Source organism: Centruroides vittatus, unplaced genomic scaffold (assembly GCF_030686945.1).
Source record: "Centruroides vittatus isolate TY-2023 unplaced genomic scaffold, ASM3068694v2 contig_375, whole genome shotgun sequence".
Lineage (NCBI taxonomy): Eukaryota > Metazoa > Arthropoda > Arachnida > Scorpiones > Buthidae > Centruroides > Centruroides vittatus.
The window spans coordinates 1,249,456-1,826,171 of record NW_027122197.1 but is presented as its reverse complement, the minus strand read 5'-3'; the positions used below and the strand labels follow the sequence as shown (position 1 = coordinate 1,826,171).

At 30.5% G+C, this 576,716-nt stretch overlaps 17 protein-coding genes and 2 long non-coding RNA genes across 29 annotated transcripts; 8 read left to right on the top strand and 11 right to left on the bottom strand.

The window, feature by feature from the left end:
• Positions 1-1,309: 1,309 nt before the first annotated feature.
• LOC136975600 (uncharacterized) lies at positions 1,310-13,058 on the bottom strand. The gene is made up of 2 exons (XM_067270683.1): positions 12,443-13,058; positions 1,310-1,476 (listed from the first exon to the last, which is right to left on the bottom strand). The coding sequence occupies exons 1-2, from the start codon at positions 13,056-13,058 to the stop codon at positions 1,310-1,312; spliced, it is 783 nt and encodes a 260-aa protein (XP_067126784.1).
• Positions 13,059-19,841: 6,783 nt separating this feature from the next.
• On the bottom strand, positions 19,842-51,359 carry LOC136975573 (uncharacterized). Its single transcript, XR_010880800.1, has 2 exons — positions 51,227-51,359; positions 19,842-19,889 (listed from the first exon to the last, which is right to left on the bottom strand). It is a non-coding gene; the product is annotated as an uncharacterized lncRNA (long non-coding RNA).
• LOC136975585 (putative nuclease HARBI1) lies at positions 21,125-23,995 on the top strand. Its single transcript, XM_067270670.1, has 3 exons — positions 21,125-21,131; positions 21,196-21,472; positions 23,191-23,995. Exons 1-3 carry the CDS (start codon positions 21,125-21,127, stop codon positions 23,993-23,995), a joined length of 1,089 nt encoding a protein of 362 aa, XP_067126771.1.
• LOC136975574 (uncharacterized) lies at positions 34,605-37,843 on the bottom strand. Its single transcript, XM_067270662.1, has 2 exons — positions 37,423-37,843; positions 34,605-35,497 (listed from the first exon to the last, which is right to left on the bottom strand). Exons 1-2 carry the CDS (start codon positions 37,841-37,843, stop codon positions 34,722-34,724), a joined length of 1,197 nt encoding a protein of 398 aa, XP_067126763.1. The 3' UTR covers positions 34,605-34,721.
• Positions 51,360-57,271: 5,912 nt separating the features above from the next.
• LOC136975598 (uncharacterized) lies at positions 57,272-58,318 on the bottom strand. The gene has a single exon (XM_067270682.1). The coding sequence runs from the start codon at positions 58,316-58,318 to the stop codon at positions 57,272-57,274; it is 1,047 nt and encodes a 348-aa protein (XP_067126783.1).
• Positions 58,319-75,830: 17,512 nt separating this feature from the next.
• Positions 75,831-78,389, bottom strand: LOC136975597 (putative nuclease HARBI1). Its single transcript, XM_067270681.1, has 2 exons — positions 78,013-78,389; positions 75,831-76,629 (listed from the first exon to the last, which is right to left on the bottom strand). The coding sequence occupies exons 1-2, from the start codon at positions 78,387-78,389 to the stop codon at positions 75,831-75,833; spliced, it is 1,176 nt and encodes a 391-aa protein (XP_067126782.1).
• A 23,955-nt stretch (positions 78,390-102,344) lies between these two features.
• On the top strand, positions 102,345-108,602 carry LOC136975567 (angiotensin-converting enzyme-like). 2 transcript variants are annotated; one of them, XM_067270652.1, is made up of 13 exons: positions 102,345-102,608; positions 102,967-103,125; positions 103,197-103,293; positions 103,417-103,560; positions 105,131-105,322; positions 105,412-105,509; positions 105,920-106,089; positions 106,157-106,281; positions 106,357-106,455; positions 106,519-106,663; positions 106,754-106,852; positions 108,164-108,286; positions 108,359-108,602. In XM_067270652.1, exons 1-13 carry the CDS (start codon positions 102,423-102,425, stop codon positions 108,540-108,542), a joined length of 1,821 nt encoding a protein of 606 aa, XP_067126753.1. In that variant the 5' UTR covers positions 102,345-102,422; the 3' UTR covers positions 108,543-108,602. The 2 variants fall into 2 exon arrangements, with proteins under 2 accessions (XP_067126753.1, XP_067126754.1); XM_067270653.1 differs by having other exon boundaries at positions 102,346-102,612; positions 102,971-103,125.
• A 1,529-nt stretch (positions 108,603-110,131) lies between these two features.
• On the top strand, positions 110,132-169,161 carry LOC136975572 (PR domain zinc finger protein 15-like). Its single transcript, XM_067270661.1, has 12 exons — positions 110,132-110,397; positions 113,536-113,677; positions 126,181-126,548; positions 139,997-140,185; positions 147,791-147,891; positions 162,865-163,035; positions 163,118-163,294; positions 164,581-164,809; positions 166,900-167,131; positions 167,231-167,421; positions 167,507-167,872; positions 167,954-169,161. The coding sequence occupies exons 1-12, from the start codon at positions 110,163-110,165 to the stop codon at positions 168,136-168,138; spliced, it is 2,586 nt and encodes an 861-aa protein (XP_067126762.1). The 5' UTR covers positions 110,132-110,162; the 3' UTR covers positions 168,139-169,161.
• Positions 169,162-183,497: 14,336 nt separating this feature from the next.
• LOC136975570 (zinc finger protein 280C-like) lies at positions 183,498-218,053 on the top strand. Of its 3 annotated transcripts, none has more exons than XM_067270659.1 (13): positions 183,498-183,529; positions 190,655-190,959; positions 192,234-193,031; positions 195,620-195,791; positions 201,236-201,361; positions 202,500-202,594; positions 205,070-205,237; positions 206,923-207,099; positions 207,191-207,419; positions 210,143-210,296; positions 214,405-214,592; positions 214,672-215,181; positions 215,259-218,053. In XM_067270659.1, the coding sequence occupies exons 1-13, from the start codon at positions 183,505-183,507 to the stop codon at positions 215,447-215,449; spliced, it is 3,138 nt and encodes a 1,045-aa protein (XP_067126760.1). In that variant the 5' UTR covers positions 183,498-183,504; the 3' UTR covers positions 215,450-218,053. The 3 variants fall into 3 exon arrangements, with proteins under 3 accessions (XP_067126760.1, XP_067126759.1, XP_067126761.1); XM_067270658.1 differs by lacking the exon at positions 183,498-183,529 and adding an exon at positions 183,933-184,161; XM_067270660.1 differs by lacking the exons at positions 183,498-183,529; positions 201,236-201,361 and adding an exon at positions 183,934-184,161.
• A 12,229-nt stretch (positions 218,054-230,282) lies between these two features.
• LOC136975566 (uncharacterized) lies at positions 230,283-236,714 on the top strand. Its single transcript, XM_067270651.1, has 5 exons — positions 230,283-230,820; positions 233,465-234,175; positions 235,716-235,872; positions 235,991-236,123; positions 236,615-236,714. Coding segments are annotated over exons 1-5 (1,320 nt in total). The 5' UTR covers positions 230,283-230,502; the 3' UTR covers positions 236,616-236,714.
• Positions 236,715-249,966: 13,252 nt separating this feature from the next.
• Positions 249,967-321,122, top strand: LOC136975565 (diacylglycerol kinase beta-like). Of its 5 annotated transcripts, none has more exons than XM_067270647.1 (27): positions 249,967-250,088; positions 296,382-296,526; positions 297,700-297,776; positions 297,989-298,123; positions 299,726-299,933; positions 300,079-300,207; positions 301,135-301,260; positions 301,379-301,428; positions 301,512-301,586; positions 301,672-301,791; positions 301,862-301,979; positions 302,050-302,138; positions 308,973-309,089; positions 309,173-309,271; positions 309,608-309,694; positions 311,758-311,852; positions 312,025-312,099; positions 313,455-313,540; positions 313,829-313,918; positions 314,838-315,001; positions 315,080-315,144; positions 315,253-315,343; positions 317,846-318,053; positions 318,153-318,273; positions 318,361-318,421; positions 318,511-318,610; positions 319,383-321,122. In XM_067270647.1, exons 2-27 carry the CDS (start codon positions 296,463-296,465, stop codon positions 319,496-319,498), a joined length of 2,766 nt encoding a protein of 921 aa, XP_067126748.1. In that variant the 5' UTR covers positions 249,967-250,088; positions 296,382-296,462; the 3' UTR covers positions 319,499-321,122. The 5 variants fall into 5 exon arrangements, with proteins under 5 accessions (XP_067126748.1, XP_067126749.1, XP_067126751.1 ...); XM_067270648.1 differs by lacking the exon at positions 249,967-250,088 and adding an exon at positions 254,542-254,920; XM_067270646.1 differs by lacking the exon at positions 249,967-250,088 and adding an exon at positions 259,731-259,983.
• A 4,293-nt stretch (positions 321,123-325,415) lies between these two features.
• On the top strand, positions 325,416-497,092 carry LOC136975569 (CLIP-associating protein 1-like). Of its 4 annotated transcripts, none has more exons than XM_067270655.1 (41): positions 325,416-325,626; positions 355,606-355,857; positions 371,728-371,806; positions 376,232-376,275; positions 381,584-381,643; positions 384,202-384,293; positions 389,571-389,646; positions 391,641-391,741; positions 391,863-391,933; positions 424,994-425,028; positions 441,389-441,415; positions 441,859-441,946; positions 442,037-442,101; positions 444,086-444,178; positions 447,671-447,816; positions 449,689-449,824; positions 449,961-450,031; positions 450,110-450,247; positions 458,960-459,154; positions 478,744-478,820; positions 479,034-479,156; positions 479,456-479,551; positions 482,307-482,462; positions 484,172-484,252; positions 484,386-484,459; positions 485,944-486,054; positions 486,138-486,305; positions 488,109-488,272; positions 488,350-488,428; positions 488,508-488,654; positions 488,774-488,860; positions 488,947-489,074; positions 491,894-492,221; positions 492,310-492,364; positions 492,457-492,511; positions 492,595-492,718; positions 492,830-492,958; positions 493,064-493,201; positions 494,904-494,972; positions 495,090-495,206; positions 496,139-497,092. In XM_067270655.1, exons 2-41 carry the CDS (start codon positions 355,678-355,680, stop codon positions 496,247-496,249), a joined length of 4,314 nt encoding a protein of 1,437 aa, XP_067126756.1. In that variant the 5' UTR covers positions 325,416-325,626; positions 355,606-355,677; the 3' UTR covers positions 496,250-497,092. The 4 variants fall into 4 exon arrangements, with proteins under 4 accessions (XP_067126756.1, XP_067126757.1, XP_067126755.1 ...); XM_067270656.1 differs by lacking the exon at positions 325,416-325,626 and adding an exon at positions 331,062-331,264 and having other exon boundaries at positions 485,947-486,054; XM_067270654.1 differs by lacking the exon at positions 325,416-325,626 and adding an exon at positions 331,062-331,264.
• A 5,121-nt stretch (positions 497,093-502,213) lies between these two features.
• On the bottom strand, positions 502,214-502,960 carry LOC136975584 (uncharacterized). The gene is made up of 3 exons (XR_010880802.1): positions 502,831-502,960; positions 502,672-502,751; positions 502,214-502,307 (listed from the first exon to the last, which is right to left on the bottom strand). It is a non-coding gene; the product is annotated as an uncharacterized lncRNA (long non-coding RNA).
• A 212-nt stretch (positions 502,961-503,172) lies between these two features.
• On the bottom strand, positions 503,173-504,269 carry LOC136975596 (serine/threonine-protein kinase Sgk1-like). The gene is made up of 5 exons (XM_067270680.1): positions 504,186-504,269; positions 503,922-504,110; positions 503,564-503,658; positions 503,354-503,490; positions 503,173-503,273 (listed from the first exon to the last, which is right to left on the bottom strand). Exons 2-5 carry the CDS (start codon positions 504,051-504,053, stop codon positions 503,173-503,175), a joined length of 465 nt encoding a protein of 154 aa, XP_067126781.1. The 5' UTR covers positions 504,054-504,110; positions 504,186-504,269.
• Positions 504,270-506,003: 1,734 nt separating this feature from the next.
• On the bottom strand, positions 506,004-511,772 carry LOC136975595 (solute carrier family 49 member 4-like). The gene is made up of 12 exons (XM_067270678.1): positions 511,644-511,772; positions 511,367-511,523; positions 508,713-508,803; positions 508,420-508,632; positions 508,282-508,322; positions 508,157-508,216; positions 507,951-508,080; positions 507,756-507,864; positions 507,404-507,471; positions 506,669-506,787; positions 506,418-506,600; positions 506,004-506,345 (listed from the first exon to the last, which is right to left on the bottom strand). The coding sequence occupies exons 1-12, from the start codon at positions 511,770-511,772 to the stop codon at positions 506,194-506,196; spliced, it is 1,452 nt and encodes a 483-aa protein (XP_067126779.1). The 3' UTR covers positions 506,004-506,193.
• An 8,753-nt stretch (positions 511,773-520,525) lies between these two features.
• On the bottom strand, positions 520,526-522,371 carry LOC136975583 (solute carrier family 49 member 4-like). The gene is made up of 4 exons (XM_067270669.1): positions 522,308-522,371; positions 521,045-521,163; positions 520,791-520,973; positions 520,526-520,708 (listed from the first exon to the last, which is right to left on the bottom strand). Exons 1-4 carry the CDS (start codon positions 522,358-522,360, stop codon positions 520,599-520,601), a joined length of 465 nt encoding a protein of 154 aa, XP_067126770.1. The 5' UTR covers positions 522,361-522,371; the 3' UTR covers positions 520,526-520,598.
• Positions 522,372-523,678: 1,307 nt separating this feature from the next.
• On the bottom strand, positions 523,679-525,357 carry LOC136975582 (solute carrier family 49 member 4-like). Its single transcript, XM_067270668.1, has 7 exons — positions 525,331-525,357; positions 525,048-525,255; positions 524,839-524,929; positions 524,532-524,744; positions 524,145-524,185; positions 524,013-524,072; positions 523,679-523,898 (listed from the first exon to the last, which is right to left on the bottom strand). The coding sequence occupies exons 1-7, from the start codon at positions 525,334-525,336 to the stop codon at positions 523,759-523,761; spliced, it is 759 nt and encodes a 252-aa protein (XP_067126769.1). The 5' UTR covers positions 525,337-525,357; the 3' UTR covers positions 523,679-523,758.
• A 16,349-nt stretch (positions 525,358-541,706) lies between these two features.
• Positions 541,707-552,351, bottom strand: LOC136975563 (major facilitator superfamily domain-containing protein 6-like). The gene is made up of 8 exons (XM_067270645.1): positions 552,138-552,351; positions 550,221-551,568; positions 549,879-550,148; positions 549,708-549,804; positions 543,747-543,908; positions 543,398-543,670; positions 542,218-542,312; positions 541,707-542,132 (listed from the first exon to the last, which is right to left on the bottom strand). The coding sequence occupies exons 2-8, from the start codon at positions 551,502-551,504 to the stop codon at positions 542,019-542,021; spliced, it is 2,295 nt and encodes a 764-aa protein (XP_067126746.1). The 5' UTR covers positions 551,505-551,568; positions 552,138-552,351; the 3' UTR covers positions 541,707-542,018.
• Positions 552,352-574,993: 22,642 nt separating this feature from the next.
• Positions 574,994-576,162, top strand: LOC136975594 (RAC family serine/threonine-protein kinase homolog). Its single transcript, XM_067270677.1, has 6 exons — positions 574,994-575,042; positions 575,125-575,210; positions 575,283-575,358; positions 575,436-575,564; positions 575,644-575,723; positions 576,082-576,162. Exons 1-6 carry the CDS (start codon positions 574,994-574,996, stop codon positions 576,160-576,162), a joined length of 501 nt encoding a protein of 166 aa, XP_067126778.1.
• Positions 576,163-576,716: the final 554 nt, after the last annotated feature.

Genomic DNA, 576,716 nt, shown 5'->3' with positions numbered 1-576,716 from the left:
ATAATGATGTTTGTTTTCATGATATATATAGTGTTTTTTTAATGTTGAAAGTAAAGTGAAAACTCTACTTATTTATATTTTAACAACCCTGTTTATGATAGAGATTGATCTGTCTTTAAAGAAATTTATTATTATATATATATAGTTACTTCATCTTATAATTAGCCAAAGTTATTTTATATGATTTATTCCTTCAAATTTTTTGCTGAGTTTTTGACATTTTCAAACAGGAAAACATAATACATAAATTTTTAAGTAACAATTATTTTCGAGATTTTTTTAATGTATGCATCTTGAATTTATCTCGAATACTGCTAGAGAAGTTATGAGGCACTAAGAATGAGAAGCCAATATGAATGTTTTCTACACTTTCAACATCTATTCTCATTTATTTTTTATTAGTATATTGTAGTGATTTCCGATAGATTGAAATCCACGGAGACACATATATATATATATATATATATATAGATAAATATATGGACTCAAACGTTGACCAAACACACATGCACATAAATGACAACAAAAGATTTATTTTAAACAGTACGGTAACAATGAGATAATTCCTACCACTCAAGTTTACACAAATATACGAATTAGCGACTTAAAACTAACAAAATTCACAATATTTATATATACATATACATACACGCTTTCCCCGTACAAAATAATATATACAGTAACCTTCAATGCATCATGACAGTAGGTTAGAAGTGAATGCGACACGGTCTTGAGCTCCCGAGCATTTTAAAACAGCAAACCTCAAAACTAATAGTTCTATTTGAAACCTGGATGTAATTCACATTACAAATCATACGTCCCTCGTTGCTATTTCTCAATTTTGATTTGATGGAAACGGATTGTACTCTTGGATTTAAGATGGTCTCCCTTTCTTATTTCCTGATCTCCCGTCCTAAAACTCCGACATTCTTGCAGACCTCTCACCTTCTTTTGTTTTGGATTCGTCGAGGAAAGTAGTAAGTGTCCTCATTTGTGAGTGTTCCCTAATTTATACTTCCTGCTCTCCAGAAGTCTGCCCCTCAATGTGGGTTCCTGTCCATGGTGAGGGGACCTCCCAGAGATGGTTTAGTAACCCTTCTTTACCATCCCTGGGATCTGAACGCCCACTCACGTGTTTGCCGTGCGTGGTGTCCCGTATGCCGGAAAGGGGGATCCTGGTAGTTGAGGGGCAACATAACGTCCCCAACACACTGCTTTGGCCCCTGCTTCGGATAAACAGAAGGCTCAAATCAAGCTCCGTTTGAGTCAATCGGCTGGTCGTTGAGTCATTGTTGACCTCAGCTTGGAGTCAACCGATCAATCCAGACCGGGTGGACACGTTAGGCAAAATGTGCTCTTTCTTTCCTGCATTTTGAAGGTATAATTCCTGGGAAACCCTGGTGTGACGGTCTATGGGAATCTCCCATGTGACGGCATCCCCTTGTTGGGCCCAATGGTGGGTGGGGTCACCGGGAGCTGAATAATAATTTTTCAATATGGATTCAATAAAATCTAAAACACCATGCACCAATGCATCACCACCAAGGGATTTTACTTTTACCAACCAACCAGCTTACCTTGTTTCTCCCGTAGCATGAACAATATCTCTGTCCAAATGTTCTCCCTTTTTGATCCAAAAATTATTTGAATCAACCATTGGGCATCTTAAAAAAATCCAAAAATGGAGGTCAGGAGATTTACTTGTAGACGCAGCCTCTCCTCAAAAGTCAGCAAAGCTTTTAAAAACTAAATCTCTAGGAGACATAACTGTCATTATCACACCACACACAAGTTTGAACTCGTCACGTGGTGTGATATCTGAGGTCGATCTGATGTCTGAAGATGAATCAGACATCCAGATCGGTCTTGCAGATCAAGGTGTCACTGCTGTCCGACGCATCTCAATCCGTTGTGATGGCAAGCTGATACCGACTAAACATCTGATTCTCACTTTCGAAAAGCCAACATTGCCATCATTCGTTACTGCGGGATATATTCGATGCCCAGTTCGACCATACGTTCCAAATCCGCTGCGTTGTTTCAAATGCCAGCAATTTGGACATTCCCAGACCTCCTGCCGAGGCAAAAGCTTATGTGCACAGTGTGGAACTGAAGGCCACAACAGTACTGAATGTAAAAGTACTCCACACTGTGTGAACTGCCAGGATGCCCATCCTGCCTATTCCCGGAAATGCCCTGCATGGCAAAGAGAAAAAGAAATTCAACGCCTAAAAACAGTTAACAACATACCTTACCCAGAGGCTCGGCGCATGGTCACTGTAAGTGCACCAGTGAAACAGAAAACATTTGCTGCTGTTTTGAAGTCCACAAACACACGTGGGGTTCAGACAGACATTTCCGTTTCACCAAATGAATCTCTCACTTGCCATGCTAGATGTTTATTAACTCAATCCAAAGAAACAGAAGAAAAGGAGAGTATAAAGAAAAGAACACCCCTACCTAAAGCAGGGGTAGTAACCAGAAATGTGGGTTCAAAAAAAGCTAATAAGAACCCACTCAACAAACAAAAATTAAAATCAGCCCTCTCTAAATCTAAAAGATCAGAGACTCAGTCTATGAGTGAGTTCTCTGACTTCTCAGATGAGGAGACTAATAAGGTGGTTACACCACCAGCCTCACCTCCAAAAGGCAAATCGGCTGTAAAACTAAAGAGGGATACTTTTATAAAGAATGCTGCCTCAACCACATAATGGATTATAAAATAATCCAATGGAACTGTCATGGTTTTCGCAACAACTTCTCTGACATTAAACACCTGACATCGTCTACTTTATCTCTCTGCGTGGCACTTCAAGAAACACATTTGAAATCTGGAGAAAGAATTTCTTTAAAAGGATTCGATCTCTACCGTAAAGATGATGACAGCCACACCCGCGCCAGTGGAGGTGTGGCTGTACTGGTTTCAAACCGCATCCCGTCTTTACCGGTACAAATAACAACAGAACTGCAAGCCGTGGCAGTCAGAATTTCAATCGGCGTTACTGTCACAGTTTGTTCCATATACTTGCCACCAGATGTCAGAGTCAATGATGATGAATTGGAATTGGATGCCTTGGTTAAACAGCTGCCAACTCCATTCCTTTTACTCGGTGATTTCAATGGTCACAATCCAATGTGGGGCAGTCCCGACATCAATCGTCGTGGCAGGGCCATTGAGAGATTTATAGGCAATCACCAACTGTATATATTTAATACCGGAGAAGTTACATACTTCCATGCCCCAACAAGAACATTCACTGCCATTGATTTATCATTAGCCAGTCTAAACTTGTTTTCAGCATTTACATGGGGGTTGGATCTAATCCACTCTCTAGTGACCACTTCCCAATATTTCTAAAATACCGAGGCAGAGAAAGCTGTGAAACAGCCCGTCCACCACGCTGGAAACTTGAAACAGCAGATTGGCCTGCATTTTCTTCTTTGGCTAAAATCACTGAGGAAATGGTCAATACTGCTGATATCAATGATGCAGTTGAAGCCGTCACATCGACTATTATTCAGGCAGCTGAAAAAACAATGGGGATAACAGTCAACCAGATATCCAAAGCATCCGAAACCATGGTGGGATCAGAACTGCGAGGCAGCATTTAAAAAGCAAAAGAAAGCATGGGGGATTTTGAGAAGATACCCCACTGCTGAGAATTTGATTGCTTTTAAAAAAGCAAAGGCAAATGCCAGGAAAATAAAGAGGCAAAGCCAAAGGGATTCTTAGAGGAAGTATGTATCTAGCATAACATCTTCCACCAGCTCAAAAGCAGTCTGGGATAAAATCCATAAAATTAGACAGGGAATGAAAAGCATATTTCCTATTATGTTTGAAAATAATGGCACAATAATCAGTGATATACAAGGTATTGCTGATTTGTTGGGTGAGACGTTTTCGGCTTCATCCAGCAATATGATGTATGCAAGGAATTTTCAGGTTTATAAAGCCCAAAGTGAAAAACAGTACTTAAACTTTCACTCCTCATCTAATGAAGAATATAATGTGCCATTCACCAGAATCGAATTACATAGAGCGATGTCTCGCTCGGGGAATACCGCTGTAGGCCTGGATAAAATCCACTACAGCATGATTAAAAACTTGTCAGACAATTCCCTTTGTAATCTTTTGAATCTGTTTAACAGAATATGGACAGAACATATTTTTCCTGACTCTTGGAGGCTATCAATCATTATTCCCATTCCCAAGCCAGGTAAAGACTGCAAGAATCCCTCTAATTACAGACCAATCTCTCTTACGAGTTGTCTCTGTAAACTCTTTCAGAGAATGGTAAACAGACACCTGATGTTCCTCCTAGAGGAAAAGAATTACTTTTCACCACATCAGAGTGGATTCCGTAGGAACAGAAGTACCACAGGCAATTTAGTAAACCTTGAAACATCCACACATGAAGCCTTTGTTAGACGACAGCACTTAGGCCTTCTCTATATCGAAAAACACAGACACTATGATCGCTGCTGGCGATACAGGATACTCCGTGATCTGCACAAATTCGGATTGCAGGGTAATTTGCCAATCTTTATAAAAAACTTCTTGCAGAATCGAAGATTCCAAGTGAGGATTGGCAACACTTTATCTAGGCTTTACACACAAGAAGGTGTTCCTCAAGGTTGTATTTTGAGTGTGACACTGTTCCTAATCAAAATTAATAGCATAGCTTACTGTCTTCCTTCCAGTGTGAAACACTCTCTCTGTATGTGGATGACTTTCAGATCTCCTGTCAGTCTAGTAACATGAGTTTTATTTAAAGACAACTGCAAACCTCTTTAAATCGGATAGACAATTGGTCCAAGATCAATGGTTTTACTTTCAATGCAGAGAAGACCTCGTGCATTCACTTTTGCCGAAGACGTGGTTTGCACCTGGACCCCAAAATTCACCTAAATGGGGTTAAAATCCCAATAGTTAATTAACAAAGTAAAATTTTTGGGTGTTGTGTTTGCACAAGTGTGGCAAGTATGTCAATTTATGGTCAATTTGAAGAGTAGATGTTTACAAGCTCTAAACCTTTTAAAGGTATTATGCTGCTCATTCTGGGAAGCAGACAAATGTTCAATGCTCAGAATATATAGAGCCCTTGTTCGCTCTAAGCTTGATTATGGATGTATTGTGTATGGCTCTGTGTGAGAATCTACTCTTCGAATGCTGAATCCAATCCACCATCAAGCATTGCATTTGTGCACTGGTGCGTTTTGAACTTCTGTTCAAAGTCTGTACATAGATGCTTATGAGCCTCCACTATTTCTCAGGAGAGAACACTTGTCTTTGTTCTATTACATTAAACAGAAATCTCTGGCTAAACCTTCAGTTTAGTGTAGAGTATCAGATACTCAGCTGAAAAGATTATTTGCAGCTCGCCCAAGTAGTGTTCCTACATTTGATATATGAATGGAGAATGTAAGCAGCACGATTGACCTGGACACAAGCAACATTTCACAGGTTGAGGTTGAGGTTAATAGAATTTCACCTTGGTTAAATCCACATTAATCGCTGGGGTTAAGCTTAAAGCAGTTTCCCAAAGAAACCACCCCAGACTATGTCTATAGACAGCACTTTGCAGAAATTGAACATTGTGACAGGAATTTAATTCCTATATACACTGATGGATCTAAATCGGATGACTATGTTGGCTTAGCCTTTGTTTGCCAAGACGAAATTGTGGCAGTACAAATAGCTCCGATTTCTTCCATTTTTACTGCAGAGTTGCAGGCTATTTATTTAGCCTTAAAGTATATAAATAGGAAAGGTCATCGTTGCTGCGTGATTTACACTGACTCAGTTAGTGCACTCCAGGCTTTGATTTCGTATGAACCTAGTTCTCACTCCATAGTGATTAAAATTCGTAAGCTGATTTGCCATCTTTTTGTGAGGAATTTCTTTATAAAATTTTGTTGGGTCCCAGGCCATGTAGGTATAAGAGGAAATGAAGAAGCTGACGCAGCTGCAAAGTCAGCAAGCCCTTCTCAGCATACAATGTTTATCGAAGGAGGTGACTTGAAGCTGGTCGTTAAAAAACGACTAGAGGAAAGATGGCAAAATATGTGGAATGCACAAGTCCACAATAAACTACATGAGATCAAACCTACGATAGAAATTTTGTACAAAGAGATTTAACTATTTATTTTTTTTTTGTTTTTTACTTTCTTGTGTTTTGTTGTTAGGTCGTTTTAATTGTGTATATACTCGTTGATGTTTTTATGTTGTTATTTTATATAATATATACATATACATAGTGTTTAGAGAATTAACCATTCGGCATAGCGCAGCTTGGCAGTGGTGGCTCTTGCACCAAAAAACTTCAACTAATCAATCAACCGGAAGTCCGCTTCACCTACGTGTCCCACTCTGGAGCAATCAGAAGGCTTTTTACATATACCTAAGGTGATATCATAGGGTGCGTTTACTTTTAGCTCTGATCTCGCCCCTAGCGCACTCGGCCTGTATATTTTTCGCACCCATGACATCATTGCTAGCATTCCTAGTGAACTCGGCGTGCTCGGAGAATTTACAACGAGCTTGGCATTTGCTCTAAGATGGCGGCGTCCATGTATGATGTTACTGTGACTTTACCTTACAGAAAAGAAGTTAAATTACGAGTTAGTGAAGATGATGGCAGGTAAGATAAAATTAAAAAGCAATTCCTAAAAGTGTATAATCATAAATCCTATGTCAATAACAGAGGACTTCGATATAGATGTAAATTATGCCAGAGAATTGGCTTTGGCTTCTATTTCAACTGCATCAGTTGGACTGAGTATCCCTACTGGTAAGCCAAATTTTGATTTCAAATGAAATCATTGAAAGTATAAACCGATAAATTAAGATTATGATGTAATTAGTGCCGATTGTTAAAAAAATTTAGAGTTTTTAATCTGTTATAATAAGGGCTCCATATGCTAAATATTTTTTATCTTTTATTATAGAGGAACCCTGTGGCTTCCAGTGGCCCAAAGCCAGGACCATTGAATAAATATCATTGTACAATGAACATAGAAAGAAATTTGAATTATCTCAGTACACTAATATTCAGGTTGTACTGTTTGCCAAATTAACATTCTACGTATGAACCTTTCATAAATAATTTCTAACAACCTTCTTTAATATTATAAATATGGAGGATGATTTCTAATAAATTAAATGAAGAGGGGTTTTCAGTGACTCCAGCCCAGGTTGACACCAAATGGCGAGGGCTGAAAAAAACATTTAAAAAATAAAACTTCATAATTCCCAACCCGGTAACAAGCGGAAACATTGGGAATTTTATTCCTTAATGGATGATGCCATTGGGTAACGGCTGAAAATATCCCCTGTTGCTACAAGTAGCAACACAGATGGAATGAGAGTGAATCCTCACTCAAGTTCCACTCCCACGTCTGCCTCGTTAACCCAATCTCCTGTGCCCTCTTCATCTAATAACAGTTCTCGTAAGAGAAAAAGAGAGAGCGAGTTGCTCAACGTCTTATGTCATTTAAGAATAGAAATACAGGAGAGGAGAGAGGAAAGAACGCGAAAAACTCCATGAAATATTGAATGAAATTTTAGAAAAATTATAAATTAAAAACTTTTTGTTGTCAATAAAAACAAACTTTAAGTTTTTATTTCATATTGTTGCCGCCTCGAGCGCCACGTATTTTTTGTGAAAAGAAAAAATGATAATTTAAAAACGTTTGGAGACGAGAGTTTTTTGTAACGGCCAAGGGCGTCAGCCATATTGTTTTTCTTCTTCTTGTTCTTGTGTAACGACCCGCAAATTGCATTAAACTTTTATCAAACTGTAAAGCTTCGAAAATAGGTCTAGAATTTGTGCAAAAAGGGGAAAAGAAATTTTTTTCTCGTTGTTTTGGAATAGAAGCCAATAATAATAATTATTATTAAAATAAATTTATTTTGAAAAAAACAATCAACAAGAAAAACGGTTGGTTGGTTGGTTGGTAATAGTTTTTTGGCACAAAGGCAACACAGGCCAAGCTGCGCCACAACACATGGTGTAAATAAATACATAAATAAATAACAAAATTAAATAGAATAAAATAGAACAAAATAAAACAACAGATAAAAACAATAAACATAGAACCGATAACAAAAATAAATAACAATTAAAATGTATATAGTAACAAGGTGTAAATATAAAATAAACAAACAACTAAATCTGTTTATAAATATTTGTAACTTTTAGAAAGTTCAGTAATTTATCAACATTTGGCCTCTGGCCCAAAATCTCTTTAAAACTTGCATTTCCAAAATGCTGCCTACGAATCCTTTCAGAGGCAGTGCAATTGCTCAGTATGTGCTTAACGCTTACAGTACAATTGCAATACTGACACACAGGCTGGTCATCACCCGTCAGAAGGTATTCATGAGTCAGTCGAGTGTGTCCAATTCTCAAACGAGTAAGAATGACCTCAGATCTCCTGTCATAAGGTTTCTTCTGTGTCCAATTTTCTATCACAAGTTTGATCTCGTGTAGTTTATTGTGGAATTGTGCGTTCCACACATTTTGCCATCTCTCCTCTAGTCGTTTTTTAACAACTAGCTTCAAGTCACCTCCTTCAATAAACATTGTATGCTGAGAAAGACTTGCTGACTTTGCAGCTGCATCAGCTGCTTCATTCCCTTTTATACCTACAAGGCCTGGGACCCAACAAAATTTTACAAAAATATTACTCGCAATAAGATGGCAAAACAGTTTGCGAATTTTAATCACTATAGAGTGAGAACTAGGTTCATGTGAGATCAAAGCCTGAAGTGCACTAACTGAGTCAGTGTAAATAACACAGCGACGATGACCTTTACTAATTATATATTTTAAGGCTAGGTAAATAGCCTGCAACTCTGCAGTAAAGATGGAAGAATTCGATGCGATTTGTTCTGCCACGATCTCATCCTGGCAGACAAAGGCTGAGCCAACGTAATCAACCGATTTCGATCCATCAGTATAAATAGGAATTAAATTCCTGTCACAATGTTGAATTTCTGCAAAGTGCTGCCTATAGATGTAGTCCGGGGTGGATTCCTTAGGAAACTGCTTTAAGCTAAAGTCAACATTAATCACAGGAGTTGACCAAGGTGATATATTATCGACCTCGACCTGTGAAATGTTGCTTGTGTCCAGGTCAATCGTGCTGCTTACATTCTCCATTCTAATGTCAAATGTAGGGACACAACTTGGGCGAGCTGTAAATAATCTTTTCAGCTGAGTATCTGATACTCTACAATAAACTGAAGGTTTAGCCAGAGATTTCTGTTTAATGTAATAGAACAAAGACAACTGCTCTCTCCTGAGAGATAGTGGAGGCTCATAAGCATCCACGTACAAACTTTGAACAGGAGAAGTTCGAAATGCACCAGTGCACAAACGCAATGCTTGATGGTGGATTGGATCCAGCATCCGAAGAGTAGATTCTCGCGCAGAGCCATAAACAACACATCCATAATCCAGCTTAGAGCGAACGAGGGCTCTATATATCCTGAGCATCGAACATTTGTCTGCTCCCCAGGATGAGCAGCATAATACCTTTAAAAGGTTCAGAGATTTTAAACATCTACTCTTCAAATTGCGCAAGTGTGGTAAGAACGTCAATTTATGGTCAAACACAACACCCAAAAATTTTGCTTCATTGACCATTGGGATTTTAACCCCATTTAGGTGAATTTCAGGGTCCAGGTGCAAACCACGCCTTCGGCAAAAGTGGATGCACGAGGTCTTCTCTGCATTAAAAGTAAAACCATTGATCTTGGACCAATTGTCTATGCGATTTAGGGAGGTTTGCAGTTGTCTTTCAATAAAACTCATGTTAGTAGACTGACAGGAGATCTGAAAGTCATCCACATACAAGGAGTGTTTCACACTGGGAGGAAGACACTTAGCTATGCTATTAATTTTGATTAGGAACAGAGTCACACTCAGAATAGAACCTTGAGGAACACCCTCTTCTTGTGTGAAAGGCCTAGACAAAGTGTTGCCCATCCTAACTTGGAATCTTCGATTCTGCAAGAAGTTTTTTATAAAAATTGGCAGATTACCCCGCAGTCCAAATTCATGCAGATCACGGAGTATTCCATATCGCCAGCAGCGATCATAAGCCTTCTCTATATCGAAAAACACAGACACTAAGTGCTGTCGTCTTACAAACGCTTCGCGTATAGATGTTTCAAGGTTTACTAGATTGTCTGTGGTACTTCTGTTCCTACGAAATCCACTCTGATGTGGTGAAAAGTAGTTCTTTTCCTCTAGGAGGAACATCAGGCGTCTGTTTACCATTCTCTCGAAAAGTTTGCAGAGACAACTAGTCAGAGAAATTGGTCTATAATTAGAGGGATTCTTGCAGTCTTTACCTGGCTTGGGAATGGGAATTATGATAGATAGCCTCCAAGAGTCAGGAAAAGTATGTTCTGTCCATATTCTGTTGAACAGATTTAGAAGGTTACTAAGGAGAATTGTCTGACAGATTTTTAATCATGCTGTAATGGATTTTATCCGGCCCTACAGCAGTATTCCCCGAGCGAGAGATTGCTGTACATAGTTCTATTCTGCTGAATGGCACATTATATTCCTCATTAGATGGAGAGTGGAAGTTTAGATATTGTTTTTCACTTTGGACTTTATAAGCCTGGAAATCTGTTGTATACATAATATTGCTGGATGAAGACGAAAATGTTTCACCCAACAAATCAGCAATACCTTTTATGTCACTGATTATTGTGCCATTATTTTCCAGCATGGACAGAGAGTGAGAAGCATATTTCCCATTGATTTTATGGATTTTATCCCAGACTGCTTTTGAGCTGGTGGAAGATGTTATGCTAGAAACATACTTCCTCCAGGAATCCCTTTGGCTTTGCCTCCTTATTTTTCTGGCATTTGCCTTTGCTTTTTTAAAAGCTATCAAATTCTCAGCAGTGGGGTATCTTCTGAAAATCCCCCATGCTTTCTTTTGTTTTTTAAATGCTGCCTCACAATTTTGATCCCACCATGGTTTCGGATGTTTTGGATATCTGGTTGATGTTATCCCCATTGTTTTTTCGGCTGCCTGAATAATACTGGAAGTGACAACTTCGACTGCATCATTGATATCAGCAGTATTGACCATTTCCTCAGTGACGTTAGCCAAAGAGGAAAAAGCAGGCCAATCTGCCGTTTCAAGTTTCCAGCGTGGTGGACGGGCTGTTTCACAGCTTTCTCTGCCTCGATATTTTAAAAATATTGGGAAGTGGTCACTAGAGAGTGGATTAGATCCAACCTCCCATATAAACGCTGAAAACAGATTTGGGGTTGCTAATGATAGATCAATGGCAGTAAATGTTCTTGTTGGAGCGTGGAAGTATGTCACTTCTCCAGTATTAAATAAATATAGTTGGTGATTACCTATGAATCTTTCAATGGCTCTGCCTCGACGGTTGATGTCGTGACTGCCCCACATTGGATTGTGACCATTGAAATCACCAAGTAAAAGGAAAGGAGTTGGCAGCTGTTCAACCAATGCATCCAATTCATCGTCATTGACTCTGACATCTGGTGGCAAGTATATGGAACAAACTGTGACAGTGACGCCCATAGATATTCTGACTGCCACAGCTTGCAGCTCTGTTGTTATTTGTACCGGAAAAGACGGGATGCGGTTTGAAACCAGTACAGCCACACCTCCACTGGCGCGGGTGTGGCTGTCGTCATCTTTACGGTAAAGATCGAATCCTTTTAAAGAAATTCTTTCTCCAGGTTTTAGATGTGTTTCCTGGAGTGCCACGCAGAGAGATGAGGTAGAGTATGTCAGGTGTTTAACGTCAGAGAAGTTGTTGCGGAAACCACGACAGTTCCATTGGATTATTTTATAATCCATTATGTGTTTGAGGTAGCATTCTTTGCGAGGGTATCCCTCTTTAATTTAACAGGGGGTCTCTCTTTTGGAGGTGACTTTGGTTTCGTAACCTCCGTATTAGGCTCTTCGTCAGATATGTCAGAAAACTCACTCACAGATTGAGCTTCTGATTTTTTTGAAACTTTAGAGAGGGCTGCTTTCACTCTTTGTTTGTTAAGTGGGTTCTTACTGGCTTTTTTAGAACCCACATTTCTGGTTGTTACCCCTGATTTACTTACAGAGGTTTTAGTCTTTGTGATCTCCTTTTCTTCTGATTGGGTAGATGGGATCAATAAGCATCTTGCATGGCGTGTAAAAGATTCGCTTGGGAATACAGAAATATCTGTTTGAACCTCACGTGTCGTAGTAGATTTCAACACGGCAGCAAATGTCTTTTGTTGCATAGGTGCACTTGGAGTGACCATGCGACGAGCCTCTGGATATGATATGTTTTTCTCAGTTTTTACCCGTTGAATTTCTTTTTCTCTTTGCCATGCAGGGCATTTCCGGGAGTAGGAAGGATGGGCATCTTTGCAGTTCACACAGTGTGGAGTACTTTTACATTCAGTACTGTCGTGACCTTCAGTTCCACACTGTGCACATAAGCTTTTGCCTCGGCAAGACGTCTGAGAATGTCCAAATCGCTGGCATTTAAAGCAACGCAGCGGATTTGGAATATACGGACGAACTGCACAGCGCAGATACCCGGCTGTAACAAAGGATGGCAATGCAGGGTTGTTGAACGTGAGGATTAAATGTTTTGTGGGTATCAACTTGCCGTCTCGGCGGATCGAAATGCGTCGAACGGAAGTGACACCTTGGTCTGAGAGGCCGATCTGAATGTCTGATTCGTCTTCAGACATTAAGTCAAACTCAGATATCACACCTCGTGATGAGTTCAAACTTACGTGTGGTGTGACCGAAATTGCCATGTCTCCAAGAGTCTTCATTGACAAAAGCTTTACTGTTTGTTGAGGAGAGGCTGTTTCTACTAGTAGATCCCCTGACCTCAATTTTTGCGTTTTTTTTAAATGCCCGATGGTTGATTCAAATAGCTTTTGAATCAAAAAAGGAGAACACTTAGCAAGGGGTTTTTCTCCAGTTGCATGTACTATTAAGTAAGCGGGTTGGCTGGAGGTCTGGTTCTTTGTCGCTTGTTTGTTGTTTTTAGGATCCATATTTAAGAATTAATATTCAGCTCCTAGTGACCCCACCCACCATGGAGTCCAACAAGGGGATGCCGTCACATGGGAGACTCCCATAGACCGTCACACCAGGGTTTCCCAGGAGCTATACCCTCACAATGCAGTCAAGAAGAGCACATCTTGTCTGACGTGTCTGCCCGGTCTGCATCGATCGGTTGACTCCAAGCCGAGGTCAACAATGACTCAACGACCAGCCGATTGACTCAAACGGAGCCTGATTTGAGCCTCCCGTTTATCCGAAGCAGGGGCCAAAGCAGTGTGTTGGGGATGGTATGTTGCCCCTCAACTACCAGGATCCCCCTTTCCGGCATACGGGACACCACGCACGGCAAACACGTGGGTGGGCGTTCAGATCCCAGCGATGGTAAAAAAGAGTTTCTAAACCATCTCTGGGAGGTCCCCTCACCACGGACAGGAACCCACATCGAGGGGCGTCCTATCTTGGACGTGTGTACTTCCGTAAAATTAGGAGGGAACTTTTTGGTCATCGTGGAAACAACCTCTCTGTCGTGTTGCCTAGTGCCATCCAGGTTCCTCGGAGAAAAATCACCTGAAGTCGTGCCCAACGCCTCGGGGTTTACGGTCATTTCACCGTCCACACCAAACTGTAGGAAATAAAATCCTGAACATTCGAACTTTATTTGGACTTAATTCTCGTGCTTTGTGCTTAGTTACCCCTTTGTTCCAGGAAATATTGTAAGAAATTTTTATTTTATTAAATGGTTTTGAAATGGAAAACCTGTCTTTGTGAAATTTTTTCCACTCGGCAGTACTGACCGTTCGATTGTCGTGACATCTTTTCACCCAATTGGCTAACCTCAAAAAACCGCAAGTGTTTTCCTTCATATTTATACAGTCCATTAAAGATCGACAAACGTCTGGTCTGTCAAGGTGGATGAGAAGAAAAGAGACAATTTCACAATCAAATAAGATTGAGTTCAAACTTCATTAAGTCGCCTATACAAGGTAGGAGGAATTTATCTGTCCGTTACACATGGTAGACAGTTTAAAATGGATCAGCTCGAGAAATTAAGGAAAAAACGCACTTTGATAAGAGCAAGTGTGACGAGATTAATTAGTAAAGTCGATAGTCTAGTTGAAAGCGACGATAGAGAGACAGGAACCTTTCTAGAAATACTACATCAGTTTAGTCGAAAGGAAGAGTCGTTGAGAACGTTAAACGGGCAGATTGAGGGCCTCATTACTAGCCCAACTGACTATTACACTGAGATAGTCAATAGTGAAGAATATGAGGACAAAATTATAAGTTGTAAATTTAAGATCCAGTCTCGTATTAAACGATTAGAAGCAGATTCGTCCATCGTTATGGTGAGTCAGGCTCCCGTAGGTCGAAATAACTCCGCTAATATTAAATTGCCAGAGATTCCTCTACCGAAATTCTCTGGAAAATATGAAGAATGGAGTAACTTTAAAATGCAATTTGATAATATCATTTCGTCAAGCGAGCAACTATCGGCTGAACAGAAACTATTATTTGAAAGCTGCTTTCATAGGGGAAGCTAAGAGTTTAGAAATGAAACAATGAAGCGAATGAATCATTTAACAAGCGTTACAAGAGAGGTATGAAAACAAGAAATTAATAGTAGAAACCCATGTTAATGCAATTCTGGACTCTGTTAAACTAGCTTATGAGTCAGCAAGGGGTTTGAGGAACTTAATTGATATTGTCAATCGGAATATGCGAGCTCTAAAAGTCCTGGGATATGAAAGGAATGAGCTCTCCGATACCTTAATTCTAAACATTGTACTTCAGAAACTGGATAAGGAGACTCTAAAACAGTACGAGTTCAGTATTAGTTTGAATGACGTTCCTAAGCTAGATAATTTGATTTCATTTTTGGAAAAGCGTTCTCAGGTTGGTTGGTTGGTTGATTCTTGTTTTTTGGCACAAGAACCATATAGGCTAAGCTGCTCCAGGTCAAATGATAAATAAATTTAAACAAGACAAATCAATAAACAAATGATACAAATTACGTACTAAACATAAATAATAAACAGAATAAAATAAATAAATTGTTGTATATATTTGTTGTTGTTTGTTTATTTATCTATTTAATTTAAGTAAAAAACAAAATAAATAAAACTATATAATAAATAAATAATCAAATGACTTTCAGAAAGTCCAGTAGATTGTCCAGACTTCACCTCTGGCCCAAAATCTCTGACAGATTTGTATTTCGAAAATACTGTTTACGCGACCTCTCAAAGACAGAGCAATTGCACAGTATGTGTTTTACACTAAGAGGGTACTTACAATACCGAAATACAGGCTGGTCATCACCCTTCAAAAGGTATTGATGAGTCAGTCGAGTATGTCCGATTCTCAAACGCGTAAGAATAACCTCAGATCTCCTGCCATACAGTTTCTTCTGTGTCCAATTTTCTATGATAAGTTTGATCTCGTGTAGTTTATTGTGGACTTGTTCGTTCCACACATTTTGCCATCTCTCTGCTAGTCGTTTTTTAACAACAGCCAGCTCCTTCAATAAACATTGTATGCTGAGAAGGACTTGCTGACTTTGCAGCTGCGTCAGCTTCTTCATTTCCCCTTATACCTACGTGGCCTGGGACCCAACAAAATTTTATAGAGAAATTAATCGCAATAAGATGACAAATCAGTTAAAGAATTTGTCATCACTATTGAGTGAGAACTAGGTTCACACGAGATCAAAGCCTGAAGTGCACTGACTGAGTCAGTGTAAATCACGCAGCAACGATGACCTTTTCTATTTATATACTTTACTGCAGAGTTGCAGGCTATTTACCTAGCCTTAAAGATGGAAGAATTCGGAGCTATTTGTTCTGCCACAATTTCATTCTGGCAAACAAAGGCTAAGCCAACATAGTCATCCGATTTGAATCCATCGGTGTATATAAAAATTAAATTCCAGTCACGATGTTGAATTTCTGCAAAGTGCTGTCTATAGTCTGGTGTAGTTTCTTTTGGAAACTGCTTTAAGCTTAAATCAACATTTATCACAGGAATTGACCAAGGTGATATATTATCGACCTCGGCCTGTGAAATGTTGCTTGTGTCCAGGTCAATCGTGCTGCTTAGATTCTCCATACTTATGTCGAATGTAGGTACACTACTTGGACGAGCTGGAAATAATCTTTTCAGCTGAGTATCTGAACGATCACCTAACAAGTTTATTCTGATATCTCTGTTTAATGTAATAGGAGAAAACAGTTGTTCTCTCTTAAGAGATAGTGGAGGCTCATGAGCATCCACATACAAACTTTGTACAGGAGAAGTTCGAAATGCACCAGTGCACAAACGCAATGCTTGATGGTGGATTGGATCCAGCATCCGAAGAGTAGATTCTCGCGCAGAGCCATAAACAACACACCCATAATCCAGCTTAGAGCGAACGAGGGCTCTATAAATCCTGAGCATAGAACATTTGTCTGCTCCCCAGGATGAGCAGCATAATACCTTTAAAAGGTTCAGAGATTTTAAACATCTACTCTTCAAATTGCGCAAGTGTGGTAAGAACGTCAATTTATGGTCAAACACGACACCCAAAAATTTTGCTTCGTTGACCATTGGGATTTTAACCCCATTTAGGTGAATTTCAGGGTCCAGGTGCAAACCACGCCTTCGGCAAAAGTGGATGCACGAGGTCTTCTCTACGTTAAAACTGAAACCATTGGTCTTGGACCAATTGTCTATGCGATTTAAGGAGGTTTGCAGTTGTCTTTCAATAAAACCCATGTTAGTAGACTGACAGGAAATCTGAAAGTCATCCACATACAGAGAGTGTTTCACACTGGGAGGAAGACAGTTAGTTATACTGTTAATTTTTATTAGGAACAGAGTTACACTCAAAATAGAACCTTGAGGAACACCCTCTTCTTGTGTGAAAGGCCTAGACAAAGTGTTGCCCATCCTGACTTGGAATCTTCGATTCTGCAGGAAGTTTTTTATAAAAATTGGCAAATTACCCCGCAATCCGAATTTGTGCAGATCACGGAGTATCCCGTATCGCCAACAGCGATCGTAGGCCTTCTCTATATCGAAAAACACAGACACTAAGTGCTGTCGTCTAATAAACGCTTCGCGTATAGATGTTTCAAGGTTTACTAAATTGTCTGTGGTACTTCTGTTCCTACGAAATCCACTCTGATGTGGTGAAAAGTAGTTCTTTTCCTCTAGGAGGAACATCAGGCGTCTGTTTACCATTCTCTCGAAAAGTTTGCAGAGACAACTAGTCAGAGAAATTGGTCTATAATTAGAGGGATTCTTGCAGTCTTTACCTGGCTTGGGAATGGGAATAATGATAGATAGCCTCCAAGAGTCAGGAAAAGTACATTCTGTCCATATTCTGTTGAACAGATTCAGAAGGTTACTAAGGGAATTGTCTGACAGATTTTTAATCATGCTGTAATGGATTTTATCCGGCCTACAGCAGTATTCCCCGAGCGAGAGATTGCAGTACATAGTTCTATTCTGCTGAATGGCACATTATATTCCTCATCAGATGGGGAGTGGAAGTTTAGATATTGTTTTTCACTTTGGACTTTATAAGCCTGGAAATCCCTTGTATACATAATATTGCTGGATGAAGACGAAAATGTTTCACCCAACAAATCAGCAATACCTTTTATGTCACTGATTATTGTGCCATTACTTTCCAGCATGGACAGAGAGTGAGAAGCATATTTTCCATTAATTTTATGGATTTTATCCCAGACTGCTTTTGAGCTGGTGGAAGATGTTATGCTAGAAACATACTTCCTCCAAGAGTCCCTTTGGCTTTGCCTTCTTATTTTTCTGGCATTAGCCTTTGCTTTCTTAAAAGCAACCAAATTGTTAGCAGTGGGGTATCTTCTGAAAATCCCCCATGCTTTCTTTTGCTTTTTAAATGCTGCCTCGCAATTTTGATCCCACCATGGTTTCGGATGTTTTGGATATCTGGTTGACGTTTTCCCCATTGTTTTTTCGGCTGCCTGAATAATACTGGAAGTGACAACTTCGACTGCATCATTGATATCGGCAGTATTGACCATTTCCTCAGTGATATTAGCCAAAGAAGAAAATGCAGGCCAATCTGCCGTTTCAAATTTCCAGCGTGGTGGACGGGCTGTTTCACAGCTTCCTCTGCCTCTATATTTTAAAAATATTGGAAAGTGGTCACTGGAAAGTGGATTAGATCCAACCTCCCATGTAAACGCTGAAAACAGATTTGGACTAGCTAATGTCAAATCAATGGCAGTAAATGTTCTTGTTGGGGCGTGGAAGTATGTCACTTCTCCAGTATTAAATAAATACAGTTGGTGATTGCCTATAAATCTCTCAATGGCCCTGCCTCGACGGTTAATGTCGGGACTGCCCCACATTGGATTGTGGCCATTGAAATCACCAAGTAGAATAAACGGAGTCGGCAGTTGTTCAACCAAGTCATCCAATTCATTTTCATTGACTCTGACATCTGGTGGCAAGTATATGGAACAAACTGTGACAGTTACTCCAATTGAAATTCTGACTGCCACAGCTTGCAGTTCTGTTCTTATTTGTACTGGTAAGGAAGGGATGCGGTTTGAAACCAGTACAGCCACACCTCCACTAGCGCGGGTGTGGCTATCATCATCCTTACGGTAAAGATCAAATCCTTTTAAAGAAATTCTTTCTCCAGGTTTTAGATGTGTTTCCTGGAGTGCCACGCAGAGAGATGAGGTAGAGTATGTCAGGTGTTTAACGTCAGAGAAGTTGTTGCGGAAACCACGACAGTTCCATTGGATTATTTTATAATCCATTATGTGTTTGAGGTAGCATTCTTTGCGAGGGTATCCCTCTTTAATTTAACAGGGGGTCTCTCTTTTGGAGGTGACTTTGGTTTCGTAACCTCCGTATTAGGCTCTTCGTCAGATATGTCAGAAAACTCACTCACAGATTGAGCTTCTGATTTTTTTGAAACTTTAGAGAGGGCTGCTTTCAGTCTTTGTTTGTTAAGTGGGTTCTTACTGGCTTTTTTAGAACCCACATTTCTGGTTGTTACCCCTGATTTACTTACAGAGGTTTTAGTCTTTGTGATCTCCTTTTCTTCTGATTGTGTAGAAGGGATCAATAAGCATCTTGCATGGCGGGTAAAAGATTCGCTTGGGAATACAGAAATATCTGTTTGAACCCCACGTGTCGTAGTAGATTTCAACACGGCAGCAAATGTCTTTTGTTGCATAGGTGCACTTGGAGTGACCATGCGACGAGCCTCTGGATATGATATGTTTTTCTCAGTTTTTATCCGTTGAATTTCTTTTTCTCTTTGCCATGCAGGGCATTTCCGGGAGTAGGAAGGATGGGCATCTTTGCAGTTCACACAGTGTGGAGTACTTTTACATTCAGTACTGTCGTGACCTTCAGTTCCACACTGTGCACATAAGCTTTTGCCTCGGCAAGACGTCTGAGAATGTCCAAATCGCTGGCATTTAAAGCAACGCAGCGGATTTGGAATATACGGACGAACTGCACAGCGCAGATACCCGGCTGTAACAAAGGATGGCAATGCAGGGTTGTTAAACGTGAGGATTAAATGTTTTGTGGGTATCAACTTGCCGTCTCGGCGTATCGAAATGCGTCGAACGGAAGTGACACCTTGGTCTGAGAGGCCGATCTGAATGTCTGATTCGTCTTCAGACATTAAGTCAAACTCAGATATCACACCTCGAGATGAGTTCAAACTTACGTGTGGTGTGACCGAAATTGCCATGTCTCCAAGAGTCTTCATTGACAAAAGCTTTACTGTTTGTTGAGGAGAGGCTGTTTCTACTAGTAGATCCCCTGACCTCAATTTTTGCGTTTTTTTTAAATGCCCGATGGTTGATTCAAATAGCTTTTGAATCAAAAAAGGAGAACACTTAGCAAGGGGTTTTTCTCCAGTTGCATGTACTATTAAGTAAGCGGGTTGGCTGGAGGTCTGGTTCTTTGTCGCTTGTTTGTTGTTTTTAGGATCCATATTTAAGAATTAATATTCAGCTCCTAGTGACCCCACCCACCATGGAGTCCAACAAGGGGATGCCGTCACATGGGAGACTCCCATAGACCGTCACACCAGGGTTTCCCAGGAGCTATACCCTCACAATGCAGTCAAGAAGAGCACATCTTGTCTGACGTGTCTGCCCGGTCTGCATCGATCGGTTGACTCCAAGCCGAGGTCAACAATGACTCAACGACCAGCCGATTGACTCAAACGGAGCCTGATTTGAGCCTCCCGTTTATCCGAAGCAGGGGCCAAAGTAGTGTGTTGGGGACGGTATGTTGCCCCTCAACTACCAGGATCCCCCTTTCCGGCATACGGGTCACCACGCACGGCAAACACGTGGGTGGGCGTTCAGATCCCAGCGATGGTAAAGAAGAGTTTCTAAACCATCTCTGGGAGGTCCCCTCACCACGGACAGGAACCCACATCGAGGGGTTTACGTAGTGTCACTTAGACTGTGTGTGTGTGCGTGCGCTGAAGTCTGGAGGAAAACTGACCGCAATCCAAGGAAAACTTTGACCTAGAGGACCGACCCAGATCAGGAGGTATGACCCAAATTCATGTAAACTGTCCCTCTGCGGATCCGAACTTAGGGGACAGTCGCACGCCTCTTTCGTAATTGTAACGTTAGACAATAAATAATAACAACAACAATTTATTTAGGCTATGTCCTTTATTCGGGTATCGTCACTGCCGCTCTATTGTCGGACCCCTCCACTTCCTCCACTCGCGTGACCCATCCGAACCGCCATCTTGATGTGGGCAGGTCTAACGGACCTGTTAGCCGAGAAAGGGAGGAACGACTATACGCGACTCGAATATACGAATAACCCACATACGCGACTATGTATTATTATTATGATTATTATTATTTTGTTGTCTCGATTCCTTTTTTGTATGTATCAGGTTTTCTTGGATTGTACCATGTCGCGTGTATTTTTGTTATGGGTGCATTCACTTTTTACTAGCTAGCAAGCTCGCCAAGCTTACACCTAGCTCAGCCTGACGTCATACTAGCACGCTCGTAAAAGTATACACAAAATGGCTTGCAATGGCAGCATCCTGATTAGTGTCAGCGGCTGTAGCAATAATTTCACAACTACACTCTCTAGATTCAGAGTCTGAAGACGATGATCTGTTGCTAGAATGTGCAATATCTGCAGTAGAAGCTGAGGCGAATTCATCCAGTGATGAGAACAGCAAGTCAGTTGAGAAAGTAAAAGGATATGTTGAGTACACCGTGCCAAGATACCGATCGAAGGATTTTCAAGAACATTTTCGATTAAACAGAACAACTGTGGACATTTTAATGTCAAAATTAGCACCCTTACTTAATAACAAACCGAATTCAAGAGGACGATGTCCATTGACGGTGGAGAAAAAAATATTGTGCAGTCTCTACCTGAACGGAGCTTGATTCGATAACAAGTAAAGTACAGATCTATATTGTTAATTGAGATTCATGTTAATAGTGGTTAAAATTAACAAAATGTATATACATTTTTGAATTAAAACTATACAGAATTTTTAAATAAAACTTTGGTACTTTGTTAACTTAAATTCTGTTTTATAGTATAAATATGTTTAAAGTTTCAACTTTTAACATCATCACAAATTTTGTAAATTCTTGATTTTTTTTGTATCAATAAAATATAACTACACCAAATTTTTATATTTTAAAGGTAATACATACAGAAGCTAAAAATAGTACAACTAACATTAAATACGCCTGTTTGCATAAAATTACAGTTTGTCCCTCTTAATTTATAACCTATTGGAGAAGAAATGACTTTTTTAGGACTTTTTGATAATTTTTAGATGTTTGTCAGTTAAAATCCCTAAATTTGATAAACCATTAAATCCAAAACAGCCCCACACTATAACAGAACACCACCTTGTTGACTGTTGAAAAACTGCACTTGTCTTTCCTAATACTATACCAGTAATTAGGCCATACAAATTAAATTTTTTTTTTCATTACTGTAAAGGACTAAGCTATTGGTCATTCCACAGCATGTGACCTTTAGTCTACTGCATTCTTGCCAATTTTGTTACTGATGATTTTTTATCAAGGCATAAAATTTCACACGTGGAGCTACTGAAATTCTTTGACTAACAGTGCTTGCTTTTTGATGTTTTTAATCCACTTTCACACAAAATTTGAGAAGCTAATTTATTCTGTTGTGATGCAAAATGCACAGTTCTATCTCTACCACTTTGACATATGATTTTGGCCCTTCATTAATCAATGTTTAGAAGGTATTAGTGATGATTTTCCCAAAATTTTATAAATTTCAGGAGTAGTTCTGCTTATTAAAACTGCAAGTTCCTTGACACAACAGCCTCCTGCTTTTAATTTCCATATTCATGTAATTTCTTCCATACTAAACTCTCTCTCCATGTGAAATTTTGAAAAGTTTTGATTTAGTATTTAAATTACTACTTTATAACCGTTTTACTTTGTTGTCATTATAAAAATAAATGACATCACATAAGTTTCTTATGCTTCAAATTTTGCAATTTTGTTTTATCATCTATATATTTTAATCATTATATTAATAATTTAACAACAAATTTTGAATTTTCAAAAATCAGTGTAAAATAATTTGCATAGACAAATGAAATCATCTCTTGAATTCCTAACCTAACCTAAGTGTGGCTATAATTAATTAACAGACTATAATGCTGTTAATAATTTGTATATAATGCAATACACTAATATACAGGGTGGGCCAATGAAAACGAAACGGCAGAGTGTTCGAGTTCGTCCAAGCAAATCACTCGGACAGGTCGATTTTATTCTCGAGAGGTCATCTTTTGCAATAAAGTTTTTGTGATTATGAATACAACAGACAATAAATGAGTTTTTAAAATTTTTTGTTTTGTATTAATTAAACAAACATTTATTTCGAAAAAATGTTTGTTTAATTAATATTCAGATTCGCAAAAACTTTATTGCATAAGATGTCCCCTCGAAAATAAAATCGACCTGTCCGAGCGATTTGCTTGGACGAACACAAACACTCTGCTGTTTCGTTTTTGTGGGCCCACCCTGTATATGTATATACAATACTATGTAGCAACTTAACATGCATTTTCATTTTCAGGTTAGCTGCGGATCATTTTAACATATGCAGACGAACAGCATGGAAAATACTGCATGACTTTTCTTCAGCACTTTTGGACTTAAATAAAAGAGAAGGCATACTTTCTTGGCCAAACCAAAAACAGGCATTCAAAACAAGTGAATATTATACAAAAAAGTTCGGTTTTCCTGGAGTGATTGGAGTTGTAGATGGTAAGCATATGGCTATTAAAGCCCCCAGGAATGACCATTCATCCTATTATAATAGGAAACAATTTTATTCAATTATTCTCCAGGCTGTATGCAACGAGAAGTTGCTATTCACGGACTGTTATGCAGGAGAGGCGGGATCAGTTCATGATGCCCGTGCCTATCGTCGATCCACATTAGCTAGGCGAATTGATGAAGGTATAAAATTTCCGGTAGACACTCACCTCCTCGGTGATGCAGCCTATCCTTTAAATAAATATTTATTAACACCATACCGAGACAATGGCCATTTAACTGAAATTCAATCATATTTCAACACCAAGCTTTCGAAATGTAGAAGCTCAATTGAAAGAGCATTTGGGTTGTTTGTTGGTCGGTTTAGACGCTTCGAACTTCTTGATATGCATCGACTGGACTTAATGGTAATGTTAATTATGGCAGGATGCATTCTCCACAACTTTTCTATCTTACAAGAAGATGAAACCAGTATTGAAGAGGAAAGGCTAGTTGGAGTGCCAGAAGTACCGGTAATTGAAAATGTCCAAGCAAGAAGAGATGCACAAAATAAACGTAATGATTTGGCAAACATTCTTTTTGCAAGGCGAATACAGCATTAATGACATACATAATACATATAAAAAAGAAATGCTAAAAATGTAACTTTCTATAATGTAACAATATATGATATATATACAGACAAAATAAGTAATTAAGGTATAGTACATCCAAAAGTTTACATCAAAAATATTAAAAACAAGTTTTTGTTTACTTTATACAGTCCATTAAAGATCGACAAACACATATAAAGATGAAAAAAAACACTTGCGGTTTGATAAAGGTTTAATGCAGTTTGTGGGTTGTTACACAAGAACAAGAAGAAAAAAAAAACAATATGGCTGACGCCCTCGGCCGTTACTTGGCTGTTACAAAAAACTCTCGTCTCCAAACGTTTTTAAATCATCATTTTTTATTCTCACAAAAAATACGGTTGCACTCGAGGCGGCAACATCCCGGCCCGTGTTGAAGTAATACTTCAATAAACAATGTTAAACATTAAATTTAAATTTAACAATTACAACAGAAATGACGTGTGTAGGTCACCAAGGAGAATCACATTTTCTTTCTAGATGGATGGTAACAGGCACAATTTGGTTATGCTTCTCTTAACCCTTCGTCACGCGCCTAGTGCCGATTCCACACCAATCGATTTTTAATTAGTTTGTGTAAAAATTCTAATTGTCCGAAAAATCTGAAAAAATTATTACCTGTCTAATTTTTCTTCAATTTTATGATGCGCTATTCATTTTTTGCTTAAAGCGTTCCGTTATTTTTAATTAATTATTGGTGCCAAATCGGCACTATGGCGCGCGTTATCTCGGATTTCAATTTTCAAATTTCCCGCCAGTCGTTGTTACTAAAAATAGCCGCAGCGGTGGCGCGCGCGCGCTTCTTTGTTTATAATCGCGTTATTGTAAAGTGAATTACTTCTAATAAACTGAAATTTGATCAGAAATAATTTAAATTTTTCCATTGGTATTTTTAAATGTTTTTATAAAGTTTTATGACATCATCACATTTCTCTAAGTGAAAGTAAACAATTTGTTAGCCATTTTACTATCAGCTGATAGAAAGGGGAGTTTTTGAAAACAAAGTAATAAAGCGATTAGTAGTTTCTTCTTTTTGACAGTTGAGGACTAGCGAGACTATTATTTTTGCTAGAAAAAACAAGCTTTACTACTCTGAGGTTAAAAATAATACAATTTCGTGAAATTTAACAAATCTGATGTCAATAAATAAAATTATTTATAGTGAGTTGATGTTTTTTAAGTTTAATTTTTGCATTTACAAATCAAATTACAGAAAATATAATAAAAATTTCATTTTTTATTACACCAACGAGTATTTTATTCTGTTAGATAGTAGAGAAATCGAGGATGTAATGACATTTTTATGACCATCACGCGATTGTTTTTTCTTCTCCCCGGCCATGCTGTTTTTGCGTTTTATATAAATTTTGTCATTGATACAAGCGTCCAAGTCGAAGTTCAATCTTTCTGTTTGACATTTAACACCTATGATCAAGTCACACCTGCGACTTACGTTGTTTATTTCGTACCTTCACGACATATTGATGTTACACAGTCCTTTTTCTAGAGAAATTTTTCTATTTCTCTTACGTTTTGCGAGGTATTTGGACCCTGTCTGGAATCTCACATGTACAATAGTACACATTTCAATAGACGATATAAAAAATCGCTTGTAAAATACATATGAACTATGCACATAAAAATGTAGCATCGAAAATGTTAAGTTTTATAAAATACATTTTTTCCCCTATATTTTGTCTTTCATGAATTGGAATATTCTTTTATTGCTGTTGGTTTAATACTTATAGATCATATGGGTTTTATGAGGGTTTTTTTTTTGTTTGCCGTCTTTTCAAATATGTATTATTGTTCTAAGAATGTAAATAAACTTTCAAATAAATGGTATAACTCTAGTACCTGTCTTCAGATGAATCCAGAAATGGAATGTTTTAAAATTTTCAATTTTTGCCGTAAAAACACTGAATGATAGGTAAAATAATAATTATAATTACTTAAATAAATAAAAATTTTATTGGAACTACTGTCATAAAACTTCGTAAGATGATACCAAACTACAAATAAATAAAATAAATCAATCTCCTGACAAATTGTATTTTTTTGAATTAAAACTTCGATTCCCAAACAAGGTTAGGCTTGGTCTAGGGCAGTAATTATTGAGTCACGTGACAGAAAAGGAAGCTTACAAAAAATTTACCAAATAAGGAACCCTATTCACATATTTCCATATTTGGTAAATTTTAGTCCTCTTCCTTCTCTGTCACGTGACTTTTTACTCTGATACTATATAAGTGCAGTTTTTTCGCATTAGCTCGTCATTGTTTTTGTTGCTGTTGTTGGTTTCGAGTATAGTTCTTCTTTTTTACGATTGTGTTAAAACAGCGCTATGGATAAAAGTAATTTTTACTTGCTTTCATCTTCGGAGATAACAGAGATGATTGAAGATGATGATGATGTTTTTTCTTCGGAGGAAGAGGATGATATTTTGGAGCAGCGAAAATCGGACTCTGAATCTGAACAATCTTGTTCAGACCTAGACGAGGTTAGTACTTCTGGTTCATTTTTTATGGGTAAAGACCGTGTAACTAGGTGGAATAAGGAAATGCCCCTTCAAACTCAGAGGAGAGGAAAAGAAAATATTATAACTCATTTGCCTGGCCCAAATGGAAGAGCAAAGTTCGTCAAAACACCTTCGGAATGCTGGAAGTTATTTTTTGATGACGATATATTAAATCATATTGTCGAAAATACAAATAAGTATATAGAGAGAATAAAAGAAAAATTTAGCCGCGAGCGTGATGCCATCTCAACAAATATTTGTGAAATAAAAGCTTTTATAGGAATATTGTTTGCATGTGCGGTGATGAAATTAAATACAGTAAATTTACGAGATATTTGGACCTCCGATGGTTTCGGAATAGAAATTATAAAACCTGTGATGTCAGAGAAAAGATTTAGTTTTCTAATAAGAGCGTTAAGATTTGACGATAAAGCTACTAGAAATGATCGTCGTAATACTGACAAACTCGCTGCGGTGCGAGATTTTTTTGAGAAATTTGTTACTAATTGCCAAAAGAATTATTGCCCATCGGAATATTTAACTATAGACGAGATGTTGGAGGCATTTAAGGGCAGATGCCAATTCCGGCAATATATTCCAAGCAAGCCGTCAAAATATGGGATAAAAATTTTTGCCTTGACAGATTCAAGGACTTTTTATAGTAGCAACTTAGAAGTATATGCGGGAATGCAACCGCAGGGCCAATATTTCACAAGTAATTCTCCTAAAGATGTTGTGTTAAGATTATGTAAACCCGTAGCAGGCTCTAAAAGGAATATAACATTTGATAATTGGTTTACGAGTTACGAACTTGCATTAAAATTATTAGACATAAAGCTGACGTCAGTCGGTACTTTAAAAAAAAATAAAAGAGAAATACCGCCAGAGTTCATTACTTCGAGAAACAGAACTGTATTCAGTAGCATGTTTGGATTCCAAAAAAAGTGTACTTTAGTTTCATATTCTCCCAAAAGAAATAAAGTAACTCTCTTACTATCAACTTTACACCACAACAATAGCATTGATTCTTCAACCGAGGAAAAAAACAAACCCGAAATAGTAACGTTTTACAATCTTACAAAGGGAGGCGTCGACGTTGTTGATAAACTGGCGTCACGTTATAATTGCGCAAGATACTGCCGATGCTGGCCCCTTGTTATTTTTTATAGTTTGCTAAATATTTCGGCCGTAAATTCTCATGTCATTTATTATCTGAATAATAAACTTCCACAAAATCAACGCAGAAGACACTTCATGAAACTGCTATCGATCGAACTAATGACTCCGCAATTAAAATTACGTGCACAAAAAGAAACTTTACCCAGAAACATTAGAACGGCAGCCCTTCAATTCTCTAAGTTGCAACATGAAACATCAGAATCGGAATCAGAATCAACAACAGCATCAACAGGGACATCACCGGCATCCACATCTGCAGCATCAACATCACGGAAGCGATCATCTTGTTCTGATTGCGGTTATAAAAAGGGCAGAAAGACGACAAATAAATGTTTTCAATGTAATAAATACATTTGTGGTGAGCACTCACATAATTTATGTAAGTCATGTATAGAAAGTTCAGAAAGAACAATAGAATTAGAAAGTTAATACTATATGAACGTATTCATTTTTTATATTACCTATTTTTCTGTATTTCTTTTATTTTCTGGGTTAGGCATAAGGGGTTACTTTCAGTGACTTGCAAACAGGACCTTTTGAATAGTGTCCAACAAATGAACGATATTTATAGATATATATATCAATAAAAGTTGTTTATTTGTTGAATACTGCATCTAAAAAATCCTGTTTGCAAGTCACTGAAAGCAACCCCTTATGCCTAACCCAGAAAATAAAAAATTAACTTTTTTTGCATACGTTAATTATAATTCTTGCAATACAAGATGTACATAAAATTTTAGCATTGTATAATGTAAAATGTATAAACGAATAATAGAAATGAATAATATTTAAATGTATAAATAAATGATATATAACATAATTTTTTGTATTACCAATTTATGCTGTTTATCTTAATTATTATTTATATAAATCTTGTATTGAAAGTAGAATTGATGTATAAAACATTTTGGTATTGTATAAACATTTTTTTCTATTATATTTTTGTTCCGTTTTTTTTATTTTTTAAATACACTCAGTAATTAATATATATTATTCCTATATAAATTTATTAATTATAACAAACATACACTATTTAATATTATATTAAAATAACACTCTCTAATTAACATCTGAAATGAAGAAGTAATTGAATCGAGTCCTACCACCATCTTAAGTAACGCGCGACAGTAATTAATTGATTCTGAGCGCGTCGCGTTGCATCAATTTAAATAATTTATAAAAATTAAAATTATAATTATGTTCACAAAATAATTGACGATATCTGTTCGCAATAGTATTGTAAAACACACTGTACTGATAGTTTAACATTTCTGATAACTTTTAATAAATATTTGAATTTTCGTATATTTTATATATAAAAATCTAAGAAAAAAACATAAATGTGTAAATCTTAATAAAAAAAATATCTGCAACTTCATAACACATATAAGTATGAGAATCCATCAAAAAAAGATAGTTAATAATAATTAAAATCGAGAAAAAAAATAAAACTTTCAAGGTAAGGTAATTTCTGTGGTAAAATGTGAGGTAAGCGATCACGTGATGCCCGTCTCCCCATCTTCAGTAACCAAAACGGACGAGGTTGAAATAAAAGCCTAATCACCAGTAGAACTAAAAACAAACATCGGCGCGTGCCTAGAGCAATAAACTTGAACGGGAGCGAAGATGAAACACGACACTTTGTAATTTATGCTAATTACCTTCTAATATTAAAAAATTAAAATCATCAATAAATTATGATGAAATTAAAACTTTTTTGACTGAATTCGATTACAAACATATTAATAAACTGGATTAAAGTAAAAATACCCGTTTTTCGACGCTAAATTTTTATTAATTAATTTTTTAATTTGGTGCCGATTTGACCGAGCGCGCGTGATTTCGATTTGACTGCACACGCGCGTGATGAAGGGTTAAAAACACCTTGAAAGGTGTTCACCAGAACAACTCTCGCCTTCCCATCGGGTCCTTTGATAACTTCCTGTATGCGGCCCATCAACCAACTTCCGGGTGGGAGGTTTTCATCCTTTAAGATGACCATTGAGTCTGGTGTTATATTATCCTTCTGAAATTGCCACTTATGTCGGGCCTGTAGGTTGTTTAGGTAGTCCAATTTCCATTTACGCCATATAACTTGAACAAATTTAGTTAACAATTTGCCATTGAGACAAATAGTTATCTGGTTTACTGGTGAGATCTGACTCCGGTAGTCTAGTCAGAGGTCTTCCGATAAGAAAGTGTCCCGGAGTTAGAACTTGAAAGTCGCTTGGATCAGAGGACATAGGAGTGAGCGGTCGGCTATTCAAAATTCCTTCTATCTGTGTGGTAATAGTTATAAACTGCTCTATAGTTACCCACGGTTCTTTTTAGGTGATGTTTAAAGGACTTCACTCCTGCTTCCCAAAGGCCACCAAAATTTGGTGATCTGGGCAGTATGAACTTCCAAGTGACCTCCTCGCTGGCGAGATAATCAGCTGAACTGTCAGGAGGTGTTTTTACGTAGTTATGTAGGCGTTTCAACTCCGCACTGGCACCTACAAAATTTGTGGCATTATCTGTCCAAATTGACGCACTTTTACTCCTTGTGCTAAAAAATCTTTTCAAGGTTGCTATCATTGCCTCAGTTGTTAGGTCGGTAACTACTTCAAAATGAATTGCCCTAGTCACAAGGCAAACAAAGATTGCGACGTAGCACTTCTGATAGGTGCCCTTTCTTTGTCCCTTATATTTAATAAGAAAGGGACCACAAAAATCAATCCCTACATGTTTAAAGGGGAAACTTGGAGTTATTCGCTCTGAAGGAAAATTTCCTAGGATATGTTCCATGACTTTGGGTTTATTTCTAAAGCAAACGAGGCACTCATGTACCACCCTTCTGGCCAGGTTTCTTCCACTTAGAGGCCAGAATTCTTGTCTGACGAGGTAAAGTAAAGTCTGTGAACCAACATGCAAATTTTTCAGATAATAATATCTCATAATCAAGTGGGTTAACTTGTGATTTTTAGGAAGCAGAATTAGAAACTTTTTATCAAATGATAAATTTGAATTGCTCAATCTACCGCCGACTCTCATTAGACCCTGTTTATCTAGAAATGGATGTAATCTACTTAATTGACCCTTCGTAAGATTCCTTCCCATTTGCAATGTTTTTATTTCCTCGGTTGGTTGGTTGGTCAAAGTTTATTGGCACAAGGGCCACATAGGCCAAGCTGCGCCACAACTTATGGTATATATATGTACATAAATAACAATAAAAATGAACAAAACAAAAAACAAAAACCAAAAACAAAAATATACAACAGTTAAACTGTGTATAACAACAAGATGTATATGGATATAAATAAATAAATAATTAAATTTCTTTATAAATATTTGTAACTTTTAGAAAGTTCAATAATTTATCAACATTTGGCCTCTGGCCCAAAATCTCGTTAAAACTTGCATTTCCAAAATGCTGCCTACGAATCCGTTCAGAGGCGATGCAATTGCTCAGTATGTGCTTAACACTTACATTACAGTTGCAATACTGACATACAGGCTGGTCATCACCCTTCAAAAGGTATTGATGAGTCAGTCGAGTATGTCCAATTCTCAAACGAGTAAGAATGACCTCAGATCTCCTGTCATAAGGTTTCTTCTGTGTCCAATTTTCTATCACAGGTTTGATCTCGTGTAGTTTATTGTGGACTTGTGCGTTCCACACATTTTGCCATCTCTCCTCTAGTCGTTTTTTAACAACTAGCTTCAAGTCACCTCCTTCAATATGCATTGTATGCTGAGAAGGACTTGCTGACTTTGCAGCTGCGTCAGCTTCTTCATTCCCTCTTATACCTACATGGCCTGGGACCCAACAAAATTTTATAGAGAAATTCCTCGCAAAAAGATGGCAAATCAGCTTACGAATTTTAATCACTATGGAGTGAAAACTAGGTTCATACGAGATCAAAGCCTGAAGTGCACTAACTGAGTCAGTGTAAATCACGCAGCAACGATGACCTTTCCTATTTATATACTTTAGGGCTAAATAAATAGCCTGCAACTCCGCAGTAAAAATGGAAGAATTCGGTGCTATTTGTTCTGCCACGATTTCATCCTGGCAAACAAAGGCTAAGCCAACATAGTCATCCGATTTAGATCCATCGGTGTATATAGGAATTAAATTCCTGTCACGATGTTGAATTTCTGCGAAGTGCTGTCTATAAACGTAGTCTGGGGTGGTTTCTTTTAGAAACTGCTTTAAGCTTAAATCAACGTTTATCACAGGAATTGACCAAGGTGATATATTATCGACCTCGACCTGCAAAATGTTGCTTGTGTCCAGGTCAATCGTGCTGCTTACATTCTCCATTCTTATGTCAAATGTAGGGACACTACTTGGGCGAGCTGCAAATAATCTCCTCAGCTGACTATCTGAACAATCAGCTAAAAGTTTATTTTGAGATCTCTGTTTAATGTAATAAAAAAGAGACAACTGTTCTCTCCTAAGAGATAGTGGAGGCTCATGAGCATCCACATACAAACTTTGTACAGGAGAAGTTCGAAATGCACCAGTGCACAAACGCAATGCTTGATGGTGGATTGGATCCAGCATCCGAAGAGTAGATTCACGTGTAGAGCCATACACAACGCATCCATAGTCCAGCTTAGAGCGAACAAGGGCCCTATAAATCCTGAGCATAGAACATTTGTCTGCTCCCCAGGATGAGCAGCACAATACCTTTAACAGGTTTAAAGCTTTTAAACATCTACTCTTCAAATTGCGCAAGTGTGGTAAGAACGTCAATTTATGGTCAAACACGACACCCAAAAATTTTGCTTCGTTGACCATTGGGATTTTAACCCCATTTAGGTGAATTTCAGGATCCAGGTGCAAACCACGCCTTCGGCAAAAGTGGATGCACGAGGTCTTCTCTACGTTAAAACTGAAACCATTGGTCTTGGACCAATTGTCTATTCGATTTAAGGAGGTTTGCAGTTGTCTCTCAATAAAACCCATGTTACTAGACTGACAGGAAATCTGAAAGTCATCCACATACAGAGAGTGTTTCACACTGGGAGGGAGACAGTTAGTTATACTGTTAATTTTTATTAGGAACAGAGTTACACTCAAAATAGAACCTTGAGGGACACCCTCTTCTTGTGTGAAAGGCCTAGACAAAGTGTTGCCCATCCTGACTTGGAATCTTCGATTCTGTAGGAAGTTTTTTATAAAAATTGGCAAATTACCCCGCAATCCGAATTTGTGCAGATCACGGAGTATCCCATATCGCCAGCAGCGATCATAGGCCTTCTCTATATCAAAAAACACAGACACTAAGTGCTGTCGTCTAACAAACGCTTCGCGAATGGATGTTTCAAGATTTAGTAAATTATCTGTTGTACTTCTGTTCCTACGAAATCCACTCTGATGTAGTGAAAAGTAGTTCTTTTCCTCTAAGAGGAACATCAGGCGTCTGTTTACCATTCTCTCGAAAAGTTTGCACAGACAACTAGTCAAAGAAATTGGTCTGTAATTAGAGGGATTCTTGCGGTCTTTACCTGGTTTGGGTATGGGAATAATAATTGATAGCCTCCAAGAGTCAGGAAAAATATGTTCTGTCCATATTCTGTTAAACAGATTCAGAAGGTTACTAAGGGAATTGTTTGACAGATTTTTTATCATGCTGTAGTGGATTTTATCCGGACCTACAGCAGTATTCCCCGAGCGAGAGATTGCTGTACATAGTTCTATTCTGCTGAATGGCACATTATATTCCTCATTAGATGGGGAGTGGAAGTTTAGATATTGTTTTTCAGTTTGGACTTTATAAGCCTGAAAATCCCTTGTATACATAATATTGCTGGATGAAGACGAAAATGTTTCACCCAACAAATCAGCAATACCTTTTATGTCACTGATTATTGTGCCATTACTTTCCAGCATGGACAGAGAGTGAGAAGCATATTTTCCATTGATTTTATGGATTTTATCCCAGACTGCTTTTGAGCTGGTGGAAGATGTTATGCTAGAAACATACTTCCTCCAAGAATCCCTTTGGCTTTGCCTTCTTATTTTTCTGGCATTAGCCTTTGCTTTCTTAAAAGCAACCAAATTGTTAGCAGTGGGGTATCTTCTGAAAATCCCCCATGCTTTCTTTTGCTTTTTAAATGCTGCCTCGCAATTCTGATCCCACCATGGTTTCGGATGTTTTGGATATCTGGTTGACGTTTTCCCCATTGTTTTTTCGGCTGCCTGAATAATACTGGAAGTGACAACTTCGACTGCATCATTGATATCAGCAGTATTGACCATTTCCTCAGTGACGTTAGCCAAAGAGGAAAAAGCAGGCCAATCTGCCGTTTCAAGTTTCCAGCGTGGTGGACGGGCTGTTTCACAGCTTTCTCTGCCTCGGTATTTTAGAAATATTGGGAAGTGGTCACTGGAAAGTGGATTAGATCCAACCTCCCATGTAAACGCTGAAAACAGATTTGGGGTTGCTAATGATAGATCAATGGCAGTGAATGTTCTTGTTGGGGCGTGGAAGTATGTCACTTCTCCAGTATTAAATAAATATAGTTGGTGATTACCTATGAATCTTTCAATGGCTCTGCCTCGACGGTTGATATCGTGACTGCCCCACATTGGATTGTGACCATTGAAATCACCAAGTAAAAGGAAAGGAGTTGGCAGCTGTTCAACCAATGCATCCAATTCATCGTCATTGACTCTGACATCTGGTGGCAAGTATATGGAACAAACTGTGACAGTGACGCCCATAGATATTCTGACTGCCACAGCTTGCAGCTCTGTTGTTATTTGTACCGGAAAAGACGGGATGCGGTTTGAAACCAGTACAGCCACACCTCCACTGGCGCGGGTGTGGCTGTCGTCATCTTTACGGTAAAGATCGAATCCTTTTAAAGAAATTCTTTCTCCAGGTTTTAGATGTGTTTCCTGGAGTGCCACGCAGAGAGATGAGGTAGAGTATGTCAGGTGTTTAACGTCAGAGAAGTTGTTGCGGAAACCACGACAGTTCCATTGGATTATTTTATAATCCATTATGTGTTTGAGGTAGCATTCTTTGCGAGGGTATCCCTCTTTAATTTAACAGGGGGTCTCTCTTTTGGAGGTGACTTTGGTTTTGTAACCTCCGTATTAGTCTCTTCATCAGAAAAGTCAGAGATCTCACTCATAGACTGAGTCTCTGACTTTTTAGCTGATTTAGAGAGGGCAACTTTTACTTTTTGCTTGTTAAGTGGGTTTTTATTGGCCTTTTTTGAACCCACATTTCTTGTTATTACCCCTGTTTTAGGTAGGGGTGTCTTGGTCTTCTTGCTCTCCTTTTCTGGTGTTTGGGTAGATGGCAGTATTAAACATTTCGCATGGCGGGTAAAGGATTCACTTGGAGAGACAGAGATATCTGTTTGAACCGCACAAGTGTTTGTTGATTTCAAGACAGCAGCAAATGTTTTTTGTTTCAGTGGTGCACTTGAAGTGACCATGCGGCGAGCCTCTGGGTATGGTAGGTTGTTGACTGTTTTCACTCGCTGGATCTCTTTCTCTCTCTGCCATGCAGGGCATTTTCGGGAGTAGGCAGGATGGGCATCCTTGCAGTTTACACAGCATGGGGTAGTTTTACATTCGGTACTCTCGTGACCTTCAGTCCCACACTGTGCCCATACGCTTTTCCCTCGGCAAGATGTTTGTGAATGTCCAAATCGCTGGCATTTAAAGCAACGCAGCGGATTTGGAACATACGGGCGAACTGGACAGCGTAGATACCCTGCTGTAATAACAGATGGCAAAGTTGGTTTATTAAATGTCAAAATAAGATGTTTCGTAGGAATAACTTGTCATCCCGACGAATGGAGATGCATCGGACAGCAGTGACGCCTTGGTCTGAAAGACCGATCTGAATGTCTGATTCATCTTCAGACATCAGATCAATTTCAGATATCACACCACGTGATGAGTTTAGGCTTCCGTGTGGTGTGACAGTGACTTCCATTTCTCCCAGAGTCTTTGTTTGCAGAAGTTTTGCCGATTGTTGTGGAGAAGCTGTTTCCACCAGTAAATCTCCCGATCTTAATTTTTATATTTTTTTCAACTGTCCTATGGTCGATTCAAACAATTTTTGAATCAAGAATGGCGATACTTTAGATAGAGGTTTTTCTCCAGTTGCATGCACTATTAAGTAAGCAGGTTGGCTGGAGTTCTGGTCTTCTGTCACTTGTTTTGTTGTTTTAAAATCCATATTTAAGAATTTACATTCAGCTCCTAGTGACCCCACCCACCATGGGGCCCAACAGGGGGATGCCGTCACATGGGAGACTCTCATAGACCGTCGCACCAGGGTTTTCCAGGAGCTATACCCTCACAATGCAGTGAGAAGAGCACACCTTGTCTGACGTGTCTGCCCGGTCTGCATCGATCGGTTGACTCCAAGCCGAGGTCAAATATGACTCAACGACCAGCCGATTGACTCAAACGGAGCCTGATTTGAGCCTCCCGTTTATCCGAAGCAGGGGTCAAAGCAGTGTGTTGGGGACGGTATGTTGCCCCTCAACTACCAGGATCCCCCTTTCCGGCATACAAGCCACCACGCACACCAAACACGTGGGTGAGCGTTCAGATTTCAGGGATGGTAAAGAAGAGATACTAAACCATCTCTGGGAGGTCCCCTCACCACAGACAGGAACCCACATCGAGGGGAATAGAAATTCTGACTGCCACAGCTTGCAGCTCTGATGTTATTTGTACCAGTAATAACGGGATGCAGTTTGAAACCAGTATAGCCACACCTTCACTGGCGCGGTTGTGGCTATCATCATCCTTGCGGTAGAATCCAAATCCTTTTAAAGATATTTTTTCTCCAGGTTTTAAATGTGTTTCCTGGAGTGCCACGCAGAGAGATGTGGTAGGTGATGTCAAGTGTTTAACGTCAGAGTAGTTGTTGCGGAAACCACGACAGTTCCACTGAATTATTTTATAATCCATTATGTGTTTGATACAGCATTCTTTGCAAAAGTGTCCCTCTTCAATTTAACTGATGATTTTCCTTTTAGAGGCGATGTTGTTTGGGTCACCTCCAGTTTATTCTCTTCGTCAGAGATATCAGAGAACTCACTCATCGACTGAGCCTCCGATATTTTGGATTTGGAGAGTGCTGCTTTCACTCTCTGTTTGTTTAGTGGGTTCTTACTCGCTTTTTTGGAACCCACATTCCTAGTTGTTATCCCAGTTTTTGGTAGAGGTGTTTTTGCTTTTGTACTTTCCTGTTCTGGTGTTTTCATAGATGACAGTATTAAACATTTCGCATGGCATGTAAAAGATTCACTTGGGGATACAGAAATCTCTGTTTGAACCCCACATGTGTTAGTAGATTTCAACACGGCAGCAAATGTCTTTTGTTGCATAGGTGCACTTGGAGTGACCATACAACGAGCCTCTGGATATGATGTGTTTTTCACAGTTGGATCTCTTTTTCTCTTTGCCATGCGGTACACTTTCGTGAGTAGGAAGGATGGGCATCTTTGCAGTTCACACAGTGTGGCGTACTTTCACATTCAGTACTGTTGTGACCTTCAGTTCCACACTGTGCGCACAAGTTTTTGCCTCGACAAGAGGTCTGGGAATGTCCAATTCGTTGGCATTTAAAGCAACGCAGCGGATTTGGAATATACGGACGAACTGCGCAGCGCAGATATCCTGCTGTAACGAAAGATGGCAGTGTCGGGTTGTTGAATGTGATAATTAAATGTTTAGTGGGTATCAACTTGCCGTCTCGACGGATCGAAATGCGTCGGACAGAAGTGACACCTTGGTCCGAGAAACCGATCTGAATGTCTGATTCGTCTTCAGACATCAAGTCAAACTCAGATATCACACCACGTGATGAGTTCAAACTTCCGTGTGGTGTGACCGATATTCCCATGTCTCCAAGAGTTGTAATTGACAAAAGCTTTGTTGTTTGTTGAAGAGAGGCTGTTTCTACAAGTAAGTCCCCTGACCTCAATTTTTGAATTTTTTTCAAATGCCCAATGGTTGATTCAAACAGCTTTTGAATCAAAAAGGGGGAACACTTAGCAAGGGGTTTTTCTCCAGTTGCATGTACTATTAAGTAAGCAAGTTGGCTGGAGGTCTTTACTTTGGTCGCTTGAATTGAGTTTTTGCAATCCATATTTAAAAATGTATATTCAGCTCCTAGTGACCCCACCCACCATGGGGCCCAACAGGGGGATGCCGTCACATGGGAGATTCCCATAGACCGTCGCACCAGGGTTTCCCAGGAGCTATACCCTCACAATGCAGTCGAGAAGAGCACACCTTGTCTGACGTGTCTGCCCGGTCTGCATCGATCGGTTGACTCCAAGCCGAGGTCAAGAATGACTCAACGACCAGCCGATTGACTCAAACGGAGCCTGATTTGAGCCTCCCGTTTATCCGAAGCAGGGGCCAAAGCAGTGTGTTGGGGACGGTATGTTGCCCCTCAACTACCAGGATCCCCCTTTCCGGCATACGGGTCACCACGCACGGCAAACACGTGGGTGGGCGTTCAGATCCCAGGGATGGTAAAGAAGAGTTACTAAACCATCTCTGGGAGGTCCCCTCACCACGGACAGGAACCCACATCGAGGGGCTTTGGAAAGGACTGGAAAAGTTCGTAAGAGACACAGAAGCCCTACTGCCGGACTTCCAAGGTGAAACAACGCGATATCGACGGGATCAGGGAGAAGTAGATGTCAGCGATGTGGAAGATGAAGACGATGGAGAAGACAGCGGAAGTGACACCGATGACGACAGCGATGATGATTTCTCTCGAGGTTCTTATCCCAGTGACTGAACAGACTGTTCTCTTGCTTACCAATCGTAAAACAATATCTTTCGAACTTTGCATCCATTCATTATGCATCGCCGACCATCTGTAAATTACGCGATAATGTTTATAAGAATTAAATGTGATATGTATGTACTTATCATGCTCTAGATGTAATAACATTTATGTCGGTAGGCCTCTGAAAGTAAGAGGAATGTAAATAGTGTAAATATGTTAAACTGTTTAATAGTTTTAATCACTTAATGTACTCGCGAAAATTCTGTCGGCCAAACTCTGAAGGAATGACGGATTGTAAATATTAATATTATGTATATATGTAATAGTGATTGTTTGTACTTTACTCCCAGCGTTATGACGGAAATACTGTCAAACAACTTCGGTCAGAGAGAGGAAATGTTAATGTGTTGGACTGTTCCACTCTTTTCAATAATTTCGCCGTTCAGCCCGTGAAGTATTGGGAATCGTACATATTGTACATATATATTAATTGTAAATCTGGATATTATTGTGAATTTACTTGTAAAGGTCGCCTTTGGCGGCCTGAGTCAAAGAAACCGCCCGACTGAGATAATTGCTCCCACCTGGAGCCGGGGCCATAAACGGCCAGAAAGATCAAAGGTGTAGCGTCTCCACTTAAGGGTCAATGTGTTGGCCACGTGCCGGCCAGCTTGGGAAAATAAATGTAAATAAAGCACGGACGCAAATCTAAGCTACGTCGGCGGGAAATAGGGCGGACGTCTTTGAAGGCTCTAAGAAAGGGAAGGAACTGATTGGTCACAGGAGGTAATAGCAGAATCCCTTAAATTGGAAGGGTGGCAGAAAAACGAGGAGAAAGGGCGAGAGACCGGATACGTGGTGGTCTCTAACACTAGGTAGGCCTTTGAGGCGTATAGAGAGAGTGTTCTCCTCTTGGAAAGTCCTCTGGAAAAAGGTTGGTGTAGAGACGGACGACCACACGGTTAAGCCATCTCCGGAAAAGTGACTCGTGTTCCCCGGCCAGACAAGCCGACGTGCGGCATCACAGCTTCGGTACATTAGCGTACCTAATGTTATTGCATAGTGTACATCTTTGTAAATATTTGTAAATAAACTGTATATAACCACTTATTGAGTGTGGAGGTGTGACTTTCCACGGACCATCTAACGGACAATCTCGAGGCGTAAAGAACAACTCGGGACGGAACATTTGTAAGGATCACGTGACGAGTAATAAGGACCTTCACTTTACTGTTGTCAACCCTCGAGAAAGAGGGACCGTATATAAGTCTATTATTGTATGTAACCGCAAAGTTTTGTCGGTAATCCTCTCAGAGAAGTTTGTAACACATTTTCTTATCTCACATTGTAATTGTATTTTTTGGCTGTAAATAAATGCTGATGCAGACGCCGTGGGGTCCCATAAGGACCCAGGTTGCTCTTTTCACACTATCCTATTTCCCTATATTTCTTCTTCTTCCTCTAACTTCTTCTTTTACTCAAACTCTTCCTTCATCTTCTTATAGGGCTTATGTCTGTTGCTCTATACAGATAGCCCTCACACTCTTTCAGAATGTCTAATTGCTCTCGAGGTGGCGCATAGTCGCGAGTCTTTGTACATGTGGTGTCTATCGCTCTGTTTTTCGATCGTGATTTCTCGTGGATTATTGCTCGGATATTCAGAAATAACACACCGTTGGAAAGTACTCATCGTGGCGAACAAGTAGGTGTTATTGTTTTTAAAATCGGTTTCTTTTTCGACGTGTTACGGGCATCCGTAACTTTAGCTTTTGTTCGGGCCCCATTGACCCCCTATATGTTCGCGGGAGTTTTTTCGTTTCGACAAAACGTAAACAATAGAGCACTTAACAATCCTGTAAAGTTTCGTCGGCCTACGTTTGTTATTAAAACTTTAAAATTCGACTCTAGACAAAGGAACTGTCTTTGTTGTCTAAGCCGTTCGGCGTTTTATAGCTGTTCGGCGGTGGTTACTCGATCGGCGTGTTGTTAACCATTCAGCGCTCTTCTTAGCCGATCGGCGTTTTTGCGCTGTTCGGCGTTCTCGTCATTTGCAAGCTTTTGTTTGGGTTTCCCCACTCAGTTACGGATTTTCTGAGCATTTCGTGGGGTTCTTCTCTTCAGTTAGTTAGTTTAATTTAGTTCTCTATTTACTTTATTTTGCATTGCAATATTTATATTGTCTTATGGAGGATATCGATCAGACTGGTGAATCGGATTCAGAGGACACTTCTCTTGATCCAGGAAGGGATCTTTTGGCTTATGATCGTACAGAGATCCAGCCTTTGTCCACTGAAGACATCATCATCAGAGAGGCTAAGGCTCAGACTAGGAAGATACTGGATCTTCTCCCAGAGCCATACAAAACGATTATTAAAAGTGACAATCGGAGGGTAGTAAAGGACGGGATCATAAACCTGTTTTCTGCCATCCAGCAGATGTATCGCATACTGAAGGATCTTCGTGCGGGTATGGACACCCAAGGGGGCACACTACCTAACTTGGATGAAACCATAAGGGGCAACGGTCCTACTGTACGTCTGGGTAACCATGTATGTGTCCAGCCCTCCTATGCTGATGCAGTTAAGGCTTCTCCTAAACACAGCCAAACTACAAAAGCCATTCATAGTAAAGCTTTGTCAGGGGGTAACAGTGCTGTTCTTTTGTACCCTAACGCAGAGGAGCCCGATAAAATCGACATGGGTGAAGTTATTGGGCACATTAAGAAAACGATCCAACCTCAGCAAATTAAAGTGAAAGTAAAAGAGGTAAAAAGGGTGAAAGATAATGGCGTGTGATAATGGCGGCCACAGTGGGTAGCGAACAGGAGGGTTGGTTGGTTGGTTGGTTGGTTAAAGTTTATTGGCACAAGGGCCACATAGGCCAAGCTGCGCCACAACTTATGGTATATATATGTACATAAATAACAATAAACAATAAAAATCAACAAAACAAAAAACAAAGAACCAATAACAAAAATATACAACAATTAAACTGCATGGGTTTTGTAACAACAAGATGTATATAGATATAAATAAATAAATAATTAATTAAATTTCTTTATAAATATTTGTAACTTTTAAAAAGTTCAATAATTTATCAACATTTGGCCTCTGGCCCAAAATCTCTTTAAAACTTGCATTTCCAAAATGCTGCCTACGAATCCGTTCAGAGGCGATGCAATTGCTCAGTATGTGCTTAACACTTACATTACAGTTGCAATACTGACATACAGGCTGGTCATCACCCTTCAAAAGGTATTGATGAGTCAGTCGAGTATGTCCAATTCTCAAACGAGTAAGAATGACCTCAGATCTTCTGTCATAGGGTTTCTTCTGTGTCCAATTTTCTATCACAGGTTTGATCTCGTGTAGTTTATTGTGGACTTGTACGTTCCACACATTTTGCCATCTCTCCTCTAGTCGTTTTTTAACAACTAGCTTCAAGTCACCTCCTTCAATAAACATTGTATGCTGAGAAGGTCTTGCTGACTTTGCAGCTGCGTCAGCTTCTTCATTTCCTCTTATACCTACATGGCCTGGGACCCAACAAAATTTTATAGAGAAATTCCTCGCAAAAAGATGGCAAATCAGCTTACGAATTTTAATCACTATGGAGTGAGAACTAGGTTCATACGAGATCAAAGCCTGAAGTGCACTAACTGAGTCAGTGTAAATCATGCAGCAACGATGACCTTTCCTATTTATATACTTTAAGGCTAAATAAATAGCCTGCAACTCCGCAGTAAAAATGGAGGAATTTGGTGCGATTTGTTCTGCCACAATTTCATTCTGACAGACAAAGGCTGACCCAACGTAATCATCCGATTTAGACCCATCAGTGTATATAGGAATTAAATTCCTGTCACGATGTCGAATTTCAGCAAAGTACTGTCTATACATGTAATCTGGGGTGGATTCCTTAGGAAATTGCTTTAAGCTAAGATCGACATTTATCACAGGAGTTGACCAAGGTGATATACTATAAAGCTCAGGCTGTGAAATGTTACCCATATCCAGGTCGATCGTGCTGCTGACATTCTCCATTCTTATGCTGAATGTAGGGACACTACTTGGGCGGGCTGCAAATAATCTTATCAGCTGAGTATCTGATACTATACAATCAACTGAAGATTTAATCTGAGATTTCTGCTTAATATAATAGAACAGAGACAACTGCTCTCTCCTGAGAGATAGTGGAGGCTCATAAGCATCCACGTACAAACTTTGGACAGGAGAAGTTCGAAATGCACCAGTGCACAAACGCAATGCTTGATGGTGGATTGGATCCAGCATCCGAAGAGTAGATTCTCGCGTAGAGCCATAGACAACGCTTCCATAGTCCAGCTTAGAGCGAACGAGGGCTCTATATATCCTAAGCATCAAACATTTGTCTGCTCCCCAGGATGAGCAGCACAGTACCTTTAAAAGGTTCAGAGATTTTAAACATCTACTCTTCAAATTGCGCAAGTGTGATAAGAACGTCAGTTTTTGGTCAAACACAACACCCAAAAACTTTGCCTCATTGACTATTGGGATTTTAACCCCATTTAGGTGAATTTCCGGGTCCAGGTGCAAACCACGCCTTCGGCAAAAGTGGATACAGGAGGTCTTCTCTGCATTAAAAGTAAAACCATTGATCTTGGACCAATTGTCTATGCGGTTTAGCGAGGTTTGCAGCTGTCTCTCGATGAAACCCATGTTACTAGACTGGCAGGAGATCTGAAAGTCATCCACATACAGAGTGTGTTTCACACTGGGAGGAAGACACTTAGCTATGCTGTTAATTTTTACTAGGAACAGAGTCACACTCAAAATACAACCTTGAGGAACACCTTCTTCTTGTGTGAAAGGCCTAGAAAAAGTGTTGCCCATCCTGACTTGGAATCTACGATTCTGCAGGAAGTTTTTTATAAAAATTGGCAAATTACCCCGCAATCCGAATTTGTGCAGATCACGGAGTATACCGTATCGCCAGCAGCGATCGTAGGCCTTCTCTATATCAAAAAACACAGACACTAAGTGCTGCCGTCTAACAAACGCTTCGCGTATAGATGTTTCAAGAATTACTAAATTGTCTGTGGTACTTCTGTTCCTACGAAATCCACTCTGATGTGGTGAAAAGTAGTTCTTTTCCTCTAAGAGGAACATCAGGCGTCTGTTTACCATTCTCTCGAAAAGTTTGCAGAGACAACTAGTCAGAGAAATTGGTCTATAATTAGAGGGATTTTTGTGGTCTTTACCTGGCTTGGGTATGGGAATGATGATAGATAGCCTCCAAGAGTCTGGAAAAGTATGTTCTGTCCATATTCTGTTAAACAGATTCAGAAGATTACTGAGGGAATTGTCTGATAGATTTTTAATCATGCTGTAGTGGATTTTATCCGGGCCTACAGCAGTATTCCCCGAGCGAGAGATTGCTGTACATAGTTCTATTCTGCTGAATGGCACATTATATTCCTCATTAGATGGGGAGTGGAAGTTTAGATATTGTTTTTCAGATCGCACTTTGTAAGCCTGAAAATCCTTTGTATACATAATATTGCTGGATGAGGACGAAAATGTTTCACCCAAACAATCAGCAATACCTTTTATGTCACTGATTATTGTGCCATTATTTTCCAGCATGGACAGAGAGTGAGAAGCATATTTCCCATTAATTTTATGGATTTTATCCCAGACCGCTTTTGAGCTGGTGGAAGATGTTATGCTAGATACATACTTCCTCCAAGAATCCCTTTGGCTTTGCCTCCTTATTTTTCTGGCATTTGCCTTTGCTTTTTTAAAAGCTATCAAATTCTCAGCAGTGGGGTATCTTCTGAAAATCCCCCATGCTTTCTTTTGTTTTTTAAATGCTGCCTCACAATTCTGATCCCACCATGGTTTCGGATGTTTTGGATATCTGGTTGACGTTTTCCCCATTGTTTTTTCGGCTGCCTGAATAATACTCGATGTGACAACTTCTACTGCATCATTGATATCGGCAGTATTGACCATTTCCTCAGTGATGTTAGCCAAAGAGGAAAATGTAGGCCAATCTGCCGTTTCAAATTTCCAGCGTGGTGGACGGGCTGTTTCACAGCTTTCTCTGCCTCGATATTCTAAAAATATTGGGAAGTGGTCGCTGGAAAGTGGATTACATCCAACCTTCCATGTAAACGCTGAAAACAGATTTGGACTAGCTAATGTCAAATCAATGGCAGTAAATGTTCTTGTTGGGGCGTGGAAGTATGTCACTTCTCCAGTATTAAATAAATAGAGTTGGTGATTGCCTATAAATCTCTCAATGGCCCTGCCTCGACGGTTTATGTCGGGACTGCCCCACATTGGGTTGTGGCCATTGAAATCACCGAGTAAAAGGAATGGAGTCGGCAGTTGTTCAACCAAGGCATCCAATTCATCTTCATCAATTCTGACATCTGGTGGCAAGTATATGGAACAAACTGTGACAGTAACGCCAATTGAAATTCTGACTGCCACAGCTTGCAGCTCTGTTGTTATTTGTACCGGTAAGGACGGGATGCGGTTTGAAACCAGTATAGCCACACCTCCGCTGGCACGGTTGTGGCTATCGTCATCCTTACGATAAAGATTGAATCCTTTTAAAGAAATATTTTCTCCAGGTTTCAGATGGGTTTCCTGGAGTGCCACACAGAGAGATGAGGTAGATAATGTCAAGTGTTTAATGTCAGAAAAGTTGTTGCGGAAACCACGACAGTTCCATTGGATTATTTTGTTATCCATTATGTGTTTGAGGTAGCATTCTTCGCAAAAGTGTCCCTCTTCAATTTCACAGAGGATTTTCCTTTTGGAGGTGAAATTGGTTGTGGCACCTCCATATTATTCTCTTCATCAGAGATATCAGAGAACTCACTCATAGATTGAGCCTCTGATTTTTTAGATTTAGAGAGAGCTGCTTTCACTCTCTGTTTGTTTAGTGGGTTCTTACTTGCCTTCTTAGAACCCAGGTTTCTTGTTGTGACCCCTGTTTTAGGTAGGGGTGCTTTTGCTTTTAGATTCTCTTTTTCTGGTGTTTCTTTTGATGGGATCAGTAGACATTTCGCATGGCAAGTGAGAGATTCTTTCGGAGAAACTGAAATATTCGTTTGAACTGCACATGTCTTTGTGGATTTCAAAACAGCTGCAAATGTCTTCTGTTTCAATGGTGCACTTGAAGTGACCATGCGCCGAGCCTCTAGGTAAGGTATGTTGCTAACTGTTTTCACTCGTTGGATTTCTTTCTCTCTCTGCCATGCAGGGCATTTCCGGGAGTAGGCAGGATGGGCGTCTTTGCAATTCACACAGCATGGAGTATTGGTACACTCAGCACTCTGGTGACCTTCACTTCCACACTGTGCACATACGCTCTTTCCTCTGCAGGATGTTTGAGAATGTCCAAACCGCTGGCATTTGAAGCAGCGCAGTGGGTTTGGAACATATGGTCGAACTGGACAGCGCAGATATCCTGCAGTAACAAATGATGGTAATGTTGGCTTTCCAAAAGTGAGAATGAGATGTTTAGTTGGTATCAACTTGCCATCACGACGAATGGAGATGCGTCGGACAGCAGTGACACCTTGATCTGAAAGACCGATCTGGATATCTGATTCATCTTCAGACATCAGATCGACCTCAGATATCACACCACGTGATGAGTTCAAACTTGCGTGTGGTGTGATGGTGACTGTTATGTCTCCTAGAGATGTCATTTTCAAAAGCTTTGCTGACTGTTGAGAGGAGGCTGCTTCTATCAGTAGGTCCCCTGACCTCAATTTTTGTATTTTCTTTAAATGTCCAATAGTTGATTCAAACAACTTTTGAATTAGGAAAGGGGAACACTTAGACATCGGTTTTTCAGTAGTACTATGTACTATGAGATAAATTGGTTGGTTGGAGGAACTGACCTCCTTTGGTTGTGATGCAATGGTGCTTGTGGTTTTTGAATTTGTTGAATCCATGTTTAAAAATAACTATTCAGCTCCTAGTGACCCCACCCACCATGGGGTCCAACAAGGGGATGCCGTCACATGGGAGACTCCCATAGACCGTCACACCAGGGTTTCCCAGGAGCTATACCCTCACAATGCAGTCAAGAAGAGCACATCTTGCCTGACGTGTCCGCCCGGTCTGCATCGATCGGTTGACTCCAAGCCGAGGTCAAGAATGACTCACCGACCAGCCGATTGACTCAAACGGAGCCTGATTTGAGCCTCCCGTTTATCCGAAGCAGGGGCCAAAGCAGTGTGTTGGGGACGGTATGTTGCCCCTCAACTACCAGGATCCCCCTTTCCGGCATACGGGCCACCACGCACGGCAAACACGTGGGTGGGCGTTCAGATCCCAGGGATGGTAAAGAAGAAATACCAAACCATCTCTGGGAGGTCCCCTCACCACGGACAGGAACCCACATCGAGGGGCGAACAGGAGGGACAAACGTTGAAACAAGTTATTGAAAACATACAGGAGGTAAAGGAAAAAATTAGGTGTAGAATCTCCAACGGGAGAAAACCAAGAATTATTCTTCTGAATGTCCCCTTCAGTGTTCCCGAGGTAATGGTTGAACAGAATGACATCTGGGGAGAGTTTACTAAAAACCAAATTGTAGAAAATTGCCAAATTAGCACGGTCATCAAAAGCGGGAAAACAAAAGAAAACTGCGGCCACGTAGTAATGATTGTCTCACCCTTAATTCGCAGAATTTTAGTAGCTCATAGACAAATCTACCTTTCATGGGCCTCAATACGTGTCGATGACTTTGTTCCCGTGACACGTTGTTTCAAGTGTTGCAGGTTTGGGCACTGGGCTAGGGAGTGTAGGCAAGAACAAACCTGTAGCCAATGCTCTCGGGATCATATATTTAAAGATTGTCAACAGAAAAATTGCACACCATCCTGCATTAACTGCAAGCGTAACAACAAGAACCTACCACTCAAAAAGAAAACAGCGACCAATCATAATGCTCTAAGTGCTAACTGCCCATTACTGCTCAGAATTAAAGAACAGATGATTAAGAAAATGGACTATGAATTATAGTCAAACAAGCAGCTCTATTCTGTCAATAGCCAACCAACCGACTTTGAATGGCAGGAAGAATATTACTATTATACAATTTAATCTACAAAGGAGGAAGGCCCCATCATCACTAATAGTCAAAACTGCGGAGGACTGGAACACAGATATCATAATTGTTCAGGAACCGTATCTCTATAAGGGCAATCTTATGAATTATTATAACTGGAGGACGATCCCTCCACGTGGAACTATTTTAAACCCCAAGACAGCTATCCTGATTAGAAACCTGCACCTCACTGCTCAGTTTGCACCACATCTCTCAACCAAAAATGTTACCACGTGCACCATTTCTCTTAACCAGGAAAGCATATTCATCTCAAGTATTTACTCTTCACCTCTTGAAAATATAGAGCCGATGCTTACTGATTTAGACAACATCAGCCAAACGATCGCTGACAGGCCATGGCTCATAGCAGGGGACACCAACGCCAAGTCCTATCTGTGGCATAGTCCCATTGAGGATAGTAGGGGCTTTCGTATGCTAGAGCTAATTGCGGCACTGCATCTTACGTCTTGCAATGTCAGTCCCCTAGCAACTTACCACTCCCCCAGAGGCAACAGCTGGGTGGATGTTGTTTTGGCCAGCACCCACATGGCTCCGAAAATTACCTACTGCACTACTATTGATAAACCCACAGCAAGCGACCATCGCTATATAAAGATTAACATGGAAATAAAAGCTATAAGCACCGTCGTTGGTTTCTCATACGAGCAAACCCATTGGCCCTCATACTGGCAATATATTCAAGACAACTGGGACCCTGAAGGGCCCATCATAGCCATGAATGAGTGGGGAATTGATAACTGCATCGCTAAACAAACGGACCTAATGCACAACAGTTATCATATCACGAGTAAAAGAATACCTAATACCAGGACTAATGCTCCGTGGTGGGACAGAAAACTTGATACCCATCGCCGTAAAGTCCGAAGTCTCAGGAGGCAATATCAGAGGCAGACAAACGAACAGGACAGACTTAATCTGAAGGCAATTTACATAAATAAATTTAACGACTACAAAACCTTGATAAACAAAAAACGACACAAATCTTGGAGGCACTATTGCAGTAAATTCAACGACCCATGGACAGACCCCTACTACATAGCCTTTAAAGGCAAACGCAAATCGGACATTCCCTCCTCTCTCAAGACCTCTGACGAAACATACACGAACTCTATAAACAAAACCCTCGATAAACCATTCAATTATCACTTCCCTTGGGACGACCCAAATCAGCACTCAGACCAGCAACAGGAAATAAGGGGCAACAGTGACTACCCCACGAACCCAGATAACGACCAAGCATTCTCTGGCAACGAGATCAACCATGCTATCAAGGTAATTAATAACAAAAAAGCCCCGGACACCAATCAGATTACAGGTAAAATGCTCAAGGAGGCCTTCGCTGCGATACTGGTGACTTTCACTACTCTGTTTAATCGTTGCCTGACCCTGGGCTACTTTCCTAAGGCCTGGAAAAGTGTGTCAATTAAATTCATGAAGAAAAAACCTAACGACACTTCGCATTTGCCTAAAGATTATAGGCCCATAAGTCTCTCATCCATTTTCGGCAAAGTCCTCGATAGACTGACTATTAATAGGGTCCTTAACTTCCTCAAAAGGAAAAAGTTAATTAGCCAGAACCGACATGGCTTTCTTCAGGGCAAATCAACAATTACGGCACTAAACAACATCATAGAGTACATCAGATCGGCGAAGAGAGGTTCTAAGCATACTCTCATGATATCAATAGACTTTAGAGGAACATTCGATAACCTTTGGTGGCCCGCCATCTTACGTCAACTTCAAGTCTACAGGTGTCCGAGCAACCTCTTCTACATAATCAAGAGTTTCATAAGTGACAGAAAAGTGGGCTACTATAACAACACCATGACATCAGTGATTTTAGCCAAAGAGGAAAATGCAGGCCAATCTGCCGTTTCAAGTTTCCAGCGTGGTGGACGGGCTGTTTCACAGCTTTCTCTGCCTCAGTATTTTAGAAATATTGGAAAGTGGTCACTAGAGAGTGGATTAGATCCAACCCCCCATGTAAATGCTGAAAACAAGTTTGGACTAGCTAATGATAAATCAATGGCAGTGAATGTTCTTGTTGGGGCATGGAAGTATGTAACTTCTCCGGTATTAAATATATACAGTTGGTGATTGCCTATAAATCTCTCAATGGCCCTGCCATGACGATTGATGTCGGGACTGCCCCACATTGGGTTGTGACCATTGAAGTCACCGAGTAAAAGGAATGGAGTTGGCAGCTGTTCAACCAAGTCATCCAATTCATCCTCATTGACTCTGACATCTGGTGGCAAGTATATGGAACAAACTGTGACAGTAATGCCAATTGAAATTCTGACTGCCACAGCTTGCAGCTCTGTTATTATTCGTACCGGTAAAGACGGGATGCGGTTTGAAACCAGTAGAGCCACACCTCCACTGGCGCGGGTGTGGCTGTCATCATCTTTACGGTAGAGATCAAATCCTTTTAAAGAAATCTTTTCTCCAGATTTCAAATGTGTTTCCTGAAGTGCCACGCAGAGAGATGGGGTAGACGATGTCAGGTGTTTAATGTCAGAGAAGTTGTTGCGGAAACCACGACAGTTCCATTGGATTATTTTATAATCCATTGTATGTTTGAGGCAGCATTCTTTGTAAACGTATCCCTCTTTAGTTTTACAGCCGATTTGCCTTTTGGAGGTGAGGCTGGTGGTGTAACCACCTTATTAGTCTCTTCATCTGAGAAGTCAGAGAACTCACTCATAGACTGAGTCTCTGATCTTTTAGATTTAGAGAGGGCTGATTTTAATTTTTGTTTGTTGCGTGGGTTCTTATTAGCGTTTTTTGAACCCACTTTTCTGGTTACTACCCCTGCTTTAGGTAGGGGTGTTCTTTTCTTTATACTCTCCTTTTCTTCTGTTTCTTTAGATTGAGTTAACAAACATCTAGCATGGTGAGTGAGAGATTCATTTGGTGAAACAGAAATGTCTGTCTGAACCCCACATGTGTTTGTGGACTTCAAAACAGCAGCAAATGTTTTCTGTTTCACTGTTGCACTTACAGTGACCATGCGCCGAGCCTCTGGGTAAGGTATGTTGTTAACTGTTTTTAGGCGTTGAATTTCTTTCTCTCTTTGCCATGCAGGGCATTTCCGGGAATAGGCAGGATGAGCATCTTGGCAGTTCACACAGTGTGGAGTACTTTTACATTCAGTACTGTTGTGACCTTCAGTTCCACACTGTGCACATAAGCTTTTGCCTCGGCAGGAGGTCTGGGAATGTCCAAATCGCTGGCATTTGAAACAACGCAGCGGATTTGGAATATACGGACGCACTTGACAACGTAGGTATCCTGCTGTAATAAAAGATGGCAATGTTTGCTTGTCGAACGTCAAAATTAAATGTTTTGTGGGTATGAACTTGCCGTCTCGACGGATCAAAATGCGTCAGACAGAAGTGACACCTTGGTCCGAGAGGCCGATCTGAATGTCTGATTCATTTTCACAAATCAAATCAAACTCAGATATCACACCACGTGATGAATTCAAACTGCCGTGTGGTGTAACTGATATTGCCATGTCTCCAAGAGTCTTTATTATCATAAGCTTTGTTGTTTGTTGAAAAGAGGCTGTTTCTACCAGTAAATCCCGACCTCAATTTTTGTATTTTTTTTAAATGCCCAATAGTTGATTCAAATAATTTTTGGATCAAAAAAGGGAAACACTTAGAGGTTTTTCTCCAGTTGCATGGACTACTAAATACGCTGGTTGACTGGAGGTCTTTTCATTTGTTTTCATTGTTGGCTTATCTAGGTTTTCTAGGTTTTTTGTTTTTGTGGAATCCATTATTAAGGAATAACCATTCAGCTCCTAGTGACCCCACCCACCACGGGGCCCAACAAGGGGATGTCATCACATGGGAGACTCCCATAGACCGTCACACCAGGGTTTCCCAGGAGCTATACCCTCACAATGCAGTCGAGAAAAGCACACCTTGTCTGATGTGTCCGCCCGGTCTGCATCGATCGGTTGACTCCAGGCCGAGATCAAGAATGACTCAACGACCAGCCGATTGACTCAAACAGAGCCTGATTTGAGCCTCCCGTTTATCCGAAGCAGGGGCCAAAGCAGTGTGTTGGGGACGTTATGTTGCCCCTCAACTACCAGGATCCCCCTTTCCAACATACAAGTCACCATGCACAACAAACACGTGGGTGGGCGTTCAGATTCCAGGGATGGTAAAAAGGAGTTTCTAAACCATCTCTGGGAAGTCTCCTCACCACGAGGAACCCACATCGAGGGGGGGGGCATTTTCAAGAGTAGGCAAGATGAGTATCCTTGCAGTTCACACAGCATAGGGTACTTTTACATTCAGTACGCTCGTGACCTTTAGTCCCACACTGTGCGCATACGCTTTTCTCTCGGCAAGATGTTTGTGATCAAGATGTCCAAATCTCTGGCATTTAAAGCAGTGGCAATGCAGCAGATTTGGAACGTACAGGCAAACTGGACAGCGCAGATAACCTGCTGTAATAACAGATGGCAAAGTCGGTTTATTAAATGTCAAAATAAGGTGTTTGGTAGGAATAAACTTGCCATCCTGACGAATGGAGATGCATCAGACAGCAGTGACGTCTTGGTCTGAAAGACCAATCTGAATATCCGATTCATCTTCAGACATCAGATCAATCTCAGATATCACACCACGTGATAAATTCAAACTTCCATGTGGTGTGACTGTGACTTCAATGTCTCCCAAATTCTTTATAGCTAAAAGTTTTGCCGATTGTTGAGGTGAGGCAGTTTCTACCAGTAGGTCCTCTGACCTCAATTTCTGTGTTTTCTTCAGGTGCCCAATAATTGAATCAAAAAAGGAAAGTATTTGGATAGAGGTTTTTCTCCAGTAGCATGCACTATCAAGTAGGATGACTGACTGGTACTGTGTTGATTTGTGTTTTTAGGCATGTCTGGATTTTTTGAGGTTTTAGAATCCATGATTGAGAAATGATATTTCAGCTCCTAGTGACCCCACCCACCATGGGGCCCTACGAGATGATGCAGTCACATTGGAGACTCCTATAGATCGTCACACCAGGGTTTCCCAGGAGCTATACCCTCACAATGCAGTCGAGAAAAGCACACCTTGTCTGACGTGTCCACCCGGTTTGCATCGATCGGTTGACTCCAAACTGAGGTCCAGAATGACTCAGCGACCAGCCGATTGACTGAAATGGGGCCTGATTTGAGCCTCCCGTTTATTCGAAGCAGGGGCGAAAGCAGTTATGTTGCCCCTCAACTTCCAGGATCCCCCTTTCCGGCATATGGGTCACCATGCATGGCAAACATGTAAGTGGGTGTTCAGATCCCAAGGATTATAAAGAAAGTTACTAAACCATCTCTGGGCGGTCCCCTCACCACGGACAGGAACCCACATCAAGGAACTATAAGAAAGGACAAATTGAAGACATTTAATGTATTGTTTCTTGAATATTTAATAAAGTTTTTAATTTTGTAATATATTATAAAATTTACATGGTAACATGTTATCATGTTATTAATGTGTTATTTCTGCTAAAAGAAGTTGAATAGTATCAACTACCTGAAGTTGGCCTTTCCAGCTCCCAGACAGAAATATATATCATAATATTATAATTCACTTCGTCAAACATTCTTCGATAGAATTCATTTCAGATTTGATAACAAAATAATTCTTTAGAAAGACGACAATTTGATTCAAAACAGTTTTGAAATCACATGATCTGACCATGCTTTTGAAAGATACAAGTGTTGAATTTTAAATGTCAAAGAAAAACTACAACTTGTAAAGTGTTCAGTTTTCACTTTTAGTTCCATCTTCAGTTCTTACAAGTATTGAAAATATTTTAACATAATCATTGAATTTGTTTCTTAAACAGAAAATTGTTTTGAAATCATATGTGAGAGTTTCTAAGCTACACAAGTCTACACGAAATTGACCAGTGAAAAAGTTAAAAGGTACACCAAACTTAAAATAAAAATAAACTATACCTGTCTTTTGGTGTTAAAATCATTACTTCAAAAGTTTTTAACTAGAAGAAAATACTTCTAACATTTCAAAATGTCATCTTCAGGCAGTATTAAATTATAATTCAAATATCATTTGAACAAGTATATTAAAAGAATCTAAATGAATGGTTTAAATCTTACCACATAGCTTTTATAGAAATTCAAACAGATCTAGAATAAATTTTTTAGATTAAATTAAGAATAATAGTAAGCATATTATCAATGAATACAAGAATAAAATAAAATCAAAAATCTTAGCTATCCTAAAATACGAATGTTATAATTTTAACATATTTTCATGTATCTATCAGGTCAGTCCATAAGTTCATGCATATTTTTATCTACAAAAAAAACAGCAAAAAATTTTAATTAAATTTTATTTCAATCTATAATGTATTCACCATTATTTTGTACAATTTCTTGCCATCTTGATGGTAGCTTTTTAATCCCGTCTTCGTAAAATGATTTCGGTTTTGAATCAAAATATTCAGAAATAGCCTTTTTTACATTGTTCTCATCCTCAAAAGTTTTCCCTTTTAAAAAATTCTGCAAACTGCAAAAAAGATGATAATCACTGGGAGCAATATCTGGCAAATATGGTGGATGAGGTAAAATTTCCCAGTTGTAGCTTTCAAGTTTCTGTACAGTTATTTTTGCAGCGTGTGGTCTGGCATTGTTATGCTGCAAGAGAACCTGCTTTCTGTTCACTAACAACGGTCGATTTTTTTTTCAATTTTTCATTTAAACGCTCTAATTGCTCACAATACATTTGAGCTGTAATTGTTTGATTAGGTTCTAACAGCTCAAAGTGAATTACACCTGACATATCCCACCAAACAGACAAAAGAATTGTTTTTGGATGCAACCCACCTTTTGCAGTCGGTTTTGGCTGCTTGTCGCGATCCATCCATTGTCTTTTTCTCTTCACATTATTATAGAGGATTCATTTTTCGTCTCCAGTAACCAGCTTACCAAGAAAAGGTTCTAAACCAATACAGGATAAAAGAGACGTGCAAATGTTTACACGTTGTTGTCGGTTAGCTATTGACAGTTCACGTGGTATCCATTTTCCAAGCTTTGAAACTTTTCCGATTTGTTGTAGGTTTCTATGAACAGTTCCATGGGATGAATTTAAACGTTCCACAATTTCATCAACTGTTAAAGATGGTTCTGCTTCAACTAGTGCAGAGAGAGCATCATCATCAAAGTCAATAGGTCTTCCAGTACAAGCCTTATCCTCCACACTAAAATCATTGTTTCTAAATCTTTCAAACCACTTCTGCGCAGTCCTTGCACTAATTACAATTTGATTATTTACAGTATTTATTTTTTTGGCTGCATTTGTAGCATTCTCACCACTTAAAAATAAAAAGTATAAAACATGTCTTTTGTATTCGTCAGTTACTTCCATTTTAACGAAAATAAGCAACTGAAATGTTCACAATTCTGAACAGTATTATATGAATGAGATCCAATTTAACACTTCAGTGTAAAAATTATCACATTAGACTGACATTTTTAGCAGCAAAACAAGATTTTTCTCAAGGTCATAAAAATGCGCATGGACTTATGGACTCACCTGATATGTTAACCTGTTAAAATAACCATATATGCATTTCCTGAAGTTTTCTAAGTGGTACACTATTAAATACCTCCACTTAAACCTTTAAACTACACTAGCAAAAATAAGTTAATTTAAATACATTACGACAAACAAAAATGTGTCATAACTATTAAATAACTGTTATCACCTTGTTAAATACATCTATTACCAGCTTAGAAAAATTCAGTACTCTGTAAGCAATGCCAGCTAAGTTATATCAAAGGTTAGTGCTAGACCTAACAAAGGTAAAGGCTAAACTCAACTTATTAGAATGCCAAAAGAACAAAGTTTTCGGTTGGTTGGTTGGTTCAAGTTTTTTGGCACAAAAGCCATATAGGCTATGCTGCGCCATGACAAATGGTAAAATTAAACAAAGCTAAATATATATATCATAAAATATTAATATAACACAAAACAAACAAGTGCAAATAAACAGAACAAAACAAATATAAGTATATAATAAATAAATAAATAAATTAGTTAATTTAAATCTCTCTATTAACCCTTTCCCTGCCGTTTGCCACGCCCCCTTATTTTGTAAAACGGCCAAGGTCAAAATAGGTAAATCAGGCAATATTATTTTAAAAATTCACCAAAAATTAAATTATTATTTGATTCATATGAAAAAAATCACATATATTTATCAATATAGTTAGTTTTAAATACGACATTTTTCAATAAAGTTTGTTTGAAAAATTTATGAGAAAAAAAAAATAATATATGATAATTGACATTCAAACTTGAAAATTTGTTACTTTTTGTCAAAATTAACATTGTCTGGTTACTTTATTCTTATTGTCACTGAGCCAGAATGACGTAGAATATTGTTCTGTACAATTTGATATTACATTTATGCACGTACGTTTATTCGTTGTGAAATTATCGCACATTATATCAAACATTTGTTTGAAATCTGAACTTTATTCTGCTTTCATCTAATATAATTAACTAATATACTTTATTCATTTCATATCAAACAAGACTATATATTTTTGTAATAAACATATGATTACCAATAGCAATAGATGTAACATTTGCTAATATTTTAGATTTAAAAAAAAATTAAAAATTAAAAAAAATATATAAAATATCAGAACTGAAGGTCATAACTTAAATATTTACGATATATTAACATATTATAGCTGAATAAACTTATTATAGCATAAATCAACTTATTATAGTAATATTATTGCATGAATATGCTAAAAATAAAATAAAAAATTATCAGAAAATGAAAAATTAAGAAAAAATAACCGATAATTAAAATTTTTTAAGTCGACAAAACACCACCTGGACAAAAATATGTAGAATGAACGATAAACAAGACGATGCCGTCAAGTGCTGACATCTGTTGTCGATAAATTTTATAAAAATCGATTGTTAACAGGGTAACGATCAATCGGTACCCTGGCCGTTTTGCTAAACGAATAGGGTAACGATAGATCGGTACCCTGGCCGGGAAAGGGTTAATATTTATAACTTTCAAAAAGTTCAGTATCTTATCAAGATTTCACCTCTGGCCCAAAATCTCTCTCAAACTTGCATTTCCGAAATGCTGTCTGCGACTCTGGTCAAAAGCAACACAGTTGCAAAGTATGTGTTTAACACTTACAGTACAAATGCAATACTGGCATACCGGCTGGTCACCACCCTTCAAAAGGTATTGATGAGTCAGCCGAGTATGTCCAATCCTCAGACGAGTAAGAATGACTTCAGATCTCCTATCATACTGTTTGTTGTGTGTCCAATTTTCTATTATAGGTTTGATCTCGTAAAGTTTATTGTGGACTTGTTTGTTCCACACATTTTGCCATCTCTCTGCTAGTCGTTTTTTAACGACTAGCTTCAAGTCACCTCCTTCAATAAACATTGTATGCTGAGAAGGACTTGCTGACTTTGCAGCTGCGTCAGCTTCCTCATTCCCTCCTACACCCACATGGCCTGGAACCCAACAAAATTTTACAAAAATATTACTCACAAAAAGATGGCAAAACAATTTGTGAATTTTAATCACTATACAGTGAGAACTAGGTTCATGTGAAATCAAAGCCTAAACTGCACTAACTGAGTCAGTGTAAATAACACAGCGACGATGACCTTTCCTAATCACATATTTTAAGGCTAGGTAAATAGCCTGCAACTCTGCAGTAAAGATGGAAGAATTTGGTGCAATTTGTTCTGCCATGATCTCATCCTGGCTGACAAAGGCTGAGCCAACGTAATCAACTGATTTCGATCCATCAGTATAAATAGGAATTAAATTCCTGTCGTGGTGTTGAATTTCTGCAAAGTGCTGTCTATAGATGTAGTTCAGGGTGGATTCCTTAAAAAACTGCTTTAAGCTAAAGTCAACATTTATCACAGGAATTGACCAAGGTGATATATTATCGACCTCGGCCTGTGAGATGTTGCTTGTGTCCAGGTCAATCGTGCTGCTTACATTCTCCATTCTTATGTCGAATGAAGGGACACAACTTGGGCGAGTTGCAAATAATCTTTTCAGCTGAGTATCTGAGCAATCAGCTAACAGTTTATTCTGAGATTTCTGTTTAATGTAATAGAACAAAGACAACTGCTCTCTCCTGAGAGATAGTGGAGGCTCATAAGCATCTACGTACAGACTTTGAACAGGAGAAGTTCGAAACGCACCAGTGCACAAACGCAATGCTTGATGGTGGATTGGATCCAGCATCTGAAGAGTAGATTCTCGCGCAGAGCCATACACAACGCATCCATAATCCAGCTTAGAGCGGACAAGGGCCCTGTAAATCCTGAGCATTGAACATTTGTCTGCTCCCAAGGATGAGCAGCATAATACCTTTAAAAGGTTCAGAGCTTTTAAACATCTACTCTTCAAATTGCGCAAGTGTGGTAAGAACATCAATTTATGGTCAAACACAACACCAAGAAACTTAGCCTCATTAACCATTGGGATTTTCACTCCACTTAGGTAAATTTCAGGGTCCAGGTGTAAACCACGCCTTCGGCAAAAGTGGATGCATGAGGTCTTCTCTATGTTAAAACTAAAACCATTGGTCTTGGACCAATTGTCTATGCGATTTAAAGAGGTTTGCAGTTGTCTCTCAATAAAACTCATGTTACTAGACTGGCAGGAGATCTGAAAGTCATCCACATAAAGAGAGTGTTTCACACTGGGAGGGAGACACTTAGCTATGCTGTTAATTTTAATTAGGAACAGAGTCACACTCAAAATAGAACCCTGAGGGACACCCTCTTCTTGTGTGAAAGGCCTAGACAAAGTGTTGCCCATCCTGACTTGGAATCTTTGATTCTGTAGATAGTTTTTTATAAAAACTGGCAAATTACCCCGCAGTCCAAATTCTTGCAGATCACAAAGTATTCCATATCGCCAGCAGCGATCATAGGCCTTCTCTATATCGAAAAACACAGACACTAAGTGCTGTCGTCTAACAAACACTTCCCGTATGGATGTTTCAAGGTTTACTAAATTGTCCGTGGTAACAAAGTTTTCCGTGTCTATTTTATGTATCTGTGTACCAATGGGATTTGAATCTCTCCTTTCAAGATTAAGCGTATTATGCCTAAGGAAAGCCATTAGAACAACTAGATAAGAGATGTACTCCATACTCAATAATTTGGTTAAGTTTGAGAACCATCTCTTTGAGCAAGACCCAAACACACTGCATGAAGTCAACAGACAGGTTATCAGCACACAAGACAAATTATCAAACACCCTATGAAATAGATATGGCAAAAACTAAGATGGATCTACACAAAGCAAAAAAGAAATAGAAAAGTGATCACAGATACGCTGTTAATTTGTTGGGACAGTATCTCTCCTCCAAATTTTCTCACCAATACCATAAAATTAGGTTCCATGTATGCTCCAAGATATGCAGCACTCAAGCCTGAATGTATGATACCAAATATAGATCCAGTATGAAAGAAAGTTAAAGAATTCTACAGATGGAAAGTGGCATTTAAAGCCAGAAGCTTAAGGAGCAATTTTCCAGAAGGATCTCTACAGGAGTAAGAAGTGGCTGGCAGACAACGGCATCATGGTGTTTAAGGCCAATATGAATATTATTGAAGACGACTACATACAACAGGATGTTAAACAAATACATTATCGACACAAAATGTGAACTAATCAGTGAAGGGTATATAGACAAATTACAAGCATGGGTCACCAAATTTACACATTCCTCCCTTGCCAATGAATTAAATTTGAATAGGGCAATGGTATGTGCTCCAGATACCCTTAGGTTGTTTGCTTTTACCAAAGCACATAAACCAGTACCTCGTTACCACCAATAGTAGACAAAGCCAGATCACCCACAAGACGTTTAGAGGATAAAGTACACCATTTACTAACATCACATTTAAAAAATTATGAATTTACAATTCAAAATGTGCAAGATCTTCTGGTAGAATTACAAAACATTGGATTAACTAATAACAAACACATCACAGTTTTAGATTTTGTATCCTTATATCCATCTATTAAATTAACGCCTTGTTTCTGTACTGGGATTTCTTATTCCAGGTAGTTAAAAGCACTGTATACCATCAAATTTTAGAATTAGTACACATGTTATGCTACACTTTAGTGTTTTCAATACAATAATAAAATTTACTTGCAGAAATGGGGAATATCTACAGGTAGTCCCCTATCAGATGACCTATGAGAACTAGTGATACACAACTTGGAACACAATATCCTACCATCATTCCTTCCTGAGATAATCACTTATAAGAGATATAATGATGATATCTTTATCATTTGGAGAGCTGAGCGAAATATCAAAAACTTCACACAATGCATGAAATTATGGTCTTACACTTAATCTAGAACAATTCAGCAACAAACACACCCACTTCCTAGACCTGAACGTCTACTTCATAAATGGCCAGATCAAAATAGACATTTGAGGATGATGGTATCCTGGTTTATAGTAAATGTCCTTATACACAGAAAATATCAGCATTTAGAGCCCTTACAAAAAGAGCCTTCGCACACTACAAAAGCATTGTTAGAACAAGGCAAGAATTAAAGCATACAGAAAAAATAGCAACAGTGCACGGTTACCCTACAACAGTGATACAAGGTTTAGCAAAGAACTATATTAAAAAAACTAGCTGTTACCTGTGACTTTGCCCATGTGGATTTTGCAAGCAAACACCATTTATATTCAGTATTTTAACCACCATAGTAATTGTCAGTCGTAGAGAAACCGTATTGTGCTAGATTGCTATTCGAATTGTTGAACACAAGATCGTGTTATTAACTCAATCACTTGGCTTTTGACTCCACCTTTATTCAACTAAATAAAGGTGGAGTGAAAAGCCAAGTGATTGAGTTAACCCTTTTGAGACTTGACTATTTTTAGTATCTTTGGAAACCAACACTAACTGCGGTCGGTAAAACTTTCGTTAACCTAACAGGTACTTTACGCAGATTTGAGATTAGTTTGCCAGGCCTGGGCTTTTAAGCGTGCACCGAAAAATTAGTAATAATAACGATAAATATCAAGTCAAATCAAAAAGTTCAAATATATTTAATTAGCAACTAGAATGTACTACATACAAATGTCAATAATCCAAACAAAATTTATTAACGAAAATCAACAAGTCAACCTGACAATAAACTCAGCTACTTAGCTTAACTTAATATTAATTCCCCTTTGAAAATTCAACAAATCAAATACTTAGAAACTATGAACAAAATCTCTTACTAATTAAACGTCTATCCGTCACCTCACTATACGAAGAACCTACTTCCTCAATCCTTTCGATATCGTCAAATCGTCAATCGAATTCCTCTTTAACACCTTGGATCGTCCAATTATCGATCTGGACTTCTATCAGAAAATACTTTGCTTTCGAATTCACCTCTCTCTCAAAGTCGCCTCGATTTGGAAATCACCTCTCTCTTCTTCGGTTAACGTACGGGTTTTATACTGTGAGGTGACGTCACACTTGAGCTGGGTTACTCCCCTTATTTACATACATAGTTGCTAACATTAATTTTCTTTTCTGGCAGCTTTAAGTTTCCGACAAAGCTTATAAACCGTTTACAAAGTATTTACCATAATTTTCTGGGATGTTAAGACGGTTTATCAAGTATTTCTTTACTAGTGAGTGTGGGGACTTCCCCCTCCATTTTTTTTTCTGTGGACCGTTTACTTCCGCTGGGCAGCGCAAGTGCGCAAGATTTTTCCTACGGCGCTTATTTCTCCGTGAGTTGTTTTATCATCTTTTTTTTTTTGTTACTAACAAGAGAGTGCATTCATTTTAAACATTAACTAAACTAAGTCAGTAAAAAAAATATGTCGATCTTAGATATGTATTTTTTAATAAAGCAAGATTAGCTATCGTGTACATTTCCTAGTATACAGATCAGTCTTAGAATATTTTTAACTTTAATGGATTACAAATTGTTCTGGTAAACATTCATTTTCTACTTTTAAATGTATAAAAAAATGATCATCATAATACGATGTCTCAATCGAAATTAAATGATCTTTCTATTATAAATACAGAATCAGATATAATTAAATAAGTAAATTTTGATAAATTAATTATGAATTTCACAGCAGCAAAATGTCAAAGAAAAATTTTGTAAGTTTGCTTAGTATTAAGATTATTTCTCCTATATGTAGTTAAAAATGAAGTATTTGATATTTTTAATAATTTGTTTATTTCAATTGACCTAGTTTTTATTTGTAACTTTATTACTTTCAGATTAGAGGGCCTCCTACAGCCTGGGGACCCTGCCCTAAAGACAGAACTGGAGCCAATGTATGTAACATCTTATGTACTTGAGCTCTACTAAGTATGCAATTTTAATTTGAAATAAGCATAAATAAGCAATACAGTTATGTAATTTTCTTAACCTCCTCACACTGGACTGGATGTGTAATGTTATTCAAGCATTGCTCTCTGTCATGGCTAATAAGTCTGTCTTTCTGTAGATAATTCCTGTATGTTACGTTACAGCTTCATAAATCTCTAAGTTGGCACCACACATTCCGTATTTGCCAACTGCCAAATAATTGTCTATTTGTCCCCTTTGATTTGGCATAATACACCAGCAAGGAGTGAGAAACAGCAAATGTGAGTATTAGTTGTCAAATAGCCAAGAGTAAATCATCCACACTACTCAATATTCACCAAGTGTTTGCTCAGCATTTTGCAAATGCCAAATGTGTGGAGTCAACTTTAAGGTAGATTTAGTATATTTCAAAATAGTCATGCTAGATACAACCTTATTTCCAAAACATATATATTCAATATGATTTATCAAATTCCCACAACTCTATTACCTAAATTAAAATTTAAAATAACAAGCTAACAATACAAAACAATTTGTACATAATGTTAATTTATTTAATTAACATCTACATTGCAATTAATGAAATACATAAAATAGAAATAAAATAATCTTTTTATAAAAAAGACAAAAGGTGTTAACTGGAGTTAAAAAAAAAAAAAGATTGACAAATTAAATAATATATAAAATTAAAATTGATGGCTTATAAAAACATTTATTTAAAAAAAAATGAAATTTAAACAACAATCTAAAAACCTAAAAAGAAAAGAAGGGGCGCTTTTGACATTCAATGGTGTTGGAATGAATTTTGAGATAGTTTTCTCAAGATAGAAAAAAGAAGGATTATTTATAATGATGTTTTTGTGGCGGGCTCAGGCATATTTATTCATAATTACATGAATTTTACTCATTATGGCTGGAATTGAACAAAATCCTGGGCCTTTATCGCATTCTTTGTCAAAGAGAAGACGGCTTCCATTGACTAGTAGTAGTAATGCTGTTAAGGTGTCTAAATCAGCTAACGTGGAAACTGTGTTCCATAAACAACCTGTGACTTCTAAGGATATAGAGAGGAGTGAAAAAGTTTATGAAGAAGACAGGAAAAATAATTTTGAATCTGCATTAGTAGATTGTTTTGAGTTGATGGAGAAGAATGATAGCCCAACCGCAGCTAGCTTACGACAGTTGTCAAAACTAATTCAGGTCTCACATAGTTCTATAACTGAACAAATTATGGAAGTGAAAACAGAAATTAGCTTGATACGGGTTATGGTTGGGCAGAAGCTACACGGCTATATCGCCGCATTAGTCCAATAGATGGAGCAGTGGCACCCTCTGGCGATGGAAAACTTAGTTAAAAATAATGATGAAAATAGTAGACTGGTTGGCACTGTAGATTAGATGGTAGGTGGGTGGGTGGCACTTGCTGATAATTATAGTGTTTTGAATATTCATAGAAGAAGGACTTTAATATGCGTAGACTAGTTTTATTTTTGATATGCACGAGACAGTCTCTGATCTTGTTGATGGAGTAGTGTTGAGGCTTCTGAGTAGACAGAAAGTGATTTCTGATACCTTGGAAGATGACACACTCATCCAATCTGTGTAGGGAGGTATTAGCTTGATACATCAGGATATTAGGAATTTTAAGACCGAGCTTGGTTCATTGAAACAGAAGGTTAACAAATTAGAAACAGTATTACCTGATTTAGACAGGAAATTGGAAGCTCAACAGTATATGGCAAATAATATTTTAAATATAACTAATCAACTTGATTTCATGTTATTTGGCTACCCAATGAATGATAACATGAACATTAAAGAAAGCTTAATAAATTTCTTTAGGGAGATGTTGAAGTTGACCAAATTCAAGATGGAGAAAATTACAGGTACTTATAAGAAAGTGTGGGGTCGGGCCATGAAAAATTAAATTACACAAGTTTAGGGTAGGGTACTGCCACCAGGTGTGTTTTGTTGGACACACCTCCAATTGGAGTCACTCCAAAGTTTAGGAATAAGCCAGTCAGGAGGATGGATGCGGAATCAAGTACAAATAACAAGAGTTTATTATCAAAAAAACAAAAGTTCTAGACAAAATTATAAAATCCGATTTAAAAAACTGGCCTATTCCTATTAAAATGAGGGTGTATCTAATGGGGAGTATCCGTACTGTGCAACTCACAACATAATTTCTCTCTGTTCTCTTCTTCCTTTTAGTCTTCTTTCTCCTTTACTTGACCCTTCACTAGGTCGGTTGTCTCTTGTCTAGTCAATCTCCTGAATGGCCAGTCAGTCAGTCCCTCTCTGTTAATTTTGTCACTTCTTTCTATTTTATTCTTTGTTTTTGACCAATCATGCTTTAGTTCTGGAGGAAGGTGAAGTAATTTGTAAAATGTATGATTGGTCATCTAGTGGTCCTCCTCCTCTCTTGTCAATGAAGAATGATGTGCGTCTATATGACATGGATAGCATACCATCCGTCATATAACGCCATCAAAAAAGGGAGGAAATGAAGGGCATCTTCCTCATCTTTTCCCTCGCATGTTGTGAGATTTATAAAAAGTAATTGATAATATTTTTGTTCTAATTTGTCTCTCTAAATTATTTTAGGTCAATATTACTAAAAATTTGGAAAGGGAGACCCTAGAATTGAAAAAATAGCGAAATTCCTTTACACTGTTGATTGATAGATAAACAATCTGTGTCACATTTACATATGCATCTTCTTCGAGATATGGGTCCAAAGGACGTCCTGTCTGATAGCTAACAGTTGTTTTTTTATATAACCAGACAGAACAAAACAAGGATATAAATAAACACAATTTAAAATACAAAAAAATTTCTGGCTGATTAATTAAAGCTTAAAGGGAATACATTATTAGCAAAGGGATTAAAATAAAGTGATTAAAACCAAAATTATACAGATAATGTAAATAACAATTCACAAATATATATATACATAATGACAACAAAATTTTTTTGGGGGAAGAATGGTGGCCTCACAAAAGGAAGAGCCCACAATCCTAAAAATCACTAAGTACTGTTCAAAGAAAAAATCAAATATTATCAGGTCTTTTACAACTACAACTATTTCCTAATCTCACTCAGGAGACTAGGGATTGTAGAGCTAAAATTCTTCCGTTCTATACAGAAGCAAAGAAAAAAAAGGATGCAAATTATAAAAAATGATCGTTATTTATAAGAATGAGAAAATTACTTATAGCTTTATAAAGAACTGCTTGGTCGATACTAGATCTTTTTCAAATGTAGAAATCAATTGACTAATTTCTTTAGTATTGTAAATACCAATAGTAACAACAATAATAGAAATATTGATGAATTAAATTCGTCATTAGACAAAGATTCTACGATTAACATCATTAATTGAAATACCCAAGGTATTAGAAATAAGTTTTCTTCTATTTTAAAAAAACTGCTAGGAACGTATGAAATTATAGAACTGGAAGAGGCTTGGATTACTAAACTAACTGTAAAGGAAATCTCCTGCAAGCATCATTTAATTATATTTTAGTCCCAGCACTAAAAAAACCGGGAATTGGTAGGCCAATGGGAGGAATTATGTTACTAAGAAACAAATCCTTAGGAAATCTGGTTTATTCTTGTTGGAGTATGTACCTAATATTTGTAATGGTTAAATTGGAAAATCACAATTTTAATAAGTATCCTAATGGATATTTGGCAATAAATGTTAATTATACTCCTCCCTACGATACACTCCAAGGCCCATTTCAAGAAATTCAGAAAACTTTCTTGAACTGGTCACACTTTACCTCGTTGTGGTTAATTCTTGGAGATTTCAATGTCAGAATATGAATGTGATTCTAATTATAACGGGAATAATCAGGTGGTTTATTATATATATGTTATATTATCAAATTTTTGCTATCTAACTTGATTTAAGCACTTTTAAACAAATTCTTGGATGCCATTTACGTTACATGAATGTCAATTAATGCTGTTTTTATTAATTAATTTGATTTAAATTGAACTGAAGTGTTGCACTACAAAGAGTAAATATTACAACTTACCAAATGCCCTAAAAGTGATTACAGTAGAGAGTCATTTATCCGAATCATCGGTTATCCGAACACTTTCCAGTCGGACTGTGTCGTGCTGAATCGAACTTTTTTGATACTAGATTTACTTCTAAAGTATAATTTTTATGTTTTTATATTTTTTAATATATTTATTTTGTTTGTACAAAATAAAGAAATAATTTTTAACGATACAATAGCCTCGATTATTATTATAAAAATTTTTTGTTAGGCTTAAAATCAATGAAAATTCAACATGAAGAGATACACAACGGAGAAAAATTTCAACATCGGATAGGTTAAAATATTTTTTCGTACATAATTACTTATCCGAACAACCCCAGTCCCCAATTGATTCGGATAAACGACTCTCTACTGCATTTCAAATTTAAAACAGGAAGCATTAATAACATAAGTACAGTCAAACCTGTTTTTATGCGCTCTTTTTATGTGCGATTTTTATTTGTGCGATTTTTTTAATGCGAATTTTTAATTTGTGCGGTATAGTTGGCGACTAGTCTCGTGCGATTCGTCATGTCTCACGTTGACTTATTATAGCTAAATAAACTTATTATAGCATAAATGCACTTATTATAGTAATATTATTGCATGAATATGCGAAAAATGAAATAATTTACTTTTTAAGTCAACAAAACACCACCTGAACAAAAATATGTAAAACAGACGATAGACCAGACGATGCAGTCAAGTGCTGACATCTGTTGTCAATAAATTCTATTTCGTATGGTTTTGAGTTATTTTCTACGTGAGACTTTTTTTATGCGGTCCCTGTTGATCGCATAAAAAAATTATTTTTTTAATTGTGTTGCGAAAACTATTATTTACAGCCATTCGTGAAGTTTCGTGAGATTTTTTTTAATGCGTTTTTTTTAATGCGGTCCCTATCCCCCGCATAAAAACAGGTTTGACTGTATATATATTATTGTAAGAGTTTGTAGAAAAACATTTAGTAGAACAATCACTTTATTCAAGGACTACTTTCATCAAGATAGAGCATATAAAAAGCTAGAGACGACAACCATTTTTGACCACCACTCCTCTTCAGCAGAAGGTTATAAAAGACAAACAACATAAGACCCCAATGAATTAAAAACTTAATAGATATTATGTTTTATACAATTTAGAAAAATTTTCAAAAAAGTAAAATTAAGTACAATAGAAATATTGGTAATAATTATTAAAACTTCAGAATAATGAATTTAATGAAATTTAACATTTAGGATAATTATAAAATGTATTCTCTAAATAATAAAAATATGAGTACAACCTGCAATGAGAACAACTGAGCAATAGTCAAGTGGGGACCAACAGAAACTTAAAAATTTTTGCACACTTAGTAAGCATACAATTGGATGGATATTTTTTATTTTTTCATAAATATTGGTTAAGATATACATAAATATAAATATGGTTAAGACTTACGAAGTACAAGTTACAAATTATTTCTAACTTAGGAAAAGGGAATGTTCGGAACATCTTACAATAATTTACAATGCTACAGTGTCAGAAGCAGTTAACAAAGCACATCAACGAAAAGCAGTTCTTTGAAAAGAAATTCTACAAAGAAATGCTTCTCCTTTATGTGATTTGTTAGCTGTTTTTAATTATTTCAAAGAATTTGCCATCAATTTAATGTATTTATGTAAAAAAGCAATAATTTTCAAAAATAAAATTTAAAATATAAGATTTGTTTTGAATTTCATGTCATTTTTTTGTTTTAATGTATGTAACATGTATAAATATATTCTTTAATTATAAAATTGTTCTTTTAACTTGTTTCTTAAAAAAATATTTCAATTTACCGAGTAGTAGATCAATATAAAAAATGGCAATTTTATTAAATAAAATAAGAAACTTTGTATTTTGTCTATTATTCATCCTCTTATTTTGTTGCTCAGTTAATCATCACCCACTTGTCTATTGCCCAGTTGACAGTGTGTCTAAAAATATATACCAAAGTATAACAATTAAAGATATAGAAAAAATGTTAGTCTACACTGAACAGTGGTTGATTGATTTGTGTGTTTTTATAATTAAAAATAATTATTCTCAATATAATAGTATTTTTTATACTCAAAAATAGGTATAACAAACAGTTACATTAGTCCTAAATTGGCAGAGTTGTTAATGAACTTAATAGATGATCAGATTAGTAAAATAAAAAGACATCTTATTCTTTAGTAGGTATGTAAACGATTGTTGTGTAATGATTGATAAACAAATATGTAACAAACAGCTTTTGGAAAAACTTAAATCTATATGATTATTTATTTCATTAATAGAAAAATAATGAAAGTTCAGTATATTTAGACCTTAATATAATTAGAAATAATAATGATTTGAAATTTCAAACTATAAAAAGCTAGTTACTGTTTCAAAAGTAATTATTCATATGTTCCAACATATATTAAAAGAAATGTTTTTGAAATGTTGTAAGGAACTGAGTCCGAGCTGTATTTTTATTTTATCTTTTTTGTTTTCGTTATGAGTATTTTTATTTTGGGGCTTATGTTTAGTTAGGGCGAAAGTTCCCCACTCATCCTCCGGATAAACAAAATTTAAAAAACCAACTTACGGTCACCGACGAAGCGCCAAAAAACAAAACAAACGCGCCATTGCATGCCCGATATCGGAAGTCGGACGGACGATCCGATTGGAAAAAGGGGGAGTCCCCACATACATGTAGAAAGTAAGAATACTAAACGACTTAAAAAGACATCTCAAGGATGGAACTACTTACTATTAAATATTTTGTAAAAGTCTTTAGTAAATTGTAACACTCACTGCCCAGATAAAATTAAAGTATTTGTTAGACAGTAAGTATGTAAATGAGGGGGTGGTTTCAGCCAACAAAGTGTAACGTCACCGTACCACTATAAAGCCAGCGAATTCTGGCAACAGAGCGAGGTGAGCTTTCCCTGACTACGAGAGGTATACTATCAAGAGAGGATCGAACAGCTGATTCCAGATTGGAAAAGATAAGAAAGTTTCGAATAGAAGAAATTGAAGAAAGGATTCGGATAGTGGAGGTGACGGATAGATTTAGATTCTAGTTTTGCGTTGTAAATAGTTTAAATTTTGATCTTTTGTTGTCGGAAATCTCAGGGGATTAGTTCTAAGTAATAATTGATAAGTTTTCTTTTGGTTGTCGGTTCAATGGCATGTCCTTTATAGAATAAATTTGTTTTGGACTTTAATTAGTTGTGTAGTATTTGTTCAGATTAAAACTTGACTTTATTTTACTTTGTTTGACTAATAAATTTTAGATATAAGTTCCGTATCCGCGAAGTCCAGGCCTGGCTTGGCTTCATCTTTCACGAACCCACGTAAAGTACCCGTTGGGTCTTAAACATAGTGATTTCGTTATTCGGTGTTAATTTAGTACTTTACAATGTATGTTAACAAAATTAAACATAGAAGGACATGTAGTATACAACAAAAAAAAGAAATATAATCAGTTATAAATAAGTTCTTATTAAATAATTACCTAAGAGTAATTTTAGAAAAATGTATTAAATTAAAAGATTTAACATCACTTACCTATTTGTTGTTTGATGTATTAAGTTACCTTGCGAACAAAAATTATTTGAATTAATCAAAACATATTTTAAAAAAAGGAAGAGACAGTATTAATATAGGAACAAACAAAATTTATGTAGATTATTAAGATTTAAAAAAAAAAATGAAATGAGCAATTATATATTGTGGCAATGTCACAATTCCAAGAAATTCTCCCACACTTGATATTCCTCAGTTATGGGTTGGCTGGGTGGCTAAAATCGTAGGTCACACAGTTATGTGGACAAGACCACACTGATGACAAGGTGGCTCCAGTGTTTATGTTTTGATTAAATTTTCTTTATATTCTTATCACTTATTTCTGTGTATATTAATTCTGTTATTTTCATTAACCACTAATGTCGTATATTATGTTTATTTTGTAATGGCATATAATTTTGTATTTTTAAATTTTTATGTTTTATACTCATGCACAAAGAGCAATTTGAAAATGTGTTCTATCTCTAGATTTATAACATTCCATCACCTCATTACCTGAAGATGATGATTATATACTGTCAAAAGTGCTTGTACTGTACTCATTAAACATATTTACCAGTAACGCCAATAGACAGTTTTTATATTTTATTTATTTTTAGTAAGTTGCATAGCTTGTTTTTATCTCATTACTTTCATGGAAACTGCAAAGAAGTGTTTATTCTGTTATTGAAGTCTAGAGCAGTGGTTCTTAACCTTTTTATACTTGCGGCCCACCAAATATTTCATAATTTTTTTGTGACCCACATTTTTTTAAATAATAATTTATATTTGTTAAATTATCTATAATAAATTGATTTTTTTATTATTGCTTTATTTTTTTATATAATAATGAAATAATAAAGTTATGATTTACATTTATCTATTTAAATAACATTCAAACGTCACAATTAAACATAAAAACTCATTAATTTTTAACAAAAAATAAGAAACATGTCAATAAATTGATCCAAAGTTGATGCTAAAACCCACAACTTGTCGCAAAAGATATGCAAAATCTTTACAAAAATATTTAAATTTTCAAATCCTACTACTAAGCCTACTATTTTTCCTAATTATTTTTAAAATTCCAAGCATTAATAGTTTCTTAGAATTGCTTTGGAATAAAAGAAGTAAATACTGGTGTAAGTAGCATATTTGCATTTATTTATTCCGTACTAACAAAGTTGTATGTAGAAAGAAATAAGAAATAAATAAATAAAAACTAAATAGGAAAACTTTATCTTTATTTCACTTTTCAATTCGATATTCGGTTATACATCAATTTTCTTTTTATTATATTCTGAAGGAAATTTTGGTAGAATAGTGATGTAGACAATAGGCACAATTATTGTTTCTTTTGTATTGATGAAAGCATGGAACTGTTCCCAAGTGTGTCTTGCTAAAATAGGATTCATTTCCCTGGTGTTTTCATCCTTTGCTATCTCATGTAGAAAGAAAGCTTTTGGCATAGCTTATCAAAGATAAATGGAGAACAATTACTGGGTTTGAACAAAATATATACCTTGCACACCTAGCCTTAGTTAACTGAGTACCCTCTATGAACAGGTCTATAACATTCATTTTATCTCTGACAAAATTATCTTCCAAAAAAAAATGAAGTTAGATAAAAAAAGACTTATCCAACCAATGGATCAGGGAGTGATAGAATGGTTAAAGAGGTGCTATCGCAGAAAGTACATTAGCTCAATTTTAGAAAAGTACAAAGAAGGTTGTAACATATTTGAAGCTATGAAATCGCTCAATATCAAAGATGCTATCTATACGATTGCTGAGTCATGGGAAGAACTGAAACCTGACACGCTGCGAAAATCTTGGTGTAAACTTTGGCCAGAAGTTATGACCAAAAGTGACCAGATCGAAGACCAGCAAAATGACACACAGGAAATTGTTGAAGATCTACAAACTGTACAAGTGAATGTCCCTGCCAGTGAAGTTGAGGAGTGGATTGCCCAATGTGACAAAGACTGTGAAAAACCAGTGAAAAGCTCAATGACGACCAGATTATTGCCGCTGTTTTGGAAAATAATAGTGAAGAAACTGTGAACGAGGACTCTGATGGTGATAATGACAAATCCCCTACCGAGAGTTCACACATCAATGCCAAGTTTGCTTTTGATATTGCCCTTCGGTACATCGAGCTCAACCTCAACACCTACGGACATTTTGTGGATCACGAAATTTAGGAACACTGCAGCTAAGTCTAGAATTTCATCTGCTAAACAAAAATCTATAACTGACATTTTTCCTAAGTAAATTTTTACTATAGGCTACCTTCAATTTTTACAGTACTGTATGTACTGTACAGTATGTAGTAAATACATACAGTATTGCTCTTTTTCATTAATAACAACAGCTTTTGTGCAATTTATTGCAATGTTTTTACTGTAGAGAAGAATACAGTCATTCTTGAGTTGAAAGATTGTTTATTTTACTTTTTTCTGATAATCAGACCTTTTTTGCATTCTGACCATACCCCCAGTCCCAGAGGTGACGGATTAGAGGGGTTCTACTATAATTCATTCTGAAGATCCCAAAAAATTAAAAATATATACTTTCTTATATATGTAATAATAAAAATATATATATACACAGTCTTGCATTTCTATTAGTCATGTTTTTTCTATTTGTGGTGGTTAAAGAATCTGTCTAATGTCGACTGCTTTTCTCTCTTCTTCAGGATTTTTCAGAAATAATTAATAGCATTGTAACTGTAGAGATCCCTAAGCCTATTAACCACAACTTGGTTTGGATGCCATTCTAAGATCATTGTTCTGACATCCTCCCACTTCATCAAAAGATGTTTAAGAGCAGATATTGGCATTAATCATCTTTTTCAGAAAAAAAAAAAAACAAATCTCGCCGAGTTTCTTGGTGTTCTTCATTCAAGAGTTGTTGGCATTCTTCTATTGTCAGATCAATTTCCATTATGAGCTCTTCAATGTTCTTTATTTCTCAGATGTGATTTTTGTTACTCATTTAGCTGCTTGAGTCTTCTTGATTAGACTGTATCTTTCTTAGATAAGATTGAACTGTGGCCTGCTGTAGATCTGTTCAAACCATACTGCCCAGCAACATCAGACATCATCTGCTCACTCTCTACCTTTGCTATTATACTCTCACCTTTCAAAAATAAAAACCAACACAAAACTTAACAAGTGCCTGCCGACAGTCTCGCGAATACTATAAAAGAATTGTTTCTGTCAGAAAAATAAAAGGCTGGAACTACAAGGGAGAGTTTCAACATTTGAAGGAATACTATCTGATTGGTATATACTGGGTTGAGCGTTGATGTCAACATCTCCCACACTCCAAAAAGTTTCAAATTGTTGCCTGAAGACAAGGGAAGACCAATCCGTATTCATTATTTTACGTCACTTCTTCTTGTGTTTGTTCTGGAGGTGTTCGTTATCAGATCATGCGTTCGTCGTACGAACATAAAAGTCTTTCGTGGAAGTGTTTATCCGACTTATTCATTAACCAATCACCGATTGTATATGGTTTTCATACTTTTGAATTTCCTGCCAGGTAGGGTATTGCATTCGAGAGCACTCCCGGATTTCTGACCCACTGAGTTGGAAACCCTAGTTGCCGCTCAAATCCGTTCACACTTGGCGATATGATTACGTTTATATCCCTTACTGGTTAAAGGAGGATGCACACATGCGGGCGCGGCAGCGAAAAGCGGTGTTGCAAACGCGTCTTCGCCGTGCGGCAGCACAACCACACAAGCGGCAATCCGCTTACATTTCGGCGCATGCGTTCAGTATTCAAGATGGCGAACGATATCGACACTCCACTATCCACGTGTTTACAAATTTTGTTTTGTACGGCTCGTTTTATTTAGCTAGAAGATTTCGTCGAAGATTCGAATGAATATTTTGGATTAGAGATATCGTATTGGCAAGAATCTTGCCGAGATATTTTGTTGGATCGATAAAGAACTGATGTACAAAATAGGCTTATTCTTCGATTAAGATGTCTCGATAAAGAATACTATTTCGAGTAAGATTCAGTTGTTTTGTTCTTTGAATTAAATAATATATGATTACTGTATCTGTGTAGAATTTGTGTTAAATTTATTATTCTTTCCTCTTTATTCTGATGTTAGTTATCTCGGTTAACCACGTCGAACTTTCTGCCATTAAAACACCACATGATTGTATTTTCTCACGTGACTGCCAGACGAAATGTTATTGGCTGATAGAAACGCGTCTTGGCGGCGGCCGCCGCGAAAGATAGAATTCGACCAACTTTTGCAGCATGAGAAAAGCGGCACGAAAAAGTGATGTCAGTCTGCCGTTTTTCCTTGCCGCGCCGCATGTGTGCATCCGGCTTAATGTTACCTATGGTTCCAAGATGGCGGCTCATCTCTGATTCTAGCAAATAGAAGAAGGGAAACAGTGGGAATGCATGTTCTACAACCTAACCTAACCTATTCTAATAAATTACCATAATTATTACCAACAAAATCATTAGAATAGGTTAGATTAAAACGTGCGTCCTCACTGTTTCCTTGCTGGAATCAGACGAGCCGCCATCTTGGAACCATAGGTAACATTAATCCTCTTACTACGGGTGCGTTTACTTTTAGCTCCGATCTCGCCCCTAGCGCGCTCAGCCTGTATACTTTTTGTTAGCTACCAGTGAGCTCAGCGTATACTTTTCGCACCCATGATGTCATTGCTAGCATTCCTAGTGCGCTCGCGTGCTCGGAGAATTTACAACGAGCTTGGCATTTGTTCAAAGATGGCGGCGTCCATGTATGACGTTACGGTTACTCTACCGGACGGGAAAGAAGTAAAACTTCGTGTTAATGAAGACGTTTGTTGTCAGATGATGGAAGGTAAGTAAAAAGAAATTCCTAAAAGTGTATAATTTTATATCATAAATCCTATTTCGATAACAGAGGACTTCATTACAGATGTAAATTATGCCAGAGAATTGGCTTTAAAAACCATTTCGACTGCTTCAGTTGAACCGAGTATCCCTACTGGTAAGTCAAATTTTGATTTTGAATAAAATAGTTGAAAGAATAAACTAAGATCACAATGTAATTAGCGCCGATTATTAAAAAAATTTTATAATTTTTAATCTGTTAGAAAATATTTAGATATGGAGCCCTTATTATATCTTTTATTATAGAGGAGTCCTGTGGCTTCCAGTGGCCCAAAGCCAGGACCATTGAATTAATTTCGTTATACAACGAACATAGAGAGAAATTTGAATTACCTCAATATACAAATATTCAGGTTGTACTGCTTGCCAAATTAACATTGTACGTATGAACCTTTCATAAATAATTTCTAACAACCTTCTTTAATATTATAGATATGGAGGATGATTGCAAATAAATTAAATGAAGAGGGGTTTTCAGTGACTCCAGCCCAGGTTGACACCAAATGGCGAGGGCTGAAAAAAACACTCTAAAAAAATAAAACTTCACAATTCCCAATCCGGTAACAACCGGAAACATTGGGAATTTTATTCCTTAATGGATGATGCCATTGGGAAACGGCCAGAAATATCCCCTGTTGCTACTTGTAGCAACACAGATGGAGTGAGAGTGAATCCTCACTCAAGTTCCACTCCCACTCCGTCATCCCCGTCTCCTGTGGCATGCACACCATCCCCAGTCTCCTGTGGCGTGCACACCATCCCAGTCTCCTGTGGCGTGCACACCATCCCAGTCTCCTGTGGCTTGCACACCATCCCCGTCTCCTGTAGCGTGCACATCATCCCCATCAACCCAATCTCCTGTGCCCTCTTCATCTAATACCAGTTCTCGTAAGAGAAAAAGAGACAGCAGCGAGTTGCTCAACGTCTTACATGACATAAGAAGAGAAATACAGGAGAGGAGAGAGGAAAGAAAGAAAGAACGCGAAAAACTCCACAAAATATTAGATAAAATTTTAGAAAAATTATAAATAAAGTTCATTTTTATTGAAAACAAAAAGTTTTTAAAGTTTTTATTTCATATAAAGTAAACAAAAACTCGTTTTTAATATTTTTGATGTAATCTTTATTTCATAAACTTTGGATGTACTATACCTTAATACTAATATATGATATATATACAGACAAAATGTTACATTACAGAAAGTTATATAATATATACACATACAAAAAGTTATATAATACATATACATTTCTTTTTTATGTCATTAATGCTGTATTCGCCTTGCAAAAAGAATGTTTGCCAAATCACTACGCTTATTTTGTGCATCTCTTCTTGCTTGGACGTTTTCAATTACTTCTGGCACTCCAACTAACCTTTCCTCTTCAATATTGGTTTCATCTCCTTCTAAGATAGAAAAGTTGTGGAGAATGCATCCTGCCATAATTAGCATCACCATTAAGTCCAATCGATGCATATCAAGAAGTTTGAAGCGTCTAAACCGACCAACAAACAACCCAAATGCTCTTTCAATTGAGCTTCTACATTTCGAAAGCTTGGTGTTGAAATATGATTGAATTTCAGTTAAATGGCCATTGTCTCGGTATGGTGTTAATAAATATTTATTTAAAGGATAGGCTGCATCACCGAGGAGGTGAGTGTCTACCGGAAATCCTACACCTTCATCAATTCGCTTAGCTAATGTGGATCGACGATAGACACAGGCATCATGAACTGATCCCGCCTCTCCTACATAACAGTCCGTGAATAGCAACTTCTCGTTGCATACAGCCTGGAGAATAATTGAATAAAATTGTTTCCTATTATAATAGGATGAATGGTCATTCCTGGGGGCTTTAATAGCCATATGCTTACCATCTACAACTCCAATCACTCCAGGAAAACCAAACTTTTTTGTGTAATATTGGCTTGTTTTAAATGCCTGTTCTTGGTTTGGCCAAGAAAGTATACCTTCTCTTTTATTCAAGTCCAAAAGTGCTGAGGAAAATTCATGTAGTATTTTCCAAGCTGTTCGTCTGCATATGTTAAAACGATCCGCAGCTAACCTGAAAATGAAAATGCACGTTAAGTTGCTACATAGTATTGTATATACATAAATATTAATAATTTGTATATAATGCAATACACTAACAGCATTATATAGTCTGTTAATTAATTATAGCCACACTTGGGTTAGGTTAGGAATTCAAGAGATGATTTCATTTGTCTATGCAAATTATTTTACACTGATTTTTGAAAATTCAAAATTAATCATTATATTAATAATTTAACAACAAAAATATATTTTTTTGGCTCCCAAAAGTATAGATGATAAAACAAAATTGCAAAATTTGAAGCATAAGAAACTTATGTGATGTCATTTATTTTTTATAATTATAACACTTTTACTTTGTTGTCAAGTAGTAATTTAAATACTGAATCAAAACTTTCCAAAATTTTACATGGAAAAGAGTTTAGTATGGAAGAAATTACATGAATATAGAAATTAAAAGCAGGAGGCTATAGTGTCAAGGAACTTGCAAGTTTTAATGAGCAGATCTTCTACTGAAATTTATAAAATTTTGGAAAAATCATCACTAATACCTTCTAAACATTGATTAAGGAAGGGCCAAAATCATATGTCAAAGTGGTAGTGATAGAACTGTGCATCTTGCATCACAACAGGATAAATTAGCTTGTCAAATTTTGTGTGAAAGTGGATTAAAAACTTCAAAAAGCAAGCACTGTTAGTCAAAGAATTTCAGCAGCTCCACATGTGAAATTTTATGCCTTGATAAAAAATCATCAGTAACAAAATTGGCAAGAATGCAGTAGACTAAAGGTCACATGCTGTGGAATGACCAATAGCTTAGTCCTTTACAGTAATGAAAAAAAAAATTTAATTTGTATGGCCTAATTACTGGTATGGTATTAGGAAAGACAAGTGCAGTTTTTCAACAGTCAACAAGGTGGTGGTTCTGTTATGGTGTGGGGCTGCTTTGGATTTAATGGTTTATCAAATTTAGGGATTTTAACTGACAAACATCTAAAAATTATCAAGAAGTCCTAAAAAAGTCATTTATTACCTATTGGAGAAGAAATTAAGAGGGACAAACTGTAATTTTATGCAAACAGGAGTATTTAATGTTAGTTGTACTATTTTTAGCTTCTATATGTATTACCTTTAAAATATAAAAATTTGGTGTAGTTATATTTAATTGACACAAAAAGATCAAGAATTTACAAAATTTGTGATGATGTTAAAAGTTGTTAACTTATTTATACTGTAAAACAGAATTTATGTTTAAAGTTTCAAAGTACCAAAGTTTCATTTAAAAATTCTTTATAGTTTTCTTTTAATTCAAAAATATATATACATTTTGTTAATTTTAACCACAATTCATATTATTAACATGAATCTCAATTAACGATATAGATCTGTACTTTACCTGAACGGAGCTTGATTCGATAACAAGTAGAGACTGCACAATACTTTTTTCTCCACCGTCAATGGACATCGTCCTCTTGAATTCTGATTTTTATTAAACAAGGGTGCTAATTTTGACATTAAAATGTCCGCAGTTGTCCTATTTAATCGAAAATGTTCTTGAAAAACCTTTGATCGGTATCTTGGCACGGTGTACTCAACATATCCTTTTATTTTCTCAACTGACTTGCTGTTCTCACCACTAGACAAATTCGCCTCAGCTTCTACTGCAGATATTGCACATTCTAGCAACAGATCATTGTCTTCAGACTCCGAATCTAGAGACTGTAGTTGTGAAATTATCGCTACAGCTGCTGACACTAATCCGGAAGCCGCCATTACTGTGTATACTTTTACGAGCGTGCTAGTATGACGTCAGGCTGAGCTAGGTGTCAGCACGGCGAGCTTGGAAGCTAGCAAAAAGTAAACGCACCCTACAATCCTCACCAAATGAGTTTAACAATCGTTTGCGTTTAAACGATTGCTCACTAAATGCGTTTAAACACGAATACACAGATTTTGTGAAGTAATATAATTTAATTAGTCTCGTATCGTTTGCCATATTTGCCATGGCGTCAAAATGACGGAAGAACACGGAGCCAATAGCGAAGTTGAGGCCGAAGTTTTAAACGCGAAAACGTGTACGTCGGACGTTCGGCGCCGCTTTCTTGTAAGCATGGAAGTTTGACAATGGTGTTTGAAATGTCGAGCATGATTCCACTGACTTTCCAATAACCATTGTCAAATTTCTAGGCTTACAGGAAAGCGGCGCCGAACGTCCGACGTGCACGTTTCTGCGTTTAAAACTTCGGCTTCAACCTCGCTAATACCTCTTTAAATTAACTTCTCGTGTATCCTTATTTAGTAACGCTTCATTCAATGCTAGAATCTTACCAGGAATTGGACATTTTCCGTTATTTCGACATCTTTACGACGCGACATGAATCAAATTACAATATTCAAATTACTTTAAAATATTACAAAAATATTCATTTAGAAAGAACGTAATACTTACAGAAAACGCGTTTAGACACAAGCAAAAGGTCGTAGATTTAATTACTTTAATTCATCACAGTACATTCCATCCACGAGAAAAAGCAACAATGAAAACGGAGGATGCGTCTTGTTCTTCGTATTCTTTCTAATTAGAGTTTATACACTGTTGCCAGTCCCAGATCCGGTGGAAAACTTCCACAAAAACAAAACCCCTTAAAAATATTTTTTCACCCTAAAAAAATCCTAATTTTTGTGAAATTATAATTTTTAAAATGTTTATTTATTCTTTTATGAATTACAAAAATTTTAAAACATTAAAAGGATACCATTCATTATGAAAATTAAATATCTTGAAAAACATTAATGACGTTTAATTCTTCTGATACATTTGTAAATTGAGAATTAATGTGGCCTGCATTTTTTGATTAAATTTTTGTCATTATTGGTAATGGTTGAAAATTGGCACAAGTTATTTCATTTCTTAAAAAGTAATACCTGGTTACTAAAATACCTTGTGCCTAGAGCGGCCAGATGGCCGAGCGGTCAAGGTTAGCAGCCTGCCGCCCTGGGGGACCCGGGATCGAATCCGGACGGGTCGAAAAATCCCCAGGAATTTTTCGGGGGGTGGTCCGTCCGGATATGTCGGTCCCCGTCCCTCACCACCCGGCCGCCCCATTGTGGGCCTGGCCGAACCCATAATGGGCTTGCTATAAGAGGCCCTCTTAGTGCCCACAGGGCGGAAAGAGTTAAAAAAAAAAAAAAAAAAAAAATACCTTGTGTCATATTTAAACACAATCTGCTTCTTAATTTTGATTTTATAATTGAATGGATTGAAAAAGCCCCCTCAACAGTTCTATTAGAAGTTGGAAGGCACAAACATTTCAATGCTAAGTGAGCAATATTTCTAAATCTTGGGTTTCCGGTTGAATCGATGTCCTCAAAAACTTCAATCCAAAAGTCAGATGTTTTGTCACAATTATTCCGTACTTTATTTTTAACATTTTGCCATTCAGACTCTATTTCAGTCAAATAAAAAGATGATAATAATTGTGAAAATGAAAGAATTGATAGCTTTTGTTGTGAAGTTGCAACTGATGCATGCAGTTGACTGAATTGTTGTAGAGATGTGGGGAGAAACCGTAAACTCATTTTACTTTTATTACGTTATTTCTGTTCATTTAAATGCTTTACTTTTGAGCGACAAATTCACACTTTCGACAAGAAAACAAAGTTCTAAATTCCGTGCGCAGACGACGATACACACACTTAGCGAATAGAAGAGGACCTCGGAACCAACTCTTAAATTCGCTATATCTAGTGTATTTTCTAGAAATGGTTCGATGTAACTTTTCTGTTTTGATTATACAGTAACGATTTGAAGCTTTCCTGCTGGCTTTCCTGTTTTTCAACTTTCAACAATACGGATTCATATTGTCAGTTATCTGATCACCCGTATAAAGCAGTTAAACAGGGGAATGAAGTATAGCAATCTATATGCCATTTCTATCTTAAATGGGATTTTTATATCATTTCGAAATGTATTTTAAAAAATTACTTGCTTCTTCAGTTTTCTTCAAATTTAAAAAGTTATCGAGTAACAAAATGAAATTGATACTCTTCAAAATTTATGTTTTAGTAAGTTCGGCTTCAGAACTTTCTTCAAATTCCCTAAGAGATCCTAGTCTTTTTCAGTCATTTTTAACTTGCTTTAATGATATTTTCGTCATACGTGTTATTTATAACCGCTTCTATTAGCTTCAGAAATCTTTCAATCATTTGAAGTATTAAATTCTAACGGGTTTTCTACGACTTAGGGCTGTTTCACACTATGACCGACTGGGCCGACCGGTCCGACTCCTAGTCGTATTGCCATGGCAACAGCAATCGGTCAACCGACTGGTCGTTCCAGTCGGACAGATTTAAAAAGTTAAATATTTGTAGTCGTGTCGGAGCAGTCGGTGAGCTACAGCCAATGAGAGCTTCGAAGCTATAACCAATCAGAGTTTAGATTTATCCGAAGTTAGAAAATGGCGGAAGGTAAAGTTTTCTCGGAAGCTTTAATAAACGAAGTCAGAAAATATCCATGGCTTTATGATATTCGGCTAGCCGATTATAAAGGCGACATTGAAAAAAATAATTGGTTAGAGTAAAGCGAAAGGTATCCAGCTAAAAAATAGTCTTAAACTTCATATTAACGAATAGACGTAGACATATCTAAATGTAATTTGATACGCTGAATCGATTGGTATTAAAAAAAATTACTTACGATCAACCGTTTAAAAGTTACGAACGATTTTTTATTTCCGTCTATTTGCTTCGTTTAAGAACAACTTTATTAAGAAATACGCAGGCACTCATCGATATTAACAAAACGAATTACTTTAATTCACCATAATACATTTCATTTACAAGAGAAAGCGACATTAAAAATGCTAAAATGGTGTCGTTAGCCCGCGAACACGCGTACACACGACAACCTTTCAATGACGGCCATGTTTTCTGTTTAAAATTGAAAAACTTACCACGATTGGCTAGTGTTCTGACCTGTAAGACGCGTTCCGATTGGTCCTTACGAGTCGGCCACCGACATAATCGTACTCAGTGTGAATTCTTTTACTATTAGTCGGTCCGATTATAGGATCGGTCTAGTCGGACCGGTCGGACCAGTCGGTGACAGTGTGAAACAGCCCATACATTTGCATTTCTGCAAGTTGTGACCTTCCTGATAAGCGAATAGTGCACCTGTTGCAACCACAGAATGTTTGAAATGCCGACAATCGAATTGCACTTACTAGTTAATACATTCTTCGCAACATCCTTATCACCAAAATTTACAAACTATGTGCAAAACAACACATACTATTGTCAACTTGCAATAAACATGTCATAATACTATTTGCAGCATTTTTGTCTACCACTGCAAGAACTTACTCGAATTATTTATTACTGTTTGTAAAATCTTTACTTTTATGTTTTCCTTACACATTCCGTTGTCAATGTATACAGCACTGGCTCTCATTAAACGACAGAATGCACTGTTACTTCGTAAATGTATTCTTGTTACCCAAGTCCAGCAATATATCGTTAAAGCAACACGATCGATGTTTAATAAAATTGATAGATACTGCTTTTTTATATTGTATAGTTTTATTCCGAATTTTATGGTATTTTTTGAGCAGGAATTTTATAATTAGGGGACATTTTTAATAGACTTCTTCAAGTTTTTAACTTTTATAAAAGATAAGAAAAGCATATTTTCAGCAAGCTTACTAACTAGTGTCTGGCTTATTGAGAGTCATGGCAGAGATTCCGCGCTAAGTAAAAGATCACTGACTGACTACTTACATGGTATATAGGAATCAGTGTCGCCGATACTATGGAGTTGATTTTTCCACCAGAAAACGCTTAAAGTAATTCCGAATATCTCGTCCGAAAGATAATTAGATAATTGCTTTCTTAGGTAGCGGGCAAAGTTTCAGATTTTTTTATAAAGAAGTTGTCGAAATGTAATCAATTGGAAAGTGCTAAAATAGCCAAAAAAACTGCATTTTTCTTGTTCTTCTTCTTATTGTTCATTCGGCAGTGCAGTATCTGCAAAAGCAGTTTCTCAAACTTTTTGGCCCGCGACCCCCCTTTTCCACTTAAAAAGGGTGTAGTGTAGATTGCACCCTACAAAATTTCGGGACTTTGAGTATATATTTGAACTCAGGGGACCGAGACGAGTTTGACGATACCATACTTTTAGATCGGAGACGAAAAATAAGAAAGTTATCATACTTTTTTCGGCGATCGCGCGATGTCGGGAGTCACGTCGTTCTCTCCGCTAAGCCCATCGCTTGTTTAACAGGCAGTCTGGCAAGTCGGCCATATATACCTTCAACAGAGGCATATGTCGATCCACGAGCACACAGATCGTCTGCAGTTCGAGTTAAATCCTTTTCGCAGACCCTCACATTCGTCGACCTCGGGGGCTACGGCCCCTCAGCAGTGGCGTAGCGTGGGTGCCAGCCGCCCGGGGCAGAGGAAATTTAGCTGCCCCCTTATTTAGGTATTATTATTATTTCTTGTGAAATTTTGCCGCCCCCTTAAAGTGCCGCCCAGGGCGGGCCGTCCCTGCCGCCCCCACTACGCTACGCCACTGCCCCTCAGTCTCGCTATCGCTCGCGGTCGGCTAGTACTAGGAGCTGACCGCGCTATCGCAATCGAGAGTTGCGATGCTTGAACAAAAGGAAAAAAAAAGAAGTGGCGTTCGACTGTTCGTGCTCCCGACGGACTCCCCTCGGGAGGGGAGCCGCCGGCAAACCGCCGATTGTTTAACGTCACTAGTAATTGATTCACGGTAGTTCTTGAACAAAAGAAAAAAAAAGGAAGTGGCATTTGACTGTTCGCGCAATTTCTTGCCTTTCACAGTGTATTTTTTAATTTGTTTGCAGACTTTACCGCGAGACGGCAGCACTAGCAACTACGGTGCCGTCTGCATGAAAGCATTAAAGAAGTATGATAACTTAAAAACTATGATAACTTTCTTATTTTTGTCTCCGGTCCAAAAGTAGGGTATCGTTGAACTTGTTTCGGTCCCCTCAGTTCAGATGTATACTCAAAGTCCCGAAACTCCATGAGAGTAATCTATACATAAGTCATTTAAAATATCAAATTAACGAAGTGTACTTTTACCACAGATATGATATAGATTTTCAAAATCCCAATGCACATGTTCTTTGTGTGTTACTATTATTAATAAAACAATTACGTTGTTCATATAATTGTAATTACATATGTAAACATATAGGTATGTAAATACAGGTTTTCGAACTTAGTGTGCGTTGCAACATTTTCCAATTTTTTTTTTCTTTTTTTGCTTTCATTGGGAGGATTTTGGATGGTAATAATTGAAAATATGATTGTCCAATGAAGAAAAAATAGAATTTCCTCGTTTACTGCTGTTTAACTCTAATGATTAAAATGTCAATGTGGGCTGGCTTGTTACACACAAGTGAACAGACAATAGTTTTTCTATAGAATAACTTTTGTATAACGTCACTTACATGTTATTTTATAATTAAAAACAAATCTAGCAACGAATTACGTAACTTTCCTGCTATTATGAGATTTTATTTTAAAAGTACTTATACTATTAATCATAACAACACATGGAACCAGACACAATTTAATAAAATTACGTGTAATGCCATCTCTATCAGACTTTAAAAATTTTTTATAGTTTTTTAATTATTATAAAATGGTAAAATGCTTAATTTTCAGAGTAGGGTGAGTTTTATAAAAATTTCCAAATGCTAATAAGGAGCAAAATCTTAATTAAGTACAACCCCTCTCCAGATATGACACAAGACTCCCTATCTCCCCATTCCTTAGACCTTTAACTCCCAAAATTTAATGGAATCAATGCCCCTTATATACAAAGAACCATGCCAAATTTCGTTTCTTAATCTTTATCCCATACTGAGATGTTTGTTTTTTAGTTATGGCAATGAAATACTTGGGCAATTTGCTTAGGGAAATGCCTGCCGCCTTCAGAGGTTTTTTAAGGGTAACTGGACCCTAACTTGTGTAACTAGGGTATTAACCAATAAGGTGATGCTCATTGGTACCCAAGAGAGATTATAACAAAAACCGACTAAAATTATTTCTCATCTCACTTAATTATGTTTGAATATAAAAGAAAATTTATTTATTGTGTTTTTTCAATTACATTTAATTCAATTCAATTGTCACAATGCTTAAATTTTAACTTTTAAATTTGCAGGGAGGTTTGTGTATTAGAGAAACCATGCTATTAAATTTTTGTGGTTAAAGGTCTAGGGTCTTTAACCACCAAAATTAAACAGCCCTTACTATTTTAGACCATCTGAATTTTAGTCATTACTGTAGAGCCAATTTAGAGAGGAAAATTTACTATTTAAGAAACTTTTAAGAAAAAATTTCCATTTAAAATTTTTATGACATTTTCTTTTTGTTGTTCAAACTAAGACGATTTTCCCCTTTTTTCGAAAAAAAATTATCTGATTAACTCGGCGGTAAACCTGTTTCCCATGAACTCAGTTCCTCGTTGAGTCAAAGTAACACATTGAATGTGTCACTTTGACTCAACGGGTGAAACTTGTCGATTGGACCTAGGATGCTAAAACTCTGAGTGAAGTAATGTGAAAAATTCAGGATACACCCCCGTATAATAAGAGGGGGCGATGACGATCGAACGCTTTTTCATCATCAGTCGTGAACCTTTCAGAGCGTGCATTCTGTCATCGCCATCCTTCATCTGGATTAACGCCTAACGACAACTGTAATCTCGATTAACGCCTAAAGTAACTCCACCTCTTAAACGAACACCTGAATTCTACGTGAATTAGCACCTAAACTTTTACTACTTTCTGGACTCGACCTCCACTCGACGATTCGTCAACTAGGACCTAATTGGACTTCGGGTGCTTAGTAACCAATTATTAACTGGCATCTTCTCAATCCCTGTCGCACTAAGAGGGCCTCTTTTAGTAGGCCCATTATGGGTTCGGCCAGGCCCACAATGGGCGACCGGGCGGTGAGGGACGGGGCCCGACATATCCGAACGGACCACCCCCCGAAAATATTCCTGGGAATTATTTCGACCGGTCTCGGATTCCGATCCCGGGTCCCCCAGAGCGGAAGGCTGCCACCTTGACCGCTCGGCCATCCGGCCGTCGGACTTCGGGTGCTTAGTAACCAATTATTTTCTGGCATCTTTTCAATCCAGAAAGAATTATAACAGGCATAGGAATTTTATAGATTTTCTTAAAACAATAAGGTGGTGGTTCTCTAATGGTGTGGGAAGCATTTGGATTCAATAGAATCTTCAGTCTAGCATTTATTTCTAGACGTAAAACTTCAGAACGTTATGAAGACTCCTTAGAACGACATCCCCTTTTTATAGCAGAAATAATTGGTGGTCCAAATTGGACATTTCCACAGGGCAACGTTCTTATTCATTGTTCAAATTCAAAAAAATGGCTTCAGAATCAAAATGTTATGAAATTGCCTGCAAGAAGTCCTGATATAAACCCGATAGAAAACTTGGGGGATCATAGAATAACTTTGTTTAATAAATATCACTTTTTAAACAATTTTTCTTTATTTAATTATCAATTTATATTAGTCCATTGCCATGATACATAGTCTTCTGAGACAAAATATATGGAAAATTTGACTCTGATGTCTCCTGTCACTTTTGAAAAATTGCGTGAAACATTTTGTTTGAATGGCTTCCATTGCTCTCTTGATTCTTCTGTGCACTATGAACCTTTATGAAAAACACCATTAGGATCTACACATTCCTTATATCGATCTGAACGATATATTTCACCATCTAGAAAACATTATTACAAATAAAACATAAAAAATAAAAATAATTAACGTAAGTGCTACCTGATAAATTAGTTTCGATGATTATATAATTGTGCAATACAACAGATGCTTTTATTACTTCATCTACATTATTTGGTGCTAAAGCGATTAGTCTTCGAAAAACTTATTGATAAAAATATTCATCTGTTTACTCTATTTTAAAAGGATTATGACACTGATGTTTTAAAAATCTGATCATTCATATAAAGTTATTTTACTTTAATCAATTGTATTTAAATTAACTTAATGTTTATCCACCTGCAAAATTAAACTAACGTTTTCCACCACATAAATAAACGTACTTTTACAAATTGCTCTCGATAAATTCTCCATTCCGAATTATGCATTGGAAGATTTAACAGCATGAAGATGAAGCACTGACATAGTGTTTCCCGGAAACAGAACGCTTTATCATTGTTTCGTTTCTCAAAATGGCTTCTTCAATATAAGAGCTAAAGCTATTAGCTCTTATATTGAAGAAGCCATTTTGCTAAACTAACGATAATCAAATAATTTTGAATTTGATGGATTTCCAACCTTTGACAACAGTAACCTCAGAATCAATAAAAGCGGCTAACATATATTACATTAAAACCTGGCCAGTCTTCTATTAATTTAGTCACCTCCAGAGTTTGATGCTGTTTTTAAACACGATTACAGCAAAGCAGAAGTTGGAGATTACATTATTTACTACGTCTGTGATTTCATATGTAGCCATTTTCTAAAGAAAACTCTAGGTCACGTTTGCATCGAGGCATTTTTTACATTCAGTTGTTTTCTAATTTAAAAGAAGGTAAACTTGTTCATGTAAATAATAGAATTAGATTAATTTATCCGAAATTGTGAATTTAGCTACAATTACAAACTTGTGAAGAATACTTTAAAAATGATTGTGAAGTATCTGTTTATGAAGATTGCATAGATGTTTTACGTAATAAGGGATTGCAATTTCCACGTAGAACATACAGAAGATAGGCTTGCTTACATAAATCTTTATTACTTTCTATTGGCAATGTGCCAAAACGCAAAACAAAAAATTATTTGCTTGGGTTAAAAAGCAAGAAAAACTAAAATTTTTGGTTAATGTTACTTTAGGTTCCAATATGGCGGCTCGTCTCTGATTCCAGCAAACAGAAGCAAGGAAACAGTGGGGATGCACGTTCTAACCTAACCTAACCTATTCTAATAATTTGGTTGCTAATAATTATGGTAATTTATTAGAATAAGTTAGGTTAGGTTAGAACGTGCATTCCCCACTGTTTTCTTGCTTGTGTTTGCTGAAATCAGAGACGAGCCGCCATCTTGGAACCTAAAATAACATTAACCAAATTTTTATAGATGGCATACTAAAGTTTTGTAGGGTTTGGGGACGAGTCCGAACCCCACACTAAATTATGTTTAAAAGCTTTCTACTCAGGAATGAAGTCCGTAAAATAAATACAACTCTAAGAGAAAAACTTAATCGACGTAATTGTCTGATGGAATCCTCAAACGTGGGTTTTACCCTCCTTGGTTTCGGCTTCCTGGCGATCCAAAGAAGTATCGGGCAGCGACATTCAAACTCCGAAAATCTTGCTTGCTTCTTTGTCAGACCTTAGCTACGATGCCGGCCCAAGAATTAATATTTTCTGATTTCTTCAGACAAATGAATATTAATTCTTAGTATCTTCGATCCTAAACTTCTTTCACAGAAGATTTTTAGACAGGGACTACAGACATTATTCAATGTTATGTGATTATTTGTGGGATAAATTCGAACTCGGATTATGATGTTGATTCAACAAACAATTCGATTAAATAACAGCAGTTTTCAATAAAAACAATTTTATTCAAATTACAATTAAATTAAGTTTTATTATAACTTACCATTATAAGCACAAAATAAATTAAGTTACATTTTATACTCGCGATGGTTATTTTTGTGCAAAACGTTCCTTTGAAAATTCATAATTACAATTATTTTAATAAGTAGAGAACAAAGAATTGTTGAACTTTTAGCAATTAACAGATCGTAGCAGTTAGCTGTGCAGAGCATATTTAAATCTATGAATTCATTAATTGATATTGCAATACAGAATAACCGACTGCAATGCTATGCTAATAATATTAAGTACGACATTAATATTCAAAGGAAATGCTCTCCAAGCTGTAATTTCCGGTAGATCTTGTAAACATTTTACTGAGAATCGAAAGCACCATTCTTGTACCCATTTAACTCTGGAGGATAAAGAAACTTTGTATATGGCACTAGATATATTTTTTGCCGCAGCTGTTATTCGCGAACAACTCAGACATATTTGGAAAAACAAATAAAACGGAACAATGGTCATATACATAACCTTAATGATAGGGACTTTGGTAATACTTATTGTAGAAAAAGAAATAGTAAGATTGCATCCCATATTAGCTGTCCAAAGAAATAAAACTGGCGAATAAACCTCTACTATGGAATTTACAACTTCCAAATTATAAAAGTAAATTGAGGATATAGAATGTAATTTTTCACGTAAATCTGTAGAAGCAATAATTTTGTCATGCAAACAGTTAAATGCATTTTCAACTTCGTTACAAAGTGAAATAACGAAAAGAAAAATTACATTAACAATCATTACAGTAAAAATAAAAATCAACAAGTTTAGAAAATATGAAATTATTCTTGAAATATTATTTGGTATATTTATTCCAATAATATCATTTGCAAATAATTCCGGAGATAATTTATCCTCTTCGCCATACGCGTACAGTGGAATTATATCGATGTTGAACAGTAGCAAGCAGAACCATACGAGTAACAAATTAACAATAATGCCTTTTCGTTTATCGCCACTGGGATAAGATGTTTTGAATACGTTTTCGACAAGTTGGAAAAGCTTTTCTTTTTTTATATGATAATGGTATAGTGTTATCAAATTTATCAAGAAAAACAATATCATAAAAGACATTAGGGTAATGTTCGTAAGAACCAAATTTTTATGCAGAAATATATTTATCGCTACTGATATAACACAAAAACTCGCAATCAGTAAAGAAATGCAGTTGCTAATTGTAAATCTTCTGTTTTTCAACTTCATTCCAAATAGGGCCATGTGCTTCAATAACATCTTCCAATTCTTCTGGGAAATTTTTCCAACTTGTTTATTGTTATCCATAACCGTGTTTGTTTAATTCTGTATTCTATAAAATTAAGTGTGAAATTATTCCGTGCAAATTTATGTCAATTATCAAACGTAACTTACGTTAAAAGTTATTCCTTATTTGCACTGCGAATTTTTTCTTACAGTAAAGAAGAATGGCGGTAGTAAAGGTCCTAAATCCAAATATAACTAAACGAATGTTGCTGAGCAGATATTTATTGTGTTTACTGATTTAAGGTTAGATTTTTTTATCGATTAATACATAAATTAAAAAGTTTGTTAGAAAACTAATTAAATTTACACAGCATGCGTGCACTGGATGAAAATCATTACCATAACGACTTGTAATAACGTAAACAATAAATTTTGTTTCTACACAGAGACATCCTAAACAATAAAGTTACTTCATGTTTTACCATCTTTATATTTCGTTATCATAATAAATAATTGCTCGTTTTCATAAAAATTGTTCTTCGATTATCTATCAAAAATCATGGATTAGATTGGTATGATAGAATAAGGCAAAGAAACTCATAGATGATCTGTCAAGAAGCAGAGGATGCCTCCCGTGGCAACATTTGTTGGGAAATTGACTTGTATGCTACTTAAATGTTAGACACGTAAATAAAATCCTAAAAATTTACGTGACCAATTCGTCACATAAAGATTTTTTGACTTTCTTTATGTAAGTCGTTACCCGATGCCCTTGTTGGTAAAACACCCTTACGATAATTTCCGAAGTAGGATTAAAGCACCGCCCACGCTTTTGTCAGCATAACACGAGAGGATGGAGATCTAGGGAGGTAGTGGTGGCAGAAACAGAGACGTCCTCAAATGTACGTTGTCGACACGCCGTTTTATCAGTAACACCGAAAATCCGCAATACCTTAATAGCTCATCGGCATATCTCCATCTCACTAATATATCAGGTCAGTCCATAAGTCCATGCACATTTTTATGACCTTGAGAAAAATCTTGTTTTGCTGTTAAAAATGTCAGTCTAATGTGATAATTTTTACACTGAAGTGCTAAATATAATACTGTTCAGAATTGTAAACATTTCAGTTGTTTATTTTCTTTAAAATGGAAGTAACCAACGAATTTAAAAGACATGTTTTATACTTTTTATTTTTAATTAAGTGATGAGAATGCTACAAATGCAGCCAAAAAATAAATACTGTACATAATCAAGCTGTAATTAGTGTAAGGACTGTGCAGAAGTGGTTTGAAAGATTTAGAAACAATGATTTTAGTGTAGAGAATAAGGCTTGTACTAGAAGATGTGTTGACTTTGATAATAATGCTCTATCTGCACTAGTTGAAGCAGAACCATCTTTAACAGTTGATGAAATTGTGGAACGTTTAAATTCATCCTATGGAACTGTTCATAGACACCTACAACAAATCAGAAAAGTTTCAAAAGCTAAGAAAATGGATACCACATGAACTGTCAATAGCTAACCGACAACAACGTGTAAACATTTGCACGTCTCTTTTATCCCGTATTGCTTTAGAACCTTTTCTTGGTAGGCTGGTTACTGGAGACGAAAAATGGATCCTCTATAATAATCGTGACGAGAAAAAGACAATGGATGGATCGCGACAAGCAGCCAAAACAGACTGCAAAAGGTGGGTTGCATCCAAAAAAAATTATTTTGTCTGTTTGATGGGATATGTCAGGTGTAATTCACTTTGAGCTGTTAGAACCTAATCAAATAATTAAAGCTCAAATGTATTGTGAGCAATTAGAGCATTTAAATGAAAAATTGAAAAAAAATCAACAGTCGTTAGTGAACAGAAAGCAGGTTCTCTTGCAGCATAACACACGCTGCAAAAATAACTGTACAGAAACTTGAAAGCTACAACTGGGAAATTTTACCTCATCCACCATATTCGCCAGATATTGCTCCCAGTGATTATCAACTTTTCCCAGTTTGCAGAATTTTTTAAAAGGGAAAAATTTTGAGGATGAGAACAATGTAAAAAAAGGCTATTTCTGAATATTTTGATACAAAACCGAAATCATTTTACGAAGACGGGATTAAATAGCTACCATCAAGATGGCAAGAAATTGTACAAAATAATGGTGAAACATTATAGACTGAAATAAAATTTAATTAAAATTTTTTGCTGCTTTTTTTGTAGATAAAAATACGCATGAACTTATGGACTGACCCAATACATGTTGATGATTTTATATTAATCATGCGATGTTATCAATGTTGTGGATTCAACCACCTTGTGCGTGACTGCAGAGAAGAACAAAAATGCAGTCGTTGCTCTAAGGGCCACCGATGTAAGGATTGTCAATTACTGAACACAATACCATTTTGCATAAATTGCAAAAAAGCTAATAGAAACCTACCGCCAGATAGAAAAAGATCAACAAATCACAACGCACTCAGCAGCCAATGTTTGATATTAGCAAAGTTGAAGATTCAAACGATTGACAAAACTGACTATGGATTGTAATCAAACTCTAAATAACACTCCGACTAACACAAATCATAATAGGCAAGATAAAGACCATCGCAGCAATTCTGATGTAGGTCTTGATATTTTATATATTAACGCACAAAGAGGGGAAGCTTCAAGCTCTTTAATGATGTATAAAGCTAACGAACTTAAAGCTTATTTGATTTTAATTCAAGAGCCATATACAGTAAAAAAATAAATAAAATAAATAGTGAGGCTTGGAAATTGGCAAATCCTTTATAAAAACAATGGCAGTACTCCAAAAAGCTGTATAGGGGTAAACAATAATCAGATAGTTATAGCACTGATTCCACACCTTTCTTCCGAGATAATTACAACAGCTATAATACATTACGATTCCCCTATATATGTAATAAACGCTTACATATCGCCAAATATGATCGATGAGGAAGGTGTTAATGAACTTGAACAGGTACTAAGAAAAGTGGATAGTAAAAATGTGATTGTTGCTGGCGATTTAAATGCCAAATCGGCGGTTTGGTTTAATATACAGGAGGATAACGGGGGCCGGCTGGTAATTAACTTGATGGAAGAGTTTGGTTTAGTCTCGGTTAATATAACTGACCATCCCGACTTTTTCACAACACACGCTAGAGACTGGACAGACGTTTGTCTGAGTCAACAGAACTGGCGCAAATAGTAGAGAATTGCGAAACGTTATTATGTACCTCGGCAAGTGACCATAGGTTTATTTTTACGCAAATAAAAAATATAAATATTATTAACAAGAATGCCCAGGTGAACATAAAACAGACAAATTAGGACCTCCTTACTTATTTAATGAAAATTGGATAAATCATGACTTTCCACATATTAATACGAAACAAGACATTGATATCTTTGTTGAACACGCGATTAAAGACATCCAAAATGCAGGCCGGTAAGATAATTACTGCGAACAAAAGAAAAACCCATTGGTGGACTAATTAGCTAGACAAACAAAAGAAAATAATTAACAAAACAAGGTAGCGGTATCTAAGGGCGTTAGACGAGGGAACCAAGCAAAGAATTCGTGATAAGTACAAAAAATTACTTAGGGAGTATAAAAAGAGTATAAATGCTACCAGAACGAAAGCTTGGGGAGAATTTTGCAACAAGACAAACTCCAAAGGTCCGTGGGAAATTCCATATCGACTCGTCTATAGAAATAGAAAGAAACTTAAGCTAACAGACATTGTTGATTGGAACGAAGGAACAGAAGATAGTGGAGACTGCGATATTCAACATAACATTAATAGGATCATTGATTATGATTTTCCTACTGATTCCAATTTGGATAATTGTAACTTAGATGGCCAGTCAGGTACAGAAGTAAATACTAACGAATACTATGATAATTGCAGATTACTCACATTCAAAGAGATAAGACATGTCATCTCTTCTCTAAGAAATAACAAAACGTCAGGTCTCGATAGTATAACAGCGGAACTGTTTTAAAAAAATGTTTTTGAGAAGATCCCAATCATATTTGTTTACTTATACAATGAATAACGAGGTTGAGGCCGAAGTTTTAAACGCGAAAACGTGTAGGTCGGACGTTCAGCGCCGCTTTCCTATAAGCCTACAAGTTTGACAATGGCGTTTGGAAAGTCATTGGAATCATGCTCGACATTCCAAACGCCATTGTAGAACTTCTAGGCTTACAGGAAAGCGGCGCTGAACGTCCGACGTACACGTTTTCGCGTTTAAAACTTCGGCTTCAACTTCGCTAATGTCAAAGCACGGTTACTTCCTGGTTAAATGGAAGACAACCAATATAAAGCTAATACCAAAACATGATAATCCATCTAGTCCTGGTGATTACAGGCCAATTAGCTTACTCCCTGTGATGGGAAAGATTCTTGACGGACTTATTATTAAACGGGTCAACAAATACCTATACATATCGAATATATTTGTAACAGATGATTATAACTGATTAATAATTATTTTTTTTTTATATAATTGCAGAAGGTTCTAGCTTCTTGCACGCTCATTTGGACTGCAATACTTCTCTACAACAAATTATTATAACAAAAACAATATTTTAAAAAACAATTTCATGAATTTCTAAGTTGTTGTAAGTTCAAAACTAGGGTTTCTCATTTCCCGGTCTTTTGCTTGTCCCGGGATTCCGGGAAATTCCGGGACAAAATTAATTATTTTTAAGATATACAAAATATCATGAAATCAAATGATATAATTATTTTTCATTTTTTAAAGTAATTTAATACGTTCTGTAACCTCCAAAATCATATTAATAATGCTGTGTAAGATATATATTAAAAATTACCTTTGAATTTCGTAGACATTTTCACAAATAGCAAAAATTTATTAAAGTTTGCTGGAAACAGCATACAATAACAACAAAAATGCTTTTGAACTGAGTAGAAAATTAAAAAAAAAAAGAAGATCGAACTACTACTAACTTAGAACGTAATTTTTGTTTTTTTTTCAAATAGAATATAATACAAAATATTGTAATTTTTTATAAGATTTTAAAAAGCAAAGACGGTGAATACTCCGATCACTCAATCTAATTCTTATTTCAGTAATGAAAAGTCTCGCTACCGAGAATGCCCTTTCCGATTCAATTGATGTGATTGGAATCGTGTTTAATGCATTTAAGAGAAGACAAATATTATGTGTTTTTCACCTGTATCCCGAAAGATTTCTAGTTCGTTTTTGAGACTGTAGTACTTCTTTTGTTCCCTAGTATTCTTGATTTCTCTACCTCGACTGCTTTAATAGAAACATCATAGCTCAATAATTCGGCAGTTCGTTTGTCTTTAATAATCAGATTATGAAGAAAAACTTCATACTTGCTGACTTCGTACTCGTTTGTATCCTTGCCCAATTTGCACAACTTGGCGTTACGCAGTCATTGAAGCTACTGGGCATGGTTAAAAGTTAAGACAGCGTAAGCACCCTTATTCCAGATATTACTGGTAAAGAATTTTGAGAGTCCTGCCTCAAATACGCTACGTATTGATTATTGATCATTTGTGACGTGCCATAACGAAAAAAAAATTTAAAAAAAACTAATAAGTAGGTTTAAAATTAATAAATACAAATGTATTCTGACAGTTTATGAGTTAATTATACTTTCTATTTGCAAAATTTCCTCAACCTTAACGTAAAATAAGAAAAAAGTGAATTTTTAAAAAAGTTGCGGGATTTTCCGGGATAAGAAAATTTCCCGAAATTTTCCCGGGTTAAAAAAACAATCGGGATCCCGAATTCCCGGTTGAGAAACCCTATTCAAAACTACTGTTTATTAATGTTTAATCATGACAATTAAAGTGATAAAATCCCCACAGATCAGCTGTATTTTTCACTTCCATTTCAATAAGAACATACGAAATCATTTCACATGGCTACGATGCTTACTCGAGTTTTCTGGAGGTACAACCGATCATTTTCCGGAGATATCGGCTCCTACAGGAAACTTAAGCAGGTTTATGAGTGGAGCCATCAAAGCGCAAGAAGTTTGAATAGAACCTAATGTCACAGGTAAATAAAGGAGACAATTACGAATTTTTATTTTAATCGCATGGTGAGAAAAATGTGCAGTTGAAACCACAATAAAATTTTTTAAAGAATTCTCGAAAAGCTCATTTTAATAAGAAAATGAAATTTCATATATTTAATCACGTGATTACATATTAAATGTTAGTTTCATAATAATGAATTACGACAATAAGCTGCTTTTAACAATAGTCTATTGTTGAAATTGCTAAGCTAAAATGATGCAAAGCGTACGAAAAATGCTTTTGCGAATGTTCATTGATAAGGAGAAGCGAAAGAAGTAAATATCCTCATTAATTATATTTCTTATTAACACTTATGTAATGTTCATTCGAAAATAATCGAATTTTTTGCAGGAGAGAGGATTGCGCTGGACCGGATGGTCAGCGAGACAGAGATTACCCCATTAATGTAAGTCATTGCGCTTTCTCTAGAAAAATCAAACTCATATTGAGTTAATAAAGATTTTTCAAATATTTTCTCCGATAACCTTTCAACCGTAGATGATTTTTATTATTGACTTTTCTTAGATTGACGAAAATTTGCACGGAACAAAGTGTCTCCCTGTAAACAAAGAGGGTTCGCAGTTCCGAGGCAAAATCCCATTAAAAAGAGGAAAATTTACAGAATTTTGTATGAACGTATTCAGTAAATTCTGTTGTTGTCGCCGTAATTCGGCAGAGATTTCCGATTCACATGTAAGTTCTCGTTCTTCGTATACACTTAATGCTTCACTCAGCCAAGTTTACAATTAAATGATTCTGCGATTTTAGAATTGTCAATCGGAAAATTCTCAATTCGGAGTTGACGCTTCAAAACGTAATAAAGAAATGATTAATGATTACGAATTTCAAGAAATTGGAAAGGGCACTTTTGGAACTGTTTATTTGGCTCGCTCCAAAAACTCTGACGAAAAATTGGCTTTGAAAATTGTCGAGAGGAAGCGCTTTTGTCTCGCACAGGTGTGCTTTGAGCTTTGTTTTTCATATTCTTGGTTTTATAATAATACAAAATTATTTGACAACCAAGTCCAAACAATATAAAATAATTTAATAAGCATATTCTGTCATTAGTACATAAAACGTTTATTCTCGAGATTAAAAATCATCACATCATTTATTGATGATGCTCTAAAATCGATGTTGTATAAATATTAATTACAAATGTCTACAGAATATTCTTAATTTGTATCTGGTATATATTCAAAAAATTACTTTATTTATAGAGGCGCAAAATAAATAATGAACGAAAAGCGTGGACGACCGTATCGAGCCATACCCATATCGTCTCTTTAATTTGTTACTTCAAAACAAACACGAGGTAAATTTTAACTCTGCATTTGGTTTATTAGAAATACTTTATGGTTTTATGCAGTAATAATTGTCTTCTTCAGTTTCTGTTTCGTCTCCGACTTTGTGGACGGACAGGACTTAAGTCATTATTTAGAAAATGATGGACCCTTCGAAGAAGCCCGAGTCAAAATAATCGGTGCTCAAGTGGCTTCGGCCATAATGTATATTCATAGCAGAGGTAATTTTCTAAATCTATTTGTTCGTTCGTCTTGTTAACAAATGTAAATCGTAAGATGAATTTGTTTGTGTCTTCGACAGGAATCATTCACAGAGACATCGGGTCCAATAATGTCATGCTAGACAAGTCGAAAGGAGCGCAACTGATTGATTTCGGTCTCTGCACAGTAAGTAGTGTATAATACAATATCCTAATTTTGGTAGAAGAATGTTGATTTTTCATTGACTAATTATCTTTCTGTTAGTATAAACGGAATCCGAAAGAATTTCGTGGGAGTTTCTTTTATCTTTGTCCGGAAATCCTTGAGGGAAAGCCGTATGGTAAGTTGTTCTATTTGAAATGAATCACGTCATTCAGTCAAGTCCTGTAATTACTGATAATATGCATTCATTTTAGATGCTTACTGCGATTGGTGGGCATTCGGAATTCTCTTGTACCAGATGCTAGTCGGAAAAACACCGCTGGAGATGCACTTAGAAAAAGTCCCGAATATTGAAAATATGACTTTTATGGAGATAATAAGAGGTAAGCGATGATTATTTTTAGTTTGTTAATTAACGGCAAAAAGAGAAAACGTGTGATTAACGTAACAATGTCTTTTCAGTCGCTCAAAACGTCCGAGTGCAGTATTTTTTGCATCTATCGGTTAATGCAATGGACGTAATCGACGATTTGCTGGAAAAAGTAAGATTATAATTGATGTATTTTCTGATATGGCTCATTCGTTTACATAATTCATTGTCGTTAAACCTTAAAGTACTAAATATTAGCGTGTTTTGTTGTTTTATGCGAGAAATTCATAACTTTTTCGTAGTTAATTTAATAACAAAAACACATTTTTTACATAATTTGCTGGTTATTTGTATAACTAATTGAGTTCGTTTAATCGAGAGTGGTCAATGTTTTTATGATAATTCAATTTCAGTTAGTAATCGCGAGCCGAGTAACTTATTGCAACACAAGTTTACTATAGTTTTACAAATAAAAATGAAATTAAGACAGTGTCAACTATTGCAATTAATTGTCGTTGTTTGCCATTTCAGAATCCAGACAAACGTCTTCGAGAATCGGACATCAGAAGACACACGTTCTTTCACGATGTGCCTTGGCCCTAAATAAAATGACTTGCCAATAAATTTATTATATTTAAATATATTTATTAATATTCAAAAATAATTTTTTTTCAAATAATAATTTCTTGTTTGGTTCTTACAATTATAACGAATTTATCAATATATTTAATTGCATATTTACATTTAATCGTATATTTACGTTTAATTGTATATTAATCTACTCGTTCTGAATAAAAAGTATTTTATTCAGTTGTCTTTGGTATTTTGTTTATCGTACAATATTTAACACACATTCATATTCTTTAGTGAATATTAAAAATAATTATGTAGATTTGAATGGCGAATTGTCTGAACAAGATAAAGTCTTGTATTAATAACATATCTAATTCAAAAGACGTATAGGCCTATATAAGCAATTGATATTCGTTATTCCGTTTATTTAGATATTCAATAGTAGTTCATTAATCACTTTATGTTGATGGAAAGAGAACAAACTGATTGTCTTTATAAGATATTATACATCACGTTAATGTGCTAGATGCCAACATATTTAGATTACTTACATATAAACACATCATAAATATACGAGATTTGTTATTAAATTAAATAATTGTTTCATCGAATGGCCACTAGATCTAGAGATAGTCCGAGATATATTTGAGCATCAGAATAAGTTTAAGATATTCAATTAATTTTGAAACACGAGCCATTTGACTTTCGATCCATGCAAACTTCTTCGTTTGTGACAGGGCCAATGACGAGAAGCGTACCAACGATGAGATTACTTCAAAGTCAAAATTAATTTTCAAAATAAGTGCTTTGAAGTTTTGAAATTGCTTTTGGCGAACGTGTCTAAAATACGATTAAAAGTAATTTATTTTATGAGATCAGATTCTATTCAACGTTCTTGATCAGAAATGTTTCTTCGTTTTGAGTTGACAGAAAAAACACTCTGCCAAACAGTTGGTGGCTGTAATGCAAAGGAATATCCTCATCGCTAAATCTAGCTTTTCACACAGAATGTACTGTACACGAAATTAGCAGAAATCTCGAAAAAGAAAGATCTACGGGTGTACACCCGTAGATCTTTCTTTTTCGAGATTTCTGCTAATTTCAAGTCCTGTATTTTAGTCTTCAGCATTACTGTTGCTGATCACGCGACCGCATTGATGTCATTCTCTGATTGGTCCCACTAGCTATACAATTACAGTAGACAGTCGAAAATCGGAATCAATTGGGGACTGGGATTGTTCCGATTAGTCATTTGTTCCGATTACCCATTATGTACGAAAAAATACATTAACCTGTCCGATGTTCAAATTTTCTCCGTTGCGTGTCGCTTCGTGTTGAATTTTTCTCCGTTGCGTGTCGCTTCGCGTTGAATTTTCGTCGATTTTAAGCCTAACGAAAATTTTTATAATAATAATCGAGGCTATGGTATCGTTAAAAATTATTTCTTTATTTTGTACAAACAAAATAAATATATTGAAGAATATAAAAACATGAAAATTATACTTTAGAATTAAATCTAGTATCAAAAACGTTCGATTCAGCACGACACAGTCCGACTGAAAATCGTTCCGATTACCGGCCATTTCGATTACCGGCGTTCCGATTAACGACTTACTACTGTATGTTAAATTAACCTTCTATACAATTAAGTTAAATTAACCTTCTGTACACCTATTTAGGCTGCTACTGTGGGAGCTTGATGCCTTCAAAATCGAGATCCGGAAGTTTTAGGTAGGGATCCTGCCAGCAGGCATGTATTATCGGACACACCCAGGGCCGGATTTACCAATCCATGGGCCCTGGGCACAAATTCGGTGGGAGTCCCCCCTTTAAGAGTAGGCAAATTTGATTATTTAGAAAATTTACACAAAATACTGTACTTTCAATTAGATTTGAACTAGGAAGTTGTAAATTTCATTTAAAAAAAAGGTTATTGTAAACATACATATATTTTATTGTGTAAAACTAATTATTTTAATTTAACTGAAAAATACCTATGTGAAATTTTTCTCGAAATTTTCCGATGTTTCATAGGTTTTTCCCGGGTTTGGTTTTCTCTGCCTGTTGGCCTTAGTGATTAGGCCACACTAGGCTGTCGCGGTAATAAAAAAAAATTATGTTTAAACATAATTTTTTTTAGTTTTGTGGGGGCCCTGGGCACAGGCCCCAAATGCTCTTATGTAAATCCGGCCCTGGACACACCTCTGATTTAGACTCTATAAAAGACTGAGATATGTAAGGCGCGAAGGGATGAGTTATTCCGGGCTTGTCAAGAGGATGAATACAGAATTAATTAAACCGACACATTAGTAAAAAAGAATTTTTTTTACAAAACTAAGCACTAAAGTTGTTTAAAATCGATATTAAAGACAGTCTGTCTATAACAATATGCTGGTATATGAATAGACAATGTCTATGCCCGAAAGTTAGCCTATTTCTATACTATTAAATTTGGGGGTACCTCGCCAGTGGCGTAGCGAACATAACTGGCGCCCGGGCATAAGTTGCGTCCGACACTTTATTGGCGTCCCTCTTTCCCCTCCAGAAACACATATAGTTCGTCTTGGAGACCATTTGGGCACCCCTCTGAGAGTGGTGCTTGGTGCATGATACACCCCCTTGCACCCCCCTCGCTACGCTACTGTACCTCGCAAGAGACATCCAAACTTCCGACTCATAGCATACCAGGAAAAGAGTTTTTGTCTTTTCTTCAATGACCTTTTGTTTTCTCTACCAGTCGTTTTCTTCCTTTTGCACCTTATTCTTTTCCTCCCTTATTTCTCTCTCTTTTTCCTGACTATATTCAGTGGCGGATCTACATAGGGACTAATAGGGCTTAAGCCCCGGGCCTCGAAGTGTCAAGGGCCCACAAAAATTGAATTATTATCATAAATTTGTAATACTTTTTCATTAACAATGAGCACTTATCGTATATTAAAAAAAACTCGTAGTTAATATTAATAACATAATAATAATGATAATTTATAGTATTATTTATATTAACAAAAATGGAGCTCCTTAGAGTAGCAGCACTATTGAAAAAGGGGAAAACAACGGTTATCGCCTTCGTCTTTTACTCGGAATGTCGTGGGATTAACAATAATTAATTGATAATTTTTTATTCTAATTTGTTTCTCTTAGTTATTTTTAATCGTTGTAGCTAAACATTTAGAAGGTAAGGTCCCTAAAATCGGAAAAATATGCGAAATTTCTTTACAATGTTACTTGATATAATAAACAATCCCACTGCGGATTCACACATTCACACATCTACGAGGTAAAAAAGGGGGTCTTGTCCAACAGCTAAAAATTACTTTATTAACTTTGTACTGCTGGTAATTTCTAATACGAGCACCATCACCGTATCCAACTGATCAAAATTGATGGGGTGCCAACCGTGTCCTTTTTTTCTTGTAAGCAAATTATATCAGATAATTAAGTTCATTAGGTACTCGATTATTTCAAATTTGAAGATCTGGTTCGAATGATATTCGCCCATATTTACTGAAAGAGATGTAACATTCATATATTATTACACTTTTAAAATTTGATACTAGATGGCGACACGTTTAAAAATTCTAAACAAAGAAATTAATTATTCCATTTCACAAACGTATCGCCATCTAGTATCAAATTTTTTAAATAATGTGTTTATGATAGTTTCAATGTAAATTATATATAATTTAATAACAATTTCAATTTATAATATTAAGATTTTATACATAAATAAATTTATTTATTTAAATTAAGGGACAAGGAGGACACGTTGAGAGCTCGTGATTTAGAAAACACATTCTTTGTGAGATTAATTTGGCCCGAAACCACTAAACACTGGTCGTGTGTTCGCAGGTCTAATAGGGAATTTTCCGTAGATTACAGGCAAAAATCAGTATATCTACCGAAAAATCGGTAGCACTAGAGACCATGCCTGTAAATTCAAATTATCTACATTTATCACCGTTCTGTAATTTTATACCAGCGACAATTTTAGATATATTTTAATTAAGTTAAGAAATAATATAATTATACAAGGTTTAATCATTATCTATCCATAAAAAATGATAATAAAGTAAAAATTGATGACGTAGCCTATACATTTAAACATCTGTCAAGAATGTAGTCACCTGCTCTAGAAATTGTTGACAATTGACAATAACGTTAGAAATTGTTCACAGCAGATGGTTAATTACGTCAGAGAAATTTAATTGAATGAATCGAAAATCGAGGATATGTTATCAGCATTTCTCCTATATTTAAGTTCTATTAACTGCTGTAAATATTTAATTACCGAAGAACAAATTGCTTCTCGATTTATCCGAAATGTCAACGAGATCAACGAAAGGCAATGTCATTTATTTCAATTGGCATCTTGGAATTACGAAACAAATATTACAAAATATAATAAAAATAAAATGGTAAGTCCTTATTACTAAAACGTACGATTTTCTTTTCAATTTAATTAATTAATTATATAATAATATGTATATTAGGTTACTATTATTTGATTTATTGAACTCTTTCCATCACTTTTTCCATGGGCCCTTTTTTTATGCCCGTCATCAGAGAAAATGGCGTATAAAAAGGCCCTCTTAGTGTCTTCGGATTGGAAAGAATTCAAAAAATTCAGCCCTTTTAATATCTTTAAGGATTTGGCTAGCCCCAAAGACACTCATGACCCCCGAAGACACTCATCAAGGGCCACAATTTGCTAATTTAAAGCTGTAAAATTAATTAATAATTCGGGCAAATTAAAATTAAAGTTTGATTTTCTAGATAGAACAGGAAATGATAAATTCAAAAATCACTAAAGAAAACTGGAAAAAATTAATGAAATTTGACTGGAGACATTTTTCGGATCCTCAACTGAGACGTCAGTTTCGTCATTTATCGCATCTAGGAGATGAAGCATTATCTGTTACCAAATTACGCAAGGTAAAATATAATGGCCACTGATTTAATATATCCTGAAATAAGTTAATTATATATAATTTTCTTATATATAGAAAGAATCCCTCGAAGCTGACATGGTCGATATTTATAGTACAACGGTTATATGCGATTTTAAAAACAAAACTAAGTGTAACCTAGCTTTAGATCCAGGTAAAATTTTTTAAAATATTTTTTGCTATTTATGTTTGGTCAAATGGAATTAATTATATAAATATAATTAATTGGTGGCTTTCAGAATTAAGATAATTTCTAATTATTAATTTTTGTATGTAGATCTAACCAATATTTTGGCTAAATCTAACAACTATGAAGAGTTGAAACACGTCTGGAAAGAATGGAGGAATAAAGTTGGAAGAAAAATTAAACCTTTGTACTGGAAATTTGTAGATTTAAGCAATGAGGTAGCTCTACTGAATGGTAAATATTTACATTAAATAATATATAATTGTGTTTTTAATAATATTAGTTATTTAAATATAATTACGAATATTAATATTAAAAACTCCGGACGTAAAAGAGAAGAAAATTGTGTTAATAAGTGTTATGAGAATAGAAATTTACCTAAAATGGTGAGGAGAGAGATCAACAAAATAAAGTTGACGATGACAAAAAAATCCTTGAAAATAAGGAATTTGATAAAGGAGGGTTTGGTTTAATTTGATGGAATACAATAACGCAACACGTTGACAGTCTGCCAAAAGGGGCGCTTTCCAGATGGAGTTTCTACAGGAAATTTGCCCCTATTTAGGTGTTAGATACGTGAAATTAACTCGGAAAAGTCCACGTGGCCATTCAGTTGGTCAGGCACAAATCCACAACCAGCATTTTGTGGTTTTATCCAATTTTCCATCCTCTTCTCCGTGGCTTACAATAGGTAAGTCATGGTGGAAGGGATAAAAAATAGGACAACCTGAAAAAAGCTTATTTAAAAGGAATAACCTTATATATCAATAGAAATAGGATAAGCTGCTCCAAACCAATTTGGAAATATAAATTGTTGGGCCAGAGTATTTTTTATAACTCGAATTTAACAAATGTTATATTATATACATGTAAGTAGTGTTTTGTACAGGCACTCCGATTTACGAACAATTCTTTAGCGATTTTTCCTATTTAACAGGCAAAGTATAAATGCATATTCATTATATTTTCATATACCGGGTATTTACTATGAGTAGATCATTTAATTATATTATAAGCACATTTTTATGGTGGACGTTGCGTGTAAATGCATTCATAATAATGCATTGTGGAGAAATATACGTTATTAAAATATGTGTAAATAATTACTTTATATGAACGTAGTTTCTGACTAATACCACACCATTAATCACTAGTGTAGTAAATTAATTCAATTGATACTCTCCATACTTAGGACATTCTTTCTGCACGGATGATTGCAATTGACAAACGAATAAGCTTGCAACGTGAAGTAATGCATTTAATTGGATAATAACGAACAGAAAGAATGTCTGTTTGCTTTCAGCTGCTTTAATAATAATCAATATGGCATTAATCGATATTTTAATTCAATAATTATTAATTAATAATTTACCGAGAGAGAGTGCCACTCGGGAGGTGTTTTATGGGAATTGGCCCCCATTTAAGTGTTACAAACGTGAAGAAAATACAGAAAACTCCGTGTCAATCCCGTTGGCCTAGCGCGAACCCATGTTTAATGATTTTATCCATTGGACAGCTAATGAGCCTGTACAAATTTACTATTTCTTTACATTTATTTCATTTATTATTATGTAAACAGACCAATTTTCGTTCAGATTTAACGAACAATCCTCGATAATGGGCACTAATAGACATTTGTGGTATCACCTCATTAAAGTGAAATTTAATTGTAACTTATTACAGATGAGTTAAACTTCAAACACTTTCTGTTATTGTAGTAATAATCTTAAACAATTCATTATAATTAGACAGATAATTTTAGAAATGTTAATAGTCAATATTTATCACAAATTATTCATTTTAGGATTTAAAGATGCGGGAGAATTTCAGAGAGATAGATACGAAAGCCCCACATTTCTTCAAGATTTAGAAAATTTATGGAAGCAGATTCAACCCTTATATCAGCAATTACATGCTTATGTCCGGCGGAAATTGATACAAAAGTATGGAAAGGATAAAATTAAAGATGATGGCCCTATACCGGCTCATCTCTTTGGTAAGCCTATTCGTCAAATTCTATCATTTTTTCCCTCCTAATTTTTATGATCGAAATACCTTTATAATTGAACATTTTATACTTTTCAGGTAATATGTGGTCACAAGAGTGGCAAAATATTCTAAATTTGGTTATACCTTATCGAAATAAGCCGTCATTGGATGTAACACCACAAATGAAAGCTAAGGTAAAGTATGTTAAGTTAATTAAACTAAAACATGTCCATGAAAAATATTTGAATTGGCATTAAAAAATATTTTATTATTGGCCTTCCGGAAGGACTTTCTACAGGGTATTGAGGTGTTAGACGGGTGAAGAAAACCGTTGGAGAGGCACGAACCCACGTGGGGTTTTCCGAGTTTTCTTCACGTTTGTAACACCCAAATAGGGGCGAGTTTTCCGTAAAAGTTCACTCGGGAGGCCTTCCTGGGGCAGATCTCCCACATGTCGCGTTGCCGTAACCAAATAAACCAAACATTTAGTAAGGTAGTATAGTTCTCACTCCCCTGATAGTCAACTATTTTTAGAATTGGTTCAGATTATCATTTATAACTTTCTTAATGTACGTCGAAAATGAGATATTTCTTCGTTATACAGAAAATGAAACCAATACAAATTGCCAAATTGGCCGAAGAATTTTTTGTTTCGTTAGGACTTCGACCAATGACGAAAGAATTTTGGAATAATTCTCTCTTCGAGAAACCAAAAGATCGTAAGGTCGTTTGCCATGCTTCTGCTTGGGATTTATGCAATAAGAATGATTTCAGGTAAAATGTTTAAAATTTATCTTGATATCGTATCAATTTATTTAATGTTCTTACTTTAAAAATTAAGAATAAAATTGTGCATGGAACCCACAATGGAATTTCTAATTACCACTCATCACGAAATGGGACACGTACAATACTATATGCAATACGCAAAGCAGCCGCATATCTTCAGAACGGGTGCAAACCCAGGTAGATTTTTGGCATATAAGTGAATATTTTGTAAAAAAATTACTGCCAAATTTCATTTTTGTATGTTTCCCGTAGGTTTCCACGAAGCCATTGGTGACGTCATGGGTCTCTCTGTATATACTCCAAATCATCTACAGTCTATGGGATTATTGAACGATATAATTTCAGATAGAGGTAGATCTAAAGATAAAACATCGTACAATTTTTCAAAATTAATATATTTTATTGTTATTTTAGAAAGTGATATAAACTTTTTAATGGAAATGGCATTGAAGAAGGTAGCCTTTCTACCGTTTGGCTACATATTAGATAAATGGAGATGGGAAGTTTATAGCGGAGAAATACCCCTTGAAGAATGGAATAAAGGATGGTGGGAAATGAGGTATATGAATCTCAGCATTTTAAATAATGCTTAAAACTATTAGTGTGTCTGAATTTCAACAACTGACGTAAATCTTTTCGGCCATTGAAGATTTAAATATCAAGGCATATGTCCACCTGTTATGAGAACGGAAATTGACTTTGATCCCGGTGCAAAATTTCATGTTCCAGCTAATACGCCTTATATTAGGTAAGTTTACTTTTCAATTTTGCTATATTAAAGTTAATTTTTACTTTTTATGCATCAGAATCTTCAAAAAAGATGCTCATAGTGCTCTGTGAGAGAGTTGTGCTTAGCTAATAGGTTATAAGACATAAGATCAGTGGTGTAGCGTAGTGGGGGCGGCAGGGGCGGCCCGCCCCGGGTGGCACTTTTAGGGGGCAAAATTTCACAATAAATAATAACATCTTGTAAAAATTTGAACCATTTCATTTCATATTTTTGTCGCACCTACGATTCGGACCTATTGAAATGAGCACGGAATTTTTCATTACTTATACCGAAATAAGGGGAGGCGAAATTTTCCTCCGTTCCAGGTGGCTGACACCCACGCTACGCCACTGCATAAGATATAGATATAAGAAAATAGATCTTGCTATTTCTATCATACATTCTGCTCTATACAGTTTCTGCTCTGTTACAGAGCAGAAAACGATTTAACAAAATAATTCAAATTTAAGGTAACGCAACACTATGGAGGTGCCTTCAATAATACCTACAATAACACGCCATACAGCTTTCTAGAGCAATTTATAGCGTATTCTATGAAAAATGCATTTATTTCCTAGATTTTCTGTTATACTTGTACAAAATTAACATTTTCATCTTTTCTTCGTTTATCACATATTTTTTTAAGAATGCAAGAGAAGAAATATGGGTTAATGTTACCTTAGGTAGCCAAGATGGCGGCTCGTCTCTAATTCCAGCAAGGAAACAGTGGGACGCACGTTCTAACCTAACCTATTCTAATAATTTGGTTGTTAATAATTATGGTAATTTATTAGACTAGGTTAGGTTAGGTTTTTTTTTTTTTTTTTTTAACTCTTTTCGCCCTGTGGGCACTAAGAGGGCCTCTTTTCAGTAGGCCCATTATGGGTTCGGCCAGGCCCACAATGGGGCGACCGGGTGGTGAGGGACGGGGCCCGACGTATCCGAACGGACCACCCCCCGAAAAATTTCTGGGGATTATTCGACCCGTTCGGATTCGATCCCGGGTCCCCCAGAGCGGTAGGCTGCCACCTTTACCGCTCGGCCATCCGGCCGTGGTTAGGTTAGGTTAGAACGTGCGTCCCACTGTTTCCTTGCTGGAATTAGAGACGAGCCGCCATCTTGGCTACCTAAGGTAACATTAACCGAAATATGTTGTTAGTATGTCATATAATTACTGTGTAATAAGAAACTGTATAATTTAAGAATGCCAATATTTCTTAAACATTAAAACCTGTACAAAAATTTTCCAGAATTTTTATTTCTTTACTATTGTGAAATTATGTTTTTTAGATATTTTATCAGCTTTATCATCCAGTTTCAATTTCACGAAGCTCTTTGTCGTGTTTCTGGATACCAAGGCCCTTTACATAAGTGCGATATATATAACTCGAAAGAGGCCGGAAAATTAATTAGGTAAAACTTTATAAATGATTTTTTTTTAAATGGATTATTTACTGAAAATAATAATTATTATTTTTAATTTAGCGAAATGATGCAGATGGGATCATCGCGACCATGGCCGGAAGCCTTAGAAAAACTTACTGGTACTCGAAAAATGAATGCACATTCTCTTTTAGAGTACTTCAAGCCTTTATATGAATGGTTGAAAGAAACTAATAAAGAAGAAATTATAGGTTGGGAGACTATCGATCCGAATGTTTGTCCTTAACTTGCCCTACCTATTATGTTCAGTTGTGTGTTTGTTAAATAAAACTAAGATTTATCAATATGTGTTATTTATGAAATAATTACAGTATAAAAAAAACCTAGCAACGAATTGCGTAACTTTCCCGGCTTTTATGAAATTTAATTTAAAAAATAACATTTGTATTAGTAATAAAAATAAATAACTAAAATTGTATGTGGCGCTATCTGTTGTGAGATTTTGTTATAAAATTTTTATATATTTTTTAATATATAAAATAGCAAAACAGTCGTTTAAAAGTGTAACTTATAAGCATCTGCTGTACAAAGAACTGCAATGCTCCCTATAATTGTTATAACATGAAGCGAAGGAAAAAAAATTTAAAATAATTTACAAAAAATTCAAATAAACACCAGTTTTATTAACTACAGAAAGGCGGAAAGTATATATAAGACACGTGTTTTCAATTAAAACAATTGCATAATATTTCCTAAAGCTGTTTCCTGAATTACGAACTTATCAAAGTCAATTCACTCGTTAATTTTGCTGAATAAAAGTTTATCTATAGGAAAATAAAACATTTATTTCAAGGATAGATTATTATCACAACGTTCAATACAGCATCATCAACCTTTACATTTCCGGTAAAAAGACGAAAAAATAGCAGAAAAACTAACGTTTTCTGCTATTTTTTCGTCTTTTTACCGGAAATGTAAAGGTTGATGATGCTGTATTGAACATTATGTGTACCGGTACTGACAGGTGAAGATTGTATTATCACAACGTTATAAAAATAAAAACGTATAGTTGTATGCAATATCTATATTATATAAAATTATAGTAAAATCTAATTTATTAATTTAAAAAATAGATAATTAAATTAATAGAAATTTTCTATACTTTTCTTTAAAATAGAATAAATTCTACACTTAAAAAAAAATTATAATTGGCCGCTTTAAAAATAAATAATTAAAATAAATATTTAAATCCTACATTAATAATATTCTAAATATTAAAAAAATATATATATAAAGAGCGAAATGATTCAAATATTTTATTAATTATATTAATTGTTATTTTAAATCTATTAATTAACTTTACTATAAACGATTTTTAAAAATTTGTGTTCGGTGATTGGTCGATTCGAATTTAAAATTCTGTATTCGCGTATGACGTACTTCTGTAAACTTAACACGTGATAATTTTATTCTTGGTATTGATTTTCTGTTCCTTCTCCTTTGTTCGATTAGTGAATATCACGAACAAAGACAGGGATAAAGACGAAATTTTCACACTGTTTTTATTAATTATTTTAATTTTAATTTTCATAATTAAGTGTTAAAGTTAATAAAAAAATAGTAAATTAACAGCAGCGACGTCAAAAAATGTATAATAAACATGACATTATAATAAAGAATTAAATAATTAATTTCATTGTGTTTTTTTATTTATTTATAACTGTAAGATAAATTTAATAATAACGATTTAATAACATAGCGATTTCTTCGGTATCGATTGAATAAATTTATATATTAAAGGAAACAAAAACGGAAAGAATAAAAAAACGATAGCAGACGAATCGCACCCCCGACTATACCGCCGTTGTTCGGCGAAAATCGGAACTAGAAGAAACGGTATCGAAAGATGGAAGAGGAAGAAAAGATGTTATTGAAGGAAAAAGAAAAGAAAATAAGTAATCGTTATTGTTCGGTTCCTCAGTGTCGAAGCAGAAAGACGAAGGATATATCCCTTCACTTCTTTCCTCGCAACTCTGTTCTTAAATTTAAATGGGCGGAAGTGTTGAAAATTGTAAAACCCATCTCACCCTTTATGTATGTTTGCAGTTTGCATTTCAAGAAGGATGACTTCATTCTCCCAGGTAATATACATTTATTATCTTAATTACGTCACGTGTTTACGTAAGAATTTCAAGATGACGTCATAAACTATTCAATATCTTATTTTATTCTATTATTAAATTTTTAAATAAAAATAAAAAATAACTTTTTAAAAAATTTATTGTTTGTATAATTAAGATTTTATTAAATAAAATTAAGGATTTATTTATTTATTGATTTATTTACTTATAACTGAAGAAATTGACTTGTTTTTCTGTAAAAATAACCAATAAAACTGGGTGATACAAATACACAATGGCTGCTTTCGGCAGACTCGACAGCTGTGACTGAGAAAATCCGTAGCTGTTACGTAGCAACCCGGATCTTCCGACCGACGAGTGATGTTGCGTTGGAACAAAAAACCTCGTTGGTCGGTTTCGGCTAGCGTAAATGAAAGTTGCTACCAAATGTGACGTCGAAACGCCAAACGTGTTCTGAAAGAGCATTACTGTAGAGGGCATTCGGCAGAAAAATACTCAATGGCTCCGGAACTGTTGAGTCTGCTGAACGCAGCCGATCACTACCCGCCAAAACTCCAACGAAGAATGAATAATATGTGGAAGTGTACATAAGGACAAACGTTTCAGGTGATCTTAAACCACCATCTTTAGGTTAGAAAACATTTGTTCTTATGTATTAGCATAAGAACAAACGTTTTCTAACCTAAAGACGGTGGTTTAAGATCACCGAAAACATTTCTTCTTATGTATGTTCTTGTACTATTCATTCTCTGCTACATTTTTTGGTACTTAATGATGGTATATTTTTTTTTTGATGTGTCGGCAAATGCCCTACTGCTTGAGAAGGGTTTACTATACAATTGATACATATACAGGAGGTCCTTCTATTAATAACACAAAATAATTTCTTACTTTTATAGTAAGATGTTTTTCCCCTCTTACCTGACAAAAGTAGCTAAGGTTTTTATCTTTTATTAATTATATAAATGCTTAAATATTGGCTGAATTATTTTCAATTCTCTACATGGTGAGCTGGAACCTAATAATAATAGGTGTTAAAACATGAAGCAGGCCACTTTATGTAGCTGAAAACATTCATTTAGTTACATTTTTATTAAAATGTTTTGCTGGAAATGGCATGGAAGGTGGTGTTATAAAATATTTTCTTTAAAATGTTATTTAAATATTGAAATTATTTTATAATTTTTGTCTTTCCAATTACTTGAAACAACTTCAGAATAATAAGATAAAAATGCTTTGTAATAGAAGTTTATAGGGATGTTACGTAATTAATGATTTAAAATTTTATTATCGTCTAAGAATCTACGTCACTCAAATCTTCCAGCAATCTTCCCACTCTTTACAATGATGTCTCTATATATACCAGGTGATCTAGTAGTTACATAGCAGCGGTTTTTAAATAAGTTCATAATAATAATAATAATAATTAATAAATGCTTTGTTTTTGCATAAAAATTTAAAATGTTTTATGTTCTTGGCACTGCAAATGGTTGCTATGTGTAAGGACTTCTGCATCATCCAATATAAATATTAATGCAATTTAGAGACATAAAAAATTAATTATCTTAAGTTATTTATTTTTATGTTAAATACGAATTTCTTAATAATACTTAATAATTTTCCAGACTACATTAATTTCATTTTTTGATATACAGTTGAACCTGTCTATCTCAAATCTGAAGAGAACGAGAAAAAAATTTAGAGATAGACAGGTTTCAAGGTTCCTATAAAGTAAACAATAATAAGCTTGATTGGAGGTGTGGTATTTTATTAATACAATAGCAAGTACAGTACATACCTATGTTAGATATAAATAAAACATTTTCGACATACCTTAACAGGAATGGTTTCTAGTGCCTGACTTCAACTAATAAGACTCAAGCCAAACTTGTAACTGATTAGAAAAAGCAGTGTTAATTGCAGCTAAGTACTGTATTGCAAGACATGTTTCTCAACTACAGTTTATGCTATCAAAATGTAATTGCAAAGCTTTGAATTTGTAATTGACACTTCAGTCCAGTATTTGAGATAAATATGGAAAATATATTGAATTTAGACTGAAAATGCAAGGGAAAAAATAAATTTTAAGATAAACATGTTTCAGTTAGACAGGTTCAACTGTATTTAGATATTTTTTACTCAATAAGCAAAAACATAGTATGTAGAATAATTTAATAGAATATAAATGTTGTTACATTAAATTTAGAAAATGTCAGCAGACTAAGAGAATTGAATTGGTAATTGTATAAAATTAGTGTGTAGAAGCTAAATATTTAGCATAATTTTTTGAAAAACTGAAACTTTTGAAGTGAGTTTTAATATTAATATCTCTACATATGAGCAACTCCTTATTTCATACTGTGTCCATCGTACACTGTAACTTCAAAGAAGTCAGTCTTTAACACTGATAAAATGATTCTTGAGATTACCAATGTCTCATCAACCCGAAATCTCTTTCACTAGCTACTTTATCAGACAACTATAGACCAATATTTAAAAATTAGTATATCAAAATCCTTTGAACAGTAATAAGAAAGAACACAGAAACATCTTTCAGTCTATGATGAGATAATGATTGTCTCTAAAAACTTTTTTATTGGTATTAAAAACTGTATATTGAATGAAGCAAATTATTTGATATGTATGAAAATTTTTGAATATTTTTAATCACTGTTTATTTATAAGTTTTTTAAGAAAAGAGAAATAGAAAAATGTTTCAGAATGAATGTAGTGGAAAAAAATAGTACGTCCTGCTCCTTGGCGAACGCAGCAAGGACCATACTATCAATGCTTTTATTTACTATGTATTTATGTTCTTCGATCCTTTTTTCAAACTCCTCATGGTAGCCCCTACGTATACCAGGCTGTAGTTGAACCTATTATCTTTCAAATGTGTAGAGTATACCTCTGTGAGGTTATTAGATTGATATCTTTCGATGATTTCTCAATAGTCTGTATACTGTAGGATTACGTCTATAAATTATCCGGAGATTCCTTTTTCTGCCTACTTTCCTAAGGATCAAAGAACATAAATACACAGTAAATAAAAGTGGAAAAAAATGATATATTTTTAAACTTTCATTTAGATTAAAATTTAATTCTTCTGGATTCTTATCATTTGGTTTTGCTTTCATGTAGATTTTCCCACAAAGAAGAAATTTTTGAAAAAGAATGCTATTCCATCTCAAAATTTACCAAATGAAAGTAGCAATAATCATAAGAAAACAAGGGACAGCAAAATTGATAAAGCAGTACAACCAATTAAGAAGAATAATCATAAGTATGTTAACAAGTTCTTCATTTATTCTATAATAAATAATATATCTTTTTATTTATTTTATTCTGACAAATATAAGTTCATTTGAAGATAATATTTATTATAATTTCAAATGTTTGTATTAAAATATATTTCTTTAAATTTGAAATTAAATTAGAAATTTAAGTATAATTCTTTTAATAATTTAATTGTAGTAACATAATTTTTTTCTTTTATTTCTAAGACAAATTAATTCTTATATAAATAGATAAAATCATGGCTTTACGTATTAAAGTTTTATTGTTAAATATTTTGTATTAAAACTAATAAAAATAAACAAATTTAAAGAAAAAATTAAGATGTTTGTTCTTTCAGTTTTACTATTATTTAATATTATGTAACTCTTAATTGCTGTATTTTAATTAATTTAAAACAAACATTTATTAAATTTTAATCACGTGTTTAAGGATAATGTGTTATTTCATAATGAGGTTATCATATAATACTTTTAAGGATTTGATAAATTGTTAACAATATTTGATATAATTTATTAAATTTATATTATCTAACACAAAGAATTTTATTCTTCTGTATTATGTGAATGCTCTTAAAAAGTAACTATGATAAGTTATATATATCAATGACCTTTAAACTTTTAACATCTATGGAATATTCATGCTTGAGTATTATTTCTGAGCAATAAAATTTAAAGAAAGGAAAATATTTAAATGCTGTTTTTAGTTTCCAATTTTTTATTATATTCAAGTAGTTGTAGAGAAAATAATTGAAAACAAAAAATATTATCAATGAAAATTACTCGGAATTTAATGAAATATAGTTATTTATATTATTCTGATTTATTGAATATACACAAGATGCTTTTCAATTTTGGATTAAAACTTTATTTAAAAACTTAAGTGCTTTTGCACAGTTTATGTTAACGAATAATAAAATTTAATTAGTTAAGTTTCATTGTCTTAATTTAATTAAGATAATGAAACTTTTCGTCTAGAAATGCTTTGATGCTTTTATCGGCTCACCTTCAGCTGTGCAAAGTATTTATATCTGTGACAATGACTTTCAGAACTCATTACTGTTCTGAAAGTATTCCAGATATTTTGTGTAACTGAAGGAGAGTCGTCGAAGATATCAAAACGTTTATGAAAAATGTTTCATCTTAATAAAATTAGCATACTAATTCAAAAATATTAATTTGGTATTATAATAATAATTTATGTTTTATGTTATTAAAGCATCAGTTTACAAACATAAGTAATCTTATTAGCAGTAATACATGATGGGAATAGTGCAATAATTTTGCAATTTGTATATCTACAGTACAGTATAATGTTGTGATTTTAGTATTTTGAAATAAGGATTTATAAATTTCACGATAAAAGAGAAGATTTCAGATTATTTTAAAATATTCATTTCATTATCTCGATATACAGATCTGATATATATATATAATTTTATTTATGATTATCTAGGCCAGCGATTCTCAACCTTCTTAGCTCTGTGACCCCTCAAATAGTAAATATAAATAAAATTAATATTTCGCGACCCCCACCCAAAGGAATAATAACCAATTAAGAAAACAATTTGCTTTTGTGTGTTTCTAACGTAGATCAACGTATGGAGAAAATTTTAAATGAAAAACAAATGCAACCATCACATTAATTTCTTTTCTTTACATATGTACTTATTGTAGTAAAATGTTTATAAGTTTATAATAAATGATTTTTTCTCATAAAATAATTTCATTATTGTTTCACCGACTCCCCTTTAATATCACCACGACCCCCAGGTTGAGAAATGCTGATCTAGGCTATCAGTTTTCATTGTTATTTGGTTTTTTGACTTGGTTTACAATTACCTCTCTAAAATAAAATTCATTTTTTTTTTATTTAAACAATAATTTTAAAAGTATAAACAGTAATTTTTCCTTCAAAGTATTTTTTTTATGTAAAAGCTGTTCCTATTACATCTTTTGTCAGAGTGGGCATTTGTTAATAAAATGTTTGTTTAATAGAAACAAATTTTTTTTCACAAATATATACAAGACCAGAATTTTCTTAAATATCGTATATTTAAAATAAAATTAACAAAATTCTATGTATAGCTAAACAATAATACACTCTGATTAAAATCATTTTGTTATTTTTATATCAAATGTTTAGTGAATTAATTTAATTTGTAATTGAGCAAAATTATGAGTTGCAAGTATTAATTTATTATTTATAATACATAAAAAAAATTCTGTTACATTGTATAGAAGAAATACACAGTAGCTAAAGAAAATTAATATACTTTATAAACAAATGGAACATTTTAGATATGGTATCTTATATAGATATACGAAATTTTTATACCATTCAGTTAAGAAAAAAATTAAATATCCCATGAGAGAGATGTAACATTTTTATTGTCATTCAGTGGATTTAATTTAGATAATTTTTATGATATTTTGTGGTAAAAAATTCTAAATAATCATCTTGGATTATGTTTATGATTGGGAAATATGTTAATAGACAGTTGTCTTTGAATCCCAAAATATAGTATCCTTATTGTGCAATGTATTTAGAATGAGCATTAAAAGTATTACTAACTCAATATACTTTTGTATGTTAGAAAATTTGTGATCTCATATCAGAACTCCACTACATATAATTTTTTATTAAATTATATCAAGAATCAATGAGTACATTTTTCAAAGGTGTATATTATTTGTTGGTATTGATTTATAAACAAATTATATAAGTAGAGCTTATGAATTTTATAAAAATTATATAATTTTATTAAATAAACTTATTAATAAAACAGATCATTTGTAGCCTTCTTTAGTATAAATATAGAAATATATTCTGTTGTTGTATAAATTTTAAATTTGATTTGATTGTAAATATTTGATTATGTTTCAATGAAGATTTAACAGAATCGTCCTCCTGTAAATATAACATTATTCGCAAAAAATTAATATTCAAAATTTATTTTTTTCTTTTATGCGGTCAATCAGGGACCGCATAAAAGAAGTCTCACATAGAAAATAACTCAAAACCGTACGAAATAGAATTTATTGACAACAGATGTCAGCACTTGACTGCATCGTCTGGTCTATCGTCTGTTTTACATATTTTTGTCCAGTTGGTGTTTTGTTGACTTAAAAAGTAAATTATTTCATTTTTCGCATATTCATGCAATAATATTACTATAATAAGTGCATTTATGCTATAATAAGTTTATTTAGCTATAATAAGTCAACGTAAGACATGACGAATCGCACGAGACTAGTCGCCAACTATACGCACAAATGTAGAGCTTATGAATTTTATAAAAATTATATAATTTTATTAAATAAACTTATTAATAAAACAGATCATTTGTAGCCTTCTTTAGTATAAATATAGAAATATATTCTGTTGTTGTATAAATTTTAAATTTGATTTGATTGTAAATATTTGATTATGTTTCAATGAAGATTTAACAGTAATCGTCCTCCTTGGAAATATAACATTATTCAGCATAAAAATTAATATTCTAGGAAATTTATTTTGTTTCATTTTATTTTCTGTACATTTCTAAGGTTTTCCTTTAAAATTATGTGTAGTTGTAGAAAGTGAATCCGACAGAAACGGGTCAGAAAAGTAGCAACCAATGCCTATATGTTTATTTGAATTAAATATTTGTTATAGTTATGATTCACAGTTTATCTTGTAGAAGTAACTAGTAATGTTTTCGAAAACATGTTTTGAAGTTCACTCTAATACAGTTACCATTTTGTGTAATATCTAAAGTACAATATTGTTTATATAAAACACAAAGTTTTGATGCAGTTTTTGTGTTTTTAGTATAAAATAGAACTATTAAAATATATTTTTGTAACTTCTTTCCTGTTTCTTTTAATTATCATCATATGAAATGAATTGATATAAAAAAAATAATAGAATTTTTGTGTGTGTAATAAAGATTTTGAAAAATTTCTATTTTCGGTAGATAAATATGGCAATTATGTTCGGTATTCAATTTCAGAAATTACAATAACTCTATTTCTTAAATTCAAACAATGTGATGATATAATAGTGTGATTTGCTATAAAATTTTTGTTAAATAAATGTCAAACAATCTCCTAAATAATCGAGCTATAATTCCGCTAATTTAAATAATTAATACAAAGTAATTTGCTACTAAAGGTAGATGTTAGGTGCCATCTCTTAACTAAATATATATATTTTAAATAAATAAATAAATATATATATATATATATTGAAGACATTTATTTATATATATTTTATCTTTATTTTCTCCAATATGTGAAAAGATAAAAAATAATTTTGTAATATTTTATTCAGAAAGTAATCATTATATAAAGACAGACAAATTTTTAGACTCGTATTATACAGTAATTAGTATTATTACATTTGTATATAATAACTAATATTTAAACTTGTTCTATTTTAATCTTTTATCAAGGTCATTGAAATGGATACAATCATCTTTTTAAGTTTTAAAGAGTGTTGTGTAATATAGTTTAAAATAATGTAATTTAATAAAGTATTGATTATTATTTTTTAGCCAATATTGAACAATGATAAAAAATGCATATATTTTCTACAAATTTATTTTAGTATATGTATTAAAAAAGACCTTTAACCTTGCAAACACAAAAAACCGGCAAAAATAAAATAATTTTAATGAAAACTTTAAAATTATTTTATTTTTCCTTGTTTTTTTATGTTCGTGAGGTTTTGTATTTGCTTATCGAGCTGGTATTTCTAGTACGATGTTAATTTATTAAAACAATTCAAAAAACTTATCGTAAAATTATTTTTAAAGGAAAATTTCACTAAAAGGATTATATTAAAGAGGTTTTGATGTATAAAAAAGTCTTTCATTTTTATTAATTTATAGTTATTGAGTAATATTTATATTCATCATCGATTTAATTGTCATTATGATTTAATGCATAATAGATTAAATAACTTTTATAAATTTGCATAATATCTTCTACATTGTTCAAAAAAAGAAAATATCAAATTTTCATAAGCAAGATTTATAATCTAGCAAAATAATTATAATTTTTCTTTATAAATAGTAATAGTTAAAACACCAAAAAACACTATGATTATATAGTACTTTTTGTGTTCTATATAAGAAAAACCAAACCTTGGCATTGTGATTTAATAAATAAAAATAAACAATTCAATTTAAGTTTACCAAGGAAATAGTGTCAAATATTAGAATTTGTAAAACTATAATAGTCAATAATGTATATTTATTTGTATGAGGTTGGTTATGTGTGTGTATGTGTACTAGGGTTGTCAACTCTCCAGGACTTGTGTTATGACTCGGATTTGATAAAAATTTGTAACTTGAGGACTATTTATTCTTCCTGTATTGTATTCTCTCAATGTGATGATCAATTTTTGGGTGAGAACAGACTAAAGAATAGGCAACGGTGTTTTGATATTTCTGACATTAAAAAATGTTGAATCTCCCAAAACTTTTTTATTTCGGGAATGGAAAACTCCCAGCAGAAACAAGTCTTTATAAGTTGGCAAGCTTAATCTGTACATATATATATTGTGTATGTGTATACATATATATATGTGTGTGATATATATATATCACACACATATATATATTTAAAAATTTATTTTTTAGTATTTTTGTATAAGAAATCTAAATAATTCATTGCGTTTGATTATATCGAAATCGATGCTTGTTTTTCCAAATATTGAAATATATATTCAGTATTTCAAAGCTCTATATTATTTGTTGCATAGCAAAATATTTCTTACACTAACCCAATTTTCTCCTTATTAAAGTTCTAAATTATAACAATATAAATTTTCATCTCACAACTGTATACGATTGATTTCCCCCCACTCTAAAGAATGGTCTTGGAAATCATGAAAAACTTTATAAATAAAGTTAACAGTTTGCAGATATTTATCAAAAATTTATAATATTTAAATAAACTAAATTTGTTAAACAGAATAATACAGAACGACAAATCGATATATTAAATCAATAATAGCATTGAAAAATCTTATTTTAATTTATATCTACAATGTAGATACAAAAAGTATAATTCTAGATTTTTATGATTGTTTTAATAGAGTTATTTTACTTTTAAAACGTTCACAAACAAGTATTTATAATATATAATCATGAAAAGTTATAATCTTCTTCTACTAAATTAATGAATTTTATATAGTTTTTAAAATATAAATCAGTTCATTAATAATTAATGATAATTAATCTATAAGTTGCAGGTGTCCTAAAAAATCATGCAAATTTCTGTAATATAGTTTTTAGATTGGAAAAAGAAAATAATTCTATGAACTAGTTTTTTGAAAGGATGAAAAGCTGTACATTATCTTTTTGTAATTTTACAAGTATCAAAGTGATCAAATTCCTTTGGGGTGTATAGTGCAAGTTTCTTTATAAGACACAATTTTCAGACAGTACATGCAATTAATCAACCAATTTTTTTTTTTTTTTTTTTTTTGTAATCTACTTTTTTACAGCTGCCTTGAGGATTTCTCAAAAAATTCTCAATTGGCCTTATGGAGGAGGGATGGTTTTTTTTTTCTTGTTGCAGTTAATCTAGTATAATTTTGGTCTTGTGGGAACTTGTTCAATCTGGCAGAAGACATTCTTCTTGAGAATAATTCTTTTGAATGTAAGGAATCAGACATCGTATACATTCATTTAAATATCACTGAGAGTTAATTGCGAATCTTGATTTTCTGATTAGCGCTTGACTTAACCGTTTCGTTTACATTGCAATCCAAGTGAAAGCTTTGCCCTCAAATTTCCATTTCTTGGAAAACAGCAGATATGAAGAGGGTGATGTAAGATTTGTAATCCAAAATGAAGAACTTTCACAATAACCTTCTGCATGTCGTTTTTGCCAGTTATTTTGGCGTGCCCATTCTGACCGAAACTATCTGCTGCTTTTGATATTTAACGTATATTTTTTTTCAAAGTCTCGTGAAGTTTCACCTTTTTATTCAAGCCCTTTTCTTCCCTGAGGCGATTATTCATTCTCAGTACATTTGAAAATGCTGTTTGGAATCTGTTTTGAAATTCCTTCATTTGTTAAATGGTTTTAAGAGTAAATTTATTTTTTGATATTTTATTTAATGTGCGAAAGTTGTACACTCTTAGGCGAGAAAGCATCATCTTTCATTGCCATTTTGAAAGAAACAGAAAAAGACTGCTGTAGTCTTTTTCTACAGATTCTACATTCTACACTCTCTCAAATTATAGCATGTGCAACATAATTAAAAATAATTGGCTGTTATCTACACCCAGAGATAATTTTTTTGAACACCCATTATTAATGATTTTATTTATTCATCAATTATTAATTTTAATTAGTTTAATCAGTTTTGATTTAAAAACATGTGAAAGAAAAAAAAATATTGCAAATTATCAGAAAAATGAAAGAAATGCATTCTTAACTTTTATTCGTTTGATAATTTGCAATATTTTTTTGCAATTTAGACTTACATCATCATGATTATTTAATGAATTTTTGAAGACAAATGCATTTTAGATCTATATATATATATATTTAAATTTAAATAACATGAAGAATTTGTTAAGATAATGCTTATGTTTTAACTTAATTATAAATTGTTTGTTAAATCTAATATTTAAAAATTTATGTGAAAACATACTTTGAACTCTATAAACAACTTTTACTTTAAAATACTTCTGAAACTGCTTCTTGTCTGATTGTTTACTATTGTATGGATTATGGCTTTAAGACAGACTATTAATATCAGACCTATTACACAGAAATAAGGAGACACATGGATCAAAAGAAAATCAAACTTTTTTTTTCTTATGTGTATACTTTGATTATGATATGCCTGTCTACATCTGGTATCTACAGACGTCCAGACTTCTGTGATTTATCCTGTGTAATGGCTGATGAAGGACTTGCTCCAAAATGCTTACCATAATAAAGTATATACATAGGAAAGAAAAAGAAAGTTTAATTCCCTTTTGATCCGTGTGTCTTATGTCTGTGTAATAAGTGATATTAAAAGGCAGTCTTAAAGCCATAATACATAAAGTCATAAGTCTTTTCTATACTTTTATGCTTCCATATAATAATATAAATTCAGTCTCTGTTACTTGAAATTCAATATGTATTGTGAAAAAAATCATCTAGAAATAATAGCCAAATAAATTTCATTTCCTTGTGTTATTTAATATTGTACATTAACAAAATTATTTAAATAATTAAAATTCCTTTAATTTTATTATTATTAATGGTCATAATAACCAAAGATGTGTTGGTGATTTTCAAAAGGAATTAATGTTGTAGCATATAATTTTTATACACTAAATCAGAAATTATTAGCCATTAGAAATTAAAACATTTGAAGTGTTTTCGATAGACAATTCTTGTTCCTATTGTTAATTTAAAAATATATATATATTTAATATATACAGTAAAACCTGTCAAGAACGGAACCTGAATAAAGTAGAAAGCTGCCTAAACAGAAAAAATGTCTTCGGTACTGAATGATTCCGTTTTACACAGGTTTAACTGCATAAAACAATAAGAAAGAGCAAATTGTTCGAAGTTATTTACTGCTAAGTTAGATATTACTCGATGGATTACAGACGATAAGAACATAAAAAGTAAAGTCCACAAAGCTGTAGATACAGCAAGAAAATTCTTAAACATTAAAATATATTAATAACAGCTCTCATACGAAACCAATTCTTAATTTCAAATATTTTTTGTCAAATTTTTAACAAGTATATCGTGTTACACATTATAACAAAGAAAAAACGAAGCTAGAGTACGGAAAAGAAAAAGAAATTTATGGTCTTTTAAATCCCTCACACACAACTCGTTCCAGATGTCTAGACTCCTCCCTTCCTTATCCAAGGCAACCATCAAATTTAAATTAATAATGATAGACGATAGGTTCAATTTATTACTAGTTCAACATGACAGGTTTTTTTTTAAATTAAAAGTATGTGTTTAAAAAAATATTTAATAACGAGTATTATTATTATAATTTGTGATAAAAAGTACTTTCGTTTCACCATCATACAGTATATAATGATTGACACAGCATTATTATTCAGCTGAGAATTTAAATCAGTTACATAAATCAGTCCTGTACTGCAGAAAAATTAACTTTAAAGCTGTAAGTACTGCATACTTAATGGCTTTGTTATAAGAGTTTTTAGAGTAATGGGATTAACTCAGTGATTTCAACCGGGTGCTGAGAAATATAGTGATGAGTAACACCATAACGCTGTTTACGCGTATTATTAAAGGTTATTGTGTATTCATATGTAATTAAAATTGTAAATTATTTAATACCTTTATAATCGTTTTATTGAAAATACTATATACAATTTAAACTAATTGTACAACTAATGTATTTACAATACATATATATATATATATATATATATATATAGTAGTAGTAGTAGGGGTTCCACTATTATAAAAAGGTTGAAAAAACACTGGTCTAACTCATAGTAGTCAATCAGCTTATTTAAGGAATTCTGTAATGGTACTCCTGTCGAATTAGCTATATAAATTTCAAGTATGTCAGGGTTCAATTCGAAATTCATCTCTCATGGTAGCCAAATCTTATCGCGCGGCCATCTGGTCGATTACAGAATAGTTTTGGCTATCAACTATTCTCTTAGAGATGCGAAGACACAATCAGTCAATTCTGATTTAAATTATTTGACATCTATCTATACTAACTTGTAAGAAAAATAACTGAAATTAGACAAAATAAATGGCGAAACTAAGCTAATATAATACTCTCTTAGTTCTAACAATACTCTTCTCCTCTTCCACATCCATTTTCTTCACTGTCCATTTGTTCTGTTGCCTTTGTCTCTCTCTCTCTCTCTCTCTACGACTCCGTGATACCTGTCAATAATTTCGTTACGGTAATAATAATTAATATTTCAATAAAACAGTGGGTTAAGATTCTAAATTAGTAACTAATTCCGTTTCTATAATAATAAAATTTGTGATTGATTATTTACAAATTTATTATCAACCTAGAAAAAACAAATTATTATATATTTTAATATCAGAAAAATCATTTAAAATGTTGCCATTAATCAATTGTCCGTTACAGGATATTATAGAGTTTATATTATATAAATGATAGACTAAACTGGACTTATCATATAAATATTTTGAAAAAAGTAAAATCGATAAATATCTGATGTATTAAATGTTTTTAATCGAATAAAAATAATTTATTGCGTGTAGATCTACATCCAAACTTAAAATTCGGCTTTGTCATTTGGGGCTGTACTTCTAGTTATATTAATAAAAATCGTAGATTACGAATAGAACAAAATTATTATTTTTTTAAATATTTTTAAACAAAACCATTCAAAATTACTATTCAAACTTAAGCAGAATAAACATAACATACAGTGCCCACTCGCTAATCCCAACTAATTATAATGATATAAATTTAAAACCGGTTATATAGTCGATGATGGTACGCTAATAAATAAATTATCGGTCTTAAAAACGATAGTTTATCGCTGGATTATATGTTACAGCTAGATTTTCAGGCGTCCTTTGTTTTAGATAAACTATCCTCGTCCTTTATCGAAACGGGAAAGGTCGCAGTTTTTCTTATATTTTCATTTTCCAGCGCCTGTATTTCGTAACTGTAGGGGTGGATTTTTGCGCAGGTTTATCTGTATCAATCCATATCATCCATAGAAAGTTACGGCTTGCCAAATCAAAATTTAAAAAGAAATATATATGTTGTTTAATTATTAACTAAAATGTCATTCCGTTTTACTTTTTTTTGGGGGGGTGGAACTGGGGGGAGCGAGAGTTGAAGAGTTAATCATTTTTAAATGCCCTTTAATCCAGTCGTAGAGATGTGACAACCCCAGCTCCAAATAAAATGTATCGTTATCTTATGAATAGGAAATTAACTATTGAATTGTTGTATTAAATTTACACAATATTCTAATGTTTATACTTTATGTTAGTAAGGAAAAACAAACGTGATATATATAAATATATATATTAAGTTCTTTATAATTTTGAAAATGTGAAAAATCGCCGATTTTTCTTCTGTTTTATTTTTGAAATCGAAAGTCCATTAGTCGATTTTCTGTAAAGGAAATATCAGTTTGGGATATCCAGATTAAGATTAGATTGCGAACTTTATTCTGGTGCTAGCGATCTCATTGTGAATCATGATAGAAGTCCATTAGTTTATAGATTAAGCGGTAATTACTTTCTTCGCATTAAAAGAAAGTAGTAATTAATGTCGGAGCTTTGCATTATAATCACACACACTTAAAAAAAAAATTACTTCAGTTAGAATTGTGCTGCCAGTTTTAAATTGTAGACCTGTACACTTCCATTGTCTGGCTTGCCTGTCCTTCGTTAATCTCGAGAACGGAGTTATATCGTTTATTTATATAGTATTTTATTAAATTAAAGGATGATTAAAAATTGCAGCCAGGCATTGTGACGATGTCGCAATCAATAATGAACAAATTATCAAGTAAACTTCGAATATTCTGTGAAAAACAGGCACTATTAGTAACGTTTTCCCCGTTATGCCTTTTCGTTTACTTTAAACGGAACAGCAATTCTGTTTCAAAATGGTTGCGGTAACGATAGAGAATATCTCATCGATTGGATGATGGTCATAATGAATCAAGAACTTGATAAGAAATCGAATTATCATTAGTAGAAAAAAATCAACACGTAACGTAATTAAATGTTAGCTATCAGAAAAGACAGTGTTCAAGTCTCGATTTTAAAATAATTTAATAATTTTGCATTTATTTTCTGGAATTTCGTAAAGTTTGGAGACATATATCGATGATATTTAATGTGGAAATAAATGTATTTAAGGGAGGTTTGGATATAAAATAATATATATATATATATATATATATTATTTTATATCCAAACCTCCTTATTTATATATATATATATATATATATATATATAAAATATGACGAAATTATTATTCGAAATTTAAAAAGTAAAATGTAAATAACAGATTTAGATTCTTGCCAATTAAACTTTATTTATATTGAATAGGGGAAAAAAGCTTATCATTCACTACAGAACATCAGCTTCTCTAGTGCTGCCTTTCCTAGCTCTATAGAGGAAAACCGAGAGGGAGAGGAGCAGATGGCCATCTGTTCTCCCCTCTTTTCTTCTTCCTCCTCCTCCTGTCTCTCCTCCTCTTTCATTCTCATGGCATCCATTTACTCTTTGTCCATCTGTTAGAAAACGATGCTACTAGTATACATAAACTATTTATTTTAAAATATTTTTATATACTGTATTGGAATAAATAAACCATAAATTTTATACAATAAAAAATTGTAGAAATTTATAGTTTATACCTTAGTTAAGAATTCTCTTATAGTATATTTTGAAAAATTGATTACTTAATAATATAAAATTCAATAAAATTATTTATGATTTTTGTATATTTCTAAGAATTCTTTATAAAATATTTCAGATCGGACACACCTCGGAAGTGTGCAGTCCCTGGATGCAATACAAATCACATGGGTGGACCCACATTATGGACTTTTCGTTTTCCCAAAGACAATAAACTGAAACGTGTTTGGGAGAAACAAATGCAGAGAGAGAATTTTCGAGCCAAAAGCAATTCTTACGTTTGCATTAAGCATTTTCCTGACGAATTTCTAATAACAGAAGAGAAATTCAAGTGCGACGACGGTTCGTTTATCGTGGTTAAAAAGGAGAAACCCAGACTGAAACATTGTGCGTATCCGACTATTTTTAGCGATCTTGAACTTGATATTGAGGAGCCGCCTCCACAGAAGATGTTGAACGAAAGTAAGAAAGAAAAACAGAGAAAAGGTAAAAAATAAAATCGATTATTTTTTATTAACTATTTATAAATAAAACGTTACCTCGTGGAGAAATTTCCCTGTACACCAGATTTTATCTGGTGATAAAATCTGGTGTACAGGGAAATTTCTCCACGAGGTAACTTTAAGAAGATAAAATCTCAGATCGAAATCTTGAGAAAATTAATTGGTTTTTTTCACGAATTTGAAACCAGTTTGTTTTAGGAAATTTCTTTATTTCCTGTAATTTCATTTGGACCCTCTGAGAATTTTTTTCGTAATAATGAGACATTTTATTGAAGATAAATAATCGAAACGTTATACAATATATAATATGCAAGCCAACATTAAGTTGGCTATCAGAACTTACAAAGAAAGCTTTTATAACCAGTCAATAGAGTAAGCAGGTTTCATTTTGCTAGCCTTTGGCTACGTTTTCATTGTTACAACTGATAATACGCGATATACGTAGACAAGTGTTTAAAAAAAATCTCTCATTTGATTTAATATTTATTTCCTTGTTTTAGTGTGAGAATAAGTTAGGTTTTTTAAGATTAATTAGTATACATTAAACAAAAATAATTGCTACCAACGATATTATGTTTTGTTAGCAGCAATTTGATTTCGTTTTTTAAAATAGTTATGGCTTTCCTGTATTATTCTTTAAACCTTTTATTAAAATGGACGAACGTATTTACTAATTTTAATACTTCTGTCACGAAATGAAGTTGTTTTTATGTATTATTATGTGATGGTTGAATCAGTATTCGTTAGAAAAGGAAAATCTACTTATTGATCTTAAATTCAGTTTGTAACTTAATCGCTCTTCTCTTCGATAGATATTAGTGGAATTTTAATGTAAATAGGAAAATCTATCCGGTATTGTGAATGTTAATTAAAATTAATCCAATCATCAGTTACTACAATCCGAACCTAATATTACAAAAGATTGAATTACAATTATTTTAAAATTGTACTCATCATTTGACTTAATGCGTTATGGTCTCTCTGATAAAGTCTTGGAACCATAACCCATCTTGGCGTAATGCATATAGCAAATTCTGCAAGCTGCAATAAAGTTAAAGTATTCTTATCACCCTATCTCCCGTAGGCTCGTTACGTGGCAGTTACGGCTACATAACGATCGTCAGCTTATGTTGGACATTCAACTACCTTAAGGAGTACATATCCTACTCTTTAAATCATTGCCATAAAACTAGATGTGGCACTGACAGGGATATTCCGATCAGATATGTCAACCCATTTGCTTTATAGCATTGAAGGTTGAAATGATATTTTTCTTGAATATATATATATATTCAAGAAAAATATCATTTCAACCTTCAATGCTATAAAGCATATATATATAAAGAAGCTTAAAATATAAGTTACATAGAATATTACTTGATTAATTTAAAATTTTTATTTTTATATTATTCACTTATTTTTATAGTAAATATTAATGTTAAAATGCCTTATGCTTCTGTTTTCTAATCGTTTTTAAGTCTTCAATTCTATACATTTTTATAGGGAGTGTAGTTCTATAATGTTTGCTTCTTATGAGCTAATTTGACACCCTATAAAGTCGAACTGCGAAATGAAATTCTAATATGATGCGAGAATTTAATGAACAGAATTGGATTTTAACTGGATCTTCACAGCTACGGGAGAGTTTTTGATAGCTGCTGTCTTGATATATTTTACAGTCCTCGCATTTTACGAGGTGTATTATTGGTTTGAAATCCCTTTCTTGTAAATCTTTGATAAATATGTGAAGCGATGACTCCACGAGCATAGTGAACATATATTTTTAAACATTATTAAACTTCGACGATTTTCATAATTTATTTTCACCCGTTTCTTGATTATTTCCCTACATACAAGAAATATGAGTCGTTCAGGTTGACGAACTTTACAAAAAAATAGTAATTTCAGCAGTTCACTGTCCCAAGGTATGATTTTTGCCATGACCATTTATCCATTGTTAAGCGTGAATAACATCTTAACAATGGATAAATGGTAATGGCAAATCTTCCTATACCTTATGTTTCATCTTTTACTATTATAACTATTTGCGGATTTTTATGATTCGTTAAGAATTTATCGAAAATGATCAATCGCTACGATCGACAGATCGAATGATTATCGAATGATTATCGAAGTAAATCAAAAGCAAACAAAATCACTGTCTCTCGCAAAAACAATAATTTAATTCAACTGTTGCATTAATTTTTGCATTACTTAAATGACATTTGTTCAGTTATTCAATAATAATATATGAAGTTAAGGCTAAATTTATATAATTTTATCCTTGATTTCGATGTTTCGATCCCAATAGTTGAAAAGCAACCTGTCGTATCTTGTAGTTTAAAAAAAATTGGTGGAATTTTGATTATTCTTCTTGCTAATGCAGTATATTAGTCAACAGAACTTATCCTTCACTCAAATTTTAACGTATATTCTATGTATAATAGGTCGTAATTCTCGCGAATTACGATCGATTACCGTTGGAAAACGGGTGATGTCTTAGTGTGTTATCACCTGAAGTGAGATTTCGTTTTACCTGGTTAGCTGTACAATTTTATCTATAATTTATTCTATGAATTATAAAATCTGTTTAAAAATAGCAAAATTATTTGCTTGCTTTTTTTTATATTGAATTCGCAAATATTTTATACTAAAAATTCATTTTGTTATTTTGTAGAATGTCATTTTCAATTACCACTATCTTCATTATTCTTATTAGTTATTTAAAAACATATTATAAAACATGTAAGATTAAAGAAACCCGCATAAAAGAGAGATTTGCAGTGAGGATGAGGATAAACAGACAAGCTAGGGGTATCATTTTCCCTCCGAAATTCTTCAAAATATTTCATTAATTTTCACATTTAATTCACGTAAAATGTAAATAATGTACATTGGAAACTACAGTCAAAGATGTGTCAACGTTATATAAAAGTGTGGTTTGTTTATTTATTTTCTTAAATTGCCGTAAAGAAACGTAAGGATTTAACTTCAGAATTGAGAGAGTGCGATGACCTTTACTCTCTCTCAATTTTCTCGGCCTCCTTAATGTTTAGTGTCATAAAAGATAAATCGTTTTTTACACCATAGTCTTTAATTTAAAATGCTTGCAGTTTCTCAGTAATTTCGGTTTTGATAACATTTAAAATTTGCGACAGCCAAAAGTAGTTAAAATGTCTGGTCCGATGATTTTGAATGCTTATACATGTGTATATATTGGCTTACAAAATCATTGCTTTGATTAATTTCTTTATATATGAGTATTTATAATTTTTCGGATATATTACGAAACATTTTAATAGAATTATTAAAAAAATTATAATAAAAGTTTATTTTACTTTCATAAATTTGTGTTTGAAGACGAAAATACAGTAGAACTTGGATAATCGAAAATTCAGATAAGTAGATTATCATGTAAAGAATGAAATTACAGGGTAATAGCGTAGTATTGTACACGTGCTGTAGTTATATATTCATCAATGTGAGAGTAGCATCCTACTAATCATTTGGATTCGTCACATCAAATAGGCGTCACTGATCATGCAGTCACATGACGTAGGGGATATTGCAGTGTGACATCAGTGGGAAAAAGGAGGGCAAGTAGTGGTTTGGATAAATAGAATTCTACTTTAAATTGTTTTTTTTCCTAGTTAATAAACTTTATAATCTTCAGTTTTAATGAAGTAATTTTGTATCGCGATCCTAACCGAATAAACATGTTTTAAAATTGAATAATAAAAATTTCGAGTGTTTTCTGGTCAAGATTGGATTAAATTTCCGTTATAATTTAATAGAAAATTCTGTTTATTGAAAATATAAAATGGTCAGAATATGTCTACTGTTGATGCCGTTGAAATGACATTAGAATTCCAAGATGGACGGTAATAAAATGTTGCAAACAGTTACAAACATCGGGCATTAAGTTTATATATTGTAAACCTAGTTATATACTGTAATACAATACAACAATGGTGTTTAAGTGTATCGAATGCCAAACCGACGTTTAATATTTTAATTAATTATTTTTATTGCCAAAGATTCAAGAAAACCTAAGTTCAACTGAACGAAAAATCATACTGACGGATTGTAATCTTTTCGTGGAATTAATTTTATTTTTACAAAAAGTGTAAAAACGTTTTCAAAATGTAAAAAATAAAACAGCTGAAAGAGATTAGATCAATGTGTCAACTTTCACATCTTCCGTTCTTTTCATCCGACACGGACCCTTCCAGCTCAGGATGATTCATGTCCACTATTTCTCTGCCCGGATTGTAATTATTGTTGTATTATATGGCAAGGTTCCAACGGGTGTCCTTTTGTAGGAAACGTTTCGAGCAATAAACCTTTGTATTTGTATGGTGTGTGTGTTTATTGTTCATTACGGTATTTCGTTTAACATTTAATAATCGTACTGTGCCATTAATGAGTGCAATCGATTGTTTGGACTCGAAAATAATTTTACTTGACCTTTGACCTAGACCATAAGGTCAAAGGTATATCCGGTTGTGAAATTTCCCGCTCTTTTCACTGTCGGAGTAAAAAACATGTGTTCCCATTGAAAAAAACAGACGACCCTCAAATGACCTTGAAGGTCAAGGTCACCAATTGATTGGCTCTTCGAAATTCTGCAACTTTTGTCTATACCTTTTTCCCAAAATAATGAGATCCAATTAAGTTATTTCATTGTCTCAGGATAAAAAACTCACCCTGTATACTGATTGGATAGTATTCCTCCGAAATTTAAAAGGCTGGAATTACAAGGGAACAGGGCCGGATTATCGAATAGACAAATGAGACAAATGTCTAGGGCCCGGTTTTTAGAAGGGCCCGGTCAAACTGTCTATTTTGAAAAGATTTGTAAATAAGATAGTTTACTTTTCTGTTGGACAACTGTATATAATAAACAAATAAACAAAAATATATTGCTTTTTATATGGTTATTGTGAATTGTAAAATCTAAAGAAAATGTGTTCTTATGTTTTTTCTTATTGAACGTAATTCTTCCGATAATTTAAATTTTTTTTTTATAGCGATAAGAATAATATTTTTTATTAATAAAAATTTTTAAGATTTGTTTTAGTTTTTCACATTATTTAATTTCGTTTTATTTATTGTTATATATATATATATATATATATATATATATAGTGCTCTATTTCTTGTGGGAGAGGGAAAGGGGGGCCCGGTAAGAAGAAAATGTCTAGGGCCCAAAGTGTGTTAATCCGGCCCTGCAAGGGAGAGTTTCATTTTTCTGACAGGAACAATTCTTTTATAGTATTCGCGAGACTGTCGGCGGGCACTCGTTAAGTTTTGCGTCGGTTATTATTTTCGAAAGGTGAGAGTATAATAGCAAAGGTAGAGAGTGGGCAGAAGATGTCTGATGTTACTGGGCAGTATGGTTCGAACAGGTCTACAGTAGGCCGCAGTTCAATCTTATCTAAGAAAGATACAGTCTAATCAAGAAGACTCAAGCAGCTAAAGGAGTAACAAAAATCACATCTGAGAAATGAAGAACATTGAAGTGCTCATAATGGAAACTGATCTGACGACAGAAGAACGCCAAGAACTCTTGAATGAAGAACACCAAGAAACTCGGCGAGATTTGTTTTTCTTCTGAAAAAGAGGATTAATGCCGATATCTGCTATTAAAGATCTTTTGAAGAAGTGGGAGGATGTAAGAACAACGGTATTAGAATGGCATCCAAACCAGGTTGAGGTTAATAGGCTTAGGGATCTCTACAATTACAATGCTATTAATTATTTCTGAAAAATCCTAAAGAAGAGAGAAAAGCAATCGACATTAGACAAATTCTTTAACCCCCACAAACGGAAAAAAAACATTATTAAAAATGCAAGACTGTGTGTACAGAAAACCTGTCTATGGCGACCACCCACGGTTTCTTCAAAAAGTGGTCTTTTAGACAGGTGTCATCCAATACAGGTGGTGCTATAATACCGTATTTCCTTACGTATTTTGCGTACTTTTTAGCCATTTCTACTAAGCAAACAAAAATAAGCGAATTTTTTCAACGATAGAGCTATATTGGTATTGTATTTTATTCTTATCGGATAACTCGATTTACAGGAATCGTGGTGATTTTTTATAAGACAGATTTAATACCAATATTTGAAGATTAATACAATACTCGCATTTTCTCCATTATAATGCACGCTTTCTTTTTTCCAACTTAATTAATTCAACTTTCTTCTTTTTGTTCGCGCCTCAGTTACGTGTATTATATCAACGATATACAAGCGCGTCGTATCTCTCCATCACTTTGGTTTTGGTTTTCGTTAGTGTAATCTTATTTTAACTTTAAAAATACTGTATTTTTTAATATTTTAATATTTTCTTAAGTACAATAAGAAAAATTATTAGCGAGGTTGAGGCCGAAGTTTTAAACGCGAAAACGTGTAGGTCGGACGTTCGGCGCCGCTTTCCTGTAAACCTAGAAGTTTGACAAAGGTGTTTGGAAAGTCAGTGGAATCGTGCTCGACATTCCAAACGCCATTGTCAAACTTCTAGGCGTACAGGAAAGCTGCGCTAAACGTCCGACGTACACGTTTTTGCGTATTTAAAACTTCGGCCTCAACCTCGCTATTAATTAATAATAAAACAATGGTAGAAGTAAAAGTGGTAGAAACAAGACGACAATTTAAAGTAAAGCCAGTGAGGATACATCTATCTTCGTTTTGTTTGCCATTATGTTTTTTATATAAAACAGCAAAAGGTAGAATTCGAATTTAATTCAACAGCACATTGCTTCTTAAACAAGGAATTAAGAAGGAACATAGGTCTCAGATGTACTGTACGTAAAATCTCGTACTGGCGGTACATCCATCTTTTAATTTCGTTGCCCCAAAAAGTGGAACAACGAAGATATACAAAAAATGTGTAAGTCGTAAATATGTATTCATATATGATACCCTGTTTATAAACAATCCCGAGTTGGCTGAGGAAGGGCATGTTACGCCCGAAACGGGTATTTTAAACGCGGATCAACTGAACTAAATAAAGATGATAGAACGCCAAGTGTTTGAATTTATAAAACTTCATAGTGTTTAAGAAACAAAACCGATCTTATTATTTTTTCTCATAATACGATTTCATTACATTCCGCGATTGTTCAATGACAATCGCGAAATCGAAAAAGGAATTTTGCCTGTAAAACTTATTTCTGCATTAATGCGTTTATTGTTTTTTGAATATTTTGCATGCAAAAATTACTTGGATATTATTTTTCTAAAAATGTCGTGGAAATAAGGTAGGTTGATACAGAAACTATTTATCGCACATGAGCGTAAAAAAATTAATTAAATAAATTTTATCAAACGATGAAATCAGCCGATTAATTGTATCGTGTACAATATTTTATACCCCTAAGGAAAATACTGTAGGTGTACGGTAAAATAAATTTTGTTTTCCCACAGTTAAACTTCGCTGATAGTTGCCGTTGTGATCAACCATTTTCCCTTTCTCTGATAACGATTTTCTAACGACAGCACTTGGCATTTCTTTTCGTTTTCGGACAATACGAACAAACTTAAATGAATTTCCTTTGTTACTAGACTAATTCATTAACACCTGCACGTAATTTCAAGGGTGGGAGAAGTGCTCGGGGTGGGTTCGAACAAGAGTTTAGACTAATTCATTATATTAGGAGGGGGAAACGTTGTTGAGATTCGTTCGAACAATAGTTTAGACCAGATATATTCGCGGAAGTGGTCGCTTATTGCAGTTGTATGTTGTTTCGGACCAAAAATTGATGCCCGCGGTCGCGTTACGCAGATGGTCGTTTAATACGGGTAACTTATACGAAGACTCTATGTATAAACTATTCCGTGCCAGAAATTTTTGCCCGTCGAATGCAGGTGGTCGTCTAAACAGTTTTCACTGTATATATATTTTTATTATTACATATGAATAAACGTAGTAAGAAAGTATATATTTTTTTATTTTTGGGTGTCTCCAGAACGAATTAATCAAATTGATTAATAAAAAACGTATGGTAAATCGATAATCGGTTAACGAACAATTCGGATATCGAACAAAGTCTTGGAACGGATTATGTTCTTTAACCGATCACCCACTGTACTATACTGGGATACCAGCAACTGCTAAAAATCTTCATTAAGTTATCTTCATATGAACTCTGTTATACAGTCGGGATTTCATATTCGAGGATTCGTGTTTTTACAGTGGCCACTGCGAGAAACCAAACCTACAAAATAATAAAAACTTGATTGCTGCTTGCTGATTCATTCATCGTGAATTATTTGGGAACAGTCTTCAATCTCTCAATCTTGTGTCATTCGAGTACAACGACTTGTGATCTGTGTGTTGTGTCAAGCGCATGCCTTAATCTTACTGTATCAGAATTATATCATATAATTATTTTTTGAAATGTGAGTCTAAATGCTCCTTTCATAGTAAAATATAATTAAGACCTCTCATATATTTTTCTGTTAATTGTAAATGATTGCATGAGTTTTTAAGCATATGTAGAAAATATCGGGCTGTTTTGGCGAGAGTAAATCTTTGCCGAATTTTACGTGTTTTCCTGGAAATGCTGACATCTACCTCAGCGAATATGGGAGATCTTACATAATGTCTAGTGGTAAACACATTTAAGCGAGAATCAAAAATAAAATCATATGCGATCACGAGAATCATATGCAATAAAGTATTAATCATTTGCACAGCTTAGTATCATGTTACATATCGTTACTTACAGTCAGGGCTGGATTTTAGGCGATTGGAGCGATTGGTGCCAATCGGGCCCCGCGCTTGTAGGGGCTCCGCATCATGTCAAAATTTATATATTTAAAAATAGTACATGTTACAAAAATAAATATCTAGGTATATTATTATTAAAAATAAAACAACATATTTCAATATGTAAATTAACAGTTAATTAATTTTGTTATTTAAAGTTTGAGGGGCCCTGCAAAAAAAAATTCAATCGGGCCTTGCACCTAGGTATTGGATCCAGCGCTGCTTACGGTGTATGACGGTATAACATAGTATGCCTTTGCTTTTAATCATTCGCATCAGTGATGTGCAATTGATGCATCTGGCGTTGGAAACAGCGTTAATTTATACCGAATTCTGTATCTTTACGTTAAATAATATAAATAAATATATCAAACACGAAAATGGATAGAAGTTTTGAAATATTTGCAGTGGATTGCTGGAGTTGCGTTAAATGCTGTGCAGAAATTGTTTAGGAGCTCTGTTTCTCTTGTTTATGGTAAAAATTCGAATTTTATATCTTCTATATAAATCAAACCCTAGTATTGGACAGATTTTTACAGATTTGAAATATCAGTTTATAAGTCGGCATATAAGATATATAAATTGGTACTGTATATATCTCTACCTTAAGTAGCAATAGATATGTCAGAAATGTTTCAATCTTCGATTCCTCTTATTTAGGGCGATTGTATTGGAATCGAATTTGTAGTCGTTCTCTTGTATTCATCACTACATGTGAAGAAAGAAGCATGCTCAGAACTGAACATTTGGAGGGAAATATCTGGAGCTTTGTTTTGAATGAGAGCAGATATTAATGACTGGAATATAAAGTTGAATCGATTTTAATGAAACATCACCGCCTGTATGGGTAATTAATTTTATATTATGAGTGGTTATTTTTCGTAAACAAACAAATTCCGGACCTTCGGTTATCCTTAAGGGGAACGAGGATTTAATCGATATCGGATCCGGTTCTCTTATCGCAATAAGTGAATATTTTCGTTCTGCATTTGAATACGAGTATATTAAATCTACATTCTTTATATTTGTGGCATGCTATTTTAAATCGTTATTTTGGATAATATTCATACCTTTATTTTTTTTTTTTTTTATCGTGTTTGATTCTGAAATTACAGTTTTAAATTCTACTGGTGTTGAAGCCGTAAGAATTCATTCTATATATCATAATTAAAATTGGTGTAAGAGATGAAAAACTGTTGCAGATTTTAAACATTTTAATTAATATCAAATGATAAAATTACCGGTTTCTTAGATTATTTAAAGCTTGCCAGTAACATTCAGACATTGCGAAGATTTTTTAATATCTAAGTAAATTGCGTTATTTTTTTAACTTATTTAATATGTAATAAATTTTTCGAAAACCTGGCATTCTGTTTTGTGCACTAGTTTAATATATTTAATACAAAATTTTCCAATTACTTCCTCTGCTGTTATATATAACAAAGGGAAAGTATGGCAATCAGCCAAACAATGAACCACCACCTCACATTTTTGACTCGGGACCTTGAAACGTCGAGAAGTGCAAAAAAGTTCAGGGTGTTTTTCTGTATGTTAGTGTGGGGGCGGGATTTTATTCACCCATTTTGAAGCTTAATAACGCCTGTGCTTAATGTCGAAAATTTCTGAAATTTTGTGGGGAGGTTTTTTTATTGGGGGATTGATGCTATTAAATTTTGGTGATTAAAGGTCGAGGGGTGGGGAGATAAAGGGGGTCGTGTGTTTTATCTCGTGTAGGGTTGGACTTAATGATGACTTTACTTGTTATTCACATTTACAATTATTAATAAAACCCATCCCTATCTTCAAAGTTAAGCTTTTGGACATTTTATAATAGTTAAAAATTTGAAGTTTTTAAAATATCATGACAGATGGTGCCATCAAACGTTACCGGGAAAGTTAAGCAACTCGTTGCTGGATTATTTTTTATGAATTTTGAATTTTTTTTAAAGCAAAAACTATGAATTTAAATATTAATTGCAATTAATAGTAAGATTAAAAATAGTATTCGATTATAAATCAATTATAAGTATAATTGGTATAAATTTTATAGTGTCCTTAGATTGTTGTTGGTTGGTATTTTAACTACTGCTGTGAAAAGTCATTAATCCAAATTCCGGTCCTCTTTAGGTTACAAAGGAATTTAATTGAGTCAAAGTAATTGAAAACTAGTAAAGTGTGTCTGTACTAAAATGTTAATTTTCTGGTTTCCATTTCGATTTCTAATGCTAATGCACCATAGTCTATGAAACAATATTGCAACCATCGAACAGTCAGAATTAATGGCAAATTATAATATCAGAATATTTTTTATATTTTACTAAATAAATAAATTATTTGTAATAGCATGTAATAGCATTATTTGTAATACCATACATCATACCATTAAGAGTATATGGTAAAAGTTCACTTTTTTCTTTTTCTGTGTTAAGATTGAGGGAATTTTGCAAATAGAAAGTATAATTAACTCATAAACTGTCAGAATACATTTGTATTTATTAATTTTAAGCCTGCTTATTAGTTTTTTTTAAATTTTTACTTGTATGACATCTCACAGATTGTCAGTAATCAATATGTATTTGTGGCAGGACTCTGAAAATTCCTTACTTGTCAGAACCTGTAATATCTTGAATAATTGCATCGATGCTGTCTTAATTTTAATTATTCCCAGTAGCTTGAATAACTGCATTACGTCAGGTTGTGCAAATTGGGCAAGGATACAAACAAGTATGAAGTTTTTCTTCATAAACCTGATTATTAAAGCCAAATGAACTGCTGAATTATTAGGCTATAAGCTTGATGTTTCTATTAAAGCAGCTGAGGTAGACAAATCGAGAATACTTGAGAGCAAAAAGAAGTACTGCAACACATCTCGAAGACAAGCTAGAAATCTTCAATGCTACGGGCGAAAAAACATGTAACATTTGTCTTCCCTTAAATGCATTAAAGACGATTCCACCCACATTTATTGAATTGAAAATGGCATTTTCAGTAGCGGAACTTTTTGTTATTAAAATAATAACCACATTGAGTGATCTGAGTATTGACCGTCTTTGGTTTTCAAAATCTTATAAAATTTTACAATAATATTTTGTATTATGTTTTATTTAAAAAATGAAAATTACCTTCTAAGTTAGAAGTTTGATCTAAGTTCATTTTTTCTTTAAATTTTTAACTCAATTCAAAGGCATTTTTTTAAAGCAGTTTCCAACAAATAAATTTTTTCTATTTGTGAAAATTTCTACGTAATTCAAAGGTAATTTTAATATATATTTTACACAGCATTATTAATATTATGATTTTGGAGGTTGCAGAACATATTAAATTACTTCTAAAAATGAAAAATAATTATATTATTCAATGTCAAGATATTTTTTATATTTTAAAAATAATTAATTCTATCTCAGATCCCGTGAAATAGTTCACTTTTTCCCAAAATTCCGGGAAATTAGAAACCCTAACGATAATATTGATTCAGATGTGATTTAATGTAAAATTGATGTTTAATCACTGGAAAGAAAAATATTTTAGAATAATTTAAGATCTCTTATATGAAACTGGGCTATAAATGTTAGTTTTTATTTTACGATTCTGTTCTTAAATAGAAATAAACTTTCATGAAATATATTTTTTTTATTGGTGTTAACAAAACTTCAGCCTTTACAAAATACTGTTATTAAAATTCAACTCATATTGTTAAAGTATTGCATAATATTTTAAGATTTTAATGATCTAAAGTAGACTCTTATAATGTGCAATATAATTTAAACAATTAAATAATAAAACTTACAGTAATTAAATTATGTTCAATTGGTGTAAAACAGGAAACATAGGCTACATAATAAATAACATTTTACTATTTAAATAAGGTATAAAAAGAAAATTATAAGATTTTAAAATATAAGTTTCTCCGAGTTACTTTTTCTGGAATTATTTCATTGATTCTCAAAGAGCAAATATTTTATAAAGAAATAATTATTAAACAAACTATAAGAGAAACATTAATTGGTAATATAATAATTAGAATCTTATAAAAATAATGAAAGATTTAAAATATTAATTCCAGTCACAATTTGAAAAATTATGTACTTGGCTCTTTACGTTTCTTTTTCTTTTTAAAATCATCTCGATGTTTCCAATAGTGGAGATTTAATTCATTACGATAAAATAAGTATCATTTTATCTTAATTCAATCTCTGCATATCTTTCTAAAAAGAATATTTAATTGGTTTGGTTTGATTTATTTGTTTTCAGCAACATGAATGATCTGCTGAGGGGAGATAACTCCCAGGAGGACTTTCTACAAGAAATTGGCCCCTAGTTAGGTGTTACTAATGTGAAGTAAACCTAGAAAGCTGTATGTGGCCAGCCTGTCAACAAGGCATGAGCCAACGATCAACTGCCAGTTTTTAATGGTTTTATCCACTCTTCCACTGATGGGCACAAATATTTACTTATTTATAACAGTGAATTAAATGTTCAAATTTTTACAAATACAGTTTCAAAATAATTCTTTAAAAGCTATAAAGGACAGCCAAAAAACTTATTAATTGGATAATAATGTCATTAAAATTAATTATTTTGGTTAAAGCATACATAAATTTTTTATTATGAAAACATTTTTGAATTGTTTTTATTTAAAAATGATTTCTTTTCAGGTAAGCAAAAGAAGAAAAAATCTAAAAAGAAAGTTTCAAAATTGCGTAGCAATAAAGAAGACAATGAAGATAATGGTAAAAATATAAATGACGATTCAGATTTACTAATAATAAATACTGAAAAGAATGGAGAAAGTGATTCAACTGAAATTCAGATGAAAACAGATGAGGATCTTGCTATAAAAATATGTAAGCGTAGCTTTTTTTTATATATTTAGCTTAGTTCTTATTTACAAATTAAAAATATAATTTGTGGACATATTGATATTGCTACACATACACAAAAATAAACTATTATTTAATCTGTTGTGTGTGCTGTATATATTAATAAAATACCTAGCTTAAATCATCGTGAGTGTTTTTTCATCATGTAAAAAATGGAAACAGTAGTACCAAGCAAACTTTTTGAACATGTAGGCAAAGTCCATAGGGTGAGTTAGCAAAGCAAATGGGAAGTAAAGTCTCCTAGTATTAAATAAAATATAAAAACCAATATGTAATAATACAAATATAGTTGACCCTTGAGTTAATGGACAAAATACAAAAGCCACACTGAGCATTTCCAGATATGCAAAAACCACTGAACATGGGAGAACAGTCTGCGATAGTTTACTGCTGAAGGTTTTCTGAACATGAGTTCAACAGTATACCTGCATCTTTGAAATTTTCTGTGCACAAGAAGCACCTGATTTTGGAAGTGTATCAAATCTGAATGTTGAAAATGGAGCTGAAGCAGGAGCATTTCTGAGCAAATGACGTTTTATGACTTTAAATCTGGTTTGTCAGAGTCCCAGTGCCTCCACCGTTTGCAAGTAGCATTTCCTTATTCTTATCCATCGTTCCATCCTTATCTTAGCCAAGTGTTCTGGTGGTTAGGAGAATTTAGACATGGCAGAAACAGCCTTAAAGATGAAGAAAGGAGCAGTCAACCTGAAACTGCAGTGACTCTGGAAAATGTGCTCACATTAAGAAACTGCTTATAGAAGACTCATATAACCCATAAAGATATAGAGCACACTTTTTGTATTGGATTGGCAGCAATGAATGATATCTTGCACAATCATCTTCACATCAGGAAGATTGTATGGAATGGTGCAACTATATGATGGAAAATTTTCATCAAGGAAGCTCAAAACATGTGTGGGACATTGTCACTGGTGACAAGACCTGGATCTACCAGTATGACTCTGAAAGTAATACACAGTTGAGAGTTTTGGTCTTCTCTGATTAAGCATCACCTGTCAAAGTCAAATGTCCAAGAAGTGTTGGTTGGAAAATGGTAGCAGTATTCTTTGGAAGACAGGTCATGTCACCATAGCCCTTGAGGATCGGAAGACAGTTAATGCTGAGTGGTACATCACCATTTCTTTTCTATACATCCACCAAAGCCGAATTATCGGGCTAGAGTCAGCTATAATAAATAAATAATTAATAACACAATTTGGCACTAGAGCTGGGCGTTAGGTGCCATCTCTTACTAAACTTAATAATTATAATTAAATTAAATAAATAATTTTAATAATTTGGAACTGGAGGAAAAGAAATTATTAAAATTATTTATTTAATTAAATTATAATTATTAAGTTTAGTAAGAGATGGTGCCTAACGTCAAGCTCTAGTGCCAAATTGTCTTATTAATTATTTATTTATTATAGTCGACTCTAGCCCGATAATTTGGCTTTGGTGGATGTATAGCTTTGTAACGGGTTAGTTGTTATTTATTCCATTTCTTTTCCTTGAGTCTTTCGAGAAATCTGCAAACAGCACCCTAAAACAGGTCTTCATGGATTCTTTCTCTACTGTGACAATGCAGCGGTGCATACTGCAGTGAGAACAGTGGACTACTTGAGTGACTCCAGAGTGCAGTTGGTCACCCATCCATCATATAGGACAGACTTTGCACCCTGTAATTTCTTTCTGTTTTCCAAATCCAAGGAAGTCCTCAAGGGATGTCATTTTGGGAGTCTGGAAGAGGCAGTTGCTGTGTATGGAGCATCTTGGCAGACGTCTCAGCAGAAGACTGGTGTCAGTGCTTTCAGAGCTAGTTCTCCTGCCTGCAACAGTGCATCAAGCATCAGGGAGAGTACTTTGAGAAGATATGAGGAAGGACAGAAAGTAACAATAAACAGGGCTGATGTATCCAGAAACTTTCAGAGTGGCCTTGTATTTATCCTAAAGGAAAAATTTATAACCCTTTTTTATTTGTGGAATAGAACACACTTGGAGTTCATTCAACGAATCAATGAGTATGAATTACTCAAGTCAGTGTATATTATGATAATAGTTTATTAATATTTATAAAACACATTTAATTTGATGGACTTTCATTGATAGCACACAACTTTTCTTCCAATTAGGTTGCTAAATTGAGGGCCTACTCTTTGTAAAATTTTTTGTTGGATTGGAGAATTATTTTTTTAACAAAATTAAAACAAGGCCTACTCTTTGTTTATTAATTGGATATTAAATATGTGGTAGTTTTTGAATTTTTAAAATTCAAGTTTATTGTACTTTATGTTTTGGCAGTTCTTTAATGTACTTTTATTATATTACTTATATTACCTTGATTCACCTCGGTTCATAGGAAGTGCACCTTACAATCATAATTAGCAGAAACAATGTTGTTCAATTCACTAACATATATCACATGAATGAGACTGGTCAAAAAAAAGTTTTTGTGGACATGACTTATGTTTTGATTGAATAATATATATATAGACATTTTTTACTCCTCTCCTCCTCCCTGTCATCAAGCGTCATTATTGTAAAAACATCTTCCTCATTATCAGCAAAATTCCTTTATTAATAAATAGATACAATTAATTTGAAGTGTGATCAACTTTATCTACTCCATATACATGTATACATAAAATACTTAAAATTATTATGAAAAAATAGAAAGTGGGACACCAGGAATTGATAAATTGACAAAACTTTCAAAAAGCAGGGACAAAGCTTTCCAACCATCTTTATAAATAATACACCTATCCCTCGATTTACACGGAAGATAGGTTCCTGAGAAAAACGTGTAAATCGAATTTGTATCTTTTTGAATGTAAAACCGTGTAAATCGAAAAGTATGCAAAAAAACGCATAATTATGAATTTTTTTCAATTTTTTAAAGGTACATAAATCAAACAAAAATATTGAAAGGCAATAAAAATATATTCTTTTATTAATTAAATACAAAGAACAAAGGAACAAAAAATAAAATCTGAAAGATTCATAAAAATGTAATGTAATTGTGTAATGTAATGTAATGTAATGTAAAAAATGTAATTAAAAATAATGTAATCGTTTGTTACTTATGAATATGAAAAATTAAAATTTTCTGGTTTAAAACTATGTGCAATGAATGCAACTTCGTGCATATGGGGGAGTACCCTATATCGGTTTATCGGTTACTATTTGATGGATTGAAATAAAACTGTCACCTAGTATCCTAAATATCAACTATAACATATAATTAAGGTGGATTGGAATATAGATGTAGATTAGAGTTAAAAATTGTTCCTTTTGATCATAGCCAGTTTATTTTCTACATTTATTTTTTAAACCGTGTAAAAGCAAAAACGTGTAAAAAAAAGTACCGTGTAAAATGAGGGATAAGTGTATATAACTGTGGGTGCGTTTACTTCTGAGCTAATTTTGCCGTCAGCACGCTCAGCCTGTATACTTTCATCCGAGCGCCACGCTCATTGGTGTATACTTTAGAGCTATGTGACGTCATGTTTGGCAAAATTGGTAAGCTCAGAGTGCTAGCTAGTTCGTTGTGGAGCTTTGTGCTAATTCAATATGGCTGCTCCCATGAAAAAATTGCTTTCTGTACAGTACAAAGTAATGAAAATAGAATTATTTTTGGAAAAATAAATGGCAGAAAGTATTTTTATTGGTAAATTTCAATTATTTGTTGTATAAAATGTTTACAATGATCTTTTTTATTGTGTAAGGTTCAATAGCTTTAGATGACTTTTTTCATAAACAGATGTGAAAAAAATTAAGTTTGACTCATTGTTTATGATTACAAGTGAAGTTTACCTTATAGGTGTTTGGAATCTTCAGAAATGTTACATTCAAAGCATTAAATAAATCGTAAAGAAATGAACAGCATTAATAATAATCCAAAACTACGTAAGTTTGTATAAAGGAGACTTTCAAAAAGATTCTCTTGTAAATCTAAGGTGCTGTTTAAAATCGGTTGAATTATAGAAAGGCACAGTCTCTTCAATAAAAGTTTCTATCTTGTTTATTTAACCTTATTTTTCTTTTTTCATTTTTTCTACAATTATATCATCCTCGTCTGATTTGAAATCAAGTAGTTCTATCTGTAATGCAACATATAAAATAGCAGCTTTGACAATATTATTTGCAGCAAACCTCCATATTTCTTGTTAGCGTTCGCGTTTACTTTCGAACTGGACATGTAAGTACGAACACACCTGCTAATAACATCACTTCCAGTGTTCAGAAGTAGCACTATTAGCTCAAAAGTAAACGCACCCTGTATAACTGTAACAAAAATAAATATAATTAACATTGCAACATAAAAGGAATTTAATTCAAGCTATATATTGTATCTATTATATGCAGCATAAGATTTAATTATGTATAAAGGAGCAGATTTCTACAATCAGTTGTAAAAAATCAAACATATAACTAAACCTTTTAAAATATAATACTAACCTTTTTTGTGATAATTTATCACTTATTACAATGTGTTTTATTACTACAGTATTTTTTGCATGAAATGTGTGCTATAATTTCATAAATAAAAATAGTACAGGCTACATTTAAAGAAAGTTTCGTTTGGAAGTGTGTGTATTTGTAAATTGTTAGTGTGGCCTTGATGTAGATTTAAAGTTTAAAAGTTTTTGTAATAAAATTTACTAAGAATCAAACTTAAAATTAAAAATACCTTAATACCATATTTTGTGGCAAATAAGGCTATTTCTGGATAAGATAAGAATCAAATTTCAGTCGGAATTTGATGGTTTTAGCTCATATCTACTGTGTAAAATGACCACAAATTATTTAACCAGTTTTGATGATGCTTTAGCCAGTAGGTTGCAGTCATCAATATAGTGAAAAAGCAATACAACAATAAAATAAGATGCAATATGCACTATGGTCAAGCAGTTAGTGTAAGCGGTCATAGTTCATGAGTACCTGTTTTCAAAACTAGCATTCATTTTTTTTTTATCTGAGGTTATTGGTGGTATTTATATAAGTTTGTGTTGATTTAATCAATATACTGTTATTCTGAGAATAAAATTTACACTTGTTTTATACATATGGTAGTGAATTGTCACCTTAAAAGCTTATTAAATTGGATAGACAATTATTTAAAATTGTTAATTAAATATGATTTTAACAGATATTATTTTAGTTTTAATTTATGTAGAAATATAATTTGTAAACATCAAAGCATATGTTATGAAAAGGTTTTTGAGATTCTTATGAAACCTATAGTGGTATTTTGTGTAGTAATTTTAAGAGTATTGATTTTATCTTTGGCCTGAGATGCAAGTCTTATAATTTTTTCATCAGCAAGTGTTGTCTTATCCTTCACAATATATAGTTGCAATTTTGACTTTTCTTTTCTGCCTGTATTACATGATTAAGAGTAATTATATCAAATGTGCTAGAGATATTAATTTAAACTTAGACTCTGGAGTTTAAAGTATTGATAGAATTAAATATTACAGTAATATAAAATTTTAAGTACAGTAGAGAGTCGTTAATTCGAATCATTTGGGGACAGGAGTTGTTCGGATTAGTGATTTGTTCGGATAACTGATTATGTACGAAAAAATATATTAACCTATCCGATGTTGAAATTTTTCTTCGTGTCGCTTCGTGTTGAATTTTCGTCAATTTTAAGCCTAACGAAAATTTTTATAATAATAGTTGAGGCTATTGTATCATTAAAAATTATTTCTTTGTTTTGTACAAACAAAATAAATATATTGAAAAATATAAAAACATGAAAATTATACTTTAGAAGTAAATCTAGTATCAAAAACGTTCAATTCAGCACGACACAGTCCGATTGAAAATTGTTTGAATAACCGGCGATTTGGATTACCGGGATTCGGATGAACGACTCTCTACTGTATTATAGTAAATTAATCAAATGACTAGAAACGTAGATATTTATTCCAATAGTTTACTGAAATACAACAAAATTAAAACTTCTTACTGTTGTCGAGATGTATTACAGTATCATTTTCTTTAAATTTGTTATGATTTGTTATTTGTGTTGTGTCTGATATTGATACTTTCATAAAAAAATTTTATACTTTTAAAATACTTCTGAGATTTTGTCAAAGGCCAGAGAAGCATCTTTTACAAGTGTAGAATAGAAAGTATTTTGGATTCTTAATCAAATAATAAACTAGCTAGCCAACAGCTTAATATGAAAACTGAGCATTGTGCTAATTTAATAGAGAGTTGTGTATAGTTGAATGCTAATAAAAAATATCATAGTTAGCAATTACATAAACAGAGAAAGCTGTGCATAACCAAAATGTACAAATTTATACATGATTTATGCGGTTTACCTTTTCTTTATTTGATGGTTTAAATTTAATTGGTTACAACTCATGAACAGTTTTAATTATAATGATTAACTTTTGATAAATGCTTTTATTTAATATTTAAATAAGTATTTAACCCCTAGTGTGATCACCTGTACACTTCGGTTTATATGAAAATGTTAGTCATGTCACACATCCTGTCTCATTTCTGAATACAGTATTGCATATTAGTAAGCTGTATTATTGCCTTCCTCCAAAAACAATCATTACTATCAAAGGGCAGCTCATTTTGTTTGTTTCCTTTAGGCAGAATTTTAGGTCTGTACATACTCTGTAGTCCGATGCTAATCTGGCAGTCCTCTACAAGGAATGATCAGATTAGCAAGTCTAGTGTATATCATATTTAGATGAAATGCTGAAAACATCAAATAAAAATGTCTGAAAACAAAAGTATTTCAGTAATAATACTAAATTCATAAGATATAAAATATCTATATCTATTTAAAAGTAATATATTATAAATAAAAATTTCATAAGGGGGTAAGAACAAAACAATAAATTCTTTTAACTCAAACCATCTAATTTCTTTAACATCTTGTTAAATTTTAACAAATCCACGAAATTAGAGTTAGAACCACCACACAACATTCTTAAGTATTCTCTGTACATATCATTTCCACAATTACTAAACATATGGAAGCATTATTCACTATAACTACAGATCTGGTTGCAAATTATGCACGCCAAAGAGGCACTTCTTGACATAAAACAGTTTAACCGCAGTTTTGCAATCTGTTTTTTCATTGCAATAGAGATTCCAACATCCCTTAAATATCCTGCCATGCCAAAATCAGGTTTAACCAGATGATAATATCGTATCAACCCAGAACTATTCAGCACATTCTTCCTTTCCTGTAGTTCCAGTTCTATACATTTCAATACTATGGACGGTATTCGTTCTTTCCATCTATCAATTTGTTTCTCAATAACCATATCACCGAATCCCAGCTGTTCCAGCCAATTTTTAAAATCCAGCCACCATGAATTACTCTCCGCTTTCATCCACATTCTTTCGATACTGATTCTAGGTAGCCTATCCCTAGGTAATTCCAATATTCTTACATAATATTTGATTGATAAAAGAAAATAAAAATATATTTTAATTCAATCTAATTTATGTGAATTAATATATCTTATTTATATGTTCAAATAATAAACTATGCATTTAAAGAAGTAAAAAATATAATCCATATTTCAGATGAAGAAGAAGTAATTGCATTGGAAGAGTTCTATTATGCTCGTAAAAATCCAAATAAAAAATTGGTTAAAGCTGAACATAAAGGAGTTTTTCAGTTTAAGGTATATTATAAAAAGAATATATAAATAAATAAATAAAATGGTTTTTCTTATTGCTTCGGGATCATATATTTTTATATTCGAATTTTATATAATCTTTCATGTTTACAGAATTAGTATATATTTTTTATAAATAATAATTTATAGTCTGTCCAACAAAAAATGAGCTGCTTTATATGATAATAGCCTAATGGATTGTAGTGGTTGGAGCAACCAATTAGGATGCTACATTTTGTCATTCACTCAATAATTATTTAGAAAACATAATGCAGAAATTTTAAGTTTTTACTATTTTCTAACTTAGTTATTTTATAATAATTTAAATAAAATAGTCTGCAGTAATACTATTAACAAAACATCAAAATGCACTGGTTAATCTGTATCCAGTGTCGTAACTAGTCTTTTATGCGCCCGGTGCAAGCTTCTGTAACTACGCCTAAAAATTATGATATAAAACTTGGTCCAGGTCATTTCTATGCCCCCCCAGGGTCTACACCCTGTGCCTGGGTACCGCCCTAGTTACGGCACTGTCTGTATCAACAGTCAAAAGTTTAGTATATTACCAAAAATAAGAACATTAAGGTTGGCAATGTTTCCAAACCAAATTCATCCATGAAATTTTCAACTCCTGGAAAGAAAAGAATGTGGAAAATTACTAGTCACAGATTTGAATGATTTTGATTTGCCAGTTGTTCATGCAATTAAATGGAAATTTTTAATGAAGAGAGTTATCCAACACTTTATTCTCTTAGCAAAAAGTTAAATGAAAAGATTTTCTTTGTGGGAAGTAGGTCATCGCCAAATTATATTTTAACAAAAAAGCTCTAACTGAAATATATGAGAAAATAGAGCACAGAAATTTTATGCTGACAGTTATTTAGCCAGATAAGACAATATAGACTAGAATTATTGGATACTCTATTTATTTATTTAGATGAAACATAAGTAAATGAACATCATGGTGAAACTAAAAGTAAAATGATGACAGTTTTATTTGTGGATGCCAAATTCCAACTAGGATGTTAGAATGTTCTAAAATTAAATGTCAACTTTGGCATTTAATTTTAGAACATTCTGAAAGTATAATGGGACTTGTACCAAACATGCTACTTTTGTTCCACTCTAAAATGAACTCCTCTAATTGTTTCAATGAAATTGATAGTATTTGCTTGTGCAAATGGTTTGAAGAGTTATCACCTAATATTCCAGATAAAAGTAATACTTATGTATAATACACTGAAAAGAATTAAAGCTTGGAAATCATCAAGAAAATCTGAAAAGTTAAATAAAAAAAAGAGAATTGCTCATTCCTCTGAACATGCTTAAAACAGATTTATCATTATTACACTCCTCAAAAGTGAAGTTGCAGGATCAGTAGAGGAGACAGAAATATGCAAATGGTCAAGTTTGTGTACACATTGGATCATGTAGTACCCAGTTTTGGGCTATAAAGACCAACAGCCAGCTTGGTTTGGAAATGCTATTAGTGATGGTTTGCATAAGCTAAACTTTCAAAGAAGCATAAAAAATACCTCAGAGATAACTGAGCTCAATACCATCTGTTAACAGCTGGGGAAGGACACCATATCCTGGAGTCCTGGAGCTGTGTGACCTCAGTGTCGATGTGCACAGTTGCAATGTGTGTTGGGCATAATGTGACATGATGAACACAGGAACATCTGTCAACATGCCTAAGAGGGAGTGGATCACACTTGTGCACAACAGAATGCACAGACTGGCAGATTTGCTGAACATCCTGTCGAAATCTGTTTACCACAGCACACGACATCTGAAGCCATCTTTTGCCATCAATGGGTGCATCTGTGTCCCTCCAAACCATTCACAACAGATTGCATAAAGTCAGGCTGCATGCTTGGCAATCAGTAATAGGAGTGCCATTAACTGTTTGACACAGGACTGCATACCTGGCATGGGATTGTCATCACAACTGGACCACTGAATGGCATTGGGTATTATTTACAGATGAAATCTGCTTTTGTCTTTGGAGGAATGACAGCTGTGGACGAGTGTGGCAATATTCCGGGGAACACTATGTGTTCACTCTTTTCATAGAGTGCCACACAGCCCCACATCAAACATCATGGTTTGGAGGTGTCATGTTCAATCAGTAGACAGCCTTGGTGCACATTTCCAGTACTTTGATAGTGGACCAGTACATTACAAATTGTGGGGCCTGTGGATATGGTATTCCAGCAAGATAGTACTTGACTGCATGTTGCAAGGCAAACTCTCACCATTCTGAATGGAATTTACATCCTTCCCTAGCCGGCAGCCTCATTGGCTTTCTCTCCCATCAAACACCTCTGAGACCTCATCTGATGTGAGGTGCACCAGGGACTACTGCCACATACCATAGACAACATGCTTACTACAGTGGATGCAGCTTGGCAAGGGATACCTCAGGCAACCATTAATTGCCTCGTTGATAGTATGCCTCCCCTGGGCATCTGTAGTGAATGCTAATAAGCATTCACTACAGATGCCCATGGGGCCATATTTGTTACTGAATAAGTTAATATGATAAAAGAAAGGGTATAATAAGATAAGTTAATATGGGTACAAGTAAAAGAATTAACATTTAAGTTTCTTGACATGGAGAAATTAAAGTTAGCTTCCATCAAGTGTTACAACTTGTAACTGAAGACATGCAGTGAAACATTTACTAAACATTAAATAGATCTATCAAGTGATCAAATTCCTAATATAAGAACATGCCAAGTCTTTATTACTGTTTCTGGAGATGCAGCATTCTATAGTAGTGAAGATGAACTCAAAGTAATGGATATTTCTGACATGTTCTAAGTTTGACTGTGCTTTTAAAGAAGAGCTTTCATAGACTATTTTAACAGTCCTTTTCAGGACTTAAATTTTTGATAAAGAGTAACTGAATCAATAAAAGTCTGTTAAAAATAGTTTCAAGTGTAAACTATAAATGTTATAAATAAATAAATATTTTGTTAAGGCTTAAATTTTATTAATATTAAATGTTTAGAATTTTTACATTTTATAATTACATATTAATCAATCAGTCAAAATCAAAACTATATATCTTATATATAAAATTCTCGTGTCACAATGTTAGTTACCGTACTCCTCCGAAACGGCTTTACCGATTTTTACCAAATTTGATATGCATATTCAGTAGGTCTGAGAATCGGCTACTATCTATTTTTCATACCCCTACACCATCTCCCCCCTTTCAAAAATATATTTATATATAAATTAAGGCTTTTATGTCCAACAGATGGCACTACCTTCCGACGAACTAAGTTTGCTTTTCTGTCAGGCATTATGCTTTTCTGTGAGAATGGACTGAAGCAGATCATTTTCTATCTATCTATATAAATAATATATAACGTTCGTTTGTTCTTTTCTATGTTATTTATATTAGTTTTAGTTTACGTTGTTTAGCATCGCGCGTGAGTTCTTTTGTATTTTATTTAAATTTGAAATTGGTTATTCGGAACAGTATTTGAATGTTGTTAGCCTGACGATGGCCATGGAATGGGCCGAAAACGTTTGTTTATGATTAAAGTTAAAGGTTCTCAGCATCAAGGTGTTGTTGTCTTATGGTGTAATAGAGTCTGAGTGAGGTTAGGAGAATAACTATTAATTATTCCTATTTTATTAAAATTATTACTTAATATAAATATTAATATAAATAAAATATAACGTTCGTTTGTTCCTACCGATTCCTTTGAAATTTTGACACAACGTTGCATTCGAATACGCACGTGTTTTTATATAATATACATGTCGAAATTCCCCCCAGTGGGGGGAGATGGACGGGATTAAGGCTTACCGTGAAGAACTCGGCTTCTATTATACTATTTTACATGCGTTTTTTGCGTTTTTAATTGCGTTTTAATAGGTTACGTCAACAGAATATACACTAAAAAGGGATTTTTCGATATTCCCCAGTGGGAAAAGTGACGGGATTAAGGCTTACTGTGAAGAACTCGGCTTTTATTATACTATTTTAGATGCGTTTTTGATTGCGTTTTAATAGGGTACGTCAAGAGAATATACACTAAGAAGGAATTTTTTGAAATTTCCCCCACGGGGGAAGTGTTATACATTTATAATAGATACATTTTGAGCCACAACAACGCGTGGCCGGGTCAGCTAGTACCAGTATAAAGTTTTGACTGATTGATTATATATACATAGAGACAGTCCATAAGTAAATAGATAGTCTACTCTGAATGTCAGTCAATGTATGAAGTTTATGTAAATATAATAGTAAATGTTTGCTCTTCTTCCAATATTCTCCAGTGGGTGATGGATAAAACATCCATTCTGTTCATGGAGGACAGAGCTTGTTGTCACATTACCAAAATGACCTGAAATTGGCTGGCAACACAATCGTCTCCAAGCTTCCATGGGCCAGTCAATCATCTGAGATAAATCCCATCGAACATGTCTGGAATCTGCTGGATAGCGCAATGCAACAATATTGATGAATACCCACTTTCCATAGAGAACTTTTAGATTGTTTCTTTGCCAAGTGGATCAATAATCCACTGGCCAAAATAGCAGAACTCATTGATTTTATGTTCGACCAAGTTAAGACTTTGAAAAAAAAAGCAAGTGGTGAGACAAATACATTTTAATTATGCATATGTGGCGTTTGTATCAAGTGGATACTGTGAAATAAGGGTGTCTATTTACTTATGGATTGTGTCTGTATTTTATTCAAAATGTTAGGTAAAGATTCAATGTGTTCGTGATTATTGTAAGTTTGGCAATTCTCGCCCTATGTGAGTTTTTCTAGGAATATAACTAATTGTTCATCAAAAACAATTTTGAAAAGCTCATTTTTGTTGAACAGACTATAGGATGAAGAACTTTTAAATGATAAACTAATGGAAAGTCAAAAATGTTAATGCTTTGGTATATGTAATTTTTGATTTTAAAAAGTTTGACTTTTAGATGATATTTTATCCTAAAAACATATATTAAAAATAAATTATTGAAAATTTTGATATAATGGTAAAATACATCTAATAAATTTGAGTGTTTATAAAAAATTGTCTTGTGTCTGTAATAGATAAGTATTTTTGACATAACTATTAATTTAAATGTAATTTAGCTGTGTTTAAATAGATCATGTTATATTAATATTAATCATATTAATAATAGTTTTGTATGGATGACTTCTCTAAAATTATATTTTAGGTATTAATATAGGGTTTTCCAAAATGAATGCTACCAGTTTAGATTACAGTTATTATCTGAGAAGTATGTGACGTACACCAATTGACAGAGTAGCTGTCCAAGTTTCATCTCTCATTCACAGTCAAATGATGTGTTGTATACTGCCTCTTAGAAGTGCTGTAAACAAAAATGGCAACCCCACAATAGAGAATGTATTTTGTATTCTGCAGTTTACAAAATTGCAATCTCTTATCATTGTGCAACACAAGTAATCTGCGGGATTCGTAGAATTTTGGCTGCTGTGGGAGGAGTAACAACAGATATATTATATCGACTATAAGAAGAATGTAAATATTAATTGGATGTGTGCCATACAACACAAGGTGCATGCATTGAGAAATTGTTATGGGCAAATGTGAAATTTGGAGTTTTCCAATATTTTAATGTATATTGCAATATTCACAGATAATAAATTAACATAATTACAGTAATTTAAAATGGTAGCATTTTTTTATTTTGGAAAATCCTGTTTTATTATCTCATTTTATTATATGAGCATTGCTATGACTAGAAACCAAATCTATAGAGTTTATGATAATTAGATTATAAATTTCATTTATAATTATAAATATATCTCAAGAGATTTCAGAAATACAATTATTTAAATAAAATATTTAATTTATACATTCTAAAAGATGTTTTTGTGCAACTAATATATATTAATATATTAGAAAATTAATCTAAAATGCTGTTATAAAATATATTACAGGTTAATGTATTGTCAGTCTAAATCCTGTTCTAACTGCATTTTGCATGATTTTTTTGTACATTTTGAAGCTTCACATTCTTTATACTTTGAAAAGTGATAAGCACATGGAAGTTTTTATGTATGTTGAGTACACTCAAACCTGTTTTTGTGCGATTTTTTTATATGTGCAATGTGTTTTGTGCAATTATTTTTGTGCAGTATACCAATTTGATTGAAATTCATATACCGCACACAAAAAATCACACAAAACAAATCGCACAAAAAAAGACCGCACAAAAACAGGTTTGAGTGTATATCATTGCCATATACCAGAAAATGTATTTCTGCCAAAATATTTTGGATATACCAGAGAATAATGATAGTCACTAGGCAGTTAAAACATTTTATAGAAATGAATATAGCATCTGTATGTTCTAACTCCTCGTCGTATTATTTTGTTTTTTTCTCTACTGTATTCAAACAGTCAATAACTAACTTATTTCCAAATACATTATACAGAAATTAATTTCATTTTGATTGTAACTACAGCACTGAATGCACTTTAAACAAAACTTTATTTTCAATTATTGTAAAACAAAAATTAATTAGATATATTTGTAAAAATTTGTATTCAAATTGATCTATTCTGAACTGGAAAGTAATTAAACAAAGATCATATGTCCTTGATCTTTGAAAGAATACTTTTTGTTGTTGTTACTTTTGATAAAGTCATCATTAGTCACAAAATAGTAAGCATAAGAATATGCATTAGATCTCTCAGAATGAACATTCTCTGATTGAGTCCTCTGTTTTCTTGTCATAGAAATTATTCTTTCACTGTGATAAAATTTCTTAAATTCCTGGAATGTTATCTTCATCTGTTCTGACAATATCTTCTCTCTACAGAAGTAGTGATAGTTCTGAAAACAATCTTTATATTTTTGTTCTTGTGCAGGAATGAGTACTCCATGAGAATTGCCATATTCTTTTCTGTGTTAATGCTTTATTTTCAATACACTTTATATAATTTTTTTCTGAAATTTTTGTTTTCTGCTTGTGGTTTTGGCAAAAGCATAAAAATTAACTTTGGGATACTGCATCATTTAAGAAGTATGCAATTTACTGCACCTATTTTGTTCACATCATCAGTATCAGTTTCATGTGGGCCAGCATCAGTACAAGCGATAGTATGATCTCTGTATAAATATATAATGTAATATAACAGTTCAGATTAACAAAACAGATATTTTTACACTGCTGTCATCATCATAATATTATTAAGTATTATTATATTTACTAATTTGAAACCATGTCGTTCTATGTCTTTGTTTCTCAAACACGATAAAGTGCATTCAATCAGACGCTAGGCAGCTTTTCATCCTTTATTCATTCTTTTTTAGTTGATGTGTGTTTTGGGCTCACAATGCCCCTCTTTAGTCAACTGTTTTTAAAATGTACATTGTTACACTATAGCATTAAATTGTTAAGATAACACATATAAATTACAAAGAACATACTTCTGTTCTGTATTTCACATTAGCCAATTTTGGGTGATGTTTAAGCATAGTTTCTTTAGAATGGGTGTATGCAAGACTACAGATTTTTTCCCTTCTTTTCATTCTGCCGTTTAATAAATTATACTAAGTTACAACATAGTATTAAATGTATAAATTAACATTTCAAATGACATACCTGTTGTGTTCTTTTTGAAACAATTAAAAGCTTGTAAATTGTTAAAACTTCAACAAAACACATTTAGTCTAAACATTTCAGAAGGTTATTTGTAAAAAGGAAATTTTCCAATCACGAATGCACTCTTACAGTACTTTGTTATCAACACAGCTTAACCTTGCACCAATTTTTTATTTTATTTTATATTTTTTATGTAGAGGATTAAACCATAACTGTATCTTTGTCTATGTTACTGTATAATTGTAACATAGACAAAGATGATATAAAAATCTTACAAAAAGAAAAAGATACATACAGTAGAAAATTTAAGGAAAGCATAGAGATTCTGAATAATAAAAACAGTATAAACAAAAATCTTAGCATCAAAATAAATGAGAACTGGTTAAAAATATTGTAAAAAAATTGAACATAAAATTAAGTAAGTACAAGCTATAAGTGTTATAAATTGAAAAAATTAAAAATTGTAATAACAAAAACGAATGTAAAAAATATTATTGTATTTTCATTATAAATATATTTAAATTAGCTATGCGTTACTAAAAACGACCTGTGAAGATTGGGAAAGAAAGATACTAGAAAATATTATTTAAAAAATAATATTTCTTGATAACTTATAATTTTTTGATAATGAAAAATTTGGAAAAGTTTAATCCTCTAAATAAAAAAATATAAAGTAAAATAGAAAATTTTTCATGCGAGGTTAAGCTATGAGGATAACAAAGTACTGTAAGAGTGCATTTGTGATCGGAAAATTTCCTTTTTACAAAAAACCTTCTGAAATGTTTAGACTAAATGTGTTTTGTTGAAGTTTTAACAATTTACAAGCTTTTATTGTTTCAAAAAGAACACAACAGGTATGTCATTTGAAATGTTAATGTATACATTTAATACTATGTTGTAACTTAGTATAATTTATTAAACGGCAGAATGAAAAGAAGGGAAAAAATCTGTAGTCTTGCATACACCCATTCTAAAGAAACTATGCTTAAACATCACCCAAAATTGGCTAATGTGAAATACAGAACAGAAGGTATGTTCTTTGTAATTATAGGCATTATCTTAACAATTTAATACAGTGGACCCTCGATATAACACGCATGTTGGGTGGGAAACAACACCCGCGTTATAAGGTGAACCGTGTTATACTGAGCAGTGTGGTGTAATGCGGTTCACCTCTTTATGTTAGCAATAATGTCAAGCTTTTCTTTCACACTGTAAGCTTTTCTTTTACTCATCATGCATACAATAATTAATAACTCATCATGCATACAATAATAATAAACACTATTCAAAATATATGCAGAAACTCAATACATACACAATTACTCAATATGCAGTAACAATAAATGCGCTTCTCACTAACGCCACACGGATCTGTATAAACGTGTCTGAGCTTATCACGTCTCGAACATCACCCGCGCTATAACCGAGTGCGCAGTATAGTGAGCAGCACTATAACGAAGGTCCACTTTACTATATTGTAACAATGTAAATTTTAAAAATAGTTGACTGAGGAGTGGCATTGTGAGCCCAAAACACATATCAACTAAAACAGAATAAATAAAGGATAAAAAGCTGCCTAGTGTCTGATTGAATGCATTTTATAGTGTTTGTGAAACAAAGTATTATTATATAATTATTGGGACTAGAATTGCTATCAGATGGAAACATATAAACCACAGGACTGTAAATGAAGTAGGTGACAGCTGTGGCTGCAATTTGAAAAAATTGTAGACTTGTAAATTCCCACTATCATCTGTCTGTCCTTCCTTAATCTCAAGAACAGAGTTAGATAGATGAAAGCCAAAACCAGATATGGAAAGATTAGGTGCAGGAGGTCCCAATTAACTATATACAAACATTGGTGTAAACAGAAGTCATGTTATTTTAATTCAAAACTTCCCCCAAAAGGGGTTAGATGGATGACAAGCACAACTCTATTGCTAATAGGAAAAGTATGATGCACAGTACAGAGGCAAGACACTACTAATTTGAGGTTGAGAGCATATTTTAAATTAAAAAATTATTAAAAATATGATTAAAAATTGCAGCCTGGCATTGTGATGGTGTCACAATAAATAATTGCTCATTATACCAGTATGTACCGTATAAATGAGTGTTCAAAATGAGGAAAGCAAGGAGAGACTTTTCTAGCACTGTTAGGCAAAGGACAACTTCCAGATTTATTAGGGTATCAGTCTGCTGTTTTGTTTTGGTTATATATGTTAATTGCTTTTATTTGCTACTTTGTATTTTGATTACAATGGATTTTTTATTAATACATTTATTGAATTTGGGCAGATTTGTCTTCAATTTGGTTAACATTTATTGAATTTATTACGAACCTTGTGTCTTTGATAACCGTTTGTTGATTGTATTTTTGTTGTTATGATACCATTTGTTAAATAATTTATTGAACTTTTTCATTATTTTTTTATTACTCAGGTGTACAGTGCATAGTATTTTTTTAACAATTATTTTATGCTTTGCACAGACGTAAGGTTTTCTTCTTTCATGGATGCTGAAGTAAAGTTTGATCAAGGGGTCTTGTCAAGTTTGCAAAAAGATAAAACGTCACATTTTATTCCTTACATTCAGAAATCCTTTGTATCTTCCTATTATGATTCCCTTACTTTATCATAGCATTTGAGAGAGATGAGAAAATTTGCATATAGTTGTGGAATTAGTGAAATTTACATGTCCTCTTTTTTAATGAATGAATTTATTTTATTGTAAACATCACAGTGAAATTAATTCTCTCTATGCGTACATTTATTCAATGCTGGCATGATATCTTTTATGCCTAGATAAATACATGCTGATTTTCTAAACTAGCATATATATTTGTTAAAGGCATAATTATTTTAAAAATGATATATAATTTGAAGAACTGTTTATTTATATGTTAATACTGTTAAACAAAAAGTAAGCATAATAAATTATTGGATAATTTTGATATCATATAGTAATAAGTTCTCTATTGATACTGATATAAACATTTTTTTTTATTAATTAATTATTTGTAAATGTTCAATTGTAGAATGCTTTGGTAAAAATTTTTATAATTTTCATCAAGATCAAGAAATTTCCCTTAATACTTAAAAACTATTTTTTATTAATCATATTTATCAATTTTTATAATATTTTAATTTAACTTGCAAATGAGAAGTTTCAATGGTTATCATTATTTTTCATTAGTGTTTAGTAAAACTAAAAACATACATTATATTTTATAGAACTACTAATACTAATGTTATTCAGGGTATCAAAAAAGATACTGTGCAGATACTAAAAGGTTTAAGTAAAGCTCTTCAGCATCATTTCCTGGATCTCAAGAACTTTCTCTTCTGAGGTTGATAGCTTACCAGTTTGGAGAGTATCTACATCACTACCTGTTTCATGAAATTTGGCTATTGAATTTTGCATGGAATTACATAATGCACCTATGAATCTGGAAATTGCTAGGTGAACATTTGTTACACAGTGTCTGTGAACTTCCCATCACTACAGAATACATGCATCATTGGGAAGATTTACTGCTCAATCATCAACACCAATATTACTCAGCCAATATCAACGCATACTCTCATTCTCAGTTAACTATTTCTGGATGAATGTGGGTAAGCATTCAAGGACACCTGTGAGCAAGTAGTAAGTTCCATTTATTACAAAGTGGAAGTGATGAACATACAACTTACAGATCTTGTAAGCAATACCCAACTTTAATGTAATTACAAATTTCTCATTGCACAGTAAGTTTTTGGATACCCTGTATGAATAACCTGTAAAGTGAACAAAAAATAAGTACAGTAGAGCCTCCATAGTTCAAGTTGATTGCAAATAAGATAACTATTGAAAAAACTTGAAGTATACGAAAGACGTTAAATATTTTATAATACATTACACTTAAAACACATGATGTCCTTTACAGTATGGGGCAAGTGGCAATTGTATCTGTAAGTATCTGGCAACTATACCATTTCACAATGCAGTAAATTGAAAGTGATGTTAGACCATTCAGTGAACTTACTATTTCGGTATATGGTGTCTCATCACACACTTGATTTGAATTACCCAAACGTAATTTTTATGCGATCTGGTTGAGTACCTTTACTTCAGATTAAGGATGATAGTGCCTTGAACTATATGGAACGTAAAACTATCGAGACTCTACTGTATTTAAGTAATTAATAAAAAATATATAAATTATTGCTATAGTTAAATTTTATTTTTATGTATGATTACAACTTAGTTTTTATTTTATTACAAAAAATAATATGTAAAATTAATTTTTAATGTTATATATGCTAGTAGTAGTTACTTGTTTGTAGGAATGAATAATTTAACCATTAAATTAATTTTACTGCTTTATTAAATTTAGACAATTTGAATATGAGTAACATTAATTAATATTATATTTGAAATTAAATTGTATTAACTCACTTTTTACTCAATATCTTTGCTCTTTATTATCTATATAAAGGATTCCTCTTGAAAAATATTGCTAATTATTACATTCATAATAATTCAGAAAAAAAAACTGGGTTAATGTTACCTATGGTGCCAAAATGGCGGCTTGTCTCTGATTCAAGGAAACAGAAGAAAGAAAACAGTGGGGACGCAGTTCTAACCTTACCTAACCTATTCTAATAAATTATCATAATTATTACCAATCAAATTATTAGAGTAGGTTAGGTTAAGTTAGAACATGCGTCCCCACTGTTTTCTTTCTTCTATTTCCTTGAATCAGAGATGAGCTGCCATTTTGGCACCATAGGTAACATTAACTAAAAACTGTCTGCACTTCTTTCTAACATTTCTAAATCAAACTCAAATAATATGTTCATTTCTGATTTTATATGTCAGCAGAACTTCTGAAATATATGCCAACTATACAATACAGTACAAGAAGAAATACTGCCTCTAATATTTCATTTCTTGTAAATGTATGTTATGGCATAAGATGCAACTTCTGCCCAAGAGAAGGCTTAAAAATTCGTCCTACGTTTTGTGTGTGAAGTTGTGATTTCCTTTAAGCTAATGAATTCCCAAAATGGCTTTCGGTAGGCTACAGGTAACCTTTACCTAGCCAAACTCTTGAATAAAAATGTTATTGTTTAATTAAACATATCATTATTATTATTATTGCCATTATTCTTTGCTGTAGCTAAGCATCTTTTGCATGTATTTATGTTGAATATTTTAATTGTAAATTATTTCTTTTAAACCTCTCTTTACTCTAATAAGTGAGCGAGCATTGTGATTTTACTTTTCCTTAAACCAAATTCTGATTTTCTTCCATTAAATTGCAATGAATATTTTTTGTTTTTAAATCATAAACATTTAAAGAATATTAAAATTGATTTCTTGTACGTAGATCTTTTAGATAATTCATTTTTACAGTTTTTAGAATAGTAAACTTTTTATTTTTTTTAATATATTTTGACATATATTATAGGATTTTTTTTCACTGATCTGTTCCCAAGCAATATGGTATTTTAAAAATTCCAAGAAATGTCTTGAAAATGATACTTTAATTTATAATATCTTGGATAAACTATTCAATAAAATAAGTTAAATGATCTATAAATTTGTTATTTTGTGCTTGACAATGGCTCAATGGATAAAACTGCTGAACATTTGCAATTGGTCCCAGGTTCACATATGTCTGCAAGCCAGCTAGATGGAGTTTTTAGGGATTTTTCTTCATATGTCTAACATCTAAATATGGTCCAGTTTCCTAAAGAAAAGTAGTACTAAGAGGCAACCCCAGTAGAATGGTCTTGTTTTGCATTGGCTTATCCCATACAAAACATTTTGCTGTTTCAGTATTGAATTTTCAATTTTTACTCTCTGAATATAGATATTTTTACAACATGAAACAATATATTGAATTTTATGGATAGAAGTTTATAATAGATTATTATATATATTGATTTCGTTTACTTCAAGAGAATCATAAGTAGATAACATGTAAATTGCAATACAATTTCTAAGCATCTAGTGAATTTATCTATTTTTATCTCAAATAACTTCTGTTTTAGTTATTTATAAAATTAAACAAATTATTCTGTATAGAAATAAATTCTGTCTTGTGAAAACTTCTGTATGAATAATTTAGTTTAAAAATTTTAATGATAAAATGAAATTTTAATTAAAGCGTAACATATATAAATATATTGAAGCTACAAAATGTCATTTTCCATTGTTCACAACACCAGCAACAGTCCAAAGCAATACAAAAAAAAAATGCAAAATGGATATTTTGAAATTTTTTGTGGCAGTGCCATCACAAATAAAAAGTTGTCTCCATAAATGAAATTGTTTTAGACTATTGCTGGTGTTGTGAATGATGATTATACCAGTACAGTTGTGATAATCCACAGGTTGGAGGGTTATCGCTCTTTCACCCTTGTGCGGCATTGGACTCACAAAGTCTGCTCACTTTGTCACTGGATGGCATTTATTTGTTTTGTTGAGTGGCAGAGGAGTTGCGAGTAAGTCGACAGGTGAGCGGTCCTCGCAATAACTGATGTCGGCACCAGTTAAACAAAACAACAAATTTAATGAGTATGATAAAGCCTTGAGTAAATACATATAAGGAGGTTAAAATCAATAAGCCTAGCTACTTAACTCCTTCAGCCCTGTGGGCACTATGAGAACCTTTTTAGCAAGCCAATTATGGCTTTAGCCAGGTCCACAATGGAAGAGCCGGGTAGTAAGGGATGGAGCCTGACATATCCTGACTGACCATCCTCAAAAAATTACTGGTTTTTTTACTTGTCTGGATTTGATCCATGATCTTGGAAGTTTTCTGTCATATTGAAATTTATAGATTTTTATCTGCATTTATAATAGTTTCATTTACTTATTTTATTGAATAATATATATAATAATTTTCATAATTTCCAAGTGTTTGCTTTGAAACAGTTCTATAAGACACCTAGATTTGAATAAGGAAAAATATAATTTATGTATATATGATAATTATTTTCAAGCATTATCATAATTTAAATAAATTGAATAAAAAATTTTGAGTTTTTTTTTTTAAATAACATCTCAATCATTATTTTTATGATATTTTTTTATAATAGAATATATGATTGTCAGATAAAATACATAGATTCAAGAGTTGAAAGATTAATTATATAGAAATTCACATCACTCCCAGGGCCATAATCAGATAAGTTAATATAATATAACAATTTTTGTATGTAAAATAAACAAAATTCTAACAAACATGAAAATTTAAAATTTCTAAATTGCATTACTCAATTTCAAATTGCAATGAAATTTTTATTTTTAATAAAATAACTGAAATATGCTAGAATTAACTTGAGAAATGTATAATTTTTCAGTGCCTTATCTGCAAGAAGATTGTAGAAAATAATGTGAAAGTTATGAAACATATTAATGCTCATATTGAAATACATCGTCAGTGCAAACCTGCTTTAAGTGACCTTACCCAATGCAAATATTGTTTTCGTGATTTCGAAACACCTTTTAGTATGCAATGTCATATTGAAGCTGTAAGTATTGCTAATTTTTTTGAAGTTTTATTTATTTATTTATTTATTTATATATATCTGATAATTGTTTATCGATTTACAGGTTCACTTAAAAAAGGATTCGTTGGTTTGCCGAATATGCAATCAAGAATTTATTCAATTTAAAAATTTATTATCACACATGAAAAACTTTCATGTACAATATGAAATGCCGTATAGTTGTCAGCTTTGTCATTTTCGTTCGTCATTTCATCAAGATGTCATATTGCATTTTAATGAGGTATTTATAATAATTTAATTGATAACAATTTCATAATTTATTTATATTGGAAAGTTTAGATAAGATAGATATAGATTGTTGACAAATAAGCAAAATTTCCACATTAATTTGGAACTATTTTATTACTTATTCTCACTAGGAATTTCTTTGACTTAATATTAAAACTGATTCTATATAAAATAATGTTATGTATCTTCATCTGATAGTCGGTAAGGTTTGTAAATTTTGTTACAACAGTTCATAAGAAACATAAAATTAATTAGTTGAAAAGGCATTTAAGTAATTTAAATCAGTATTAATACATAGTAATATATATATATATATATAACTAACAGGTTCCTTCAAAAACTTTTCATAAACTGGAATAAAAATACTAGAAGACAAGCAGACAGCCTTCATAAATACCAGTAAAATAATTTAATTGGTGAATGTTTTAGACCTCATTAATAAGCTAGTTTCAAGTTGTATATCATAAACATAGAACATCATACTCTTTTGGATATTAAGCAGGCCAAAAACATTTGTCAAATTAAACCCTTTTGCTAGAATTTATGAAGGTTGTCTGTTTGTCTTCTAAAATGAAAGCTATTTTAAATTATTGTAATATGTTAATTATTACATCAGAAAGATGGTAGAATATCTACACCGGAGAACAGTAAAGTTTCACGTATTTTCGCCCAGGCAAAGGTCATCCACACCACCCACTGCGCTAACCACCTCAGATGGCTGATGGTGATCTACATATGCCTTAACGATATTAATGAAGGTAATTGCATTAACTACAAGGACGAAATAGCTCTATCGACGGCATGGCAGGTCCTACTAGATAAAACGATAAATTAGAACTTGACATGCTTAGCGCGCAGGTCCGTATTGACGTCATCGAGTCGGGACAACATTCTGGATCATATTTCTTCGACTTTGAATCAAAGTGCATTCCGTTAGGGGATCATTACCTGATGAAGAACCATTAGGTTCAAAAACGTTTGTAACTACTTTGTTGTGGATGATACGTGCACCAGTAAAAGGCATTTAGATATGTGAAATATTACATCAGAAGTGTGCAGTATATGCCATGTGACACGATGTGCACACATTGACCAATTATAATGGGCAAATGTTAAATTTGGAAGTTTTTCCAATGTTTTAATGTATATCACAATACTCACAGAAAATAATTAACATAATTACAATAACTTAAAATGGAAGCATTGTTTTCAGAAGACCCTGTATTTGTTTCAAAAACATTTTCATTTAGTAATTTTATTTTATTTTTTTTATTCTAGGTTCATTATGGAACAGATAAGATGATGTGTCATTACTGCTTAAAAATTTTTCACATAAAATTTTCTAATGTTGGATTAGGCTTTATTCAGAATTACTTTTATCATATACACAAGCATCAGCTGAAGTCTGTAACAAGAAAATGCTCGAAATGTTGCTTGATTTTTCTTAGTGTTCAAGAACTGAAGGAACACCGAATGTATGATCATAAAGTATTAGTCAATCGAAAAGGTATAAGAATTTTACCTGTTTTATTATATTCTTAATTAATTTAATTTATTAATACTCATAGCGATGGCTATGGACATAAATTAAACATCTTTGTTTACAGGATTATATAATTTTATTGCAAGAGGTTTATTTCATCAGTAAAAACAGTATTCTGAATTAATTGCAATGAGATTCATTATTATTTGGATCTTTCTTTCTTCTGTATATAATGGATTGAGATGAGAGATTTCACGTAACATATAAGGTGAAGAAATATAAATTTTTGATGAGTTATATTTATCAGATTATAACGTCAATAGTAAAATATTGGCAAACATATATTGCTGGGATTCTGCCTTCGTCATTTGTTGTAATCCTAAATGATCAAAGATACATAAGTTTAAAATAATATATATATATATAAAAAATAATCTTAAATCAGAATCTTTTTTAGATTACTTCATATTTAAGAGGAGTTATATTCATGATGTAACTATCACTTTTATGTTTTTTTTTCATAATAGTGAAGAAAGGTAACAATCTTGTTTGCTCTTTAAATTTTCATTTAAATTTTAAATAAAATATATCATATATTATCAGCAGTGCTCTTTTTCTAAGAAAATTATTGTCGGTAAGCATACATGGTGACAAAAATAACATTCTCTTTTAAGAAAAATTTAACTGTAATGAAAAACTAGTCTAATACTACAATAACTTTCTCTATAAATATATACATTTACATTGTAGCATTTATAGTATTTTCTAAAATTTTTGTATATCTCGTCTACACTCTTTCCCCAGTTACTTGCTTTGGATTTAGTGTCAGTTGCTAAATGGTGCCCTTTTAACTGAGTTTTTATCTTTCCTGTTTAAACTATTATTATTAATACTTCTTCATACTTCACGTCTTGATACAAATATAGCTGTGACAGAGTATAGTCTGTTTGCAGAAAGATTTCCTCTGACAAAAGTAACATCCCCCATCCCATTTGCTTTTCATATTGGCCCTGATCAGTCCATGGCTTTTGTTGTGGCTGATAGATTGACCCAGTTTATTTCATTCATTTTTATTGTGCTAGTCACCAGCCTTCTTGCCCAAACATACAGAATTTTTCTTACTAAGCATCTGCCAATATGTAGAAGCAGCTATCAATACTTTTTATGCTATCTGCCTGTACGATATAACAGCACGTTCCAGCTGAAAAATAGCCCTGATTATCAGTATGTGATATGTTTTTAGTTATATAATCAAATTAAGTTCTTCTGAAAGCATTCCATTCAACAAGTGACAATAAATTATAAGGTTTTGATTAAAACATAGAATATTACATAAGTTTTATCTTATAACTAATGTGAGAAACATAAAATTGATTTTCTCATGAGAAATAATTCAAAGACAAAACAGAATAATGCATACATGATACTTGAATTTATAAAACATTTAAAGTAGATAATACAGTTGTTATTAAAAGTTAAACTTTGTTAAAGATAAAATATTGACTGATCAAAACCTGAATCTATAGATTCAATAATTTACGTTTTAAATTGTATTTAACTAAATAAAGTGTATCAAGAATCAAGAATTTCATTGTTTTAGAAGCTACATTTAATCTTAATCAGAAAAAAATACTTTTATTTTTTTCATTTGCTTTATTAATTTTATTTAACTCAGATTTTCAATAAGTATGTTTGAAGTAAAATTAATGTAATATTTAGAACTTAGTTTTTAACTATTTAATTTAATTTTTTTAATAATAATATTATCCTTTTTTTGTAAACTGTATGCTGAATTCTGTATTACTGTTATTTAATTTTTGTTTTTTTTTTTTTAACTGTAAACTGCATTTATAAAACTGTAAAAATTATATACTATGTCACTTAACTATTGTACTTGCAGCAGGACTGTATTTGATTTTAGTAAATGGCAATATAATTAATAACAGAAATTTAAGACTGAATTCATTATAATTTAGTCGTAAATTTTTTATGATTTGTATTGTTGTTGAAAAGACATTTTTTAGCAGATATTACAGTATCAAAGTAACAAAAATGCATTTTTACTTATTTATAAATAATTATTTTATAATTGGATAATGATTTAATTTTTTCAGGAATTCATTCGATTAAATCCACCTTTGTGGCACCTTCCAAAGAATATTTAGAAGGAATATCAAATCCAAATAATTCAGAAATTATATTAAACAATGCAAACTGTGAAGTTTCTGCAGAAAAATCTGTCAAACAGTTGAATAATAAATTAAATTCGACTTGCATGGAGTATAACAATAAGCCGTCGTACCTATGCTGTGAATGCGGTTGTCCTATGGCACTTGGACATTTTGGGTAAATATTAAAATTATATTAAGGTTTATAAATTTAATAATGTAAAAGTTTCCACACAGATGTAAAAGTTCATGTTAACATTTATTTAATGCATACCAGGAGATTTTTGATTTGTGGTTGTTGTCCCTATTCGACAAATTGCCATAAAGCTTTCGTAGATCACATGATTTATAAGCATACAAAACTCCACACATCTGGGAAGAATATGGCCATGGATCTAAAGCCTGTTTTATTAAAATATCCTATGAAATGCAAATGTGGATTTTCTTCATTTGAAGGTAATTCAATAGGTATGTATTAAGAAAAAAATTCCTGTTAAAAGCACTTTATTTTAAAAAAAGGGAAGTAATACAATGTTTTATATTTGATTTTTAGCTAAACATTTAGTGAACTGTAAGAAGATAACTTGTCAGATAACACCTTCTACAAAGTGCATGATTACAGTCATTAAAAAGTCGGTGGACCAATTCAGATATTTTGATAAAGATACTAAAGAGTCGGATTTCTCTCAGTCGTTTTTAAACATGATCAAAACAGAAAAAAATCAAGGATTCAAAGATTCAGAAAGTATGGATTATAACGAAGATGATAATCATTCTACTAGAAGTTTCAACATAAAATTTAAAGAACTGTCTTTGTCTCCTGCACAAGACATTATGAATGAAAACAGTCAAACTTCACCAGCAATTGATGACGATACCAAAGATCACACAGAATTCTCATGTGTTGATTATAAAGAAAGTATGTACAATTTTTGTGAATTATTAAATTTTTGTAGCTAGTAGTTTAATTCTTTTTATTTATTTATTTATTTTTTTGTAGGAAATCCTGATATGTTAAATGCATTAGGTCTTGTTAGGCGAACTATGTTTATTTCGGATTCTATGAATAATTCCAGAGATACATTTGACGATTCAAAATCGGAATCTCTGTACTTCGAAGTCGAAGTAGAAGAAATGGATCCTAGCATTCATATATGCGAAGAAATTGTCGAAATGGACAATTAACGATAGTGTTTTTTAAAATTAATAAAATTATAGGTAATAGTATATTTATACACAAGATTTTTCCAAAAATTTTATAAAAGTTGGCTCTATAACTTTCAGTAAATGGTTCTTATTTTCTCTTTGAAAACAAAAATGTCACGTAAGTTTATTTTGAGTGTTTCGTTTAAGCTAATAAATTAAATACATGACATTTTATAAAATCATGAATGTGATTTAAATTTCATTTAAAATGTTATGGGTTTGTATTCTTAATATGGTTGTAGAAAAATTATTTATGATACAGCATAATGTATAGTGGATTTAGATTTAATATTTATATAGAAATTATTCACTCTTAAAATAATGCACATAATTTTTACATATTGCATCTTTTGTATATAATATCTTATCTGTGTCTTGCATTGTATCAATGCAGTTTTTTTTAATTGTGTTTTTTGTAAATGTTAACGTACATACCAATGAAACATTATTGCACCATCTCCAAATGTGCCATATTTACAAGGGAAATGGGATCAATATATAAGCATAATTATTTTCATTTCATTATTTTTAAAATTAAAAAAATATTAAGAAATTATGAGAGATTTTTTGTGATGATCTCAAAGACTTTATGCAAGGTTTTAATGCATACAGCTCAATATAATTTTATTATTATTTTTATCATTGATATAGTAGTACAAGTTATATTGTTAGAATTTGGGTTTTAAAATCAAAAAAAAAAAAAAACAATTACTGAATCACTGCCATTGTATATTTTTTGTTTTGTTTATTATTTATTCATGTGTACATGAATCATGATTTTGTGATGTTTATCCATTTTTAAGTGTTCCTTATTCTATGTAAAGTATTTAAATATATTCATAACAACTGTACAAATTACATACAATTGAATGTTGTAATAATGAAAAATAAGTTATGCAATATTTTTCCTTTTTGTTATTAATCAGATCCCTTTTCATATGTTCTTGTGATATATAATGCTGACTACTATCAATATAATAAAGTTTTAAAGTGTTCTTTGAATTATTATTGAATTAATTGGAACTAAGTGACCAAAAATTATGTTTTCTGTCCTGTTTTACTTTGTTCTTTTTTTAAATTTGTGTACTTTGTCTGTAATAATCTATAATGTTAACATTTTCTATTATACAAGATAGTCAGAATTAAACTGATGGTACTCAGACATCTGTAGAGCTGGCTCTACTGAACTAAATCAAATTACACTTGGTACACATGCAATGAAGATCATGGGGAAGAGATTTGCAGTGAAGGGAAACAATTGGTTGAAATTTTCTCTACCATGGAAAAACCCTCATACTGTTCAGTCAAAATATGTAAGTTTCTGGCAACGGCCTTTATTTGAAAGATGGTATTTATCAGGGGTGTACACTCTGTTGGAGCAGAAGGTCAGTATCGTGACGCATCTTCCAAATTCCTTTTGAAATGTTACACGCTGCAGTGGATAACACTTTTTTACAATTGCAACATGTCACCAAAGAAAGATCTTGCATTGAGACCATACCATATGTCCACTTATAATCGTCATCCTGCAATGCAATGTTTTACCCTGTTGATGAAAATTTCAACTAATTTTCCCCCATAAATCTCTTCTTCATGATCTGCATTGCGTGTGTACTGTTTTACTCAGTTCGATTCAATAGACCCAGCTTCGTGCCTATCTGACTACTGTCAGTTTAATTCTAACCACCCTATATCTATTTCTAATTCACGTTTTTTATCCTCATACCAAACAAGTCAGTTTAACAGAGAGCCAGTTGAGTCGAAGAAACTCGTTCTGTGTCTTCTGAGCCGTCCGATAAACTCTCTCCCTCCGGCACCACAGTCTTCTTGCATCGGAACCCCCTATGGATCCACTCAGATCTTCAACCTGTAAAAAAGGAAAATTTACAGACATATGAAAGCAAAGATTAAATTATGTAAACGAGTAAAGAAAATGCTTGCCGCAGATCTACAATTAAATTTTAAATATTCCTATAGCTTAATGAGTACAATACATAGACAAAAAGGGTTTTACTAGTAAAATTCCTGAAAAAATATGTATACGGGATAGTAAGAACAAATATGCTCAACTACTTGCAATATGAGCTATCTTCCATTAATCTTTTATTCCTTGCTCCTTATTTTCTTCCCACGTCCAAATCTTGGCACACTGGGTGGAATCTTAGTCGTTGATTATTCCAGTTCCAGAAAGTTTGATAAATCATACAAGATTACATATCAATATACTTAAAATGCTAAAACTACGTTAATTTATCTACTGCTTTCAAGTCAGAGCTCTAATTATTAGAAAACACTGGGGAATCTCGAGTGTATATCAGTGGCCTAGTGGGTAAAACCATCCTGTCCCTATCCCCTATGCGGTGTGAACTCATTTTTTCAGGAGGGGAGGAGACTTATTTATTAATATATACGTAATAAAAAGGCCTTAACATTTTATGTATTTTTATATATAAAATAATAACAGATAAACAAACAGAAAATATACAATCTATATCAACGTCACAGCAGAATCTGATTTTGCATTTTCTTACGTCATGGGTTATTTTAAGCGCGTGTTTCACATTTCTGTTAGAAATGAGTGTCCGAAATAGGGATTACAATTGCTGGATCCAGCGCTGCGGATCCTCAAATACTCAATTAACTTTCTAAATAATGGCGCAAAAGTCTACGTTGTCGAGGTTGCCGCTTTGCTACGTGCATTATCGTCGGCGGCGAAAGTGACGTTGCCGTTCAGTGTGGGACTTGCTACACCCCCTCTCTATACCGCACTGCCCGCCTTTTTACCTCTGCTGATGTAATTGCCAGTTGACTTTCCGCTCTCGCTAAATAAAATAAGTAACTCCTCTCCTAGTCCTGGTGCATAATTCTAATTTACAGTCGGTTGTGACGTCAATGCATCACGCGACGGAACGATTTATGATTGTTTGATGATCCCGAAATCAACTAGCGTAGAGGCAGAAAGGACCTTTTCCGCAGCGGGATATATATGCAATTCATTAAGAAGTAGGTTGGGAGACAACACTATCAATACCATTTGTTTCTTCAGATCCTACTTCCAGAAAAGTCAAAAAAAAATAACAGAAGTGATTGATTTAATTTTATTTAATCCTTTAAAACACTTTATTCAAAGACAAGACTAATGTTTTATAACTTCTACTCTAATTCTATTAAGTATGAGTTTTTAACTTTAATTCTATAAGTGGGCTACGACAGGCAATTTTATCGTGAAAATTAGTGAGAAACTGAGACTATCTAGTTAGTTAAATTGTTAATAAAATTAATGAGTATCAGTGTCTTAGATATACGATGATATGAATGTATGTGATTCATGATTGTGATGATAATAACTAACTACTACTAATTACTTACTCACTACTTTATTAACACCAATAATTAAATTACTTATAAATAACTACAGACTGATATGTAGAGCCTATATAAGAAAACTGGTAAGACTGATAGCCACTTAGCCACTGATTATCCGTCCTTACATTATTATAGTATATTAGTATAAATTAATTAGTAGTATTACCTTTGCTATTATTTAACTTAAAGATTACATTAAATGTTTAGTTAGATTATAATTATAAAGTTAATTATCTCTATCTCAAGTGTTAAACCGAACCAAAGTTAAGTTTACTACCTAAATGTGTAAGAAGTTTTACTGATTTATAGTGACCAGTCTAAATAATAAAAGTTTCTTAAGTATTTAAAAAAATGATTTATTTCTTTTAAAAATACCATAAATTGCTGGATAGATAGATAGATAGATAACACTTTATTGCACCAAAAATACATCGCGCTGGATCCAGCTGGAGTGATTTTGGTCCAGCAGTGGATTGAAAACACTGCTGGATTGCAATCCCTAGTCCGAAAGCTAACAACGCTTACGCTGAAGGAAAAATACGAACTTGTGTCTGAATTTGAATGTAAGAAAACTTCGCAAGCCGAATTTGCAAAACAAAAAAAAACCTCCCCAAACACAACATTGGTGGGAATTCTGGAGAAAAAAGAGGAAATTAAGAAACTTTTTCTTGGATTTTCGTCGCGGCTGTCTCGAAAACGCCAAAGAAAGTCTCTCTACAAAGATGTCGAAGATGCTCTGGTACGTTGGCTACAGCAAATTCGTTCGTCGAATTTTCCTGTTTCGGGACCGATACTGAAACAAAGGCGATGGAAATTGCTGGGGTACTTGGAGTAGAAACCAACTTTAGTGCCAGTGATGGAGGGTCAGAGAGGTACATTGCACTACTGTATTTTCCTAATTGTAGTACAGTATTGTGGTTTTTTCAACTTTGCTTTAGTCGTCATATCGGATAACTCGACACATTTCCACTTACCCTTGGGGTGTCCACTTATGTGGACTCTACTGTAGATAAACCAACTTCTCGCCGTAGTGTGACTCTATCGGCAACCTGACACCAGGGCCGGATTTACATAAGGACATTTGGGGCCGGTGCCCATGGTCCCCACAAAACTATGTTTAAACATAATGTTTTTTTCCTATTACTGCGACAGCCTAGTGTGGCCTATTCATGAGGACCACAGGCAAAGAAAACCAAACCCTGGAAAAACCCCATGAAACATCGAAAAATTTCGGGAAAAAAATTTTACTTAGGTATTTTTCAATTAAATTAAAATAATTAGTTTTACACAATAAAATATATGTATGTTTACAATAACCTTATTTTTAAATGAAATTTACAACTTCCTAGTTGAAAGTACAGTATTTTGTGTAAATTTTCTGAATCATCAAATTTGCCTACTCTTAAAGGAAGGCAAATTTGATGGTTTCCAGGGCCCCACCGAATTTGTGCCCAGGGTACCAGGATTGGTAAATCCGGCCCTGCCTGACACATTAACTCACTGTTGCCACGTGTACCGATTTTGGGTCCGCTCTACCGATCTACCGATTGAAGCATCAAATCTACCGAAAAATTGACGATAATTCAAAAAAGAACTTTTTATTTTCAATGCATCTATAAATTATCAATAAAACATTTCTTTGTATCTTCATTTCTTATATATTGTAAAAGACTTTATTGCAATACAAAGTTATTTCTGCTGATCTGTTTAGCGCCCTCTATTATGTAGTAACATAATCACTGGTTACCTTATAACAGAAATCGCCAGAAATGTACGTACTCTTTTTAAGCGCGCAATAATTAAAAGATTTTTTAATGAACCAGACAAAACTCTGTAACTCTCCGAAAATTTTCAGCACCCGAGGCTATAAATAGCAGCAGTACAGATTATTTTGTGTGGTGATTTCTTGTAACCGTGAACGAATCAAAAGGCGAGATAAGATTAACGAGAACATTTATTAGCTTACATACATCCGACTTGAATTCTACACAAAAGGCATCTGCAATCGTGAACAATTGACGAAATAAAGTATACATTTATCAGATAACTAGCAGGTAGGCCCGGCGTTGCTCGGGCAAAAGTAACGATAGCGAAGATTAAGATTATTACGTTATAGTCACAAAAAAAGAGTAATTTCATCAACAAACTAAATATTTTTAATAAAAGGTCGAATTTGAAAATCGAATGTTCTAATATTGTTCGATTTTCACGACGTGTTCTGATTATATCGTTCGATTTTCATCGAATGTTCTAAAGAAGAAAAGTCGAGAAAAACCGAACTAATCTGTTTAAATTTGAAAATCGAATATATTCTAACATATTACTCTTTTCCTTTTTTTTTCCTCCATCGCCCGTAAACCTTGCGCGTCGCTTCTCTTGTTCTCCATTGTTGTTTAACACTTCCATTGTTACTTAATGGTTAACAAACACAGTCAAGCTTTGAGTTACACAAGATACACTTAATTCTTGATATTCGCGCTGGTCAGGCATATATTATATATATATAGAAAAGTAAACAAATATGTATATGTAAAATAATTTAATAAATGTCCATATTTCTTTTTACTTTGAGTTTCAAAGTTATTTTGATGCTATCAATTAACATTACTACAAATCCAAAAATTTTATTATTCCTTCATACTAATGCTATTGAACAGAATAGAATCAGTAAAGTCTTTTGAATTGGTAGTTTAAATCTATCAACAAATTATCATCGTCAGTAAAATATTATTAGTCTCATTTAATGCAATGATTTATTTGAATGTTAGCTAAGAAAAAAAAAGCTATTCATAAAAAAAGATGTTTTATGAAAAAGATTTATTGAAAATAATACATTTGCAAGATTTTTATATACACAATCTGTGATTGAATGTTTTCTTTCTGTTGGTACATTTCTAAATTGAGTGAAGTCGTGATCCCATGTACCAGAGCCGCACGAGTACAATTTATAAATTCCATGATTTTTTAGACAGTACGACACAGTTAACTTCAGTTGGATTGAGGACCAACTGCAAATATTCTCGTAATTGAAGGGAAGTAGAAAATTTTCTAAAACAAGAAATATCACTTCAGGATATAGTCTTTTCCTCCACCAAGACTTGTTTATGTACTAATCTTACAGTATTTTCTGATATATCATCCAATGCAATATTCTTCATAACGATTTCTTAGCAACGTAACAGGAATACTTCAAAACCAATTATGAATGATAAAGTATGATTTTAAAGCTAAAATATCGACAAAAGCGCACACAGTACAGTGCTACCTGAACCAAGGTTTATATAAGAAGGTCAGGACAGGCGTGACCTACTTCTTGAGCCGCCATTTTGGGGTTTTTTGAGTCGCATGTTTTAAGTAAACTTGTACGAGCAGTCAGTTTTATACGACGTTAATTAAACTAAAATTGCATAAATCCAGTGATTCCAGTCAAAAATGTAATAATAATTTCGAATGATTATTCAATCCCAATTTTATGTAACCTTTCGATCAAATAGTTTAAAAGAAACAATCATCCGTATCATTTGCTGTCTTGATTGAAACTAATTAAATAGGTGCTAAAACTGATGCAAATACATATATAGGCACTTCGTAAAGAGATGCAATAACATCAAAGAAAATTTATAGTTTATACAATGAAGTTATCCAAAATTTTATTTTAAAGCATTTACCAACACAATATTAGTGCATTAAAAAAATAATAAATACTGGACTAACGTTTAATTAATGAATATTTTTGGCTTTACAATGGCTTAAACGTCATATTTTCCTAATTACATAAATTTTATCAAAAAACAATAATATTAAACACAATTTAATGATATTTTTAACAGAGCTTATCTGAGACATAACTTCTTTCTCTGTAAACACACAGAAAACTGTAAACTCTGTAAACCCATTGTTTAACGTTTTGAGTACGTATATACGTAATAATAGTCGATTCCCGCAGGAACCACGTATGGTGAACTCTATCGATAAGACCCAAAATGGCCGCTGCCGTATAGAATCACGGGAACGTGTCCTGACCTTCTTATACAGACCTTGACTTGAACATCACGATCTTAGCGGCATCTCGTGGTTAAAACCAGAACTACGGCTACGGAATCGTTCTGTAATTAGCCGCCAGTCTTTTACGACTAGCCTGAGGACAAATGTTTAAATCTCCCGTTTAAAGTAACAAAGGAAAATATTTCTAACGTTCAAAATTTTAAAACATTCTGAAATTAAATTAAAAAATTAATTTAATAATACTCTAAAATGAAAACATATTAAATAAAATATACAAATGATTTTGATACGAATAAATTTTTAAAAATATATATATAATATTGCTAAAAATCTGTATTTATATAATATTAATATCTATCGATTAATTGAATAAAATAATTATATATTATAATAAACCTAATGTATATGAAAGAATTTACATGAATGTAAAACATATGAGAAGTGGCAGCACTGTTATTTGATAGTTTGAGGACAAAGGACAGTTAAAAAAATTAATTAAAATAAAAATAAAAATAATTTACGATAAATGCAATATACTAATACTTTTATATAAAACGGAATAAATAGTATACTATCAGATAGTACATTAATTAGACTAAAATTAAATTAAATTAAATCAAATTGCAGGCAGTAAATTTACATTAATGTAAGCAAGAAAAAATGCTTATTTTTGAAAAAAAAAAGTAAGTTAATGTTTAAAAATCAATAAATAAATAAATAAAACAAAAAAAATTGGGGTCTTGCTCGTGTTTCTCTGTTGGTCAATTCGTCTGGTCTATTTTTTCGTTGTGTTAGTTTGCTTTTCGCGCTGTCTGTATAGTTAAGTAGTATTAAGATTCGCGCTCGTGTTCAGTTTTATTAGTATTAAGTCTTCCTACTAGAGCCACTTGCACTAACTTCTACACTTAGTTATTCATGGCGGCACTCAATTATTGGTGTTCGCTACACTCAGCTTTTCTTTTAGATCCTTTGGGGGACTACAGCATTGCAGCCTAAAAACTGCACGCCAACATCAAACGTAGAGATACTGTACATTAGCCATACGTACGCCGTTCAGAGGGATCCTACCTTTCTCTACTGTGTATCTCCTCTCCCTCCTTCTTCCCCTCCTCTTTCCCTTTCCCACTTTTCCGCCGGCTAAACACGTGTCTTTCATGTATGTATGTACACAAAGTAGGCAAATGTTATTTTACACTACGCCTTCCAAATGTACATGTACTGTACATTAATTTAGTTTTTTAATAATATAAAATTTAACGGTTGGTAAATGTTTACTTTTCCATTTTATTTAGGACATCCGATCGATCGTCGTCAGACTTGTTGCTCTCAAACTGTAGGTTTCGTACATCAGGTAAGTTGTCTGTACGCATATTGTCTTCACACCGAGATGTATATTAGTATATTTATGTTATTTAGTTTTTATTTTTTATATATTATACATATAATTAATTCGATAACTTATGAAAAAGATAATTATATTGCAATTTTTATACATAAGTAACCTTTTTTCTAAAATTAGCATTTTATTTTTATTTATTTATTTATTTATTTTTTGTTGTATTGACTTTAAATATAATAATAAACAATTAACATATACAGATGCTTTGTTTTTATTTATGTTAATTAGATATATAAGAAATAAATTAAAAATCTAATGAAAGTAATGGCTTCTCAGGAACCTCATATTATAATTAAATTATTTTTAATGGACATTTTAGAAATGTTTATATAAATAAACACTATTTTGGAAAGGATAAATATTTTATATTATTTAAAAAAGTAATTCAGCTTGCTTGACATTAATATAAATATAGAAGAAGAACACAATTTAATGTACAAGAATGTTTTAGTGTAATGAAATTAATGTCATATTGCTCCCCGTTCCTAATTAATTTTATATTTACGTTATTTATTTAATTACCTCTTAATTAAAAATCATTTAATATTAATGAACAACAACGGGAGATAGGGCATTAATATAATTACAAGAAAAAGTATCTGCATTAGTTACATTGATAAGCCCTTATTTGTATATTTATTAAAATAATATTTATCATTGATAGGTAACACAGTTACATATAAACATGTGTTAAAATAAATGTATAAAATACTCTGTTATGGTATTAATACGCATCTCCCTTATTAAAGGTTAATGTTATTAATATATTGTTTTCTATAACTGTTTATTGATAATATGTTTAGAGATTAAGCCTATATTCAAGCGTAATGTTTTATATATTTTCATATTAATGCATAATTATGCGCGAGATGAAAGCTTGTGAGAATTTCAGGAAGGAAAATATGACCTTTACATAATCTGCCTCATCTGCCTCATTCTATATCTCATATCTATGAGGCGTAACATTCATAACTGATATTTAAAAATAGGCATTTAACCAGTCCTATACGAACTATTTCCGGCTTGTCTCTCATAAGCAGATATACCGCACAAAAATACATTACTGGAGCAGCACAATCGCATTACTCATAAAATATGCTCCGCTATTGATTTGAGCTGGTATGAATTTAATTTGTTGTTTGGTTTTATTCGTATACGTCAACGTGGTACATGGCGATCAGTCGGAGGAGGCCTTTAATGTGAAGCTGGCTCCTATTTAGGTATTACTAACGTGAAGAACCCGTAAACCCGTGACCAACTATCAGTGTTCGGTGATTTTAACCACCCGTCCATTTAATATGTTGTATATCACTACAAATAAGTTTTACTGTAAATTTAAGGCGTATATTAACTTGCATTAGTGTTAATTTTATGTACATTAAGTTGAAACTTGGTACTTGGCATAAAATCAATTGAGGAGTGAATATTGCAAAAATCTACGTATACGTAACTCCTTATACACTAGGTATTATTGTACTAATTTGTGCATATATATATTTTTTATTTTGCAGATAATTTACATAATACAAAAAATAATATTTATAGCTAAATTAAAAATGGATTGGAACGTACGAGAAACTGGACGTCAAGAATCCGTTCGAAAGAAAATAGAAGAATATTGGAAACCTTTACTTAACAGTTTGTACTTCTGTGGTCTGAACTTCGAAAAGAAAACTCTACCGATTACTATAATTGTGTTAATTAGTGCGAGCTTCTATGTTGTTTATTTCACCTGCCAACTAATATTCCTTATACGCAATTCGGCTAAAAGGATGAGAACAGCAGTAATACTTTATTCGACAATTGGAGAAATCATTTCTCTGATTATGTTCATTCATTTTTACGTTAAAAAAGCTGAAATATTCAAATATGTCAGTCGAATTTTTTACGTTTCAAATGGTAAAAATTTTTTATTTACATTATGGCTCAGGGTTATCTTTATCTGGTTTAATTCCTTTCTGTTTTATTTTATACCGTTTATTTTATACTTGAGTTGCGATTTCGATAAGATTCCAATTCTGTGGCCATTGGAGAAACACGAACAGTTTGGGATTTCAGAAAGTGCTGCAAGGACCATCTGCAGCATCTTTCACATTGTATACTCGTTCGTTGTAGTTTCTCCTAGAAATTTTCAATTACTGTTTTTTGTGTGTGTGTGTAAAGAAATCGATTATGCTATTCGAACTTTATGCAATCAGGTAAAGATTTCAGATTTAACACTGAAGGATCTCTCTAAGATTATGAAATCATATGCGGAAATAGTAGATTTAACAAACAGTATTCAAGATATATATTCCCCAATCATGTTTCTCTGGTTAATTTTAATAGGAGGAAATGTTTTAATTGATCTTAGTATTTTCACATCCCCGCCATTCAGAATAGGGGATTTCACTTTTTTCGTAACTATAACTTGTTTTTTAGTTTATTTATTATTTGAAATTTGTTATTCTGCTTCTCGTATCACAGAGACTGCAACAGAATTGGGAAGGATGTTTTACAAATTATCGATTTCACAAGAAGATTCAATTATTGAAACAAAATGTTTTCGTTTTTCCATGAAATGTTTACAAGATTTGCCGGGTTTCCACGCTTGGAAAATATTACCTATGGACAATAGTGTTCTAATAACAATTGTTAGTGTTGGTTTCACTTACACACTCATCACGTATCAAGTAAGTACAGGTTTGTAAGCAGTCATTCAATTAGTGGGAAGTCGTTTAAGGTCCAAATTATTTCTGATTGATCCTATACTCCGCCGTGAACCATATGGAAGTATATCCTTTTAGCATGGACATACTGGTATCTCCGCTTCCTTCATAACTTCTGCCAATAGTTATCGGAAGCCTTCTCAAATATTTTTGCCATCAAACACCACAGCAGACGTTCGAATTGACGTTTGACCAACTTAATTAATTAGTATGATCATAATTGAAATGATTATTTCCATTACACTGCATTTTTATATTTATTGTTATCATTTCAATACAACCACGTTTAAATAATGGTGAACTACTTACGTTGATATTTATAATGAATAATGAATTCATAAAATTTGTACTCGGTAAAAATGTAAAACGTCTTTCTTTTCTTCAAATACAAAATAGATGCACTGTTTACAAGTCTAATAAATATCCATACCTTCACGTTTTGCTTATACGTAGGGCATACCGAAAGCCACGAGAAACATATTTTTATAAATCACAATCTATTAATTATGATAGACTAAAAACATTCTCATAATCTGTATACTATCGACAGCTTCATGAGTGAGTCGTGACGTCATTAATTTTCATCAAGTGAGCACAGACAGTACCGTGTTTTCAGCACTCCAATAGCGTTAGTGTTTTGAATAAAGTGTTATGCAAATCCAGAATAAAGTGTCCACAGGTAGCAAATTGTTTTAAACAGTTGTCTCGTAATCATTTTTGTAATAAAAAAAATCACCAGCAGCCACTTCTCAGCTGTCTACAATGCACCCGCATCTTATTTGAATCCATGTGAAATATTTCAAGAGACAGATTGCGGTCAACATTAAAGAATGCTATACTGTTATTTAAGATAACTAATAAATCGCCATTATTCTGCATCGTAATTCTTTGAAAAAATCGTAAATTACCACCCGGGAATAATATTTCGACCTTTCTTTTCCGTAAATTTTTTTTTTTTTCATTCTTAACCTCATTTATACGTACCAAACTTTTCCTGCAACTCTCGTTAAGCAGACTGTGAGTGCTCGAAAGAAACAAAAGAAAATAAATTCAAATATTCCCGTATACAAAGTTGTTCCTTTCAATAACGTTAGCGGGAAGTGATCCTTTTTCCCACGGACTCGCTTTCTTGTCTAGAGATGACACATCTTCTGAATGTGTCACTTTTGACTGTATCGGGAACATAACATCAAAAAATCGTTATTGGTTTAAACAATCAACGTTTCCTAATAAGGACATTGAAATTAAAGAGGAAGACCCCAAATAAAAGAAGAAAGATCGATTAAAAAGACTTCGTCCATCATCGAGAGTCCTTTTCTTTTTGAAGAAATATGACTGCGATAAAACATTCTATCGTATTTATAAAGAAATGTCTAAGGATTTTAAAAGTTTTCTTGAAAAAAAAAATCTATAGTGAATTGCCGTTCCAAACACTATACGTCCCCTTTTTAAATCAATAAACGACAATGAATTGAAAATTGGAGTTTAATAGAAAGAAATTGGATGCATATTTTGGATACTATTTAACTCAACCACTTTGGGGCTTAATAACTTATGTGCTTTTCATCCAAAATTTCTGAATTTTTGGCGAGTGGTTTGTTTTTAGGGGAAATGACTATTTAAAATTTCGGTGGTTAAAGCACGGCAAGTGTTGTTAATGCAAAGTTTACAGAAAGACAAAGTTATTTAACCATTAAGGCGTATGACAGGCGCCAGTATCACTTTGACTATTCATAATTTTGTTGATATTTGTAATTTATAAATTTGATCTCGTCCATTTTTTGAGTAGATTGTTGTGATACGTGATACTGATTACAAATTATCTTTTCAAAATAAATAAAAATAAACTTTTTAGAGATTAAAAAGCATTTGTCTGCATCAATGTTGTGTGATAAAAGCCATAAAAATTCTTAGGTTTCATTATTTTAATTAGTAAATTTTTGTTTTTGTCTATTAATCTTTTTTTTGAGTTATTATGAATTCTGACTATACAAATAGTTTTCTTTGAATAATTGTAATATTATTTATATCTGTTGACAATAATAAAATAATTAGCGTTGTGACCTTTATTTGGTATTATTAAAGAAAAAACAATTTATTGCTTGCTAAAAAAATCGATGTCTCATGAAAAATGATCAATTTTAATTTATAAAATCTAAAAAATTAATGAATGTGAAAAAATATTTTATTTTTATATCGGCGCCCCTCAAAATTTGGCGCATCGGGCAGTCGCCCGGCTTGCCCGCCCCTTTATCCGGCGCTGACTCTGGTATGGTTTTGGGCAGAGCAAAATTTTCTGCCTACAGCGAACACACTGAAACTGGTTTCTAATTGGCCGACACTGCTCGTGACGTTATTTCGCTACACTCTCGCAGCATAAAGAAACGCGGCCTATATATGTTATTGTGAATGACCGATATCTGGCAAATGTCGACATTCTCTGGTGAATGTCAGCTATATACAAAACGTATATAAAACTGAAACGTAACTCTACTTCTAAATATGAATTAAGACCTTTCCGAATATATTTAAATTCATTAAAAAGAACTGTTAGGCGTTTTCTTCGAAATTGAAAGGCCACGCGGGTATACTATAGATTACTCCCTATGGAATTTCGTGTGTTTGGGTATATATCTGAACTCAGAGGATTGAGACGAGTTCAACGATACTTTACTTTTGGACCGGAGACGAAAAATAAAAAAGTTATCATACTTTTTTCCGGCGATCGCGCGATGATAGGGAGTCGCGTTGCTCTCCGCTAAGTCGGCCTCGCTATCGCGATCGGGAGTCGCGTGCTTGCCGTTAAAATTGCCTTTAGTAGACGTTTCCCCTTTTTTTTTACTTTGAACTATCAAGAACTACCGTGAATCGATCACTAGTTTAGCACATGGCGGCGTGTGGTGGCGCCCGTACGAGAGGTCAGTCGGGCCGCCATGTTCGCTGCCATAAGTAACATTAACCGAAATGGCGATCGCGCGATGATCGGAAGTCGCGTCGCTCTCTCCGCTCTCGTATCGCGTGTTTAACGCTCCGGGAGATGACCGTAGTCCGACGTCACGGTTTGCAGACTTTACCGCAAGATGGCAATACTAGCAACTACGGTGCCGTCTGCATGAAAGTATTAAAAAAGTATGGTAACTTAAAAAGTGTGATAACTTTTTTATTTTTCGTCTCCGGTCCAAAAATAGGGTGCCGTTGAACTCGTCTCGGTCCCCTGAGTTCAAATATATAATCAAAGTCCTGAAATCCCATAGGGAGTAATCTATAGTACACCCGGCCACGCTCCCTAATAAATGACAAGTTATATTTAACGCGACATAAAATTGCACAAATTGTTTTTATATTTTAAATAAACAATTACTTAGAAGCATTAAAATTATTTATCTATCTTTTAATTAAAGTCGTCATTATTTTCAAAATGCACGCATTTTATCCTTAACTGAAATAATTGTTTTTTCCCCCTTTTTTTTAATATTAAAAAAATTAGTTAATGATTTTCCAAATAAAGATTCAGAAGCTTTTACAAAATATATTTTCTCGTTAAATCGATTAAAAGTATTTTAAATTTTTACAAAATAATAAAACTGAAATTACTAAAAAAGTACAAAAACACTTTAAATAATACACACGTGGCAACATAACTCGCGGCAATTTCGCCGAACGGACGATCGTAACGCAGCCCTATCGAAACGTTTATCACGTGACATATGCTCGATCCCAATTGAAGTCGGTTTATTATTTCAATGTTAAATTAATTTTAGTTAATCCACGCCGTGTATTAATTACCCTAGAACGTACCAAATTCTACTTAATTAAATTAACATTGCATTATTAAATGGCATCAGAGGGCGCTAATTCTTTCGCGGTATGTCTGATCAGATAGAAATGAGAGGTTTGTTTTTTAATGTATTTTACGATGATTCGTGAATATTATAAAACAAAGTGACAGCAGAAATTTCGTAAAACAAAATAATAATCGGTTATAAATTAATCTCTTGAACAGATTCTTACAAGAAATTAACAACTATAATTTCGAATATTATATTTTCCTCCAAAAAAACACAAACTTTGCGAAAATATTAACATTCTTTATTCAAAAAGTTCAACCGAGTGGCCACGTGGTGAGGAATTGTAAATTAAAACGATTAATTTCGGTCAATCCACGATATTACGCGACTTATTTTCGCGGAATGTGTCGTTACGTCACAATTTCCAGTTGTCGGATGCATTAGTCACGTGACACACTTATCTAACGTCAAATACTTTCGTAAACATTAACTTATTTATGTAATAAATATCTAAATATTAATTTCGTAGTTAAATTTGAATACATATGGCGTGTTTTACTTCGTTACTGTAAACATGTGAAGTAGTCACGTGGCTTCCGGTCACGTCTTTACTACGAGAAAATGGCGTCTTCCGCGTTGTCAAGAACGGTTTTAAATTATAAACAGACAACAAATTAAAGCATCGATTTCGCTGTTTTAATTGCGATTAACATGCAGAAGAGAAAAATCTTTAACGGTGGAGTATATTTTTTAACAAAATTTTTACAATTTAGTTGTATTAAAACACGTGAAATTGTAAATTAATCAATTACATGATCAATTCAACGTGGTTAATTGTTAACTCTGATTGTTCTTTATATGTGTATTTGTAGACCCTAAAAAAACATAAAAATACAAATAAGGCAAAGCAAAGAAGAAATATACAGTAAATTATCCTTAATGTATTATAAGAAATAAGTATAAAGGATTATAGGATAAGGTAACCATTTGCCCTAGATTTCCAATGACAGTTAATTAAAAGTAAAATTTATATGCTGAGCTAATTTTGATTCCAGTTTCATGGTTAAGTTTGGAGATATTAAGAGCTGATTTAGCAATAAAAACAAACATTGACTTGTCACGTGAGATATAAGTAAATTGAAACGTTGCAGTTTGTTTATTCTATTAGAATGCAGCATGCATGCAGTGAGAATAATAATGTTCCGGAAAAATGTAAATTCTCTTATTTAAAGTATTTGTATTATTATTATTTTGTTGGGTTTAGTTTGTACTCGGTTGACACCGGTGGCTGTGTACTGTTCCGGAGCAGAGTCAAGGCGTAGTGACCAAAACAAGACAAAAATTAAGTGTGTCAGTGTGTGTGTGTCTGTATTGAAGAATTTCCTAACAATATGACGTGTATTCAATGTAGTGGCCTTTGGTGATAGTGAGGTGAGGATATTGTTGTGTGAATCTATGTTGTAGTTGTTGTCTGAATGCTGTCGTGTTTGTTTCGAGTTTTATGATGGTGTAGTAAGTACGGCTGATAAACTCGTTCATTTCCGTTGTCTATTTCATCCGTTGGCATGGTTTTCCAGCCTTTGTGATCTGTGGATGCATTGCCACAGAAACGCTAGGTCTAGGTTGGTTCCTCACATCTGTTGAGGGCATTGCAGTAGCCATGCTTAGGCTGGTGCTACTTTTACCAGCAGTAGCTGAAGGAGATTGTGACCTATTTTTTGAACATGAGTCTCTGTCTAACCCGCAAGTTAATTTGGGTTACGTTTGAGCCGGTATCACACTTAGACCTGGTCACTGCAATGGTAAATATCTCCACAGAATATGGGTGTGATGGTCACTCTTAGCTTCATTTCTCCCCCTTACTGGCATGGGTATCCCTACCAGGAGCTTGTGCTCCAATCTGCATTGCCCTATGATTCAGTAAAATTACAGGGCTCTTCCACCATGTGACCATGGGATAGTTATTATTATTATTCAATACAGAGTGGTTATTGTTGATCTAGAAATAATTTTAATTTCAGTCTTTTTAATCTTAATAAATATACACTATTTCCAAATACAAATTAAAATTTATTGAGAATGATGTATATAATTATTTTTTTTCTTTCTTTAAACTTAAGTCTTCCTCAACTGAGAGGCTGTCCATAAATTATGTTTACATTTTTCTTGAAATTTTTACTCCCCATCCTCTATTGTCCCAGTTTTCCAAGTTTCCATAACCCTTCCCTCTTTGGTTATTCAACAAAACTCAACTCTGCAAAATCTTTACCTCTTTATGAATAATAAAATATATAAACTGTATAAAATTTAATGAAATAAGATGAATGTCCATTGAAGTTCAACCCCTCCTCTCTCCCTTCCAGTATGGACATCATTTATGGATAGTCCCTAATCAATAATTTTAATTTTTTAGCATTTTTTTCATTTAATCTCAATCTAAATATATAAAATTACTTGCCCTGACTGACTGATTGACTGATTGATTCATCACCACCCAAAGCAAACCGCTAAACCTAAAGAGGTGAAATTTGGTACGCAGTTAGGGTACGTCATGAAAACGCACACTAAGAAGACATTTTTTGAAATTCCCCCGCGGGGCGAGAGGAAGAGCATTAAGTCTTAATCGGAAGAACGGCTTCTACTGTGTTATTATAGATGCGATTTTTTGTTTTCAACTACGTTTAGTACATTGAGTACTTAGGGGGTATTAAATTGATAACATTTCAGACATTATTATAAATATTTTTATATATTTAGATTTTTTAACCAAATATTCGAACCGTCTTAAATTCAAATTTGTTATTGCATATTGGTTTGATTATAGAACGATTGTAAACATTCCAGAAAATTGATCAAATTGAAAACAGTTTGTTTGATTTTCAGGAATTCTCATCATTCTTAGCGGTAGGTGTTCTATAACAATTATTATAGTTGTTGAAATACTGAATATAAATGGTGTTTGCTTGCAAAATCCATGCGTGCGAAGTCGTGGGTAACAGCTAGTAATTATATATAGAATTCTGTAATTCTTATTATTATATTGTATCAATTATGTTTTCATCTCCAGAAATTCTTAAAAAAGAATAAAGACATATTGAAAATTAATAAAAATAATAATTTTATTCAAACATGACATATGTTTATATCAGCTGCTGTTGTACTATACTGAATAGTAACAACATGCACTAAAAACTTCTGAAAAAATGAGGAACACTAATATTGGGTGTTAAATTTAACAGCATACACAAATGTAAAATAATTAACCAAAAAACTAGAAGTACTTTTGATAAATCAACTTGTATTCTTCAGGTTAAACTTATATTCTTCATGTTACCTGAAGAAATTGGGTTGCAATTTGAAAAAATTGTAGACCTATAAATTTCCACTATCATTCATTTGTCTGTCTCTCTATCCTTAATCTCAAGAACAAAGATAGATGAAAGACAAAACCAGATATGGAAACCTTAGGGCAGGAGGCTCTGATTAACTATATATGAACTTCTGAGGAAAATTGGAAGTCATATTATTTCAATTCAAAACTTTTCTCCTCAAAGGAGTAAGGTAGATGACTGCATGACTCCATTACTAATGGAAAAGTATGGTGTACAGGGGACAAGACACTACAGTACTAATTTGAGGTGGAGAGCATATATTTTGAGATGGTGGCTCGTTGGATTTTAGCAAGGAAACAGTGGGGATGCATGTTCTAACCTAACCTGTTCTAATAATTTTGTTGGTAATAATTATGGTAATTTATTAGAATAGGTTAGGTTAGAACGTGCGTCCCCACTGTTTCCCTTCTTCTATTTGCTGGAATCAGAGACGAGTCGCCATATTGGAACCATAGGTAACATTAACCGTAATGTTTTTTATTTGTAAAGCTTTTGTAATTTTTGGATGAAAGCACTTGTAGCTTTTTGTTAATTTATATTATAAACTTATAATTGTATATGTTATTAATTTAACTTTAAAAGACAGTGTTATTCCTTACTTTATTCTATGTTTTATGTCTTAAGACATTTATGGATAATTTTTAAGAATTTTTTTATTAAACTTTTGAGTTGTTAAGTTTAGTAGAATATAGTTTTTATTTAATTAAAAGTATTATCTATTTTATTATAGTTAAATTTTGTTAATCTGGTACTATGTCCTATTTTATTTATTTTGTAACAAAATCAAAATTGTCAATCTTAATCTTTTGCGCTTAACATTGATGATATTGATTAAAGAGTTCCGAACATGAAAGAAATAAAGCTTTTTTTTTTTTATCTTGTGCATTACTGTTTTATCAGTTGCATGATGCGGAATTGCTGATTAGATTTAATTTTAAATCAGACTGTTTAAAGCTTAATAAATTGTACGTGGAAAGTTTAAATAAAAGACTTTCTCCTTTTTATTATTTATCTGAATATTACTTTTGTGTTAAATGAAACTATTAACAATTAATTTTGCTGAAGTATTAAACTGACGTTGCAGTTTTTCTTAATAGTTTTGAGTATTACATTTAATATTTTGAAACATTTTATTTCATTTTTGAATGCATTAACATATAATGTTCCTTGAATAATAGGAATGATCCAAATATATATTTCAACTGTTTAAAACTGTTTATTATTTCTCGATTGCACAAACTTTTACTTCAAAACATGTAAACACCAATAATTCTTTATGTCATTCTGCTTTCCTAATTATTCCATAAACCATTGATACATTCATTTTCATACATCAAAACTTATAATGTCAAACAAAACACTTCAATATTTTATAATTAATTTTCTAAGATCAAGTTTATCAAAATCTTGTGGTAAAATGTCAGCCTACATTATAGGAGTTTTAGATTTAAATTCAAATCCATAGTTGATAACGCATTCAGTTGTTATACAATACTGTTTTATCTCTCATTTATGCTAGCTTCTCCCATTATGTAGTGGGTCTACTGCAGAAAATACTTAAAATCTTTCAAAAAATTTTTTCAATAATTATTGGGAAGAGTTAATTAATATATAACATTTATTAAATCCAAAAGATGATAAAATGTTTTTCTTAATGCATTATAATTTTATTTCATTAAAACACTAGTAGTAAAACTTTCTGTTTGACTTTAAATTAAAAAACGTATGTAAAAATTAACAATTACGTATCTGTGGTAAGGTTGAATACTTTTCAAGGTTATGTTTGTGTTCAGTTGAATACTTCCAACTATATAATACTAATTTCTATTATATATTATGCAGATGAAATTTTGTAAGTTTTAGCTCTGTTATTGTAAGTTATGGTATCATTTTATCTGTGCAAAACTTTTGTAGAAACATTGTGTTTGGATTGGTAACATGATTGAATTCCATTGTTTTTTTCTTTTTTCTTTATTTTTTTTGAAAAAATTATCTTAAATTAATTGATATTTATGTACTTCCCTACAAGCCTGTTCCATTGTATTTAAATTTGATTTTTTTTTTTAAATGATCAAAACAATTCATTTTAGTTTATTACTTCTGATGTAAAACTTAATGATGTGTGATTATTTTGAAACCATTTACAGGTATACGTCGAGTTATGTCGTTCTCGATTATACGTTGTTTGTCAAAAAAGTATATGGAAAAATAAAAATCAAGTTTAAGTCATTTTATTCGACTTTACATCCGTTTGCCACAAATACTGAAGTCGTAATATCACTAGAAAAGCGTTGAAAGCACATAAAATCATATTAAAATATGTACATTTACAGTAAATGTTAATATAATCGTCGTAAATCCTAGAGAACGAAACATGAAAACATCTGTGTTTCTGTGTTGTTGTCTTATTTTGCGGTCTTTAAGTGCTCATTATTGGCATTTTCCACCGTAGTTTCGACTTACGTCATCTCTCTTGGAACCAGTTACCGATGTAAGGCGAGTAATTGGTTCCAGGCCTGTACTTAAAAATTCTTATTAATATTATTTCCTAACCATATTCAATGTTTCTTTGAAATATTATTATTGTCTCTTAAAATATTATTTGAAATTATTTCATTGTTGATTGCTTTGCTAATAATTACTTTCTTCATCATTTGAGAGAAATGTGTTTTTAAGTTTCATGAATATTTCTGTAAAATACAATGAAATGAGTCTGTACAAAGATATGTAAATAAAACAATATTTATTTTATTGAAAGAGGATCAAAAGATAAATGACAAAATTTCTAATACTGTGATGGAAGCAATCAATTATTTCATATATATTGTTGCCAACTGTCACGTTGTACCAACGTTTAACAACATGTGTTATTTTCAAAGCTGTTTAATATTTTCTTAAGCATTCTCAGGTACAATTGCTACTAATGTATAATTAGAATAATAAAATATAAAAAATTAATAAATTATTATACAGGGTGACTTATTATGTAAGAAATTAACTTTACATACTTCTTAATTAATAAGATTATTAAGAATTAATAATTATCCGATATTTTAAGAATTACATAACGGGTATTATTTACAATAAGAAAGCTTTTGAATATTTAAAACTAGAAACTAAAATATAGTCTTCATTATGCAATTAGTCGGTCGTCACAAACCATCATTAGTTGGTTTGTGTCTACATTTATCCGTGTCTTTGCTTCAATACGAAACCAAAGGTTTTGAAACAAATTAAAGATGATAAACTTCTTCAAGCACCTGATAATATGTGGAATAAACAGAGGAAAATGTAAAATAGGAGTTTAATTTCTCATTAAAAATTTTTAATAAAAAAATCATTTAATTAAAAACATTTCCTAGATTTTTATATCATTTATTGCCAGGAGAAAAATTTTTGTAAATTTTATATATTCTTGATGACAGTTTATTATCTAATACTTCATTTTAATTAACACTGTAATGAAAACTTTTTATAAACTGGCATTTATGTTACATAGAAAAAATAAAAAAGTTAATTATTTAATTTTACTTATTAATTAATTTAAAGATTAGTTTTATAAATATTGCTAGTTTGTGATTATGTACAAAAATCACAACTGATTAAGCCACACTTAATGTTGTCATGTCAATCTACTGTTTGACAAAGTTGATTAATCATGAAAAATGATTAAGAAGTCATTGTAATAGAGTTATAATATCTACATTATAAGATCTAGATTATTTAGAACATTTAATCCACATTAAATTTAATTTTCAGAGAGTAATCTGTGTAGAATATACTTTGTGTATATGTGTGTGTATCTATATATTTATATTACATATTTTTTTTTCGTAGATATGTCTACTGTATGTAGCGTGCATGGATGTAATTCTGATTATAGAAGTAATGGTGAACACGTTACGTTATTTGCTGTGCCTGAAAAAGAACCTGACAGAAGTATATGGTCACAGGGAGTCAAGACTGATTTTCGCAAATTAAAAAATCCCGTCGTTTGTCTAAGACATTTCGACGAATCGCTGATTCTTAGATACGAAACAGTTCTTATTAATGATAAAGAACGAAAATTTTGTAAGAAAATTCCAGTGCTGAAAGCTGGAGCAACTCCAACAATTTTGCCAGATGTTTTTTTAAATGTACAGGTGAGTTCTTCTAATCCGTGTTGGAATTATTACAAAGTATGCAGCATAACTTTTATTTAGATTAAGAAAAATTATGTTGGATTTATTTTTGGATCGTGTTATCCAAACAATGATAAATTCATTCGAAAGATGAACAAATTTAAAATAATATAGACCTAACAGTCTTATAATTTAAATATTTTATTATTAATCATTGATATTAGTATATTCTGTTTACAGTATTTGTCGTCATTGCATATATATTATTATATTTTTAAATGATTTTAAAAATCAATTATTTTAACAGTAAATGTTAGATATGTATGTATAGATAATCTTTGTATAATGCAGCACTTAAACTATGTGGTTTTGATATAAGAGTTCATATGAAATCATTTGTGTATCATATTCAAAGACAATTGGATATTTGTTTAGCACCATACAGCAAACTTCAGAAATAGTTGCGACAGAACACTTGATGGACTCTCTTAATCGACTTCTTGAAAACTAAACTAGCAGAAGTTGAAAGTTATAGCAATGTCCAAAAGATTTCAAGCATTAAAGACATCCAGCCATTGGACTGGATGTCTTTAAATAAAGAATATCAGCAAAACGTTGATTTAGAAGATAGTAAAGCAACTAAAATTTATTGTTGTGTCAAAGATTGTTATGAACAATTCTTTACTTGAATTTATTTTGTGTCTGGTTGTTGTCTGTTGGTTTTATTAATGGCCATCAACATTTGTTGTAATACCGGACTTATTACATGCAGTATAGGAAATATAGCCCAATTACGAAGTCATCAACGTTTATTGGTTTATATTAACTGGGGAATGCATTTCGGACCTTCTTGTATAGGGGCAAGAAGGTCCGAAATGCATTCCCCAGTTAATATAAACCAATAAACGTTGATGACTTCGTAATTGGGCTATATTTCCTATACTGCATGTAATAAGTCCGGTATTACAACCAATGTTGATGGCCGTTAATAAATCTTACATAGCTTTATTTTATTAATTTAGTAAGTTTGTTTTGTTTTATTAAATGAAATTTTTTGAATTAAATAAAACTGTTTTTTCTTACACGAGAGATAAAATTTATATTTAAAAAAAAAGTTTTGGGACATAAACCCACTTTTTATATATTGATATAATCCTTGTAAAATTACTTCATTTAATATTCTAAAAATAAATATAATAGAAAATTAGGTAAATTACTAAGTATAATAAATTAATTTACAATAATAAATAACTGTTTATGAAAATTAAATAATTGTAACATACTTAATTTTGTAGGAAAGCAATTGTATTCAGAAGAAAGAAGAAATATCAGAACCTATGATTGTTTCAAAAGCAAATGAAATAATTGGTGAGAATCATCAACTTGAAAATACCGCTGCAAATAAACTTACTGTTGTGTCATGTTTTAATAATGTTGCTCATGAATCAGATTTGTCCATAAAACCTAATACATCATCTGTTCTTCATTATTCTAATTCTACATTGGAACCAAATGTAACAGCAAAAGAAAATCCTGGTAATATTGGTTTAATGATGGAATGTAATGAAGAATTATTGACACAGACTCAATTAACTGCATACCAGAAAATGGACCAAAATGATGATAACATCATGAAATCTTTAATTAATTCATCAACTGATGAAATTGTTTGTACAACTAATCAAAATGTCATTTCTGCCAACAGTTTTATTACAAGTAAACCTATAGATGTAAATGTTCCAGTCACTTCTACAAATCTGAATATTCCTCCCACTACTACAGTTTCCAATTTACCTATATTAAATAAAACATTTTTCATTACTCCTCTAACTCCTCCGATTATGCCTATTTCAAAATCAACAACAACTGTAAATAACAATTCACCAGTGTTTACTAGTGGACAAATTAAGACAACTACCACAATCATTGTTGGAACTAACACATCTACAAATGTCATTTCTAAGATGCCAATTTTATGTCTTCCAAAAGAGACGTTTGGTCTTAAACAGACACCAATAATGATAGCACAATCGCCAATCCAAGTAGTTCAAAGAATACCTCAACGATCAATTTTGTTACCTAAAACATCTACTGTAAGTATTAATGAGACTTTTTAAAATTATATACACAAATTTAATGAATAATTCAACTGGAAATAAATGATAGGGAGCTGTTTTTCATAAGGACTAGAAAATTACTTTTTTTTTGTATTTTTTCAGGCATGAAAACATTAAATTGTTGAAGGCAATATCATTCCAGACTTTCTTACTCGAGTAAGAAAGTCTGGAATTCTATTGCCTGGAATGCTATTGCATCTACATAACTTGAGGTTAGTAGATGCACATCTGAAATTAAATTTTGGGCTGTTGTTTTTAATAGAAACTAATTTTAGTATCTATTAAGTTCTGAAGCAATTTAGAATTGAAGAGCTTATTTCCAAAGTGACGTATCTCCAGAAAATACAAATTTTCGAAAACAACACGTTTTAAATAATTGCTTTAAATGTTAAGGTAAAAACTTAATTTTTGGTACAGAGCTTTATTTTTATATTCCGAATATAGATTTAACAGTGAAAAAAATCCCGAGGCAAAGGAAATAGTAGTTTTGGTACTTCAAATCATGGACTTGCATCACTTTGGGACAAATTTGCAGTATTTAAATGGATAATGTAATAAAAACAATAAATAGGTGGTCAAAAACTTTTAATATATAAAAACAAAAGAGAATATACAAAATATGATACAAAACAAAAATGAAAATCACACAAACCTTGTTCATACGACTGAAGATAATAAAAAACGGTGTTTAAAAAACTGTACTAATTCCAGAAGAAAGAAAAAAGTTATTGATTACATAAAATTAATAAAAATCATAATGTAATCGTTCTGTCACAGTACCTATTTAGAATCAATCACTTTCTAAACAAGAAAACGCTTTTTGTAAAATGTCATTGCATCATGCCTATCACTTATTCCCAGTTTATTTAAAAGTTTCTTCACATCATCTATCTTTTCCAGCTTAACTTTTTACCTCTTTTTAAGATTGTATGTTTGCACATCCCCGATCTATCAGAATCATACTGTTTGCAACAAACATATTCAGAGTTTATTCTGATTACTTTCATTTTATATATAGATATACCTCGAGTTACTTTGTTCTCGATTCTACATCATTTGTCAAAAAAGTATATGGAAAAATAAAAATCAAGTTTAAGTCATTTTATTCGACTTTACATCCGTCCGCCACAAATACTGAAGTCGTAATATCACTATAAAAGCGTTAAAAGCACATAAAATCATATTAAAATATGTACATTTACAGTAAATGTTAATATAATCATCATAAATCTTAGAGAACAAAACATGAAAACATCTGTGTTTCTGTGTTGTTGTCTTATTTTGCTTGGTCTTTAAGTGCTCATTATTGGCGTTTTCCACCGTAGTTTTGACTTACGTCGTAACTACACAAGTAAATCCGAACGTCGCCTCTCCTGGAACCAATTATTGACGTAAGGCGAGGTATACCTGTACTTTAAAATCCATTTTTGACTTAATGTGAGAATGAGTCATAAGTTTCCAATTACCAAGTTGCTAGTCTTTGCCAAGTACATGTATTTGTTCTATATGTCCAAAAATTTTATTGTAGTCTTATGGTAAAAGAAGCAGTTCAGTTTTCTTAACATTTTTTGTACCCTTCCAAAGGCCCTATCTATGGGTAAATAACTGTGACCTCGCACTGGATATGTAATTTCAAAAATTACACTATATATATCTGAAAGTTTACTTAGCATTATTAATAATGTGTAATTTTTGTTTTGTGCACAGCATCCATCACGAAACAAATAAATTTTCTTTATTTTTGGATTTTTCTTACAAAAATTTCTACAAAATAAGGATGCGACCTCTTTCTAGCATATCGACTAAATACTTTTTGAACTTCTCCAGAAAATGTGGCCATTATTAAAGAAAAGATTAGGAAAACAATCAAACACACTAGCACTTGCACTTCAGAAAGCAGTCATTACTGTGAAATAGTCATGTGACCAATATACACTTTGTAATTGGTTGTTATGGAAATGCGACAGTTTGGAAATAAAAACAAAACAAAAAAACGTCACATTTGAAAAGAAAACCAAGTTTTTGATACATTTTTCAACAGAAAAACACCCGTTTCAGAAAAATATATATATCACTATAGAGAAGCATATTATCAATGTGTTGAGGCTATGAGCTAAAAGAAAATAAAAAATGGAGATACATCACTTTGGAAATAAGCTCTTCAATTAATCATTGACTGTTGCATGACAATATTTAGTTTTAACATTGTAACATTGTCGTGTTCTGTTCTTTATAGTTTATGCACAATAAAGATTATTGTTAAATAAACTAAGAGTAAATAAAGCAAGGTAATATATTATTATTACTCTATATTAAATTTTCATTCGTTTTCACTGATTAAAGCATTAGATGATAAATATAAACATCCTACAAAACCCAGTTCATTACTATAGAACTATACCAATTGCTGTATATAGCCTGATATTAAACAGCAGTTGGTGTAGCTCTACGTTAGAGAATATATGAACTATGTTAAAAAACTTGTGGTGATATTATTAAATAAATTAATGTTAGAGTTTTTTTTAATTGCAGATTGAGTAAATCTATGCTTTTTTTTATTTCAGGTTACAAATTTGAATAATGCGACAGTAAATACGTTAGCAACTACACTTTTAAACAATAAAAAAACTATTGCTAATTCATGCAAAGTACTTGTAGATATAAAGACTGGTGCTATAATAGGAACCTTAAATGTACCTCCAGCTGTCTCTGCTGACTCTGAAAATAAATCTCCAGGTAATTAATATCTAAATTAAATTAAAATTTTAGTAAATTATATGCTTTCATCTACAGTAGAGAGTCATTAATCCGAACCCCGGTTATCCGAACGATTTTCAGTCGGACTGTGTCGTGCCGAATCAAAGGTTTTTGATACTAGATTTACTTCTAAAGTATAATTTTCATGTTTTTATATTCTTCAATATATTTATTTTGTTTGTACAAAATAAAGAAATAATTTTTAACGATACAATAGCCTCAACTATTATTATAAAAATTTTTGTTAGGCTTAAAATCGATGAAAATTCGACACGAAGCGACACGCAACGAAGAAAAATTCAACACAAAGCGACACGCAACAGAGAAAAATTTGAACATCGGACGGGTTAATATATTTTTTCATACATAATCGGTTATCCAAAAAATCAGTTATCAGAACAACCCCAGTCCCCATTTGATTCAGATTAACGACTCTCTACTGTATATTTGTTGTCATAAATTTCAGAACTTTATCTTATGCAAAACCCTATTTTTTAAATTATTTCATTTAAAATATTATGTTTTCATGAAATCTTAATCTCACTCATTTTAACAAGAGATAATTAACTTATCACATTATAAATTCAGTGCTCACTCATGTTTAGTTAGAATCTAATTTATAATTTCTTAATTGATTATATAATTTTTAAGAATATAGAATAGTTCCAAAATTTGTAATTAAGTAACACCAACTTCATAGTGTGCTATAAATATAAATATTTCAACTTTCTATTATGGAAAAAGACATAAAGCAAAAATATATACATTCAGGATAAGATTTACCGCCGACATCTTGGCGGTAATTGTTATAACTACCGGAGATTCGAGATGGACGATCACTTAATTTTGACAGTTAGTTTTAATGCAGTTATAATAAAAAACATAAAATAAAATTCTGCGTAGAGATTAAATATCTTAAAAAATATATAAATTGCCACGTACAGTTTTTAAAAATAAATAAAAAACTATGTATAAATCATATAACAAAATCCGAGTAGAAAACTTCTTATAGAAATATCCGAGGAGTGTCAGAAATAGTATAAATAGGTATTTTTCATAATTACAAAAAATTCTCTCAAACAAATACTCAATATTACCAAAATATTTATTTCTTTAATAATTAGGAATAAATACTGGATTTCTTTCATCATTTTTTTCATAAGCTGCTTAAATAGTGTGAATTGATTCAATGATTATTAATTATTTTTTTTAGTAAATAAGAATTGTTCTATCAATTTAAAAATTTAGCTAATTATTAAACTTTTAGTTGCTTTGCTAAGACACTTCTATAGATTGTTCAGAGCTCACTATTTTTATATCGTTAAAATGATCAGAACATCCTGAAATATAATAAATTATAAGTTTTTAGTGATATTAGATTAAACTACTTAACCAATTACTTGATCCAAACAAATCATTAGAGTTTTCAGACTGAAATTTCAAATAGCATTCCATGATATGAATGAAATTCTTATTGTTTTCTTTAGTGAGGTTGCGGCCGAAGTTTTCGTCTCTAAAATGTGAACGTCGAGTGCCTCTTACGAGATAGGGGCACTCGACGTTCGTGTTTTAGAGACGAAAACTTCAGCCGCAACCTCACTTTTATCCATTAATTTATTATTATTACTTTTATTTCTTTTCTAGTAAGAACTATTAGTAAGTGTTACATTCAACTTGATGTATTATTTAATTTCTTTAATTTAATTATATAGAAATCAAAATATCAAGAGAATTATTAACCAGTTAAGTTTGATTTTTTTTATTAAAAGCAGACACAACAACAAGTGTTAATACAGGATATAAGATACATTATTTTGATAACAACACTACAACAACACAGTTACATTTTTGGCAGTAGTGTGTAAAATATTTTCGAGAACAATACAGTAAGCTTGATACAGTACAAATAACTCAAACTCCGAATTTAAATATGACAAAAATGGAAAAAATTTTATAAATGTAGTGAGATAATCTCAGGATACCATCTTTATTATGATTTAGTTTTTATTTGTATTATTTCTATTTAGATATACTAATTTTTTTTTTTTTTTAATGTTTATTATGTGTTTTAAAGATACTTAATTATTCACACTTTTTTAATTTGAAATTTAATATATTTAAATTTTATAATATTAATGTTACTAAATTAACAAAAATTTATTAGACTTTATATGTATTAATACTTATTTTATTTTTTCATTTTTCTATAAAATAATACCTTATTATAAATTTTTTTTCTTGTATTCGATATTCAGAGTGCAGTAATTTAAAATGAAAAAAATTTATTTTTTATTAATATTTCATTAATTTTATGCAAGATGATTTAGAATTCTTATAGCAAAACTTCCAAAAAAATAATAAATAAAACAGTTTTTAAATTCATTAAAATTTAATAACTTAACTCAATTAATTTGTGTGTGTAACTATTAAGATTTTAAGTTTTTGCTTACATTTAAATAAATTTTAATGGCATTGATATTACCAATTTAATTTACGACAGCTTCTACAATCCTTCCATTGTCTTCTGTTATTTTTTCATTTATACAATCTATTCTTTTCCTTGGCCTACTGCCATTTCATCTTTCTTTCACTTCAAATGCCTTTATCTTTTCAAAATATGGCTATATTTGCCATATTCTTTCATTCCTGATCTTATCTAATCTTGTCATTTTCGGGCATAAAATAAGTTGGGGTGTGTTCAGTTTACACTTAAGACATAACACCTGTAATTCTAAGTTTGTTTGAATATTTAAATTATTGTGTATATGAACTATTTATTGAGTTTTACACATTGAACACAATAAGGGTTGAGTTATACACAACAGTGACCGTTTGGTGCAGTAATATTGATAAATATCATACATAGCCAATCAGAGTTTCGTCTACGACACTTGTATGATTGACAGAATACAGATCATGTGTCGTAGAAGAAACTCTGGCTATGTGTGATATTTATCGATACTGCACTGTGCCAGCACATCACTGTTGTGTGTAACGTGACCCTAATGTAATAAATTTCATGTCAATAACATTAAGTAATCATTATTTTTTAATGTTAAATATTGTTTTAAAAAAATGTAAATGCATTTGTAAAGAATAATGTTGTAGAAAATAAAATACAAAAAATAGAGTAGCTCCTAATTTAACTTTTAAGTCTTAAATTGCTGTTAGAATGCAAAATTAGACTAATGTTTATACGTCTTGAAGGTGTTATTTGACACTCTGATGAAATTGTTTGAGACTTAAAATATGTTGTTTGTCTAATATTGTCTAATAATGATGGTTTCACTTCATTGATGCATTATCTTACCATGTATTAATTTTTAAGAGAAATATATTGTTTTATATGAAATATATGGGATTTTTTAATTAAAGTGGAATATTTTCAAAAAATTAAAATAAATTGCATTTTCTTTGAAGCATTCAAAGAAAATGCATTTTAAAATTTCTATAAAATAATATTTTATAGAACTTTACTTATACTAGTATATCATAAGCAATGATTTGTCTGTTCTTCAGTTATATTCAGGCAATATTCAAGTGTACTACATTATAAGTTATAAATTTCTAAAATCTTTTAGAATATATAGTGTCAAACTGAAGAATATGAAATAATTTTCTGATTAAGTTATAGAATTTTGCAATTCTTTTAATTGTATACCTTCCACAATCAAAAAATTTCCTTTATTATTATTATTATTTATCTAATATATAAAGAAGAAAGTTTATTAGTTTGTTCTTTATATATTTTGACACAGTTTGAGCAAATGCCAATGAAAGTTTTCAGGGACCATTCTCTCATCCAGGAGGAGCTCAATGACTACTTTAGGTTGAATTACTTTAATCTCTCACCTGCAAAAGGCTCCTCTTTCTATCTGACCTCCTGGCATTTGAATAGGAAAATTACTTACTGTAATAGAAACCAGCCAGTGAGCACAAAATGTGGTTCTAAGGGTGCCAAGTTCAAATATTTGGTTCACTTTTTGCAAAATTTCATTGGTTTGTCAATTACCATTTTGTATTTAGCTGTGAATTTTACATTAGAGTTAACATTAGAAAAACTTTTTACCATTCTGAAACCGTGTTGTTAATCCTATTTGTTTTTTTTGAACTGAATTGGAAACAAAAAGATGAAGGAATGCCAAGTGATTGATTAATTACACTACATAGTGTTTAAGAAACAAATTAGAAAAAATTTGGATATCTTGAATTATCTTCTCATGCAGGCATAAGTCAATGACAGTTTTCTGTTGAAAAATATCAATTCCTGTCTACCTGTTTAACAATGAAATTGCACCATTCTGTACCATCTGTGTGTGTTGCAATAAGCATGACAATGGTAGGCTAAAATAACCAAACACTTAATATGATTTCCATCATAACGTTTGTTGTTCTTACTTTTTGCCTAAGCAGCACTGGACATATCTGCTAGTTAGATAAAATGGAATGGCTGTCTGCCTGCTTTTTACACTTCTATATCCTTTGACTAATCTGCACCAGGTTTTTCATAGATACTCTGGAATCCTGTGGAAAATATAGACTACTATAAAAGTTTGACACCCCTTATTAACTTCTAAATTATGTGACTGACTTGGACTGAATTTTTTATATAGGCTACCACAAAACTTGAATCCCTAGCCTTTTCCTTGATTATTTTTATTTTAATGCTTAGCTTTATCACTTTTTACCAGGGCAGTACCAGTCATATTTTCTAGTGTAGACCTGACCAGCTTATAATGGAGAGTGATTGACTTAAAAAAAGTGATTTAGTCAAAAAATATTGATGATTACGCTTCATTTTTGTTCCATGAAAGCTTAATAATCCACTCTAATGAAATTATTCTGTAAAACATAGTTGTATTTATGTATTGCACAATAACTCATTCCAGTTTATCTCATTTTGGTAAAGAGACTAAGATATAAATTAAACAATATCATTTATTTTTCTCCACAAAAAATTGTATTTCTTTCTGTCACAGAAATCATAAGTTTTGTTCTCTTTGGCACACTTATTTTACACCGAACTGAATTATTTAAAATTCTGCATTCACCTCTCAGTGAGTTAATGTACAGAGGATACTTTCCATATTCTCTTCTATGTTATTTCTTAATAATAACCGTTGATTATGTCTCAGACATCTAAAGCTCACATTCTGCCATTTTGGTTTTGGATGACTTGCAGCATCCTTTCACATAACTTCAAAAATTGTTTGAGGAGTTATTTTATTTCCACAAACCGTATCATCTTACGTCAAATACCTTTCTTGTTATATTGTTTCAAAATGTATGCATTACTTTATGACTAACTTGTATATCAGTTTGTTAAATAAAGCTAAATTTCACTTTAAAAAATCTCATATATAAATATTAAACAGAGATATTACAAAAATTTGGTTAAAAATCAATCTGATCTTTACATGAAGTGATTGGAGATGGGAAATCTCTGAAATTAAGTGCAGTAAATGAGAATTTGAAGTCGTCTACTGAAACTGCAGCAGAAAATAACCAGTGTGATAACCAAACAGAAAAAAAATGCCCTGATACACCCGGTAAGTGTTAATTTTTAAGATTTTTAGAATATTATAGTTAAATACAATTAAATTAATTAATTAACAGAGTGATTATAAGAATTATTATATAAACATTACAAGTTTAAATGGAGTTAAATGAAAATTTAAAAATGAAATACCATATTAAACATTTTATAATGATTAAAAAAGCACTTCAATGCACCAAAAAGTTCAACATTGTTTAACTCACATATCATATTTTAATGTTTGTTGATAAATCTATGAATACATTATATTTGTGCATAGATAAGTGCTACTTAATGACACGCTGCATGTAAGATGAAGGACCTGTAAGACTATAATGGAGCTGAAAAATTTATCACCTTTACCATTTCTATATTTAGATGCGTAAATATTAATCATTGTGTTACATATATCCTATATGAGTAGTAGATATATATATATATGTAGGTTTGTCTAAGTACTGGTACATGCTGTTATTCACTTAATAGTATATTTCTTGGGACTTATTCCATTTATACATGGCACATACCTGTATTAAGATCAAGTGTTAAATTTTCAGTGTAAAAAAATTTAGAAAATAATATAAAAGCCAAAACTTGAACCAAAGACAAAACTAAACATCAGATTAATTTTTACTTAAATTATTACTAATTAATGATATCTATACGAGGTTGCACACACTACCTACTGTTGTACCAAATTTCTATAATTAATTAAAAAGTTAACCATAACTCAGCTTGAAATTAATTTCAATGTTTAAGCTTATTCTTGGTTGAAGATTTCTAAATTTTCTTGTTAAAAGCTTAAAAATGTGAACTTGATGTAAACTTGTAATAAGAATAGATACAGGTACTGATATAAATGCTGATATTCCTTATCAGGACCTTCTAAATCACATCAACCACTATAAAATACATACACACACACACACAAATTTTGGCTGTTTCATGACTAGTAATAATGAAAAATATAGGAAAATATTCAACAGTTTGACATATAAAATTATGAATTTACTCAGTTATAATCTAGTGTTAATTATTAATTTCTATAGTATATAAAATAATTTTCTGTACTACTACATAGTACCTGTACCTAACTATTATAAACTTACATTTAATTTATTTACTGTATTTATTATATGAAATAATTACAGGTACAAAACTGTCCGAGCTGGAAAATTATTACTATGCATGTAGACAGCCACGAAGAAAAATATGCATTCCATCTGAGTCTCATCTGTTGTTTAAGGTATTAAAATTAAACTAGCAGTTGTTTTATTTTTTTGTATTATATTAGCATTGTGTTTAATTTTTGCACCTAGTAATAGAATTAATGGACTTGTCAACAAACAGGATTACAGAGATTAATGCTTAGATAAAATTGAATTAATAAGAAGATAATTACACTTAAAATATTACAGCTCTGGCATTATTTATAGAGAAATTTAATTATCAAATAAATTTTTATTTTAAATAATTTAGAAAAATTTAGATATGAAATTCATTGCCTAATTTAAACATTACCTTTAAACTAGTCAAGCATAGTGAATAAATATTTTTAGTTGTGCTCTTCTTTAGCACTACTTTAATATTTGCATCATCTCTGATTTATATGAACAAAAAATGTTTTAATATTAATAAAAATATAATAATAGGAAGAAGAAACTTTTCAAAATATAAGCAGTAATATCTAATAAACAAATAAACAGGTGCTCTCATACTTACGAACAGGTTAGGCTTTTGAGGTTTTGTCGTGAGTCGAAAACTAACCTAGAAAATATATTTGTACACAGAATAACAACGTACTGCTTGTGTTTGATCCTTCAATGTACTTAATAGAATACATTATGCTCATTTATCTGCTCACTACTAGTTAGTAGTGAGCGTTTCAAATGCTTTTTTCATCATGAATTAACGCACACAGTTTTATAATGTCGGGTTTAGTTTTCACAGTAACAGAGCCATAATTCTTGCATTTATCTCTACTTCTAGATTTATTATTCTATTTTGGATGCATTTTCAAAATTGTAAATTGCAATTGTAAAAAGTTTATAAAAATTGCAAACAATATCGAAAAATGCTGTTACTCCAACGTTACCAACTTCGACACACCTCACGAGCAGCAATGGAACATCAGAATTCACATGAAAGCATAAAATTATGATACACAATAGAAATAAATCCACATTAATTATTTATTAAAAATTTATTATTTATTACTGGCTAAAGACTGACTTTAACGTCACCCCACAACTAGCAAGAGAACTTCAGAATTCGTACGAAATTTAAATTTTAGATTGGAGTCAAATTATTCATAATTAGATGAGCTTCTGTAAATACAAAACAAGTCCTTCTAACGAAATGCTTATATTTTTATCGAAAATTTTATATCAGATAAAGTTACAAAAATGATGAGTTTTTAAATAATAAATTTCTTTGTTGGAACCTACACGAATATTCATAAATGAAAATGATTGTGAGTTTCTTTGATTTTCAATCAATATCACACTATAAAAGTAAAACAGTAATAGTTTGAATTTTTAATCACAAAAATTAGGATAAAAAAACTTCATATAAAGTTCCAATTATCTGAGGCAAATAATGAAATGAGTCCTTCGCCAACAAAGACAAGAGAGCTTAATTGGTTGTAAGAATCATAGCCGAATGCACAATATTCAAAAGAGATTCTACAAGTTTTTAAAATAATTTGATTTGGTGACTTTTATAATTCTAGACTGCCCGAAATTCACCAGAGGACTCTCAGCTCTGCGATTATATAACATGAATGCTGTCGTGGAGAATTTTAACAAATTTTTAGTGTGTAGACGTCGTAGCCTACTGGAAAAGGTCGACGTCGAGATCATCTTTAATTTTGTGATGTTCTTTGATTGTGTTCATAGGTTATTTGTGGAAGTGTTGCTTCACGTCGCCGGCTGATTTTTGTGGTTCCTGGTTTGGAATAAAAGGATATTAATAGGCAAAAAGACTCAAAATTTATTTTTGTATGGTCTAAACTTTCATTAATGAAATTAGTCAAAATAATCCTATGGGCTTCTATGTACAATAATTTGTATTTTGTCAGTTAATTTGTACCACACATTTCACATAATCCAAGTTTTGAATTATCTGAAGTATTTTTTGTCCTCATTATATTAGATAATAATCAGAAGTCTACATAATTTTTGATTGGGCTGCAATTTGAAAAAATTGTAGACCTATGAATTTCCACTGCTCGACCATCTGTCTTTCCTTAATTTTGAGAACGGAGATAGATAGATGAAAGACAAAACCAGATATAGAAACCTTAGGCGGGCTTGAGACCTCGATTAACTATATAAGAACTTCTGATGCAAATTGGAAGTCATGTTATTTAAACTCAAAAATTTTTCCCTGAAAGGTGTTAAACAGATGACTAGCACAACTCTAATGTTAAAGGAAAAGTGTGATGTGCAGGGGCAAACCACCACTAATTTGAGGTAGAGAGCGCACATTTTAAATTAAAAACATTAAACATGTGATTAAAAATTGCAGCCCAGCATTATGACAAGGTCACAATAAATAATTGCTCGTTTTATTATTACCTTAATGCTTTATAGTATTGTATTGTATGGTATACCCTTGTAAATCATTTAGTCTTGATAGCTTATTACATATTAAGTAATCAAAATCGTACGAATAAAATTTTGAATTAGATATCAAATATTTATAGAATTATTTTTTACAGTGCCTTAAATGTAGAATAAATATAAAAAATAATGTCAACTTCATGAATCATGTTTTTGGTGATATGGATATAGAACGTGGTAAAAAATCTTTATATGAACTAACTGAATGCAACTATTGTTTTCGCTTTTTTGCCACATGCACGGCTATGCAACATCACATTAAAAATGTGAGTATTTACATTTTATAAAATTTATCTTTTTATAAAGTAAATAAATACTTATAAACATTAATTACGGAGTTTTAATTATACAACAATGATGTGTTATTAGAAAATAGTTTTATTTAATGAATCGTTACAACTCAGAAGCATCATTTAAGTTTGTTTTATTAAAACTAATTAGTAATTAAGTTTTACAGATGATTTTTTATTAAATCATTTTAAACAACATAGAAACAAATTTAATATGTTTAACAGCTGATTATTTTGACTGTTCGTTTTATTGGCTTATTATATGCTTAAGTAATAAAGAAGTTATGTTATGCAAACTTTGCTACTGTTTGTAGTGATGAAACAGAATACAGTAGACCCCCCCTATAACACGGTGAAAAAATTGCAATTGGTTTCGTATAACACACTAAAAGAGACTCGAATAACACGGTAAAACGTCATCGCCGACTCGTGTCGCGACAAGATTGGTCGAATCTGGACCAATAGTGGACTAGCAGCCGAACTACTTGCCACCGTCCAGCACCATGCGTATATACAGAGAGTTTAGGTGGGAAAGTATTGATAAATTTTTATACAGTTCTTTGAAAACAACATTTACAGTATTATTCAACAGCCATAAAAATTATATTTCTATTAATGATGTCTCCAAAGAACAGCAAATTCTTTGCAGAAAGAATAACTTATCAGGAAACGCATCCGCCGTTCGATGAGTCGCTCTGCGACAAAAACAAGCTTAGGCAATGGCGTCTTCGAACGGTGCACACTCGGTAAGTAATCCAACAATTTTTTGTTTATAGCATAATTTATATGGATTATTCCCAAAAAATTATACGTGATTTGGAAATGTTGAGTCAAATTATTCTAGAATCAATTAATTTTGTGGAAGAAAACCTTTCAAACAGCTGTAGCCCTTAAACTGCACACGTGCCGGGCTATGATTGGCTCATATATTTAAGGGACTCGTACAACACGGATTCATATAACACGGAACGTATCTACCGTGTTATACGGGGGTCTACTGTACACAGTAATTTTATCACAAATTGAATAAAAAATTTGATTAAAATTTTTGTAAATTGATGATACTAAATATAGTAATAAAATCTGTATAGTCAAGATTTCTGTGTGTGATTAATTTTTTCTTTTGCTGGACTACCTATAAATTTCCACTGCCGTCCATCTGTTTGTCTGTCCTTCCTTAATCTTGAAAACTAGGTTAGATAAACGAAAGTCAAGACCAGATACAGAAAGCATAGGAGCAAGAGGCCTAAATTAACTATACATGAACTTTCATTTTGGACAAGAAGTTAAGTTATTTCAGTTCAAAAATTTTCTTCTGAATGGAATTAGATAGATGACCGATTTGACTGTACTGTACATCATACTTTTCCTGTTATTGTTAACAGGAAAAGTATGATGTACAGTACAGGGACAAGACACTATTAAACTTAAGTGCATTGTGAAGATGTTGGTTTTCATTCAGGAATGCTAATTACATTATTTAATAATGCTACTGATGATGTAATTAATTAATAAATTTTAAATCATTTTGAATTTCAGATAATTTTAATAATTAGTTTGTAATTTAAATCTTAATATTAAAATAATGATGATTGATGATTGTATTATATGTATTTGTAGTAATTGTTTATTTTAATAATAATTTGATGGCATTTTGTTAGGTTCATTTAAAGGCCAATTCAATAATGTGTAAAATATGTAACCAAGAATTTACTAAAATAGAAAAATTATCAAATCATTTGAAAGAAGTACATGTTCAAAACGAGATGCCATACTTATGTTACATTTGCTATTACCGGACGTCTTTTCATCAAGATATCCTAAATCATTTTTATGAGGTAAGCTGTAAAATTTTTAAATCAAATTATATGAAATACAAAATATATTTTATATTTCTATTTATAACTCCTAATTATTTATGATTCGTAGTTGCATAACGAAACCGAAAAACTGTTGTGCCAATATTGTCTAAAAGTTTTTGAAATACAATTTTCCACGAAAGGAGTGGGTAGTACGGAAGAATATTTCTTTCACCTTCAAAAACATCATGAAAGGGATGTAAGAAAACAGTGCAAAGCGTGTTGTTTGAGTTTTATTTCCAGCAGTGAGTTAGCAAAACATATCCTACGCGATCATAAAAAAATTGCGGCTAGTAAAGGTACGTTTTTAAGTTTATAAACAATCATTTACATGAATGAATTTAATTTTTTGTTTAAAAAATTAGTTAATAAATAAGGTGGTATCCTGTATAGTATTGGTATCTTTGTAATATTTGTAATATCAGTGGGAAGTTGAGTTATTTAAAAATTAATGCATTTAACGTTTTATACGAACACCTTCGTAAACTTTTGAAACTCTTGTTATTCACTTGATGGTATTTTAATGCAATTTTATGTAATTTTTCATAAATGTGAGAAATCAAAATTATATATTTGCGTGATTGTCACATATTAGATCTATTGGTAAGGTCAGAAAACTTTATTATTAACTATTATATAATTTTGATTTCTCACATTTATGAAAAATTATATAAAATTGCATTATTTTTCAATTATGAGTTGCAAAATTTTATGATAGAAACCAAATTTTCATAAAGCAACATAATCACCTAGTATAAGATTAATTGACACTGAATGATGCTGATGATGATATGATAGTGATGGCAATGAGAGATCACAAATATGATAATTTTAAGCATCAATAATTATATCTTTAATACAATATTATGTATTATGGCCGAGGCAGTTACGACGACAGTTTACTACTATTGGGACTCAGGTGGTCAAAACCACCAGGAATTTTTTAAGATGGTCTGTTCCATCCTTCACAAGTTGGCCACTCCATTGTGGGCCTAGCTAAACCCACATTGGCTTGAAGAAAGGCCTTATTAATTTCCACAGGGTGAAAAGACTTTCTTACATAAGATTAGTGCATAATTAACAAAAGAAGTCAGAAAAGAGAGTTGACAGATTTTTCAGTTAACTGCTTGTATAAATAAATAACAACTAACCCATTATAAAGCTATACAACCACCAAAGCCGAATTATCGGGCTAGAGTCGGCTATAATAAATAAATAATTAATAAGACAATTTGGCACTAGAGCTTGGCGTTAGGCGCCATCTCTTACTAAACTTAATAATTATAATTTAATTTAATTAAATAATTTAATAATTTGGAACTGGAGGAAAAGAAATCGGCCTGAAGCGGGACTCGAACCCGCAACTTCTGCTATCCGTGCAGACACGTTACCAGTTATGCTACCCGGATGTTCGGTCCAACCATCGACGGCATTGTAATGGCTATTGATGGTCGTCGTGTTAGCTTATATATACTGGAGGAGGAGGTCGGACCAAAGGTCCGGGTAGCGTAACTGGTAACGTGTCTGCACGGATAGCAGAAGTTGCGGGTTCGAGTCCTGCTTCGGGCCGATTTCTTTTTCTCCAGTTCCAATTTATTAAATTTACTAAGAGATGGCACCTAACGTCAAGCTCTAGTGCCAAATTGTCTTATTAATTATTTATTTAGTATAGCCGACTCTAGCCCGATAATTTGGCTTTGGTGGTTGTATAACTGCTTGTATTTTGATTAAATGGTATTGTAGGATGGACAGTAATAAATAGAAAATTATATTAATATACAGTAGAGAGTCGTTTATCCGAACACTTTCCAGTCGGACTGTGTCATGCTGAATCACTTTTTTGATACTAGATTTACTTCTAAAGTATAATTTTTATATTTTTCAATATATTTATTTTGTTTGTACAAAATAAAGAAATAATTTTGAACGATACAATAGCCTCAATTATTATTATAAAAATTTTTGTTGGGCTTAAAATCGATGATAATTCGACACGAAGCGACATGCAACAAAGAAAAATTCAACATGAAGCGACATGCAATGGAGAAAAAGTCAACACAAAGTGACACGCAACGGAGAAAAATTTCAACATCGGACAGGTTAATATATTTTTTCGTACATAATCAGTTATCCAAACAACCCCAGTTCCCAATTGATTCGGATAAACGACTCTCTACTGTATTTCATTTTATACTTATAAATGTAATAGAACAAAGTAATAGAAGTAAGAAGATAAATATATTCAAAAAAACATGTTTGAACAAAGTACTATTAGATAATCATTCATTTCTATTATATATTTCTGTTTAGAATATTATCAGAGGATTAAGTATATAACATTAGATCCTATTGTATTTTCTATTGTTTTGGTTTTGGTTTTTGTTACTTACATTATGCATTGGTACATCATTTGTTTTGAAATTTATATACAATATATTTAAGCAATATTTATTGTTGATCAATCATTTGCTAATATTATGAACATTATTTTTGTAATTTAACAGATTATTTTTAAGTTAAAAATTCCTTGGCACCATATTGTAAAGGTAGAAATTGAAGCTGCTTTTCTATGTAGCTCAGCATTGTAACTTGTAGCTACAACAAATGGCTTATAAAAAAAAATAATAATAATAATTGTAAGAGTAAAGAAAAAGAATATGCTAATAAAATATTAAATATATTTTATAAATGCAAAACTTACTGAGATTAAATTAATGGGAATTTTATAATTAATTAATGCAGAAGTAAAGAAATAATGAAAATATATAAAAACAACATTTATGCTAAAATTTTTAACAACATTTTGTCATAAGAACACAACTTGATGAGCCAGTAAATTTAATGAAGTCTGGTTTTAGGAATTGTTTAGGATAATTTGCATTGATTTCCAAGTAACTTGCCTTCTAAATGTGTTGAACGTTTTCAATATATTTATAAAAACATTAATATTTATTATTAATTACTGGCGTATTTTAAGAATTTAGCTTTTATTAAGTTGATAATATGTAAATAATGTATTTAGGAGTTTCTTCCATTAAATTGGATTCTGACAAATTTTTCGGACAAAGGATTCCTAAAAAATTCAACAAGCAATTGTTTCTTACCGAAGAAAGTTTGAATAGACCTTCTTCTGTATGCTGCGAATGTGGTCATTTTATGAATGCCATGCATTTTGGGTAAGTTTGTATTTTTAAAACATCACTTAAGAATAATAGAAAAGAATATACTGATTTGAATTACAAAACATTGCAAATAATTAAATAAATTCTGCTAACCTTTTAACCAGTGTCGATCTATTTTTAGAATCACTTAGAATCGCAAACGTTTTCACAGTCCCTCCTGGGCTCTTCTTCATGCTTCATTGTATAAGCCGTTAACATTCGAATAAATATTCAATTTGAATTTCTTTTCAGAATATTATCACGTGCAACAGCTGGATATTTGTACTGCGCATGCTCCCTGCTCCTCCCTTTAAACACTGTTTTCTAGCAAAACCTGCCATGCACAGGATAGGATCATTTTCTCCTTATGATTAATGCATGTACTATGTAATTCCGCCTTAAATATCTCCATGGCTTCTAGCCATTTCAATTGCTGTGGGTTATAGCTGGGAATAATGATTTTTGCCACATGCATAAATGATTTTTGCCTGCATGTGGCAAAAATCATTATTCCCAGCTATGGCGCCAGCGTACGTCGCCAGGGTCGTAGTGTATCTACTGTGCTGTATGTCTGACTCGTGCTCCTTTAACCTCACTTTTAACGCACGTTTCGTGGAACCAATGTATGTTAGTTGTCTATCGCACCTGTGGTCTTCTCGTGGAATCGTATATACTCCCAGAAGCCTTTCGGGGTTTGGTGGGTCTTTGCTGTTGCTTAATATTCTGAAGAGAGTTTGACATCTTCTGTATGCGATGTTAATTCCTTGTCGTTTGGCCACGGTGTTGTAAATGGATTTCAGCACTGGATTGTATGTGATAGATATTCTTTCATTTTCTTCCTGTCTTTGCCAAACGACAAGGAATTAACATTGCATACAGAAGATGTCAAACTCTCATCAGAATATTAAGCAACGGCAAAGACCCACCAAACCCCGAAAGGCTTTCGGGAGTATATACGATTCCACGAGAAGACCACAGGTGCGATAGACAACTAACATACATTGATTCCACGAAACGTGCGTTAAAAGTGAGGTTAAAGGAGCACGAGTCAGACATACAGCACGGTAGATACACTACGACCCTGGCGACGTACGCATTGGAAGAGGAGATAACGGCGGACCTGCATGCGGCAAAAATCATTATTCCCAACTATAACCCACAGCAATTGAAATGGCTAGAAGCCATGGAGATATTTAAGGCGGAATTACGTAGTACGTGCGTTAATCATAAGAAGGAAATGATCCTATCCAGTGCATGGCAGGTTTTGCTAGAGAACAGTGTTTAAAGGGAGGAGCAGGGAGCATGCACAGTACAAATATCCAGCTGTTGCACGTGATAATATTCCGAAAAGAAATTCAAATTGAATATTTATTCGAATGTTAACGGCCTATACGACGAAGCCTGAAAAAGAGCCCAGGAGGGGCTGTGAAAACGTTTGCGATTCTAAGCGGTTCTAAAAATAGATCGACACCGGTTAAAAGGTTAGCAGAATTTATTTAATTATTTCAAATTCCGGTGTGTAGAGAGATTATACAAAACATTACAATTTTATCTTTCAAGATATTTGAGTAAATCAATTTTTATGTAATCTAGCTCAATGGTTTTAAACTACTATGTTGCAAAGCCGTTGTAAGTGTTTTGTGAGATGAATTAAAAAACTAAACAATTAGATTTTATAACTTATGAAAAAAAGTAACAACATATAATTCTATAGAGATGGTTTATGAAGTTAAAAATCATGTTTTGGACACGATTTCAGCATGAATCAGATGAAATGGCATGAAAATTCTTGCCAGATGCTCCTTTCTTATGATTGATAAAAATCAATTTTATACATGATGTTCAAAAAGTTACTGTGCATTGAGAAATTTCTATGATGTTAAAGTAATACGTACAGCATTGTATACAAGACCTGTAAGTTGTACTGTACATTCAGTATTTCCACTTTGTTTAAGATGGTATTACTATTTGCTCATAGATGTTCCTGTTCTTGGAAGACTTCTTAGCTTATCACATAATCTCTCACAGAGTCTGATCTTCTAGGTCTCTGGACTTTGCTCTCCTGGATTTTGGATCCTCTATGGAAGATTTTCAATATTTGTTGTAGAGAAACTGTAATTTATTTGCAATTTCACTTTTTTTTTTTTCATTAAAACTTAAACCTTTTCACTGTATAGTAACTTTTTGAACACCCTCTATAACAGGGGTGGGCAAGCAAGAGTTCAGTGGGAGCCGAAATGTAGGTTTTGCAAAATGCATGGGAGCTGCAGTTCTGTACTGTCGTGGCGGATAGTATGATAAGGCGGGCGATTTTATTATATAACAGGCATGGGCAAATGCGGCTCTTGCTGAAAGTGCTATCCTTCCTAGCCTTATCATATTATCTGCCATCACAGTACAGAACTGTGGCTCCCATGCATTTTGCAAAACCTACATTTCGGCTCCCACTGAACTCTTGCTTGCCCACCTCTGTTATATAATATAAAACAAATATTGAACTTTTTAATAAACATATTTTCACAAAATTATAAAAATAAAATTGTAAAAATAATAATAAAAAACAGAAATTAACACTTTTAGCAAGAGCCGCACGTAACTCAAAAAGAGCCGCATGCGACTCTCGGAGCCGCATTTGCCCATGTCTGCTTTATAACCTTCTACTTGTCACTTTGTTTTAAATTTAATTTGCCATTTCCTGCATTTATAATCAGTTAAAACATTAAAAAGAAATAATTAAGTAATTTCTCTCTCACATTGAATATTAACACACATTTTCCTTTACCATGAGATTGGAAATGGCTATATTACTTTTGTAGAGTAAATATAAAATAATTATGGTGTTAGTATCAAAAGTTCTTACGGTTTGTATGAATTTGTTTTATCTTATTCTGATTAATGTTATATTAATAATTTATAATTGGATATTAATGACTAATGTTGGGTTAATTGTGGTGATTGTTAATGGTCATAAAATGATAAATAAATGGGAGAAAAACAAGTTATACAAGTACGAGAATGCTAAATCTTCATTCAAGTAAAAAAAAAAGAAAAAGAAAAGATGGTAATGTTTGTTTTTCACTGCCTTTTCAGCACTAAAAGAAGTCAGACAAAAACATTAAAAATGATCTCAGTTAAAAATATGAAAAATACAATGTGACATTGACATAAAATGGAAAAGGACAGAGAGATCTTTCTGGCATGACTAACCGCTAAGCTAATATTAATAACAATTAGGAGCTCGACAATAAGGGAATATTAATAACAATTAGAAACTCGACTTGTAGTTCTTATCAAGAACACTTAATTGGATTTAATTTTGATGGATATCAACTAATAAGCATTGTCTTCTCAACTGAATTCATTGTTAACTGTTTATAAATGAAAGGCAATTTATTAATAATTAAAAATTCAGTTATTTCAATTTTGTGGTCAATGCATTATAATAGTATTTTGTTTGTTTGTTTTATTAAGTTATGGCAATGCAACACTTCATCTGCCTAGGAAGGATGCCTTCTGGGAGGTCTTTTTAAGGGTAACTGGCCCCTATTTAGGCGTTACAGACGTGGTGCAAACCCATGACGAACTTCCACCGTTCAGGGACGGAAACCTCTTGGCCTGATTATAATAGTAATCAAGTTGAACTATATTTTAACTTAATAAATTTATCTTAACTAATATGATGTAACTAGTAGAGTTTTATTTCAAATATTTTTCAGTAACTACAGTAGCCCTTTATTACATTATTCATGTCAGGAGACAGAGTGATATATCAGATAGTGTAATATAACTAACATATTTCTATACACCTGTTTATTTTCTATCCCCAAGCTGACGTGTGTTTTTGTGGGTTGTATTTCATACAATAGTAGTTTCAAAGTCAATAATTGGAATAAGATAATATTTCATTGCCAGTAGAAATTCAGTGGCAACCAATTGTACTACTATATTTCTGTTGTGAACTTCAATTTTAAATAATGTTATTACTTAAATTTGAATTATTTGTATGTCAGTTATACAGTACTAATCAGTACTAATGTTATAAAGGGAAAATTGAATTTAAATTGACTTAAATTCTAACAAAGAATCATTTTTTTAAATAATTTGATATATTTATTTCTTTTAGGAGGTTTCTAAATTGTGGTACTTGTAAATATTCAACACACTGTTCAAAAGCCTTTGTTAATCATATGATATACAAGCATACTAAAGTCAAAAAGAATACACAAGCCAAAAGGATTCTTAAACCTATTATTCTAGAGGATCCAGCAGTATGTAAATGTAGTTTTTATTCGTTCAGGGGTAATGTAATAGGTTTGTATATAAAATAAAATTTTTCTTTTACTTAATCAAATTTTCAATCTTAATAACAAATGTTTTATTTAATTTTTAGCCAAACACTTAGCGAAATGTAAAAAATTCAGTTGCCAAATTGTCTTAAAAAAGAACATAATTAGTTATTTAGCAAAGCTAAGAAGTAAAAGAAATAAGCTAGCTCAATCTTTACAGAATAAGAATACAAATGCAGTTAACAAAACTTCATCAGAGATTTCCAAAATTTCAGTTATTGAAAATAAGAATGTGAACAATGCAATTATTAAAGCAGTTTTAGAGGGTACAAAAACAGCAAACATCACAAATCAGAAAGTTGAAAACGGTGGTGTTAGGAGGAGCGATATTTCTCAGTTTTTGCAAAACCAAACTACTACAGTTAATAAAATGCTAACTGAAGCTGTCCAATCTTGCGGTAAAGTCAAAGAGCAAGAAGAGAAAAATAATATTAATTTTGCAGTCAAGAATCTACCTTCGGTAATTAATGTAAATGAGAATACACAATTCCATCTCGTTCCACTCATCAATACTGTTGCTCAGTACAATTCTTATGAAAGCATCGAAAGGAAAGGTTCGTGAAACTTAAATTATTTGAATCATTTATGTAAATTTTAATCCAACTTTTAAATTATTAATTTTTATTTACAGAACAAGAAGATTGTGCAAATATAATAAAAAATTCAGAAATGATACTTCCATCAGTTGTAAGGACATTGGAGACCGACACGTCCAAAAATACATTTATGGATGTCGATCTGGATGAAGAATCTTTATATTTTGAAATAGAAGAAAATACGGATGCAAACTCTTGGGACGAAATTGAAATAGTAAATGATTAGTATAGAGTTTATAAGTATTGCAGTTCTGTATTTGAATAAGACTTAATTAACTTTTGATAAAGTAATTTTATAATACTGAAAACTACAGTGAAATATTACATTAGAATTTTATTCCTTCACTTGATGATAGTTTAAGCAAGACAGAAAGTAAGTTATTTGTTGTCCTTTAAGTTCATTCTATTCATTTAAATATGTGGAAAAATCTGTTATATTGCATCTAAATGAAAAATTTATAAAGTTTTTCTTTAGATTCTATAGAGTTCATGAAAATTAATTTAGCATTTTTTTTTTTTTTTTACACAATTCTAACTAAATTTTGGATTTTTATTACTTATCTATAATTTGGTAAGTAAAATTAATGATTAAAAAAATTTGCTACTAATATTGCTAGTGTTAATATTCATTTAATGATCAGAGAATTTAAGGAAATTATGATTAATTAATTATGTGAATAACAGAGAAATAGTTGCTTGGAATAGGATTCTGTAATCCTCACAAGCTTGTAAGAAGAATAGAATTCCACATATTTATATAATTTGAGCTCTCTAAGTTAGATTCCACATATGTAACTATGCAAATTGTATGCCTCATAAAGGCCTTGGGTCCAATGGCTTTTATGAAGTCCAAGTTCCTTGTCAATGTGACGAGACTATATGATTTTATCTTTCCTGAGTGGTGGTTTTCAAACCATCAGACACATCTCATGATGCAAAGAAATGATTGATATCATTTTCAAATACAACTCATACATACATTCAGTATTCTATTCACTACTATTCATACATTATAGCATCATTGCAAGTGAAACATACATGTTTATTTCATTAACATTTTTACATTGTAAGTTATCCTTGTGTTTTGTTGTTGCTATGACTGTAATGAAGTTAATACAAAACAAAGTTTTATTTAATTTTACAGTATCTCTGTGAGCCATTTCATTTTTGTCTTGTTTAAAGTATATAGGATCTTCCAAACAGAATGCTACCATTTTAAATTACTATAATTATGTTAATTATTATCTGAAAATGATTTAAATATTTCACAAAATAAAAAACCTCTGATAATTTCATATCTGTTTGTTAAAAAATCCCTCAATATTCAACTCACTGCAACATATCCATTTTTTCTCCTCCCAAAGCAGTCATGGTTTAATTCTGCAGCTTCTGCACATTCTGGACAGTGGCGGCACGTAGACAGTGTCTTTCATCTAGTTCCACAAGAAATTGCACGGTGTCAGGCATGGGAACCTAGGTGACCAGCAGAACAACACATTGTCATTGAGCTCATGATCTCTGATCCATCACTATGGAAGTACAAAATTGAAAACTTTGTAAACCTCCCTATGAAAATGAGGTAGAGCTCCATCTTGCTGGAAGATGTAATTATCAAACTCTTCATTTTACATGAGGAGACAGTCAGTTTTCCAGCATGTCCATGTACATGAATCCAGAAACTGTTCTTTCTATCAAGAACGGCCTGTAAATCTTTGCAAAGGATATGGTTCAAAGAAATTGGATATTGTTGGTGAAATTTGGAGGTTTTTTTTTTCCTATGTTTGGAAATATATTAAATTGTTTTCAGGTAATAATTAACATAATTGCAGTAATTTAAAATGGTGACATTCTTTTCGAAAGACCCTGTATTTGTGTATTATCAAAAGACTATTAAAAAAAATCATATTTTTAAATGAACAAAGACATCCATTCCTCATATTTGAGAACCACTGGTCTAGAGAGAGATCCACACTTTCTCTAGACAAATAGCCTAACTAATGATGTAGTTTGCCCACTTTTAATAGGTTTATGAATTATAACTGCTTTGAACATGATTGTTTCCAAAATTGGTAAAAATCTAAATTATCTAATTGTGAATAAAGAGAATACACTGCCAATGTTAGTAACAGATTATTTTAAATAAATAAATTCTGTTTAATCAGTTTGTAGCCTGGTGATAAAAATCCATTATTTGTGTGGCCTTATGTGTGTATATATAAATAGATTGTTTTTGTTTTCTATGTATTTATTTCATTTAATAATTATAAACAAATGAACAAACCAGGGAAGAATTTAAATATCTATAAAAACTATTTCCTGTCAGGTTGTAGTTTCTACAACAAATTATTTTTATATATATGAAAAGAAATCTGGCTATTAATATCTCTGCACCAAATACTATAATGTTAATATTCACTTTATATAGAGACACAGTAGCAAATTCGGGTTTTATCTTACTGAAATTTTATCGAATCGTATACTGTACTTTTTTCTGCATTGTATCAATGCACTTATCCACACAATATTTGTTTTAAAATATACGGAGATACATAGGTTTGGCAGAACTGAAGTGTTTACTTGTGATACTTTATAAAAATCGGATTTCCTATTTGTGTATATAAGACATTTGTGAAGTTTTGCTTTCAATTTTCAATGTTTTTCTTTATTTGTTTATGTAATTGTGTTTGTGATGTCAGTAAATAGAAAATGCACAATATATGTACTCTCTGAAAACAGTTTTGAAATGTGAAATAATGGTACAGAAGTACTTTTCTTACAATTCATTTATTCTACCATTATTTTTTGCAATAAAATTATAATTATTCTTTCAGGTGTTGTCTATATATTAAGTAAAGTAACGTGAAATGATTCAGAACTACATGAATATGAATACAATATACAAGTAAGAGAGTATCAATTGAAATAAACAGGTAATACAACTGGACAAAGCTCAAATAAACACATTAATACCAAAAATCCGGCAGTAAAATCACTTCACTAGAAAAAAAAAAAGCTTTCAACCATCTTAAATTGTCATCATCAGGTTTAACCTAGTAAATTTGAATACAGATAGTAAATTCAAATGGAAATTCTAACTACTAAGTTAAAACCTGACTATGACAGATTTAAGGTGGTTGAAAACATTTGTTTAGTAAAACGTTTTTGCTACCAGATTTTTGATGTTCAGTGTATTTATTTTATCAGTGGACATGTTAGTCATTTTATTCTATGAATAAAACATGAGAAAAGGAAACATACCTTTTGATTTTCGGCAGTAGTATAATATAGGTAGGCCTCCTACGACGCAGTAGATACGTTCCTTGAAAATACCGCGTTGTGGGAAATCACGTTATAGGAGACACCAACTTAATACAAAAACTGGGATTCAGTTCTAAAAAGAGAAAAACTGCCTTTTATGGTGTAACATTTTCATCATTTTTTAAATTTATGTACATAAAAAGCTTTAATAAAATTCAACATCATATAAAAACTAAAAAGATTATGATTTCAAGTCAAAATCAAAAAGGAACATAATGTTATGCTCAAATTCAGTCCTCGTCGTCACTTATAGTTGTTCGAGAATGTTTGACTGGCCTTATTTCAAGATCTGAGCTTGTTCCATCAAGTTCCACTGCACTTATGTGATCCGTTGCAATTTTTCTGTTATGTGAAAGATAATTCGTTTCTAAATACCCTAAACCGCGTTGTAAAAGTACCGCGTTGTAAGAAAATTTCCACATTTTTCCAACCGCGTTTGAGCGAAAACGCGTTGTAGGAGGCCTACCTGTACCATTACTGCTTGAAATCAAAAGGTGTTTCCTTATCTCATTGTCTTACATCCAATTTGCCTTGAGAATATTTTAACAAAAATAGACAATATTATCTTTAAATGCATTTTATCAGTATCAAAATTTGAACATTAAATCAAATTTTTTATAAAAACAGTCATTAGCAATGCTCCAATCTCTACTATCTAGAAGTGAGAGGATTTAGATTAGATTTAAATTTGGATTCTTCATTATGGTAAGCTGATGTATCGCCAAGCAGCCTTCTAACTGAAGATATTTTTTAGTAATAACAGTATAGTTTGATATAATGTGACAATGCCTTCAATATTATCAATTTACTGTTTGAAAACTAAAATTTTTAAATCAAAATCTAAAAATTGGTATCCTAATTCGTACACATAAACATAAACAAAACACTACTCAGCACAACTGAAACCTTACTTGTATTATAAATTATTGTAAAACTTTGTTATAGTGGCCTAGCCCAAGTAGACCTATGGAAAGTTGTTAACGCTGATTCGATATGACGTGGTCTGCTCGAAGCCTAAAAATAAGCTCAAAATTTACGCCGATTCAAATTATCACAGCATTTCATTGATTCGTATATAATACGATTACTTACGAACACAAACCAATCATAAAAAGGTGGAAAAAAAGTAAATCCATGTTTCTTTGGTGCAATCTTAGAAGAAACATTATATACCATCATGGATGCTATAGGCAATATCGGCTTGGCTTGGCAAGAATTAACTGATACATGCATGGAAGAAGTTATGACTGGAGGTATCCAAGAATTCTCAACGAGAAGAGAATATCGCTGTATCATTAGGTACACCAAATTGTCAATCTTATTCAATACAGTAGGACTAGGAGATGTACACGAGCATCTTACCAACGACGACCTTCGAGAACTGGCAGAACAAGGAATTCATGTAGAACTGGAAAATAGAGATTCTGAAGACGAAGAACCCAAAGAATTTCTCTACAGATTTCCACAGTAAAAGTTTGTTAACGATAACCGAAATCGTTGGTCAAATTGTAGCGAATGATCCAAATTTTGAAAGGAGTGCAAAGCAAAACGAGGCGTTTTGGATGCAATCTTCCACTACCGACATTTGCTTAAGGAAAGAAAAAGCGGCAAACTAAACTACATGACTTTATCGCAAACACAAGAATTTCAGATGAGCCAGGACCTTCATCATAAAAAGTGAATGAGCGTTACATTTCTGCGTCCATAAGTTTGTGTGTTTAACATATGTTATTATGCAAATTAATATAAAAGTAACGTAAAATTAAAGTAAAATTTGTTTAATTTTCGTCGCGTGTTCCCCTATCCCTATTTACTCTGTTAAAATGACCTCGTTTAACGCTTTACCGTCTAGGAACGCATCCCCCGCTTAACGCGGTGTCTTACTGTACATCAAAATCCGCACGTTTCGGCAAACAATTATCTGTTAGACATAATTATGAAACCTTCAAAAATCTGAACAAAATGAAATTAAAACGTAAAAAGACAGAAAACAAGATGCAGAAGTTTTAAAATTCTACTTATTTAAAATAAAGTGTAAAAAATCCCTTGGGTTTGCGATTATTTTATATAAAATCTCAACATTGATTATTACTATTAAAATATACGTGTTAAAATACATACCTTGGCGAATACTATTCATCTTAATAATTGATAAAAACACTCAAAACAACTGTCCGAAACAAGTCCAAACACGACACTAACGTTGTGCTTCCAACGAGATATAAAACGTTTTTCTTTTGTTGGTTAAAGCCACGGCGCGTATTTTAAAAATTATTAATAGCAATTGACTCGCTGAAATGTCGTTTCTTAATTCATAAACATGTAAAAGTCATTTTCAGTTATGCATTTTTTTTTTTTTTTCCTTTTGTCCTTTATTGTGACCCACGCCACGGCATGTCATTACATGAATTTCTTTCGCAGGATAGTATAAGAATGGCGTGGATAGAAAACGTATGCCAAAGAAAGCTTGCTGCAGTCTAATGACAGGTAAGTTGTAATGTTTGAAGAAAATTAAGCAAACGTCATTCTGGACCGTATAGAATTACCAGATGGCGGCGCTCGTCCGTCCGCCGTTCACGTTTTGGGCTGAATAACGTGTGTTTATTGGTTTTTTAAATATCTTTTGCGTTAATTGTGTTATTAATTCAACATTTAACTAATATTGTATTCTTTATCCTCTTCTATACTTGGGCTTGTTCAGACAAATCGCCATTCAAATCTTACATCATTATTTTTAATATTCACCAAATAATATGAAAGTGTGTTGAATGTTGTACGGTGAGCAAAATACCAAAACAATTGAATAAAATACTTTTTATTCAGAACGAGTAGATTAATATACAATTAAACGTAAATATACGATTAAATGTAAATATGCAATTAAATATAAATTCGTTATAATTATAAGAACCAAACAAGAAATTATTATTTGAAAAAATTCTTTTTGAATATTAATAAATATATTTAAATATAATAAATTGGCAAGTCATTTTATTTAGGGCCAAGGGACATCGTGAAAGAACGTGTCTTCTGATGTCCGATTCTCGAAGACGTTTGTCTGGATTCTGAAATGGCAAACAACGACAATTAATTGCAATAGTTGACACTGTCTTAATTTCATTTTTATTTGAAAACTATAGTAAACTTGTGTTGCAATAAGTTACTCGGCTCGCGATTACTAACTGAAATTGAATTATCATAAAAACATTGACCACGCTCGATTAAACGAACTCAATTAGTTTTACAAATAACCAGCAAATTATGTAGAAAATGTGTTTTTGTTATTAAATTAACTACGAAAAAGTTATGAATTTCTCGCATAAGACAACACAATACACTAATATTTAGTACTTTGAGGTTTAACGACAATGAATTGTGTAAACGAATGAGCCATATAAGAAAATACATCAATTATAATCTTACTTTTTCCAGCAAATCGTCGATTACGTCCATTGCATTAACCGATAGATGCAAAAAATACTGCACCCGGACGTTTCGAGCGACTGAAAAGACATTGTTACGTCAATCACACGTTTTCTCTTTTTGCTGTTAATTAACAAACTAAAAATAATCATCGCTTACCTCTTATTATCTCCATAAAAGTCATATTTTCAATATTCGGGACTTTTTCTAAGTGCATCTCCAGCGGTGTTTTTCCGACTAGCATATGGTACAAGAGAATTCCGAATGCCCACCAATCGCAGTAAGCATCTAAAATGAATGCATATTATTAGTAATTTCAGGACTTGACTGAATGACGTGATTCATTTCGAATAGAACAACTTATCATACGGCTTTCCCTCAAGGATTTCTGGACAAAGATAAAAGAAACTCCCACGAAATTCTTTCGGATTCCGTTTATACTAACAGAAAGATAATTAGTCAATGAGAAATCAACATTCTTCTACCAAAATTAGGATATTGTATTATACACTACTTACTGTGCAGAGACCGAAATCAATCAGTTGCGCTCAGCGGCCGGATGGCCGAGCGGTTAAGGTGGCAACCTACCGCTCTGGGGGACCCGGGATCGAATCCGAACGGGTCGAAAAATCCCCAGGAATTTTTCGGGGGATGGTCCGTTCGGATATGTCGGTCCCCGTCCCTCACCACCCGGTCGCCCCATTGTGGGCCTGGCCGAACCCATAATGGGCCTACTAATAGAGGCCCTCTTAGTGCCCGCAGGGCGGAAAGAGTTAAAAAAAAAAAAACAAAAAAAAAAACAAAAAAAAACAAAAATCAGTTGCGCTCCTTTCGACTTGTCTAGCATGACATTATTGGACCCGATGTCCCTGTAAATGATTCCTGTCGAAGACAAACAAATTCATCTTACGATTTACATTTGTTAACGAGACGAACGAATAAATAGATTTAGAAAATTACCTCTGCTATGAATATACATTATGGCCGAAGCCACTTGAGCACCGATTATTTTGACTCGGGCTTCTTCGAAGGGTCCATCATTTTCTAAATAATGACTTAAGTCCTGTCCGTCCACAAAGTCGGAGACGAAACAGAAACTGAAGAAGACAATTATTACTGCATAAAACCATAAAGTATTTCTAATAAACCAAATGCAGAGTTAAAATTTACCTCGTGTTTGTTTTGAAGTAACAAATTAAAGAGACGATATGGGTATGGCTCGATACGGTCGTCCACGCTTTTCGTTCATTATTTATTTTGCGCCTCTATAAATAAAGTAATTTTTTGAATATATACCAGATACAAATTAAGAATATTCTGTAGACATTTGTAATTAATGTTTATACAACATCGATTTTAGAGCATCATCAACAAATGATGTGATGATTTTTAATCTCGAGAATAAACGTTTTATGTACTAATGACAGAATATGCTTATTAAATTATTTTATATTGTTTGGACGTGGTTGTCAAATAATTTTGTATTATTATAAAACCAAGAATATGAAAAACAAAGCTCAAAGCACACCTGTGCGAGACAAAAGCGCTTCCTCTCGACAACTTTCAAAGCCAATTTTTCGTCAGAGTTTTTGGAGCGAGCCAAATAAACAGTTCCAAAAGTGCCCTTTCCAATTTCTTGAAATTCGTAATCATTAATCATTTCTTTATTACGTTTTGAAGCGTCAACTCCGAATTGAGAATTTTCCGATTGACAATTCTAAAATCGCAGAATCATTTAATTGTAAACTTGGCTGAGTGAAGCATTAAGTGTATACGAAGAACGAGAACTTACATGTGAATCGGAAATCTCTGCCGAATTACGGCGACAACAACGGAATTTATAGAATACGTTTCTACAGAATTCTATAAATTTTCCTCCTTTTAATGGGTTTTTGCCTCGGAACTGCGAATCCTCTTTGTTTACGGGGAGACACTTTGTTCCGTGCAAATTTTCGTCATTCTAAAAAAAGTCAATAATAAAAATCATCTACGGTTGAAAGGTTATCGGAGAAAATATTTGAAAAATCTTTATTAACTCAACATGAGTTTGATTTTTCTAGAGAAAGCGCAATGACTTACATGAATGGGGTAATCTCTGTCTGGCTGACCGTCCGGTTCAGCGCGATCCTCTCTCCTGCAAAAAATTCGATTATTTTCGAATAAACATTAAATAAGTGTTAATAACAAATATAATTAATGAGGATATTTACTTCTTTCGCTTCTCCTTATCACTCAACATTCGCAAAAACATTTTTCTTACGCTTCGCATCATTTTCGCTTAGCAATTTCAACAATAGACTATTGTTAAAAGCAGCTTATTGTCGTAATTCATTATTATGAAATTACATTTAATATGTAATCACGTGATTAAATATATGAAATTTCACTCGAAATTCTTTACAATGTCTTATTGCGGTTTTAACTGTAAATTTCTCTTTCGCTGCCATTAAAACGAAAACTTTAAAATTTCGGATGTATAAAAGATGGAAATTTTTAATCGTTTTTATTTTCGTATAAGGTTAGCTTTAATTCGAACATATTGCACTTAGATGGTTCCAATCGAAAATCTGTTCCGGTTGTCTGTAGAAGCCGAGATTTCCGGAATGAGTTTGATTGTATCTGGCAAACCTCGCGAATAACACAGGATCGTCACGAAGAAATGCATTCATTTGTTGCTAATGAAATGAGGCACGCAGTACGGACGATGAGTGGCCCATCTCGTCACTCTAATCGCCATGATTAAACAATAATATACAGTAAGACCCCGTTTAAACGCTGATTCGATATAACGCGGTCTGCTCGAAGCCTAAAAAAAAAAAAAATTCAAAATTTACGACCATTCAAATTATCGTGAAATTTCATTGATTCGTATATAACACGATTATTTTCGAACACGAATTAATCAGGAAAAGGTGGCAATTCGTCGTAGCGCTGTATTTTCCTTAAATCTATGTTTGTTTGGCGCAATTTAAAAAATATATACCATGGATGCCATAAGCAATATCGGTTTGGCTTGGCAAGAATTAACTGATACATTCATAGGAGAAGGCTGGGTGGAGGTGGCTGGAGGTATCCAAGAATTCTGAATGAGAAGGGAATATCGCTGTATCGTTCGGTTGATCAAATTATCAATCTATTCGATACAGTAGGAATAAGAGATGCAGACGAGCAGGATATTGAGGAGTTACCGCAGGTTTCTGGTGAGAGCCTTACAAACGACGACCTTCGAGAACTGGCAGAACAAGGAATTCATGTAGAACTGGAAAATAGAGATTCTGAAGACGAAGAACCCAAAGAATTTCTCTACAGATTTCCACAGTAAAAGTTTGGTAACAACCGAAATCGTTGATCAAATTGTAGCGAATGATCCAGATTTTGAAAGGAGTGCATAGCAAAACGAGGCGTTTTGGATGCGATCTTCCACTACCGACATTTGCTTAAGGAAAGAAAAAAAAGCCTTTTTTATTACCTCTGCACTTTAAAATATACACGTTATAATTATGAAAATCTATGATTGCCGCAAATAATATGAAGAATAAGAGTGAAGCTGGCAGTAGGAGGGTGCGAGAAGATCAGCGAAGAATTAGAAGAAAAGTTTTGTGAGCAGCGAGAGAAAAATAACCGTCTTCAGACGGGTGATGATGGACGAGGGAAGAGAAATTTTCACCCGGTTGGATGAAAGTGACAAACGAAACGCTTTGTTCACAGATATCAGATGGTGGTTAGAAAAATTCGCGAAACGATTGCATGAGATCAAGGCCTACCCAAAATCAAAGTATCTTACGATTCTGTCAATTTTGATATAACTGCAATGTCTAATACATGGATTACCTGCAATAGTTAACGAAAGCGTACATCCGGTCTAAGACATTTTACAATAATACAAAAAATTCATACTAAAACATACCACAAGCAAGAAACATTTTATTTGTACAGAGACTAGCGATGAAGATGGTATTCGATGTTGTCCTGTTTCCGAAGGTGTAAAACTTAAAAAAGTTAAATGATGGCGCCAACTACTCGCTATAATATAAACAAACTCGATGCTGCATTGTACAAATGAAACCCTACAAACTGCATATAGTTTATTCCGCGGTATAAACTGTGTGCGGGACTTTTGTACACTCGACCCTTAAAAGGGCGTTTAAAAACATACGCGTTGGGTCACGTGGCGCTTAACAGAAGCCAGGATTTGTTTTAAAATCGTGAAATTATTGACATTGCATCAAAAACTACGATTATGTTTTTAATTTTTGCATATTGTTTTCTTTTTAATGATATAAAATACTCGTGAGTTGAAAAAATGCGTTCCACCTTTAACGATTTTTTATGTATATGTTCGGCTCAAAGACCGAAAACGCTCATTGAGCGAAAAAAAGTCCACAGCGCGTTGGGGGCACTTGCAAAAACAGCCAGAACGCGTTGTAACTAACTCAAAAAGACCACAGGGCGAAATTCGTGTCGTGGTTTTCATGATATTTGACCACTACAAGGTGCTCGCGGGCGTGCACCTCGACCCTGTATATCTACCTACGTAAAAACAAACATAATTGTTTAACGGGCCATTAAACTTACTTCCAGGGAAATTAAAACAACGTGAGTAATTATTAAGAATATTTATTAATTCAAATTAGCTACAGATAAAGACAGATTTAGAATTTATTTTATTACCTTAATATTAACGGAAGGACTGAGTTTGCGTGTCATCAAGCAAGGGATCATAATTAGGTGTATATTCTGACAAAGATGGTAATAATGAGTCTTCTATAAGAAGAATAAGAATAAGAATAAATATATTCGCTACATTTAGTGATACTGGGATATTTTTCTCGGTTGACGTATGACAGTACCAAATATTCGAGCTAAATGGCTGTTTTTTCTATGAGTCGAGTAATAACTGCGTGCATACTGTTGCGTTTGCGCGTTACGTTCACGCGTTGCGTTCGGTTACAAGTGTAACACATTAAGTCAAGACATCGGGAGCGAGCGACCAAAATGGCTTCGCGATCGACTTGTTGGCTACCCCTGAGTTACAGAATTGTAACAAACGAATGATTAAACGTTGTTGAAATTTTTCAACAACACTTAATCATTCGTAAAAATCTGTTGTCAACATTTCAAACAACTAATTTACTAAAAATAATTGCTTTGTCGGGAACTTTTATTAATAAATCACTTTTTTCTTTATGAGAATCGAGAATGTTTCAGAGTTATTTATTTTTACAAGAACTATTACCGTGACATTTCGAGTTGCATTTTATGTTCTTTGAGCGACATTTTCATTTTTATAATACAGTATCTTTTACAGTGACACATTATAAACCCTTGCATAGTTCCAAATGTTAACGTGGATACTGAGCGAAGTATTAATGAAGTTGAGGGTACGTCCCGAATGTTAATAAAGTTACTCTCAGAAATTGTAAATTCGTTACGAGCGTAAAGTCAATCGAGAAGACCTTCCTTGTTTCCTAACTGATGGATTAATGCTCGTAACAACAGCTAAAACGTTTCTGGGAGCTGCACGTTCCCTATTAACGTTAGGCATCCTACTAAAACATTCGAACCAATTTTAACTGCAGAAATTTTGAGTTGGATAGTGAAATCATTTTATCTGCCTGTTTCTCTAGGCCAGATTTGGCCTATTCTCTCAGCATTGATGCTATTCTTTCTTAAACAGAGCTTCAAGTAACATTTGCACCAAATCCCTCATTCTCGTTGCTTTCTCCGCAGATAGCGTGAACATATTCATGACACTCTTAACGCTTGTGAGGTTTTATTTCGCTTTGTGGTCTTTTTGAGTCAGTCACAACGCGTTGTGGCTGACTCAAAAAAACCACAAAGCGAAAGTTTTTACAAGTGCCCTCAACGCTTTGTGGTCTTTTTGAGTCAGCCACAACGCGTTGTGGCTGTTTTTACAAGTGCCCTCAACGCGTTATGGACTTTTTTTTTCGCTCAATGAGCGTTTGTATTGGCAATTTCGTGGTTGTTTTATTACGGTCAAGTGTCGTATTGACTGTCATTGTTAGTTCGAATATTGCATCCAACTAGTTAAAATTAACAATGTTGTTATAGATATTTTTGAAATGTAAATTAGGGCGAATGAAACTTTACAAGTGATATTAGTCACGTGTAGAGTTACATTCTTTTTACCTCTCAGCGGAACTCTGAAGCAGCCACCTCCCCGTGAGTGAGTTCTAGGTTGCTATTCGTTTGGAAATGACGAAAAGTTGCGTGTTTGCGTTGTATTTATTATTAAAAGAAGTGATGAAAATAAGCCAATACACATAGAAATATCAGAAGTAATAAAATTAATTAAAGTTATGAGAATTAAGTATTGTGTATTTGATATAAATCCCATTAAGTTTTGTGTAAGTGATAGTATCTTTGCTTAAATCTCGATGACGGATTTTGATTCTACTCTATTTGCTATTATGGCAATCAATCAACGTTTCTTTTCCGATTTTTTAAATAGGGGAAAAAGAAACAAGTAAGAAATTCTGTTTGTAAATTCTATTTAGTATTTACTACATAAGAGAAAAATGAAACAATTTAAATGATCCTCTGTCTGTATTAGGTACTAATACAGACAATTGTTTTCGTAAAAAAATATAGTTCTATTTTTATAAATAATATAATTTCATTTCACTATTATACTAGTACTTGATACTTTTTGAATAAAAGCCTTATATTTTTTTTATTGTCAAATAAATTTCTTTGAATTTTGGCCACCCCGAAAAATTTTTTCGTGACCCCTCTGGGATCGCGACCCTCGGTTTGCGCACCACTACCCTAGCTGATAAGAATGACAGGCAACAGTTATGGCCACTTTTATACCCAGAACTCGCGGGTGCAACACGCTTGCTTATGCAAAAGAAATTCTTTGCTTGCAGCGCGAGAAGCATCACAGTCGTAAGTTTTAATACCGATTTTGTTTATGGAAATATATCTTTCGCATGAACTGAATTGTTGCCATACCCGATTTGGTAGAATTTGGACTGCTAAAATTCTCTCCGGACAGCATTGAATATGAGTACTTTAATCACCAGACACGTGATGACCATAGTAGATAACGAGTTTAAGGTACTTGTGTTATGTCGAAAATTATACTTTCCGAACGCAAAAATACCCAACTGAACGCAGGTAAGTCTTCAGGTCAATCTCTCACAACTAACCATTCTGCACAATTTCTAGGAGCGTGTAGGGTTGCCAAATTTGTGCAATCAAATGAGAACGGATGCGGTGCAGCAGAGCATGGAAAAAGTATGTTAAATATTAACCAATTTAGTGGGATTCCGGAATATTTCCGGATCCTCACAAAAGAAAAGAAACTAAAGAAAAGTATTTGTTTTTTATGCTGTGCACTTGTATAGGTTGTTCTTAGTGTTGTATAAGCCCTTGTTGACTGCAAATAGAAAAAATAGACTTTGCAAGGAGTATATTATTGAGAGATAAAACTTAAGTCCATGGACTGAACTTGTTTTGGGAACAAGCTCTTCAATTAAATACAGTATAAGTAATAAAAATATCGTTATACTTTGTTAATGTTAACTTTCTCTCTCTCTCTCTCTCTCTCTCTCTCTCTCTCTCTCTCTCTCTCTCTCTTCCACTGACGTCACACTAAAATTCTCTTACGTCATGAAGGGACTGATCACAATCTTCATATGAACCAGGAGGAGGGAGAAAGAAAGAAAGAAAGAAAGAAAGGGACTGATCAGTGACTCTATTTTCTGTGACACATCCAAGCGATGAGTAGGTTGCTATTCACACATTGATAAATAAATAAATACAGTACGCGTATAATACTGTGCTGTTATCCTGTAATTTCATTTTTTACATGTTAATCCACTTATCTAAATTTTCGATTATCCGAATCACTTGCAAAACGAATCAATTCGGATAATTTTCTACCGTACAGAATTTCCCATCACTCTTCAAATTTTTAAGGTCTGAGGGCGCGAGCGAGCGAGAATATGTAGCGAGAAGAGGCGAGACGCGATAAATATCAAACCCTGTCAGATATGTGCGAGAATCAGAAATTCTCTCTCGCCAGCGAGATTTCTCGCTTCTCGTTTGTGCATGTTTTCCTTTGCGAGAACTATATCGCTCGCTATTAAATTCGCGTCTGCATAGTCGCACTCTTAGAGTTACTTTCAGAACGAAAATTGAGTAGAGAAATAAAAAATATTATATCGTTTACGAAAGAAAATAATAATAAATATTTAAATGTAAAAAAGCGTGCATCGGAAATTTTTCAAAGAAATATATCATTTTAACACGCGAGCTGGCAACACTGTTAGTATCTTCTCAAAGACTTTCTTATTGACGTCATCGACAGGCTACTGTTATTGTCAGTGAGGCCACGTGTTTGTTTTCGTGCATTTACTTTTCCTTTGGAATTTAGTGCAGCAGGCAAGAAAAAATAAGCCTTTTTTCGTTATATTATCCTACAATTATATTTGTTTTATACAAATTTCTATCTAAGAACTGTGGTTTGACCCATTTGAGAAGGACTAAGCTTAGACTAGTTTGCAAGTGGAAATGCCTTCGAAATGTAGTATTATTGGGTGTAGATCTAATTACAGAAAGGAAGAACAGCATGTTACTGTTTATACTTTGCCAAGAAAGGAACCAAATAGGACAAAATGGTTAGATGCAATTCCTACTGATTTCTCTGGGTTGAAAAATCCCATGGTTTGTATAAAACATTTTGCTGAATGTGATATTATCAGAAGAGAGAGTTACTTTGTGAATGGCGAACTGGTATTGTATCGTAGAAAGATACCGAAATTGAGGGCCGGTGCTGTACCTTCCATCTTTCCCAAATTTGAAGACTGGTACCGGTGTACGGCGCATTATGTGAGTTTTAATAATTTTCTTACGTGGTTTGATATTGTTTTAAACTGCAATTTTTCATCCCCTTACAAAATTAGAAGTGCATCTAGGTAGCCCCAACAGCAGTACTTTCAAGACTGTGGCGTTTAATTATTTGGCCCATGCGGCTTACTTCGAGTAGCCGGCTTGACTGTCCGTGGAGTACTTGATGTTATATTGTTTTAGGGAGGTGTATAGGAGCTTGCCCTGCCTAGGCACTGAGGTGCGAGAGATAGCTGGCACCGAGGTGCACGTCTATGCGCGAAGCACGTAGAATAGGTGGTAGACCGATACATGTTAAAAACTGACCTTTGCGCTGTAGGGACTACCTAAGTGTAACTTTATCCAAAAATTAAAGTATGATTCTCAAAACAACCTTTAAACATATTTTAAGTATTTTGTTTTTTTTTTTTTAATACAGACAACAAGACATTGAAAGTGAGTGTTGACAAGTATGGTAAAAACTTGTTTAAATTGTAATCGCTTGGTAACAAATATTTTTTCCAGTTTGGCAGGTATCCGTTTTGAATGGGTACTTTTTTAACGCAGAAAAATTCTCCATTTTGAAGAATATTTTTCTGTTTAGGCAGGTTTCCCTTTTGTTCAGATTCCATTTTGAACAGGTTTTACTGTATATATGAATACAGTATATGGTTCAAAATACTATTAGATCCCTTTTACTATTTTATATAGCAGTAAATAATGCAAAACAGTTGTTTTAGTTATTCAGTTATCATTGCTCAAATATAGCAATTAAAAATAATAGTAATCAAAGCAGTATTTTTACTTGTAAAGACTATCATTGTGAGAGTATTCTATAATGGTTAGATGCAATATTTCCAATATTAACCCAATTGCAACATAATTATGTTAGTCAAATTAGTTGAGTGATTCTTTGTTCTATTCAGTATGACTTCATACATTTGTCACTGCATTTGTTTAAAATGTATAATTAAATTATTGATGGCCTTGTGTCGGAGATGAATGAGTTAATCTAAAGTAGGTATGGCATAAACTGTATGTAGTAAATAGCCACGTGATGGTGTTTTGGTGCCAAAATACTAAAAAACATTAAATTTTATGTAAATTCTACATTTGTAAAAGAAATATGTGATAATCCAACAATTGCCTAAATATTCAGGCTATAATCAAATAATTAATACAAATAAATTACTGACCCAGGCGGGTTCAAGCCCTGCCCCGTGTCAGTTGTTTTCTTTCAGAAGGTTCTAAATTATTTATTAAATTATTAAAATTATAATTATTAATTTAGATAAGAGATGGTACCTAACACTTACCTCTAGTACCAAATTTATTTGTATTAATTATTATAGCCATATTACAGTCCGAATATTTAGACAATCGTTGGATTATTATATTAACTCGTCGGGCTTTGAGATGTGTTTTATAGAAATGTGTGAATAAGTAATTTTCAGATGTATCACTTAAGCTGTGGTCACACCATGCAATTCCCAGCCGCGCAGGCAACAACTGCAACAAGCGCAAGTCGCGGACGTCATCTCATGGTCACACATTATTGACGTTGCAACTCGGAAACACGTAACCCTATAATAAATCAATAAAATTACAGTAGCTTGTTTTTGACTACTTACATGAGTTTACTGACAGTTTACGTTCTACATCAGAATATTTATGAAATTTTATCCACTTTTCTTATTAAAATGGCAAGTGATTCCTTTTCTGGAATGAATAAAAGAAAAAAAGACAATTATTTTGATAGAGTTGGCGAGAATACATAAAGAGATAAAATCTTCGATAAAACAAAGAATTAAAATCCCACAGGCATTCGTGAGCCTGAATAAGCTCGATCAATCTCGATTCTGTAAAAGTAGCAATCCTCTAACTTTCTGCCACGATGAACTATTTTCAATGTCGTCGTCATATAACGTGGCACAAAGGCATTTGCTGGATGCATGTTTGCAATCGGCGCGAGTAGAACAAACTTTTTGTTTCTAGTCGCAGTTGCAGTCGTGCCAGTTTTCAAAGGGGGTTTGCTAGTTAACGAGAACAGCCATCGCGGTTGCAGTTGTCTGCATAGCTGGCAAATAATTACATTAATACATTTTAATTTTATTTTTTGGTTTTATCACAAGTAGATTATAGAATACAGTATTTCATCAATACAAAATGACAGACAAAACTTCCCATGGTCAAGGATGTAAGGTTACATATCTTAATCACATTTCCAGTTATAATTTATGAAATTTTTTTATTTGAGCCAGGGAAATATAAGTGCATTTACCCCCTCTGCAGACACTGATGACTATAATTAATTAATATTTAAATTGTATTCTTACATATATGCTATTCTTTTTTTTAGATTACATAATATATTTTTGTAGTGATTCATAAAAATGCTTCGTTACAGGCCATGAAACTGGTTAGAAATAAGAATTTAAATATTTAAAAAAATTTTTATTGACTATTTTATACAGGATTTATTGTTAAGATAAATATTTATTTGAAATAATATTAAATAATTGAAAGAGCATCGGCACAAAAGGCACACTGCTATAAATTATTTTATTTCTTTAAAGTTATTCTTATACATTTATGCTTTTATAATAAATAAATTAATTCATTCATTTCTGTTTATGTATGTTTACAGAGAAATTGTAGATTGAAGCATAGGAAAAAGCCGAAGAATGAACACTACTTGAGTAGTATGAATATTGTTGGACCTAATTATCTTAATTCTTTTATTATTCCTTATAATGAAATCGAGAACAATATAAATTTTGACATATTTTCCAATAATGTAAATGAGGAAATTATAATTAGTGATAAACATGAAGATAATATTGATTTAATGATGGAATGTAGTGAGGATGTATTATCAGAAATACAAGAAAAAGAATTTTGGAAAATTGATCAAAAACTTTATAACAATTGTGAGAATTTAGAATTAGAAAATGGTTATATACTTAATAGTCATGTACCTGATAGATCGATAGTTGAAAATAACTGTTTAAAATCTAAAAAAACAGTTAATTCTGTTTCACGTTGCAAATCTAATTCTTCGCAATCTCTAGTTCCTACCTCATTATTGTCTTTCAAAAAGAAATCTCATGGAAAGGAAGTTCATATTCCTCAAGTTTCCACATTCTTACCTAATAACAATTTACTACTTAATACAGCAAATACTACGAGGAATCAAGTTAACGAAAATAGTTCTTGTTCAGTTTTCAAATCGGCAGACCATACTCCAGAATCACCCGTCATGTTTCTTCCGGAAGGCATACTCGTTGATAATCCCAATGCGTCTTTTCAACTCATACAAACATCCGAACAGCTTTCCAGATTATTATCCAATACCGATGTGAGTTATTTTAAATTTATTTAAATTAATCTCATTTAAAATTTACACTACTTTTTTTACTTTTACTATAATTATTAAATATATATTTATTCTTTCTGCTTGTTAATGAAACCAAACTTTCTTTAAAGTTTTTAAATTGGAAACATGATTAAATATATTTGAATTCATTCATTTAAATTATATACAACTTTAAGCTTAATTAATTTAATATTAAAACCATGATTCACATTCAGATATATTCAGAATTTAAACTTTAAAATTTCAAGATATTAGGAGTGAAGCTTACAAATATTAATTAAAATATTAAATTAGAAATCAAGCAATGAAATTATAATTCTTACTTAGTGCTGAGTATGCTCCAGTATCAATATACTCTTAGGAAATCTTTCAGTGTGCTTCCTGCACATTTTAATTTAAGATGGATAGGTATCAAGTAAGTGAAAATTATCTTGTCACCTTCATAAATAAAAACAGTGCATGTGCATTACTAATAAGTAGTGATAATGACTCATTGTGGGTGGCATTGTTCATTCTTTTGCAGCAATAGACAATGCCCTTGTTTTGTAGCACCCATAGAAAGTTACCTGTGATATTTCATGGCAAAACTGGCACTGTTCTTACTTCTTAAAATGTAATGAAGTTATATTTAAATAGGTTTTCATTTTTACTATTAGATCAATGTCAAAAAGACAGCCCACCAGTGGCCAAGTGGATAAAACCACTGAATTCTTGTAGTGGTTGTGGGTTTGCATCTCATGAACGGGCCGGCCACTTGAAGTTTTCTTCTCATTTGTAACATGTAAATAGGTGCCTGTTTCAGGGTTAGAAAGTCCTTCCAAGAGGCATTCCCCCTTCAGCAGATTGTCCACATGTCATGTCACAGTGTACAAAACAATCAAACAAGAACACTTTATTAACTATTAAATTGTTTATATACAGGGTCTTCCAGAAAGAGTCCAGAAAGAATGATTGTAATTATGTTAATTATTATTTGATCTCAATGCATTCATCTCTTGTCCTCTTGTTGCATGGCACACATTCAACCAATACTCAAATTTTTCTTACACTCACTACTGCATGTCCTTTGTCACTCCTCCCACAGCAGCCACAATTGTGTAGCAGATTAGTCACATTGCACAGTGATGAGTGATTCCGACTTTGTGAAAAGTAGAACACAATGTCTTTTTTGTTGCAGAGTCACCATTTTTATTTATAGCACTTCTTAGATGTAGTAGACAAGATGTTTGCATGCGTATGGGAGATGAAACTTGGACAGTTACTATATCATTTGCCATACATTGAATATTCTTCGGATAATTACAGTAATTTAAAATGGTAGCATTCATTTTGGAAGACACTGTATTATTTACAATTCTCTGAAAAAGAAACTACTGTTAAACATTAAATTAAGTACATAAAATATCATTAATTATGAATTAAAACATCAAGCCATATAATTGACAGTATAAAATTATATACATGAAAAATGATAAATTATATTTTATTTAATATAATTCTTATAAATAATACATATTTGCAGATAAAAACTGAAAGGCAATTATTCATTCCTGAAAAATTGTTGGAGTCAGAAGCATTCAAGACAGTTACAAATGGAAATGTTGATACACTGATCGAAGGTTCGGATAAGGACAGCTCGGAAAGTTCCGAAAGGGAGAGCTCGGAATGTGAAGTTCAACGTAATTATCTATAAGAGCATTTATTTAAATGTTCTGAGAATAATTAATTATATATTGCTTTCATGACTTGTTTTTCATTTAATGTTGAAGGGAGACACTTTATTAAATTTTCTTTTAGAAGAAATATTACAGAAGAGAAAAAACAAAGAAATTTCAAGCCCGAAAAAAGTTAGAAATGAAGAAAAACAGTTGAAAATTAAAACTTGTTTATCAGAATATAAAACACAGAACAAAGAAATTTTTAAAACTTACTGTAAGATTAAATCATTTTAAAATAATTATTAGAATAAGAATTTTAATTCTGATTTAAGTTTAAATGTAATATTTAAACAAAGATGCAATTAATTTTAAATTATGTTCGTATTACAGTAGAGCATCGATTATTCGACTTAATTGGGGACTGGAGTTGGTCGGATAACCGAAAAGTATGAAAAAATATATTATTAGTATAGTGTATTAGGCCTGGTTTAAATACTAGCCTCCCTTTCATGGTCGAGCCAGTGCTGCCAGCTAAAACATGCAAAAATTTAACAGAAATAATATTAAAGTAGCCAAGACATAACCAAATATTGTAGTGCCACATCACTAGCGGACATTTGAATTTGCCGACTAGAACGCAGTCGGTTAACCGATAAGTTGTTAATCGGGGGTCGGATAAACGATGCTCTACTGTACTTGATATTTTTACAGGTTTTAATTGTTTTTAAATACATTTAAATAATACATTGAATATTATCTTAACAGCTAAAGAACTTATTGCTCTAGAAAGTTATTATTATGCATTTAAAGATCCAAATGAGAAGGAATTGGAAAATTTAATAAAAGAAAATATTATAGTAAAGGTAAAACTTTTAATGAAATTATTCACAAAACATTTTAAAATAATTATTGTATAATAGTAATAACATTTATTGATTCCCACAACAAATACAATTATAAAAAAAATCATTCTACATTAAAATAGTCTAATTCACAAACCTGCCAATTCTGGAAGTTGAAAGTCTACCCAACGTTAATCGTCTTTCATTGACATCCTGCCATCTTTAAAGTGTCTAAACCATTCAAAACACATGCTTTAACTGAAAGCATCTCCAAAGATTATTTTCAAAAATTGGAGTTTTTATCACTCTTTATCATCTTTAAAAGTTTAAAACAGAACTTCACCCTGTGTTCTTCAATTAATTTCATCTTAAAAATGACCAGTACAAAGAAAACTGAATTACAGAAAACCACTATAAATCTTGAAAGAAAAAACTTTCAATACAAACTCAATGATAATCAACTCGCAACTGATGATCACATTATATGCTATCACTAGTTCTTTCCTCTACTTATTAAATATAAAACTATAGACAATCTGGATATTTTGTGATAAAATCTCATATTTAACAAGCACAGTTAATCACTGTTGTAACCTCTTTCTTCTTATAACATTTTACACAAATAATATTTTACAAAAGAAATAATTTTATGAGTATTCTATATTGATCAATAATATGTTTTCTTTCATGTATTTTCAATTGTCTTTTCTTACTGTGTTTAGATAGTTTTTCTAATCAGTATCATTTTGAAGACTTTATTATTTATCCTATATTTAAAAACACTGTCAAAATAAAAATCTTATTAATATCTAAATCTAAAATTTCTTTTAATAGCAGCTGGTTAATACATTTTTATGATTTAAGTATCGAATCATTATTACAATTTCAACTCGACATGTCTATTTTGTAACAGTTGTTTACATAAAATGATAATTAATTATTTTAAATCTATTATAAGTAAATATATAAGTAAGTTTAATAAATTATAAATTTATAAATATAGTTTTACTTAGATATGAAATTTTATTAATAAATTAAAACAATCATTTTTAATCATTTAAATTATATTTTTTTAGTGTTACATATGCAAGATTGTTCTACTGAATAATATCAAAGTCATGAATCACATTAACACCCATATTAATGACCAAAGTCTATGTGATTTGCCTTTAGACAATCCAGTTGAATGCAATTATTGCCTTAGTAAATTTAATACTCCTTTTGATTTACATTGCCATTTACAGTCTGTAAGTATAATTTTTTAATATATGCCATGTTTTCTCAATTCTAATGCATTAGGAAATCTAATGCTCACTCAATTATCGAGACATCAAAACCTCCAAAAAAAAAGAAAGTTAAATTGTAAATGTAATGTGTGCCCTGTATTAAAAGAGCAGCTGCAAAATATTAGCATATTTAATTAAACAATAATAGACACATTTTTTGAAAATTATTTTATTTTCATGTTTACAGTGCTCCTTGATGTCCATATTTTCAAATGTGGGTGCAGATCTGCAGACCAATACAAAATCACAGAAAAAATTACTATACATTTTAACAGCAAGATTTCATGTCCATATAAAAAAGAATAAAATTTAGCTATTATTACACTGGAATATCTGTATACATATTTTTCAGCATGGTGGATAACTCTGTGTAAACACAGCTTTATAGATTTGCCTTCTGAATATCATTTACTCAGCTCAATGTAGTTCAAAAGACCACGTAACTGTTTCGAAATTAAAATAAAAACTGAACTAGTGAAAGAAGAATGTACTATGTCTATACTAACATGTACTATACTAATGTATGCAAATTTCTGAGCAGAGTAAAGATCAATTGATATGAACAAGGCTGCATTAAGTTAACTTTGTGCTTGATTGTAATGTGCAACACAATTTTTGGAACCAAAAATTGCATTGAAATGGAGAAAACATGATAATTTTTACAATTTTAGATATATACTGTGTATTTAAAATAAAGCTTGTCAACTTGGAAATAAAATAAGAATAATTACTACAATATTAAAGATGAATGCTCAACTGATGAGTGTATTATGATATCTTTTATTTGACTTGTTACTTATTTCTAATATTGTGTCATTCAAGTAAAATTAATAGATTTTAAAATACTTTTAAATTTTAAAATAATTCACAGAGATTAATAGGTGCTTGTTTATAATTACTTAATTCAACTAAACACACAGTACATACAGGGTAATGCATAAAATGTCACACCATTTATTTTTTTATGTAATTTATTTATTATTGACAAAATTACATAAAAATCAGCTAGACAATAGCGGGGTTGAGGCCGAAGTTTTAAATGTGAAAATGTGTACGTCGGACATTTGGCGCTGCTTTCCTGGTTTTCCATAAGCCTAAAAGTTTGACAATGACATTTGGAATGTCGAGCATGATTCCACTGACTTTCCAAACACCATTATCAAACTTCTAGGCTTACAGGAAAGCAGCGCTGAACGTCCGACGTACACATTTTCGCATTTAAAACTTTGGTTTCAACCTCGCTAATGAATCATAAAAGCCTGCTGATTTGTGTGCACAGTTGCATTGAAAACTACTTGACAGCACAAATATTCAAATAACATAGCACAACCATATGATTTCATTTTTGATTTGCAATACAGTTTCTGGTCTCCATTAATAGGACTTTTCTTTTAGAAACCTGAAGAAAAAAATTACACGAATTGCTGTCTGGTTTATGAGGTGGCCACCAGAGATGCAGTATACTTTTAGGACTCAAAACTTTTCCAAAAATTATTCCACACTAGTACACAATAAAAAAAATTATGAATCAATTAATAATTATTACTACATAGTTTGAAAAATTTAAATTAAATCATTATAAATAATTAAATATGACTACTGTATAATTTTCTGCATGACACTAAACTGATAAATTAACGTTAAAATTTTTTAAATCAAAAGAGTGCTTTAATATAAGCATTTGGCATCATCATAGGATAACACATATAATTATAAATTTTATGTAATGTGTTGATTAATAGAAATTAAAATTGAAGTCAACACCAATGCCACAAAAGAATTTTATCACAGGCACAAATTAATGACTTTGACATCCAAAAATGCAAAATATCTTTATGATGATGATGATGAATGTATGATTTTTTACTGAAAAATTATTTAAGAAATGCACCAATTTTTTGCAAATAGATAAACTTTTTAATTTTGACTGACTTTTTCGTTGTTGTTGTTTATTTTTAAAAAATTCATCATATTTTTGTGATGTTTTAAAATGTATTTCAATTTTAATGTTTTTTCTTTATTTTGTAATAAATCTACAAAAATATATGAAAAAGTAAAGGACAATAATGTTTATAAAATGATGATAAAACTTACAATCAAGGCAGTCGAGATAAAGTTTTTAAATGCAGTTTATTTAATTGCAAATCGTCCGTGTGGGGAATGAGTGAATATTTTGTTTTAATTAAAGCCAACACAAAATTTTGCCCATTTAAATGGTGTCAAAAAGAGTCTTGAAATAAAAACAGATGTTCTTTTTAAAGCTGTGTTTTAGTTTTCAGTTTTTCAAAAAAATTGAATCTACAGTTTGGTAATCAAGGCCAATTCATCTTTTAAAACACAATATCCCTGTGTTTTGGCTTTTCCCAGTTAATGTCAATATGTATGGCCAAGATAATATTCCAATTTTTGCAACTATCACAATAATAATAATTTTTGCACTGCAAATTTCTTCGGGACTGCTTTAATTTTCCTCAAATCTCATTCCCACGATCAGACATATTCTGCACCTGCAATGGCCACATTATGGTGTCGTCGTGAGAGCCTCACAGCCCTGACATCATGTGATCTTTCAAAAAAAGAACTTATATCAGTGGCGAACTGGATACAGTTATTTAAATTATGCATTATTTGATATGATATTAAATATTTTACCAAAATTAAAAATGTAGTCCTATGTACAATTCATTACACATTATTTATCACCTATATTTGTTAGGCGATTAGGTTAGTTTGAAAACTTTATTAGGCTTTGAGCCTTTAGATCTATTAATACATACAGAATGAATTAAAATTTAATATTAAATTCAGTTATGATGCACTATGTTTTTATTTTTTACATTTAATGAAAAACTATATGCTAAATTTTGAAATTAGCATAACTATAGTATATAAATAATGGGGCAATTTATATTGCATGTATTTAGATTATAAAATTTAGATTTATGTATATATATATATAATAATCTACATTTAAAATATATGTTATTATATATTCTTACAATTCTTTTAATAAGTTTAAAGTTTATATAATGTAATAAAACATAAAGGAGAAAGGAGAAAACATAATTTTGAATAAAAGTAATTATAATTATTTATTTTGTAGGTTCACTGGAACGAGGATACATTACTTTGTCGAATATGTAATATAAATTTTCATCAATTTGAAGATCTGTTATCGCATATGAAAATTTTGCATTTTCAGTATGAAATGCCCTATAATTGTAAGCTCTGTCAATATCGTTCCTCAGTTTATCAAGACATTATAATACATTTTCATCAGGTAAATCAATAACTTAAAAATTTGCTTTTAATTTCTTAATTATTAAGTTGTATTATTAATTAATAACTTAATAATTTCCAACCTTGGTCACAATCTAGATCGAAATGCTTGGTGCGAATGGGGTATTACTGATAGTATAATTGATGTGTTTATCTAGCATGCAAAGATTACAGTTTGTCCTCCCAGTCAATCTTTTCTTCCAGGCATTTCTAAATTACTATTTAAATCTAATTCTAATTAAGATATTTATGAGATTTACTTAGTTCTAATCTAAATTATATAAATAAACTTAATGAAAAATTATTTTAAATTACAGTTGTTAAAAAAGTTATTGTTATTGTATTAAAGCTACATTTAATAATAATTTCTTATATTTTTAGTCTCATAACAGAACCGAATGGGTGTTATGTTACTATTGTTTGAAAGTTTTCCATATAAAATTGTCCAAAAATGGAATCGGTTACACTAAAGACTATTTCTATCACCTGCAAAAGCATCAATTGAAAACTGCAATGAGAAAATGTTCTAATTGTTGTTTAATTTTTCTTAATATTCAAGAACGTAAAGAACATCAAGTAAATGATCATATATCAATGATTCACGAGAAAGGTTTGAATGTTTATTTATATAATAATTATATACACTTGTAATGCATTATTACTTATTTGGTTTTAATTTATTAATTACAATTAGATTTAAAATATTTTTGATATATTCTATTTTATATGTTATTTTTGTTGCTGATTTAAATGTTTTGAATGGTTCTTTACTTTATTAACGCATTTTTGCAATTATTTAGGAGTTCATCCATTTGAATGCATTTCCAACAAAAATCAAGATGAAAATATTGTTGAAAAGCTAAACAATGAATTAATTGATGCAGTAGATACATCGCATATTGCACTTTTTGATTGTTGCGAATGCGGTTACTCCATAATGCCTAATCATTTCGGGTAAGTTTTGGTTTAATAGAAATTGTTATTGTAGTAATTTTATTGCAAAAAGATAAATTTCATTGATTAAGCACACTTAACTACAATACACATTTCAATTTATTAATTAATGAAAATGTATTTATACATATATAAATTACGCATTTCTTCTTTGAAGTTACTTACTTTCAAAACCCAGTCTCGTCTGAAGTTCGTTGATTAAGTATGTACAAAATTATTATTTGAATTCATTAAGATAATAATGGATGAATACACTGAATCAAACTAAAAGTATTATAAGATAAAATTACATCCTGCTGTATTGACAAACTTAATATTACTAAGACATATAAAACCAAAGTGTTTATGGCATATTTAGTAATATCAAGTTCTTCAACAAATGTGGTGATTGAATTTTAGAAATTGGAAATTTGTTTTGAGATTATCTAAATTTTTGAAGTTATGAGTATAAAAAATTAAACAAATAATTACTTAATTATCTCAAACAATATTCCAATACGGGAGAATTATCAAATTGTAATGAAGCAATAAAGTAATTGAGATCACATCATTAAAAGATTAATTTTATTCGAGGAATGCATTTCAGTCATACACAGAACCTCTTCAGCTGGTTTCATATTCATACCTACAATATTACAAATCTATATTTAACATCCAATGCATGATCAAAGTGCATTCCACAAATAAAATGTCTTTTAATGATGTGATCTCAATTATTTTGTCACTCCAATACAGTTTGAGATAATTAAGTTTAATTCATTGGAAGCAAGAAGCTTAAAATATTATTCTTTTGTTTTTTATTAAAAGTACATTTTTAAATACACAAATACTTTAAATTATATTATAATTTGTTTAATTTTTATAAAAATCCTAAAATAAAAAGTCTCTATTAAAAGAACAATGCTGCAGATTCTTCCATACTTTGGTTTTCAATTAGGAAACAAACAAAATTAAAATTTTATACATATTTTTGCCACTTTTTTTCTTGTCTTCTAATACATTTATTGGCTTTTCCTTCGGAACAATTAATTTTTTGAATTTTTAGATAAAACAAGATCCCATATTCTTACTAGATCTTGATTTCTTTCTTTATATGGACACAATTTATAAAGTATGATTTTCTGTGATTAACTGTATGGAAATGTTGATTTATATTTACAGTTTAAAATAATAAATTAATTATATTTATTTTTTGTTAATTTAATTTGAATGTTTTAAATTGTTCTGTAAAAAATTTCAGTTAATTTTACTGTAATAATTTGCTCAAAGAATTGACATAAAGATTTTTGAAGTTTCTTAAAATGATTAAAGATAATTTTCAAATAGGTTTTGTAAAAATTTACATTTTATTTTCAAACTTCACAATAACAATTAATTTATACATTGTAGAAATTGTATAACGTGTGGATCTTGTCACTATTTGACTTGTTGTCGTAAAGCTATAATTCATCACATGGTAAATCAACATTCGAATGCAAAAAAAGTTATTGCAAGGAAATTTAAATCTGTCAGATCAGGATTTCTTATGTTATGTAAATGTGGATATTCGTCGTATAATGGAAATTTAACAGGTATGTACTTCAATTATTTTTAAATGAATAAAATAATTTATTAATAGAGTAATAGAATATGATGAAAACACTATTCTTTTATTTGTCTGATTATTTTGCTATTCTGTTTAAAACGGTCATATAAATATTGAATATTAATAATTAACTGAGTTACCAAAAAATATACAAAGTTATAAAATAAACTAAATTAATAAAATCGGCATAGACGTATCATTAATTTCGCAATTTAGAGCTGTAAAATTAAAGCCTGATAATTCTGTTTAGAGATTATAAATTTATCAGCTATATTTTTGAGACTATTCTAGTTATTTTTAAGAGAAAATCTAGAGAGAAATTTGTACTTTTGCATTAGAATCATTACGTTATGTATATACTCATCGATGTAATACTGTGTCTGTATTCCCATATATCTGCACAAACTGCTTTCTACCAATGCAGTGTTCATTTCTATGGCAACTGCATTTAAATTTAGAACAAATTCATTAAAATTTAACAGTTAAGTGATTATCCATTAAATTTATAATAATTTTTGAGTTTCAATTTAATTAAATTCACAAAAACAAATTACTTTCAATGCTATTGTCAGTTTAGTGGATTAGGGCTATTATTTTTAATATAGTGATAAATATCTTTGATCATCAGATTACAAATTCTGAAGTTAAAACAGTTCATCTTTAAACAGCATTTGATAAAATAAGCTTGAGTTCACAACACATGCATTATTAAACAGTTTAAATATAAAATGCAACAAATATAATAATAAATTTTTAGATAAAGTTGATAAGATGTTACATAAACATACACATTGTGTAATGTCTTCTTCTTGACTGCACATTTCTCTTTTGTCGAAAGCTAATAAATATTTCTTATATAATTGATTCTCCAGAATCAACTTTTGATTACAAAGATATTATTATACAAAGAGAGAAGATTAAAAGACAGCCAAAGTTATTGGTTAGACGACAAAAATTCTCTTTCAATAAACTTTAAAATGCCTTTTTCTATCTTGTAATGAATAAAAACTAAAATTTAGTGAATTAGTCAATCATTAGGCATTTAAAATCTTAGCTTTAGCATATTTGATTGTTGTAAGGTTAAAGAACTTATTTCTTTCAGTTCTTTCGTTAATTATGCGTACAGTTTATGGGAGTGGGTCATGAAAATTATATCATTATAAGCGATGGAGAAGGGGTCAAGGCATTGTCTATGACTGTGGGCCTTCTTTATTAATACTAGTATTAGTGGTATACAAGTTAGTTTTCATAAGCCTACTTACTATTCATTTGAATAAACTATTAGAAAATATTTGCAGTAGTTTTTAAGCCATTTCTTCAATGTCAGAGGGTCCATGAACTATTGTACATATAATTAAAGGGGAGAGAATTTGTCAAAAGTATATCATTGTACACAACAAGGCAAGAGGGACAATCAAAAAGTTACTCAGAAACTGTACTATTAATTAATGGACAGTCTCTATGCCACTGTTTTATTAATTTTTGATCAGCTTTTATTTGAAGTCTCAGAAAGAGTGCTGCATTATATATACAGGTACTCCTCACTTTACGACCGAGTTCCATTCCCACAACTACGTCCTTAAGCGAATTGGTCGATAAGTGAGGAGCTTGCACCGGGAATATAGGATCGTTGTAAAATTATACAAATTATGCAACAAACTTCGAATTTATTCATAAAAGACTATTATAGTACACTATTAGCCTATTATAGTACGCTTAGTGCGCATGTCACCATTCGCCACTGACCGACACTCGAGCCGAGAAAGGAGATTCCCCAAATTGCAGGTCGAAACTCGATTGGTCGTAAGTGCGAGGGGTCGTTAAGCAGATAGGCCGTAAAGTGAGGAGTACTTGTACTTAAAGGCTTGGATTGATTATAATATGCTTTAAAAATTAAAACAGAAATGATATAAATAATAGCCATTATTTATATCATTTCTGTTTTAATTTTTCTTAAATTTTCAATAGTAGTATTGATTAGTAGAATTTAATAAGTTTGTGAAAGAATGAAAATAATTATTCTATGTATAAGTCATCAATACATAGAAATAATTCTTACTTTCTTATGAGGTTACTTTAATAATGACATACAAATGAAAAATATAAAAATTGTCTTAATTAAGAAATAATTCTTCATTTTTTTAAATTTGATAAAGTCTATATTTTTTCTATGTTCTTCATTTTATAAGCTGAGGATGTCTTCTAATGAAACTGAAAAGGTTATTTATTAATTAGATATGAACACATAAGTGAATTTATATTTAATCAAGCTGTAATTTTCATGTATAAAATGTGCATTTCTTTCAGTATTTTACATTTGAAACATGAAATTAAATGCTATAATAAAATTAATTTTAAATTTATTTATTTCTCTCTACATTTTTAACTGGTTATTTTAAAAGTTATCTTACAGTTGCAGAAGGATGAATAAGTGCTGTCTCTTTATGCTTAAGTGAAATCTATGTAACACATAATAATGCATAGCTAACATAGATGAAGAGTTCTTAATTTATCTTTAATTATACGCGACACATACCAACCTAATTATATAACATTATTGATTAGTTTGAATAATATAAAAATTAACATTTTTGCATTGTGAACAGTAGCCAAAATGATAAAGCATCAATCTGCCACTCTGGAGGATCCAGTTTTACAATTGAATTGGATCCTCAGAAATTTTTGTGTTTGATTCCTGTACATAAACTCCTAGCCCTCACCATCTAACCATTGTGAGCCTGGCCAATATCATAGTGAACGTGCAGAAAATGGATCCACTCGGTGTTTGCAGAGCAGAAAGAGTGTAAAAATTTATGTACATATTTTTACTCTGTTACATTATTCGGATGACAAAACTAATGGAAACATTACAGAAATTAGGTTTACATAACAGAGGTTGATAAGATTTACATTATTTTTTTATGTTCAAACAGTTCAGCCAAGCATAAACAGTAACCTTACACTACATTTATTCTGTTTAGATTATGTTTAAACTACTTGCAATATGCACTAGAGTGGATTTTATTTATTTAAATTTTAGACAGAATCATACTCTAGAAAACACTGACAGAAAATAAGTTTAATTTTTTTTTCTGTCTTAACTTCCAGCAAAACATTTAGCAGAATGCAATAAGACAACCTGCCGAGTTATTCCTTCCTCTAAAAACAATGTATCGATTAGGAAAGAAATAATAGACGAGCCTGTACAAGAGAGGACATTTTCCCAATCAGCCGCAGGATATAAAATTCTAAAAGAAACCGGCAAATTTGTAAATAAAGACGACAACGATAAACCAAATAGAAAATCCTGCGACGTTATAATTTTAAGAAGCATTCCAGATTCTAGTAAAATAGAAACGAATGCTCACAGAGATGATAACATTTTAGGTAAAATTTAATATTAAAATAAATGATTTTAGATTATAGTTTATTAATTTTTAACTTAAAAATAATTAACAAATTGGAGAAAAATTGAAAAGAAAAATAGAAAATGATATTATTTAATGCATATATTATTCATTATATGTATATAAAAATATATTGTTGATTATTTATATACAAAAAAAATATAAAAATATGACATATTTTTTTATTGTGCGACTGAATTATATCTATAAAATCATAGACTATATTCTAATATAGAGTATTATGTGAGAATATAACTTATCTAAACAACTATTATCATGAAGACGATGATATAAAAATTATATTAAAATTTATAAACAATTGTTGTTTTAAAAATGTATTATTTTTATGATAAAATTTATGGAAATTGTATGTAATATATATGTAAATGCTTTATGGGCATTGTATCAATGTCTTATGCGAAACTGAAAAATAATTTCTACGGATATTGTTTTAAATTTATATTATTGTAAAGTTTATGTTTCAGTTTGTGTAATTTTTTTTTTTTTTTGTTTTGATGTTAATCATGATTAAGAATTGACAAATTTCAATAAATTCAAAATGCTGAACATGTAAACAATACATTTACAGTTAAATTTATATCACAGATTTGTATGTAATTCATTAATTTTTTACATATATTTTGTTAACTAAGAGCATTAAATGCATACTAATTGAAGAGTTTGATGAGATACTGCAACACAACACATGGTTAATTTCCTTCCAAGAGGACTTTCTATGGGAAAGTGGCTTGTTTAGGTATTAGATGTAAGAAGAAAACCTAGAAACTCTACACAATTGGCCCATTGGTTAGATGTGAACCCACGACCACATACTAGTGTTCAATCGGCCACTGGCGAGCCCCGTACTAATGAAGACTTAACAATTTACGAGTTCAAACTTGGATATATCCAAATTTAAAACTGGAAACATCTAATTTTGCTCGCTAATAAACGACATATATTGCATTACATACATTTTCAATAATTATTTTAATTGGTATAATATATTAAATTAAATATATGAATTATTTATGAATATGTCAAGGATAAATCTTACAAAATCTGTTATTAAAACGTTACATTAAGTAAATTTTAACCTTGAAATTGTCCATAAATAATCTTACACTATGGTATAACTGCAAGTTTAAAGTTACAAGATATTGCTGTACAGTTGATTTTATACATGAATATACCCTATATTTAAGAACTAGCGTCAGAATTCCAAGATTTCAACTGTTTTAATGGAGTTTTGAACTAAAAATTAAATGTTTAAAGCACGTGGACCTATCTTTAGAGGTCAATAAATTTAAAAACATTGTAAATTCTTAAAGGTAATGATACTAAAATATCCTGTAAGCATGTTTACAAACTCAAAATTCAATTATTACTTATCATTTATTGGAATTACTTTTGGGTGGAGCCATTTAAACCAAAAAAAAAACCTCTTAAGCATGTAGAAAGTTTAACTATCTTATTGATTAGACTCTACAAATGATTCCTTAAATGAGTTGTTGGAAGCAGAGGATGGTCAGTTATTTGATGAAAAACCTAAACAATAGTTTGTTTTATTTATTTATTAGCACCATGCAGAGTTTTGTGAATTTTTATAGGTCCCAGTGCTTCAAAATGTTAAAATTTATATAATATTTTTCTAAATTTATTTAATTTTATCTGCAGGATTGCATTCTTGTACATAATATATATTTTTTTGTGAATAAACAGGTTCATTTCCTTTACACAAAGCTAACTCCACCCTACACTAATTCTGATAAATGATAAAAATTCGAGAATTTAATTATTTTACTTAAGACAAAATAGTAAACAGGTTCAACTAAATCCCCCACTTTTATTAAACAGGAAATAACACAGAAAATCTCACAATACAACCCACCCCCTTTGATTATCACTATCTTTAACTCAGCCAATTTAATTTTAATATCCTAATAAATGATTACAACAACACAACAAATCTCCAGCATTTTCCTTTTGTCCCTTCTGTTATTACTTACGCTCCTAACCTGACTCTGGACATCATCCATCACAACGGGAAATGATTGGCGTCAGCAATCAGCTGATATATTTCAAACAATAATCTATCCCTTCTCGCCCCCCTCCATATAAGAAGACGTCATAGTTGTGTACTGAAGCTATTTCATCTGTTTTGACCAAAGGAAAACGGGTCAGTGAACTCTGACAAACGGTTTCGACCAATGGCTACTCGCTGTTGTTTGTCACATCCTTAATACACTATAGGCAGGTAGCCTATTGTGTTTCAGTCAGGTTACGTATTGTGTAATATCATGGGTTTCGGCTGCGAAAACAGTTGAAAAAAGTCACGTTTCCCTTTTTATTGCCTTTTTTTTTTTTTTTTTTTTATCTGAAGGCACGTGTCGAGGTCACAGCTCCTACGTCATACACTTGAAAATACCTACTTACACTTAATCCCTCTATTCTTAATACCCCGATAATCGATAACACACTTTCATCTGACTAATTGAGTTTTTTCAGCCCGTAAAACATCGATTAATCGCATGATTATCGTTATAACTGATTCGACGCCCGATACCGGGATTATTTTTACCTTTTTCTCACACCCCCTCCGCCGGGAAATTTTAATTAATTTTAAAGATAATCCCCCCACTACTCGGGCGCCACGACAAGTTCGAGGCTAATTGATAAATCAGATACGCGCCAGAATATGGGCAAAATTTATGTTCCGACGTAATTAATTCCGGTAATTACGTCATCCCGTGTTACAAAACTGATGATTAGAAACGTTATCCGGTGTTATACTGTGTTAAAATGTTAATAATTCTATCGGCTCGGGCGCCATGACAGTTTGAGTCAATGTGATAGATCCGAGAAGTAAAATAAGATGCTTCGAGTAAGTACGGAAAATTAATTATTTTTATGGGCTAAGCAGGGTCAAAAACGGGGAGAATGCTTGTTTGCATTCCACGTGTTACCATACTGTGCCATCGCGCGCTTTCACAATACAGTCATGTGTTAAAGGAGACAGTTTCGTAACACCTGATAACAATTTTCTGTGTTTAAATTTGGGGTAGTAGTAGTGTGGGATTGATAAAAATGAATTTGTTTTCCTACAGTTTACACGTGATTCATTCATTCTTTCGTACACAATTGTATCCGAGCACGTGACAGAGGCCATCGATCAAGCAGCAATCTCTGCTGATTCACAATAACATAATTTACTCACAATAAATGCTGTCAACTTGATAAATGTCCCTTGCCGTCAGATAACGTAACTCTTCCTTATTTTTCTTCACTTAATTTTATTTAAATTATACAAGTAATAAGCGTAAATTGTTTATACGTTCTCCATTTTGAATCATTACCACAGCACCATTTGTATACAATTAATCGAGCTTTTAATGTTAATTAGTGTTTGTTTTAAGTGTTTAACTGAATGTCTAAATACAGAATTGTGTTCAAAACAAAATATTCGGGTTCTTGTATGTTTATTTTGATTAATAAACTAACAGCATCATTAATGTTAGGGGGGTTATGACCCGTTCCAGTTCCTCTACTTAATGGTAATTAATGGATCAAATATGGAGATTTGAAACAAGATGCCAAAACAAGAAAAAAGCAAATCGACGTGTGACGTGTTAGAATATTATGTAAATTGATACTTGATTATGTTATTAATATGTAAACATGTCACAGTATAATGATTTCGTGGCGTAACGCGACGTTTCATTCAATTTTATTTAAATTCTGCTGCGAAGCTGTATAGAAAACAATATTATACGCGTACCCGTCACATTTAAACACGTAACACTACGTAACGTCGCACTTAAGAAATCGCACGACGCGTCGCGTTCAGTTATTTCCTCCTCCTAACGATTAACTGTCGCGTCGCGTCGCGCTGAAATGCAAGTAAATTAATCGATAACGTTAATAGAATTGTTTATGTTAAACGCAAATGGAATTATTACGTTACTCTCGAGAGACGGAAAGTTACTGCATTATATTCTCACACGCAATCTGTAAACACTCGGCCCATCCCGCCACAATCGCTAAGTGTCGCGTCGCTTGCAGTACGCGGTTATCTAGCGATAATTTATCAAAACACATTAAAATTTATGTTAAAAAAACACAGAAGTTTGCATTCTAAATAGAATAAACACGTATTAAATTTATTTTTGATGTCGCAATGACCTCTATGCGATAATTCGCCATTATTATTATTCTAAGGAAACATCTGGCGAATAAAGAAATATATAATTAACACCCCATTTAAACACCAAATTACTTTTTCTATTATTATATTTATGGTTGTGTTTCTCGTATTATTGACGCAGCTTAAAAGGTTTACAAAAGTAATCACCGTGACGTCCTTGAGTGAACTTAACACGTGACGTTCTCTATTCTAACTCCAGACAGGAAATAGTTCTCGCAACGACATTTCATCACCGGAAGTACTCTTCTAGCGAACAATTTTGTTTTACGAATTAAACGCCCTCTTTATAATTTATAATTCCGGAAATTTACTGTTCGTCAGGTAACTAGAAATGGCGTTTACAAAGGTGTATTTTTAGACGAAAGAAGTTACTTTAGAATATAAAGAGAAACACCTTTCTAGATCAATAAGTCTGTAAATTATCTACGCGATCCGGATCGATTTTATTAATATGCTCAATCAACTACATTCCAAACATAAATTTAGTTTCTAAATTTTTATTAATTACACAGTTTAAATCAATGATTAATTTTAAAATTAGAAAAGAAACAAAACTAAATATTAAAAATAAATCGCTTAAAATAAGTCGTCTTCTGCTTTATGTGGAAGATATAAATTTTCAAAACTTTAAACAATGATTGATTGGAAGCGCCATCGCTTGATTGGTTGAAGAAGTTAATGTAGGGCGGAGTTATATATAACTTAACCAATCGTTTTAATTAAATTCGATTTGAATTTTTAAAACAATTTAAATTCCATATTTAGCAGAGAACCGTCAATATTTGCTTTTTTTTTTTTTTTTTTTTCTGGGATTAACGATTCCTTTAAAGATTTACTTTATATTGTTATTATGTTTACTGATCATGACGATATATATCCGTTTGGTTTCTAAATTTATAGCATAATTTCGGAAAATTTCACCGATCATACAATCGGTAAACAACTTTACTCATTATAAAGTTAATTTTCATATCACATGCCAAAAATAAATCTCAAGTACGTGGATAATTTCGCAATCTAACTGGCATTCATGATCGATCACCACATTGCAAAAATGATCAAAATAATCGATCATATCGATAAGAATCGCGATTGTTTGCTTCATCCCAACTTATACATAACTTTTTTATTGATGATAATCGCTTTGATAATCAATAATTAGATCATCTCATCGTGAAAGATAATCATCAGCTAATTGGGATCGAATTCTACATTACTCGAATGATTGATGATTGTTAATAATTCCCTCTTAAAGGAGGAGGATAACATCAATAGCACGGCTGGAGTGAATATTTTCTGGATGATATTTTAAAATTTATCATCATTCTGTTCGATAGATAACAGCTCGAGGTAGCTAAATCGATGACGTGAGAGTTTATAAAGGGGATAATTAATTATATCTGATAATCCCCTTTACGAGTAAGAATGAATTATGTTTAAAAGTGTCAAGTGTAGTACATCTTTATTGTCTGAATTCCATCTGGTTATAAGTTGTTTACGGTTGTTTCCAACTCGTAAACACGTGGAATGACTAGAATTTGTAACTCTTCAGCACACGATATATAAAATATTTAACAATTAACAATACTGAATCTTGCTAAGGATGCAGAGGATAAGTGAGATGCTGTATCATGATGTAGAAAGATAAACCGGGAATTTTTATAGACTTCTAAAGACTAATATTAATAAAGATGCCATATAAAAATCTATATATGCAGTTAATAATAAAGCACTTATTACAGAAATACATATGTCTACCTCTCTTTTATTTTGTGCTATTACAGCAATAAAAATTAAATAATAATTATATCCTTCGAGTTCTTGAGAATAATCTTGAACAAATTAAGGATTTAAAGTTCATTATTAAACATATTCTGGTGTGTAAAATTAGATACTTTATGCTGAATGCGTAGATTGATGGCGGCAAATTTAAGTTCGTTTCTGATCAATTTTAATAATTTAATTGCATATTTTATCATATTTTTATTCTTAAATTAGGCGGCTTATTTAAGTTCACATCTTTAAAGTAGGGCTTTAAAACACTTTATTTCTAAAAAAGTATGCAGTTAATAGTTTCAGTAATGATAATAAAAATTGTTTTCTAATTAATTATAATTAATAAAATAACATCATAATTAATATAAAATTATCCTGCAAAAGATAAAGTATATAACTATATAAAACCGCTACTATAAAGCGGCATATTTAAGTTAATAGCTTTTTGAAATTTTAATTTAAATTAATTCTATCTTTCAAAATTGATAGCGTATATCTTCAGCAAAGATATGAAAAATAGAATATCTCACTTTTTATTATATTTAATTATATAAAAAAGTAAAGTTATAAACATCAACCAAGTCTCTTTGTATGTAAATTTATAGATAATAATCCTCTCCCTTCCTTTATAAAATTTTTATCTATAAAAATCTATAGTTTTTCTTTTATATCAAGATATATATATGTATATATAAAATATATTTTATGACGGGAGATATTTCAAATCGTACGAAAAAGACAAAACAGTTAGAAATACAGCATTATGTGAATTAGTTTGAAGAGAATTTTGACCACTTTATGACTAATATAAAATAGTTTCAATGGAAGTGTAAGGCGATAAGGCTTCCATAAAAGTTCCTATCTTATCTGAGCATGTGGTTTCGTCTCTACTGACAACAGAATAAACGTCATTTTATGATGATGCCAAACAAGAAATTTTTCGGTTTGTATTTTTTATTTTCTAGATTTTTTTAATAAAATAAAAATAATAATGATAATAATAATGAAAAATAAAAGAATTTTATTCATAGTTTTAATACTTTATAAAGATAAAGTGATGATAAGGATGCTGCAGCATCCGAATCTTCATCACTCCGCATCTTTGGATAATCTTTGATTTTAAGTATTTAAAAATTGATGGGTTAATTTTTAAATATTTTTACTGTTTTTTTAAATTAAAATAAACGTTTAAATTGTTTAAAATTAATTAAAATTACAACCGCATTTGAATGGGGTGCTGCGTAATTTATAACGACATCTGTGGACGGTTAAGCGAAATAATGATCCTTTTTTGCTTAAAAATGTGAATTATTGTGCGTTAAATGTGTTCACGATCAAGTAAAGATGAACATTAACGAATGTTTAGGAGGGAGGAGAAGGAAAAAATGCTTCCGAGTTAATCTGTATAAAGAAATAGGCAACAATAAACAACCTTTAACATTCAATAGAAGCAACAGGTTCGCTCGAGTAGAGTTGGAGAAGAGGCGCCGCAATTCCTCAATCGTCTCTGGTGTAACCATGACAACAACATCCCTGTCCATTCTAAAAATAGTTTGATCAGAGAACAGATGGCCGGATGTTTGGTTCGTGCAGTTAAGTAGACAGCACGGCTTGCACCAATGACAGTTAAGTCGTTCTATTCGCCGTTTTATATATATATTTACTGTTTTTCTCTTGTGACGTCAGTAAACATCACCCTCGTACGAATTACGTGTGATTTTATCGCTTTGTCAAGCGTGAGTACTTTCAAATCTTAATCGTTGTGATCATATACATGAATAATGACGTTATAAATTTAACTGTAATGCCGCTTATTTATCATTTAAGTCCTCTTATCTGCGCCATTTTTGTGGATATTTTTATGGAGTCAAGTTTATTACGCGACTGCATGCGTGCTCGTACGATTTACTTGCAAACAATTAAATGTCTTTAAAAGTTCTTTGTTTATTTTAAAATTTAATTATTAATTTTTTTCTATAATATCACGCGCCACTCTTCGAGAAATGTGGAAGATGAGAACAAATTTTTCCTCTTGTTCGCTTTATTGGATGGATGAATTATCAAATATTTGATGTTATATTCGAGAAAATTGTTTATTATTTAATAAAATTGATACCAAACATCCTGAATTTTTTTTATTTTTAAACTTTTAATTTTATGATATTAAACAAAATTACTAGCAAAGGTGAAGAGTTTACAACAAAAGTAGAGGAAGGAGGAAATGAATATTTTCAGTTTGGGAATTTCCTCAATTGAAAATGGAGGAGTTTCCTCCATTTTCAATTGAGAGTTCTTCTTCTTTGAGAGTTTCCTCAAGATTTGAGGAAACTCTCAAAGAAGAAATTAAAGTTTCGTGCAGAAACAAATAGCACTTCTGTTATGGGTAATCAATATTCCTTTCAATTGGCACTCATAAATTATACAAAATTCTCTCGGAAAGCTTTAATTCTAAGAAATTTAGCAAAATTATTAGCAAAGATGAATATGCCACGAATAGAAGACAGGTGAGATGAAAGCTGAAGAGCATTTCCAATTGAGAAAATTTTGAGGAACTTGAAAGAAAATTACTACAAAGGATGGAAAACACTAAAGGTAGTTAACCCTCAGCAATGAGGAAACTACAAAAGAAAAAAGAAGAATTAAAGTTTCATGAAGGAACAAATAGCGGATAAACTTCTATTATGGGTAATCAATATTCCTTTCAACTGATACCTTCCTAAATTAGACAAATTTCTCTCGAAAAGTTTTAATTTAGAATTAGAAAAATTGAAAAAAATAAATATATATATATATATATATATTAAGTGTAGCAGATGTTATTGATGAGAGGACATTCCGACAAAGTTCGAAAATAAATAACGATAATTTTCTAAATTAAATTTAAACTTCATTTAAAGTGAATTCCTTGAGGCAAATTACTAAACATTCGCAGCTTGATATTATTACTTTTGTGCGGTTTTTAATCACAACAAAACAGAATTTTAAATTAAATTTTCTTTTTTTTCTAAGGTTCTCCTCTTCCACTTTCTCTTCTTTCCACTAAAATTATTTGCTTAAATGTCCTGCAAATGGTTCCAAAAAGTCCAGAAAGTTACGTTGTTTATAAGTTTATTATTACACGCTTGAATTCCTTTCAGATCTCTTTAATGTTATTATCCTGTTAAGCATCTCATTAATATGGTTGCATGATAATTATAATTATATGCCACTACTCAATATTATACAAGTTTTTTGGGGTATAGAAGAAATTAATTGCAATTTTATACATTTTATAACCTTAAAAAATTTCTATATAAGTTAATTTTTTAAATAAAAAAACTTAAAATATTATAAATAAATAAGGAGTTAATAAGCTTTATATACGTTTTACATCTTAAAAAATTCGCTTAGAAATTAACTTTTAATAAAATAAATTATGTTAAAAAATTCCGTATTACCTTAATATATAATTTAATTTTATTTTTTTTTAATATTAAATAAATTAATTAAAATAAAATTTAAAGTTTAAAATAATTTTTTTAAATAAAATAACTAATTTTAATATTTTATAAATGATGTGAAATGCCAAAAAAATACATCATTTTACAAATAAACTTTATTTAAAATTATTATTTAAACTTAAAAAAAACATTAATTTATCAATGCATCTCATTAACATATATTAAAATTATAATAATAAGCCCCTCCTATTATATGAATTGTAAAGGGATTGGGTGCAATTATAATTTTCAAAACTATGAAAAGTTGAAATGGGAAGAGCTTAAAACTTAAATTTAAAAAATTTAAATTTTTAGCCACTCCCATTTTTGATATCGTGATGGGCTACATATTATAATTTTCAAGACTGGAATTTTAAAATGGGAGGGGCTTATAATTTAAATTTTAGAAAATTATAATAATAAGCCCCTCCTATTATATGAATTGTAAAGGGATTGGGTGCAATTATAATTTTCAAAACTATGAAAAGTTGAAATGGAAGGAGCTTAAAACTTAAATTTAAAAAATTTAAATTTTTAGCCACTCCCATTTTTGATATCGTGATGGGCTACATATTATAATTTTCAAGACTGGAATTTTAAAATGGGAGGGGCTTATAATTTAAATTTTAGAAAATTATAATAATAAGCCCCTCCTATTATATGAATTGTAAAGGGATTGGGTGCAATTATAATTTTCAAAACTATGAAAAGTTGAAATGGGAGGAGCTTAAAACTTAAATTTAAAAAATTTAAATTTTTAGCCACTCCCATTTTTGATATCGTGATGGGCTACATATTATAATTTTCAAGACTGGAATTTTAAAATGGGAGGGGCTTATAATTTAAATTTTAGAAAATTATAATAATAAGCCCCTCCTATTATATGAATTGTAAAGGGATTGGGTGCAATTATAATTTTCAAAACTATGAAAAGTTGAAATGGAAGGAGCTTAAAACTTAAATTTAAAAAATTTAAATTTTTAGCCACTCCCATTTTTGATATCGTGATGGGCTACATATTATAATTTTCAAGACTGGAATTTTAAAATGGGAGGGGCTTATAATTTAAATTTTAGAAAATTATAATAATAAGCCCCTCCCATTATATGAATTGTAACGGGTAGGCGTGTAATTATAATTTTCAAAGTTTTGAAACTTTCAAATGGGAGGAGTTTAAAATTTAAATTTTTGAAAATTTAAATTATAAGTTCCTCCCATTATCGAAATCATAAAAAAGGGGCGTGTAATTAAAATTTTTGAAATTTAAATTGTATAAATGAAGTAAAAAAAAAAATAAGAAAAATTTTTGTTTAAATTACTAAAACTCTTTTTCTTAAATAATTAACTTAAAATTATAATAATTTTATTATGTAATTATGTAAATAAATTAAAATTAGTCTTATTATATTAATTTATGTTAATATAAGCTTAAGTAACCTTAAGGATTACGTATGCTTCATTATGTTAAAATTATATTGGCGCACGCATTAATTTTATTATAAATTATGTTAATTTACGAGCTGGTAAATATGATATGGAAGTGAGAACAGTGACCCATATAGATGAAAATAAGCAGAAAAGTAATCCCGTAATTGAAGATTGGGGTTGAGAAAGAACAAAGGTTTTCCTCACATGTAACCAGATCTAATGTAGAGAGCAAGGTACAATACTATGCCCTTTAACATTGTTCTATCGAACCTGTGTAGAAAATATAGGGCTACTTAAAATAAATTTTACTCTTTCCAACAGGATATGTTTTATTTAACAGTTAAGGATCGATACAGCTTATGAGTCAGCAATAAAATGTTGTAGACTCGGAGGAATTCACAAAGAAAAAATGGGAAAGAAGTATCGGATATCGAATTCCAATCGTAAACTGTTGTAGAGAAGATTAAATAGGGAAGCGTGGTAGAAATGGTGAAAATGTATTAAACGAATCATAGTTTAATCTATCCTTTCTGCTGTAGAAAAATCTACTGATGCTAATGAAAATGATTTGCATCTTCATCCAAGGATGAGGATGCAAATCGTATGAGATAGATGAAGTGGAAGACTTTGTCTGCATGAATTACACATAGACGGAAGTTTAGAGTATTGTATGGGAGAATTGTTATGTTAAAGAAGAGATATTTTTATATTTTTGTTAGGAAAATTTATTTTGAAATTCATTTTTTTTCCCCTTCGAAATATTGATGGATGTAATGGTTCGAGTCTCTTGGGTAAATATCAATCTTTGTAGTAGTTCGATGTTTGCTGGAATTGATCAAACCTCTGTAGAAAATGTAAGGTTTAACTTGAAGTAATAAAATTGTGGTTTTAGTCAAGTTGTCGTTGTTGCAGGAATGGATATCACATGGTAAATTTGTGCCAATGGGTTATGCTGCTACTGTGAAGCGTTAAGTACGCTGTGAAACATACTAGGTTGATACTAGGTTCATTCTTGTTGATGTACAATCACATGAAACTACTTTATAATTGAACAACGACGGTACTGTTATAGGAAATATGTTGTTGCTACTGTAACAGAAGAGCTCTCGTGTCATTTCTGCTGTTGTTAAGGATAAGGAATTATCTTCTGTTAAAGAGAGCTTGCCTTAATTATTGGACAATACTATTAAAATTTTAATATGATGAATAATGATATTGCTGGATGATACAGATATATCGTTCGCTGCAGTAATCAAACGGGGTGTAGGAAGTACTGTTTACATATAGAATCAGAAACGTTATTGCTATTGTTATTGAGGAATAGTAATGTTGTTATTGAATAAAACGGAATAATCAATACAATTTTATGACGTATGGAAGATTTTTAGTCGACTGAATATTTACTTAGTGTCATCATTATTGGGAAGCTACAGAGTAATTACGCCTACGATACGGTTCTATCATCCACTAGCATATAATAAAACACAAAATTCTCCTCATTAACTCTTTATCTTACACAGCTTTTGTTACTATAAATAAAAAAATATATAAGAAACTAACCCCGAAATTCTTGTATAACTTCCACCAAAAAATAAAAAAAATTACTCTTAACGATTATCTGCAGAAAGGTTACGCTAACGACCTTACTAGATTAATAATTGGTTAAACTTGACAGCAGTAATCCGGGATTAGGATAAGAACAGATTTAAAGTAACACGATTCAGATTAAAATCTACCAAGCGTACATGCGCAGTGAGGGAGGAGAGACTGAATAGTCTGTCTGTTCTTCCGTCTGCCTGACAGAAACGAGTGTGCATCCGACCCGCTTATCACGTCTGTTTGACAGGCGATTTTTACATTCTGTGCTGTTTCCTACCCCGAAAATAAATCAAGTAAGAACGGTTTTAATATAAAATTAATTCAAATTTTTTAATATAAAACATAGTTTTACTCTCCGTCTCTCTTTAGCTGTTTAACTCTTAAAGTTACAGGGGTTGATACTATCGAAACTAGTCGAAATTCTCTTAAATTATACGCGTATTAGATTATGTAAAGCGTATAAATTTCGATATTTGGCTTACCTGTAATTACGTTATCGATACCTGTGTATATATATATCCGGGAAGTTTATCTATAGAAGGAAATTTCATCTTTGTAGATGATGTGTCGTATCACGCGATTCTATTTTTATTGGTTTTTTTTAAGTTATATAAAAGTTCATTTTCGATCTTTGTAGATAAATTACGCTTGTAGACTTAATCAATTTTATTTTTTAATTATATTTCGAAATTATTTGGAAGGTGAAGTGGAAATTATATATCGAAAGTAGAAGGAAGAATAAATAATAACGATTTTTTTTTTTACGTTTAGTTTCTTGTAAATTGTAAAATTTGTTATATTCTTTTATGCTTTAATTGTTTCAAAATCTTTTTATTTCTTCTATATTTTGGAATTTTTAATTAATTTTTTTTTCAACAATAAGAACTGAAGTTTATTAATTTTAATTTAAAAATGGTAACTAAAAAAATTGTTAATTTCATCTAAAAATAGAAACTTAAATTTGTCAATTTCATTTAATAAAAATTTGTCAATTTCGCCTAAAAATAGAAATTAAAATTTGTTAATTTCTTTTCCATTAGAAATTTTCAATTTTATTTATTTAAATTGTTTTTAAAATATTACTTAATTTTTTTAAAGAATTATTTTTAGAATAATTTCTTCTATCTATTAATAATTTTTAATTTATTAATTATATAATTTAAAAAAAAAGTTATTTATTCGTTTTAAAAGTAATGATTAAAAGTTGCTAATTTTATTTTTTATTTAATAAATATTATCAAAATATTAAAAATAAAGTGTTTATAAAATTATCGCAGAATTCGTGGATAAAAGTGAGGATGTTTATCACACGATTTCATGTGAAATTGATAAATGTTACACACATAAAATAATAATCAGTAAGAATTATAATTGTGTTTAAATTTCTATAATTTCCTCTTCGTTATTATTCTCGCATTAGTTTAAGTTAAAGAGGAAAGTTTATCCAGAAAATGTAAATTTGATAACTTGACTTTAATTAACAAAGCGTTGTCCGTGATTTTCCTACAATTTAACATTAAATTGATAGAAGCTACGTTTTAAAGTTAAGTAGAAAATACATATAAAAAATTTGTTCCATATTTTATTTTTTTCTACAATCGAATGACACGAGTATGTTCTAGAATATTTTTTTTTAAATATTATAGAAGAAATGGCATCAGGTAAAGAGAATTGATAAGTGTGGGAGGGGTAAATGTTCACCTTTTGCCATTTTCTGCAAAGTTCGATTAAAGATTTCTCCATGTTATCTTATACTTTCTCTTTAATTATCGTGATTTAATCAATTTTTAATCACAGAAGATCTATATGTAAAGGTTTAAAACTGTTCAAGTATGCTTAAAATTATAAATATTCACACTAAAATGTTCAATGTAGGTTTTTCTATGTAGGAGTTATGTAAGATTCTTTGTTGGTTCTATAAGCAATTTTAAGAGTTTAATATGCTTTATTTAAAAGAAAATGTTAATTTTTTTAAATGTTCAACGGTTTTACCAGTGGATAATTTGTTGTTTCGCTGAGTTATGTACGATGCTTCGTTTCAATTGAACGGTCGACCTGGTGTATACTTAAGTTTATATTAGAGGTGAGACAATTGAAAATCCATTAAATTTTGACAAATTTTTGCGTCAGGATTTTCTCTTTTTTTGCAAATAGATAAGAAGTTGGGATGATTTGTTTGCATGTTTACTGCAAACAACACAATCGGCCATTAATATTATAGAAGCAAATGTTTGTTTGAAACGTTACACGGCCCATAAATCCGTCTGACATAAATCTTTGTGAAGTGCTATGGCAATTTTACGAGCATAAAATAAAAAAAAAGGATTTTTAAAAAATACAAGACAAATTTATTTTTCTGGAATTAATCATCCTTAACTGCAAGACTTCAATCTGTTAAAAACCAGTTAAAGATTTATTATGTGAATTCTTGGCTTTTATATTCTAGAGCCACTCTAGAATATTCTAGCTACTTTTAATATAGAGCTACTCTTTAAATATACTCTAGAATAGTCTAGAATAGTTCTAGAGTATATTCTAGAATATTCTAGAGTAACTCTATATCTAGAAATGGACGTATGTTTTATAAGTATTATATTCTAGAGTAGCATTCTTTTTATATTCTATATTACAAAATTTCTAATGTTATAGAATATTTCATATTCTAGAGTAGCTCTAAAATAAAATACTCTCTATAATATTACTCTAGAATATTTTTTTTTTAAATACAGATATTTGAGAAATATACAGACTTTAATATCTTTTTAAGATGTTCTAGATTATAAAAATCTAGAGACGTTCTAGAATATCAAAGGTTTATAATTTAATATTAAGGTTAGAAAACGGGGCGAAAATCCCGACACATATTCGATTGCGTATTATACGTTAAAGTAAGCAGACTTTAACCAAATTTGGTCCATGGATAGATGGTAATTGTGTTAATGCATAAGCCAAGTCCCATTAAATTTCGGTGTTCAGTTATGGAGATAAATGGGTCAATGAGCAGACAGACATACATTCCAACGATGTAAGTTACAGGAAATTTTGTACTTTCAGCTAATGTTAATCGAAGGATATTATTAATTTATGTTCTTCTAAGTGAAAATAAATAAATTTTTCGGTTTTTTTATGGGTGAAATAGATTTTAGATAAATTTATTTAATTTTTTTCATGTAATTAATGGAATTAGTACTTTGTAAACAGACACGAAGTTGAGTTTTTGCGTATTTTAATTAAATTTAAGGCCATTTTCTCAAAGTTTTTTTATGTTTTTGAACAGAAAAACATACGAAGTAACCTCCAAACAACGGCCATTTTGTAATATTCTCGTCACTAGTTGTTAGAGGATAAGAAATTAAATATAAAAGGGCACATCTTAGCCGTAAAATGTCGAAATTCAGGTATTTTGGTAGTGTTTTAACGTAATTTAAACTCAAAACAAATTTAATTTCGATAATTTTTTTAAATTTAAAACTTTAATTTTAAAGAAATTTTTTTAAACGTTCATTTAAACCAGTGCATTACTTTAGCTATTTACATTAAATTTACTTTTTTACTGTGTAATTTTACACGTAATTAAGTTTAAAAAAATAAAAATAAAAAATAGATGCAATAAAGGCAACCTGTAAACGGCGAACATTTGTTCGGGACTTTTGAAACACGTACAAAATAAACCTGCAAACAGAGGCCACCGCTGAATAACGACCATTTATTTATGTACCTTTCAGTGGCCGTTGTTCACAGGTTAGTTGGTAGTAAAAACAGGCCGTTGGTAGTAAAAACAAGTATGGAAAATTAATCTCTTTTGCATTTTATTTACGTAAATGGAAAGTTAGTTAACGACATATTTCTCTTGAAAATAAAACTTTAATCTCTTAAAGATTTTCAATAAAAGCTCCATTATCGAATACATATAAAACTTTTCAGCACCATTAGCAAGAAATGACATTTTGAAATGATGAACCGTTTATCTCTTATATTTTCTTTGTTGAAGATTATTTCCACTTCGTTTTAAGTAAATCGCAAGTATACACGTTGTACAATATTTTTATATATTCAGCACTTTAAATACTTTTACACGGGACGATAATTTAAGTCATTAATACTTACTTCCGGCGTGACTCTGTGCCATTCTTCACGAGGACAAGAAAAATTAATTTAAAAATTGTATAAAAATCTAAAGGTAAAATTTAAGTAAGTTTTAAAGTAAATAATTGTTTTAGAACTTAGATTTTAAAAATAAATTGCTTACTTTTAAACTAAAACAAACATAAACAAATCATTCGCGTGGTTAAGAAGATGGCAATTAAAACTTAAATTTTGCGGAAATTTATGGATAGACGCTTAAATTATTTATAAAATAAGCTTAATTATGCTGTTTCATGCTTAATTTATGCAAATTTTAAAGAATTTAGCTTTAAAATGCGCATTTTTTAATGGAAATTCGATGTAGAAAGGGAGTTAGAACAGGAGTTTTCATAGCCTTCTATGGGGGTTAAATACAAGAATTTGTGCGTAGAATTCTTTAAATTAAGTTACTTTATTAAGTTATTAATTGTAGAATACGTATATGGATCGAGTTGATCGATTAAAATCGATCGAAAGTGGGGTAAATTATGCGAGATGGAAAGAGCGTAGGCGTCGTAAGAACTCACATAATACTATTTTCATAGCTTTTACAAACGTTTTACATAAGCTCTACTTACAAAGTATTGTCCTTTTTTAAGTATATACACATTGTTATATTAATCAGTGACTTTTTCTCTATCGATTTTGTTCCTATAGTAACACACTTTGGCCTTTAGTTAACATTAATTTTGCATTGATAACTATAGAAAGTTTGATTGAAAGATTTCCAAACTTAATATGTTTACAGGTAAATTGAGTGATGAAAAATGCAGTTTTTTCCTGTTAAAATCTTAATTTTAAAGTAGTATCCGTGTTAATTCAATCAATCAACTGCTTCCTGCTTTAAAAAAACACTTTAAAAAAACAGGAGAAACAAGAAGAAAGATGGCTTTAGGTGAAGGAAAGTGTGAAGCTTACACAGGATAAATGGCATTTTTGCTTAGTTATTTTAATTATTCTAGTGTAATTTTTGCATTTAGTAGCATTTTTAATTCGTTATTTAATAATTTATAAGCTTTATTATTGAAATTAGACAGAGGTTTCTGAGAAAATATGAGAGAAAGTCATTGAAAGAGATCCGAGATGTTAGTTTATCTTCCACGTTAACACACTTATCTAATTGGTGGTGAGAAAAATAATTATTGTTTCGTGGTTTTTTAGTGTAAAACATTATTTTTTATTAGTGAAACAGTGTTCTGTAGTATTTTTTAGTAGGAGTAATGAATACTCTTTAGTGTTTTTAGTGTGAAACATTGTTATTTAGTAGTGTTTTCTTTTATCAGGAAAATTATATTTTTAGTAAGGGAAAAATACTATTTAGTAGTTTCTGGTAGAAAAAATTAGTAATTAAGTAGGAAAATAGTTATTTAACGTTACTTAACAGAAAAAACAATTAAATTTAATTAGGCGATTCACTCATACTTCATGACAAATTAGCAAAAGATTCGTACAGAAATTTAAATTTCTCTCCTTAAAGAAATGCGACACGGTAATCGAACTTTCCGTCATGTTGTCTAATCACAAACAAACAATTACCTACGACCTTTGAATTTTAAAAGCATTATTTTATACACAAGAAAGCTAAAAGTAATGCTGTTATTAAGGGGGGATTTTCGGCTCGATTTAAGTGAAACTTTGGTAGGAAAACAGATAAATAAAAGAGGGCAATGTCAGAAAGGTACGTGACTAGGTAAATGGAAGTGTTCATCAGGAAATCCTGCCATATCATCAAGTGTAATTGGAGTCGTGCTGCCGAACGAACAAAACGTAAAACTGTCATTTGGTAGCATTTGCAGTCGCATGCTATCTTCAGTATTTATAGAAGCACGCGACCGTGTTTTATTTTATTTTATTTCTCAAAAAATAAATAAATAAATAAACAACCAAAAAAAAGAAACTACAAACTTCCCATCCTTTCGAAACTGATAATGAGGTTTAAAATTCAAAATTAATGAGGTTTAATGCAATTAAATACCAATTAATTAAGGTTCTCTTCATTAGAAACTGTTCAAATGAGTTGCGTGACTTTCCCAGCAACAGTTAAGATCGCGTGTGGCACCATCTGTTACGAGATTTTACTAAAAAGCTTTGTAGTATTAAATATTATAATGCTTAATTTTGAGAGTAGAGACGAGTTTTATAAATGATAATAACGAGTAAAATCGTCATTATGTCCGACCCCATTTGACATATAACACGTGATCCCCAATATCTCCTCACCCCTTTGACCTTCAACCTCCAAAATTTATTCGAATTAATGCCCCTAATAGACAAACCTCCCTGCTAAATTTCAGAAATTTTCGACAGAATGCTCGAGAGTTATTTAACTTCAAATTGAACGAAATCGTACCCCTTACACACAAACATAAATATACAAATAAACAGAAACACATACATTTCCCCCCTTCACTTCCCGACGTTTCAAGATCTCTAAGTTCAAAACTATAAAAATTTGGGGGAAAATGACCCCCGAAAACGCTATATTTCTCCTCTGTTATGTATGACATCTGGGAAAGTAAATTTGGTCAAATAATTAAATAAGTTTAACATAATATCTGGAAAATTTTATAGTTTTATTACTTTTTCTCCCTCCTTAATTATCTTAATATGACTTATAAATAGACATTTTTGAGTGTTAAGTTTACTTTAATGTTAATTAACTTTCGTGTGATTATAAATAAACTAATGTTGTTTTAATCTATTTAATGAAAAATTCCAATGTTGTTTTTAATTATATTAAAACGTGAGAACAAAAAATTTACTAAATAATACTAAAATTACTTAATTTAAGTAAAATTTTTAATACCAAAAACCACTAAATTAAAATTTTCCTTACCAAAATCTAATAAAGAAAAATTTTTTCCTATCAAAAACTATTAAAGGAAAATTTCCCTAACAAACTGTACTAAAGGGCAATTTCTTTTCCTACCAAAAACTACTAAAGGAAAATTTCCCTAACAAACTGTACTAAAGGGCAAATTCTTTTCCTACCAAAAACTACTAAAGGAAAATTTCCCTAACAAACTGTGCTAAAGGGCAATTTCTTTTCCTACCAAAAACTACTAAAGGAAAATTTCCCTAACAAACTTTACTAAAGGGCAATTTCTTTCCCTACCAAAAACTACTAAAGGAAAATTTCCCTAACAAACTTTACTAAAGGGCAATTTCTTTTCCTACCAAAAACTACTAAAGGAAAATTTTTCCTAACAGAATCTACTAAACGACTATTTTACCCTAACAAAATCAATTAAAAACAATTTTTCATACCAAAAACTACTAAAGGAAAATCTACTAAAGTGCAATTTTTCCTACCAAAGGACAATTCTTTCCTACTAAAAACTACTTAATAGCAATATTTAATGCTAAAATCTACTAAATAACAATTTTTTCTTTTTACTGAAAACAACTGACAATTTTCCTACAAAAAACTATTAATTTTATTTAATAACTTTTGTGACGTTTACTCGTATTTAAATAGAGTGGTTGTTTAGTAACTTGACTGTATTTTTCGCGTGGCATTCTGTAAGTTTTAGCAGTTTTCTTTAATTGTAATTAATTTACTGCTTGAGCTTAATTTGTGACGCGTAACGGAAATGTTACGCTTGTAATTGAAGTGGTACTTTGCTCATTAAAATGTAATTTATCGAGTCGTAACTGCTTACTGTTTACGAGCACATATCTATTTATTTGATGAGTAACGTGACTTGTGCTGCATTAGCTGAAAATATTGTAACTTCTAACAATATCTTACTTAGAAAATATTCAATTTTAATTACTCGTTTTGATTTTAAATAGAAAAAAATTGTTTTAATAGCTTTTAGTAAAAGAATAATGAATTTTTAGTAGTTTTAGTAGGAAAAATTGTGCTTCAGTAGTCTTTAGTAAAAAAATAACACTCCTTAAAAGTTTTTGGCAATAGAAGTTTGTTTTAAAATTTTTAGGAAAAATTGTTATTTACACATTTCTAGTGAGAAAAATTGCTTTATAGAAGTTTTTAGTAGAAAATATTTTTCTTTAGTAGTTTTTTTATACAAAAAAAATTGTTATTTAGTTGTTTTTGGTAGGAAAAATTCTTCTTTAGTAGTTTTTGGTGGAAAATATTGTTATTTAGTTGTTTTTGGTAGGAAAAATTCTTCTTTAGTAGTTTTTGGTGGGAAATATTGTTATTTAGTTGTTTTTGGTAGGAAAAATTCTTCTTTAGTAGTTTTTGGTGGGAAATATTGTTATTTAGTTGTTTTTGGTAGGAAAAATTCTTCTTTAGTAGTTTTTGGTGGGAAATATTGTTATTTAGTTGTTTTTGGTAGGAAAAATTCTTCTTTAGTAGTTTTTGGTGGGAAATATTGTTATTTAGTTGTTTTTGGTAGGAAAAATTCTTCTTTAGTAGTTTTTGGTGGGAAATATTGTTCTTAAGTAATTTTTGATAGAAAAAAATTTTTTTGGTAGTTTTCGGTGGGAAATATTGTTATTTAGTTGTTTTTGGTAGGAAAAATTCTTCTTTAGTAGTTTTTGATAGGAAATATTAATTTTCAACAGTCTCTAGCTTAAGAAAAATTGGATATTTAGTAGTTTTTAGTAAGAAAAAAAAATGATTTAAAACAAAGGAAATTTATATTGAAGAGCAATGACGCTACTCAAGTCGAAGAACAGGGGGAAAATATACATTCAGTTGATAACAGAAGCAAAATCGTTCTCAAGGGTATAGTTGTAACAAAATATTAGAAAATAGATATAAAAATATTTCAGTTGACAAAAGCTAAATGTACTCAATGTTTCATTCATCTGTACACAAGAAAAACCAATTTTTTTTCCATCCTTATTACAATAGAAACAAGATTTATTCATTGGATAAAATGAAAAATATCTTTCAATCCAACAATAGAAACATAAGAAAATAATGAAAAATAAATAACAAATCGATCGTAATTTGTACAAAAGAAACAAAAAATAAAAAGTTGTACACGCGAATTGGTGTTCGTTGGAGCGAAAGAAACAAAATAATACATTAAATAAACGTCATTTGTAGAGAAAATTCGGTAGAAATTTCGGTTATAAATCAAAATTTTTGGATTAAGGCAAAACCTGTGTAAACCGGAATCGCACGGTACCAAATATTATTTCCGGTTTGGCAGGTTTCCGTCTTGAACACGCTTTTTTTAGAAAAATCTCTCCCTTCCTAAGAGTTTTTTCCGCTTTATTCTGGTTCCGTTTTAGACAGGTTTTTACTGTATACAGTTTCTGTTATTCACAGATGCGAAATTATCGAATTATACATTAAGAAGTCCTAAATTTACTATTATTGAAGTGGAGGAAGCAAAATTTCTACTGTACAGTACTGTACAGTATAGGGATTTGTACGGTTCTGTATGAAAGTATTGGAGATATGGTGTCTGGGATAGAGGTGTCCATACTGACAGGTTTTACTGTATATTACAGTTTAGGACCACAAAAGTTTAAACTAGTCCGGCCAAATTTCCCGTTTAAATAAGTAGTGAGCACTTGTTTCTGAAAAACGTGTTCACGAATTCGTATTGTTATTTACACCAAAACAATGCTCAATAGTGGTAATTTGAATTCCATATACTTCTATATTATTGGCAGTGTCTCCGTATACTTTGTTACTGAATATGGCTCTAATACTCTCTTTATTTACTTGAATACAATTTGGCCTTGTATACAGGTTCATAGAGGCCAAATGATCTTTATGTATTACTGAAAATGGCTCCAGCTAATTCAGTCACTGACAATTGCTGCATATGTTTCTGCGTCATTGAAAATAGCTCTCGATATTCAAGCAATTATTAAAAATAACTCAAGAGACTCTTACTGAAAAATGACCAAATATTTTAAATATCTGTCAATGGCGCTAGTAATTGTCTCATTGGAAATACCTCCCAACATTCCTATGTTTTACTGAAGATGGATCCAGATTCTCTGTCACTATCAATGGCTCCAGATAAGCTATCACTACCATTGGCTCCAGATACTCTGTCATTAATAATCTCTTCAGATTCTCTGTCACTATCAATGGCTCCCGATACTCTGTCACTATCAATGGTTTCAGATACTCTGTCACTACCAATGGCTCCAGATATTTCTACGTCATCAAGAAAGCTCCCTAAAGGCTTGCATATTATTGAAAATGGCTCCCTAGATCTCACGTTCCTAAAAAAAAAAAATGGCTCCGGATAGTCCGTATCGTTGAAAAGTTCTTACGCTTATCGAAGACAGGAGCCAAGCCACAAACTGTGTTCAATATTCATTTATTATTAATTATAAACATTTAAAATTAAAGGAAAAATTTGGAAGACAAACATGCAATTGTAAGTAGAAGACAGCTTCTGAGTTAAATGCTCATCAGTTTTCTTGACTGTTTTGACCACTAATTTCAGTAGACGACATCAAAGGGGAGTGGCAAAGAAAGAATGTCTTTACAGGAAACGATCTTCCATCTTAATGGTAGGAAAAAGGAAAAAAAAAAGTGAAGCAGAGAAACAGAGAAAACAAACTTTCGTTTTCTCTTTAAGGTTAATATGACCTCAATTTATATTAATATGGAGAAAGAGGATGGAATTAAAGATAAAGTTGCTGGTCACGTGACAATTAGTATTGATTGAGAACCTGAGAAATTTGGATAAAAGCAGTTCCTTCCTACTCGAAACTAGCGATTTATTTTATGTTTAAGTAAATAAATATATTTCTTTTTTAAAAAAAATATACATTAATACGCTTTATTTGAGGGATTTAAAGTGATAAATTCCTGTAATTTTTCAAATATTTTAACGTTGAATTTAATACAGATGTTCCTTTGATTGTTACTCATGTAAGTCAAATTACAGGAATTTTTATTTTGAATCAGATTCGTTGAAAGAAACGTATTTTGTTCGCTGATTTTGCGAATATTTTCATAATAAAACTTTAAAATAACATTTTTTAAATGTTTTTATTCGAATTAAAATTTATAATTTTGTATTTTTATATAATTAACATTTAATTTTTTAGTGTAAAAGATACTTTTCCTCCCTCCTGTTCTGTATTATTTCCTCCGCATCAATTCGATTTATAATGGATTTTACAGGAGTTTTTTTTTTTTTTACTGATTTTTTAGAAAACTTAAAGGTGATACTTCAAAATAACGTTTTATTTAGCTTTTCTGCTTTAATTTTCTACAGTTAACGCTCAATTTTTGATGCTGAATTTGCTTTTCCTCTCCCGCATCATTTGGAATTATAGCATTCTTTCGGAATATTTTACACGATTTTCTGGTTAATTTCAAGATAATTAAATGGTAAATCTTTAAAATAATATTTAATTTAACTTTATAAACTAATTAAAATGAATATATTTTTAAAAATTTTTCTATAATTAATACCCGATTTTTAAGCGTGGAATATATCTGATAACAATGCTATCTTTTGTAATGTTTTTTCCGCATCACTTGAAATTTCGATAGTGATTTTTCTTATATTCATTGTCGACTTGTAACATTCTGTAAATTCATGAGAATACTTTTTAATACAATAGAGAAATGAAGGAATTTCTGATTAAGAAAGGCGATGAAGCAAAATGAGTAAATCACAATTTTGTCAGCCATATTAATTAAAAGTGTAATGAGTTGGCGCTCTTGTTACTGATTCATTTTAGCATTTATTCATCTAAAAATACTACGATTTTATTAATAATTTCGATAAAATTATATACATATAATTCATTAAAACATTTTAATAGATTATATATATTATATATATTAAATTATTCCCACTAATTCCCACTTGTATGTGAGGGACTCCTGCCATGCCATGTGACTTTCAAACCGTCTTTTCTAGCCCCTAAAATAATAATATCAAGTTAAAATTTATAAATATTAATAAAAAACATAATAAATTTATAAAATTTATTCGTTTTTAGTAGATAATTTTAAAATTTATTTAAATTTTTTACGTATAAAAAATGGCAAAATTCTCGTAAGGACGATGCGAAGTAACTTAATTTTGTACGTAAATTTAACGGAATAAAACGTAAAAAAAATTTTATAATTAATTTTAATTATATATTTTTTTAATTTTTTATATGAATTATTGCTTAAAATATTTAATAAAATATAATATTTAGGCGCGGAATTCGTTTAAGAGCGGTTCGATCACCTCCAAACAACGGACACCTCAACTTTTCGTCGAAAATTTCTGAAATTTTGCAGGGAGTTTTGTTTATAAAGTAGGTTGATACTGTTAAATTTTGGCGGTTAAAAGTCGAAGGGGTGGGGGGATAATGAAGGTCGTGTGTATCTCCATTAGGGTCGGACTTAATGACGATCTTACTCTTTATTAGCATTTATAATTTTTCATAAAACCAATCCCTATCCTCAAAATTAAGCTTTTTGTCATTTTATAATAGCTATAGAAATATAAAAATGTTTTTTAATAAAATATACTAACAGATGGCGCCACCTAAGGTCGCCAGGAAAGTTAAGCAACTCGTTATTGGAATTTTATTTTTAGAACCATTTGGCTTGTGGTAAACGATTTATGTAAAAAAAACTTTTACTTAATATTTTATAATTCTGTGTTTTTAGAGTTTTTTCCTCCCTCCCTCCAATTATTTCTTTTATACGATTTAAATCCTTCGTTAGAGCGAGATTTTAAAAGTTCCAAATCTACTTTAGCGAAACCCAATTATACTTCTTAAAATTCTATCTTATAAAGAAGAAGAGGAGGAAGAAAAAGAGGAAGAAAAAGGAAAAAAATAGGGGTAAGAAAAAGGTAGATTTATCCACTTTAAGATGCTGAAAAAGTACAAAGTTGATGATTTTGTCGATTTTTTAATTTTTTTTTCGTTTTGATAGAATGTTTTATTAAAAAAATTAATTTATTAAATTCAAAATTTTAATTTATGTATAAAATTGAGGGAGTTTTTCTGACATTTTTACGTGAAAATCGTGAATAATACTCGATTTGCATGTTTTAGAATGGATTTTAAGTGTCTAATTTTATTTCCTTGTGTTTCCCCCCCCCCTTTCCAGCCTTGAAAATCCTGTGTAAGAAGTTGAAATTTAGTTTATTTTTTCAATTTTTTTAATATTTTTGATCATTTTTCGGAATGATTCATAATTTTAATTGCATTTTCGAAGGTTTTCTTTCATTTCTTTTTGTAATTTTAACTTCTTTTTGATTACTTTTAACTTCATTGTTAACAAAACTTCATTGTTCAATGAATGAAATTCAACGTTAACTTCATTGTTAACATCGTTAACAAATGTTGAAAAATGAATTTCAACATTTATATTACTTTCTCCCATATATTTTTTTTATGTTTTATAACCTATAAAATTAATTATAATTGATTTATGTCTTAAATTAATAATCATAAATTATATGTATAATTAATAAAAATCAATACTGTAATTTATTATAAAAAATTACATTAAAAATGCCAATTTGTATTTTAAAAAAATATTAAAAAGTTCAATTTTTTTCCCATCAGAAAGATTAAAAATTACTTAGAAATTTTTTTTGTTATAATAATTACAATAATTTGTAATAAGGTAATTTATTATCCATTTAAAATTAATAACACCTTAAATATAAAATATGTGGTATTTAATGGAAATTATCTTTTATTTGTCGAACGTGAGAAAAATTAAATTCGATAGCTTTTAATTGTAATTTAGCTTTAAATCCTGCTTTAAATCATTATTTAAACTTAAAATTTTTCATAATATAAACTAAGTAGCAGCCATTCTACGTTATGTATCATTAATTTTTACTCTCCCAGCTGTTATGTGTAACAGAGGAAACATATAGAACAAAGGAAAATTTCAAGAAATAACCCGAAAAAGTTTACATTTCTGGACTCGGGGACCTTGAAACGTTAAGAAATGTAAGAATTTGGGGAAATTCTGTATGTATGTGTGTGGGGGGAGCGCGATTTTGTTCGCTCATTTTGAAGCTTAATAACGTCTTTGCCTTTTGTCTACAACTTCTGAAATTTTGCAGGGGGGTTCGTGTATTAGAGGGATTGACGCTGTTAAATTTTGGCGGATAAAGGTCGAGGGGTTAGGGAGATACAGGAGGTCGAATTTCGTGAAGATTTTATTTGTTATTAGTGTTTGCTTTTAAAAATAAATAAATAAATAAATAAAACTCATCTCTACTCTAAATATTCAGCTTTTTGCCAATTTAATAATTAATAATATAATAAGTTAAAAAAAATCCAGCAACGAGTTGCGTAACTTTCCCGGCAGAAAGGTTAAAATATACGTTAATTCGGTATAAAAAAAACTGCCTGATGCGAGTTTTTAGAAGCGATTTTTGGTGTTCTGAGTCCGTAATTTCCTTATTTTTTAAAGTAAAATGGCAGTTTCCTTTTTATATTTAATTTAAATAAAGGTTTTCGCATAAATTTCTCACGAAATTCGATATAAAATCAGCCTAATGCGTATTTTTAGAAGCGATTTTTCCATGTTTCCAGCTCATAATCCATATTCTTCTATATTTTAAAATAAAATAATAATTTTATATGTTGGTTCTGAATTTAACTCGTAAATAATTTCATTCAAGCAAATAATATTGTATAAATTCCACGCGAAATTCAATATAATTTGGGTAGCGAATTCAATATACTTCCCCATATCTGTATTGTATTATATTGACAGAAACAGTCTCAATATAATATTTATCTTTAAATATTTAGGTATATACTGTAATTCTATATTCCTGTATAGGTTTACTTCATTAACAATATGTTATCATAGTTGTAAAATTAAGTCACGATTTACTATAGAGTATATGCATCATGTTTGCTCCTACCTTAAACTTGAATTTATTATAATAAAATATTAATATTTAATTATAATAAATTCAAATTTTTTATCTAAAACGACGTAAAATTTAATTTAAACTGTATTTTTTAAGTATTTTAAATTTTTTGAGTGTTTGTTGAGCAAACTTAAACTCAAAAACATTCAGTTTTTCTCTCCCAAAAAAACACTCAAAAACTGGTAAAAAATTTGAGATTTTACGAATTAATTTCTTTAAATTTAAATTTTTAAAGTAAATAAAGCCTTTATTTACTTTGATAAGGACCTTTATTAGAGCCACCGTTGGGAGGTGGATTTAATAAAGGCCTTATATTCTTTGTATCCCTCATCTCTTATATTCCTCATCTATATACCTTGTATTCTTCATCCCCTATACACCTTGTATTCCTCATCCCTTATATTCCTTATCTGTTTCTCATCCCCTAACTCTTTCTTTTTTCAGCCTACCTCCTTGAGTAGTCTCTACCCTCATAATAATAATAATAACAACTCTCCCGTGGTCACCACCTGGTCGTGGTGGGAGAGCCCAATAATTTTACTGATCCATAGAGCAATGCAGGCTGGAGCACAAGCTCCTGGTAGAGACACCCATGCCAGTAAGGTCTATGGGGAGAAATAAAGCTAAGAGTGACCACACCCACATTTTGTGGAGATATTTATCATGGTAGTAACCAGATCTAAATATGATACCGGCTCGGACGTCGCCCGGGTTAACAAGGTCCGCGTTGTTGGGTTAGGCAGAGACTCACGTTCGAAAAATAGGCCACAGTCTCCCTTGGTTACCGGTGGCGAAAGCAGCACCGGTCCAAGCATGGCTACTGCAATGCCCTCAACAGATCTGAGGAACCAACCTAGCCTTGATGTTTCTGTGGCGATGCATCCACAGACAACAAAGGCTGGAAAACCACGCCAACGGATGAAATGGATAACGGAAATGAACGCGTTTATCATCCGTACTTATCACACCATCACAAAACTCGAAACAAACATGACAGCATACAGACAACAACTACACTATAGATTCACACAACATATCCTCACCTCATTGTCACTGAATAAAGGGTTGTTGATCAAAAAAGAGCAATTATACACAACAACCTTATCCCACAAACAACACTTGAACTTATCAAACAACAGGTTGCTGATCAAATACGTCAACAGACAGAAACATTTAACATTAATGAAGATCACGTAACCTGTCAGGATAATCTAGAAACAAGCATTGATAATAATACACATACAACAACTACCACTAATGATACTACAGACACTTCCTCATCCATCACTGATAACATAGACATGGATTTAGTTAATACTCTCTCACTTATATTTCAGGAAATACTCACTAAATACATATACAGGTACAGATCTCACACAAAGACTACGAATACCAAAACATCAAAGGTAGTAGGAAAAACACTAAATTATGTAAACACTCACTTACTACCACACCACATTCATTCAATTTCTACACTCTCAGATATTCATACATTAGTTTATGCTAAAGCAGTCACAGTAGTGACACACCATGGACTGAAATACAATCGCAGATAGATACACACAAAACACAGTTCTATCACAAGCCTGTCTGGCAGAGAAGAATAGAAACACAAATAAATGACATTAGACAGAAATTAGGCAGGCTGACACAATACACTAAAAACAACATAACACCCAAATTAAAGAAACAACTCAAAAACATTTTCAACAAAATCAAAACACACACAAAACACGAACATCACAACACACACATTAAAGAATACATCGACACACTAAAACAAAATCTCGTAGCCAAAGCACGTAAACTCAAACGATACGAAACGTTCACTACGAAAACAACAAAATAAATTATTCACAATGAAAAACTCTTCTACACACAAATTCGTACCAAAACAAACACTGATACACAGCACAGTGGCACACCAACAGAAGAAGAACTCACAACTTATTGGTCTTCTCTTTGGTCTAGTGCTGTTACGCACAATGCCGATGCAGTCTGGATCGAGGAAGCAAACAAAAACTTGCATACCATACCAACTATGCCCTGTGCTGAAATAAACATACATGATTTCCAATACACTGTTAACAGAACACAACTGGAAGACACCTGGTGTAGACAGCATTCACAATTTCTGGTACAAAAATATTTACATCACTGCACCAGAAACTAGCTAAACACCTGACACACATCATCATCAATCCATAAGACATGCCAAAATTTCTTATTCAGGGCCAGTGCCGTAACTAGCCATTCCTGTGCCCTGTGCAAGAAATTGCATTTAGGCCCCTTAACTAATTAGGTTTGGGAAATTAATAAAACAAATGCATGCATTTTGGGCCCCCCCTTTCAAGTGGGCCCTGTGCAGGAGCACCTGTCGCACCTGCCTAGTTACGGCACTGTTCAGGGCATCACCTACATGAAACCTAAAAACAACAATACCACAGACCCACGCAATACAAACCAATTACATGTCTTCCAACACTACAAATTATTGACATCCTGTATCGCAAACAAAATATACAAACATGTTGAAGAACACAACATTCTTACGGAACAACAGAAAGGTTGCCGTAGAAATCACAGGGGATGCAAAGAACAGTTACTCATAGATTCAGTCATTCTACGGCAAGCACACAAACAACACATAAATATACACATGGCATATATAGACTACAGAAAAGCATTCGACAGTGTTCCATACTGTTGGCTGCTACGTGTTCTACACATGTACAAAATACATCCATCACTGATTACATTCTTCCAAAACACTATGAAGCACTGAAGACCAACACTACATCTCAGGGTTAATAACACTTCCATACAAACAAACCAAATATTCATTAGGCGAGGAATTTTTCAAGGAGATTCTTTGAGTCCTCTCTGGTTCTGCTTAGCCCTGAACACATTATCCAACATGTTAAACAACACGCAATATGGTTATAATATCAGATACGAAAAAACAACACAGTTTACACTGTCACATCTCATATACATGGACGACATAAAACTTTATGCATCCACACGAAAACAACTTCATCAACTCCTACAAATCACATATTCATACACCAAGGACATACAAATGGAGTTTGGCCTAGACAAATGCAAAACACTTCACATAGAAAAAGGAATCCTGAAGAAAGAAGATTTTACACTTGGAAATGGGGACGTTATTGAATCCATGAAAGAGGGCGAGTTGTACAAGTATTTAGGATTCCAACAGGCCAAACTAACAGAACATACACAAATAAAGCAAAGATTAATTAAAGAATACCAAAGTAGGTTAAATGCTATTCTCAGAACACAGTTAAATGCAAACCACACAGTTAATTAAAGCAATAAACACATATGTCATCCCAGTACTCACATATTCTTTTGAAGTTATACATTGGACTCACACAGATCTTGAGCAACTCCAAAGGAAAACAAGAACAACACTTACTAAGCATAAACAATACCATCCTAAATCCGCCACAGAAAGATTAACCCTTCCACGTAAAGATGGCGGACGTGGCCTGATTGACATAGTTAACCTTCACTACAAACAAATACAGTCACTGCGAGAGTTTTTCTACAAAAAAGCAAGAAAGCAGTAACTCTAGCAGACTCAAATAACACACCGTTAAATTTACACTCACAACATATGGACACGAACACAACATATAAAAAGCATACACACCATTAAGCAATCGTGGGCTCAAAAGGCACTCCATGGCAGGCATTCTTACGATCTGGCTTAGGATTTCTGTTGACAAAACTGCGTCAAACAGCTGGTTAGCTCGAGGGAATGCCTCTTTGGGGAGACGGAAGGATTCATGATTGTCATACAGGATCAGGTCATAAATACTAAAAACCATCTACGAACCATACTACAAATACATCCCACAGACAGTATTGGAAAACAACACGCACAAAATGTATTACGACAGAGCCATAATCACAGATAAGACAATTCACCACAACAGACCAGACATCATTGACAAACACAATAAAATCACATACATTATATACATATCCATTCCAAACACTCACAATGTACAAAACACATGCACTGAAAAAGTCAGCAAGTACACAGAACTTGCCTAGGAAATAAGGCATCTGTGGAGGATGGATAAAGTGCTTATTGTACCTGTCGTCCTCTCTTCTACAGGTGTCATACCACACACACACATACACTACACAAAAGCTTGGACACATTACAATTGAATAGAAACGCTTACATCCCACTACAGAAGGCCACAATATTGAATACATGTCATATCGTTAGGAAATTCCTGAATAAAGACACACAGTTCCGGCATAGCACACAGCCACCCGTGTTAACCGAGTATATCTCACATAACCCAACATAATAATAATAAACAAATTATGAAAAATCTCAAACAGAAATTACACTTTTATTTATTTTCATTTCCCCATTTACTTTATCCACATCATCATTTCTTCAATTATTTTTATTTTTGCATTTTTTCCACTAATTTTATTAAACTATTTGAATATTTAATTAAATTTCTTCAAATTAAATTACTTATAAAAAAAATTATTTAAAATAAATTTAATCCGAAAACAACATTAAAAAACCCTGATTATTTAATAATTTTATTGATTTAATATGAAAAAAAATACATTTTTTTATATTTTTTAGGACATTAAACAGCCATTTCTGAATTGAAATCTTGAGTAATTTTATAAGATAAATGTAATCTTCTGATGTTATTTTATTTAAATTAGATTATATAAAGGCTTTATAACATCATAAAATATAATAATAATATTTTAAAATTATTATTATCATTATTTTGTATAGGGTTTTATTGCCACTTCTGCCTGCTTTATTACTGTGCCACCACAATAACAATTTCATATTGTTGCTGCCTTATAAATAATTTAATTAATTAATTAATTATACTTAAAGTTTTTTAAAGTATTTATTTAATAATATTTTTTTAATTATCAATAAAATAAAACAATTAAATATGAGGTTTTTATTTACTTATATCTAAAGGGAATTTTTTGTTATTTATGATTACATTTTAGTAAGTTTACTATATTTGAATGTGTAAATAATGGAAAATAGTTTCTTCCTTATTTAGAAGGATTTTTATATTACAAAATAGGGAATTTCCTCATTGCATAATGAGGGAATTATTTTAAAATGTTATATGAGATAATCTCAAATTTCCTTCATGATTCAAAGGGATAAATTCAAATTTCCTTCATGATTTAAAGGGATAAATTCAAATTTTATTAAAGATTCAAAGGGATAAATTCAAATTTCCTTAGATTCAAAGGAATAAACTCAAATTTTCTTAAAGATTTAACATGTAAAACTCAAATTTCCCTGTAGATTAAACAAGATAATCTCAGATTTCCTTAAGGATTCAACAGGATAAGCTGAAATATCCTTAAAAAGTTAAAGGAATGGATTCATAATTCCTAAAATTATTTATAGAGATAAATAAATTCAATCTTTTTTCAAAAGATTCAAACAAAAACAGTTAAATTATCTGAATAAATTCAAATATTGTTTAAAAAAATTTCAAAAATGAGTAGGAACTTTTATATAGAAAACATTATAAAGTTGATTGGAAGGAGGAGAATTTAAATTTTATAATTAATTAATGAAATTATTTTGTTTATAATTTTATGTGTTTAAAAATATAATTAATTGTGTAAATTTTAATTGCAATTATTGAAAAATAATAATTTTTTTATTATTATTTTTAAATGTATTTTGTAGTTAATAGTAAAAATAAATAAAATTTTTATATTTAAATATATATATATATATATATATATATATATATATATATATATTTGTTTATTTTATTTTATTTAAATTTTAAGAATTTATTTATAATTTAATAATATTTTTATTATTTTATTGTAAAATTGAATTTTTTAATATAAAATTTTATAAATTTCATACAAAAAACAAGGTGAGAAAAATAGAATTTAACCCTGGACAGGGATGTAAATTTTATCCTTTTTTTTAGGGATAAAATCAACATTCTGATACTGATGTAAATTCCCTATTTTACTTTCGACTCATTTAAATCCCTAGAGATAAATTCCCTCTTCAGGGAAATTTACGACTGTTGAGAGAAACACAAAGGAAAATTTTTATTCAGGAATTTCTCTATATTTTCTTTTAACAAGATCGGGATTTCTACAATTTCCTATTTTTATTTTTAAAATATTTTAATATATAAAAATTCAACAGGGTTAAATATATTTAACAGAATTAAAGTCATAATGATTTTTAATTGTCAGAAAATAATTAATTATTAGAATATAAGTATTTGGATTCGTTGTGGTTCTATGTTATAGCAAAAAAGGGGCCTTTTTCTTTACAAATTAATAATAAATTTAGAAACGTGAACTACGCTGGGACCCTTAGCTTGAAGTTCCGCAATGTCAGGCCTTAAAGATGTGCTCTTTAATGCTGTTGCCCTAAGCCAGCGTGAGGCCTTACAGCTGTGAGCTTGTAACGTTGTGATCCTAAGCTAGGCATAAGACCTTAGAATTATGTGTTGGTAACGTTGTGCCCCTTAAGCTAGCGTGAGGCCTTAAACTGGGTCTATTAGCACGAGGCCCTAAGCTGTAGTTTGTTTACCTTACGTGTAAATCCGACCCCGAGTGTAGGATAGTAATTAACGCGTGACAACCTGCAGATGATTAATGTATGTCGTATAAGGATATTTAACATAAACTACATCTCTAAGCTGTTATTATCTATAATTTGCAAATTGTCATTTCACTTTTTTTCTTTTTAATTATTTTTTTGATGGGATGTAATTTACAACAACATAAATAAAGGATATAATTCTTTAAAATGACATTAATCTTAAGAGTTATTTAATGTTTAACACTTTAAAATTATCATTATAAAATTTTTTTTAAACATTTCGATTGAAATTTAAATTGCTTTATTCCTTAATTTAATTGATTGCTTTTTAATATATTGAGTTTTTATAATAAAAAATTAAATTTTTGAGGAAATAAAATAAAAAGTGCTATAGAAAACGAAACCAAAGTGAAATTTCCATAGAAAAGTATAGTTTACCATAAAAAATTGACCATAGAAACAAGCATTAAAGTAAACAAAGTAAGTATACCATTGGATTGAATTAATGCAACACTTGGGATATCTTTCAAGGTGGGAGAATTTCTACAGAAAAATGGGTGTTCAGCACGGGAATAAACCCGGTAAACTCCACGTGGCCTGTTGGGAGGCTCGAATCCGCGAATTTTCAGTGTTTTTACTAGGCTCTTATTGGGCAACACGTCAGTGTAAAGCTCATTCCAGATAACTTTTTCCATGAAAACAAGAATTAAAATAAACTTGAAATATCATAATGCATTATTTTTATATAGAAAATTTATTTTAGAACGTAGTATTTTCTTTACTTTTCCAATTTTCTTCGATTATTCTTGAATAAACTGTGATTTATTCCCTTTTCTATACTCATACTTTAATAAAAGTAGTAAGTAATTATTTAGATTTATTTTTAAACAAAGCATATTCACAAATCTGTACTTTGATTTATGCCAATGAATTATTCAAATATCAGACTTTATAAATATATTAATAATATATTTTATATATAAAAATATAGGTCGAAAAATTATAAATTTAAAGCATATAAACCTTATAAACATTCATTTAAGTCTCTCTCTCTCTCTCTCTCTCTTTTTTAAATTGATTATTTTTTAAATTCAAATTTAAACTTTATTAATTCCTTTTTTTTTCGTTGTTTACTAATTTATCGTCTCGAAGTTCCTTTTGAATTTTAAAATTATAACCTTTAAAAAAGGACAATCTTTTAACATTGTAATTAGGCTGCAAATTCAAAAAAAAAAAACTGTAGACCTATAAAATTCCACTGTCGTCCGTCTGTCTGGCTGTCTGTCCTTCCTTAATCTCGATAAAACGGAGTTAGATAGATGAAAGTCGAGACCAGATATGGAAAGCTTATTTTATAAGGCAAACTCCTTGATTATTTTGATACATTTTTTGAGGTTTTAAGGTTTTAAAAACGAATTTTCCTTAAATTTTATATATATTTTAATTGTTAATTCTATTAAATTTTATTAAGCTTTTAAGTTTATAACTTTAAAAATTGCCCTACGTAATAGTACACTCCACTAGTTTAATAAGGACAAACCTTTAAACAATGGCCACTGACAATAAAAAATACAATTTTACTGTAATTTTTGTTTGATTTTTTATGCAAAAAGTTAAAAATATATATATATTTTTTTAAAAAAAAAAAGAAAAAGTGATTGTTTACAAAGAAACAAATCTTTCAAGTTCTTCATTGAAATAACTAAATATTTATATTTGAGTTAAACTGCATTCAGGAAAAGTAAACAATATCACATTATCAGGAAGCTTGGAGCTAGAAAAAAATGGAATATTTTAGTGAAGATCTATCTAATTTTGTTGTGTATTAATGATTCCATTGTCTAATTACAAGTAAAAATGCTTAGAAGTCGATCCATCCTCTACTAAGAATGGGATTATGACTTGAAACAGAAATGCCAAAGGTCATGCTTCAATGAGTCTCCGTTTGTAATAACAACATTCCCCAGGCAACAATTATGGTTTTCTGTTGTTTTCCTCTTTGATATGTTACTGTAAATAGCGTAATAAATTCCTTGTTTGATGTTTTAAGTAATATAACTTTTAAGAGCTCCATAACTGGAACGACATTCAATTTTCATTACTCCTGTTATTTTTTTGTCTTTTTTTCTCGGTTACAATAATATTTATCCTTTGTTTAACGAATCTTTAACGCATTTATCAGCTTACTTTTACTGAAATTTACTTAAAAAACACAATTTTCTATATTTAAAAGTAAGTTTTAAGTGGTTATAATGAGGAGGGATTCGATATTTGGTTTATAAATGCAGCGGTTCTTGCAGACATTTTTTTGCTATTTTTAAGGTTATTTTACGCGTAAATAATTAAATTTTGATTATTTTTAAAACGTTATAAATCGCAATTTATAGCTTGGACGTGTTTTAAAGCTTTAAAATTTGCGTTAAATTAGGTAAAACGAGTGGAACGATGCAGCATGTGTCAATGAAGAAATGCTATTTTGTGCGATATTTTAATGATATAATTAAATAAAATTATTCTTTTCTATAAAATTTTAAACTTTAGTAATATCAAATGGATAATAAAAGACCATAATAACTCTTAACAATGTTCTAAATCTGCAATGGATGGCCATACCAGGTGACTTTTATGCGGCCTTAAATGGAAAATACATGATATTTAATACAAGTTTTAAAACATTTAATACCTTAAAACGGGTTCTACATTAAAATTTTCAAACTTTTAAACAATGATAAAGTTTTTTAAATAGCTTTAAAAACTATAGGAATTGGAAAGACATCGCTGCCAAGATCGATTTCTCTTAAGAGTTTATGGCATTTTAAAAATAAAATAAGAAAAAAAAGGAGTAAAACTTCAATAAATTCAATTTCGAAATTGTCAGATGACCACAAGTAAAGCATTTCCAATGGAAAATTGTCATCTGTTCACCCAGTAAAGGAACTTTTGCAATCTGTTTTCCTCTTTCGATTTTTACGTATCGCTTTGCAATACCCCCCCCCAAAAAAAAGGATAAAGAAAAAAAAAATCTAATTAAAATCTAAAAATAAAATTAATAAAAATTGTTATTTAAACTACATTTATTCCTTGTTAAAAAATATTAAAAGAAAAACGCGAGGAAACGTTTAAAACTTAAGCTACTGCTTACCTATAAGTGCAGTTGGAGGGTCTGGAAATGATCTTACTTTACTTTCTATTTTTTTAAAGTTAAAAAAAGTTTAATTTCAAATAAATTTGTTCAAAATAGGAAATATTTACAGAATTTATACATTAATTATACTTTAAAAGTCGTGGATGGAGATGCAATGTTTAAAAAGTAATTACTATATGGCTTAAGTAAAAGTGCAGTTGAAGTGTCTGGATGTAAATTAAACTCATTTGGACTAAAGAAAAAAGTTAATATTTTTTAAATTTGTTTTAAAATGAAGAAAGATGTATATATGTATATATATATATATATAGAAAAATGCTATCATCAATCATCTGATTAATTCAAAACCTTCTTTTATCTACGTTGACAGACAACTTGATGTTTTCATTAACTTTAAACCAAATCCCTTAAGTAAACCCTATTTTTTTTATGAAGTAAAACGTATTCTAAAGCTTTCGATATTCGTTTCAATCATTATAAGCTGTCGTGAGTTTAATAAAAAAATTTAAAAAAAAATAGTAGTCATCATTTTTAGAACTTAGAAGCTGTGCTGACATTTAAACAGCGAATGGAGGTCACTAACTAAACAAGACAAATTGTCCGAGCTTAAGTAACTCATGCAAATTTTATTATATCAGTTTATTGAACGTTAGAAAAACCATAGATTTATTACAAAGACAGTAAATTTTCTTTAAGTTTTGATTATTTTCTAGCAATATACAACGACTAATCCCCTTAACTTTTATTTATCTCTCAATTAAGGTTGTAACGATAATAAAAATAATTTTTTTAAATATTTTTTTTTATTAGTTTCTAAGAAAATAAAATAGATTTTATTTTTATAAACTTTGTTTTTATTGTTTTTAATTATATAAAAAGGTAAGATTAATATTTTAATACCGTAAAAATTGAGCTTTAAAATGGATTATAAGTGGGATTTTGTTGACTGTAAAAACTATTTAAAATATTGAAAATTAAAAACTTCAAAATACGTATTTATTTTTTCTAGGTTTATAACTAATTCTCTAGGCTTTATAGTACAAAATATGTATTTTCTTTAGGTCTATTTTCCAGGATTTTGTGGTTTATTTTTCAGGTTTTTTTGCGGGGAAAGTATACGTTTTTTTTCAAGTTTCTTGAAGTTTCCAGATTTATTTTCCAGAATTTTTAAAGGAAAAAAAAAACATCTTCTAGAATTTATAGGGAAAATATTTCCCGGTTTTTCTCCTAAAAGTTTCCCTAAAAAACCGAAAAAATATTTATATATATTTCAGTGTTTCTGGAGAGGGAGAAAAGGGTATATTTTTAGGTTTATTACCAAAGTTTACAAGTGAAAAAGTATTTATTTTTTTTTTTAAGTTTATAAAGCTTAAATCTATCTAATTACATATCAATTTTATCTAAGGGAGTTTTTTTATCAAGAAAAAACTTAGTTTCCGGCTTTCGAAAGGTTTCATCAAACATTTCTCTACTCCATTTAGTCTCATCTGTATTTGTTTTTTTCTTAACTTCTATCATCTGCAGTGAATCTAAGAAATTATAAAAATTAAATTCTAAAAAACTTTTTAAAATCCTGATTGATTTCTTTGATCTGATTTAAAATTCAAGTGGTAATGCGAAGAGTTTTTTTTTTTTTTATCAGTGAAAGAATTTTTACTAAACAAAGAGTTTTTTCTGGATGAAAGTGTGTACAGATTTTTAATTATGATCAGGAATTTATTAAATTGGCATTCAAGCTGTCGGAACTAGTTTTTTTTTTCTTTTTTATATAAATTTTTATACTAAGTTTACAGGTAGATTAGAACGTGTATATAAATTTAAGTCCGTTGTTTAATGAAGATAAACACTTTTGACATTGCAAAAACGTTAGAAACAAGAAAGAAAAAAACATTTAACTAAGTAATTTTTGATACGATAAGAAGGAAAATGAAGTTTACAAACTAAATTTATGGGTTAAAATATATTTTAAAAAGTTTTAAAATGCGTGGAAACGTTTAAAACTTAATTAAGATACAACTGCAGTTTAAGGGTCTGAATGTAAATTAAACTTTAAATAAGTTTAATAGTTTTTAAATATTCGTTTAAAATACCGAAATTTTTCTATAATTTCTGTTGATTTTTTATTTTATTTTGTTAATTATGTTAATAAAGCTATTTAAAAAAAAGATTAAAAAATTAATTTAAAACATGACTTAAGTATAAGTGCAGTTTACGAGTCTAAAGTAAAACTTACTATAAATCTGGAGAAATTTTTCTACAATTAATTTAATTAAAAGGAATAAATTAAAATCATGCTAATAAGGACTTGATAACAATAGTAAATATTATTGATCAGACCTTAAAAAAATAAGAAAAATTGAAGCCAAATCGTATCTCCAAGTTAAACATAAAAATTCAGCTTAAAAGTGATTTAATTATTCAAAAATTTAATTTTTTTGATTTCTTTAAAGTTAAATAAAATTAAAATATTCTTCGCATATTTGTTAACTCACGCACCTCATTATTTTATTTTATTTTTTTCCAAAAAAAAAAAGTACAGCTAAAATGATGTCAAAAGTATTATGTATCGTACTCCTTCAGAAAATACGTTTAAAATATGAGGTTAAGTTCATTTTTAGGACGAAATTGTGCTATTTCATTTTTTATTTCCAGCATTCTAATAACCTAGAATGAAGTTTATATATCCTCAATAAATACATATATTATGTGAGGTAGAGTCGAAGATTTCCATGTGTAAATCCTTTTCGTGTTGAATTCATCCCCTTTAAACTCGTCAATGGCCGATACTACCTGTTATTGCTGAAGTAACACACAATATATTCATATCACTTTAATGATATCTTCGTGACTACGACGACGTAAGTCTGATGTGTCTGCAAATTCATGTCTTGTTTTTCGACGACGAAGAAATTCCATTTGTAATTGAAGATGCATTTCTTCTGCCATTTTGTTCCTTTCTTTTTTAAATTTTACTTATAAATTATGTTATAAGCTCGAATTTATTATTAACAATCGAAATTTTCGATCCGAATTTTATTATTTTAAAATACTTTCTTGTTATTGTCGAGTTAATAAAAAAGCATTTCTAGAATTTAATTGTTTTCTAGTAAAGTAATTCTATAATTTTATAAATTGTGAAAATTCCAGAAAAACAATTTTAGAATTTCTAACTTTTTCCAGAAAAACAATTCTAGAATTTTATAATTTCTAGATTTGTTTTATAGAAAAGCAATTTTAGAATTTCTAGAATTATTTTCTAGAAGAGCAATTTTAAAATTTCTAGAATTATTTTCTGGAAAAGCAATTTTAGAATTTCTGATTCTTTTCCAGACGAGCAATTGTAGAATTTTAGAATTTCTAGAATTATTTTCTAGAAAAGTAATCTAGAATTTCTAGAATTCTTGACTTTTTTTTTTTGTTAATGTAGAAATAAATCGGTTATTTACGTGATTTATTACTATATTAACAAATATATTTATAGAATTCTATAGACCTTACTAGTTTCTTTATCCCTCAAAGATAGAAATAAATGTGGCATTTACATAACTTACTTTTATATTAACCCAACAAAAAATCATATGAAATGTAAATTTTACTAAATTTAACCCTTTGAACACAAAAAACCAACGTTATATTTGTATAGTTAACCTCTATAATAGCAAACAAAAAATGTCTACAGAACCCTCAAACGTGCTTCTAGCATAGGGACAGACAAGTTATTTCGATTATCCGGTTAGATATTTAAATTATTCTTTGTTTCTCTCCGTAATTGTTACTTGCCATTGTGCAGAGCTAATCCTCATCCATAACGTTGTTACAGTAATAATTGTTTTTCTCGTTTTTTTCTGTCTTCCCCTCCTTCGTCCCTGCGACAGGATAATTACTGTCGAATAACCGACTTGTTGAAGGAAACCAGACAATATAAATATGTAAAAATTGCTGTAAAGTGGTTATTAAAAGAGTAAATGAAGAAAGTATAATTGCTAAAGAATAAATATTAATATGGTTAAGTGCAGGTTCGTCTTGTTCGAAACAAAACTGTTGGATGTATCCACTTAGCTTTTAAGTGCAATTACACATGCCATATTTGATGTACAAGTGCAGTTACCTTCACGAAATGACATCCACTAGTGTCATTTCAGGTACGTCGTTTGACCTTCAGAAGGTATTGAGTGAATACTACTCTCAGTAAGACTTGTTTGCTTTGATATCAACGTTAGATAACTGACTTTTTAAAAATATTATTACTAAATAATCAATAAATATCAATTTCTAACAATATTTTCCGGCATTGTTACGCCACATTAAAAATTCCGCAAATTTTTATATATTTTCTTGCACTGTTACGCAATAATCAGAAAGTCTACAATTTATATTGTTTACCAGCATTGTTATGTAACAATTAGTCTACAATTTATATTATATTTTCCGGCAGTGTCTCGCAATAAATATAGAATCTACAACAGCTAAACCTCTAAACAACGGTTTCTGACGAAAACATTTAAAAATGGCCGTGGTTTACAGGTTTAACTTGTGATAATTTTTTACAAGAGATCGATGCATAAATCCGCAGCATCTTGTCTGCTAACGTGGATTTCCTTATATTTTGCAACACCCATAAGCATTTTTATTTAAATTTTAACAAGATTTGCATCACATAATCATATATATAACACGAAATATCGTATATTCACATTATTATTCTTCAATTTCGTCTTTTATTTATAACATTTCCTAAACTTTATTGCTGTCCTATACATAATTTTAACTCGTTGTAAGTAAAATTCCCTGCAGGAGACGTAAGAAAAAATATATATATTTAACATAAAAAATAGCTGGGCGGGATTGCTAATGTACAAGATCGTGCTGTTGTTATCTATAAATTTAATGGAGATAAATTTGCACGTGGTAGAAGAAAGATTTCACAACAAGAATTTATTTATTTTTTTTAAAAAAAGTATGTAAAAGTCTCAACAGAAAAAATAAAAATATTGATGCAGCAATATATCTTTATAGACTATAAATTGACTCGGATACCATTCTTCCCATTAATACTACAGATTAAAACTAGTTGTATATAACTATGCCCGAACATAAAACACTTCCATCTAGGTTATAATCATAAAAATGACATTATGTTTAAAGCTGTCAACTGTGGTATATATCAGGTCATGGACATTTTAAGTGGCAAGTTGTGATGATGAATGCGATGTAGGCGAGGATAACGTAACTGGTTTTAATCAGATTGTGGTTGGGTGACAACCCTATGAATATTTATTATTCGGTAACCTGACTTGGTTGATTGAATTTCGTTTATTAAAATTATTTGATTGGCATTTTTTTTTCCTTTTTTTAAACTCTTAAATATTGCTTAACTTGTTACTAAAACGTTTTATATATTTATTGAAAGATTCTTAAGAGTTTTAATATTTTCTTAAACCTCTTACGGGCATATATATATATATATATATATTTCTATCTGTAGAAATTTTAAACAAACTTATAATCCTCTTAACATCTTAAAAAACTAAATCTTTTAAGCATATATTTGATCTTAGAAGCTTATTATTCTCTCAAATATACATCGAGTTGAAAAATCTAAGTATTTTCCACAATATTTTTAAAGGTTTATAAATTTTAAGATTATTATACCACTTCAATACAAAATAACATTGATGAGTGGACATTAAACTTGTCACTTGTATTTTACACTAGCTTTAGAAACACGCTTCAAGCAAAAATGTCAAACTCTTCACTTAAAAAAATAATAATAATAATAATAAATTCGAGAAGATTTATAAGCTTTAGAAACAAATTTAGAAATTAATTTAAATTAATTCTTTAACTAATTATGATTAATGTATATTTACATATAAAATTATACGACGTTAATAATTAAAATGTTGTAAAATCTCGTATAAAAATATCAATCGATTTATTTTATTTTATTTATTTTTTTTAAAGCCAATATTAATAACTTGCAATATAAGATTTCGAACATACGTACATTCAAGCCAAACTAGGACTAGATGGAGTGACATTTGCATCGACTTGTTTATTCATATCCCGAAGCTAGTTTACATTACTTCCAGGCAAAACCGTCGGGGAATTCTCTGTAGAGTAAAGTAATGGAACTTATTCATCTCAGTATAGAAAACCGACAAGGAATACTTCTATTTTTTCCACAATAATCCTACATAATTTTTAAAGCAGTCTTATAAAATAAAAAATGAATATTTTTCTAGGTTTATTTTTATATATATATTAAAAAAAAATAATAACAATAAATAAATAAACGATCTTAAAGATTAATAGAAATGTGTTTATAAAATCTGCATATTTTAATTTTTTTTGTCTTCATTTTTTTTTCTTTTATTTAAAAAAAAAACTATCAAATAGGACAAGATATGAACTGGAAATAATGAGACTGTCAGATAACAAAAAACAATTGAAAATGATAAAAGACTGACGTTACTTGACAAAGGGAAGTGAAATAAATATTGTTTATGCTTGTAACAATAGAAACTATTCGTGTTTTCTTGTTTATAAACGAATAATACGTTGTTTAAAACAATATTTAAAATAATAAATAAAATAGAAAAGAATTAATTTCAATTCGTGAAATTGAAAACTATTCCAGCTGTTGAAATCGATGAATAAAAGTGACTACGTCAAATCCACGTGCTTCAAATGAAATTGATTTATAATTAATTTCAATAATGAAATTAAAACGAAATTGATTAATAAAATAATTATCATGACGTGAAATTCGCGTTTTTTTTAAACGTAATTAATTTCAATTGTGAAATTGAAAACAATTCCAGCTGATGAAATCGATGAATAAAATGATTCTCAACACGTGAAATTCATGCGCTTTGAAATGAAAATGATTAGTTAAAAACTTAATTTAAATTTAATCAATATCATTGGTTTAAAAATTTAATCAGTTTCTTTAAATTGAAATTAAGATATTCTGATTGGTTTGAATATTTTTAAATTTTAGAAATTGATTACTTTCTTTATTTAAATAATTACTTCGTGTTGTGTATCGATATTTTAAATTGTTTTATACGTAATAACGTTAATAACGATGAGTAATTGTCATTTATTGCAAACAAAATAAATGCCAGTTTTGGATTAGAAGTTAAATAAATTTATTAATTATAATTAACGAATGTTTTCTTGCTACAGAACTAATTAATATATATAATTCTTGTTTATGTTAAGTTTAGTTAATTCAATTATAATTGATTAATTTCCAGAAGTTAAAGACGAAAATACTAAAAATACAACGTAAAATTGCTAGGAAAATATAAAACACGAATTAAATAGTAGAAATTAAATGTATTAACTACCTTTAAATATTATTCATAAATTAAAATATACTTATACATTTCATTGTCGTCATTTTAATGTTCAGTGGTCCTGAAGGACCACTCATCTTCTTTATTATAAATTAATAAACAAATTGATGCTTATTTAAATAATAACGTGATCCCCGTAGACAATTTCTATACATTTTTATCACTTTATTTTAACTCAATGCAGATCTTTATGCCAGTTATAAATTTCTTTTATGCCTTTTGAAAAATCTGGCAGTTTTTATACGTTTGGAGAATGTCCGTATTTACGAGAATTGAAAATATTTCGTGATCCCATGCCACGTAGACGGATCTCTCGAGAGGGATACTTTACCATAGAATAATTTACGTGGACTTATTCTTTGTGGTCCTATCTCAGTGACGTATGATAAATAAGTCATGACGTCAGTGGAGTAAATCCACAACAAACGAGATACTTTATTTTTTTACTTTTTTTTATTTTGGTGTACGAATAATTCAGTATGATATTATATGTCATGAAAAGTCTCTCTAGCCTTTACCAAAATGGATTCTTGTATGGATATTTTGCTACTGTTCGAAGGAGAAATAAAAATTCAATTTTTTTATTTTAATTTTTATATAAAAATTTTAATATATTTTGCTATTTTTTTATAAATAAATTAAAATTTTTGAATTAATTTAAAAAAAAAAATTGAAACTGATTATAACACAATTCAATTTAAATTTAATCAATATCATTGGTTAAAAAATTAATCGGTTTCTTTAAATCGAAATTGACAAATATTCTGATTGGTTTAAATATTTTTAAATATTAGAAATTGATTACTTTTTGTAATTTAAACTAATTTTTTCGGTTTTGCATCAATATTTTTCAATTACGGAAAATTTAAATTTAAATTTATTTTCTTTTATAAACAAATATAAAATTTTATGTATTATAAACACAATAAAAAATTATTGTAAAATTTCTTTTTATTGTTAATATTAAATCAAAATGCTGTTAGATATGCAAGGTTACAGTTACGGTTGTGCAGATTATAATATAAATTTAATAAAATATATATTTTTTTTATTAAATTTATCGAAAGTTTTATTATATAAATATTTAACATTCTTTTAAAAAATTTTATTCTTTAATATTTATTATTTAAAATAAAACAAAATTGACTTTTCCAAACTCCAATTCTATCGAGAAACTTTACGACTTGTGTACGTTTTCTTTATGTTTAACAGCTTTAATATTTATTTTCCGGCAACAATTTTTATATATAGAATTTATTTATTCAAATAATAATATAAATATCTCAAGCAAAAGTTAAAAATAACAATAAAATTCTAACATCTGCAGCCGGATTCCCTTCAACAAAGGAAGGAAAAAATTTCTCCTTCATCACTTCCTAAATGAGTTATTTTATAGAATATATTGATATCAATAATTAATTAATGACGTTAATTTTAATTAAAGGTTTTATTTTATAGTTCGATTATTACAAAATTTGCTACTTAAGTTTAATTCCAAACAGAATAATTACCAAACAATTACTGTACAGAGAATTACTTGAATGGGATTTCTCTCGACGGTAATGCCTCATTAGAATTCATTTGGATTTGCCTGTTAGAATGTCAACCTCTTAATGAAGTGATTGCAAGAATTCTTTAATTAACTGAGCCACAGTCGCCCCGGAAGTAATCGTTTTGCTTACGTATGCTTGACCTCATACGTAAGTGTAGCAAACGCAGGTGACTATATATGGTCAACATTTGTGTAATCTCCATCACTTATACTTGTTTTCTTGTTGGAATTCCATAAATTTATAATTATTTTATTCTAAAATGAAGCATAAATTAATAAGATAAGGTAAGAATTACAGATAAGTGCATTAATATATTTATATATACTAAGATGCTTCGTGTCGGTAGCTTCTTAGAAATTAAGAAATTTTGCCTTTAATTTAATAAATGTTAAAGTTTTTAAATTAATTTATGAATATTTTAATTTATTTTCCTTAAATAATTTAAATTTTAATATATTTTTATTTATTTATTTGAAAGTTTTCGATATTTTTGCTATTTAATCGTGTCGAGAGTTATGATTTTTGTTAATCATCTTGAAAATTTTCCATATTTTTATTTATAAATCCACTTGAAATTTCGATTTAATTTATTTTTAATCTATTTTAAATGTTTTTCTCCTCCTTTTTTCTGTTAATTATATAACTTTTTAAAGAAAATTTTTATTTATAAAATATATTTTTAAAAATAATTTCACTTAAAATATAATATAAACTTAACATTTTCTCTACTTAAATATCGTATTTAGTGAAAAATATAGGCCTATATATTGAATATTTTACTTTTATTGAATGGTGATAGATATAACAAGCAGTTTATCAGATTGTTTTCAATTAAATTCAGTCAATTTAGTAAATTAGTAAAATAAATTAATGACTTGTCATCATCATCATCAATTTATTCTATGTTATTTACGATGCGATACATTTATCAAAGGTTCAACAATAGGGGTATCAGGTACTGTACAAGAAAATATGCGATAATTTTGCAAGAATTATATTAAAAAATTACAAATTTTTTATGTCAAATTAATCATTTATATATTATATAATCTGCTTGTCGTAAAAATAATTAATTTACTTCACGGAAATTTAAGATTTACATGCTTCAAATTACATATGTTTCAGATGTGATGGTGATTGACAAGGAGTGTTTATCATCATTTATCCTTGATAAGCCTGTCAAAAATATAAGATACGAAAATAATATCTTATTTATTAAGTTATCAGTTGGGTAAATTTAGTATAAAATTGTTGAAATTGTTCATAATGGTTAATTAGAGTATAGATAAGACTAATCAAGTCCATACATTAATATACGCGTGCTTGTAAAACAGATGAGTTTTCGTGCATTTTAATCGCAATTTTAACTTCATTACTGCAAAAATTATTGAGATTTTACTTTAAAAATTTAATATTTATTTGAAATTTACTGTTTAAAACATGTTTATGGCCTAGATTAACATATAATTTGTTATCTTGGTTATCATGTGATGTGTATTGGAGAGACGAGAGACGAGTGCATTCTATCTATTTCATACATTTTTTTTCATGATTTTTTCAAATTTTTATCTAAAAAAATATATATATTTTTTTGAAAAATTTAATGTTTAAAATACATTTATTATCTTGATTATTAAGTAATTTATTGATACAAAGTTACTAGAATTGATTAGAAGAAAAGAAAATAATTGTTAATTTAGTTTGCTGAGAGTTTATTATATGAGAAAATAAATTAATAGCATAAATTATTTTATCTATTAAGAAAAATAAATTAAATTTTTAGAAATTGTTAAGCTTTAAAAGGCTTTAAAATCATTAATTTTATAAAATTATAACACGCAATTTTTAATAACAATTCATTTGTTTTATTTAATTTTCATCATTTTTTTAATTAAATTTATTAATAAATGAGTCATTGTCTCTTTAAATTCTTTATTATTATTATTTTTTTAATAATAAATAAATAAATAAATAAAAGCTGATACAGAACCAAATTTTTGTTTTAATAAAACAAGAAATTAAGAGAAATTCAGTATATATATAGGCCTATATATATATATATTGGATATTTAATCTTGTTTTTATTTATTTATTTATTTAAAAAATATATTATATATTTTTTTTATTAACGTCCTACTTTCTACATATCAGAAATTCGTTTGACTTATTTCCCGAATAAACGAGAAAAACGATTTCTTCAATTGGAAATCGAATACTCTTTTATATTTTTGATCAAATGGAGTGTATTAAGTTACTTCAATTGAAGATAAGTTCCAGATCTTGATTGGTTATAAATATATAAAAAAAAAAGAAAAAATAATATCAAAAAATATGCTGAATCCGCATCACGTTTTTTTTATTACACGGTCTAATAAAACTTTCGAAAAAATTTCTGTAATATGAATACTTTTTTTGACATTTTTTATCGAAGTTTAACGCAGATTTATATCCTAATTTTCTTGTAAATTATTCGCGCTCACTTGCACGTGTGGTATTATTCACCTTTGAACTTTAGCATTTTTTTAAAATACTTTCCCGGCTGTTATGTGCCCCAAGATTTTTACATTTTACGGACTCAGCGGAAATTGAAACCTCGAATTGCAAAAATTTGGGGTTTTTTCAAGCCCACACACACACACCCTCACATACAGTAAGGGTGTGTGTGGGGGGGCACGATCTTGTTCTCCCACTTTGATGCTTAATAACTCCCGTTCCTCTTGTCTAAAATGTTTGAAATTTTGCAGCGGGGTTTATGTATTAGAGAAATTGATGCTGTTAAATTTTGGTAGTTAAAGGTCGAGGGGTTAGGGAGATACGGGGATGTCGTACTTCATGAAGATTTTATTTGTTATTAGTATTTGCAAGTTTTTTTTTTAAATAAAACTCATATTTACTTTAAATATTAAGCTTTTTGCCAATTTAATAATTAATAATATAATAAGTTTTTTAAATAAAATATTGTAAAAGATGGCGCCATACGTAATTTTAATTTTTTGCTGGGAAAGTTAAGCAACTCATTGCTGGATTTTTTTTAAAACACTTTAACCCATTTTTTATTGATTTAGGTTCCTAATGAAGGCTTCGAAATTTGGATAAAATGAATATTTTTGTTAAATCTTGATGAATAGAGATAAGAATTCGCCAACATGACCATGAAATGGGAAAAATTATCTCCTGCTGAATTTCAACAATTGCAAGATTATATACAGTGTGAGTGCTTTAAATTAATTAAATACGTGTTTTAAGCATTAAAAATATGGTTAAATTTGCTACTTAAGATGTGCGAAAGGAGGATCCTCCAATTCTGAGCATCTGCGTGTAGTGTGGAGAGAATCAGAAATTGTTTAAAAAAATCTAAGAAATTTTTGTGATAAAATATAAAGTACACAACCTTGAATTCAACATTAACTTTTAACACGAGAAGAATTTCATCTCGAGTTAAATCTAGACCTCATTGATCTGTTGACAATCTGCCGTTCTGTAGCCATGCCCAGGAGTGACTTTGGCAATAGGAAAAAGATTTATCCAGGAATAATAAAGTTGCCCTTCTACTAAATTCATTTTACTTTTTTTTTATTGTTTTGAATAAATATAAAAATACTTTGACTTTATTTTTAAAGTATTAAAATTCTAGTTACTTCAATTTTGATAGATTCATAATTTTTTAAGGATTATTTTTGATCTTGGACACGTTTCTAAGGCTTGAAAGTTACAGAAATTTGACTTGAACATCATTTTCTTAAATATGTAATTATAGAGTTGATTATATTTAAATTAATTATATCTATATGAATCAATTTATGCCTTTTGACTGGGAATTCGAGCTTTTAATGGCCTCAAATACACCTGTCAATTATAATATCTTTATATAACTATGCCTTCGCTTTAGGACCTCAAATATGCATAAATATATGATTTTAATCCCAGAGCTTATATAGGGTCAGGCCCCTTTAGCCATTTCTGTTTGAACGAATGAAAGGCATAGATTGTCAGAAGATTTTATTTTCTTTTCGTAAAAATAACATTAATTTTTTGTGTGTAGGAACCTTTAAGAGCTCCTAACTTTTCTTGGGTCCAGGACTTAGAACCAGGACCTCTTAGACGTCAAAAGAGGACCCTAACTTACGTTAAGCCTCGAGTGTACTAAAAAAACTAAACAGAATTGAATGCTTCTGAGGCCTCTCGAAAGGACTCATTCTTCTAGTCCTTCCTGTGATAGAGCTTGCTTGTAATCCTACATCTTAAACAATATTAAATATCATATTATATGCTGTTTACATTAATAAACTTGCATTAAAATGGGCCTCGCAACAAATTTAAACCGTCGCTACTTCAAATTTTTCTTCTTAATTATTATTAATTTTTAAATTCCTTTTCGTTTAGATTCGTCTAAGAAATTAAGCGATGTTTTAGACGAATTTAAAGAAAATTCTACTTTCTCCAAATATAATCCTGAAGGAGTAAGTAAATTATTATTTTTATTTATTATTTTTTTAAATATTTTTAATTAATTTTAACCGTTTAAAATGATAAAAGTTAGAGCAAAATAAAGTTTTAGTACAGTTAAGTTACAGTTTCAAGCCTTATATTTGATGTTAGTAAGGCTATATAAACCTATATTTATACTTTTAAATCCTTAATTTGAGGTTTATAGATTTAATATTTTTAACAGGATATCGATTATGAGGGCTTCCAAAAGTTTATGGATACATATCTGGAGATTGAAACTCCTAAAGATCTAGTAAAGCATTTGTTTTTGTCTTTTGTTAAGAAGTCATCTCAAACGGTTGACGGTAAGCTTCTCAAGGTAAGTTAAAGTGAAGAATTATTGCAAATTGATAAAAATAAAGTCATTTAACTTATCGGAAAATCAATCATTTATGATAATTTAATATATTCGAAACCAATTCAAGTTGTTCGATTTACGAAAATCGTTGGCTTAACAGCATACAAGTCGGGATATTTTGTAATATATCTCTAAGTCAATTCGAGCGATCTTAATGAAATTTTAAATTTAAATTAAGAATTTAATCAGTAAATTTTGTGCAATTTTTTTATCTTAAAATTACTCACCGTTTAGGATTTATAAGCGATCGTTTATTTCACGAAAAAAAAGAAATTTATCGAGATTTAAGTTGGATATTCTTACAGAGGATCAAATTATTGATATTTGTGTTAATTTTTATGAATCTAACTTAATCGGTTCGGAAATTATGCGATTTTAAAAATTTCTATTCTTTTTACTTCGTATCAATCACACAGAAAAGAATAGTGTATATTTTTATTATTTTTTTTTTATAAGCTAAATCCAATTTCTTTCAACGCTTTAATATTGTATTCTTTGGAGTTTCGTGTGTACAAAACTGTCATAACAGATAATAATAAATTGTCCTAAAGTACACTCACGCATGGAAAAACTGAATAGAACATTGTAAATATCCGCTGTTGACAGACAGACAGTATTACCTCATATCCCATATTTTGTCGGCTTAAGAGAAGCGACAACCAGGAGAAGAGTCTATCAGCACAACAGAACGCAATTATCACGTACCTTTGGTGGTATTTATGTCGGTCTCTGAGGTAATGGCACTTGCAGGAGATGTTGGTTTACAGTTCCATTAGTTGGCTTGTCTGCCAATGGACAGGGTGGTTTGTCATTACATCCTCTATGCCATTGCCCTTCTGAGTATCGTGTTTGGGGACGTTCACATTAAATCAGAAAGAATTCTCTTCTTATCCTCCTGTACCACTGTCCTAACTAAATTTACCTCCCTTCATTCCTCTGTCCTAATTACCATGCTTTAATGGGTCGATACGAATGTAGTTACGTGTAAATGATAAGTGTAGTTACGTACGATAAACACTAATGTGTATACGAGCCACGTGATAAAGTTCTATGAAACGTGCAAGTTAAATATAATAGAGGTATTTGATTATCGATCGTTTCCGGAGATTTCGGTGGTAATTTTAATGAAAAAAAATGATGCAGATTAAGTGCCGAAATTTCAACTTTGACCTTTCGTTTAAGGATTAAACCAAGTTTCTATTTTCTCTTCCTCCATTCTGCTAAATATCTGGTGTCATTTTCTACCGATATCGCTAAAGTGCACTGACCTTTTCCTTGTTAAGAATGATAGCTCAGCATATCTTTCGCTATTATTTTCTCTTTTTCTTGTTTCCTCCCCTCTACCTTCTACTAAAATACAGTTTAAATGTGATATATTATTTACCGTTAAACCTTATAGCCTATCAGTTAACCACTTTTTTTTTCTTTTTTTTAATTATATTCGGTACCTAAATCAATACAAATGAATTTAATTTTTTCTTTAGCTTCTCTATTCTTAAATTAAAGGCATTTAACTTTAAAATTTTTTAATGCGGTTCTTTAACAATGAGACTTATCACAAAGCAGATGGCTGCTGTAACATCGACGACCGCTTGCGCTCCTATAACTTCTCACAAATGCGGTTCATTACCTGAACTGAACAAAGAAGGACACGAAAGGAAAGAAGAAAAGTCTGCTACATTAGCTGAAAAACTTCATGGACTAACGGAAAAACTTCACAGCCTCGGACAACATAGAACAGATAACGATAATAATCTAAGAAATCGAACAGGTAGAGAGACTTTCTCCTCATTCTCCTCTTCCTTAATTTCATTTCTTTTTAAAAATATATCAAAAATAAAGCTCGATGATTTCTTCTCATCTTCCTCATCTTTAATTTTATTCAATTTCAAAATTAAACCTCGATTTCTTCTCAGATAGCTCATCTGTACATCCTATAGTAACTGTAACCCAAAACTACGATCAGAAATCGACTGATTCTTCACCAAGTCAAGCATCAAGGAATTCATCTAGAAAATCCAACAGCTCTCTTCTAGTTCATAATGGTAATTTAAACTACTTTATACACATTTAAAATATAGAAATATAAGCATTTCTCTTCCATAATAACTCGCTTAACAACCATTATATCTATTTCGAGACATTAAAAACGCCATACTAAACTCTACACTTGTACGTAACTACGATACAATACAGTTAATTATCAATTATTTTAAGAATCCTATTATCTCTTTTACTATCTTAGAGATTTATTTATTTTTTATGTAGTAATAAAAGCAAGAAGATAACGAGGAGCATGTAACATATAAAGATTCTCTTTGATTCTCTCTCTAATAAAGTATTGTAGAAGGAGAGACGAGGAAATCAATAACGATGTGGAGAAATAACAAACAATGAACTTAAAAAAATTCTTTCTTAAATTTTTCCTTAAACTATTTCAATTAATTTGAAAGAATTTTTTTTAAAGAAAAGAACATTTAAAAGTATATTTTATTAACGTTATAAGAGTTTAAAAAATGATCTTTCCAGTTTTAATGAAGTTTGCAGTTTTATTTTGAATTTTTTCTCTTTTAAAATGTAATTAAATTAATTTTTAATGTTTTTCTTGTTAATTACTTCTTGAAATTAATTTAAAAAAATCTCTTTTGCTATAAATTTGGAGCTATATAAAAGTCAAGTCAATGTATCTAATTGCTTGAGAATTTCTAGAAGATTTAATGAAATTATTTCATTTTATAAGGATTTTGCTTTAAATTTTTTAGCTTAAAATTTGTATAGAAGTGTACGTTTGAGCCCTAAAATTAACGTTAAAGTTTCTAGTTTTTTTTAATGTGAAATTGTGATGATATTTATTGAATACCGATGAACAGACAAACACACAGATGTGGAATAAAATTAATATACTACAAATTATTCTCTTGATATGCTATAGGTAAGATTGCATAAAAAGCAATAAATTATTATTATTTTAGTGGAAATTAAACCATTAAGAAAGACTAGTAGCCACTTGGATATCCACACACTCACGGTACCTCTGAAGGATATCATCTGCTATCTTTCTTTAATGGAAGCTGGAAGACCTGAGGATAAATTAGAATGTAAGAAATTCGAATTTTTCCTATTTTTTCTAAGCCATTATCCAATTTTATTGACATTTGTTTCATTGATATGGCATAATTGCAGCTTTTAAAATTCTTATTCTTTCTGTAATTACAGTTGTATTTCGTCTTTACGATACCGATGGGAATGGTTACTTGGATAGCAACGTACGTACTAGAATGATTTTTTCCCTCATTTTATAATAAAAAAAATGAGTAATTTTTTTTTACAAGATCTTATTCTAATTTAGGAAATGGATTGCATAGTTAATCAGATGATGACTGTGGCTGAGTATCTTGGCTGGGACGTCTCCGAGTTGAAACCTGTGCGTATTGTACAACGAAGAGTCATTTGGCGTGGAAAAAAATGATTTAACTCTTAATTTAATGGAGTAAAATAACTTTTCTTAGATACTTAAAGACATGATGGTCGAGATTGATTACGATGCTGACGGTAAGGTCTCGTTAGAAGAATGGAAACGTGGAGGGATGACCACAATACCACTCTTGGTTCTCTTAGGTTTAGACTCGGTTAGTTCACTTTTTTTATCTATAAAAACCATTAAAATAACTTTATATTTACTGTAAAAATATGTCTTAGAATGTTAAAGATGATGGAAATCACGTCTGGAGATTAAAACATTTTAACAGACCTGCCTATTGCAATCTCTGTCTCAATATGTTGGTGGGTCTTGGTAAAAAGGGGTTGTGCTGTGTCTGTAAGTATTATTTAAATAATTATCTGTACATAAAATGATTAATGGTAATTGTTTCGGTTTCGTTGAACAGTTTGCAAGTATACTGTTCACGAAAGATGTGTACAGAGAGCACCCGCTTCTTGCATCAGTACTTATGTCAAGTCGAAGAAAACATCTCAGGTAATTTTATATGTTAATTGATTAGTTTATTATTAAAATTAAAATTAAAATCGATAAGTTTAAGTTTGTTCTGTGAGTGGTCTTCTGGAAGATTTTTATGTCCTTGGTGGTTTGCAATTTATCTTATACGTGCTCCCATTCATCCTGGTAATGAAATTCTACCGGAATATTTATAGTTTCAGAACAATTTCATTGAAAATTTGGTTAAAGAGAAGAATTTCGTCTGTGTACTTCGAAAAACATTAAAAATACAGTAAAAATTTTTAAAGTAAAGCATGGTAAGTGGGTGAAAGTGGTTAAAGAATCGCAGCACGACGTTAAATTTTTTAAAAAAAAATTTAATGCAAATGAATTCTTTTACTTCCATTTTTCATATTCATGAGCAAAACTATAAAATTAGAATATGCTAATGATGTGACACTAAAATCTGTTGTTGCAGTATTCGAAATATCTACACCAATTCCTCGAAAAATCACAAAGACGTTTTAACACTCGAAAGACTTCAAATATTTGAATTTGTTGAAGAATGTCTTTACATAATTTAAAACCAGCTATAATGAAAACATACAGTCGAACCTCGATATAGCGCCATCCGCTTAAAGCATCAATGAATACTTTCCCGTAAGTAGAGAACTCTTCTGTGCAGCACATAAACAGCGAGAGGATTTTTTCTTTATTTATTTACCTCAAAAGGCCCTATACTATGCCTTCTTAAAAGCTGCGTACAATGAAATAATTTGCAGTAATATTTTGTTTCATTATATTATCTATAAAAACGAGTTTAAAATTTATTAAAATATTTTTTTTTTTTTTCCTCGATTTTTTCGAATTTGTGAAACAAGAATTACGAAGGAAAAATTAATAAAACTAAATTAGAAAACGTGAAAGTAATAAAACAATCATTTATAACATACCTAAAATCTCGCTCTGAGCTGTAACCTAATTAAATAATTATGGATAAATTCGGCATTTGAATAACATAGATGCATAACTCTAGCATAATTGAATCGTTCAAACTAGCACAACTTCACCCGTTCTATGCTGTCACTACTGTTCTATGCTGTCACTACTTCTACTCTATGCTGGCACAACTACTGTTCTATGCTGTCACTACTTCTACTCTATGCTGGCACAACTACTGTTCTATGCTGGCACAACTACTGTTCTATGCTGTCACTACTTCTACTCTATGCTGGCACAATTGCATCTGTTCTATGCTAGAGCACAACTACATTTGCCATATCTTCTATACTAAGATAAAAATATATATATATATATATATATATATATTTGCGTATGCCGTTAAATTACATTTATAATATCAAAATGACATGACAGAACGTTTTTTTATTCAACATTTTTTCCTCTTGAACATGCAAATTCTATCACGTCGATCGAGTATTAGTCAAAAGCAGTTATTAGCAACTCAGACGTGTCTAGAAGAGTGCTAAGTCTTTCGAAATTTATAATTAATTATTGTAATTGGCTGACAAACTAGCTTAAATTCCTCTTAGATTGTCACACGCGAAGGTTGTTGATTTACAAGCAAACGTGACAAAGTTTGTTGATTATTTCTTGTAAATTCTATCCCTTATCTCGGTTTTAAAATTTTAATTTAAGACGTCGTTAAATCTTTTAATGGTTTCCCTTCTGTTAATTTAATAGACGAGTTTTGAATATTTTAAAATGCTTCGAACAGGTTTCGAGATTTGTTTTAGAAGATTTTCTTGAAATTAATAATTTGTTCCATTTAAAAATTAAAAATATAATTATGCTAATGATTTTCCTATTTGTTTTAATTCTATTAATGCATCGTTAAATCGGATTCTAAAGCTGTATGCAAATTAAAGTTAATGGAGTTCTGTTTAAAATCGCCTTAATCATATTTAAATATATGTTCATAATAATTAAAGGAAATGTTTGTAATTATCTTCTCCTTAATAAATTTAAATTGTTTTTTTTATCATACTTAAAAATGATTTAAGTGATTTAATTTAAATAAAAGATCCAAACTTTGAAAGATAAAATATACAGCAATTTATTTATTTATTTTTTACTCTTCCCTCCTTGTGGGCACTAATAAGGAATTTTAATCATATCCATTACGAGTCTGGCCAGGCCCATAATGAGGAGTCTGGGGCCACTCTAGTCCAGAGACATCAGATTAACAAACTCCTACTGTGCCTCTAGAGCTTTAAATACACTATATTTATCGTTTATCTATATCCTATAAACAAATATCTATTTATAACTATCCTAAGTTATATATTTAACCTAAATCTAAACTCTATATACGCCTTATAGCTCTTAAAGACTCGTGATAATATAACTCTCAAAATGAACCATTAATGAATATAATATAAACTACAATTTTAAAATTAAAAAAATTATACTACAAACATAGGTAGTCCTCTGTTATATGTGAAAAAAATCAGGAATTTAAACGATTTAAAAGACGATCGGTTAATGAAGGAGGAGTTAAACGAATCTCCTCCCATTTTTTTACTCTCTTAACCAATCGTTGCTTAGATATTTAAATTTCAAATAATTTTTAAAATATATTTATTCATGAGTGGCCTATATTTAATTTTACGTAATTTTTTTTCTTTTATTATTAAAATCCAATTTTATAAATGATTAGAATACAATATTTACGCTCTACTAAGACTTAATACTATATATAATTCTTGTTATTTGGATAATTCGGTTTAGCGCCACACTCGATTTAGTGCCACTTTTAGAAGCGAGCAGTTAGTAGCGCTTAATTGAAATCTGATTGTATACAATTATATTAATAATATACAGAGGTGTGTAATGTACTGTACCTATATTATTATAGAGTTTCACATTACAACATCTTATATAAGACTTTAATACCAGAACTATGCAGACAAACAATAGCAATGTCAGAGCAATAAGTATCGATAACGGAAGAGAAAGCAAATAACATGGAGAATTTATTATTTATAGGTTTAATCTGCTATTATTTTATAGCTTATGTAATCTACATTATATATATATGTGGATAGTCTGTTTGTCTGGTTACATAATTGCTTGGTTACGCAGTTGCTACTTGTTATATTCTTCTTTATAAGTTACAAAACCTTGTAAATTATTTGATATAATCAAAAGTAAGTCCACGTAGAGGGGTCAGCAGGGCCGTTTAGCGCCAGCCACAGAAAGAAAAGCCTTATGGGAAAAATAATTTTATAAAGCTTCGTTTGATTAGTAAAAAATTTTATTTTATTCACGAATTTTTATAGATTCCAAGAAGTGTGAGGCTTCGTAAAGTGTAGAGGGGTGAGTAGGCCCTACGAAAGGGATGCAACCGGGCCCACGAGCCTTAGGGGACCCTTTAGAGAGGAAAAATGCAAAAATTATGTTTTCTGTATTTTTTCCAAATAATGAACTAACTTTGGTTATGGGTTAATATTTATACTAGATTATGTTTTTACTACATCATCATGATATTTGTTTTTTGTATAATCAGCATGGAAACCCAAAATGGTCTTTGCACCGACAATTCTACGTTATCTTTGGAGGCTCTGGGGCGAGGAGTGATGGTACATGAGGAGTTAGGCCCTTCTCTTATTCAAGATAAGAGAAAGAGGGGAGATGAGGCCAAAACCCTGGCTGGGTGACCTATCTCTCCCCCCTCTCTCTCAAGGCATCTTGAAAAACATATTTTACACCCTAAATACATTTTACAAATTAAAATTCAGCATTTTATTTTAACTGTAATTTATATTTTTTGTACAGTACATTCTAATTATCGTGATACAGATAACGTGATTCTACATGAAGACGATCTTCTCACGTTCCCTGCGACTAAATTCTGAAGGTGAATCTACAGTTTGAGTGGCTAACCTTTGGATAGGAATCTCTTAAAACTACCCAACTTACGAAGTGACATCTTAAATGTCAAAAACTATGATTTACTAAGATACAAATAGTCCGCACGAGATTATTTGGCATCGAATTCGAAACGTGCAAGAAATCGAACCACGAACGTGATCCATACTCCAGATACGTTAGAAGCAGCTGTCGAATGTTATGAATTTTGTATGAGGAATGCCCAAAAATTGCCCTCATCACTTTGTACTCCTTTATTTTTTAAAGGATGCCACTTGTCTTCCAGCAATTCTTCACAACGCCTACTTTGTCCAGCTCTTATGTTCCACGCTTCTAATTTTTTTTTTTTCAATAACGACTTTGCCAGTCTACTAACAATCACGTCCAGTTCGGACTACAGTTGACCTGATAACTTCAATCATATCGATCATATGAGGTCGAGCATCGGTAGCTTGTGTGGTGTATGTGGATCTCATCCTAATGATTCGAATCGAGTTACTTCGCTGAAACCTCTCGAGCATTGTTAGCATTTTGATGGAGTAAATTGTTAAAACAATCACGAATCTCCTTTGTTACATTATTAATAACAATAAAATTCTGTTTTTTTTTTACATTAATTATACGCCTAGAAATTACAAAGTGCCGATTTTTCGCGACGTCAATATTTTACACACGCGTGGATTCTTCTTGGGAATTACAGGAATATTAATGAGGAATTTAAGAATTATTGTTTTAATGTATTAAAATATATCTTTTACTAATATAATAATACATTTTTATATATGATACACGTGATATTTACACACATTACAAACATTAGAAGTGAATGAATAATATTTATGCTATCGTTTATGGAGTAGATCGATAAGTTAAGGTTCTTTGTCGTGAATGCTAACTGACAGATAATTTTTCTTGTGCAGTTCCTCTTATTGCGACCACATTTTTTTTTTCTTTTTTTTTAATTTTACTTCCACCATCTTTATATTAATCATATTTTTTAAAGAATAATTCATTCTTTGATCTCGAAATTAGAGTTTAAAAACTCTAAAAGCATTCACTTCTCTACAAGTTTATCCTTCTTCTGATGCCTTGAAACCTTTCTTACGTTTATCAGTTTGTTTTCTTGGGATGTTTACTTAATTGTATTTTATATAGTGTGGGTGTAACTTAATAAAATTGCTGACTTTTCTACTCCAAATGGACTTATGACTAGAGGATAGTTGCATTACCAATTTCTTGATTTATCAGTCTGGTTAAAGGGAAGAGAAACGAATTTGATAAGATTTAATATAAAAAAACAAAATAAAAATTCAATTAAGAGGGGGGGAAACTGCAAAATTTCTTCTTATTATTATTATTTTATTCTTATATTTTTAACCTGTTCTTACCATCAGGAGCTAATGGTAAATGATGGAGTCGTAAATATGGATATTATTTTAACTGTTTTCCAAATAATTATAACGTTGTTGAGAAAACTGTAAATTGCTATTTTATCGATTACCTTACGAACATTAAAGATATTGAATTAAGTATAATTTATTTCGTGTTTAAGGATTTTTTAATATATTAATGAATTCATAACATTAACATTCTTATCGTTAATTTTGCGTAAAAATAATTGGTAATTAAAGTATCTTTAAGGTTATTGTATGAAAATCTCTTCTAAAAATCTCTCTTTTGATATAAAAAAAGTGGTTTATTTAAGTTATGTACATAATTTTTGGAGAATTATCAACAAAAGTATCCAAAAGAAAGTATCCATAAAGTCGATAAGTAATTTTTTTTTTTAGTTTTAAATTATTATAAATGCGAAATTTAATATATTTTCCTTTTTATTTTAATACGTTTTGAAGATTTAAAGAGAAAATTACGTCCTAAAATTCAATTTTTTTTTCAATTTTTTGTATTAAATTCAACAATTTGATTTCAGAAGGATTATATAAATTTTAGATATAAATTTTGTCAGCTCTTCAACAATAAATTAATTTTTTTTCATAGTTACAAAGTGAAAAAAATAAGCATTCAATATTGTAAAATCTATGTAATAATAATCAAAACTTTCCTTCTTGTGAATTTGTGACAAAATCTTTCATTGGTCCTTTTTTAAATTTATTTTATTCAATAAATTAAATTTTTGTATTTTATTTTAATTAAAATAATAATTTTAAAAAGTTAATTTAGCTTCTTTATTTATTTATTGCATTAACTTTTAGCTGTGTATAAATGACAATTAATATAAATAATAATTGTCGTTTATACGCATTTGATTTGTTAAAAAATTGTTCTATTTCTGTGAGAATTGTAAATATTTTTATCTTTACGAAATTGCTTAATTTTACAGTGAAATTGAAGAATTTCAAAGAAATTTTATTGTTAAATGGAAAATTAATCAATGACATCAGCTGTTAAAAATTCAAATTAACAGCTGATGTAATTGATTAATAACCGAAATTCTTTCAATTTCAATACGAAATTGAGCATTTTTATTAAATAATTTAAATATATAAACAAAGGTTAATGTTACCTGTGGTGCCAAAATGGCGGCTCGTCTCTGATTCCAGCAAACAGAAGAAAGGAAACAGTGGGTACGCACGTTCTAACCTAACCTATTCTAATAATTTGGTTGGTAATAATTATGGTAATTTATTAGAATAGGTTAGGTTAGGTTAGATTAGAACGTGCGTACCCACTATTTCCTTTCTTCTGTTTGCTGGAATCAGAGACGAGCCGCCATTTTGGCACCATAGGTAACATTAACCAAAAAAGGAAAAAAAAAAGAAAAAAAAATAGATAAAACACAAAACAGATATGAAAATATTTACACATAATTATTTAGCATTTAAAATTTTATTTAATTCTAACTGAAATTTATATAATAAAATTTAATTACATTTAAGAATAAAAATATCCCATTTGATAGTAATTTGATAGTAATTTATTGAGGTAAGATCGTTTACAAAAGTCAATTCAATTATTTTTCAGACTTTAAGTCACCATTGGACAGAAGGTAACTGTACAGGGAAGTGTAGCAAATGTAGAAAGCCAATCAAGTCTTACAATGGGATTACGGGTCTCCATTGTCGATGGTGTCAAATGACAGTAAACGAATTTATTTTTGTCTTAAGTAATATATATTAAAAAAAAATAATCCTTAATTTTAATAAGAAATTCATTATTTTTAGCTTCACAACCATTGTGCCTCTCAAGTAAAACCGGAATGTACGCTAGGACAACATAGAGATCATTTACTATCTCCGACTTGTATCTGTCCCATTGTTCTGGTGAGTTTTGTAACCTTATTTTAATTAAAAGATATCAATTAATTCATTTATAAAATCCGTAGAAAATTGAAATAATTTAAGCAGAATTTCTTTCTCTTCAATTCGAGCGTGATGATACGAAAATTAGCTTTAACAGCATCATGTATTTTTCGTACGTCAATTGATTTCCTTAGGGTTTGCATTTTCTATGTAACTAGTAAAGCGTGAAAGACTTTCACGTATACCGAATTGGGAATTCCCTCCCAGCTAAACGCTTTAAAAAAATTCACTTTTTTTGAGGGGAAAAAATGATTTTAAATAATTATTTTAATGATATTTTCGTCGATTTCTTCGCAGGAAAGGCAAAGAAGCGTTACTAACAACCAGAAAAAGAACCTTTCTAGAACTGACTCGAACATGGTTGGAGGCGATAATAATCAATCGGTTAGTGTAAAATTTGTAACTGAAAAATTCAAAAAAATTATTAATTTTTATTTATTTAATTTAAAATATATGCTTTCCTCCTCAAATTAGTAGTGTCTTGCCCCTGTACATCATACTTTCCTGCTAGAAGTAGAGTCGTATTTAACTTCTTTCAGGGAAGAATCGTGGTTTCTTGTCCATAAGTTTTTCATTTATCTCACTCCATTCTCGAGATTAAAGAAAGACAGACAGACGGACGATAGCGGGAATTTATAGGACTACAATTTTTTTCATATTGCAGCTCAATAAGTTTAAGCTTCTATAAGACGAAGAATAATGTTATTCAAGTCACGGTGGAAGTGAGAATTAACTTTAACTATTTGTCAACTATTGACACTCATCCCTTTTATCCTTGAGAATCAGTTATCTTACTCGTTTTCTATCCTAAGATTAGAGACTCACACTGCCTTAATGAGATATCAACCGGCTGAAGATTATAGTGACATCTTCTATACCCTCCTCCATCTCTACACCTTCTAGTACTTTCAGAAATTGTTGATGCTGGATTGTTCTTCCTCCAGATTTTTTTATTGTTCTTTGAAGTAATCACAACTATCCAGCTTATATATAACAATTTTTATGGGAGAGAACAGAATCAGGTGATGCTCTAAGTGATTTTTCTATACGTTTTCTACGGGGATTAAAGGCTTACATTTTGATTATTTTCCGAAAACATTGTTGGAATTGTAAAATATATTAAGCTGTGCAGTGTTTAGTTATGATTTCTAATGGGTTATTTCTTTAATTTAAGGCTCTATCGCCTTATTTTTTCCCGTAAACTACTTAGGGGACAGCGTGTCTACTGTTGGTTCCTTGTTAATATTATTAAGAACTTGCCAAAATTAAACTGTTAAGCTTGATTCTTCCTCTATTTTAGTCACGACACCATCTGTTTGGCTGCATGACATATCAGTTTAATCCCCTTTTCTCCGTTATATAATCATTGATGGCAGGAACTTCGCTGTGTAATCTATGTGTGAACTGTAGCATAATGAGAAGGTGAGAGGGAACAAATGAACCGAAACCAACCTTCGTCCTCTGGAAATTCATGAGATTATATGAGTTAAATGCGAAAATTTTCGGGATTAAACTGGAACTATCATTAGTAGAGCATTTAAGACAAGAGTCCCATTATGGCCCATCAAGCATGGACTACTATTTTGACTAACTCCAATTTTTCCCTCCAAGAACCAAGTGAGATGATAGCCTGGAGGAAAGTAATAATAGGGACCCTTTATTATATCTAAACAATGAAATATTTAGTTTATTTTTTTTTTACATATTATGCATTTATTTACTATGCTATAAAATCCTAAAGCTGATTCTTAAAGGTGAATCGTGTTTGAGATAAATTAGAAATATTTAGCGATGCTTCTAGCTTAACCAAGGCCGGATTTGCAAGAAATTTACACGTAGGGGCCTTGTCTTACGAGGGCCTTGGGATTTTAAATTGATTATTGCCTCGTAGAAGGGCCTTCAGCACTCCTAAGGAATCTAAAAGGAGGAGCCACATCAATTCTAAATTAAAGTAAAATTTCGTTAGAAATAAAACTTTTATTAGTCAGAAAAGGTAGAAAATATCATTATTTTTCACTTTAAGAAGATAATTTAATTATTATTTCGCTTTTCTTAGAGCACTTCTCTTAGAGCACAACTCAGTAAAAATGCAATAAAAATATCTTTCTAATGATGATGATAATTTATAAAATAAAAATAAAAAATGGAAGAAAAAATCTCAATTTAAAAACGAAGAAAGAATAGAATAAAATTGGTAAGATTTTCAATAAAATAAACTAAACATAATAAAAAAGAAAATGAAATTTCCTCGCATCTTAGTTTCAATTTCGAATCTTTTTCGTTTCACTTTGAAAAATTCCCTATTCAATAACGTAGACTGTCGACTTCTCTTATTTTTCTCTAAAATAAAAAAATGTAAAAAAAAAAAATAAGGAAATAAAAGAATAAAATATCATTTTGTGCCAATCTTTCGTGAAGTTCAACTTACTTTTATTTATTTATTACAGATGTCAGCCATGTCTTTCCAGATAACTCCTTTGACTGGTACACACCCTCTCTTAATTCTGATCAATCCTAAGAGTGGGGGAAGACAGGGAATAAGGTAAATTATATAAAAACCTATCATCTCGACCAATTGTATCTTCTCTTGTCACAGGACAAGCAGCAGGAAATACGTTGCGCGCTCGCTAAAATACGTCCTCCTTTAATCTTCTACTAAAGAAAATTAACTTTTCTACTTCCTCCTTTATTTCCTTTTTTGTCTCTTATTCTAGAATATTAAGAAAATTCCAATATTTGTTAAATCCAAGACAAGTCTACAATATTGCTAAGGGTGGACCGATGCAAGGGTATGTTTTTATATTAATTTATTCTTATAAAACGAAGTTTAAAAGTTTAAAAAATGTTAGAATTTATTTAATATTTTGATTTTCAAGTATTTTTATTAGGTTATTTATGTAAATAGAGGTTTAATTAGCACGCGACACGATGCGACACAATGCGACGCGACGCGAAAATGGATGACGATAAATATCACGTTTCGTTGTCGAATTTTTTAATAATTCGAAAAAATATTAAAGTAGTAAGTTTATAACTGACTGTAACGGACTAATATCGTAATTTTTTCTGATTAATTATTAATAAAAACATTTAAAATTTTAATAATTTTGTAGCGGCGCGCGTGTTGGTGTGACGACTCCTTTATATTTGCTATAAAAAATTTAATAAATATTTTAATTAAAATTAATTTATATATATATATATATATATATATAAATATAATACTTTTAAACTTTATCTTATATTAATATATTTATTTATTTATTCGTCTGCAATAAAAAATATCTAAATTTTAATGTAATAAATGAACTCGCGAATTAGCTCCGCTTCGCGTCGCGATTGTCGCTACCTCGACGCGAATCTTATACAAGCGCATATTCTCAAAATTTCAATTGAAAAAAAAGAACGAATTGACATTTAAAATCTATAAAATAATTAAATAATATAACTTGGTTTATTTATTAAAAGATAAAATGTTAGTTTAATATTGTGGAAGCGCTTAAAGAGTCGCGTAATATCGCGCGAGCGCGACGACGTCATATAGCAATTATTACAAAGATCAATCATTAATTATACAATTATTGTTAAATTTTTAAACTAATTAAAATATACAATAACTTTAGAATATTTCTAAGTCTAACTTAAGGCTATTTAATTAGAAATATCCTTAAATATATTTATTTAATGTATGGCGCGACCCGTCATGCAAGTAAAATTGTCGGAATGCTTGAAATTTCTATTTAAAATCTAATTTTCTACTTAAAACAAACTAATTAATATAATTAAGATTCTTTTCAAACATTGTTACAGCTTAAATATATTAAAATCTTAATTTTCTAAGGAAAAGTATACGCAAATCGCTATATAATGCGCAGTCTTATCGAAAGAATTCATCGTGTTTAATTAATAAAAATGTAATTATTTTATTTAATATACAATTATTTAGAAATTAATTTAAGTAAATAAATTTAAATTGTCAAAGATTTTTAATTTAACGTAAATTTATAAGAAAATAACTTCATTTTTTAATTCAGTTTTTACTAACTTCTTAACGCTTTTAATGTATATTTTTATGGCATTTATAAATATAAATTAAGTAAAATTTTAATTATTAATAATAATAAATTAAATTATAATTAAATAGATTACAATTTTATCAAGATGTACCAAATTTTAAAGTACTTTGCTGTGGAGGAGATGGGACAGTTGGATGGGTACTCGATACAATTGGTAATTACACTACACTTAATAATATGCCTTTATTACTAAAAAAAAATATTAAATTAAATTAAATTAAACTTTAAAAAAGATATTATAAAACACTTTAATTTTAATAAATATCCATTTTAAATTGGAAATTTATGCTAATTTTTCTGTGAAATAATTCATTTTTTTGACGTAGATGAAACGTTGTCACACGTGAAGTATAATATATTATAGTTTAATATTTAAATAAATTTTTAATTAATTAATATTTTTATTTTTATTGTTTATAATATTTTTTTCTGATTATTTCAGACAAAATGAACTTTCAGTTTCCTCCAGCTATCGCAATACTTCCTCTTGGAACAGGAAATGACTTAGCGAGATGCTTATGTTGGGGACCAGGTACGAATGTTTATAACGTAATTTTTTAAATAATTTCCTTATTTTAAGGAAGTTTTATTTAAAATTGATGCTTTAGGGAATAATTCGGGAAGATTTCATTTTATTTTATTTTATTTTATTTTTATGCGTACAAAATAACCTCTAAACAACGACCATTTTCCAGGGATTTTCCTTTTTAAAATGCGTACAAACAACGGCCATTTTTCGGGAACTTTTCTCTTTAAATGCGTACAAAATAACCTCCAAACAACGGCCATTTTTCGGGAACTTTTCTCTTTAAATGCGTACAAAATAACCTCCAAACAACGGCCATTTTTCGGGAACTTTTCTCTTTAAATGCGTACAAAATAACCTCCAAACAACGGCCATTTTTCGGGAACTTTTCTCTTTAAATGCGTACAAAATAACCTCCAAATAACGGCCATTTCTCGGGAATTTTTCTCTTTAAATGCGTACAAAATAACCTCCAAATAACGGCCATTTCTCGGGAATTTTTCTCTTTAAATGCGTACAAAATAACCTCCAAACAACGGCCTTTTTTATGTTCCCGCCAATGGTCGTAATTCGGAGGTTTGACTGTAATATTTTCAGCTAAATGAACTGATTTTCTAGCTTATCTTCTTATTACAGAATATAATTCGAGAAAACATGCAGCATTCTTTACATTAAAACAGCGATAACGATAGTTAGTTTATAAATTTCCCCATAGAAGAGAAATTGGCGCTGTCATTCATACGTTAAGCACGAATTAACGTTAAGTTATAAACTTATATACACGTATAAGAATAAGGAATAACTTTTGTAAAGACAATCAGCGCTATTTCTACACCTGCTGGTAATTTATCGAACTAACTTTATTACTATATTAGGGTGTCTTTTGTGGAGGATTTATAGTTTAAAAACGACAATTATCCTACAGGATACGATAACGAAAGCTTAGATAAGATCCTTAAGAAGATCGAAAAGTCGACAACTGTGATGATGGACAGGTGGAAGATTGACATCTCACCAGCAGAAGATTGTGAAGAGAAGGGAGATCCCATACCCTGCACGATCTTCAATAATTATTTCTCTATCGGAGTTGTAAGTTTAATTAATTATAAATTAAAGTAAAAAATGAAGGAAATCCAATCCTAAAAATTCCCAAAATACATTTTCTAGGATGCTTCCATAGCCTTTAAATTCCATTTAGAACGTGAAAAACATCCAGAAAAATTCAGCAGCAGGTAAAAGTAAAATAAAAATAAAATAAATTCTTCTTTTCTGAACAGATTTTAACATGAATTTTACATGTTTTAGAAATAAATTTATGTCAATTTTTTTTTCCTGTTCAGGATGAAAAATAAAATGTGGTATTTCGAATTCGCTACTTCAGAAACTTTTTGCGCCACTTGTAAACATTTACACGAAGCTATCGAAATATTGGTAATATTTTTAAAAATATTTTCTATAAATTTCGGTATATAAATCCTTTATTTGTCTATTTTAATATATAAAAATAATCTTCTAAAATAATAATAATAATAATAGTTATAAATTATACCAACAGATGTCAGCAGATGCAATAGCAAGTTTATTTATTTTATTGTATTATTGAAGTATTATAACTTACACGTGTTTTTTTTTTTATCATCTAACACCCCTTTTCTAACTAAACTTTGGATATAAATTACTGAAAATGTGTAAAATTAAAATTATTTTACAGAATCTTAAAATTTTAATTTAGTTAATTTTAAATTGAGAAAAACTGCCGACCTTAAGAACGTCTTGTGTTATCGTATTACACAGAAAATATTTATATTATTTTTATTATTATTATAATTTTACTTTAACCTACTTCCCCTTATTTAGACATTAGGAAAAAAGGGGGTGAAGGGCATCATTCTTTCACTTGTCAGACCTGTACAATTGGTCACATAACAGAGATGACGTCTAAGATTACTTTGTTAAATCTAACAATGAAGATTTTATCGTATATTATTATAACTACTTAGCTTATATCGTTGTTTAAACAAGCGAATTTTAATGTAAATATTGCATCTGTATTCATAAAATGCTTAAAAATTAAGCAGAATAAATTAATTTTTACGAATTTATCGATTTAATAACGAATTTTTTCACAAGATGGCAGCACGTACGACGCCGTAACTGTTAATATTATCTCGCCTCTAAATTGGTATTTAAAACGTTTTGAAATAATCCTCTAAGTAATTCGTTGATATATTTGTAAGGTTTTACGAAAATATAAAAATTTTAATAAAGTCGTAGCGGTTTTTTAAAAAAATTTGTCCAAAATAGGTTTCATTCCGTTATGACGTCAGCGGTTAAGGGGTTAATTTAAATTTAAATTTTTAAATTTTAAAACGTTTTAAAACGAATAGTATAAAGGTTTTAACGTAAAATTTAGTATATATATATATATGTATATATATATTTTTTTTTAAATTAATGATTTAAAATGTGTTATATAACGTAACTAGTTAAGAACAAAGTCATTAATAACATTCCCTTCGGCATCTTTCTTCATCAGATAAGGATATCGGGAAGCTAAAGATAATGCTGAGAATAACATTCTCTATTAATCGATTTATTGATTTAACCGACCAATTTATCATAAGAATGACTCATATTATCATTATCGCACACTCTAAATTCGTAAATATTGCCTCTCCCTTGAGTCAGGTTCACATTTGTTGACTGTATCACTTCAGTTTCGAGATCTTTGTTTATTATCTTAAGCTACTTGCAACATAAATTATCTGACTTAGAAGTCTTGTAACTTACTGTATTTGATTCTCTATTGTTTCTAGATTGAATTAAGCTTACAGTTTATCAATGAACAACGTGTTATAAATAATACAGTAGGCCTATGTTAATTACACTTGTTCTATCGATATACAGTATTGTTTTTGATCTAGTGTCGAATTAACACACATACTAGAAGCTCTGAATGCTAATTAACTATGGGGCCTCTTGAATGTTCCATTTAAGCTTAAGGATAATTGTAGATGCAAGGTTTTTGCCTGGAGTTTCAACTTTTAGAGGCCTCAAACACGTAGTTTTATCGCTACTCCAATACAATAGTGTCGGGTGATACAGGCTTTATACTGTATTTTGTATAAAAAAGGGCCTCGTAACTCGCTTATCTCTAAGGTCCTCTCATTGTGTTCGGAAGCCCCAAGCAAGTGCTTAATTTGCTTACAGGATAGGGCCCTACGGAATTAACATACGGTTATTTACACTAGTTAAGCTACATTAATTAATCAATTATGATTTGTGTATTAAATTGATGTTGTTAATTAGCATAATTGTTTCTACTTTCAAATTTATTCTAGGCACTATCGATAAATTCTTATATTAAAATATCTTAAATATATATATTAGAGTAAACTAATACGTTTAACATTAATATATCTTAATTGTTTATAATAATAGGAAGTAATAATTAAACTATTTTTGTCAGGCATTATATATGATCTACTTTAGAAAATGAGGTCTGTGTAATTATGTATCTTATCACACATCTAAATTGGTGAAAGTTTCTCTGGCCTCTCATCTAAATTGCTAATTAGGAGTTTTCTTATCCTCTTACTCTAAAATAAATCTAGTTCTTATAGTTTGTAGACCTACACACGCTCTATTTTTCTATATTAAAGCCTGTGTCAAGCCAAATTTATACGTATTGTAACCCTACCAATTTATACATTTAAAAATATGAGGCCCTAATTGTCTCTTCACAGAGTGAGGCCTTAAAATGTAGAGAATAAAAAGGTGAATGTCCCTAAATGGCTGTACCCTCAAAAACCAGGTGTAAAGTTCATTTTAAACCTCATATTTATGAATAAACCATGCCTAGTCCTTCTATAATTAGCATTTTTATCTAATTTGGCATACGTTGTGGTTCTAAATTGTAATTGATATCCGCAGTGTGACGGGCGATCTTTGGACCTGGCTACCGGACCTTCTCTACAAGGTATCGCATTTTTGAATATTCCAAGTATATACGGAGGGTCTAATCTATGGGGAGATAATTCAGGACAGAAGAAACGTACCCATGTTCAATGGAAAAAGAAGAAGGATCGAGGAGGATCCGCTTATAGTTTCCAATCAGTTGATTTGAGCACAGCTGTTCAGGGTATAGATTATCGATTTTTTTTTTTTTTACAAAATATATATTTTTGAGAGTTTATTTTTTATGTGTGACATGTTCTTGACAGTTCTGTTCGATTAACAGATATAGGGGATACGTTAATAGAGGTAATAGGGCTAGAGAATTGCATGCACGTTGGACAGGTTAAAGCTGGACTGCGTGCTTCTGGACGTCGATTGGCACAGTGCTCCTCTGTTGTAATCAAGTATGAAATCTTAAATAACTCAAAATTAATTAAATTTTTGATATCTTCTAAGCAAAATAATTAATATAATAATTATTATTGATGAAGAACGAAGAAAAGATTTCCTATGCAAATTGATGGAGAGCCGTGGATGCAGCCACCTTGTACTGTGAGTGTTTAAGTTATGGTTTAAAAAAGAAATAAAATAATTAATTATAATTGATTATATACATACATATATATGTTATTTTTCTATAGATCCGCATCATTCATAAAAATCAAATGCCCATGTTAATAGCTCCAGTAACTCCGAAACCAAATTTCCTTTTTCATTATTTAAAAAGTCGAAATAACCGAGGTAAATTTTATATATTTTAAAGGCATTATAATTAATTATATCGGGGCCTTACGTTTGAAATTTGTAACAGTGGCGATTACTCAGACCTTTTGTCCCCGGTCACACATCTACGAAGACCTTCTAAGAGCCGAATGGATAAAATTATTGAACAGTCGCGGGTTCGGGCCCTATCAATAGAGTTTTCCAGGTTTTTTTCACCTGTCAAACACATAAATGGGGGCCAGTTTTCTATGGAAAGTCCCCCTGAGGCATCCCCTTTATCACTAAGAGAGTTTGTATTGTCCCCCGTCCCTCTTCACATAAAATTAAAATTCCTTATTCTTTATACAGATGTTACAAGTGCTGTATATAAGCAAACCTCGATGTAGCATTACCCTCGTAAAGCGCCAATACTTACGAACGAATTCCCCAAAAATATTAAATGGAGAATCTTTCAGTATGCGATTTTGCATTATAAATAACATTATACAACGAAACCAGATGAAATTTTAAACCTGTGTGTGTGTCTGTGTTGACCATAATACAACTATAACTCTTGTTTAAGATACTTCAGTTTAACGCCACACTCGATTTAGCGCCAAAGGTGGTGCTAAAATCGAAAAGTTTGTTTGCAACTTTGACATTTTAACTACTTTTTAGTTACTTTTCGTTTGATTTTGTAGAATTTTTACCTCTTTATATCCAATTTTATCTAATTCTAAAATAAATACTATAAAAAATGAATTTAATAAACCATCAACTATTTTTTTAATGTTTATTTTTCTATTTATAGTTCGAAAATCGGTTTTTCCAGTAACAGAATCCGCGCCAGTATGTTCCAGCCTGCAGTTAATGCCAGAAAAAGCCTTAATGTCTTTTTTCTCTCAAACTGACGAGAAAGAACTTTAATTTCTATTTTTTATTTTCTCTTATTTTAAATTAATAAACTCAGAAAAATATATACATATATATATAATATTTCATCATATTTACGAATAGCGCCATGTTGGATCAAAGTAATTTCGGATGTTGAGGAGCATCACTTGATCTCGTTTATCCAAGATGACGTCTCTTATTATATATAACAGAGGCCTTGTGGGTTAAAACTTGTGATAAATTTATATGTTTAAATTATTATTTATTATGAGATAGGATCTATAGTATAATATAATTTGATTTAATCGTGAGTTATTTGAAAATATCTATATAAATATATATGTATATCAAGCTACTGTTACGTCGATATCCACGCATACATATACATGTTTACGTGTAGTATTATTTACTCGATAAATACGAAAAAAAAATATATTGTTGGGAAAGTAACCAGTTCTGACTTTTTACTACAAAACAATTTGCTGAAGAATCTTTGCAGTTAGAAAATTGCTTTGGAAATTCCAATAACTGATATGTGCTTTTCTACTTAATCCCTTGTGTTGGAGTAGGCGATCGATACACCCACCTCCTATAAAACTCTACACTGGAACTAAAGAAAACAATTTACAAAATAAATAAATATATATATATATATAAGCGTCGTTTGATAGTGTTTATTTTTATAAATTCCCATTCCCAAAGGTGCAATGCCTCCTCTTCTCGAATTTTTTATGTTCGTCCTCCCTGCCACTTGATCAGCATCTATCAGTTTTAGTGGATAATCTCTATAGCCATTGGAAAATCAAATGCTGTAGACGGGATAAAATTCTTCAAAGTCAATTTCTTGAAAGTTTCAAGTGTTCAGAAAGAATTGGAGAAGACATTTCAGAGATTATGTGGAAAACAAACTTGAACTCCAAGTGTTTTTTTTCCTTTTTTGTAGTAGAAGTTAAAACAGCCCATCGATCGTACTCGTTACCTTCCCAACACCTTCTTAACTTAAAAAAAAAAACTGTAATATATCTGTGCAATGTTTAAAATGATGTCATATAAAGTACAAAATCATCTCGAAACATTCCATACAATTGTAAAATTCCATTCTGCATTATTGTCTGTCTGGCAAACAGGTCCAATTGCCTGATTAAAAGGCTCGACATTCTACTATACTCCCGAGCCTTCGACTGTGTGACATAATAAATAAAATAAAATAAAGGCCCTCTGTTTTGTTTACATGTAAAAATTTATATAGATCTAATCTATCTCTTTAAGATTTATAAAGGATAATTATTTATACAATTGTTAGTAAATGGGCTTATCTTGTATATTTATGGGTGTAATAAAGTGTTAAATGTATCGAATATTCAATTAATATTAAATAGAGTTTAATATATAATAAATTATAATCTGAAGATTCATAATGGACCTTTTTAAATATAATTTGTTTTAAGCAAATTAATGTAGCAATGTACATAATTGTTTTTCTTGTATAGACTTATCTTAAAAGAGCCTGTGTGTGGGTGTACAGACCACGGGCATTTGCAGAGCATTGTCTCCAAGCTTTGGCTCCCCCATGGAAAATTTTCTATGGATGCTCTTGGTGTAGCTCTTATGTTACATTGGTTAACTTGTAAATTTGTAAATGTTACAAATTAATTGAACCCGGACTCATTTTCGTATAATTGGAACTAATCCTTGTTTAAATGAAGAAACACGAAGCACAAAAAATTGTCTTTTGGATAGATTTAATTACAATTAATGGCATTGTTTTCTATAGTTTAAGCCAGTAAAAAGTTTTGTTTCATTGTTAAATTTGTAGAAAATACGAATATTGTTTCGTAGCGTACTACCATTTTTAAAAATATTTTATAAAGTATCTTTTTTGCATGAAATTTTGAAGGAATTTAAGAGAAACATTTCGAAAATATTGCACATTACACTTAAGAATGCCTACATACAGCTTGAATTTAACACACACACACACACAAAAGTGTAAACGGGTGTGCAATCGTCGCCTTATATACCAGAGAAGGGAAAAGAAAATGTGGAAAAATGTGCGAAAATTAATAGAATTTACAGTACTTTCCACAATTACTGAATAAATTCTAAAAGTATAGATTTATGCAACGGCATATAAATCAGTTGTAATCATTTTATTGCCAAATAAGGTGTTAAATTACTATTCTGTGGATCCGGATCGAGCCAGAGCCAGACCCTCCTCCCCTTGGGAATATCGTCCCTCACCCTCACCTATGTCAGTCGATCCATAACATGTCCTCAATGGATGTAATTATGGCCGTCACAGGTAAATTACAATATGCTAGTGTCTCTCGTTAATTAATCAATCAATATTTTAGTATTTTATCAAATTTACCACTCCTCTCAGTATATTAATTACTGTAATGACCTCTTACACTTGTGTATACATAATTTCTTCATTAAAAAATAAAAAAATGTTCTTAAAGAATGGCTCCAAAATCGATTAACCGTACTGTTTGAGGATGTGTGAATGGAGCGATGTACTGTACAAGAAGTAATAAGAGAAGTTCTGACTTTAAAATGGTTAACTGTAAATTATTTTCCAAATGTTTCTGCTTATATTAAATCAGACAATGCTCTGAGATAATTGATTTAAAGCACGCTCTTGTATAGATTGGTCTGTTGTAAATCTTACTCCCATTATTTATTTATTTATTTTTTTATATGTTTAAGCACTATAACATATCATCATAAATTTAATTTTAATTTAAATTAATAGAAAATAAGTAGATAAAAGTATATATATATATATTTATTTATTAATTTTTAATATAATAAAATATTTTGCATTTAGATGTTTTGTAAAAGTCGTGTTTTGATAAAGAATGTTTTATTAGCTACAAGAATTATTATCTTTTGTCAGATAAAATTGATAAAAATAAAAAGAATTGTGTATTATTTATAGAATAAAATTGTTGCATGAAAATCTTATTAAAGAAGAAATTATTGTTACGAAATTTCTTCTAATAAAATGTGTTGTATTTAAAATGATATTGTTGTTGTTTAATGTGTGTGTGTGTTTTTTTTTTTTTTTTTTTTTTTTTTTTTTTGGCTACTTTAACAGAGAAATCACCCTTTTAAAGAAAGTATTAACTTATTTTAAGTGTCCTGAACAAATTTACACTTGAACGGTACTAAGGTATGCCATATATAAGAGATCTTTACCCCTTCATCGTACATTTAAAATGATATAGATGTTGTCTAATGTATTTTAAGCTATATTTAACAGAGAAACTACCTCTTAAAAGAAATTATTAACATATTTTAAGGTATCCTGCACATATTTAGGCATACATGGTCTTCAGGTGTGACAAATATGAGGCCTCTACTCCTCTATCATATAGTAGTAAATTTAAAATAATATGTTTCCTAACGTATTTTTTTTACTGTTTTCTGCTTGCATACTAGGTAAATTAACTTTTAAGAAGAGTAATAAAGATATTTTTAGCTATTCTGCAAAATAGGGCCTATTTAGACTAGTTACAATAGGTAAGAGTCTCTTCCCCCTTTACCAAACAGTGGCGAATGTAAAGATTACACTGTTTTTAATGTAATTTTTGCCATTTTACGCTAGCAAAATTAATTCTTCAAGAATGTAACTGCATATTTTGAAGGTAACCGGCTCAGCAGGGAAGAGTTTAGAATTGTAGCTCTAACGTAGCATGAAAGGGTCCTCCCCTCTGTCAAATAAAAGTTCATGCTTAAGGCCCTATACTGGGGCCTTAAAAACGTGTATAAATTGGGGCTTGCTTGCACAGGATTTCATTAATTTGGACGCGATATCTGTATATCTTTGAGCTCCAATTGTATCCATTTATAACTAGAAAAAGAAAAAAAAAAAAATGGTTTATCAAATGAAAACGATTTTATTATCAAAAATTCGATAGGTTTGCATGATAAAATGTATTAATTTTGAAATGGTTCAATACCGGAAACGGAAGTTAATGAATATTTTTCATGTAAATTACGCACCGCGTCGGTGGCGCATTTAGTTTATAAAAGAGTGGCGCCACGTTGCGTCATATTTTTATTTTTGTTTTCGGTTTTAAAATATTTAATTCGTCTTAAACAGATTTTTATCTCCAATCTGTTATAAATTATTTAATATTTATTCGACATTTAAATTAATTATTAATTCAATTTAACATTGCTTCATACGTGAAGACTGTTGAGAGAAGATATCGTGTGAGAAGACCATAAATATATTTAAATAAAATCAAGGAAACGAATAAAGTCCAACAACAACGTTGCTGGACTATAATTTGTTTTCAGCCCTAAAAAAAAATTAAAAAATATGTACGAGTAAAAAACTCATAACTTGGAAGCTTTTTGAGCCAAAGGAGTGGGGCCATATCTACTGGACTAATAGTCCGATTTTCCTGAAAATTTCTAGAAACATATCTCCCTAATACACAAACCTCCCTGCAAAATTTCATAAATTTTTGACAAAAGGTACGAGAGTTATTAAGTTTTAAAGTGCCCCCGACACACACGCGCATTAACACCCAAACACAGAAAAAAATCCCCGATTTTTTGCATTTATCGAATTTTCAAGGTCATATCAATGCAAAAATGTAGGGGAGATTTTTGACTGATCGCCATACTTTCCCGCTGTTATGTATAACAGAGGAAAAGTAATAGCTTTAATTTACATCACTCTCGATCGTATTTTATACACCAAAGATAAAATTTTCTCTGTATCTGAGGCTCAGACATAAGGTCATTCTAGCCTCTTCTCCCTGAAAATGTTCACGTACTGTGTATATTTTAAAGTTTACTGGTTAACAGCACGAAAGGAACTAAGCTTCAATTATGATGAATAAAACAAATATAAATGCTTTGCCCAAATTTTATTTGTGTGTAGTTTAAAGTACTGATTTAGTTTAATCTCAAGATCAGTTATTCTATCACATGACAATGAGTTAGAAGAATGTTTATCCCTTAGCTCTGTAGCAGGAGATGAATCAACTTAAAATTTTAATTAGGAAAATATGTGAACAGCTTTCTTTATCAGTGTATAGAAGGTAAGTTTTTCATAATTTTAATGATTCTAAACTTCATTTTTTATGTGTTAAATCAGTATCCAGTAGCACAAAAAAATTGAATTTATAAAAGTTTATACAGCTTTAATTTTATTCTTAGAAGCAAAATTAATTAGAATATAAATTACACAAGGCCTACAGTACTCAATTTCTAATGCATTATATCACGCGAATCGTTTATAAATTAATAAATAAATAAAATTCTAAACAGCAAAAAGTTTCAGTCTAACTTCAAACTGGTCATAGGCCCTTTAATGGGCCTCCTTGGCCTCATATGCGAGATTTCGCCGACGCATCTTTACCACAAAATACTGGTTTTTTTAAAAAGTCTATTCAACTATTAGAAACACGTAAAACGATATTTTACAGAGCAGTAAACAAATTAAAGAATTAATGTAGAGGTCAAACGGTAAAAACTATAATTATAGAGGAGAGACGGTTTCAATCGCACAAAAGAACAGAAGAAACACACCAAAAAAATGTTTCTGTTTATATCTATAATAGTAGTGTGACGTCACAAGGTTACGGCTATCCGTCACAAACTCTACAATAGAACAGGTGTTTAGTTTTCCTTGAAACACTTCCGTTCTTTTAGTGTGGTGGGAAGTTTAGATCGAGAGATACAATACACAAAGATGCGCAAATAAACACACAGAAATGCAGCTTGATGGTTGGTTAAAATATACATATATACATATTTAAATTAAAATATCTTAAAATTTTACTTCACAATGCTTAAAAAACAAAACAACACAGACTTTCGACAAATAAAATAAACTAGTTTTAAAAGTGCGCAATAATTTACGGGGGCGTAATGCTGTAGGAGTTAGAACATGTATTCTTTTTTGTTCTTTTCGACTGGTGCAAGAGCCAGTTTTCTATAGTCCTGTATTGCCTTTGCCTGTATTTTCTATCAGTCGGGTATGAAAGGTAAATTTATAGTTGGACAGAAGAGTCTGTAGTGTTTGTTTACGTTATAACGTGTAAAATTCTCTCTGGTGAAAATTATGTAACTGAGAACAGACGTGTTAACTTGGGTGGAGAGGTCACAAGGTCACTACGTGGGAGAGACGTCGTTAACAGGTGGGTCGTCTGTATTACATCGTCCGTTGACCTTAATACAATGATGATGACGACGATGATGATGATGATGACTGTGGTTTAACTTCTAAAGATTCCAATAAATTTCCTATAAATTGCTTTTTATTAGTTCTTTTATGTGTAATTTTGATAAATTTATACAGGATACGACGTGATAGATTTTCTAGGAAGGTGAATTGTTACTAGAAATTCGAACTTCGATCTCCCCACTTTCTCTCTTATGTATTTTGATAGTACGGGTGTTAGATTTACAGTTCAGTGACCCTAGAAATCGATAAAAGTAAGTTTTTTTTATTCTTTTTTTAGAAAATTTAAAGCGTTTTTAGAATTTAAAGTTGGAAAAGAAATAATTTTAGAATAGAATAAAAGCGTTATTGCTACCCTTCACGTATGGTATGAGTTATTAAAGCTCCATTTATCTCTAGAGTTTCCTTCTTCTCCAACTTCTAGAACGTTTTTCCGAGTTGATTTCTAGCAATTTTTAGTTATTTTTCGCGTGTTTATCTTCATTACGATGAATCACAAGCAAAGATAACATCTTCTAATGATTATTTTATCCATAAATGATCAAGGAGTGGTCCGTTTTTACGTCCGTTGTGTATCCTACATAAATAGTCATACGATAGTGGAAGGCCACATGTATACTTATGGCATAATTTACGCAAGGATACGTAACATAAATTAATCAAATTCTTCTCGTTGTAATGGAATTATCTAGCTTAGTATAAGGGTTTTTAATCTGTCAAGGTTGTTTTAGAGGGGAGCAAAGTTTACAGCGCTTAACTAACGAAGCATAACGTAATGGTTTGCAATACTAAATGTAATTTAAATGTTATAAAAAAATGACCGCCACAAAGACGCCCACGTTCATCTGCTTGACTTAGCATCGCATCCTTTGTTAAATCAAACGAATAAAATGAATTTTTCTTTATAAATTTCCATCTACATCACGCTCTCCAGCATTCATTCTATGCTAAAAATTTATACAAATTGTTTAATGTGCTTATTAATTATTCGTTAACTGCCCATAAAATTCTGTAACGTCGTCCTTTTGTTTACTATTTGTTATATTACAGCAACCTTGAATAGTTTTTTTTTTTGCATTGATGATAATGGATAATTTTAAGAATGAGGATAGATACTCGATACAATGAGGAAGTTGGGACTTATATATTAGTTTAAAAAAGTTCAAACAGGAAATTAGGTTATAAACTTTATGATCTTAATAATACTGGCATAGAAAGTAGGAAAATTGCATATTGAGAGGGCATTTTTTTACCACGAAGAGTGTTTAAATTAATGTTTAAAAGATGCATTAGATTAGCTCTATAGGTAAATAAATTGTTTAAAAAAATTAAAATTAAATGACATTTATTATTATGAAAAATTACAGCTTGATTATAGAGATAATCATGGTTAAAACTGTGTTATTAATTACTGAAATAATTCCTTTTAATTATGTTTAACTTTCTGAAGTAAAACAATGAAATAAGCGAATAAAATTCTAAAAAAATAAACTTAAAATAAGGATTTATAACACCATCATGGCTTAAATTAATTATGAAAAGTTGTAGTTTTATAACAAAAAAGAATTCTATTTAATCAGCGACTTAATTCCGTAAATAATTAATAATTTTAAAGTGTAATTGAAAAATAAACAAAGTTAAATATCAATATTTTTATATTTAATCCAAGTTTTATGTTTAAAAAATAAATAGTTTTATTTACCGTTAAATCTAAAGGATTAAATGAAAATAAAGAGCATCAATAGCTCTTAAGTATATATTGAAACCTTTTATAAGAGCTTTATTCAAGGATTTTCTAGCAGAAAAAGTTCCTTATTAAGGCAATAATGCTTTTATATAATGCAATTTAAATCGTTTAAGATTGAATCACATTGAAAAAAATCAATGTTTAACTTAAATTATTATTGTTATTTTAATATTTAAAATGTCAAAGTTATGTTTAAAGTTGAAAATAAAAATGTTGAATTAAGCTTAAAATTCGAAACGAAGAATTTATTTATTTATTTTTAAAATAATAACATTAACTTAAATATTATTAAATTTAATTATTAAAAGCTAAAATTTTATTTAATTTTCAAAAATTAATGTAAAAACTAATAATTTTTATATTAAATAATTGTAAACGTTAAGCTAAAAAAATAAATAAATTTTAACATTTTTAAATAAGAAAATTATATTAAAATGTCCATTCCAAAATTTAAACCAATCAAATTTATTGTTGTATATCAATTTCAAGAAATGAACAATTAAAAATATTATTATATTAACTAATAAATTTCAAAGTTTTTTAACGAATTAAAATTATTATTATATTTAAAATATCAATTTCAGGAATTTAACAATTAAAAAAAATACAGTATTGTTATATTTAAATAATCAATTTAAAAAGGCTGGTAACAATTGTTCAGCTTATGGGATGGGAGCCATATTTCCCGAACCAATAGTCCGATTTTCCTGAAAATTTCCAGAAACTTTTCCCCCTAATACACAAACCTCCCTGCAAAATTTCAGAAATTTTTGTCGAAAGGCACAGGAGTTATTAAGCTACAAACTGGGTGAAAAAGTTAGTGGCCACCCCTCACACACTAATATCTATACATACAGAAACAAACCCCAAATTTCTTTTTGCATTTCTCGATATTTCAAGGTTCCTCGAGTCTAAAAATGTAAAAACTTTTTTCGGGGATCAAAAAAATGACCCCCAGATCACCACACTTTCTGTCTGTTATAAAAGTACAAAAAACATTCAAAATTATTGTTGTATAAAATAATATATCAATTGGAAATTTGAATTAATTACAACAATGTTGTATAAAACAATCAATTTCAATATTTTAAACAAAACAATATATTGTTACATAAAAGTTGCCGCTTCCTGGATGTAACAATTAAAACATTGTTACGTCAAAATAACAATTTTAAAATTTTTAAACAATTTTAAATCATAAAAATTTATTGTTACGTAATAAAAATGATCAATTTCAGGAAGTAACAATTAAAACACATTGTTACGATTGAATAAATGTTAATTTCATAATTTAAATAGCTTAATGAAAAGCATTTTTACGTAAATAATGTCAATTTCCAGATTTCAACAATGAAAATAATTGTTAGTTAAAAATGTCAATTTCAATTGTGTGTTTTTTTAAAACCAATTAAAAGCGTTGTTACGTCAAAATTGTCCACTTAAAAAAAATTGAAATAGATTAAAAGTCGTCAGTTACACAATTAAAGTTATTGTTAGTTTAAATTCAAATTTCACGATTAAATATATTAATTACATTTAATTTTAAATTAATTTTTCATATATAAAATTAAATCAAATACGTTAAAAAGTTATATTATATTATTTATGAAATATTTTATTTATTTTTAACAATAATAAATTTAAATAAATAAATAAATTAATTAATTAAAATAATAATAATAATAAAATAAATATATTTTTAGATTATTTTAACAACTTAAACAGCATTAAAGTTATCATTGGATGTTATATAAAGTCATTTCGAAGATAATTATAAATAAATTCATTTTCGAAAACGAATTAACGATTCATCAAACAGAATTGTACTTAAAATAAAAACAATTAAATTAATTAAATCATTAAAAAGTCATTTATTTTTTAAATATATAATAGAAACCTTTAAAAACATTTTAAATAGAATTTATAGATTATTTAACATTCGTAAATCAATACAAATTTTATGAGATTTGTAATATTAAATTATTACATAAATATTTTAATAGGAAAAAAATATATAAAATTTATTAATTCAGTTCTATTATTTTTTTAATAAAAATTTCAGTGAAGATTTAAAAAATTTTATTTGAAAAAAAAAAAAATACAGATTTTAATGTATAAAATTTCATATTTTTAAAATGTTAAAAGGAAAATTCCATTAAAAATATGGAATAAGTGTTGTTTTTAAAGCTGGTTTAAGCCGTAAAAAACTTAATTTAAACATATAAAAATAATTATTAATTAATTTTATTAAAAAATAAATATAATATTTATTGTTTTTTTAAAAAAAATAAGAATTAATTTATTTTAAAATATTTATATGAGAAATTTGAGTTAAGATTGAGTTATTTTTATGGATATGCTCAGAGACCTCAGAGGACTCCAGTTTAAGAATTGTACTAAAATTTGATAAAAATTAAAGGATTTTTCCCTAAATAAATACATAAAAATGTCCCTGAGAGTGTAAGATTCGAGCCGAATGACTTTTCTGGTTCTCCCTATATTATAGGATACAGATATATATTTAAATTTAGGCCCTATCATACATGAGGGCTTAGATATGCTTATATTTAATAAGAAATTTTACTATAAACATTCCAAAAAATTTTGTAAGTATTAAATAATCTTATAAAGTTTATATTAAAAAAAAACTGTAAATATATTTAAATATTGATAAATTACTTAAATACTTATGTTACAACATTGATTAAAATTATCGTTTTATCTCTTATTTACTCAAAATTTTGTTCTTAAAGATAAAGGTTTTCCGCTTGGAGTGAGGTGTATAAAATTAAATTATAGATTTTATTGACTGATTTTTCCACTAATTTTTTTTTTTAAATATTAATTTTCGAATGGAATGTAATTCTGTACGTAATAATCTATGAAATTATCAAGGCTTTTTAGTCTGGTGATGATAAAAGGTTTTTGATCTTGGCTGCTTTTCTTGGGATGAAGCCAAGATCAAGGACAAAATTGGGTAACCAAACAAGAGAACTAACGAGTTTTTTTAAAAAATATTATAGCCTACGATGGAATTTTTCTTTGTAATACATATTATTTGTTACTTTTCTCGAAGTAAATCACGTTTTCTTTATAATTCATCAATAGAAATGAAGTTAAAGATAGCTTTAAAAGTAAACAACGTGTTTAAATATTACATTTTTAACATAATAAATCTAAATTATAACGTTTGCCGACCTTACAGAGTTAGAAAATCTATCTAAAATAAGGTTAATTTTATTAAATGAAAGCTAATTTATGCTTCAATAAAAAAAAAAAATACTAGCATATTAAATCCGCGATTTCAAGCTTATAATTCACTTTAAAAAGCGGCGAGATTAATGTTTCTAAGCTAGAAACGATATACAAGGAAGTTATATATAAAAAAAATAACCATCCCTTCAGGGTCTAACCACTAAAGAGGGCCTCGGAGAAGCCAAAAAATGGCATAAAATAAATAGAAAATGTGCCAATGTGACTGTATTATCGCGTACATTGAATTGTCAAGAATTAATTTAACAATTTTAAAATAAGTTATTGTATCAACGAAACATCTGTCACATTAAAAAATATTAATAGGGTTAAGCTTATGCGAACATAACCGATACTTAAACGAAAACATGTGACTTTCTCGGCGCCACCTGTCAATCGTTGCGGCTCGATGACGTCACGACATGGCGGACTTTGTGTTATGAAGTAGTGACGAAAACATCCGAATCTACGAACGACGATTCGCATAGATGAAACGATACGTAAATACTTAAAAAAACGACGTACTTAGTATATTTAGTGTAAATATTCGAAAGAGGAAGACATTGAAGCCATTCCATTGTTATATCTAGCAAAGGTGAGTGTTTATTCCGAGTCACGCCCATGAAATTCACGTTTTTCCATAAAAATACTCAATTTCAATAGTCACGTGCTCGTACGTAATTAAAGAAAATTGTCAATTACACGCGGTTAATCGAATGGCAGTTTAATACATAACGTTTAAACAGAAATCAAATGATGGATTACAAAACATGTTTTCATGTTCTCTTCTCCTATACTCAGATGTGAGCTGTGTGTTAACACTTCAGTATCATATTCGAATTGTCTTGCATAAATAAATACCTTTTTAAATATATATATATATATATTACCATATAAAAAGCTGGTGTGATAACATTCTTGAATATCAAATCACTTTGTGTGTTCTCCTTTTGATATGGATATGTGTCGTGCTAGTTTGATACCTGTGTTTTGGATTATGAAGCCTTATTGAATGTAAAATGACATTTGGATGCTCTCTTTGAATTCTGTCCATTCATATTAATGTGGATTTTAAATTGTTTTATGAATCCTTACTATTAGAAAATTTAATGCTAGATAATTACCGAGGTATAAAAAATGAATTTGTCGCAACTTTACTGATTTTAAACTCCATTTTTACGTGTTGAACCATTATTCGGGTTTGCGCTGCAAAATGACGAATTAACATTTTAATAGATAACATTTGAACATAAACTGATAATGTTAAATGAAGTAAATGAGAAATTTTGCTATATAAACCGACAGTAGGTGCTTTTAAAAGGTTAATTTTTGACAGTTGAGTATTTTTTAATATAAAAGTGGTTTTAAACTCTCTCTACTATAAATGTTGAGAATAAAAAATTGATTGTACTGTTGAGTGATGGTTTAAGTTAATTTTCTAATTAAAACTATAAATTAGTTCATCCAAATATGATTAGGTTAAATTTATAATTAATTATAATTAATTCTATTAACTAAAATATATTATTCATGGTATATTTTTATATCGGAAGAGCTGCATTTAGACTTGTCTTAAACTGTAATATATGAGCATTAGATGATGATATATTTAAGTGTGAAGCCTTAAACTATAGCTTGTTTAGCTTGTGTAAAGCTAGCTTTAGTTATATAGTATAATATTATAATACTCTATATAACCGATAACTAAATCTAATAAGAAAACAAAATATTTTGGTTATATTCTAAAAATAATTTGATCTTTCATCAAAGTTTGACTTTATTATGATATATATATCAAATTATCTTTATTAATTTAAAATTATTTAGTACTTAAAAATATAATGTAATAAAGACTTTGGATTAGTTATTCTGTAATTAAATTTTGTAAGTGTTTTATTAAACTGTTTTTTTTTGTTTAAAACAAATTTAAAAAATTGAAATATAATGCTTTATATAGCCAAAATATTTTTAAACTTGTTAATAAGGAAAGATTGTGTCACAGGCACTTACAAGTAAAAGTTCAAGTGTTTCTGAATCATTGTTTTTAATCATGATTTACAATTTATGTAGGTGTGAGAAATTGAAACTCCAGTGACTGGACTGAATTTAAACATTTAAGTGTAACTACCAATTATAAATGTATTTAAGCTTTAACTGATTTTTATATTGAATTTTAAATAATTTAAAACTTAAATATCTATATGTTGTTAGATATGTAAATATATTGAGTATATATAAAAGTCATATAATTGTTACAGTTGTATATCATACTTTAATTACTGTTTAAGGTTTGGATTTTAAGTAAAATTTTAAAAATTATTATTATTATTATTTTAATTAAATCAAATAAAATATTTTCAGTATTTAAAACGAGTAATCCTTATTTGGTTATTGATTTGCGACTTTACAGCAAATGGGCGTCATGCTCATTTGTTGTAAATTCAGAGATTAATGTTAGAATGACATGCATTTAACGTAGACGAACTTAACCTTGTGATTGCAACAAGTGTGTGTTTGTTTAAATGTATTATAAAATATATATATATATATATATATATATATGTAATAAATGTATAAAAGAAACAAATATTAATGTTAATATTATAAATGTAATTGGAAATAAATTTCCTTTATAAATTTATGTAATTAATTTTATAGAAAATACTTGATATTGTATGTCCTTAGTAAAAATATCAATTGATATAATTTGAAATAGCACAATTGGAATTATTTAAATTGAAATCATATCAATGGATATTAAATTATGTCAATCATTATCATTTGAAGTATCAACTGATATCATTTAATACAGATTGTTTTGAATGAATATTTTGCACTATGAAATGATAAATTAACACTTTAATAGATAACATTTGAATATAAACTGATAATGTTAAATGACGTAAATGAGAAATTTAGGTTAATGTTACCTATGGTTCTAAGATGGCAGCTCGTCTCTGATTCCAGCAAATAGAAGAAACAGTGGGTATGCACGTTCTAACCTAACCTAACCTAACCTATTCTAATAAATTACCATAATTATTATCAACAAAATTATTAGAATAGGTTAGGTTAGGTTAGAACATGCGTCCCCACTGTTTTCTTGCTGGAATCAGACAAGCCGCCATCTTGGAACCATAGGTAACATTAACCGAAATGTTTAATTTTTCTATATAACCGAATAGTTTTTCCTGAAGATTTGTGCATTTTGTTTTATAATCAGTCAATTTGTGAAAATAGTTTTGTGCTAAAAAGATCAAACTTTACTCACATAAAGAAAATTTTCAAAACCCCTATAATTTCAGCAAAATTTATTGTTAAAATTCAAGAAAATGTCTTAATATGGATGAAATAAAATACATAGGCTAATGCATATGTCAAATAATATTGAAAAAGATTAATTATCTTAGTTTATAACCTATATCAATTTTATATAAATTACAGCTGACCCTCATTTGATCACTGAAAATGCATTATCAACTCCTGCAGGTCAATATTGACCAGTCTGGGTACCCACTGCTTCAGACAATTAAGTTACTTTTTGTACTCATTAAAACATATATTTGATTTTTTTCCGAGAGAGAGTTTTGTGAATTTCTTTAGAATTTTGTTTTTTTATTCATAGATAAAAGTACAATAAAAAATAGAAAGTTAAAAACCATTAAAATTTAATATTACATTGTTATATATGTTAAATGATTTTAATTAATATTAAATTATTTCAGTTGGTTCTAATTGATATGGATGTTAAATGATATAAATCAAATCAAAATATTTGAAATATTACTAAAATCTGTAACATTTAAAATTAAGTACTTTGAATAGATCTATAAATTAAATGATTTCAGATGTCCTACTGACAAGTCTGCTAATTATCTCATGTATATTCTTGCCATTTCACATCATTTAAATATGTTAAATGATGTCAGGTGATTTTTATTATTAGAATTTGGAGTAAGTTAGTGTGTGTTTATATATATAAATAAACTGCAGGAAGGTTGTTAGTATTAAAAGTTGTATGGTTTGTTTTTTTATTGTCCCTATGTTCTTATGCAATGTTATATGTTATGCAAACAGTTATTGAAATTAAAATGATCTTGATTACTTGGCACCATAGTAAATACATTAAACAAAATTTAGGAAACTAAAATTTTATTTTAGAGAGATGCTTTCTGTAAGTCTGATCTTTCAAAGCTTATTTCAAATGTAGAGCCGAAGCTCTACATTTGAAATAAGCTGTACTAAATTAACATTATAGATTTTAGTGAATTCACTTTAAGTTATATTTTAAAAAAACAAAGTTTGGTTTTGATTTTCTTATCCATTTTAAAATTTATCAACAAATATTAAGTTTCTTGACTTTTATTAATCCAATTAAGGACTCAAAATTTGTTTTGATTTTTTGGTTAATGTAACCCTTGGTGCCAAGATGGCGGCTCATCTCTGATTCCAGCAAGGAAACAGTGGGACGCACGTTCTAACCTAACCTAACCTATTCTAATAATTTGGTTGCTAATAATTATGGCAATTTATTAGAATAGGTTAGGTTAGAATGTTCGTCCCACTGTTTCCTTGCTGGAATCAGAGATGAGCCGCCATCTTGGCACCAAGGGTTACATTAACCAATTTTTTTTTTTTTTTTATTTTATTTTACAAATTTGTTTTCATACTAGAGTTTTTATTATATATATTTTATTTTCGATTGAAACTGGTAGTTTTCCAATATTGGATTTTTTCATGTATGATTAATTTATATCTTTTTTTTCGTAAAGTTTTTAGAATTTGATAAAAGCTCGGAATTGATTTTAAGTACCGGTTCGTCTCTCGGCTTATCATTTGTAATATAAAAAATTGGATACACAATAAAAAACTCATTTATTTTATACGATGTGGAATGAGTTAAATATAAGCATAATTTATCATCTATTGAAGCCATTTTAATTTTAATATAGTGAAAAATGTAAGGAATAAATAGATTAAAATTATCTAAGGATAATAAATTTCAAGTAGCAAAATTAGTTTGAGATAATTGTTTGATATATATGGTGGATTTAATTTTGGTTATATTATATAATTTAAATAAATTATTTCATTGCTAGTTATTTTTACCTTTGATAAATTATTATTATTATTATACATGTGAGATATTTTAAAAGAACTGGAACCTATACTATAAAGGCTACAACTGAATAAAATAATTTTAGAAATTTAAATTTTGTATTGTGAATATAAAGGAATTATTTTAAAATATTAATTATTCTTATTATTTATATCAATGAGAAAGAAAAAAACATAATGTAAACTGTTTTACAGTTCTTAATTTAGACCATATGTTTTTTGAAATACGTAAGCAACTTCATAGGTACTATACACTGAAATTATTAAATCATTAAATGTCATTAAAGTATAATTTTACTAAAAATATCACTAGAAAAAGTGAAAGTCGTTCATATTATATATTAATGTGTATGAAATGTAGATTCTTACGATGATAATTTACTTAATTTTGAATGTACAAAGAATTACCTTAAATTTAAAAATATTAAGAGGATATAGTCTTTGAAAATAATTTATACATTAACTAATTTTTCTAATATATATCTGTTTTTGATTTTATAAACTATTTTTATTAATTGTAGCAGTTTGTTTTGAATGGAAAGCTAGGTCAAAAAGTGAACTAAGTACCCGTATTTTACGGACTATAAGACGCACTTTTTTCCTTCGAAAAATTGCCTCCAAAATTCAGGTGCGTCTTATATTCTGTAGTGTTTTATAGGTATTTTTTTAAAAAAAATTGCTTAAAAATTAAGGTGCGTCTTACAGTCCGTAAAATACGGTATGTAGATTTTTGATCTAAACCTGACTTGAGTATTATGTCGTAAGGAATTCAGGTTATTGATAAATAAAAATAACACGATTTAATTAATACAAACTAAAATTGCTTTTTTTTTAAAACTTTATTACCGTAAAATATTTTACCCCATTTTTATTAAATTACTTGAATTAAGCCTTAAATGTGGGATAACTTATTTGAAATTTATCTCGAACAAAAAATAGATATGACAAGTTATAAGATAAATAAATGATATATAAGTAATAGTTCTGGTTGGTTTAAAGAATTTAAAAATTTTTCTAAAATTTGTATAATATTTTAATGTGATTTAAAATGTACTGTATAATTTTGTTTATGAAGTGCTAAAAAGTACTGTAAGCATTATGTGAGACTCAGCACTGTAATTTGTTTACTTAACTATATCATAACTTAACATTCTAACAATACCATTTTGTTAAATAACTTTCAACTTTCACACCTGGGAGTTAATCATTTGTTAAGTTCTTAGCAGCTAAGTGACGCTTTCTCATAATCTTCTGACCTATTGTCTAAAGTAAATCAGTTGAATACAACAGAAGAAACCAAAAATTTAGGCAGTCATGCCCATTCTTCCGATAGTGCAGTCTTCACCCAGGTTTACTATACACATTGCCTCTGGCTCTTTTACCTTCTTGTTTACCTTGTTGGATTTTCTTGATCACTTGCGGAATTAGTGAGTGCCCCGTCCTTGGATTAACATTGCTGCCGAATCGACATTAAACGCCACCAAATAGGTCTATTTCTTCTCCTCATCACCAAACTTTCCGACTCCTGTCGACGAGGTTGCTCCAGCTTAAGGAAGATCCACCGCTACGTCAGGTATCTATCGCCATGCATTTTTTTGTAAACTTTCTCTCTCTCTCTCAGCATTTGCAAAGCACATATAGCCTATCTAACCATATCAACCTTATCAGTTAGATTCCTGTGGTCCATGTATTTTTCCTTTAAATTTTCTCTAAATAAACGGTTGTTTTGTTAACCTAGTCTCTGCGTGAGTCACTTCTGGTGCGCTGTCTCTCACTCCATCTGCCCGCGCATGCGGCCATTTGCGTGACCGAACGAACACGCCGTCTCGGCTTCCGTGGCCATAGGGGCCCTAATTACATTTATATCCTGTTTGTGTTATGATCTATTTTGGAATATTTCAAGTTAAATTTGAATGTAATAAATGGATGAAAGAACCCTTTCTTTAATAATCAGACCTTAAATTGAATTTTGTTAGAAGAAAACACATGTTAAGATTATATAATAAAATACAATTCCTGTATCATTGCTAATCAGTTGAGGTAATTGTAAAATTTTGATTTTACACTTGACATATGTTGTTTTATTCTCTTACACTTAACACTTAACATTTTTAGTTCTTTCATTTCATTTTGGTATGAAGTAAATTCTTCACTTAATTATTTTTATCATATATCAGTATTTTTCTTCATGTATAATGTAATATTCTTTTGCATTCTAAATGAGAAATTGTTAGAAAATTAACAAATTTTTCATAATAAAAACAATTTCTTTAATATTATTTCATTTGGTTAACATTTGATCCCAAGGATGGCTTCCTAGACAGCCCTAAGCATTCAATAAAATATTTCTGCTGGAAGAGGCTTGAACTGTTATTTAATTTCTTTGTAAATGCCGAGTCCAATTACTAATCTCCAGTCTTTTAATATTAAGCTTTCTTTTAATAAGGACTAGTCTATTTTATTTCAGAATTTCACAGGAATAGAGAAAGGAATATTATTAGAAATGATTTATGTATTTGATAATCTGAGATGATAAGAAAGAAAGAAAAAAAAAATTATGTGGAAATGACAAGAAGGAAACTTTCTAACTGATTTGAAAATGTGTGTTAGAGAAGTAAAAAAATGAAGAAATTGCATCCTAATAATAATTATCTCCACTTGTAAGATGCAGTTGAATTTAATAAATTTATAAGGCAACTTTGACAAAAAATAATGAACATGAAAGAATTTAATGACAGTCATTTATTTCACAAAGCTTGCAATCTGCTTGAACAGAATTGAAAAATAATAGTTAAGAAACATGAAAATGACTCGACACATTCAATATTACGAATTTTAGCATTTAATTTGATTTGGGTTAATATTGTCGTCATACTGATTTATGTGATTAAGCTAAACTTCAATTTAATTTATATTTTTAAAGTAAAAAATCATTATGAAACCAAAAGTATATAGGACACAGGATGTTTTTCAGTCATTTGTTCTTTACAATGTTATATCATTAATTAACTATTTAATTTTGGGGTTTCCAACCTTACTTGTGTATTGATTCCTTTTTAAGAAGAATTTTTTTTTTAGCAGCTCCTATATATGTATATAAGTGTGTGTGTATTTGTATTTACTAGATAATTAAATAATAATAAAATATTACATTGTATGTACAATATGTATCTAATTTACTCATTGATTCCTTTTCAAACGTTTAGGAATGCCATTAGGAAGCCTCGACTTAATTAAAATTATGTATTTTTATACATAGTTAATTTGTAGAACTTACAATTGAAAGAAATATAATTACATTCAGATAAAAAGAAAAAAAAATTATAAAGATTATGACTCCAGTTATATTACTTGTATTTATCAGAAGAAAAATTGTTAGTAAATTTTTAGTTATAGAATGAAATACAAAATACTCCTAAATAAGAGAGGAAAAACTTAATATGCTTCTATAAAATGTTTTATAAAGGTTCAGGACACATTAGATCAACCAAAAAAAGAACAATAATAATAATTGAGAGAATGACATAAATAACAATTAATTTACTACTACCACTACCTACTACTATTACTACAACACTAAAAACATTACATAATAATAATGTTGCATTAAAAGCTATAAAATTGATGAAGAAGGTAAATAATTCAGTTTTAATTAGATTTATAGAAAATTATTTTCCTTGTTGAAGTTTAATATACTTCAAAGAATACAAATTTTTTTTTTTGACTAATGAAGCATTGAATGTATGAATAGAAAGGGTTTTCTACAAATTTTATTTATTCACAGTTCAGCAATACAAATAAGTTAGTTTGGAGTGTTGACAGGAAAAATTGAAACTTTTGAACTCTTTAATATTAATTATTAGTTATATTAATTATAGTTAACAGTGAACAAGCTAATACATTATTTTTGGGGATTAAATAGCAGACTCCGGCATTTGAAGCTAATGAACTTTTTTCTGTTTTATTTTTTAAAATTATTCATAAGAACAAATACAGAACCATTAACTATGCAGTAAAAAATATTTACTAATCCAACATTTTCGGTCCTTTTCATTGACCTTCATCAGGAAATACAATTTAAAATTTTACGAGAAAGAACAAAACTGCCCATATTCTAAAAGCAGTTTTTATAACATTCCATTTTTGGCAGGCAGTAAATTATAGAGAAAACACCACGGTTTCACCAGCCTGGAAAATATTGATAAATAAAATCTAAAAACAAACGATGTAAGAGGATGTAGGTGCAAGAGTATAAATATGAAAAGTATGTTTTAGAATGTTTCTACGCATGGGTTTTTTCGCTATGGGTAATAGATGTTTTATATATTTATTGATTTTTTCCCGTATTGTACGATGATATATAATATGCAAAAATAACCGACTTGTGAGTTTTTAAATTTGTATTATTCCAAAAATGGAATGTTATAAAAACTGTTTTTAGAATATGGGCAGTTTTGTTCTTTCTTGTAAAATTTTGAGTTGTATTTCCTGATGAAGGTCAATGAAAAGGACTGAAAATGTTGGATTAGTAAATATTTTTTACTGCATAATTGATGATTCTGTGTTTGTTGCGACAGTGCAGTTACAGAAAAGATTAAAGGATATGCTTTAATGTGTTTGATAACAATTTGTGTACTCTCGTACCTCTAAGTGTTTTATATATTTGCTGTCTGAAAAAATATATAACCATGTATATAGTTAATGTAAAATTATAATGAAGCATTAAGCCAAAAAATTAAATATTCTTGGTTTTTAAAATAACTGCTAGTATATAATGACCATTGTGGAAAATATGAAAGACACTATAAAATTATTTGAAATTGAATGCAAAATTGTTGTATAAAATTATCATTAAAAATGTCAAATTTTTGTTTAAATTGATGATTGTTAAAATTTAATTTCTATATAGGCCTATTTTTATTTAAAAAAATAAGTTTATGATGAATATGAATTGTATCTTAACAAACAATGATAATGTATAAAAACATTGAAAATAATTGTTATTCTTGTGTTTAATTCAAATTTAATCAACAACAAGATGTTTAAAAACAACAGTGCATAAATATATTGCTTTTTAAACAGTTTAAAAACTATTATATTTATAAACATTTTTTCAAAACAGAAAAAGTTCTCTTCAGTTGTGTTGAATATTTCATATTAGAACTATTCATTCTTGAAATGATACCTACCTATTTCTATGATAATTTGTTATCTACTTATAATTGCTCTTACCTTAAAAAATTTTTAGTAGTATTCTTGAATGGATGAATTGCATTATCTTACTCAAAATATGAATTAATATCATCAATATAAAGATTTGGCATATGGGGAAATTAAAAGTAATGAAATGTTAAATTAGCTACAGAAACAATTGAGCTTATATATAAACTTAATTTTGTATTGTAGCTTAATATACAAAATATTTATTAACTTAGAGACAGTGTTTACATACATATTTTAAATTATTAATTGCTTCTTACAACAGTTTTATTTCATAAAATTGAATTTGCTTGTTTATATTTATTAATGCATTTTAACTGAATTGATTTAAATAAACAAATGAATTTTATTTATAGGTTTTTCAATATGTATTTTTTATGATAATTCAAAATTATTATTAAAATTGCTACGAAAAACATTAAAATTTTAATAGAAATCATTTGACTATGTCTAATACATTCTTATCAACATAATAGAATAGAAATACATTAAGTGTGGCAATAATTTAAATAATAGTGTTGATGAATATACGAATGATGACAAAAGTAATATAATTAGATTTAAAAAGAAGTAGAAATATTAAGTTAATTTATTACGTATTCTTATTCTTCAAAGAACCCTTAATTATATTAATTAGCATTGAGTCTGAATTCTTAATGGAGACTTATTCGTGGAAACAATGTAATTAATTCACCTTGTTGCCGATTTTCATGTATAATAAGCATGAAATATAAATAATTTATATGCAATCAATGATTTACTAAGTAATTTTAAGAATTGATTTTTTAATCACTATATAAATTAGTTTAGTTTATTTTGTATTGCGTAAAGTAATAAATAAAATTAACAAGTGTTTTTATATATTATCATATATTTCAATTAAGATTTTTCTTTCTTTTTTATGTAGTCCTTACAAGTAAGTTTAATAATTTCAATACAACACTTTAACATGCAAAGGTTTTTCAATGCTGATGACTTCATTTATTTATTGTTTCCAACAATAAAGTCATCAGCATTGAAAAACCTTTGCATATTAAAGTGTTGTATTGAAACTCTTAAACTTACATGTAACCATTACAGAGAATAGTGTTATTGTGTTACAAGTGTTTATATAATAACACTTGGTTTTAAAGACTAAATTTTATCACTTTTTTTGCCTAGTTTTTCTCTGAAATTATTAAGAGAATTTGTTCATTTAATAATTTAGATTAGATAAATCTTACTGAAATGATAAAAATAATATGTGCAATGATTATATAAATTATTACATAAAACATTTATTATACCAGTTAAAGGTAGTAGCTGTGATTAATGTCATAAATGCTAAAAATACTTGTAAAATTGATTACGTTCATATTCTTACGTCTTCCTGTATTACTATTTTGTGTGTTAGGATGCGTGTTAGTAATATCCTTTAATATTTTTAAATAATATATGCTTCAGTCATTTGCAGTTTAATGAAGAAATCTCAATCCATTTGTCATGGTTAAAATTCTGATTGTAATAACTGTTTAGAAAAAAGTTTTCATGAAATAGAACTGCATAATATTGTATATAATTTCAATAATTTCTCTATATTATTATTATAATACAATGTTGAAATATAAACTGTGATGCAATAGTAATCAGATTTTGTAAAGTCTAGTAATAGTCAGAGAAAATCATATCTACAGACCCTTCATTTTTTACTGGTGGTGGTGTAAACAAAATCAGCAAAAAATAAACCCATTTTTTTATTATGAGATAAATAGGAATGTATTTCAGGCATCCATATATGCATTTTTTCATTGATAACAATGAAATTTTTACTAATACAAAATAATAATAATAATACAGAAATCATAACTTATTTATTTATATCCAAAATTGATGGTGCAATTTTATACTGCTCTCTGTTGATCTTATAAGCAGTGCTACTGGATGCAACTTTAGTTCTGCAATGGTAGCCATGGTTGATTGTCCATCTATCAATAAAGGACTAGGATTAAGATTCTATACCTTCATAATATATAAATCCAAAGTTATTTGCTGTGCCTTTTTCCTCTTCTTGAGAATTTCATAATAAGGTTCTAAATTTCATTTAAACTCTACTTTACAAAGTTATCTTTGCTCCTACTGAGTCTATTTTGAAACCCTCTTCAATCACTGAGTTGGCATTAGTAAGAAATTGTTTAAGGGCATCATTAGTTATTTTTATAACACATTCTGGTTTATAAGACTAGACACCAACCAAATGCCGAAATTCTATCGGGCTAGTTTAAGGCTAATTACTAAATGAATTACATACCAATTTGGCTCTAGAGTTAAGTGTTAGGCGCCATCTCGTATTAACATTAATATCGGCATTTGGTTTGTGTCTAGTCTTATAATATATTGGGTTTAGCGATGTTGTTTACATTCTGGTTTGTTATCATTTGTCTTTTCCTCTATTTCTGAGTCTAAATGTTTACCAAATTTGATAATTCTTCTATGTAAATACTTGCATATAGCACTTATGAAAAATATTCTACACATTGTGAGAAAAAAGTATTTTCAAGATTTTTGGGGGAAAGTTGAAACTAGTATTACTGTCAATCAGCATAAATTAAACCAATGTAAAGTGAGGGCAATCTGTATTTTTTTAATAACTATGGTCAAGCGAGAACATGCAACATACAGATTTTAGTATTTCACAAGACTGGGTTTATATTTAAAAATGATAAAAAGAAATCCAAATGATTGCAACAGAAATGGAATTTATGGAAATGACTTTATAACAAGGAGAAAGTAAAGAAGACTAGTTAAACATGAAATCAGTATTTACAATTAGAGTTAGAACATGCTATAAATGAAAGCATGAATTGTGTACTGAAAATTTATTAGAAATAGTCTATTAAAAACAATGAATGCTAAACTAATGTCAGTGCACTCAAGAGAATAACTGCACATTATTACTGGTGTCATTCTATCCAACCTCTGAAGATTGATTATAACAAGCATATTGAACATAGAAAACAATTAAATGATACTTTAGGGCCATATTGCCCCAAAACAGCAAGTAAAATCTAGAAACTGTGAGAATTGCAACTCATTTAATCACTAGAGATAACAAGATTTTGCTTCTGGTATGAATAACTGCCACCTGGTTAAGGCACAGACTGACTTAACTGGCAAACCAGACTTTCCAGCTCTAAACTGTCTTCACACCAGAGCTGGAAAGTCAAAAAGAAATCTTAAAATTGGGTTATGTCACTGACTCTGGCTTGTGATTGTGTATAATTCAAAACCATGGATCACTTGAGAATATATTGTACTGTCTTTTGATTGTATCAAATCTATCTGACCAAGGCAATGGACAAGTCTATACAATGTGCACAATACTGGAGGACAATTTAATTCTTGGTGAATGAACATGAGAATAATAATGGAATAATCCACATTCAGTGATTTCATACTTTGATTTTTAAATAGTGGTTTTTTCCGACTAGAAAAAATTTTTATTAGAAAAGTGTATAAATTTTTGACTTTATATGGAAAATCTGGAGAGTTAAAAAATTTTCTTTTGTAGTTTAAAATAAAGATGTATTGATTATATGATAACATTTATTTCATCAAAGTATCTTTAACGATATGCCATTTTAATATATATATATACACTGTATGTTATAAAATATATATTTTACAACATACATAATATATATCTGTAATATAATAAATGTTCTTGCATTTAAAATAAGAGATTACTGTATTTTTTTTGGCCATAATTGAATATATATTCAGCTATAACAAAATTATTTTATATTATAATTATATAAATTACGCCAGCATAAAAATTAATTTTCATTCATGATCATGAATTAAAACGTTTTATATTTTTATTTACTTTAAATTTCATATGAACCTCCGATGAGAAAAAGTTAAGTTATTACTAAAATATCGGTTAAAAATATTTCTCATTGCATCATATTGATTGATAGTGATAGAAATTATGTAATTTTTAGAAATAGTCTAAAGAATAACTAACCAATATATTCCATGCCTTACTTAGACATGCATTAAATTCATTTTCATTATACAGATTGTTTCGCAACGAATTTAATTTCTTAAGTCGTAATTGTATCGATCTATATCTTTTTAATAAATTAGTGTTTATAATTAGAAAACTAATTTTGTTTTTTGACATCGTATGCGACGTAAATATTTAAATCGTATTTTAATGAAATTCAATCTAAGTATAGTATTATCAATAAATCTCAAGCAGGATTTTTACTAAAACTGTATCAGTAGAACAACAAATCAAACTACTTAAATTAGTATAATTTAAATTCCGACTTCCAGGTAAGGTATTAATGCGAGGGTGGTGTTTATTTTGGTTATTCAAATGATCTTTAAATCTTATGCAGATTTCAAAGGTGCTGTATTGATAGGTATTGACTATAAGTATTAATATTTATAGAAAATAGTTCTAAGTTAATGAGAAGTGATGGCTTAATAATTGAAAAGTTAGGAATTATAATATGTAAAAATCTAACCACGAAATTGTGTAATTATATGATGAAATATTTACAGTGGATAGTGATTTCATCAATGTTATTCTTGTCTTTTTTATATATAACTAGAAGGAAATAGCTACAATGTAATCAAGAAAACAAAACAAATGAAAAATGGAATCGAAATTTCGTTCGGCTCTTAAATTTTTCTTACCGAATATTTTTCGCGGAGCAAATTCGTTAGATAATCCTATTTTACCTTGACATTATACTCTTGATTTTAGAATATTCAAATACTTTTAGACATTTCCAAGGTTTTAGGATTATGGTTGAAAAATTGTATTAATATTCTTAATGTTACTACATTTAATTATTTTTAAAATATTAAAAAGCAATTATATATCTATTTTTAGTTTTTGTGACTTTTGTAATTTAATACGACGATGATTAAATAAAATTTTCGCTTCTTAATGCAATTATTTTATGTAATGAATATAAATTTTATCAATGTTTAAATCGTTAAGGAAAATTCTAGATATTATTTTTTTCAATTGGATATATTTATTAGAGAAATGCATTAGATGTTTTTCCTGTGCAAAAGTAAAAAAGAAGAAGAACAGGTTATTTAATTATAATATTTCTGTCAAATGAAGGGAGAAGTTGTATTTTTCTTGTCCATGTCTCCAGGATATAGGACATTTTTATTTCTGGGAGAATGTATTTCCTGAATTCATTCAATTGGAAAACATGGAGTTCGTAAAGTATCAAAAGAAGTTTTTCTCACAAAGTATTTCATTGTTTTAGTATTTGAAATATAAAAATGTTAATAATTCAATATATTATTATTTTATAATATAAAAGATTCAGGAAGTGGTAGGAGTAATATCACATAAGTGCGTTTTTATATTAGTGTAAATTCTTGAAACACGTTAAATAGAATAAAACTTCATATAAGGTATAAAATGAAATCTCTAATGCTTTGTTATGCTAATTTATTATGTTTAATGACCTTGTTGCAAATTTGTTCATTTTTAATTTGAAAATACAAGCTTTTAATTAATAAACTGTAATGTCACATGTGAATATATAACAAATATTAAGATAATATTATATTTGTTATTTATCCATTTTAAACTTTTGTAAAATTACAATAGGATCATCAGTCAGTGTCAGACCTCATTCCCTGCATCCTCATCACTTTGAAAAATGCTATTTCCAAGATCTTTTAGAAATTGAAACTGGTTGGAATCTCTGGGTGCCGGGTCAGGATTATATGATACAGAATTGCATTGTAATTTTTGAACAGTGGCAAGGATATCGGGTGCAATATGAGGCCTGACATTGTCAGGCAGAAGCATTACTCCTTTTGTCAGCAGTCCGGGCCATTTCTTGTAAATTGCATCATTCAAGTCACACAGCACTGAAAAGTAAGTGATGCTGTTGACATAGTCACCCTTGTTAAACTTCATCAAGTGCAGTAGCAGACCTACTATAAACTTTTGTCTTTTGGCTAAAGGCAAGCTTGTATTCTTCTACATCAGTGATTCTTAACAGGGAGGCTGCAGCCCCCTGGGGGTCCACAGGAAGTTCACCGGGGGGCCGCCAAATTATGCAAAATTTCCTTCATAATATAATAAAAAGAAAATTGATGTATAACCGAATTTCGTATTGAAAAGTGAAATAAGAAAGAAAAAGTTTTCCTATTTAGTTTTTCTTATTTATTTCTTATTTCTTTCTACGTACAACTTTGTTAGTACGGAAGAAATAAATGCAAATATGTTACTTACACCACAGTATTTACTTCTTTTATTCCAAAGCAATTCTAAGAAACTATTAATGCTTGGAATTTTAAAAATAATTAGGAAAAATAGTAGGCTTAGTAGTTGGCTTTGAAAATTTAAATAGTTTTGCAAAAGATATGCAAAATCTTTACGACAAGTTATGGGTGTTTCAGTTTTAGTTTTAGCATCGACTTTGGACCAATTTATCAATCCAAAGCCAATGCTAAAACTAAACTAAAACATGTTTCTTATTTTATTTTTTGTTAAAAATTAATGAGTTTTCATGTGTTATTGTGAAGTTTGAATGTTATTTAAATAGATAATGAAATACCGTATTTTATGGACTATAAGACGCTACAGACTATAAGATGCACCTTAATTTTTAAGCAATTTAAAAAAAAAAATACCTATAAAATGCTACAGACTATAAGACGCACCTTAATTTTTAAGCAATTTAAAAAAAAAATACCTATAAAATGCTACGGACTATAAGATGCACCTGAATTTTGGAGGCAATTTTTCGAAGAAAAAAGTGCGTCTTATAGTCCGTAAAATACGGTAATAAAGTTATGATTTACATTTATTATATAAAAAAATAAAGCAATGATAAAAAAATCAATTTATTATAGATAATTAGCAAGTATAAATTATTATTAAAAAAATGGGGGTCACAAAAAAATTATGAAATATTTGGTGGGCCGTGAGTATAAAAAGGTTAAGAACCACTGTTCTACATCATGGATCCATGTTTTGACTGGCTGATAGCAATATACCCATGACTTGTCACTGGTAATTGTGAGGTGTGAAGCGCAATAGGAATACACAGACACGTGAATTCAATTAAAACAAATTTAATTTCGCGATCAATAATATATACAGATGAGTTCTTTTTGGATTCCCTCAGTCCAATTTCTCTTACTGTCCGATTGTAACAATAACCCAAGTAGCTTACCTTCTTGGAAACTACTTGCCCGACAATACTAATGAAACCCGCGCGATCCTTAACTAACTTAAACCTAGGGATAGAAAAGTATAGAGATAAGGAAATGAGAAGAATTGATAGGATAGTGGGGTACCCTTGTTCTCGCTGAACTCGATGCTGGCTGGTGCTCTATTCTGCGTGTCTCTGGGTTCGTCAATGTTTTAAATATCTTCTACTATAATTTCTTTTCGGTGTCTCTGATTCGAAAATCCAGATCCTCACCTCACGGCTCTCCATTCGGCCCTCGTAGAATTCCGTCTCACGAGCTCGCCGTTTTCGTCCGTGCTTCTTTGTGTCCGGCCGGGGAAAAAGTGACCCTTCGTGACCCAGATTTGACTCGTCCTCCACTCGAACTCTTTGTTCCACACGGCCCCCTGGTGGGTGGGGAGTGGGAAGCCCCCATTCCCAAAAGCCAGAACAATGAACAAAGGAAGTTAGAAAGAAGGGTTAAGAAAGAGAGAAAATTATTAAAACTAATTAAATCTAAAATACATATGTACAAAAATATGGCATACAGCCACATAATAATCTGCTATAGAATTGTAATGTGTCAAATTTTTCAGGTAGACATCCATGTGATTTTGTTTTATTTTTGGGGTAGGCTCGAATATATAATGCAATTGATTGTGTGCAATTACATGCATACTGGATAAAACACCCAGTTTTTGCTAACATTTATTCAGTTGTAATGTACAGTACACTATATTATTTCTTCTACTTTTGACTTGTTTTTATTGATTGAAATAAAATGAGACACCTTTTGGTTTTTAGCAGTCTTCCTTCACCTTGGTTTCAATAAATTTGAAACATTTTAGTGTTCTTTGTAGCAAGTTCTTTAGCATATCTCAGCTTGTTCTAATGTATTGTTTATCAGTACACCCATCATATTTATTCATGAAATGCTCAAGCTACAAGAGTTAATGCAGCTGTTTGCAATCACACGAGAGCTAATAATTGCTACTATCTATTAGCAAAGTTTTTTTTGCATTTCAAGGACAAATATGCAGGATTTGTTTGTGACTTGCTTATCAAATCATCCTAATGTAAACCACATACTATTGTATTACTGATGATACTGTTAATGAGTAAAATAAATTCTTTTAATTAGAATTATTTTACTCTATAATCAGTTATATTTTATTGATTTTAATAAACATTTAAATAGCTTTATAATCAACATTTGATTCATTTAGATACTTGTTACTTCAATATTGTAATTGTTAAAATAAAAATGAAAGTTTTATCTGATCATTTAATGAAGCTATATTAAATTATAAGTTATGAAAAATAATTGCATCTAATAAACAACATAAAGCAAACAAGAAAGCATTCTGGTTTTGATGGTCACTTATACTGCAAATTTGCTAATTAATTAGTTACGGATATAGTTAAGTAACATATGATGTATTATGGTTAGAATAATAAATAATAACAATAAAATTGCCAGGACAATAATTGTAAAATTAATAAACAATTTGAGACTATACAATAGCGAGTCTTTTGACGTCTTTTCTCGCACCTCGGGGAAAATAATATTCTTACGGCAGAGAAAGGACATCGAAAGACTCTTTATTGTATAGTCTTACTATTTATTAATAACAATATTATTAGCAATAATAACAAGGAAAAACATTTGACAAATATTTACGATAAATGCATTTTGTATGTTCATAAATAAATTTTTCTGGTTTAATATCAATGAAAACTGTGTTGAAACAGAATTTTTGAATTTGTGATGTACTGTTCAAATTTAGAAAGTTAATTTGAATGCAAAAGCCATAAATTGTAATATAAACTTTATTAATGGACATAATAAATATGATGATTTAAGGAAATCATTCTAACAACTAAATGATTTTAACATTAGCAGTGATCTAATGTTTTTTTCAAATTCTTTTAAGTCCTATTGATATATGGAATAGATGCATTTATTTTTTAATGTTTTAAATGTTGTCTGTCAAGCAAATTTATTGAATGATTTATATAAATTTTCTATAATTGAATATATAAACTAAATAAAGCACTTTTAAGTGAACTTTTATTATATATATATAAATATTTTTTCTGTAGATGTATAACTTTTAACAGTTATGAAGTTATAATTTTGAAACATAAATGTATTAGTTCTCCTCAAAAATTACAAAAATATTGTTAATCAAGGATAAAATATAGAGCTTTAAATTCTTAGACAACAAAGTATCTTTTAAAATATTTAAATATTTATTCTTAAAGTTCTTCATAATATAATGTATATACTACATTTTATCATAAACTTTAAGAATTATAATTATTATTACTACTACTATTTCTTAATAGTAGTAATAAGTAATATTAAGTAATAACTAGTATTAAGAATCATTACAATGGAAATGTATTGCTTCTTAAAAAGATTCTTTATTCTCAAATATCTATTGCTGGAATTTTAAACATAATAGGCTATTGATTTAAATTATACGATGCACCTTCACTAATCTGAATTACCATTGTTTCCTGTCTATAATTTGCAGATTACTAGAAACCCTTCCAACTTCAGTGATGTGAATTAAAGGACACTATATATCTTATAATCTGTGCAACTTTTTTTTCACATCAAAAATGGCTCTATTCATTTTATTTTTTGTTCATCAAGAAGTTTTGATGTGATAAAATGTGAAAGTGTGTCTTGTTATTTACATGGTAGACAGATGCACAAGAAAAAGATACCCACTTCTACTCCTTAACAACACAATTCTGTTCACAAGTAGGAGTGGAATAATGTTGTTTACATGTCTGTCAATCCTCTAATAAAGATTTCCAAACTAATCTTTGTTTAAAAAAGTTTTAGTTCAGAAAATCAATAATGATTAATAGCACCTGACCCTGTCACCTCAATCTAGAAGACTTTTTGTCTTCTTGATTGAGGTGAAGGGTCATTTGAGGTCATGTGAAGAAGACAAATCTTGTCATGTTATCTCAAAATGACATAACATGACAAGATTTGTCTTCTTCCGTGTTGATATTGACAAGATTTGTCTTCTTCCGTGTTGATATTGAGAAAATTTGTTTCTGTGACAAATTCAGAAAGTTGTTATAGAAGGTCAATTTAATTATGATTAAATTGCAATTAAATATTTTAACATATAGATTTCAAAAAAGGAGGAAGACAACTATGTTTAAAACCATCAAAAATTATACTGAGATAGTATTATAATGTTTCTTTGGAATTAATTTTATTTTTGTAAATTTTTATTTAATTAATTCACTTTAACTAACTATTTATTATAAATTTAGGTTAATGTTACCTTAGGTGCCAAGTTGGCGGCTCATCTGATTTCAGCGAGGAAACAGTGGGATGAACGCTCTAACCTAACCTAACCTAACCTATTCCAATTATTTGGTTGCTAATAATTATGGTAATTTATTAGAATAGGTTAGGTTAGAACGTGCGTCCCACTATTTCCTTGCTGGAATCAGAGACGAGCCGCCATCTTGGCACCTAAGGTAACATTAACCTAATTTTTGAGTATAGAATGGTAATCCCAGACTAAGCAGCTCTGAAGAAAGTTAGTTTTAACCCTCAAAAATTGAAAACTAAAGCTCAAGCCTGAATTGAAATTAAATGTACATGAATAAATTTAAGAGTTATTATATAGATGTGTTTATTGTTCAGTACAGTATTATAATCTGGCATATAATTCTTACACCTTACCATATTAATGTGTGAAACATTGCTTGGATTCAAATAATTTTTCATTACACTAGTTTTGACCATTGTAAGATAGGAACTGACTATTTTATATTTTTGGATTTTTCAAGAATTTCGAATAAACAATAGGCAAACTTGAAAAATTAATGACAATAAGTTTTTTTTTCCAACGAAAATGTGTATCTGTGAATTATAGGTAATTATTACAGTTATTATGGTTTAGATTAGTGAAAAATTCAGGTTAGCAAGTTAAACGTAAAGAAAAATAAATTAAAACGGATTACAAACTAATAAGTACATAAAAAATTTTTTTATATTGTCTTTAGAACATAAATGTATGTTAAATGTGAAATAAAGTATGGCCAAAGTGAACAGAGACAATCAGATCTTGTCTTAGAACTTTAGAACATCTGCACGTGCATTCTTGTTTTCACACGTACACTTGTGAAAAGGTGTTGTTGTGCAATACACAGGAGGTGTAATTGAAAGCTTCATTTACTTCTTCAGCTTATGAAAATGTAGAGCTGAAAAGTCTATCAAAATGCATAGTTTCATATTACAAATCTTATGGATGAAAAGCAACGGTTCATCATTTTTTGGAAGAAGTCATAAGGACAAGCATTTATTGCACTATTTAATGTTATAAAAAGAATGGAATTGAGAGTTGCAAGCTTCAAACCGGGTAATCAGGGACACTAAAGACAAAAAACAATGACAACAAAGTAAAAGTTTTGTTTCATAAGTACCCATTAATTTCTATAAGATCTGTGGTCAAGAAATTGATAATTCCAAGGTCCATTATATCCTATATTAAAGCAAAGAAGCCGGGGATCGAGGCACATGTAAAACAATGTGTACCAAAGTACTCTGGTAGTCAGGAAATCTGAGCAAAGTCAGGATGTCGCAGAGCGTATGAAAAATCTTTGAAGAGAATCCTCATTATTGATGATGAAATTAATGTTTCCTTCAACCCTTCAGATGTAACATGCAAGAAGTATTATCATGCAGAAGACCAAAGAGAAGTCATCTACAATGAAAATGTCAAATCTCAATCTAATATCTACAAACTGTATCTCATCTGGCAAGCGATGGACTGATTTGACAATGTATCTAAACCCTACATTTCTGAAGACACATTTACATTTGTGAAGTTTACTTAAAAGAATGCATTCAAGGCAGGCTTATAGCTTTTATAGATCAACATTATGAGAAGGATGATGATTTCTTCTGGCCATACCTGGCAATGGCCCATTGTGCAAGAAAAGTCACTGATACCTTAAAAGAAGAAAACATTGATATTGTACAGAAAATGAAAAATGCTCCAAACATCCCTCAAACAAAAGGTATCAAAAGATTTTGGGCACTCTGCAACAGAGAATATGGAAAACGAAAGTTGCAACCAAATATTTGAGAGGATTTTGACAAATCTGGCAAAATATCAGCAATAAGGTTTCAAAGGAATCTGAAAAAGCTATGATTGACAAAGCTACAAGAAAACTTCAAGAAATAGCATATAAGGGTGTTAAATACAACTAATTAAATTTCTAATGAAAGTAGATAACTTGCATGCTGTGGCGTAGTGAGGGGGTGCAAGGGGGTGTATTATGCACCAGGCGCCACTCGCAGAGGGGCGCCCAAATGGTCTCCAAAACAAACTATATGTGTTTCTGGAGGGGGAGGGAGCACCAGTAAAGTGTCGACGCCAGTTATGCCCTGGGTGCCAGTTATGTTCGCTACGCCACTGCTTGCATGTTCCATAAAAGTGATAATTTTGTCATAATAACATTTCATTTGAAATCTACACCAATTAAATTTTTGTTTCTCTTCACTTTGGACCTGCCTTATATAATAATTTTACAAATTATTTTAAAAAATCTGATTTATTTTTTAATTTTTTTTGTTTTTGGATGGATCTTTTAGTGGAAAAACTGAATCAGTTTTGTTTATTTAAGTGGAAGTTTGGATTAGCATAGATTTAGAGTAGTAAGAATGCACTGCAATTATAATTTATTACATATAAACCATTTTTATCAAAGAACTGGTCTCTCAGATTGTGTGAGAGACTTCATGTGAAAATCTCTCATTTTGAGATTTGTTTGAAGAGTTAATAAAGAATGAGAACTTAGATAAAATATTCTTGAAAACAGGATACGAATACATTAATGTATAAATTGTATTCATTAATATCTCAAGCCTAGAAGTTTGACAGTGGCATTTGGAATGTCAAGCTGACATTCCAAACACTATTGTCAAACTTCTAGGCTTACAGGAAAGCTGGACTGAATGTCTGACGTACATATTTTTGCGTTGAAAACGTCGGCCGCAGCCTCTCTAATACTTATGAGCTTGAACTTTACACAGCAGTAGCTGGCATTGAAATGAGAAGTTTAGTGTGCATCTTTTATTTATATCAGCAAACAATACTGTAAAATATAGATAATGGAATGCTGGTTCAACATTTTATTACTGTTATCTAAGTTATTGTGTCTGTTAACAGTAGATTTATAAAATAAAATTCATTTTACAGCAAGTTTGCAATACTTTAGAATAGTGTTGCTACCCATCCGGTTTTCACCCAGACAGTCCGGTTTTTAATTCATTGTCCGGGTTAACAATTAATTTTGTCCAAGATTTCGTAGAAATTGTGAAATTATGATGAAACAAAGTACTAGCAATTATTTTTATAAATTTACTTTATTTTAACAGCAAAAGACTTCACACTCTCATCGAAAGTTAATTCATCGATGTACGTCGCAACTTGTCCTTTTTTTGTTTCTTCTCAGCTCTTTAAAGCTAACTTATTTCATTTCTTAACTTGTTGCACCTATACAAGTCCCTAACTGGTTTAGAACTGGCGTGCACATTATTCTTCGCATGGTAAAATAATATATAATATTGCGCATGCATCAGGGACTTCTGTTCGAACAAACCTGACCTGCCGTCCAGGTCAGCAATTTTGAAAAGGTGGCAACACTACTTTAGAATAACAGTGTGTGTGTATAATATAATTTACATACATCTTAGACAGCATGTTCATATTTATATAGATGCCATCTGTTGAAAATTAACACACAGTTTTCAGTCAGTCCACTAGTTTAATCGAATCTATAATTTTGAATTTATTTTGTTTTTGTTTTAATTAAAAATAGCGAGGTTGAGGCCGAAGTTTTAAACGCGAAAATGTGTACGTCGAACATACAGCGCCTCTTTCCTGCAAGCCTAGAAGTTTGACAATGGCATTTGGAATGTCGAGCATGGTTCCACTGACTTTCCAAACCCCATTGTCAAACTTCTAGGCTTACAGGAAAGCGGCACTGAATGTCCGACGTACATTTTTTGCATTTAGAACTTCGGTCTTAACCTCACTAATAATTGGGACATATTTGGACACAGTGTAGAAAAAAATGAAATTACAGTCATTTTTATCTAATAATAACCAGTGTTAAGTAGCAGTTGTCAGATTACAATCATTTATCAAAGTTATGATGTAGTAACTGATGCTAATAGTGGTTTTATAAAATTAAGTGTTACACATGCATTTAAATGAGGTAATTTGTTGATTTAACAGTTTATACAATGTATGCTATTCAGTTTATACTATTACAATACTTTTTATTTTTGCTTAATTATTAAAATATTTAAATTTACTTAAATCTAAATGTGTTTGTTTAAAAATTTCAGAAACAAACGTGATTTCTCATGAGGACATTCACAAGGTAGAAATTTGTGCAGTGTAGTATATTCGAGGCGAAAATGGCTACCAGCTTCGATGTGTTCATTCCACAGCTTAAAAGCCAAGATACAAAAAAGCGCTTGCAACTTGGAAGTGACATACTTAATTATTTAGAAGTTCCAACCAATCCAGTAGAAACTGAAGACTTAGGATCTTTCATTGATTCTTTAGTGTTATGGCTGAATAGTAGTAATTGCAAAGTAAGTTTTTTTTTTAATTATTAGATTATTATGGTTAAGTAAGTTATTTTAATGTTGAAAGGTTTAATTTTCTGTTAATTAGATTTTTGTTATTATATATCTATATTTGACATTTTTGGTGTGACTAGACAGTAAATGTAATGAGTATCCAAACAAAAACATCTGGGTGTAAAAAATTTTTGCCAAGTAAAAATTTATGACAATTTAGATGATGGTCAAAATTTTTTTAGCAGTTTTTTTTTGGTAAAGATAAGGGTAGATTTACACACAACAGTGACGTGTCGGCACAGTGACTGTTTGGTGCAGTAAGCATCGATAAATATCACACACAGCCAATCATCTACGACACTTGTATGATTGACAGAATACAGGTCATGTGTCGTAGATGAAAATCTGATTGGCTATGTGTGATATTTATCGATGCTTACTGCACCAAATGGTTACTGTTGTGTGTAAATTGACCCTAAGCTTGGCACTTGACAAAATGTAAGGTAAATACAGGTAAAAATTTTGACATTTGTCTAAATTGTTATAAATTTTTACTTGGTGAAATTTTTTTACGTCTCAGATGTTTTTGCTTTGATATCAATTGTTTTTGCTTAATAGTTGTATTATTATGTCAAGACATAAGACCAGTTGCCGACCAAATGCACTGTCAACCGAATGCTTTTAACATTCAGTTTGATTGGTGCTGACTGAACAGTTCATCGACCAATGCGCTGCCAATTGAATGTGCTGCCGACCAACACTTTTAATATGTTATTTAGAAAAATTGTTATAAAAAGTTTTAATTTGCATAAATTTGAGTTTTTGTAATTCTGAGTAACATTTTGTATAAAATTTGTTTGTTTCCATGCAATTTTATCTTTATAAACATAAAAGTAAGCCATAAAGTCGAATTAGTTTTAAGAGAAACCCACATGAACTTTGACGTATTGACCTGAAAGTTTTGCGAGCACCTCATTGATAATGTGAAAGGCTTAAGTTTAAACTTTGAGCTTTCTAGACTCGGTAGTTTTTTTCTCTACGAGTGTCTGCAGTGCCGGATGAAGAAGAAGAAAATACAGTTTTTTTGGCAATTTTTTTACTTTTCAATTGCTTATATTTCGACAGCTGCTTTATAAAAAATCTTGAAATTTTGCACAATACCTAAGAAAACAGTTTTCTTTTGAACAAGATATTCGGAATTACTTTAGGTGTTTGGGGATGGAGAAAATCGACCTTCAAAAATCGGCAACCCTGATTCTTGTATATATAGTCAGTGACTTTTTAACTTGGCAGGGGAGTCACTACTGTGACTCCTGATACAATAACCTCATTTACAATAATCATTCATTAATCATGATATTGATTTTTTCAATTAATTTCTCATAAATTTTAAAAATTTCTGAATAGACTGTTTAAAAATAATTGTTACAGAATTGAATAAACTAAGTTGGAATTGAACTAAAAACTAGTTAATTCTTATTTTAAGACTTAATAAAGCTAAAAATCATTGAATAAAATATTTTTCAATAAACTGATTTTTATTTATACTTCTAAATTATATGCATATTTCATTAATGATAAAAACATCTATTATGGGAAGGTCGGGTAGTATCGGACACCTAAGATTCTCTTATATTATAAAATATTTTTACAGCTCAGTTGGACCAGATTACATTCCATACAAAACTTCATTGTTCTATAAAAACACCTCTTAAAACTCATTTTTCTAAGATAAAAATATTAATCACTTTTTACAGTCATTCTTCTTTAACTGCACTAATTAATACTTCTGTCTTGATGCCTATCAACCTTTAAAATGCAGCTTTCTACTTCTAATTCCGAATGTTTTCAATTTTACAGTTATTACATTTTTGTCAATTTTACTTGTGGTATTGGACATGAAAAAAATCTGCAAGAAGAGAATTTTGCTTTCACAAACAACTTTTTATTATTAGGCAGAGTTATTTTTGAGAAATTTATAAAAGTACAACTTACAGATCTTAAAACTAAGTTAAAACATGATAAGAAAGTGGTATAAATTGAGAAAAATTAAAAAATTATCAGCCTGAAAATTTAACAATTCATTTTAAAGACAAATGCATTCTGTGTTTACTTTTCTTTGGTAAAACAAACATCACATTCGTAAAACAGATCGTTTCCTTCAAGATCGATACAATTTTCATGAGCCCAACTTTCACAAATTCTATGATGAATCCAGCTTTCTTCACAGGTTTCACCACAGATGATGCAGTAAGTCTCTTGGCCTTCTCTGTTTTCTTGAACTGATTTATTTGCTTTTTTTTTCTTTGTCTTTCTTTATTTAGACGATTTTCCCCCAGCAGTTTTCTCTTAGCTGCATAGATTTTCTTGTTTCTTTCAGTAAAACAAAAACATTCCGTGAGAATATAATTCTTATCAACCTTAAACTGCTTTTGATACAACCTGTAACACTCCTGTCTGATACAAACTGCAACATTTTTGTCCAGTACAATCCACAATATCTCTGTCCGATACAACCCAAAACATTATTGAACAAAACATTGGTTACCACATACATATTAGTAAGCGTAAGGAGATTTAGAGCCTACAAGAACAATGTTGTTTTCAACAATAAACACAAAAACAACTTATTCTCACTTTCAGGCAAGCTATGACAACCAGAAGTTATCTTCGTTCACTCAAAACACTATTAAAAAAACCAAATTTTCAGTGTCAACAGGACTGTGGTTTGACTAAATATGATGGAATCTGAACTTTCTTTCTTCACACAACATGCTGGTGCTTTCACAGGTTCTGCCGCCTGCAGAAAATGTTAGAAACAATGCTCGTCCGATACTACCCGACCTTTCCCTATAAATTTTCTCAAGATATTTAACATTAAGTAAATGCTTGAAGAATTAATTTTTCTAGATACATAAAAAAATAATTTAATAATTGCTTTGTTACTTTACTATACAATTTAAATGCTTAATATAAATTCATTTTTTAACATGTTGTGATGTACTGTATCAATTTTTTTTTTGTTGAGAAATCAGAAATTATTGAATATTAATTGATTTTGAAAAGAATACATTCTATTATATTTTTGAAAGAATGAATTACATCTGTAGATCGATTGATTATATTAAAAATCAATATTCAGATCTAATTGAAAGTTTATTGATAATGCCATATTAAAATTTTGTGTAGTGATTTAAATAGAATCCATTATATTTTGCATTTCATACATAATTCATAGTGATGATAAAGAAGATGAAATAATGAAAAAACTGAAGTAAAATAAAATTAAGTTTTAAGATAAATATATTTAATATGTTTATCTGCTTGCTTATTCAAAAATGACGATAAATTAAAAATTTTGAAATATGTTTGACAGAAACTTAACCGTATTTAGAAATGGTTTTGTGTGTGAATTTGTCTTTATAAGAAATCTTTTAATTGGAACATTCGAGTTGTATTTTAAATTCTAATTGCTGCATGTAATTTTACTTTAAAATTAAGATAATTTTATGATTTGATGATAACTTAATTGTATGGAAGTAGTAAGATATATCCAGTTTTGTTTTTATAGTGGATTTATTTTCTCTTGCATTTATGCAACAGTTTTTAGTGAGCTTGTTACAAATCTGTTATACTAAAATTTTGGATTTCAGGTTAAAAAATTTTTTTTTGAGATTCTAAATAATGTTACATAAGCACGTTTCGTGGGCAGTTATATCTGAAATAATGCTTTTATGGTATTAATAATAAAAACAAACTGCTAAAATTCTGGTTACAAAAAATATTTAATCAAACATTTTTTTATCTTTAATTTAGCTTATCTCAGCTGACAGAAACAAATTCTATTTCTTCTGTTAGCTGAGGATTATCTAAATTGAAGGTCAAATATTTTCAATTAAATATCTTTTGGTAATGGAACTTTAACAGTTTGTTTTATTATCGTTATTGTTGTGCCAAGTTTTGTGAAATTTTATGATGCTTTACGGTGTTCCTTGGTTTTCGAATGACTCACTTTTTGAACAAATTGGTTCACGAACTCTGTTTCAAACTCGGTTGCCAAACAATCTACTTGGCAAGAGCCAGCCACAGATTAGAGAGAGAGAGAGAGAGAGAAATGGTCAACTCCTTATACTTCCTATGTTAAAGAAAGCCAATGGCTTGACCAATCAATGATAGGACTACCAATTCAGAAGTTAGTTGCACTAAGATTGCTTCACGTCATTAGATGTCACGACATGGATTATTAATGACGTTGCTATTTAAATTAAATTTTTCAATATATGTTTTCTACCTGATACACAAGACCACAACCAGAAAAAGGATTAGTTTAATAGAATCGCAATGGACAAAGGAAAGAAACTGCATATTAGTAAACACTACGAAAAAAATTTAATAATGATTAAATTTAACTTTTGCAATTGAACTTCTGTTGGGTTTAATATAGAAGCTATGAAAAATAAATATTGCTAAGTACGATATTCAAATCTGAAAAGTATGCTTTTGTTACAAAAGTTAATCATTATTTTTTATTAATTTTTAAGTTAATAAAAAATGCACTTACTTTTGTACTTAGCAATATTTATTTTGCTAAGTACAAAAGGTATACAAGTAGGTTATCTTCTTAAACACAATACAATAATTATAATAGATTATATCTTTTAATTTGCGTAAAATGCCACTGTGGTAGAAAAAATTATTATAACAAGAACAGTTATGATAGTTATTTTTTGCCTGCATTTTCCTTTTTCATTTTTCTCCTCCTCTGTATCAGGTATATTTGAAATAACCTTATGTTAATGGATTTTTTTTCCTCTGTAAATTATGTTTAAATAATTTTAAAATGTGTTTCGACTTGTATAACATTAAGTTTCACTTAATGTTATACAGTACATGACAAATAATATAAGTTAATTTTAATTTATATTATTTTTCTCATTTATGCCTTACTATTTCAGGCAGGAAAAGTACTTGTAATTCTTGTCAATGTATTTTATAAACAAAGTTCTCACTTCCACATTTTTCATGATTACTGTATATCATCATTATTATTATATATAAAGTCTAAATAAAAGTAATCTTTGTTATGTAAGAAATTCATTATAAATATTAAAATCAATAATTGTGAATTTAAATTTCAATGTAAAACTTGTAGTTGACTTCAAGTATTACGGGGAATGTGATTTATAATCAAAGTTTTTTAATTGGATTATTTGCATTTAGAAAGAGTCAACAAATAAAAACCTTCCAATTATATAATTGTAAAGATAAATAAGAATGAGTTATAAGGTTACTCGAATGATGAATAAATGTATAGGTTTCCGGGAAAGACTTTTGATAAATATTCAAATGCTACACCGAAACTTAAATCAATTTTTATCAATTACAATATATCTGTCGTCGAGTTTATTCGATAAGAATTAAAATACTCATAAAAATTTTATATTTAAAAAACATCAATAAATTTTAATTTTTATACCAGTGTATTTGCTGTAATTTAAAATTAATGGATCCAAGGGGGCTACAGGGGCTTAAGACTTCCCCCATTGAAGCAAAAAAATTAAATTTGTTTGTTCGAACTTCAAAATTTATTTTTAAATATATTTACGATAGCAGATACGGTTTATCGGGCCATCCAAAATACAATTGTCATGCACGTGTTAATAAAAAGTTCTTATTAATTATTCAAATACAATTTTTGTTTTTAGTTTTTGAGTTAGCTCTTCGTTTGGTTCTTCAGTATCTGCTACTGTTTAAAATAAATTTGTATTTGTTTTTTATTTGTTATTAACAAATTAAAAACGTGTAGAAAATAAATTATTAAAAAAGTATTAAAAATAAGCATTTATTGAGAGTTTAAACTTCATATAGACTATGCAAATTTCAATAACAGTAACATTAAGTTGGAGATATTCCAAGATAAGAAACTGTGAAGCTAAATAAAATTTTAATAAAGACTATTTTTATAGAATGTATTACATTTATTCATATCATCTGTTAATGGAAAATAAAAAAAAAAAAACGTTAAAGTTAAAAATAATTAGTTATAAATGAACTGAGAATTTTAATTTTACTTCCTTGAAGAATTTTCTTTATATTAAGAAGAAAGCAAATTTATCACATTTTTAATATTAAAAGTTTATAGCACAAGTTTAATATTCAATAAACTGAATATTGAAATTAGTCATACACAGTGGACCCCCGATATAACGCGCATGTCGGGCGGGAAACAACACCCGTATTGTAAGGTAAACCTCGTTATACTGAGCGGCGTGGTGTAACGTGGTTCACCTCTTTACTTTAGCAATAATGTCAAGCTTTTCTTTCACATTGTAAGCTTTTCTTTTACTCATCATGCTTACAATAATTAAACACTATTCAAAATACATACACAATTACTCAATACGCAGTAACAATAAAATGTGCTACTCACTAATGCCGCACGGTCCCATATAAACGTGTTTGAGCTTATCGCATCGCGAACGTCACCCGCGCTGCAATCGAGTGTGCGGTATAGCGAACATATATATATATATTTTTCAACATACTTTTCGAACATTGTCTTTAATAATTGTTTAGAAATAAATTTCATAAAATTTAAAGAAATAAAGAAAATTTTATAAAACCTGCAATGGTTATATGATTTAGTAAAATAAAATTTGATTAATCTTTCTTGAGATTTAAAATTTGTTGTTGTAATTTTTTAATTCACTTTTAAATAAACATTAACAGGAAATGATTGTCATAACAAGTACTCAAAGAAAAGTGTTTTGTTGAAGTAGGTCTAAAATTTGTTTTTAATTTAAGGAAGAAAGTTTAATAAACTAAACATAATTAATCAAGATAATTAAATTTTCAAATTTTGAATATATATTTTTTTAAAATAACCATTATTATGATAAATTAAGTCGTTAAATATATAATTCTTTTAATGGTAATTAAAGAATGGCTGATAGATTTTCTTTTTTTGATAAATATTATATATATTATACTTATTTTTGAAAATAATGCTAGAATTTCTGGTTGTTAGTATCACTTGCAAACAGTGTGACCACAATAAATTGAAAAATTTCTAGATTTACACGCAATTGAAGAAAATTGTATAGAAAATATATGATTGTATTAGTTTGTCATCAATATCACTAGGTATAATTCTAAGGCAGTTTACAATTATATTCAATCACGGACAATATGATCATAACTTAAAATTTCGGGGCTGTGATCAGCACTGGTTTCTCTATCATTGCATCACTTGACATTGACAATGACTTGATGTTTCCAAAAAGAGATGACGAGTCAATTTTATATCTTTTTCTTATATTTTATGGCTGAAGCAGAGAGAAGTTTTTACATAAACTTAAAATTTAAATTATTATAAATAATTAAATCTTTTGTATTTAATAAATTAATCAAATTCTATAGCACTACTACTCAAACCTTTAAAAAAGGTTTTTCGAGTTGTAGTACTGTGGTTTAATCAAATATTTTTTCGAAGAATAACATATGTAATTTAAATACCATTAAGAGTAATTAGCTTGTTTAAAGTAAGTGACAAATGAGAACGTATAGATGACATTTTATTCTAATCATAATTATTATACATGATATATTATTTTCCTTTACAGAACAATATTAAATAAATCAAAAATAGTTTACAGTCTGTCTTTAATTATTAAGAATTCCAGAGAGAGATAATTTTATTAAATATTATTAAATATCCTGACCAATATTTTATTTGATAAAAAAACAATTTAGATTTTAAATGTAACCTTTGGAAGTTGTCCAAGAATCTAGGTTATTATACAGTTAATTATTATGAATTAAAATGACAAATTTCTCAATGAATTGTTTTTAACTTGTTTTTGATACGTTGCAATTTTTAATTAGAAATAAATTTTTGTTTCAAATCCTAAATAAATAACATATATTAATTTTAAAACTTCATATTGTTTCACACAAGTCTTGGAATTATTTATCTTCCATACAGTTTATTTATTTTGTTTGAATTTAAGTTTTAAAGATATGCTTATGATAAAAAGTACAGTATGAATATTTTAAATAATAATGACATATTAAGAGTTTTAACATATATAAAAATTTTTAAAATAATTTTTTAAATCTAATATCTCCCATTAGCTCATATAAATGTATTAAAAATAAAACAGTTTTATAATCAAATACAGTAGACCCCCCTATAACACGGTAGATACGTTCCGTGTTATATGAATCCGTGTTGTATGTGTCACTTAAATACATGAGTCAATCACAGCCCGGCATGTGTGCAGTTTAGGGGCTACGGCTGTTTGAAAGGTTTCCTTCCATAAAATTAATCAATTCTAGACTGATTTGACTGAACATTTCCAAATCACGTATAATTTTTTGGGAATAATCCATATAAACTATGCTATAAACAAAAAATTGTAGGATTACTTACCGAGTGTGCACCGTTCGACGACGCCATTGCTTAAGCTTGTTTTTGTCGCGGAGCAGCTTGTCGAATGGCGGGCGCATGTTTCCTGATCGGCGAATTTTTTGCAGAAAAATAACTTAACTTTGGCGACATCATTAATAAAAATATAATTTTTATGGCCGTTGAATAATAAATGTTTTTTTGGTAGCTCCAGTGCTTGTTTAAACTCAACGGTTTGTACAATATCTTCTATTGGTCCAGATTCGACTAATCCCGTCGCGACACGAGTCGGCGATGATGTTTTACCGTGTTATACGAACACAATTGCAATTTTTTCGCCGTGTTATACGAATCTGTGTTATATGAACCCGTGTTATAGGGGGTCTACTGCATATGTAAAGATAGATTAATTAATTCTATCCAAAAAATAACTAATTACAGCCCAGAAATATGACTTTTAGATATGTTTAATTGCAAAATAATTTAATTTCTAAATATATTTATTTACTTTATAAGAATTTAGAATTTGTGATAAATACATGACAATTTATGTTTAAATTGAAACATTACATTTTAACATAAATTATCATAATTCAACCATTTTAATAATAATAATTTATTAAAGTGTATTAAGGACTAACGCTGTCCAGAAAACAATTAACTTGTTTTTCTTCTCTGGTTATAAATTATTACAATCATTATTCTCTTTCCTTGTTGTAGGTAATGTTATCTTTGGCCATCATTTTGAGAAATGAATTCTGCAAGTTGTTAAATTATTTTGTATAAAATTTGTGCAATAATACTAAAAATAAGCTTTTATTTATAGGAAGTATTGATTTCCATATTAGCTTCTGTTTTTTGCCTTCTCATCTCTGAAGGTTATTTTCTGATTTAAAGAAATTATAAAGTTTTCTTTTGGAATGATATGATGATGATTTTATCTAGTCTTTACCCATTAATCATAAAATAGTGATGTAACGGTTGTACGATAAGATACACTATTTGTTAAGGAAATTATTGGAAATATATAAGTATTGATATATTGGAATAAAATTTTTGCTTCCAATATAATATAATTAATTGCATATATCGTGCTAATGTATAAATAACATCATTATTTACACATGCAGTTGTACTGTACCATTTAATTGCTTTTATATTATTGTAGTATTTCTCATTTTAAGAAAATAGTTAAAATATTAGTAGAGACAGAACAAACACATGTCTTGATGTAATGACTTTATTAAGATTTCACAATAAATCAGTTTTTTACTAAGTTATTTCATTGAGTCATGCATTGGTTCTGCCTTCTCTTTCAGAAGAATAAATGGAAAAAAAAAACTATAAAAATAAATTCAAAAGTTAAAAGTTCATTTCATACTCCCAATGAGATACATTTTTCCATCAGAATTTGATTAAAAAATTAAAACTAAAATGCCACTATAGACTTTTTAGAATAAACAATTATTAAGTACTAAACAATCAAGTTCAGAGTATATCAACTTCATATAACATCAGAGAAAATACAAATGCTAGAAGTCACAGTTTCTTTATTGGATAAAATGGTTTATGGGACTTCTCCATCCTGTTGCCAGACCCAAAAAATTCAAATAAGAACATCTGTAAGTTTCCATTGAGTGTTAGGGGAAATCTGAATGCACGTACAGTTAAAAAAATAGAAAGAAACGTTTGTTTGATTCAAAACATCTGAGTGTTTAGGCAACAGTCCTTTTTTTTTTTTTTATTTTCAATCATATTAACACTATAAATAGAATCAAACAACTAAAAAATCTTTTTTAAAATCTCAGAATTAAATCATAAAATTACTTTGTATCTGTGTATTTAATTAGCCAAGTTATGGGTCAATGAATTTGGTATTATTATATGTTTAATCTTTAAATACAATTACATGTATTAATTATTTTTTTCCTACAGCATAAGTAAAATAAATAAAAAGATATTAAATCAGAATAATTAAATTACATACGACACACTTATAAATTGTATTTTATATAATTGTCATACTTTTGTATAACCTTGGAAATTGTAATATTTTAATAAATAAAAATATAATACTACTATTTATTGAAACTATACGTTAATTTTACAATATTCGATATTTTAAAAACGGACAGCTCCGTTCGTTATTTAAAGAATGCCGTTTTAATTTATCTTTAACTATAAATATGCATATCAATAGTTAAGATGGAAAATTTACGGAAGAGTTGATGTTTTTATAACAAAAATAATCACCCAACTTCGGTATATCTGTTACGACATTCGCTCTTGCAATGAAATTGTTGGCAACATTTAGAAATAGTGTTTTTGTTAACATAGTAAAGAACACTAATAATTCTGATTAAAAGTTAAAATAGCTTAGTTAAAATTCTACAAAAAATTAAAACATTAATTTTTAAAGATTTGTCTGCTGAGGAAAGTATTATTAATCCATTAATGTTTTATTATGTTAGGTGTTCTGTAGGTATTTTTAAAAAATTATTATTTGATGCATGCAGTAAACACACAGCAGCGTTTGTAACAGATGTCCTTAATGACAAGTTTATTACCAAAAAATACTAATGGTTTTTTTTTAAAGTATTAAAGTTTAATATTGTAATCTTGTTTTTGTTGTTTGATTTTTTTTACCTCTGTAAAAATATTATTATAATTTTTTTTAATGTAGAGGAAAAAATTTAATTATTGTAAATAAGAGAGGACTGAAAAAACAGCGCATATTATTTATAAGTAGAAATATTTTTATAATAACGTTTTGACGCTTATCATAAAAATAAATATTTATTCGTATGATATTTTAGTAAAAAATATATTAAATTTGTTGTTTATAAAAATAAATAAATAAAATTTATGTAGTTTAAATTGAATTTGATACGGACGTAAATTGATTATGAAGCATATTAAACGAAAAACAGAAATTTTGAAATCTCGTGCGTCTTTTTAAATTATATCCTATGATATATAATAACACTTTAATTTAGATTTAAATCAAATCAGTTTTTCTATTTTAAAATTATATAAAGAAGTGAAAAGCATATCTACGGAAATATAATAGTACAGTGCACTCTTGCTAATCTGAACTAATTATTTTGTACAGGAATGTTTATGTAACTCCAATAATCCAAAGCGAAGTGTAGAGAAGGACTACAGACACATCGATATGTTTTTAAACATTTATATATATTTGGTACATGCCTTTATTAAAATGCAAAGTGTATATTAATTTTACAGTTTAGTCATGTTTTTAAAAGTACTTTTAGCTAGAACATTTAGTGTCGTAGCAAAAAAAATGACTGTTTAATTTTCATGTTTACACTTTTGTAAATATCCTCAAGTTCCAACCACATGTTACATTATAAATCTCTGATACTATTACTATAAAGAGGTCAGTTTTTGTTTTTGGTATTAAATGGTTTCCATGTTTATTCGACTCATCTTCACATACCTGCGAAGATGTCAATCAAACGGACTTGAAAAACATCTAATACCAAAAGTAAAAAATGACCTCTTTATCAGAATAGCATTTGCAATGCTATAAAATTTATATAGAATAGTTTTTTACAGAACTGTTTTATATATAGTTTTTGGTATTTATGACGATGCATTTTAATATTGCAGATAAATTCGATGAACATTTCATGTAAAAGAAACATTGTATAAAATGATATTTTTACACCTGATGATAAAACTGTTCATTATGTCTATCTTAGTTTTAATTCAGAATTTTAAAATAAAAAATTGATTTATGGAATGTTAAATACGTTTTTTAAGATTAATATTAAAGTTATTAATTTCAAAAATATCCAGCGTTTTTTTTTTAATTTTGTACTACTGGAAAGTAAATCATTATGATTCCAGTCATGATGTTTTGTAAGTTATGTCTGTTTATATATAGCTCTTCTCTCATCTGAATAATTATAAAAAGTAGTCACAGTATTCTAACATGCCTTCCCATTTATACAGAATGGATTTTAAGGTCAAATTATATATATAAAAAATTTAGTAAATTAATGGTATTTTAACAATGAATTTCGACGAAAAGAGGAAAAATTAAGTTTCGATATAAGCTTAACGCTGAAGTATTTTTATTATTAGACTCAAAATTAATGAAATTATATTTAAGTGGAATGTTATCTCTACTGATTCTGACTTAAGTATTTATTCTTTCAAAGTTAATTTCAAAAGCAAGGCTGATCTACTTTATCATTTTAGATAGTACTATAATACTTAACATAGATATTAGATAAATATAAGACGGTGTATATATATAGAAATTTATTGTTATAGCGTGCTTTTTAGTTCCATATATAACCGTAAATAGTAATATTGCATAATTGTAATTATGTTTGGATTCAAGGCTGTCACACCTACAACCTGTCAAGTTTTCATTCATTAAAACTTGGCTGTATGCATCATTAACCTGATTTTACGAAATCTATTCCTTAATCTGAATTTAAAGAAAAAAAACGAAACAATGCCAATTATCAATAAATTTATCGTAGGCCAGAGAGCAGACATTTTCAAAATTAACTCCAGAAATAGATTGTTTTCTAAAAACATAAGTTCTTTTTTAATTAAGAAAATCATTGATTGTTCACTTTAATGATCTAATTAGAAATAGTCATGTGTAAAGAGTATATATATATATATATTGAAGTGATGATTAAAAATTTCATGTTAGGCAAATTCTTACGTAATAAACTAGAAATTACTTATAATATAGTTATTAAATCTGAGTCGAGTATAATTATTTATTAGCTAATTTACTGCTGCAATAAACATAAATCTTAACCTGAATTTTTACCCTTTCTTACATTAATAATTGTCTGGTGTTCTTATTGATAAATCATTCAATATATTTTCATTTTACTTTTATAAGTTTGTTTTTCTGAGATTTAAAATGCTTAAAAACTGCAAAATATGTAGGTTTAGTCATGTATTTTGTTACGAAACCTTTTTAATATTCGTAGTTACATGTATTGTTAAGCTTACGGGACTTTATTAATAATAAAGTATCTCTCTGTCTGTATAATATTGAATATACACAGTCTGTTCTGTAGAATTGTTTACAAGCTATCCTTTTACAACTTCAATGTAAAATTCTGCAATCTGGACTCCATATTGTCAGCATACACTTCGGGAGTTCTTTATATTTGTAAAGCATATATTATAAACATCTAAAGTACATGAAAATACTTTAAGCTTTGTAATTTATTGTAGATAAAATCCTGTTTTAGTTGCATTGGAAATTTATATAATGATATTGACTGAATCATTGTCATATTTTATTAAGTAACTGTAATAATTTATGAAGTAATATTATTACATTGAAATTTAAAGGAAAAAAAAAATTATTCTCAGTTTTCCAGAAATAAGATTATCATCTTCATAAATAAGTTTGGAGAAAAATTTACATTTATAATGCAAGACTAAGTATGTTGCAATTTTATAAAACACCATTAACTTTTTATCAAATTAATCTGTTTTATTCTGGAGCGTAATAATATTAAAGTACGTACTTTTAACTTTGAAGCTGAAAGGTTCAATTAAACTTTTATAAATTTCAATAACGCAAGTAGGATGGAAAGACTGGTTTATAGGGTGTGGTGTATAAAATGCGGTACAAAATAATTCCTCCCACATATTCCTCTATATTACATCATTCGTGTCAGTCTCATTCACTTTGCTTACTCTGTTTGTTTTATCATTTTATCCTTATTCTTAATACCAAAATTCTTAAATGTAATTTTTAAGTATTAGATAAACATTATATATTCCTAAAGCCGGATTAAATCGAAGTAAAGTAGCCGGATTTAATCCTGCAATCGTTCGGCTTTATTATCAATATCGAGCTTTGAGATGTTTATATTATGTATTCTTAGTCTTACAGGAGGCAATGTTAGTTTACTTATCGAAAAATATTGTAAATAATTTACATACATTAACAATTTATATAGTAAGTTATAATGTTGTAAATTCTTTGAGTACATTTCTGTAATGGCACTTTTTATATTTATGTAGTAAGTTTGATTTAACTTTTAAAAGTGTACTTCATGAGCTTTGAAAAAGTTGCTTAACATAATATTTTGTATTTTGCTTTGAAACTGTGATCTAGGTTCTCTGTATTGATTAAAATATATTAATCTTAAATAATCCTATACACAGTATTTTTATTTCACGAGTGTTAAATTTTTAAGTTATCGAATCTGAATATTTATTTGGGTCGTTACTCATTCTGAATTTATTCTGATATTTTAGTGTAGTTTATTCTAAAGAATTTTTCATGTAAATTATTAAAATTTCAGTTTGTTTATATAGTAAATTTATTACCGTTGTTTATTTTTTCACTTTTATTTAGTATTCCAGAAAGTTTTGACCTACTTTGGTCTTCTAGTCATTCCATATGCAGTCTTCTGTTCCTGTTTTGATATATATATAAAGACATTTAGGAAAATTGCTTTGATTTTAATATAGTATACCTTCAAATTATGATTATAACACTTACATGTTGTGGCATTACAGGAGTGGAGTCTTGGAGAATGAATGCATCTGGCTTTAGAGAATGAACTCATCTGCTAGCACTTTCAGTAGTATACAACTACCGTCTGCAGACAGTCTATCAAATACAACAGTTTAAGATTTTCGAATGCTAATCCGATTGTTTCACAAATTTAGATTTCCAAAATTATCGAACAGTATTTCCAACAATTGTAAAAGCCTTACTGTCCTTAATTCTAATATTATTGTTAATTGTCTACTTGGACTTTACTTAGTAATAGGACTTTATACTGGTGTTTAAAGATTGGCACAGTAATGAAAGTTAGTTCAGGAAAAAACAAAATTTCTTTATTATATGACCTGTAGTATCACCAGAAATTATTACTACAGTTGATATAATAAAGAAATTTTGTTTTTTCCTGAACTAACTTTCATTACTGTGTCAATCTTTAAATGCCAGTATAAAGTCCTATTAATAAGTAAAGTCCAAGTAGACAATTAACAATAATATTTCAAACAGTTTGTCCGGAAATATTGTTCCAGCTGTCGGAACAATATTTCCGACGGTTTCGGACTGTCGGAAATATTGTTTTTCAAGTTATGGAAGTAATCTTTTAACTAATTAATAAATTCTAACAACAATAAAAGCAAAAATTTATTCAAATTAAAATGGAATTTTATATATGATATGAATTCTTCATAAAGTTTAAATCAAACAATGAGAAATAATTATACTTTTTCCAATGCTGTTGATATGATTTATGATGCCAGAAATGATTTATTTTGAACTTTGGTGTTGGCAGAGGCACTATTTCACAAGAACTTTATTAATTTGAATGAATTTTTAATTTGCTTTAGAAAAAATAATGATAAATGACAAAAGATATAAATTTTAATTAGAATAATCTATGGAAAGAACTTTAAATTTAATAAGATGATAATGTTTATAATTTTCATTTTAGGTAGCTCAAAATGGATTGGAAATTTTAACAATTTTAACAGAAAGGTTGAAAGAAAACTTCAGGCATTATATTTCTATAGGTGAGACATTCTGGAAATCAGAATTTATTATGAAATTTATGGTTTTTATAAGATAGGTCTTAATACTTCAAGTGTGGAATTTTGTCATATTGTCATTTATTAATTCTATAATAAAATATAAAATAGATGAAAAAATTTTTTAGCATTTAGATCCTTGAACTATTTTCAGGCTATGTGAAATAAAATATACATTAAACAACAATTTTGACAGGTCTTACATTCATTTAAATTTTATATATATGAAATATGCAAACACATAAATTTTTAAGTCAACAGTAACTTCTCACCAAAAACCAACAACGGTGCGTTATCAGATATAATTACAATTTTTCACAAACGTTTTCGAACATAAAAGTTCTTCATCAGGTGAAAAAACGGACAACTTATAAAAAACGTTCGATGGAACAGATTTTCGAAAGAGCCGTGCGCAAGATTCGAAATGTTACTCGTGCGGATGTCGTCACCGCTGCGCATGGGCGGAAGTGGAAACTTTCCTGTAATGTCATCCGTCATATATGAGCATTTGCCATGCGAAGGATAACGATAACTCCTCTTTGCCGCTGATACATTTTTTATCTCGGGCGGTTTTATGTATGTGTACTGCCTCCATCCATCTCAAACGGTGTATAAGGGGTGTGGTGTGGATAATCCTGGCCTCGTCAAACCTTGGCTGTATATCAGGATCTGTGGCGTAACGTGCCAAAGCGGTTGTACATCTTTGGTGACGGATGTCTGCTTTATGCTCTTTAATTCTCGCTCCTAGCGATCTTTTAGTGGAGCCGATGTACCATAAGTCTTCGTCACACCTGTGGTCTTTCAGCGGGATGGCATACACTCCCGGTAGCTTGTCTTGATTGGGGGGATCTTTGGCATTCCGTAGCATCTGATATATATTCGGGCATCTTTTATAGGTGATGCTGACTTGTTTCTTCTTGGCAACTTCCAAATATAGCTTTCTTAAATATGGATTGTAGGTGAGCGGAATGCTGTCTTTATGCTCTGTTGTTACTTGCTCATGCTGCGTTGACAGTTGGTAATTCCCCCATTTTTTGGTTAATTTACTTATAAGGTTGTAGTACCCATGGCTTTGAGCAATACTGCGTAACGTGTTAATCTCTTTCTGCAGAGCGTGTCTTGTTGAGGAATGGGTGTACGCCCGTTTGACTAAGGTGTTGAATGCTGCTAGTTTGTACGGTATGGGGTCACAGGAGCCTATGGGGATGTACAATTGGTCTGCAAGCGGTTTCCTGTACACTTCTGTGAGGATGGAGGTTCCTTTAACCATGATACTAACATCAAGAAAATGAACATGCGTGTCATTCGCCTGTTCCAGGCCCAGAGTTACGCCGTAGCTGTTGTTATTAAATGAGTCGACGAATGCCGCTATGTCCGGCTTGCTCTTCCACAAGATGAGTATGTCATCCACGTATCTCTTATATAGCTGTATGTTGTGGAGGTGGTTAGGAAGGATTTTCTCTTCGAGTTGCCGTATTACCAGCTCGCACAAATCCCCTGCTACCGGGCTCCCCATTGGTACACCCCTTTCTTGTTTGTAGACTGTACCTCTAAATTGAAAGAATGAGATAAAAAATGTATCAGCGGCAAAGAGGAGTTATCGTTATCCTTCGCATGGCAAATGCTCATATATGACGGATGACATTACAGGAAAGTTTCCACTTCCGCCCATGCGCAGCGGTGACGACATCCGCACGAGTAACATTTCGAATCTTGCGCACGGCTCTTTCGAAAATCTGTTCCATCGAACGTTTTTTATAAGTTGTCCGTTTTTTCACATGATGAAGAACTTTTATGTTCAAAAACGTTTGTGAAAAATTGTAATTATATCTGATAACGCACCGTTGTTGGTTTTTGGTGAGAAGTTACTGTTTATTTAGCGCGGTGTGCGATTGATGAGTAAAATTTTTAAGTCATTTTATTATATAAATGAAATATTCATATGTACTAAAATATTATTTTGGCAGCCTGTTAGTGCTGTTTTACCAAACTTATCACAATGATTTTGATGTATTATAAGTTTGGTAAAACAGCACTAACAGGTTGCCGAAATAATAATTTAGTACAATATACCAAACAAGAAGGTAAATGAAGGATAATTCATGTGTTTAACAATAAAATTATACAAAAAAGTACATAATTGACATGCCATTACAAAGGTATAATAAATAATTCATAAAAAAAAGTCACTGTGCAGAGAACAAAACTTTATATTTTTAATTTTTTTTTTTGCATATACTGCTTTCAACTCTAAACACTTCTCATAGCAATGCTTCTACTTTCAATCTATTTCTATAAAATTCTGCATTATGAGAATTGAACCACTGCATTATAGCATGTTTTGCCTTGTAAAGTAACTCTCAGCGGACTCCCTTTAAATGTTCCTATAACTTTGGAAACAAAAAAGTCTAAAGGTGTCAATTTTGGACTGTAGGAGAATCTGATAGTAGTTTCCAGTTGAATGTTCAAGGATCTTTTGAGGAACAGGCAGGTGCACTGTTATGGTGAAACAAGGTTCATTTGTGCAACTTTTTCTGTCCATTTTTTCTTAATTGCTTCTTTCAGTTTGCACGAAACTTGAGCGTAACAGCTTCCTGTAACAGTTCTCTGTCTTTCCAAAAAATTACCAAAATTATGCTGTCACAATTCCATAAAACTGGGGCTATAACTGTATGAGCAAATTGTTTGGCTTTGACTTCAATGGGACTCAAAGAACCTGTTGCTAATCACTGTTTTGCATTTTGCTTTCTGGATTATACTGGTAAATCCATGTCTCATCTTTAGTATTTGCTAAGTGATGGTAAAACATTTCCGAATCAGAGTCCTAACTAGTTGAGAAATTGAACAGCATGCTTAGCTCTGTTAACCATGTGTTCATAATGTAATACGTTTGCTACTTATCTTGCAGAAATTTTACGCAGTCTTAAATGATCAGAGATAATTGATTGAGTTGAACCATAAGAGAGACTTACTCTTACAGCTATTTCATGTAGGGGCACACTATCTTCTTCAATTATCGACCGAACATCAGCCACAGTTTTTCACTGATTGAGGTTGAAGGCTTTCCAGAGCACTCATCTCTAATGTCTTCCCTGCTCTCTTGAAAATGCTTTATCCACTTGTAAACTGTAGCTTGCTGTGGAGCATCCTCTTCATAAACTATTTATAGGTTTGTACAAAACTATTCTCTTCACTTCAGTTTTGTACAAACCTTAACAACTGTTTGAATTTAAAATTCTTATTTTCCATCTCTAAAAAATGAACTATAAGACAAAATTCTTTTAAGTTACTTAATAAAATAATAAAACAACTTTTGTGCTTGATTCTTGGAAACTATATATGTTGACCCTTAAACTTTTTGATGATAATTTTATAGTAGTTGTGACAACTTTCTATTAATTAATTGATATACTTTCATATTATACTTTTAAGAAATTGTTTACTTAAGATGAATCCAGCCTTAAAATTAAACTTAAAAGTAGACATTTATTTATTGAAAGTGTTGTACATAATTTACAGTAATATATACAATAATTATTACAATTACAGTAGACCCCCTATAACACGGTAGATACGTTCCGTGTTATATGAATCTGTGTTGTACGAGTCACTTAAATACAGGAGCCAATCACAGCCCAGCATGTGCGCAGTTTAGGGGCTATGACTGTTTGAAAGGTTTTCTTCCATAAAATTAACTAGTTCTAGACTAATTTGACTCAACATTTCCAAATCACGTATAATTTTTTGGGAATAATCCATATAAACTATGCTATAGACAAAGAATTGTAGGATTACTTACCGAGTGCGCACTGTTTGACGACTCCATTGCTTAAGCTTGTTTTTGTCACGGAGCGGCTCATCGAACAGCTGGCGCGTGTTTCCTGATAAGTTATTTTTCTGCAAAAAATTTCTGAACTTTGGAGACATCATTAATTTAAATATAATTTTTATGGCCTTTAAATAATAAATGATTTTTAGTACGTCCGCTGCTCGTTTAAACTCAATGATTTGTGCAATGTCCGCAATTGGTCTAGATTCGACCAACCCTGTCACGACACTAGTCGGCGATGACATTTTACTGTGTTATACGAGTCTCTTTTAGCGTGTTATACGAACACGATCGCAATTTTTTCGCCGTGTTATACGAATCCGTGTTATATGAATTCGTGTTATAGGAGAGTCTACTGTATATATTATATTAATTATTAAAATAAATATAAAATAATAAAAAGCAATTAATTTGTAATTTTTATATTTGTTAGAAATTGCAAATTAATTGCTTTTTATATTTTTAATTTTTAAAATTTTAAAATGGATTATACTAAAATTTTAATACAACAAAATGGAAGATTTTTATATAAATTTTATAGTTTCGTAATATTTCAATAAAAATTTTCTTTTCTGTTACAGTTTTTTCTGCTGCAGTTGATCGTTTAGGGGATAGTAAAGACCAAGTATGTATTTGATTTTTATATTTATAATTAATTATATAATAACAGATTGTCACCATTTTATATTAAATATTTAATTTCCATCTTAAAATTTATGAAAATTCATCATTGATAAATAAATAGTGTGATACTGTAAGTCTGAAAGGATTATTCTGAATAAAGACAATTCCTTCTGTAATATGTTAAAAGCATGTAATTCATAATATAATGTAAACTTTAGATGAATGTAAGATATTTATCAGAAAAATTAGCTACGTTTTAAATAGTTTCTGCTTCTGTTCATTTTAACTAATAGTGCCTTTTATCACGATATGTGACAGTAACTCAGATTTTTCCCCATTTTTTAATATTTTGGTATATTTCTATCTAGATCTGCTTGATGAGTATGTAATAAATCACCAAATGATTGCATTAATATCGGCTACTTAAATGATTGGTACAAAGTAATGCGTTACTAGAGGTAGACGTTAGGCACCATCTCTTAAGTAAACTAATAATTATAATTAAATAAATAAAGTATGAAATAAAATTTAGAACCTTCTGGAATAAAAGAACTGACCTGGGACGGGGCTTGAATTTGCAACCTCCACTTACCGTGCGATGTGCTTGCCAGTTATGCCACCCGGACCCCAAGCAAGTCTTTGCTTCCAGAAGTATATTAATTTAGATATAACCTTACTTGGTTAAATACAGCACTGGCCTAATGTCTACCTCTAGTGACAAATTACTTTGTACCAATCATTTAAGTAGCCATATTGTAGCCCGATATGTAGGCGATCGTTTGGTGATTTTATTATAGATCTGCTTTGTTGCTTATAAAATATCTACGAGATGTTGAGATTATTAGAAAATGATGCCACAGATTATAGATGATGATAAATCTTTCAAATCTTTTACTATTTATATACACTTTACAACTGATCAGTTTAATATGTCTGAAGGAAGAAATTCATTAATATGAAATCTTGCTAAATTTAGTATTTTCTGGTAATTTAAATACTAAATGGTATTGCATGAGAAGCAAAGGTAGTTTAACTTGAAGTAAAGTATAAAAAAAATGGAGAAAGATCTTTCGAGTTGCTGTTTCGTTTTGTGACAGTTCTTTTCTGGTTTCATTTTTTTCTCTACATAAGTTTTCGAAATGTGTTTCTAATCTTTCTCGGACATTCTTTATAATAGACTAATTAAAAATTTCCTATCTAATTTTTTAGAAATTAAGGAATAATTGGATGTAATAATTTTCCCATAAAAATGGTTAGCTAATACTGATTTTATTTGTTTAACTTACCTCAAATAGTAACTGAATTTCATCCTCAAGGCTTGAAATAATAATCACAATTATTATTCAAGGATTTCTGAAAACTTAGGGGGAACAATTATAAAATAAAATAATTAGCATAAGCTACTGTAGGTAGGAATCATTTATTTATTTAACAAGCAAACTTCAATAAAAATGAAATAAAATGTACAGTAGACATATTTTTAATTATATTTTATTACTGGTATATAGAAAGTAACACTTCTCTTAAAACTGCACATGTCATAAACCAGAGTACTATTGAAATTCTAGTTACTTGTTTATTTCTGTTCAGAAGGTCATTTAACATGACCAAAAACATTTGAAAATTAAAATTTACACTTTATTTTAAAAGTTTGAGTAGTAGTACTGCAGTTTATAAAAAGTAATTCATTACAAAGAAAAATATCAGTTGCCATTTCAAATATAATTAATTTTAAAATCAAGCATTCATAAATAAATATTTAAACACATTATTAACAACAGACATCAAACAGGTATGTGCAAAGGAAATAATAACTATCTTTAAATAGTAACCACAGAGAAAAATGCAGCTTAAAATAGTAGCTGCAGTTATTATTCAAATGAAATCAGTATTTCATAAGGTGCCACCCATTTTGTTTGATAAAATAAAAATTTTAAGAGCTTTCAAAAGTAATTGATATTTTTAAAGCATAATTCCATCATTTATCATTCAATTTTGCAAATAAATTTCTACACAGAAAGGAGATCTATTTAATAATTTATATTTACATGCTATAAATTATATGTCTGCATGCATTTTTCCTTAGAACCTGCAATAACCTTTCTTTAATGCTACTGTATAAACATCATCTATGATTGAATTTCAATTTTTAAAATGCTTCTAAATATTTTATAGTAATTATATATTTCAAATATATAGTTTCTGTAAAAAAAAACAATTTTTTTGAAGTTAAAAATGAGGCTTCACAGATTTATGGCAATTTTTTTAAGACTAAATTATAAGAAAATCTAATGATAAATAAAAAGAAAATATACTTTAAACATTTCTTTTGATCTTTTTATTAAAGTTTGATTGTTAAGCCCATTTTCTTTATTTTCAAATTGTATAATAATTAGTGAAAATATACACAAAATATAGAATTGCTTTTAAAAATACATATACATGTTCTTAAAGTTTATTTTAAGGAAATACAGTTGAAATTAAAATTTTATTGTAATATTTTACATAATACATTATATACTGTGTATTTCTTTAAAAATACTGTGTTAAGCAAATATATTTTACTGGTCGTAATCAAATGTCATTAGATGATGACGATATATTCAATTTCCAATAAAAAAGTTTAATGATTCTTCTTTATGAAGCTTCTTTATTGGTTTCTAATCAGAGAACTGCCATGCCTTTTGGGGAATGTTTTCACTTGGACACCAAGAGACGTTTTTTGGCTGTTTGACTTTATTAAATATGTATTTCAGAAAGCAGCTACTGAACCAGGAAAGAATCTACTTTAAACTGAAGAGGGACAGAACTATCCTAAATGCATATTCAATAAAGTAGAACAGACAAAAAAAGGTTTCTTTATGTCCATTCCAAAAAAATATAAGTACTCAGACTAGAAGCTTGATAACCATTAAATTCAAAAGAGAAGAATAAGAAGTAAATATTTAACAAAAATAAAAGAGTATTATTTATTATATTTTCTGGGCAATGATATATTTAGTATAGTTATGTTTTTGTTTGACTAACAAAAATTAATTTTGCCATTTTATAGCAGGGAAAGCATATAAATTTTTGAATATATTTATTTAAACAAAAATATATATTTACATAGTCATTAAAACAACTTACAAAATATTTATCTCATTAATATCTTAATTATAAAAATAAATTTCACAACTTTACATCTATGAAATTCAATGCTGTATTTTTATTATTAAACTTTATAATTTAAGAACAAAGGAACATTATATTAGCTTAGCTTATTAAATGCAAATTGATCAGAAATATGAGTAGAATTGATTGCATTAAAATCAGATTTCATTATAAACATATTCGTTCCCATTTAATAAGTAATGGAACCAAATATGGCATAAAAAGTTTTATGCCAGACTGAAAACAGATGAAACTGTTGTTAAAATTTTTGAAAAACTCACATTATTATGGATTATATGCTTTTAACATATTACAGAAGAAACTATTTTTATTCAGAATAATTCTTTCAGACTTACAGTATCACACTATTTATTTATCAATAATGAATTTTCATAAATTGTAAGATGGAAATTAAATATTTAATATAAAATAGTGGTAATCTGTTATTTACTTCTCTCTCACAATGAATATTGTAGATTTAATTGGGGGCTTTTTTTTTTTGTGGTTTTAGGCTTTCTACTGCTCAGAGAGCACAAAAAGGCTAGATAATTGGGGGCTATTAAGTAAACTTCTTAAAAATGAGTAATGATATGCTATATTAAGATAGAAGATTACAGTGAGTTATTATATGTAAGAAATTGTACTATCTTTCAGTGTTAAATTTATTTTTTTGATGAATTAAACACAAGTACTTTCAACCTTTAAAAATGTCTTCCTCGGGTGAAAAAAGAATATGTAAAATTCGAACATTGATTTCAAAATATCTTTACATTATGAAACATAAGAAACTTTTTAACCTAAATGTATTAGTTTTTTCACATGTGTGATAAAGTATTGATTTAAAACAAATATAGAAAGTACAGTAGACCCCCCTATAACACTGTAGATACGTTCCGTATTATATGAATTCGTGTTGTACGAGTCACTTAAATACATGGGCCAATCACAGCCTGGCACGTGTGCAGTTAGGGGCTACAGCTGTTTGAGAGGTTTTCTTCCAAAAAATTAACCAGTTCTAGACTAATTTGACTGAACATTTCCAAATCAGGTATAATTTTTTAGGAATAATCCGTATAAACTATGCTATAAACAAAAAATTGTAGGATTACTTATCGAGTGCGCACCGTTTGACGACACCATTGCTTAAGCTTGTTTTCATTGCGGAGCGGCTCATCAAATGGTGGGCGTGTTTCCTGATCAGCGAATTTTTCACAGAAAAAATAACTTAACTTTGGAGACATCATTAATAAAAATATAATTTTTATGGCTGTTAAATAATAATTGTTTTTTAGTAGGTCCGCTGCTTGTTTAAACTCAACGGTTTTTACGATATCCGCTATTGGTCCAGATTTGACCAATCCTGTCACAATGCGAGTCGGCGATGATGTTTTACCGTGTTATACGAGCCTCTCTTTTAGTGTGTTTTACGAATACAATTGCAATTTTTTTGCCGTGTTATATGAATCCATGTTATATGAACCCGTGTTATAGGGGGGGGTCTACTGTATTATTAATATATAAAATGAGATTAAAGAATAAATAACATACGAAAATAGATAGCTAAGTTAAGGCTAAGTAAAATAAAGTATAAATGCAGTTAAAACAAAAATAAATCTAGATAAAAATTAAGGTTTTAAGTTTTTATAAAGTGTTATCTGTATATCAGTACAATTTCTTATGTATAGTATATTTGGTATAATAAGTGAGAATATAGAATTTTATAGTGAGTTATTGGGTTAAATAATCAGATTAAAAGATTTATTAATCACAAAATATTGAAACTTACTGATTGGATTATTATAACCAATAATGATATCATACAAAACTAAAACAATGATGACTAAGTTTATTTTTTCAATGTGATATAAAAATAGTTTGTTTAAACACCAGTTGTTGGTTGTAAACAGTAATAGAACTACTCTATTATATAATTATTTAAAATTATTTTAATTGATTTATATATCATCAATTTATTATTATAGTACATTGTCTTCTCAGTTGTTGGGCATATAAATATCCTTTTATTTTTCTACTCTTCACTGGTTTTTAAGCCCTTCATTAAAATTAAGGTTTAGGAAATTTTAATTCATTGAAACTAATTATGATTTTAAAAATAATTATATTCTTGAAACCTTATAAAACCTTTTATTTTTAAGGTCAGGGAACAAGCAAAAACATTCCTTTTAAAGCTTATGAGTGATGTCGCTTCTCCTCAGGTAAATATTTTAATTATTACTACTTTCATTATAAAAATTTAATAATAATAAAACTAGTAAAAACTATTAAATAGCTAGGACAATAATTACATTTTAAGATTTTCTTGTAAATTTTTAAAAAAGTCACAAGAAATTAATTGAGGAAAACACAGGAATTCTTTGTTTTTCTTTGTCTTTTGTGCTTTTTACATCTCAGGAACAGTCTTATAGCACAGTTGACCTTTTATTCTATGCTCTTATCTGCCTCAATATGTAAAACGTGTAAAATAAATTTCCTATAACAATGGCTAAATTTTAAATATGTATGTATATTAACATTAATAAAACTAGTAAAAACTGGTAAATAGGAGGATGATAATTAAATTATAATAATTTATTAGTTGGAAATCTTTTAATTTATAATAAAAGTACAAGTAATAAATATTTAAAAGTAATGTACATTTCACTCCAACACTTAACTGTATAATGTAATTACACTTGTGTGTTGTGGCATTACCAACGGTGAATTTAAAGTATAAATGAGTTCACAAGCACTTCCGATAGCATAAAGCTACCATTGTCAGATGAATATTGAATACAACGGTTTTCAAATTCTGAACTTTTGAACAACTTGTGAAATTATACAAAGTGCGTGGATGAATTTGAAATAGAATAAGAATTCAAATTAAAAAATTGGTTTTTGAATAGAAATATGAGTGATGTCATATTCCCAAATATGCGTAGAGAGCGATAATGATGTTCTAGAGATGTAGATTAGATTGCTTGAATAAAGTTGTCCATATTTGTGGGATTTTAAGTGTTGCTGTGTTGCATGGTGTTAAAGCCGATATGTAGAGGTTCTCCCAAATAAATAATTCTTTCAGATTGTTGTGCCATTTGAGTAACTTTGTTTGGGCCCAGAGTGGCTGGTAATCTTGATCCAGCACTTTTTTTTTGCCAATTCTGTTGACGGTTTGCTGTTTTTGATGTCCTCCTGATGTTCTAGAATGTGAGAAATTAACATTCTGGCAGTGGCCCCTATGTAGCCAGTCTTTTCTCTTGACTGATCATGTTTTAGTGGAATTTGATAGACCCCAGATTTTTCATTCAATTTAAAAATATCTCTGTCGTTGCATAATAATCTTCTTACTGTTGGTTGTGTGGTTAAGGGTAAAATAGAACCATTCATTCTAAAAAGATGTACTATTTTTAGAGAGATGGAGTCTAAAAACGGTATTGGGGGATGTGCTATTTTTAGATCCTCTTTGTTACTAAGAAAAGACTGAGGAAATAGCTTATTTTTAACACAATTTCAGAGAAAATGAAGTTTAGATTGGAATATCCAGCTTTTTGCATAGCTTCGTTAATGAGTTGCAATTCTTCTTCCACTAGCGCTTGGTTGGAAGGGAGAAGGTAACTTTATTCAAGCAATTTAATGTACATCTCTAGAACATCATTATTGCTCTCTATGCATATTTGGGGATATTACATCACTCATATTGCTACAATGTGAGTGCGCTCGTTTAACCAGCACTCGGAAAGCTGTGAATTTATATGCTGGTGGGTTGTGGGAGATCCATGGGATAAATATAGGATAGTTTTCTGTAGACTTTAGTACGAAAGCCTCCTTGGTTGTCCAGTTGTATGGATAAATCCAAGAAATGTAAATGTATCAATGTATCGTTTTCTTGCTCGAGTTCGATCTGGAGGCCGAACTTGTCATTGATGTCCTTTACGAATTGTTGTATGTTGGGTCTAACTTTCCAGAATATAACTACATTGTCAACATATCTTGAGTAAATGAGCATCTGCGTTTCGTATTTCGGCACGATATCATTCTCTAGTGTTCTTAGAATCAGCTCACATAATGTACCTGCAAGCGGGCTGCCCATAGCTACGCCTTTTTGTTGCGTGTATGTGACGCCTTTAAAGTTAAACATAGATGAAAGAGTAGTAAGATGCACTAGCTCTAAAAACTTCCGAGCACTGGTTAAACGAGCGTACTCACTCATATTGTTGTTCAAAAACCAATTTTTGAATTTGAATTCTTATTTTATTTCAAATTCATATTTGTATTCCATCATGCACTTTGTATAATTTCACAAGTTGTTTGAAAGCTCAGAATTTGAAAACCATTGTATTCAATATTCACTTGACGATGGTAGCTTTATGCTATCGAAAGTGCTCGTGAACTCATTTATACTTTAAATTCACCATTGGTAATGCCACAACATGCAAGTGTAATTATGTTATAAAGTAATAAATATTTAAAAGTGAATATACAAAGTTCATATTTAATCATTATAATTTTATTATATTATATTTATATTAACTAATGTTACAGTAAATTTTACAAATAATGTGAGAAGTTAAGTTATTTGAAAGAATAATGTAAATAATTTAGGACCGTTTTTCTTCTAGAAATACAATATACATCAGACAAAGATTTTTATCTAAGAAAAACATGAGAATGTATAATTAGAGAATTTAGTATATAAAATATTGTAACTTAAAATATTTATTTAATATTAAGTTATATATTTTGATTTGTATAATAATAATATGAAAATATATTTCAGTATATATTTGAAAAACTTGTTCCTGCCTTCAGCCATAGAAATTGGAGAGTTAGAGAAGAAGTTATGATTTGTTTAAAAGAAACATTAGAAACGTAAATAACTAATTGAAAATTAGTAATGCTAATTGTAAATTTATCATTCAGAATATTTCATAAAATTTAATTTCTTTAACTTTAACAAAAGTCAAGTTAAATAAATGATTGAAAAAACATTACATATTTATATACAATGATATACCTTTCAGAAAATAGAACTCTCTTAACAATAAGCAACTTGACACCTTCTGCATGTTTACTAGCAAAAAGTTTAATGGAACAAATGTTTTTAGCCTTTTTCAGAAGTCTTCCTCAGGGTTGTTAGTTTAGTTTATTGTATTTCATGTTAGTTTTATTTCATTTTGTATTATTTATTGTTATTTATTTTGATACATATTCTATATATAATGTTTTGTTTATAAAAATTTTTAAATTATATCACATTGCATTTGAATGTTTTCAGTTTGGAACATTCTATAGAATATTAAAGTTTAGAATAGTTTTAAAACCCGAGGAAAGCCTCTAAAAGAGACCAAAAACATTTGTTCCATTAAAGTTTTTTGTTGGAAAATGTGCAGAAAGTGTGGAGTTGCTTATTATTTATATACAGCAGCGGTTCCCAACCTTTTTTCATTAGCTTACCCCTGTGGCATTTCCAACTTCCCAACAAGCAACACATGTGCAAATCATGCACTGCCTGTTTGTAGAGAGTATTGCCATTTTGAATTTTATTTTGACTTGGTTCTCAGTCCTAGTAACAATCTGAGTACCTACAAATCTGTTTTTTTTTTTTTTTTATGCACTCATGATTTGGGCACCTATTACTCTATGCCAAATTGCAACTTCTGACATGTACTCCTTCGTACCTCTAAGCTAACATAGCAGGCAGTATGATTTTATAAACAAGACAGTCTTGTCAATAAAAAATTAATAAAAATACTGAATAAATAATGAAAAAATTACTACTTGTAGAGAAAATCTGGAGAAAGCTATGTCCTTTTCCTTGCTAACAATAAACAATACTTTTTATAAACAAAAAAATACTTTTTTCAAACAACACGTGGGGATATTTTTGCGAGATGATGATGATGATAGCAACAGTAACACAATCCACCATCAAAAGTCTGTAGCATAATCACTAATCATGCATAATGGTATCCCCACTACCATTGACTGACTGACTGCAACATCTATTGATCTGTTGCATGGCAGCACAAGTTTTTATTTCTATTTTTGCATTTTGAAATTAATAATAAAGTTTATGATTGTTGCAAGGAACATTTTTTACCTAATAATTTTTAAATACTATTAATTTATGATACATAATATATTATATTTTATGTCATAATAACTAACTTTTTTCTCTACCCCTAAATAACCTATCGCATACCCTGGGTTGGGAATTGCTGATATACAGTAATAAAGTTAAGTAAATGGTAAATTAATTAAAATTTAAAAAAAAAAATGTTTTTTGATGTTAATATTTTAAAGTAGTAAGTCAGTAAGTAAAGTTTATTGTACTAGGTGTAAACCTGTTACAAAGGGGTTTACAAAAAGATATTCACAAAAAGACAAATATATAACTTCACCTATCATAGTATTTGGCTATAACAATATTTTACACAGATTATAGAAATTATTAACAACTTGAACACAAACTATATGGTGTATTTTCTCGGACACATGGCAAATTTCATCACTAAGTTTTCTTCAGTTGATACGTGTATTAAGTTTTGTACACGTTTCGGGCTGTTGACGCCCCTCTTCAGCCAACTTTAATTCACAGATTTTGCAAACATAAAATTGTTTTAAAACCTCTCTGTACATTAATTAATTTTTATCATCTAGTCGATCTTTCTCATCGAGGCCAGAGATTCTGTTGTACAAACGAATTCTTATTGGTTTTGTTGCGTATGACTCTATTCATTTACATAGTGATGTGGTAGATGGGCCACCTCGTGGCAATCTTCTGTTTATAGGCATTAATTTTTATTTTATTATTTTACATAAAAATAATAATTTACTTTTTAGTTTATATAGAAATAATTTACTTAGTTCCAATTTATAATATGCTGAGCCAATTTTCGTTTATTTTTATACTAAAGATAAAGATAATGTGGAAATCCTTCATAAAGAAAAAGAAACATATAACAGAAAGTTTAAAGAAAGCATTGAAATTATAAAAAGCAAGGAATGTATAAATAAAAACTTTAGTATAAAAATAAACGAAAATTGGCTCAGCATATTATAAATTGGAACTAAGTAAATTATTTCTATATAAACTAAAAAGTAAATTATTATTTTTATGTAAAATAATAAAATAAAAATTAATGCCTATAAACAGAAGATTGCCACGAGGTGGCCCATCTACCACATCACTATGTAAATGAATAGAGTCATACGCAACAAAACCAATAAGAATTCGTTTGTACAACAGAATCTCTGGCCTCGATGAGAAAGATCGACTAGATGATAAAAATTAATTAATGTACAGAGAGGTTTTAAAACAATTTTATGTTTGCAAAATCTGTGAATTAAAGTTGGCTGAAGAGGGGCGTCAACAGCCCGAAACGTGTACAAAACTTAATACACGTATCAACTGAAGAAAACTTAGTGATGAAATTTGCCATGTGTCCGAGAAAATACACCATATAGTTTGTGTTCAAGTTGCAGAATAACTTCACCTATCATAGTATTTGGCTATAACAATATTTTACACAGATTATAGAAATTATTAAAACAATTTATAACCATATGGAAAAAATTACATAAAATCATCATCGTTGCTCTTGACCGTCGTATGGAGGTTGTATTAATCTTACAATTCATAAATTCATCTATGACAGGAAATTGGGAAGTTTTTAAATAACATTATGAGTTATTGTCTTCTCTTTATATAGTTTTATGCCATAGATTTATATAATAACAATGACACATACACATCAGTAATATAAGGCTATATTGTTGTTATATTATTTCCCACAAGATTACTCTATAATATAATTATGCTTATTGGAAATTTTCTGTCGAACGACACATACAACAGAAGTTAACATAAAATATGAGCATAATTTAAATCTATTCTTAATATTCCTACTTTCATAATTATAACAATCATATGTCCATTGCTTCTATCATTCAGGTTATTCACTATTTCGAAAATAATCAGATCCTATTAACCAACACTCAATTGAAACACTTTATCCAGGTTGATATCATATGAATATTTTTGGTTATCCTTAATGTAGTAATCGTCTCTTATGTTTATTCTATTTCCATCGAGTTTTTCCTTTTTGATTATTGGTAATAATTTTTTCTTCCTCGTTCTTGATCTTTTACATAGATCTGTGGTGAATATTATTTTATTTTTTCCCTTTTTACTGAATTTATCTTCCTTTTTCCAAAGCTCTCTAAGAATCAAGTTTCTATGAAATGAGTCCACTCAGATTTTCACTATAGGCTTACTCTCGCCATTAGTTAGCCTAACAACACTATCTGTATAGCTATTAGATATTCCCAAATCTTTTTCAATGTACTGGTTAATTTCATTTGCGTAATCGTGTGAATTGAACGGGAAATTAATAATTATAATGTTTCTATTATTTATCTCATTAATCAATTTATCTATTTCAAATTCTATCATACCTTTAATTTGGCGATTGTTCTTGGATATTATTTCCATTTCTTCTACTTGTTGAGATAGCTTTGTCAACTTTCCATGAAAGTAGTTATTTTCTTCTTTCAGTAAATCAATCTCTGTTTTAATTTCTTGTAGTTCAATATGGAGTTGTGAAAATTTGTCCTGTATTAATTGATAAACCAATTTCAATGTGTATTGGGGGTACTTCCTGCGCCTGTGGCTCTTTATCACTAACTATTGCAAAGTAATTGTTTATTTTCATAATTCTTGTAGTCTTGGGGCTGTTTTGACGGATATCTTCTTCTATTTGATGATAATCTTCGCTACGTAGATCTTTCAATTGTTTTCCATTTTCCTTTTCTTGGGAATTGTCTTTACGTGGTCTACCACGCCCTCTTCTTTGCATGGTAGCTTGACTCATTAGTTGAGGAGAACGGGATAAGGGAACAGGATTTGATTCTATCCCGGAAATTAATAACAACAATATAATTAAGTCTAAGGATAGTCTACTCACAAATATCCACTTCCGTGAATTAATCACGCTCCAACTATTTACAGCCTTCCAACTCACCAATACACAACACCAGGCTCTGTTCAAAAGTTCACCTATTTTAAAGTAGTATAAAATATCCGCAAGTACAGAAGTTAAAATCCTCTTAAAAGTTGAAGTTACAATTTCATAATCTTCAGATAGACAACAAATGGAAAAAGAACATAACAGTTTCTTTAAATTGTTATGTTGTTTTTCCATTTGTTCCATTACTTTTTTTTGTTCAATTTTAGTTGAAAAGTTGTGTAATGACATTTATGTTTTTATAAATAATAGATTAATATGGTTCGATGCTTCCACTCTAATGGATTAACAGTAAACAATAGAAATTGTGATTACAATTCTATTATGTATTAAGTATTATTTTTGTGAATCTTTATAAAATTATTTTTTTGCTTTATTGCAAGTTTTTTAGAGTTGAATTGTTTTTCTTAAAATGTTATTGATCGTGATTTCATTTTTATTGTTTAAAACATTAGCAGGAAAAAAAGAAAATAAAACTGTTAAGGAATTGTTTATAACAAATTTATTATAAAGAAAAGTAATCAAAATTTTGAATTTTGCTTTTATCATTTTCATTAAACAAATGAATTAACAATAGAGGGGGAAAACACTATATTGGATTTGATAATTTGTTTATAAAAACAATAAAATTGCTGTAAAATATGAAAAATAATTACTACTTTTTCCATATTTTATATCATGTTTTTCATCATTTTATATCATATATATTATATTAAATATGACAATATTTGATTTACTATTTTCAAAACAAAATTAAAAATATAATATACAGTAGAGCATCGATTAACCGACTTATCGGTTAACCGACCACGTTCTAGTCGGCAAATTCAAATGTCCGCTAATGATGTGGCGCTACAATATTTGGTTATGTCTTGGCTACTTTAATATTATTTTTGTTAAATTTTTGCATGTTTTAGCTGGCAGCACTGGCTCGACCATGAAAGGGAGGCTAGTATTTAAACCAGGCCTAATACACTATACTAATAATGTATTTTTTCATACTTTCCGGTTATCCGACTTTTTAGTTATCCGACCAACCCGAGTCCCCAATTAAGTCGGATAATCGATGCTCTACTGTATATAAACTTTTAATATAAACTCAAATTATTTCTGTTTCTAGGCATGGTGCTCATTCATTATCTATAACTAAGTTATTACCTGCAATTATCAAATTGTTAAGTGATCCAAATTCACAGGTAAGATTTTAAATGTATGAATTAGAGAAGTTGATAGTTGTAATTCATTTAATGTAAAATAAACAGGAAAAATTTTCATTATATCTTTTGTGAAATTATTTCTGAATAATGTATTATTTAAGATTTTACAGCAACTTTTAGTAACACTTTAATACCTATCATTATATCGAGTATTAAATAAACTATGCAAAAAGCTTTTTTTCCATGAAGTCAACACTTTAACATTTATAATGATTGTTAAATAATATATAACTAAAATTTATCTTATACAATTAATAAAGTTTAATACTTTAGTAGGGGCATTGCATTTGGAAAAATTCTTATGTAGAATCTTTTTTTTTGGGATCCACAAGAAAATCTTTACAATATTTTTTTGCACTAAAAAAATAAACATTTTGAAATATGAATCGAACAGGAATGAACATCAAGCGTGTCCACAAACTGAAATTTTACAGGAAAAGCAAAAAATGTAACTGCTTCAATTTTGTTAGTAATTAATGAAGGATTTTGTGTATCTCGATATAGTCCACGAAGAAAATTTTCAAATTATGTTACTAGTACAGAAATATGGTCATTTACAGCCCATGGACCTACACTTTTTCTTTTCTAAACCCATTTCATGTGAAGATTTTTGGCTTTTTTCAGATCAGGGAAGTGTTTAAAGACTATTTTTACGCAAGTCTTTTATTGTTTATCAATATTATTATATATAGTACAATAAAAAAAATTTAAGCATCCTTCTCTCTCTTCACTTGTCAGTTTGGTCTTCTGATATTAGTGAGTTAGGGCAGAATGGGCAAACTTGTATAAGTATTTGCACAACTTTTTCATATCATCCAACTTACAAGTTTTTTAACGTCTATTGGTTTACATACAGAGAATTCATGGGACAGCCAGGAGCAGAAAGTGTGAAAATCATTCACTGCATCCCTTTTCATTCCTGGATGCGATTCGAGGTACATTAAATACATGAGTCAGGGTGGGACTTCATTTCCAATCTGGAAATCATGCACCAGACCACTATTGACCCAAAACTATAGAAAATAGCATTTCATGTAAAAAATGGACCTAACCTGGTTTTTATTTCAGGCCATTTAATTATTATGTTTTTGTAATGTTTGTATATTTTAAAGAATTTTTAATTATTATATTATATTTATAAAGTATTTATTATTAACGTCGGTACTTTTTATTTTGATTTTAATTGATTATAAATTAATAAATACAAGGGGTGATCATTTATTTTGTTGAAATAATGCTAGATTTTTTTCCCTTAATGTTATGCACTATATCTTCTTAGGATTTATCATACTTGAAGTACTCTCTCTTTTGACCTATATACAGTATCCACCATCTCTGTATCAATGAATTATGTACTTTCTTGAATCTACTTTTGGGCAATTGTTGAAGCGTTGTTATTAGGACCGTATTTTAATATTGGCTACACAGTATCAGGAGTAAGTGGTCTAGTGTTGTCAAGATGATGTAGAAATTATCATTTTACAATAGTAACTTTAGGACATTTATCACAAATGACAAAGTGATGTTTTATTCTGAGAATCTTGGTTGTTTTTTCTTATTCAGAGTTGTTGATTTGAGGCACAAAATGTGAAAATATAAGGTTTCATTTGAGGTTACTCAAGGTATAAAATAAGTGCATGTCTGTTGACATGGCTTTAGTTTCAAACTTATATTCAATGACTATTAATATAAGATCTACAAACAAATGACAAAATTGAGACTATAGGAGCTGATCAGCATGTAATGGGGGCTGGTCAGCTCCATAGATGAACATATTTTCTCAGAAATTTTTGCAGATGAAACTTTTGAACGATTCCATAAATTAAACGATCAGTCCTTGTACATGTAATCAAAGACATAAATAATAATTTTAAAATACCCTTTTAATGAAAGTTATTTATAATTAAAGAATAAATGATTATTCATTATAAAAGATTGAGTGAAAATAAGTTTATTCAAATTTTCATATTTAGGTTCGTGATATGGCTGTTTCTACTATTGTTGAAATATATAAATATATTGGTGATAGGCTTCAACATGATTTAAATAAAAAGTATAACATTCCTGCCCCAAAGTAAGTAAATATTACAATTAGTATTTAGTCATAATTAATTTTTTATTAAAATCATAAATAAATCTTTTAAATAATATGTTATATTTAAAGTTAAATCTAAACGTTAAATAAATATATTTAGATTACACATGTTAATGACAAAGTTTGAAGAAGTTAGGAATTCTGGAGGTCTTTTTTCTTCAGCAGATCAAGGTAATTAAAGAGCCATTTTAAAAATGTTTATTATTATTATAAATTTATTATAATAATAATTAAAATAAACATATATTTTATCATGAAGTAATTATAAACTTGTATCAGTTTCCTTTTAATTAATCTAACGTTTGGTCAAACAAATATTTTATATTTGTTTCGTTAAATTTTGAGTGCAGCCAATGCGCTAAAAATAATTTAATTACATTCTCTATCGACATAAAACATAGGAGGAAAGATTGTAATTTCTATGGTCTTAATTTGTATATGCTTAATAATTAAAAATAAATTTACAGGATGATAAGAAGTATACCAAACGTTTTCAAATAATAAAAATTTATTTATTTTTTTAATAATTTTGTGGCAAATAGTCATTTGTCGTCACAATCAAAACTTATAAATGATTAAAATTTACTGTAAATTCCCTTTCTGGTGTTGCTTTATTAAACTTAATCAAGTAAACTTAATTTCTAAATTAATTTTTAATATTTTAAAATTTTCATTAATAAAAAATCAATTCAATTTTTTATATGATTATGAAATCTAATATAAACTTTTAATTCAAATAAAAAAATGATTGTGTGTGTAACCTTTTAAGTATTATAAGAATAGTTTAGAAAATAATGGAAACATTTACGTATTTAAAAAGCATAACAACAATTTTAATAAAATTTTAAATTCCGAGAGTATTTCTAATAATAAGGAATATTATTTTGAGTACTTTATTTTAGAAATTACTTAAATTGTTTTTTTGGTTTTGTTCAGAATTAATATGTAATTTCTTTATTTACTAACTATCAATACAATTTCACGAATGATTATTTTTAAATAAACTTAATGAATCTTATACAGATTTATTTATATTTATAATCCATAATTTAAAATTAAAATTGGAAGGTTATTTTCAAGCACATGTACGATCACTTATTAGTTAGTTAATGATTTCTAACTTCTTGATCATGGATTTTAAAGAACAGAAGTTTAAAACAAAGGAAAATTTAAAGAGTACACTAAATAGTGTTGCATGGACATTTCTCTAAAATAAAGGCTTTATCTTTATCTTATTTATCTAAAAAAAATGAATTATAAAAATTTATCTTTCGTGACATTAAAAGTTTGATAAGTTAAATAAACAATAAAGAGATAGAAGCAAAGCATTAGATAAAGTAATTAAAACAGAAATTAGAATATATTTCTGAATAGGAATATAGGAAAAAATGCCTGTCAATATTATCATCAGCTACATTTCTTGCAATTGCTTAAAAGATTTAACTATAAAATTTGTACATTTATTAAAAAATTAGCTTTTTTAAAGGATATATTAATTCATATAAAATTATTGCATGTTAGTTTCTTTTAATATACAGACTTATGAATAACAGAACAAAAAGTCTTTAATTAAAATATTGGTATTTTTAGTTTTTACAAATACCAATTGAAAATTAATGATATAAAGTGAATATAATCGGAAGCATTTAATACTATACGAACAATGTTTTTCACATCATTTATTATACGGATAATATATGTACGATATTTTTAATAATAAAAATGTGTATTACTTTAGTTACATTTTAATATGAATGGCTTGTCTTACGTTGAAGATAATAGGTAACAGAAAAATCATTTTATAATACATGTATCTTTAAACTTTCTTTTAGGAATTACTATATATGAAATGTAGTGTATTCACTTATCAGTTTATCTAAGATAATTAGGGTTACATTGTAGTACTTTGATACCTTAAATTACTTTTCAAACACCAAATTTGGATTTTTGTTTATTTTCAGCTCTGTTTAAATTATTAAAAGTATGTATTAATGTTTCACATATTGTAATATGTTTAGTGTAAAAATGTAAAACTTTATGCCTTGAAAAATTGTAATTTTTCTTTTTAGCTCTGGGAATGAAACTCTCTTCAAAACAAGTAAATTCTATTGTTTGACTTTCAAACATTCAACCTGAACATAATTTTAGGAGTACATTACATGTCTGGGACTGTCTGTATTAAATGGGATGTATTTACATTTATTAGATTATCTTTTAAAATTGATTATTTGAACAAAAGTTATATATATTTAGTGTATTACAAAAACAGCTTAAAGTTCTTCCAATGCCTATTTATGAGATTGTGAGTTTGAATCTCTAGTTTTATGTTAGTACGTTTTCAATAGAAATTGTTGTTAAGAGAATAACTTTTGTTCAAAAAACAGTGTGTGTTGTTTTTGAGTCATAGTGAGTAATTTTATGAACTAACTACAATGTGTCCAAAAAGTTACTGTGCAGTGAGAAATTTGTAATGACATTAAAGTGTCTCGTATGCACAGTGTTGCATACGAGACATGTAAGTTGTATGTTCCACATTTCTACTTTGTGTCTAAATGACATTACTGCTTGCTCACAGATATTTTGGGTTTAGGACTACAGTTTTTGGGAGATTTCTTTGCTGATTATGTATTCTCCCATGGAATCTGGCACTCTTATTCTTTGGACCTCATTTCCCTGGATTTTCTCTTACAGCAAATGTTGGAAATGTCCAGCATTTGCTGTAGGAGAAATCGCAGTATCATAAACTACTTTACAGGGAACCTCAATATTAATATGTAATATTCTCTATAAGCCAAACTCTGTCACTCAAAACCAGGTACAACTGATCAAATATATATATATTTTCTTTTCAGAAAATATCCTACATAAAGCTTTACTTTTAATAAAGCTTAAATGTTTCCCAGTGCCCAGTAACTGTTTAAGACATATTCAAAAATCTCTAAACCTGATATGAAATTATTGTTTAATCATTCTTGTTAAAAGTTATAAATAAACTTCTATTTGTTTCTGTAGATAAAATGTATTTATCCGAAAAATACTTTTTATTAATTTGTTTTGATAATTTAGTGAATTCTAAATAAATTCAAAATATAATACAATGAAAATTATTTTAATCTAGATTTGAAATAGGGGAAAAATGACAAGCATATAGATGAATTTAAAGAATTGTTTTTAATAAAAATATTTTTACAGTCACGAAAGGTTATTATAACATTTATTTTAGATGAAATTTCTGATTCTGAAGGGCTAAAATGAAAAATTTTAATTTAGAATTAAATATTAAAAAAAATTGCAGTGTTAATTTCAAGTTTTCATTTATTAAATACATATTTTTTAATGATTTTTCTTGAATTTAATGAATATGATGTAAATGTCATTATAAAGTTTATGATAAGGTTTTTGTTGGTTGTTATTTTGATATTTTGCTATAAAAATTTGATTTAATCATGAGTTGTTATTAATTAATCTATATTTATACTGTCTTACAATACTATGTATGTAATTATTGAAATATATAGTATTTTTGGGTTTATATAATTAGCTGTATTAAAAAATAAGAATCAACACACTTCAGTTTTTGATAATTATAATCAATATACATATAAAGTCAGGTAGAGGGTTCTGTACCATTGAATGTATCCATACCAAATTTGGCATGAATATTCTGACACCCTAGAAAAATACTATAAAGGGTTCCCCAATCACTGCTACAGCCCACCCCCTCTTAACCCTGAACATTTTTTTGTGTTTTGCAGTTTCATTATTATAAATAATCAAGTCCGAAGTATCAAACACAAATTCGTGTTAATAACAACCACTTGGCTTTTTTCCACCTTATAGTGAAGCCAAGTGGTTGTTATTAACACGAATTTGTGTTTGATACTTCGAAGAATAATACAACACGGTTTCACAAAAATCAATAATCAAGTCATTAAATGTACATTTTAGTTACTGACATTTTATACATTTATCACCCTTTTCCAACCAGATCTCGCCAATCTCCCATGCCCTCAAAAGCCCGAGCAACGGTGGGCATATGCAGCTTGTTATAAATATAAATAATTTTAATATTTATACAATTTAAAATATGGAAGAAACTAAATCGTCTTTGCTCTTCCGTTTTGTCTAATCACTAGGAATGAAACAGTTTTTCTTTACAAAAAAAAGTTATATCTGCAAAGAGAAACTGTTTCATTCTCGGTGATTAGACAAGACAGAAGAGCTAAGACGATTTAGTTTCTTCCATATTAATCTGAGATTTTATTATTTATTATAAATGCTTCTTGTCTTTTTTTTTTTTTTTTTACTTTATATAGTTACATATTTTGCTATTAATTTAGGACTTATTACACCATGTTTTTTTAGGAAACTCGACTTGGACCTTTTCCTTTTTATTTTTTAATAAGGAGGAGTTAGAATTTATTAAAAAGTAAAAATAAAAAGATCCAAGTTTCTAAAAAACATGGTGTGATAAGTACTAAACTAGCAAAATATGTAGCTATTTAAAGTAAAAAGAAGAAAAAAAAAATCAATTTAGTTTAAGAAATTTGATTTTTGTCTTTCAAACGTATTTGAAGTTTTGTTGTCGTCATCACCCTTAGATTACTGCAGAAATAATAATAATAATAATAATAATAAATTAGACTTAAATATAGCAAACAAACAACTAACAATAATTAAGATTAGATTAACTAGTTATTTTTTCAGTTCAGTTTGAATTATTTTTTATGAAAGTCTTTATAAAAAGACGATATTCTGTTCCATTGTACACAGTTTAATGATGATGCCATTCCAATGGATATTTGGATCAAGAATTATACAAATGTTATAAAATTATTCACATAACTATTTGAGAAATTTAAAATTATTGCGAGAATTTAAATTTTTGAAATTTTCTAACAACTTCGACTACTACTTTAACATTTATACAATTGTCTGAAATAGGGACAGCAAAGTCTTTTAAAAAATTTTAAACAAACAATTTGTACTTACTACATTTGGTTGTATTTTATTGGTTTATAAAATTATTTTATTCTCGAGAAAGACAAAAATTTTTCACGTTAATATTTACGGCTCTATAATTAGCTGTTGTCAGATTAAAATAACAATAAAAATAGTATAAATTTCCAAAAATTATTTCAGAAACGTAGTGTTACATATTAGCATTAATTTTTTTTTTAAATTATTAACATTATAACAGTATTATTAATTCAGTGAAATGAATAATAACAATGATGATAACTTTTTTCTTATTTATTATTGTTTCAAAAGAGCTCTGTAATAATCAAATCGTAACTTCTTGCGCACTTTCATAAAAGGACGTAGAGAAAGTTTAAATTTTTAAATGGAATCGTAGCGAAAAGCTTGTTTTTATATTTTATGGGAAATGACAAGAAATCTTTATCTGAAGTATTTTTTATAATGCATCTATTAAACATTATAGATAGTTGAAGGATTGAGTTGATTCAGGTTGTTGCATCCTCTTGCAATTGTGCAATTGACTAAAAAAGGTTATCTACTGTCTTCTTATTTTTTTGTCTTCATGCCTGTTTGTTAATTTATGTAGTGGTATATCAAGAAATAAATGACGTTCTTATCACCCGCTATGAGAGAAGACCAGACTGGAAGAAGTACTGCAGGCTTCACACACTGAAACGTTGTACAGAGTTAGTTTTATAAAAAGAATAAATAAATGTTTAGAAATGAATGTGAACAATTTGAAAATAATTAATAAAAAAGATACATATATATGTATCAACATCCCAAAGCCTGTATTAATACTAAGCCAAAAAATTGCCATAATTAACTGTGAATGATTATATCTAAATTTAAATATGTCTGGAAGAAAAGGCTTTGCTCAGGTTCGGATGTTATATCTGTCAAAATAACATGCAAATTCCTCTTCCGTTTTTCCACACAGAAAACATACAATGAGATACAATATTAATGAAAAATTTTTATCAGTTTAACATGAAATAGTCTCATGGTTCACTAGCACATTGTTCTTTTTCTCTAGTTTTCGGCTAGTTATAGCAGGTCCGGCGAGCGCCACCACTTTTTTATGCTAGTCCATCCAGCACATTGTGTTGATAGTTTTTTTTCCTCAAAACATTATCATTTCAGATACATCTTTAATCTGTAATAACCCGATGTTTTTATTATCATAATTTCATTTATATGTTGTCAAATTGTTAATCTAATAAGTTACACAATTTCAGATTACTATAAATTGATATAATTGATATAAAAAAATGTTATTTCAAAAATTTTATTGGATGATTGAAAAAAGTAGGTCTTGTCAAACTGGACAATAAGCTGTTGATAAATTTTAAGTATTTATATTTTAGCTACTATTACATGCAATTTACTTTAAAAACACTATTGGTTTTTATTGCAATTTTTTATATTTTAAACAATTGAATATGAATGAATATTCGTGTGATTGGAATATTATGGAACTATAAATTATGCTGACTCTTACATCATTACAGTGGATATAACATCAAAAATCATTATAATAATGCTATCATATCTGGAAATAATTTTATTCATTTATTATTTAAGTAATAAAGTATTACAGTATAGTTGCAATGGTTCTATTAATATACTAGCACTAGCATTCACTTGTAATCATGGTTATTGTTCAGTTATCTAATGTTATCAGAATTAACATGCCCCAAATAGTGGTGTGTGAATACTTTATGATGCCCAGGCAAATTTTAATTGGGGACTCCATGTACAGTATTGACCAGACATTTTTCAACAGGGGATCTTTTGGGAGAGTCCCAGTATTCTCATTTGTTTTTATTAATGTGACTTCTGGAGAGTTAATGTTAGTCAATAAAAAGTTAATCAGTTAATTTTAAAATTTATCTACCTTTATGCTAAATTTTACTATTTAATTAACTTAACATATAGCTCTAAAACAATGTAGTAATTTAGATTTCTAATTGGTTATAGCAATTGTTCTCAACATAAGGTTTTTGGATCACTGGGTGGTCCACAGACTGACAGTCATTTTTCTAAAATTCAATTATATGTTGTTTAGTCAGAAGAAAAAGTGTTTTTATGCATCACTTAACTCTTACATTAGGTTATTAGACAGACAGAAATGATATTATGTCATACACCTGAGGTGATTTTTTACGTGATAAGTGGAGACATAGGTGGTCTGTGACTCATTCGTGACTTAAGTGGTCTATATAACTTAGTGAGAACCACAGAGTTACAAAATTGAAGATTTTATTGTTTACTTATAACATCATATAATTTATTAAAATATAGGATAAGTTCTCTTATTTTAAATGAATTATCTGACAATAATCTGTTAATTAGAAATATAAATCCTATAGCAATTTTTATTAATTTTCTAGTAAAATTAATATTCTGAATATCTTACTAAAATTCAGATGATATTTTTGAAGTTTAAATAATTGTTTTAAAATCAATTTTTAAGTAATAGCGATGCAAACTACGAAAAGGTACCTTAAGTTTTAAAAGTAAATTTTGCTGTAGAGAAAACCGATACAATCCTAACATGGTTGAAATTGTAGAGTTTTAGGTTTCAATGCCGAATGTTTTTGTAACATTTGTCAACATTTAAAAGCTATAAATGCCTTTTATATGTTCCTATTAGTCTGTAGGATAAGGTGAAAATTGAATTTTACAACTTAAGGTGCCTTTTTATAGATCACTTCACACACGAAATTTTTACATTTATATCAGATAAAATGAAACCATATGTAAAAATTTAGATACTTTGGGAAGAAATTATTGTATCGGTACATACTTTCCCGAATAAAATATCTGTTTTTACGTATGGTTTAATTTTGTTTGTATGGTTTTTGAGGGTAAAAATGAACAAATTAATCCCAAAAATTACCGAAACTTTCTTGGTTATTTGAGAATAAATTAACAAATTTTCTATAAAATTGAAATTATTAAACATCTATAACGCCTCTCGTATTAAATTATTCATAAAATTTCAAAAAGATGCTTTTTCGGATAGATTTGATAAATAAAATTTAAATGCGTACTAATAATGCCGATGTGTATGTAAATTATGGAATAACTTGCCATAATAATTTGTAATTTTATTTTTAAAAAGGTTGAGTCATCTCTTAATTTTATTGATTAAAAATACAAAACATTCCTTTGGATAAAGATATTTTATAAAATCCTATATTAGATATGATAGAATAAATGTTTTTGAGATTCTTTCAGCTGCAGATTTTTTAAATGATTGAGTTAGAGCATTTCAACTTTTAAATTTGTTCTATTTGTGAGAAACGTATCTGAAACTAAGTCTCATTCATTATATAACACACGACTTTTAACTAAAAGATTTGATTTTCCTCGTCCAGACGTCTTTAAATTAAATTTAAAAGTATTTTTTTTGAACACGTTTCAAATATTTTTACAACTTCTTTTATTATTTTTAATATTTGTAAACATTTTTTTTTTAAATTTGGGTATTCTTGAAACCGTGTTTTCTTATATGTTGAGCATCAAACACAAGACCGTGTTATTTATTAAACACTTGGCACTTTTCCACTTCTATTAGTTGAGACGAGATTTTATTTCACTCGTTTCGGGCATTTCGCCCCTCTTCAGTCAACGTTAGTTCCTCGAACTCAAGGGTGCGCGTGCATAGCACAATTTGGACCTCAAAGTTACAGCAACAAAAATGTAACGTACGTTAGAACATTTACATTTGTTGCTGTAACTTTGAGGTCCAAATTGTGCTATGCACGCGCACCCTTGAGTTCGAGGAACTAACGTTGACTGAAGAGGGGCGAAATGCCCGAAACGAGTGAAATAAAATCTCGTCTCAACTAATAGAAGTGGAAAAGTGCCAAGTGTTTAATAAATAACACGGTCTTGTGTTTGATGCTCAAATTTTTTTTTAAATATAAACTTTATTCGAGAGGAAGTCGTAGGAAATTGTTGCCGAAATCGGACAAGTACGTGTTTACTTGATTATAAATAACATCTTTTAATGAATACAATTAAAATAAATTACTCAGCAAAAACTTTTAAGGAATTGTTTTAATCAGTTATTACAGAGATATTTCATGCTAAGTTTCCTTGTATAAAAAATGTATATATATTATATTTATACATTAATAATAATTATAAAACAACCCCAAACCCTATATATAGATAGATACATAGCCAAACGATCGCCTCAAATACTCGGGTTATAATACTTAAATATACTTAGAAACTTGTCCTGCTCTGGGCTAGTATTTTCTTTCAGATGATTCTAAATTATTTAATAAATTAGTTAAATTATAATCATTAACTTAGATAAGAGAGAACACCTAACGTCTATCTCTAGTAGCAAATTACTCAGCTGTAAATCTGCTATTTTTAATAATTAATGCCAAGTATTTAAGGCGATCATTTTGCTATGTATCTATTAACATTTATCAATTGAGTAGTAGTTTTTTCATTATAATAAAACAATTTTTTTTTTGAGCAATAATATATTGTTGTTGTTAACTCGAAAAAAATTCCATCCCATTATAATAGTGTGGAATTTTTTAGAATTAAACAAAATGTATTAATTAATGAAATTATTAATTTCAAACAATGATGTACAGTACGTACAAAATGATTTAATTTTAAGGAAACGTTAGTTTTCCCTGTTTCATGAATGATTAATATCTATAGATATACACTCAATCTATACTATTTCTGTTCTGACGATAACGCAATCAATTTACATGTTGAATAATAAACTCTATTTGTATTTCACTGTATTCCTCTCTGCATTAAGAATAAATGAAAATCAGTAAATATTTACGATAGCCTAAAATATTGAAATGTAATGTTTGTTTTAGTATCGAAATCAATGCAGTTTTATTCGGTTGCAATTTTCAAATTGCAGACCTATAAATTTTCACTTGACGTCCATTCTTCATTAATCTCGAGAACGGCGTTATTAGATTGAGATCAGATAAATTTAGGGGCTGGAGGCCCCAATTAATTTTTAAATTAAAATACGATTAAAAATTGTAGCATGGCATTGCGACAACAGTCGCAAAAAATTAAGACTTTTTTGAGACTTTTCTTTTACTGACACTATTTAATGTAACTGGATTAACGTTAATTTTAGTGATTCTAATAATTTCGACCTTGTCATTAAGTACTGTGACGAGTTTTCAAATTAAGAAATAATTTTAGATATTGTACTAAATGAATTCTGAAGCAAAATGTTATAAATTTTGTTTTTTTTTTAATTAAAAATCCTGTGTGTCTTTATAGAAGTAAAAATTTTAATTTATTAATATACTTTAGTCATTTATATAAAGCATTGTAACAAATTATATATTAGAACGAGATGTATTATTACATCTGTAACAATGTTGAGGTGACTTAAGATTATTAAGATGAAATAAAAATTCTTTTATCGTGAAAACGTTGATGCATTTTCGTTACATATAAAGAATTTTGCGTATCCGAAAGTTTGGAGTATGACTTCCTCTTTTTTTTATATACGTCTTCATTTGTTAATCTTGTTTTTTATCATGTCTGTATTTTATCTTATTACCGCAAAACATTTTTGTTTTTCCTTAATCTCTTCTCTGCTTTGTTTTTATAAAGTTTCTTTTAGTTCGTTATACTACATGCATCGTGGGGCATCATATTTCAGTCTTGCTTCTTTTTCGGGTCTTATTCGACATGTATACATAAACTTTTTCTTCTTTAAGGTATAAAATTCAGGTTAACTCTTAAAAAACAATATTGTTTTGGTTTCAGTTTTATTTTCAATTTAAATTAATGTCTTTTTTCAAAGAAAGAATCTTAAACACTATCTTGCCACGTTAATGTACGTAAGGTTTATGAATAACAAAAGTACTTGAAGATATGAGATTTATAAAGCTAGATATATATCATCACATGGTGATTTTTAAAGCTAGCTAATTGCATTTTTCTATGAGCGTTGGAAAGCAAAATCATGTTTATCAATTGATGTATGCAAAAAAAATCAATAAAGACTAAAGGTACTAAGTTGAATAGAAATTTCCAACAAAGATTTTCAGTAAAATATGATTGAAACATCTTTTATCAGTACATTTGTTTTTTTTATAAAAGAGAAAAGATTAAAACCAAAAACATCAAACATATATATTTTAAATAAATGCCGACGTTAAATTTATTTAGTTAAAAGTAAGTTAAAAGACATTTGATATGATTAAAGTTTCAAATAAAATTTCAGAAGTTTATTTATTTTTGAAGTTTACTGATAAGAGTTTTAGAAAATCCATTTTTATTTTGATTCAGACAAAATGTAATTTCCTAAAGTAAGACTATTTTATATTTTCCAAAGTATATTTTCAGCATTTCTGAAAATGAAAGGCGCACTTTATAATATAGGTAATTGGTAAAATTTAATTTCATGTACACGTGAATGGAAAAATTTGTCACTTTTCCAAGTTGCTAATGCGGTAAAGTTTTTCTCATTTAATATATTTTGATGTGTAGGAAAATTTCGTTAAAAGTAATTTAGATACTTACATACGTTGCAGTAAAATTCATACAAACTTAAATAAATTAAAAAGTAATACATGCTGTGCAGTACATGCCATGGATTCAATTGTAAAGCTTAATTTTGGAACCTTTTGATAGTAATTTTATCTCATTTAATGTAGTAGAAATCATTCAGTAAAGTCAGCTTTAGTTTGTTTTTAGTTTACTCCATTATAAAATATTTTTGGCAAATAATATAAAGCACACGAAAAACTATTAATATTTTTATTTTTCAACTTTTTTTTATTGCTAACGAAATGTTATAACGTATTCCAGACTTGTAGAGTTTCATTTAATCCGGGTAAACGTCATTACGTATCCGATTCAGAGATTTCATTACTACCAGTTACATATTGTAAAATGTACTGTACAAAATGCTTTGAGCATGATATGATATATTTAATTAAATTTAATTATTTTGCCAAATTGGAAATGAATGATAATTAAAACAAAAATAAGACGTTTATCATTTTCTGACAGATTATAGTGTTAGTCGAATGTAATTTATTTTCTACAACAGATGTTTAGTTCTAATTGCGTCAATACAAATGCTTTGTATCAATTTTGCAAAGAACTAAAGTTGCGAAGAAATTTGATTCTTGGATAAATTAAAGAATATCGAGTCACCTAATACAATTAAATATTATTATTAAATTGATAGTGATTAAATTAGAAAAGTAAAAATTGTAATATGAAATGACAGATGTAGTACTCCTTTACATGTTTTTTTAATTAGGCAATTAAAATTTCAGATCTCATTTGTGAATAACGATTCTAAAAATTACTTTCTGGCTAATTTCTTATACAAAAAGTTTTTTTTTTTAATATTAATAATTTCGTACTTCAGTTTTACAATTTAACGACGACAGTTAAACATTATATTATATTGTAAATTTTTATTTAAAAATAATAATTCGAGGTTTAATACTTTTTTATATAAATTGATACGACGTAATTTTTTGCGGAAAGAGTAGGCAGTCTCGGGGAAAGAAATATAAGTTGAAATAAAACACCCGCGGCTTGTTAGCATAATACATCAAACTTCAAACAGAATTATTTCTACTTAAAGTTATCAGATTCATAAATTTGGAATCTGATAACTGCTGAATGGTTTTAAAAAAAGTACGACCAACGTCTTATAAAGTTCAACGAATTTTAAGAATTTTTTTTTTAAACTTTGTAAAAAGCCTTTATTGAATTTAAAAAAACATTTTCGAATGGATAATTTAACACTTTGTTTGCATTGTTTATTAGTTTAATGTATTTATTATTTATCTTGTCAAATAATAATAATTGTACAGTTTATTGTTATCCTGTTTAGTCTGTGTGGAATTTTTATTAAACTTAAAAGTAACTTCCATGAAATGTATTTAATGTGTTACACGAAGACAGCTGATAAAGTTCAAAATTGTAGATTTTAATTAATGTTTGTTGTAGAACTGAAAAATTATTCTCTCTCTCTATAATTGGATACTTAAAACCTTTCATTTCTATTATAAATTTTAACTAATAAATGTAAATCTTAACTCTGAAAAGATAAACCTGAAGCAGATTTTCTTGGGTGGTTTGATCTAGACACGTCGGGCCTTCTCTCTCGCCACTTAGCCTTGTCGTTGCGGGCCCGACCGATTCACAATGGCCCTCTTTTCATAACTCCTCTTGAAGGCCAGAAAGAGTTTAGAAAGAAGGGACCTATCTAATCTTATTATATATTACAGGAAATAATTAACTGTTGATAATGAAATAATTTATATATCTTTAGATTAAAATATATTAGTCTCTTCATATCTGTACAAGTCCCACAGTTATCTTTCGGAGATGAATAATTTTCGTAATAGCAAGATATGCCGAATTTATAGATTACCTTTAGTAATTTAATAATTAAATTATCATCATAATTTATTTGATAAGTTTCCTTAATAATTAAAAAAGAATCGAATTATACTATAATAAATAGCAAATGTTTTTATATTGCTATATCTATTGAGTATGATGTAGAAACAAATCATCAATAATTTAAGTACAATGCTGAAAGAATATCTACTTTGATATTTATTACCTTTCTAAATATGAGTTATTTGCTAGAGGGAGGTTAAACTGGCGGTCCGAGAAGTACCACGGAAATACAAAATTTAAATCTATTTACACTCTAAAATTTTGTTATATAATTTTTGGCTCTATTTCGAACCTAATAATCTAATTTATATGGTTTCGAAGATTAATAAATTAAATTTACAAAAAGAAAAAAAAAATATTTGCTTTAGTTGCAGGCAAGTAAAAAAGAAAAATCATTATTTATTCAACACATTGAGAGATTTTAAATGTATGTATGGCCTTATATTTTAGAGGGGAGGTGCGGATATGCCAAGTGAAATTATATGGAGCAGGTGTGTGTATGAATGATTAAAACAGAGAATTTTAGTATAATTTATAACTTGAAGTTTCCTCATTTGATGGAAATATTTTTCTTTTTAAACATTATTCTTGCAATGTAATATCTGGAAGTTTTTTATTTTGAAGCATGTTTCTTACAGATAAATAATTTGTGTGTTTTACATAAATGATATAAATAATCAGATTATTTTGATCTTTAGATATTATATTGCACGGAGGAAGAAAAGAAGAATAAATTAAAGTTGTATTTAATATATCATTTAATCAGAAAAATGAATGGCCGTTAAAAAATGTTAAGAATTTTCGATATTGAAAATGATAAATCAGCCGACCATACTAGAAAATTTCTAGTAAAAGGCTTTTGAGATGTTTAATATAAAAGGATTTCATTTGAAAGGAAATTGAAATTTATTTAAAATTCACCCACTTTTGGACATCAGGAGAAAATGTCAAGGTCAAAGGGGAAGAAAATCCTGGTCTGACTTGCCAGTCACATGAAGGTGGTGAATTAAAATCTTTTCTCCACCCACTCTTCACACAGGAAGTTTGGTGGGGCTTTGACACCCCAGTGTAGGACGACCACCACACAATGCTCATACCTACTTGGGACCCAAAAAAAGATACTTAAAGGAGCTCCAGGATGAGATTTTTCTACATTACATTGTTATATCAAGACTTATTATTGGAAAAAGTTAATCTACCATAACTGTTATAAAGTATATAAATAAGAATAATCAGTCATCTTACTTAGTTTAGCTGTATCATATACTAAATTGTTAATAGCTGAATCATAAGGCAATGTGTAAATAGTTCAATGTTTACACTTAAACAATCAGGATACCTCTTATTGAAAAGGGCAGTAACCACTAAATAAATAATTGTTTAAAGGAGAGACAAACAGGATTTTTTAATTAATTTTTTTTTTAAAGAACTAGTTTTGAGTAGCACAAAGATTTTAACAAGTGTAGACAAGCACTTGACGCTTTCATACGAATTCAAATTGATTATAGGAGTAGACGTATTGTGTCAGTGCAGTTGTTAAAATATGGCAAGAGTCAAAAAAATGATTGGTCTGGAACAGTTTTATTATTAAATTATCACTGCCTGCGTTTGATTTGTCTTCCCCTTTTCATCATTAATCATTTCCCGTTCCAAGCGGGTCAAACGTTAACTTTATAAATATAGATTTAATAAATAGGACCAACATTCTCGGAGGGTGTGTAAATATTTCATTGAATATTGGAAGTGAATGAATAGCCAAGGACAGACAGGCACTTCCCCGACGACGTGCAGTTAAAGGCATTTAAGCGATTATTGCTCCTTCAGATTGGCTATCTTTTTAACTCGATCGCATCTCTAACAAGTTTATTATTATTATTTTTGCGTTTTACTCCACTTTAATAATTAAAGCGCGTATTGCAGCCGAGTCAATTAGTAAGAAACGTACAGTACATCCGTACGTCTCCCCCCTCTATCACAGTGACCCAGTCATTGATTCTGCGAATCACCTGAGAAAGTAGCCATAGCAGCCGCCACTCGGGGATAGAGATAGTGTGTGTGTGACTCGGTGTGTGCATGTGTGTGAGAGAGTGCTGCCATTCCCTCCTCGCCGATCGCTCCTATACTACAAGGACTGCTGCCGTCCATTTAGAAACTACTACTGCAGTATGTGCCAGTCGCGCTAGACATGCCAACCGTCATGGACACGACGGAACAGACAGAGGATAAGGCGGAAGGTGTTAGTGGAAACGAAAATGTCACCCGCTACAGCGGAAGATCCGGTTGGAACGGAACTGTGCTATGGGATGAAGATACCGATTGGATTATGTTGTTCGATAACATGATACGTTTTGCCGATAGGTCGACGGATCGACAGTACAGGAGAACCTGTGGATGTAGAGGTAAAAATTCGTATGTAAAGTTCTACCACCCCCGCGGGGGTTGGACGTGGCTTACTGCGTCACGATTACTCGTGAAGACGGGGAGAGTCGGCTTTTTACATATGGCCGGAGGTCCTTTCTCTCCCACTTGTCAATGGTTGATAAGGTTAACCGATATACGAGGCGAGCCCTTTCGTGTTTTAGCGACTTTGCACCTTCATTCATCGGCCCTGTCATATTTACTACCTTTTTTTTTCTCTTTGTTGGTGTTGCAGTGGATGACGGGAAGACGTGTTGTGTATTTCTCTGCCCTCCTGACTCATTGCTCTATCTAAGCAGCGCGGCTTGTTATTGTGATTTATGGATCCAACTAACGTCTACTTTAATTATTATCAAGCTGCATCCGTATTTTGTATTCGTTGTAAGATTACTCCAGCGCGATATTGTTTGTTCTAACTAGTTCACGAGAGAACGAATAGACCCCCCTCCAGTGGGGGGGGGGTCTATTCAGGCTTGTACCCTCCTTGGGTTTTATAGTCTGCGAACTTATTTAACGTTAAGAGAGGCTCAGAAAATGTTCTTTGCCAACAGAAATCATGGTGGAGTCATCTTAAATAGGTGGAGTATTGACATCTCAATTAAAGGGTGGGCACGGAACCGAGTGATAAATGAACTAATGCAACTTTATGGTCAATAATTAGTGTAAATCGGAGGCAGTAGTGCCTGTAAATAACACCGTTTAAACAATTTTGTCTGGTCTTTTCACTTCGCGTGATTTTTGCCTCTTATTATTGAATTCTTTCGTGTTTGGATGGAATAAATTTTAACGGATGCACAAACGACTTAGTGTCGTGTATGCCAGCAGAGCTCAGACTCTTTAGTGCATTTAACTCAAATCTATGTCTTCTACGAGCCGAAAGGAGGGGGACTATTTGCTCTTGTATTTATTTAGGTTACCTAGTCTACCTGGAAAAAAAAAAAGCTTTCAGATGAAGTGGCGCCAAGTCTGTAAAAATCGATTGCCCATAAAATAGTTGCGGGAGTTACGACGGACCACACCCCTAAATCTAAAGGGGGGAATCCGCAGTATCGGCCGTAATAACAAATGGGTTTGGAGCTTGGTTCCTCTAAAAATTCGCGTGACGTCTTTAATGAGCCGTCACGAAACGAAGATTCACATTAGCGTTAAAAGCAACTCTTTTTGCCACAGCCAAATCGATCATTAGGGATGCTAATTCGTTAGCGAATAGGAATTTTGCGCGCACGACGATGAGTAAAACGGAGTTCAGTTTATAAATATTTATCCCCGCAATGGCAGATATGATTAGAAAATTAATTGGACAAAGGTGACCAGTTCATTTTTTTTCCTTTTAGGTCATTGACTCGATGCTCTCTTTGTTGTATCGACGACACTTCATGCTATTTGTAATTTGTAACGATGTTAATCCATTCTTTATCGAGATTCATCTGTAGATAGTAATAGACTGCTATGCCATTATGGTATTATTTCGGTTCATTAAGTTAATCAGAACTTTTCTCTTTCTTTCTTTTTTATCTTACTCGCTGATCTCTCAATTTATATTACATATAATACAAATTGGATATGTTGCCCGATCAATTAATATCAAAAAATTGCTCTTTGTTCGTCATGCAACTTCCCTACCAGGTTGTTAACCTTAACTCTATTTTAGACTATTGATATCTGTCATTGGAGAAAATAACTTTCTCAATTTTTCATTCGGCAAGAAATCTACTTCGTATTTTCCTAACAATGACCGCTGTTATCACTAAAAAGTGTTCTTTTGTACTTTGTTTTGATATATAAGCCTTCTGGAAGGGAGATGGAAAAAAAAATAATAATAATAAACAAGATTTACTCGCTGTAGGAAGAAAAAAAGGGGGGCAAAGTTTGCTTGTTATCTGTAAAATGTTAGATTTTTCAGTTAAGAATTTTTTCTTATCCGACTCGAATTCTTCGAAATCGATTTTCCCGTGTTATGTATGAGGTATAAAAATTCTCCACCGGCACTTGTGTCTAGTGGAGTGAAGAATCTCGAGTTTTACTGCGAAAGTTATCTAAGAAAATGCTCGAGTATCATCAACGATTGTGAATTAGTAATTAGTTTAAATTGTTAATTAAACTGTTTCATAGAAACATAAACACGACAGCTGCTGTAGAGTACTATTTCCTGGCTTCTTTCCTCTATTGACTGTGACGTCCTTGGGCCCTGAGCTTTTCTTCCTATTACACATCTGCCCATCGTATGTTTCCGTTTCGCTTGCTAGTCGGCACACATCGAATCCCATAGTAAAACAATACCATATCTTTTTTCGTTTTATTGACAACGCCGGGTATATACCTGCTTAAATCAGGAAGTAGCAAAAGAATGTAGCTGTTTATATTTTTAGTTGCGTTTAAGAGGAAAAATTTCCTTGCTGTTCCCGCCGTACTCGATAGTATATAAATAGATCCCTATCGTTGTATCTGCGCGATTTTTCTTTATGTAAATCACCGCTTTGGGTATCGAATATCGAAATTAAAACCCGTAGAAAGTTTGAGTTTCGTTAGGTAACGTCAGAAGGTGACTCATTCCATTGCATAAAAAGTTATGCATAATTGATACTGCACGGATCCTGTTCAGATGAAAGCTTGGCATGACTTTTTTTTTTGGTTCGGTGACTGACTTATACGTTACTGTAATGCGACAACTGCATTTGTAATTGATCACGGGGATAGAAGAACGCGTCTTTTATTTCGGGAAGGCTCTATCGATTAAACTGTCACCGGGAATTCGTTTCCGAGTTTATATGCGAGCGCCGCTTATGGGTGGGTGGTTGCGGTTTGCCCACGTGAATCTCCTTCCTACAGTTTAAGAATTCGAATTCATCCGAACGAAAGAAGGCGGAAATCGAAAGACGACGGGTCCCGTTTCGTCCGCCCATGTTGGGTGATAGGGCTCCTGTGTGTCTAGACCGACGTTGTCATCATCGATCGCGCGTACACGTTTGCAAGGTCGGGGTCGTCATCCTCCTTCCTCTGACACGATTCGTGTTGGTTCTCCTGTCCTCGTGACCAACCGTTAACTTTTACCGGATGTGATGAAAAGTAGAAGTGGATCGGTTTGTTTTTTTTCCCATCGTGACTCGAATTCACGTTTTGCACCGGCCACTTTGCATTCAATAAAATTGCGTTTAGCAATTTGTTCCCCTCCCCCCTTTTGTCCGATTTAACACTTGCCCTTGCGTGTTCTTTTTTTTCCATTTTAGCAGATTGTTGTGTGTCTTGTCTGGCTCTCTTTAAAGGATGAAACTCCATTAAACTACTTTGTCTAAATTATGCAATTATCTTGCTTTTCATATAAAACTCTTCTGGGATTTACAGAAACTATATTCTCCTGGCATAAACTATTTAGTTTTCATTAAAATGGAGGAAATAAAACCAGACAGATACATTATAAAGTTTTTATTAGGACTAGTAACATTTTTATCCCCGCATTTTTTTTTAGGTACAAAACAAACTTCCTTTGTGTGGAGGCATACTAGTCTCATGTTTATTTTATAATCAATAAAAAATTAACAATAACAATGAAATTTCTTTCTCAAATAGTGAAAATCTTGTAGATTCTTCCCACGTAAAATTCTATAGCTACTAATTTATCTCTGTACGAACATCATCCGATTAATACCAATACGAGTTATACGGGTGTGTGTCTGCATCGAGTGTAATAAATTTTAAATCATTTAAACTGTCTGGAAATAGTTAATGTTTTCTTGTACAAAACTTAAACTAATATGAAATTTTTTTAGATGATACTATTCGAACGGAAAAATATTTGTAAACTGATAAAGCCGAGATATCCGGGCATTAAAAATTATGTCCTAGATATTGTAGCCTTATTGATAAACTGTATAAAACAGAACGAATTTATAAAAATGTATTACATCATTAGTTAAAGAGAAATCTTCATCTAGTAATACACGAAGAGAGAATTTTTTTTCTTTGTATACAAATGTAATTGATATGTCGTGTGTGCGTATGTATTTTCTTTTATATATAAATTTCCCTTTTCCGTTATGTTCTTTCCATACATTAGATAGAATTCTTATAAGAGCAAATTTTATATTTAAAAAATTTTATATAAACTAATGAAATACAGCAGTTTTTTTATATACATAAATTTGAACAGTCTTCTTATCAGAAGACTCTCCGGCAGTTAGAACATTTTCCGATATTGCCGAGATATCGTATAGTTATCCCGACAGTTTTATTTTGGGAAGTAAAGCATTGATTTTACATTGAAGAGGGGAGAAATTCAAACAGCTTTACTCCAGCAATTTTTTTTTTTTTTATTATAAGTTAAATATGTTATTTTAAAAATATTTTTCAAATCTTGCATTATCAAGATTTAATGTTTGTTTAGCAATAACCTTGATTTATTCATCATTTGATAAACAGCGTTTATGCATTTTATATATCACTTTTCTTTTTATTTTGTGTAAATGATGATGAACATATATATATAAACAAGTGTTACACTCTGCTTTTGCAGACAGTGACATTAAACTCTGTTGCTTAATTCTAGTTATATTAACCAGTTTTTATGTATCCTGTTTTGAACAGTGGCATGTATAATGCTCTTGTTTTTCTATCTAAAAAATACTTACACAATTTTTTTTTGTGCATATTTTAAGAAATAAATTGCCATCTTTGGATTAAAATTTTGTAATAAACCAGTAAAATTTTTTTTCAGATTATTATTCATAAACTAAAAGAAGTCTTTAATATCTTTGACAGATTTTACAAAGAAACAATCTACAGAGAGATGTAAAAATATTCGGAAGAATAGAATTTTTAACTAAATTTATTCAGATGTTTTGTCGTTTTCCATAAAGTACATTTTCATTTGTTAGTCAATAAATGAATGGACGAATAACTCTGTCATCATTTGCATTTTAAATAGAGCCGCGTTAGGATTTAATTAGCTTTAGTGTTTGAGAACATAAATTCTGTTATGTATACATAATCCACTCTTGTTATTTGTTCTTCTAACAAGATTTAAAGGAGAATTAAAGGAATAGACGATTTGTTTTAGATGTTTGCCAATTACTGTTTGAACGATGACACGAAAAAAAAATTGCGAAACGCTCATCTAAATCATGTGGAAAATAAATGAAAATCTTAACACGAAATTCTAATTAGGCAAATTTGAATACTTGATTAATTAAAGATTGAAAAAAAATCTTACAAAATGTTGAATGTAGATTAATATGATACATTACTGTATCATTATTTTCAAGTATTATGCAATTTCAGAAGTTATCTAAGTGAATCATTTGACACAGATTAAGTCTTACTCATCTCTAAAATAATCTTGTATTTTAATAAGGGTTAAACTTCTTGATAGTTATCTATGTCATGCATGACATGCGTTTCACCTGTTTAATTACGTTGAGAACAATAATCATAATAGGAGTCGTCTGTCACGTTAATTTATTATATAACATCTAATATATAATTTTGAAATTGAAATTATTTTATTCTACATTCAGAATGGTTCTATTTGAAAAAAAAAGAAAGAAAGTATTGAAAGTTTTCTTCTAGATAATTAGATACAGCATAAAAAAATAAATTAACAAGAGTAAGTAAACATTTGTGGTGATAAAAAGTAGAAGAATGACTCTTGAAGCAAATTATAACGCAAGTGATTTAATTAAAAGTTCAAAATCGCTGTAAAGAATTACTGCATTTATGTCTTTAAATCAAATTATTCTCTTGTATTTGCTTAAATTTTTTTCTGTATGTTTAGAAAAATATGATTTTAAATTGGTTTATTATTCATTAATTTATTAATGGTAAACGTGTGAGAACTATAAATGTAAATACATTGTTTGTTGTTTCCCTTGCGTTAAAGTTAATTATTTTATATATTGAGCTTTTCAAAAGACACATACATACATAAATTTTCATTCTGTGGACATTAAGAGGACCTTTTTTCACATATGTTGTGGATTGGCCAGATCAATAACAAAGCATTTCAAGGGATTGATAGGTACCAACACATCTGGGGTCAGACCACACATGAAACATTTTGAGAATCTAACCTAGGCAGAAACCTGGTTTCTTCAGAATGGCGGATATACATCTTAATTATTTTGGCCCTCTGGCCATCTTGTTTTAACTATTATAAATGCATAAATATAATAAACTCCCAACATCTGATGCATTGATACTAAACCAAACGATCATCATAATTAATTAGGTTATTATTAATAATTAGATATTAAGTAATTTGGTATTAGAGATAGACATTGGCACTTAATGTCTACCTCTAATATTAAATTATGTAATATCTAATTAATAATAGCCCAATTAATTAGGGCAATCATTTGTTTTAGTACTATAAATGCTTATTTTTAATCAAAAACTGATTTTTTATTATGTCCGTTTGTTATAATATTAAAAGATTATATCTTGACGTATTTTTAATGATTAAAATGATATCCTTTCATTCAAAATTATTTAAAAAAGTAAACTTTAATTTCGTGTATGGTTTATTGATTGTATAATCTTCTCCGAGGATTGTTTAGTTTTCAAGTTACGCTAAATAGTTTTCCCTTTTTGTAATGACGCAAATTTAAAGTTTTTAACAGATTCAAATAAGACGTGTATAAAATATTATGAATTATGTAACTGTTTAAATTATTTCAGAATTAATTTTATAAATAATTCTGAATGTCTTAAGGTAAAATAACTGGCACATCGTCTTATTAATATATTGTTTAGTTTCTGTAACACATCCAAAAAAACAATGACCGAAAGTTTTAACTATAAAATTTTATTTGGATCAGGAAAGTGATTTTGTGATAAACAAGATATAATTTATTGTGCAATAAATGCTTAAACATCATCAATATGTCGCTATAATCTTATTCTATATTTTTAAACTTTAGTAACACATCATTTAACTTTTATCGAGTCAATATAACAGCAATATTATTATAAATAATTCTAATATAAATAAATATTCTCTGTTGAAATGGAATTAAATTATTTGTTGCAACATTTAATGTTGTGCACACAATTTATCAATTGCGGATTCACTTTCTGAATCTAAAAAAAAAAACGTTGGATTCAGACATATTTGAGATTGGTGTACGGTACATAAATTATTATATCCTAATTTTATGCATTTAATGGTGCAATTTAGAAGAAAATTTATATAAACCAAAATTGGCGATTACATAATTAAAATTATGAAATATTTTTGTATGCTTGTTAAATTTAACGCCGTCAAAAAATTTCTGTTCAACTCGTGTCTAAAATCAAGACAAAATATATCCAGTATACTATACCTAAGAAAGTTATAATTAAATTTAATTGCTAATATTGATTTTAGTGGTAATTCAAATGACACACCATTAAAAATTAACACAGACCGAATTATGAGTTTGTATTAACTAAATTTGCTTTTCTGTAAAGTTATTTAATTTTTAATCTAATTTACTGTAAATAATATATGAAGGGCTACGTACTTTTTTTGTTTTGTTTTTTGTTCTTTAAGAGTATCCATTAGAAAAAAAGTAAATAGGTAATTATCCTATCAGTTTAATATTATATATAAAATAGTATAAAGTGCATTACAAAATATCCTGTTCATACAGTATAAGTTGATTTTATTAAAATCTTAAGTTTATAATAAATTCTATTATACATTAAAAGTTGTTATTAATTACTATTATAATTAAAAAATTTTTAATAACACTTTGTTCTCAACACACCATACAAATGTCTTATTTTTGTATATACAATCCTAAAACCATTTACATGTATTGTTGTTTAGTTTGAATTAGGCAGAAGAAAAAAAAATAACCATTTCCATTTCTGATACGACTTAAACGTACTTAAATGTAACAATGTGATATGCATTTTTAAGTTTCAAAATATGATTCTTTGATAATATACTTTTGGGTTAATGCTACCTATGGTTCCAAGATGGCGCCTCGTCTGATTCTAGCAAGGAAACAGTGGGGACGCACGTTCTAACCTATTCTAATAATTTTGTTGGTAGTAATTATGGTAATTTATTAGACTAGGTTAGGTTAGAACGTGCGCCCCACTGCTTCCCTTCTTCTATTTGCTGGAATCAGAGACGAGCTGCCATCTTGGAACCATAGGTAACATTAACCTACTTTTGTAATGAGATATTAAAACACTGAGAGAAGAGAAAAAGCATTTTCATCAATTATTTTTAATACAGAATTCTAAATAGTGAAATAACGTAATTGAATATTATAAATTACAATAAAAAAAATGCAATTTTCATGATATGCAATTACTTTTAATATTTCCATTACGAGTAATATTACCAAAGAGAAATTGCAACTTTTCTTCGACCTCATAAAATATATATAAAGTGTGAATCATTATTTATTGAGAGTTTTGAAATTATACAAATTAAAAGTACATGAATTATGCTTTTTTTATAATAAAATATTTAACAAAAAAACATCATACTTCATATTAAAAAAAGACGTTTAAAAATTTATACGAAAAATAAACTGAGGTACGTACATCACAATGGCGAGAGATTCTTTAAAAATCAAACATTTCTGATTTGTTTAATAGATCATCTTCAGGATAAATCAAAACAGAACAATTAAATTTAAATACAGGACATTCCAAACATATATAAATCAATTAAATGAGAACTGTATAAGTGCAATGAATCATTACAAATAAATAAATATTGATAATTATTTAAAATGTTCCTATAGTAAAACAAAAAAAATGATTGGTTCATTCTTAGGAGTGTGATAAAGGCCACAAAGAATTAATTTATGCAATCATTTTTTAAAGTTTAACTACATAGACTTTTCCTAAAGTCTGTCATTTTAAGAGATCGAGTAGGAACAACATATAATAAAGCAGGAATGTAACTATTTTTAATTAGAATGAAATTAATTAAAAATTTATGTTAGCTTGGAACTGTTTGTTGAAAGAAAAATAATTTACTTGTGTAAATTTTATTTTATAAACATTAATAATTTATTGCGAAAGTTGTCATAATATTCTGGTAACAATTTGCACGAAAAAACTGTTTTTCTCTTACAAAAACTTAGCCGAAATTACCGCATAATAAAAAGTTGTTATATATCATTCTTATGTAGAAGTGTTTTTTTTTTCTTCTTTAACTCACAAAGTTATTAAATTCTTTTTAACTTGAAAGATATTTTGTTAAAAGAATTTGACATGGTTTTTTTTTTTCTCATTCATATTTATTGTCTTGTCTTTTTATATAATTTTATTTTTCCAAAACACTAATGTTACACTGATATATAATTTCATAAATGTATATATAGTATACAAAAATATTACCTGATTAATAAATCAACATATAAATCATAAAAATGTATTCGATATTGCTAGAAAAGTACGCTCTTTCTTCCTTTCACTGATAAAAAATAACTGAGATAGGATATTAATTGTGACAGTTTAATACTTCATAGAAAAGAGAAAGTAATAGTGATATAACTGGTCTGTACTGTACATTAAAATGAATTATACTTGTGTTGTTTTTGTTGTTGAAATGTTCTCCTTAGCTGTGTAATATGTAATAAATAACAATCAAAGATGGTTATTATTATTATTATTATTATTATTAATTTTTTTTTAACTAAAATGATTTGTGATTATGTACGAGAGTAACAACTTCAGAGACAATCGTGTGTATTCCATTTTGTTATATCCATCCAGTTTATTTTATCGATCATCGTTTGCTCATATTAACTTCATTTATATTTTGTTGTTATATTGAAATAGAAAAAGCGGATCAATAAAAGATTTTTTTCTTAATTCTTTCAAAGGTTTTTGAAAAATATCGAATATTTTACGACAAAAATGCTTAATATTTTATATTTTAAGTTAATTTTGTACCTTCAAATAATTTTTTTTATTTTTACTAATATTTATGTATCGTGGATTTGTCAATGAACAAATTAGTTCCTTATAAATAAATAAATAAATGTAGAATTGTTTTTAATTTGTTCAGTTTGGAGCCAAATTAATACTGAATTTTGCTATTATACAGTTGTATCTGGAAAAAAATTTGAGATTTATGTGATGTCTCATCATCATACGTCACAAAAATCTTTTTACGTGTAAAAAAAAAAAAAGTCAGTGCTCTTTCAATCTCTCTCTCTCCATACGTATATACATTCATTGAAAATAAAATTTTAGATTGAATTGAATTTTAATAATTTCACCAATTTTTTAAATTGTATACATTAAAAATTAATTATTGAAAAAATTGAATTAAAAAATTCTGTTATTGACAATTTACAACCATCGAGAAATTTGTCGAAAAGTTTTAAACTTCGTTTTTGATATACTAAATTTAGACGACTTATCGTTTTTAGGGGAAAAAATATCAGAAAATTGTTATAATCTTTTTTGGAACGTTCCCATTTCAAACGTTTCTATCACAAACAAAATGGATAGTCGAAACTTAATCATAATTCTTTTGCTATATAATTGATGTTGACCTAATTTATAGGATTTAAAGATAGTTTAAGAATTAATTACGCTCTTATGTTCTAAAGAAAATATTATATTTAAAGTTATTTGTGGTCTTCTATAACTATTTTATGTGAAAAACAAATTTATATTTTTTAATATACCATAATGAATATATTTAAAAAAAAATTTATTTTAATAATAAAAATGGTATGCTTAATGTATTGTATATTATAAACTATAAAAAGAAGTAACTGTCGTTTTAAATTTTGAGTTAGAGTATTTTTAGTAACATTTAAAAAAATAAAAGTTAATTTAACTGTTGTTTTCATAAAGGCATCCTTTTTCTATTTACTGTTAAATGTCATATCAAAAATTAATCAGATTAATTGTAGTCTGAATCAGTTGCTATGGGATTATAGTCGGTCGTCATTGATTTAAATTTCCTTTTTTTTTTTTTTATCTAAATTTGTGGAGGAAGGTTTGTTGGAAAACAGTAAACACTTTGAAAGCCATTTATTGAATTAGAAATAAAAATATTTCAAAAATAATAGAACATAATGTATTTTCAATATGGTTAATGTTACCTATGGTTCCAAGATGGCGGCTCGTTTCCGGTTCTAGCAAATAGAAGAAGGGAAACAGTGGAGACGCACGTTCTAACCTAACCTATTCTAATAAATTACCATAATTATTACCAACAAAATTATTAGAATAGGTTAGGTTAGAACATGGGTCCCCACTGTTTCCTTGCTAGAATCAGACGAGCCACCATCTTGGAACCATAGGTAACATTAACTTTCAATATATTGCAAGAAAAAGTAAATATTAAGGAGAGAGAAAACTGTTAAATTTAGAAATGTAGTATGTTAAACTGAGTTTTCATATTCTACAATGGTTTTAACTTTTTTCCATTGATTGATGCAATATCTTCTAAATTTGTTTTTGAAAATTATTTTAATCTCTTTATTTATATATAGTGTACAAATAATAATTTATACAATTGATATATGCAGATTTGGGTTTTTGTGAGGGTTAGCTTAGCCCTAGGATGCACGGGTATAATTCTCACTGTTATTGCACATACTATTTTCATTATAAAATTGTAATGTATATAGTTAAAGCATCCAGTAGAATGTTTTAAATATTATGATGTTTTGATGATGATTGTTAATGATTTGTATGAGTGTCTAGGCAGTCACCTGGGACTATTTATGCGGATTTTTGCTTTATTCGGTACATGCTGATTCACAACCTCTCCGTAAAACAAGACCATATTATATTGTGATTTTTAGGTCAGTATATCACATGTATTTGACTATTATAGAAATTTTTTGAAAGCCATTTATTGAATGACATAAAATTGGTTTTATATCATTTTGCTAACATCTCAATTTTGAAGAACCAATTGAAGACATTAAGTAATGACTTGCTGTAACCTAACCCAATGATATAAAAATATTTGTACAATAATTTAAATAAGACCTTATTGTAGAGACAGTCGTCATTGCTCTTGTTTTTAATTGACACTATTGTTTTCATATACAGAAATGCAGAATTAAAAAACTGAAGGTCTGTTTATTAAAATACTTTCTTTTCTTTATATATGAAAATTTTTTCCTGTTTTGTCATAGCTTCTTTGTTTCTTCTTTTCTTCCATTTTTTTTATTTAAATATTTGCATGCTAGTTTATTGGTTTTGTTTAAGCTAATACTTTGAATGTTAATTTATGTGTATCTACGATCATTCAAAAAAAATAAAATGATGTTCGGAAGAAAGTAATAAGTTTGATTGTGGACAAGCCACAAGAACTAATATAATTTTGAATCACTCTTGAAGATTAAAGTAATTTCTGAACTATTCTCTTTGATTTATTTTCTTTTGTAAACATAATTCATGCACTATAAGAGAGAAATTTGATTTTGAATAGTATTAGATAATAGGAAAGTGCATGTGCTATTCAGATGTAATTTAAAACTACCGTATTTTCCAGCGTATAAGATGACCCCCGACTTTTGAGAAGATTTTCCCGGGTTAAAAAGTCGTCTTATACGCCGGAAAATACGGTATATCTTTTGAAACATGTTATCTATTTTGCTTATTATCACAGCATTACCAATTAAGATAAATTTGAATCTCATTCACAGTTGAACATACTTTCCCTATTAAATTTTAGTTTATCTTTGAATGACTGTTGATAAATATTAGGTTGATATTTTTGGATATTAATCTATTAAAGAAGAGAAAATACAACAAGGTGCGAATCTATTTAAAAAAAACTAAGCCGTTTATTTTAAAAAGTTTGTAAATTCCTTTGAATTCTAAATTTTTATAAGTAAAACAGTATTCAGTTAAAATAATTGGCATTAATAAATGATAAATGTTAGTTATGTATGTGTTTGTTAATTGGTTTACTTGTAGGAGTAAATTTATAACTCAACAAAATCAAATTCTTGAAAGTTATTTATCTTCTGAAAATTTTAAAAGAAAAGAGATAATGATGACATAAAATAAGATGGAAGAGGTATATAGCACTTGCCTCAAAGCAAAGTAGAAATTTTCTTTTTGTTGCTAAGAATGATGAATTAAAGAATATAAAAAATTCTTCAAAATAAATATAAGCACCATTGTATTCTTGAAAAACAATTTGTTTTTGTAATTATTGAAAATGATTGAATAATTTTTTTTAAAATCTCGTCCTTTTAACATAAAAGAAAACTGATTGTCTACAGTAATGATGACATTGATACAATATAATAATTAATGCTGTCTTAATTATGGACTGCTGGCATTTTTGTTTTTCTTTCTTTTAAGTTATTTTTCTATTTTTTTCTTATTTTTTAAGATGAGAGATATATATATACTGTATAAATGACACAGATATTTTAATTCAATATAGTATACTTTATTTAAAATTTCATAAATTAAACTTCATAAAATTTAAATAAATTGAATTTCATGAAGTTATTGATTAAATATTTGTATCATATTCACAGTTAGATTGTTAGTTTGAGAGCATTTTTCTTAATAACTTATTCTTTCTGTTTACAAAAAATTGGCAAAATGTCTTAATGCTAAGTTAGTCTCTGTCTATTACATCTCCATTTGTTCTGAATGTGTATGAATGAACTTTTTAAATTAAATTTTATATATATATTAAATCTTATGTAAAGTTTTTGTAATTTCATTTTAATTGAATTATTTTCAAAGTTTGTTCGCCAACTTTATATTTTGTAAATAATTCAGATACTACTAAAGTATAAGAATATGTAATATTGTTTAATACATCATTATTATATGGTATATAGAATATATTATCCTATAAAAAATAGAGAGAATTATAATGAATTTTAACACTAATTTTTATATAAGTCGTTTCATTACTTTATATTGAATTTATTATTCCTTTCTTTCTAAGTAAACAATACATAAAATTTGTTTTTTCTTTCATAATAAAAGAGTTTGATGGTTTACATAAATAGATATTGATCTGAAATTCAATACTGAATGACCTTTACGAGTCAAATTTAAGAAAAATATTTTAATGTATTTATCTTACTTATACAGTGCATATTCCAACAACTTTCAGATTCGAGATTGAAATACACTTTTGTTTGTTTGTGTGTGTATAAGAATATAATTTAAACTAAATTTATATATTATACGAAATTACAATTGTGCATTTATGTTAAGGGTTTACTCATGATTTTTCTTAGAATAATTTCCATTTAAATAAAACAGTAGTAGAAATAAATGAATTCCTAGTTTATTAATAACATTTGAAATTTATATTGTAGCTAAACTTAACACTATAGCAATAAATTTATTACGTCGTAAAAATGGATTTTATGTTTGTTAATGATTGGTCATAAGAATAAAAGTGTACATTATTATTAATTTTATGTTACCCATAATTTTTTTTAGAATGCTTTGCGTTTCTTTATCCGGTAATATTACTTATAACCTGTAAACATGTTTTTAGATGTTAAAAGAAGATAATCTGGAAGATTAAACATTTAACTTCTAAAAATTTCATTTAGAATTTAATTGCAAATTATAAAGCAGTTTTTAAATTAATGTTCTAAGTTTTTTTACATGTAAATGGTCAAGTAGAATTATGCAAACTTAATCGATTGTAGATATTTGTTACAGTATATTATGTATATTTCATTTACTATGATTCAGTTTTTCTGTTTATAATTACATCTAATACATTAGTGTGTGTGTGTACGTATGCTGTTTTTTTTTTTTTTTTAAAGCTCTGATGGTCCATAAAACAAAGACAAGTGTAAATAACAAAATGAATTTATTACCAAAAGTTAGGTACAAACATGGTTACTTTTCGACATAATCACTGTGAAGAATGAGGTATTTATCATATTTGTGGATGAGCTTTTCCATCCCCTTGTCATAGAATGTTGCTGCCAATAACTTGAGATGGGCCCTAATGTTATTTTGAAGATCATCATTAGTCTCGAACCTCTTGCTCTCCTAGCCACTGTTCCTGCTCAGGAAAGAGGCGGAAGTCACTCGGCTCTAAATTGGGGCTACACGCTGGGTGTTTAAAGGTGGCGAGAACTTCCACCCAGCTTAAAACTTTTTAATGTCTGAAGACTTTCACGTCTTTCCTGAACAGAAAATGTGGCTAGCAGGACAGAGGTTTGAGACTAATAAACTAATGATGATCTTCAAAACAACGTTAAGGCCATCTCAATTCGCTGGCGGCAACATTCTACGACAAGGGGATGGAAAAGCTCGTCCACAGATATGACAAATGCCTCATTCTTCACAGTGATTATGTCGAAATGTAACCATGTTTGTACCTAACTTTTGGTAATAAATTTGTTTTGTATTTACACTTGTTTTTGTTTTATGGACCATCAGAGCTTGAAAATAAAAAACAGCCTTGTATTTATACGAATGTATTTGATAGGTATGTTACATGTTAGCAGTTATATATAAATAACTGCTTTTATAGACAGAGACTTTTATATAATAACTGCTTTTATTAGACAGAGTGCTTTTATATAATTATAAAAGAAACCAAATTCATTGATTGACTTGAATCTTTCTTTTAGTAAGTTTTTATGCTGTTTAATTTTTTCACATGAAAAAATTATTTGAAATTATACCAAAAAGTTTATTACTATTGTTCAGTTTGAAATTTACAAATAGTTTACAAAGAATAGTTTATAAAATATTGTTAAAAAAGTTCTTTTTGGCCAATTATCTTGAATGTTGAACTTATTTTTATTTAATAAAGATTAAATAAATGCTTTTGAATTATTGATTGACTTAGTTCTCTGTAATTGCATAAATACTGATTAATTTACATGCATATTTGTTATACATAAAATATTTATACTATAATATAAATACTATAATTTAAATAATAATTTTCTTTAAATTAGTCTTTCTGTTACTGTTATTAATTCCTCATAAAAAAAAACAGCAATTTAATTTCGTTACAGATGCTATTTATAAAATTCATAACTTTTTATAATTAAAAATAAAATTGATTTATCGTTATTTGTTTAATAATTAATAAAAATTTCAATATTTTAAATTATTTTATTTCATAGTAATAATGTTAAACTTTATCTGATAAATACATATTTATTTAATAGGAATTTAATGTATGTAGATAAAATTGCCTGTAGAAATGGCAGTTATTAATAAATTGTTTGAAAATTTCATTAAAATATTTCCGTAGTTAGAATGTTACCGAATTATTTTGTTTTCGGGGGAAAATATCAAGACTATTTTTAACCTTTAAATTTTTTAAATTAATAATATATTCTATTTTTAATATGAAGATAAAATATATAAAATAATCAAAATGTTAATTATATAGTAAATATTTTAATCTGCAAGTTATTTTAAATTAGTATCTTAATTTCCATTAAATTTTCAGTAACTTTTAGTTAAAATTTGTGGTTAATGTTACCTTAGGTATACAAAATGGCGGCTCGTCTCTGACTCCAGCATACAGAAGCGAGGAAACATTGGGAACGCACGTTTTCTAAACCTAACCTATTCTAATTATTTAGTTGCTGGTAATTATGATAATTTATTAGAATAGGTTAGGTTTAGAAAACGTGCGTCCCCACTGTTTCCTCGCTTCTGTATGCTGTAGTCAGAGACGAGCTGCCATTTTGTATACCTAGGGTAACATTAACCAAATTTGTTAATCAATACGTATTTTGAATTATAATAGAAGAAAAATTAAGAGATCATCCTTGTCTGTTCACACATTTTAGGAACACTGCAAAGCCGTGTGACAGAGTTTAATTTTATTTTAACAAACCTCTGTCTCAATATGTAAAACTCGTTAAAATTGTCTTTCTGGTCATGGCTCAATGTAAAAATTTATCATTGCTTTAAAAAAAAAATCAAAGGATGAACATACAATTAAAAATTTTGTGTAATAGAAAAAGCACACATTAAAATACATTAAATATTTGAACTACACTATCAAACAAAACTTATTTTTATACCTTTGGTATTAAAATAGATGATTCCCATAGAAAAACTCCTCCCGATTTCAAAAATCTTTTTCCAGTTTTCCCATTATGTATCTATGAAAATCATTCTAACATAGTTTTGTTTTGAACATGACACGATATGGCATTTTCTTGCTAATTTTAAAAATACAGGCATCAGAATAGCTATAAAACTATATTTACTTTCCTAGATGATTATCAATACATTAATTAGAAAACAAAGATACGTCCATTTTAAATTTTGTTTTTCTTATTACTAATTTAAATATACTTTGATGATGTACTTAATTTTTTTTTTTTATTTTAGTAAATAAAATACACATGACTTTTTTAAATTTTAAGAGAATCTTCATAACTTTTTATTATTTCGAATACAGAGTAATTTTTTTTTTAAATTTAAAAACAGGTCGAGCTCATGATGATATAGATTCAAGGTCCCAAGTAAGTATTTTATTACATTTTTGTATTTTAGTTTTATAACTTATTTAATTAAGACTAATTCCCAAAATGGTTGGTTGGTATTGACCCCGAGGATTGATAAGGCAGTTTTTGGGATCGAAAATTAGCCTGAGGTCAATTGAAAATGGTTAACTAAAAATTGTTAATCCAATGGATTATGTATATGATAGTCCAGGATGTAGATTTGCACATTGTAAGTAGATCCTTTCTGTGAAAACAGTGTATAAATTAACACTGGCTCGTCAGATTTAATTATTAATAACTGTATTAGCAAAAAATAAAGGGAGTCAATGAAAGGTTGAAAAATCCATGGAGGGATTAACAGTTGAAACAGTTCATAGATCAATAGAGAGAAAAAATATAGTTCAATTGATTATTTATGATGTTTAATTTATCGAAGAGGAAAAGATTTGGGTCTAATTTTTATTTCCAAAGCGTGATGATAATAATATAGTATTTATTCTCCAAAGGATTTTTCATACATCTAACTTTTGCAAAATTGTTTTTATCTGTCTTTCAATAAATTATAAATTTAACTTCTGTCATCAGATATTAATATCTTATATCTTAATATAATTAATTGATTAAATTTAATGAATGTACTACAATAGTAATTAGTTTTTAAATTTGAATGTACAGTACATTGTAAACATCAATCAAATATAGTAAAACCCCTCTGTGACCATCAATAGTTCTGAGCAAAAGTGACGTTTATGAGAGGTATTCACTTCGGAGGGTATTTCATTAAATTAAATAATAAACCATATTTTAATGATACAAAATTAAAACATAGCAGTATTTCAAATAAAAAAAAAATCACTAATTTTCACTTGTTTCAAGCATGATGTTTTTTACAATACAGTTTATTTTTAAAATTCTTCTCCCACTTTGCACAGAGTTTCTAGAGATGTGTTACATTGTACTACAGGTACTCCTCACTTTATGACTTATCTGCTTAACGACCACTCGCACTTATGACCAATCGAGTTTTGATCTGCAATTCGGGGAATCCCCTTTCTCAGCTTGAGTGTTGGTCAGTGGCGGATGGTGACATGCGCACTAAGCGTACAATAATAGTCTTATAGTACTATAATAGGCTAATAGCATACTGTAATAGTCTTTTTATGAATAAATTTGAAGTTTGTTGCATAATTTGTATAATTTTACAACGATCCTATATTCCCGACACAAGCTCCTCGCTTATCGACCAATTCGTTTAACGATGTAGTCGTCGGAATGGAACTCGGTCGTAAAGTGAGGAGTACCTGTACTGTTAATCGATATTAACACAGATTAGAAAGACTGTGCATATCACAATGCACAATCAACCATGTAGTAATTTAGTGTTAACTTTGCAGTTGTGTGTTTCCTAAATTATTTGTCTGGCAAGCATTTCAAGAACTTTTCTTAGTTTTGTAGGTGAAGGTTCTGACCATTCATTATTAGAATCGTCCACTGTGTCATTTTTATTTTCCATGTCAAATCCTCAGACATTCTTTCCAATTTCCATGTAAATATTTGGTTCAATTATTCTTCTCAATAATTCCCTCAATATACATATGCACATCAGCAACTACTGCCAGCTGTTCTATTTCTTTTCCTAAGGAATCTGCATTTACTATTTCTTATTCTTCACCATAGCAGTACTAGAAACATTTCTTGATTGTCTGAGGTTGAATTTCATGTCATGCACTACCATCAAACATTTTAGGGTATTGGTTATGGGAATATGGGCATGCCAAGCTCATTTTTAGATATGTCCATTTGGGCAGTAATAGCTCTAACAAGCCATTTATGATACAAATTAATTGTATATAATATCATCATGATTAATAGCAATATTTAATGTTTTTCAAAAAATCAATTATCATTTTTCAAAAAAACCATTGTAATATTATTTAAAAAAATAAATTTAATATTGTGTTTTTGCTAAGAACTGTGGGTGTGATATTAACTGTGTTCATGTGTGAAAAGAGGGTAAGGGAAAGGGGAGGGGAAGGAGGAGGGAGAGAAGATAGATAGTAGAGAAAGTATGATCCCTCTGAATGATGTACTGTACATAAGGGTACAGTACCCTCTATGTTTGATGTTGGCATGCAGTTTTTAGGCTGCAAGGCCATAGTCCCCTGAAGGGTCTAAAAGAAAACCTGAGTGTAGCGAACACCAATAATTGAGTGCCACCACCATGTTATACACAGCAAATGGGTCATAATCACTAATGATCATTTCAAGTTTGCTAATCCAGTCTGAGATGGTTCTTAGTTTGTCTCTGCTTTCACCACACACTGATTGGAACAGCCATGCAGAAAAATTTTCAACTTTCAATTGTAAAACAATTTCTATGACTTTTCCCCTCCTCTCATCTATGATCTTATGATAGGGATACCTTTTACACATGCATTGTTAAACCATTCCAATACATCTTTATTGATCTTTTTTTTTCATGAAAATGTTTGCAAGTTCTCTTGATATTTTCGCTGCCATTCTTTTTCCATTCATCCATGTATAAACACTTGATAATATGGATTTGGATTTGGCTCTTATTATATTGAAACTCTGTTGCCTATCTGCACTAAGGTACTCCTGTCTCAGTACTCCTAAGGTACTTACTCTTGCAAATAATGGCAATGTGTTAGTTTTGAATCATCTCTTTTCACTTCTGTTCCATTTCTCCCTTACTTATCTTTTATCTCCTTATACACTTTGTCGTTGATATGCATAGTTTTTCAGCTGTGTTAATTCAGTCCAACATGTACCATAGAGGCAAGTTGAATGTAACGGTTTCTTGAGCCGCCCTCATTACAAACACTGTATCACAATGCAGAATAAGATTCGTTTTTAAGTGTTGCAATTGGATGGTAATGGTTGGGGTAAGGGTTGCTCTATTGAAATATTGATTAAGCATTGAGATCAAATGTGTTATTTGAATTATTTATCACGTTAAAAACTATTAATAGCTGTTAAATTTTTTTTGCATGATCGTGTATGATTGAGAATTATTATTAGTATTTTAAATAGAAAGATAAATTAATAATAATAATAATAAAAGTGATGTAGAATTTTTTTTTTATGAAGTTTCTTTTAAACAAATAATTCAGCAACTGTTTTCTATATTTTCTATGTATACACTACCTATAAATATGAAAGCTTTTTTCATTTATAGGGGTATATTTTATTTTATAGGATTAAAAGTAAGGTCCAAATCATTCTGCCAAGTCATTTATTTAAATACATAATTTAGTATGAAACATTATTCATCGATGAAGTCTGAGATAACTGTTTTCGAGTTTTCAAAATTGCCAGCAGGATGCGTATTTAATAAGTTGTTACTTTAGATTACTTTAACAATGTTTATTAAACAGATCTAATTTAAAAATGTACAATAAATCACAAATAAAACCTAAACTTTAGCTCCTTTTTTTTTTATTCTTAAAAGTTAAAATATAGTTTTATATGTTATGCTTAATATCAATTTTTGACTTTAAGGTTATTTGACTGTTTATGTATAAATATTTCAATAAATAATTATAAAACATGGCAGTAGGGATCAACCATACTCCTGGGCCCCATACAAGCTCTTGATGCTCTGGCCTACATAGTTCATAAGACTTATATGTGGTCAGGAAGTAGAGTAAGCCCCTTTTGCCCTCCATTTTTTTCTTATGAACAACTAAAATACAGTAGAACCTCGATTATCTGGACCTCGATTATCCAGATTGTTTAAAATAAACACAACTTTTACAAATTTGCTGATTTGCAGGTGGTGATTGTGACACTGTTTATGTACATGATGGAATGCAAAACTTTTTTGTCCCAACATTGTCTCACCCGGCACAGTGGTCCTAAACTTTTTAATGCATTTTGCATCGTAATAAAAATATAACTTGACATACATATTTATAAATGATTTATATTCAAATTACATGATTTCTATGGCCAAAGGCAGTGTAAGGGCACATGGGCCACCGCCTACAGCCTCGTGCCTCGAAGGTTTATGCATTACTTAAAAATCGTGAACGTGACAAAAAGTTTTACTCATCATAAAACGATAAATAGTTTGCATTTTTATGAATAAAAATTAGTGATGCAACGAATAGTATATTTGGCCTCAGCCGAATACCGAATATTCGGCTAGGAGCGTGGCCGAATGGCCGAATATTCGGCCAAACAATTCGGCTTGATTAATGCATGTACGAAAATTGGCGCGCAAACCGCATTATCGCGCACCCTGCTCTCTATTGGCCTGCTGTCACTACGATTTTTTCTTCCAGTAGCTCTCAATTATTTAAATTAATTAATCAAATTATAATTATTAAAGTTAATATGAAATGGAGTTTAACATCTACCTCTAGTCCCAAATTGGTTTATAATTTATGTAATAGCCGTAAATAGCCCGATATGATTCGGCAGTTGTTGGTATTTAGATGTAAGTTATAACTTATAAGTTATTTTATTTGCAATCGATCTTTTTAACTTTTTAATTAAGCAGTAAAATTTTGTTTTTACTACGTATTTGTATACTGAATAGTACCCTAAGGATATACTTTAGTGGGGACGTATGGTCTAGTTTCTCCCCAGTTGTGGAACAGTTCAAATATATTATTGGGGTTTCTATTTGTGAGGTTTTGTGATATTTTGTTGCTATTGTTTTTGTCGATATTTTTAAAATTTAACATGATTTCAAATGTTATCTTTTGTATATAATGAGAAATGCTAATTCTTTGCTTTATATATAAAATAAATTATATATTAGTTACTCATCTTCTAGAAATAGATAAATAATTCTTTCATTAAATACGATAAGTTTCAATAAAACGTTTCGTAAATCATTTTAAAATATCGTAAAAAATATAAAAATATATGCGAATACGAATATAACATTAATGCCCGATACATTCTAACCTACTCGCCATCAATTCCATAAGATATCGGGCTAGATAAAGGCTATAATAATATTTAATTACGAAATAATTTAATACTAGAGTTAGATGCTATTTCTTATTAACTTTAATAATTATAATTTAATGTTCAGCATTAATAAAAGTTACCAAAATGATTAATTTACTGTGTTTTTGTAATTTCTTACTCCTGTTTTTAGGTATTCGGTATTTGGCTGAATAGTGATTAAATATTCGGTATTCGGCCGAATAGTGATTTAAATATTCGGTATTCGGCCGAATAGGCCGAATACCGGATAGTAACCGAATATTCGTTACATCACTAATAAAAATTTGACAGTTTCAACTGCTTTTTATTTTATAAAATTAATCTTCTTGCGCCACCAGAGGGCCTTTAAACAATAGGCAGTGTTAGTGCTGGTCAGTAGTAGTCCAAATTCAAAATGAATGTTTGTTTCTTGAAAATTTGATCACGATTTAAATACAGTACAGTATTATTTTTCAATTATCCGGATTTTTCCTCATCCAGACTACCTTCATTCCCAATTAGTCCGGATAATCGAGGTTCTACTGTATGTAGAATGTTCATTAATAGAAAGCAGTTTTAAAGCTTTTATTTTTTTGTTAGTAAAAAATAACATTAGTGGTTCTCACACTTATAAATTAAAGACACTACGGACTCCTCTCAGCCCATTAACAACTCCAGTTCTCTCCTCTCTGATAGCTTGAATGCTGTGGCCACATTTATGCCGAGAACTTAGCTACAGTATATATGCTTATGCAAAGGAAATTACTTTTACTAGTTTTATTAATGTTAACTTAATACATTTTCATTGCTTGCAGTGTGAAAAGTATCTTAGTGGTGAGTTTTTATGTCCTGAAATGTCATCTTACCAGATTTGATTGATTCAGACTGTTAAATATCTCCTCTGACAGCTTTGAATAGGTGTATCTTAATTATAATAACCTGTTTATATCTATATATAGAATTTATTTATATATTTTTTTATATATATAATCTTAAATTAATGACAGAAAAATTTATTTATTCTTTAAAATAGTTTGTCGTCAGATAAAAAATAAATAAAACATTGAAAGAATATCAAAAAGAATGCCTAAGGGATAATATGCAGTTATTTATATCAACTTTGTAGTTGCATCATCAATTTTGGTTAGCTTGCATGCATTTTTAAAGCTCTCTCTTGTGCCTGTTATTTTAGTGTAAGAAATACAATCAAATATACATCTTTCTTTATTTTATATTAAACTACGAATAGCTAGCTAAATTTATGAAAAAGCTTTATAAATAAATTGAATTTTGAATTAACTGATATAATTTTCAAAATATCAATGAATGAATAATAAATACATTTTTAAAATTAAAGTTGAATTGAAAACTACAGAGGAAATTTTCTATTATATTTAAATGTTTCGATGTTATAAACTAAAAAATCTCTTTAAAACAGCAAAAATAAAATGCAGTGTAATAAGAATATATTTATAATTTTTTAAATCTACCAAAACATTCAGTATCAAATCAAGAATTATATACAACTTCTGTTTATATCTATTTGTAAATGGAATTACATACATATAAAAATATGTTATAAATATACCGTATTTACTCAAATATAAGACGACCTTGCATATAGGACGAGGTGTGACTTTAAAGATCAAAATAATGAAAATTAGTTTTATTAATACAATTCTAATTTTATTTCATTTAATCACAAGTAAAACATCAAATGAACGCAAATGCACACATTGTTCTGCAAAAATTACTAGCATTTTAAACTTTAAGGAAAAATCTTGTAAAATCGACGTGATTTGTTCACGTAAAGCTGGACAATCGGGGAACCTTTTTTGCCAATTCTTAACAGTCGAATCTACTCTCCGTCGATTACGCTTTTGAGTTTCTCCGAATTCTGATTTCCGAATAATCATCTGTTTTCACGTGAGAATGGATTAAAACTTATATCGTGCTTCCGCGTGATTTTGGAATTTCAATCTGGAATTCAGTTCAAAAGCTTTGCTTTTTCCTATTCCTGACAATATACAAAAAAGATTCAAACGACCCAGATAAAATACTTGTTTTTAAATACAAGAGGGTAAGCATCCAGTAAAAAATGCGAATACACAGTTCACAAAAATTATTTGCAAAAACGCAAAGAATCCTTTACTCGTGCGTATAGGACGACCTAGGATTTAGAAGCTGTGATAAATGAATAAAAACCTTGTCTTATATGCGAGTAAATATGGTAAGTTATTATCTATTAAATATTTCACGAAATTATATAAATTAATAAAAATGTTTTGCTAATCATATATATACTTTTATTTACTAGATTGAATCACACTTATTTATCTTTGCAGTTTTTAAAATTTAATCAGAAGATGCTGATATTATATGTATTTGTTAATATGTTCAGATTCATGTGATAAATCAGATTTTAAATGTGAAACATTAACTGAATGCTTACAGATCATTTTAGATTGTTTTGGGATTCATTTGTGTGGCTAATGATTCAAATGATTCAAAATTTTATATGAAATTGTAATTATGAAATAATTATAAAATTCTTAAATTTGCATATTTTAATCAGGATTTTCCTTACATAATATATTTTAGTTTAATTAATTTTGATTATTTTAAGGCAGCAAGGATTTGACTGTTACTAATTTAGAGTTTAATAGATGCTTTCCTGAATAAACACTGCTATTTTTATTTTGAATGCATTTAATTTAAGAATCTTTGTTTATAAGATAATTACACTAATTATCATAATAATGTTACTGTTTTAGCTTAGTGAAGTTGATATGTAACAACAGTAGGGAAACAAGAATTATTTAATGGATCGTCAATTGTTCTCAAATTTACATTTTATATATATTATATATATAGACCAGCGTTTCTCAAAGTGGGCGATAACACCCCCTTGTGGGTGGTGAGTAAATCTAAAGGGGCGCTGGAGGCAGGGTACTGAACAGTGACCAAAGGCAAAAATTGGAGTCACTGACAGCCGTTCCCTTTTTTCTGTTAAACGGATAAGAAGAAACATTGCGTTTAATGGTTTCCAGCTGTTGAGAACAATGTACGGTAAGGGCACAGTGTGAAGTTCATAGAAAAGTTTTCCTAAGAATATTTCCAATCCTTTCTCACAGAAGAGAAAATGGGTTAGGGGGCGTTGGGTATAACTTTATGGAACAAAGGGAGCGGTGGATCGGAAAAGTTTGGGAATCACTGATATAGACAAATAACATTTTATATATATAGACAAATAACAACTGTTAATTTTTGATGAAGTAAAAAACATTTTTATTGAAGTGATTACCAGCTAGATGCATTATTCATAATTTATGTACTTACAATTTCTGTTCAAAGTAAGATTTCTAATTGTCTGTTTTGATAATATTTAAATATGTTTTGAAATTATAAATATCTAATTTTATTTAAATTACTTATTGTATTTTTAAAACAATTCCACATATATATTTAAAGATCTTTTTTTTACAAAGAAATTCATTTTAATTTTGAATTATTTTAACATTTTTACTCTTTATAATAATTAAAATATCGCCATCATCATTCATTTATTGAACATAAAAGGCTTTCGCCTGTTACAAAGGACGTGTTTTGTTACAAAACTTAGACCACATATTACTTTTGAAAATCGCTTATCAATGATATTAAACAACCAATTAATTAACATATAGTACAAACATTGTGAGTTGTCACAAAGTTCAACAATCAAACTAATGGTTATTTCCTTATTGTATTAATCCGACAAAATTGCTATTTTAACATTGTTACTTTATATTATTAAACTAACCTAGATAGTTCTTACGTTATACAAATATTGTTAACGCTAGTATTAGAATTTATTTACAATTTTTCAAAAAATAATTCACATAGTTATATATCTTGAAAATAGTATTAGTATTAGCTTTATCAAAGTACTTGTACTGTACATATTAATTTCAGTTGAGCAGTTGGCAATTATACTTGACAAATCTCAATCGCCATTTCAAATTCACCGAAAATATGAGACTTTGATAGTGATTTATTACACCACGGACATATGACTTGAGTGTAATCTATGAATCTATTATTGATCATTATCCCATTTTTATTTAGTCTGAGCTGTATAAAAACTTTTTTAACGTTAAATGCGATGTTAGTGAACATATAATTATTATTCGATGGATAATTTAGGATTAATTTGTACCAAGGTGGGTTTATTCGTTTTTGTATGTCTTCAATGTCTTCCCCAATAGATTTTTCCATTACACTCTGTAATAAGTATTTACTTTGCTGTTTGTTAGTGTTTGTTTGTTCCATAATTAACGTCACAGAGAACCCATATGTGTTAAGAATTTTTGATAGTTGTAAAATCCAATAATTAAAATATCAAGATTTATTTACGAGAAAGATTGATTCACAAACTTAAATTTAAAATGAATATTGTAATTTTATTAAAATTAATTCTCAAAGAAAATAATTTTCTATATCATGAAATTGAAATTCGGCAATTAGGTTTGTCTGATGACGACTTCATTTGTTTCATGTTATCTTCATGATATTAAATTATTAAAATATTTATAATAATAAAAATGTTAAACTCTAAAGGTTTTTTTTGTTTAAATTTATTTTTTTGTGTATTGCCACCAAATATCAATATATATGATGTAGGGCTGTTGAAAGCTTGATTTGGGGCACAGAGGAAAGTGGGACCTCCCTTTTTTTATTTATTTATTCTGAACAAATGAAATGTGTTGAATGATTTTTAATAAACAGAAATCTTAAAGATTTCACTTCTTGTTACGAAAAATAACTGTAATTTAGAGGTAGGAACCACTATGGGCCCCCTAAGTTTTTTCTGGCACTGGGGAAAAATCCTCTTCTTAGTAGCCCTGGACATATAATTGTTACCATTAAAAAAAATTCAGTAAGAGTAATCTTTACAAATGTTTTTTTTTTTGTTTATTGATGTTTCATTCTCAGCTTATGTTTGATTTAAATTTAAAAAATAATTGAGATTCAAACTTGTCAGGTGAAGATATTTTATTAATAAATCAAAATATACTATTTCTTTAACATTTTATTTATTGGTTTATTTAGTGATAATAATTATTTCACATCTTTCATAATAATCTATTCATATAATACATCTCAAAGCCCGATGATATATTAATAAACCAACAAATGCTTAAATAATTGGGCTAATATACAGCTATAATTAAATAATAAATACAAATGAATTTGGTATAGAGGTAAACATTAGGTGCCATATTTTATCTAAGTTAAGAATTATAATTTTTAATAATTTAATAAATAATTTAGAACATTTTCAGATCACTTACATTATTGCTGATATAAGTGATCTGAAAATGTAACATTATGTGTTCTATCAATCGTATTGAACCACGTACTCAATATTGATTGAATTAGGCATTTTAAACAATCTCTTATATTTATTATAATTTTTATTAGGGTTTCTCAAATGGGATTCCGGGATTCCGGTTGTTTTTTAACCCGGGAAATATCCTGGGAAATCCCGCAAATTTCTTAAAAATTCACTTTTTTCTTATTTTACATTAAGGTTGAGGAAATTTTGCAAATAGAAAGTATAATTAACTCATAAACTGTCAGAATACATTTGTATTTATTAATTTTAAACCTACTTATTAGTTTTTTTTTTAATTTTTGCTCGTTATGGCATGTCAGAAATGGTCAATAATCAATATGTAGCTTATTTGTGGCAGGACTCTCAAAATTCTTTACCAGTAATATCTGGAATAAGGGTGTTTATGCTGTCTTAATTTTTAACCATGCCCAGTAGCTTCAATGACTGCGTAACGCCAAGTTGTGCAAATTGGGCAAGGATACAAACGAGTACAAAGTCAGCGAGTATGAAGTTTTTCTTCATAATCTGGTTATTAAAGACAAATGAACTGCTGAATTATTGAGCTATGATGTTTCTATTAAAGTAGTTGAGGTAGACAAATCAAGAATACTAGGGAACAAAAGAAGTACTACAATCTCAAAAACAAACTAGAAATCTTTCGGGATACAGGTGAAAAACACATAATATTTGTCTTCTCTTAAATGTATTAAACACGATTCCAATCACATCAATTGAATCGGAAAAGGCATTCTCGGTAGCGAGACTTTTCATTACTAAAATAAGAATTAGATTGAGTGATCGGGGTATTGACCATCTTTGCTTTTTATAAAAATTTACAATATTTTGTATTATATTTTATTTAAAAAATCAAAAATTACCTTAGAAGTTTGATCTAAATTCATTTTTCTTTAAATTTTCAACTCAATTCAAAGTCATTTTTTGTTGTTGTATGCAGTTTCCAGCAAACTTTAATAAATTTTTGCTATTTGTGAAAATGTCTACGTAATTCAAAGGTAATTTTTAATATATATCTTACACAGCATTATTAATATGATTTTGGAGGTTACGGAACGCATTAAATTACTTTAAAAAACGAAAAATAATTATATCATTTGATATCGTGATATTTTGTACCGTAATTAATTTTGTCCCGGGATTTTCCGGGATCCTCGGGAAACAGTTCACTTTTATCCTGGAATCCCAGGACAAGCAAAAGACTGGAAAATAAGAAACCCTAATTTTTATATATATTTTACAAGCTAAACTATATATTTAGCAAAAGATACAACGATATTTAAATGACAATTTGAAAATTGTATTTTATATTCCAGAAAAAAGTTACTGTTCTTTTATTATTATTTTATGGATGGTGACTTTATTTTATACTTAAATGTCTTGTATATGATATAGCATTTGTAATATCTTATTTTGCTATGACATCTTCATCTGCTATTGTAATTTTCCTGAAATTGCCAGAGACTTGTATATGCATGACTTGCCTTCTATTTCATTAATGTGTCAATATATGTATTGGTGTTATTACCGCTTCCTACTGAAACCCCTTAATAAATTTCCTAAATTTTAAAAACTGTTAATAAACTGGAAAAATTTGTATAACAAAATTAATTTTCAATCAAAATTATTAATATGAATAATAATAAAAGGTGTCATTTAAAGTATTTGTAATTTTTTTTTACAAGATTTTGCTTTAGTCTAGTTCATTAACACCTCCTCTCAGTTTGATGGTGTAAAATGTAACTTTTTTATGAGTGCCGAGAGTTAAAATATTTTTTAAAAATGGGTGTTTTTTAGTTATAATTACTGTCTACCAAATCAGACTAATATTTTCATCTTAGTAGTAATATAAAGAGAAATTCAGTGAAAAGTTTGATTTCATATATGTGAATTGGCATAGTTTATTCATGTGCAAATATATCATACTATAAATCCTCTTTAGTATCTGCAGTGTGTGAAGGATTATATAAAGAAAAAAAATATCCTCCTGTAGAAAATACTACATTTTTGCATCTGCATTTTATGTGGATAACATCTATCTACTTGTCAACTTCACTAAATTTTTTTTTCTTATTTTTACTTTCAATCAACATGTTTATACAATACAGAATTTTAAATTTTTTCTGTTTTGAAAGTCTATTTATGAAAATGTATCCACAATAAACTTGCTTTGATATAATTGACTTAAAGTACTGTTCAATTTAACTTTGACTTAAAGCACTTCTTCAATTTAATTTAATTTAATATGGAGATTATAGCCTTTGCGGCTCTTTCTCCGACCGACGTAACTTAAAGCACGACAGTTTAATTTTGTCTTATTCTGTGCTTATGACATGATGACAATACAGAAAGTTTTCAGCTATATTTTGGAATATTATGGCTAGTAGTTTTTCTGTAATTATAATATCTTCTGAATAAATAAGCAAACAATGATTTATTAACATTTAACAGAAATTATTCTTCGATTCTGTTAATAATGCTTTGAAGCAGAATTTTATTTATGATTTATCTCAACTTTTAATATTAATACAATTTTGAAAACATTAAATTTATTATTAACACAGGAGGCCAATTGCAATTTTGTTCATTGACTATTTATTAATCCTTATAAACTTTTAGGAATTGAAATTAAATAACAAAAAAAGTAGTTCCTGCTTATTTAAGCATTATGATTATTAAATAATAGAAATTTTCCTGCCAAGTATGATGGACTACTTTCTATGAGAAAGTAGAGATTAAAGAATTGAGAAGAGTACAGGTTTCAAAAAATTCAAGAAGAGTACTTAATGTTGTTGCAAATTAAGTAGCCTATACCACTCGTGGAGGCATACTTAATGCACGATAATACATTTTAAATAACAGTCTCATTAAATTGTTACTTCTGACTGGATAATAGAACATCACATGGTCACTATAAAAAGCTTTTTTTTTAATTGTAGAAGTGACACAATGCAGTGACACAATGTAGAAGTGACACAATCTTTTTATAAAAAATTTAAATTTAACAAAGTAAGTTTAAAATATGCCATTTGCCAAAATATTTTAAAATGGAACTTAAGGGAAATTTCGTCATCAAGCATGAACTGAATGAGGTCACTGACATCACTGCAATGTAAGTATGATCACCAATCTGAAATCAATAAAACATTTATTCTATAGCTAATATATTTCTGCAAAATAAGTAGTCTATACTTTCCATCAGAACATAAAACGAATATAACCAAAATTTTATCTGGATTGGACAAAAATTGCAGCAGTTATAAGGAATTCACACACATACACGATGGCTTTTATATTGTTAATAAGTTTCAGCTTGAGTTTAATATAGAAGACATTAAACACAAGAAAATGTAATAATTCATAATAATAATTTATCTTACAGATGTACTGTTATTTCATAAATAGAACTTTTATTTAAATATTTTATAATGTAATATTGTCCTTTCTATCCGAAACTTTCATAAATATCTGATTTTAACAGTAAAATTAAACCTGTTTAACTAAATAATAGTAAATTATTGCTTTACGAACTTCCAATTGTGGCAGTTTTTATCATCAATTGAATGAAAACAGTATTGTTTTTAAAATTTACGAACTCTTATTGCTTGATTGTTCCACAATTGTTCTGAAGATTAATGAAATTTTATTGAAAGATATATATCATTTTATCGAAAAAAATAGACAAATGTTGTGAGATTCAGGAAATGTGTAATAGAATAATGAGTCTTACAAAACTTTCAAAAACAAAATCAGTTTTGATAAATGTCCGAAAGTTTTTTACGCTCGGTTGTATTCTGTATTCTGTATTAAATAAGATTTTATTATATACTTTTTACATGATAAAATAAATGATTAAATTTAAACTTCCATTAATCATGTTGATAAATTCCAGTTGTCAGCTCTTTGGGAAAAATTGCTTACATATGATGTATATGATATTTTACAGCAAACGTAAAAAGTAATGTTTTTATTTTTATGATTTTAAAATTGTAATATATAATAAAAATTGGTTAATGTTACCTACGGTTCCAAGATGGCAGCTCGTCTGATTCCAGCAAGGAAACAGTGGGGACGCACGTTCTAACCTAACCTAACCTAACCTAATAATTTTGTTGGTAATAATTATGGTAATTTATTATAATAGGTTAGGTTAGAACGTGCGTCCCCACTGTTTCTCTTCTTCTATTTGCTAGAATCGGAGACGAGCCGCCATCTTGGAACCATAGGTAACATTAATCGAAAAGTTAATACAAAATTATTCAAAATATTACATATATTTCTTCTTAGTCCATTTTGCTTAATACGTTTTTAAATAATTGTTTATACATTATTTTGTAGTGTTCTGTTCATTAAAAAATATTTATTTATCTAGTCTGATCCGTTATTTAAAAGGATTAGGTAGAACTTTGTGCTCAAAAATAATTCTAGAGTAATTTCTACATTTAATTTTAATTTGAAAAAGCTTAAAGAAATCATTTATTGATTAACATAATAAATTTATTATCGTATATAAATAATAATTAAGCATAGTTACGACTAATAAGGCCGAAGGAAACATAATACTAATTTTTGTCATTATTTGAAATTTTGTATTATAAATCTTATATATATAATGGTTTACACAATTACTCTATGAAATAACATTGAATAGAGCAGGGTGTATTTGAATTAAACTTAAAAAGGAACTTCCAAATTGAATAGTACAGTACGTGTAGAGAATTTTCAACTTCCTTTAAACCAATTAGAGAAACAAAAATTTTTATTAAAAAAAGTGGCAGTTTATATCATGCAGTTAACTGTTTCAGAATTCAATAAAATGAGAAAAGAAATTATTTGAAATTTTATCATACTTAAATATTAACAGAACAATAATAATTAAATATTGTGCCATTATAGGAGATTGAAAATTATTATATCACTTCTCAATTGTAACATTTGTATTTATCTTTGCGGTTTGTGTAAGAATAATTACAAATAAGTATCGTTTGGTATAATTATCCAGTTGTTAATTTCAGTTATTTGATTTTGATTATCAAATGACATAAGGCAAAGCCACCAGTCTACTGCTCTGTGAGGAACTGAACTTAAGTCAGGGGCGATTAGAAATTTTCCCGAGTTAGATGTCGGATGGATATGTCGGGCTCCATCCATCCAACCGGTTATTCTTTCTGGGTTGGTTCATAAATGATGTCCACACTGGAATGGGTGTTATGACAAGTCAAATGCAGGGGAGAAGTTCAGCGTCAGTAGACGTTCATTTATTTCATTAAATTTTATGTAGTTTATGCACTTTATTGTATTTATTTCAAAATTTCTTGTACGTTTCATTTCTACTTATGGTATCTATCAATCATAAAGTGATAAATATTTTAATGGGAATCAAGTTTTGTTGGACATCTGAAGAGGAGAGATTACATTATCCTTATACAAACTGGGATGAGAGGGGAAAGAGAAGTAAAAATTTAGAGAAAAATACAGATGTAATTTACGGACAGCCCTTAGACTGCAGAAAATGGACTTAAACCACTTTCATAATCAATAGTTATACAGTGTCATTTATTGACAAATTTTCAATTGATCAAAGCATATGGTTATTTTAAAATACTAAGTGTGAATTGTTTCTAAATAAAAAGTTCACAGTATATTATGAGATTTCTCAATTTTTTTTTTTCTAAAAATGGACTTACATCACTTTTAAAATAATCAGCCCATATATAAAGTGTTCAGAAATATACATTGTACTAATCTAATGTGTTGTATTCATCACAAACTGTAATGAAAATGGATTATCTCCTCCGTATTATATTCATGCTCTTTATATTATCATAAATGGAGTATAAATAGAGTAATCAATATAATTATTATAAGACTGATTATTTATTTATTGATTACATACACGTAGTTAAATTAATCATTCAAGGATATTATCTTTTCACATATTTTGTGTGTATGTATGTATGTATAAGCTGCTCATAAATGTTAAACATAGTGCATTATAATTTAAATTTTTTTTATTTATTTCAGCATTCAGAAAACAGTGATTTAGAAGGAGTAAGTATGACTTTTTATTATTATAAATTAAGTTTATATATTTCTTAGTGTTGAAAATTTAAAGAGCAATCATATTCAAAGATTATTGTTTTGTTTATCATTTCTATATAACCAAAATATATGAAATTACTGTTGTAAGTAATTTTATTAAGAAAGAAAGAAAAAAAAAATTTTGTTTCTCTTAATGGAAAGATTTCTCGATCACGTGTTGGTTGTTAATCTGCTAATTTTCTCTAATTAAAATTGAGGATATAAATATTTCTTTTTCATATTTTTACTGTATCTTTAAAAATTTTAATTGGTTGTTTTTTTACGGTTAATATAGGGGTGGCTTATTTTCTTCATTGGATATCAGCATTTATCATTTGTATAAAGAATAAATAAATTATTATTACCATTAGTGAATATTGAATTTAATGGATTTAAAAACTTTTTATTTGTAGTCCTTTAAATCGTCAAAACGGGCTAGTAGTGCTCCTCCACCAAGACGTAGTCTACCTCCTGTAGCTAAATCTTCACTAAGTGCTTCTGGTAAGTGTAATTAAATTTTATGTAGAAACCAATTGTTTTAAGATGTTCGAATTATTATTATTTTTTATTAATTACTTTTTAAAATTTTAGCTGCAGCTGGTGCTGTTGATGAAGAAATGTTTATAAGGTGTTTTGAAGATGTGCCAAGAATACAAGTATGTGTTACTCGTAATGACTTACGGATTATTAATTTTTCAAAATATAACAAAAAGAGAAGTCAGATTCTATAACGTTTGAAAATTATTGATTTACTTAAAGTATAGAAAGATTTATAAATGTCTGATTTTTGAAAGTTGGGTTATAACATTTTTATTCTATTGTATGGAAAATCTTATAATCAGACTTTAGTTTAAACACTTTATAATCGGATTTTATAACCATTTATAATTAGACTTAATAGCAATCGTTAATCAGTATAAACAACAAAATTTAGATGGCAATTATTTTTCTTTTTCAGTGAGCTGTTTATTGGATTTATATTGAAGTTGTGTTTTTCATGTATTTTCTCTTCATTGTAAACAAAATAAATTCCTTATTACTCACATTATTATAAGGGATCGATTACAATATTAGTTTTATCTGTTTTTTCATTGATTATTATACTTCTTGTTGAACTTTCCTTTGAAACAGTCATTTAATCCTATGTTCTTGTTTTTTCCTTTTAATTAATGTGTAAGAATATGTCGATAAAAATTTATAATTCTTAGACACCAAAAGACATTTGTGTTATTTTTTTTCATTTGTAATTATAAAAGAATAAACTTTGTTGTTGTGTTTGTAATAATAATAATTCTTTTATAATGCAAACTCCCATTTTCAAATATAACTCTTATTAGAAAATTCTGAAAGTATAAGAGAGAAAATATTAGAGTATTTAAGAATTTAGTAATGCTGTAGTCGTTAACTCTAATTTTTAATATTTACTAATGTATGAGTTATTATGATGATTGATAATGCTAATTCTTGCTTTAAATCAAAAGTACTCATTAATATTTTAGGTGTTTAAGTAAAATACAAAAACTGCTTTGAGTTAAAACAGTTAAAACTCAAGAAAAAAATTTCTGATATTTTTGGACTTCTAGTTTGAATTAGCTGTTTGTTTTTGTTCATATTCCCTGAAGGGTATCCAAGACATCTGAAAGTACTAGGAAAATTTTACGTTTCGGCTGTTTTGACTTTGATAGTACAGTGGACTCCCAATATAACGCGCAAGTCGGGCGGGAAACAACACCCGCGTTATAAGGTGAACCGCGTTGTACCGAGCGGCATGGTGTAACGTGGTTTTCACATCTTTACTTTAGCAATAATGTCAAGCTTTTCTTTCACACTGTAAGCTTTTCTTTTACTCATCATAAATACAATAATTAAACACTATTCAAAATACATTCAGGAACTCAATACGTACACAATTACTCAATACGCAGTAACAATAAAATGCACTACTCACTAATGCTGCACGGACCTGTATAAACGTGTTTGAGCTTATCGTGTCGCAAACATCACCTGCGCTATAACCGAGTGCACGATATAGTGAGCAGCGCTATAACAAAGGTCCACTGTAGTACTTTTTAGGTTGTTTTAAATCTTTTACTAAAGCTAAAAAATTTATCATGTTCTATTACATTTAGTGGCTTTATATTTTATAAAATATTATTTTTATTTGCATTTTACAATATTTGTATTAAGAAAATGAAAAAAATTATAAATACAATAATCAAAGATTTTTTTTGAAATGAAATAAAACTACGCATATACTGTATATATATATATAATGCTGAAATGGTATTTAACATTATTGTATTAAAAATGTTAAATACTATTCCAGTATGTTTTAACAACAAGAGAATATTTGACTAATTATATTATTAGTGTTATATGTGTTTATAAAAACTGTACAGCTATATAATCATATTTGATAAAATATATTTTAACTTTATATGTAATCCGAAACATGTATTCAGTGTTAAAATGCACTTAATAGAGAGTATATTATCCTTCATAGTTTGTGGCTTTAGAATCTTAACCAAGCTAGAATATGGATTTTAGTGTTTTGGATAGATTATAATTTAGTTTATATAACACTTAAACAAATTAGCTTTAAGAGTTTATGTAAATTATTAATTATATTTGTTTTTGTAGTTATATTCTGCAAAAGAAGCTGAACATGAAATTTCAAAAATAAGAGACACATTAGGTGATCCTAGTAATCATTGGGAAAAAAGATTAGATGCTGTGAGTATACATATCTTTCTGTAAAACTTTATTTGTATTTTGAGAGATACAAATAACAATACGATTATTTTAGTTTTAAAACATGTTATTACTTACAACAAATAAAATGTTTTAAATAATTATTGTAAATTGGAAAAAGTTATAAGAATTTAATAACTATTCATTTATGCTAAGATAATTCTTGTCCGTTTAAATGCTACTTAATGTTTCATATAAATTATGGTATTTATTTACAGTTTTGTATGCATACATTTGAAGAAATAAAATCAATTGAAACAAAGATTAAAGACATAACACACACAACGTTATCTATATATATAAAAACGAATGTGTCTGTCTGTGTGTGTGTCTGTCTGTGTCTGTCCTTCATGCATTACCACACTATTTATCTGATTGCCATGAAACTTTGGGAAGTTGTTTAATACACTCCCGCGAAGGTTTGTGGCATATGTGAAGACCACTATTTCCCCCCTGTCAAAAATATATTTATATATGGATTAAGGCTTTCATGTCCAACAGATGGTGCTAACTTCTGACAACCTAAGTTGGCTTTTCTGTGAGGCATTATGCTTTTCTGTTAGAATGGACTAAAGCAGATCATTTTCTATCTATCTATATAAATAAAATATAACGTTTGTTTGTTCCTACCGATTCCTTTTGAATTTTGACACAACGTTGCATTCGAATACGCAAGTGTTTGTATATAATATACACGTCTAAATTCCCCCTACTGGGGGGAGATGGACGGGATTAAGGCTTACCGTGAAGAACTCGGCTTCTATTATACTATTTTACATGCGGTTTTTTGCATTTTTAATTGCGTTTTAATAGGTTACGTCAACAGAATATACACTGAAAAGGGATTTTTCGATATTCCTCAGCGGGGAAAGGGACAGGATTAAGGCTTACTGTGAAGAACTCGGCTTCTATTATACTATTTTGCATGCGGTTTTTTGCGTTTTTAATTGTGTTTTAATAGGTTACGTCAACAGAATATACACTAAAAAGGGATTTTTCGATATTTCCTTGCCACGGAGAGGGACAGGATTAAGGCTTACTGTGAAGAACTCCGACTTTTATTATACTATTTTGCATGCAGTTTTTTGCGTTTTTAATTGCGTTTTAATAGGTGACGTCAACAGAATATACACTAAAAAGGGATTTTTCGATATTTCCTTGCCACGGAGAGGGACAGGATTAAGGCTTACTGTGAAGAACTTCGACTTTTATTATACTATTTTGCATGCAGTTTCTTGCGTTTTTAATTGCGTTTTAATAGGTTACGTCAACAGAATATACACTAAAAAGGGATTTTTCGATATTTCCTTGCCACGGAGAGGGACAGGATTAAGGCTTACTGTGAAGAACTCCGACTTTTATTATACTATTTTGCATGCAGTTTTTTGCGTTTTTAATTGCGTTTTAATAGGTTACGTCAACAGAATATACACTAAAAAGGGATTTTTCGATATTCCTCAGCGGGGAAAGGGACAGGATTAAGGCTTACTGTGAAGAACTCGGCTTCTATTTATACTATTTTGCATGCGGTTTTTTGCGTTTTTAATTGCGTTTTAATAGGTTACGTCAACAGAATATACACTAAAAATGGATTTTTCGATATTTCCCTGCGGGGGAGAGGGACAGGATTAAGGCTTACTGTGAAGAACTCGACTTTTATTATACTATTTTAGATGCGTGTTTGATTGCGTTTTAATAGGGTACGTCAAGAGAATGTACACTAAGAAGGGATTTTTTGAAATTCCCCCCACGGGGGAGGCGTTATACATTTATAATAGATACATTTTGAGCCACAGCAACGCGTGGCCGGGTCTGCTAGTTAGATATAAAATTTTATCAGCGCTTTTTTCAAATTTTGAGTAGCAATTTGATTAAATCATATTGAAAATTTAAGTTAACTTAAAATTTGTATAGTGCAATTGTATATTGTTTAGATAAATTTATTTAATTAAAGTATTCGTAATAAATTAAGTCTAGATTTCAAGTACAGAGTAATGAATATTTAATAGTTTTTGCCAGCTATTTAAGTATATATAAATTTGAAGTCTTGTAAGTTATGTTTCAGTTTAGCAAAACTGTAAGCTCTTAATATGCAAATTTTGAATAATTTTTATGTAAAGTTTTTGTATATAATTATGAGAATTTTGTCATATGTATTGAATTAACATATTTCAATTTAGTGTATCATAGTTATTTATTGAAATAGAGTGACTTCTTAAAAATTTATTGGAATATGTTAGAAATATAAATTTTCCAAAATTTTTTGTAAGATAATTGTTTTCAGTTTTAGAAAGTAGATCTGTAGATCCAAAGAGCACTGATATTTTGATTAGTTTATCCAAAATAATCATAGAAATAGGAAGATAACAAATGAAAATAATGTATTTCAAAATTAACAAAAATTTAAACTTTAAGAAAGCTAAATGCAGTTTATAAAACAAGCCAAAATCATAATAGTCAATTGACAGAGCTGGATTAACTACTGCACTATAACTTGGCTAACTAATTACACATTTAATTCAGATCTATTATTTCATTATTAATATATGTAATATTATTCTGATACTTAATACTATTTTACATTTAGTATATGTTTAATAGTATTATCCATGATAATACTGTTAAACACATACTATTAAAGTTAGGATCTCTTAAAACATTCAAGTTAAAACATATTATAAAAACTTAGCTGATTTCTAATTGCAATAAGCAAACATTATCAGGTAAAAATACTTTAAGCTCTTACATGCTATTTGCCTGAACACGTGGCTGATAACATGCAACTGTTATTAGTCTTAACCAGTGCTTTAAACATTAATTGCTTGGAATATAATAGTTTATATAATTGGTATTATGAAGCTGCTTATATAAGCTGGTATTAAAGTTGGTAACAAACAACAGTGGATGAATTATATATTAATTAATAATAATAATAAATTTTTCAAATTGTACATTTTTAAAATTGTTTTTACATGTCTTTTATGTTAGTCAATGAATTTCTTCTCATTGCAGTGCTATTTACTTACTCTGCTTAAAGTTATAAGTTATCATTATCCCTTTAAGCAAGTACCAGAGTGATTACAATAAGCAAAGTTGATTAGTTTTGAAAGGGATAATTGATATTTACAAATAGTATTTAGATAAATTTTTAAAAATAATTCTATGATAAAATAAAAGTAATGCTTTGTTTCAAAGTATAATTATTATATTCAGTAATTTCAAAAATTAATATAAAAGTCGACACAAAGTTTATGGATAAAATGATACAAGAAAGTACAAATCCATGTAAATACTTATTTGTATGGATGAACAATTTATGTAAAAAATTTGGGTTAATTTTTTTTTTCAGTTTAAATATCAATTACAGACAGAATTTAGTTCAGATATTGTCTTTAATTTATGCATAAGTAAAAAGGATATTTGTTTTAAAATATCTTTTGAATCATTTTATATATAAGGTTTTTCTTATTTTAGATGAAACGATTAAGAAGTGTATTAATTGCTGGTGCATCCGACTATGATGAAGTATATCAAAGTATTCGTCAGTTAGAAATTCCATTCCAATTATCCGTAAAAGATTTGCGTTCTCAAATTGTAAGAGAAGCATGTATTACTATAGCGTAAGTATATAATTTTGTTCTAATTTAATTATCATTGTTTTTATCATTAATTATCATTAGTTAAAAATGTCTAGTTTTGTTGGCTGGAATTACTTCTCTCAGTAATTAATTTTCATGATAATAAATGGAAAGGGTTTTAACAACATTTTCTTAATCACAGAACTTCTTTACAATAAAAATGATTAACTTATTATTTTAATTTCATTATGATTACAAACTTATTACAAACTTTGCTTATTTTTGAAATCATTAATTATGTAAGACAGTTATGTTACATAGTATATATTGATATAAGCAGTGCATTCAATTCTGTATTACCTAATATCTTTCTTAAAATACTGCGTGAATATGATATTGATCTTGCGCTTCATTCTTGGTTCAGCAATTATTTCCTATTAAGAACTTATAAAATTAAAATAGGTGATTATGCTTTCTTTGACTTTGTTCCAGTATGTGGTATTCAACAAGGATTCATTTTTAGTGGCCTTTTCTTTTTACTATATTTAAACCATCTTCTCTGCCAACTTAAATTTTATATTGTAGCTTACACCGATGATATAAAATTATTTTGTTCTGATCCATCTGTATTAATAAACAGATATCTGTTTATTAATAAATATGTTTAAATCTGCTAACCTGAAAATCAATACAGGAAAAACAGTCTTGTGTTATGTTTTGATACATAATTCTCCATTAGTGATTTGGGCATTGTTTTTGACACCAAACTTACTTTTAAAAATCATATTGATAAACTAGTTAAATCTCCGGCTATCAGACATGGAATTTTATGGTGGTTTTGTAAGCCCACCTTTAATAAAAGAGCATTGCGGACCATTTTTTAATGCTAATTTTCAACCTTGTATTGATTATGGATTTCCCATCTGTGGCAATGGATGCACCTTCTCTTTTACACAAGATTACTTCTGCTACTAATAAGATATACCTCACATTTAACAAAATGTGTAACATGCTTTTCACTATTGACACTAATATTGCTAGAATTTATTTGGGTTTCCATCTTTCTTTGAGAGAATTAAATATTTTGACTGGTTAATATATTAAAAATATTTTAATGAGTTTATCTATCAACATTGGCTTTAACTCCAAATTTCATCAAGAAAACTTTGCTCATCTTTCATTTTTACCCCTTTTTTTCACCTAAATATATCCAAATATCCTTTCTTTTACTGTATATTGCAGAACCTTAATAATTTTGATAAATTTTTATATCTCGACTTTCCCAATTTTAAAATGAAATGTAAAAAAGCATTGTATCTCTTTTAAGATTTATTTATTTTTTTTTGTTTTAGGGTTAGTTATTTGTTTTTAAGATACATTTTTATAGGGGGTGGAAATCAAATGTCTAACCAGACTTTTCCTGTAAATTTAATGAAATAAATAAATAAATGATATTAACTATAATCTGTATATTAAAGAAATAAGAAGAGAATAATAATTAATTAAACAAATTAACGAGAAACTGGACAAAACAGTAAAATATTGAGAAATACATTCTATATTTTAATAAAATCATGTAATTGAGGAAAATACTTTGTTTTATGAGTTTGTTTTTTTAAATAGACCATTTAGTAATAACACTTGTTTTCATATTTTAAAGAAAAATGTTTTGAATTTTAAATATAGTAGACATGCATTTTTATTAATTTTTAATTATTCTCTCATAAAAGATTAAGAGTTTACTTTTGTATGTCTAAAGATATTATCATCATCATTATTAAAGAATTCTGTGGCTTTTTTAGCTTCAAAATTCTTTTGAATTTTTAAAAGATAGCCTTGACTATGGTGGTGTTAACTTTATAAATTACTGTTTTATTTGGATTAAAATTTAATCAAAATGTTTTATATTTTTAGGTATTTATCACAGCAGCTTGGACCAAGATTAGATCATTTTTCTGAAGTACTTCTGCCTAGTCTAATAAATTTGATTCCAAATAGTGTCAAGATAATGTCCTCATCTGGAATTGTTGCCATACGTTTTATTATTCAGGTGATTTTTTACTTTTTAAATTTAAATGATTATTTTATGGTTTGTGTTTTTAATTTAATAAAAACATAATCATTTTTGTAATATTCAATTACAAATATTGAAATTTACATACTTAATTATTAAATCTCTTTTACAGCATACTCATGTGAGTAGGTTAATTCCTATAATAACTTATAACATGACATCCAGATCAAAAGAAATTAGGAGGTAAGTATTGAAAACTTAATTGATAAAAGTATTTACATTAATGACTTTCAAAAATATAAAAAAATTTTTTTCTTTTAGAATATGTTATGAATTTCTTGACCAGTTATTACACACATGGCCTACTCATACGCTAGAAAAACATGTAGCAAATATACAAGATGCTATTAAGAAAGGTATTAGTGATGCCGATCCAGAAGCAAGAGCTTTTTCCAGAAAGTATGACTTATTTATTTTTTAATTAATTTTATTTTGTCTCAGTAAGGTTAGGTGTTAAAAAAATTAAATTTGTTAATGTATAATTGACAGAAATCTCCTGATTAAAATTAGCATAAAGTATACATAGGAATTTTTATCTGTCTGAGTGGTTACTTGCATTGTATTTTTTATAACAAAAAATACCAAATAAGTGGTACTTTTTGTTATAAAGTGTTAAAATTAAAAGTGTTAAATTCATAACCGCATGACTATATGTAATACCAGCAATAGATCAGCATTGGAGAAGATATGATTAAAAATTGAAATATTTGCAGTAAATGGTAAATATAAAGCTGTTGGGGTATTGACAAGTAACGATGAATATTGAGTTACAGCAAAGTGTTGGTACTGGGAGGTAGGACGACATCGTACCTCCTTTTTCTCGGCTAACAGGTCGGTGAGACCTGCCCACTGTCAAGGATGGCAGTTTCCGGTCTGGAGTTTAATGGTCCTGAGGTGTTGGGCTTAATTGTTTGTTAGGTCGAGTGGGAGGAGGCAAGTAGGTCGTTGATAAAGCAGTTGTGATATCTGAATAAACAACACCATTTAAACAATAAAACAAAATTTATTAATTAACAAAGAAGACGATTACAATTATAATATGAAGATGGGCATAACCTAATATGGGGGATCCTGAGAGGGAGCTTACGTAAAGTTGGTCGTCATACCTCGTCAGTGGGGTGCCTGAAGGGTCCATGGGAATAGTTCGACTCGAGGAGTGGATTGTCGGAGGAGGCGGGACGTCTCGACAGTACTTCGGCGGTGGCTTGGAGCAGGCGACGATAGATGAGCTGGGATTCCCTGATTTCGGGTCCTGACTGATGATCGAATGACCTCTTTGTTCTCGCGTCTCCCCTTTGATCATGTTATTTATTTTGGCCAATGGTGGAATTTAGCCTTTAGTTCCCTTTGACTCAATCCCAAGTTCCTCAGGGAGAGGAAACGACTTTGGGGAGAAGGAAATACAGTCATCCTCCGGCTTAGGTAGTCCTCCGGTCTAATTTTTAACAAAATTCGAAAATTGAGGGAAAATAATAAAATAATATCGAAAAAATTTAAAATTTGTTTTCATCGATCAGTTCGGACTTTCACAAAAGTACATAAACAGACATGGACAAAAACAGAAATTTATTCAATATTTTTGGGAAAAAAAATCTTTTGCAAAATTATTAATTTCAAACTTGTAAGTAAAAATCCTTATTTCAAATTTTCTTTTCAATATCCCAATAGGAAAATGTTAAATTATTTTTAGTTTGTGCAATATATAATTAACAAAACAGAATTATTAAATACTAATTTTTGTTTAAGATCAATTGATTAATTATGGACATCAAAAGGTCTGTATTTAATCAATTGATTTTAAGCAAACTCAGTATTTTGTACACTAATATATTTTCTTACAATTTCTATTAAACACACGACTCCTCATGTTATTAGAGCCATTGTTTGCTACTTGTATTATACATTATTTTAAACAGAACTAGGTAACCCGATAGTTAATTAATGTTAACTCACTTGAAATTAAAATTATAAAAAATTTTTAAAAAAAGCAGACAAATTTATAAAATAAAAATGAATGAAATTACTAGAAATATCAAAATGAATTTAAATTTGATTATCTTTTGTGTGAAACAAAGCTGAAGCAATTCCTATAGTTATGTCACAAAAGAAAAGAGTTGCAATTAATTAAAAAAATTGTAATTAAGGGATTAAAAATGCAGGAAAAATTAAATAAATAAAAGTAAAAAAATTATTAAGAATAATTATAAAAACTAAATGAATACTAAATTAAACCTAAAAATCAATTAAAACTAAAAATAATAATTAAATTTAGAAATAATAAAATAATTAAAACTCTGGCCTTCACACTGAAGCCGAAATCAAAAATAAAATTAAAACTAATTAAAATTAAATCAATTGAAAATTAAAATTTTTTTAAAAGCTGTTCAAAAGTTGTTTTAAGATTTACAAATTGTAAATAAAATTAATTTTCAAATTTATCTTACTTGTGTACTTGTGATGGAACATTTTGCCTTTAATATACAGGGTGTTTTTTTTTAAACTGACTGTACTCAGAGACATTTGTAGAGCAATCTAACAGCCAGACTGTCACCAAATTTGGGAGAGTGATTAAGGATGACATGGGAAAGAGATTCCGCAAAGAAAAAAGTAGTCCCCAAATTCGCCGGTAGGGGTGAATTTGGTGCTGTTGCAGTGAAACAGCAAGAAATGTCAGAGCAAATGTCAACTGTGTAGCATGGTCATTTGGTTTTAATTCTTGCAGGTGGCTTATTTTGTATGGATAGAACTTGAGAATTTTTCGCAGAACTTGCCATACCGTCAAAGGCGTCATTTCCAATTGTCGTGCCACTTTCCAGGCGCTGCTAACTACCAGCAACGGTCAACAAATTCTTAGCTGTTTTGCTACAACAGTGCCAAATTCACTCCTACCGGCGAATTTGGGTACTACTATGTTTTCTTCACGGAATCTCTTTCCCATGTCATCTTTAGTCACTCTCCCAAATTTGGCGACAGTCCGGATGTTAGATTGCTCTACAGATGTCTCTGAGTACCGTCAGTTTAAAAAAAAAACACTATGTATATAATAAAGGCAAAATGTTCTGTCACTGTCCAATACAGGTTTAGTTTGTTTTTATATATCTGTATAGGTATATATGAATATATATATATATATATATATATACATATACACACACACATACATACAGATATAAAAACTAAAACTGTATCTGTATTGTGTATATAACCAAAGTTTGCTATTCAAAAATCAAACTTAAAGGATGGGAGCAAACAAATAGCCATCTCTTCAACTCCAAGTCTGAGTAAAAGTAAAGTCTTTTTTGTGTTTTCTATCCCTACATAAAGATCTTCCTTTCTCTTTGTTAACCTTTCCCATCAATTCATGCCAAGCCCACAGAGGAAGTTAACGGGTTGTCCTTTCGAGGAATGAATTGTAGACCCCCACCTGGGACTCAGTGGGACCTACTTACATGCTGCTTCTTTGTGAGGTGTTGGTTTCAGTTTTGGTGGGAATGGAACATTTTGCTATTAATATATATATATATATATATATATATATATATATACACATTCATATAAAAATCTGTATGTATGTATATATATATATATAATATACATACAGATTTTTTATATGAATGTTTTCAAATTTCATTTCATTAGTATTCTTTTCTTGTATAGTGTAGCGAATTTAAGATGACAGACAGCAAAAGTCTAAAAATTAACAAAAATTTTTAAAAATGTTTTTGATGTTTTTTAACAAATTTATATTAGAAAAGATTACTTTATTTCTTTTGTTTTTTAGTATGTATATTTAATCTTTATTTTATGCATATTTAATTTAAACATGAATTAACACAAAAATTTTACAATAAAAAGTTAATAACAACAATCAAATAAATAGATAATATAAAAAAAATCAGTAAATATTGAACATGATAAAATTTTATTATTTAGCATACCATAATCTGATTCTGAATTGTTTTCAGGAATACATTAAATATCAGGAATTCAGATATTTAGTAGTACTTTCTGTTAAATAATAAAAAGTACTACTAAAAGTAATAATAGAATAATAATAGAAGTACTACTACTAATAATAGAAAGTACTAGTAAATAATTTATTTGAATAACCCCACCCAATCTCTTCAAATAACACTAAAACATTTAAAAAATATCTATTTACATATAAACTCATTTTTAGCATGCTATTGAGCATTACAAACTTCAACAAATACATAATGATATTAAAGGATACAGTGGAACCTCACTTAACCAGCATACTTCATTCCAGAATCTTACTCGTAATGCGAAACACTCGTTAAGCGAAACGATTTTTCCCATAGAAATTAATGTAAAATACGATAATGCGTTCCACGCCGAAAAAATGCTCATATGTTTTATGTATAATGTTTATTCAAAAAAAATTATACAATATACACTGTTAAGGATTGCGAATCATCATCACCTTTTCTTCTAGCATGGAATGAATTATCCTGGAATGAGAATTCGATTTGCAGAAACAAAAAAAAATCGTAGCTAATATGTTTGATAAACATTCCAAATGGTATGCCAAATTCTTGGGTTATGTAAAGGCTATAATTAAATATTAGAAATTAATTAATTTGACTAGAGGTAGGTAGTTATGTTTCCATCTCGTATTAAATTTAATAATTATAAATAGTTAATTTTTAATTCAGACATTTCTAAAATTTAATTTGGAATTGGTCATTAAATTTAATGAACCAAGAATTTGGCATATCATTTAGCTGTTTATTATATAATGGGCTATGATTGTTGATGTTTATAAGTAATATGTGTGAATACAAGTTTGGAAAAATGTGATCACTTGCGACACTAAGATGCTAGCGGAACGCGTGCTAAACACAGACTGATGGAGCATGCTGCATGCACACAATTTGGGACTTCCCCTCTCCTCATCACTCGTTAAGCGAGGCAAATTTTTACAATTTGTTTTGCTTGTTATCCGAAATATTCGTTGTGCGAGGTGCTCGTTAAGCGAGGTTCCACTGTATGTTTGTAAGTAGTGATGTAATGAATAAGTCTAGTATCTTTTGCTAGGAATTGTTTCGAAATTTTCTTCATAGTGAAGAAAATTCTAAATAAGAGACAATGCATTTTAAATTAAAATATTACTGTAGAAAAACAGAACAACAATAGGTAATAAAAGTACAAGTAAACAGGTAGTAAACTTACTATAAGGAAACATACCACAAAATTTCAGTACAATGATACAAGCTTATTGTTAAGTCATTAAACTATACACAGTATCATTAAAACAAACAGCAAGTGCTGAGAATGCAGTCATTTTCTATTTTATACTTCTACTAAAGCAACTTTTTGAATGTTTACAAATTAACATTGAAAAATATATAGTACTGGGATTATTTTATTTGGATATTGTGATGGATAGGATATTAAAGATTATTATAGTAGGAAGTTAGATACTAATTTAACAGCAATATTTTAATTTAGATAAAAAATAGTCTTTGAAAACAAACTATTTTTAATTTAAATTATTAATGTTTCCAACAAATCTTTATTAACTACTATTTAAACCTTTATATGCTTTGATGTATCAAATTTAAATAAGTACATTTATCTTTGCTTTATAGAAGGGAGAGTTTTTTATTGCAAACAGTAAACTACAGGAAAATACGTTCACTTTTATAATTGTTTCTATCAAAGTTAAATAACATAATTATTACATACATAATGGTTTTGTAATACTATTTAAACTATTGAATATTTGTTTAATCATTTGTCAGCCTTAATGATTACTTTAAATAATGGTAACAAATTACAACATATACTATATTAATATTTATTTATAATGAAACAAACTTTATATAAATACATTAATTACTGCAAAAACTGGATGTATTGCTTTTATATTTGTTGTTTATATTATAAAGTTTATTATATAAGATTGAAAACATTAGTTCAGTTATTAAATTGTTTTCATTACTGGGTTTAGGTGTATATGGAGTTAATTTATAAAAATCGATATAATCACATAAAATGCCAAATATAGTATAAGGAATAAATTGTAGTCTTTCGGCATTAGATTTATTTACTTCATGAATTAGATACATGCAAGTACTTTTGACATTTCGAAATGTCATCTTCAAGTGATGAAAAATATATAAAATTTGAATAATGATTTTTAAAAAAACTCTTTACATCAAGTGAACATAATAATATTTTTTTTAAACTTTATTGTTGTTGAACTTTCTATATTGCCCCTTCAAAATATTATTAAACTTTTCATATACCTCCTTGAAAAGTTTAATAACATAAGTCAACATGAAAAGAAATAAAATAAAAAAATTATAAAAATTTCTTGGAAAAATTAAACTTAAATATAATCAATTGGAACTGTCAGGGTTTAAAAATTAAAATAGTAAGTAATGAATTTCTGCAATTGAGTGACAATTCAGATATTTTGGGATTGACTGAAACATGGATGCTGACACCAATTAATGAAATTAATAATATTTTTTTACCCTTAATGAATAGTTAAATTTGAAATGTCGAAAGTAATTGTGTGTATTTATCAAGTAAATAAATCTAATGCCAAAAGATAGTACAATTTCTTCCTTATAGAATTAATTTATATATATATATATATATCTCAAGAACCTGATGTATTAATAATCATCCAATCATCAGCCAAATTGATTGGGCTGAATATTTTTAATTTTGTAATTTCTAATTAATATTTGTAGCATAATTTATACCTGATTAATTTGGCTGATGTTCAGATGATTATTAGTTTATATAAATAACAAAGAAAAATAATGTTTATGGGAATTATATTTTAGAGCTACTTAAAGATAATATTCCATTTAATCAGTAATGCTGCCTAATTCTATTTTTTGGCCATATATTTAAAAAGTTTAAAAGTCAGCGATGGAGAGTCAGAGTCGATTTTTAAAAAAATACCGAGTTGTGTATTTTTACACTGACTCCCCATCCCTGTTAATTCTCTTGAGTGACAATAATATCAGTGATGGTAACTGTCATTTAAGTTGAACAGCAAATTATCATAAATCTTACATAATTGTAGCAGACAAGTATTCTGCTTAACTATTCAGCATTATATTCAATTACAGTTGATGTGCCTGATTTTGCTTGGGAAAATATATATATATATATATTAAGTAAAGTTAATGTATGTCTGAAATTGCAATATGCACATGTTTGGTTAGTTGAACAAATCTATGACATATCACTAATCCCTTGATGCAATGCTATTATTCAGAGAGAAATTGAATCTGTTGGATCTTTCAGAGTCACATTGCTGAATCAATTGGCGATAAAATTGAATCCACATGCTTCGTGCTTGAAAAATAATGGCAGCTGATAGGTGCTAGAACTGAAGTTTCAGCTAATAGTTTTTCTTTGTAGTTCTAAATCAAATTTGCAATGAAAATTTCAAAATTATAGTTTTTTAATTCTGGTATTTGCACCAAAAGATCAGCTGAATTATTGGTCTGTGTTAATGATTAGTTACTAATTAATCTGACTGGAGATAGACAGATATGTCATTGTCTCATATTAATTTTTATAATTTTAATTATAAAGTTAATTTACTATATTTATAATAGTCCTAATACAAATTAATTCAGCTGATCCTTTGGCATTAGTTAATTAAATTGGATTTGAGTAGTAGTAGTTTGGTATTTTCTGAGATTTTTTTTTAATTGAAATTTTATAGTAAATGCATCAATTCATTAGTCTTTCCTAGAAATATATTCTGTGGTATCATTGTCTTATTTCAAGACAAAATTTTGTCCATTAATGACCACAAATTTAGGCTATTGTATTTGAATTTCACTGTTGACTTCACCCACTGGCCTCCAAGCAAAACTTCCTATTCATGCTGAAGACCTGATAAGAAGCAGAACTATTTATTCTTGCAAAGAATATTATAATTCTATCAAAGCTTATAAAATAGAATGATTTTAGAAATAAGATTTACCATATATTTTTTATAGGACTATCCTGAATATATGAGCAAAATTTCTTAGAATCTTGTTTAGCCATTCTCACTTGATACTAGGAAAGACAGTTTGATTTGATTATCTTGCATCTGATTGTGTACAGTATTTAAAGATGAATAATATTGTACACAATCTAATGTGTACAATGTGATCTACTGTGTCTACAATATTAATTAAAAGAAGATAAAGCTTTTTGATGAAAGAGAAACTGCATCCCATAGAAGCATAGAAGTTTGTTTCATGTTATTTATGCACAGTGATAATTTCATTCAATAATAATAATTTAAGTAAATAAATAAGTTTATTGATTTAGCAAATTGCTTTTACAAAGGGGTAAATAAAAATGTCGTTACAATAGTTTTAGTGAATGTACAATTTATATAGCATGGTCATGGTGGAAGATTCTTCCAATAAATTAGTATAATTGTAATCAATCCCAAAAATATTGGATCTTATTTCACAAAGAGAATCACAACTCGTGAAGAAGTGATTGACTATCATTGTTACCATCGTTTTACGGAATGAACATTTAGCATTATTTGATACGTTAATTCTTTTGCCGTTTAGAGTAATTGTATATTTATTTAAAGAAAGTTGAATAAATAGTGATTTGAATTTATAATTTATATTAGACAATAAATAAAATGAAGGATTCCAAGTAATTGAAGGAATATTACCTGAGATTTTCAGATTAAAATTCTTCTCTTCAAGATAAACAGTACTTCCCAGTATATATATATATATATATGTTAATGTTAGACAGATAATAAATCTTACTGTTATGTCAGAAAAGTACAATATTTTCCAGCAGTTTTTTACTTTAAACAAACAATTTGATACATATCTTGTAGTTTAATGCAACTACTTTTTTTTGATGTTTTGATTATTTTATTTGTAAAAATATAATAAACAGAAAAATATCAGAATTTCATCAGTATTCTAAATCATGTTATTATCACCACACTACAATCTTTATACATACAGTCAGCTTTCAGAAGGAAATAATATAATAATAATTAATAATAAATAATAATTTTATTTCATTTTGAAGTTAAAAAAATATTTAATTATTATATATGTTATTAACAATATTTTATGTATTTTACAGAGCGTTTTGGGGTTTTGCAGACCATTTTAAGGATCAAGCAGATAGTTTATTAAATTCTTTAGATACCAGTAAACAACGAATGTTACAGGGTGAATTATCAATGAGTAATTCATCTAGTAACAGTAGTTTGAATAGCTCTGGTAGACCCCTTAGATCAAGTGTCTCGTGTCATGGAGGATCTGTTGAAAATCTCAGGTAAATTTTCTAATTTTTTTTTAAGACCATTTAATGTCATTTTAAAATTAGCACATTGGTCACATTGCTATAAAAATTTTAAAGTTTGTTATATATAAAAGTTACGAGAGTCTTATTTAATTACTAAATATATTTAAAAAATAATTTCAATACTGTAAAAGATATAATTGAATTTGAATATATTAATTCTTTGATTAAAGTCTCTGTGTTCAGTTTCTTAATGAAATTTCAAAGTATTTAATGGAACAATTAATAGCATCATATTCTATGAAAAAGAACAATTAAAATTTTAATTCATTTAAATTATGCATTCTGTCAATGTTTGAAATAAAGTAAAATGCATTTTATAATAACGGGTGAAGTGTAACGTTACTATAAAATTATATTTTATTAAATTGGAAGTTGGATTTCAGTTAATTTTTATTGTAAAATATTAGATTTATTTAAAAAGTTGACATTTCTAATCCTTATAATTTCGTAAGTTCGTGTGTTGATTATCATCCGTAATCTCGATTCGGATATACCTGGAGAATGTATTAATTAATTCAGGTTTTTTTCCAACGTTTTGATGAACTAGTTATGATGTTTTCTGTTTTTAACTATTATAAATGAAGAATCATATGTATACGAATCATTTATTTGAATGAAATCCAATAGATTATGTGAACAAAAAATATCATTATCCGTCTGGTTGTTAATATAAAATGATGTACGAAAGGATTGTAAATGTATTATTATATAGTTGATTAGTTAAAAAATGATGTACACTTTTTATCTGTTTGAAATACGAAACATTAAAACAAAAAATCGTACATGTATTTTGTATTTTTGTTTTATAATTAAGAATATTCTTAATGTAATTTAAGTTATCGTTATTAAATTTCTTTGCATAACTTTATTTTAAAATGTAACAAAATATTGTAATCATTATTGCATTTTATTTCAAATTATTGAAATATTTAATATAATTATAATTTTCTGTTAAGGATAAAACCTTCGAAAATAATAAAATAAACCAATTGTTATCACGAATATTGATTGATGATGATGATGATGATGATAAAGAATACAAATTAACTCTTTCAGCTAAAATGAGGGTTAGCTTTTTATTGCCATTTCATTGAGTTAAAAAGAAATTAAATATTTTTGAATTTTTTGAACATGGTTTCATGTTTCAATGACTTAAGCGAATTTATTCAAAAATGTGTTACCCTGTGTTAGATATTTCAGAATTCAGATTCCTTATACAGAAGTAGAAAACACTGTTAGATTTATGTTGAGTTATTGCTTCTTTGTCTAAATAAGTTAAGAAAATATTCTCAGTATGATGTTGATGCAGTTAACTACATAACATTTATTCGTAATGATAATATTGTACAATAATTTCTATTGCCTTTCTATATTTTTGCTTTGACTTTGAAGATTAAATGATAGTTATGTAGAAAATTGTGTTATTTTTCTGTTATTAGCACAATTTTATATTAATATTTTACATATTAAATAGTTTTGTTTAGTTTTACAATAAGATACCACTATTACTGTATTTTTTCAATTCGTTAAATTTACCTTAGGTAGCCAAAATGGTGGATGTCTGATTCCAGCAAACAGAAGAAGGGAAACAGTGGGGATGCACGTTCTAACTAACCTAACCTATTCTAATAAATTACCATAATTATTAGAATAGGTTAGGCTAGATTAGAATGTGCATTCCCACTGTTTCCCTTCTTCTGTTTGCTGGAATCAGAGACAACTGCCATTTTGGCTACCTAAGGTAAATCTAACCCTTCAATTAAACCCTGGAGGCATTTATTTTTAAAATATGCTTTCTTTGAAGTTTTTTAAAAATCTAGGGGGGTTTTTATTTCACATAGCTGGGGTTTAATTACTTGTCCTTTTCCAAACTGTTAAACCATTTATTGACTATATTGATTGCTGAGTTACAGCTACAACATTTGAAGTAATTATGATTTTCACAGTTAAATCAATTCAGTTTCTTCAGTTTGGTTATTATGTTGTTGCTTGTATCCGCTTCAATGTCGTAGGAATCAAGATCTTGACTATCTCTCGTCTGGTTCAAACTCATCTTCACTCAAATTTGAGTTTTCCTACTTATCCTTCAGCTGATGTTATATTGCGACTTTTCCGAGCTCAATATTTGACAACATTTATTTCAAAATATGTTTCTGTAAACCTTGGAATAGAAAGTGGTGTTCAACTCTAGACAAATTAAAGAAGTAGAATTTTAGTTAAACTCCTTACCTGCTGCTCTAAACTACATTACCCTATACCTATACAGTGCAGTACTTCAACGTGCTTGACATGCTTTCCAACCTGATGTTTATTTTAACAGCTTCTTCATTCCCCACAGTTTAATCAAGGAAATGTGTGTGAAAATTAATATTAAATATTTGTATATAATGAGTATTAAAATTAGTGAAGTACTACTACTGTAAAATTTACGGAATGTCAACAGAATAGATGAATATTCAAGTGATGACTTTGTCTTTGATGCAAAATCGATTAGGTTATTTGTAATACAGTAGCAAAAGAATAAAAACTGCTGATGAAATAATTACAAGAAACCTAAATTATCTTTATCAAATCAATTAGATTATGACTTAATGTCGTTTGATGGGAATGATTATTCCCATATTATATGTTAGTTGTATCATCAGTATTTATATTTTGGAAATTTTTTTTTTCAATTAATTAGTTTTGATATAATTTTTATGTACACTAATATATTATACACAAGAAATAATTTTATGTAATTTCCAAAAAATATATGAATTCTCAATATATGTCATTCTAATAGTTTAGATTACCTTATTCAATTTTTTTAAAATAAATGTTTATATTTACAAAAGAGGATTTATAAATTGTGTATTGTTGAAACTAAATGTGTAATTACAGACAAAATACACCACTCTACATCTATACACATCATACACACTTCTAAGTATTATATATATAAAATATAATTAATTTATACCTAGTGTTTTTTAGTCTGAAACACACCTCTCACATCATACATTAATTTAATAGGAAATTGTTTTGCTTTGTTATAAATCATGCTTTATAAACTATTTCATTATCTAAACTCTTAGGCTCGCATACTGAAGAACCTAAATATGTTAGATCTTTTATAAACACTTAGAAGAGGTTTTTCAGACAAACAAACTGAAATGTTATGTCCTTCAAATCTGATGTCCACCCGATTTGAAGAATTAATTAGAAAATGATTTAATTCTCAGATATTTTATTTAAATGCATTTCGGATCCAAATACTTTCCGATCTCTCTTCAGTAAATGTTACAATCTGCAATAGAGTCTGCACGAATATTTCAGACTTTTCAAAATCGATCGGAGTAACCTGCGATTGATTTTGAAGAGTCTGAAATATTTGTGTAAGCTCTATCGTGTATTGTAGCATTACTGAAGAGGGATCGGAGAGCATTCGGATCCAAAATGCATTTAAATAAATTATCTGAGAATTAAATCGTCTTCTGAATAATTCTTGAACTCGGGTGAATGTCTGATTCGAAGGACGTAACGTTTCGATTTATTTGTCCGAAAACCCCCTTTTAAGTAGTTATAAAAGTAAATGACTATATCCAGCAAATATAGCTAATTTTAACTTTGTATTAAATGTTAGATCTCTTTTTAAAAGTCATATACATACATATAATGACCTATATTAAATAATAATGGATATTTTTATAATAAAATATCTAAAAGCCACACAGCATAACTGGTAATTCATCTGCTTAGTAAGCAGAAGTTGCAGATTTGAGTCTCACTATGGATTGATCTTTTCTTTGAGAATATTCTAAAATTAATGTAATTATTAATATTTACATAATGGTGGTCAGCCTGTCTATCTTTGCTCCAAATTACATATTTTCAATAATTAGTCTAATCATAATATAGCCTGAAGAAATCTGGTTTTTAGATATTCAGTTACAAAGATTTCAGTTTTTGGTTATTATATATACGGTGTCTGAAAAGTCACTGTGCAGTAAGAAAATTGTAATGACATTGAAGTTATACATACGATTTTACATACGAGAGCTGTAAGTTATCCATTTGGTACCCGTCGACTGTACAATATTGCATATGACTTCAGGTTTGATGTAATGCCATATGTATTACTTCAATGTCTTTAGGAATTTCTCACTGCACAATAAGTTTTAAGACACTCTATACTAATAATTTAATTATTTTATATTCTCATTAATATGAACATCGTATCTGACTTTCTGGAATTTTCACCTGTAATTTAATAATTCGTAATGCTAACATAGTATTTAAAATATTCTAAAATTATTTGCTATTTTAAATAATGATACTAATAAATTTTCCATTAAATATTAACAGACAAGTAAAAAGAAAAATTGTTTTTCTATTATCAGATATTTCTAAAAATAATAATTCATTCTCTAAAAGTTTTAAAATTAAATTTTGTATAATAACATAATGTTAAAAATAATTTAATTATATCAAACTATGTATAAATGTATATTTAATTTGAGAAAACATTAAAATTATCATATGATTACTAGAGTAATGATCATCCAGTTTGTAGAATTTTCTCCTTCATAAAATTTTAAAATATTTCCTGTTGTTGTTTTTTATTCCTTACAGATGATGTAACAGGTGCTGAAATTGCCTTTAAAGAAAAAAATATATATATTTTGTGCTAATTAAGTTAATAAGTTTTCATGTGAAAGTAGATTAATTAACAAAACGTCAAGATGGCAAGAATATAATTTATTGCTTAAGAGAGGATAAAATTTTAATTAACATTTTGTTTTTCAAACAAGGAATTGTCGTCATTATAATTATTGATTGCAAGTTAAACAAATTCTATAATTATGTCAACTGAAAAATAATTATATTTTTTTAACAATTGTTAAAATTAAAATTTTCTGTTTTATTAAAGAGAATTTTGTCGAGAGTTTTTCATTTTTAACACAATTCTACACCTATAAATGATCAGTTAGCGATATCTAATTGTAATGATTCAAGTTTTGCCGATTAGAGTAGTTACAGTGTAGCGAGATTACCGTAATTAAATTTCCTGCATTGTTTGCCGTAGAAATTCGTAGCCCTCGTACGACGATGTACACTATATGTAGAATAAACACATTTATTTTACAAGTTGTTAATTATTTAATTGGGAAAAGATTACGTTGTGTTACGATAAGAAAGCCGCCAGACGTATCCGAGAGATCGAAGTATTAATTAACAGTTGTTCTATATAACTGACATGTTAGACCATTCAAGAAAGTTTATTTCGTAATCAGAAATTTAAATTGGGAAAAATTATTTTACTTTCTTGTTAGTTACGATTTTAATAATCTCCGCTTAGTAGAAAATTAACTGAGCATTAAAACTGAACATGCAATAATCTTTATACTAAATTGAGAGCATTTCCTTCATTTAAAACTTGTTACTAACCTTTGCTTTTTGGAATTTACAGTTGTTTAGATCTTTCATATCTTAGTGCTTCTGGATTTAGTAATCATGCCTGTAGATGACAATTAATGAATGCAAAAGTATTAGAGTATGAAAGAGAACATTTCTAAGTGACTGCAAACTTTAAAAAAAAGGCAGAAATCAGTAATTAATAACTTTCGTGAGCACATTTCATTAAAATTTTTTGAAACCATGTATTTCATCTTTATTACACGTCTACAAGTATATATATAATTTAATTCAGCAATACACAGGTAGTCTTTGGTTAGCATAGTTGGTAAATTCTCCGAAAGTAATACAGGAAGCAAAAACCACATTACACAAAACTCTATTATATATATAGAGTATTTTTATAAGATATAATTATTGGATGCCTTCTTGAACTTCGCCTATACATTTTGAGATTTCTTTGATATGTATTAGCCATTCAGCTCTCGGTACAATGAGTCAAGCTGGTTGTCATGCAAGCGCTACCATCAGGAAACACTTCAAATTTTCATTATTTATATAGTGAATAAATGTTCTTTATGTGGATTAAATATGCTGACATCACAAAGGTAAAGATTATAATAAAATCTTCAAATACAGAAGATGAGTATTTTCAGTATTGGTTCTTTAAATTTATCAAGATTTTTACCGTGAACATTCTCTTTTGATTGGCACGGAAAAGTAAGCATTTTCTTAAGACTTCTGCGTTTCAAAATCAAAAATCAGTAGTAAAGAAGACAGCCGAGATTTAAAATATAAAAACAAATGAAATTTGTTTAGAAAATTATTGAATTACTTGCTTTATAAAGAATAGGTTAGGATACTCTCCGTGCTGTATTTACTGGTAACTTTATTTGAGACTGCATTATACTGCAAAAATTGTTTTATAATTAATAATGTTAAAACAAAAACGTATTTAGGTAACAAGGGAAATCTTTCAAACCGAACACAAAATAAATAATATTTCCAGAGCTGTTGAATGTATTTATTTCTGAGGAAAACAAAAATGAACCTCATTTTTATTTCTGTACTTGGATCGAAAACTGGCCTCAATTTGCAGCACATACACACATACAAATACTTTGTGCTATCTAATTAGCATCCCCATTTGCAAAGTGGTAACAAGAGGACTTATCTTTTCTCTTTACCTCTGGTGACTGTGGTTCAAATCCAACTTATAGATAAACCTATATATATATATTTAATATTCACTGACCTGTTATTGTGTGTATTTGTATGTTTATAACTGTGGTAACTTTTGGTAGTTTTGTGACAAACATTAATGAAAATTTCATAGTTTTAGTAATTAATGTTGTTTAATTTCATGTAGTTATTTCATCAAAAGTCTTTGATTTTGCAGTGATAATTATATGAATTATATTTGTTTAAGGAAATTGCATGACATTTGATAGGAATATAGTTCAACAGTTCAACTCAGTAATTGTATCAGCAGAACTCCTTTCTTCAGTTGTAAGCTTAAAGTTCAAATTCTGGAAATAAATTAAAAATGATGATTACTGTTATTAACATCAATTAGCATTTTTAATAAATACTCAAACTTGAACCATGACATACTGATGCTTGAAACGAACAAATAACACTATGGAAAATTATAATATAGAAAAATCTGTATAATTTAACCGTCATTAAATTAAACAGGAACTGTGAGTATTACACATCTTCTACAAAGGTAATGTTATCACTAAAATACTGTAACAAATTCTCCAAATCAGTAAAAAACCAACCACCTAAATACAATGAAACTTCAGAAAATATTAAAAAAATGAAATTTTTCTATACTACGGATATTATACGGCTAAAAAGAAATAACGAGCATTACCATATCACTACAGTTGCTGTTGAAAAGATTGTGTGTATGTTACTTTTGTATGAATGTATGCCATTATTTTTGAGGCCAGTTTTTGGCACTTGGAGGGACTGAACACAAAAATTAACTTTGTTTTTGTTTTTGTTTTTTTTTTCAGAAACAAATATATTTAATAACTCTAGAAACATCATTTTTCATGTATGGGTTAAAATGTCTCCCCTGTAAGTGTGTTAATTGAGGACTACCTGTAAATATATGAATTTATTATTATACACTTTGAGTCTGAGTATTAAAATTTTCAATTAATTCAAACACATTCTTTTCTATTTGCAAATAACTTCAGTTTTAACCCAGTATTGGTGCACTGAGAGTAGCACACCAAGTGGGATCTTTAATGATCCCACCAATTAAATTGAGGAATCAAGTAGATACGTTCATAATTATATTTTGATTAGAAAAATGCACAAACGTATTTCTAAATAAGTCATTTACAGTGTATTCGCTCATACTTCTTGTTCAATAGGACCATATTTTTATTTACTCTAGTAATAATTATTATGTTAAGTTAAAATTAATTTGGATCTTTATAAGACCAATCAAAAACAAAACCTTTAAATACCAGTAACATAAGAAAGTAATATTCTGTTATACTGTTTTCTACTGCTCTCTTTTTCTTTCTATTTCTTTCTAAGAAAGAAATAAAGAGCAGTAAGGAGCAACACATCTGCAAATAATTTCAAAATTAAAACAACTAGGTCCTTAAAGTTCCCATTACCAACACTGGGTCGACAGTGAAAAATACAAAATAAAATGGTTTTCTGTATTTTAAATTGTATATATTAATATTTAAATACACACACTGTTATTTGAACGATTTTGTTAAAAAGATTTTAAATCATTGTTTTAACAAAGTTAATTGTACTTATAGCATACAAATTAAGTGCAGTGGGTTGAAGATCTATTTTAAAGAAAATAGGCAATATATTTTTAATATAATGATTTCTATATAATCATGAAGTTATTAATTAAAAATCAAGATTAAAGTATACAAAGTGTATGTAAATACACTTCAGATTATATTTTAATAGTGCAGTATTGAAATTCATTCTCTTTCTGATTCATATATTTGGTGTTTTTATCTAAACAAATCTTGTTTTAAATTCTAGGGTTTTAGGAATTTGTTTAGAATATTCTTTCGCTTTTAATTGCTAATTAGTAGAACTCGATACGAATTGATACGATTGGAAATCTGCCGATTCGATGAACTTCTGATGGTCATACATAATTAAATATAATTCTAATTGTTCCACTGTTTACGACTTGCAAAATGGTTTTGATTTATAATAATTATTATTAAAATGATGAGATTCTGTCTTTTGCATAATAACCTTAAAATATTTTCGGAATTAATAAGCTTCGTCTTCGGAATTACCGTGTTTAAATACTACTAAAAGTCTAAGTTTAAATTAAAGCAATTCCTTTTAAACTTAAAGTAGGGATTTGATTTAGAGAAATGAAGTGGTTAATAAATATTTCCTACTTTATTTAAGGTGGTGATGGTCAAATTTTAGTTTTAAATATTTCATTTGATTAATAAATATGATGATAAATAATTCAAAAGCTCTGTATAATCTTGAAATATTGTTTCTGTATAAATATTACTCAGAATATTAATGAATAGAAAGTAATTTGTTTGTAGTATTTCTTCATTGTTTTTTCTTCTGATTCAAATTTTTAAATTCTGTCATGCAAATGCCTATTATATCCTTGATCATTAACATAAAGTGTGTGCCATATATATTATACTTTTGCTATTTTTGATTGTATACATATACATATATAAATAACTGAAAAATAATTAATATCCAGAATTTATTTAATATTCATAAAGTATTGACTACATAATAACTGGCTTGATTATTCAAATAATTATTCAACTTAGCTAATCCCTGGAAAAATTGATGCTTATTCACTTCTAAGAATTAGGTAAACTATTTAGATGGAAAAACAATTACAGTATATAATTAAGAATGCTTGATAAACTTCATTAATTATAGTTTAGGAGAATGCGGCGGTGATGACGACAACGATACGTAACGTGCAATTCTCTAAACTTTGCCAAAATTTTTCTGTTAAATCTTGAAGCGTTCTTGAATGGTCATATTATTGTGTAGTTAGAAGTTCCTATGAAAATATTAATATAAATGGCATTTATCTATTGAATAAATCAAAGCTAACTTAAAAAACACACAGTTTTGCATTTCATTCATTGGTATATGCTTCATAATTTACCATTGAACTAATCTTAAATAATTTAATGTAATTAAAATTATCATCTGTAAATTTAAAAGTAATTTCTTACATTGTAATATTGATTGGAGTAATACAGATATTTGTGCTTCGAGGTTATTTAAGTAACTCTGTTAATATTTTTAACCTTTTATTATTGTCTAATTCTTGTTTAAAATATTGTTTAAAAAAATTTTTAATGCATTGTTGATATGTTGTAAAGATTCTCTGTATATATAGGGTATTTCATAAAATGTACATATACTTTGATACACAAATTTCTAGTTTTCTTAGGGAAATATCAATCGTATAGTTGTCGGTTATGATTTCTATTATAATATAGTCATATACAATAAATCACAGACTATATGACATCATTTCAAACATTTTTTAAAGTAATATGCAACTTAATGACGACAAACAATATCAACTAAATGCTAAGATCTTTGAGCCTAGATATTTATGAGTAATTGTTTTTTGAGACATTTTCAGATCATCTAGAGCAAAGTTTCTGAAACCTTCATTCGTGACCCCTTTTTACTTGAGCAATTATGCAACCCATATATATATAAATATATAAAATAGGTATACAAATAAAATCACTTATTGATGATAAATCACGAGACAATCTATTCCAAAATAATTCTTTAACGTATATATATATTACTTTACCATTTATTGCCATTTATTAAAAACAAGCAAATTTACATATTAACAAGATGAATGAGCTTGTTTATTTTTACATAAAGAATTAAATTTCGGCTGAATATTTGATACTGCAGGATGCAGGATATCGTCAACATTTTTTAGAGTTGACGGATGCTTCGATTTTATAATTGTCGATGCCGAAAATACCTCTTTGCATAAATACATTGCACAAAATTGTACTGTTTCCAAACTTTTTGTGACTCCCTCCCCGCATTCAATTATATGCAACCCACAGTTTAAGAAGCTCTGTTCTAGAACAATTCAAATAATGTCATTAGAATAGATTTAAAAATTTGTTTCAGAACATATTTTTTTGTAGCTGTAACTTCGTACTAAATTACGTTATGGAATAATTAAATAGCTATGAATCAAACACGCGTCCTTAAATGTAATTAGAATATGTTTGAAAACTATTCCTTAATTCGAATTGTACTAGTAATGATCTAAAAATGTCTGCATAAATCTCCAGACTTCAAAAGATTTTGGTGTTTAGTTGATATTGTCAATCATAAGTATTGATGCATTGTCAACAAAGGAGCCTGTTGAGATTGTTGTATACCGTATTGAAGGTTTCCTACTAGAAAAAAATGTATTTGAATTTGACGTTATCAAAATGTGCGTACATTTTCTTGAGATACCTTATATATAATCTATTGTCGTTGACGTTTGTTTTGCTTTTTCTCCGGTTAACCAAATCCTTTGAATAATCTAATGTTAAACTTGCATCAATTAATAATATCAAAATTTAAAACAGTAGTAAATTGTTTTGAATTGTGATTAGAATGTATAACATAACATTTATTTTTCAAAGAGATTTCTGTGCCACTAAATGGTTCAATGACAAAAGAAAATGCAAGAAAATTTAATTCCTGCAGTCATTTAGATAAAAGAAAAAAAATTAGAGTGAACATTTTTGAATGAATGTAGAAGAAAACTTCTTGTTAAAATATTTTGTATTGCTCCTAAATTTTATATTAAAATACTATTTTATATTTGTACGAAATTAATTTCAAATGGAAATTGCCTTTATATAATAATGTTGTAAATGGAATATTAATGTGTACTTAAAAGTGCTTGGTTAGAATAGGATAAGTGTGTAAATATTTAAAAGCAGTTAATTATTTAATTATTTTTCTAATAAATTGCTATAATGTTAATCAGATTATTAATGTTTTAATAATTGTTATTTAATTTAAAACAATTACTATAATTTTCTTATTAACGTATGTACAAATTAGCTTGAAATGTGCAATGAATTCTATAATCTTTTTTTTAGTATTGTAGTAGTTGTAATTCGAGATGTATGTAACGAAGAGAAGCGGAATTTTGTTAAAAGAATATTGGATAATTTTTGAATTTTTTGCTGGTTTTTTTTTTTTAAAGTAGACGTTTAAACTTTAATGTTGCGTATTTACCGCAAGTATTTATGTTGAAAATTATTTGTAGTTATCGATGCAAGTATAATTATTTATATTATAGAATATATACAAATCACTTTACATTTGTTATAAATTATATATTTTTAAAATTTGTTTTTGCTTTTAAAATATTTACAAATTTGAGAAAAAAATTGACTTAGAATTGTATGACTTTTGTATGATGTAATTGAAAGTGCAATTTAAAAATAAAATTGATAAAATTTAAAACTATTAACCTGATTAGAGTGCTTATTTATATGCAGACTGCTTAATAATATTATTTAACAACACTTTACATTCACATTGCTATAATTCTAACTCTTGTTATTACAAATTATCATTATCTCTACTTAAATTATATCAAAACATTGACAATTTTTGATTTGAATAATTATAAATTTAATTAATTTAAATGTTGTAAGGTATGTGAAATCTACAGCTTTTAAGATGATTAATAGATAAATATGAAGTAATTGATTCTAATTTTATTGACTAGAACTTCAAATTGCATTCTGAAATAATAAAAATATATCAAATGAATATGGAGAAAGTAATATCACAGTCAAAAGTTCTAAATAGATACAGTAACGTTTAAAGGAATGTTGCGGAAACCGTCAACTGTTTTCAAACGATTGTCAGTTTTTCTTAAGCTTATCTTAAGAAACAAAATCCTAATCGTTTTACTAATCAAATCATTCTAGCTATTGAGTTACATTTTACATTAATCAAAACAATTAATGTAAAATGATTTGATTTCATCCCTTAATTAAATCAAAACTACTTTATGAATCTTACCTTTTTACTGTTTGACTCCAGTAACAATCTTAGAATTTTTTTTAATCAAATCATATCTGTTTATATTGCACAACTAATCATTGAGATAACATGTCTGAATTTGATTTTGCATGATTATTAGCTATAAAATTAATTTTTTTTTTAATTTATGAGGCAGTTTTTCATTAAACAATTTATCTTCAATTAATAAAAAATTATTTCCCGCAGCTGTTTTCGGCTTATCGGTTCAGAATCTTCCCAAATACACGACATTTCTGGATTTCTGCACAGAAGGAACATCATATCTCACTTTTCTTATATCTTTTTTTTGAAGTTTGATTCTGACAACGTTTATCATTATTCTATGACTTCCTTTTAATTATTCGCTCCCTACATTTTTCATTTAAATCTTTTTTCACAAGTATTTTATCTTTTAACTAGTCTAAGTATGTCATTTAAATTGTAATCATTAATTTTTTTTATGAGCGTTAAAATATTTCCTAGCTGATATAAGTATTTCTCAACAAATCCCTATTAAAAATCAATAACTATATCAAAAACAAGATTAAGTCTATTTAAACTTTGACATTTTTTACAAATAATTACCAACTCAATTTTTATTTTTAAGTAGATTTCATATATCTTAACTAAGATCAACATAGAAAAAGAAATTATTCTAGTAACCGAAAATATATAAAATCCAAGAAAAAATGGAAGAAATGAATATCGTCATTAACTAAAAGTTTCTGTGGTGATCAAGGCTGTCTCACATGTCAGTTTTTGGGTCTGACTGAGGCCCCACACTCAGTTGGGCCTGTACTTCCAAATTTATAGGAAATTTTGATACAATTTTTGATATACTTTAGTAAATTTATGTTGCTTCTTTGTCTTTTTATCGTTGTGGGTACCCAGTACCGACGACAATGATAAAAGGATAAAGATTCAATTAAAAAAAATTCTTGTTTGAAAATATTTTGGGGTCCCACTAACCTTTTCTAGAGGCCCTGCGAAACCTCAGCCATCCCCAGTGATGATTCATTTATCAAATGTATAATAATGCTTATAATAACTGCTAAAACGTAACACGCGGTTAAATTTTTCTTTAATTTTAAGAAATAAAACAATACAAATTGAATTTTTTTTTCTCGTTTTGCTATCAAATGGATAAAAACCATTATTTTGGCATGAACAGGTTGAAAATTCTTCATCCCTTTTGAATTCATTTTATATGTTCTCAAGTTACGAAATGCATTTAAAACTTTTATTTTAAAGTTTTTCAAATATTTTTTCACGATGTTTAATTTATTTAAAAGAAGTTTAACTAAAAGAATTATATTCATTGATTTTCTCTACTCATTTCTTAACAGTTTTCAAGTGTATACTTTACATTACTATAATAATTTTGAATTTTTAAAGTTATATTTTTGCGTATTAAATGAACATGTCGAATATAATTTTACTAATAATGCTTGAATTTTGAAATTCAGTTGACATAATCATGAAAATTGCTTAACTTTTTATATATATATTATGAACTGATTTCTATATGTGTATATATTAATAGCTTTTATGATTGAAAATGTATTTTAAGTAGGGAAAATTACAGTTTTTCATTGTTTCTATACTGAATTAATAATCATATATTTAGAAAAGAATCAATTTTTGAAATAAATTTTTAAAATATATATATATATTTTTTTGTTACTGATTTTGAGAATATAGAAGAAATCTTATCTTTGACGTATTTTCTGAAGGTCACATTTTGAATTAAGCTTATATTAATGCTACGCCATTGTTTAGTTTCTTTTAAATTTATAAATTGAAGCTTGTATATATAAATGATGAGAATCAAAATGAATTAAGTGACTTTTTTCTAAAATCTATCAAAAAAGAATGGCTTTAAAATTATGATAAACTTTATATATAGAATACGTGAAATGATTTTAAGGGGTAATGTAGTGAAGTTATTGTATTAATGAAAATTGTGTGAAGGTAATCAGATGTTGATTAATGCGTAGGACACACAAACTAAGCAGCATCATATACTTTCAGAAATAATACGTGGTTAAGAAGGGAAAAAAATAATTATTTCGAACAATGTGGAAGATTTAACAGTATAAATAAATAATATAGCCATTTGCTAGCCCGATAATTCGGCATTGGTTGATCGTTAGATTTAACAGCGTAGCAAACTCTGTAAGTCTGTGATGATACTGGTAACAAGTATTATTTGAGATGAGAATGATATTTACACGAAATATCGGTTATATTCAATTTTTGTAATTTAAATAAGGTTGAAGGAACGTCTCTCTAGAATGTTAATTCAAACCTACAGTTTTATTGAGTTTTTGATAATACAGTGGACCTTCGTTATAATGCTGTTCGCTATACTGCACACTCGGTTATAGTGCGGGCAATGTTTGCGACGCGATAAGCTCGAACACGTTTATATAAGTCCGTGCGGCGTTAGTGAGTAGCGCATTTTATTGTTACTGCGTATTGAGTAATTGTGTATGTATTGAATTCCTGAATGTATTTTGAATAGTGTTTAATTATTGTATGCATGATGAATAAAAGAAAAGCTTGACATTATTGCTAAAGTAAAGAGGTGAACCGTGTTACACTGCACCGCTTGGTATAACGCGGTTCACCTTATAACGCGGGTGTTGTTTTCCGCCTGACATGCACGTTATATCGGGGGTCCATTGTAATTCCTACTGAAAGTTACATTTTAATTAATTATAGACTGTTTTGAAATGTGGAATCATATAACCTGCATTTTGTAGAAAATTTAAAGCAAATAGATTCAGAAATTTAAAAAAAACTTCTAATGAAAGAATTGTTTTAAACGTGGCTTACATTTTTAAAACTATTGATTTTATTCTACATTCTGAATTTACTTTGTTCTTAGAATAATATTCAATAGAGTTGCAGTAGTGAGAATTGATAATGATAATGAAATACCATGTTTATGTTAGTGAAACTTTCTTGTACTGTGTACAGGTGTTGCAAGTCGATAACTTGGAAAATATGCTTTTAATAAAAATATCGATAACAATAAAACTTTAATTAATATTTTTTATTAGTCATTATTAAGAAATCTACTATTCCCTAATCAAATTTAGAGCTACTGACTGGTCTTTTGAGATTTTATCCTAATGGATAAACAGAAACTCACTACTACAAAACAAAACTTTTTCATTACATGTACCAAGATGTATAAAAATTCTCCATTTTTAATTATTACAGAATATAAATTACAGTAGACTTTCCCACATCTGGACTGATCAGAGGCAACCAAAAATTTTCAAAATATTGTACACTATTTTAAATCTTATCTTTCCATACTGTGGTGTGTATATTTTTTAAAATTTGTTTTTATTAAGGTTGCCTTGAACTTTGCAGAAGAGCGCAATGCATCAACCACTGCTGACATGATGATAATGAGGCATAACATGATGTAGCATCTTGTCAGTGAATTGAGAAGAACAACACAAACAACTTTAACACAATACTTTCAAAATTAATTGTAACTGTAATTGTAAAAAATAAGCATATTTTTTATACATAGAGTAGGCACTTACTTTACAGTTTTATTTAAAAATTATCACAACCTTATCCGGATCACTCTCGCCCAGATTAGTTCAGATATGGGAGAGTCTACTGTGTATTCAAATGCATATTTACATTTTCTCTGAACTATTATTTTCAAAATAAATTTTCGAAACAAAACTAAAATATTTTAATTTTTGTTTTTGTTTGATGGTGAAGATGTAATCATTCCAACAATATACACGGATGAGATAATGTTACATCGTTGTAAAATTGTGGCTCTATAACATTGCCATTATTTAAAATCTAAATTTATATGTATTATTTATATACGGTTCATTAACCAAGTGATTGCTGGCAGCAGCGCTGCTAGCTGTTTGAGCACCCGTGTGCAATACCGATTATGCCGCCCCCGTTTAACTACGACTACCTACGCCGAGCTTGCCAGCAATACCAATTTGCCGCCCCCGGACGTGCCGCCTGCATGCGGTGCATGCCTTGCACGCCCGCTTACGACGGGCCTGATTGCTGGAGTCCTTAAACACCTGACTATGTACTTGGCTTCTTTGAGCTTTCATTAAAAATCTGAATTGTTTTATGCTGTAAAAATGATTGATACACTTTCTCTAATTTTTGAAGTGCTTAATTGGATCTGAGATTCGGGTAACTTAAATAGGATTGCTTATTTTAACTCAGAAATGAGGAGTTTTTTGCAGAGAAATAAGTGTGTCATCTACAGTAAATCTTTTAACTTGTAAAAAACAAAAAAAAAAAAAAAACTAGCATTTTAAAGATCTTTTGTGTAATACGCTCACAGACAATATGGCAATAGCTGAATAATGTTCAAATGAACTGTGATTGTAGCCACTATTAATTTTTTTTTTCCTAATAACAACACAACTATTACCACAGCATTCTAATATTTAATTTCCAAATGATTGATTTCAATCTAAAAATTTTTTCTTCACTACTGGTACATTTTCATTAATATTACGTATAAAAAGAATTACATATAATAGAATTCTATATTACAATTTTTAAATATTAAAAATTGTAATAAGTCATAAATGTATTTTTTTAATTCAATAAAAAATTGAAGGTGTTATGAAATTGTTTAAAGAATATGGAATATCCTATTAACGTTTTAAGCTTTGAAAATTTCTTCCTTTTATGTACAGTACCTGGAGACAATTTTTTTATTTCTCTGGCTATAAGGGAAATTTGTATAGCAAAAATTGTCAAGCAAGCCCTTTTGCTGATTTCATCTCAAATGGATTAAGGCAATTTTAGCCAATCTCATGTTCAAAGAGTTAAATGTGAATTTATTATACTAGTCGGTCGCAATAAAGAAAAGTTTTTGAAAAACTTTTCAATACTCTCATTTATTGGGAATACAGGTACTCCTCACTTTACGACCTGTCTGCTTAACAACCCCTCGCACTTACGACCGGTCGAGTTTCGACCTGCAATTCGGGGAATCTCCGTTCTCAGCTCGAGTGTCAGTCAGTGGCGAATGGTGACATGCGCACTAAGCATACTATAATAGGCTTGCGCATACTATAATAGTCTTATAGTACTATAATAGTCTTTTTATGAATAAATTTAAAGTTTGTTGCATAATTTGTATAATTCTACAACGATCCTATATTCCTGGCGCAAGCTCCTCACTTATCGACCAATTCGCTTAACAACGTAGTCGTCGGAACGGAACTCGGTCGTAAAGTGAGGAGTACCTGTAAATAAAAACTAAACTATATAATTTTTTGTATAAATGGAAGATGATAAAATGTTTTAATTGATATTTCCTAAATATGCTCCATTTAAACTTCCATAACATCTATATAGAAATCTATGAATGATTCAAAATTAATATAATAATAAGCCAAACGATTGTCGTATTGAATTGGGCTACTTTACTGCTGCCATTAATAATTAAATTACTTGTAATTATTAATAATAGCAGCAAAATAGCTTGATTCAATAGGGGGCAAGCATTTTGTTTATTGTTAAAATATCAGGTTTTGAGACGTTTACGTATCTATATATAATATTTCTGTTGATATTTTTAATATCTTATTGTTGACACAAAGCATATGTATCTTCTCATTATACTAGTCTTGCTCTAATCAATCAATAAACTATTAATAATAATAATAATAATATCATATGCATAATTGGATGGAAGTAAGATATGCTATTCAAATTACACTATGATGATTTTATTTCTTTAAAGAACTTAGAAGAATTTAATCCAGAAAAATATACAGTAGATTCTTTTTTTTATAACATAACAATGGTTTTCCAGGAATCAATTAAGTTACACATCATAAATTTAATTCTGATTTTGTTATAAAGTAAATTTCTGTTTCTGGAAATATTTTGAACTATATAATATTCATTGAAGTAGGGAAAGAAAATACTTAAATACACTATTTCATAAGTCATATAATAGAAGATTTATGTCAGTCGTAAAAGGATGGAATTAAGCCAGTGACGACAAAGCAGAGGTCAGTTGTGCATTTGTTAAAATGAAAGAGCTGAATTATATCAATATATATATATGATGTAAAAAGTTTCAAAGTTCCTTATATTATCAAATATAAGAGAAATTTATCCTGAGCTTTGTAAAAAATAAAGTAGGAAAAAATGGTTAATGTTATCTTAGGTGCCAAGACGGCGGCTCGTCTCTGATTCCGGCAAGGAAACAGTGGGACGCACGTTCTAACCTAACCTATTCTAATAAATTACCATAATTATTAGCAACCAAATTATTAGAATAGGTTAGGTTAGAACGTGTGTCCCACTGTTTTCGTGCTGGAATCAGAGACAAGCCGCCATCTTGGCACCTAAGGTAACATTAACTGAAAAAATTTAGGTTTAGTTTTTATTGCTGGGTGTTATATACAATAGGATAATTTTTAACAAAAGAATGCAGCTTTGTCGTAAAGTTTAACATTAAAACCAGCCTATAGATATAGAGCATTTCATATCTTACATAAAAATCTATTGCTAGATTGCAATACTATTTAATAAGCCAATAGTATATAGTAAAATGATACAAAAAATATTGATTCAGTTGCAATGTCAAGATATTTGTTTCTAAATATTTATTTGAAGATATTTTAATAATGGAACTCTCTAGGAACCAGACTTTAATTTTATAAATGAACTTGATTTTGATTCTGATTCAAAGATATGAAATAGTATAGTAATTTCTATGTTTGAAATTATTATTATTAAATGAAGTTTATAACAAAACTCATTAATAAATCAATAGAAAAATCATTATAAATTATAAAACAGAATACTTGATACAACAATATCAATGATTTAAATTTTTATAACTAGTTTGGTGGTATTGTTACGAATTTTTTATATAAATTTCAAATCGTTACTTTATATAATTCTTCTAATGTCACTTAATTTGTTATGGTTCTTACTCATTTGTAATTGATACGGGTATATTCCTTATTAAAGTGATGATATCGAAATTAGATTTTATTATACAATAAATATACATATACTTTATTTTAATAAATTGAAATAAATTATAGTCGTGCAGCGAGCAGTATGGGCGGACTTAGCAGAAGATCTGGTATTCCTATTTTGAGTAGTCCAAAACATAGTGCAGGTATGTTTGTATGAAAACAATAGTAAATTTATATTTTATTTTTACTTTTTAATTTTACTTCTTTATTATTTTCATATATTTTGAAACAGGAGAAAAAAAAAACTGTTTGTTTTTTTTTAATTTTGTAGAAGAGAATATTTTTATTTTAATTTAACATATTTTCATTATTTATTGTTTTGGGTTTTCTTTATTGATGGGATCATTCCCTTATAGCGCGATTTGCTCCCACCCCTCTGAGGTCCAATAGTGCCATAGACTTAGCAGCTGCTAGACGGGCCAAGCTCCGAGCAGGTGCTACGATGCCCCATTATATGCGTAATATGGGGGCTTCATTGCGTAAGTGTGTACTTAAAAAAGTAACAATTTTATCAACACTAACAATTAAATTTAAAAATCGTTTAAACATCGGATTATTAATTATTAAAAATTATTTGAATGCTTAAAATATTAATATATAAAATAAGAACTATTAAAACTTTATATTTAAAGAAAATACTGCTTTTCATGAGAAGTAAATTTCAATGCCTATTTATTAATGAAATGTAACAACAAATTAAATACCAATTATAATTAATTATATAAGTAAAGAAAGAATAAATTGTTTATTTTAATACTAATTATAAATATATTTTTAGCAAGATCTAGCGTTAGAAGAGTTGAAGCAACAAGTGCCATGACGTCCCCAGAACATACAAGTCGTAGCAGAACAAAAGGTGTATCTCAATCGCAACGTAAGTGAAACTAATATAAGTAGAGCAATAGTGTGCACACATTGCATGGCAAGTAGCAGTTTTTTTTTTATCATTAGCAAGTACATTTGGCTATATAGTCTGCATATTAGTAATTGCTAGCATTTTTTAATGCTGTTTTAATACATGTATGTATATACAGCAATAGTTATTGCAAAATAAAAATACAGAAATTGTTCAGTTATTAAATATCATCATCATCATCTAATGCAATTTTTGAAATAAAGTTTTTCTTATAGAGATTTCTTATCATCATCTTCAAGTTTTAACCCCATATTACGTTATAGCATCTCAAATATTATTCTGATAGAGGTCGTTTTTATTTTTGGTATTAAACAGTTTTTTGAGTTCATTTGACTCGACTTCTAGACTTAAATCAAATATAATGAACATCTGCGGAACTTCAAATGTTAGAATATATGATTTTACCTGCTGAAAAGATGATTTTAACCTAAGAATTTCTTAAAATCATAACAAACTTTTAACCTTTTTTCATATGTTAAGGTTTGTTAACTTTATTATATATGATAACTTTGTTAACTGTATTATACACAAATAAACAACTCGTATAACTGGATGCCTCGCATCTGCCTATGTCAGCGTGTTTATTTGAACTATATTATAAGCAGTACGTAAGAAATTGATGGTAAATGACTAAATAAACTTCATTAATTTAGAGTGAAATAATAATCCAATTATGCCACTTTAAAACATTTTTATCAGTTTTCTATAGTGAGTAACTTATGTTGATTTGTACTTAAAATGCAAGATTTTGACGAAATTAAGAAAACAAAAATTATTAGAGATTTGTCTATATACTGTCGTTGCTTATACTTTGTATTATATGATGATAAATGTAATGTAACTTCCTCATGCACACCAGGGTGTGTATAATAGATGAATAAAACTCAGTTACGCGAGCCTTTAACCGGTGTGAAAAAATAAAGAAAATCGAAGAAACAAACGTTTTCCGAACACCTTCGTATTCTTCCTTGGGTAAAAATTTGGCTGGATTCCTTATTCTATAACACTGTTACAAATTTTTAAAACAAATTCGAACGATGATAGTTCAATTGTGCGATGTCCATTGCACAAGCGTTGTACTCGTCGTGTTCCCTATTGTTCAGAATCGGAATCCAGCCATTTTACCCGAGGAAGAACACGGAAGGTGTTTCTTCGATTTTATTTTTTCACACTGGTTAGAGGCTCGAGTAAGTGAGTTTTATTTATCTATGATAAATATAATGTTTTTAATTAATTCAATTGAATTGAGTTAATGAAACTCTCCTCTTGAATCATGCTTAATTACTAGCATTAAGGATGCTTAGAGTCTCAAGTTTTTTGAATCATCTAAAATTTTCATGACAGTAGGCTATCCATATTCCTGTTAAGTAAATTTTCTGATAAATTTCTATCTACCCATAGATTTTGTGTAGTTGTCATATTGCTTCCTTTCACCTTCCTTTCCAACAAGTAATACTTTCTATTTTACATGTAAAATTGTTTTACGATAAAGTATGTTTACGATTAATATTTTATTATTATAAAATACTATACTTCAAGTATTCTATACTGGAGGAATTTTATATGTAAATTGTAAATGTTATATTTGAATTTCATTGTGAAAGATGAAATTTTGCTTATAATATATTCATGTAAATACAGATTATTGTTTCTTTCAACTGTTCTGTTTAGTTTTATTGTAGTTAATCACTTTCTACTTCTTGAGGACTATATATTCTGTATTATTCCTATTTAATCAAGTATAGAATGAGCTGTGTAACATTCATAGAACTTACCAAAACCATTTTGTTTGATTCAGAAAAATTTACTGAAGGTAAACATTCATATTTTTTTTATCTTATTATATTTCATGTTGCGTGAGTTTTACGATTAAATTCTAGAACTAAAACACACAAAAAATTTAAGAACAGGATTTAAAGCAGCCACTACAATTGACAAAACCAATTGCTCTTCTGTATAAACTTTCTTTTATATTGTTTTTAATTCACTTAATTACATTATAGATTTCGTATTGTACAATTGGTTGCATTGTTTTATTAGTGACACGATGTTGATGATATTTGATAACAAGAAAATTACAAAGAAATTTATTCCGTCAGGCCACAAGTGTAGTGAAACTGTCGAATAGCTGAATTAAAAAATTTAGATGTAAGGCCTCGGATTTGGGGAAAATATAGTTAGTTCCTACTTCCTGAGTATGTATGGTCTCATTCTTTAATTATATTTAAGTAGTTTTTAATGAAATAAAACAGGTTTACAAAACTCAATTTTCATCATTATTCTTTAAATTTATCTTTAAGAAAATACTTTGTTTCTCAAAATCAAATTAATCTGAAGTGATTTTTGGAATATAGATGTTGAATGCAATATGACAAACAATAGAGATAAATTTAAACAAGTTTAACAAGTTAATATTAATATTATATTTGTCAACGTGGACTTAAATTATCAGTAGGACAGTTAAACTGATGTAAGCAAAATGCAGGAAGTTGGGTGCTAGTTCACACGGAAAAACAGTCTTTCTTTATTTAGGAAATAAATTAGATTGTTAGTTTAATTTCCATTAAGAATATCTACTAAGAAAATATTGATATATAGCCAAAAGTACTTGCTACTGATACTTGTTATCTATACTTCTAAATAACTTACATATAAATGTTTGACGTACAATTAAATTTGATATTGTATTGGTTCAAACGATTGTATATTGCAGCCAGTAGTCGTTCTGGTTCTCCATCATCAAGATTAAGTTACGCTACATATCATTATCAAACTGATGGCTCAGGAGGTCGTGTTAGACGGAAATCGGGTATTCCTACAGCTACGGGTACCAGTAGAGAAACAAGTCCTAGTCGAAGTCCGTATTCTGGTAAATTTCACAATCATCTACCGATTTTTTTTACCGTTGAAGCAGTATTTTCCAACAATAAAATATATATGTGTATAATTATTAGTAAATTTATTAATATAATCAATATTATTGTATGATAATATGTTAAACTCAGTGATGTTTTACACACTCTACAATGAAGTCAGCATTGTAATTTTTTGGTAATGTTAGACTACATTCAGTTGGAAAATATATTCTTATTTATCATTTTTATAGTTTGCAGGTTTTTATTGACTAATTTTGTAATAATACGTAATGATCAAAAATACATTTTTCTGCGAGATTTGTAACTTTTAACTGTCAGGCATTTAATTTCTGTGCCTACTTTTTGCTCGCCGATACTGCTATAGAAGATCATAAATTAAGAAATTAACTATGCCTGCTGAATAATAGTGAAATACATTGGTCGGAGCTTTCCTATATCAAAAGTTAGTTAGTTTACAGATAGTTATTTCACACATTAGTCCACAGTTTGATTTAAAAAATTGCATAGATTTATTTCAGATAATTCAGAAAATACGCAACTATACCACATATTTATTTAATCAGCTAAAATACTACTACTAAAATTAATTTTGCTGTCGACGATTGAAATACGTGCAAATAAACCATCATATCTTGAATATAAATTGTTAAATAAAAATATCAGTTTGATATTTTCCTAGTATTATAATTGTTTTGGAATTTATTCAAAATTTCAAAACATTTTCTTTTGATTGAATATTACTAATACCGATTAGTAATAATATATAACAACATACATCAATCCGATTCATATTACTAATGCCAAATAAACTGCCAGGTTATATATCAGGCTGTAACAAGGGTATTTTAATGATTAGATACAAAGTAATTTGGCTATAGGTAAGCAGTTAGGCTGTCATCTAATGATAGATTTAATTCTTAAATCTATATAATTTAGGGATTAGAAAATTTTGTTAACGATACAATCATATATTAATGACTTTAAAATTAGTTGAACTACTGGAAAATCTCATTTTCATTGTATGAGATGTAAAGTAATTTATTATGAAAATAACTTTACATTTTTTATATAATAAATTTAACGAGGCTGTCATTTATTTTAAGTTGTTCTAACTTTTTAATAAGAAAAGGATTGTTGTTGTTAATGTTTCTTCCAATAAATTTTAGATATTGCAAGAACGTATTTATAAAAGTAGTTCTAGCAAACGGATTTATTTTTAATTTGCTTAGATTACTTCATGTAGTTGCAACGCAATTTTTATTTGTTGTTTGATTTTTACTTCTTTATTTTTCTATTTAGTATCACAAAACTCACTGCATTTTTTAAAAATTTAATATATTAAAAATTAAACATCTTACTTTTCATAATCATTGGCGTAGCGAACATAACTGGCGCCCGACACTTTATTGGTGCTCCCTCCCCCCTCCAGAAACACACATAGTTTGTCTTGGAGACCATTTGGGTGCCCCTCTGAGAGTGGTGCCCAGTACATGATACACTCCCTTGCACCCCCTCGCTACGCTACTGTTCATAATACACTTAAATTTTACATCGTAAAAAATACTTAAGTCCTTACTTGAATAAAATCTTACTATAATTATATAATAAATTTTATTTTTTTAAATTGATATCATTATTTGAAATTATAAAGTATTTTAATAACAACTATAAGAATATTTTAAAATGTATTATTTATAATTAGGGCATGAAAGAAGATTAAGTAGCGGATCACTTCGTCGATTTTCTAACGCCAGTGATAGATTTCCTTCTCCTACTGTGATATGTACGTTATTGCAAAAAATTTCATACATTAATAAAATAATTTTTTATTGTATTTTTAATAATTAAGTTAAATTTCTATATTTAGTATAGTAGTAATTGGTACAATTTGTTAATTATCAAATATATTTGTTTAGCAAGTCCTCCTCTCATGGCAGAAAGAATTCTGCAACAGAGTAAAGAAGCTGAAATTGCTATGGCTGATGCTCTGGTTAGTTTTATTTTAATATAAAGAATATTAATTAAAAATAGTTAAATCTGGTTAATTTAGCTAAATTGAATCTGTTCTTATTTTCTTCAACGTAAGAGCAGATTCAAGCTATTTCGATGCGTGTTGTAATATGTATTTAAATTACATGTTATATTTGATTGAAAACAAATTAAAAGAATAGAAAAAAATATCATAAATCATACAGTAAGAAGAGATTTTGAATGTGTGTATTATGGTAAAACCTGTGAATCGGATAATGCTAATTTTATCCATATAAAGTGCATTTTAATGAAATTGCAAGCAGATAGAACTGACATTATCTAAAACAGATGGACGAAACACAAACAAAATTTCAAATTTGGACTTATTAATTCTTTATTAATCCCTTTTTATCCTGTTTGGATAAAACAAGCAAAAAGATTAGGTTCAACAAATTTATTGGGATGAATTTGCTTCAATAAATTTTGTATTGTATTATTGCATGTTAGATAAATATATAAATATAATGGAAGGCAATAATTATTAGAGGAAGGAATGACTGGGACAAAGAAACCTAGGATAAGAGTTACATGTATAGGGATTGATCCATCGTTTCCAGGCTAGATTGAAAGAAAGACATTCACACAGGACTTGGTAACATTAATAGGTTTAATATGGAAAACAGTTCTTCTTAAAAGAATATTTATGACTAGAGTTAAACGAACCAGCAAATTTTGGTTATAAATCTACAATAACACTTGCAACAGAATAGTAAATTTTTATGGTTTACATCTGAACAATTGAAAAGTTGACAAATTTACTGAAAAAGTTCACTATGAAAAACAATTGTCAACTTCTTTGCTGATCCTTAAATTCCAATAGGTACACAATAGTCCTTGCAAGCCACGGAAGCCATAAAAAACTTCCCTCGAGAATACAATCCCTCTCCCTCCTTTTAGTGCTTAACCCAACTCACCAAGTAAAAAAAAAGATTAGTTCTTAGCACTTTCCTTATTATTTCCTGCATTCCCAGGTGTTAGTTCCAGACCAGACTGGTTTGCACAAACACAAACCAGCTAGAGGAATCACTAAAAATGTACGGCACTCACTGATAAAAAAAAAACTAGATGAAATGCACAAAACATGCCTACTTTTAATTGCTTTCTCTACCAACATATAAATATTTCTCTCGATGATGATTTAAAAAAAGTATTCTTTTTAAATTTGAAATGTTACCTATAATGTAAATGATAGGTGATTATAATTAAATAAGTATAAAAATTATTATTTATTTTAAAGTTTAGGAAAATGCATGTATAGTAGAGCCTGTGAGAGGTGAAATTATTCTAAGACAAACTTTGAATAGCTAGAAAATTGCAAATATTTTGGCAATACTATCGAATTTATTTAATTCTTAATTTTACTGTTACTAATTAATTCATTTTTAATTTAATTTATTTAACAATTTCTTGTGTTTTGAAAAAAATTAATTTTCATTTCTTTAGCAGATACCGCTTAGAAGAAGATATAACGCATTTGACGATCAATCTGACGAAAGTGAGACTTCGAGTGTATGTTCCGATAGATCTTTTAGTTCATTTAGTAGAAACATAGATGTAAGTATAATATATAATTAATAAATTTATTTATGAATGTAGGATTCTTAAAGATTTATAATCAAATTTTTAAAATATTCCAGGATGTTTCAGAGATAATACATAATTTATGCAGCGTACATTGGTCTGAGAGGAAAGAAGGACTTTTAGGTTTGCAGGCATTTTTACGTTCTTCGCGGATGCTTTCTCTTGGCGAATTAAAGAGAGTTACAGATATTTTTACAAAACTGTTTATGGATCCCCACACTAAGGTAATAATGTATTTTCATTATTCAACAAGTACAATTCAAAACTTTTATAACAATACATTTAAATCACATAACTATTCTTTAAATTTAAATTATAAATATTCAAATGTTGTTTAGTGTCACTATGTATACAGTTGGGTTGCATTTATAGGATAAACTGGCATTTAATTGTTTGAGTACAACTTACAAGATTATAACCAAATAATTAAATACCAGTTTGTGTTGCTATGTTTTGTCGTTGAATTAATTTTTAATAATCAAGTAATAGCCTACAGCTGGATTCTTATCAGGCTACAATACTACTAATTATTAAGATAGTAATTTAGATTAGAGGTGAGTAGTTAAGCTGCCATTCTGTGTTAAATTTAATCATTAGAAGTAAATTAATTTTAATTTAGAATACTCTGGAAGAAAGGAGGTGACTTGAACCCAAAACTCTTGCTTATTGTGCAGATACATTACCTATTAATTATTAAACCTGAACTTCTGTCCAGTCTTCCAGATTTAATGATTAAGTGTAACATGAGCTTAACTGCCTACATCTACTCCAAATTACTTAATATCTTAATCATTAACTAGCTATATTGTAGCTCAATAAGAATCAAACTGTATCATTTCATTACTAACATATATCAGGTTTTATTTTATACAGTAAGACCCCGCTTAACACTGTTTCGGTATTATGCGGTATTATTGGAATTACCCGAGATCGCACGCAGTGTTGGGATCAAGGCGTAATATCAAATTTTAAAGCTTATTATCTGCGGCGGACATTCCGACAACTGATTGATAAAACAGATGGAGCAGATAAACAATCCATTAGAGATTTTTGGAAAAACTATAATATCATGGATGCTGTAGACAACATCAATCTTTCCTGGAATGAGGTGACCGAGAAATGTTTTGAAAGGAGTATGGAAGAATGTATGGCCTGAGCTAAGCAAGCATGTTGACACAAGAGAATCCATTGTTGATGTCGACGAAATTGTCAAGCTAGCTAATGAAACAGGGTTGGATAATATAAATGTGCAGGATATTGAAGAATTATCGCAAGTTACAACTGGAGAAAGTTTTTCCAACGACGATCTTAAAGAATTAGCAGAACAGGTGCATGAAGATGACAAAATTAGCATTTCTGAAGATGAGGAACAAAAGGAACTTTCAACAGATTTTCTAAAAAAAGTTTAGCCAATATAACGGAAATAATGGATCAGTTTATACAAAATGATTTCAATTTTGATAGAAGTTCAAAGGCAAGACGAAGTGTCATGGATGCGATGTCTTGCTATCGACAACTGCTTGCTGAACAAAACAGGAAAAGGCAAACAACGTTAGATGACTTCTTCACAAAGAAACAAAAGATGTCAAATGAGGAAGAACCTTCCTCATCACAAACATAACTTCCTTACTCAAACTTTTTTTTTATTTTCATGAATGTTTTATGAATAAATTTCGATATTAGCAATAAATAAGTCTATAATTAATGTAATAAAAAAGTATTTAACAATAAATGTTACAAAATAAAACAAAAAAAAAAACAGATAAATTTTCTTATTCTCTGTTCTGTTTCATGTATCCCCCTTATTTACATGTTAAGATGACCCCATTTAACGCTGTTTCGTTTAGCGCTCTGTCATCTAGGAACGCATCCCCCCGCGTTAAGCGGGGTCTTACTGTATGTCATTTTTTATTACTTTAACAATATTAGTTTAATCATGTGTTGTAAAGTTGTCAAATATATGTTAATGTACTGTACAGATAACTGTTAATGTTTATATTATTAAATATCTTGTCATTATCATTTAGGTTTTTACATTATTTTTGGATACGTTGCACGAATTAATACATGTACATAAAATGGATCTCCAAGGTTGGTTATATATACTTATGACTAGATTATTTGTTAAAACTGGGACAGACCTTCTTGGTTCTGTACAGAACAAAATTCAAAAAACACTTGACTTAGTCAGGTATAGTAAAGTTTGAACAATAATATTTATCAGTTAAACATCTTTAAGGTTTACTCATAATAATTTTCTCTCTTCAGAGATTCTTTTCCATGTGATGAACAATTTAATGTTGTTATGAGATTCTTGAATGATCAAACACAAACTCCTAATTTAAGGGTAAGAAAGACTGACGAAATGATTGTTAATTTAATTTTTATAAATGTATTTGTATTAAAACAGTTTCTTCTGAACTTAGGTAAAGTTATCTTTACTTAATTACCTTCATTCGTTGCTTCGAATAATGGATCCGAGCGAATTTTCTAGTTCTAGCACAGAAACAAAATTGGCTATCACAAAAATAATTACTTGGATGGCAGATCCAAAAAGCAGTGAACTAAGAAAGGTAAAACCACATTTCAGAATTAATGTGTATTATATTATTATTTTTGTATTAGTTTTTTCAATGTATGAATTTCTAAAATTAATTGTAATTAATTTCTATGCTGTTTTGTTTTGTTTTAGTGTGCCCAAGAAGTAATAATTGCCACATTTAATTTAAACAGTCCAGAATTTTCTATATTGCTCACTCATATTCCTAAAAATTTGCAGGTAATCTTTATTTTAATAATTGTATAAAATAAATACATGCGACAGTTTTAACTTAAAAGTAATTTTTAAAATTTTGTTTATTTTAGGATAGTGCTTTTAGATTGTTGAATTCTCAATTGAGGAGGCACAGTAATGTCGAAAGCTCCTCTTTCAGCCTTCATAGTCCACCGAGTCCTATTGTATCATATTTGCAATCTTCTAACAACATTGGAAGGTAAGAATTTGAGTCACTAAAGTACAATTAATCTCTTTGTATTCAGGAGGATTGCCATTGTCGTCTTAATAATTTACGAGCATGTAAGAATACATTGAAGCTACTATATATTAATGAAAAATAAAGATGCATAGAGATACTGCAGTAATATTTCAAAAAAATATTTATAGTCTATAAGCAAAGATAAAGAAATGCAATTTAAAAAAATTTTAAATTTGTAAGATGTTTTGATGATCTACAGTTAAAAACTTTGTGTAAGATGATAAACTTTTCTACATTGAAAAAAGTTCATAAATTTACAAAAATGAAATATTTTAAAAACTAGTAGTCATGCTGTTAACATATGGAACCAACTGTGCTACCATTATCATTGTATGGAATAGGAATCATTTTCATGTGAAACAACTATAAACATGAAAGTATTTAATAAATACAGTAGAGCGTCATTTATCCGAAACGTTGGTTAACCGAAAGCATTCCAATCGGACTGCCGAATCAAACAGTTTTGATACTAGATTAACTTCCAAAATATAATTTTTTGTTTTTATATTTTTCAATATATTTATTTTGTTTGTACAAAATAAAGAAATAATTTTTAATGATACAATAGCAACAATTATTATTTTAAAAAATTTACGTTAGGCTTAACACGACAAAAATTCAATGCGTAGCGTCACGCAACGGAGAAAAATTTCAATATGGGATAGGTTACTATATTTTTTCGTACATAATCGGTTATCAGAAAAATAAGTTATCCGAACAACCCCAGTCCCCAATTGATTCGGATAAACGACGCTCTACTGTATATAACTACAGTTGAATCTGATATTAATGGATCATGGAACAATTGATTTCTTGCTATAAAGGATTTTTTTGTGAGGTTTTGCCAAATCAATGTAATTTTACCTCTTTTCTATTGGATCCATAACTCGGAATAACTGATTTTTTGTAGCCTTCATGTATTGTAAACATTGCATTTTTTCACTGTTTAGTTAATATTTGGGTGTTTCTGGGAACCTGTAGAATTCGATGTTGCACCCATTAATCTGGGATATGTACAATGTATAAAGAGCAATTTTGTTGCTCTTTATACAAATTGTACAGAGAGCAACAATTGTATTGTTTGAAAAATTGTATAAAGAGAGTCAGCAGGCCAATATGATTGAGGAGAAGGCTCCTAGTGAACATTGACTCTGGTCCAAGTGTGGTGCTGACATTTAGAGGCCATAGTGCTTTCCAAGTCTTGAAAAACCTTCCTAACATTTCAGTATAAATGTACAGGCTATATAGTAGATGACATTGCTAATATCAAGCTGTTGTATTCAATAGGCAGAAAGGCAGCATCAAAACAAATCAAATGACAAATTTTTATCAAATCGTAAAGTCAAGTGAAGTGCTAACAAGCACACACACAGGAATAATTTGATTCTTTTTGTGCTTACAGTATATACAGTATCTGCCAGCTTCGTCACACACACGTACTGTATAATATATGATCTTGTAACATATAGTCTGCACAATTAGAGTTAGCCCTTGATTTGGTTCATTTTAGTGTCTTTAAGGTGTGATAGAACTGTTTATGAATGCACATTAATTTACTTTTAAGTTTTTAAGCAGTAGTAATAATGAAAGTGTTCATTTTTGGAGGAAGAAGGAAGGAAATAAGTACAGTACAGAAACACATTAATGTATTGTACGTAGAATGGCAGCAGGGTTTTCTCTGTTTGTGGGAAAGTTTCTTTTCATTATAAGATGATTTCTGTTATAAAGAGCTTTCATTATCATTCTTTTAATAATCTGCAAGTTAAGGTTGGAAGAGTTTTCGTTGCATGTGTGTAAAGATTGTTCCTGACTTATATGATTCATTTTTATCATGTGACAACTTTATTATCTTACACAGTTTTTTCATTTTTTAATACATATCTATTTTACAGTTTACTCTGATAAAATTAGATTAATATATTTATATAGTAATGTTTTGTATATTAACAAAAACAAACATTTATATTTTAAAGAAATGAATTATTTATGGAGAAATATTCTGTAAAGAAAATGACAATATAACCTTTGAGTTTTTGAAAAATATGTTAATAATAAAAATAAAATCTCTTACAAAATTTAAACTTACGATAACTCGAAACTAAATATTTATTTTAAAGTTTGTAATGTATTAAATATAACAGTTTTAATGCTTAATGCAAATATTATCCACGTTCAGAATAATATTTGTTGACTGAAGAAAAGAAATATTTATCTTATTTACAGTAGGATCTCCTCCCTGCATTAACAATAAAACCCTGAACAAATATGTAAAATACAATAGAAAGTATAAAACATTGGATAAAATTTAAGTTACAATAAATGCTCACCTAAATTAGTTTCTGGGCTGCAATTCGAAAAAATTGTAGACCTATAAATTCCCACTGTTGTCCATCTATTCGTCTTTCTTGCCTTAATCTTGAGATCGAAGTTAGATATACGAAAGTCAAGTCGTGGAAGTCATGTTATTTCAGTTAAAAAAATTTCCCCTGGTAGGATTTATATAGATGACTGGCACAACTCTATTGCTAATGGAAAAGTATAATGTACAGGGACAAGACACTACTAATTTGAGGTGGAGAGCATACATTTTAAATTTAAAAATTATCAAAAATATGATTAAAAATTGTAACCTGGAATTGTGGCATCATCAAATAAATAATTGCTCGTTTTTATATGTAAATTTGTTGTTGTTAGCATAATCACACAGTTGTATTAAAGTATGAATTTTAAGTATTTTTAATATATAAGAATAATGTAACGTGTTTTTGTTTTTTTAGAGTTCCTCTTAGAACAAGTACACCGCAGACTCGTTCCTTTGATTTAGACGATACGGAAAACATGAATCCAGAAGAAATTTACAATTCACTGAAACAAACTTCAGCAGAAATCCAAAAATACAGTCTAGGTAGTCTCGATCACGATTACTACGAAAGCTGTCGGAAATTAAATGAGAGGTCACGAGATAGTCTCTCTACCGACTCCAGTCAAAACGTCGATGGAAAACTAGATACTTTAGAAGAGCGAATAGAAATGTTTTCAAGTAACGATTCATCGCCAGCTAAGAGATCGCCGTTAAGCTATCAGAATCTCATGTTTCATGATTCAGTAGGTTATTTCTTTATTTTAACTGCTGTTCTATAAGATAAACTAACCAGAATCATTAAGAATTTAATATTGAAATAATTTTAATTAGGACAGTAGAAATGGTTTTGATAAATCCGGTATCTTCGGAAGTAACGATATAGAAGGTTTGTAAATTATTTGTTTAGCATTGTTTTTAAAGAATTGCTTTATTACGAATAAAATGTTCTACTACAAATGGTTTTAAATGGTTATTTAGGACACGATGCAGCTTTTCAGTACATTATAACAGAACTCAATTATCACAATACAAGGTAAATATTTTATTTTTACAAAATATAAATAAAAAATTTAATGTTAATATAAATTAATTTCTATCAAAATAATTAATTTCCAGGAATGAACAACGGCAACAAGCACTTTCTCAATTGGTTTACTTGGCAAGAGAAGGCTCGCCTTTATGGGAAGAAAACTTCCGTAACATTCTTAGACTGCTGATGGAAACTATTGGAGATCAAAATGTAAGATGTACTCGAGAGTTAAATATTAAAATAATTGTAGAGGAAAGAATATAAATATTTATTTTCCATTGAGATTTTCTAATAATTTATTTACTTTATGATAATTTGTAGGGGTCTATTAGAGCTATGGCTGTGAAAGCTTTATGTGAATTGCTGAAAAGACAATCTCAATGGTTTCAAGATTACGTAGAATTTACTATTTTAAAAATCTTAGAAGCTCACAAAGATGAAGAGAAAGAAGTAAGTTTTGTTAATGAAGTACTTTTTTTATATACGTATGTAAACACAATATATTATATATATTATGTATACATAATATAAATAAAAATTAATTGTATTCTTTAGGTTTCAAGAGCAGCTGAAATCTGTTCAGCAATTGCTGCTAATGTACTTCCTCCTGAGCAGTGCTTCAGAACTTTAAAACCAATCATCATGACTGGAGAATTTCCAATGAATCAGGCTGCTATCAAAATGCTTACAAAGGTAAAATTCTGTTTTTATTAATTAATTATTTCATAATTAAATAAGAAGATTTATGATAAAATACTAATGTCTAGAGCATATTATTGTTTAAAGAGGAAAGATTAATGTGAAGATAGGTTAGAATTTGAGGAAAATATATTTAAAAATGTCAGTGATAAGTACAGTTTCTGGAGAGTCGGAATCATTTGAAAGTAAAATGATCTAAATTAAGGTTTAAGTTTTTAGTTCTTTCCTGTTTGGGTTCACTTTAACATTTATTCAGGTGAAAAACAGAGCTTTCTATCATTGCATGAGTATATGCATATGGTGCATTACTTTTATTGCATTGTCTATGGTAAAATTAATTTATTCAAAAAGGAATATTTGTAAATTGTGCAATAGTTTTAAGGTAACGCATGCATTTTTCTCTCTCTCCTGAGCATAATGATAACAGAAAAGAATCATTTTAAAATGATTTAGCATAACACATAAGGAATCTCTGGCTATAAGAGATAAAAGCCAACATTGCCTAAATTAATACAAAAACTGTTAGATTTGTTTTGTTATGGTGTATGTTCAAAATGACTGCCACCTGGAGCAGTACAAAGGTGTACATATTAAAGTGGTGTTACAGGTGATATGTAGCATACCTAGTGTCACTGTCCTATAAGCCTTTTGTATTTACACCTTTGGCTCACTAATGCCATATGGTGCTGCTAGATATGCATTGTAAATTGATACTTTTATGTGACCCCTATAGGAAAAAATCCAGTGGGGTGAAGTCTGCATAATTGGCATGAAATTATACTATGTTGTCCTGTCCATTCGTTATCAAACCGATATGTGAGCCACTGATATACATTTGTCCAGGAATTAGCTTATGTGGCCTACTACTGTAGCAAACCTGCCATAGTTGCTCCGTTGGAAAGTCATCCAACCATTTGTCCACCATCAAGATTAAGATTGTGGTCATTAGTCAGGATTTCATTGAATATGTAACCAAAAACTTACTTATTGCAGATGCCATACTAGACATTATGTGAAAGGTACTGTACATGACGTATTTTGCATTGAGCATTCTGTGTCCAGCGGCACATAATACAGCATTTACATATTTTATTCTGGGAAAAAATGCCTTATCTGTCTAGAAAATGTGCTCAAGCACTTACGGTTTGTCTTGGCATAAATTTAATATTGTTGTAACAGTTGCAGGTAGCAGTTGAATGTGTGAAATTCAATGTATCTGTGATTGCTGCAGTCTACTTTGTCTTGCTACATCGTACCATATTTCTGCACAAATAAACTCTTATATGTGAAAATTATTTGATTTATCATTTTTGAAACATGCCCTACTTTGCTTTATAAGAATATGTGGAAATATATATGCTTGTATGTGGATATGAATGGAAGCAATGAAAACTTTGATATTGTAAAGACGAGCAATCTGGACCCTGATCCATGACTATACTATAAGTTTGCTTAAAGTGGCTTATGTTTAGAATCAGCATTTGCACAAGTCTTCTTACAGTTGCAAGCTTGATGCTGTTTTTATCATGAGTCATGTCAATCTTTTCATGACTACAGTAATGAAAATATATATTTTATTAATTTTTCTTTCTGATAATTATTTTCCAAAATCTAAAACTGTGTTGAGTTATGAGGTAAATGATAACCATAAAACAATGCAAATCTTTAAATTCATCATATTTCTGCATCTTTTCAGCTTGTTGAACAACAACCGAAGAACATAACAGCACACCTACTTCCCGAGATTATGCCTCCACTTCTTAAAGTGAGATTATTATTATGTTTTTTTTTTTATGTTGTATACATTTAATATGACATTAAAAAAATTAAAACAACTTACATTTACAATAATTAACAGCACATTTATAATGGCTAATTTCAGGCATACGATAATACAGAAAGTTCGGTGAGAAAAGGTGCAGTATTTTGTATGGTCGCAATTCATTGTGCCGTAGGAGAAGTCATGAAGTCACATTTAACATCATTAAATGGTAGCAAGGTTAGTTTCATTTTTGAACTTAATAATTTAAACATTAAACCAAATAATCTGCAGTTTAAAATTGTTTAATACTAGTGCATTAGTAATATGTTAATAGTTACAGCCTTTAATATTCAACACATACAGTTATGTTGAATATTAAAGGCTGTAAATAACATATTTCGTGTTTTGTCTAGTAAAGTTCCTTTTGTTAAGCTGCTGAAGTTTTCTTTAAAATGATTTCTGTTTCTGAAGGAACTGTCTCTTGCTGTTAAAGCATATATATTTTTACCAGAAGGCAGTTTTTGAATCAGAAAGCAAGTTTTGTATGCAAAGCATTGCATCTTAATGAATTTGGTGATATTTTAGTGTCAATGGAAGTCATTCTATTATCCTCTAAATATGCTGTTGATGAAATTGATGCCAAAAAGATTTTTTTAAAAAGCTTGTTGTTGCCTGTGATGAGTAAATTATGTTAGTGCTATATTAGTGAGGATATTACTGATAGTGTTATAGATTGTTAGCAGTATATATGAGTTGTATACTTACAGTAATTTGCTGTGCCTTTAGACTCGTTAATCAGTCACTCAACACTCCTTTTGTACTAATATTTTAAAAATAGTTTTGTTATGTTAAAGCAAATACATACTCATTTTTTAAACGTGATTTTGATATATTTCAAGTTTATAGAGAACAATTTTAAGTAAAGATAAGTAATAAAAACACATTATTAAAGCAAACTGGTATTAAACTTTTATATTTTTTTTTTTCTTGCATCACATTGTATTACTTCATACAAGAAGGTAAGTTACTGATAAATGATCTGACATACAAATTTCATTCTAACAAACATGTTTTAAATTTATAGAATAATTATTGATATGTTGTTCTATTTTTATTTGCATAGTATTAATATCAATTAAACAGTAAATATTGAAAATTGTTCCTTTCAGATGAAATTATTGAATCTCTACATCAAAAGAGCTCAGTCGCAGACTAGCACCCCCGCCAGTTCTCCAAGTTCACCAGCCAATGCACCGTCATCGTCTTCAAGTAGTCACTAATGTGAGATGCATCCTGCAGTGTTTACTTGAGGCATTGCTAAGTAGCGTTTTCACCCGTGTCGAACGACGGAGATTATGGTCTGCCGAGAAATTCCGGTATTCTCGGTAATCTTTGGCATAATATTTTGACGGATTGTGTCGCGCGGATGCAAAGAAAATACGATGCTCGTTTCCAAAACTCCGAGCGTAGCTTTGTTGCAATAACGTAATCAGGACCAAGAAAATTTCTTTCTTCATTCCAGTTCTGCGGAGGGAAAACGATGACGATAAGGAGAGTGCCTCTCGCATCATGAAAACTAAAATTTTTTTTACGTCTCTTTTTGCAACAGACTGCAATCTCACATCAAACACCCGTCTTAAAATCAAATAGGATTTTTCAAAATAAAGTCACCTTCATCTTTAAGGAAAAACGAAACATTTTTTTGTAGAGATACATTTTCGATTTAGAAGGATAAGGATTTACCGTTGTACAATCTACGAAACTTGTGTTTACTCATTTGTTATAAAAGAAGTTTATCCATCAGTGGTAGCTAATTGTGATCAAAGTTTGTCAAGTGCTATAGTGTTTATTATTATTTTTTTTAAGGTACTTTTTAAACACTGTGGGTAGTAATTCTTTGTTTAAAGATATATTTTGGAAGTGCTAACATTTGCCATCAATTTATTTGCACCTAGTGTAAGGAAATGAAGCACATCACATAATTTTATTATTAATTCATTTTTGTGTATATTGTACATTTCCTTACATAATAAATTTTTTTGTCTAGATGTGACAAAATTTCTTTTTACTTAAAAAGATTTTTTATATAACTGTGATTAATTAAATAAACAATTTCAAAGAAAGTGGAAATTTTGAAATTATTCCGAAGCATGTAAATATACTCAAAACACATTCAATAACGAAGTTTATTTTTTAAAAGTGCATGCTTAATTTGAAGTTAGTTTATTCAATTTTAGAAAAATTTCTGAATTCTCATCTTTTAATTGTTATGGATTATTATTTTTGTATACAGGTATACCTCGAGTTACGTCGTTCTCAATTATACGTCATTTGTCAAAAAAGTATATGGAAAAATAAAAATCAAGTTTAGGCCTTAGTCATTTTATTCGACTTTAATCTGTCCACCACAAATATTGAAGCTGTAACATCACTAGAAAAGTGTTAAAAGCACATAAAATCATATTAAAATATGTACATTTACAGTAAATGTTAATATAATCAACATAAATCTTAGAGAACGAAACATGAAAACATCTGTGTTTCTGTGTTGTCGTCTTATTTAGCGGTCTTTAAGTGCTCATTACTGGCATTTTCCACCGTAGTTTCGACTTACGTTGTAACTACGCAAGTAAATTCAACTTGTGTCGCCTCTCCTGGAACCAATTACCAATATAAGGCAAGGTATACCTGTACATTTATTTTATTATTACCGTATATCTCGGCGGATAAGACGACCTTCAGACAAGACTATGTATAAATTTTTGTCGAAGTTTTATAGTTTTAGCATATATCTGTCCTATAAGACGACCTCCAAACTATCAACGGCCTATGAATTTAGTTTAGATCAGCAATCATTATCTGAATAATAATACTGTATAGCGTATATGGAATTATGTCCTACTTGTAATTTTTCGAATGAACAAATCTTATTTTCTTGCATCTGGCGATTTTTGCAAACATTCGCACTGATTTGGGCATTCCAGTAATGAATGACCTTGACTATTTACAAAAACATCCTATGGGCTATTCTATTTTGTGCACATATCCTACTCTGTTCTAGTAAATAATTACGGTTTGTCTGTCTTTTTATAATAGATTGAAATTTACATAAATTAAAACCAATTTTTTTTGTATCTGTCCTATAAGACGACCCCGGATTTTCGGGGCCATTTTTTGTGGTTCAACTATCGTCTTATCCGCCGAGATACACGGTAATTAGAATCGCAAACAAAGAGGCTGTCCATAAGTTATGTGACACAGATTGGGCAGGTGGGTATGCAGGTAAATCCTTACAATGGTATACAAGAGATGAGGTGCTTACAAAGACATTATGTAATGCTAGGGTCTCGACCAAGGGTTTTTGAGACCCTAGCATTATGTAACAGAATGATTAATTTTTGTTTCTGATGTGCACTTTTGGCAACATTGTCAATATTACTGTGCAGTGTTTCTCATTACATTTCCTGAGTGTCCAAGAAATTGTCGTGACAGAATTGAAGTTTCTGTTTGCCACGGGAAAAGAGCTGACAATTCCAAATCATCTTTATCACAGTCAAAAGGTAAATCAATCAAGCACCATTGATCAATGTGGCTGTTTTGTTAGAGCTTTTGTATAATGTGACACAGCAACATCCAGATTTCTGAAAAAAGGCAGGTTGTCGTTATCTTTGTAACATGCAAACACAGAAAATTCTGAAGTTCATACAGTAAATGTCACGTTTGTGTTCAACTCAATCAGCATCTGTTAAAATTTGCTGCAAGTGTAAGAGTAATTTGGCTCGGACAACTGAACTTTGAGTAACTAATTTGATTGAATGGTTTGTTGTGATGTTTATGCTGTACCTATTGTTTCCTTAAATATAATAATAATAATTAAAAGGAAATATTCATCTTTTCCCACACTTATTTATCACCAATAATTACTGTTCTAATAATTTGAATGAGCTTGAAAATAGAACATCTTATACATTTCCATCAAGCAGCATACTGTACAGCAGCAATGCAAAACCTTTCAATTGCAGGCAAAATTGTGCATAAGCTGATGATGGGGGCCAGAAATATCTTTATATATTTTGTACATACAAAAAGTAGACTTATTTAAAAGTAATGTGTCAAATATGTTTGTGGGCTCAGAGCTGTAGTTTGAGCACCACTGCTGCATACAGTTATCCAAAGGTAGGTAATATATCTATCTTCCATGCTATATTACTATTTTACTATTACCAACTTTGTCTTGAAAATATAAATAATTACCTTTCGAGTATATGTGTACTCTGCTTGGTATTAACTGCATCTAAATATCTTGGTATTACTAAGGTTAATGTTTTAAATGCCTTTGACACTACATTATAAAGCAGCATTGGAATGAGTAGGTACTTTATACTGAAAAATGTGGAAAATACTGTTTGATGGCATTTCTGTTGTTCTGATTCATTATCACTTAGGAAAACTTATTTAAAGATTCATATATATATATATTGATTTCTAACTTACGGTGCATTGTAGAATTGAGGGAATATGGTATTATCTACTGTAAAACAAAACAATATATATATATATATATATATATAGTCTTCAAAAACAATGTTACCATGTTAAATTATTGCAATTATGTTAATTATTGTCTGAGAACATTGTAATGTACATTAAAACAATGGAACACTGTACAAATTTAACATTTGCCTATTACAGTTTCTCAATGTGTGCACCTTGTGTCACACAGCATCCAACACTGGTACTCAATTCTTCATATACTCGCTACGGGATATTCATTCTACAATTCTACTGCTCCTGCAGAACACAAAATGCCTTCTCTATGGGAAGTTGCCACTTTTGTTTGCCACCCTTCCTAGATGTAGTTAATAACATATTCGAATGCAGATGGGAGACGAGACTCGGATGGTTAACCGCATCTAGGACCGAATGAAATGCATCTTTATAGAAATTAGAAACCTCAAATAGTTGAATCACATTGTGATAAAACACTTTCTGTATTTATTTTTATTATTAGAGAGATGAGAACCAAATACTGATAGACACCAGGTTGATTTTACTGCTCTATCTGTGACAGAGCTGTAACTTCTGTTGTTAATATTTGGAGAGAGCTTTCAAGCAATTTCCTGCTAACTCATGAATAGAATACATATTTAATCATTAATGTAAGGACGAGGGTCATGACATAATACAGCTATCAAGGTAGATTCGAAATTACTTTTGATATTATCCTTCTGTGAGTCTTCATGAGGAATTCAACTAAGTGGAGAAAGGTAGAATTTACTTTCATAAATCATTATAATATATTGTGATATCGTTATAACGATATTAAGCATCGTCATTAATATGGTTGACACTTAAAAATATTTCAGATTTTATGCAATAAAATGTGAAAAACAATTTCTAAATTACATATTTTATTAATGCCCACTTACTCTAAAAAATATAAAAACAATTTAGTTGTATTCGTAAGTTTTAATTATTGAGTAAGAAAATTAATTTAGAAAGGAAATAAAAAAATAAATTAATTTCTGATTGTAGACAGAAATGGTCAGAGTTCATCCATCCATATTGTTCAATATTCATACTCGAAGAATTATAATAATATAAAGAATACATTGTTTCTTCCTAATTAATTATTCACATTAATCCTCATTAGTTACGGAGAAAAAAAGGTGAAGAAAACGAGAGAATGAGCGCTTTGTTGAATTCCGCTCCAGAGATGATGCTTTTATACCACACAGCTGACGTCTCAGATGCCACCAATCTTCAGGTGTTTTTTTTTCCTACGTCACACAGAGACTGGTGACGATATAAATTTTACGTCACTCAGAGACTGGTGACGATATAAATTCCCGGTGTTCGTATTGGAAGTTTTCGAGTAACACGTGTTCTATTCATATTTTCTGTGTCACGAGCATATGCTACCCCGTATGTATATATATATATATATATATACACATACTCGTACATAAAAATACCAAAAGTTTACTGTACAGAATACAGTCAAACAGTCCATACTTTATATGAAATATTTAAAATTAATTCCTTTCCGAAGTGCCGAATTGGGATTCAGGCAACTGTGCTTTGCTGCCTGCACCCAATCCACTACTGAAGGAGTTAAACTTGTTTTCTACATTTTCTCTTTTGAACGACAAAAAAGAAAAATAAGTGCCAGATTATGGTGATTGGGAAATTCCTGGATAATTCTTCAGTATCAACGCGAAGTTCTTCTTTAGATTCTATACTCTTTACAGAAATTACTTAAGCATTTATTTCTATTATTATTCATTTTTTTACGTAAATGTTGGGTTTTTACGATTGGTTTATAAATTAATAAAACCAATGATTAAAAACAATTTACTACTAATATTTGTGGTGTTACACAAATTCTCTGATACACACGAGTATTAAATTACGATTAATTGTGTAAATAATAGAAAAATATTTACTTGGAATAGGATTCTGTAATCCTAATGAGGTTGGAAGAATAAAATTGCACATATTTATGGAATTTCAGCTCACAAAATAAATCACTTTCCGTCCTATTGTAATTATTTTCGCCGAAAGTAAAGTCGAAACCTCGAAGCACTCATTTTGAAATGATCTCAACGTTGTTACGCACCTGGTTATTGGCCCTGTGACAAACAGAGAAATTTGCATGCATCGGATAATCGGAAGGCACGTGGCTTGTGTTTCACAATTAATTCAACGAATTAGATTCATCTTGATTCTCAAATCTATCTCTGGATAATCTATGGCACCCATTCGATAAAACCTAATTTAATTTAATAAGCCGTTATATTCCATACGATGTTTTTATATAAATAATCTAAATATGTTAGCATCTAGATGTAAGTTGTAGTGTCTTACAGAGACAATCACTTCCTTCTCTTTCCCTCAATATAAAGACATTAACTACTGTTTTATATCTAAATGAACGAATATCGCGTATTTATTGGTATATTATACATCCTTTGCGTTAGATGTTTTCTTAATGCAGGATTTAACTAATCTCGTATTCTTTATCCTCTTGCGCTCGTTCAGACAAATGGTCATTCAAATCCTACGTGGTGATTTCTAATAGCTACCAAACAATACGAATAATTATCCTACAATATTCAACACACAAAATACCAAAAACAATCGAATAGAATGAACTTTTATTTAGAATGATTGGTTTAAATCATTTAAAGATACAATTTAAGAAAAAATAATTATAATTATTTGAAAAAATTCGTTTTGAATAAATTTATAAACTATTCATTTTATTTAGGGCCAAGGGACGTCATGAAAGAACACGTGTCTTCTGATGTCCGTTTCTCGAAGACGTTTAACTGGATTCTGAAATGACAAACAATAATAATAATTAATTGCAATATTTTTTAAACACTGTCTTAGTTTTATTTTTATTTAGAAACACTAGCGAACTCGTATTGCAATAATTGAAATTTAATAATCACAAAAACATTCGCCACTCTCGATTAGAGGAACTGAATTATGCAAATAATCACCAAATTATGTAGAATATGTTTCGATGGTTTTGTGGTGTTAAAATGTATTTGTGTTATTAAATGAACGTGTTTCTTATTAAGTACAAAAATGTAAATGTCGAGCATAAAACAATATTTAATAATTTGAGGTTTAACGAAAAACGATGGTGAAAACGAATGCGCCGTATAAGAAAATACATCAATTATAATCTTACTTTTTCCAGTAAATCGTCGATTACGTCCATTGCATTTACCGATAGATGCAAAAAGTACTGCACCCGGACGTTTCGAGCGACTGAAAAGACATTGTTACGTTAATCACACGTTTTCTCTTTTTGCCGTTAATTAACAAACTAAAAATAATCATCGCTTACTTCTTATTATCTCCATAAAAGTCATATTTTCAATATTCGGGACTTTTTCTAGATGCATCTCCATCGGTGTTTTCCCGACTAACATTTCGTACAAGAGAATTCCGAATGCCCACCAATCGCAGTAAACATCTAAAATGAATGCGTATTATTAGTAATTACAAGACTTGATTGAATGACGTGATTCATTTCGAATAGAACAACTTACCATACGGCTTTCCCTCAAGGATTTCCGGACAAAGATAGAAGAAACTCCCGCAAAATCGATTCGGGTTTCGTTCATACTGACAGAAACATAATCAGTTAATGAGAAATCAACACTTGTACGAAAATTAGGATATTGTATTATACACTACTTACTGTGCAGAGACCGAAATCAATCAGTTGCGCTCCTTTCGACTTGTCTAGCATGACATTATTGGACCCGATGTCCTTGTGAATGATTCCTGTCGAAGACACAAACAAATTCATCTTACGATTTACATTTGTTAACGAGACGAACGAATAAATAGATTTAGAAAATTACCTCTGCTATGAATATACATTATGGCCGAAGCCACTTGAGCACCGATTATTTTGACTCGGGCTTCTTCGAAGGGTCCATCATTTTCTAAATAATGACTTAAGTCCTGTCCGTCCACAAAGTCGGAGACGAAACAGAAACTGAAGAAGACAATTATTACTGCATAAAACCATAAAGTATTTCTAATAAACCAAATGCAGAGTTAAAATTTACCTCGTGTTTGTTTTGAAGTAACAAATTAAAGAGACGATATGGGGATGGCTCGATACGGTCGTCCACGCTTTTCGTTCATTATTTATTTTGCGCCTCTATAAATAAAGTAATTTTTTGAATATATACCAGATACAAATTAAGAATATTCTGTAGACATTTGTAATTAATGTTTATACAACATCGATTTTAGAGCATCATCAACAAATGATGTGATGATTTTTAATCTCGAGAATAAACGTTTTATGTACTAATGACAGAATATGCTTATTAAATTATTTTATATTGTTTGGACGTGGTTGTCAAATAATTTTGTATTATTATAAAACCAAGAATATGAAAAACAAAGCTCAAAGCACACCTGTGCGAGACAAAAGCGCTTCCTCTCGACAACTTTCAAAGCCAATTTTTCGTCAGAGTTTTTGGAGCGAGCCAAATAAACAGTTCCAAAAGTGCCCTTTCCAATTTCTTGAAATTCGTAATCATTAATCATTTCTTTATTACGTTTTGAAGCGTCAACTCCGAATTGAGAATTTTCCGATTGACAATTCTAAAATCGCAGAATCATTTAATTGTAAACTTGGCTGAGTGAAGCATTAAGTGTATACGAAGAACGACAACTTACATGTGAATCGGAAATATCTGCCGAATTACGGCGACAACAACAGAATTTAATGAATACGTTCCTACAAAATTCTGTAAATTTTCCTCTTTTTAATGGGTTTTTGCCTCGGAACTGCGAATCCTCTTTGTTTACGGGGAGACACTTTGTTCCGTGCAAATTTTCGTCATTCTAAGAAAAGTCAATAATAAAAATCATCTACGGTTGAAAGGTTATCGGAGAAAATATTTGAAAAATCCTTATTAACTCAACATGAGTTTGATTTTTCTAGAGAAAGCGCAATGACTTACATGAATGGGGTAATCTCTGTCTGGCTGACCGTCCGGTTCAGCGCGATCCTCTCTCCTGCAAAAAATTCGATTATTTTCGAATGAACATTAAATAAGTGTTAACAACAAATATAATTAATGAGGATATTTACTTCTTTCGCTTCTCCTTATCACTCAACATTCGCAAAAACATTTTTCTTACGCTTCGCATCATTTTCGCTTAGCAATTTCAACAATAGACTATTGTTAAAAGCAGCTTATTGTTGTAATTCATTATTATGAAATTACATTTAATATGTAATCACGTGATTAAATATATGAAATTTCACTCGAAATTCTTTACAATGTTTTATCGTGTTTTTAACCGCAAATTTCTCTTTCGCTTCCATTAAACGAAAAGTTCAACATTTTGGATTTAAAACACTGAAATTAGTACTATTTGTTTTTGTATTCCTGTAACGTTAGCTTCTATTCGAACATTTTGCACTTAGATGGTTCCACTCAAAAATTGTTCCGGTTGTGTATGGGAGGCGATATCTCCGGAAATAGTTCAGTTATGTTTGCAGGTAGCGTGAATAAATGGCATAACCATGAAGGGAATTCATACGTTCCTAATGAAATGTGGATCGGGAGTCGATCTCATCACTTCAATTGCCACGATTAAACAATAATACAGTTTTTACACATTTAGAAATTCATGAAAAACTTGTGAAATTTTGCTGGGAAGTTAGTTTATTAGGGTGATTCATGCTGTTCAATTTTGGTGTTTAAAGGTCGAGGGGGTGGGAGAATAATGGGGGTCGTGTGCATCTAGAGTGGAGTCGGACTTAATGACAATTTTACTCATTTATAAAAGATTTATAGCATTAAAATGTAAATTTCTTTAATATTTGGGTTGCAATTCTAAATTACAGAATTATACGTCCCCATTGTCTTCCGTCGTCCGGTCTTGTTGAGCTCTAGAACAGAGTTAAGTAGATGAAAATCGAGACATGATATGGAAAACTTAAAGACTGGCGGCTCGGATTAACTATGCATGAACTACTGGTCTAGGCCGGCAATAAAGCAACGCAGGATCGAGGATAAGGAGAGCCTAGCCTAAGACTGAGAGGAGAAATAAAGTCTGGACTAAGACCTGTAGTTGAAGTAATCAAGACGTATTGCTGTGTATCTCTGTAGTGTTAAATAGACTTAATTCGTGTTCAAAGAATCGTAACGTGTCTTTTTGACGGACCGGAAATCTGAGGTCACGATTTGAACATTACTTTGATCACGTGTTTGCTTCTGAAAGTGGATGGAGGCCATGTTAACCAATAGGCAAAATGGGCACCTAAAAGCATAGGGTTTTCCTGTAGAGTGCTGCAATATATTTTTTAAATTTTACAGTTACGAATTTACCGGTAAAAAATTAAATTATCGGTATATTTACCGATTGATTTTAAATCGATTACCAGTTAACCGGTAATGGAATTCCTAAATGTACTTAACAGTACATAAGAATTCTTTATTGCATCGATGCAACTCCATTTTAAACGAAGCAAAAAATCGTCCAAAAATTTTATGTAACTTTATTTTATGTTATTTACAATAATTTCATTTTATATTAAGATATATTTTACACAATTTAAAATAAATAATTACAATAAACTGTGTACAAAATTTAAAAAAATATGACTCGTCGTCGTATAAACACGTATACACAAGAATATTTATATATTCAAATAAAAATTTTTCGTTGAAAATCATGCGGATGCAACCGAATTATCGGAATCTTCGGCAAATTTCAAAGCAGTTTTATCAAAATTTGATCTTTGGTATGATTCTTTCTGAAGAATTGCCAAGACCACTCCGATGACCGTTGCTCCTATCAAACACCAATTCATCCAATTTGTACCTGTTATCAAGGGGTTTTCCATTAGTAAAATAAACGAATATATTGTTATTATTAGTTGTAAAATGTCTATACCTATGTTAGGAATTAAGAAAATTGCTAAAAATATCGATCCGAAGAAGTTGACCAGAGTTTGCAACGTCACTCCTATCGTTCCTTCGGATATTGGGTAAGTTACTTCTGATGTTAATTCCATGTATAGTGGACCAGGAGAATATGACAATACTCCGACGATGATTACCACAGGATAAAGGATTTCTACAAGTAATTTAGATAAGTATAAACACTATATATAAAGTCTTTAAGAAATATGTAAAGATATGTACCTAAAGAGGCTGGAAGATAATGCTGATAAACGAGGGAATATACTATGCAATTGGCGCATCCGATGGTCCACAAAATGACGAGAGTGAGTTTTATGTAACCTCCGACCAGATCGACAATCCTGCATATTATAAAATAAATGGCAATATTATAATGTATATATAATACAAAAGTAAATTAAATCTAGAAACACATTGTCTAAACAATAGGTGGGCGTGAGAGATTTGACTCTCATCACTTTTCATCAAATTTCTCCACATTTTCCTATCTTGAGTCGTCGTCCTGTATTTATTTAATCCTATTTCCTCCAGGATATAGGATTAAATGCAGGTATCTACATATGTATAGGATCAAGAGGTATTACTCAGAAAAGTACAGTACATGCTGTGTTCAGCATGTACTTTTCTGAGTAATATCTCTTGATCCTATACATATGGATATGGATATGGTTTAGAAGAGAATTTAAAAATTTCTTTACGCGTTAATAACTAAACTTAGTAAATATGTGGATAGGTGTACACACTACTAAAAAAATCTGTATTAAGAGTTGTCAACATGGGCATCCGCAGGAAATTTTCTGGAGATATATATATAGAATACAGTATTGCATCAATACAAAAAGACACAGTCGAGGACACGTGCTCTGTTTGATCCCCTCTGGGGATGCCCATGCTATCAGTATACAGTTCAATTTATATGAAGCAGCGAAGTAATAATGAAAATAATAGTAATATTACCTTGCCATGAAAAGCGAAAGAATGCAACCGATTAATGTTGCGAATGTGGCCATTCTACTGGATTCATTCTAGACAAAAAAAATAAAATAAATTATTAAAATCTTTTATAAATAGATTCTCATAATTAAGGATGATTTATCTCTTTGCTTAATATTACATATAATTTGTTATACTTTAAATATGTCACACCTCATTGGAGTAGTTCAGAATGTGATGCAATGTGAACACTTTAGGACGTCACTTTTTGCATTTACCATTAAAAATGTGGAATTTTAGTGTGGCGTCATTTATGGACGGCCCCAATGTTTCAGGGATCGAAGATAATTTAATTAATATAGTAGGATAATCTTACCTGAGTGATATTTAACGATTCTAACGCAACCCCTAACATGCTAATCCAATTAGCAAATGTCGAGTTAGTAATGGCGTAACCCAGAGATATAATCCAGAAATTTGTATTTCTATAAAGTAAATGTACAAACACAAAAATAATTAAGTGAACAAATAGCTACAGTATAATAAATACACATAAATTAATTATACAAACTTTCTTAGAAGTTTAAAGGAAGTGATGAAGTCCAGCCTGTCCAAATGGGCCGAAGCAGTAGGAGGTAGGGGAGGTTTTCCAGGGAAGTATATACAAATGAGTAGAAGTACTAACGCTGCCAGAATACATTCTGCGATTCGAAATTTAGATAATTACTTTTCACAAATTTTAAGAAATGAAAACACCTAAAAAATATGGACACTTACCAAAGTACATCAGGCACATTATGCGTTGTGTATGATTATGTACAAATGTCTTTAACTGTTCTACAAAGAAAATTTCGTTCAAACTTTTAAGAAATTCATGGGTTAAATAATAAATTCCCGCTTACCAGAAGTGTAATTTTTACAACCGTGAGTCAAATTACCCCATCTGAAAAAATTCATGTATTTTACTGTAAAGATTTTAAATTTACGTGTATAAAATGAATGTCAATAAAGATGCTTGAGTGTTTATGTGTATATATTACGTTTCATTGTAACAGGGAGGTAAACCAGACGTATCTAAAATAACTGGACCAAGAAGGAAACCAAAGCAAACGCCCATATAATTGCATAATATGGATATAGAAGTGGCAGTTGTGCGTTGTTTAGTCGGGAACCATATGGAAGATAGAAGACTCGGTGCACCCGTTACGATGACACCTGCAATCCCGTTCAGAATCTGGGCTACGTGTATTAATCTATACGAGAAAACAGAAGTTTTTGGTCGTGCAATTTACTTTTTCAACACACCATTAAAATTAGAAATCAATTTACTTACGGTGTGGCTATTTCTGTTTTGTGTGAGATACATCGAAGTCCTGTTGCAACGAATATTAAGACGGAAGTTAATACTACACTCAGTCTTAGTCCTGAAGAAGTTCACAAATATAATAAAAAGAAAAAAAAAAGTATATTGTTAACAATACAGTTCACACGCTTGCATAATAAAATCTAAAGCTATAAATATGGAAAATAGATAATTATATAATAGTCCACATATTACACAGATGCAGACAGAGAAGAAAGATATTAGTAGAGATTAATGAATGGCTGGTATGCCCTGTTTTTTTTCTCGTGTTTTCTTAATCGATAGTCTATAAATAACAATTTTAATTCGTTTAATGGCTCTATTCAATTTACTTTGCCTCTTGACTCACTCTGTATGTCTATAGGTACAACTTTATAGTTAGATGTTTAGTAGGAAATGAGGCAGTAGAATGAAAAAGACATTTCGTGAGGTGAGAACCAGTGGGTTCTATCGAAAGATAAAACGAAAAATGATTATTTACCCATTTTATGAGCGGTAGAGGCAATTTTTTGGCGTGAAAATTTGGTACTTATTTTAAAAGTTAGAGAAAATTTTACAATTTCCTTATATATAAGTAAAGGATCCGTCTTCGGCGCTCGTGCTGCTACAGTTGTACTTGTTTGTGCTCCTCAATTAAGTGGACTTTTTCGCGGAATTTTTTGTGCTAGAACCTTTTGTAATACACAGTTGGAAACAGCTAATCATTCCAAAGCTACCGGTATGAAAATTACTTAATTACATTAATTAGGGGGAAAGTTAATTAACTTTAAAGTTTTGGATTTTTGATCGGACCTAGTGGAAGGGGAGTTAATTTTCGGTGGCGGCAGCAGGGGGTTCGTCAAAAGGAGAGTAATTTTAGACCAATTCAACCAAGCTCAACCACTAGGGTAGTCGATAAGTCATTAAACAGAAAACTGCAAAGAGAGGGTACTGTTGGCAGCCATGCTGTCCTGGTTTACTCGAAAGAAAACGTGGACCCCCAAAGCAAAACGGATATCAAAAAAGTTAGAGACACAATTCTAGATACAATCGAACCTGAAAAACTCCGAATCAGAGTCAAGGCGATAAAGGACGTGAGAAATGACGGATTTTGCATCCGGGTTGGCAGTCAGAAAGAGGGGAGGTCCTTATGAATGCCATCAAAAATATTGCACATGTTAAAGACAAAATCAGACGCTCAACATCTGTGGGCAGGCTCCCCGGAGTTATTCTGTTAAATGTGCCAAACGCAGTTGAAAATGAAGATATTCTCCTCTATATATATGAATAAAACAAAGAACTTCAAGTAATTGACAAACAAGATTTTCTGTCACCCTGCTGCATAAATTGCGAAGCAGAGAATTTGAAGAGGAAGGCTGTAAATTTAGAACAGATCACAACGCAATTGATGCAGGCTGCCCAATTACAGTCCGAACAAAGGCATCAATGATTCAAAAACCAACTATGGCCAATAGAGGAAATCAAAGGAACACACAGCAACCATACAATATAAAGCTAAAAATACTCCAAATCAATCTTCAAAGAGCCAAGGCTCCAACTTCACTCCTGCTTAAAATAACAGAAGATTGGAAGAAAGATGGTACAATGAATGTTATAATGGTACAAGAACCATACCTTTATAAAGACTACTATTCACATTTTGGCAAATGGACGACCTTCCCTCCGTGGATACACTGCTAAACCAAAGATTGGTATTTTCATCTGCAACCCAAACGTGGACACTCAATTCTGAATATGCCACTACCATTGCCATACATAGTAACACTACCAATCCAGCTTTTCTTACGTCAATATATTGTTCTCCATTCCGGGATATTGGACCTCTGTTGTATGAACCGGAAAGAATCAGCTCCTGGACCAATGGTCGCCCGTGGCTAATAGGAGGGAACGCCAATGCTGTCACCAGTATGGCACAGTGACATAGAGGACCCAAGGGGCCACGCCGTTCTCGAATTTGCCTCCACAAATCAACTTTTATCTAATAACACTAGCCCTTGTCAATCTATCACAACAGCAGAGGGGACAGCTGGGTAGACGTGGTGCTTTCAAACAGCAACATGAACTGTAGCACACAAGACTATCCTAGTGCCAGTGATCATAGATATATTAAAACTACTTTAAACCTTACAGGCAAATCTGTCCAAACCCCATCTTCTCCCTTTTCCATAACACAGGTTGTACCAAAGAGTGATACCTGTCTTATTATTACTACTACTACTATATAAGTAATTTAGTAAACAAACAAGTTGCTGTATGTTAGTTATTTCAATATTATATCATCTCGAGTAAAGTTTATACATTAAAATACCTTAAAATAATGAATATTATTACTTAATAATGCTCGATATTTGTGTAAGCCACACTTTAACTACTGTACAATCATTTTTTTTTTCATTGTTAATTACAAAATGTATACCACAAAGTAATACGAGAGAGCACTTCCTATGGAGTTCAGTTCAAGAAGACAGCTGTTTATATTGGGAATTTGACGCAATGCCCTTCACAATAATCATGATGTACCAATTTGTTCTATTAAAGAGTATGGACTCACACAATAATTATAAGTGTGACTCTACTAAAGAAACGAGCTAAATACTTTTTATATGCATAAAACATTACCTCACCTCTTTTATTTAAAAACCAACAAATAGGAATTCCTAAAATCACAAATGGAATGTTTCCCCAATCAGCAAGCAAGGCGAGGGTTCCATCGTTCCAACCAAAGATCGCCTTTGCAGATTCTGGGATGGTGCTCCACGTTATCCAAGCTAACGATTTGGACTAAGCATAATATTGAAAATAAAGCCAGGATCCACCATCTTCTCCTATAAGTCTGAATGGATTAAACCGAAAGTTAGTAAATTAACAAGCGGGACACGGGAGTTTTTAAAGTTTACCAACCTGTACGTTAACGATAGAAGATTCGGTGTTAATACCTATACTATTGTAATTGACTGGTGTAGAACATGGAAGAAGTTTCTGATTCTCGTCGTCTTTCTGTGCTAGTAACTCCTTAGGTGTTGGTGTCATTTTTGAGTAATTTTATTTGCAAAATTTACAGGGGGTGATCCTAGAAAAAGACAATTTTAAGCATTTTAAATGACAATTTTTAAGGTATTTAACTTTAATTATGTAATTAGAAACCAACCCAACATCCGACCCTTATCAAAAACTTCGAATCAAATAAAGAAATACATACTTTTTTTTAAAGCAGTATCATTTTAGCATGATCTAGTTCAAACCCACGCTTACGAAACCTCAAACGGGACAACAAACAACACACGAAACCGAATTTGTTTGTTGTATTCCCTTTGTGTGACGTTTCTATTCACATTCTACAACACTTAACCTACACAATACACAGGATGAGACTTAACATAATGCTGAGTAACGTCATTAAGAAATGACATCACATCCGGTAACCCCTGCAGCGATATCAAATCGTAATATAAGAAATTTTAACACTTACCTCTACACAGGATTATATAGATTTTCGATGGCATACAAAGGCAATTGTGTGTGTGTTTAGGAAAGACACTGTACTGTTGCTATGTGTAAATAACAGCTGTTCTACCAACACGTCACGTATGTACGTTAGAAAAAATATAGAAACGTAACGTTTATACCCCTACACATTACTTATTTTAATAATTATAGTTAAGAGGGGAAGGTGTACAGGTGCAGTTGACGTGTTAGTATAACTCTGTACAACTCATCTTCACTCAGTGAATGTTGAAAACCGGTTATGGCGAGTGACGTCACACTTCGATCATATGATGTGTGACCTTTGACGAAACACTTTTTTTCTTTTATTTATTTTAAAATAATTCAGAGTCAAGCGGGACGAGGTCATTACTGATACATACAACGTTAGAAGTTCTTAAAAATAACTATTATGTGAGGTTATTAAGGTGATGAGTGAATGTTTGGGGGGGTTTCCTGTTAAATAGGTCAATAATTGCTTTGTTTATATTGGAAAGTTGCTTATTTTATAGAGTAAATGCGCTGTTAAATATTCATTTAATAATACAGTGTTTTATATTTTACAAGTATTCATATAATAGCTTGGAGAATAAAGCTAAAAATTCGTTATGATGTTAAATATATTCGAATTATGTTGAGAGTTCATGTAAAAATTGTGTAATTTTATCAAGTAAAGTTTCAAAATAATATTATATTATTTAATTCCGTAACTAGATAAAGTGTATTTTATTGTGTAATGTCATAAATTATAATAATAACTTCTCAAGTTTTACTTTCTCTGCTGTTATGTACACATAACAAGGGGAAATGTGTTTGTTCTGTGTGTTGGTGTGTATTCCGCTTAATATCTCAGGATGGGGGTGTTGATTAAACACGAAATTTGGTACGGTGGCTTGTGTGTAAAGGGCATTAATACTATTAAATTTTGGTTGTTAAAGGTCGATAGGGAGATAAAGGGAGGTCACGTGTCCTATATGAGTGAGGGGTCGAACTTAATGATTTTACTCGTACAATTTTTCACAAAACTCATCTCTACACACACAATTAAACTTTTAGCCATTTTATAATAATTAATAACATAAAAGTTTGTTAATTTTTTTTTTAACAGAACCTGATAACAGATGGCATCACAGACAACTTTTGTGTTTTTCGCCGAGAAAGTTACGCAACTCGTTAGATTTTTTTAAAACTAAAATAATAATAATAAATCACGTTAATTTATTATTTAATTTCTCTTTCTGTTTATTTATTTATTTAGCTTTGATCTGTTTTCTTTCATATAACAGATATTTCTAACAGGAGACAACCGGATGTTTTTATAACAAATTAAGATTTTATTCTTTCGTTTACTGTTATAATTTATTAAATATAAACAATTTTAAAGAAAGTTCTTAAAGTTTATAAGCTTGAGATAAGGAAAATGTTGATGTTAATTTTTAAAAAGAGGGAATTAGAACAAGTTTTAGTAATGAATATCATGTAGATTTTAATCCTTTATAGGTCATTTTTATTCTCTTGATTGGACTTAGACACTACATTTATAGCCTGTACTTTCTTTTTTTTTTTTTTGCTCTGGATTTCGTAGAAAAATATCCCTAATTAGGTTATTATATGCAACTCATTCACCCTTTTAATCAAGAAGAATTTGATTTATATTATTGGGAATTACTTTCTTCAATTCTTCTTGATCAATGGAGCAGTTAACAGCATTATAGAGACAATGGGGCTATAGAATATAGTGAATAAATATAGCAACTAATGACGTGAAGAAGACGATTAAGCGTACACTAATTAATTATGATTGATTATTATTATTAATCCCTTGTTGAATTGTTCATATTGTCAATTGCTCTTGGAATTCTTCTTGATGAATGGGATTGATGGAGGCAGCATCATCATAAGATGAATGGGGCTGTAGAATATAGTGAATAAATAGAAATGTTTTTATATATTGTGTGTACACTGGGAAATTTTTGTAAATTTATGGATCGAGGACGGAGATAAGAGTGTTAATGATTGACGTCACGTGGTTATTATCATTATTTTCAATATCGAAACAACATAACATTGATAAATACATTTTGTTTATAAAGTTGTCAAGTTATGTAACTTGTTAAGAAAAATAATTATTTAAAAAACTTTAAAGTGATTTAGCTTAATCACTAAAACAATTTTCTTCACGCTGAATCACTGATTATGTAAATTTTAGTTGTGTAAGGCGTAAAAGTGAGTAGGCTGTATTGAGTTATCTTCGCCATATTGGATTACGCGCGCCACGACGCGCTCGTTCGCGACGGTGTCGTTTACAATCGGTTCGCCGATATATATTAGATAAGAGAGTTAAATAATTCATAAGATAATTGTTTCGAAACCCAAAATGAATATCTTCTTTTCTAATTTAAACGTTAATTTAAGAAAATTCACGAAAATCAATCGAGATCAAGAAAAGCGATGCGACGAGTCGCGTCGCGTCGCTTAACTGAACTTTTCTATATGTTGTACAGTGGATTCTCGATATAATGAACACTCAACTAAATCATTCACTATATCAAGAATTCATTATACACGTAAAGAACAGTTCATTATCCTTGAAACACATTAAATCATATAATTTCATACGTAACATTTGATTAAGTTTATGGGATAAGAATTAATTAATTAAATTAATTAATCCTTAAATAAATACTTGAAATAAAATTTAATTTATATTTTATAATATGATAATTTTACTGCAAAATAATTTATATTTTAATATAGAAAATTGGGTTTATATCAATATATTTCTTCTAGTGAAACTTACCTTTTAATTACATGTTTTTAAATAAGATGATTAAATATATTTTACAGCACTTTAATTATAATTAAGCAGGTACGAAATGAGGATTTCATCGTTAAATCAATAGACTTTATAATTGAGATATCTTTGTGTGACGTCTACTTTTCACAATTGTTACGTCAAGAAATACGTGACCATGAACTTAAACATTGTCGTTTATTATCTTATACCAGAAAGATAATTAATTCTGTTCACCTTTCTATCAGTTAAAAATAACATATTATTCATTAAATTTATAAGACAATTATTAATCTTAATATATAACAAAGAACATCAACCTTTAATAAAGGTCACCTCCAAACAACGGCCATTTTTTTATATTCCCGTCGGTGTCCGTTGTTCGGGGGTTCACCCGTACGTAAATGAAACTGTATCTAAATAATTTATAATACATTAATCAATAAATTTTAATAAATTTACTGTTTTAAAGCAGTTTCTTCGCGACTAAATCGCAGATGGAACCTGAAGATGCTAACGAACTTGTATGATTTTAAACGGGATTTTACATAATTTGGAGTAAAGTAATTAATTTTTTTATATAATTTTAATTAAATTTAATTAATATTTATTGATTTTTCTATATAATCGCTTCGAAATTTGTCGTGAATAAATTAGAAAATTTCGATTTTTCAAGTAATCCCATTAAATCCATAGGAGTTTACAAGAGATTCAGTCGATAGATAAGGTACTTAATGAAGGTAAACTACATTAATTTTATAATAAAATATTAAAATAGTATCGAGAAATATATTAAGTTTTCTCAGAAATCGATCCTAAGGGGGGAAGGGAGGAAAAAGTATCGTTTTTAGTTAGTAAATGACTCATAAATTTTCTATCAGTAAGCGTTAGTCATAGGTTGATACAGTGAAGTTTCTTAGAAATAAATAAATAAGAACACTGTAAAAATTGAATTAATATTTCACTGTGAACAACTAATTAATGTAAAAATATATTTTAAATATTTAATCTTAAATTTAGCAACGTGTAGAAGAAAGATAAATTGGTTTTTTTAAAAATAATTCAGATTAGATACCAATTTGCATCAAGATAAACTAAGATTCTTGAACTTTTCTTCGTTAATATTACCTATGGTAGCGAACATGGCGGCTTGTCTCTGAAACAGTGGGGTCGCACGTTCTAACCTAACCTAACCTAACCTAACCTAACCTAACCCAACCCAACCCAACTCAACCTAACCCAACCCAACCTAACTTAACCAGCGGCCGGATGGCCGAGCGGTCAAGCGGCTATAACAGGCCCTCTTAGTGCCCACTGGGCGGAAAGAGTTACAAAAAAAAATCCTAACCTAATAAATTACCATAATTATTGTCAACAAAATTATTAGGATAGGGGTAATTTATTAGAATAGGTTAGGTTAGGTCAGAACGTGCGACCCCACTGTTTCAGAGACGAGCCTCCATGTTCGCTACCATAGGTAACATTAACCCTTTTTAAAAAAATAAATACCCTGATAATTGAAACTACAGGGTGGTCCAAAAGTCTATTAAAGTGTAGTTTGTAAGGACGTCATCAATTCGTCTTTGTGTCAAGTATATAACATTTGACACACACACATACGCGCAAATTGATGACGTATTTTGTATAATTCTTGTAGTTTTTACATGATTAACTTAGTTTTGGAACATGCTACATATAAAATAAAATCAAAATTTTAATATTATACATTATAATAATGGGTTTTAATGTAAATTATCTCAGTACTTTAGTGGTATTGATCAATCGATCTTCAATTGCTAAAACAATAGGGTCCCGCTTTAACGACCGGTATAATAATCTATTATCACTAAGTACGATCATATTATACTTAATTATCGTATTATTTTTTCGTTGATAATCTCTATAACAGACGTATATTGTATATTGTTAGACATGTTTATCAGAAACCTAAGAGGCTCGCTTTACGACGGTTTGTTTGGAGGGACGACCATCTCCGTATATTAGTACGGGGTGGCCAGAAATCGATTAACCGTGTTTATTACAAGTCATTTAACAAATTTCGTCCCATTGAAATCTATTTCTTTATACGTAATCTTGCATTATGACGTCGGACTTACGGGTTCGTTTTACGACGGTTGGTCGAAAAGCCGGCATCTACTAGATAAGAATGCAGATAAAATGCCAAATTATATCGTAAAAATTAATAACTGATAAATGAAGATAAAAAAGGGAAAAAAAGCATCATTGTAATTAAGGAAGTAAGGAATTTGTTTTAAAATTTTAAGTAACTTTAAATTGTTTCTTATTTAATTTTATAACCAAGACATTATTAGTTGTAAATGACGTTTTAAATGGTTATTTTTTTATTTTAGATGCTTATAAAACATCAAAAACTCGAGTTATATTAATATAATTATTATTAACATTTAAATAAACTTAAATTATTGATATAATAATAATAATCGTTATTATTATTATCTATTTAAAGTACAGCATTAAAAAATAAATTGCTGAAAATTGACTAAGAGCTAATGATTTTTATTTATTTAAATTAAAAAGAATTACCTTTGTTATTCATACAATAAAACCTGTCTAAAACGGACACCCTGCCTAAACGGAAAAATAATTCTGGTTTACACAGGTTTCAATGCATTAACTAAACCAATAACTTCGTTCATACTTATGTACTCATCAAACGGACTGTTACAAGAACTCATAATATAGGGTATGGCATTCAATTGTTTTCTAGTACATAGAAAATTGCTAATATAAATAACTAATTTGTCTATCAAGATGCTCTTGAAGTAAATATCAAGTATAGTGGCCCGAAGTTCGGCCTCAATAAATACTATATATGATTGATCTACAATACAGAATGCCCCGAAAGATGGCCACCTTTACCAGGTTTCTAAGAAACAATTAGATGATAAAGGCAGAGATTCTTCTACTGAAGAATCTCTGCCTTTATTACTAACCATTACATGTAATGATTAGTAATTTTGGTTAGATTTACCTTAGGTAGCCAAAATGGCGGCTCGTCTCCACTGTTTCCCTTCTGTTTGCTGGAATTAGAGACGAGCCGCCATTTTGGCTACCTAAGGTAAATCTAACCGTAATTTTAAAATATTTGAATAACACAGCAATCGAGTCTCTTGCTAACGGAATTTTGGGCCATCCTAATGATTGATGTACAGTTCAATTTAGTATTTTCAACGTTCGTAATTTTCCTTTTCGTATACATTGCGTGTCTATTCATCATTCTTGATCACGAATATATTTAAAATTGGAAAAAAATATTCGCAAAAATTATTACTGTGATTAATTTTGTTCTTTTATATTCTTGATGTATTTTTTTTAGTGAACTTTAAACATAAACTGCATTAAAAATTCATATATTTATAAGCAAGTTACCAAACGAAATAGGGAAGAGATACGTGTCCTTGGTTAACAGGTAATTCTACACGTAGTAACTTATACGAAGGAACTTTTATATCTAGTAAACTTGGCATACATACGAGATTTAATTTTGCTGTACAGTACATTATATACAGTAATGTACAGTTATGTATTAGATATAAGTAGTTGGTTATTAGTAAATAGTTGTGTGTTGACTTAAGATTATCACAAGAAACGAGATAACAAGCGCTTTCTTTGTATGAAAGATGGAAGATGAGTGTCCAAAGTAATCAATAGTTGTCATGACTACTGAAATAAGTCACGCACTGTCCATTCGATTCACTTGAATAACACAATGATAAAGTAAAAATATTGAACAAGTTTTCATAATTTGAGAATAAGCAAATAATAATTTTAGCTGCACTAATTATTGCATTCCTTTATCTTCACATAGTTTCACCTTTTCTAAATTGAATTTCTTTAGAACTTCATTAAAAAAGCCATAAAACATTAACGCATTATGTATTAATAATGTAGCCGAACCTGTGAACAACGGACACTGGCGGTAACGTAAAATATGACCATATATTTTGTATGCTCTTCGAAAAGAAACCTTTCCGAAAAAATGACCGCCATTTACAGGGTATACAAATAGGAATCCCTTATAGGAATCTTAATTTACATTTACCGAAGAGTACAAGGGGCAATTGTAATAAATTAAAACAAAGGACAATACACTAAAAGTGATGGCCCTCATACAAAAAGTCTATACTTCAAGTGCTTGAAATCTGTTGAAATATTTAATTCAAAATCAATATATTTCAAGAGATTTTTAATCATCAGATGTTTTTGGATCTGATTTTGTATAGATAATAGATGCCAGGAAGTAATTTCGTAAGGAAATATCAAGCAATTTCCCTTTGTTGTGACGGAGAGGAACACAACTCTACCTCACAAAATTACTTCCTCTCGTCTATTATCACTATTTTATGTATAGTTTTCGTTTATACTTTTGTAAACTGAAAGTATTTTAACGCAATTTTAATCGTATTTTATCACAAAATATTCTAAAGTTCGACTTTAGTAAACCCAAATTTGTTTTTGCAACACCCCTTTGGACATTTGAAATGTGCTATGGTATCCACACGAAAAATGTTTCACATCTCTTGAAACATCAATTAAATCAGTCATTTAATTAATGTTTCAGGTTTGTATTGTTGTTATTATTGTTCATTGTTTATAAAAATTCATTTTAAATTTGTCAAATCTAAGATTTTCGAGTAAATATTATGTCTAAACCTCAATGTTATCATCGTTTATCGAGTAACTTATTAACGAATAAAAAACAATAAAATTTTCTCTTATCGGTGTTACTTAAATCACAAAAAAGAACAATTAAAATAATTGATTTTCGATGTTGTACTTACGAAAGAAAAATATTTGATACTGATTATGCGTTGAGTAGCATTTGTTGTTTAACTATTGATTTTGAATTATAATGCTGATAAAACAATTCCCTTATTAAATATTATATGATTAACTTCGTTTTTAAGAAACTTTCCGTAAATGAAGTTAATCCTATGATATTTAATAAGGGAATTGTTTAATAATCATAAATTCCTTAAACAATCCTACTCCTCCAAAAAAATAAAAGGCGATTTTGGGCGTGCTGCAATGGATTTCTCCAGAGCATTCCACACATGATTACGATTAATACAGGGTGATCATAATGAAAGTCACGGCGAATCCTGACCAAAATTTTCGGGCATGCTGAAACTTATAATAAGAATAATAGGCCTATCTCTAACACCAAACAATAGGCAGAAACGTTATTTGATGTGAATAAAAAAGTATGGACTATTATAAAGCCATTATATCTACACATGAAATATATTATAATGAAAAAGTATTCAAAATTTATGATAATAATTCAATTTTTGTGGGCACTTGACACTGGGGGTTGGCCTATCCAGAGGACTCTGTAGCTTCAAACAATAAGCCGACTGTCACGAAAATTTGTGGCACGCTAATGAAAAGGATTCTGCAAAGAACTTTTAGTTTCAGATTTCTCCTCTACAGAGTAAATGGCGCTAAAAAACAAAACAAAGAACACAACGTCAAAGCATTTATTCGTTCGTATGGTAACATCAAGCTTTTCGAAGCATCAGAATTAAAAGTTTACGCTAAATACTTTTGTCCAAGTTCGATCTTAGATAAGATTCATTCAGGAAAATGGCCAGTATCAATCCAATTATCGCTGAACCGATCAAGCACCAATTCATCCAACTAGTCTCTGTTAGACAGAATAAACAACAGTAAATTTATAATTATTTAACTGTTAGCCGATGTTTAATAATAATAATAATAATAATTACCTGCATTTTGAAATGCAATCAGTGCTACAAATACAACTCCGAATAGGTTAGATAGAGTTTGAAGTATTAGACCCAAGGTTCCTTCAGAAAGTGGATAAAACGCTTCTGATGCTAATTCCATATACATTGGAGTGGGTGAACATGTTAATACTCCGTTAATAATGATAACAGTGTACAAAATTTCTAGATATAATACATCAAAATTACATATATAAGATTTGGAATTCTGTCTTTTGAATAAGTACTTTACGTACCTCGAGATGATGAAATGATTTCTGTGAAAATAAGAGAGTAAATTATCAAGTTAATGCATCCAATAACCCATAAGACGATAAGGAATAGCTTGATATAACTTCCTTTTAAGTCAATAATTCTGCAAAACCAAATATATGCAAGTATACCAGTAATTAATAGAGAATCCAAAAGTAAAAAAAAAGAAATAGAGAGATCCCATTTGAAATTCTACAGTTCTCCCAAGAGAAGTGGGCAGGAGTGGTTTAAATGTTTGTGGAATTGATAAGGCTTCTCAAAAATAAATTTTATCGGGACAAATTTTTAATTGGACACAAATTCTACGAGATATTTATCAGAGATACAGGGTGGTCCATTTATAAATCCATGCATTAATTAATATTACACTCCCAAATTGGACTGAAGAAAATGCAGTCGAATTGCCAGGATCAAGGCTAAAAAACAAAAACCTGCTATCATCTGGGACCTCATTTTCATGGTACAGGGATCGAGAGAGAGAGAATTTACAGTTTTTCTTCAAAGAGGTAAATCTGGTTTATTGTAATGATGTTCATGGGCTCATGAAGTGAGTTGAAATAGAATATGATTCATCAGAATGGCTCATATTCATTGATTCGTCTAAAACTAACCTCAAAGCATTCTTGCTGCATAATGAAATGTATTTGCATCTCTTCCTATGGGACACTCGGTTCATATAGGAAAAAACTATACTGACTTGGCTACGATTCTTGAGAAAATCAAATATCAAGAGCATCAATGGATGGTTTGTGGAGATTTCAAAATACTAACCATGTTGTTGGGTCAGCATGAAGGTTATACAAAATATCCTTGCTTTCTTTGCTTATGGGATAGTAGAGCGAGACAGCTGCACTGGACAAAAACTGACTGGCCACCACGAGACAGTTTAACCCCCGGAGAGAAAAACGTCATTAATACGACATTGGTTCATCCTCTTCATATTAAATTGGGGCTCATAAAGCAGTTTGTCAAATCACTGCCAAGAAATGGGGATTGTTTCAGATATCTGTGTTCCAAGTTCCCAAAACTGTTTGAAGCCAAGTTAAAAGAGGGAGTTTTCACTGGCCCCGACATAAGAAAACTTTTATCTGATCCCCTCTGTTTGGAAACAATGGGAGAAAAGGAAAAAGAAGCATGGGACTCTTGAATAAGTTAAGTTTTTTTTGCAGACCTGTGTAATCAACATTAGTTACCATATTAAATAAATTAATAAAAAATGAAATCATATTAAACAAGTACTCACTCACCTTGCCATAATTAACGAAAGAATGCAACTAATTATAATGCTTATTGTATTCATTTTGTTAATTTCAATCTACGAAAAATAATTATAAAATTGGTTATTAAAAAAATAATTAATTCTGTTTTTTATATGATATAACCGTTAAATAAAATGAAATCTAAGTAAATCAATATAATATTAATATTCTCTGTAATAAATTTCAGCAGAATATGAAACGACGATATGTATTACAAGTACTTCACCTTGCCATAATTAACGAAAGAATGCAACTAATTATAATGCTTATTGTATTCATTTTGTTAATTTCAATCTACGAAAAATAATTATAAAATTGGTTATTAAAAAAATAATTAATTCTGTTTTTTATATGATATAACCGTTAAATAAAATGAAATCTAAGTAAATCAATATAATATTAATATTCTCTGTAATAAATTTCAGCAGAATATGAAACGACGATATGTATTCCAGTATTTTGATGTAGGATAAAATATAAGTCAAAACTAAATTCTCTCACAGAAAATCCACATTGTTGGTTCATGAGATTTTTTCCTCCTGCACCATTTTTGTACTTCTGTAAAACATCGATTGGATAATCGCATGATAGGATATTTATCTTGCCTTTCTAGAATCGAGATTCTCAATTTATCACGAGAAGTTGCATCATTCTTCATCCCTCATTCACGCTGATCGATCCGTTCGAAACGGGCCAAAATTAGATCAGAAGATATAACTGTAGTTTGTATTGATGTTACAACCAAATGACACCCCATTATTCTGGGTGATATACACGAGCTACAAAGAGAGCAGAAGGGTCCACTTCACCGGGATCGACCGGGATTTGAGGGAGGAGTAACTTGTTCAATTGAAAATCCACACATAGTCGCAGCTTCTCAATAAGTCAGCAGCCATCTATAATGAATTTCCACACTTCCATAACTTGTGGAAATCCAGGCAATCCTTGGATTTCAATACGAAATTGGCGGTCACAAAGCCGAAGCAGTAAAGACCTCAGCCCGCTGCTTTGAGAATCCGGATTTGAGGGATTCCAGTTTCCTACATTATTAAAGTTAATCCTTTAAACAAAAAAAAAAAAAAAAACTCTAGTAGTTTTTCGGGAGGGTAGGTCTTTCCGGATAAGACAGGCTCCATTTCTCACTACCATTATGAGCCTGGCCATAAAAAGGTCCTCGTAATAACCACACGGTGGAAAGAGTTTTAAGAAAGTAATCGAATATAAAGATTTTAAAAAATTATTATAATAAATTTTCAAATATTTACCTCGGATACATTTAATGGCTGTAAAATCGTTCTTAATATAATAAACCAATTTAAAAAAGTTGCATTAGTTATTGCAAAACCGAGAGAGATAATCCAGAAATTTTTATCTCTGTAAAGGAAGATGATTAACGTAAATTAATGAGATTTTCTAATGGCATATTTAATAAATTTTATTCATACAAACTTCTTTAAAATTTGAAAGGAAGTCTTGAGGCCTAACCTCTCCAAACTAGCGGTAAAAGATGGAGATAAAGCAGGTTTTTTTTGAAAGAACATGTAGACGAAAAATATTACAAATGATGCTAAAATGAATTCTATAAATAAATACATTTAAAAAAAATAAATATATTAATTCTCTTCATTCGAAGAAATGTAGTTTATGTTTAACAACTTTGCCTATCTGACAGGACATTTTCGATAATTCTTACCGAAGTACATCATATACTTGATACGATCAATCTGATAATGAATAGCTATTTCAGATCTGCCTATAGCGAAAAGAACATTTGAATTTGTAGGAATTTCAACAAGTATTTAAAATAATAATAATAATAACTTACCTCCACTAAGATATACACAGCTAATATTCATACGGTTTAAACTGAAAAGAATAAAACTACGTTAATAATGGATAAAATTACAGTAACTTACCATGAGGTGACTTTGATCTTTCGTAGGGTTTTTAAATATTATGCACAATGTTTACATCTTTTTACCAGTGATTATTAACATTTCCTATTGTCTCATCTCTTGCATTCCCCAAAATTTATCTTTTTTCCTCCCCCTTATCATCCTGGTAGGATCAAAGTCCAGGATGATGGATGGACTCAACTGTTTATTCAATTTACAAGCTAGTAAAATGTTAAATATATACTGTACATATATAAGATCAAAGCAACCTTATAGTGTATCTCGTTCCAAAATATTTGATGATAATTAAACTATACTTTGCATCTCGACACGGCGACAAAGTAGACAAGTCGATGACAATTGGCCCAATAAGGAAACCTAAATAAATTCCTACATAATTACACAAATTGAATATTGTTGTAACCGTAGTTCGTTGTTTAACGGGAAACCATATCGAAGATACGAGACTTGATGAACCAGTTATCACTACTCCCGCTGTTCCCACGAGTATTTGAGAGATGTAAATCAATCTGAAAGAAAAATAAAGATAAATTTATAGATTAAATACGTTATAACGTGCAAAATATATATTTTTGTCAGGAAAATAAAATTATTGTAACTTACAGTTTAGCAATTTGTATATTTTGCATGACACATCTAATGCCAATTCCAGTAAATAAAAAAGTATTAGCAAGTAATACATTATTTCTAATTCCTGTTGAAGTCAATGGATTATAAATTATTTAAATATTATTTTCAAGAATCGAACTGCAATTAAAGGTAAAATAATACGAAGTGCAATTGTTTAAATATTATTATAACACTAATATTACCTGTTCGTTTGAGAAACCAACACGCAGGAATGCCCAAAATGACAAATGCAATGGTTTTGCAATGAGTCAATATTATTAAAATCCAATCCTCCCAACTAAACACGTCTTTTGCAGATTGTTGTATTGTTATCCACGTTATCCCTACAAAACTTTGAAGTAGATTTAATGCTGAGAATACAAATAAAATCCACCATCTCCTTTTATAAAGCTATATTAAAAACGTATGTAATAGTTATTCAATAATAATCAATTAATAAAATGGTTTACTTTATTATAAACAGACCTTCATATTTAGTATTGGTGCAATTAAATCCTTATCACTGTGTACTGGATGAACTTTTTTTAAACGTGTTTCGATTCGTACATTTTTATCATCTCCCTCTTCGTCTTCTTGTTTCCTTGATGATGTTGGATGCTTAATGTCTTCATCCTTGAAAATTGGAATTATTTTTATAATATTTCACACAGAAACACTTGTAAAAAATATGTATTTTACTTGTTAGATAAAAAGAAAAAGATATATTTTATGTATATTTGCTTCTCGTGATGATTCTACTGTTCTTACGTGGTCTCCAAATTCACCTGACATAACCCGTTGTGATTTTTTTCGTAAGGGGTTACATCAAAGCTCGTGTTTATGTAACCCCATGCCATGTGATTTAGCACAGTTGCAAGAAAGTATCATCCACGCAGTCGGTGACATGTCGGGATGTATGTAGGAACTTGAATATAAGATTGCGTCAAGGCAGACATTTGGAGCACCTGTAAGGTACGGCCAAAACTTGGAGAGATTCTCTACTTATTAATATGAGCCGTTCTGTTGTATATGCTTTGGTTATTACGCTATCGAGCGCCGAAACCCTAGAGGGACTTATGAATAATACAGTACTGTATTTTAACGATATATATAATACCCAAGTGGACTTACAATGGACCTCCGTTCTTCAGCCTGATCCGACATAGTAGATCTGTAGCATACGTAAACACGATGATAGATGGTGACAAAGTCCTGATGTTGGCTACAAAAGTATCATAACGTTAGAAATTTTTTATGGAAAGATGATAATAAACAGTAATTACAAAAACGTACTGAGTGAGCAGAAATGGGACATTTTAAGCGCCATATGCTTGCTCATATAATTTGCTCGTATTATTTTAAATTACGACGTTCTCTTTTGTCATACCATCGTTTTTTAAATAAGTGTTTTCAATGTTTACAAAATTAATCATTATAACTTTAAAAAATATATAAATTTTTGCCTTAAATTACGACAACGTGCAAAGGGCATTGCAGAACGTGGAGTCGAATCTTCAAAGGAAATCCTCTGATCGTCTGAGAGGAAGAGGGTAAAATTGTAGATCTGAAAAATTGAATGACACTGTTGGGACCTTAACAGAGCTACAGACCATACCCATACGAGTAAAAAGTCAAAAGAACCAAACCTGTACAAGAGACCCTTGGCGAGATATTCGCCTCCAAATGTGGAACCCCAATGGCGGCATTTCCGGCCGCCATCTTGCTTGAAGAAGTCATGTTTACATGTGGCACCGAGAGTGACCAGTTTGCATACTGCACTGGGGACCACAAGGGCAACCAGTCCCTATAACATAAATTATTAATGCAGTAACTTCTACTGACCGAAAAAAGATTTTACGTTGAACAAGTACTATTGTACTTACTTTGAACCAGTAACAAAACAAGTGTTGGGTGTCACCTGTCAGAAACTCGTTCAACAAATGGTTTCAATGAATGAGTTAGTGATATTCTCAATGCTTTCGCGTTGCTACTGATATAACTTGAGACTAGACACCCTGGTAGTAGACGTATTTCGGGAATCTATCTTGCGAAGGATCACGTGTAGACCATCGGTTTCTTTGCTCTTAGCTGTAGGTCTACAGCTCTGATAAGGTCCTAGCTTTGTCATTCAGAGTTGTAATTGTACCGATTTAATACATATACCTATAAAGAGATATTAATGAGTTGAAAAGCCAAGTCATTAAATCGCAAATGCATCGATCTCTATGTCCATGTTTTGTTTAATCTTGCGCATTATAGGCTATATATATATATATATATACAGTGGAACCTCGGTATACGACCTTAATCCGTTCCTGATGTTTGGACTTATACCGACGCTTAATCCGTTCCTGATGTTTGGACTTATACCGAATAGGACGTATACCAAACCAACCTTTCCCATAAGAAGTAATGTAAAAATGATTAATCCGTTCTCATGTAAAAATAACCCTCTTGATATAATATATTAATGGGGTTGTAAAATAATTTAAACACTGTTTGAGCACATTAATAAAAAAAGTAAATTTTATTATAGATTTTTAAAGTTATTACAGTATGTTGTATTATATTATTTAAATCATTAAATCAAAATCAAATCAAATCAAACTCTCTTTAATACTAATAATCTGTTTAGAAATTGATTAAACCCCTTTTGCAACGTTAGCAGATTTAATTATGTCTTTATTTTCACGATTGTCGATATCCTCGTTCTCGGAATACGATATACAACAGCTAAATCTCGACACGCATGCCACCTTCATATTTCTCAACAGTCTCTTTTTTCAGTTCCATTGTGATTCTGGTCATTTTTTTAGTTTTCTGTTGCTTTTCATTTGCCTTTTTTACAATTCATGATTAATAAAAATAATAAAATTTTACTTACAAATTAAAATCAGAAGAAATTTAACAAAGTTATAAACCGTGGGACCGGGAACGTTTGGTCTGGTCTAGTACATCGATAGTGCTACTTGTTCATAGATGGTGAGTATAATTGAATTAAGTCGTATACCGAGCAAAATTTGTTTCGTCCAAACAGGACGTATTCCGAATTGGACGTATTCTAAAGCAGACGTATACCGAGGTTCCACTGTAATATATATAATATATATATACAGTCAAACCTGTTTTTATGCGGGGGATAGGGACCGCATTAAAAAAAAACGCATAAAAAAAATCTCACGAAACTTCACGAATGGCTGTAAATAATAGTTTTCGCAACACAATTAAAAAATATTTTTTTTATGCGGTCAACAGGGACAGCATAAAAAAAGTCTCACATAGAAAATAACTCAAAACCGTACGAAATAGAATTTATTGACAACAGATGTCAACACTTGACTGCATCGTCTGGTCTATCGTCTGCTTTACATATTTTTGTCCAGGTGGTGTTTTGTTGACTTAAAAAGTAAATTATTTCATTTTTCGCATATTCATGCAATAATATTACTATAATAAGTGCATTTATGCTATAATAAGTTTATTTAGCTATAATAAGTCAACGTAAGACATGACGAATCGCACGAGACTAGTCGCCAACTATACCGCACAAATTAAAAATTCGCATTAAAAAAATCGCACAAATAAAAATCGCACATAAAAAGAGCGCATAAAAACAGGTTTGACTGTATATATATATATACTGTATATATGTACAGTAGAGAACCGAAAATCGGAATCAATTGGGGACTGGGGTTGTTCAGATTAGTGATTTGTTCCGATTACCGATTATGTACGAATAAATATATTAACCTGTCCAATGTTCAAATTTTTCTCTGTTGCGTGTCGCTTCGTGTTGAATTTTCGTCGATTTTAAGCCTAACGAAAATTTTTATAATAATAATCGAGGCTATTGTATCGTTAAAAATTATTTCTGCATTTTGTACAAACAAAATAAATATATTGAAGAATATAAAAACATGAAAATTATATTTTAGAAGTAAATTTAGTATCAAAAACGTTCGATTCAGCACGACACAGTCCGACTGAAAATCGTTCCGATTACCGGCGATTCCGATTACCGGGGTTCCGATTAACGAGTCTCTACTGTATATATTTTTCTTAATTATATATATGTTACAGTCAAAACCCGTTTTTAGTTAGAACGCGTTTTAACTAGTTGAAACTAGTTTATACTGGATATCTTTGTTAAAACCCGTTTTGTCTAGTTAAAACTAGTTTTAACTTAAATTCATTTTTGACTAGCAGTAAATTCTAGTGTTAACTAGACAAAACGGGTTTTAACAAAGACATCCAGTATCAACTAGTTTCAACTAGTTAAAACGCGTTCTAACTAAAAAATGGTTTTGACTGCAACATATAGAGTGATTCGGGTAAGATCGTAAGGGGAGGAAGATGCCTACTTTTTGATATTTCCAAATGGTGACGTCAGATATTGTCATGTGTTTGTATGATGAATTGTTGGGCCAATATTGAGTGCGGAAAGCTGTAGTTGGCTACCGTTACCTCATTTTCTACATCTGAGAAGAATAAAAGCAAGATAAAAAGGAAGTTTTTGTTGTGAAATGTTTCTAGAATCATTTTAAAACTAAAAGTTAAAATAGAATTTATTAAAAATTGCGTAAAACAATTAATGCGTGATGTAGTTAAGGTTCTAAAGTTTCCATTGTGAGCTACCGCCGATTCCGATCGGACACGCTAGAACACGTGACTCCACTAGGCATCTTACCGCGACAAATGGGAAAGGTGCCACACTTTTCTTGGGATAACATGCCTATTTTCTGTTAATTGAATTTCACTATGCCTATTTTAAATAAATTTTTGTTTTCTCGTTTCAGCTAGCTATAGAGCACGTTAGAACAGGCAGGAAACTTAACAATACTTATACTGTGCTGTTATACTTACTATGAAGTACTTTGTACTACATATGCAATAAATTAAATTTGGTTAAGATATTCGAAAATTAATTTTATGCAATTATATTTGTTATCTTACCCTAATGTCATTTGGTATCTCACCCAGATACTTGGGGTGAGATGCCTAAAATGCCAGACAGTAAAAATGTCGTCATTGCAAACACAATATACAATTATTTTTCATATACTCCAAAGGTTTATTTTAAAATCATGCTCAAGAGTATGATATTTTCGTTAGAGGCCTCCAAAACCCAAATTATCGCTATAATTTCCCACGAATCACTATACATAACTTTATTTATTTCCCCCAAACATATGTATGTAGCTAAAATTAGTTTTAACTAATGTTAAAAGTTAAAAACTAGTTTTAACTAGACAAAACGGGTTTTAACAAAGACATTCAGTATCAACTAGTTTCAACTAGTTAAAACGCGTTCTAACTAAAAACGGGTTTTGACTGTAATATATATGTATATATATATATATATATATTATATTATATTCTTATTCTCTTAATTTAAATCCAAGAAATAATTTTTAAGTAATATTAATTTTATTTTAAATTAATTTAAAAAAATAATTTAAGAGAATGAGAAAATAAATTACATTGTTTATACATTCCTTCATTTAAATTTGCAATATATTAATATATCAAAGAAGTCGTAGAGTTTTGCACCTGACAATAATGATCCAGCAAAATATCCATTATATTTTCTAAAAATAACAATCTTTTTATTTACCGGTATATTGCATTTAACGATGATATATTTGTATTATGGTAGGATCGATACGATAATGCAAAGTAAGACACCAAGAGGAGTGCCACCCGAGAGGACTTTCTACGAGAATATGGCACTTATTTATGTGTTAGACAGGAAGAAAAACCCGAAAAACTCCATGCGATAAACAGCTAATTTTAGAAAATATAACGATATTCTGCTGAATCATTCTTGTGAAATAATCCATCTCAACATTTACATATATTCATTACACGCGAACATTACGTAGGAGGTAATTTTGAAAAGTATTTCATAACTTCAGAATTTATAAATTTCAAAACTTACTGAAGAAATTACTTTATGATGTAAGATAAAGGCAAATAATTCAATTTTTATTAATCTTATCCGTATAAGTGAATATGGAATAAAATTATGCTTTTTTTTTTTAAAACTCTTTCTACCCTATGGGCACTAAGAGGGTCTTTTTTTTAGCATGTCCGTTATGGGCTCGGCCAGGCTTACAATTGTGGTGAGGAATGGAGCCCGACACATCCGGAAGGACTACACCCCCAAAAAATCCTGGAATTTTTTTGACCCATACGGGTTCCAGCGGTGGACTGCCACATTAATTGTTCAGCCATCCAGCTTGCAACTTAAAAAAATGCTAGATATTAATAGTATGAACCGGTAACCTTCGACTTTCAGCAACTCATTCTTTCGTATATATTATTATACCCCTCTAAATTAGACGATGAGATTGTAGAAGCGGTTAAGAAGTCGGCCGAACACTCCGAGAAATCCGGGATCGATTACACGAGAGCAACTTTCCAGGAAGTTTTATGAGCGGATCGTTCCTTGTCTCGGTTGTCCTCATTTGGGCCTGGCCAAACCCGCGATGGTTATAAAAATAAAGGCCCTCTTAGTGTTCAAAGAGAGAAAATATTAAAAATAAACCCCTCTAAATTATTTTTCGTAAATCAAATTCGAAATTTCAAGCATTTTCAGTCAGCACTTCCTGCCAGTTTTGATTTAAATAATACCAAAACCATTTGTGAAAATCAATTCGTTATTGTGTTTCCTGTTGATCTTCGATATAACATTTTTATATTTAAAAAGTAAAATTTTCCATCTTAATACCTGCATGATACATTGCGCTTTGGATATTCAAAATTCAGGACACTCAATTGTGAATTACACAAAAATATTGAACAATTAAATATTTTGTAAGCGGTTCTTAGATTATTAAAATATTAAAATTATTGAAATTTAATATATCTCACATTGATTTCTAGTATACAAAATTCTTATTAAATTCTTTTTATAACAAAATTTTCAATTAATAATTAATTATAAATTAAAAATCGAAAATTAATTTTGATCCAAAATGAATTCCAAATGGAAAAATCAGATATAAAGTAATATATTTGATTTAAATTTTATACTTACATTTCACTTCTGTGGATGAATATGAAGTTTTAATGCTTCCTTGTGATGAAATTGAAATGCGGTTCATTCAATATAAACAATTAATTATGTTACTGGAGAGGAACGACACCACACCCCGACAAGTTTTCTTCTTTGAAGGCGTTTCTCGTTCTCATTAAAATTTATATTATTTATACTAGTTGAAGTATAACCAATTCTGTCTACAAAACGCCGGCCTACCGAAAAAAGCTCAAGTGTGATGTGTATATGCACATAAATCACACGTGTTAATACGCATTCGGCCTTGGCCGAGTAGATAAAACCACCGAACCGTAATTAGTCGTGGGTTCGGGCAAGACCACGTGGAGTTTTCCGGATTTTCTTCCCGTATGTAATACGTAAATTTCCCGTAAATGTCCTCCCGGAGACATCCTCCTCGCGTATTGCCGTATACAAATAAATTAGTACACATTCTCCATGAATGGTAAGAGAACATTATGTATTCAGTTAAATGGCACACACATATATGTGCCCATGTGTTAACATGAATTTAATTGGTAATTGTATAAATCATATCCGGTACTGCATAGTAAATTGTGATTCATAACAACAGATTATATCTCATATCTATGTCAAAAAGTCATAATTTCGGTATTTATTTAACAACTATGGACAACTTCAGATAACGGCCATTTTTTATGTTTCCATCAGTGGCCGTTGCTTAGAGCTATGGGTCATTACACAGGAAAGAATTAAGTATTAATAATAGAGTCAAAAATTTGCTACTACCTTATACATTATTAATTAAATTCAGCATGGGTTAGAAGTTGCAAGGAGGATTAATAATTTTTGTAACATCTATCTAGCTACGAAAACACTATAGTTTATTAATGCATGTGCTATACAATTTACAGTCGATATACATGTAGAAGTACTGTATTCATACATTGTTATAATTATGCAAGTCATACATGTGTAATTATAAGTTATTATATTACAGTTGAATGAATGGCCAAGTGGAATTTTCGAGTTTTCTTCGAGTCATAACACTTAAATGTGTGGCCAATTTTCTGTAAAATTCCTCTATCCCTCTCCACAGATTGCCCATGTATCACGTTGCCATAACCAAATAAATCAATTCTATAGCGACATTATTTTCTCATTAATTAAATGTGGCTGCATGTTTATTTTATTTATCCAGTTATTATTCTTCTCTCAAAAGTTTTACTTTAATGCTTGATCCTCAGTTGTTTAATGTTTAAGATTAATTCTTTTCTTTTACTATATACGAATTTCCGATCTGGACCGGAAGTCACGTTATTTTTTTTAATTAAAATATAAATAAAAATTTCAGCCCTCCGTGTGTGTATAAATCCCAAATTTTTTTGCATTTTTGATGTTTCAAGGTTCCCTTAGTCCAAAAAATTTCAGCCCTCCCTGAGTTTCAGTGGTGTGAAAAGAAGAATTGAGAAAAATTAATCTATATTTGTCTTCTAATCACGACTAGAATTTCGTTTTAAATAATAAAAGATACAACAAGGAGTTGCCTAACTTTCTCGGTGGTAATATTTAAAATTGCGTGTCGCGCCATCTGTTTGTGATATTTTATTTAAAAACGTTTTATATTAGTAATTATTATAAAATAGCAAAAATTTTAATTTTGAGGGTAGAGATGAGTTTTATTATAAAAAAAAAAAATAGTCGTAAATGATGATAACGAGTAAAATCTTCATTATCGAGGGGATGAACGTGACGTCACATGACTCCGCTCACATATAAAGGCGCCATATTGGTTGCTGATTTCACGTTACCCTGCTTGATCACTTTATTACGTCAACGTGGAAGAAAGGAATTTTACTGGCTTTGCAGCCGATTTAAAAGGTAATGATTTGATAAAATATAAAGAGAAAACTTTTTTTATTGAATTGGATCCATAAGAAATTAAACAAACGGATTTTTCATCCAACGATTTAACCACATGGTCAACTATAGAACATGGAGACACAGTAAATTATTTGGTTTTAACAACTAACGCTGTCACACTGGATTAGATAAAGGCATACAAATCACTCAATTCTCATAATTATTTGACAAGTGTGGGGATCGCAAAAACGCGTAAAAAATGGTGAATAATTATAAAGTTCCGAAGTCAGAAAGTTTTGAGAGTCAAATCGTGTCAGGAACATGTGTTGGTGATGTAAACCAGACACGAAAGAAACTCTCCCAAACTTATCCTAAAACAAACGCGACACGATAATGAACGACCGAAGGGATGTCAACCGAGAGAGAGGGAGCTTTGTCCAGGTGCTCGTGTACGAGTGTCGGAAACGGGAAACAGAGGGGGGTAAATGGCCACCGAAGCATCTGGCGGACCGCGTGAGGTCAAAAACGTCAAAGAGAGGGCCATAACGACGGAATATACGAGCACGAACTTCAAAGACTCCGTCAACACCTCTCGGAACTCTCCCGACCCAGATCGGTCTCCGGTCGCATAGAAACAAAAGAAATGACCAATCGGGGTAAGGGAGAGGAAGAATAGAACCAATCGAAAGGGTGAAATTCAGGGCGGAAACTCCTATAAAACTCCCGAGTCGCAAGGTCAAGGGGTGGACCCTCCTTCCGTCGTTCTTGGAAGAAGTGCGGCAGTTCTCCTCTGGACCAGTGTTACCTCATAGACGCCAGAACCTACGTCCGCCAGCTGGTGACCCCCGTCCAAGCCACACGTCCAGTGCAATAGACAGTTCGTCATCCCAGCCCCGGGCACGCATCTTCGGAAGACGGACCGCATCCGACTACCGACAACCGGAGATCTCTATCACCACAAGAGTCGATCTAGATCGCAATTTGTACCAATAATATGTAAGTTAACTTAGTAGTTAGAATAAACGGTTTTGTGTAAGACACTTGTCATCTTTGTCTCCTACCGCCACCACCCACATACGTTTTCGACCCTAGGTTTTCCTGACGCGTGATTAACTGTTTTCCCCTGGAAGTCGGCGGCCTTACACAAGCGGATTTATTCATCGAATATTTTATTTGTAATGATTTAATTTTGCTTGTAGGAAAAGTACGTATCTTCATGTGAGACTTTCCATTACTCATAACATAACTGCGTTAATATAAAGATGAATGTAATTGTATATTTAGTCATATTTTAAGTTAAGTTGTATTTATAATTATCATTAAGTTTTTTTTCTTTTGTCACTAAGGTTTTGTGTTGGGCAAGTCTCTAACAACCTATTATTAAGATTAGATAAATTAATTAGCCTAATAAATATGGCTATAATAAATTGGAGGGCTTATCATATCAGGAACTGACTGGAGCAAAGTAGACTAAATTTTTACAAAAATTAGCCTTTAATTAACCACAATCAAATTTTAATTAGAATGCATTTTGGGCAGAAAAACTTATTAGCTTATATACACCCATACAGTATAAACACAAATATCTATCAAGACCATCATAACATAAATAGCAATTCCAGACTGGAATTCCATTCTGGTCAGCCAATTCCATTCTGGAATTGGCTGATCAGGAGTTTGTGTAAAAAAGTTTCTAATTAATTTACTGTCTCCGTGTTCTATAGTTGGCCACGTGGTTAAATCGATGGATGAAAAGTCCATTTGTTTCATTTCTTATGGATCCAATTCAATAAAAGAAGTTTTCTCTTTATATTTTATCAAATCATTATCATTACTTTTTAAATCGGCTGCAAAGCCAGTAAAATTCCTTTCTTCCACATTGACGTAATAAAGTGATCAAGCAGGGTAACGTGAATCAGCAACCAATATGGCGATGATTGTTTTGTTGGGCGGAGCGATGACGTTATATCACGTGACTGCATCCCCTCTATAACATGTGACCCCCTCTACTTCCCTTGACCTTTAACCACCAAAATTTATTAACATCAGTCCCCCTAATACACAAATCTCGATGCAAAATTTTAGAAATTTTTGACAAGAGGTACAGTACAGGAGTTATTAAGTTTCAAAGTAGACGAACTAAGTCGTGCCCCCCCACACATTAACATCCATACATACAGATAAATCCCAAATTTTTTTCATTTTTGATGTTTCAAGGTTCCCTTAGTCCAAAAATGCAAAACTGGGGAGGTGGAGTCAGTGTTTTGACCAATCACCATACTTTCCTTCTGCTGTATGTAACAGCCAGCAAAATAATACAAGATTTATTTATCATAAATATAATAATAAATATAAGAATTTTTCTATTACTTTGATACTAAGAGTGATTTATAAATAAAAAAGTTTCGATTTTCAATAATAAAGTAAAGAAGGTCATCATAAATACTTCATAAAGGTTACTGAAACGTAGATTTTTGAAAAATTAAAGCATAAAAGATATGACTAGAGAAGAAATTTATTACTAATTTTCTTTTAATAAATACTGCAAAAACAAAGAAAATTCATTAAAATTTTATATTTTAAAAAAACAGTTTCAGTATGACATTCATTTATTTATTATTTCTACACCAAAAACACATATATAATGTTATTATTAACTTGTCTATGTATATATACAAATGAGGATGTTTGTTTGTTTGTTTGTTTGTTCGCTATACATTCCTAGGCCGTTCGACCAATTGTTACGAAACTCGGCAGTTACGTTCAAATACTTTTAACTTACATAATGTCGTACTGTACATCCCATTTTAAATGTCTATTGAATTTCGGCAAATCAATCAATTTCTATCTACATTAGATTTGCTGAATCACACGTAGCGCCATCTACCGGCAAAAATTAACGATATAATAAACTAAATATAATTCTTGTAATAAAAGGATATAATTTTAAAATATATATATATATATATATATATATATATATATATTATATTCACTTAATTACTGCGACAATGATATAGCGCAAAATAGATGTGCCATTATGCCATTGCTGAGACAGGTAGCATATAGCACTTGCCTGCATGCATTGGAAAGTGTTACCCTGTGAAAAATCTTTTTCACAGGGTTATATCTAGTATTTAATTTTTCACATCTAAAGACAGGGTTTTTTATTTTTAAATTTCCGAACGGTACTTTCTTAATTTTAATAAGTGCCCTCCAGTAGCACAATGCACAAAACCATCCAACTGTGATAGTTAGTTAGTCGTGGGTTCGGACATGGCCAAAGGGCTGGTCAGGTGGAGTTTTCCGGGTTTTCTTCACGTTACTAACACGTAAATAGGGTCCACTTTCCCGTAAAAGTCTTCCCGGGATGCATCCCCTGAGCAGATCACTTGCACTTCACGTTGTCGTAACCAAATTCATTAACCAAACTTATTCTAACGAACGACAATGTCGGGCTACAACTTTTCGTTACAATGTTCTAAATTCTTTTAGGAGTAGTCTTGCTCCTGCACATTATACTTTTCCTGTTAGCAATGGAGTCGTGCCAGTTACCTATCTAACTCAGTTTGGGGGAAAATTTTGAATCGAAAAGTATTACGCGTATAGTAACGTGACTTCCGTTAACTATATACGAACTTCCGGCTACGGAACTTCGTGTATAGTTAATATAGTAAATCTTTACCTCCTGGCCTAAGCTTTTCACATCTGGTCTCGACTTTCATCTATCTAACTATTTCTCGAGATTAAGAAAGGATAGACAAACAGACAGGGAAGGACGTTGACCATCCCCTCTTATCGAGAAGGCCGGCCCTGAGTAATTCCGCAACTTAATAATTACGAAATAATGTTTGCTGTTTTTATTTTTTTTCCTAAGCAACGATATGTAACCCTTTACCAAACATAAATACTGTGTACACACTCTGACTTTTATATAAAGTAAAATCTGCCCAGAAAGGAACCTGAATACAACGGAAACCTGCCTAAACAGGGAAAAATATCTTTAAAACATAGCGATTTTCCATGTATAAAAAAAATGTTCAAAACGAAGCCCGTTAAAACCAGAAAAAAAAAAATTATTCAGTACAGTGTGATTCCGGCTTACGCAGGTTTTACTGTTTATAAATGAGCGCTCGAGATAAAGAAATTTTAGACATTTTTGCAATTATATTTTTACATTTATTGTCGTATTAACTTTTGAAATTTAATAAAAATTATTATTGACTTCTACTAGAATTTTCATTTTACTTTATTTCTTACTCGATTCTTCCGAAGCGAAGCAATTACTTTTGAAGTAGAAATATCTCAAGAACTAGAATAAATGATGCCAACAACTATTAACTGCAAAACTTTTATATTAATATAAATGAATTTATTTGTTATATTAAACCTTTAATAATAGAAATTGTCGAAATTACAGTGAATATCTCACGAATTCCCTAAATAAATATAATATAAAAGCTCAAATTACTAATTTACATGTCTACGGGTGGCCCTGTATTTATATAATGGTTTCTCGTATATTTCCAGATGTAATTTATTCGAAGTTACTTTTAAAAAATGTTTGGTAAATTCTAATTATTAAGTTTAATATTCTGTTTGATAAGGGCGATTCACGCTGCGAAAGTTTTACAAATCTCGATAATCTCATAAATCTGATTAAAGTTTTACAAGGCAACGAGAAGATAAATAAGATTTAATAAATGTAAAATGGCATCGATTTTGGAATGTTAAACAATACAGAGCAGAGTAATTACATTAATTACCGTAAGGATTCGTTCTAAAGGATCATTTTTCATTAAAATCTTTCATAAATTCAAAGTTAATATCGGAAATTATTTTTCCTGGCGTGTCAGGAAACCATTTTCTCATTTAAAAATTCATTTAAAAAAATAATAAATCGTAATCAATTATTTAAAATTTAAAAAAAAATTAAGAAACTTAGTATATTATTTAAATTCAAAATTATCTCCTGAAAGGTGTTAAACAACCAGCATAACTTTATTCTTAAAGGAAAAGTATGATTTACAGGGGCAAGTCACTATTAATTTGAGTTTTTTTAAAATTCTTTCTGCTTTAAGTGGGCCTCTTTAGCAGGCTCATTATGGGTTCGACCAGGCCCACAATATCCGAATGAACCACCCCAAAAAATTCCTGGGGATTTAACGACCTACCCGGATTCAAACCCAGGCCCTCCACAAGCAGCACGCTGCCACGTTAACCACTCGGCCATCTGACCAACGAATTAATTTGAGGTGAAACGCATATATGTTAAATTAAAAATTGCGGCATTGCTATCCTCATTTCTTCTGTACTAAAGAATGGAGGCCTCATACAGGACATGGGTAAAGTTGATGATGAAGAACATAAATAAAAGCAAATTTAAAAAACGTAATAAGTAACGAGCAAAATTGAGAGCATTGTGATATAAATGCTCTTAATTTTAGTTGTGTCGTGCCCATGTACATGATACTTTTCCTGTTAACAATATAGCCATGCTGGTTATCTATCTAACACCATTCAGGAGAAAATATTTGAATTCGCATAATGTTTGAATTTCTATATACAGTAGTTAATTCGGGCCTCCTGCCCCTAAGATTTCCACCTCTACTTCCGACGTTTATCTATCTCACTCCTTTTTCGAGATTAAGGAAGGACAGACAGACAGTAGAACGCTAGTGGAATTTATAGATCTAATAAAATTTAACATGAAAACTTATTTTTTATTTTTCTCATTATAATTTATTATTATTATTATTTTTTAAATTTTAATTAATTAATTAAATTTAAATTTTATAAATAAATAAATAAATAATATTTTTAAATTAATGTTTAAAGATAAGCGTGCTATTGTAGACGAGGAAATTATTATTATGAATGAGCACAATTAATCGATTTTATAGCAAAAAAACTAAATTAAATTATTTAAATTTAGGAATAAATTTAATTACTTAATTTAATTAAGATATTAATGAAAATTCTCTTTAATTTGTTAAATGTAATGAAACACTATCAATTGCTTAATTAGTTTTGGTTTAACAAATATGTATATACATACAGTAAAACCTGTTCGAAGCGGAAAAATATTCGATACCTTGCGTGTCCGGTTTACACAGGTTTTACTGTTACATTCAAACCTTTGAACAACGGGAACACAAAAAAAATGAACGTCGTTTGGAGGTTACTATGTATTCATTTTATAAAGAAGAATACCCGAAGAAATGGTCGCTTTTTAGAGGTGTCCGTTATTAGAGGTTCGACTATACACTTTAAACGAATAAAATATCATAAAAATATTGAAAAATTCAAGATAATTTTTAAGTAAATGTAATTTTTTTTTTCAAGTTTTGAAGTAAAAATCAAATTAAATACCGTGAAAGATGAACTGAATAATTTATTCAGAATTTTTTTCAGGTTTAAATAACGAAATGAGGACGAAAAAGTACACAAATTTCGGTTATTTTTTTAATAAAAGAATGGAAATTTTTCTTTCGTATCTTTCATATAAACACATTCTTTACTGTCAAAACAGATTTGATATCAAATAAATTTATGTACTTTACTTCTAATATACTTTAAAATGTATTTATTTATTTATTTATTTCTGGGTGTTGTAAAATATAAATCGTGTAAAATACATGTTTTTTGTGGTATTTTGAAATTGTATTTATTATTTTCTACGTATATATACGGCATTATCGATGGGGGTAAAAAATTACTATAAAATATGAGTTGAAACATAAAATTTTTATTACTTAATTCCAACAACATTTTCTGAATAAAATTCTCATATAATTTTGTAAATTGAAAAGGAAAGGATTATATATATATATATATACGTATATAAAAATTCACTGTACACTTTTATATATGAGCAATAATTTAATTATGATTTTATACCTTTATACAACTACATTAGCTTATACAATAATTGGATTACACAGATATGAAGAAGTGTTTTTATATTCCCTTATTTCAAGAATAATTACTCGTTCATTTGTCGTCTTTCTTAAATATTTTCTGTACTTTTGGGAAGAAAATATTTAATTTTAATAATATTAATAATAATATACAACCCTTTTGTGAGTTATCCACGTGCCACATCAACAGGTTATAGCGTATGATGAAGTCCAAAAATTCCTCCTTGTGTGCTTCTAAATACTGAACCATTAATTATGGTTTATAGGAAATTAAGTTTACCATGAGTCCGGGCTTAAATATATTTATATTATTATCCAGAAAGCTATTAATTGTTCAAAAATATTTAATTTGTGATATGTTTGCTTTATAGAAGATTAGAGAAGGACCTAATTCTTTTATACTTGGCACCATAAATATTTAGGTCCAACCTTTTGTTAGCTTAAGTTACTTAGCTTTAAAACGTAATACTCTGAAGTATAATATACTTTACTTTGATGATTTTTTAATAATACTTTCATAAATATCAACAATAATTACAATGAGAAGAGAATATATTTACAAATGGTAGCAACAGAAAAGAATTTGATAATATTTTAATGTTTTTTTTTTCCTTTAATTAATTTATATTTAATTATTTTTAACACGTTTTTATATTAGAGAAATGTGTGCAAGGTGCGCAAATTGAAGGCATCTTCAAGTTTACTATAGAAATTTGCTATTATAAAATGCTCGATATATAAAAAATAATAGTGGCTAAAGCTAGTGTAAATGGCACTTTATATATATATGTATATAGAATTTTTTTTATTCTAGTAGTAAATTATAGAAACAAAGAAAGAAAAAATCAGGCACGTGTAATGTGCTGGAGTGAGGTAGGCAAACTATTTTTACGAAGCACTAACAGTACTTAACGGAATCATTACTTATAAGGATTCCCAATGGAATTGCTTTCATTTTGCAGATGTTAGACGTGATAATATTTTTATTTTTCGTTCTTCTATAGAATAAAAACATCCATTTTATTATATTTCTCATAAATTATTTACTAAAATTGCTTTACTTTTTAAAATTTAAATGATTCAATCGAATTAATTCATTCCTCCTGGATTAATGACGATTGTAGATAATTATACTTAATCCTTCTGTGCTAAATAGAATATTTAGCATTACTTCTTAGTAAAATTACATTAGTTTGCCCACAGCTTTGCTAAATTCTGAAGTTTTTTTAAGCTCGAATATGCTAAAATTAATGGTTGGAATTTACATATGAACACAATGAAGTCTACACGTTTAACAACGAATATAACTTATTTCTTAATTAAAAACATTATTTTTTTAAATACAAATTAATATTTAAATAAGTTAAATTTAACTACCAATCGTAACCAGTTTGATTTCTTCTGTTATCAGGTTGAGGTGTGTAGGGTTGTGTATCCGGTTGAGGTACGGAGGTCACTACATATTGCGTGTCTTGTTCAGGTAAATTCTGAGATAATAATAATAAAAATTCTCTACTATATAAGTAATATAAGAAATTCTGAACATAATTAACGTAAGAATCTTCTACTTACCTGATAATTTTGATTTACTATGTGATATTGAGAATCCAAAAATGGATTACCTGCTTGTCCTCCATTATTTGTGGGTGCAGGAGCTGATGCAGTACCTACAAAAAACAATTTTAATGTTTAAAAAAATGTATATTTTTAAAAGAAAATAAAAGAAAATGTTTTTTTTTTAAAAAAATCAATAGAAAAGAGGAGAAATAAAAATTTATTTTTGTAAATTTAAACAAATGAAGCATAGAAATTCGTGCTGGAAACGTTTCTTTAAGCTTCAGATTTAAGTTAAACAATTTTTTATTCCTTCGAAATGTTTAAATATTATAATTTATTATGCATTAATTATTGTATATGAATAAAAAAAAATTTTCTCATGTTATATAGATGAACATTCTCCTTCTTAATCTTGAGCTTAGAAGTAAAGTAGAGGATTTTTCCTGTCATCTTATCCAAGTTTTGACATATTGGATGTCATCTTATATCTGATATTATCAGTCAAACTGAGGAAGTTCTCAAAATATCTTGATTACATAATTTGAAAAATATCCTATTTATAAAATAAAATTTAAAAAAAAAACTGCATTGTTATATAAATTTTTATCCTATAAAGAAACTGACAAAAAAAATATTCGTGTGACAATAAATCAATAAAAATTAAATCTATTTTTTGTTTAGAAAGATAAAGAAACTCAGAACATGGCATGTAATTACTACAAAGTTAATGAGGAGTTTAAGTGAGAGATGCTAATGAAGAATTTAATTTCATTACCATGGCTTAAATAGTCGAAATGAACGTAGTTTGCGTGATAAATGAGATTTTATTTTTATCCATTTTATCATTAGTAGAGAAAACGGTGCTTAAAATGGCATTTACATCTTTATGTTTTTAATTTGTCATACAAAGTTTTCATTGTATAATCATATTTTATGTTAATGATAATGTGTCTGCTCTTTGTGATACTTAACATTAACGAAATAATATTTACTTTTATTGAAATTTATTAACAGAATATAAAAATTTTTTAAAAATGTATAAATTTAAGCTTAAATCGCAATTTATTCTCATAAGAAGTAATTATTTGATGTTAAGTGCTACGTTATAAAAAGAGAAAAAAAAGAAAATTTGCAAGATACTTCAGCATTCATAATTAAAAATCAATTAGTTTCACTAGAAGGTTAAGAGTATTACCTCCAGGTACTGAGAGACTATTTCCTGTGCTCTGATATTCATAAATATCCTGGTTTTTCTCCTGCATATTCTGCCTGGATAATGATTTTGCCATTGGATTAGCGGGTACACCATGAGGAGCCAGATGACTAGTTTCCTCCAGGATGGTATCTGGTTCGTGCTCGTCTTGGAACGAAGTAAAACCCTTATCGCGCCGGTAATAATTAATTAAAATGAAGAGAAACAATACGATAAGACATGCGAATCCGTATCCACGAAACGTCACGCGTGTTCCTGTAAGGGTGGAACAATAAATTTTTTTTTTACTAATATATCGATCGCATTGTATGGAATGAAAAGGAAAACCAACCAAAACTATTAACGAAAAGACCGCCGATGACAGCTCCACACCCTTTTCCAAGTCCATGATGTATACCCTGTAGAACTCCTTGGGCAGAGGATCTCAATTTGGACGGGGTGGCTTGAGTGATGTAGGAACAACAAGCGGCCCAAACAGCGGCGTGTGTGATACCTGCATCGTTAACAACTTTATAATTATTTAACTAATAAACATGTTAATTAAATTAAATTATATTTTACAAAATAAATTTACCGTTGGCAAGTTTTATTAACTCGAAAATTGAGTTAAGCAGGCAGAATTATACAACGATTTTACATCACCATACTCATTGAGTTAGTAGTAAAATACTTAAAGAATCAACTGATTTTCTAAATCCAATTTAATTTTGATTTAGAAAACATCATTAAGAGTATATTGTGTTAGAAATTGTTACGTTACAGACCAACAAACACGCTAAAGATTGCAATTTTCATGTATGTATATAGTCACGCGATTCTGCAATTAAAAAAACCACAATAATAATAATAATAATAATAAAGGGAGGACTCGAATATATTGATTGAATTTCAGAATATTGAAGATATTTTTTCCCGTTAATCTTTATTTACTCCTTTTTTATCTTTAATCTAATCTTTTTATATGAGACGAAACGAAAGCTAGAAAGGTTTTCACCACCAGAAAAATCGATAGATTCAAGAAATAAAAAAGGTTAAAAGCAATTCTATGTTATTAAAATTTTATTTATTTTCGTTTAAAAAAAAAACTGAATAATTAGGAATAGAATTAGGAAAGAATAAATATATTTATTTTTCATTGTTACGTATAGCCTAATGTTCCTCGTGTTATAGGGAAATAGTCATATAAACAAGGCAACATTATAAAAAGATGGCATCATTGTTATAGGACTTTCCTGGCATTCTATATCTGTTTTCATCCCTAATAAAGGTTACCATTACCTTTAAGTCTTCAGATCGGTTCCGGAGATATTAAGGAGATAAGGCCATGTTTCCCGAACCAATTATGGGATTTTCATGAAAATTTCTAGAAACATTTCTCTCAAATACACAAATTTCACTGCAAAATATCAGAAATTTTTGACAAAAAGAACAGGAGTTATTAAGCTTTAATGTAAACGAACAAAACCCGTCCATACACATATAAACACACAATAACATTCATACATATAGAAAAAACACCAATTTTTCTTTGGTTTTTCCGGTCGTTTTAAGGTCCTCTGAGTCTAAAAATGTGGCAATTTTTTTGGCCAATCGCCATAATTTCCCACTTATAGCCAACAAAGTAAACTAAGGAGTACTTTTTTTTTTTATCATTCATTACTCAATGGAATGTGAAGATCATTATGTTCGATACAATCAATAGTTTTGTCATGACTACTCAAAGAATGAATAAGTCACGCATCGTCTATTCGTCTTGCTTGAATAACGATTGATAAACAAAAACTGTAACAAAAGCTTGGGGAGGAAATCTTTATCCTTATCGTGCCATTATTTTCTCGTAAGAAGTAGCAAAATGTTCTTGCAAATATGCTCCAAAAACTTCATGATTATGCATTGTTTGCTAATTTAAAATTTAAAATTATTCTAGCAAGCCACAAATGATCTCATTAAATGTTAATTAATGGCTTTTATGTAAAAAAGATAAAGTTTATCGAACAATTTACCTTTAAAAAAATGCGTAAATTTTAATTAAAATAAATTTGATTTATTTGTTGTTATTTATAAAAAAAACAATTAAAAAATTGTTTCTTAGACAATTTTTATAGAACAGATAAAATTTAAATTTTTTCCACGCGCTGATTGGTTAGATATTTGAAAATTTAAAAATTCAACCAATCAGCGTTAAGAAATACGTTTAACGTTTAAATATCCGTAACTTTATGCTTAATTACCGGACCAATAAATAGAAGAATATTAATTTATCATTTATTTATTTAAAAATTTAACATTTTAAGGATATCTTATGAAATTTTAAAAATTTAAACCTGAAAATCCTACTCGGCAGGTAAAAATATTTTTAAGTATTTATTTTAAATGAATATTTTTTCCGCAAATATATATATATATATATATATATATATTGATACGTTTTATGCATACGTGCTACGTTGAATTCAATTTAAAAATTTTTGAATTTATATTCTTTTTGAAATAAATTATAAAAATCGATATTGAATGTTGAAACTGGATTAAAACTCGATAAGCAGATTAACTAAGGCGCATATAAATTTCGAGAATGTAGAAAGTTATCTTTTGTTGGAGAAAAATTGATTTGAGTTGGGATTTTTACGCATTAAAATAAATTCTCAAAAGAAAAATATAATAGAAAAGAACGTAAGCAGGTTAGCAGATTACAGACATTAAAATTTAAGCCAGTTTAGATCATGTTTAAGTATAGATATTTCGATTATTGATCGAAATATAATGGAAATAATGATCTATCCAATAGAATTAATGTTCGAAATTTTATTAAAATATATATATATATATATATATATATATATATAAAACAAAGCAGTAAAAATACAATTACATCCATATATAAAAATCTTCTTTATATTTAAAATAATTAGAATATTTTTTAAAATTATTGTGATTATACATAAAAAAAATTCAAGGCTAATTACTTATATTATAGAAGTAAAAATAAAAATTAAAAAAAATAAATCCATTTTTTTATTCTGATTGGTTAGAGATTTGAAATTTGAAAACTTCAACCAATCAGCGTTACGTAAATGTCTAGACTTTAACGGGTACTTAAATAAATCTAATTACTAGACCAAAAATACTTTATTGGTCGTAATTAATTATATTTAATTATCTAAAAATCGAAAATAAGAAACATTTGAGTATAAAATACGAGTATTAACGGGTTATATTAATTTAATGATGGGAATTTTATATTATTTTACAGAATACATTTATGGCTTCTCTATCGTCTTAAAATGAAATTTAATGAGTATAAAGTATTTTGAAATCAATTTAATACAAGTTCGTGCTAAATTAACCTATTGGAAAGTGGAAATAATTCGTATGGCTTATTTTATATAAAACAAATTGGTGGAAAAACAGCAGTTGTATGTGTACTTAAAGTGTATGCATGATAAAGCACTGCCATTGATCTTACAATTTTGAAAATGTCATGCCCTGCTTCAAATTTCATAACCTTACAACATATTACAAAGTTATTCGAATGCAGAAGAGATCGTGTTTGTATCCATAAGCCAATGATATCATATTCTTTACACTCAATCAATTTATAACAAGTTGAAACGTTATATTTTCATTGGGTTATTATTAAAGAAAGGAGAAAAATCGAAGTAGATGGCTAGTATCATCAATACAACGGCATTACTCTTGGAAAGTTTCCAAATCATTTGTTCTATTCAAAGACATCAATACCAATGTCTCGCTTAATAAGATACAAGATGATAAATTTTTATTTGTTTATACGATGGGCGGAAGAGGGTGGAGTAATATCTTCAATTTACTTTTTGTCCACAGTAATTTATGCCCTACATTTATATTTATTCTTAACATTTATAAATGCCCAGGTGAGAATATTCACAGTATTAAATTTCGGGCGGAGTAAAGTGCAGGGAGATTTTTTTTATACATATAAATTAAAATTTTTATGTACACGATAAGTATAAAAATGTAGTAAAAATAATAATTCAATTTACAAAACTAGGAGGAATTGCATTTAAAATTTATTACTACAGTAGCACAGTAGTATAACTGGATGAAGAAAATCTCTCCAGTGGATGGATAAACTGTCAAAATTCACTCGGAACGGTAAAAAATATACTGTACAAACAAACTCCATCGTACAGTAACGTGACAAATGTAGTGAATTCTCGGTTTTTACCGAATCTGGCCCAATGCCAATCCCAAATATAGACGTTGTACCGCATTAAGGTCTTGACTTATACCACACAGCAAGTCTGTAGATAATTTCTTTTCATGGTTAAAATTAAAATTTTTATTGTTCAATTATTGTTTATATATAATTCTCCGAACCATTCATTATTTATCAGCATTTTTATTGCTAAATAATTTATAAAAGCTCTTATTCAACGTCATGAATAAATCGATATTCATTATATTCCATTTTCTCTTTCACTTTATCCCTTACTTTATTGTGTTCATTGGAGCGGATGTATTTGCGATGAGCACTTAACCAGTATAACTGTAAAAATCATTCATTTATTTATTTATAATACAAAATACTGAGAAAATTATTATTATTTTTTTAAAATTTAATCAATTTTTACTGTATTCTTTCTATGCGTATTATTTATAAATTTAAAAAACAATAATAATAATAATTCTTAATTTATATTATCAAATTTTTAATATAAAATTTCGTTTATAATACTTTAAAATTTAAATTAAAATAAGGAATATGCAGAATGAAAATTACAAATTAAAGATGAGATGCCATCAATATTCAAAGGTCAAGGAGGAGCAAAACCCAACAAAATTTTCAGGGGTTTTATTTGGATATGTTAGGCCCAGTCTCTTACTACCAATCAGGCCAATTTTAGGCCTGGCCGAACCCTCGATTGGCCTGAAAAAAGGCCTTCTAGTTGCCCACAGAGCGGAAAGAGTAAATCAATATTCAAGTCCTACACCATTATTTTATGCAGCGATATAAAAGAAGAAAAAGTGCAGATAAGTGATAAAAATAAAGAACTTCATCTTCAACAAAACTTACTTCAATTGACCATTTCTAATTTCCGCTTCAATCATTTTTCCCATTATACGTGAAAATTACCTTTTTCCTCAATTACTGCTGTAGTAACAATTGGTATAATAAAATATTTGTAATAAATAATAATAAAATCTAATATTTTACAGAATAAAAACCGAAAATATTCTTGAATATTTAAAAAATTTATACAATTATCGATTGATCCACTTAAAAAAAAAAATCGATGATGATTTTTTCCACATCATCCCCAATGCTGTTCCATCATTATAGTGACTACTATTAACGATCTCTCGGAGAATTTTTATTTTTATTTTTAATATAAATTTTCCACATGGAATAAATTCTCGTTATGGATAATAAATGTACTTAACTATGAACCTCTTGTTGGTAGGTTATTAATATTCATGCAGTGGTAAATTATCGGTTTCGACACTAGTAGAGCAATAATGCAATTTCAATTAATAAAGAAATATTTAATGAATTATTCAAAGCACGGAAATGAGAGTGTCAATATTACTTAAATTCTTTATAGTTTACGTTGATTTATTTACAAAAATTTAAAAATAAAAAATGGGGGTGTTTTTTAATGAGATTTGGCAGCGCGAATTGCATACCCAATGATTTACTTAATTGTAAATTAGACACGTAAACTTAATGTTGACAAATTGCCGTATTTGGGAATATAGTTTTACTGCTGGTAATTTCGTTATCAACTCTTAAGTAACTGTTAATGTTAGCGTACTGATTTCCCAATGGTGTAGCTATACGTAACAACGAAATATATCATGGTTTCATGCTTCAAGAATGAAGTAGTAAAGAAAAACGAATGAAAAAAGTAGGAAAAAAGGTTTCAACTTCGTCTTCGATTCTCGTGAGGTGACAGTTTTCGTAGCTATGGAAACTAGGACAGCTGTAAAGGTCACACACAAATCGAGCCTTCTCACTTATACCTTAACCAATCCTAGAACTCGTATAAACGACTTTTTTAAAACATTAATTTGATTTGATTCTTTTTTTTAATTATTACTCTCTAAATTATATTTCTGTTTAAATCTAAAAAGGCTACACGATTGGCTAAAATATCGATAATACGACAGATTTTATCCAATTATGTTACTCCATGGAGAAAAAGTAATGCATTGAAAGGATTAAATTGTGAATTATAAAAAGTATTTTCAATAATTAAATACCGTAGAATTTTATTACATTTTGAATAATTTAAGTTATTACAGTTTATACCTTGTATAAATTCAAATGGTAGAACCCACCACGGATCTGTCAACCACGAAATGTAAAGAAATCTGCAGATATTACCGAAAAGTCCAATGCATAGCACCTGGGAAAAAGAAATTAGAAAATAAATTCAGTTTTTTTTAATTATAAGCAACTTTATAACGTATAAAAAATTACCTTTGTGTGTCCTATTTGTTTTATGAATTTAAAACTAAAAAAATAGGCGAAAATTTCGGATACATGGTTTATAACGGATGCCACACCGAAAAGCGTAGGTGTGCCACCCAAATCTTGAAGATGCCAAAAGAGAAAAGTGAAAACTAATCCAATTCCGAAACCCATGAACCATGTTACGTATAGAAAAGCTGCGTAACGTAGTGTTGCGAAGGTACGCAGAACATCTAACCATTCAGATAAATGTTGAGTTGTTTGAGCGAATACTTCACTCTACACGAAATAAAATTGAATAATTAAAACCACGAAGTAAATACTTTCCATTGGAACTTAATGATGTCTTACTTTAGCTGGAGCTGTTCCGTCTTCAGTTTTAATGGGTTCGTTCGTTGCTATCTGGGTCTTAACAGCACCCATGGGTATATTTTCTTCTACAGATTCGTAATCAAATCGAAATTGTGTTGCAGAGATAAAGGCACAGCCCATTAACACAGAAAAAGTGGCGAAGCAAATAGTATAGTTCCTCTCACGTCCATGAGGTTCGCATGGGTGATATGGAAACACTTTAGATTGATCCAAGGCTATACCAACAAAAAACATGGCTAATCCCCATCCTAGTGAACCGAACATTCTTTGTTTTCCATAATTATCTATATTTTCACCCAAGAAGCATAAAGTAGCAGAATCGGCTAAAGTAATTGCTGGTGCACTAAAAAATTCTCCGAGTACAATTAGGAGGAGGAGCAAGAAGAACACCTCTTGAACATCTTCTCTCTTGTATACCATGGAGCTGAAAGGTGGTGATACGTACGAATTGTCTTTATCGGTGTTAGCATTTGATGTGTAATCTACAGTTTGGGGCGATTTCCCTACTACAAAACGTACCGGAAGTCCGTCATTTGCCTCACGCACAGCTCTTTTATATCTTATTAACAAATCTATAGGTTTGTCACGAATATTCATTTGAGCATCAACGTTTCTTTTCTCTCTTCCTTCTTCGGGATCGTACGGAATTTGGTAAATGCTACCATTTTGTATGCCGGTATCTTTACTACTTAGATCATATTTTTTATCTATTTCGTTTTCAGTTTCGTACAAAATTGGAAGGGAAACATTTGATAAGTCATTGTATGTTTCAACGCTTCTTTTATCTCTTTCAGCGTCGGGTTCGTAGTAAACATTGTGTGTAGCATTAGACATCATGCAAGAAGAAGCGGGCGGTTGGATAAAATTAAGTGCCAGAGTGAAAATTATCCAACAGCCTAAGGAAAAGAGTAACATTGTCTTACCTTTACGAAACCTATCAGCAACATTTCCCCATAGAGGAGCGCTGAGAAATTCTACAAAAGGACGGAAACCAATTAACATACCGCTCTGTTCGGGATTCATTCCTAATTGCTTAAAGTAAACACCCAAAAGGGGAAACAGAGAACCGAAAGCAGAAAAGAAGAAGAAATAAAACAGCTTAGACACTAATAAATCTTGATTGACTGCAGTCAATAGATTATCGATGACGTCACCTTTCCCCGTAAATTGTCTCTTATCCTCATTTAAATTTCTTTCCTGATGATAAGTATTCGGTTGCTTATCATCATCTTCCTGTTCGTTCTTCATTTCACTTTGATCCATCTTTCTTCTATAACTCTCAAAACTTCTTTCCTTAATAAATTAGATTTTTATCTTGAAATATTCTCTGGAAAAAAAAATATTTATAAATAAATGAAGAATTTTACTAATTAAGAAATAAATCGTGAATAATTATTAATTAAAGTGGGGAGTTAAATATATAATAAACAAAGAATTAATTCCATTTAATTTTTCTACATTAATTACTTAAAATTCTTTAACTATTTATTATATAATAATATAAATGAGGATAAATATCACTCAATTAACAATATTATTTAATTAATTTAGTGTAGAAGTGTAGAAACAGAATTTTAATTTGTTTATTAAATAATTTAAGCTTAAAATAAAACAAATTATAGTAAAACAAAATACACGTATACTGTCTCTATTATTTTATTTATTTATTTATATTTTTTAACATTGATCTAACGTGGTACATCACGAAACTCTTCCAACTACATACCTCTATATACAGTATATATACACAGTATATACAATTACACTTAGTTTCTCTACAAAATTTATCAGTATACACACACATGTATATAAAGAATTTACGGTGTCTAACTATAGAAATGTGCGCTATTTCAGTACACAGGATAGAAAGAATGCGAAAGAAACACCTGAGCTTACCTGTATAAGCGGTTAAATATTCGTAAGAGTGATGTTTCCAATGATGGAACATGTTACACGATTGTTGAAAATCCTATTGTTAAGGTGATAATAAGTTGTTAAACATTGAAACTCCTATACAAGCCAGATAATAATTATAGTAACATAGATAAAATGCAGACTGTACGTCGAACTAGTTCCACTTTTCGTTTATGTTCGATCGATAGAGGAATATGCACTAGCGCCCCTCTTCCCTGTACAATGCCTTTAATGGATAAAGGTATTGGATGGTTTGTCTTATCACTTAATTCAATCGCCATCATATCTTGAATGGGAATTCCTTTATAAATTGTGATTAAATCCATTATTTATATAACACTAAATCAAACTACAAACTGCCTACGTCATTAGTTTAGTTGATAATTATCTAAATGTCCTCCTAGTTTAATTAGTACAAGAATTCTTGTATTATATTTAATATTTTTAAAATTAAATTTTATTTATTTATTTATTTTTTGACTGCAGAAAATATTAATTTAATTAATTTTCAGTACCTAAATTAACTTTATATTAATCTAGTTTTGTACGTGTTTCACACCATACAAAACTACTTAATAAATCTACTTAATTGTAATTAGTGAATATTAAATAATGGTTAAATATCAAATATAGAGAATTAGTTAACCATCGTTTTCTTACTCAAATATTTTGCCTTAAATGCTGAATTGCTTGCAGTTGGACCACCCTACGATATAAATGAAAATAAATTGAATTAAAAATAATATAAATTAATTAAATTTTTAATAAACTTAATTAAGAAACGTAATAAAAATTATTTACTGAAAGTAATGATTTGTCAATAATAAAATGCTAAATACATTAATATTTATTTTATATTAAATTTATTATTTGAACAATTAATTAATTAAATTCTGACTTAATTTATATAATTCAATCGTTCAAATTTAAAAAAAAATAATAATAATTTTAAATTTATATTTATTTAATTATAAATTAATTAATGTTCTATTTTAATATAAAAACTTAATAATAGTAATATAATAATTTATCAGTTAAATAACGTACAGACAAGCCTAAAAATCACCTAACCATTGTTACCTTACTCGAATAATCTGCTGAAATAATTCTTTTAAATGATTTTGACTGAGTTATGAATACCGTAGACCCTCCTATAACACGGTAGATACGTTCCGTGTTATATGAATCCGTGTTGTACGAGTCACTTAAATACATGAGCCAATCACAGCCCGTGTGCCAGACTATGATTGGCTCATGTATTTAAGTGACTCGTACACGGATTCATATAACACGAAACGTATCTACCGTGTTATAGGGGTCTACTTATAATTTTTTTAAAATTAAGTTAAGTATTTAGATATAAAATATTTTATATATTTTATAAAATATTAAAATTAAATATGCTTGTATAATAAGAGCATTAAGATAAGAATTACTAGCTTTAAGAATAGTTTGGTGGTTTTTAATATTTATTAAGAAGTTTTAAAGCGATAAATTTAGTCGATCGTGATGCTTTTAAGTTATTTGAATTTTAAATTATAAACGATTTATTTCTTTTTTTTTAATTTTATCTTTGCCTACTGAAAATATTATACTGATGATTTATGGCCATAGCATAATTAATAATCCTCTAGATGAATGTTTTACAACCTTTCCTCAGCCAAGGAATGGCTATATATTATACAAACAGTCTATTGGGGTTTGAGAACTACTGATTGGTAAACATAGTCTTATGTCTTTAAATATATATATATATATATATATTTAATCCCCCCTAATACACAAACCTTTCCACAAAATTTCAGAAAATTTCGACAAAAGGAACAGGAGTTATTAAGCTTTAAAGTGGGCGAACAAAATCGTGCCACCATACATACTAACACTTGAAATTATATACTACAGCAAATAAGTGGGTAGGAGTTCGATATTTTATATTAATTGACTGTGCCTTATATATCTTTTACTTATCCTGTCATATTGTGGGTTTTATTTGGTATCTTTATATGCAAATACTGAGAAAATATGACGTAGAAGAATAGCCTTCTACAAGTATATTGTTTGGAATAATTATTTAATCATTTCCTTAATATTCGTCAATTAAACCAGCAGATTATCATTCTGGTAATGTTAAAATATATATTTTAATCAATTTTATTTAAAATATATGCTCTCCACCTCAAATTATTCGTGTCTTGCCCCTGTAAATCATACTTTTCCTTTAACAATAGGAGTCTTGCCGGTCATCTATTTAATCCATTCTCGAGATTAAGGAAGGAAGGACGGACTGACGGACGATAATGGAAATTTATATGTCTACAATTTTTTCAAATTGCAGGCCAAAAATCCACTGTTATTATTTCATACAAGTATTGGAATTTTTATTTATTCCAGTATTTACGAGGACACAAATAACCGAAAATATTCAAAAATATCCATTCTATCCAACAAAATTCAAAGAAAAAATATAAAAATTTATAAGAATATGTGATGTTTCTGTATACAAAAACAACAGTCGTATAACAAATTTACCTTTGTATTATTTTCTTCTGTTGGTGTATATTACAGTATGCTCATACAAATGGACAGTTTAATTTCCTATAAATTATTATCTCATTTATTTATGGTATTATACAACTATAAATAAGTATTAACATTATTATTTGCCAGTAAACTTTAAAAAAAAATTAGTAAATTTGTTTTTTGCATTTTGTACTTAAACATTAGTTATTAATATAACATTAATTCACTTAGGTAGAGGATTTATTACACTTATTACTTTTTAAAGTTTTCTATAATTTAATTATTTTATTGCGTAAACATGTGGAATGTCTCTTATTGCACTTTATGGATATTATATTATAAGACGAAGTTTTTTGAATGTTTTATAGTTATTTTCTTAGAGAAACCAATTTATTTACTTGTTAAAAATTCAATTATGTACTTAGATTTTTACTTTTATCAGCTCTAATAAAATTATTTAACAATTTCTGGTGTTATCTTGCATCAAAAGCGTGCTTTCATATTTAGTCTTCTGTATGTTTTTAGTGTATTAAAATCAGTTTTTTTGTATTATTTTTAATTATATATTTTATATTAAAATAATATTTAATATATAAATTTTGTAATCAACTTTCACAAACAATGCTTTTTCTGCCTTTTCTCTTCTCTTCTCTCTCTTTTTTTTTCTCTCCTTCTTTTCTTTATTTCCTTTCTCTCCTTTCTATCTATCTGTCCTTTTTTCTCTTTTTTCCCTCTCTTTCTATTTATCTCTTTTTCACCTCTCTTTCCTTTCATTCCCTTCTTTCTCCTTCTATTTATTTCCTTTCATCCCTCTCTTTCCTTACTTTTCTTTCTCTCTTCTTCTATTTATCTCTTTTTTCTCCTCTCTTTCCTTTCATTCCCTTCTCTCTCCTTCTATTTATCTCCTTTCATCCCTCTCTTTCCTTACTTTTCTTTCTCTCTTCTTCTATCTATCTTTCATTTCTTCTGTTTCCTTTTTTTCCTTTTTCTCTTCTTTTATCTCTCCTTTCTCCCTCTTTTTCTCTCCTTTTTATCTTTTCCTCTCTCCCCCTTCCCCCTCTCTCCTGTCTCTCTCGCTTCTTTTTCATTTATAAAGGAAAAGAAAATATAAATTTTATATTAAAATTAATCATTTCAAAATATTAATAAAATTGTACATTTAATTTAATTTGTTAAAAAAGAACTGATAAAGATTGTTTACTTTTATTTACGAAAATTGAATTATTCCTTTTATCTAAGACTGAATGAATCGCACGGTCTTAAAATCCTTGTAAACAGCGAAACCTTTTTAAAAATTTAAAAATTGAGTTCGCTAGTTTCTGTATATTTAAAAATTTACTAAACTTTAAAAGCGAGCACACATTTAAACAAAGAAAACATTTCACGAATAATGAAAAGACATTAACAGAGATTTTCTTGTAGAGATTACTGGAGCCTGAAGTTTTAATCCTCTCTACAGTTAAACTACCGCTTGAACTGCTATCAAAATCACATTTACATAGAAGAAAACATAAATGAAAATGATAAAATGTTATAAAAACAGACTTCCTCAGTTTCTTTATATTTTAAAAATGTATTAAACTTAAAAAGCTTAGCTGCAGAAAGGATTAAAGTTCCATACTTCAGCAGCAACATACGAGAAAGACATGCAGAGAATTAATACCTTTCCTTACATATGGAAGGTTTCTTCGTAAAAATACGAATTTGTTTTTAAAGTGCACTAAATTATTAAAGAAAATCTTCAGTTTTTAACATTATAACAATTATATAAAAATTTATTATGTAATCTACGTCACTTACTCCTTGGTCTTCGGTTCTGGAGGGTCCTTGACCGCTTTGACGATTAATCTTCAGACGGTTGTATCCTGTGCAATTTCCTTCCATCTTACTCCTTCCTGCAGGATATTACTAACATCTTTCTTTACTTCATCCTCCCATCTAAGAGGTGGACTTCCTTCTGTAAGGAGTCTGGTCAGTGCCAGCCACATATTCAGCCCGTCGCATCCTGCTTTAATAATTAAAAATAAATATTTTACAGTATAATACTACATAAAAATATAAATTTGAACCGAATCTTTACTATTTTTTATTAACTATAGTGGTCCTAAGAATTCAGCATCAGGCAATTTAACCTGTTCTCCCCTCTCTCTATTTCTCTTTCGAGTTGTTTGGATAATCATGTTTTCGCATGAGGTATTTTAAACATAGGAGTTATAAAAAGAGAAAAAAAAGATAGAAGAGGGAAGAGAGAAGAATAAGATCGAGAAAATAGAGAAATAAGACAGAGAGAAAAGAGTAACGAGATAGTGATAGAAAAGAGAGAGAAGAGATAGCGATAGAAAAAGAGAGAAGAGAGATAAGACAGAAAGAGAAGAGGGGTGAAATAGCGAGAGAAAATGGAGAGAGAAGAGAGAGAAAGAAAAAGAAATTCCTTCATCCAATGCATTTTAAATTAATCATCAAACAAGGTTTCCATCGACATCCGTGTTAACAGATTGAGGATGCAGAGTTACAAAATGAAAAAGTTGTCGTAATCGGATGTGGTTCTGAATGTTAATAACCTTTTTAAAAGATTTTTTTAAAACATTTTTTTCCTGTTTCCTGAATAAATTTAAAATTTTCTCTCGAAGATTTTATTTAAAAAATCGAATTAAAACTAACTGAATATTTTTCTACAATAATGAAAAATGTGAGCTGTATTCTTGATCCTACGTCTAATTAGATAATTTAATTTTATAGATGTTAAATAACGATATCATTATCTAATTTATTAATTAAATTACATTAAGAATAATGATATTTATCATAATTAATCTACTATTCATCAATCGTTACGTTTCCAATTCGTTAATTAATTAATAAAATTTAATAAAGGATTATTTTCGTTTGTGTCTTCACCAATCAAAAATTTACTATTATTATTATTATTTATTTCTTGAATAAAAACAGCTCTAATTAACTAAAATTTTGAGAAAATAAACTTAAAAAATGTAATGTTAATAAACAAGAAAAATATATAAGATGGCCCGATAGTCAATTAATCGTGTTTTTGGGCAACCATACATTACAGAACGTACGTTAATATGTTTTTATACATCAAATTAATATTTTTTGTTAATTATAAGATATTCAAATTTAAGATATTTTCGAAGTTTTAATGCATACGAATTGAATAATCAGTTTAAATTTAATTAATAAAGATATTAGTTAAATTCATTAATAGAAATCGCGAGAGTATTATCTTCATTATCGAAAACGAAACGATTATTTTGGTCATGATGCTAATATCTTAATAAATACATCTTTAAAAGGCAAAAATTTGAGCCCTTCGCTTCATTCCTCCCATAAATGTGCCTATTTGCATATTAACTGTGGCTTAAACATTTGAGTCACCATACTTTCTCATTTACTATCTGCTCAGCATCTTATTGAGCATCCTCTCCTCCTCATCTTTCTTCCTCCAGCCTATATACTTTAATAGCTTCTACCTCAATAATAATAATCTCTATGTCATCGTTTAATTAAATTAAAATTAAAAATTTTAACGGATAAAATGTAGTTATTGATTTTATTAGTTAAAATTTCAATTAGAGCTCAATGCACTTACGAAATTATTCATTTTCAATAATTGATTGCTGATCTTCTCCTCCCTTTAAAGCGCATTACAGCGAAATTTGACACAGGAATAAAGAAACCAAAATGGAAATCGAACCTTGTTCTGTAAATCTATCAAAATTTCATTGTGATGGCATTCCTGTACCTTTCCGAAATATTGAAAAATCTAATTTATAGCCTCTCTCGAGTTTTCACGTATTCCCATTGTCTCGAAGACAGCTCCTTGAATTTTTGATGAATTCAAACAATACCAGAACATTTTTTAAAATAAATTAATAAAGAGAATTAATTACAATAATTTGTCGATAATTTTTGTAACAAAAAACTAAGATTTTATAAATTAAACACACGAAAATTTACTTACCTTAAAGTGTATTTACTCACTGTAAATATAACGTTAAAAATGTATAAACTTGTTAAAAATTAAAACCTACATAGCCATTTCTTTATTTAATATAAGGTATTCAATCATTGTAAGATGATAAATATAAATATAACACAATATAAGTGACATATTAACCGCCAACACACGCAAAAACCACGTATAACCCGCAATAAAGAATTGAACAGAATAATAAAATTCATTAAAAATACAATTAATTTTGTTACTTATTTATATTATTTTTAATTAGTTTTACTTAACTATAAGTAAGAGTATAATTTTGTATGCATAACTTAATAAGACAAAGTCTACCTCCTGAATAATAATAAGATGCTTAAAATGTTAATATGCTTCGTTTAATGTATCCATTTATAAATGATAATATATAAGGCATAAAGTAAAATATTTAAATATCTATTGCTTGCATTATGATAAAAATACAACATTGTTATGATGAGTAAATTAATTATTGATAATTAAATACTTTTCTGCACACTAGATGGCAACACGAGGCAGACATTTTCGATATAGTGGGTGAAGTTATGAATTTATTATGCCACGCACAACGTAAATTCATAATTTAAACCGTAATATTGATTCAGATTTTTACGAGGAAGCCTTCTCATCTGCAAATCGGAAGTTGGTCCGTTTGAGTCACACATTACACACACACGTGTGTGTGTATATCAATTTCGCTTAATATCTGAGAACAGGGTAAAGATTAAGTAACGAAATTTCGCATGGTGGCTTGTATATAAGGGGTATTAATGCTGTAAAATTTTGGTGGTGGAAGGTTGAGAGGGTGGAAAGATAGAGGGGGGGTCGTATATCTCGAGAGGGGTAGGACTTAATTATGATTTTATTCGTTATTAACATTTACACATTTTTTATTTTTATTTTTAGAATACTCACCTCAACCTTCAAAAGTAAACTTTTTGCCATTTTATAGTAATTAAAAATATAAAAAGTTTTTGTAATAAAATCTGATAACAGATGACGTACACACACAACTTTATATTTTTGTTAATAATATAAAAGTTATTTTTAATAAAAACTCATAACAGCCGGGAAAGTTATGTAACTCCCGTTACTAGACTTTATTAATTGTAAATGATTTCCTTTAAACTCTTCTCTTTCCTTAATGAAAAGTGTGAATTCTAATTTTACTTTTTTAATCCAGAATATATATATATAAAAAAAAATTAAGGCCGATTGTCAAAGGCGCGGGTGGTTTAAATACTCTAAAGAATTTTCTCCTAAATAGTTTTTGCTGAAATGGGTTGTGTCTTAATACGGCATATTACAGTATACTGAATAATACAGATTATACAGCAGATGAGCAGTACATAATTAAAAAGAGCACCTATCGTACTTAGTGTCATCGGTTTTCTTGTAATCGGTTGTTCGATTGCCGTTCGAAAGCAATCGGTGTTGTGTGCTTAGGGGCGCCATTAGGAAGCTGTCAACAGGGCCCGCTCTAGGCGCGGCAACTCGGGCATTTGTCCGGGACGCCAAAGTTTAGAAACGCCATTGATGTGTTAATATACTAATACTACTCAGAAGATTTGATTATAGTTATTAAATGTCCAATACGAATTTTCACTAAAGAATAAAAGACTGATATAAATGCTTAAGCAAAGTTTACTCATAGAAAATTGTGCTGCTTTTCTCAGATTATATAATACATTTTAGGGGTGTACTATAGATTACTCCCTATGGAATTTCAGGACTTTGATTATATATTTGAACTCAGGGGACCGAGACGAGTTCAACGGTACCCTATTTTTGGACCGGAGACGAAAAATAAAAAAGTTATCACACTTTTTAAGTTACCATACTTTTTTAATGCTCTCATGCAGACGGCACCGTAGTTGCTTAGTATTGCCATCTTGCGGTAAAGTCTGCAAATCGTGACGTCGAACTACGGTCATCTCCCGGAGCGTTAAACACGCGATACGAGAGCGGAGAGAGCGACGCGACTTCCGATCATCGCGCGATTGCCATTTCGGTTAATGTTACTTATGGCAGCGAACATGGCGGTTCGACTGACCTCTCGTACGGGCGCCACCACACGCCGCCATGTGCTAAACTAGTGATCGATTCACGGTAGTTCTTGAACAAAGTAAAAAAAGGGGGAAACGTCTACTAAAGGCAATTTTAACGGCAAGCGATCGCGATAGCGAGGCCGACTTAGCAGAGAGCGACGCGACTCCCTATCATCGCGCGATCGCCGGAAAAAAGTATGATAACTTTATTTTTCGTCTCCGGTCCAAAAGTAGAGTATCGTTGAACTCGTCTCGGTCCCCTGAGTTCAGATATATACCCAAACATACGAAATTCCATAGGGAGTAATCTATAGTATACCCCATTTTAGTAAAAAATTTATAAATTCTATCGTTTATCAGTAATTTACTTGAGTGAAGCAAGTATCCACTTAAATTGTGGATATTACAGTTTTGATCGCTATTCTGTGTTAGAGCCATTATAGTCATGAAAGTTACTATTGAAAATCTGAATAATTAAAATTATAAATTATTAATACAGTAACTTAGCATGAACATTGAACACAAACGTGTTTTTCATATATCTGTTTAATTTTCATTTGTTCAACATAGTTGATGTTGCATCTGTATACGCTCTCTTAATTATCTTCACATCTAATATCTATTTTATATATATTCGAATTTATATTATATATAATGTAAAGTATTTTAGAATGTTCTAAAATGAAGAGACTGAATAAACACTTCATTTATTTCAGTTTCAGTTTTTAACAAATCTTTTACTGATTTTTAATATTTACAAATATCTGTAGGTTTTAATAAGTGAATTTAATACTGTGGATGAAAATTTATGTTCGTCAACGTAAGAATTTTATTCATATACTTTGCATCATTATCTAATTTATTAAATAAATCACATTACGCATAATACTGTTTATTATAATGCCAAGATTCTAGGACCGAATGACGCGGTTGGCGCCCCCAAACTGTAGACCCCTTATGCGAGCATAAAAGTCAAAAGAACCATACCTCTATATGTGACCCCTCGCGATATATAGCTCTCCAAAGAATCGTCTACGTCATTTCCGGCCACGTGACTCCACGCCCAGAGAGACGGCGTCATGCGACCGAATTTTTTTTTCCTGCTTTTTCCAACTCTCAGTGTTTAAAAAAATCGCGCGCTCCCCTTTCCTAGCCCCCAACGCGCGTCTCCCCCTCCTATCCATGCTGCCGCTGTCATCTAACGCTCGCACGCGGCCCGCGCGCCAAGTCTCCTGCCTGCAGTCATCTAGAGTCGCCATCTGTTGCCTATAAACACAAATATCTCTTATTATTATACTTCTTACCTGAGTCGGGATTCGAACCCCCATTCTGGCAGGCACCAGTCCACTTCTCTCCGCACGGGCCCACCAGGTCGCTCTACCCAAAACACTTCGGAACTCATATTTGAGGCATGCGAGCCCGAGGAAGGCAGTGCGCATGACAGGCCGTCCACGCGGCCCCACCTCGGTCAGAGATGTAGCGCGCCCCACCACGGTCAGAGATGTAGCGCGCCCCACCTCGGTCAGAGATGTAGCGCGCCCCACCACGCGGCCCCACCTCGGCCGTGAAGTTGAAGCGGGCCCTTCGCGCGGCCAATGGCGAGTCGGCTGCTGGTCACGTGATCGCGGCACCGCCCCCCTCCGAAAATTTATAAGCCGCTACGCCGCCTTCGGGCCTTTTACCCAGTTTTTTTTAAGACTCAAGAATGCCGTTCGATTGCGACGTCTCAGCGTCTCCCGTTTTGGATCCCGCCGACATATTTGAACATCTAACATCTTACGAATTTCTTCGCTACCTCCCCACCGAAGAGGCCGCCCAGAAATTTTGCCATCTTGTGGGGCTCGTGCCACATCCGGACCTAACCGGTTCCATTCCGCCGTGCCCTCATTGCGGAGGTAAGCATCGCTTGATTCCCGCTTTTACGGGAACAGCCAATATTCGCGGCGCAGCGTTTCTCTACTTTTCTAAGCTATCTCAATGTGTTTGTCGTAATTTTGCAGGCCCGATGCAAAAGGAACCGGCTCCACCTGACAGGTTCGGATTCGTCTACCGCTGCGAAAAACTGAAGCAAAAGAAAACAGTTAGACGACGGACAGGCGGCACCGTCCGGAGGGCCGTGTGCACCGGTAGCCTGTCTTGTACCCACAATACACTCTTCGAAAGAGCGAAGCTTTCTGCTCAAAAGGTATGATATTACAGTCGATCGCGGAGAGTTCTCACAGAATCGGCGGTTTCTATGTCCGGTATTTTTCGGCTAGCATTCTGTCAGCCACTCTATACCAATGTTAGCAGTCGACTTATTCACTTGAAAAGTCACCTTTTTAATTATTTGCTATTTATTTTCATCTAACACATGCAAAAGAACAGTTCGACTTCGTTAAATATAGTCGTACAAGTTTCTGGAGCCCTGCTAACCGAAAAGTATCTTCCTTCCTCGGTTAATGTTACCCTAGGTAGCAAAGATGGAGGCTCATCTCTAATTCCCACAAGGAAACAGTGGGACGCACGTTTTAACCTAACCTATTTTAATAAGTTACCATAATTATTAACAACCAAATTATTAGAATAGGTTAGAACGTGCGTCCCACTGTTTCCTTGTGGGAATTAGAGATGAGCCTCCATCTTTGCTACCTAGGGTAACATTAACTTTCCTCTATCAGACTACATTCCGCATTTCTGTAACTTGATCGTGCCGATTACGATGCCGTATGTATAACAATGTTTTCTTCGTATTTTACAGGTGCTAATGTTGATATATTCGTGGGTCAAGCAGGAGCCGGTCACCATCGCCGCAGAGGAATGCGGCGTGGCCCTCGCGACAGCGGTAGACTGGTACAAATTCTGCCGGAAAGTTGCGGAGGTTTTCGTCTCCCACCAGCAGGACATCCAGCTTGGCGGTGAAGGGTTGCACGTCGAGGTGACCGTCGACCCACGTTCCTGACTTTGCCGAAATGTCTATTTCTATATTAATGTTTTCTTTTCAGATCGATGAGACCTTCACCCGGAGGCGAAAATACAACCGCACGGACAGGAACCTGCAAAGTTACACCTGTACGAATGTGTACCGGACGCAGTTCCTGTCCCAATGGCCAACGACATCGGCCAAATTCCGGCAGTTTCTACGGGACATCGTGGCCGTCTACCCGGGCCCCGGTCATCAGGGTCTCCACCTCCAGATGATCGGTGTGCCCGTGGATCAACATCTGCCGCCAGACGTGCCCTATTTCGATGTTCCCGTGCACGAGGGCGAGAAAGAGGAACGGCAGGGGGATGACGACAGCCCAGTGAGTAGTGCAGCTTGTGTATAGTGCGCGTGACCAAAGGATACTTCTTTGCGGATGTGAAACCTAAATTGTGATTATTTTTTTTCCCCAGACAACATCGGGCAACACCCCCACCTTCGTCATCGACCCCCAGGACCTAGCCGAGGCGGGGACAAGCGGCCTCACCCCGTCCTCACCTATACATCAAGAACAGGCTAGGCCTCGCCAGGTAGCGAGAGGACGTCGCGGGAGACGCAAGAGGAGACGCTGTTGAAGGTGAGTGCAGGATCTGTTTTCTTGGCCTTTTCCATCTGTAGTTAGAATGTGTTTAGAGATAGCGCGCTCGGGTTTAGATAGGAGCGGCGGCGTCGGAGAAAGCATTGCCTAAATAGCCGTGTTAATCGGGCTTTTCTTTAGTCTTTGCCGACAAGTATCGTTAGAATACGGCTTGCTGCCTGTTAAACACGTGACTGGCTTAGCAGAAAGCGGCGCGACTCCCGAGGGCGCTCCCCAGAAGTGGCTGTTGAAAGGTGGCATCCTGTAGTTTAGGAAGGTTTTAGTCTCCAAGTTCTATCAAAAAGCGTATAAAACTGTTTAGAGATTGTTATAAAAATTTTCACTTCTTTTTAAATTTTATCCCATTTTTGAGGGTCTCAAAGTTGTCATATTGGGGGGTCTATAACTCCCGAAGGGTCGCCCGTATTGAATTTTGTTCCTATCAATTTGAATTTTTTGTTCCTATCAATATGCTCTACAGCTCTGTTAAAGTCCCAACCGCGTCATTCGATACTAGAATTGTGCCTTTATTTTCCATTAGCTGATAGAATTTACGGGTTGGTACAACCTACCCAAAATTTCATCGGAACTTAACTCTACAACTCATTGTCACAGTATTAGCAAAATAACTAAAGTTAAATTAACAAATTTTGATATTTAAATCAAATTATCGAATACTATCGTTTAAGAAAAATATATTTACCTATTTAAGTTTTTTCGAAAAATATTGTAAAAAAATCAAATATTCCATTACACATATAACGCGACAGTCAGTATCGCCTAACTACTGGTTTAATTTGCATATTTCCACGATAAAGTTCCATCTACAACGTCAAATCTTACAAATTTGCATATTCGTTCACAATCACATTTTACATCACGTTGAATATACTTTCATATTTCGTCACACTATCAGATAGCTCCCTCTATCAGTACCGTGCGTACATGTACCTGTTTCGAGATTACCGAATGCGCCGCCATCTTGATACCTAAGGTAACATTAACCCAATATTCTATTGTTCAAATAGCTTGGCGAAAATCATGCGCTGCGTTCAAAAGTTTTGTGAATGTGGAGTGAGAAAGTGAATTTTCTTATTGATTTTAATATTAATTGCGAAATAATCGAATTTCTTTACAGGAGAGACGATAAAGCTCTGAACCAAATGGTCAGCAGGATAAAGATTTCTCTATAAATTAAGTCATTACTTTCTCCCTACGAAAATGAAGAGTATTTCTTACTAAGATGCAGTTAGCGATTTTTAATGATTTTATAAATATTTTTTCGATAAAGTTAAATCATCAATAACTTTTTATAGACTGACCAGAAGTCTCTTGGAACAAAGTGTTCTTTAAGAAAGGATCCAGAGTTCAAAGGAAAAACCCAAGAAAAAAGGAAAATTTACAGAATTCTGCACAAATGCGTTCTGTAAATTCTTTTGTTGTGTGTCAGACGAGACTTCCGGTTCTCAGGTAAGACATCGTTCCTTCTGTCGTTTTTCCAATTAAGTTACACAACCTGAAATTTCTCTATTCTAGATGCGCAAATCGGAAAATCTCAAAATCTAAACTTTGAACTGATTATTATTCAAAATTTAAACAAAATATTAACTATTATGAATTCAGAGAAATAGGAAAAGGCAATTTCGGAACCGTTCATTTGGCCGTATCGAAAACTTCCAATGAACGAGTGGCCGTAAAAACAACAGAGAAGAAACTCTTGTCTTCAAGTACGTGTTTTGCACTATTCACGATATTCTTCGCTTTCGTGTAGCGTAAAAATTAATATGTCAAGTTAATATAGTTGATCCAATTTATTAACTATTTTTTATCATTAGCGCATAATAAGTTTTTAAATGTAGAATAAATAACATTTTTAAAACTATACATATTAACTGTACTAAGAGAACGGAAATCTGTTCTATAAACATTAATTAGAAATGACTACAGAATATTCTTCATTTGTATTCAGTATACATTAAACAATTTATTTTCAGAGGCGCGAAATAAAACGAAAGGCATAGAAATCCCCTTCCAGCCACCTCCATGTTTTAACTTTATTACGTTAGTTAGAAGTTACCTCGTATAGGTTTTTAACTCCTTACGTTTGAAGTATTGCTAATATTTTATGGTTCTATGGAGTAATTCTGTTTTTTAGTTTGTTTGGTCTCCGACTACGTGGACGGACAAGACTTGAGTAATTAATTACAATATAATGGACCCTTCCGAGAAACTGAAGCTAAAATAATTAATTGCTTCTCAAGTGGCCTCGGCCATCATGTATTCATAATGGTGACTTTCTAAATCTATTTATCCATTCATTTCGTCAACAAATGTGATTGTATGACACTTTTGTTTTTTATCTTCGACAGGAATAATTCAGAGACATAAGCTGTAACATCATACTTGATGATAATGGAGCACGGTTAATCGATTTTGGTCTCTGCGCAGTGAGTAGTGTATAATAAAATATCTAAATTTCGTTTAACTATAGAATTCCCATTGACTACTTGTCTTTCTGTCAGTTTGAACGTAACCCGAAAGAATTTTGCGGGTCTTTGTTTTAGGCCTTACGGTATAGTGTTCTATTCGAATCATTTTGTTCACACCCGTGTAATCAATATATTGTTTAGATGCTTACAGTGGCAAATGCCCACCAATCGCAGTATTATACCAAACGTTAATCGGAAGTATCTCATTGGACATTTATCTAGCAAAAATGAAAATCTATATCAATTCATTATCCATTATTGACATGATAAACAGTAAGCGATTATAATTTTGAATTTATTCACAATAAGAGATCAATAATTAATATAAAAATGCCTTTTCAGTTGCTCAAAATATGGAGTTAGTGTATCCGAGTCGTACTCTACTGTCGATGGATGCAACACTCAATTGAGGATTTATCACAGAAAGTAAGATTATATTTCATTTCGCTTAACATAATGAGTTTTTTGTAATGTCACACATTTCACGTTTACAATTACTTTTCATCACGCCTCAAGTATTTACATCGGCTTTTTAATGTTGTGTCTTTCGCGAGAATTTCATAAATTTTATAGTTAGAGAAAAGTTTATTCGTTTGCTTTTAACATAATTTCAAAAACTACCGTAGAAAATATTAACAATGTGTTTACAATTATTCAAAAATGTTAATATATTTTTTTCGAAAATTTGAATTAGTTAACCAGTAAAAAGTCAATAGCATTTTAAGCTTTTATTTTAATGCATTTACTTAGAAATAAAAATATTTCTCGAGTAATATTAGCACAGCTAACTGTTGATTTTTATTTTAGGACCCAAATCAACGTCCATCTGAAACGGACGTCAGTAAACACACGTTTTCTTTTGGAGTCCCATGGCCAGAATTAATCTACATTTGACCTATCAATGAATATATTAAAAATTTTTTGAAAGAATTTTAATTTTACTAATTTACTATTGGATTTACTTAATGTTTAAATGATTTTACCTAATTAAAATAAAGATGAATTCAATTCAGTTTGCTTGTATTAAATTGATACACGAACAACATTCATATTTCGTGTATATTAGAAATAATATAATATAGGTATTGAAATGGTTGAATATGCACAATATATTTAAAAGGATATATTTTAATTTTACATAAAAGCAACTCTTTGCTGTTTATTTAAACTTTCCTAATGACACAAAAGTTGGTACCACACGGTTTTTTTAATTTACTTATTTTCAGTGGTGATATTCGAAATATTTAACAAGGGGTTCGCTAGCAGAATTTTTCCCTGACAATCACCGACAAACGAAATAGAAGTTTTGGATAGAAATAAATACAATACCTTTTTTTCTTGCAACCATATATCTAACAATCAGTGGCGTATTTAGAACGTAACGAGCCATGGGAGAAGGCCAGGTAACAATAGTATTTTAGGGCTGTCGACCTTTTTTTTTTTCTCAAGGCAGAGAAATTCTTTACCGCAATATGGCGCTTCTAGAAATAGGCACATGTCATAATCTCTCGAGATACATTATACTTTTTCTTTCGCTGTCCATTGCCCGACACGTGTTCCGCAGCCATCTTGTCTCGCGCGCGTGGCATTCTGGGATCTCTCTTATGAGTGGATCTACTTTCAAGAACACTCTTAAATCGATCGCGATTAAACCTCGATTGAAACGGTCGAGGGAGATCGCACCAAGACGTACTCCCTGACCTTGCTCACAATCTAGATTGAAATGCTCGGTGCAAACGGGGTATAAGGCCCTAGTTTAGTAGTATTACAGAGTATAATACGCATATTTTAATATATTTAAAAAAAACAAACCCACTGAGAAATGTTCCGTGTGTTTAACAAGGTTCGGGAAACTGAATTTTAACAACGGGTTCGGTCGAACCTGTGCGAACCCGCCGAATATCACCACTGCTTATTTTCAACTTTAAAAAAATAGCTAAAAGCTTACCATATACGTGTGTTACCTTAACTAGTTAACTGTTTTATTGTTCAATATTTAAAATTGTTTTTTTTTTACTATACATTGCTATCAGGAATTGCCTTTATTGATAATTTAAATGTGCTACAACATTCGTTGCGGAAATTATTACTTAATAACTATACTTTCTTAATCATTTAAAATTCTGTAATAAAGAAAATATTAAGAGGTATTCATTTAATACAGATCTCTAGTAAAACGATGTATATGTTGTATAAAACTGTTATAATAACACGTATAAAGGAAGAACTCCACAATTAGGAATTGCTCGCTACCTGTGGAGAGCAAAACTCTGATGGTTAATTGCACTATCACTGATTAAAATTTTATGTTTTATATTAATTGAAAACACACACAGGAAATATCTTAAATGGATACCCGAAAAGATTGTTAAATGGCTGGCACAACCGATTTTTAAGAAATAGAGGATAGAAGTTAAAGCAGTACGTGTTTATTTCTTGATGTTATCATTTCCGTACATAAAAGGTATTTATGAGAAACATACAGTAATTTTTTAATCAAAAATTAAATAGATTGGATCCATCCCAAAATAACAAGTAATCAAATATGATTACAAGAGGCACTAATAAACGACGCCTTCTTCTAATCTTTATCTGATAGAATGCACACGTAACAACCCTAGTTTTTTAAATTGGTAAAACGAAACTAAGATGGAAGACTAGACTGTACGAACACCTGGCTGCACGAACACCTGCCTGCTGTAGGTTAAAAAATAATTCTCCTTATCTTCCAACACTAAAATTGTCAGATCAACACTAAGAAATTTAAAAATTTCGCTTTTTTCCCCCTAAAAATAATGTTCTTTTACTTTGTTGTTCTGCATTGCGATTGTAAAACAATGTAAACTTGAATACGGGAATGTTAACAGCGGAATGCTGGAAATTCTTTGTAAACTATATAAGTGGTTTCTCTTAAGTTATTGTCAGAATATGAACTGTGTACGATCAAACCTACTGAAGAGGCCTTTCATAAGAGGCGAAATGCATTTAGGAAGTTTGTTAATGTAAATAAAGTTTTTTCTCTGCAAGTTGATTTCCTTTTTAACTGTGATCTTTTTTATTCATTGTTGATAATGTTTTAAAAATTTTTTAAGTTATACAATATCCATAAGTCAGAACTGGAAGAAAAATATAATTTTTTCGTGTATTTTACAATTAAAAAGTAAGAATTTTATATTTTATTTAGATTTATATTTCCGGTAAAACTGAACAGTAGCTTCTTTTGTCTCGATTTGACACGTAATAAGCGTGTAACAGCAACACTTATAATAAAGACAAGATTACAGTTAATCGTAAACATCTTTAGCGCAGAAAATGAGGGAAGATTTTGTAGACATTTAACAGAGAATCGGTACGACAAGTCTTGGACAATTTTCTCGTTACAGGAAAGATTTCATATTAACATCTCTTCCTATTTTCTTTCCAGTTTCGGTTATTTGAGAAGACAAGCAAATATCTACAAATAGAAAAAATAAAAACAACGATAACGTCAAAAACATATATTAATGAATATATATTTATTAATATATATTCAATAAGAATTGTTTCAAACAAATTCTTGTTTGATTCACATAATTATAATTAATTTTTCTTAAATTGCATAATTAAATGATTTAACGAATCGTTCTGAATAAATCGTTCTATTTAATTGTTTTTGGTAGTTTGTGTTAAATATTGTAGGATAATTATTCGTGTTGTTTGGGAGATATTAAAAATCACGTAGGATTTGAATGACGATTTGTCTGAACGAGCGCAAGTGGATAAAGAACACGAGATTAATTGAATTCTGCATTAAGAACACATCTAACGCACAGGATATATAAAATACCAATAAATTCGCGATATTCGTTCATTTAGATATAAAATAGTAGTTAATGTCTTTATACTGATGCAAAGAGAACGGATTGATTGTCTTTGTAAGACACTACAACTTACATCACGTCAAATTTCTAGATGATAACATGTTTAGATTATTTACATATAAACACATCGTATCGAATATAACGGCTTATTAAATTAAATTAGGTTTTATCGAATGGGTGCCTTAGATCCATCTTGATTCTCAAATCTATCTTTAAATAATCTAATTGATTGAATTAAGCGTGAAACAAGCCCTGTTACTTTTGAATATCCGATGCATGCAAATTTCTCTGTTCGTCACAGGGCCAGTAACGAGGTGCGTAACAACACTGAGATCATTTCAAAGCCGATATTGGTTTCCAAAACGAGTGCTTCGAAGTATTGACTTTGCTTTCGGCGAAAATACTTACAATTGGGCGAAATGTGATTTATTATGTGAGATCGGATTTAATGTTTAACAATTTAATCGCTCATCCGATATTTTTGGTTAGAGATGGTCCCTCGTCTTTTTGAATGTAGAGAAAAGGTGTTTTACCGGTCAAGTGGTGGCTGTACCGCATCGCTACATCAAGGTTTCAAGCACACAGTATAGATCCTTCTTCCTCACGTATTTTACTGTGAATCGCACTCTTTAGCTTTACCGTTGCTGATCACACTACTGAAAATGATAGTATTCGCTGGCTATCCCATTCACTTAATACGATTATGATGGATAGACCTTTGATAAGTCTACTTAGGGTGTGCTACTATATCAAAATTTCACATAATAATTTATAAAAAGCGTACCAGGTCTAAGATTTCAGTTCTGCTGAGTTGTGTTTTCCCAAGCGCAATACGTTTATTTGCGCAAATTAGGATACCGATTTTTAGGTTTTAAATAAAAAATTGCAAGAGATGCAGAATTGAATTCCTTGGAAGAGGTAACAGTGAGTATATGATGCACGAGTCTGAGAAGAAATTGACTGTTATCCGGATAATAGGTGTCGTGTGTGAAACGAGGTGCACATAGAGGGATTTTTAACGAACGGATATGAAACTTTGAGTTTTTCATTGTTTTAAAATATTTAAATTATTTTCAGATAATAATTAACATAATTACAGTAATTTAAAATAATAGCATTTTTGCAAGGCCCTGTATATTTAAAATAAAATGAAATATCACTCAAAGATACTGCAAAATAAAATCAAATTTTGTTATGTATTGACTTCATTATAGTCATAACAATAAAACACAAGAATAACTTACAATGTAAAAATGTTAATGAAATAAACGAGTATGTTGCACTTGCTTTAATGTATGGATAGAATGTTGAATGTATGTACGAGTTGTAGTTAAAAGTAAAGCTGTAGATCATTTCAGTTTGAGAACCATCATTCAGGAAAGATAGTTTAAGAGTAGCAGTATCAAATTACTCTCCTGATTTTGAAAAATTATGGTCTCAACCTTCTCATTAATTTTTCATGTATTATGTAATAAATGTCGTTCAATATAAAGTTGTTATTACACATTTTTATTATTATTTTAACCTATAAAATAAAATCAAAAAGAATCAAAATTAAAAATGACAAACTTAATTTTTTTTTCATTTAATTTAAGTATAATTAAGAATTAAAAAAAATTAAAAATAACTTTAACAATAAACATATGTGCTGTTTTGGGTTCTAGACGAAATAAACACAGAATTTAACAGATAAAACAAAACAAATTTATTTGCAACGTTCATGAAAATTTTTAATTGCTCCCTTACTTCCAAAAAGGTTGGCCACCGCTGCTCTATAGAATGCAATGCGTTAACCTTCATATCGTTCACAGTGGAATATAAAATGTAGGGCATCCCCTACGCTATTATTGTCGAACCGGCATTTATTAGTGTTTCTCTTCTTAAAGCGGTAGAAATAGGCCATAAAATTGCCGTGCCCCGTTAAACATTGGGTGGTTTCGGATCTATGTTTGTAGTAATTAGCCTTGATGCGATTAGTAATAGAGGGAATAAACTGGTGGCAAAGTCTCGTCGTTGTATAATTATTCCAATCTTCCTGCCATTCAATTTAAAACCTGAAATGCATTTCTTGCAGTTTCCTACGTGTTGCCGAAACAGATACATTTTTTCGGTTGTAGCATTCCAAAATGTAGTTACATTCGATGCTGTGGTACGACGGTTGTTTTTTTACGATTCTTTTCAAACTCCTGTCATCGACTTTTAAAGTCATTCGCTGATATCCAGCAGCTTTGTTAGGTACAACATGGCCGTGATTAGTGTATTGAACAACAATCTGGTGCACTGTTGTCTTGCTTAGCATTAGCTCTTTACTGATAGCTCTCTGACATGCCACGACTGTGTTTAGCAATGATAGCATTTCTTCAATCTTCTGAAACAGCTTTTCTTCCTTGTAGATAAAAAGTTTTTTAATAAAAATGAAAAACACCACATATCATTCACAGGATCACTGCACGCTAAAATGAGGCTGAAATTATCAGTTCTAACAGAAATACTGCAATTGTAATATTATGTAAATACAAATTATGTGTTCATTGACGGGGATGACGCAACTGTCTATGTTTTCTGATGCTTGCCAATCAACTTTGACTGGCTCAATTTTGTTAAACTTGCAAGCTATTATATTGATATTTAGCAAAAATAAAGACTAATTACTGTACATTTGTTCTAAATTATGTAAACCATTCACGCAACGAATCAAACCTACTTTTTTTTAAACGTATCTATTGGATGGCATGTTAACTGAAGCCTGGTAACTACTGTACTATGGATAGTGATACTTCTTCGTCAGTGTAAATTTATATACAAACTTTCGATAAATAATGAAATTACTATCTAATGTGTTAAATATAGCACATTAAACATGATATTGTTTATTATTATTAATATCTTTCGTTTTGTCATTTATGACAATGTCAGAAAATCGTATATTTTAAACAGTGATAACATTTCCTAAATAATTTTCTTCAAAAAGTTTATTTTCGTACTGAAAACTAAATTTCAGATATTTAATCACGTGATTTAATACGAAATGTAATTTCATAACAAAGAACCACAACAATTGCTAACAATACGGCGCATTTAACAATATTCTATTGTTTAAATAGCTTGGCGTAATGATTCGCTGCGTACAAAAGTTTTTTCTGCGAATGTGGAGTGAGAGGATTAAGAGAAAAAAGTGAATTTCTTTATTAATCACATTTATATTTAAGATTTATTTAATATTAAATACGAAATAATCGAATTTCTTTACAGGAAAGACGATAAGGCTGAACCGAATGGTCAGCAGGATAAAGATTTCTCTATAAATGTAAGTCATTACTTTCTCTACGAAAATCAAGAGTATTTCTTACTAAGATGCAGTTAACGATTTTTAATGATTTTATAAATATTTTTTCGATAAAGTTAAATCATCAATAACTTTTATAGATCGACGAGAAGTCTCTTGGAACAAAGCGTTCTTCCTTTAAGAAAGAGGATCCAGAGTTCCAAGGAAATAAACCCAAGAAAAAAGGAAAATTTACAGAATTCTGCACAAATGCGTTCTGTAAATTCTTTTGTTGTGTCTCGGACGAGACTTCCGGTTCTCAGGTAAGACATCGTTCCTTCTGTCGTTTTCTAATTAATAAGTTACACAACTGAAAAATTTCATCATTCTAGGAATGCGAATCGGGAAGTAATCTCGAAAATTCTGAACTTGGACCTGATTATTGTTCAAAATTTAAGGCAAATAATTTTAACGATTATGAATTTAAAGAAATAGGAAAAGGAAATTTCGGAGCCGTTCATTTGGCCGTATCTAAACATTCCAATGAACGAGTGGCCATAAAAACAATAGAGAAGAAACGCTCTTGTCTAGAACAAGTACGTGTTTTGCACTGTTCACGGTATTCTTCGCTTTCGTGTGGCGTAAAAATTAATACGCTAAGTTAATAAAGTTAATTCAATTTAATAATTAATTATGTTGTTAGTATTAGCGTATGAAATATTTATACTACATTTTAAAAACTACACATATTAATGATGCAGGTAGAAAACACAAATCGATGTTCTATAAACATTTATTAGAAATGACTGTAGAATATTCTTCATTTGTATTCAGTATATATCAAAAACAATTTCTTTATTTACAGAGGCGCGCAATAAAGAGAGAACGAAAAGCGTGGGAATCCTCATCCAGCCATCCCCATGTTGTGACTTTATTAGGTTACTTTAAAACCAATACGAGGTAACTTTTAATCATTTTCGTATGAATTATTGATAATACTTTATAGTTGTATGGAGTAATAATTGTCTTCTTCAGTTCCTGTTTCGTCTCCGACTATGTGGACGGACAGGATATTGCTCATTATTTAGAAAATAACGGACCTTTCGAAGAAGCCCGAGTCAAAATGATCGGTGCTCAAGTGGCTTCGGCCATCATGTTCGTTCATAATAATGGTGATTTTCTAAACCTATTTAGTCATGTATTTCGTCAACAGTTAATGTAATTGTATGACAAAATTTGTTTTATCTTCGACAGGAATAATCCACAGAGACATAAGCTCTAATAACATCATGCTTGATAACACCAAAGGAGCGCAGTTAATCGATTTCGGTCTCTGCACAGTAAGTGGTGTATAATACAATATCCTAATTTTTGTTGAACTATTGAATTCTTATTGATTAATTTTCCATCAGTTTGAACGAAACCCGAAAGAATTTTGCGGGAGTTTCTTCTATCTTTGTCCGGAAATCCTTGAGGGAAAGCCGTATGGTAAGTTGTTCTATTCAAAATTAATCACGTCATTTTGCTTAAGTCCTGTAATTATTAATAATATGCATTCATTTTAGATGCTTACTGCGATTGGTGGGCATTCGGAATTCTCTTGTACGAAATGTTAGTCGGGAAAACACCGATGGAGATGCATCTAGAAAAAGTCCCTAACATTGACAATATGACCTTTACGGAGATAATAAGAGGTAAGCGATGATTATTTTTAATTTGTTAATTAACGGCAAAAAGAGAAAACGTGTGATTAACGTAACAATGTCTTTTCAGTCGCTCAAAACGTCCGAGTGCAGTATTTATGGCATCTATCGGTAAATGCAATGGACGTAATCGACGATTTGCTGGAAAAAGTAAGATTAAAATTAATGTATTTTCTCATATGGCTCATTCGTTTACATAATTCATTGTCGTAAAACCTCAAAGTACTAAATATTAGTGTGTTTTGTTGTTTTATGCGAGAAATTCGTAGCTTTTTTGTAGTTTATTTAATAACAGAAATACATTTTCTACATAATTTGCTGATTATTTGTAAAACTAATTGAATTGGTTTAATCGAGAGTGGTCAATGTTTTTATCATAATTCGATTTCAGTTAGTAATCGCGAGGTGAATAACCTATTGCAATACAAGTTTACGATATTTTACAAATAAAAATGAAATTAAGACAGTGTCAACTATTGCAATTAATTATTGTTGTTTGCCATTTCAGAATCCAGACAAACGTCTTCAGGAATCGGGCATCAGAACACACATGTTCTTTCACGACGTCCCCTGGCCCGAAATAAATTGAATTATTAATAAATATATTCAATAAGAATTGTTTCAAATAATAAATTATTGTCTGATTCAGACAATTATAATTAATTTTTCTTAAATTGTATAATTGAATGATTCAAACCAATCGTTCTGAATAAAAATTCATTCTATTCAGTTGTTTTTGGTAGTTTGTGTGTTAAATATTGTAGGATAATTATTCGTGTTGTTTGGGAGATTTTAGAAATCATCACGTAGGATTTGAATGACGATTTGTCTGATCGGGCGGAAGAAAATAAAGAACACAAGATTAGTTGAATCCTGCATTAAGAACACATCTAACGCAAAGGATATATAAAATATTCAATAAATAGGCTATATTCGTTCAATTAGATATAAAATAGTAGTTAATGTCTTTATATTAATGGAAACAGAACGAAGTGATTGTTTTTGCTGGCCCATATTGACATTTTCATCGAAGTATAGTTCTTCTATCTGGTAAAACATAGGAGTGTGAGGTGCGTCAAAGTCATTGCTATTCGCTTGTGCCAACGATAGATCTGACACCTAGCGGTATTAGCGCGAACTACA

Excerpts from the sequence above, each read along its gene's own strand:
- LOC136975600 (XM_067270683.1), bottom strand. The coding sequence starts at position 13,058 with ATGGATCCTAAAAACAACAAACAAGCGACAAAGAACCAGACCTCCAGC. Across the intron at positions 1,477-12,442 it reads AGGTCACGACAGTACTGAAT|CTCCCGGTGACCCCACCCAC; the intron begins GTAAAAGTACTC and ends ATTATTATTCAG.
- LOC136975585 (XM_067270670.1), top strand. Across the intron at positions 21,473-23,190 it reads ACGGTGGAGAAAAAAATATT|GTTAGCTGCGGATCATTTTA; the intron begins GTGCAGTCTCTA and ends TTTCATTTTCAG.
- LOC136975574 (XM_067270662.1), bottom strand. The coding sequence starts at position 37,843 with ATGGATTGCAAAAACTCAATTCAAGCGACCAAAGTAAAGACCTCCAGC. Across the intron at positions 35,498-37,422 it reads CAAGTTGATACCCACTAAAC|ATCTTATTTTGACATTTAAT; the intron begins ATTTAATTATCA and ends TTCCTACGAAAC.
- LOC136975598 (XM_067270682.1), bottom strand. The coding sequence starts at position 58,318 with ATGAGTTTTATTGAGAGACAACTGCAAACCTCTTTAAATCGCATAGAC.
- LOC136975597 (XM_067270681.1), bottom strand. The coding sequence starts at position 78,389 with ATGGCGGCTTCCGGATTAGTGTCAGCAGCTGTAGCGATAATTTCACAA. Across the intron at positions 76,630-78,012 it reads TCGAATCAAGCTCCGTTCAG|GTTAGCTGCGGATCGTTTTA; the intron begins GTAAAGTACAGA and ends TTTCATTTTCAG.
- LOC136975567 (XM_067270652.1), top strand. The coding sequence starts at position 102,423 with ATGTTATCAGCATTTCTCCTATATTTAAGTTCTATTAACTGCTGTAAA. Across the intron at positions 103,561-105,130 it reads TGAGGTAGCTCTACTGAATG|GATTTAAAGATGCGGGAGAA; the intron begins GTAAATATTTAC and ends TATTCATTTTAG. Across the intron at positions 106,456-106,518 it reads CGATATAATTTCAGATAGAG|AAAGTGATATAAACTTTTTA; the intron begins GTAGATCTAAAG and ends TTGTTATTTTAG.
- LOC136975572 (XM_067270661.1), top strand. The coding sequence starts at position 110,163 with ATGGAAGAGGAAGAAAAGATGTTATTGAAGGAAAAAGAAAAGAAAATA. Across the intron at positions 126,549-139,996 it reads GAAAGAAAAACAGAGAAAAG|GTAAGCAAAAGAAGAAAAAA; the intron begins GTAAAAAATAAA and ends ATTTCTTTTCAG. Across the intron at positions 163,036-163,117 it reads TGCAATGTCATATTGAAGCT|GTTCACTTAAAAAAGGATTC; the intron begins GTAAGTATTGCT and ends ATCGATTTACAG.
- LOC136975570 (XM_067270659.1), top strand. The coding sequence starts at position 183,505 with ATGTCTGATCAGATAGAAATGAGAG. Across the intron at positions 193,032-195,619 it reads TGTTACCTAAAACATCTACT|GTTACAAATTTGAATAATGC; the intron begins GTAAGTATTAAT and ends TTTTTATTTCAG. Across the intron at positions 205,238-206,922 it reads TGCAACATCACATTAAAAAT|GTTCATTTAAAGGCCAATTC; the intron begins GTGAGTATTTAC and ends GCATTTTGTTAG.
- LOC136975566 (XM_067270651.1), top strand. The coding sequence starts at position 230,503 with ATGCCTTCGAAATGTAGTATTATTGGGTGTAGATCTAATTACAGAAAG. Across the intron at positions 230,821-233,464 it reads ACCGGTGTACGGCGCATTAT|AGAAATTGTAGATTGAAGCA; the intron begins GTGAGTTTTAAT and ends GTATGTTTACAG. Across the intron at positions 234,176-235,715 it reads GATTATTATCCAATACCGAT|ATAAAAACTGAAAGGCAATT; the intron begins GTGAGTTATTTT and ends ACATATTTGCAG.
- LOC136975565 (XM_067270647.1), top strand. The coding sequence starts at position 296,463 with ATGACCATGAAATGGGAAAAATTATCTCCTGCTGAATTTCAACAATTG. Across the intron at positions 301,792-301,861 it reads TTCTCTTAGGTTTAGACTCG|AATGTTAAAGATGATGGAAA; the intron begins GTTAGTTCACTT and ends AATATGTCTTAG. Across the intron at positions 318,422-318,510 it reads GGATGCAGCCACCTTGTACT|ATCCGCATCATTCATAAAAA; the intron begins GTGAGTGTTTAA and ends ATTTTTCTATAG.
- LOC136975569 (XM_067270655.1), top strand. The coding sequence starts at position 355,678 with ATGGCTACCAGCTTCGATGTGTTCATTCCACAGCTTAAAAGCCAAGAT. Across the intron at positions 355,858-371,727 it reads TGAATAGTAGTAATTGCAAA|GTAGCTCAAAATGGATTGGA; the intron begins GTAAGTTTTTTT and ends TTTTCATTTTAG. Across the intron at positions 479,552-482,306 it reads AGGTGTATCTCAATCGCAAC|CCAGTAGTCGTTCTGGTTCT; the intron begins GTAAGTGAAACT and ends TGTATATTGCAG.
- LOC136975596 (XM_067270680.1), bottom strand. The coding sequence starts at position 504,053 with ATGATTAATGATTACGAATTTCAAGAAATTGGAAAGGGCACTTTTGGA. Across the intron at positions 503,491-503,563 it reads TACTTCAAAACAAACACGAG|TTTCTGTTTCGTCTCCGACT; the intron begins GTAAATTTTAAC and ends TGTCTTCTTCAG. Across the intron at positions 503,274-503,353 it reads AATGTATATTCATAGCAGAG|GAATCATTCACAAGGACATC; the intron begins GTAATTTTCTAA and ends TGTCTTCGACAG.
- LOC136975595 (XM_067270678.1), bottom strand. The coding sequence starts at position 511,772 with ATGACACCAACACCTAAGGAGTTACTAGCACAGAAAGACGACGAGAAT. Across the intron at positions 508,804-511,366 it reads TTGGTTTTTAAATAAAAGAG|GACTAAGACTGAGTGTAGTA; the intron begins GTGAGGTAATGT and ends GAACTTCTTCAG. Across the intron at positions 508,633-508,712 it reads AAAACAGAAATAGCCACACC|ATTAATACACGTAGCCCAGA; the intron begins GTAAGTAAATTG and ends TTTCTCGTATAG.
- LOC136975583 (XM_067270669.1), bottom strand. The coding sequence starts at position 522,360 with ATGAATACAATAAGCATTATAATTAGTTGCATTCTTTCGTTAATTATG. Across the intron at positions 520,974-521,044 it reads AATCATTTCATCATCTCGAG|AAATTTTGTACACTGTTATC; the intron begins GTACGTAAAGTA and ends TATTATATCTAG. Across the intron at positions 520,709-520,790 it reads GATTGCATTTCAAAATGCAG|AGACTAGTTGGATGAATTGG; the intron begins GTAATTATTATT and ends TCTGTCTAACAG.
- LOC136975582 (XM_067270668.1), bottom strand. Across the intron at positions 524,745-524,838 it reads AATATACAAATTGCTAAACT|ATTGATTTACATCTCTCAAA; the intron begins GTAAGTTACAAT and ends TTTTTCTTTCAG. Across the intron at positions 523,899-524,012 it reads CAAGTATATGATGTACTTCG|AATTCATTTTAGCATCATTT; the intron begins GTAAGAATTATC and ends ATTTATTTATAG.
- LOC136975563 (XM_067270645.1), bottom strand. The coding sequence starts at position 551,504 with ATGGATCAAAGTGAAATGAAGAACGAACAGGAAGATGATGATAAGCAA. Across the intron at positions 550,149-550,220 it reads ACGGAACAGCTCCAGCTAAA|AGTGAAGTATTCGCTCAAAC; the intron begins GTAAGACATCAT and ends TATTTCGTGTAG. Across the intron at positions 542,133-542,217 it reads TAGTAAATCAAAATTATCAG|AATTTACCTGAACAAGACAC; the intron begins GTAAGTAGAAGA and ends TTATTATCTCAG.
- LOC136975594 (XM_067270677.1), top strand. The coding sequence starts at position 574,994 with ATGATCGGTGCTCAAGTGGCTTCGGCCATCATGTTCGTTCATAATAAT. Across the intron at positions 575,211-575,282 it reads TCGATTTCGGTCTCTGCACA|TTTGAACGAAACCCGAAAGA; the intron begins GTAAGTGGTGTA and ends ATTTTCCATCAG. Across the intron at positions 575,724-576,081 it reads TCGACGATTTGCTGGAAAAA|AATCCAGACAAACGTCTTCA; the intron begins GTAAGATTAAAA and ends TTGCCATTTCAG.